Source organism: Phyllobates terribilis, unplaced genomic scaffold (genome assembly GCF_046119375.1).
Source record: "Phyllobates terribilis strain yellow unplaced genomic scaffold, ASM4611937v1 Scaffold_3__8_contigs__length_932513732, whole genome shotgun sequence".
In the NCBI taxonomy this organism is placed as follows: Eukaryota; Metazoa; Chordata; class Amphibia; order Anura; family Dendrobatidae; genus Phyllobates; species Phyllobates terribilis.
In genome coordinates this window covers 426501936-427078651 of record NW_027362763.1, presented here as the reverse complement: position 1 = coordinate 427078651, position 576716 = coordinate 426501936, and positions in this window count along the sequence as shown.

The following is a 576716-nucleotide window of genomic DNA, read 5'->3' as shown; positions in this document are numbered from 1 at the left end:
TGTGTGACAGCTGTCAGTCATAAAAACCCGATATCAATCTGGTATCTCTGTAATCACACCGACCCGAAGAATAAAGTAATCTAATCAGTTATATCACACTAGGAACGGCGTAAAAAATAAATAAAACCAATTCTTCACCTGCTACTGATTTGTTTATTATGTCCCCAAAGATCCCAGTAAGGCTCTGCCCACATTTATCCTGCGCTCTGCGCTGAGCACTTACACCAGAGTTTCCGTGTAAATCTCTGAAATACATGATTCAGCCGGAACCCATGACGGAAGATTCCCTGTAATGAGACAGATATAGGCCACTGTGGACGCCGTCTAGCCTGGGATCCCACGGTGTCATTTGTTTTAGGCGTGCATAAAAGTGCGGTTGGCCACAGTTTTGTGCACTTCTGAAAAAAAGGACACCGCTACACAGAGGCCAGACGGTGTCCAGAGTAACTCTGCTGCCTCATTACAGTGAATGGATCCTGCAGGGGTTTCATCTGAATTACATCACTTGGAAATTTAGATGGAAACCCCGATGTAAGTGCTCAGCCCAGAGCGCCGGATAAATGTTACGTAAAATGTTCCCAATAAAAGCTTCAACTCAGTCCTCAAAAAAAGCTAGTCCCCACTCAGGTCCGTCATCTGTTAAAAATATAAGGGACTTCCAAGTTACTGGTAGCAGAAAGGCTCTGGAAAAGCAAAATGACCCTTGCCCCCCAAAAGAAATTCAGAAAATTTTGTGCTCCCAAATCCAAATGCCTATTCTACAATAATTTGTTCTCCAATTGTCAAATAGCACTCCGTCCCCCCCAGATCTCACCGTATGGCTAAGCGGTACGATACAGCCACATATGGGGTATTGACACTTTTAGAAGAAATTGTGTGACACATTTCGGCACCATTTTTACCCATTGCCCTGTTTGAAAATGTAAAATCTGAGGGTAAAACATTTTTTTGTGGTAAAAATATCATTATGATTTTTTCACTGCCCAATGGTATAAATTTAAAAATTAAAAAATACTCACTACTTCCCTAGATGAATTCCTTGAGAGGTGTAGTTTACAAAATGGGGTCATTTGTGGAGGTTTCTGCTGTTTTGGCATGTCAGCGACTCTTCAAATGTGACATGGTGTCTGCTGCCTATCCCAGCCAACATAGCGCTCCTTTCTCTTCCGAACCCTGCCGTACACCAAAGCAGTGGTTTTCCCCCACATATGGGGTATCGGCGTACTCAGGAGAAATTGTACAACAAATTTCATGGTGCAATTTCTCCGGTTACCCTTATGATAATGCAAAATTAGGGGATGAAAAACATTTTTTATGGGAAAAATGTGAAAATTTTATTTTCACGGCTCAATATTATAAACTTCTGTGAAGCAGCTGGGGGTGCAAGGTGCTCACCACACATCTAGATAAGTTCCCTAAGGGGTCTAGTTTCCAAAATGGTGGCACTTGTGGGGGGTTTCCGCTGTTTAGACACATTAGGGGCTCCACAAATGTGACATGGCGTCCGCTAATTATTCAAACAAATTTTACATTCAAAAAGTCAAATGGCGCTCCTTCCCTTTCAAACCCTGCCATGCGCCCAAACAGTAATTTGCCTCCACATATGGGGTATCAGCGTGTTCAGGAGAAATTGCACAACAAATTTCATGGTGCAATTTATCCTATTACCCTTATGATAATGCAAAATTAAGGGATGAAAAACGGTTTTGTGGGAAAAATGTGAAAATTTTATTTTTACAGCTCAATATTATAAACTTCTGTGAAGCACCTTGGGGTTCAAGGTGCTCACCACACATCTAGATAAGTTCCCTAAGGGGTCTAGTTTCCAAAATGGTGTCACTTGTGGGGGGTTTCCACTGTTTAGGCACATCAGGAGCTCTCCAAACGCAACATGGCGTCTGCTAATTATTCAGACAAATTTTACATTCAAAAAGTCTAATGGCGCTCCTTCCCTTCCGAACCCTGCAGTGCGCCCAAACAGTGGTTTTCCCTCACATATGGGGTATCAGCACGCTCAAGAGAAATTGCACAAAAAAATTTGGGGTCCATTTTTTCCTGTTACCCCTGTGAAAATAAAAAAAATTGGGTCTAAAGTAACATTTTGTGAAAAAAGTTAAATGTTAATTTTTTTTTTCCACATTCCAAAAATTCCTGTGAAGCACCTGAAGGGTTAATAAAGTTCTTGAATGTGGTTTTGAGCACCTTGAGGGGTGCAGTTTTTAGAATGGTGTCAATTTTTGGTATTTTCTGTCATAAAGACCCCTCAAAGTGACTTCAAATATGATGTGGTCCCTAAAAAAATGTTTTTGTAAATTTTGTTGGAAAAATGAGAAATCGCTGGTCAACTTTTAACCCTTATAGCTCCCTAACAAAAAAAAATTTTGGTTCCAAAATTGTGCTGATGTAAAGTAGACATGTGGGAAATGTTATTTATTAACTATTTTGTGTGACATATCTCTGATTTAAGGGCATGAAAATTCAAAGTTTGAAAATTGCAAAATTTTCTAAATTTTCGCCAAATTTCCGATTTTTTCACAAATAAACGCAAGTTATATGGAAGAAATTTTACCACTATCATGAAGTACAATATGTCATGAAAAAACAGTCTCAGAATCAGGGGAATACGTTGAAGCGTTCCAGAGTAATTACTTCATAAAGTGACAGTGGTCAGAATTGAAAAAATTGGCCCGGTCACGAAGGCAAAAACAGGCTCTGGCGCGAAGTGGTTAAAGGACTGTGCTACTGGATACTTGTGCTTACATCATTTTATCTGTCATATGGAGGATTGTGGACTGAGACAATTTTGGCCATTTACCTGGATTGCTGTATTACCATGGATGTAAGGAATAAAATAATGTTGTATCGTTAACCTGCCTAGGGGATTATTAAAAACCCACAAATTCAGATCTTCCCATCCATTTCACTTTGTGAAATTAGAAAAATCTGGGGCTAAAACAGTATTTTAGTGCTAAAAATGTACTTTTTAATTCTTCACCACAGAATGGTGTAAAATTCTGTGACACATCTGTGGTGTCAATATCCTCACTGCATCACTAGATTTAGTCACTGAGGGGTGCAGTTTGTAAAATATGGTCACTTACAGATGGTTCTGCTGTTCTGGCACCTCAGGGGCTCTGCCAATGTGACATGACGCCTGCAAACCATTCCAGCAAAATCTGCATTTCAATGTGGCGCACCTTCCTTTCTGAGCTTTGGACTGTGCCGACCACAAATAGGTTATTGGCGAACTTGGGAGAAATTGCGTAACAAATTATCTAGTCCATTTCCTACTAATAGCCCTTTTGAAAATGAAAAGCCATAGTGGCTCTTTAAATAAGATATATCGCCTGCAGTCTATTCCTGTCAAATCTGTACTCGAAAAGTCAAATAGCGCTCTTTCCATTCAAAAACCCTACAATGTGCCCAAACAGTTGTTTTCCCTCACATATGGGGCATCTGCATACTCAGGAGAAATTGCACAATAATTTATATGGTTCATTTTCTCCTCTTACCCTTGAACTATTTTGGGCTAAAGCAACATTTTTCTGGGAAAAATGTGATTCTTTATTTTCACGGCTCAATGTCATAAAATTCTGTGAATCATCTGTGGGTTCAAGGTGCTCACTACACTTCTAGATAAATTCCATTAGGGGTATAGTTTCCAATTTGTGGTCACTTATTGGGGTTTGCACTGTTTAGGCACATCAGGGGCTCTGCAAACGTGACATGGCGTCCGCTATCTATTCCAGCCAATTTTGTGCTCCAAAAGTCAAATGGTGCTCCTTCCCTTCTGAGCTCTGCCATCCTCCCAAACAGTAGTTTTCCACCACATAAGGGGTATCGGTGTACTCAGGAGAAATTGCATAACAAATTGTACAGTCCATTTATGGTCTCCTGTTACCCTTGTGAAAATGCAAAAGTTGGGGCTAAAGCAACATTATTCTGGGAAAAAAATAAATTTTCACTTTTTCCTTCCATATTGCTTTAATTTCTGTGAGGCACCTAAAGGCTTAATACATTTCTTGAATATGGGTTTGAGCACTTTGGGGGGTGCAATTTTTAAAATGGTGTCACTTTTGGGTATTTTCTGTCACATAGGCCACTCAAAGACACTTCAAATGTGATGTGGCCACTAAAAATTATCTTGTTGTATAAAATGAGAAATTGCTGATCAACTTTTAACCCTTCTAACTTTCTAACCAAAAAAATATGTTTAAAAATTATACTGATGTAAAGTAGAAATGTGGTAAATGTTATTTACTAACTATTTTGTGTGATATAACTATCTGGTTTAAGGGCATAAAAATTAAAAGTTTGAAAATTGTGAAATTTTCAAAATTTACATCAAATTTCCAATATTTTCACAAATAAACACAAAAAATATTGACCTAAATGTATCACTAACATAAAGTACAATGTGTCATGAAAAAATAATCCCAGAATCACTGGAATCCATTGAAACATTCCAGAGTTATTACCTCATAAAGTGACACTGGTTGAAATGATAAAATTTGGCCTGGTCAGGAAGGTGAGACAGGCTGGGGAGTTAAGAGGTTAAAAATGCATTTTGAAAATCCAATGTTGGAAAACCCCTTAAATTTTCTAGTTGTCCTCCTTTAACTTACTCCTGTTCGTCTATATACTTTTGATAATTAAAAAATACATGTCCGTTGCAAACATTGTAGTGAGTTACAGGCTGTATTGCCGATAAGGAAAAGCAAATTTATTTAAAGCATCTGAAAGAGCTAGTGAAAGAACGTATGTGTAGTTTGTTCTAATTGTAGTTTACCTTAATTGTGTGATTTGAGATCCAGGTCTTTCCATCCATGGAATTTTGAAGGGAATGACTTGTAATAATTCCCTGTTAATATTTAATTGTTTATACTCCTGTTTGGTGCCATCTCCATTAGAAAAATTGGCTTCATTTTCGATAACAATATCCTGCATGCATCTTGCTGTATGTAGGCTATCATTGAACAGCCAATTTAGGGCGAATATTGCTGGGCTACATATGTGCACATTGTACATGTGGAAGCTCAGGGTTTGAATCTAAATAATGCTGCTTGCAACACTAATATCCACTGACAAGATGAAAAGAGAATTCTGCTCACGGAGCAGGTGCTCTCTAGGGTAGATGTGGGAATGACAGTAGCATGTAGCTGTTTGACAGTGAGGGAGCTAGCTGGGTGACAGAAGGCAGAGAGAGAGAATATTGTCAATGAGGCTGGCCCTGATCTGGAACACCCCAACAAGTTTGCAAAGTTGGCAGATGAAGTAAGTGTCAATACAGGGCTAGTGCTGTTGCAGCAAGACATGTACCACTGTGAATCGGGTTGACAGAATACTGGGAGCGGCTGGTGAGGATCCAGAGATCATGGTGCACATCGGCACTAATGACAAAGGTAGGGGTAGGTGGAAGGTCCTTAAGAATGATTTTAGTGAATTTGGCCATAAATTTAAGCCAAGGACCTCAAAGGTAGTATTCTTTGAAATACTACCTCTACCCTGTGCCACAACCGAGAGGCAGCAGGAGATAAGGAATGTGAATTATTGGCTCAGGAATTGGTGTAGGAAAGAGGGTTTTTGTTACTGAAGAACTGGACTAACTTTTCTATTGGCTACAGGCTCTATGCAAGGGATGTGTTACACCTCAATTGGAGAGTGCAACACTGGAATGAAGAACAATTATTATACAGGAGGAGAGGATAGCGCAAATAGGGACCTGGGCCAAATGAATAAAATTGGGAGTGACATGGGGGGAGGGGTTGGAAAAGTTAATACACCAAATAGGAATAGAGATACAAAATAAATAATACATAAAATGCATGCATACTAATGCCAGAAGCCTCACCAACAAGATTAATGAAATAACAGTAATATTGCTGGAAAAAAATTATGATATCTTGGGAATAACAGAGACATGATCGTATGACAGCTATTATATACCTGTTAATTTACAGGACTGTTGTCTATTCAGGAATGACCGTACAAATAAGTGAGGGGGCAGCATTTGCATATATAAAATCTTCCCTTAAACCCTTCCTGCGTGATAAAGTATGTGGGTCAAATGAAAATGTAGAGTCCCTATAAAAATATGCAGTGAATAAATTGCTCACTGTGCAGTGAATGACCAAATTTGTCCTTTGCATGCAATGGGTGCCGCTTGAAATTCTGCTGACAGTCAGGAAATTAGTTCAAGAAAAGTAAAGTTGATCGGCACATCCAAAAAATATATAAAATCTTCAAATGTTATTCTATGAGTATCAAACAATTAAAATCCACATGCTGGTGACATAAAAAACACTCTGATGCGTTTCTGGGACTGTATGCACCTTTAGTCATAGAGAACGAGAAAGTAGAGAATGTAGAGAATGTAGAGTCCCTATGGATGGAGATGAAGGTAGTGGGAATGAATAATAAAATGCTAATTGGGGTTTGTTAGGGTGCGTTCCCACGTTCAGAATTTGCTGCGGTTTTGACATGCGTATTTATGCAGCGTCAAAACCGTAGTGGCCAGATGTTACAGCATAGTGCAATCCAATGTCCACTATGTGTCTCTGTGCACCTGTTGATCACCCGCAGAAACTGACATGCGGCGCGTCTTTCAAATCCGCAGCATGTCAATTACTCTTGCGAGTACGCATGTGGATTTTCCCCATGGACTTGCATTAATGAGGAAAATCCACATGTGAAAAAAAAAATCTGCGTCTGCTCATTTGCATAATGAGGGCAGAAGACAAAACTATTTAAATAATAAAAATATGGGAGGAAGAGAAACCAATCACAAACTAAAATGTTTTTATACAAATGCACAAAGCATGGGCAACAAACAAAGAGAATTGGAACTACTAACGCAGGAAAAGGAATATGATGTCATTGGAATCACTGAAACTTGGTGGGACGATACACATGATTGGAATAAAAGGCTAAAAGGATACAACTTATTTGCAAGAAACAGACTTGATAAACGAGGAGGAGGTGTTGCATTGTATGTTAGAAAAGCGTATATCTGCACAGAGATTGAAGCTTCAGAGACTGGGAGTTCTGTGGAAACTGTTTGGGTAAGAATACAAGGAGAGAACAACGGAAAGGACACCATTGTAGGCATTTACTACAGGCCACCTGGGCAAGCTGAAGATATGGATGAACTCTTTATGTATCAAATGACCAAGTTCTCCAAAAAATATGACGTAGTGGTCATGGGAGATTTCAACTATCCAGACATTTGTTGGGAATCTCTGTCAAGTAAAACTAACAGGTCAAGCAAATTCTTATCCTCTCTTGCTGACAACTTTATCTTCCAAAAGGTAGGGGAGAAAACAAGTGGATCTGCTACTTTGGATCTAATCCTTATAAACAGGGAGGAAATGGTTGAGGAGGTAAAGGTGGCTGGGACCCTAGGAGGCAGCGATCATGCTATTATAGAATTTTGGATAACTAGAGGAGGAAGACATGTGAAGACTCAAACTTCAAGGTTAGATTTTAGAAAGGCAGATTTTAAGAGACTCAGAAAGAGAATAGGAGGGATCCAATGGCTGGATGTCCTTAAGGACAAAAATGTCCAGGAAGGATGGGAAATTTTAAAAAATGAGATTCTCAAAGCACAATCGTTAACAATCCCGAAAAGTAGGAAGAATGGGAAGCATTTAAGGAAACCAGGATGGATGAACACAGAACTTAAACACATGCTAAAAAGAAAGAAAGAAATGTTTATTAAATGGAAAGAGGGAGGCATATCTAAAGAAGATTATAATGCAGTCTGCAGATCCAGCAGGGCACGTATCAGGTTAGCTAAAGCTGACAATGAATTAAGGCTTGCAAGAGATGTCAAAAGCAATAAAAAAGGATTTTGGGGGTATGTCAAAAGTAAAAGAAAAGTCAAAGATGCTATAGGATTTTTACAGGATGAAAATGGAGAAATGGTAAGAGAGGATGTTGAGAAGGCCGAACGTTTTAATTCTTATTTTGCATCTGTTTTCTCTCAGAAAGAAAATGTAACATCAACTGATCTCCACTGTCCTTTTAAAGGAATAGAGGAATCCAAGTTATCTGTAAACAGAAAGATTGTGAGGGAATATTTAGCTAACATAAATGAGTTCAAGTCTCCAGGTCCAGATGAATTACACCCCAGAGTACTGAAGGAGATCGTAGAAGAAATTTTAGAACCACTCTCCATAATCTTTGAAAATTCTTGGAGAACAGGAGAAGTCCCAGAAGACTGGAGAAGAGCAAATGTTGTTCCTATCTTCAAAAAGGGGAAGAAGGTGGACCCAGGGAACTATAGGCCGGTGAGTCTGACTTCTATACCAGGAAAGATCTTTGAACAAATTATTAAACAACATGTATGTAAGTACATGGATAAGAATTAAGTGATTAACCAGAGTCAGCATGGGTTTGTAACTAACAAGTCATGTCAGACTAACTTAATTTCCTTCTATGACAGAATCACTGACTGGGTGGATCAGGGAAATGCTGTAGATATAGTATATCTTGACTTCAGCAAAGCATTTGACAAAGTATCTCACACCATCCTTATTGAAAAAATGACCAAGTATGCAATGGACCAGGCAACTGTTAGGTGGATTCATAACTGGCTTAGTGATCGGACTCAAAGGGTGGTTGTAAATGGCTTCACAGCTGGATGAATGTCTCAAGTGGGGTACCACAGGGCTCCGTCCTGGGACCTGTATTGTTCAACATCTTTATCAATGATTTAGATGAAGGAATTGAGGGTAAACTGATTAAATTTGCTGATGACACAAAGCTAGGAGGGATAGCTAATACTAGAGAAGAGAGAGAGAGGATTCAAAAAGACCTAAATAAACTGGAGCAGTGGGCAGCAACCAACAGAATGGTTTTTAACAGGGAAAAATGCAAAGTACTACATCTGGGCAATAAAAAATGAAAAAAGCATATACAGAATGGGAGGAATAGAGCTAAGCAACAGTACATGTGAAAAAGACTTAGGTATACTAATAGATCATAGACTGAACATGAGTCAACAGTGTGATGCAGCAGCAAAAAAGGCAAATACAATTCTGGGATGTATTAACAGAAGCATACACGTGAAGTCATTATCGGTCTTTACTCCTCTTTGGTCAGACCTCATCTGGAATACTGTGTACAGTTTTGGGCACCACATTTTAAAAAAGACATAGACAAACTGGAGCAAGTTCAGAGAAGAGCGACCAGAATGGTGACTGGTCTGCAAACCATGTCCTATGAGGAACGGTTGCAGGATTTGGGAATGTTTAGCTTGCAAAAAAGAAGACTGAGAGGAGACTTAATAGCTGTCTACAAATATGTCAAGGGCTGTCACATTGTAGAAGGATCATCTTTATTCTCGTTTGCACAAGGAAAGACTAGAAGCAATGGGATGAAACTAAATGGGAGGAGACACAGATTAGATATTAGAAAAAACTTTTTGACAGTTAGGGTGATTAATGAGTGGAACAGGCTGCCACGAGAGGTGGTGAGTTCCCCTTCAATGGACGTCTTCAAACAGAGGCTGGACAGACATCTGTCTGAGATGATCTAGTGAATCCTGCTTTGAGCAGGGGGTTGGACCAGATGACCCAGGAGGTCCCTTCCAACTCTACCATTCTATGATTCTATGATTCTATGATTCTATGAAGTGGTGAGGATGTTCTGCAGCGTTGGGGCCACAGCGGGTCCTGATTGTGGGAATATACCCTTATAAGTCTCCAAGTATAATAGATGCAGCATAAAATATCCTCATAAAGCAAATAGAAGAGGCAGCAAATAAGGGAGAACTAATTATTATTGTGTTGGGGATACCGTAACAGAGAGAGGCCAAAAGATTGTAGTGTCTAGTTTCACGAACTCCTGCACTGATTAGAACTACTTCACCATCTTACTAAACAGTGCAGGTTTTTCCTTGCTGGCAGTGCAATGGTTAATATGTTCAGTTGAAGCTCCTGGAGCTTTCCTATCTGGATTGTCTCAGCTGTTTAGTGTTGGCCACTCTCTCTGCTATATACAGTATGCTCACCTCTGGCACTTAGGAATTGTCAGTATTAGTTCTTACTGCCTGGTTTGGAGGTGTAGTTCGTGGTTGGAGTTGGCATTTGGAGATTTGTTCTGGAGATTGTTGCTTGGAGTTTTGTTTGTGTGCACATCCCCATCATTTCCTATTTGGTTTCTCTTTCCTTTAACTCCCCTGTGTTCCACTCTGTTTTTTGGTGAGTGTATTTTGTATGATTGCTATTTTCATTTATCCCTGTCCTTCTTCCCTTGTTTGTCTGGTTAGTGTATTCCTTTACACTTCCGCTAGGTAGGGGAGGGGACAGTTAAGGGTTGATTTAGGAGCATAGCAAGGCACGTGAACACATCATGAATTTTTAGATGTGTTTTTCTATGTGGTATTTGATTGGCACAGAAGTGTCAGATGACTCTAACAGGAAACACTATATACTGTAACATTGACCTGTGAGAACTTACTGATAGCAATGATTAAAGATTGGAGGGTCTGAAATGCGTCTGCCTAGTCTCCCCCTTTCCTTGGGGGTTGTGATTCATATGCTCTATGTTATCTTTTTAATCTAGTTTTTCAATAAACCTTGTTATTTTATGGACTTCCAAAGCTGGATCCTTCCTTCCTGATGGGTTAACAACTGGCTCGGTAATAGGAAACAGAGGTTATCAATGGAACACACTCTGATTGTGTCACAGTAAATACTAAGGTTCCATGGGTGTCAGTATCGGGCCCTCTTCTTTTTAACATACTTATTAATGACCTTGGAGATGCGTACAGAGTACATTTTTAATGCAGATACTAAACTCTCCAAGATAATTAGCACAGAGAAGGATAATTTAATATTACAGAGGGATTTATGTAAGCTGGAGGTTTGGGTTGAGAAATGACAATTGAAGTTTAATTTAAATAAATGTAAGGTCAAATGTATAATTATGTACTTAACGGTAAAACACTGGATAAAACTGTCACTAGAAAAGACTTGGGTGTATGGGTGAACAGCAAACTCAATTTTAGTGTCCAGAGATTGTGGAACTCTATGCCACATGATGTTGTAATTGTTGATTCACTAAAAAAGTTCAAAGAGGGCCTAGATGCCTTTCTTGAAAAATACAATATTATAGACTATGTGTAATAGATTTTGTGGTGGGACATTAATCCAGGGAACTAGTCTGATTGCCATATGTGGAACCAGGAAGCATTATTTCCCCTGATATGGGGCAATTACCATATACATCATGGGGTTTTTGCCTTCCTGTGGGTCAATATATTAGGGTATAGGTTGAACTCAATATACCACCTTCACCCTTTAGATCTATGAAACTGAAACATTTCAGACACCTGTATGACCCTGTTAAGATTTTAATAAATATTATTTGCTGTATTAAGCAAAGAATAAAAGTGATATACAGTATGAAACCGCTGACTATTGTACTGTATATCAATATCATTTCTTGTCTACTTTCCACTTACGCTATTACATTGAACTGTACATTACAAAGATTATAGAACCTTGCAGGACAACATATAATTTTACCTTATTATTGCCAGAAGGCAAAAGCAACAGTGAGCATTGGTATAAATAGGAGATTTTATCTCAGTGAGGCAGAGGTGAGGTGAAGTGATGACTTTTACAATTCTGTGTGACGTTTGAGTCTTTTTCCCTTCAGAAGCTTGTCAGATCTAACAATTTAGTGAATTCTGTGTGACATTTACCAATAATACAAATGGCAATAAAGTGTGAAGCCTCTGCCTGCTTTTAAAAAAGAATGAAATATCATTTGATCCAAATCATTCAACAAGTCTGTGCAAAAACATATCACATATAAGGAAGGTTTACATTTTAAAAATGTTCACAATTCTGACAGATACTGTAACAAACACATGCACATACTGATAAACCACTCATCAAATCTGGTTGCTGGAATACTGTGTCACTGTATGAATACTGAAGGTCGAAAACAGCATTAAATGGTTTTCCTTGTGTGTCAAAAGTGGAATAAAATGCAATCAAAAAGACATATGTAAATAAAACTGGTATCACTGAATATGTCATCTTGTCCAGCAAAAAAGAAGCCACAATACAGCTTAATCAGTGGAAAAATAAAAAAGTTATAGCTCTCAGAATACAGCGATGCAAAAATTAGTTTTTATATAAAATAGTTTTTATTGTGTAAAAGCTCCATAACATAAATAAGATATAAATGTGGCATCACTGTAATCGTACTGACCCGAAGAATAAAGATGCCTTATCAATTTTACCACACATGGAATGGCATTAAAAAAAAAACAATTCCTGAATTGTTTTGTTTATTCTGCCTCTCAAAAATCATAATAGAAAGCGATCAAAAAATGTCATGTACCCGAAAATGGTACCATTCAAGTCGTCTCGCATAAAACAAGCTCTCACATGACTCTGTCGGCAGAAATATGGAAAAACTATAGCTATCAAACCGTCTTTTAGTGTGTGACAGCAGCCAAACATAAAAACACAATATAAATCTAGCATCGCTGTAATCGCACCGATTACTGCTTAGCGCTTACCCCAGTGTTTCTGTGTAAGTCTCTGAAATACATGATGCAGACAGAACAGAACCCCTGGCGGAAGATTTCCTATAATGAGGCAGATGGAGGCATTGTGGACGCTGTCTGGCCTATGATCGGATAGTGTTAATCTTTTTAGGCGTGCAAAAAAGTGCCGTTGTCCATAGTTTAATGCACTTCTGAAAAAAAGAACACAGCTGAACCTGAGGCCAGACGGAGTCCAGAGTAACAGATTTCATCTGAGTCACGTCATTCGGAGATTTAGATGGTAACCCCCAATGTAAGTGCTCAGCGTAGAGCGCAGGATAAATGTGATCCCAAAAGTTTTGGAAAATGCTCCCAACGAAAGGTTCAACTCAAACCACAGAAAAAGCCCACACACAGGTCTGTCATTTGTTAACTGAAATATAGGGGGCTTCCACATTACTGGCAGTACAAATGCTCTGGAAAAGCACTATGGCTCCTCGCCCCCCAAAAGAAATCCAATGAATTCTGTGCTCCCAAAACCAAATTCTCCCTCCCTTCTGAGGCCCAGTGTGCCTAAACCTCAGTTAGCGTCCACATGTTTGGCATTTCTGTAGCGATGAAAGCCCACCTAATTTATGGGTGCAAGTCTCCAGAAGCATGAGCTGGGCACAATGTACTGGTCACTGCAACGTACTGGTCACTACAACAGCAGTTTGCAATTTTCACTCTGAAACATCCATTGCTGCTTGTTTCTGGAAAACATCCATGGAGTCAAAATCGTCACTACACCTGTAGATAAATTTCCAAAGTGGCATAATTTCCAAAATGGGGTCACTTGGGGGGGGGATTCTACTTTTCTAGCACTTAGGGGCTCTGTTTATGAAGCCCGCAAACTATTCTAGGAAAATCTGTGCTCCAGGAGGCAAATAGCGCTCTGTTCCTCCCGATTCTCGCCGTGTGGATAACTAGTACTGTACAGCCACATATGGGGTATAGCCACGTTCAGCAAAAATTGTGGGACAAACTTTGGTGCCATTTTTACCCACCTACCCTTGTGAAGATGTAAAATCTGGGGCTTAAACAAAATTTTGGTGGTAAAAATTAGAGATGAGCCAATCCCCGTAGTGTTCGAGTTCGGTTCGGTTCGTCGAACACCCGTATGTTCGCCGAACTGTTCGTCGAACACCGTCGAACACCGTTAAAACCAATGGCAGGCAAACAAAAACACATAGAAAACACCTTCAAAGGTGTCCAAAAGCTGACAAACTGCTCAGAAGACACAACTAACACATGGAAAAGTGACAAGTACATATAGTCATGCGAAAAGAAAAGAGGTGGAGGAGTAAAAGGAGGGGGAGACACAGATATAGGCATGTCATGCCCTTCTAAAACCAAAAAAGTGCGAAGCTGACATGACCAGTCCGTTCCTGCCCGTGCCGTGGGTTTGTGCCAGAGCTGCGGTGGACCCTGATGGCCAGTCTCTCTCTCCCAATACTGGTACCTGTCCGCTGGTGGGTCGAGCGAGCCCCCCTGCGGTGGAGGTAGATCTAAGCTTTTTAATTTAAATTGTCTCTGTAATTTAAATGAGTACACTTTAAATCCTTTTACAAGGATCTATTGGAGGGCAAGTCTGATGCCTGCAGCCGTGGGAATTCCAGCTCCAGTAGCGTCCACTAAAGCTGCTGCAGTTAAAAAGCTTTTATAAGGATCGAGCTTGGCAGTCCACCGCAAGGCGTCCTACCGCCAGACCCAGCCTCTGTGCCTTGGGGTGCCTCCCTGATGCTCTTCACTGAGTGTCCCGGGGGCCCGAAGCATTTCCTTTGAAAAAATTAAGTGTCCAAACTACAGGTGGTGTAGCTTGCTTAACAGGTGGGATAATCCGCTGACTAGCAGACACTGCTAATAGGTCCAAAGTATTTCCTGGGCTAGATGCAGTTAAAAATTTGTAATTAGATCTACAGGCGGTGGCAACTTTGCTGACTAGCAGACACTGCTACTAGGCCCAAAGTATTGCCTGGGCTAGATGCAGTTAAAAATTTGTAATTAGATACTCTCGTTGGATGCTGAGAAAGCATTCCATAGAGTCTCCTGGCACACCATATATTATTCTCTTAAAAAGCTTGGGGTAGGGGTCTAGGGGACCCTTTTATAGCCAAAATCATGGCCCTGTATCGCAATCCGTCAGCTAGGCTGAAGATAAATGGAACATTTTCATCACCTTTCGTAATCATGAATGGGACAAGGCAGGGATGTCCTCTGTCCTCTCTATTATACATCCTAGTGATGGAGCACCTGCTCTCATCAATTCGCGATAACCCCAATATTAGGTGGATTGAGGTGGGAGGCACCGAGTACAAGTGCTCTGCATTTGCTGATGATGCCCTAGTATATATCACTCAATCACATATATCCATCCCTGCTGTTATGGCTGAAATAGATCACTTTGTTACATGGTCAAATTTTAAAATCAATGCAGCGAAGTCTGAGGCCCTCGAAGTCTCCCTCCCCAAATTCATACAGGATTCCATCCAGTCCAACTTTCCCTTTGCCTGGCCCTCACAGGGTATCAAATACTTAGGAATTCGTATTCATAGAGACCTCTCCCGTCTATTTTATCTTAATTTTGGGCCCTTTTTTGAACAACTCCATAAAGATCTTACTTCTTGGACTGTGAAGGATTTTTCCTGGTTCGGCAGAATAAGTATACTAAAAATGAACGTCCTACCTAAACTCTTATACCTCTTCCAAACCATTCCCCTGGTAATTCCCTAAAATTTTTGGAATAGACTACGCAGTAGCTTTTAGTCTCCCCAGGATGACACAGGTGGAGCAGATGGTGGTTGCCCCGGCCCGCTAGGCCTCATTGTAGCACAGTGAGCTTCGCACTGCAACTTATGCTTCATATCCATGTGACGGTTCATGCATGAAGTACTCAGACTATGGATTTTTTGGCCTCTACTTAGCTTTTGGTGACAAATGTTACAGATAACACGAGTTGGGTCATCCTTAGCGATCTGAAAAAATGCACAGGCTTTGCAAGGTTTAGAGCCCATGCGACTCTGCTACTAGCAATACTATCAAATGATTGGCTGGGTTAGATGCAGAGCATCTGGGTTTGGTTGGGGGTCCCCACAGTCTGCCTAGGCTAGATGCAGTTAAAAATTCTCATTAGATACACAGGCGGTGCAGCTTGCTTCGCAGCTGGGCTAATACGCCCAAAGTATTGGTAGACTCTATACTAAATAAGGAAGGATTCACTGACTGTGGTGGCCCCTCCGTGGGCCGTGTCGATTGGTGAAGATTTGGTGGATGATTATAGGAGAAAGCTCCTTAACAGAGAAAGTTGCTGGATTTATACTTTAAATACACGTGTACCAGCGGGTTTAAACATCAGACATGATTTGATGTATCATTATGAGTGATCATTTATAGATTATTATTATATATATATGTTCCTTTTTTCTTCTTTTCTTTTTCTTTTTGATTATTTACATTTATATGCATTGTTTCTATGCTATACGATTTTAGCATGGTATGTGTGTTTAAATTTCTGATTTACTCAGCCTTGAACAGGTGTATAGAACGACATGACATATAAATACCACTTCCTTGCTGTTTTTTTGCTATGCAATGATTAAGAACTCGTATACATATTGTGCAGAAAGAAGGGTGAAAGTCCGCCCAGGCGGGAGGAAATTGGAGTTTCATAACACACATTTGAACTGGAGAGGTATTAGAGGCCTGCAATGGCCACAGGTACTAATGGAGGTAATCAAGGTAGGGAGAGAGGCAAGAGGTCCGGTCATCTTAGTTATACAGGCCGGGGGAAACGACATAGCTTATCACAAGAGCGCATAACTAATGGCAATAATGAAACTAGACACTGAGCGCTTCAGAGAATTTTTCACAAAACTAACTATAGTATGGTCAGAGATTGTGCCAAGAACGGTATGGCAAGGTGCGTGAGACATCACGGCCATCAAACGGACAAGGCAGGTAATAAATATTCGGATGGCAAAATTTATAAGAGACAGAGGCTGTGTAGTGATACGACACCGACAACTGGAAGGAGATAAAGCAGGCCTCATACGGCCCGACGGTGTTCACTTAATGGATATTGGACTGGACATATTACTGTCAGGACTCCAGGACGGAGTGGAACAAGCGTTAAGAGTGATGGATGGGGGCCAGAGTCCTGCATACGAGTAAGCAGGATTCTCCGTGGCCTGGAAATAGAAAGTGTAACGGGTCTGGGAGGTGGAACCTCTGAGCTACTATACAAAGGGGCAGTCCTTGTAAGGAAGCGGGTGGTTCCCAGGGAAGGCGGGCAGGTAGTCACGGCAAGTGACAGGAACAGTCTCTGGGAAGAAGGGCAGGAGGTCACGGCAAGTAACGGGAACAGTCTCTTGACAGGCGGGTGGTCACGGCAAGTGACAGCAGGGTAAGAGTCTCTAGACAGGCAGGTGGTCACGGCAAGTGACGGCAGAGCCTCCAGGTAGGCTAGCAGGCGTGTAGCAGGTGAGCGCTCCCAGGTGAGTGGGTAAGAGTCTCTCGGCTGACTGGCAGGTGGTCACGGCAGGTGACGACAGAGCCTCCAGGTAGGCTAGCTGGCAGGTAGCAGGTGAGCGCTCCCAGGTGAGTGGGTAAGAGTCTCTCGGCTGGCTGGCAGGTGGTCACGGCAGGTGACAGCAGAGCCTCCAGGTAGGCTAGCTGGCAGGTAGCAGGTGAGCGCTCCCAGGTGAGCGGGTAAGAGTCTCTTGGCTGGCTGGCAGGTGGTCACGGCAAGTGACGGCAGAGCCTCCAGGTAGGCTAGCTGGCAGGTAGCTGGTGAGCGCTCCCAGGTGAGCGGGTAAGAGTCTCTCGGCTGGCTGGCAGGTGATCTCAGGCAGGTATCAAGCAGGTATCAGGCAGGTATCAGGCAGGTGCTTTCTGATCAGCAGGTGGACTGGTCCATAGACAGACTGGCGGATGCAGGTAGACAGACTGTCGGACCGCAGGAATGCAAGCAGGTAGACAGAGCTGCAACGGGACATGAGGGCTGAAGCAGAGGTGAAAGGCTTTGCAACAACTTTGCTCGGGCACCTCCATTTTGGAGGAGGTGCCTTATAAATGGGAGCTCCACCGGCAATTGGCCGGGGACTCCTTAAGACGGCACGCGTGGCCCCTTTAAGAGAGAGGGAGCGCGCGCGCGCCCTAAGCACAGTGCCCGGGAAGCGGCGAGCGCTGCCAGCAGCACGGGAAGAGGACGCCGAGGACGGAGCAGGGAGGTGAGAGGAACGGCATCTCTGCCTAGCAGGAGGCAGGGACGCCGACTCTACAGTACCCCCCCCCTTTAGGCCCCCCCTTTTTTAGGCCGGAGAGAAATTGATCAAGGATGAGCGGGGCATGGATGTTCTACCGGGGCTCCCACGTTCTCTCCTCAGGACCAAACCCCTTCCAATCCACTAGAAAAAAGGTCTTTCCTCTTACCCTTTTGGTGGCCAGAATGCTCTCTACCTCAAACTCGTCTTCAGCGGAAACCGAAGCAGGAGGCGTACCTGTAGACTTGGAAAAAGAGTTAAGTACCACAGGTTTGAGGAGAGATACATGGAAGGAGTTAGGGATCCGCAAGTTGGCCGGGAGTTTCAATTTATAGGCCACCGGGTTGATTTGTTTGATAACTTCCAGTGGGCCGATAAACCGAGGCCCTAACTTTTAGGAAGGAATCGTGAGCCGGACATACTTGGACGAGAGCCAGACTTTATCTCCAGGACGGAATTGGGGCGGATCCAGACGTCTTTTGTCAGCCTGTTTCTTCATCCGCTCGGAGGACTGAAGAAGTGCGGATCTGGTACTCTCCCAAATGGAGGAGAATTCGCTAACAAGAGATTCCGCGGCCGGATTATCCACCGAGGCAGAGACGGGAAACGGGATCCGAGGATGTTGACCGTAGACAATAAAAAACGGGGATTTGGAGGAAGACTCGCTCTCATGATTATTATAGGAAAATTCGGCCCACGGTAAAATATCCACCCTGTCGAAATGGTGGGCATTAACAAAGTGCCGGAGGTAACTGGTTAAAATTTGGTTGATCCGCTCTACTTGACCATTGGACTGTGGGTGATAAGCAGAGGAGAAGTCCAAGGTGACCCCCAGCAGTTTACACATGACTCTCCAGAAGCGAGAGGTGAACTGAACTCCTCGGTCGGATACGATGTGGAGAGGGAGACCATGAAGATGGAAAATATGATGGATAAAGTCTTTAGCCAATTCAGATGCAGACGGAAGGCCCGGCAGGGGAATGAAGTGAGCCATTTTAGAGAAGCAGTCAGCGACCACCCAAATGACCGTACAACCAGCAGAGACAGGGAGATCCGTTATAAAGTATATGGCTATATGCTGCCACGGGGCAGCAGGTATGGGAAGAGGCAGAAGGCGGCCGGCTGGCAGATGTTTAGGAACCTTGTTGTGGGTGCTGGACGCACAGGCTGAGACAAAGTCTAATACGTCCTTGTGCAGGGTAGGCCACCAGTAATGCCGGGTAATCAGCAGGAGGGTCTTTTTCTGGCCAGCATGGCCAGCTAGCTTAGACTAATGTCCCCAGTGTAGGACTTTCTCACGATCAGGTACTGTTACGAACGTCTTACCGGGTGGAAGACGATTTAGATCCACGGGAGCCACCAGCATTACCTTGGCGGGGTCGATGATGTGCTTAGGCTCCTCCTCTAGATCAGAGAACAAAAAGGATCGGGACAAGGCATCAACTTTGATATTTTTGTCTGCTGGGCGAAAATGAAGAATGAAATCAAAGCGGGCGAAGAACAAGGACCACCGGGCTTGGCGCGGGTTAAGTCTTTGGGCAAGTTTTTGTGATCCGTGTAGATAATTACCGGGTGAAGAGCCCCCCTCGAGCAGGTAACGCCACTCCTCCAGTGCCAACTTAATGGCTAACAATTCTCGGTCTCCTATAGAATAATTCCACTCAGATGAGGAGAAGAGTTTGGAGAAGAAGCCGCAGGTTACCATTCTTCCGGATGACGCCTTTTGGGTGAGCACCGCTCCGGCTCCGGAGGAGGAGGCGTCTACTTCTAAGAAGAATTGTTTGTTGCTGTCCGGACGGTGCAGCACAGGAGTGGAGGAAAAAGCTTGTTTCAAGGACAGGAAGGCCTCCTCTGCCTCGGGCGGCCATTCTTTGGGATTAGCGCCCTTACGGGTGAGCGCAGAGATAGGGGCAGTCCGGAAAGAGAAGTGCGGAATGAAGAGGCGGTAGTAGTTGGCGAAGCCCAGGAATCGCTGGATAGCCTTCAAGCCCTCCGGTCGGGGCCACTTCTGGATGGCAGAAAGTTTCTCAGGATCCATTCGTAGACCGGTCTGAGAGATGATGTAGCCCAGAAATGGAAGCGAGGTCTGCTCAAAGAGGAACTTCTCAAATTTAGCGTAGAGGTGGTTTTGCCTGAGCCTGAGTAGGACCTGAAGAACGTCCCTCCGGTGTGTGGGGAGATCCGGAGAGAAGACCAAGATGTCGTCCAGGTATACCACCACGCAGGAGTAGAGAAGGTCATGGAAGATATCATTGACCAACTCTTGAAAGACGGCGGGAGCAGTACAGAGACCGAAGGGCATTACGAGGTATTCATAGTGGCCGTCCCGGGTGTTGAATGCCGTCTTCCATTCATCCCCATGACGGATACGAACCATGTTATAGGCCCCACGGAGATCCAGCTTGGTGAAGATTCTAGCACCCCTCAGACGGTCAAATAATTCAGGAATGAGCGGAAGGGGGTATTTATTCTTCACCGTGATCTGGTTAAGGCCTCTATAGTCTATGCAGGGACGAAGTGAGCCGTCCTTCTTTTTAACGAAGAAGAAGCCTGCTCCCGCCAGGGAGGTAGATTTCCGGATAAATCCCCGGGCCAGGTTCTCCTCGATATATTCAGACATGGACCGGGTCTCAGCAGCGGACAAAGGGTAGATATGCCCTCGGGGCGGAGTAGCGCCAGGTACCAAGTCGATAGGGTAATCGTATGGTCTATGAGGAGGTATTGTCTCTGCTTCCTTTTTATTAAAGACATCAGCATAAGACCAATAGGGGACCAGCAGGCCGGGTAGATTGGCTGGGGGAGGAGAAGGACGGGCAGGACGAACGGGAACTAAACAAGTCTTATGGCAGTCCTGTCCCCAGCGAAGGACTTCTCCGGTCTGCCAGTCAAGCACGGGTGCATGTTTCTGGAGCCAAGGTAGGCCAAGCAAAAGGGCATGAGAGAGACCAGGTACAACATGAAAGAAGATGCTCTCAGAGTGCAGCATTCCCAACTGCAGAGCTATGGGTTCAGTGATAAGTTGGATGGGATGCGGTAAGAGACCCCCGTCCACGGAGGCGACAGATAAGGGTTTGGCCAGAGGTTTGGTGGGAATGCGGTATTTCTCTACCAGGGACTGAGAAATAAGATTTCCGGCAGCTCCAGAATCAAGTTGAGCTAGTTCAAAGTAACCGTTCTCCACCCAGATGATAGAGACCGACAGCATCAGAGATGGAGAGGGTTTATTCTTGTCTAGGACGACCTCTCTGAGCGATCCTAGACACAGGCGCTTCCCGACCTCTCCGGGCAGGAACGGATCCGGTGCTCCTTACTGCAACAGTAGAAGCAGCTCCCCACTGTTAGAACTCTCCTGTTGGTTTTTTTCTAGCTTGCTGGTCACATGACCTTTTTTGCCTATTTAATCCGGCTCCGCCCTCCTGGCCTTGCTGGACTTCATTGTAATTACTACTCTTGAGCTAGCTTGGTGCTCTGTTACCTTTTTCTGTTGGTTTTGCTAGGTCTTCTGACCTCTATGTTCTATGTTGTGTGTTTGTCTTTTACTGCTACAATTTCTGCTAGGAGGTGTCCAACTTTATCCCAGTCCCTAGTTCTTGTAGGGATCCCTCCCTTGCATCTATAGGTCTTCGTACAGACTAGCTGAGGACTTTAGCGGGTCTGATCGCAGGATCAGGTTCCCCGTCACATCGTAGGGATCCAGTTTAGTTCTATTGTAGGGACAGATCTCCTGTCTTTCCTTAGTGCTTGTAGCAGATCATAACACCCTCGGCACGGCGTGACTCTTAACGGGTTTTAACCATCTTGGTCTGGTCGACTGGCATAGACTCGGGTGAGTGCGCCTGGGGAGTAACAGAGGAAGTGACGGGATTCTGGAAGGTAGGAGCAAGGCGAGGGAACCTCCTCTCACGGGTGACCTCTTTGGTACGCTCCTGGAACCGGATGTCAATCCGGGTGGCAAGTGTTATTAAATCATCGAGAGTGGTAGGAATGTCCGGACCGGCAAGTTCATCTTTAATCCGGCCGGATAGACCTTCCCAGAAGACGGACACCAGGGCGTCGTTATCCCAGGCAAGCTCAGAAGCAAGGGTACGGAACCGTATGGCATATTGGCCCACGGTGAGACTCCCTTGACGGAGGCACAGCAGAGATGAGGCGGATGAGGTCTTTCGTCCTGGTTCGTCGAAGACTTTCCGGAAGGCCGAGAGAAAGGCTTGCAGGTCGGACACCAGGGGGTCTCCTCTCTCCCATAGAGGATTTAGCCAAGCCAGTGCCTCCCCAGTGAGATGGGACATGATGAAGGCCACTTTGGCTCGGTCGGTGGAAAACTGGTGTGCCAAAAGTTCGAAGTGCAGGGTGCACTGGTTAATGAAGACCCGTGCCTGACCGGGATCTCCATTAAAGCGAGGCAAAGTGGAAAGACGGGGACCGGGAAGGGATGCCATGGTATTGATGGGCAGCGGCGCTGCCGGTGTAGTGGATGTGCGAGTGGAAGCAGCTCCCGAGGCAGTCAGTGTGTCCAGGCGGGAGTTAACACTACGCAGGTGGCCCAAGATGGAGTCCTGTTGGGACCTCTGACGGGAAAGTTCATGACATAGGTCCGAGAGCGAGGGAGCTTGGGTGCCACCGGGTTTCATGGCCCGACCAAACTGTAACGGGTCTGGGAGGTGGAACCTCTGAGCTACTATACAAGGGGCAGTCCTTGTAAGGAAGCGGGTGGCTCCCAGGGAAGGCGGGCAGGTAGTCACGGCAAGTGACAGGAACAGTCTCTTGGAAGAAGGGCAGGAGGTCACGGCAAGTAACGGGAACAGTCTCTTGACAGGCGGGTGGTCACGGCAAGTGACAGAAGGGTAAGAGTCTCTAGACAGGCAGGTGGTCACGGCAAGTGACGGCAGAGCCTCCAGGTAGCCTAGCAGGCGTGTAGCAGGTGAGCACTAGTGTTGAGCCACCCCCGTAGTGTTCGGGTTCGGTTCGGTTCGTCGAACACCGAGATGTTCGAGGAACTGTTCGTCGAACTGTTCGTCGAACACCTTAGAACACCGTCGAACACCATTAAAACCAATGGCAGGCAAACAAACACACATAGAAACACATAGAAAACACCTTCAAAGGTGTCCAAAAGCTGAAAAACTGCTCAGAAGACGCTCTCTTTAAAAAAGCCGGCCGGCAATTCAGCAGCGGCATACACCGGTACCCGACAATTTAGACAAGAAGGAATAGAGCATCAGATAGATAGAAACATGTCAGTCACACATATAAGAAGCACAGTGACAGTGTTGCTTACTGTACTTGTCATTTAGTGTAAAGGATTTATTTAAAAAAATAATAGTGTTTTCATGCACCGTCTCTTTAAAAAAGCCGGCCGGCTATTCAGCAGCGGTACCCGACAATTTATAATAGAAAGAATAGAGCTTCACACATAGATAGATATAAACATGCCAATCACATATATAATAAGTACAGTGATAGTGTTGGTTACTGTACTTGTCATTTAGTGTAAAGGATTTATTAAAAAATATAATAGTGTTTTCATGCACCATCTCTTTAAAAAAGCCGGCCGGCAATTCAATACCCGACAATTTAGAATAGAAAGTATAAAGAATCACACATAGATTAGATAGATAGAAACATGTCAGTCACATATATATGAAGTACAGTGACAGTGTTGCTTACTGTACTTGTCATTTAGTGTAAAGGATTTATTTAAAAAAATAATAGTGTTTTCATGCACCGTCTCTTTAAAAAAGCCGGCCGGCAATTCAGCATCTGTACCCGACAATTTAGAACAGAAAGATAGAGCATCACACATAGATTAGATAGATAGAAACATGTCAGTCACATATATAAGAAGTACAGTGACAGTGTTGATTACTGTACTTGTCATTTAGTGTTAAAATAAAGGATTTATTAAAAAAAAAATTGGCGTGGGGGTCCCCGTAATTTTAGGCTCTAGCGGAGGTTAAGCAGACGGCTGGGGCAGATGTTTGAAGCCTGGGAAGGGGGTAATACCCACGGAGCTTCCCAGGTTACTAATATGAGCCCCCAGCTGAATACCTAGCCTTTACTAGCTATTAAAATGGGGGACCCCCCCAAAAAAATGACGTGGGGTCCCTCCTATTTTAATAGCTAGCAAAGGCTAGGCAGACAGCTGGGGGCTGATATTAATAGCCCAGGAAGGGTACCATGAATATTGGCCCCCTCCCAGGCTAGAAACACCAGCCGTCAGCCGCCCCAGAAATGGCGCATCCATAGGATGCGCCAATTCTGACACTTAGCCTCGCTCTTCCACGCTGCCCTGGTGCGGTGGCAGGGGGTAATAGGGTTGGGGTTGATGTCAGCTTATAATGCCAGCTGACATCAAGCCCAGGTTAGTAATGGAGAGGCGTCTATAAGACACCCCCATTACTAACCCCATAGTCAAAGTTAAAAAAAAAAACACAAACACCCAGAATAAAGTCCTTTAATTGAAATAAACACACAATTCTTTATTGTTCTAAATTAAACTATACTTACCATCACGCCCATTCCAGCTGAAGCCAACGATCTCCTGCAATAAAAGAAAAATAATAAAGCAACCTCATCCTTACCTTTCCATGGTTCCCAGGACAGCTTCAGCTCTGCTACATCGAGATGACAGGCTGGACCGCAGCAGAACGCTGCCATCCAGCCTGTCATCCCGCAGACACTGAGAAGCGCAGGCATGCTTGCGCTCCTCAGTGTCTCGCTGTGACGGCATAAAGATGAGCCGACAATGAACTCTGCTCACCTCATGCACGTCACTGACAGCGTGGGAGAATTCTCCTGCACTCAGCGCTTCAGCGTGAGAATTTTCCCACGCTGTCAGTGACGTGCATGAGGTGAGGTCATGTCCAATGAACTCAGCTCACCTCATGTACTTCACTGACAGCGTGGGAGAATTCTCACGCTGAAGTGCTGAGTGCAGGAGAATTTTCCCACGCTGTCAGTGACGTGCATGAGGCTGATATTTAAATTTGGTGCACAAATCGGTGATTGGTCGCGGGCAGCGTCCGCGACCAATCAGCACGGTAGTGTTTAACTTTGGCGGCAAGATCAGTGATTGGTCGCGCGCCAAGACCGCGACCAATCACCGATTTGGGCGCCACATTTAAATATCGGCCGCGACCAATCAACACAGCGTTGTTTAAATGTGGATCCAAGATCGGTGATTGGTTGCGGCCGATATTTAAATTTGGCGCACAAATCTGTGATTGGTCGCGGGCAGCGTCCACGACCAATCAGCACAGTAGTGTTTAACTTTGGCGGCAAGATCAGTGATTGGTCGCGGTCAAGACGGCGACCAATCACCGATTTGTGCGGCACATTTAAATAGCGGCCGCGACCAATTGGATGTCAGCGCCGCTCCCCGGTTCTCCCTTCACACCCTAGCCGCATGGATGTCAGCGGCGCTGCCTGTGCGGTTACTTCCGCTGCGAGAACCCGGGACATGAGCGGGCGCTCGCAGCAGAAGTATCCCGACCTGCAGCGCCGCTCCCCGGTCCTACCTTCACACCCTAGCCGCTGATGTCCCCACAGTATCCGCATGGTGTTACAAAGGTCCGGACATTTGTGTTAAAAATCGCTGATTGGTCGCTGGTGCTGCCCGCGACCAATCACCGATTTGGGCGCCAAATTTAAATATCCTCCGCGACCAATCACCCATCTTGGCTCCACATTTAAACAACGCTGTACTGATTGGTCGCGGACGCTATTTAAATGTGGCGCCAAAATCGGTGATTGGTCGCGCCCAGCGTCGGCGACCAATCAGCACAGCGGTGTTTAAATGTGGAGCCAAGATTGGTGATTGGTTGCGGCCGATATTTAAATTTGGCGCCCAAATCGGTGATTGGTCGCGGGCAGCGCCAGCGACCAATCAGCGATTTTTAACACAAATGTCCGGATCTTTGTAACACCATGCGGATACTGTGGGGACATCAGCGGCTAGGGTGTCAAGGGAGGACCGGGGAGCGGCGCTGCGGGTCGGGATACTTCTGCTGCGAGCAGTCGCTCATCTCCCGGCTTCTCGCAACGGAAGTATCCGACCAGGCAGCGGCGCTCCCCGGTCCTCACCAATACGATTAGCTGATTGGTCGCGCTCTCCGCACGCGACCAATCAGTGATCTTGGCGCTAAAGTTAAACACCGCTCTGCTGATTGGTCGCGGACACTGCCCGTGACCAATCACCGATTTGGGCAGCACATTTAAATAGCGGCCGCGACCAATCAGCGAGCTTGGCGCCAAATTTAAACAACGCTCTGCTGATTGGTCGCGGACGCCAGACGCATCCAATCAGTGAGATTGGCGCCAAATTTAAACAACGCTCCGCTGATTGGTCGCGGACTCCAGCCGCGACCAATCAGCGAGATTGGCGCCAAATTTAAACCCCGCTCTGCTAATTGGTCGCGGATGCCGGCCGCGACTAATCAGCATTATTGGCGCCAAATTTAAACACCGCTCTGCTGATTGGTCACAGTTGCCTTCCGCGACCAATCAGCGATTTTGACGCCAAATTTAAACACCGCTCTGCTGATTGGTCGCGGCCGGCGATTGCGACCAATCAGCATTATTGGCGCCAAATTTAAACCCCGCTCTGCTGATTGGTCGCGACCGCCGGCCGCGACTAATCAACATTGTTGCCGCCAAATTTAAACACCGCTCTGCTGAATGGTCGAGGTCGTGACCAATCAGCATTATTGGCGCAAAATTTAAACCCCGCTCTGCTGATTAGTCGCGACCGCCGGCCGTGACCAATCAGTGATATAGTCGCCAAATTTCAACACCGCTTTGCTGATTGGTCGCGGTTGCTGGTCGCGAGCAGTCAGCGATTTTGGCGCCAAATTTAAACACCGCTCTGCTGATTGCGCCGGGTCGGCCTCATACATATTCTAGAATACCCGATGCGTCAGAATCGGGCCACCATCTAGTTTCATGAAATAATTTTAAAAAAAATTGACGTGGGACTTCGCACTATATTTGTGTCCAGCCAGGTACAGCAGGCAGGAACGGGCTGCCCCCAACCACCAGCTGCCTATTTGTACCTGGCCGGACACAACAATATAGGGAAGCCCTTTTTTCCTTAATTATTTCATGAATTTCATGAAATAATTAAAAAAAAAAATACGTGGGGCTTCGCCCTATTTTTGTGTCCAGCCAGGTACAACTAGGCAGCTGGGGGCTGGAATCTGCAGCGCAGGGAGACCTAAGCTTTCTGGGCCCCACCCGCTGCAAATTGCAGTCCGCAGCCACCCCGGAAAATGGCGCGTTCATAGAAGCGTCATCTTCTGGCGCTGTACCCAACTCATCCAGGGCCCTGGTGCGGTGGCTCACTGGGTAATAAAGGGGTTAGGGCCAGCTTGGCATTATCAGCTGGCCCTAAGCCCGAAATTCATGGGGTCACGCCAATATTAGACATGACCACTATGAATTTCTAGTAAAGTATTTAAAAAAAACACAACACCCAGAAAAAAGTCCTTTAATTGAAATAAACACACAATTCTTTATTGTTCTAAATTAAACCATACTTACCGTCATGCCCATTCCAGCTGAAGCCAACGATCTCCTGCAATAAAAGTAAAATAATAAAGCAACATCATTCTTACCTTTCCATGGTTCCCACGACAGCTTCAGCTCTGCTACATCGAGATGACAGGCTGGACCGCAGGAGAACGCTGCCATCCAGCCTGTCATCCCGCAGACACTGAGAAGCGCAGGCTTGCTTGCGCTCCTCAGTGTCTGGCTGTGACGGCATCCAGATGAGCCGAGGTCATGTCCAATGAACTCAGCTCACCTCATGTACGTCACTGACAGCGAGGAAGAATTCTCCTGCACTCAGCGCTTCAGCGTGAGAATTCTCCCACGCTGTCAGTGACGTACATGAGGTCAGCTGAGTTCAATGGACATGAATGAGCTCACCTCATGCACGTCACTGACAGCGTGGGAAAATTCTCCTGCACTCAGCGCTTCAGCGTGAGAATTTTCCCACGCTGTCAGTGACGTGCATGAGGTGAGCTCATTCATGTCCATTGAACTCAGCTGACCTCATGTACGTCACTGACAGCGTGGGAGAATTCTCACGCTGAAGCGCTGAGTGCAGGAGAATTCTCCCACGCTGTCAGTGACGTGCATGAGGTGAGCCGAGTTCATTGTCGGCTGATCTGGATGCCGTCACAGCGAGACACTGAGGAGCACAAGCATGCCTGCGCTTCTCAGTGTCTGCGGGATGACCGGCTGGATGGCAGCGTTCTGCTGTCCAGCGTCCAGCCTGTCATCTCGATGTAGCAGAGCTGAAGCTGTCGTGGGAACCATGGAAAGGTAAGGATGAGGTTGCTTTATTATTTTACTTTTATTGCAGGAGATCGTTGGCTTCAGCTGGAATGGGCGTGACGGTAAGTATGATTTAATTTAGAACAATAAAGGATTGTGTCTTTATTTCAATTAAAGGACTTTATTCTGGGTGTTTGTGTTCTCTTTTAACTTTGACTATGGTGTTAGTAATGGGGGTGTCTTATAGACGCCTCTCCATTACTAACCTGGGCTTGATGTCAGCTGGCATTATAAGCTGACATCAACCCCAGCCCTATTACCCCACTGCCACCGCTACAGGGCAGTGGGAAGAGCGAGGCTAAGTGCCAGAATTGGCGCATCCTATGGATGCGCCATTTCTGGGGCGGCTGACGGCTGGTGTTTCTAGCCTGGGAGTGGGCCAATATTCATGGCACCCTTCCTGGGCTATTAATATCAGCCCCCAGCTGTCTGCCTAGCCTTTGCTAGCTATTAAAATAGGGGGGACCCCACGTCATTTTTTTGGGGGGGACCCCCATTTTAAAAGCTAGTAAAGGCTAGGTATTCCGCTGGGGGCTGATATTAGTAGCCTGGGAAGCTCCGTGGGTATTACCCCCTTCCCAGGCTTCAAACATCTGCCCCAGCCGTCTGCTTAACCTCCGCTAGAGCCTAAAATTACGGGGAACCCCACGCCAATTTTTTTTAAAATAAATCCTTTATTTTAACACTAAATGACAAGTACAGTAATCAACACTATCACTGTACTTCTTATATATGTGACTGACATGTTTCTCTCTATCTAATCTATGTGTGATGCTCTATTCCTTCTATTCTAAATTGTCGGGTACCGCTGCTGAAATGCCGGCCGGCTTTTTTAAAGAGACAGTGCATGAAAACACTATTATTTTTTTTTAATAAATCCTTTACACTAAATGACAAGTACAGTAAGCAACACTGTCACTGTACTTATTATATATGTGACTGACATGTTTCTATCTATCTAATCTATGTGTGATTCTCTATTCTTTCTATTCCAAATTGTCGGGTACCGCTGCTGAATTGCCGGCCGGCTTTTTTAAAGAGACGGTGCATGAAAACACTATTATTTTTTTTGATAAATCCTTTACACTAAATGACAAGTACAGTAAGCAACACTGTCACTGTACTTCATATATATGTGGCTGACATGTTTCTATCTATCTAATCTATGTGTGAAGCTCTATTCTTTCGGTTCTAAATTGTCGGGTACCGGTGTATGCCTCTGCTGAATTGCCGGCTTTTCATGTTTCACTGTGAACACTGTTCCCATCGATTTGGGCAATCACTGTAATGCCACAACCACCATGGCTGTGGCATTACAGTGAGTGGCAGACAATATCTGCATGATTGGTGCTCTAAATAGCGCCAGACATGTAGGACACGCTTTTGGTGCACGAACAGTTATCGAACATAACCTCGAACAGCCGAATTTTTTGCAAATCGTTCGGGTTCGTCGAACAACTCGAACACCGCCCAAAACAGCTCGAATTTGAGATTGGCGAACAGTTCTAGTCGAACACCGCTCATCTCTAGTGAGCACTCCCAGGTGAGTGGGTAAGAGTCTCTCGGCTGGCTGGCAGGTGGTCACGGCAGGTGACGGCAGAGCCTCCAGGAAGGCTAGCTGGCAGGTAGCAGGTGAGCGCTCCCAGGTGAACGGGTAAGAGTCTCTTGGCTGGCTGGCAGGTGGTCACGGCAAGTGACGGCAGAGCCTCCAGGTAGGCTAGCTGGCAAGTAGCAGGTGAGCGCTCCCAGGTGAGTGGGTAAGAGTCTCTCGGCTGGCTGGCAGGTGATCTCAGGCAGGTATCAGGCAGGTATCAGGCAGGTATCAGGCAGGTGCTTCCTGATCAGCAGGTGGACTGGTCCATAGACAGACTGGCGGATGCAGGTAGACAGACTGTCGGACCGCAGGAATGCAAGCAGGTAGACAGAGCTAGCAACGGGACCTGAGGGCTGAAGCAGAGGTGAAAGGCTTTGCAACAACTTTGCTCGGGCACCTCCATTTTGGAGGAGGTGCCTTATAAATGGGAGTTCCACCGGCAATTGGCCGGGGACTACTTAGGACGGCGCGCGCGGCCCCTTTAAGAGAGAGGGAGCGCGCATGCACTAAGCACAGTGCCCGGGATGCGGCGAGCGCTGCCAGCAGCGCAGGAAGAGGACGCCGAGGACGGAGCAGGGAGGTGAGAGGAACGACGTCACTGCCTAGCAGGAGGCAGGGACGCCGACGCTACAGAAAGGACATGTTGGAGAGTTTCACTTGTTGGCCAACTTGCCGTTGTGGAGACTGGAGACACAGGGCATGCTGCAAATAGCTGAATTATTTTCGAAATAAAATGCATTTCTAATGGAATGAGTATAAACAGTTAATAAAGCTGTGACCGATCCTCACCCATCCAGTTGTAAGAGTTACATGATTGTATTGTCAATGAAAGGGGGGCGTTAGGGGGCTGAGCGTCTGGGTTTGGTTAGGGGTCCCCACAGTCTGCCTAGGCTAGATGCATTTAAAAATCATTATTAGATACATAGGCGGTGCAGCTTGCTTCGCAGCTGGGTTACTACGCTGACTAGCAGACACTGAAGCTTTGGAGCAGGCCTCTGAGTAAACAGCTCTTCAGACTCAACCATCTGTGTTACCCCAAGCCATAGTGTATGTATTTTCTTACGGTTAAAAGGGGGGGAAAGATCCACCCACCTCTAATTGACGATGGCAACGTCACGTAAAACAAAGCAAGGGGCCTCCAAAAAGAGTCTCCATTTTTTCGAAAAATTTGTGGCACAGACACCACTTAAGTGGCATCAATTACCCCAGAGTTGCTTAAAACGGTTGGTTAGAATGAGTACCACACACTGCTACTAAGCCCAAAATTATTTTCCAGACAAGATGCAGCTAAAAATTATTAGTAATTTGCAAGCTGGTGGATCTTAGTATAGATGGCATAATAGAATGAGTACCGCGCACTGCTACAGGCCCAAAATTATTTTACAGACAAGATGCAGCTAAAAATTATTAGTAATTTGCAAGCTGGTGGAGCTTAGTATAGATGGCATAACAGAATGAGTACTGCACACTGCTACAGGCCCAAAATTATTTTCCAGACAAGATGCAGCTAAAAATTATTAGTAATTTGCAAGCTGGTGGAGCTTAGTATAGATGGCATAATAGAATGAGTACCGCACACTGCTACAGGCCCAAAATTATTTTCCTGACAAGATGCAGCCAAAAATTATTAGTAATTTGCAAGCTGGTGGAGCTTAGTATAGATGGCATAATAGAATGAGTACCGCACACTGCTACAGGCCCAAAATTATTTTACAGACAAGATGCAGCTAAAAATTATTAATAATTTGAAAGCTTAAAACGGTTGGTGAGGTGATTTTACGAAATCCTCAAGCTTTTACTCTCCCCAGGATGACACAGGGGTAGAAAATTCCTTGCGGATCTATGATTTGTTCATCTTTATGAACGTGAGTCTGTTTACATTCTCAGTGGACAGTCGCGTGAGCTTATCTGTCAGCACACCACCAGCAGCGCTGAACACACGTTCAAAGAGAACTCTGGCTGCGGGGCATGACAAGATCTCCAAGGCGTAAATGGCGAGCTCTGGCCATTTATCCAGATTGGAAGCCCAAAAAGAGCAAGGGTCCAGTGACACAGTCATGGCTTAGATGTTTACTTGGAGATACTCCTGTACCATCGTCTCTAGGCGTTGACTATGTGTCAGACTTCTTGTCTCCGGTGGCCTTGCAAAGGATGGGCTAAAAAAGCTGTGAAATGATTCCGCAAAATTGCTGTTACCAGCAGATACTGTGCTTCTGTTACGGTTTGAGTGCTGAACACTCGACAGTCCCACGGTTGGCAAGTTAGAACTGTGAGATTCACTACGTGCACCACTGGTGTTTTGTGGAAAAGCACATGTAAGATTCTGCAACAGTCTCTGCTGATACTCCTGCATGCATGAATCCCTTTCTATGGCAGGAATTATTTCAGCAAATTTACTTTTGCACCGGGGATCTAAGAGTGTGGCAACCCAGTAGTCAGGATTATTTCGAATTCTGACAATTCGAGGGTCATGTTGCAGGTAGTGCAGCAAAAAGGCACTCATGTGTCTTGCGCATCCAGGAGCACCAAGTCCCTGTTGTGTTGGTGGCGAGGTAACAATCATCCTTCCTTCCTCTGCCCTCTCCCCCCAACCTCGCACAACAGAAAGGTGATCAAGGTCTCCCTCATCTGATGAGTCTTCCATCAGTTCGTCCTCCACTTCTTCCTGGGCTCCTGCACCTTCCTCACTAGTTTGGCTGCTACCATGTGCCCTGGTAAATCCATCTCCCCCACCCTCACATGCCTGCCGCCTTGGTGCTGCCGACCGTCTGGACCTTGCAAATGTTAGCCCTTCCGCATACAACTCCTCCTCCTCTACTTCCTCCACCTCCTCTTGTCGCACCACCTGACTCCGAATTCTGTTTAACATGTGCTCCAGCATGTAAATCACCGGAATAGTTATGCTGATAATGGCATCGTCAGCACTAAACATCTTCGTCGCCATTTCAAAACTGTGCAGAAGGGTACATAGGTCCCTGATCTGAGACCACTCCTCCAGCATGATTTGCCCCACCTCTGGATCCCGTTGGCCCAGGCTATACGTCAGAACGTATTGCACCAGGGCTTGTCGGTGCTGCCACAGTCGCTGCAACATGTGCAGAGTTGAATTCCACCGGGTAGGCACATCGCATTTTAGCCGGTGAAGTGGCAGGCCCAACGACTTCTGTAGAGATGTAAGTCGCTGAGCTGCGGGATGCGAATGGCGGAAGTGAGCACACTGCGACTGCGCCCTCTGCAGAAGGCCATCTAGTCCGGGATAGTGGCCTAAAAATTGCTGGACAACCAGGTTCAACACGTGAGCCATACAAGGCATGTGTGTGACATTGCCCCGGCGAAGGGCCGCACCAACGTTTGCAGCATTGTCGCACACGGCCTTCCCTGGTTTCAGGTCCAGTGGAGACAACCATTCATGAAACTGGTTCTCCAGAGCTGACCACAACCCCTCAGCTGTGTGACTAACATTTCCCAGACATTTCAAAGTAAAAACCGCCTGATGACGTTGAGCCCTGCTGCCTGCATAGTAAGGAGGTGTGCAGGATTCCTTCTGCGCAGTTAGAAAGCGGTGGCATTACCAGACAGGCTTTGGGTACAGATGGAGGACCGAGAGGAGGTTGAGGAGGCAGAAGCAGTGGAGAAACTTCGAGATAAAGAGGATTGACGCACAACTCGTGGGGACGGCAAGACTTGGACAGCAGCCCCTTGTCCTGCTGTCACCATAGTTACCCAGTGCCAAGTCAGCGACATGTAACGCCCCTGTCCATGCCTACTAGTCCAAGTGTCTGTGGTGAAATGCACCCTGTCACACACAGAGTTTCTCAAAGAAGCGGTGATGTTGTGTGCGACATGCTGGTGGAGCGCAGGCACAACTTTCTTTGAGAAGTAGTGTCGACTGGGCATCTGGTACTGGGGCACTGCGACGGACATAAGGTCTCGAAAATCCTCTGTGTCCACCAGGCGGAAAGGCAGCATTTCTGTAGTCAAGAGCTTGCAGATGGTGAAATTCAACCTCTTAGCTTTCTCATGGGTAGGAGGAAATGGTCTTTTACTTGTCCACATCTGAGAGACCGAGGGCTGGCTGTTGTGCTTAGACGGGGTTGAGAAGGGTGTCCCCGGCAAACTGCCGGTCTGTGAGGAAGATGCAGGCAGGCATGTTAGGTTGCCTTGATCCAAAGGTGGTGCTCTCGATGTCAGAGAGCGCTCAACACCAGCTGGTGTTTCCACCTCCAAAGAAAATGATGACCTGCCAATCACGCTGGCTGTTGCGGGTAAAGAGGTGGCAGGTCTGCGTCCCAAAACAGGTGTGATTTCTGTCCCCCCAGTCACAGAGGATGAAGAGGCCGCGGATGCACAAGATGGGGCAGATGGTGGTTGGCCCGGCCCCCTAGGCCGCATTGTAGCACAGAGAGCTTCCCCCTGCAACTTATGCTTCATATCCATGTGACGGTTCATGCATGAAGTACTCAAACTATGGATTTTTTGGCCTCTACTTAGCTTTTGGTGACAAATGTTACAGATAACACGAGTTGGGTCATCCTTATCTATCTGAAAAAGTGCCCAGGCTATGCAAGGCTTAGCACCCATGCGACCTGAAGAGCTATAACGACTTGTGGTCTGAGGCAGAGTTGTGTTTGAGGATGGAGTTGTTGACGTGCTTCCAGTACTACGTCTCTGTCCAGGAAGGCGCAACCTGACTTCGTCGTCACTAGCATCCTCCTCCACCTCCTCTGCTGACCTCATCAACTGGCTGACTGTGGGTTGACAGTAAGTGAGATCTGCAACCTCGTCATCATCACCCTGTGTGTTCTCACACCCGTCGTCCTCAGAGCCAACCACTTCCTGCCCTGACAAAAAATTCAAGTTGTCGCTCCAATCAGGTATTTGAGTCTCATCATCGTCTTCCTCATTGTCTCCACCAACAGGAGTTACAGTTTGGGAACGAGGGTCTACATTATGGTAAGAACCTTCTGCGTCTGGTCCTGGATCCGACTCATAAAGATTCTGGGCATCAGTGCAGATCATTTCCTCGTCTGGATTAACAGAAGCTCTGGAGCCGACCTCTGATTCCCAGGCTATAGTATGAGTAGACAGCTCTGCAGACTCAACCATCTGTTCTACCCCATACTCAGACGGGCAGCTGGAGACTTGGGAGCTGTGAGGAAGCAAGTGCAATTGGGGTGACACCTCTGAGGACTGGAGTATTTTTGATGTTGAAGTTGAGGTGGAGGAGAGCCCACTTAAAGGAGCACTTGATATCCGTTGAAGCACCTGCTGTTTTTGGCCTCATCTGGAATTTGTAGCGATTGGCATGGCCGTAAGAAAGGGATCGTATCACATTGTCCGCTAAAAGAAGTAGACATCTTAGTTTGGCTGGAAGATGGTCTTTCTTCTGCAGATGTTACTGTTGCTTTAACACCTACCCCACAGACACAACCTTTTTTTCCCTTCCCAACATGCCTATTCCCCTTTCCACCAGCAGCAGGCATTTTTCCACTCATTATGGTGGTTAAATAATTGACAACTCTGGAGTTGTTTTCACAAAAAATGATGGATGGGAACCGAGCAGAGCTGAGTGGCCAAACTGTGGTATTAGCCCAAAAGGATTGGCTGGGTTAGATGCAGTAAAACAATTTTATTACATACACAGGTGGTGGAGTTTAGTATAGATGGACTAATAGAATGAGTCCCACACACTGCTACAAGCCCAAAATTATTTTCCGAGCTAGATGCAGATAAAAATTATTTGTAATTTGCAAGCTGGTGGAGCTTAGTATAGATGGACTAATAGAACGAGTCCCACACACTGCTACAAGCCCAAAATTATTTTCCGAGCTAGATGCAGATAAAAATTATTTGGAATTTGCAAGCTGGTGGAGCTTAGTATAGATGGACTATTAGAATTAGTCCCACACACTGCTACAAGTCCAAAATTATTTTCCGAGCTAGATGCAGATAAAAATTATTTGTAATTTGCAAGCTGGTGGAGCTTAGTATAGATGGCCTAACAGAATGAGTACCACACATTGCTACTATGCCCAAAATTATTTTCCAGACAAGATGCAGCTAAAAATTATTTGTAATTTGCAAGCTGGTGGAGCTTAGTATAGATGGCCTAATAGAATGAGTGCCACACACTGCTACTATGCCCAAAATTATTTTCCAGACAAGATGCAGTTAAAAATTCTTTGTAGTTTGCAAGCTGGTGGAGCTTAGTATAGATGGACTAATAGAATGAGTCCCACAAACTGCTACAAGCCCTAAATTATTTTCCGAGCTAGATGCAGATAAAAAGTATTTGTAATTTGCTAGCAGGTGGAGCTTAGTATAGATGGCCTTATAGAATGAGTCCCACACACTGTTACAAGCCCAAAATTATTTTCCGAGCTAGATGCAGATGAAAATTATTTGTAATTTGCAAGCTGGTGGAGATTAGTATAGATGGACTAATAGAATGAGTACCACACACAGCTACTATGCCCAAAATTATTTTCCAGACAAGATGCAGCTAAAAATTATTTGTAATTTGCAAGCTGGTGGAGCTTAGTATAGATTGCCTAATAGAATGAGTACCACACACTGCTACTAAGCCCAGAATTATTTTCCGAGCTAGATGCAGCTAAAAATTAGTTGTAATTTGCAAGCTGGAGGAGCTTAGTATAGATGGACTAACAGAATAAGTCCCACATACTGCTACAAGCCCAAAATTATTTTCCGAGCTAGATGCAGCTAAAAATTATTTGTAATTTGCAAGCTGGTGGAGCTTAGAATAGATGGCTTAGTAGAATGAGTACCACACTCTGCTACTATGCCCAAAATTATTTTCCAGACAAGATGCAGCTAAAAATTATTTGTAATTTGCAAGCTGGTGGAGCTTAGTATAGATGGACTAATAGAATGAGTCCCACAAACTGCCACAAGCCCAAAATTATTTTCCAAACTAGATACACATAAAAATTATTTGTAATTTGCAAGCTGGTGGAGCTTAGCATAGATGGCCTAATAGAATGAGTACCACACACTGCTACTAAGCCCAAAATTATTTTCCGAGCTATGTGCTGCTAAAAATTATTTGTAAATTGCAAGCTGGTGGAGCTTAGTATAGATGGACAAATACAATAAGTCCCACACACTGCTACAAGCCCAAAATTATTTTCTAAGCTAGATGCAGATAAAAATTATTTGTAATTTGCAAGCTGGTGGAGCTTAGTATAGATGGCCTAATAGAATGAGTACCACACTCTGCTACTATGCCCAAAATTATTTTCCAGACAAGATGCAGCTAAACATTATTTGTAATTTGCAAGCAGGTGGAGCTTAGTATAGATGGCCTAATAGAATGAGTACCACACTCTGCTACTATGCCCAAAATTATTTTCCAGACAAGATGCAGCTAAAAATTATTTGTAATTTGCAAGCTGGTGGAGCTTAGTATAGATGGCCTAATAGAATGAGTACCACACACTGCTACTATGCCTAAAATTATTTTCCAGACAAGATGCAGCTAAAAATTATTTGTAGTTTGCAATCTGATGGAGCTTAGTATAGATGGCCTAATAGAATGAGTACCATACACTGCCACTATGCCCAAAATTATTTTACAGACAAGATGCAGCTAAAAATTATTTGTAATTTGCAAGCTGGTGGAGCTTAGAATTGATGGACTAATAGAATGAGTCCCACAAACTGCTACAAGCCCAAAATTATTTTCCGAGCTAGATGCAGATAAAAATTATTTGTAATTTGCAAGCTGGTGGAGCTTAGTATAGATGGCCTAATAGAATTAGTACCACACACGGCTACTAAGCCCAAAATTATTTTCTGAGCTAGATGCAGCTAAAAATTATTTGTAATTTGCAAGCTGGTGGATCTTAGTATAGATGGACTAATAGAATAAGATCTACACACTGCTACAAGCCCAAACTTATTTTCCAAGCTATACGCAGATAAAAATTATTTGTAATTTGCAAGCTGGTGGAGCTTAGCATATATGGCCTAATAGAAGGAGTCCCACACACTGCTACAAGCCCAAAATTATTTTCCGAGCTAGATGCAGATAAAAATTATTTGTAATTTGCAAGCTGGTGGAGCTTAGTATAGATGGCCTAACAGAATGAGTACCACACTCTGCTACTATGCCCAAAATTATTTTCCAGACAAGATGCAACTAAAAATTATTTGTAATTTGCAAGCTGGTGGAGCTTAGTATAGATGGCCTAATAGAATGAGTACCACACACTGATACTATGCCCAAAATTATTTGCCAGACAAGATGCAGCTAAAAATTATTTGTAATTTGCAAGCTGGTGGAGCTTAGTATAGATGGCCTAATAGAATGAGTACCACACACTGCTACTATGCCCAAAATCATTTTCCAGACAAGATGCAGCTAAAAATTATTTGTAATTTGCAAGCTGGTGGAGCTTAGTATAGATGGACTAATAGAATGAGTCCCACAAACTGCTACAAGCCCAAAATTATTTTCCGAGCTAGATGCAGATAACAATTATTTGTAATTTGCAAGCTGATGAAGCTTAGTATAGATGGCCTAATAGAATGAGTACCACACACTGCTACTAAGCCCAAAATTATTTTCCGAGCTAGATGCAGCTAAAAATTATTTGGAATTTGCAAGTTGGTGGAGCTTAGTATAGATGGACTAATAGAATTTGTAATTTGCAAGCTGGTGGAGCTTAGTATAGATGGCCTAATAGAATGAGTACCACACACTGATACTATGCCCAAAATTATTTGCCAGACAAGATGCAGCTAAAAATTATTTGTAATTTGCAAGCTGGTGGAGCTTAGTATAGATGGCCTAATAGAATGAGTACCACACACTGCTACTATGCCCAAAATTATTTTCCAGACAAGATGCAGCTAAAAATTATTTGTAATTTGCAAGCTGGTGGAGCTTAGTATAGATGGACTAATAGAATGAGTCCCACAAACTGCTACAAGCCCAAAATTATTTTCCGAGCTAAATGCAGATAACAATTATTTGTAATTTGCAAGCTGATGAAGCTTAGTATAGATGGCCTAATAGAATGAGTACCACACACTGCTACTAAGCCCAAAATTATTTTCCGAGCTAGATGCAGCTAAAAATTATTTGTAATTTGCAAGTTGGTGGAGCTTAGTATAGATGGACTAATAGAATAAGTCCCACACACTGCTACATGCCCAAAATTATTTTCCGAGCTAGATGCAGATAAAAATTTATTGTAATTTGCAAGCTGGTGGAGCTTAGTGTAGATCGACTAATAGAATAAGTAACACACACTGCTACAAGCCCAAAATTATTTTCCGAGCTAGATGCAGATAAAAATTATTTCTAACTTGCAAGCTGGTGGAGCTTAGTATAGATGGACTAATAGAATAAGTCCCACACACTGCTACAAGCCCAAAATTATTTTCCGAGCTAGATGCAGATAAAATTTATTAGTGATTTGCAAGCTGGTGGAGCTTAGTATAGATGGCCTAATAGAATGATGCTGTGCCCAAAATGTTTTACTTGGCTAGGTGCAGTTAAAAAAATTGTATTCTATACACAGGTGGTGTAGCTTGCAACACAGATACGCTAATCCACTGACTAACACACACTGCAAGAGGCCAAAAAGGATTTGCTTAGCTAGATTTAGCCAATTGCTGTGAAAAACACTTGCACAGCACTGGCACAGACCTGCCTTGCAAAAAGTCCTAGGAAATGTTGTAACCTAGTCCTCAAAAGGACTGCAATTACAACTAGCCCCTACTCCCAAGCTGTCTATTTAAGAGCACAGACCTTCCTACTAAAAGTCGTAGGAAATGCTGGAACCTAGACCTCAAAAGGACTGCAATCACAACTATTCCCTACTCTCAAGCTATCTGTATATTTCTTAGAAAATTGGCTTGAAATTAACACTGAAAGTATAGCGCACACAGCAACAACGGTGCCGTCTAACACGCAGCTGCAGCAGTGAGAAAATGGTGGCGACGGGGAAAATGGCTGGGTCTTATAGGGCAAGGACTTGTGACATACACAGGCAATGACACATGCCCTTGCTTGTATGAAAAAAAGCACTTTGCTCCATGTGTGCACTGCTGATAGGCTGACAGTTTGCACCTCCCCACTGTAAATGCGGGAAAGAGAAAAAAAATGTTGATCTTCATTATTTATGCAGAGATCCATTCCCTGCTCCTCCCCCCGCCCCGCTGTACACTCAAACTGCGTATTAACATTGATTATCAGCATTATTGTGAAAAAATCCAGTTATGATTTTGGTGCACGAACAGTTATCGAACATAACCTCGAACAGCCGGATTTTTTTCAAATCATTCGTCTTCGCCGAACGGCTTGAACACCGCTCAAAACAGCTCGAATTTGAGATTGGCGAACAGTTCGAGTCGAACACCGCTCATCTCTAGTAAAAATGTAATTTTTTTTTTCACTGCCCAATGGTATAAAATTCTATGACACACCCGTGGTGTCAATATGATCACTACACCCCTAGATGAATTCATTGAGAGTTGTAGTTTGTAAAATGGAGTCACATATGGGGGGGTTCTGCTGTTCTGGCACCTCAGAGTCTCTCCCAGTGGGTCATCGCACCCACAAACCATAACAGTAAAATCTGCACTATAATATGGCACTCCTTTCCTTCTAAGCTTTGCACTGTGCCTGAAAAGTATTTCACTATTACATGTAGTGTATTGGCATATATGGAAAAAATAGACATGAGTTTGTTGCAAAAAATTCTCATATTAGCCCTTAAAAAGTTAAAAACTTGGGGCTAAAACAACATTTTAGTGGTAAAAATGTAATTCATTCTTTCTTTACCGCTCAATTGTATAAACTTCTATGAGGCATATGTGGTGTCAATGTGATCACTGCACCTGTAGATGAATTCATTAGGGGGTGTCATTTGTAAAATGAGGTCACATATGGGGGTTTCTGTTGTTCTGACACCTCCGACAATGAGACATGGCACCCTAAAACCATTCCAGCAAAATCTGAACTCCAATATGGCGCTTGTTCCCTTCTGAGCTTTGCACTGTGCCTTAAAAGTAGTTGTTGACCACATATGGTGTATTGGTGTACTCAGGAGGAATTGCACAACAAATTTTGGGCTCAATTTTCTCCTGTTATCCTTGCGAAAATGAAAAAAAATTGGGGCTAAAACAACATTTTTGTGCAAAAAATATATATATTTTTTAATTTTCACAGATCAAAGTTGCAAAATTCTGTGAAGCACCTGAGGGTCTAGTTTCTAGATGGGGTCACTTACTGGGGTTTTTACTGTTTAGGCACATCAGGGGCTTTCCAAACACGACATGACACCTAAAGACCATTCCATAAAAGTTTGCGTTGCAAAATGTCACTCCTTCCTTTCTGAACCCTGCCGTGCGCTCAAACAGTAGTTTTCCCCCAAATATAGGGTATTGGCGTACTCAGGAGAAATAGCACAGCAAATTGTTTGGTGAAATTTCTTCTGTTACTCTTGTGAAAATGCAAAAATTCAGGCTAAAATAACATTTTTGTGGGAAAATGATTTTTTTTTATTTTCACAGCTCAATGTTATAAACTTCTGTGAAGCATCTGGGGGTTCAAGGTGCTCAACACACATCTAGATACATTCCTTGAGGGGTATAGTTTCCAAAATGGGGTCACTTGTGGGGGTTTCCACTGTTTAGGCACATCAGAGGCTCTCCAAACGTGACATTGCGTCCGCTAATTATTCCAGCAAATTTTGAGCTCAAAAAGTCAAATGGCGCTTCTTCCCTTCCGAGCTCTGACTTGCACCCAACCAGTAGTTTTCCCCCACATATGAGATATCAGCGTACTCAGGAGAAATTTCACAACAAGTTGTAGGGTGCAATTTTTCATGTTACCCTTGTGAAAATGTAAAATTTGTGGCTAAAAAACATTTTTGTGGGAAAAATTGGAAAAATTAGACTTTTTTCATTTTTACAGCTCAACATTATAAAATTCTGTGAAGCACCTGGGGGTTCAAGATGCTCACCACACAACTATATAAGTTCCCTGAGGAGTCTAGTTTCCAAAATGTGGTCACTTGTGGGCAGTTTCCACTCTTTAGGCACATCAGAAGCTCTCCAAGTGGGACATGGTGTTTTCTAATTATTTCAGCAAATTTTCCATTCAAAAAGTCAAATGGAGCTCCTTCCTTTCTGAGCTCTGCCATGCACCCAAACAGTGATTTTCCCCTTACATACGGGGTATCGGCATGCTCAGGTGAAATTGCACAACAATTTTGGGGTCCATTTTTTCCTGTTAACCTTGCTAAAATAAAGAAAATTGATCTAAAGTAAAATTTTTGTGAAAAAAAAGTTAAATGTTATTTTTTTTTCTACATTCCAAGAATTCCTGAAGGGTTAATAAACTTCTTGAATGTGGTTTTGAGCACCTTGAGGTGTACAGGTTTTAGAATGGTGCCACTTTTGGGTATTTTCTGTCATATAAACCCCTCAAAGTCACTTCAAATTTAATGTGGTCCCTAAAAAAAGTGGTTTTGTAATTTTTTGGGGAAAAATGAGAAATCACTGGTCAATTTTGAACCCTTATAACTTCCTAACAAAAAAAATTATGTTTCAAAAATTGTGCTGATGTAAAGTAGACATGTAGGAAATGTATTAACTATTTTGTGTGACATAACCCTCTGATTTAGGGGCATAAAAATTAAAAGTTTGCCAAATTTCCTTTTTTTCATAAATAAATGCAAGTCATATCGAAAAAATGTTGCCACTATCATGAAGTACAATATGTCATCACTAAAAATTATTTTCAGAATCAGTGGGATCTGTTGAAGCGTTCCAGAGTTATTATGTCATAAAGTGACACTGGTCAGAATTGTAAAATTTGGCCTGGTCATGAAGGTGCAAACAGGTTTGGGGGTAAAGGGGTTAACCACTAAAATATATTTTTAAAAAATCTTATAAATCAGTACATTATAAAGTAAAATGAACAGTGTAATGCAAAATTACAACTCATCCCACAAACAATAAGCCCTCATATGTCTACTGTATGTAATAAAAAAAATGTATTTTGGAACAAAGCAGGAAAAAACAAAAGAGAGAAATGTCCAGGCCCTATCAGCTCCTTCTGTTCATGGGCCCTCATCATTGCCATAATAGCTCTGTCCTGCTTGTCAGACAACATGATTCCTTAAGAAGGCAATATAATTTTAACCCCTTCCCGACCCGTGTCACACCGTTTGTGACATGGAAAACAGTTCGTTCCCGACCCATGTCACAGCGTCTGTGACATGGAGGGAAAGAGCCCCTGCAGCGCCTGCGAGCGGGGTCGCTCAGGTGTCACAGTTGCTACTGCAACTGGACATCCTGAAGTCGACCCCCCGGGGGGTGGATTAACCCCCCCGTGCCTGGGACCCCTCCGATTGGCTGTTTCATTTTCACTTTTAGTGAAACTGCCAATCGGTATGAATTAAATATTTCACCAATGAAAATTGGTGTAATATTTAAATCTGGGCATTGCCTGATGCTTACAGCATCAGCCATTGGCTGGGGGGAGTGTCACCTCTGTTCCCCCCCTCCCCCCAGATCTGATTGGGGGGCTAGCGTCACATGGATACTAGCCCCAATCAGATATGGAGGGATGGCTGAAACCTGCCAGCACCTTCCCAACCCTAGATCGTCTGCTGTGGACCCCCTGCTGTGGATCCCCTGCTGTGGACCCCCTGCTGTGGACCCTCTGCTGTGGACCCCCTGCTGCGGACCCCCTGCTGCGGACCCCCTGCTGTGGACCCTGTGGATCGCGTCTGCCGCCGCCACCGCTGATCAGCGGTAAGTATTGCCGCCACTCCCCCCGACCCCCCCCTCCACCCCCCCTCCACTTTCATACATGCACCCCGACCTCCGCTCCCTCTCCCACGTCTTCATCCACCGGCTGCTGCTCTCCTTCTGACAGCCGGTGGACTGTGATCACAGCAGCAGCAGGCTCAGTGTAAATGCCCTGCTCCTGTGATCAAACCCACCATCCCCCAGTCCCAGTGATATCACCCCCCACCTCCCAATAATCACCCCCTCCCCCAGTGTTCACCCCCCCTGTTCCCAGTGTTCACCCCCCCTGTTCCCAGTGTTCACCCCCCCCTGTTCCCAGTGATCACCCCCCCCGAAAACCCAGTAATCAGCCCCCTGCTCCTGCCAGCTCCTGCTCCCCTTTCTGCCCCAGTAATCACCCCCAGATGCTGCCGGCCTCCTACCCCCCCTTGCTGCTGCCGGCTCCTGCCCCAGTGATCACCCCCCTTGCTGCTGCTTCTGGCTCCTCCATCTCCTCAGCCCCCTCCTACGTCTGACCGCCCCCTACGCCTGACCGCCCCCTACGCCTGACCGCCCCCTACGCCTGACCGGCCCCTACGCCTGACCGCCCCCACACGTGACTGCAGAAGGTTACACCAAGCACACACACGTACACTCACACTATAATAAAGTTTTGATTTTTTTTTTTTTTTTTTACACACGCACAAAGCACACAAAATGTCCCGCCCGTCCCGCTCATCCCAGTCTAGGGCGTACTCAGCTGAGGAGGCTATGTCAGGTTGGTGTGTGTGTGTTGTAGTGTATGAGATTGTGTGTGTGTGTGTGTGTGGTGTATGCACTACAATATACCACACCGCACACCAACCTGACATGCACTACACAATGGTGTCCGCTAACAAATTGGAACCCTTTGCGTTTGGAGAGTCCCTGTGTGCCCAAACATTGGAGCTCACCAACAAGTGACCCCATTTTGGAAACTAGACCCCCCAAGGCACCTATATAGATGCATAGTGAGCACTTGGAACCCCCAGGTGCTTCACAAATTGATTGATAAAAATGAAAAAGTGAAAAAAAAACCACTTTTTTATTTTTACGGATTAATTTCCTAAGGACCTGGGGGTCCCAAGTGCTCACTATGCATCTAGATAGGTGCCTTGGGGGGTCTAGTTTCCAAAATGGGGTCACTTGTGGGGGAGCTCCAATGTTTGGGCACACAGCGGCTCTCCAAACGCAACATGGTGTCTTCTAACAATTTGAGTCGACAATTTGTTAGCGGACACCATGTTGCTTTTGGAGAGCCGCTGTGTGCCAAACATTGGAGCTCCCCCACAAGTGACCCCATTTTGGAAACTAGCCCCCCAAGGCACCTATCTAGATGCATAGTGAACACTTGGAACCCCCAGGTGCTTCACAAATTGATTCATAAATATGAAAAAGTGAAAAAAAAAACACTTTTTTATTTTTACGGATTAATTTGTGAAGGACCTGGGGGTTTCAAGTGCTCACTATGCATCTAGGTAAGTGCCTTGGGGGGTCTAGTTTCCAAAATGGGGTCACTTGTGGGGGAGCTCCAATGTTTGGGCACACAGCGGCTCTCCAAACGCAACATGGTGTCTTCTAACAATTTGAGTCGACAATTTGTTAGCGGACACCATGTTGCTTTTGGAGAGCCGCTGTGTGCCCAAACATTGGAGCTCCCCCACAAGTGACCCCATTTTGGAAACTAGACCCCCCAAGGCACCTATCTAGATGCATAGTGAGCACTTGGAACCCCCAGGTGCTTCACAAATTGATTCATAAAAATGAAAAAGTGGAAAAAAAAAAACTTTTTTGATTTTTACGGATTAATTTGTGAAGGATCTGGGGGTTCTAAGTGCTCACTATGCATCTAGATAGGTGCCTTGGGGGGTATAGTTTCCAAAATGGGGTCACTTGTAGGTGAGCTCCAATGTTTGGGCACACAGCGGCTCTCCAAACGGGACATGGTGTCCGCAAACAAATTGAATGGAAAATCGGCTCAAATTGTTAGCGGACACCATGTTGCGTTTGGAGAGCCCCTAATGTGCCTAAAAAGTGGAGCTCCCCCACAAGTGACCCCATTTTGGAAACTAGACCCCCCAAGGCACCTATCTAGATGCATAGTGAGCACTTGGAACCCCCAGGTGCTTCACAAAATGATCTGTGAAAACAAAAAAGTACTTTTTTTTCACAAAAATTTTCTTTTAGCCTAAATTTTTTAATTTTCACATGGGTAACAGGATAACATGCATCCTAAAATGTGTTGGTCAATTTCTCCTGAGTACACTGATACCTCATATGTGGTCATAAACCACTGTTTGGGCGCATGGCAGGGCTCAGAAGAGAAGGAGCGCAATTTGACTTTTGGAGCTAATTTTCCATTCAAAAAGTAAAATGGCTCTCCTTCCCTTCTGAGCCCTGCCGTGTGCCCAAACAGTGGTTTATGACCACATATGAGGTATCAGTGTACTCAGGAGAAATTGACCAACAAATTTTAGGATGCATTTTATCCTGTTACCCATGTGAAAATTAAAAAATTTAGGCTAAAAGAAAATTTTTGTTAGAAAAATAAAAATGTTCAATTTTTTCTTCCATGTGGCTTTAGTTCCTGTGATGCACCTGAAGGGTTAATAATCTTCTTGAATGTAGTTTTGAGTAGCTTGAGGGGTGCAGTTTTTGGAATGGTGTCACTTTTGGGTGTTTTCTGTCATGTACACCCCTCAAAGGGACTTCAAATGTGATGTGGTCACTAAAAAAAATGGCTTTGCAAATTTTGCTGGAAAAAAGAAAATTTGCTGATGAACTTTGAACCCTTCTAACTTCCTACCAAAATTTTTTTTTTTTTCCAAAATTGTGCTGATGTAAAGTAGACATGTGGGAAATGTTATTTATTAACTATTTTGTGTCACATCACTCTCTAGTTTAGCAGAATAAAAATTCAAAATTTGAAAATTGCAAAATTTTCAAAATTTTTCCCATATTTTTGATTTTTTCACAAATAAACGCAAATATTATCGACCTAAATTTAATACTAACATGAAGCCCAATATGTCACGAAAAAACAGTCTCAGAATCGCTAGGATCCGTTGAAGTGTTCCAGAGTTTTTACTTCGTAAAGGGACACTGGTCAGAATTGACAAAAATGCCAAGGTCTTTAGGGTCAAAATAGGCTGGGTCCTGAAGGGGTTAATATGAAATTATAAAATGATTTTAGTAAGTTTAACTGCTATTACAAATGCATTTATTTGCATCAAAAGCTTCTATTTAAAACAAAAGTTACATCAATTTACAACATAACTTTTCATAGAATCATAGAATGGTAGAGTTGGAAGGGACCTCCTGGGTCATCTGGTCCAACCCCCTGCTCAAAGCAGGATTCACTAGATCATCTCAGACAGATGTCTGTCCAGCCTCTGTTTGAAGACGTCCATTGAAGGGGAACTCACCACCTCTCGTGGCAGCCTGTTCCACTCATTAATCACCCTAACTGTCAAAAAGTTTTTTCTAATATCTAATCTGTGTCTCCTCCCATTTAGTTTCATCCCATTGCTTCTAGTCTTTCCTTGTGCAAATGAGAATAAAGATGATCCTTCTACAATGTGACAGCCCTTGACATATTTGTAGACAGCTATTAAGTCTCCTCTCAGTCTTCTTTTTTGCAAGCTAAACATTCCCAAATCCTGCAACCGTTCCTCATAGGACATGGTTTGCAGACCAGTCACCATTCTGGTCGCTCTTCTCTGAACTTGCTCCAGTTTGTCTATGTCTTTTTTAAAATGTGGTGCCCAAAACTGTACACAGTATTCCAGATGAGGTCTGACCAAAGAGGAGTAAAGACCGATAATGACTTCACGTGATCTAGACTGTATGCTTCTGTTAATACATCCCAGAATTGTATTTGCCTTTTTTTGCTGCTGCATCACACTGTTGACTCATGTTCAGTCTATGATCTATTAGTATACCTAAGTCTTTTTCACATGTACTGTTGCTTAGCTCTATTCCTCCCATTCTGTATATGTTTTTTTCATTTTTATTGCCCAGATGTAGTACTTTGCATTTTTCCCTGTTAAAAACCATTCTGTTGGTTGCTGCCCACTGCTCCAGTTTATTTAGGTCTTTTTGAATCCTCTCTCTCTCTTCTCTAGTATTAGCTATCCCTCCTAGCTTTGTGTCATCAGCAAATTTAATCAGTTTACCCTCAATTCCTTCATCTAAATCATTGATAAAGATGTTGAACAATACAGGTCCCAGGACAGAGCCCTGTGGTACCCCACTTGAGACATTCATCCAGCTGGATGTGAAGCCATTTACAACCACCCTTTGAGTCCGATCACTTAGCCAAGGATGGTGTGAGATACTTTGTCAAATGCTTTGCTGAAGTCAAGATATACTATATCTACAGCATTTCCCTGATCCACCCAGTCAGTGATTCTGTCATAGAAGGAAATTAAGTTAGTCTGACATGACTTGTTAGTTACAAACCCATGCTGACTCTGGTTAATCACTTAATTCTTATCCATGTACTTACATACATGTTGTTTAATAATTTGTTCAAAGATCTTTCCTGGTATAGAAGTCAGACTCACCGGCCTATAGTTCCCTGGGTCCACCTTCTTCCCCTTTTTGAAGATAGGAACAACATTTGCTCTTCTCCAGTCTTCTGGGACTTCTCCTGTTCTCCAAGAATTTTCAAAGATTATGGAGAGTGGTTCTAAAATTTCTTCTACGATCTCCTTCAGTACTCTGGGGTGTAATTCATCTGGACCTGGAGACTTGAACTCATTTATGTTAGCTAAATATTCCCTCACAATCTTTCTGTTTACAGATAACTTGGATTCCTCTATTCCTTTAAAAGGACAGTGAAGATCAGTTGATGTTACATTTTCTTTCTGAGAGAAAACAGATGCAAAATAGGAATTAAAAAGTTCGGCCTTCTCAACATCCTCTCTTACCATTTCTCCATTTTCATCCTGTAAAAATCCTATAGCATCTTTGACTTTTCTTTTACTTCTGACATACCCCCAAAATCCTTTTTTATTGCTTTTGACATCTCTTGCAAGCCTTAATTCATTGTCAGCTTTAGCTAACCTGATACGTGCCCTGCAGGATCTGCAGACTGCATTATAATCTTCTTTAGATATGCCTCCCTCTTTCCATTTAATAAACATTTCTTTCTTTCTTTTTAGCATGTGTTTAAGTTCTGTGTTCATCCATCCTGGTTTCCTTAAATGCTTCCCATTCTTCCTACTTTTCGGGATTGTTAACGATTGTGCTTTGAGAATCTAATTTTTAAAAATTTCCCATCCTTCCTGGACATTTTTGTCCTTAAGGACATCCAGCCATTGGATCCCTCCTATTCTCTTTCTGAGTCTCTTAAAATCTGCCTTTCTAAAATCTAACCTTGAAGTTTGAGTCTTCACATGTCTTCCTCCTCTAGTTATCCAAAATTCTATAATAGCATGATCGCTGCTTCCTAGGGTCCCAGCCACCTTTACCTCCTCAACCATTTCCTCCCTGTTTATAAGGATTAGATCCAAAGTAGCAGATCCCCTTGTTTTCTCCCCTACCTTTTGGAAGATAAAGTTGTCAGCAAGAGAGGATAAGAATTTGCTTGACCTGTTAGTTTTACTTGAGAGAGATTCCCAACAAATATCTGGATAGTTGAAATCTCCCATGACCACTACGTCATATTTTTTGGAGAACTTGGTCATTTGATACATAAAGAGTTCATCCATATCTTCAGCTTGCCCAGGTGGCCTGTAGTAAATGCCTACAATGGTGTCCTTTCCGTTGTTCTCTCCTTGTATTCTTACCCAAACAGTTTCCACAGAACTCCCAGTCTCTGAAGCTTCAATCTCTGTGCAGATATACGCTTTTCTAACATACAATGCAACACCTCCTCCTCGTTTATCAAGTCTGTTTCTTGCAAATAAGTTGTATCCTTTTAGCCTTTTATTCCAATCATGTGTATCGTCCCACCAAGTTTCAGTGATTCCAATGACATCATATTCCTTTTCCTGCATTAGTAGTTCCAATTCTCCTTGTTTGTTGCCCATGCTTTGTGCATTTGTATAAAAACATTTTAGTTTGTGATTGGTTTCTCTTCCTCCCATATTTTTATTATTTAAATTGTTTTGTCTTTGTTCTTCTTTTCCACTTCCAGTAGCAGAGATCTCAATAGTATTTGTCAGCTGTATGGCTTTTTCTGGCCTTTTGCTTCCCTTCCCACATTGTTCTAGTTTAAAGCTCTTCTGATGAGTGTAGCAAGGCGACTTCCAAATACATGTTTTCCAGTCTTCGTAAGGTGCACCCCATCTCTAGCAAGTAGTCCATCGTATAGGTAATTCATTCCGTGATCCAGAAATCCAAATCCTTGTTGACGGCACCATCGACGTAGCCAGTTGTTCACCTGTAGAATCTTATTCCACCTCATTGTTCCATGGCCATCCACTGGGAGGATGGATGAGAAGACCACCTGCGCTCCCAATTCTTTCACTTTCTTGCCTAAGTCTTCAAAGTCACTGCAGATGGTTTCCAGGTCCTTTCTTGCGGTGTCATTTGTCCCCACATGTATTAGCAGGAATGGGTAGTGATCTGTAGGTCTGAAGAGTCTTGATATCCTGTCAGACACATCTTTAATTTTTGCTCCTGGAAGACAGCACATTTCTCTTGAGGTTATGTCTGGTCTGCAGATAGCGGCCTCTGTTCCTCTTAACAGGGAATCCCCCATGACCACCACTCTCCGTTTTTTCTTCACAACATTCTTCTTTCTCCATCCAGGAGGATTCTGAGGGCTTACAAGGTTATTCATTGCTGGCAAAGTCTTATTTTGCTGTATTTCTTCATGGTTCTCCTGCGTGAGAGCCTGGTACTGGTTCCTGAGCAGTATGGGTGCTGACTGCCTCTCGATCCTCCTGCTTCTGTGGGTCACATGCTTCCATTCCTCTGTTTCGTCAGGTGCAGTTCGAATTTCTTCTCTTTCTGAATCATGAAGAGATAATTCTGCTCTGTCTAAGAACTCTTCACCTTCCTTAATGATTTTCAAGGTAGTTAACCTCTCTTCTAGATTTCGCAACTTTTCCTCCAACAGGGACACAAGCTTGCATTTCTGGCATGTGAAGTTTGGCTTTTCCACTGGCAAGTCTGTGAACATGTAGCAGGATATGCAGCTCACCAAATGGCTCCTGGACTCTTCCATGTTCTTATTGTTAATGTTCTGAAAACAGTGAAAGAAGCTTAAAAAAAAAAGCTTCAAATGGTTTACCGATGTCCTCTTTTCAGCTCCAACAGCCAAAATCCAGTGTTCTTTGAGCTCGCGGAGACTCTTCACTTACCCCAAAATGCAGTGGGAATATGCAAATTATCTCCTCAGGACTCCTCCCCTGGTTTACCGATGTCCTCTTTTCAGCTCCAACAGCCAAAATCCAGTGTTCTTTGAGCTCGCGGAGACTCTTCACTTACCCCAAAATGCAGTGGGAATATGCAAATTATCTCCTCAGGACTCCTCCCCTGGTTTACCGATGTCCTCTTTTCAGCTCCAACAGCCAAAATCCAGTGTTCTTTGAGCTCGCGGAGACTCTTCACTTACCCCAAAATGCAGTGGGAATATGCAAATTATCTCCTCAGGACTCCTCCCCTGGTTTACCGATGTCCTCTTTTCAGCTCCAACAGCCAAAATCCAGTGTTCTTTGAGCTCGCGGAGACTCTTCACTTACCCCAAAATGCAGTGGGAATATGCAAATTATCTCCTCAGGACTCCTCCCCTGGTTTACCGATGTCCTCTTTTCAGCTCCAACAGCCAAAATCCAGTGTTCTTTGAGCTCGCGGAGACTCTTCACTTACCCCAAAATGCAGTGGGAATATGCAAATTATCTCCTCAGGACTCCTCCCCTGGTTTACCGATGTCCTCTTTTCAGCTCCAACAGCCAAAATCCAGTGTTCTTTGAGCTCGCGGAGACTCTTCACTTACCCCAAAATGCAGTGGGAATATGCAAATTATCTCCTCAGGACTCCTCCCCTGGTTTACCGATGTCCTCTTTTCAGCTCCAACAGCCAAAATCCAGTGTTCTTTGAGCTCGCGGAGACTCTTCACTTACCCCAAAATGCAGTGGGAATATGCAAATTATCTCCTCAGGACTCCTCCCCTGGTTTACCGATGTCCTCTTTTCAGCTCCAACAGCCAAAATCCAGTGTTCTTTGAGCTCGCGGAGACTCTTCACTTACCCCAAAATGCAGTGGGAATATGCAAATTATCTCCTCAGGACTCCTCCCCTGGTTTTGTTCTTTTCTAAATGACCCTTAATGCGTTCAGACTCTGGCACAACTCTGAATATCGAGAATCTGTCACTCAGAGATAGATACAGCACATCATACAGAATTATTTAATATTTTTTATCATTTTTTAAAGAAATGTATAAAACGAGGCTATTAATTATGCATCTGAATAAGTTTCACCAATTTCCAAGATAAGCAATGATGACATGAACAATACATAATTGGTGGACAAAATGTATTATTAGCTTTAATTTTAGATATACTGACACAATTTCTATTTACATAGACATAAATCACATGAAATAAATGCATTGGCATGCCCCTATTTTAAATACATTTAAATTATCTGCATTTTAATGATTTTGCAACCAGAGCTCCAGGCAATTATGCTTTGTCCCTGAAATGTGAGGTACAATTTAAAAGCCCAATTAACATCAAATAGTTTCATCCCTTTTTTGATGTCACCAAGTGTTGTATTGCAATGGTAATAATATTCTATTAATATGCAATTAATTTAAATTCTAAATCTGGATGCATACATCTTGGGAAAAATAGGTTTCATGAGGATAATGGTGAAATAAATGTTTGACCTTAAATTATATTCTATCTACAGTAAGACATAATGATGTTGGGATTTTGGATTGATATTGTATGTTTTTTGTGTCTAATACACATATACTGCATATTTATATAGATATAAATACATATATATTTATATACATACAGTGGGGGAAAAAAAGTATTTAGTCAGCCACCAATTGTGCAAGTTCTCCCACTTAAAAAGATGAGAGAGGCCTGTAATTGACATCATAGGTAGACCTCAACAATGAGAGACAAAATGAGAAAACAAATCCTGAAAATCACATTGTCTGATTTGGAAACAATTTTTTATCAAATTTTGGTGGAAAATAAATATTTGGTCAATTACAACCAAGTAAGATTTCTGGCTCTCACAGACCTGTAACTTCTTCTTTAAGAGGCTCCTCTGTCCTCCACTCGTTACCTGTAGTACTGGCACCTGTGTGAACTTGTTATCAGTATAAACGACACCTGTCCGCAACCTCAGAGGCTATGTGCCCACGATGCAGAAATGAAGCAGAACATTTCTGCAGCGTTTTTGCATGGTCTTGGCAGTCGAAAACGCTTGCAGATTTTACACGCGTTTTTGCAGCGTTTTTACATGCGGATTTGACTTGCGTTTTTCAGGTCCATTGGGACCTCAAATCCGCATGCAGAAACGCACAAATAATGGACATGCTGCGGATTTTTCCGCAAGGAAAATCCGCTGCGGAAAAATCCGCAGCATGGGCACAGAACATGCAGATTTTCATTGGGGATCATGGGGCACGGATTACCAAACGTTTTTAAAGTGTTTCTGCTGCGGAAATTGCGCATCAAAAGCGCTTGAAAAACGCATAGTGGGCACACAGCCAAACAGTCACACTCCAAACTCCACTATGGTGAAGACCAAAGAGCTGTCAAAGGACACCAGAAACAAAATTGTAGCCCTGCGCCAGGCTGGGAAGACTGAGTCTGCACTGGCAAGCAGCTTGGTGTGAAGAAATCAACTGTGGGAGCAATAATTAGAAAATGGAAGACATACAATACCACTGATAATCTCCCTCAATCTAGGGCTCCACACAAGTTCTCACCCCATGGGGTCAAAATGATCTCAAGAACGATGAGCGAAAATCCCAGAACCACACGGGGGGACCTAGTGAATGACCTGCAGAGAGCTGGGACTGACGTTACATAGGCTACCATCAGTAACACACTACGCCGCCAGGGACTCAGATCCTGCAGTGCCAGACGTGTCCCCCTGCTTAAACCATTACATGTCCGGGCCTGTCTGAAGTTTGCTAGAGAGCATTTGGATGATCCAGAAGAATATTGGGAGAATGTCATATGGTCAGATGAAACCAAAGTAGAACTGGTCCTCTCCTGAATCTTGTCTGTTTCCACCACCCTGGGGGCTGAGTACCCAGGCCCGTTACCTGTATCTGTGACTTCTACTCTGTTTCCGCCACCCTGGGGGCTGAATACCCAGGCTCGTTCCTTTATCTCGTTCCTGTGTCAGTTCCTATCTGAACCGTGTCCTAGCCCGTTACCTGTTTGTCTCTATGTCCGATCCTTCCCTTTTCCTACAGTGTCTGAACCAGTACCTAACTCCTACTCGTTGTCTCTGTACTTCTGTTTGTGAGTTTTGTGTCCACTCGCTACTTCATAGCAAGTAGCACCTGGGCCACCTCCCTTTTCCCTCCTCAGACCGGATCTGGTGCGGCCCCTAGTCACGCCTCTCTAGGGACTCCTCGGTTCGTGGCCGAATGGGACCACTAACCACGCTCACGCCAAACAGTCCAGGCGTGAGCGTAACGTATACTCAATATATACCATATTTTTTGGACAATATTATACCCACTGGATGATCAGATGTATCCAAAATTTAAAGGAGGAAAACATGGAAAAAATTACTTTTTAATGTGAAAATGGGGGTCAGTCATAGAGTCTGAAAATTTACTAGGGAAGGGGGGCTGCCGATCGTGAAGCGGGGACATAGGAGGCAGGAGCAGGGTCACCGCTGTAGGAAGCCGGCAGCGGCAGGACTGGGGCGATTCTGTGGGCCCTGGGTGGCACATGCGCAGATTGAGATCTCAGCTCGTGATTGAGTCAAGATCTAAATTTGCACATGCGGCAACATCCGTGCCATTTTCCTGAAGCCCATCGCCGGGAGATCACTGTGCACAGCGGGATTCCGCTCCTGCCTTGCACCGCCAACATTTTCCTAAATCCCACCACCGGGAGATCAATGGCTCCTGCCTCGCACCGCCGGGACACCCCTTCCTCCCAGTCAAGGGCCCGCAGTATCGCCCCACTCCTGACACCGCCGGCTTCCAGCAACGGTGACCCTGCCTCCTGTGACCCAACTGCACAGCCGCCACTGCATTCCCCTGCTTTTGAGGTAGGCACAGGAGCCAATTTCTTAAAAATGTCCAAGGCAGGTTTATTCAGGCCTCATAAACCACAATTGCAAGGTAAAAAAAAGACAGCCTTGTCCGGCACAAAGTAACAAAACAGGAAAATAACTAGTCCATACAATATTGCGAGTTCGCCCCCTCACAGTCAGTGTCCTGTAGCACAAACACGCTGGAGGTCTCCACACCTCCAGTCACAGACGCTGAATGAGACACTCGGTCTCCATTTTATACACACACCCTGGGGGTGGAATTATGTGAGCAGCCAATCCCTCCCGTCTCTTATGACTGCTCATAAAAACTGGCCCTGATACGCCCTATTAACCCTCTCAGCACTATGTGTGCTGGAGCATGCTTTCCTGGTTTTACATCACTGAAGCTACCAACCTTAGCGATACATATCTCCACTCAAGGACATGTCCGGCAGCCATCTTACATACCACCCCCTCTGCCCAAAGCCGGGCGCTTGGCACCTTCTGCCAACATACAGTGGACTCTTGATAATGCATCAGCATTGCCATGCAGTTTCCCAGGCCTATGCTCTACCTGGAAGCTGAACTCCTAAAGAGCTAGGAACCACCTTGTCACTAGAGCATTGTTCCCCTTCTTCTCTCTCATCCACCTTAGTGGGGCATGGTCTGACACCAGCCTGAACTTCCTGCCTAAGAGGTAGTACCTTAGGGTGTCCAGCGCCCACTTGATGGCCAAACATTCCTTCTCCACTATGGAGTAATTTCTCTCGCAAGATGTCAGCTCCTGGCTTAAATACATTATGGGGTGCTCTTCGCCATTCATCTCTTGTGAAAGGACAGCACCCAGCCCGACATCTGATGTGTCCGTCTGGACCACAAACTCCTTCGAGAAATCCGGTGTCACCAACACTGGCTGTTTACACAGGGCTTGCTTGAGTTCCTGGAAGGCCATCTCGTTCTTAGAGACCACTTAGCCATAGCCGATTTTGTCCCCTTAAGGAGGTCTATCAAAGGGGCGGCTGTCATGGCGAAGTTAGGGATGAACTGGCGGTAGTAGCCCATGATGCCGAGGAACACTCTGACCTTCTTTTTTGTGAGAGGTTGTGGCCAACCCCGGATCGCGTCAATTTTATTTACTTGAGGCTTTATCACGCCTCTACCTATGACATAGCCCAAATATCTGTCCTCCTCCATGCCCATGGCACATTTCTTCGGGTTGATGAAAAATCCCGCCTTCCATACAGCATCGAATATCGCCTGGACTTTGCTCAGATGGCTACAGCAATCCTGGCTGTAAATCACGATTAGAGATGAGCAGTGTTCGACTAGTACTGTTCGCCAATCTCAAATTCGAGCTGTTTTGGGTGGTGTTCGAGTTGTTCGACGAACCCGAACGATTTGCAAAAAATTCGGCTGTTCGAGGTTATGTTCGATAACTGGTCGTGCACTAAAAGCGTGTCCTGCATGTCTGGCGCTATTTAGAGCACCAATCATGCAGGGATTGTCTGCCACTCACTGTAATGCCACAGCCATGGTGGTTGTGGCATTACAGTGATTGCCCAAATAGATGGGAACAGTGCTCACAGTGAAACATGAAAAGCCGGCAATTCAGCAGCAGCACACACCGGTACCCGACAATTTAGAACCGAAAGAATAGAGCTTCACACATAGATTAGATAGATAGAAACATGTCAGTCACACATATAAGAAGCACAGTGACAGTGTTGCTTACTGTACTTGTCATTTAGTGTAAAGGATTTCTCAAAAAAAATAATAGTGTTTTCATGCACCGTCTCTTTAAAAAAGCCGGCTGGCAATTCAGCGTCTGTACCCGACAATTTAGAATAGAAGGAATAGAGAATCACACATAGATTAGATAGATAGAAACATGTCAGCCACATATATACGAAGTACAGTGACAGTGTTGCTTACTGTACTTGTCATTTAGTGTAAAGGATTTATTAAAAAATATAATAGTGTTTTCGTGCATCGTCTCTTTAAAAAAGCCGGCCGGCAATTCAGCAGCGGTACCCGACAATTTATAACAGACAGAATAGAGCTTCACACATAGATTAGATAGATAGAAACATGTCAGTCACATATATATGAAGTACTGTGACAGTGTTGCTTACTGTACTTGTCATTTACTGCAAAGGATTTATTAAAAAAAATAATAGTGTTTTCATGCACCGTCTCTTTAAAAAAGCCGGCCGGCAATTCAGCATCTGTACCCCACAATTTATAACAGAAAGAATAGAGAATCACACATAGATTAGGTAGATAGAAACATGTCAGTCACATATATATGAAGTACTGTGACAGTGTTGCTTACTGTACTTGTCATTTACTGCAAAGGATTTATTAAAAAAAATAATAGTGTTTTCATGCACCGTCTCTTTAAAAAAGCCGGCCGGCAATTCAGCATCTGTACCCGACAATTTATAACAGACAGAATAGAGCTTCACACATAGATTAGATAGATAGAAACATGTCAGTCACATATATAATAAGTACAGTGACAGTGTTGGTTACTGTACTTGTCATTTAGTATTAAAATAAAGGATTTATTATTAAAAAAAATTGGCGTGGGGTTCCCCGTAATTTTAGTCTCTAGCGGAGGTTAAGCAGACAGCTGGGGCAGATGTTTGAAGCCTGGGAAGGGGGTAATACCCACGGAGCTTCCCAGGCTACTAATATCAGCCCCCAGCTGAATACCTAGCCTTTACTAGCTATTAAAATGGAGGACCCCCCCCAAAAAAATGACGTGGGGTCCCCCCTAATTTAATAGCTAGCAAAGGCTAGGCAGACAGCTGGGGGCTGATATTAATAGCCCAGGAAGGGAGCCATGAATATTGGTCCCCTCCCAGGCTAGAAACACCAGCCGTCAGCCGCCCCAGAAATGGCGCATCCATAGGATGCGCCAATTCTGGCACTTAGCCTCGCTCTTCCACGCTGCCCTGGTGCGGTGGCAGGGGGTAATAGGGTTGGGGTTGATGTCAGCTTATAATGCCAGCTGACATCAAGCCCAGGTTAGTAATGGAGAGGCGCCTATAAGACACCCCCATTACTAACCCCATAGTCAAAGTTAAAAGAAAACACAAACACCCAGAATAAAGTCCTTTAATTGAAATAAAGACACATTCCTTTATTGTTCTAAATTAAACCATACTTACCGTCACGCCCATTCCAGCTGAAGCCAACGATCTCCTGCAATAAAAGAAAAATAATAAAGCAACCTCATCCTTACCTTTCCATGGTTCCCACGACAGCTTCAGCTCTGCTACATCGAGATAACAGGCTGGACCGCAGCAGAACGCTGCCATCCAGCCTGTCATCCCGCAGACACTGAGAAGCGCAGGCATGCTTGCGCTCTGCAGTGTCTGGCTGTGACGGCATAAAGATGAGACGAGTTCATGTCCAATGAACTCGGCGCACCTCATGCACGTCACTGACAGCGTGGGAGAATTCTCCTGCACTCAGCACTTCAGCGTGAGAATTCTCCCACGCTGTCAGTGACGTGCATGAGGTCAGCTGAGTTCATTGGACATGAATGAGCTCACCTCATGCACGTCACTGACAGCGTGGGAGAATTCTCACGCTGTAGCGCTGAGTGCAGGAGAATTTTCCCACGCTGTCAGTGACGTGCATGAGGTGAGCTGAGATCATTGGACATGAATGAGCTCACCTCATGCACGTCACTGACAGCGTGGGAAAATTCTCCTGCACTCAGCGCTTCAGCGTGAGAATTTTCCCACGCTGTCAGTGACGTGCATGAGGTGAGCTCATTCATGTCCAATGAACTCAGCTGACCTCATGTACGTCACTGACAGCGTGGGAGAATTTTCACGCTGAAGTGCTGAGTGCAGGAGAATTCTCCCACGCTGTCAGTGACGTGCATGAGGTGCGCCGAGTTCATTGGACATGAGCTTGTCTTATCTTTATGCCGTCACAGCGAGACACTGAGGAGCGCAAGCATGCCTGCACTTCTGAGTGTCCGCGGGATGACAGGCTGGATGGCAGCGTTCTGCTGCGGTCCAGCCTGTCATCTCGATGTAGCAGAGCTGAAGCTGTCGTGGGAACCATGGAAAGGTAAGGATGAGGTTGCTTAATTATTTTACTTTTATTGCAGAAGACATTGGCTTCAGCTGGAATGGGCGTGACGGTAAGTATGGTTTAATTTAGAACAATAAAGAATTGTGTGTTTATTTCAATTAAAGGACTTTATTCTGGGTGTTGTGTTTTTTTAAATACTTTACTAGAAATTCATGGTGGTCATGTCTAATATTGGCGTGACCCCATGAATTTCGGGCTTAGGGCCAGCTGATAATGCCAAGCTGGCCTTAACCCCTTTATTACCCAGTGAGCCACCGCACCAGGGCCCTGGATGAGTTGGGTACAGCGCCAGAAGATGGCGCTTCTATGAACGCGCCATTTTCTGGGGCGGCTGCGGACTGCAATTTGCAGCGGGTGGGGCCCAGAAAGCTTGGGCCTCCCTGCGCTGCGGATTCCAGCTCCCAGCTGCCTAGTTGTACCTGGCTGGGCACAAAAATAGGGCGAAGCCCCACGCATTTTTTTTTTAAATTATTTCATGAAATTCATGGAATAATTAAGAAAAAAAGGGCTTCCCTATATTGTTGTGTCCAACCAGGTACAAATAGGCAGCTGGTGGTTGGGGGCAGCCCGTCCCTGCCTGCTGTACCTGGCTGGACACAAATATAGTGCGAAGCCCCACGTCAATTTTTTTTTAATTATTTCATGAAATAATTTTTTTAAAAAAGGGCTTCCCTATATTGCTGTGTCTGGCCAGGTACAAATAGGCAGCTGGTGGTTGGGGGCAGCCCGTTCCTGCCTGCTGTACCTGACTGGACACAAATATAGGGCGAAGCCCCACGTCAATTTTTTTTAAATTATTTCAGGAAATTCATGAAATAATGAAAAAAAAATTGATGTGGGGCTTCGCCCTATATTTGTGTCCAGTCAGGTACAGCAGGCAGGAACGGGCTGCTCCCAACCACCAGCTGCCTATTTGTACCTAGCCGGACACAACAATATAGGGAAGCCCTTTTTTTCTTAATTATTCCATGAATTTCATGAATTTAAAAAAAAAATACGTGGAGCTTCGCCCTATTTTTGTGTCCAGCCAGGTACAACTAGGCAGCTGGGGGCTGGAATCTGCAGCGCAGGGAGGCCCAAGCTTTCTGGGCCCCACCCGCTGCAAATTGCAGTCCGCAGCCGCCCCGGAAAATGGCGCGTTCATAGAAGCGCCATCTTCTGGCGCTGTACCCAACTCATCCAGGGCCCTGGTGCGGTGGCTCACTGGGTAATAAGGGGGTTAAGGCCAGCTTGGCATTATCAGCTGGCCCTAAGCCCGAAATTCATGGGGTCACGCCAATATTAGACATGACCACCATGAATTTCTAGTAAAGTATTTAAAAAAAACACAAACACCCAGAAAAAAGTCCTTTAATTGAAATAAACACACAATTCTTTATTGTTCTAAATTAAACCATACTTACCGCCACGCCCATTCCAGCTGAAGCCAATGATCTCCTGCAATAAAAGTAAAATAATAAAGCAACATCATCCTTACCTTTCCATGGCTCCCACGACAGCTTCAGCTCTGCTACATCGAGATGACAGGCTGGACCGCAGCAGAACGCTGCCATCCAGCCTGTCATCCCGCAGACACTGAGAAGCGCAGGCTTGCTTGCGCTACTCAGTGTCTGGCTGTGACGGCATCCAGATGAGCCGAGGTCATGTCCAATGAACTCGGCTCACCTCATGCACGTCACTGACAGCGTGGGAAAATTCTCACGCTGAAGCGCTGAGTGCAAGAGAATTTTCCCACGCTGTCAGTGACGTACATGAGGTGAGCCGAGTTCATTGTCGGCTCATCTGGATGCCGTCACAGTCAGACACTGAGGAGCGCAAGCATGCCTGCGCTTCTCAGTGTCTGCGGGATGACAGGCTGGATGGCAGCGTTCTGCTGCGGTCCAGCCTGTCATCTCCATACCAGGCAATGTGAACTGAGGTCTAAGATGGTAGACATGCAAGAAATAGGAGCATGTTCACACTAGCAAAAAAGAAACAAAACCTACAAAAGACAAAAGACAAAAATATATCTCATACCCTACCATCATTATATATAAATGTAAAGCAAAGTTGCATAATAAATATAGGGTACTTAGTGAACTATTTTTGATCAAAAAAAGTATACAAGCCGTCCCACCAGCGGCAAGGTGACCCTAAATTGGGACGGTACTTATACTGCCTATATTAAAAACCTTACTGTATATCAAAGTTGAAGTAATGCATATAAAAGGGTAGACAAATAGGACCGGGTCCCAACTCCAGACCACCCAGGCCCGTGGTAAGCTACATATATACCAGTCAGCTCAACAAAGGGGATGCCACACCCTTAAATTGCACAGAATGCAAACAAGACAAAAAACGAGGCAATGTGAACTGAGGTCTAAGATGGTAGACATGCAAGAAATAGGAGCATGTTCACACTAGCAAAAAAGAAACAAAACCTACAAAAGACAAAAATATATCTCATACCCTACCATCATTATATATAAATGTAAAGCAAAGTTGCTTAATAAATATAGGGTACTTAGTGAACTATTTTTGATCAAAAAAAGTATACAAGCCGTCCCACCAGCGGCAAGGTGACCCTAAATTGGGACGGTACCTATACTGCCTATATTAAAAACCTTACTGTATATCAAAGTTGAACTAATGCATATAAAAGGGTAGACAAATAGGACCGGGTCCCAACTCCAGACCATCCAGGCCCGTGGTAAGCTACATATATACCAGTCAGCTCAACAAAGGGGATGCCACACCCTTAAATTGCACAGAATGCAAACAAGACAAAAAACCAGGCAATGTGAACTGAGGTCTAAGATGGTAGACATGCAAGAAATAGGAGCATGTTCACACTAGCAAAAAAGAAACAAATCCTACAAAAGACAAAAGACAAAAATATATCTCATACCCTACCATCATTATATATAAATGTAAAGCAAAGTTGCATAATAAATATAGGGTACTTAGTGAACTATTTTTGATCAAAAAAAGTATACAAGCCGTCCCACCAGCGGCAAGGTGACCCTAAATTGGGACGGTAAATATACTGCCTATATTAAAAACCTTACTGTATATCAAAGTTGAAGTAATGCATATAAAGGGTAGACAAATAGGACCGGGTCCCAACTCCAGACCACCCAGGTCCGTGGTAAGCTACATATATACCAGTCAGCTCAACAAAGGGGATGCCACACCCTTAAATTGCACAGAATGCAAACAAGACAAAAAACCAGGCAATGTGAACTGAGGTCTAAGATGGTAGACATGCAAGAAATAGGAGCATGTTCACACTAGCAAAAAAGAAACAAAACCTACAAAAGACAAAAGACAAAAATATATCTCATACCCTACCATCATTATATATAAATGTAAAGCAAAGTTGCATAATAAATATAGGGTACTTAGTGAACTATTTTTGATCAAAAAAAGTATACAAGCCGTCCCACCAGCGGCAAGGTGACCCTAAATTGGGACGGTACCTATACTGCCTATATTAAAAACCTTACTGTATATCAAAGTTGAAGTAATGCATATAAAAGGGTAGACAAATAGGACCGGGTCCCAACTCCAGACCACCCAGGCCCGTGGTAAGCTACATATATACCAGTCAGCTCAACAAAGGGGATGCCACACCCTTAAATTGCACAGAATGCAAACAAGACAAAAAACCAGGCAATGTGAACTGAGGTCTAAGATGGTAGACATGCAAGAAATAGGAGCATGTTCACACTAGCAAAAAAGAAACAAAACCTACAAAAGACAAAAGACAAAAATATATCTCATACCCTACCATCATTATATATAAATGTAAAGCAAAGTTGCATAATAAATATAGGGTACTTAGTGAACTATTTTTGATCAAAAAAAGTATACAAGCCGTCCCACCAGCGGCAAGGTGACCCTAAATTGGGACGGTACCTATACTGCCTATATTAAAAACCTTACTGTATATCAAAGTTGAAGTAATGCATATAAAAGGGTAGACAAATAGGACCGGGTCCCAACTCCAGACCACCCAGGCCCGTGGTAAGCTACATATATACCAGTCAGCTCAACAAAGGGGATGCCACACCCTTAAATTGCACAGAATGCAAATAAGACAAAAAACCAGGCAATGTGAACTGAGGTCTAAGATGGTAGACATGCAAGAAATAGGAGCATGTTCACACTAGCAAAAAAGAAACAAAACCTACAAAAGACAAAAGACAAAAATATATCTCATACCCTACCATCATTATATATAAATGTAAAGCAAAGTTGCATAATAAATATAGGGTACTTAGTGAACTATTTTTGATCAAAAAAAGTATACAAGCCGTCCCACCAGCGGCAAGGTGACCCTAAATTGGGACGGTACCTATACTGCCTATATTAAAAACCTTACTGTATATCAAAGTTGAAGTAATGCATATAAAAGGGTAGACAAATAGGACCGGGTCCCAACTCCAGACCACCCAGGCCCGTGGTAAGCTACATATATACCAGTCAGCTCAACAAAGGGGATGCCACACCCTTAAATTGCACAGAATGCAAACAAGACAAAAAAACAGGCAATGTGAACTGAGGTCTAAGATGGTAGACATGCAAGAAATAGGAGCATGTTCACACTAGCAAAAAAGAAACAAAACCTACAAAAGACAAAGACAAAAATATATCTCATACCCTACCATCATTATATATAAATGTAAAGCAAAGTTGCATAATAAATATAGGGTACTTAGTGAACTATTTTTGATCAAAAAAAGTATACAAGCCGTCCCACCAGCGGCAAGGTGACCCTAAATTGGGACGGTACCTATACTGCCTATATTAAAAACCTTACTGTATATCAAAGTTGAAGTAATGCATATAAAAGGGTAGACAAATAGGACCGGGTCCCAACTCCAGACCACCCAGGCCCGTGGTAAGCTACATATATACCAGTCAGCTCAACAAAGGGGATGCCACACCCTTAAATTGCACAGAATGCAAACAAGACAAAAAACCAGGCAATGTGAACTGAGGTCTAAGATGGTAGACATGCAAGAAATAGGAGCATGTTCACACTAGCAAAAAAGAAACAAAACCTACAAAAGACAAAAGACAAAAATATATCTCATACCTTACCATCATTATATATAAATGTAAAGCAAAGTTGCATAATAAATATAGGGTACTTAGTGAACTATTTTTGATCAAAAAAAGTATACAAGCCGTCCCACCAGCGGCAAGGTGACCCTAAATTGGGACGGTACCTATACTGCCTATATTAAAAACCTTACTGTATATCAAAGTTGAAGTAATGCATATAAAAGGGTAGACAAATAGGACCGGGTCCCAACTCCAGACCACCCAGGCCCGTGGTAAGCTACATATATACCAGTCAGCTCAACAAAGGGGATGCCACACCCTTAAATTGCACAGAATGCAAACAAGACAAAAAACCAGGCAATGTGAACTGAGGTCTAAGATGGTAGACATGCAAGAAATAGGAGCATGTTCACACTAGCAAAAAAGAAACAAAACCTACAAAAGACAAAAGACAAAAATATATCTCATACCCTACCATCATAATATATAAATGTAAAGCAAAGTTGCATAATAAATATAGGGTACTTAGTGAACTATTTTTGATCAAAAAAAGTATACAAGCCGTCCCACCAGCGGCAAGGTGACCCTAAATTGGGACGGTACCTATACTGCCTATATTAAAAACCTTACTGTATATCAAAGTTGAAGTAATGCATATAAAAGGGTAGACAAATAGGACCGGGTCCCAACTCCAGACCACCCAGGCCCGTGGTAAGCTACATATATACCAGTCAGCTCAACAAAGGGGATGCCACACCCTTAAATTGCACAGAATGCAAACAAGACAAAAAACCAGGCAATGTGAACTGAGGTCTAAGATGGTAGACATGCAAGAAATAGGAGCATGTTCACACTAGCAAAAAAGAAACAAAACCTACAAAAGACAAAAGACAAAAATATATCTCATACCCTACCATCATTATATATAAATGTAAAGCAAAGTTGCATAATAAATATAGGGTACTTAGTGAACTATTTTTGATCAAAAAAAGTATACAAGCCGTCCCACCAGCGGCAAGGTGACCCTAAATTGGGACGGTACCTATACTGCCTATATTAAAAACCTTACTGTATATCAAAGTTGAAGTAATGCATATAAAAGGGTAGACAAATAGGACCGGGTCCCAACTCCAGACCACCCAGGCCCGTGGTAAGCTACATATATACCAGTCAGCTCAACAAAGGGGACGCCACACCCTTAAATTGCACAGAATGCAAACAAGACCTTACTTTGATATACAGTAAGGTTTTTAATATAGGCAGTATAGGTACCGTCCCAATTTAGGGTCACCTTGCCGCTGGTGGGATGGCTTGTATACTTTTTTTGATCAAAAATAGTTCACTAAGTACCCTATATTTATTATGCAACTTTGCTTTACATTTATATATAATGATGGTAGGGTATGAGATATATTTTTGTCTTTTGTCTTTTGTAGGTTTTGTTTCTTTTTTGCTAGTGTGAACATGCTCCTATTTCTTGCATGTCTACCATCTTAGACCTCAGTTTACATTGCCTGGTTTTTTGTCTTGTTTGCTTTCTGTGCAATTTAAAAGTGTGGCATCCCCTTTGTTGAGCTGACTGGTATATATGTAGCTTACCACGGGCCTGGGTGGTCTGGAGTTGGGACCCGGTCCTATTTGTCTACCCTTTTATATGCATTACTTCAACTTTGATATACAGTAAGGTTTTTAATATAGGCAGTATAGGTACCGTCCCAATTTAGGGTCACCTTGCCGCTGGTGCGACGGCTTGTATACTTTTTTTGATCAAAAATAGTTCACTAAGTACCCTATATTTATTATGCAACTTTGCTTTACATTTATATATAATGATGGTAGGGTATGAGATATATTTTTGTCTTTTGTCTTTTGTAGGTTTTGTTTCTTTTTTGCTAGTGTGAACATGCTCCTATTTCTTGCATGTCTACCATCTTAGACCTCAGTTCACATTGCCTGGTTTTTTGTCTTGTTTGCATTCTGTGCAATTTAAGGGTGTGGCATCCCCTTTGTTGAGCTGACTGGTATATATGTAGCTTACCACGGGCCTGGATGGTCTGGAGTTGGGACCCGGTCCTATTTGTCTACCCTTTTATATGCATTACTTCAACTTTGATATACAGTAAGGTTTTTAATATAGGCAGTATAGGTACCGTCCCAATTTAGGGTCACCTTGCTGCTGGTGGGACGGCTTGTATACTTTTTTTTATCAAAAATAGTTCACTAAGTACCCTATATTTATTATGCAACTTTGCTTTACATTTATATATAATGATGGTAGGGTATGAGATATATTTTTGTCTTTTGTCTTTTGTAGGTTTTGTTTCTTTTTTGCTAGTGTGAACATGCTCCTATTTCTTGCATGTCTACCATCTTAGACCTCAGTTCACATTGCCTGGTTTTTTGTCTTGTTTGCATTCTGTGCAATTTAAGGGTGTGGCATCCCCTTTGTTGAGCTGACTGGTATATATGTAGCTTACCACGGGCCTGGGTGGTCTGGAGTTGGGACCCGGTCCTATTTGTCTACCCTTTTATATGCATTACTTCAACTTTGATATACAGTAAGGTTTTTAATATAGGCAGTATAGGTACCGTCCCAATTTAGGGTCACCTTGCCGCTGGTGGGACGGCTTGTATACTTTTTTTGATCAAAGATAGTTCACTAAGTACCCTATATTTATTATGCAACTTTGCTTTACATTTATATATAATGATGGTAGGGTATGAGATATATTTTTGTCTTTTGTCTTTTGTAGGTTTTGTTTCTTTTTTGCTAGTGTGAACATGCTCCTATTTCTTGCATGTCTACCATCTTAGACCTCAGTTCACATTGCCTGGTTTTTTGTCTTGTTTGCATTCTGTGCAATTTAAGGGTGTGGCATCCCCTTTGTTGAGCTGACTGGTATATATGTAGCTTACCACGGGCCTGGGTGGTCTGGAGTTGGGACCCGGTCCTATTTGTCTACCCTTTTATATGCATTACTTCAACTTTGATATACAGTAAGGTTTTTAATATAGGCAGTATAGGTACCGTCCCAATTTAGGGTCACCTTGCCGCTGGTGCGACGGCTTGTATATTTTTTTGATCAAAAATAGTTCACTAAGTACCCTATATTTATTATGCAACTTTGCTTTACATTTATATATAATGATGGTAGGGTATGAGATATATTTTTGTCTTTTGTCTTTTGTAGGTTGTTTCTTTTTTGCTAGTGTGAACATGCTCCTATTTCTTGCATGTCTACCATCTTAGACCTCAGTTCACATTGCCTGGTTTTTTGTCTTGTTTGCATTCTGTGCAATTTAAGGGTGTGGCATCCCCTTTGTTGAGCTGACTGGTATATATGTAGCTTACCACGGGCCTGGGTGGTCTGGAGTTGGGACCCGGTCCTATTTGTCTACCCTTTTATATGCATTACTTCAACTTTGATATACAGTAAGGTTTTTAATATAGGCAGTATAGGTACCGTCCCAATTTAGGGTCACCTTGCCGCTGGTGGGACGGCTTGTATACTTTTTTTGATCAAAAATAGTTCACTAAGTACCCTATATTTATTATGCAACTTTGCTTTACATTTATATATAATGATGGTAGGGTATGAGATATATTTTTGTCTTTTGTCTTTTGTAGGTTTTGTTTCTTTTTTGCTAGTGTGAACATGCTCCTATTTCTTGCATGTCTACCATCTTAGACCTCAGTTCACATTGCCTGGTTTTTTGTCTTGTTTGCATTCTGTGCAATTTAAGGGTGTGGCATCCCCTTTGTTGAGCTGACTGGTATATATGTAGCTTACCACGGGCCTGGGTGGTCTGGAGTTGGGACCCGGTCCTATTTGTCTACCCTTTTATATGCATTACTTCAACTTTGATATACAGTAAGGTTTTTAATATAGGCAGTATAGGTACCGTCCCAATTTAGGGTCACCTTGCCGCTGGTGGGATGGCTTGTATACTTTTTTTGATCAAAAATAGTTCACTAAGTACCCTATATTTATTATGCAACTTTGCTTTACATTTATATATAATGATGGTAGGGTATGAGATATATTTTTGTCTTTTGTAGGTTTTGTTTCTTTTTTGCTAGTGTGAACATGCTCCTATTTCTTGCATGTCTACCATCTTAGACCTCAGTTCACATTGCCTGGTTTTTTGTCTTGTTTGCATTCTGTGCAATTTAAGGGTGTGGCATCCCCTTTGTTGAGCTGACTGGTATATATGTAGCTTACCACGGGCCTGGGTGGTCTGGATTTGGGACCCTTTCCTATTTGTCTACCCTTTTATATGCATTACTTCAACTTTGATATACAGTAAGGTTTTTAATATAGGCAGTATAGGTACCGTCCCAATTTAGGGTCACCTTGCCGCTGGTGGGACGGCTTGTATACTTTTTTTGATCAAAAATAGTTCACTAAGTACCCTATATTTATTATGCATCTTTGCTTTACATTTATATATAATGATGGTAGGGTATGAGATATATTTTTGTCTTTTGTCTTTTGTAGGTTTTGTTTCTTTTTTGCTAGTGTGAACATGCTCCTATTTCTTGCATGTCTACCATCTTAGACCTCAGTTCACATTGCCTGGTTTTTTGTCTTGTTTGCATTCTGTGCAATTTAAGGGTGTGGCATCCCCTTTGTTGAGCTGACTGGTATATATGTAGCTTACCACGGGCCTGGGTGGTCTGGAGTTGGGACCCGTTCCTATTTGTCTACCCTTTTATATCTAATACTTCAACTTTGATATACAGTAAGGTTTTTAATATAGGCAGTATAGGTACCGTCCCAATTTAGGGTCACCTTGCCGCTGGTGGGACGGCTTGTATACTTTTTTTGATCAAAAATAGTTCACTAAGTACCCTATATTTATTATGCAACTTTGCTTTACATTTATATATAATGATGGTAGGGTATGAGATATATTTTTGTCTTTTGTCTTTTCTAGGTTTTGTTTCTTTTTTGCTAGTGTGAACATGCTCCTATTTCTTGCATGTCTACCATCTTAGACCACAGTTCACATTGCCTGGTTTTTTGTCTTGTTTGCATTCTGTGCAATTTAAGGGTGTGGCATCCCCTTTGTTGAGCTGACTGGTATATATGTAGCTTACCACGGGCCTGGGTGGTCTGGAGTTGGGACCCGGTCCTATTTGTCTACCCTTTTATATGCATTACTTCAACTTTGATATACAGTAAAGTTTTTAATATAGGCAGTATAAGTACCGTCCCAATTTAGGGTCACCTTGCCGCTGGTGGGACGGCTTGTATACTTTTTTTGATCAAAAATAGTTCACTAAGTACCCTATATTTATTATGCAACTTTGCTTTACATTTATATATAATAATGGTAGGGTATGAGATATATTTTTGTCTTTTGTCTTTTGTAGGTTTTGTTTCTTTTTTGCTAGTGTGAACATGCTCCTATTTCTTGCATGTCTACCATCTTAGACCTCAGTTCACATTGCCTGGTTTTTTGTCTTGTTTGCATTCTGTGCAATTTAAGGGTGTGGCATCCCCTTTGTTGAGCTGACTGGTATATATGTAGCTTACCACGGGCCTGGGTGGTCTGGAGTTGGGACCCGGTCCTATTTGTCTACCCTTTTATATGCATTACTTCAACTTTGATATACAGTAAAGTTTTTAATATAGGCAGTATAAGTACCGTCCCAATTTAGGGTCACCTTGCCGCTGGTGGGACGGCTTGTATACTTTTTTTGATCAAAAATAGTTCACTAAGTACCCTATATTTATTATGCAACTTTGCTTTACATTTATATATAATGATGGTAGGGTATGAGATATATTTTTGTCTTTTGTCTTTTGTAGGTTTTGTTTCTTTTTTGCTAGTGTGAACATGCTCCTATTTCTTGCATGTCTACCATCTTAGACCTCAGTTCACATTGCCTGGTTTTTTGTCTTGTTTGCATTCTGTGCAATTTAAGGGTGTGGCATCCCCTTTGTTGAGCTGACTGGTATATATGTAGCTTACCACGGGCCTGGGTGGTCTGGAGTTGGGACCCGGTCCTATTTGTCTACCCTTTTATATGCATTACTTCAACTTTGATATACAGTAAGGTTTTTAATATAGGCAGTATAGGTACCGTCCCAATTTAGGGTCACCTTGCCGCTGGTGGGACGGCTTGTATACTTTTTTTGATCAAAAATAGTTCACTAAGTACCCTATATTTATTATGCAACTTTGCTTTACATTTATATATAATGATGGTAGGGTATGAGATATATTTTTGTCTTTTGTCTTTTGTAGGTTTTGTTTCTTTTTTGCTAGTGTGAACATGCTCCTATTTCTTGCATGTCTACCATCTTAGACCACAGTTCACATTGCCTGGTTTTTTGTCTTGTTTGCATTCTGTGCAATTTAAGGGTGTGGCATCCCCTTTGTTGAGCTGACTGGTATATATGTAGCTTACCACGGGCCTGGGTGGTCTGGAGTTGGGACCCGGTCCTATTTGTCTACCCTTTTATATGCATTACTTCAACTTTGATATACAGTAAGGTTTTTAATATAGGCAGTATAAGTACCGTCCCAATTTAGGGTCACCTTGCCGCTGGTGGGACGGCTTGTATACTTTTTTTGATCAAAAATAGTTCACTAAGTACCCTATATTTATTATGCAACTTTGCTTTACATTTATATATAATGATGGTAGGGTATGAGATATATTTTTGTCTTTTGTCTTTTGTAGGTTTTGTTTCTTTTTTGCTAGTGTGAACATGCTCCTATTTCTTGCATGTCTACCATCTTAGACCTCAGTTCACATTGCCTGGTTTTTTGTCTTGTTTGCATTCTGTGCAATTTAAGGGTGTGGCATCCCCTTTGTTGAGCTGACTGGTATATATGTAGCTTACCACGGGCCTGGGTGGTCTGGAGTTTTGACCCGGTCCTATTTGTCTACCCTTTTATATGCATTACTTCAACTTTGATATACAGTAAGGTTTTTAATATAGGCAGTATAGGTACCGTCCCAATTTAGGGTCACCTTGCCGCTGGTGCGACGGCTTGTATACTTTTTTTGATCAAAAATAGTTCACTAAGTACCCTATATTTATTATGCAACTTTGCTTTACATTTATATATAATGATGGTAGGGTATGAGATATATTTTTGTCTTTTGTCTTTTGTAGGTTTTGTTTCTTTTTTGCTAGTGTGAACATGCTCCTATTTCTTGCATGTCTACCATCTTAGACCTCAGTTCACATTGCCTGGTTTTTTGTCTTGTTTGCATTCTGTGCAATTTAAGGGTGTGGCATCCCCTTTGTTGAGCTGACTGGTATATATGTAGCTTACCACGGGCCTGGATGGTTTGGAGTTGGGACCCGGTCCTATTTGTCTACCCTTTTATATGCATTACTTCAACTTTGATATACAGTAAGGTTTTTAATATAGGCAGTATAGGTACCGTCCCAATTTAGGGTCACCTTGCCGCTGGTGGGACGGCTTGTATACTTTTTTTGATCAAAAATAGTTCACTAAGTACCCTATATTTATTATGCAACTTTGCTTTACATTTATATATAATGATGGTAGGGTATGAGATATATTTTTGTCTTTTGTCTTTTGTAGGTTTTGTTTCTTTTTTGCTAGTGTGAACATGCTCCTATTTCTTGCATGTCTACCATCTTAGACCTCAGTTCACATTGCCTGGTTTTTTGTCTTGTTTGCATTCTGTGCAATTTAAGGGTGTGGCATCCCCTTTGTTGAGCTGACTGGTATATATGTAGCTTACCACGGGCCTGGGTGGTCTGGAGTTTTGACCCGGTCCTATTTGTCTACCCTTTTATATGCATTACTTCAACTTTGATATACAGTAAGGTTTTTAATATAGGCAGTATAGGTACCGTCCCAATTTAGGGTCACCTTGCCGCTGGTGGGACGGCTTGTATACTTTTTTTGATCAAAAATAATTCACTAAGTACCCTATATTTATTATGCATCTTTGCTTTACATTTATATATAATGATGGTAGGGTATGAGATATATTTTTGTCTTTTGTCTTTTGTAGGTTTTGTTTCTTTTTTGCTAGTGTGAACATGCTCCTATTTCTTGCATGTCTACCATCTTAGACCTCAGTTCACATTGCCTGGTTTTTTGTCTTGTTTACATTCTGTGCAATTTAAGGGTGTGGCATCCCCTTTGTTGAGCTGACTGGTATATATGTAGCTTACCACGGGCCTGGGTGGTCTGGAGTTGGGACCCGGTCCTATTTGTCTACCCTTTTATATGCATTACTTCAACTTTGATATACAGTAAGGTTTTTAATATAGGCAGTATAGGTACCGTCCCAATTTAGGGTCACCTTGCCGCTGGTGGGACGGCTTGTATACTTTTTTTGATCAAAAATAGTTCACTAAGTACCCTATATTTATTATGCAACTTTGCTTTACATTTATATATAATGATGGTAGGGTATGAGATATATTTTTGTCTTTTGTAGGTTTTGTTTCTTTTTTGCTAGTGTGAACATGCTCCTATTTCTTGCATGTCTACCATCTTAGACCTCAGTTCACATTGCCTGGTTTTTTGTCTTGTTTGCATTCTGTGCAATTTAAGGGTGTGGCATCCCCTTTGTTGAGCTGACTGGTATATATGTAGCTTACCACGGGCCTGGGTGGTCTGGAGTTGGGACCCGGTCCTATTTGTCTACCCTTTTATATGCATTACTTCAACTTTGATATACAGTAAGGTTTTTAATATAGGCAGTATAGGTACCGTCTCAATTTAGGGTCACCTTGCCGCTGGTGGGACGGCTTGTATACTTTTTTTCATCAAAAATAGTTCACTAAGTACCCTATATTTATTATGCAACTTTGCTTTACATTTATATATAATGATGGTAGGGTATGAGATATATTTTTGTCTTTTGTCTTTTGTAGGTTTTGTTTCTTTTTTGCTAGTGTCAACATGCTCCTATTTCTTGCATGTCTACCATCTTAGACCTCAGTTCACATTGCCTGTTTTTTTTTCTTGTTTGCATTCTGTGCAATTTAAGGGTGTGGCATCCCCTTTGTTGAGCTGACTGGTATATATGTAGCTTACCACGGGCCTGGGTGGTCTGGAGTTGGGACCCGGTCCTATTTGTCTACCCTTTTATATGCATTACTTCAACTTTGATATACAGTAAGGTTTTTAATATAGGCAGTATAGGTACCGTCCCAATTTAGGGTCACCTTGCCGCTGGTGGGACGGCTTGTATACTTTTTTTGATCAAAAATAGTTCACTAAGTACCCTATATTTATTATGCAACTTTGCTTTACATTTATATATAATGATGGTAGGGTATGAGATATATTTTTGTCTTTTGTCTTTTGTAGGTTTTGTTTCTTTTTTGCTAGTGTCAACATGCTCCTATTTCTTGCATGTCTACCATCTTAGACCTCAGTTCACATTGCCTGGTTTTTTGTCTTGTTTGCATTCTGTGCAATTTAAGGGTGTGGCATCCCCTTTGTTGAGCTGACTGGTATATATGTAGCTTACCACGGGCCTGGGTGGTCTGGAGTTGGGACCCGGTCCTATTTGTCTACCCTTTTATATGCATTACTTCAACTTTGATATACAGTAAGGTTTTTAATATAGGCAGTATAGGTACCGTCCCAATTTAGGGTCACCTTGCCGCTGGTGGGACGGCTTGTATACTTTTTTTGATCAAAAATAGTTCACTAAGTACCCTATATTTATTATGCAACTTTGCTTTACATTTATATATAATGATGGTAGGGTATGAGATATATTTTTGTCTTTTGTAGGTTTTGTTTCTTTTTTGCTAGTGTGAACATGCTCCTATTTCTTGCATGTCTACCATCTTAGACCTCAGTTCACATTGCCTGGTTTTTTGTCTTGTTTGCATTCTGTGCAATTTAAGGGTGTGGCATCCCCTTTGTTGAGCTGACTGGTATATATGTAGCTTACCACGGGCCTGGGTGGTCTGGAGTTGGGACCCGGTCCTATTTGTCTACCCTTTTATATGCATTACTTCAACTTTGATATACAGTAAGGTTTTTAATATAGGCAGTATAGGTACCGTCCCAATTTAGGGTCACCTTGCCGCTGGTGGGACGGCTTGTATACTTTTTTTGATCAAAAATAGTTCACTAAGTACCCTATATTTATTATGCAACTTTGCTTTACATTTATATATAATGATGGTAGGGTATGAGATATATTTTTGTCTTTTGTCTTTTGTAGGTTTTGTTTCTTTTTTGCTAGTGTGAACATGCTCCTATTTCTTGCATGTCTACCATCTTAAACCTCAGTTCACATTGCCTGGTTTTTTGTCTTGTTTGCATTCTGTGCAATTTAAGGGTGTGGCATCCCCTTTGTTGAGCTGACTGGTATATATGTAGCTTACCACGGGCCTGGGTGGTCTGGAGTTGGGACCCGGTCCTATTTGTCTACCCTTTTATATGCATTACTTCAACTTTGATATACAGTAAGGTTTTTAATATAGGCAGTATAGGTACCGTCCCAATTTAGGGTCACCTTGCCGCTGGTGGGACGGCTTGTATACTTTTTTTGATCAAAAATAGTTCACTAAGTACCCTATATTTATTATGCAACTTTGCTTTACATTTATATATAATGATGGTAGGGTATGAGATATATTTTTGTCTTTTGTCTTTTGTAGGTTTTGTTTCTTTTTTGCTAGTGTGAACATGCTCCTATTTCTTGCATGTCTACCATCTTAGACCTCAGTTCACATTGCCTGGTTTTTTGTCTTGTTTGCATTCTGTGCAATTTAAGGGTGTGGCATCCCCTTTGTTGAGCTGACTGGTATATATGTAGCTTACCACGGGCCTGGGTGGTCTGGAGTTGGGACCCGGTCCTATTTGTCTACCCTTTTATATGCATTACTTCAACTTTGATATACAGTAAGGTTTTTAATATAGGCAGTATAGGTACCGTCCCAATTTAGGGTCACCTTGCCGCTGGTGGGACGGCTTGTATACTTTTTTTGATCAAAAATAGTTCACTAAGTACCCTATATTTATTATGCAACTTTGCTTTACATTTATATATAATGATGGAAGGGTATGAGATATATTTTTGTCTTTTGTCTTTTGTAGGTTTTGTTTCTTTTTTGCTAGTGTGAACATGCTCCTATTTCTTGCATGTCTACCATCTTAGACCTCAGTTCACATTGCCTGGTTTTTTGTCTTGTTTGCATTCTGTGCAATTTAAGGGTGTGGCATCCCCTTTGTTGAGCTGACTGGTATATATGTAGCTTACCACGGGCCTGGGTGGTCTGGAGTTGGGACCCGGTCCTATTTGTCTACCCTTTTATATGCATTACTTCAACTTTGATATACAGTAAGGTTTTTAATATAGGCAGTATAGGTACCGTCCCAATTTAGGGTCACCTTGCCGCTGGTGGGACGGCTTGTATACTTTTTTTGATCAAAAATAGTTCACTAAGTACCCTATATTTATTATGCAACTTTGCTTTACATTTATATATAATGATGGTAGGGTATGAGATATATTTTTGTCTTTTGTCTTTTGTAGGTTTTGTTTCTTTTTTGCTAGTGTGAACATGCTCCTATTTCTTGCATGTCTACCATCTTAGACCTCAGTTCACATTGCCTGGTTTTTTGTCTTGTTTGCATTCTGTGCAATTTAAGGGTGTGGCATCCCCTTTGTTGAGCTGACTGGTATATATGTAGCTTACCACGGGCCTGGGTGGTCTGGAGTTGGGACCCGGTCCTATTTGTCTACCCTTTTATATGCATTACTTCAACTTTGATATACAGTAAGGTTTTTAATATAGGCAGTATAGGTACCGTCCCAATTTAGGGTCACCTTGCCGCTGGTGGGACGGCTTGTATACTTTTTTTGATCAAAAATAGTTCACTAAGTACCCTATATTTATTATGCAAATTTGCTTTACATTTATATATAATGATGGTAGGGTATGAGATATATTTTTGTCTTTTGTCTTTTGTAGGTTTTGTTTCTTTTTTGCTAGTGTGAACATGCTCCTATTTCTTGCATGTCTACCATCTTAGACCTCAGTTCACATTGCCTGGTTTTTTGTCTTGTTTGCATTCTGTGCAATTTAAGGGTGTGGCATCCCCTTTGTTGAGCTGACTGGTATATATGTAGCTTACCACGGGCCTGGGTGGTCTGGAGTTGGGACCCGGTCCTATTTGTCTACCCTTTTATATGCATTACTTCAACTTTGATATACAGTAAGGTTTTTAATATAGGCAGTATAGGTACCGTCCCAATTTAGGGTCACCTTGCCGCTGGTGGGACGGCTTGTATACTTTTTTTGATCAAAAATAGTTCACTAAGTACCCTATATTTATTATGCAACTTTGCTTTACATTTATATATAATGATGGTAGGGTATGAGATATATTTTTGTCTTTTGTCTTTTGTAGGTTTTGTTTCTTTTTTGCTAGTGTGAACATGCTCCTATTTCTTGCATGTCTACCATCTTAGACCTCAGTTCACATTGCCTGGTTTTTTGTCTTGTTTGCATTCTGTGCAATTTAAGGGTGTGGCATCCCCTTTGTTGAGCTGACTGGTATATATGTAGCTTACCACGGGCCTGGGTGGTCTGGAGTTGGGACCCGGTCCTATTTGTCTACCCTTTTATATGCATTACTTCAACTTTGATATACAGTAAGGTTTTTAATATAGGCAGTATAGGTACCGTCCCAATTTAGGGTCACCTTGCCGCTGGTGGGACGGCTTGTATACTTTTTTTGATCAAAAATAGTTCACTAAGTACCCTATATTTATTATGCAACTTTGCTTTACATTTATATATAATGATGGTAGGGTATGAGATATATTTTTGTCTTTTGTCTTTTGTAGGTTTTGTTTCTTTTTTGCTAGTGTGAACATGCTCCTATTTCTTGCATGTCTACCATCTTAGACCTCAGTTCACATTGCCTGTTTTTTTGTCTTGTTTGCATTCTGTGCAATTTAAGGGTGTGGCATCCCCTTTGTTGAGCTGACTGGTATATATGTAGCTTACCACGGGCCTGGGTGGTCTGGAGTTGGGACCCGGTCCTACTTGTCTACCCTTTTATATGCATTACTTCAACTTTGATATACAGTAAGGTTTTTAATATAGGCAGTATAGGTACCGTCCCAATTTAGGGTCACCTTGCCGCTGGTGGGACGGCTTGTATACTTTTTTTGATCAAAAATAGTTCACTAAGTACCCTATATTTATTATGCAACTTTGGTTTACATTTATATATAATGATGGTAGGGTATGAGATATATTTTTGTCTTTTGTCTTTTGTAGGTTTTGTTTCTTTTTTGCTAGTGTGAACATGCTCCTATTTCTTGCATGTCTACCATCTTAGACCTCAGTTCACATTGCCTGTTTTTTTGTCTTGTTTGCATTCTGTGCAATTTAAGGGTGTGGCATCCCCTTTGTTGAGCTGACTGGTATATATGTAGCTTACCACGGGCCTGGGTGGTCTGGAGTTGGGACCCGGTCCTACTTGTCTACCCTTTTATATGCATTACTTCAACTTTGATATACAGTAAGGTTTTTAATATAGGCAGTATAGGTACCGTCCCAATTTAGGGTCACCTTGCCGCTGGTGGGACGGCTTGTATACTTTTTATGATCAAAAATAGTTCACTAAGTACCCTATATTTATTATGCAACTTTGCTTTACATTTATATATAATGATGGTAGGGTATGAGATATATTTTTGTCTTTTGTCTTTTGTAGGTTTTGTTTCTTTTTTGCTAGTGTGAACATGCTCCTATTTCTTGCATGTCTACCATCTTAGACCTCAGTTCACATTGCCTGGTTTTTTGTCTTGTTTGCATTCTGTGCAATTTAAGGGTGTGGCATCCCCTTTGTTGAGCTGACTGGTATATATGTAGCTTACCACGGGCCTGGGTGGTCTGGAGTTGGGACCCGGTCCTATTTGTCTACCCTTTTATATGCATTACTTCAACTTTGATATACAGTAAGGTTTTTAATATAGGCAGTATAGGTACCGTCCCAATTTAGGGTCACCTTGCCGCTGGTGGGACGGCTTGTATCCTTTTTTTGATCAAAAATAGTTCACTAAGTACCCTATATTTATTATGCAACTTTGCTTTACATTTATATATAATGATGGTAGGGTATGAGATATATTTTTGTCTTTTGTCTTTTGTAGGTTTTGTTTCTTTTTTGCTAGTGTGAACATGCTCCTATTTCTTGCATGTCTACCATCTTAGACCTCAGTTCACATTGCCTGGTTTTTTGTCTTGTTTGCATTCTGTGCAATTTAAGGGTGTGGCATCCCCTTTGTTGAGCTGACTGGTATATATGTAGCTTACCACGGGCCTGGGTGGTCTGGAGTTGGGACCCGGTCCTATTTGTCTACCCTTTTATATGCATTACTTCAACTTTGATATACAGTAAGGTTTTTAATATAGGCAGTATAGGTACCGTCCCAATTTAGGGTCACCTTGCCGCTGGTGGGACGGCTTGTATACTTTTTTGATCAAAAATAGTTCATTAAGTACCCTATATTTATTATGCAACTTTGCTTTACATTTATATATAATGATGGTAGGGTATGAGATATATTTTTGTCTTTTGTCTGTTGTAGGTTTTGTTTCTTTTTTGCTAGTGTGAACATGCTCCTATTTCTTGCATGTCTACCATCTTAGACCTCAGTTCACATTGCCTGGTTTTTTGTCTTGTTTGCATTCTGTGCAATTTAAGGGTGTGGCATCCCCTTTGTTGAGCTGACTGGTATATATGTAGCTTACCACGGGCCTGGGTGGTCTGGAGTTGGGACCCGGTCCTATTTGTCTACCCTTTTATATGCATTACTTCAACTTTGATATACAGTAAGGTTTTTAATATAGGCAGTATAGGTACCGTCCCAATTTAGGGTCACCTTGCCGCTGGTGGGACGGCTTGTATACTTTTTTTGATCAAAAATAGTTCACTAAGTACCCTATATTTATTATGCAACTTTGCTTTACATTTATATATAATGATGGTAGGGTATGAGATATATTTTTGTCTTTTGTCTTTTGTAGGTTTTGTTTCTTTTTTGCTAGTGTGAACATGCTCCTATTTCTTGCATGTCTACCATCTTAGACCTCAGTTCACATTGCCTGGTTTTTTGTCTTGTTTGCATTCTGTCTAATTTAAGGGTGTGGCATCCCCTTTGTTGAGCTGACTGGTATATATGTAGCTTACCACGGGCCTGGGTGGTCTGGAGTTGGGACCCGGTCCTATTTGTCTACCCTTTTATATGCATTACTTCAACTTTGATATACAGTAAGGTTTTTAATATAGGCAGTATAGGTACCGTCCCAATTTAGGGTCACCTTGCCGCTGGTGGGACGGCTTGTATACTTTTTTTGATCAAAAATAGTTCACTAAGTACCCTATATTTATTATGCAACTTTGCTTTACATTTATATATAATGATGGTAGGGTATGAGATATATTTTTGTCTTTTGTCTTTTGTAGGTTTTGTTTCTTTTTTGCTAGTGTGAACATGCTCCTATTTCTTGCATGTCTACCATCTTAGACCTCAGTTCACATTGCCTGGTTTTTTGTCTTGTTTGCATTCTGTGCAATTTAAGGGTGTGGCATCCCCTTTGTTGAGCTGACTGGTATATATGTAGCTTACCACGGGCCTGGGTGGTCTGGAGTTGGGACCCGGTCCTATTTGTCTACCCTTTTATATGCATTACTTCAACTTTGATATACAGTAAGGTTTTTAATATAGGCAGTATAGGTACCGTCCCAATTTAGGGTCACCTTGCCGCTGGTGGGACGGCTTGTATACTTTTTTGATCAAAAATAGTTCACTAATTACCCTATATTTATTATGCAACTTTGCTTTACATTTATATATAATGATGGTAGGGTATGAGATATATTTTTGTCTTTTGTCTTTTGTAGGTTTTGTTTCTTTTTTGCTAGTGTGAACATGCTCCTATTTCTTGCATGTCTACCATCTTAGACCTCAGTTCACATTGCCTGGTTTTTTGTCTTGTTTGCATTCTGTGCAATTTAAGGGTGTGGCATCCCCTTTGTTGAGCTGACTGGTATATATGTAGCTTACCACGGGCCTGGGTGGTCTGGAGTTGGGACCCGGTCCTATTTGTCTACCCTTTTATATGCATTACTTCAACTTTGATATACAGTAAGGTTTTTAATATAGGCAGTATAGGTACCGTCCCAATTTAGGGTCACCTTGCCTCTGGTGGGACGGCTTGTATACTTTTTTTTGATCAAAAATAGTTCACTAAGTACCCTATATTTATTATGCAACTTTGCTTTACATTTATATATAATGATGGTAGGGTATGAGATATATTTTTGTCTTTTGTCTTTTGTAGGTTTTGTTTCTTTTTTGCTAGTGTGAACATGCTCCTATTTCTTGCATGTCTACCATCTTAGACCTCAGTTCACATTGCCTGGTTTTTTGTCTTGTTTGCATTCTGTGCAATTTAAGGGTGTGGCATCCCCTTTGTTGAGCTGACTGGTATATATGTAGCTTACCACGGGCCTGGGTGGTCTGGAGTTGGGACCCGGTCCTATTTGTCTACCCTTTTATATGCATTACTTCAACTTTGATATACAGTAAGGTTTTTAATATAGGCAGTATAGGTACCGTCCCAATTTAGGGTCACCTTGCCGCTGGTGGGACGGCTTGTATACTTTTTTTGATCAAAAATAGTTCACTAAGTACCCTATATTTATTATGCAACTTTGCTTTACATTTATATATAATGATGGTAGGGTATGAGATATATTTTTGTCTTGTCTTTTGTAGGTTTTGTTTCTTTTTTGCTAGTGTGAACATGCTCCTATTTCTTGCATGTCTACCATCTTAGACCTCAGTTCACATTGCCTGGTTTTTTGTCTTGTTTGCATTCTGTGCAATTTAAGGGTGTGGCATCCCCTTTGTTGAGCTGACTGGTATATATGTAGCTTACCACGGGCCTGGGTGGTCTGGAGTTGGGACCCGGTCCTATTTGTCTACCCTTTTATATGCATTACTTCAACTTTGATATACAGTAAGGTTTTTAATATAGGCAGTATAGGTACCGTCCCAATTTAGGGTCACCTTGCCGCTGGTGGGACGGCTTGTATACTTTTTTTGATCAAAAATAGTTCACTAAGTACCCTATATTTATTATGCAACTTTGCTTTACATTTATATATAATGATGGTAGGGTATGAGATATATTTTTGTCTTTTGTCTTTTGTAGGTTCTGTCATCTCCATGTAGCAGAGCTGAAGCTGTCCTGGGAACCATGGAAAGGTAAGGATGAGGTTGCTTTATTATTTTTCTTTTATTGCAGGAGATCGTTGGCTTCAGCTGGAATGGGCGTGACGGTAAGTATGGTTTAATTTAGAACAATAAAGGATTGTGTCTTTATTTCAATTAAAGGACTTTATTCTGGGTGTTTGTGTTTTCTTTTAACTTTGACTATGGGGTTAGTAATGGGGGTGTCTTATAGACGCCTCTCCATTACTAACCTGGGCTTGATGTCAGCTGGCATTATAAGCTGACATCAACCCCAACCCTATTACCCCCTGCCACCGCACCAGGGCAGCGTGGAAGAGCGAGGCTAAGTGCCAGAATTGGCGCATCCTATGGATGCGCCATTTCTGGGGCGGCTGACGGCTGGTGTTTCTAGCCTGGGAGGGGGCCAATATTCATGGCTCCCTTCCTGGGCTATTAATATCAGCCCCCAGCTGTCTGCCTAGCCTTTGCTAGCTATTAAATTAGGGGGGACCCCACGTCATTTTTTTGGGGGGGGTCCTCCATTTTAATAGCTAGTAAAGGCTAGGTATTCAGCTGGGGGCTGATATTAGTAGCCTGGGAAGCTCCGTGGGTATTACCCCCTTCCCAGGCTTCAAACATCTGCCCCAGCTGTCTGCTTAACCTCCGCTAGAGACTAAAATTACGGGGAACCCCACGCCAATTTTTTTTAATAATAAATCCTTTATTTTAATACTAAATGACAAGTACAGTAACCAACACTGTCACTGTACTTATTATATATGTGACTGACATGTTTCTATCTATCTAATCTATGTGTGAAGCTCTATTCTGTCTGTTATAAATTGTCGGGTACAGATGCTGAATTGCCGGCCGGCTTTTTTAAAGAGACGGTGCATGAAAACACTATTATTTTTTTTAATAAATCCTTTGCAGTAAATGACAAGTACAGTAAGCAACACTGTCACAGTACTTCATATATATGTGACTGACATGTTTCTATCTATCTAATCTATGTGTGAAGCTCTATTCTGTCTGTTATAAATTGTCGGGTACCGCTGCTGAATTGCCAGCCGGCTTTTTTAAAGAGACGGTGCACGAAAACACTATTATATTTTTTAATAAATCCTTTACACTAAATGACAAGTACAGTAAGCAACACTGTCACTGTACTTCGTAAATATGTGGCTGACATGTTTCTATCTATCTAATCTATGTGTGATTCTCTATTCCTTCTATTCTAAATTGTCGGGTACAGATGCTGAATTGCCAGCCGGCTTTTTTAAAGAGACGGTGCATGAAAACACTATTATTTTTTTTAATAAATCCTTTGCAGTAAATGACAAGTACAGTAAGCAACACTGTCACAGTACTTCATATATATGTGACTGACATGTTTCTATCTATCTAATCTATGTGTGAAGCTCTATTCTGTCTGTTATAAATTGTCGGGTACCGCTGCTGAATTGCCGGCTGGCTTTTTTAAAGAGACGGTGCACGAAAACACTATTATATTTTTTAATAAATCCTTTACACTAAATGACAAGTACAGTAAGCAACACTGTCACTGTACTTCATATATATGTGACTGACATGTTTCTATCTATCTAATCTATGTGTGATGCTCTATTCCTTCATGTCTAAATTGTCGGGTACCGGTATATGCCGCTGCTGAATTGCCGGCCGGCTTTTTTAAAGAAAGCGTCTTCTGAGCAGTTTGTCAGCTTTTGGACACCTTTGAAGGTGTTTTCTATGTGTTCCTATGTGTTTTTGTTTGCCTGCCATTGGTTTTAACGGTGTTCGACGGTGTTCTAAGGTGTTCGACGAACAGTTCGACGAACAGTTCCTCGAACATCCCGGTGTTCGACGAACCGAACCGAACCCGAACACTACGGGGGTGGCTCAACACTAATCACGATATCATCCAGGTAGACTGCTGAATACTTCTTGTGGGGAGCTAGGATTCGGTCCTTGGCTCTCTGGAAGGTATCTGGTGCTCCTTGCAACCCAAACGGCATTCTAGTGTATTGGAAATAACTATCTGGCGTTGAAAAGGCCGTCTTCTCCTTGGCCTCTTGAGACATAGGAATCTGCCAATACCCTTTTGAGAGGTCAAGGGTGGTAATGTACCTGGCCGGCTCTAGCCTTTCAATTAGTTCATCTACCCTGGGCATTGCGTATGAATCAAACTTAGAGACCTCATTCAGTTTCTTATAGATTTTCCATCTGGTTTCGGCACTAAGACTATGGGCCTGGACCAGCCACTCTTCAATGACCCCCAGATTCAGCATGCGATTCACCTCCTTTGAGATTACCTTTCGACGGGCTTTAGGAATCCGATATAGCTTCATATTCACTCGGACATGAGGCTCCATAAGCACCTCATTCTCTATGACCGGAGTACAGCCTGGTAGATCCGAGAACAGGTCCCTGTTTCGCTGCAGCAACTCTAGGCATTGTTGCTTCTGGGCACGTGACAGCGACTCTGCCACTTTGACTTCCTCCACATTGGTTTCAGTCTTCACCACCAAACACGGAGCTTCCACAGGCTCCCTTTCTCGCCATGGCTTAATGAGGTTGACGTGGTACACCTGGTAGGGCTTCCTTCTTCCTGGTTGGTGGACCCTATAGTTGACGTTGCCAACCTTTTCAACCACTTCATAGGGGCCCTGCCACTTGGCCAGGAATTTGCTCTCCACTCTAGGTACCAGCACTAGTACCCGGTCCCTAGTGTTGAAGTGTCTCACCCTCGCTGATCTATTGTACACCCTCAACTGTGCCTCTTGTGCTTTGAGGAGGTGTTCTTTCACAATGGGCATCACCTCTGCAATCCTCTCTTGCATCTGGGCCACATGTTTGATTACACCCCTATAGGGTGAAGACTCCGCCTCCCAGGTCTCCTTTGCTACGTCCAGGAGTCCACGGGGGTGTGGGCCATATGACAGGTCAAATGGGGAGAATCCAGTAGAGGCCTGTGGGACTTCTCTAATGGAGAACAGAAGGTATGGCAGTACACAGTCCCAGTCCCGGCCGTCTTTCTCTCCAACCTTTTTTAACATGGCCTTCAAGGTTTTATTAAACCTCTCCACTAAGCCATCTGTCTGGGGGTGGTAGACTGAGGTCCTGAGTTATTTTATTTGCAGGGTTTTGCACAACTCCCTCATCACCCTTGACATAAATGGGGTCCCTTGGTCCATTAGGATCTCCTCAGGCAACCCCGTTCTTGTGAAGATGTGGACCAACTCCCGGGCTATACATTTGGCAGAGGAGTTACGTAGTGGCACGGCCTCTGGATACCGTGTAGCATAGTCCAGTACCACCAGGATATACTGATGTCCTCTGGCGGATTTGACCAGGGGTCTTACTAGATCCATGGCTATGCGATCAAATGGCACCTCAATGATTGGAAAAGGCACTAAGGGGCTATTGAAAGGGGCCATCGGGTGGTCAGTTGGCAGACGGGACATGACCTGCAAAAATTTACAGTTTCTCTGTGACAACCGGGCCAAGAGAACCTCTGGAGGATCCTTTCCTGGGTTTTTTCTACCCCCAGATGACCACCCAACACATGTGTATGGGCCATATCTAACACCCTGCGTCTGTATGGCCCTGACACTAGTAACTGCTCGATCACCTCCCCTCTGAGCTTGGTGACCCAATATAGAAACTCCCCATTTACAGCAAAGTGCGGATATCGGGTGTCAGCCCCCGGCTCTTGAGCAACACCATTCAGGAAAGTGACATTATCAAACGCCCCTTTTAGAGTCAATTCTCTGAGCTGGGCGGTTCCAAAGTTTCCCCCAGACACCTCCAGCTTAGGGATGTTGGCCTCCAGGGATGCTGCCTCATCCTCATCCCCAACAAGTACACAAAAAGGTAACCCGGCGGCGGCCTGCGATGAGGTTTCTTCAGGAGCGACCTGGTTGTTGACAACCTGGCTTCCTCCCTTTCTCCCAGAAGTCCCAAAACAAGGCAAAGTCGCATCCTATTATAACTCCATAAGGTAGTCCTTAGCATGCCCAATGGATACAACGGACGCTGACTTTTTTCCCTGAAACCAACCGATGAGGAATTGTGGCCCTCACTAGGGTTGCCAAACTCCCCGAGTCTAACAAAGCAGTCACTTGCACTCCATTCACAGACACGTGGCATGCCTGCGGTCCTTCGCCTGGTTAAGGGACAGCACTGCAGGTAAGATATGCAAAGTACGAGCAGCAGCGTCCTGTGCTGCAGTCCATTGGCTCGTTGGTCATGGGGCAATGGGCGGCTATGTGACCTGGGGTGTGACATCGCCAACATACTATGCTACTGGGTGGGACTTTTGGCAGCAACTCAGACCCCTCCTGGGCTCTAGGACGCCCCCCAGATGAGGCTCTAGTTCCCCTCTTTTGGGTGTCTGCCCCCTTTTGGGAACCCAGGATGGAGATGCTATGACCCCTGGCTTCCACAAGGAACTCTCTACCGCCTAGTATCTTTCCACCAACCCCAACAGGTCATCGGCATTACAGGGATCTCCCTGGGCCACCCAGGCTTGCAACGACCTCGGCTGGGGATGTATGAACCTGTCCATGACAACCCTCTCCATCATCTGCACTGGGGAGGAAGATTCAGACTGCAACCACTTTTGGACTTGGTATAGGAGGTCGAACATTTGGGACCGGGGAGGTTTGTCACTGCAATAGGACCAGTTGTGCACCTGTTGAGCACTGACAGTCAGAGTCACTCCTTAGTGCGCCAAGATTTCCGTTTTTAATTTGGCGTACTCTTTTGCATCCTGCAAGGCCAAGTCATAATAGACTTTCTGCAGCTCGCCTGTTAAATATGGTGCCAAAACCTCTGCCCACTGCTCTGGAGGCAATTTCTCCCGCTCTGCCACACTCTCAAAGACCGTCAGGAACACCTAGACGTCATCACCCGTGAACATCTTTTGTAATGCTCTTCTTACTGTTTTCCTCACGTGAGAGTCATCACCCGGAGTTGGGGTTGGGGCGGTTGTCCTGCCATGGATCACCTTGGCCAGTAGCTCCATCTGCTGCTTGTGATGCATTTGCTGCATCTGCTGCTGCTGAGCCTGCTGCTGTTGCCACTGCTGTTGCTGCTGTTGATGCTGCTGGAGGTTAGCCTGCACCAGTTGCTTTATCAGCTCCTCCATGCTGCCGGACGTCCCTTGCTGGCTGGCGGCCTTCACCCAGAGCATAAACGGTTTTCTGTAGTAGTCACACTGTCTCTTGGGATTCGTGCCCATGCTTCCAGCACCAATTGTAGGGTTTGGTACTCACTAGAGATGAGTGGTGTTCGACTAGAACTGTTCGCCAATCTCAAATTCGAGCTGTTTTGGGTGGTGTTCGAGTTGTTCGACGAACCCGAACGATTTGCAAAAAATTCGGCTGTTCGAGGTTATGTTCGATAACTGTTCGTGCACCAAAAGCGTGTCCTGCATGTCTGGCGCTATTTAGAGCACCAATCATGCAGGGATTGTCTGCCACTCACTGTAATGCCACAGCCATGGTGGTTGTGGCATTACAGTGATTGCCCAAATCGATGGGAACAGTGCCAACAGTGAAACATGAAAAGCCGGCAATTCAGCAGCGGCATACACCGGTACCCGACAATTTAGACATGAAGGAATAGAGCTTCACACATAGATTGCGCCAATTCTGGCACTTAGCCTCGCTCTTCCACGCTGCCCTGGTGCGGTGGCAGGGGGTAATAGGGTTGGGGCTGATGTCAGCTTATAATGCCAGCTGACATCAAGCCCAGGTTAGTAATGGAGAGGCGTCTATAAGACACCCCCATTACTAACCCCATAGTCAAAGTTAAAAGAAAACACAAACACCCAGAATAAAGTCCTTTAATTGAAATAAAGACACATTCCTTTATTGTTCTAAATTAAACCATACTTACCGTCACGCCCATTCCAGCTGAAGCCAACGATCTCCTGCAATAAAAGAAAAATAATAAAGCAACCTCATCCTTACCTTTCCATGGTTCCCACGACAGCTTCAGCTCTGCTACATCGAGATGACAGGCTGGACCGCATCAGAACGCTGCCATCCAGCCTGTCATCCCGCAGACACTGAGAAGCGCAGGCATGCTTGCGCTCCTCAGTGTCTCTCTGTGACGGCATAAAGATGAGACGAGTTCATGTCCAATGAACTCAGCGCACCTCATGCACGTCACTGACAGCGTGGGAGAATTCTCCTGCACTCAGCACTTCAGCGTGAGAATTCTCCCACGCTGTCAGTGACGTGCATGAGGTCAGCTGAGTTCATTGGACATGAATGAGCTCACCTCATGTACGTCACTGACAGCGTGGGAGAATTCTCACGCTGTAGCGCTGAGTGCAGGAGAATTTTCCCACGCTGTCAGTGACGTGCATGAGGTGCGCCGAGTTCATTGGACATGAGCTTGTCTCATCTTTATGCCGTCACAGCGAGACACTGAGGAGCGCAAGCATGCCTGCGCTTCTGAGTGTCCGCGGGATGACAGGCTGGATGGCAGCGTTCTGCTGCGGTCCAGCCTGTCATCTCGATGTAGCAGAGCTGAAGCTGTCGTGGGAACCATGGAAAGGTAAGGATGAGGTTGCTTAATTATTTTACTTTTATTGCAGAAGACATTGGCTTCAGCTGGAATGGGCGTGACGGTAAGTATGGTTTAATTTAGAACAATAAAGAATTGTGTGTTTATTTCAATTAAAGGACTTTATTCTGGGTGTTGTGTTTTTTTAAATACTTTACTAGAAATTCATGGTGGTCATGTCTAATATTGGCGTGACCCCATGAATTTCGGGCTTAGGGCCAGCTGATAATGCCAAGCTGGCCTTAACCCCTTTATTACCCAGTGAGCCACTGCACCAGGGCCCTGGATGAGTTGGGTACAGCGCCAGAAGATGGCGCTTCTATGAACGCGCCATTTTCTGGGGCGGCTGCGGACTGCAATTTGCAGCGGGTGGGGCCCAGAAAGCTTGGGCCTCCCTGCGCTGCGGATTCCAGCTCCCAGCTGCCTAGTTGTACCTGGCTGGGCACAAAAATAGGGCGAAGCCCCACGCATTTTTTATTAAAATTATTTCATGAAATTCATGGAATAATTAAGAAAAAAAGGGCTTCCCTATATTGTTGTGTCCAACCAGGTACAAATAGGCAGCTGGTGGTTGGGGGCAGCCCGTCCCTGCCTGCTGTACCTGGCTGGACACAAATATAGTGCGAAGCCCCACGTCAATTTTTTTTTTATTATTTCATGAAATAATTTTTTTAAAAAAGGGCTTCCCTATATTGTTGTGTCTGGCCAAGTACAAATAGGCAGCTGGTGGTTGGGGGCAGCCCGTTCCTGCCTGCTGTACCTGACTGGACACAAATATAGGGCGAAGCCCCACGTCAATTTTTTTTTAATTATTTCAGGAAATTCATGAAATAATGAAAAAAAAATTGATGTGGGGCTTCGCCCTATATTTGTGTCCAGTCAGGTACAGCAGGCAGGAACGGGCTGCTCCCAACCACCAGCTGCCTATTTGTACCTAGCCGGACACAACAATATAGGGAAGCCCTTTTTTTCTTAATTATTCCATGAATTTCATGAATTTAAAAAAAAAATACGTGGAGCTTCGCCCTATTTTTGTGTCCAGCCAGGTACAACTAGGCAGCTGGGGGCTGGAATCTGCAGCGCAGGGAGGCCCAAGCTTTCTGGGCCCCACCCGCTGCAAATTGCAGTCCGCAGCCGCCCCAGAAAATGGCGCGTTCATAGAAGCGCCATCTTCTGGCGCTGTACCCAACTCATCCAGGGCCCTGGTGCGGTGGCTCACTGGGTAATAAAGGGGTTAAGGCCAGCTTGGCATTATCAGCTGGCCCTAAGCCCGAAATTCATGAGGTCACGCCAATATTAGACATGACCACCATGAATTTCTAGTAAAGTATTTAAAAAAAACACAAACACCCAGAAAAAAGTCCTTTAATTGAAATAAACACACAATTCTTTATTGTTCTAAATGAAACCATACTTACCGCCACGCCCATTCCAGCTGAAGCCAATGATCTCCTGCAATAAAAGTAAAATAATAAAGCAACATCATCCTTACATTTCCATGGCTCCCACGACAGCTTCAGCTCTGCTACATCGAGATGACAGGCTGGACCGCAGCAGAACGCTGCCATCCAGCCTGTCATCCCGCAGACACTGAGAAGCGCAGGCTTGCTTGCGCTACTCAGTGTCTGGCTGTGACGGCATCCAGATGAGCAGAGGTCATGTCCAATGAACTCGGCTCACCTCATGCACGTCACTGACAGCGTGGGAAAATTCTCACGCTGAAGCGCTGAGTGCAGGAGAATTTTCCCACGCTGTCAGTGACGTACATGAGGTGAGCCGAGTTCATTGTCGTCTCATCTGGATGCCATCACAGTCAGACACTGAGGAGCGCAAGCATGCCTGCGCTTCTCAGTGTCTGCGGGATGACAGGCTGGATGGCAGCATTCTGCTGCGGTCCAGCCTGTCATCTCGATGTAGCAGAGCTGAAGCTGTCGTGGGAACCATGGAAAGGTAAGGATGAGGTTGCTTAATTATTTTACTTTTATTGCAGAAGACATTGGCTTCAGCTGGAATGGGCGTGACGGTAAGTATGGTTTAATTTAGAACAATAAAGAATTGTGTGTTTATTTCAATTAAAGGACTTTATTCTGTGTGTTGTGTTTTTTTAAATACTTTACTAGAAATTCATGGTGGTCATGTCTAATATTGGCGTGACCCCATGAATTTCGGGCTTAGGGCCAGCTGATAATGCCAAGCTGGCCTTAACCCCTTTATTACCCAGTGAGCCACCGCACCAGGGCCCTGGATGAGTTGGGTACAGCGCCAGAAGATGGCGCTTCTATGAACGCGCCATTTTCTGGGGCGGCTGCGGACTGCAATTTGCAGCGGGTGGGGCCCAGAAATCTTGGGCCTCCCTGCGCTGCGGATTCCAGCTCCCAGCTGCCTAGTTGTACCTGGCTGGGCACAAAAATAGGGCGAAGCCCCACGCATTTTTTTTAAAAATTATTTCATGAAATTCATGGAATAATTAAGAAAAAAAGGGCTTCCCTATATTGTTGTGTCCAACCAGGTACAAATAGGCAGCTGGTGGTTGGGGGCAGCCCGTCCCTGCCTGCTGTACCTGGCTGGACACAAATATAGTGCGAAGCCCCACGTCAATTTTTTTTTAATTATTTCATGAAATAATTTTTTTAAAAAAGGGCTTCCCTATATTGTTGTGTCTGACCAAGTACAAATAGGCAGCTGGTGGTTGGGGGCAGCCCGTTCCTGCCTGCTGTACCTGACTGGACACAAATATAGGGCGAAGCCCCACGTCAATTTTTTTTAAATTATTTCAGGAAATTCATGAAATAATGAAAAAAAAATTGATGTGGGGCTTCGCCCTATATTTGTGTCCAGTCAGGTACAGCAGGCAGGAACGGGCTGCTCCCAACCACCAGCTGCCTATTTGTACCTAGCCGGACACAACAATATAGGGAAGCCCTTTTTTTCTTAATTATTCCATGAATTTCATGAATTTAAAAAAAAAATACGTGGAGCTTCGCCCTATTTTTGTGTCCAGCCAGGTACAACTAGGCAGCTGGGGGCTGGAATCTGCAGCGTAGGGAGGCCCAAGCTTTCTGAGCCCCACCCGCTGCAAATTGCAGTCCGCAGCCGCCCCAGAAAATGGCGCGTTCATAGAAGCGCCATCTTCTGGCGCTGTACCCAACTCATCCAGGGCCCTGGTGCGGTGGCTCACTGGGTAATAAAGGGGTTAAGGCCAGCTTGGCATTATCAGCTGGCCCTAAGCCCGAAATTCATGGGGTCACGCCAATATTAGACATGACCACCATGAATTTCTAGTAAAGTATTTAAAAAAAACACAAACACCCAGAAAAAAGTCCTTTAATTGAAATAAACACACAATTCTTTATTGTTCTAAATTAAACCATACTTACCGCCACGCCCATTTCAGCTGAAGCCAATGATCTCCTGCAATAAAAGTAAAATAATAAAGCAACATCATCCTTACCTTTCCATGGCTCCCATGACAGCTTCAGCTCTGCTACATCGAGATGACAGGCTGGACCGCAGCAGAACGCTGCCATCCAGCCTGTCATCCCGCAGACACTGAGAAGCGCAGGCTTGCTTGCGCTACTCAGTGTCTGGCTGTGACGGCATCCAGATGAGCCGAGGTCATGTCCAATGAACTCGGCTCACCTCATGCACGTCACTGACAGCGTGGGAAAATTCTCACGCTGAAGCGCTGAGTGCAGGAGAATTTTCCCACGCTGTCAGTGACGTACATGAGGTGAGCCGAGTTCATTGTCGGCTCATCTGGATGCCGTCACAGTCAGACACTGAGGAGCGCAAGCATGCCTGCGCTTCTCAGTGTCTGCGGGATGACAGGCTGGATGGCAGCATTCTGCTGCGGTCCAGCCTGTCATCTCGATGTAGCAGAGCTGAAGCTGTCCTGGGAACCATGGAAAGGTAAGGATGAGGTTGCTTTATTATTTTTCTTTTATTGCAGGAGATCGTTGGCTTCAGCTGGAATGGGCGAGATGGTAAGTATGGTTTAATTTAGAACAATAAAGAATTGTGTCTTTATTTCAATTAAAGGACTTTATTCTGGGTGTTTGTGTTTTTTTTTTAACTTTGACTATGGGGTTAGTAATGGGGGTGTCTTATAGACGCCTCTCCATTACTAACCTGGGCTTGATGTCAGCTGGCATTATAAGCTGACATCAACCCCAACCCTATTACCCCCTGCCACCGCACCAGGGCAGCGTGGAAGAGCGAGGCTAAGTGCCAGAATTGGCGCATCCTATGGATGCGCCATTTCTGGGGCGGCTGACGGCTGGTGTTTCTAGCCTGGGAGGGGGCCAATATTCATGGCTCCCTTTCTGGGCTATTAATATCAGCCCCCAGCTGTCTGCCTAGCCTTTGCTAGCTATTAAATTAGGGGGGACCCCACGTCATTTTTTTGGGGGGGTCCTCCATTTTAATAGCTAGTAAAGGCTAGGTATTCAGCTGGGGGCTGATATTAGTAGCCTGGGAAGCTCCGTGGGTATTACCCCCTTCCCAGGCTTCAAACATCTGCCCCAGCTGTCTGCTTAACCTCCGCTAGAGACTAAAATTACGGGGAACCCCACGCCAATTTTTTTTAATAATAAATCCTTTATTTTAATACTAAATGACAAGTACAGTAACCAACACTGTCACTGTACTTATTATATATGTGACTGACATGTTTCTATCTATCTAATCTATGTGTGAAGCTCTATTCTGTCTGTTATAAATTGTCGGGTACAGATGCTGAATTGCCGGCCGGCTTTTTTAAAGAGACGGTGCATGAAAACACTATTATTTTTTTTAATAAATCCTTTGCAGTAAATGACAAGTACAGTAAGCAACACTGTCACTGTACTTCATATATATGTGACTGACATGTTTCTAGCTATCTAATCTATGTGTGAAGCTCTATTCTGTCTGTTATAAATTGTCGGGTACCGCTGCTGAATTGCCGGCCGGCTTTTTTAAAGAGACGGTGCATGAAAACACTATTATATTTTTTAATAAATCCTTTACACTAAATGACAAGTGCAGTAACCAACACTGTCACTGTACTTCGTATATATGTGGCTGACATGTTTCTATCTATCTAATCTATGTGTGATTCTCTATTCCTTCTATTCTAAATTGTCGGGTACAGATGCTGAATTGCCGGCCGGCTTTTTTAAAGAGACGGTGCATGAAAACACTATTATTTTTTTTAATAAATCCTTTGCAGTAAATGACAAGTACAGTAAGCAACACTGTCACAGTACTTCATATATATGTGACTGACATGTTTCTATCTATCTAATCTATGTGTGATGCTCTATTCCTTCATGTCTAAATTTTCGGGTACCGGTGTATGCCGCTGCTGAATTGCCGGCCGGCTTTTTTAAAGAAAGCGTCTTCTGAGCAGTTTGTCAGCTTTTGGACACCTTTGAAGGTGTTTTCTATGTGTTCCTATGTGTTTTTGTTTGCCTGCCATTGGTTTTAACGGTGTTCGACGGTGTTCTAAGGTGTTCGACGAACAGTTCGACGAACAGTTCCTCGAACATCCCGGTGTTCGACGAACCGAACCGAACCCGAACACTACGGGGGTGGCTCAACACTAGTACTCACTCAGATGCTTTTGAGGTAGGCACAGGAGTCAATTTCTTAAAAATGTCCAAAGCAGGTTTATTCAGGCCTTGTAAACCGCACTTGAAGGGAAAAAAACACAGCCTTGTCTGGCACAAAATAACAAAACAGGTAAATAACTAGTCCCTACAATACTGTTGGTTCGCCCACTCACAGTCAGTGTTCTGTAGCACAGACACGCTGGAGGTCTCCACACCTCCAGCCATAGACACTGAATAAGACACTCAGTCTCCATTTTATTCACACGCCCTGGGGTGGCGATATGTGAGCAGCCAATCCCTCCCGTCTCTCATGACTGCTCATAAAAACCGTCCCTGATACGCACTATTAACTCTCTCAGCACTATGTGTGCTGGAGCATGCTTTCCCGGTTTTACATCACTGAAGCTACCAACCTCAGCGATACATATCTCCCCTCAAGGACATGTCCGGCGGCCATCTTACAGTATATATGGAAGTTGTCAGGAGTACTTTATCATCTTGTATTATCACTGAGTGCTGTTGTAGTATGTATAGAAATTAAGTTTTATGCTGGGATTCATGTATCTAAACTATTCTGAGACCACTGTTACTCCAACAGCGTGCTGGCATCATGCCCACAGTGCACAAGGTAAGAGAAGAAGAGGGTCTCGCTGGGAATTATACCATCAAGGGTTTTCTCACAACGTAAATTTTAATCAATAGTACTTGGAATAAAAATAAGTTCCAAAATTGGATGTGTTAAAAAATGTTCCTGTGCTGAAATTAACCTGAAATAAACAGTAAATGTGCCTCTGCTATGTACTGTGTAATGGATGTGTCTGACATTCAGGAACATGGTCTGTTCATACCACAGCTCCTGGGCAGGGAAGAAAGCAAAAGAGTATAAAGACATTACAGCACGTGATCGCAAATTATTCTTTCTGTGAGGTACAACATGTTTTTACAGGCAGGGAAATGTTTTCCTCAAATAAGGCAGCATCTACGATCCCCTGCTGCAATGTTTGTATACTCTCTTTTGCTTCTACGCCTGACCAGGCGCTGTGGTATGTTCCTGAAGGTCAGACATAGCCATTACACAATACATGTAAGGGGAATATTTATAAGATTATCTCAGCACAGGAACATTTTTTAACACATCCAATTGTGGAACTTGTTTTTATTCCAAGATACATTGATTAAATGTACTTTGTTCTTGGGACTACCTCTTTAAACTTATTTTTGTATATATATAGCAGCGCTTAGTGATAATACAGGTTGATAAAGCACTCCGTTCTAGGGGTATATCCTGCTGTCAGGTTCCCTTTAGGAAGATATCCACACAAGTCAGATACATGCAGGGCCGGTCTGGCCATCGGCAAATCTGGGAAATGCCAGTTGAGCCAGTACTTACTCCAGTAGGCCACAGGATACTTCCAGACTGTGGCCTGCTGGAGGCCAGCACCATGCACGTCATCATGCTGCCCACATCCAATGAAAGGCAGGATAGAATAGGAGATAGTAGCTGCAGCTGGATTAGGTGAGTATAAAGGTTTTCTTTGGGGGGGGGTTGTGAGCTGTGGTGACCATAATACTGTGTGAGGGACCATCATACTATATGGGTATTGTGGGGGACCATAATACTGTATTGGGGCTGTGGGGGATCATCATACTATATGTAGGTATATAAAGGGCTGTGGTGGACCATAATGCTATATGAGGTTCTGTGGAAGACCATTATAATGTATTGGGGCTGTCGGGGAACCATCATACTATATGGAGAGCTGTAGGAGACAATCATACTGTATTGGGGCTGTGGGGGACTAACATACTGGGTGGGGGGGGCGATCATACTATATGGAGGGATGTGTGGGGACCATCATAGTATATTGAGGCTGTTAAGGGCAAGCTTACTCTCTAGGGGTTTGTGGAGGACCATAATACTGTATGGTAACTGTGGGAGACCATCATACTACGTATGGGGACCATCATAATGTGTGGAGGACTGTGGGGGAACCATCATACTGTGTGGGGGAACCATAATACTGAATGGGAGACTGTGGCGGAAACATTATACTGTGTGGAGGGGATAATCATACTATATGGAAGGCTGCTGAGGGCCACCTTACTGTATAGGGGCTGTGGGGGACTATCATACTATACTGGGACTGTGGGGGATCATCATACTGTGTGGGGGGACCATCATACTGTATAAAGGGCCGTGGAGGAGCATAATAGTATATTGGGGCTGTGAGGAAACATCATACTGTGTGGGGGGAACTTTAAAGACCAGGGGGGAAGAAGTGGCCATCATGCTGTGTGGAGGGTTGGGTGATCTTACTGTGTGGGGTTTTGGGGGCCATCCTTCTGAGTGGCTGGAGGAATGTGGAAACATGATTCTGTGTGGAGACTTTTTTGGGGAGTCATACTCTTTTAGGGGCCAAGGAAGAGGTATCATAGTAGGTGAGGAAACAAAGGGGCTTCATTTGGGGCAAAATAACTGTGAAAGTGCCGCAGTACCTATCCCTCTCCATGTCTTAAAACGTTGTGAGGCATAGAATCATAGAATGTTAGAGTTGGAAGGGACCTCTAGGGTCATCTTGTCCAACCCCCTGCTCAATAAGGATTCACTATACCATCTCAGACAGATGTCTGTCCAACCTCTGTTGGTTGGTTTTTCCATTGAAGGAGAACTCACCACCCTTCTGTTACTGTGCCTATGTGCAGGGTAGAAATTTTGGCTATGGGGTCTCATGATTTCTATCTATGCTCCTGCTCAGTCCTGTACACGACCGTAAAAATCAGTCGAGTTCTATCCATCATTTTAATGGATAACACTTGTCCTCATGTTATTCTATGGAACCATGCACATATTCGGCTTGGTCCGAGGAAAAAAATCACAGCATGAAAGCGTTGTATCCGATTATTGGATCGTACTATCGAATGACATCCAAGTGTGGTCCAATTTTCACAGACTGACCGAATGGAGAAGATGGCAAATTTTTTATATCCTTTTATTCAAGAAAATCGGATTAACCTCTAATCAAATACTCTGATCAGAGTCTGATTAGCATATATAATATGTCCGATTTTTTTGGATGAGAGAAAATCGGTCATGTGATGCTAGCCTAATAAAGAGGCACAATGTGGGGGAGCATTATTATAAGGAGGCACACTGGGGAATCATTATCATTGTAGGGAGAGCGCAGGGGTGTTTGAATTATTATAAGGAGTTTCGGGATCATTATTATTATAAATGGTCAATGGGAATTATTATTTTAAGGTGATACAAAGCAATTATTATTATTATTATAAGGAAGCACATAGGGACATTATTTCTACAGGATGCTGTCAAGAGATACAGGGGAGCACTCTTGCCAACTACAAATTACAGATTGAGCAGTAGATATAATATATCTTGACTTCAGCAAAGCATTTGACAAAGTATCTCATACCATTCTTATTGAAAAAATTACCAACTATGGAATGGACAAGGCAACTGTTAGATGTAGTGATGAGCAAGCATGCTCGCCACTACTCGGTACTCGCTCGAGCATTTCAGTACTCGAGATGCTCGGAGCTCGCCGAGCACTTTTGCGATGCTCGGGCGGGAGCTCGGGTCCCAGTCCTGCATAGTTTGGCTCTCTTTAGAGCACCAATCATGCAGGGATTGTCTGCCGCTCACTTTAATGCCACATCCATGGTGGTTGTGGCATTACAGTGGTTGCCCAAATCAATGGGAACAGTGCTCACAGTGAAACTTGAAAAGCCGGCAATTCAGCAGCGGCATACACCGGTACCCGACAATTTAGAACAGAAAGAATAGAGCATAACACATAGATTAGATAGATAGAAACATGTCAGTCACATATATAATAAGTACAGTGACAGTGTTGGTTACTGTACTTGTTATTTAGTGTTAAAATAAAGGATTTATTAAAAAAAAAAAAATAATAGTGTTTTCATGCACCCGTCTCTTTAAAAAAGCCGGCCGGCAATTCATCAGCAGCATCAATCGGTACCCGACAATTTAGAACAGAAAATATAGAGCATCACACATAGATTAGATAATATAATAAGTACAGTGATAGTGTTGATTACTGTACTTGTCATTTAGTGTTAAAGTAAAGGATTTATTTAAAAAAAAAATTGGCGTGGGGTTCCCCGTAATTTTAGTCTCTAGCGGAGGTTAAGCAGACGGCTGGGGCAGATGTTTGAAGCCTGGGAAGGGGGTAATACCCATGGAGCTTCCCAGGCTACCAATATCAGCCCCCAGCTGAATACCTAGCCTTTACTAGCTATTAAAATGCAGGACCCCAAAAAAGACACTGAGAAGCGCAGGCATGCTTGCGCTCCACAGTGTTTGGCTGTGACAGCATCCAGATGAGCTGAGTTCATATCCAATGAGCTCAGCTCACCTCATGCACATCACTGACAGCGTGGGAGAATTCTCCTGCGCTTGCCGTGAGCGTGAGAGAATTCTCCTGCGCTTACTGCAAGCGCAGGAGAATTTTCCCACGCTGTCAGTGACGTGCATGAGATGAGTTGAGTTCATTGGACATGAACTCGGCTCATCTGGATGCCGTCACAGCCAGACATTGAGGAGCGCAAGCATGCCTGCGCTTCTCAGTGTATGCGGCATGGCAAGCTGGATGGCAGCTTTCGGCTGCGATCCAGCCTGTCATCTGAATGTAGCAGAGATGAAGCTGTCCTGGGAACCATGGAAAGGTAAGGATGAGGTTGCTTTATTATTTTACTTTTATTGCAGGAGATCGTTGGCTTCAGCTCGAATGGGCGTGATGGTAAGTATGGTTTAATTTAGAACATTAAAAAATTGTGTGTTTATTTCAATTAAAGGACTTTATTCTGGGTGTTTTGTTTTTTTAAAATACTTTGCTAGAAATTCATGGCGGTCATGTCTAATATTGGCGTGACCCCATGAATTTCGGGCTTAGGGCCAGCTGATAATACCAAGCTGGCCCTAACCCCTTTATTACCCAGTGAGCCACCGCACCAGGGCCCTGGATGAGTTGGGTACAGCGCCAGAAGATGGCGCTTCTATGAACGCACCATTTTCTGGGGTGGCTGCGGATTGCAATTTGCAGCGAGGGGGGCAGAAAGCTTGGGCCTCCCTGCGCTGCGGATTCCAGCCCCCAGCTGCCTAGTTGTACCTGGCTGGACACAAAAATAGGGCGAAGCCCCACGTATTTTTTTTTTAATTATTTCATGAAATTCATGAAATAATTAAAAAAAAATTGACGTGGGGCTTCGCCCTATTTTTGTGTTCAGCCAGGTACAGCAGGCAGGAACGGGCTGCCCCAAACCCCCAGATGCCTATTTGTACCTGACTGGAAACAAAAATACAGGGAAGCCCTTTTTTTAATTATTTCATGAATTTCGTGAAATAATAAAAAAAAGGGCTTCCCTATATTGTAATGTCCAGCCAGGTACAAATAGGCAGCTGGTGGTTGGGGGCAGCCGGTTCCTGGATGCTGTACCTGGCTGGACACAAAAATAGAGCGAAGCCCGACGTAAATTTTTTTAAAATTATTACATGAATTTCATGAAATAATTAAAAAAAAATTGACGTGGGGCTTCGCCCTATTTTTGTGTCCAGCCAGGTACAGCAGGCAGGAACGGGCTGCCCCCAACCACCAGCTGCCTATTTGTACCTGGCTGGACACAACATTATAGGGCAGCCCTTTTTTTTAATTATTTCATGAATTTCATGAAATAATTTAAAAAAAAAAGAAGTGGGGCTTCGCCCTATTTTTGTGTCCAGCCAGGTACAACTAGGCAGCTGGGGTCTGGAATCCACAGCGCAGGGAGGCCCAAGCTTTCTGCCCCCCCCCCCCCCGCTGCAAATTGCAGTCCGCAGCCACCCCAGAAAATGGCGTGTTCATAGAAGCGCCATCTTCTGGCGCTGTACCCAACTCATCCAGGGCCCTGGTGCGGTGGCTCACTGGGTAATAAAGGGGTTAGAGCCAGCTTAGTATTATCAGCTGGCCCTAAGCCCGAAATTCATGGGGTCACGCCAATATTAGACATGACTGTCATGAATTTCTAGTAAAGTATTTAAAAAAAACACAACACCCAGAATAAAGTCCTTTAATTGAAATAAACACACAATAAACACACAATTTTTTAATGTTCTAAATTAAACCATACTTACCATCACGCCCATTCCAGCTGAAGCCAACGATCTCCTGCAATAAAAGTAAAATAATAAAGCAACCTCATCCTTACTTTTCCATGGTTCCCAGGACAGCTTCAGCTCTGCTGCATTCAGATGACAGGCTGGATCGCAGCGGAAAGCTGCCATCCAGCTTGCCATGCCGCAGACACTGAGAAGCGCTGGCATGCTTGCGCTCCTCAGTGTCTGGCTGTGTCGGCATCCAGATGAGCTGAGTTCATGTCCAATGAACTCAGCTCACCTCATGATGTCAGCTGGCATTATATGCTGACATCAACCCCAGCCCTATTACCCCACTGCCACCGCTACAGGGCAGTGGGAGTAGCGAGGCTAAGTGCCAGAATTGGCGCATCCTATGGATGCGCCATTTCTGGGGCGGCTGACGGCTGGTGTTTCTAGCCTGGGAGGGGGCCAATATTCATGGCACCCTTCCTGGGCTATTAATATCTGCCCCCAGCTCTCTGCCTAGCCTTTGCTAGCTATTAAAATAGGGGGGACCCCACGTCATTTTTTTTGGGATCCCCCATTTTAATAGCTAGTAAAGGCTAGGTATTCAGCTGGGGGCTGATATTAGTAGCCTGGGAAGCTCCGTGGGTATTACCCCCTTCCCAGGCTTCAAACATCTGCCCAGCAGTCTGCTTATCCTCCGCTAGAGACTAAAATTACGGGGAACCCCACACCAATTTTTTTTTAATAAATCCTTTATTTTAACACTAAATGACAAGTACAGTAATCAACACTGTCACTGTACTTATTATATATGTGACTGACATGTTTCTATGTATCTAATCTATGTGTGATGCTCTATTCTTTCTGTTCTAAATTGTCTGGTACCGGTGTATGCTGCTGATGAATTGCCGGCCGGCCTTTTTTAAAGAGACAAAAACACTATAATTTTTTTTTAATAAATCCTTTATTTTAACACTAAATAACAAGTACAGTAACCAACACTGTCACTGTACTTATTATATATGTGACTGACATGTTTATATCTATCTAATCTATGTGTGATGCTCTATTCTTTCAGTTCTAAATTGGCGGGTACCGGTGTATGCTGCTGATGAATTGCCGGCCGGCTTTTTTAAAGAGACGGGTGAATGAAAATCGGAGGGCACTAGTGTGTTCCAAGTGCCCTGCTATGTTTTGCATGCACCCTCCTATATACCCTGCCTGCTTGTCTGCCTATATATTCTGCCTGCCTGACATTTAATTTAGCACCGTTCCCATCGATTTGGGCAATTTTTGACCTTCTGAAGACCGCCGGGGGGACCACCAGAAAAATGCTCGAGTTTCCCATAGACTTACATTGGGCTCGTTGCTCGGGTCGAGCACCCGAGTATTCCAATGTGCTCGACCCGAGCTTCGAGCACACGAGCATTTTAGTGCTCGCTCATCACTAGTTAGATGGATTCATTACTAGCTTAGTGGTTGGACCCAAAGAGTGGTCATAAATGGTTGCACATCCAGTTGGAAGAATGTCTCAAGTGGGCTACCACAAGGCTCTGTCCTGGGCCCTGTGTTGTTCAACATCTTTATCAATGATTTAGATGAAGGAATTGAGGGTAAACTGATTGAATTTTCTGATGACACAAAGCTAGGAGGGAAAGCTAATACTAGAGAAGAGAGAGGATTCAAAAGATCTAAACAAACTGGAACTGTGGGTAGCAACTAACAGAATGGTTTTTAACAGCGAGAAATGCAAAGTCCTACACCTGGGCAAGAAAAATGAAAAAAATATATACAAAATGGGAGAAATAGGGCCAAGCAACAGCACATGTGAATAAGACTTGGGTATACTAATAGCTCACAGACTGAACATGAGTCAACAGTGTGATGCAGCAGCAAAAACGGCAAGCACAATTCTGGGTTGCATTAATAGAAGCATACAGTCTAGGTCACATGAAGTAATTATCTCCCTCTACGCCTCTTTGGTCAGACCTCATCTGGAATAATGTATCTAGTTCTGGGCACCCCATTTTAATAAAGACATAAAGAAACTGGAGCAAGTTCAAAGAAGAGTGACCAGAATGGTGACCGGACTGTAAACAATGTCCTATGAGGAACGGTTAGAGGATTTTGGAATGTTTAGCTTGCAAAAGAGAAGACTGAGAGGAGACTTAATAGCTGTCTACAAATATCTCAAGGGCTGTGACACTGTAGAGGGATCAGCTTTATTCTCATTTGCACAAAGAAAGACTAGAAGCAATGGGATGATACTGAATGGGAGAAGATACAGATTAAATATTAGAAAAAACTTTTTGACAGTGAGGGTGATTAACGAATTAACGAGTGGAACAGGCTGCCATGAGAGGTGGTGAGTTCTCCTTCAATGGAAGTCTTCAAACAGTGGCTAAACAGACATCTATCTGAGATGATTTAGTGAATTCTGCATTGAGCAGGGGGTTGGACCAGATGACCCTGGAGGTTCCTTCCAACTCTACCATTCTATGAGCATTATTACTATGTAGGGATTCAGAGAGGACACTGTTATTGTGTGGGGCAGAAAAGGAAGGTACTATCACTATAGAGGGCACAGAAAATTACTACTGTCTAGGGAACTGTTTATAACACTATTTTGTTTGTGTAGAAGTGGTTGAATGTGAGAAAGGTCCTTGAAAAGTACTAAGAAAGGTGCCTCTGTGTTACATTTTGAAGGGATGAGTTAGGGATTAAAGAAGTTCAGGCAGTTAAATAAATTAAAATTCAACAACTTCCATGACTATTATTTGCTTTACCATCATTCTCATGTAAAAACACAGATTATTTGTAGCTTCACAGGTAGCAATTCCCACAGATGGCCACTGCACAGAATTGGGCTCTTGACCAAAAATGGACATAAACCCTAAATGTTTTAGTCAAAAAATTAATTTCTGCCATGATTACTTTTTTCCATCTTCATAATTTCTGTTAAAGTTGGAAATTTTCTGGCCATTAAATTATTTGAATTTCCCCAGTAGGCCTTTGAGAAGGATTGGGCTCCAGCCCAGGACTGGGAACTTAAAAGACTGTTGCAGTTCAGAGAGGGCACTCAAACCAGGAATTAAACCTTGATTCTATATTAACAGTGGTCTGTCCACCATGGTAGCCACAGAAAGCAACATACAAAGTTGATAGAGCAGTCAGTGCCACCCAAATGAATGGTCATGATCAAGGTTACCGCACTGCATTCATTGTTTACAGCATACAGCAGCGTTCCACAGGACTGGAAAAGGTGAATAATAAACCTCTCTAAGTAGGCTGGTGCACAGAATATATCAGTTGTCCTACTTAATTTACAGGCAAGGACAGAATTGTCTGCCTGATCACAAAAAAAGGAGAATTTTTGGACTATTTTTTTTCATTTTAACATGCACAAAAAATCTATCAATGCAGTGTGTTATTAAATAGGTTGTTTGTTACCACAAGCAGACTGGTTACCCATAACCATACAGTATATTTTGAGGACCATCACTTTGACATTACTAAGGCTGTGTTTGCAAATAAAGAGCTTGAAAGAGGTTGGGCACAGTCTAGAAGACCTCAGAGCATCATGCATGTCTTTTTAAAGCAATTTGAAGCTTTAGAGTACTTTAGATTAGTGATGAAAAATTTGGCAAAGTTGGGAAATTCAAATTTCAAAAGATGTGCCAGTCTTTACTTTGCGTATTAATTTGATGTCAGTTGTCAGTCCCATAGTCTTTGATTGGAACAGCCACGACCCTGTATGGCCATCTTTCCATTCAAATGCTTTCTGAAGCAGGCTCAGTAGCACCATTTTAGTGATAGGTGGGGGACTCAGTGGTGAAACACCCAGTAGTCATATATTTATCGCCTATCCCCAGGATTGATAATAAATATTTTTCATGAGGTACTCCATTTAAAAAATTAAATTGGCAGCATTTGGTAGATCAATCTTTCTATTGCTCTATGACCTGGGCTCAACTTCTATTGATGAGATGAGGATGTTATTTATATGTCATTTCATTTGTTGTTTGAGCATACAATGTGATGTGTACCTAGTAAATGTCATAAGTAACTTTTACAAATATACCAATCATAGCATTTCACCTGCAAAAGATATCTGCCTCTAGGTGGCATAACTTCCTTACGTTTTTGCACTTGGGACTTTTTTCTGTGATTGCATCCACAATTACCCAACCACAACCCAATTGAGATGGATTGGGCTAAATTTTACCACCGAATGAAGGCAAAGCTGTAAACAAGTGCTCAGCACTATCTTCAAGTTTGTTGGAAAACTGTCTCGGGTGACCACTAGTGATGAGCGAGCATGCTCGCTACTGCTCGGTGCTCGCCCCCAGCATCTCACTACTCGAGATGCTCGGTGCTCGCTGAGTATTTCCGGGGTTGCTCGGCGGGAGCTCGGGTCCCCTCCCTGCATGTTTGGCGCTCTTTAGAGTGCCAATCAACATGCAAGGATTGCCTGCCACTCACTGTAATGCCGCAGCCATGTTGGTTGTGGCAATACAGTGATTGGCTGGCCGCACAGAATTATCAGGTCTATATCAGACCTGGCGCCGCCATGCTCCTCACAGTCACTCTGGAATTAGACAGTGTAGGGAGAGGTGCTGCTGCGTCAGGGAGAGATTTGCTTGTGTATTAGGTAGTGTAGGGAGAAAAACCGTACATTACACATATCCATCTTAACAAACAGTCCTTTTGAGGACTAACTAATCCATCTGCAGAGATATCAGGCAGGCAGTGTATATAGGCAGGCAGGCAGGCAGGCACTGTATATAGCAGACTGCAGTGCACATAGCACAAGACACTCCATTCCAATTCTGCCTTCTGCTGCTGTTAGATATTTCTATACAAAGGCCCAGGTCTCAGGGGTCAGGAATACTTTTCTTTGGATCGTAATCCTCATTATTTGCTTAAAGAGCAATCCAGAGAACATTGTTTTTCTGCGCCATTTGCTTGTTGGCACTGCAGAATACAGCCAGGTCCTTTCCATATTACAGCGCTAGAAATCCAGCTATTTAAAACTGTGTTTTCTCCGTCAGTGTGTCAGTGAAGCAATTCACAGCAGTTTGCTGTTCAAGCTACTTACCTACAGTCGAGGTATTTAAAACTCTGTTTTCTCCGTCACACGGATCACATATAAGTTCGCTCCAAACTCAGTCATTTGTAGTGAGCGTGGAAGATACTGTCCTCCATTTAAAATGGGCAAGGCACGTGGCAAGGGACGGGAAACTTAACGTGATGGTAATGGTGCATGCAGAGGCCGAGGACAAGGCCGTGGGCAAGCTGAAATTGTGCCACGACAAACACCCACATCTTCTCGCCTGACCTTCCTGTCCCAATTTCTAGGGCACAACAGCACACCACTATTGAACCCAGAGCAGTGTCAAAAGGTTGTTGGTTGGATAGCAGATAATGCTTCCAGACACTTAGCCACCACCACCACCACCCTGTCTTCCACAAGGTCGAGTCTCAGTAGCCATGAGTCTGGACCGCATACTCCTCACCCTGATCCTCCTTCCTCCCACCATGCCGAGTGCTCAGAGACAACTGATCCCACACTTGGACACTCTGAAGAGCTGTTCACTTTTCCATTTATAGATTTGGGCCTCTCGCCTGGTCCACTTGAAGCAGGGCAAGAGGAAATCGCATGTAGCAATGCCCAAATATTTGAGCAGCCACGGTCACATGAAGGCGATGGTGGGAAAGTGTCACAAGAGGTGGACGATGACGAGACACAATTGCCAGAAAGTCAGGAGGAGGACCAGGGTGCGGAAGTGGAAGATGAGGTGGTGGATGATATAGTAACTGACCCAACCTGGCAGGAGGACATGCAGAGCGAGGACAGCAGCACACAAGGGGAGGAAGGCAGAGCACGCCAACAGGCAGGAAGAAGCAGTGTGGTGGCCGCAGACAGAAGGCAGGCGACCGTTCCCCATAAAACCAACATGAAGGAAGTTGCCAGTACAACTGTTAGGTCTTCCCGAGTCTGGTTGTTTTTTAAAGACTCTGACGATAACCCCAAAAAGGCCATTTGCACCACCTGCCAGGCCAGCATCAGCAGGGGTGGCAAAACGACCAGCCTGACCACCACCAGCATGATCAGGCACATAGCAGCAAAGCACCTGACTTTGTGGGCTGAACCCTAGGGTCCAGGAACAGTGTCTGCAGGTGGCACCATTGCTTCTTCCGCTGTTGTGCATGCAATCCCCTGTCCATGGTGCATGCATAGATTCCTCCTGCCCTGCACCTGTCGTTGCGCACTCTCAAGTAGCAGCATCAGGAAGCACGTCCATGTCCTTGTCCCAGCGCAGCGTTCAGTTGTCCATACCCCAGTCCTTGGAACGCAAGCGCAAATATGCAGCCAATGCCCCACAGGCCACGCTATTAAATTCTCACATTTCACAACTGCTTGCGCTCGAAATGTTGCATTTTATGCTCGTGGAGACCGAAGCATTCCACAACCTGATGGCGGCGGCCATCCCTCGGTACTCGGTCCCCAGCCGCCACTATTTCTCCCTGTGTGCCGTCCCCGCATTACACAAGCACGTGTCCCAAAACATGCCGTGACCTCAACAACGCAGTTACCGGGAAAGTCTACCTAACCACGGACACGTGGACAAGTGCTTGTGGGCAAGGATGGTACATCTCGCTGACAGCATACTGGGTTAACATAGTGGAAGCCGGGAGCCAGTCGGACCTTGGAACAGAACACGTCCTCCCGACGCCAAGGATTGCGGGCCCTAGGTCAATCAGGGTTGCCCCCACGGTCTACAGCTCCTGCACCTCATCCTCCTCAGCCTCCTCCTCCTCTTCAGCCTCCATCTCCGAAATGACCACATCAGTCACAAGCTGGAAGCACTGCAGCACTGCCTCGGCCAAGCGGCAACAGGCTGTGCTGAAGCTAATATGCTTAGGTGACAAACCGCACAATGCTGAAGAGTTGTGGACAGCTCTGAAAGAGCAGGCAGATCTGTGGCTCACACCGCTGAACGTACAGCCAGGCATGGTCGTGTGTGACAATGGCCGGAACCTGGTGGCGGCTCTGAGGCGAGGTGAGCTCACACACGTACCATGCCTGGCCCCTGTGCTTAACCTCGTGGTTCAGCGGTTTCTCAAATCCTCCCCCAAGCTGCTGGATCTGCTTGTTAAAGTACGCCGCCTGTGTGCCCATTTTAGAAAGTCAGCTACAGCTTCCGCCGTCCTTGCCGTTTTACAGCAGCGTTTGCAGCTTCCGGCTCACAGACTGGTGTGTGATGTACCCACGCATTGGAACTCTACACTGCAGATGTTGGGAAGGATTTGTGAGCAGAAGAGGGCAGTTGTTGAGTACCAGCATCAACAAGGCCGTCGGTATTCAGTTCAGACTCCACACATAAGACCTCAGGAGTGGACATGGATGTCAGACATATGTATCATCCTCCAAAACTTTGAGGACTCCACCAAGATGGGGAGCGGCGATGACGCCATAATTAGTGTCACCATCCCGCTTCTCTGTCTTCTGAAACGCTCTCTTCTCACAATCAAAGAGGATACATTGCAGGTGGAGCACGATGACATGGAGCAAGGAACCATACAGGGTGATTACACACAGCCAAGCCTCATCTCATCCCAACGTGGATTGGGTGACAATGAGGAAGATGAGGAGGAGGAAGGACAGGAGCTAGTTTCATGCACTATAGACGGTACTACATTCACAGCTGTCATACTGTCTGTTCAGCGTGGATGACCAGAGTACAGAGAGGAGGAGGAGGAGAGCATGGTTAGTCATCCTCTTGGTGAGGACACGGAAGTCTTGCCTGTTAGTGGTCTGGCACGCATGGCTGAGTTTATGTTACGCTGCCTTTCCCATGACCCTCGCGTTCTCAAAATTTTGGATGACAGTCATTACTGGTTGGTCACACTTCTAGACCCCACGCTACAAGGAGAACTTTATATCTCTTATTCCTGAGGCGGACAGGTCTACAAAAATGGGGCTGTACCAGAAGGCCCTTGTTGCAGAACTATTAAAAAAAATTCCCATATGAAAACGCTGGCGGCAGAGGGCACACTTTGTTGGACAACCAAGGATTACAGGCGAGAGATACACAACTCCAATCCAGCAGCGGCAGGGGAACACTATCAAAGTTCTGGGAGAGTTTTCTCAGACCCTCTCATCGCACAGGCCCTGAGGCGTGGGGTACTCTCACAAGGAGTACAAAGTTTTGGAAGATGCTGAGGGAGTACCTTGCTGACAGTACCAATGTCCTCCGTGATTCCTCAGTTCCTTATAATTATTGGGTATCCAAGCTGGATACGTGGAATGAACTGGCTCTCTATGCCTTGGAGGTCCTGGCCTGCCCTGACGCCAGCGTTTTATGCGAGCGGGTTTTTAGTACTGCTGGTGGAATTATAACTGATAAGCGCATCCGCCTGTCAACTGAAAATGCTGACAGGCTGACTCTTATAAAAATAAACAAGGGCTGGATTGGGCCAGACTTCTCAACACCACCGAATGATAGCAGCGTAACATAAACTCAAATCCAGTGTCTTTTCTTGGGAGGTGTATTCCCATGTACCATTTCGCACCCTGACATGGGTATACGCTTCCTGATTTCGGCTATTTGCTCTTGTCCTCCTCCATCTCCTCATCCTCCACCACCATATCACCAGGGTGACCGTGGTCCGTGATGCAACACCCACATAATTTTTTTAAAGGGTGTTTATGATGGCGGTAAAAAAAAATTTTTATACAGTATGTTCATGTATACCCCCCCAGGGGTAAATGTTTGTCAGCCCATGCACTTAATGAATGGGCATTACAAGTATAGGAGGTCCGCTCCTTTCTAATGGGAACATTTTTTTTATGAGGCCGTCCTCCACGTTTCTTCCAAGGGGCATTGAAGTGCCTCCACATTTTTGGCAGCCCTTGCATTCACTGCATAGGCCAACACTATGGGAGACTCTCTCCTTTCTAATGGGAATTTGTCATTACTGTGGCCCTGCTCTATGTGTCTTTAAATTCTTAGTGGGACTTTTCCTAAAATTGTTCAGACGTTGGACTCACTGCATACCCTATAACTGTATAGCAGACCCTCTCCTTTCTAAAGGGAACATGTCGTATTTGTTACTGTGGCCCTGCTCTGTGTGTCTTTAAATTCTTAGTGGTGTTTTTCCTAAAATTGGTCAGCCTTTGGACTCACTACATACCCTTTAACTGTATAGCAGACCCTCTCCTTTCTTATGGGAATTTGTTGTTACTGTGGCCCTGCTATATGTGTCTTTAAATTCTTAGTGGGGTTTTTTCCCAAATTTTGGCAGCCCTTGCAGGCACAGCATGGGCATTACCACTATAGGATACCCGCTACTTTATAATGGGAATTTTTTTTTACTGAGACCCTGCTCTATGTCTCTTCAAAGGGGTATTGGGTTGCGTCCAAATTTTTGGCAGCCCTTGCAGTCACTGGATACGCAATAACAGTATAGGAGACCCACTTGTTAATAATGGGAACAACAAAGCATAGCCGGCTAACAATAGCGAGGGCCGACTGCTGGCCATTTAAGAATAGTAAGGGCCATCTGATAGCCCTATAAAAATAGGCTTTATGACTTTCAGAGTCCCTCCATCATAAATAAAACAGGATGTGTCGGATGATGTGTCACACACCATATTGCAAAGTTGTAAAATGTTAAAATGACATTTCCCGGTGAATGCATTTGTCTTAAAAAATAACGTAAAAAAAACAAAACAATAGGATCTTTCTTAAGTATAAAAAACAGTGTTACCAATTTAACCTCAATGTAATCACATTGTTCAGCTCCTGCACCTCCTCCTCCATCTCCGAAATGACCACATCAGTCACAAGCTGACAGCACTGCAGCACTGCCTTGGCAAAGGGGCAACAGGCTGTGCTGAAGATAACATGCTTAATGCTTAATTGACAAACCGCCCAGCTCTGCAGAGTTGTTGAAAGCTGTAACTCTTATGATCTGCAACAAGTACTAAGGAAAGATAGGGGAAAGCTGTCCCTACAGTAAGACTAAGCTGAATCCCTACGATGTAGCGGGCTGACAGTTCCTACCGAACAGACCCGCCTTAGTCCTCGGCTAGTCTGAACGAAGACCTATAGCATAAGGGGAGGGGTCCCTAAAAGAACTAAGGACTGGGACAAAAAATGGGACACCTACTAAACAGAGAAGTTGTTGCAGAACACAAAAAGACAAACTGACAAAAAGGTACTAGAGGTCCCAGAAGGACCAAGCAAACTGACAGAGAAAGGCACTGAAGCACCTGACTAGAGAAGCATTCAAACACTGAAGTCCAACACAGCCAAAAGGGCGGAGCTGGAACACAAAGGCAGATGGTCACATGACCGCAAAACACAAGATGGAAAAAACAAACAGGAGGGTTCTAACAGTAACACAGCAGCCTGATCTGTGGCTCTCACCGCTGAACATACAGCCAGGCATGGTCGTGTGTGACAATGGGCAGAACCTGGTGATGGAGAAATGACACCCAGAGTAGATACGGTTTCCCTCTATGCCAGTCCTTTCACCGAGCTAAATACAACTCTCATCAAAAAAAGCTGTGGACTGGCTCCGTACCATCCCTGGCCACATTCACCTGGCCACGTGTATGTGGGTAGGCGGTCCTTCCCAATAAGTGCACTGGGGAGGGCACGGGTAATGTTGTGGGACCCGTGCTTGTGGAAGGCGGAGACGACACCGGGCGAAACAGTGGCGGCTGGGGGCCAAGTATGAACACCCAGCCACCGCCGGCATGAGGTTATGAAAAGCTTCCGCCTCCACGAGCCTAAAAGGCCACATTTCAAGTGCAAGCAGCTGTCAAAAATTTGTCAGTATAGTATTGCAGCCTATGAGTGGGTGGGTGGCTGCATAACTTGCGCTTGCATTCCAAGGAATGGAGTAGGGACAACTGCAGTGGGACAAGGACGTGGACGGTGATTGTTGCAAGTCTGCAATGACAGGTGCATGGTGGGAGGCATCTTCGCATGGGCCAAGGATCACTTATGATGGGCACACTTTTAGGCAGTGACCTGGGAGTCAGAAATGCTTCCAGAGGTCTTCCCCATGCTGTTCCCATGTCTTTACAGCACTGTATGCATGTGTCTGATGATGTGTCACATACCACATGGCCAGATAAGGTTGTAAAATGTTAAAATGACATTTCCCACTGAATGCATTTGTTTTTGTTGAAAGCAATGCAAAAGTGAAAAAACGCATCAAAAACTCTACGTGTGAACATAGCCCAAGGTGTGGAGGAGTATTTTTGGTTTTGGTTATTTATTTTGCCTTATATACAAGTCATTACACTGGAAAGGATGTTCCTTAATATATTTCCCAGGAAAATCCATTTTGGTTTTGTTTTTGTATGTTTTATTGACAGCAGTGACATGGGAGTCAGAAATGCTTCCAGGGGTCTTCCCCATGCTGTTAGGGCAGCAGGCAGTACACTTTACAACTTCTTCTGTCTCATACAAAGGTATGTTCTTATTGGTCTCAGGAGACGGCAATTTACATGTGGAGCCACTTCCCTCTTCTGTGTCCTCAGCTAGGCAGCACCCTTCCTTCACAAGGTCCCCTACATCTGGCCAACACTGTACTCACTTCTTCCTTTACTTCTCACACTAATGGGTTTCACCTACTAAGGATGTAACATTCACTTCTCAGAGAATAACGTCTCTGCAGACCGATGTTCTCAATAAAAATCTGCTCAATCAGCACATCTCTAGTGGCAATCCATAAAAATCCTCTTACACAAAACACGAATACAGGAAAAATATGAAATCTAGAAGATGGATATTTGTAAAGTAAACATACTTGCTTAAGCGCCCCATATATATCACTGTGCACCGACAGCTTCTTCAGGGGTGCACTGCCCCTGACAAAGTAGAAAGCAGAGGACTAAGCAGTGAGCTCCAGCAGCTGCATCTTGAGAGAACCCCTATAACTTTGTCTAATGTAATGGTGAACTGCATTTGGTAGCACAAGCTTTGGAAAAGATACATTTATCATGGGAAATGGGCATGTCTGAGCAAACATTTCTACTACATGAGCACATTGAAGTGAATATTAATTTCAACCATGCTCCTTTACTTTTCTCACATACAAATGAGACAGAGAATCTCAATGTAAGATTGAAGCCAGCTTTCCCCAGGATAAAGGATTGAGCTACCTTTGTGAATACCTAATGCATTTTTGTAATGTAAATTCAAGTACAAACTGTGCAAACTTGTTCTTATACAGGTCAGATCCTTTCTGCACAAACATTCATCATATACAACATCAGTTTGTACAGAACTTGTACTGAATAAATAGCTTTTGAAATATGCGGAAAAAATATATAATTTTAGTTTCACAATAAATGCATTTTTGTCTTTATTTTATTCCTGGGTTCGCATTGAAATGAATGCTCAAGCATTTTTTTATACCTATGCAATAAAGCACAGCTACTCTTTTGTTCTGTTGCATAGCCTGACCTTCTGGTATGGTGCAACACTTCTGTACCCTACCCTAGGCAGTACAGACTGTGTGGGAGAACAAAAGTGTATGTAGCCTGAAGGGCTCTGTTCATAATACATTTTAGGGTATATGTCTGAAGTGTCTGTAGCACCCTGAGGACTCGGTTGCTACAGGGGTATTGCACCTCGAACCAGAGGTGTGGTATTCCACTCCCGGGTAAGGATGGAGTGTGGAACGGAGCTCAGTTAGCTGCATACACTACACTCACCCCATTTCCGGGGGACAGATCAACGGTACTCCCACCAGATAGATGTGCAGGTACGACAGCGTCTGTCCCCGGCTGGAGTGGGGAGGGGGGAGGAATATCCCTGTGGTGTAGGAGCAGACAGGGGAGGGACTCTGGGCATAGGTAGGAGCCCATTGGGTGCTGGTCACCTGGGCTCACACATAGAGGGAGGTATATAAGGTGGGCACCATCTTAGTTCAGGGTTCAGTTCAGGCAGGAGGAGAAGAGGAGAGGAGCTCAGCCAGAGAGGGCTGACGGGGAGCTGTGGCTCAGTCTGGGCCCAGCTCCAGAGGCAAGCCTGAAGTGAGACCTGAGACAGAGAGAGAGAAGGAACAGAAACACAAGGAAAGGCCCAGAGACGCAAGCACAGAGGGAACCCTGAGATCCCACAAGATACCGGGTGAAGGGTTGGCAGAACAGGGTGCCGGATCCCAAACTGGTGGAGGCCAATTATCCTTAGCCAGAAACCGGAGGTCGTGGTCAAGTTTTGGCGCGACCCCTCGCCACATCCACCAGGAAGGCATACCATATAGGGTCAGGGAAACCGGGAAAGGTTTCACCACCAGAAGGCCCGAGGGAGCCGGACAAAGGTGGGTCCCTGGTGGGGACGGCCAGTAGGAAGGAAGAGAGGGGAGCTCTGGACCACGCTCCGGAATTGCCTGGGAGTTAACCGAGTCCCTTACCTGGTGGGCGCGGCACGGCTCGGGTGGTCCTTACTGCGCACAAGTGACCTGATAAAGAACTGTGAGTAAAGCTGTGAAAACTGCAACCGCACGTCTCAGTGATTTCTTGTCACACCACCACTACCACCATCATTCCTCCCTGCCTCATTACCTGCCCTGAGGCTATACCCCTCCCGTTGGGGGTTTTACCATCCACGCTGCACCACCGTACCACCGGCCTTAGCGGTCTGCCCTGCAGCGGCGGCTTCATAGCCGCAATCAACGGGTGGCGTAGTCGAACTCTATAACATCTTAATGCCGAGCACTGCCACTTAGTTTGACCACCCTGGGCACGGACCGGGTCACCGCCACGAGGACTACCACCCCCAACAGATCCGGCTCCGGGTATTCCCCGCGTGCGCAACGCTACAGAACATGGCCCAGGGGGCGCGTCAACTTTGGCGTAGTCGGCAGGATCTCGTGCCCGCAACCACGGGTACTGCGTGCCTGAAGAAAAGTTCACATGTACCGTAAGAAGAAGTCTCCCGCCAGTTCCAGAGGGTCCCCGCCATCGGACGCCATCTCGGGTTGTTTCCCGCCGTTTGCCCACCATCTGCAGCCTTTGCCCGCCATCCGCGGAGTTTCCCGCCATTGGGAGACGATTCCCGCCATCTGAGATGATTTCCCGCCCTAGCAGAGCGGACGCCATTATGGGCGTGCCAGAGGGTGACAAGAGACCACCTCCCATCGTGGGCGTGGTCCCAGAAGGGCGCCAAAAGCGGGAACCGCCCCCACCAGCAGAGACTGCAATGATAGAAATGTCCATCAGCGTGGGGGGGCTGCCCCTGAGACTGACAGTCGCCAAGTTGCCCCGGGGCCACTCCCAATGGGGGCGGATAGAGAACAAAGTTGAGAAGATGGGTGCGGCCTGGAGGAGTCTGGACAGATCGCACCCGGGGATGGAGGAAGAGACAAGCGGTACCGACCCCGTGGTCCGGGGCCTGCTGCAGGCCGCCACCCCAGAAGGCCTGGTGGAGATCCTGGCACAGCTCCCCAGAGATCGGGAGCGTGCACAGACCGCGCTGGAGGCCTTGGCCCGGAAGATGGCCCGAGTACAGCAGGAAGCACTGGCCGAATGGAGAAGGGAGATGGCCCAGCAGGCTGGAACCCATCAGCAGAGGACGCCACCCGCAACATGGGGCATGTCTGCCCCTGAGGATGGTGCAGGAGGGACGAAGGCCGGAGACGACGCCGCGGAGGGAGCCGCAGGGATGGAAGCAGGTAATGGGGACGTCATCACCTCGTGCCCAGTAGCCGTAAGCCTGCCCCAGCTCCCCGTCGCAGAGCCCGAAGTCATACTCACCGCGCCCGTTGCCGCACCGCCGCTGCTCCCAACTAGGCCTCAAGCGGCAGGAGCCGCGGTCGCGCCCTCTTTTACGCCACGCCCCTCGACCCTGAGCGCGGCAAAACAGGAAGTGCCACCGGCCTGGTCGCAAGGCCGAGTATCCCCGGGCGCCGCGGTCTCCACAGCGCCCTCTACCTCCACTGTGCCACCGGCCTGGTCGCAAGGCCTGGTGCATCCGGGCGCCGTTGCCCCTCCAGCGCCCTCCTCCCCAAAGGTGCCATACCTGGACCCAAAGAGGATGCCTCCGGCCTGGACGCAAGGCCGAGTACCTCCGGGCACCGCTGCCCCCACAGCGCCCTCGACCTCCACAGTGCTGCCCCTGGGCGAAGATCTCTTCGCGCAGCATACTAGCCCGGACGGGCTGCCCTTCGTGTGGCCATCGGAGTACATCAACCCCCGACTCCGGAGGGAACGGCCCCTGTGTGAGCCTCTGATCCCGGCACCGGCGCCCGCCAAAATTGTCCCGCTCCCGTTGGAGGACGCCCAATTCGCATGGGATCCGACCGGTGAGGACCTCATGGGGTTCACCAAGGAGACCCGGGCGGCCGCAGCCTGGCGTGAGGAGTGCTGCCGTCAACAGCTAGAGGTCTTTGGGAGAGAACGGCGAGAGAGGCGGATCCGCGAGGAACAGCTGCAGGCCCAAAGCGCGGAGCAGAAACGCCGGGCCCGACGAAACCCCAGTACGGCCCACGGTCCCCGCGCCAACGGGACCGTAATAAAGTTTCAACTGGAGAACGGCTGGGGCTTTATCCGGGATCACCGAACCCCCGGCGACGTCTTTGTCACCCGCAGGGATGTCGAGAGCCACCTGCCGGAGGGACACCGCGGACGTGACCTCTACCCGGGTGATGTGGTCGCCTTCACCCGGCATCAGTGTGCTAAAGGACCGTACGCCCTTCACGTACACCGGCTGACTGAGGAGGAGATGCAGTATGAGGAAGACCAAGAGGACCCGGACGGGTCTGAAGACTACCCTCAGGAAGGAGCAGGAGGACATCGTTACTAATGAACGGTAACTGAAACTGTATATAGTTACCCATAAGGGTACCTGTCATGCTGATAATTGGAGTGTGGTCCCCGTTGGGACTAGTGTGGAACTGTTAAAGAACTGTTTCCTGTGTGCCCCTATCCCTAACCAGGCTGAGGATTGTGAGCAGCCATTTCCTTATTCCCCACTGGCCGAGGACTGAGAGCGGTCAACACCCTGTAAATAGTTGCGCTTCTTAAAGCGCCCCCTACTGGTTTTATAAGGAACTGTTTTTTCTACTATGGAATTGGTGACTGTTGCACTTTACCTGGTCACAAGTTGCACCGTGGCCAGAAATCAAGAATATGTTCTGAAAACGTTGTATGTGAAAATGTCTTATAATAGAAAGTTTATTATGCTGCTAAAACAGTAACGCCAAAATCTTGCATAATGTTTTACAAAAGAGTTCCGGTGGCATTAGCCAGATATTTTATAATGTCATAGGAAAATGTTTTATACCTGTAACGTTCTAGGAGAAGAATACCTCCCATAAAGGGATGAGTTCATAGTTAATATCTTATATGTGAGTGCACTCTAAAAATTTTTGTATGTCTAATTGTTTTATTCTATTCCAGCCCGAGGACGTGCTGTGGTTTACCAGGGGGGAATGTAGCACCCTGAGGACTCGGTTGCTACAGGGGTATTGCACCTCGAACCAGAGGTGTGGTATTCCACTCCCGGGTAAGGATGGAGTGTGGAACGGAGCTCAGTTAGCTGCATACACTACACTCACCCCATTTCCGGGGGACAGATCAACGGTACTCCCACCAGATAGATGTGCAGGTACGACAGCGTCTGTCCCCGGCTGGAGTGGGGAGGGGGGAGGAATATCCCTGTGGTGTAGGAGCAGACAGGGGAGGGACTCTGGGCATAGGTAGGAGCCCATTGGGTGCTGGTCACCTGGGCTCACACATAGAGGGAGGTATATAAGGTGGGCACCATCTAAGTTCAGGGTTCAGTTCAGGCAGGAGGAGAAGAGGAGAGGAGCTCAGCCAGAGAGGGCTGACGGGGAGCTGTGGCTCAGTCTGGGCCCAGCTCCAGAGGCAAGCCTGAAGTGAGACCTGAGACAGAGAGAGAGAAGGAACAGAAACACAAGGAAAGGCCCAGAGACGCAAGCACAGAGGGAACCCTGAGATCCCACAAGATACCGGGTGAAGGGTTGGCAGAACAGGGTGCCGGATCCCAAACTGGTGGAGGCCAATTATCCTTAGCCAGGAACCGGAGGTCGTGGTCAAGTTTTGGCGCGACCCCTCGCCACATCCACCAGGAAGGCATACCATATAGGGTCAGGGAAACAGGGAAAGGTTTCACCACCAGAAGGCCCGAGGGAGCCGGACAAAGGTGGGTCCCTGGTGGGGACGGCCAGTAGGAAGGAAGAGAGGGGAGCTCTGGACCACGCTCCGGAATTGCCTGGGAGTTAACCGAGTCCCTCACCTGGTGGGCGCGGCACGGCTCGGGTGGTCCTTACTGCGCACAAGTGACCTGATAAAGAACTGTGAGCAAAGCTGTGAAAACTGCAACCGCACGTCTCAGTGATTCCTTGTCACACCACCACTACCACCATCATTCCTCCCTGCCTCATTACCTGCCCTGAGGCTATACCCCTCCCGTTCGGGGTTATACCATCCACGCTGCACCACCGTATCACCGGCCTCAGCGGTCTGCCCTGCAGCGGCGGCTTCATAGCCGCAATCAACGGGTGGCGTAGTCGAACTCTATAACATCTTAATGCCGAGCACTGCCACTTAGTTTGACCACCCTGGGCACGGACCGGGTCACCGCCACGAGGACTACCACCCCCAACAGATCCGGCTCCGGGTATTCCCCGCGTGCGCAACGCTGCAGAACATGGCCCAGGGGGCGCGTCATGTCCATAGAGCTTAATTGATGTAAGACAAAACAGTGTTCTTTTGGTATACAAAATATACATTTTCTTCAATGGCAATAAAAACTATAGTTCATCTCTACTCTTTTCAGCCAATCTAAATCCACATAAAGCAAGCATACTGTTACATATGTTCAAGGAAAACATTTGGTTTTGAATGTAGTGCAGAAACAAAATGCCATAAATTCCTAGCTCTTCGTTTTCAATTTGAATTTATTTTTTATACTCTTAGGTTGTGTGCCCACGATGCATTTTTTAAGCGATTCCGCAGCAGCAATTCCGCCTCAGAAACGCTTAAAAAACGCTTGGCAGAAGGTCTGCTATGTTCCCCAATGATAATCCCCACGTACTGTGCACATGTTGTGGAAATTTCCGCTGCAGATTATCATTACGGAAAAATCTGCAGCACTACCAATTATTTTGCGTAATCACAGCGTTTTTGCCGCCATTGACTTGCATTGAATCACTTAATATCCGCATGACTACATGTGCACATGCAGATATTAAGCGATTCAATGTGCGGATGGTACCCGGGTCTGGAGAAGAGGAGACTCTCCTCCAAACCCGGGTACCATAGTACCTGTAAAAAAAAGAATTTAAAATAAAAAAATACATTATACTTACCTTCTGATGGCCCCCGGTCTCCACAGCGATGCATCCTGGCTTCCCGACGGCTCGCGATGGTCTAAAAGGACCTGCCATGATGTCATTTAGTCATGTGACAGGTCACGCGACCGCTGACGTCGGCAGTCGCGTGACCTGTCACATGACTAAATGACGTCATGGAAGGTCCTTTTAGACCACCCCAAGCCGCCCAACACACCGGAGGCACCGGAGGAGACCGGGGGCCATCAGAAGGTGAGTATAATATTTATTTTTTAATTTTTACCTTTCTTTTACTATAACTTGGTCACACTATATAAATCCATGCCGGTTGCATGGATTTATATAGTGTGACCAAGTTGTCAAGCACTTTCCAAGTGATGCTAAAATCGCTTGGAAAGAGCTTGACAAACCGCATGCGAAATTGCATGTGAAAAACACTTCACTTACGCTTGTCCCTGGCAGGAAAAGCGCATGTAAAATCTGCATGCCTTTTTTCTGCCTGGGAGATGCAGAAACGCTCAGGAAAAATCTGGAGCATTTCTGCATCGTGGGCACATAGCCTTAACAATATTATTAAAACAAAGACCAAAACAAAAATCATTTTTGTAATAAGCAGCAATTTTGTAAAATAACTTTCTGCAGAGTTTATCTTTTCATATTCTTTAGTACATCCAAGTTGAGTCACATTAATGTGTCTTCTTGTGTCGGCCAGTCCACAAAGACATACTGTCTAGGTAATTTCCAAATATGGAGTAGAAACTCTTTCTCCTGATTTTGTTGTGCCTATATACTATTAGGTTAAGTGCACACGTAGCGTTTTTTAAGCGTATGCGCCGTTTTTTCTGCAGATGTGACAGCTGTTCATGGGAGATCTGCGTGGGAACATGACAGGTAAGTATTTTTGTCCTTTTTATCTTTTTATTAGGTGTTATGTAACTATTTTTTTTAAGTAAAATAAGAATCTAATTAAAAAAGTGTGTTTATTTACATTTTTTTTCTGGGTGTTGGTGTTTTTTTTTTAACTCTTTCTTTCGGTTAGTAATGGGGGTGTCTAATAGATGCCCTCCATTACTAAACTGGGCTTCGTGCCAGCCGAAAAAAAAATAAAAGGAACACTTAAACAACAGAATATAACTCCAAGTACATCAAACTTCTGTGAAATCAAACTGTCCACTTAGGAAGCAACACTGATTGACAATCAATTTCACATGCTGTTGTGCAAATGGAATAGACAATAGATGGAAATTATTGGCAATTATCAGGACACACTCAATAAAGGAGTGGTTCTGCAGGTGGGGACCACAGACCACATCTCAGAACCAATGCTTTCTGGCTGATGTTTTGGTCACTTTTGAATGTTGGTTGTGCTTTCCTACTCGTGGTAGCATGAGACAGACTCTACAACCCACAGAAGTTGCTCAGGTAGTGCAGCTCATCCAGGATGGCACATCAATGTGAGCTGTGGCAAGAAGGTTTGCTGTGTCTGTCAGCGTAGTGTCCAGAGGCTGGAGGTGCTACCAGGAGACAAGCCAGTACACCAGGAGACGTGGAGGGGGCCGTAGGAGGGCAACAACCCAGCAGCAGGACCGCTACCTCCGCCTTTGTGCAAGGAGGAACAGGAGGAGCACTGCCAGAGCCCTGCAAAATCACCTCCAGCAGGCCACAAATGTGCATGTGTCTGCACAAACAGTTAGAAACCGACTCCATGAGGGTGGTATGTGGGCCCGACGTCCACAGATGGGGGTTGTGCTCACAGCCCAACACCGTGCAGGATGCTTGGCTTTTGCCACAGAACACCAGGATTGGATTGGCAAAGTCACCACTGGCACCCTGTGCTCTTCACAGATGAAAGCAGGTTCACACTGAACACATGTGACAGACGTGACAGAGTCTGGAGACACCGTGGAGAGCGATCTGCTGCCTGCAACATCCTTCAGCATGACCGGTTTGGCAGTGGGTCAGTAATGGTGTGGGGTGGCATTTCTTTGGAGGGCCACACAGCCCTCCATGTGCTCACCAGAGGTAGCCTGACTGCCATTAGATACCGAGATGAGATCCTCAGAACCCTTGTGAGACCATATACTGGTGCGGTTGGCCCTGGGTTCCTCCTAATGCAGGACAATGCCAGACCTCATGTGGCTGGAGTGTGTCAGCAGTTCCTGCAAGATGAAGGCATTGAAGCTATAGACTGGCCCGCCTGTTCCCCAGACCTGAATCCGATTGAGCACATGTGGGACATCATGTCTCGCTCCATCCACCAACGTCACGTTGCACCACAGACTGTCCAGGAGTTGGCGGATGCTTTAGTCTGGGGGGTCTGGGAGGAGATCCCACAGGAGACCATCCGCAACCTCATCAGGAGCATACCCAGGCATTGTAGGGATGTCATACAGGCACGTGGAGGCCACACGCAATACTGAGCCTCATTTTGAGTTGTTTTAAGGACATTACATCAAAGTTGTATCAGCCTGTAGTGTGTTTTTCCACTTTAATTTTGGGGGTGACTCCAAATCCAGGCCTCCATTGGTTAATAAATTTGATTTCCATTGATGATTTTTGGGTGATTTTGTTGTCAGCACATTCAACTTTGTACAGAACAATGTTTTCAATGAGAATATTTCATTTATTCAGATATAGGATGTGTTATTTGAGTGTTCCCTTTATTATTTAAGCAGTGTATTTATATAAATTATATTATATTATACACACATTTCCGGTTTGACGTTGTGTTAATGATGTTACCTTATACATTTTAGGTGGACCAATATGAAGAGCTATGGGATCCATCATGTCTGAGATATAAGGATAAAGTGATGCGGAATCAGTGCTGTAACTCTGTATTAAAAGCACTGTAGTAAAAAACAGATGGTGTTTGATCACCGACAGCTACATGAGGGCCCAGTCAGGGAAAAGTGGTGCCTCGGGCCGACAGTGAAAAGTGCCTTATGGCGATGTGCTGGGCTTCATTGCCACCAGTCGGAGTTTACGAAGGTAATTTTTTAATAATATTTTTAAATTTTTTTTTTCTAAAATGTATATTTTTATTAACATGCATGTTTTTGTCGATGTCTCACAGAATGGAAGGAAATATTCCTGACGCAAGTCCAGCTGAGGGAGAGGAAGAAGAGGTCCGCATGAAGTTAGCAGCAGGCAAGGAATCATACAACATATTCCTTACATCCTCTCCTGATCCTCATGCTGTTGCTGTTCCATCATCAGCCTGTGAGAGTGTGAACTGTGATAGCAGCAGGAGAGCATTAGGACCCTGTGACTTTTGCCTGGCTGAGCTCTGAGCAGGGGCAGAGCAGGAGACCCTGTTGGGTTCTGAGGGTGTCTGCTGTGTGAGACGCTAGACAGGAAGTCTGTGAGAACTGAACTGCAACAAGACGCTGTCTCTACAAGCTTCACTGTGAAGATTGTTAACCCCTGTCTCTGGTGAAGCTGTGTCCCTGCTTAAGAACAAGTGCTGAGATGGGGAAAGCTGTGTGGCTCTTTGGAGTTTTGTGGAAGTCCATGCTGAGTGGACTAGAGACTTTGTGCTGAAGTAGCCAAGTGTCGAGTGAGAAGGGAAAGAGACTGAGGAATCCATCTTTGTGACGGAGCACATGGTCGGTGGTCTGGAAAAGAGTGAGTGACTGCGAGAGAAGAGAAAGGGCCCAGTGCAATTCACATTGAGAGGATACTGACACGCCTTGTGAAGAGATCATCCCAGACCTTAACCTGAGGCTACAGGACTAAAGTCCCCGGCGTGTGGGCTCGGCATCGGCCAACAAGACAAGGAACCTTTGCTGTTTTTGTGAACGTTGCTTTTGTTTTGGTGCCAAAGTTTTCCGGGACTAGCTGCAGCCACTGCGATTCACAGGCCTGTGATAGACTACATCTGAGGTTAACGGTACCGTAACTTTAAGATACCCGGGTATCCTTATAATAGGGGTATAAGAGCAATTGGTATAGTTTCATGCTGTTATGTTCTGCTACCAGAGCTAAGGAAAGAGAGGAGATCTGTCCCTACGATAGAACTCAGCTTAATCCCTACGATGTAACAGGGGACCTGATCCTGCGATCAGACCTGCTAAAGTCCTAAGCTACTCTGTACGGAGACCTATAGATGTGGGGAAGGAATCCCTACAAGTACTAAGGACTGGGAGGAAAATGGGACACCTCCTAACAGAAATAGTAGCAGACAGACGAACAAACAAAATATATAGAACATAGAGGTCCGTAGACCAAGCAAACTAACAGAGTTAGATACAGGGCACAGGCTAGCTAGAAAGTAGTTAAACAATGAAGTCCAGCAAAGCCAGAAGGGCGGAGCAGGATTAAATAGGCCAACAAGGTCATGTGACCAGCAAAGGAAAAAAAACTAAGAACAAGGATCTAACAGTACCCCCCCTAGGACCAGGCTTATCAGGAAATCTCCTGTGAAATGCTCTGATAAGTCTGGACGCGGAAACATCATCCGACCTCACCCAAGAGTTATCCTCGGGTCCGAAACCTTTCCAGGCCACAAGATACTGCAAACTACCTCTATACTGTCTAGAGTTAAGGATGCGAGAAATTTCATATTCCCCGTCCTCCACCACCGGAGGAACAGAGGCAGAGGCGTCACAATCCGATAAAACAGCTTTTTTCAACAGAGAGACATGAAATACCGGATTAATTCTCCAGGAGGTAGGAACCTCCAACCTAACAGCAGATTGGTTGACAACCTGAAGCACCTTAAAGGGCCCTACAAACTTGGGACCCAATTTCTTAGAAGGAATCCTCAACCGCAGATTCCTAGAGGACAACCAAACCATGTCACCAACAGCGAACAAAACCTCCTGTCGTTTCCTATCAAAGTAGTCTTTAGATTTTCTGTTGGCCTCCTGAAGATTACCACGCACATCCGTCCAAACTCTCTCCAAATCACTGGAAAAATTCTCCTCCTCAGGCACGGCAGATCCCAATTTGGAGAACGACCCAAACGACGGATGTCTCCCAGAACAACAAAAAAAAGGCGAACAACCAGCAGAAGAAGATGTATGATTGTTCAGAGCAAATTCAGCAAGTGGCAGAAACTCAGACCACCCCTCTTGATTGTCTGCCACAAAACAACGCAAGAACTGCTCAACATCCTGGTTTATCCTTTCTGTCTGGCCATTAGATTCAGGATGATATCCGGACGAGAACGACAAATGAACTCGCAACCTGTCACAAAAGGCACGCCAAAAACGAGCCACGAACTGAGGACCTCTATCAGAAACAATGTCAGTAGGAACGCCATGAAGTCTGACAATTTCCTTGACAAAGGCCTTAGCGAGAGTTTTAGCGCAGGGCAGTTTGACGAAGGGAACCAAGTGACACATCTTGCTAAAACGGTCCACGACCACCCAGATGACAGTAAAACCCTCAGAGGGGGGAAGGTCAGTTATAAAGTCCATAGCCAAATGTGTCCAAGGAGCACTGGGAACCTCCAAAGGACAAAGCAACCCCACAGCAGGAGTATGTGAGGACTTAGATCTAGCACAAATAGTACATTGGCGCACCCACTTAATGACTTCCTTCTGCCATCCAGGCCACCAAAAACTGCGACCCACCAGTCTCTTGGTCTCAGAGATTCCGGGATGACCTGCCAACCGAGATTCGTGACACTCAACAAACAAATCTCTCCTAAAGGTCCCAGGCACAAACAACCTCCCATGAGGAGTGTTAGATGGGGCATTCTCCTGTGCTTTAAGAATCTCATTTTCCAAAACGGAGTCCAAAGCAGCTATCACAACACCTTCTTGTAAAATGTTCTCCTCTTTCTCAGCACCGACTATGGGAGAGAAACTGCGAGACAAGGCATCCGCCTTAACATTCTTAGTACCAGGGATGTAAGAAACGGAGAAATTAAACCGCGAGAAAAACAGTGCCCACCTAGCCTGACGGGCATTCAGGCGCTTGGCAGCATCAAGATATATCAGATTTTTATGATCCGTAAGAACCTGAACGGGAAATTCCGCACCTTCCAAGAAGTGGCGCCAGTGTTCAAATGCGAGTTTAATAGCCAATAATTCCCGATTACCAATATCGTAATTCAGTTCAGTCTCCGAAAATTTTTTTGAAAAAAAGGCACAGGGATGTAATCCATCCCCGTCATCCTGAGACAATACTGCGCCAACCCCCACAGAGGAAGCATCAACCTCAACCAAAAACGGCTTAGTCACATCAGGCTGCATAAGGATGGGAGCAGAGGTGAACCTCTCCTTGAGATACACAAAAGCTTCAATGGCCTCAGAAGACCACTGAACCGCATCAGCACCTTTCCTGGTGAGATCGGTCAGAGGTTTGACAATACTAGAAAAATTTTTTATGAATTTTCTGTAATAATTGGCGAAACCCAAAAACCTCTGTATCGATTTCAAACCAATAGGCCTAGGCCATTCCTGTACAGCTTGAACTTTAACCGGGTCCATCTCAAAACCTTTGCTGGAGATAATGTAGCCCAAAAAGCTAATTCTCTGTACAGCGAACTCACATTTCTCCAGCTTAGCAAAAAGCGAATTGTCCATTAACAACTGTAATACCTCACATACGCTCCGCCAATGAGACTCCAGATCCGGCGAATAAATCAAAATGTCATCCAAATACACAACCACATTTTTGCCAATCAAAGGTCTAAGGATGTCATTAATAAGATTCTGAAAAAATGAAGGAGCATTAGTAAGACCAAAAGGCATAACCAGATTCTCAAAATGACCCACAGGAGTGTTAAAAGCAGTCTTCCATTCGTCACCCTCCTTCATGCGCAACAGATTGTATGCCCCCTTAAGGTCAATTTTAGAGAACCACTTGGCCCCCATTAACTGGTTAAACAGATCAGGAATCAATGGCAGTGGGTAAGGATTGCGTACAGTAATTTTGTTAATCTCACGAAAATCCAGACAAGGACGTAAACCGCCGTCCTTTTTTTTTACAAAAAAAAATCCAACCGCCACAGGAGACTTAGAGGGCCTAATGTGACCGGCGGCCAAACTTGTCTGTATGTATTCCTCCAAAGCCTTTCTCTCAGGAATAGTAAGGTTAAATAAACGACTTTTAGCAAGAGTCGCTCCAGGGACAAATTCAATAGAACAATCATAGTCTCTATGGGGAGGCAAAACCTGCGATTCCTTCTCAGAAAAAACTCTCCAAAAATCCTGAATAGGAACAGGCAATTCTCCCCTATCCAAAGCTGCAATACGCCCGTTACAACACTTGTCATAACATTTATGGCTCCAGGATTTAATTTCACTGGTAGACCAATCCAGTACAGGATTGTGAAATTTTAACCAGGTCAATCCCAATATTACTGGAGAAGGTAAGTTATTCAACACTACCAAATCCAATTTCTCATGGTGAACACCATTAATAGTGAGAGGAAATTCACAGACCTTGAGAGTAATATTCTTCCAAGGGGAACCATCCACAGAGACCACAGCAATGGGGGATGATAAAGGTTCGGGTTTTAAATTGAGTCTTTCCAAGAATCCCCCATCAATTACATTCAGAGTAGACCCACAATCAACAAACACCCGAAATTCCATTAATTTTTCCTGAGCAATCGTGGAAGCAGCTAAAAATACACCCTTGGAATTTAAACAGGCAATACGGGCATGACTGACCATTTTTTTTTCTTTCTTGATACGAAGCTCACAGTCTTTAATCAAATGACCAGATTTTCCGCAATAGAAACACAAGCCTTCAGAAAATCTGCGATCTTTTTCTTGAGAGCGAGGTGCCATCGCTCCAATCTCCATCGATTCACCACTGTTAGTACACACATTCTCATAACCAGAAACTGACATAGCAGAGGATTTGCTCTCATTAACCCTTGCACGCAGTCTCCTATCCACCCGTATAGCTAATTGCATAGCCTGTTGCAAATCTTCAGGTGTAGGATAAGCAATTAGCAGGTCTTTAACCCTTTCACTGAGCCCAGCAAGAAATAGACTTTTCAGAGCAGAATCGTTCCACCCTGTTTGAGTAGACCATCGACGGAAATGAGTACAATATTTTTCCACATTACCTGATCCCTGTCTCAAACGTCTTAACTCAGTCTCAGCTGATGCGACACGGTCAGGATCATCATATAATAGTCCCAAAGCAGAAAAAAAACTATCCACTGATCTGAAGCATGTATCACTAGGTTGCAAAGAAAAGGCCCACTCCTGAGGCTCTTTGCGCAAAAGTGACATTATAAACCCTATGCGCTGGGAATCATCCCCAGAGGACTTGGGTCTCAAACGAAAATACAATAAGCAAGTATTTTTAAATGAAAAAAATTCTCGGTGTTCACCAAAAAATAAATCCGGCAAACGTACCTTAGGCTCCAAGAAATGTGCTCCAGGACAGTTACTCACGTGCTGACGGAGCTCAGTCACCTCGAAAGAGAGTCCCTGCAGGTGTTTAGCCAAATCCAGAACCGACACCATGATGGAACAGAAAAAAAAATCTTTCCTTAGAGCATTTGCTGGGCTGGACTTACTGTTATGTTCTGCTACCAGAGCTAAGGAAAGAGAGGAGATCTGTCCCTACGATAGAACTCAGCTTAATCCCTACGATGTAACAGGGGACCTGATCCTGCGATCAGACCTGCTAAAGTCCTAAGCTACTCTGTACGGAGACCTATAGATGTGGGGAAGGAATCCCTACAAGTACTAAGGACTGGGAGGAAAATGGGACACCTCCTAACAGAAATAGTAGCAGACAGACGAACAAACAAAATATATAGAACATAGAGGTCCGTAGACCAAGCAAACTAACAGAGTTAGATACAGGGCACAGGCTAGCTAGAAAGTAGTTAAACAATGAAGTCCAGCAAAGCCAGAAGGGCGGAGCAGCATTAAATAGGCCAACAAGGTCATGTGACCAGCAAAGGAAAAAAAACTAAGAACAAGGTTCTAACACATGCATTGTTATTGTTAATAGTGGTAGGATTGTACTCAGTGTGCCATCTCAGGGGGTCCCTATAGACCGCCCTTACTAGACTAACACTGTGTTTAGGTAAAATTGTTCCAGATCTTTAGAATAATTCACATAAACTGGAAACCTTGAGATTGGCACATTGATTTCAGCTTTTGCTGATTGTGTGTATTTAGTAGGGACAGTGTCCCAGGTAGAACCTGAGACTGATTCATGCAATACTGAATTTTAGTCTAATCCCTGTTTTAGTAAAGAAAGTGTTGTTTATTTCTGTCTCTGTCTCAGTTTGTGACTCACTGGATCTCTCTCGGACCTCCGGTCATTACAAGCCGGTGCTGGTCTGTCATCAGCTGGTGCTGGTCCATCATCATCCGGTGCTGGTCCGTCTTCTGCCTGTGCTGCTACGTTTTCTGCCGCTGCAGGTACGGCTGCTGTAGTCGGTTCAGGGGTCGCAGTGATGGGCGCTTGTACTGCCTGTCATGTGGCACTAAGAAGAGCCCAAGCTAAAGCTAAACAAAAAAAACAGAAGGGCCAAGAGGGTGTGACAGATGTTCACGCATTCACAAGTCACACCCTGAATCTTATTGAATGGGCAAACATGGAGGATGAGTTTGACCATTTTGCAGCAGCAGTTGCAGATCCGCTGCGGTCAATTACACGATACAGGCAGTCCATTCTCATGGTAGTGAGCAGCACTTTGCTCATGGCTCTGGACAGCCCATTGCCTGTGGCCTCTGGGCCGACCATAATAAATGGTATATTCAATTTAGTACAACCAAGTACCCCACCACCTTCAGCTGTAGTACCGCAGCGACTGCCACAAGCAGCAGCCTATCGGGCAGAAGGTGGGGAGTTATCTGCCTTCTATGGCAATTCCCCAGTTATAGCTATGAACCCAATTACCATCAATTCCATTAACATGGTAATCCACCTGTCACCAGTTTCGGACCATAAAAACTGCGACCAACACCTGTTGGTCCTTATAACCACCTTTTTGGAATGATGTTAACACTGTAGGGAAAAACACCTTTTATTATAGTCACCTACTCCAGGCTCCAGACAGATGTGTGTCACAGCTCTTGATCCGGCGCCTCCTCTCTGCTTCTCATGTCCGTCCTCCTTCATGTGGATGATGCCTCTCTATGCTGAGGAGAGTCGAAAGTGTGCCAGCTTTGAGCACCATACAAGAAGCATCATCCACATGAGGAAGAACAGCCACTGTGGGTCTGGAGGAGATGTGAGACCAAGATCGGCGACACTCATCAAACTGTAGTATGGCGTAGATGATTATAATAATAATATCCTGTAAACAGAAAGTGCCTACATGTGCTGGCCGTACTTTATATGGACCAAAACTGGTGACAAGTTGCAAACAAGTTTTTTTTCCTGTAAGGAAAAGTTTAATGTGTTTTTTATGACAATGTTTGTCATTTGTATTTAACACTTCATGTTAAATAATGACAATGTTTGTCATTTATTTATTATGTTTTATTTATTAATTTGAGTTAAAAGTTCACAATGACAGTGTTTGTTATATATTAGTTATTTGTTGTAAAATAAAATTATATTTAAAAATTGTTGTTGCTTTTTCATAAAGAAATAAAAATGGTCAATACATGGCATGTATTGTCCAGCACAATAGATATTTAAGTCCAAACTACAGCTATTTACTCTCATATGGGTTTGGTTGGTGGTTAAAAGAAAAAAAAGAAAAAAATTGAAAATAAAAATAAAAGGGGGCCCCTAACCAGCTCTAATCTCAGCACAAGTGAGGGGACTGCCCCCTGCAGCGAGTAAATAACTTGCTTAATGAACGTGTGTGGTTGCCTCTAACCACGTGATTTTTATTGTTTTTGGTTATGGGTTTTTTTGGTAAGTGTCATACAATTTTGAATAAACGGCATGAATACTACTTTCAACATTGTCCCTTGCTAGTGCTGCTCACAGTGCAACAGCACACGCAAGGCACAATGGTGAGTGATTCCTTCAGCACCCAGTACTTGGGAAGAACGCCATTGTACCGCAGATTCCCAGGCACCGGTACATATGAGTGGTGCCTCACATGTACAGTACAGACCAAAAGTTTGGACACACCTTCTCATTTTAAGATTTTTCTGTATTTTTATGACTATGAAAATTGTACATTCACACTGAAGGCATCAAAACTATGAATTAACACATGTGGAATTATACACTTAACAAAAAAGTGTGAAACAACTGAAAGTATGTCTTATATTCTAGGTTCTTCAACGTAGCCACCTTTTCCTTTGATGACTGCTTTGCACACTCTTGGCATTCTCTTGATGAGCTTCAAGAGGTAGTCACTGGAAATGGTTTTCACTTCACAGATGTGCCCTGTCAGGTTTAATAAGTTCAATTTCTTGCCTTATAAATGGGGTTGGGACCATCAGTTGTGTTGTGCAGAAGTCTGGTGGATACACAGCTGATAGTCCTACTGAATAGACTATTAGAATTTGTATTATGGCAAGAAAAAAGCAGCTAAGTAAAGAAAAACGAGTGGCCATCATTACTTTAAGAAATGAAGGTCAGTCAGTCCGAAAAATTGGGAAAACTTTGAAAGTGTCCCCAAGTGCAGTTGCAAAACCATCAAGCGCTACAAAGAAACTGGCTCACATGAGGACCGCCCCAGGAAAGGAAGACCAAGAGTCACCTCTGCTTCTGAGGATAAGTTTATCCGAGTCACCAGCCTCAGAAATCGCAGGTTAACAGCAGCTCAGATTAGAGACCAGGTCAATGCCACACAGAGTTCTAGCAGCAGACACATCTCTTCAACAACTGTTAAGAGGAGACTTTGTGCAGCAGGCCTTCATGGTAAAATAGCTGCTAGGAAACCACTGCTAAGGACAGGCAACAAGCAGAAGAGACTTGTTTGGGCTAAAGAACACAAGGAATGGACATTAGACCAGTGGAAATTTGTGCTTTGGTCTGATGAGTCCAAATGTGAGATCTTTGGTTTCAACCACCGTGTCTTTGTGCGACGCAGAAAAGGTGAACGGATGGACTCTACATGCCTGGTTCCCACTATGAAGCATGGAGGAGAAGGTGTGATGGTGTGGGGGTGCTTTGCTGGTGACACTGTTGGGGATTTTTTTCAAAATTGAAGGCATACTGAACCAGCATGGCTACCACAGCATCTTGCAGCGGCATGCTATTTCATCCGGTTTGCGTTTAGTTGGACCATCATTTATTTTTCAACAGGACAATGACCCCAAACACACCTCCAGACTGTGTAAGGGCTATTTGACCAAGAAGGAGAGTGAAGCTGACGCGCCCCTGAGCCTGTGCTGAGTAGCGTTGCGCACGCCGGAGCTTACCCGGAGCCGGATCTGATAGGGGTAGTAGTCTCGTGGCGGTGACCCGGTCCGTGCCCAGGGAGTCAAGCTGAGTGGCAGTATATTAGCAGTAGATGTAGGACGACTACGCCACCTGTTGAATGCAGCTATGGAGCTGCCGCTGCAGGGCAGACCGCTGAGGCCGGTGGAAGGATGGTGCAGCGTGGATGGTATAACCCCCAACGGGAGGGGTATGGCCTCAGGGCAGCCGACGTGGATGATGGGGGTAGTAGGAACCACTCAGAGACGATGCGGTGTAGTTCAGGGTCTTTACTGGTGACAAAGATAGACCCTCCCGGAGTACTGGCTAGTGGTCGGGGCCTGGTCAGTCCTTGAGCAGATGGGATCCCCCTTGGCCAGGCGGAGTTGTAGGCCTCCCCAACTAATTGTACTCTTCTGGCTCCCTTGCTAGCGGCGGGTAAAGGTAGCCCACGTCCCTGAGTGTACCGTGTGGTGCTCACCCGTATGGCCGGTGACTCGGGGCCTTCTAGTGGCTTCCGCTCCACGACGGCGGTGCTGGTCCCACGCGTGTGACCGTGCCTTCGGGTTTCTTGGCCAGAGGACCTGAAATCCCCTGCCTGGCAGTTTCTGCTGCTGGGTCTGGGTTAATCCCCACAGCCTCGGACTCCGGGTCCGGTAGTAACTCTTCAATCAGGGCGAGCTCTTCAGCTGCCAGCCCCTGATTCCTTTTAGCACTGCTCCCACAGAGCTCCTGATCTTTCTTTCCTATGCTGCTCCTCTTCTTCTCTCTACTCTTCTCACTAACCCTGCCTCAGCCCCAGCTTTATAGGGGAAGTTCTTCCCCTCCCAGGACTGGGCAGGAGGTGTGGCATGCATAGGATTCCTGGCCAAGAGACCTCCCACCTGCTCTCAGATGTAATATCTCTATTACTGTGGCAACCAGACCCCTGGGGTGTCACATTCCCCCCTAGTGAAATTTAGTACTCCGGGACTAAACATATTTTTGTAACATAACAAATTACAAACAGAAACAACGCAATAAAGAAAAACATTAGAATGGTCACGGCGTGTCCGCAACCGGGTGCAGTTTTTCAAGAAAACAAGGGTGTCCATTTCACCAAAAACAGGGAGACGTAACCAGGTAGGGGTCTGTCCTGCCCCGAGTCCTTAACAGTCTTAAGTCCGTCCTGGGTTACGCTCCAACTATATGCACAAAGGATTCCCGGTAAATCCACCAAAGACTCCTACAATTAACTAGAAACACATAATTATACACAAGCAACAATAAACAGGTAAATACAAATAAACAGTCTAAACACTTAGATCCTCCAACGTACGGGTAACTGGCCTCTAGTGGCCCTAGTGGACCTACGGAGCTGACTGACTGGTCCTGAGCTACAGGGTATAGGAGCTGTCAAGGGTAAACTGGGCAGCCGTCTATGGACTCTTTGGCTCACTAGGGGTATGGCAGGCTCACTATAAGCAGAGGGTTGATTTTCCTGGTCTGCTTGTGTGGGGCCTTCTGCCTCCTGGACCGGCTGTTCTTTCAGTTCTACCTGCGTCTCCGTAGGCACTTGGGATGCTGGTTGGAGGAACGTGAGGACGGGTACCACAACAGCACCATTGACTTGAGTCCAAGACCGAGGGAAGTCTCCGAGCACAGTACTAACCATATCTTCCCTTTCCTCTACGGGTCGAGAGTCCTCTTGTTCCTCTTCAGGGTTCCGTAGCTGTTCGGGACACTTCTTTAGGTGATCCCGGGATACAATGGCTGTGGTTTCCCCTCCGTCTTTACTGATTGTATAGATCTTCGGGTTGTCGTGGCTTGAGGGCAGTACGGTGTACGGGTCCTTCTCCCATTGGTCGTCCAACTTGTGGAGCCGTCTTTTCCTCTTCAAGACCTGCTCTCCGGGCACCAGGGGAACAGCGGGAGCATACTGGTTGTAAGTTTTCTCTTGTCTTTCCCTAGCTTGACAGAGACTACGCTCCACGCTCTCCTGTACTTTCCGGTACTGCTGCTGCCTCTCTGTGTCCCAGTCTGCTTCTGGTGAAGTGTCCTCGGGTGTCAGGACTCCCATCTCCAGATCAACAGGAAGCTTACCAGGTCTTGCCCTCATTAGGTAAGCCGGGGTACAGTTGGTGGAACCTACAGGGATGTGGTTGTATAGGTCCACCAAGTCGGGCAGCTTCTCAGGCCACAGACTGCGTTCCTCCAGGGGCAATGTTTTCAGAAGATCTATCACCACCTGGTTCATTTTCTCACAAAGTCCATTAGTTTGCGGGTGATAGGGTGTTGTTCTAATCTTCCGGCATCCATACAGGGTGCAGAACTCCTGGAAGACCTCCGCTTCAAAGGCGGGCCCCTGGTCCGTCAGCACCTGCTCCGGGTATCCATGCGGACGGCAGAAGTGCTGCTGGAAGGCTCTAGCTGCTGTGTGAGCCGTTAAGTCCTTGACGGGGACGACAACCAAGAACCGGGAGTAGTGATCCACGATGGTTAACGCGTAGACGTAGCCACTTCTGCTTGGGGTCAGCTTTACATGATCCAAGGCTACCAGTTCCAACGGCTGTCTGGTGATGATGGACCGCAGGGGAGTCTTCTGGCTGGCACGGTCCCTCCTTCTTAAGTTGCATGGGCCACAGTCTCTGCACCACCTCTCGATGGTTCCCCTCATGCCTACCCAATGGAACCGCCCGCGCAGCAGAAACTCCAGCTTCTTCCATCCGAAATGCCCAGCTCCGTCGTGGTATGCCTCCATCACCATAGCTGTGTCTCTTCTTGGCACCACTACTTGCCAGATTAGTTCATGCGTCCGGGAGTTAACCATTCTGCGGCACAACTTCCCCTTGTAAAGGAACAGTCGACTCTTCTCAGCCCACAGTTGCTTGGCTTCCTCCGGAGCGTCTGGGTCAAGGCGTGCTTCTGGCCGAGTCAGCATCTCCTTTACCAGACGGACGGCAGGGTCACTGTCTTGCGTCTCCACCCAGTTGTAATGAGGTAAGGGGTTGAACGTAGCGGTTTGCTTACTTCTTACACGGTGGGAATACTGGATAGTCCCATGACGGTGGAACGCGGGGAGCTCAACTTCTTCCAGTTCCTCTGAATCTTCCCCTACGTCCGGTAGGTTTGGCATCCTGGACAGGGCATCTGCGTTGGTATTGGAGCATCCTGCCCGGTATTTGATTGTAAACTCATAGTTGGACAAGCGGGCCATCCATCTCTGCTCTAGGGCACCGAGTCTTGCAGTGTCCAGGTGTGTCAACGGGTTGTTATCCGTGTACACGGTGAACCGGGAAGAAGCGAGGTAGTGCTTAAAGCGTTCGGTGACTGCCCACACCACTGCCAGGAACTCTAGCTTAAATGAGCTGTAATTCTCAGGGTTTCTTTCGGTGGCTCGCAGTTTTCGGCTGGCGTAAGCAATTACCCGTTCTTTCCCCTGCTGGATCTGGGATAGTACGGCTCCTAGCCCGATGTTACTGGCGTCGGTGTAGAGGATAAAGGGCTGGCTGTAATCCGGGTACGCCAGGATTTCATCCCCCGTGAGGGCCATCTTCAGCTGGCGGAAGGACTCTTCTTCCAGCTTCTCCCATCTGAAGGGTGGCTTCTGGTTCTTGGCCTTCCTGGACTGGCCTATCAGGAGGTCCTGCATAGGAGCTGCCTTTTTGGTGAAACCGGGAATGAACCTTCGGTAGTAGCCTACCAACCCGAGGAACTGCCTCACTTCCTTTACGCTGGAGGGGCTTGGCCATTCCTTAATTGCGGTGATCTTATCAGGGTCGGGAGCCACTCCGTCAGCACTCACCACGTGTCCCAGGTACTGCACCTTTGGCTTCAGGAGGTGACACTTGGAGGGTTTCACCTTTAGGCCGTAACTTGCCAGAGCTTCGAACACTTCCGCCAGGTGCTTCAGGTGGTCCTCGTAGGTCTTGGAGTAGACGATGACATCGTCCAGGTATAACAGGACCGTCTCAAAGCTCCGGTGTCCCAGACAGCACTCCATCAGTCGCTGGAAGGTTCCTGGGGCGTTGCAGAGTCCAAACGGCATGCAGGTAAACTCGCTAAGTCCCATCGGGGTGGTGAATGCGGTCTTCTCCCGGTCCGCCTCTGCTACAGGAACCTGCCAGTACCCGCTAGTGAGATCCAAGGTGGAGAAGAAGTTAGCAGATTTTAAAGCAGTCAAAGACTCCTCTATTCTTGGTAAGGGGTACGCATCTTTGTGTGCGATACGGTTAATTTTCCGGTAATCTACACACATTCTCATGGTGTTGTCTTTCTTTTTGACCAAGACTAGTGGAGCTGCCCAGGGGCTACAGCTATCCCTGATTACCCCAGCCTCCTTCATGTCTCTAAGCATCCCCTTGGCGTGTTGGTAGTGTGCAGGGGGTACGGGTCGATACCTCTCTTTTATGGGAGGATGGTCTCCCATGGGGATGTGGTGTTCTACCCCCTTGACTCGCCCGAAGTCTAACGGGTGTTTACTAAACACTCTCTCATACTCTTGAACCACCCGGTAGACTCCCTGTTTCTGGTGGGAGGGAGTGGAGTCAGTACCCAAATGTAGTTGCTGACACCAATCCTCCATTATTTTCGTAGAGCCATTACCTTCCTCCGGGTGAGATGGAGGCAAGGGTTCCACAGACTGTATAGAATTTTGGTTGATAGTATATAATTTGGCTAGCGTAGCATACCGGGGCAGGTATACTTCTCTCTTCCCGATGTTTATTATACGAACGGGCACCCTCCCATGGTGTACATCAACTACCCCCCGTGCTGTCAAAATGGTGGGCCTACTGTCTGAGTAGACTGGTTCTACCATGGCCTGGTAATCTCTACCTCTCAGACCAATAGCTGCCCGGCACCAAATCATCATTTCACTTTTCGGTGGTATGGCAATAGGGAAAGGGTCACACATTCTTACGCTACCTATCTCACCGCCGGAGAGTTCCACTTGTTGCCATCGCATCAGTGCCCGGATCTCTTTCTGGAGCACTCGCTGCTGGACAGAGCTGGCGTTCTTGGCAACCTGCTGTAAAATGAAAATCACCTCTGCAAGACAATTTTCAATCACATTAGTTCCTAGAGTTATCTTTGGGTGACTCTCGCGCTTGTCAATGTCCACAATGATCAGTCCCTGTGCTGCCAGTTCAACTCTACCGATTTTAATGGTCATCTCTTTAAATCCGATCTGCGGCACGGGTTGACCATTGCTGGCAATGATACTCAAGTTGTCGTCAGGGTAGCGGGTTATATCCGAGTCATTCCAGTACTGCTTGAAGAGCACGTACGGGATGGTGGTGACCTGTGACCCGGTGTCCAGTAGGGCACTCATAGGAATGCCATCCAGTACCACAGGCAAGACTGGACGTCCTCCCACATATTTGTCACGCCAGCTCGATGGGCCTGGTGATCTTTTTCCTGGGGGTTGGCCCTCTACCCCAGGTTGTGCCAGTTTAAAGGACAGTACCTTGCCATATGTCCGGGTTGATTGCAGCGGCGGCAGATGGGTTGTCCGTCCTCGTTGTATCGGTCGCTGGGTCTTCCTCTGGCCGGTGGGGTCCTCCTTGGTCGACGCCACGGGATGTCCTCCGGTCCGGATGCCAGCTGGATCTTCCCTGGAGTGGAAACCTGTAAAGACTGCACAGTTCGGGTTAGCGCAGCAACGCTTTTAGCTAGCTCTTGGACCTGATGGTGCAGGTCTGGAGCCGGGTCATTGTTCAAAGCCTGCGCGTCAGCTCCCACAGGCCCTGCCGACAAGGGCGCCGCCTCCTGGTGGTAAGCGGTAGTAGGGCGCCTGTGGGTCACAACGCCACCCGGTGCCGGTTCTCGGAGCACCCGGATGGCTCTGTCCTTGAACTGTGCAAAGTCCAGATGAGGATCCTGTAAGGCCATTGCCCGCAACTGGGTTCGGTGGGCATTGCAATATAGTCCCTCTATAAATTGTTCGGTCAACAGCCTGTCCTCGTTTCCCACGCTGTCAGGGTCGGTCTGCTTAATGGCTCTCAGGGCCTCTTGTAGGTTTAGTGCATAGTCCCTTATACTCTCATGTGCTCGCTGCTTGCACCCATAGAATCTAAGCTTAATCTCGGCTGAGGTGCGGGTATCAAAGGTGTCCTTCAGCCGGGTTAGTATCCCCGCGACAGTCCTCCTCCCAGGTGGCCAGGACTTTACCTCCCTTTGGGCTGCCCCGGTTAGTTGGGCCACCAGGATGCTCACTTTTTGCTCCTCTGTGAGGGGGTACACCTGGAAGAGGCTATCCAGCTTTTCTTTAAAGTCATTCAGGGTATGTGACTCCCCTGAGTACTGGGGTAGCCAGGCTGCTCCCGGGATATAGGGCATGGTGAAAGGCATGACTGCAGCAGCGGTGGCGCTGGCGGGGGTTGAGGCAGTGAAGCTCTCCTCCGTATCCGACATCTTTCTCCCCCCTAGTGGACCGTGGCCTACCTTGCGATGATCCTCTTCCGTAGGCCGCGGCTCCGCAGTGGATCGTCAGGGTTGAGGACCTTCCGTCGCGCTCCTGTGACGTCAGCGTCTGCTGGGCTCCTTCCAGGACCTTACGCGACGTCTGGACGTGAGGCGGGGCTTCAGTTCTCGCGCTTTTGGAGTCCACGCCCCTCTTCTTCCCGCGCGGCGTCTTCAAGATGGCGTCCAACGGCGGGAAAACTCCACGGAAGGCGGGAAGAAGGCTGAAAATGGCGCCGGATGGCGGGAATCTTCACCGATGGCGGGAAGAGGGCTGAAGAAGGCGCCGGATGGCGGGAATCTTCACCACTGGTAAGTTTGAACAGTCTTTTTCAGGCACGCAGTACCCGGTGGTTGCGGGCACGAGATCCTGCCGACTACGCCAAAAGCTGACGCGCCCCTGAGCCTGTGCTGAGTAGCGTTGCGCACGCGGGAGCTTACCCGGAGCCGGATCTGATAGGGGTAGTAGTCTCGTGGTGGTGACCCGGTCCGTGCCCAGGGAGTCAAGCTGAGTGGCAGTATATTAGCAGTAGATGTAGGACGACTACGCCACCCGTTGAATGCAGCTATGGAGCTGCCGCTGCAGGGCAGACCGCTGAGGCCGGTGGAAGGATGGTGCAGCGTGGATGGTATAACCCCCAACGGGAGGGGTATGGCCTCAGGGCAGCCGACGTGGATGATGGGGGTAGTAGGAACCACTCAGAGACGATGCGGTGTAGTTCAGGGTCTTTACTGGTGACAAAGATAGACCCTCCCGGAGTACTGGCTAGTGGTCGGGGCCTGGTCAGTCCTTGAGCAGATGGGATCCCCCTTGGCCAGGCGGAGTTGTAGGCCTCCCCAACTAATTGTACTCTTCTGGCTCCCTTGCTAGAGGCGGGTAAAGGTAGCCCACGTCCCTGAGTGTACCGTGTGGTGCTCACCCGTATGGCCGGTGACTCGGGGCCTTCTAGTGGCTTCCGCTCCACGACGGTGGTGCTGGTCCCACGCGTGTGACCGTGCCTTCGGGTTTCTTGGCCAGAGGACCTGAAATCCCCTGCCTGGCGGTTTCTGCTGCTGGGTCTGGGTTAATCCCCACAGCCTCGGACTCCGGGTCCGGTAGTAACTCTTCAATCAGGGCGAGCTCTTCAGCTGCCAGCCCCTGATTCCTTTTAGCACTGCTCCCACAGAGCTCCTGATCTTTCTTTCCTATGCTGCTCCTCTTCTTCTCTCTACTCTTCTCACTAACCCTGCCTCAGCCCCAGCTTTATAGGGGAAGTTCTTCCCCTCCCAGGACTGGGCAGGAGGTGTGGCATGCATAGGATTCCTGGCCAAGAGACCTCCCACCTGCTCTCAGACGTAATATCTCTATTACTGTGGCAACCAGACCCCTGGGGTGTCACAATGGGGTGCTACGCCAGATGACCTGGCCTCCACAGTCACCAGACCTGAACCCAATCGAGATGGTTTGGGGTGAGCTGGACCGCAGAGTGAAGGCAAAAGGGCCAACAAGTGTTAAGCATCTCTGGGAACTCCTTCAAGATTGTTGGAAGACCATTTCCGGTGACTACCTCTTGAAGCTCATCAAGAGAATGCCAAGAGTGTGCAAAGCAGTCATCAAAGCAAAAGGTGGCTACTTTGAAGAACCTAGAATATAAGACATATTTTCAGTTGTTTCACACTTTTTTTTGTTAAGTGTATAATTCCACATGTGTTAATTCATAGTTTTGATGCCTTCAGTGTGAATATACAATTTTCATAGTCATGAAAATACAGAAAAATCTTTAAATGAGAAGGTGTGTCCAAATTTTTGGTCTGTAATGTATGCAAAACAGTTTCACACGAACACAGACATCTCAGGTATGGTTATTTTTCCCGTACCTGATAGGATGTGTGAAGCATTGTTTACTGGACCCTATGCCCCACTGCAATGCCATCATTGTAACCACAACTTCTTACTGAGCATAATCAGAGGTAATGTTCACAATATAAGTGTATGATAGCCACGTTCTACCCTAGTGAGTTGTCGATTGACCAGCAAACAATGGAAACCAGAGACAATAAATGCTGGAGACTTTATCTAAAATCAAATAAATATATTTTTATTATGGAAAAATATAATTTTTTTCAATAAATATTGCAAATAAGAAACAATTTTCTTGATAATTTTCTTTATTTCATTGGGGATCAGATCTTCTCTGCTGGGCAGCCTGACAGAAATCTGCAGTGGAAAATAAGAATATTACAAACTCCAAAAAAGGAATACAAGACAACGTTACATTAAGGCAACGGCACCACAATCAGTATTCGGTATTTTTTCTCAGGAATGGGAGCCAAAACCAGGAGTGGGTGATAAATGCAGAATTTGTGACTTGTTTCTATTATACCTTCTCTGATTGTTCCTCACCTGGTTTTGGCTCCCAGTTCCGAGAAATAGTGACCATATACTGACCAAATACTGATAGTGGGGCCGTGGACTGAAAGCATTTGTAGGTTACATTTTTTTTTTTAATTAAAAAAAAACTAACACATGAAATGACTGATAAAGTCATCAGATGCAGGTCATGGCTGCAGTTAAAGGGGTTACCCAGTACTTTAGATTACCCCCCAATGTATCCCCCCAGGGCCCCTAAGGATTTTTGTAATTAGCTTACATTGCAGATGCTGCCTGTGAGTGGCACTCTCACTGGCCGCTCAAAGGCATCACGTGACCCCCAGCTGCAACCGGCTCTGACATCCACTGACATCATGACAAGTGCTGGCAGAAGTCGGGGGTCTCTGTCTTCCTGGTTCCATGGTGGATGCCAGGCTGTGGGCGTGGTTACCCCCCCGCATCACACCCGGCATCCACCGTGGGCTATGCCTCTCCCCATTCATTGGGAAAGCATGCGGTGGATGCCGGGTGTGACGCAGAGGGGTAACCCCGCCCACAACCCAGCAGCCACCATGGGGACAACAGCGCTGAGTCATGCCTTATTTGTCGTGATGTCAGCGCGGGGTCACTTGATGCCTGTGAGTGGCCAAGGATAACGCCACTCACAGGCAGAAAAAGAAACATAAGGTATTTGCAAAAATCCATAGGGGCTCCAGGGGGATAAATTGGGGGATAATATAAAGTAATGGGCAACTTCTTTAAATGCCACTGACAAACAGTGACAGCAGGATTTAACATGGCGGCTGGAAGCGCATTCTTGTAGACTAGCATTGGTGCATCCATGACATAACAGTATTGGCGTCACATGATGACCCCTGTAGCTGTCATGAACACCCTCCTCTGAACAGAGGCCCGTGGCCGCTATTCAAGGGAGACGTTCAATTTAGTTGTTCAGAACACAGCTCTTGCCACATTTTTAAACCAGTTGCATATCACTGCATTGACAAACCTGATCAGCCAAAGGGAAAAAAAATGTAGCGATAAAGTATATATGTAGAAATATTTGTATGTTTACTTACCACAAGGTGATGAGCAGCCTTTCCTCAGCAGAGATGGCCCTTCTCATTACGGTGTCACTGTAGTCCTGCTGGGGTGATGGCAGATTGAGTAGCCGGTCAAGCGCATGGATGTGAATGTGACAAAATTGAAGAAATTTCTCCGGAAATCTGGAAAAAAAATTACACACTCATGACAATATACTTTTTCCTCCATATGGTAATAACTTACCTCCTTTATCTTCATATAGTACATTGAAGAGCCCCTTGTCAGACCGCTCCTGTACAAACAAAAAAATAAAATTAATTGTACCTACATTTATCTTACCTGCTCACTGTGGAGATGCAGGATATTTAGCATACTAATCCATTGCAGGTGTCTGCGGAGGCGCAGGGGCTGGTCTTCATGTGGCATTGTTTGGCTTGCAAAAAGTAGCATGGAAAAGAGGGGTTGGGAAAGGAAATCACATCAGAAAATGTTTTGTTTTTTTTTTCAACTATCTTTATTAGCTTCCAACCTTCAAACATTTCTGTGCAAAAATGCTTCCAAAAACGCATGTAAAAATGCACGAAAAACACGTCAAAAACACATGTAAAAAATGCATGCATTTTTCCTGCCAAAGAGAAGCAGAAACGCACAGAAAATTTTTGCTTCAAATACGCATCGTGCGCACATAGCCTTACGCAAGTGTCTGGAATGCTACTCTTTGATTTTAAAGGGAATCTGTCAGTAGGATCAACCCTTCTAAGCCGTAGGTCATAGGAAGCTGAATTAAGTGATAACTTGTTACCTGCGATCTGATGTCTTATTCCAGAGAAATTCATGTTTTTCTTAATATGTAAATGAGCAGTTAAGATCTATGGGCTGGACACAGATCTCACTGAGAATCTGCCTTCGGAGCTTATTTTAAATCAATGGGGGCTTTATCACTGTGGGACATGTAGATCAGGAGAGCAGACTGTCAGTCATTACATGTCTCACACTGGTAACACCCCCTTTCATTTAAAATAAGCTCTAGAGTCAAACTCTTGAGGTGATCTATTTCCCACCCATAGATCTTAACAATTTCTTTACATATTAAAAAATGTGGATTTATCTGTAATAAAACATTGGATCACAGAGATCAAGGTATCATTTTATTGAACTTTCTATGACCTACAAGCCCACATAAACAGGGTTGATCCTACTAACAGATTCCCTTTAAAGGGAAGCTATCATGAGAAACCTACCTATGGTTTCAATCAAGCTTTTGTGCTAAATGTACTTTTTTGGCAGCTGCTTTTTTCAAATCGCAATCTGTATTAAAAATAATAAATATATAAGTCTTACAATGGCCACTGGGGCTTTTAAGGTTCCTAACTTCTAACTTGTTTATGCAATTGTTTTCCTCGTTCTTATTGGAATGTGTACATTGTAGAGACTGAAAGCAGCAAAACCCTGAGGAACACATGGAAACAAGGAGTAAAGAAACACGTGTGAAATAACCGAAATGTGAGATAAACTTAAGATTCCTCAAAATACCCTCCTATTCCTCTGATGATAGCTATACACACACTCAGCATTATCTAATGCAGCTATAATAGGATGTCACCTTGAATGTCTTCCAATGAACAGTTAAATCTTGTCAAGAGTTTTTTTTTTCATTCAACATATTTTATTATTTACATTTTATACAACTTTTAGCACATTCATGTTATCATTGTAAAATGAATATAAATACATATTTATATCATATTTTATTTTTTATTATAGATTTACTTTTATTTTTCTTTATCACTTTTATATATTTTTTGTTAGATCATTTTTTCCCTCCTATTCTGCACACTTTAGACTTCACATTTCATCTAATTCACAACACATTTCACATCATTATATTATTGCAAAATAAATACAAATATGTATTCACAATATATTAATATATCATTCTTATCTTAACCCCTTTACCCCTGAGGGTAGTTTAATGGTTAATGACCAGGCCAAGTTTTACAATTCTGACCACTGTCACTTTATGAGGTAAATTACTCTGAAACGCTTCAACGGATCCCACTAATTCAGAGACCGTTTTTTTGTGACATATTGTACTTCATGATAGCAGTAAAATTTCTTCAACGTCACTTGCATTTATTTGTGAAAAAAATGGAATTTTGGCAAAAATTTAGAAAATTTTGCAATTTTCAAACTTTACATTTTTATGCCCTTAAATCAGAGAGATATGTCACACAAAATAGTTAATAAATAACATTTCCAACATGTCTACTTTACATCAGCACAATTTTGGAACCAACATTTTTGTTAGGAAGGGTTAAAATTGACCAGCGATTTCTCATTTTTCCAACAAAATCACATTTGAAGTCACTTTGAGGGGTCTTTATAACAGAAAATACCCAAAAGTGACACCATTCTAAAAACTGCACCCCTCAAGGTGCTCAAAACCACATTCAAGAAGTTTATTAACCCTTCAGGTGCTTCACAGGAATTTTTGGAATGTGGAAGAAAAAAATTAACATTTAACTTTTTTCACAAAAATGTTATTTTAGACCCCAATTTTTTATTTTTGAAAGGGTAACAGGAAAAACTTGACCCCAAAATTTGTTGTGCAATTTCTCCTGAGCACGCAGATACCCAATATGTGGGGAAAACCACTGTTTGGGCGCACGGCAGGGTTCAGAAGGGAAGGAGCGCCATTTGACTTTTTGAATGTAAAATTTGCTTGAATAATTAGCGGATGCCATGTTGCGTTTGGGGAGCCCCTGATGTGCCTAAACAGTGGAAACTCCCCACAAGTGACACCATTTTGTAAACTAAACCCACCAGGGAACTTATCTAGATGTGTGGTGAGCACCTTGAACCCCCAGGTGCTTCACAGAAGTTTATAACATTGAGCCATAAAAATGAAATGTTCACATTTTTTCCACAAAAATATTTTTCAGCCCCCGAATTTTGCATTTTCATAAGGATAACAGGAGAAATTTCTCCATACCATTTGTTGTGCAATTTCTCCTGAGTAAGCTGATACCCCATATGTGGGAGAAAAACACTGTTTGGGCACACGGCAGGGTTTGGAACCCCATGGTGCTTCACAGAAGTTTATAACATGGAGCTGTGAAAATAAAAAAATCTAAATTTTCAAAAAAAAGGTTGTTTTAGCCACAATTTTTTTATTTTCACAATGGTAAGAGGAGAAAATGGACCCCAAAAATTTTTGTGTAATTTCTCCTGAGTATGCCGATACCCCATATGTGGGGAAAATACACTGCTTAGGCGCACGGCAGGGTTCAGAAGGGAAGGGGCACTGTGTGACTTTTTGAACCCAAAATTGGCTGGAATTGAGAGCGGACGCCATGCCGTGTTTGGAGAGCCTCTTGTGCCTAAACAGTGGCTACCCCACACAAGTGACCCTATTTTGGAAACTAAACCCCTCAAGGAATTTATCAAGGGGTATAGTGAACATTTTGAACCCAGACGTACGACACAGAATTTGTTAACATTAGATCATCATATTGAATAAGTTGTCATTAGTCTTGTGCTCGCTACTTGAGTTTGCATCGGGTACTCGGGTATGCACCATGTATCGCGGGTGCTCGAGTGACATGCTCGAGTCCCCGCCCCGCATGTTTCATGGTTGTTAGACACCCGAGCCCCCGATGCAAACTTAAGTAGTGAGCACATACGCTTAACACTGGTCGCCATAACGTCATCATTTTTTTTTCTTTACTTTTGAAAAAATCCCAACCATAGCACAACCATAACCCTAACACTAGCACAGCCCTAACACTAACCATAACTCTAGCACAACCCTAACCCTAGCACAACCCTAACCCTAACACAACCCTAACCCTAACACAACCCTAACCCTAACCTTAGCACAATACTAACCCTAGCACAACCCTAACCCTAACACAACCCTATCCCAAGAGTTTATTTTTTACGCCATTTCTCGTGCGGTATACAGTACAGACCAAAAGTTTGGACACACCTTCTCATTTTAAGATTTTTCTGTATTTTCATGACTTTGAAAATTGTACATTCACACTGAAGGCATCAAAACTATGAATTAACACATGTGGAATTATATACTTAACAAAAAAGTGTGAAACAACTGAAAATATGTCTTATATTCTAGGTTCCTCAAAGTAGCCACCTTTTGCTTTGATGACTGCTTTGCACACTCTTGGCATTCTCTTGATGAGCTTCAAGAGGTAGTCACCGGAAATGGTTTTCACTGCACAGGTGTGCCCTGTCAGGTTTAATAAATGTGATTTCTTGCCTTATAAATGGGGTTGGGACCATCAGTTGTTTTGTGCAGAAGTCTGGTGGATACACAGCTGATAGTCACCTCTGCTTCTGAGGATAAGACATATTTTCAGTTGTTTCACACTTTTTTGTTAAGTATATAATTCCACATGTGTTAATTCATAGTTTTGATGCCTTCAGTGTGAATGTACAGTTTTCATAGTCATGAAAATACAGAAAAATCTTTAAATGAGAAGGTGTGTCCAAACTTTTGGTCTGTACTGTAAGTGATTAGACGACTTTATTCTTCGGGTAGGTGCGATTACAGCGATGCCAGATTCACATGGGGTTTTTATGATTGACAGCTGTCACACACTAAAAGACGCTATTTTTTGCAAAGACTGGTTTTTGCATCGCCATATTTTGAGATATATAATTTTTCCATATTTCGGCCGACAGAGTCATGTGACGGCTTGTTTTCTGCGGCACGAATTGACGTTTTTATTGGTATCACGTGGCATTTTTTGATCGCTTCTATTCCGATTTTTGTGAGGCAGAATAAACAAAAAACAACAATTCAGGAATTGTTCTTTTGTGGGGTTTTTTATGCCGTTCCGCATGTGGTAAAATTGATAAGGCAGCTTTATTGTTATTTTTATTATTGGTCAGTACATTTACAGCGGTACCACATTTATATCTTTTTTTATGTTTTGTCGCTTTTACATAATAGAAACTATTTTATAGAAAAATATTTTTTTTGTATCGCTTTATTCTGAGAGCTATAACTTTTTTATTTTTCGACTGATGGAGCTGTATGGTGGCTTGTTTTTTGCGGGACAAGATGACGTTTTCAGTGCTACCATTTTTCTTTACATTATTTTTTTGATCACGTTTTATTCCATTTTTTGCTTGGTGGTATGATGATAAAGCATCATTTTTTGCTTTGTTTTTTTTTTTTTTACTGTGTTCACTAAAGGGGTTAACTAGTGGGACAGTTTTATAGGTCAGGTCGTTCCGGATGCGGTGATGCTAATTATGTGTACTTTTATTGTTTTGTTTTTTTTTCATAATAATATTTATTTATCGGTACAGTTTATTTTTATTTTTGGGGGATTCTTTTTTTTTCTTTTTTTTTCTATATTTATACAATTATTTTTTTTTTTTTACTTTCTGACACTTTTTTTTTACTTGTTCATGATGACCCACTATGGGACTTTCACTTTCTGCAGCCTGATCGTTTATATATCATAGAGATGCAGCAGCATCTCTATGCTACATACAGCTTGTCAGTAGAGATGAGCGGTGTTCGACTCGAACTGTTCGCCAATCTCAAATTCGAGCTGTTTTGGGCGGTGTTGGAGCCGTTCGGCGAACACGAACAATTTGAAAAAAATTCGGCTGTTCGAGGTTATGTTTCATAACTGTTCGTGCACCAAAATCATAACTGGATTTTTTCTCAGTAATGCTGAAAATTAATGTTAATACGCAGTTTGAGTGTACAGCGGGGCGGGGGGAGGAGCAGGGGATGGATCTCTGCAGAAATAATGAAGATCTCCATTTTTTTTTCTCTTTCCCACATTTTCAGTGGGGAGGTGCAATCTGTCAGCCTATCAGCAGCGCACACACGGAGCGAACTGCTTTCTTTCACACAAGCAAGGGCATGTGTCATTGGTAGTGTATGTCACATGTCCTTGCCCTATAAGACCCAGCCATTTTCCCCGTCGCCACCATTTTCTCACTGCTGCAGCTGCGTGTTAGACGGCACCGCTGTTGCTGTGTGCGCTATACTTTGTTAATTTCATGCCAATTTTCCAAAAATCTACAGATAGCTTGGGAGTAGGGAATAGTTGTGATTGCAGTCCTTTTAAGGACTAGGTTACATCATTTCCTACGACTTTTATCAGGCAGGTCTGTGCTCTTAAATAGATAGGTTGGGAGTAAAGACTAAGTGTAATTGCAGTCCTTTTCAGGGCTAGGTTACATCACTTTCTATCACTTTTTGCAAGGCAGGTCTGTGCCAGTGCTGAGCACGTTTTTTTCACAGCATTTGGCTAAATCTAGCAAAGCAAATCCTTTTTGTCCTCTTGCAGTGTGTGTTAGTCAGTGGAGAAGCCTATCTGTGTTGCAAGCTACACCACCTGTGTATAGAATACAATTTTTTTTACTGCACCTAGTGAAGTAAAACCTTTTGGGCATAGCATCATTCTATTAGTCCATCTATACTAACCTCCACCAGGTTGCAAATTCAATATAATTTTTATCTGCATCTAGCTCTGAAAAAATATTTCGGCTTGTAGCAGTGTGTGGGACTTGTTCTATTAGTCCATCTATACTAACCTCCACCAGGTTGCAAATTCAATATAATTTTTTTCTGCATCTAGCCCTGAAAAAATATTTCGGCATGTAGCAGTGTGTGGGACTTGTTCTATTAGTCCATCTATACTAACCTCCACCAGGTTGCAAATTCAATATAATTTTTTTCTGCGTCTAGCTCTGAAAAAATATTTCTGCTTGTAGCAGTGTGTGGGACTTGTTCTATTAGTCCATCTATACTAACCTCCACCAGGTTGCAAATTCAATATAATTTTTTTCTACATCTAGCTCTGAAAAAATATTTTGGCTTGTAGCAGTGTGTGGGACTTGTTCTATTAGTCCATCTATACTAACCTCCACCAGGTTGCAAATTCAATATAATTTTTTTCTGCATCTAGCTCTGAAAAAATATTTCGGCTTGTAGCAGTGTGTGGGACTTGTTCTATTAGTCCATCTATTCTAACCTCCACCACGTTGCAAATTCAATATAATTTTTTTCTGCATCTAGCTCTGAAAAAATATTTTGGCTTGTAGCAGTGTGTGGGACTTGTTCTATTAGTCCATCTATACTAACCTCCACCAGGTTGCAAATTCAATATAATTTTTTTCTGCATCTAGCTCTGAAAAAATATTTCGGCTTGTAGCAGTTAGTGGGACTTTTTCTATTAGTCCATCTATACTAACCTCCACCAGATTGCAAATTCAATATAATTTTTATCTTCATCTAACCAAGCCAATACTTTTGGGCTAATACCACAGTTTGGCCACTCTGCTCTGCTCGGTTCCCATCCATTGTTTTTTGTGCAAACAACTCCAGAGTTGTGAATTAGTTAACCACCAAAATGAGTGGAAAAAGGCCTGCTGCTGGTGGAAAGGGGAATAGGCGTGTTGGGAAGGGAAAAAAAGGTTGTGTCGGTGGGGTAGGTGTTAAAGCAACAGTAACATCTGCAGAAGAAAGACCATCTTCCAGCCAAGCTAAGATATCTACTTCTTTTAGCGGACAATGTGATAAGATCCCTTTCTTACGGCCACGCCAATCGCTACAAATTCCAGATGAGGCACAAAAACAGCAGGTGCTTCAACGGATATCAAGTGCTTCTTTAAGTGGGCTCTCCTCCACCTCAACTTCAACATCACAAATACTCCAGTCCTCAGAGGTGTCACCCCAATCGCACTTGCTTCCTCACAGCTCCCAAGTCTCCAGCTGCCCATCTGAGTATGGGGTAGAACAGATGGTTGAGTCTGCAGAGCTGTTTACTCATACTATAGCCTGGGAATCAGAGGTCGGCTCCACAGCTTCTGTGAATCCAGACGAGGAAATGATCTGCACTGATGCCCAGAATCTTTATGAGTCGGATCCAGAACCAGACGCAGAAGGTTCTGACCATAATGTAGACTCTCGTTCCCAAACTGTAACTCCTGTTGGTGGAGACAATGAGGAAGACGATGATGAGACTCAAATACCTGATTGGAGCGACAACTTGAGTTTTTTGTCAGGGCAGGAAGAGGTTGGCTCTGAGGACGACGGGTGTGAAAACACACAGGGTGATGATGACGAGGTAGGAGATCCCACTTACTGTCAACCCACAGTCAGCCAAGAGATGAGGTCAGCAGAGGAGGTGGAGGAGGATGCTAGTGAGGACGAGGTCAGGTTGCGCCTTCCTGGACAGAGACGTAGTACTGGAAGTGCGTCAACAACTGCATCCTCAAACACAACTCTGCCTCTGACCACAAGTCGTGGAGGCTCTTCAGGTCGCATGGGTGCTAAGCCTTGCATAGCCTGGGCATTTTTTCAGATCGATAAAGATGACGCAACTCGTGCTATCTGTAACATTTGTCAGCAAAAGCTAAGTAGAGGCCAAAAAATACATAGTTTGAGTACTTCATGCATGAACTGGCACATGGATATGAAGCATAAGTTGCAGTGGGAAGCTCACTGTGCTACAATGCGGCCTAGCCGGCCAGGCCAACCACCGTCTGCCACATCTTGTGCATCCGCGGCCCCTTCATCCTCTGTGACTGGGGGGACAGCAGTCACACCTGTTTTGGGACGCAGACCTGCCACCTCTTTACGCGCAACAGCCAGCGTGATTGGCAGGTCATCATTTTCTTTGGAGGTGGAAACACCAGCTGGTGTTCAGTGCTGTCCGACATCGATAGCACCACCTTTGGATCAAGGCAACTTAACATGTCCACCTGCATCCTCCTCACAGACTGGCAGTTTGCCGGGGACACCCTTCTCAACCCCGTCTAAGCACAACAGCCAGCCCTCGGTCCTTCAGATGTGGACAAGTAAAAGACCATTTCCTCCAAGTTATGAGAAAGCTAAGAGGTTGAATTTCACCATCTGCAAGCTCTTGGCTATAGAAATGCTGCCTTTCCGCCTGGTGGACACAGAGGATTTTCGAGACCTTATGTCCGTCGCAGTGCCCCAGTACCAGTTGCCCAGTCGGCACTACTTCTCAAAGAAAGGTGTGCCTGCGCTCCACCAGCATGTCGCACACAACATCACCGCTTCTTTGAGAAACTCTGTGTGTGACAGGGTGCATTTCATCACAGACACTTGGACGAGTAGGCATGGACAGGGGCGTTACATGTCGCTGACTGGGCACTGGGTAACTATGGTGACAGCAGGACAAGGGGCCGCTGTCCAAGTCTTGCCGTCCCCACGAGTTGTGCGTCAATCCTCTTTATCTCAAAGTTCCTCCACTGCTTCTGCCTCCTCAACCTCCTCTCGTTCCTCCACCTGCACCCAAAGCCTGTCTGGTCATGCCACAAGCTTTCTAACTGCGCAGAAGGGATCCTGCACACCTCCTTACTATGCTGGCAGCAGGGCTCAAAGTCATCAGGCGGTTTTTAACTTTGAAATGTCTGGGAAATGTGAGTCACACAGCTGAGGAGTTGTGGTCAGCTCTGGAGAACCAGTTTCATGAATGGTTGTCTCCACTGGACCTGAAACCAGGGAAGGCCGTGTGCAACAATGCTGCAAACCTCGGTGCTGCCCTTCGCCGGGGCAATGTCACACACGTGCCTTGTATGGCTCACGTGTTGAACCTGGCTGTCCAGCAATTTTTAGCGCACTATCACGGACTAGATGGCCTTCTGCAGAGGGCACGGTTGCTGTGTGCTCACTTCCGCTGTTCGCATCCCGCAGCTCAGTGACTTACATCTCTACAGAAGTCGTTGGGCCTGCCACTTCACCGGCTAAAATGTGATGTGCCTACCCAGTGAAATTCAACTCTGCACATGTTGCAGCGACTGTGGCAGCACCGACCAGCCCTGGTGCAATACGTTGTGACGTATAGCCTGGGCCAACGAGATCCAGAGGTGGGGCAAACCACGCTGGAGGAGTGGTCTCAGATCAGGGACCTATGCACCCTTCTGCACAGTTTTGAAATGGCGATGAAGATGTTTAGTGCTGACGATGCCATTATCAGCATGACTATTCCTGTGATTTACATGCTGGAGCACATGTTAAACAGAATTCGGAGTCAGGTGGTGGCACAAGAGGAGGTGGAGGAAGTAGAGGAGGAGGAGTTGTATGCGGAAGGGCTAACATCTGCAAGGTCCAGACGGTCGGCAGCGCCAAGGCGGCAGGCATGTGAGGGTGGGGGAGATGGTTTTACCAGGGCACATGGTAGCAGCCAAACTAGTGAGGAAGGTGCAGGAGCCCAGGAAGAAGTGGAGGACGAACTGATGGAAGACTCATCAGATGAGGGAGACCTTAGTCATATTTCTGTTGTGCGAGGTTGGGGGGAGAGGGCAGAGGAAGGAAGCATGATTGTTACCTCGCCACCAACACCACAGGGACTTGGTTTTCCTGGATGCGCAAGACACATGAGTGCCTTCTTGCTGCACTACTTGCAAGATGACCCTCGAATTGTGAGAATTAGAAATAATCCTGACTACTGGGTTGCCACACTCTTAGATCCCCGGTACAAAAGTAAATTTGCAGAAATTATTCCTGCCATAGAAAGAGATGCACGCATGCAGGAGTATCAGCAGAGACTGTTGCAGAATCTTACATGTGCTTTTCCCCAAAACACTAGTGGTGCACGTAGTGAATCTCACAGTTCCAACTTGCCAACCGTGGGACCGTCGAGTGTTCAGCACTCAAAACGTAACAGAAACAGAGTATCTGCTGGTAACATCAATTTTGCGGAATCATTTCACTACATTTTTAGCCCATCCTTTGCAAGGCCACAGGAGACAAGAAGTCTGACACATAGTCAACGCCTAGAGACGATGGTACAGGAGTATCTCCAAGTAAACATTGAATCCATGACTGTGTCGCTGGACCCTTGCTCTTTTTGGGCTTCCAATCTGGATAAATGGCCGGAGCTTGCCACTTACGCCTTGGAGATCTTGTCATGCCCCGCAGCCAGCGTCCTGTCTGAACGTGTGTTCAGAGCTGCTGGTGGTGTGCTGACAGATAAGCGCATGCGGCTCTCCACTGATAATGTAGACAGACTCACATTCAAAAAGATGAACAAATCATGGATCCGAAACGACTTTTCTACCCCTGTGTCATCCTGGGGAGAGTAAAAGTTTGATGATTTGTTAAAATCACCTCACCAACCGTTTTAAGCTTTCAAATTACCACTCATGTTTATCTGTATCTTGGCTGGAAAATAATTTGGGCCTTGTAGCAGTGTGCAGTACTGATTCTATTAGGCCATCTATAGTAAACTCCACCAGATTTAAAATTACTAATCATGTTTATCTGTATCTTGGCTGGAAAATAATTTGGGCCTTGTAGCAGCGTGCAGTACTGATTCTATTAGGCCATCTATACTAAACTCCACCAGATTTAAAATTACTAATCATGTTTATCTGTATCTTGGCTGGAAAATAATTTGGGCTTTGTAGCAGTTTGCAGTACAGATTCTATTAGGCCATCTATACTAAGCTCCACCAGCTTTCAAATTAATAATAATTTTTAGCTGCATCTAGCCCGGAAAAGAATTTTGGGGCTCCTAGATGCGCAAGACACATGAGTGCCTTCTTGCTGCACTACCTGCAACATGACCCTCAGGTTGTCAGAATTCGAAATAATCCTGACTACTGGGTTGCCACACTCTTAGATCCCCCACACTCTTCGATCAACCTTTTCATTTTAATAAATAACAAAAAAATGATCATTTTTTAAATTATAAGCATTAGCAGGTTATTACAAACTGAAATCAAACAGTTTTCAACTCAAAACTTTATTCTAGGTGATGTTACATTTGCACATAGGACCCCTTGTTCGAAAGGAGCTTCTGAATTCTCTCGTCCATTGAATTTGTCAGGTTTTGGATGGTTTCTGCTTCAATTGTTTTGCATGAGGACAGAATACCCTCCCAGAGCTGTTGCTTAGATGTGAACTGCCTCCCGCCATCATAGACACTCCTTTTGATGATGCTCCAGAGGTTCTCAATGGCGTTGAGGTCAGGGGAGCATGGGGGTCACACCATAAGTTTGTCCCCTTTTATGCCCATATCAGCCAGAGAGGCAGATGTGTTATGTGCAGCATGAGACGGTGCATTATCATGCATGAAAATGATCTTGCTGCGGTACACACGGTTCTTCTTCTTGAACCGTGGCGGGAAGTGCTGTTTGAGAAACTCCACATACATTATGGAGTTCATCTTTACCCCTTCAGGGATCCTAAAGGGGCCGACAATCTCTCTCCCCATGATTCCAGCCCAAAACATTACTCCACCTCCTCCTTGTTGGCGCCGTAGCTGTGTTTGCGTGGGGTGTCCATCAACCAGCCATCCTCCACTCCATCCATCTGGACCATCGAGCGTTGCACGGCACTCATCGGTGAACAAAACAGTTTTGAAGTCAGTCTTCATGTATTGTTTGGCCCACTGGAGCCGTTTCTGCTTGTGTACAGTGGATAGAGGAGGTCGACAGGATGGCTTACGCACAGCTGCAAACCTCTGAAGGACCCTGCATCTTGTTGTTCGGGGGACGTTGGAGGCACCAGCAGCTTCAAAAACTTGTCTGCTGCTATGACAAGGCTTTTTTGCCGCTGCTCTTTTAACCTGACGTAATTGCCTGTAGGAAAGAGTCCTCAATTTTCCCTTATCAGCACGCACACGTGTGTACTGTGAATCAGCTACATACTTCTTGATTCTGTGATGATCAGGATGAAGTGTCTTGGCAATGTTGATTGTAGTCATGCCTTGACCTAAACACTCCACAATTTGTTGCTTCTCAGCAGCCGACACATCCTTTTTCTTTCCCATTTTGGCAGAAAATGTAGGCTGCTTAATAATGTGGGACAGCCTTCTTAAGTAGTCTTGCCTTTCATTGGACACACCTGCCAAACTAATTAGCACAGGTGTCTGCAATTGCTTACAGTGATATAAAGAGCCCTGACACACATCACCATCAATGAGTTTAACTGACAAGCAAAAAAATTCTTACCTTATCACTCCTAAACACTTTTTGCATAATAATTTGGAACACGGTGTACATGTGCTTTTCCACAAAACACAAGTGGTTCACGTAGTGAATCTTACAGTTCTAACTTGCCAACCATGGTCTGTATGGAGTTGTTCAATAAAGGGCCCAAAATTAAGATAACATAGACGGGAGAGGTCTCTATGAATACGAATTCCTAAGTACTTAATACCCTGTGAGGGCCAGGCAAAGGGAAAGTTGGACTGGATGGAATCCTGTATGGATTTGGGGAGGGAGACATCGAGGGCCTCAGACTTCGCTGCATTGATTTTAAAATTTGACCATGTAACAAAGTGATCTATTTCAGCCATAACAGCAGGGATGGATATATGTGACTGAGTGATATATACTGGGACAACATCAGCAAATGCAGAGCACTTGTACTCGGTGCCTCCCACCTCAATCCACCTAATATTGGGGTTATGGTGAATTGATGAGAGCAGGTGCTCCATCACTAGGATGTATAAGAGAGGGGACAGAGGACATCCCTGCCTTGTCCCATTGGTGATCATGAAAGGTGATGAAAATGTTCCATTTATCTTCAGCCTAGGTGACGTATTGCGATACAGGGCCGTGATTTGGGCTATAAAAGGGTCCCCTAGACCCGTATCCCAAGCTTTTTAAGTGAATAATATATGGCGTGCCAGGAGACTCTATGGAATGCTTTCTCAGCATCCAACGAGAGTATCTAATTACAAATTTTTAACTGCATCTAGCCCAGGAAATACTTTGTGCCTAGTAGCAGTATCTGCTAGTCAGCGGATTATCCCAGCTGTTAAGCAAGCTACACCACCTGTAGTTTGGACACTTAATTTTTTCAAAGGAAATGCTTCGGGCCCCCGGGACACTCAGTGAAGAGCATCGGGAGGCACCCCAAGGCACAGGGGCTGGGACTGGCGGTAGGACGCCTTGCGGTGGACCGCCAAGCTCGATCCTTATAAAAGCTTTTTAACTGCAGCAGCTTTAGTGGACGCTACTGGAGCTGGAATTCCTGCAGCTGCTGGCATCAGGCCCTCCAATAGATCCTTGTAAAAGGATTTAAAGTTTACTCATTCAAATTAGAGAGACAATTTAAATAAAAAAGCTTAGACCTGCCTCCACCGCAGGGGGGCTCGCTCGACCCACCAGCGGACAGGCACCAGTATTGGGAGAGGGGGGCTGGCCGTCAGGGTCCACCGCAGCTCTGGCACAAACCCGGCGACACGGAGGTCGCACGGGCAGGAACGGACTGGCCGTGTCGGCTTCGCACTTTTTTGGTTTTAGAAGGGCATGACATGCCTATATCTGTGTCTCCCCCTCCTTTTACTCCTCCACCTCTTTTCTTTTCGCATGACTATATGTACTTGTCACTTTTCCATGTGTTAGTTGTGTCTTCTGAGCAGTTTGTCAGCTTTTGGACACCTTTGAAGGTGTTTTCTATGTGTTTCTATGTGTTTTTGTTTGCCTGCCATTGGTTTTAACGGTGTTCGAAGGTGTTCGACGAACTGTTCGACGAACAGTTCGGCGAACATACGGGTGTTCGACGAACTGAACCGAACTCGAACACTACGGGGGTGGCTCAACACTACCTGTCAGCGCTGCATGCAGAAGTTATTTTGGTCATGCACTGCGCATGACCAATGCAATTTCTTGCCTCCTGGTCACCCGGATGTTGTCATGACGACATCGGGTCACCATGACAACATCCGGAACCCGGCAGAGACAGTGCGGGACACCGGAGAGGAGGTAAGTAACGGCGTTTACCTCCCCTTGCTTCCGGAATGCTGCGATTGACTTTGATCGCAGCATTTCGGAGGTTAATGTGTCAGCAGTGGTGCTTTACACCTGATTGTCACAGCTGACACCCGGTGGCGATCGCCCCGCACCTCTTGTGTGCGGGCGCAATCGCATTATGCGTAATAGTACGTATTTGGTCCATAAGGTCAAGGGGGAGGCTACGTACTATTACTGACCTCGTCAGAAAGGGGTTAAACTAACCCTTTTTTCACAATGGTCATTTTGCTTATTTCGCTCAGCTATGGGCATTACAAAAACTATTTTATGAATAAATATATATTTATTTTTTATTAATTAAAATATTTCAATAATTAGATGTGTTTTACATTTGTGATTGGATGGCGCTTTAACATCAGTTATAATAACTATATTTATATTCCCTCTTTTTTTGTAATTTTCAATTTCATGTATTTCTCAATAGATGGCACTACAATTCTATTTGCTTATAATGTAAGCATGAACACACATTTCCCTGAAATCTCAACACTATCTACCAATGAGTTATATTATGCAGTTTTAATATACCTTAAAAACCAGTTCATTTATGGTCACTGTCAATTCAATAAACTTATGTAAGAAACTTAGTTTAATATAGTTTATCAGAGAAATATTCTTCTTTCTCCACTTATGAGCCCCTTCTTCTCCTTCCCTATTCCACATAAACTCATCATTCACTCAGGAAGTAGCCTATTTAAGTCTATGGAGAGATGAGGGGTGAAGAAAATGGAAGAGCAGAGTAGGAGAGAGAGAGAGAAGAAGGGACCATGACCATGCTACTCTCTACAATTTGTTTATCTCACCCCAGAGCTGGATTTGCAGTTATGATGCTCAAAGCTGCAGTGAATTGGCTCCTTTCAGTTTCCAGTTTATTTGTATTTACTTTTACGATGAATTCATAAATGTGGTACTTTAAACTTGTCTAATTTTCTTCAGGTCATTTCCATCATGATCAACAGATGCCTCATCTGCTTTAGAGGGACACAGACATCATCATGTACAGTGATCCTGATAAACATCTGCAGCTCCAGGCTCGAATGATGCCATTTATTCAATCCATCATCAGGATAGTTCTAATAGATACCATTCACCATCTAGATGTTTCTTATTTCACCACATAATTTTGATACATACCGGGTGCCGGTTACAGACAAAGTGTTGCCCTGGTGAAAAAATGTATTGTCCCTTATTATGTTCCAACATCTGTCTAGACCCCAGTGTATAATAAATGTAATATGTAAAAAAGGAAAAAAAATCCTTATACTTACCTGACTGTTCACTTTTCCGGCCCCTCCACTCCTCATGGTCACTTGTCCGGTCCTTGTTGCATCCTCTCAAATCCCGAGTGCTTCACACTGAGCCGAGACATCCAGCTTTGACGAAGCACAGGAGGGTTCTGCGCAAGCATGCAAAAGGTTACGTCATGACATCATGTGCTGTGCTGTGCCCTAGCGTGCACATGCGCAGAACTTTCCCTGGCCTTATAAGAGCTGGAAGTCCAAGCTCAACGTAAGAGGTCCAAGGATTTCAGTGATGAGGCTGGACAGGTGATAGGGAGAAATGGAGGGGCCAGGAAGGTGAGTATAAGTGTTTTTTTTAGATTTCTAACCTTTTTATGATCCTTTATAATACAAAAAAATGGCGGACAACAGTCATCATTTGACGTGATCCGTGCAGAAGAAAATTACAAAAATTCAGCATTTTGGCAAATGCCGATTTTTGTAAAAGTCAAGTAGAGATCAATTTCACTGTAATTTATTACCCACAGTATAGAGGACTCACCATGCTTCCTCATCTTCAGATTCCCCATACTCCCACAGTGTGATATACCTTTGGTCATATGACCGTGATGTCATCAAAGGTCCATCTGGGCATCTAACCTTGGAAATTTTTTTGGGGGGGGGGCAAAATACATCTAAGTGGGCCCCTAACCTAGCTAATCAACTATGGTGATGCACCATAATAATAGTGGGTAAAGATAAACCTCAGCAGATGACTATGTGTTTACTAGAAAAGAATCACTGTACAAAGACCAAAAAAAATCAAAAAACTGATTAGCACTTCCAAACAGAAGAAGGCATGTGTGAACAAATGCAAGCCATCACGACTATTCAATTTAAAAAAGAAAGTACAGTTGTTAAAATATGCAAACATTGAATATATGAAATAGGAACTGCATTACTGCTATAGAAAATATGTTAACAAATGTTTAAAAAAATGACTTGCTCATCATTGCTGACTTACAGTTAATAATCATTTGTTTGCTGCAAGCAAAACAAACTCTTTTTTTGCTATACTGGTACTGTTCACACTACAATGCTACTGTAACAGTGTGTAATCTATTCTTTAAACAACTATCCAGTTTGCCTGTTCAGCTCTTCTAGTTAACCACTTATGCTAATTGACCACATCCAATGACCATGTGTCTGCTCATGGAATGCATCTCTGCTAGTGTTGATCGAGCACTAAAATGCTTGGGTGCTCGAAGCTCGGGCCGAGCTCACCGTGATACTCGGGTGCTCGACCCGAGCAACGAGCCCAATGTTAGTCTATGGGAGACCCTAGCATTTTTCCGGCGGCACCCCCGGCAGTCTGTAGAAAGCCTAAAAATTTCCCAAAACGATAGTGACAGTGCTAAAATGACACGGGGACAGCATTGGGATCGACCCAGGAAGCATTTCTGACCCCCAGGTCACTGCTGTCAACAACGTGGTCAGAGGTATGAAGCCACTTTTACGGGCTCACAATAAAACGTTCAAAAACTAAACTGAAGCGGTTTTCCTGTGAAATATGTTAAGGAACATCCTTTCCAGGGTAAAGACTTGTGTATAAGGTAAAATAAATAACCAAAAACAAAAATACTCCTCCACACCTTGGGCTATGTTCACAAGTAGCATTTTTTATGCGTTTTTGCACTTTTGTATTGCTTTCAACCGTGACAAATGCATTCACCGGGAAATGTCATTTTAACATTTTACAACCTTATCTGGCCATGTGCTGTGTGACACATGCATACAGTGCTGAAAATACATGGGGACAGCATGAGGAAGACCCCTGGAAGCATCTCTGACACCCAAGTCACTGCCTAAAAGTGTGCCCATCAGAAGTGATCCTTGCCGCATCAGAAGATGCAGACTTGCAACTATCCCCTTGCAAGTCCTTGTTCCAGGGCAGTGTTCAATTGTACCTCCCCCATTCCTTGCAATGCAAGCGCAAGTATGCAGCCTGCCACCCACCCACCCCCAGGCTGCAATACCATACTGCTTGCTTGCACTTGAAATTGGGCCTTTTAGGCATGTGGAGGGGGAATCTGGCCACCACGTCATGGCTGCGTCGGCGGCCTGGTATCCATACTCAGTCCCCAGCCGCCCGGCGGCCGGGTGTCCATGCTTTGTCCCCAGCCGCCAGGGGGCGGCCAGGTGTCCATAAACGGTCCCCAGCCGCCCCTATTTGTCCCGGTGCGCCTTATACACAAGCCTTCATACCAAAACATTACCTGTGCCCTCCCCAGTGCATTTAGTGGGAAGGACAGCCTAACCACAAACACATGGACAAATGAATGTGGCCAGGGATGGTGCATCTCACTGACGCCTTCACACTGGGTTAATATTGTGGAAGCCGGGGCACAGTTGGACACTGGGATGCAACACATCCTCCAGACATAGAGAATTGCGGGTCCTGGGTCAATCAGGCTTCAACACAAAGTTCAGAAGGTAGACATCAGCAGTGGTCAGACTCCTTCACAACGAGTAAATTATTCATGATCATGAGGTCATCCATCTCCTTACTTTCTGTTCCTAGGAATGCAAGCGCATGTATGTAGTAGCAGCTAGGCCTGAGGTGGTCAGCGTTTTGGCGCAAATCCTACCTCCTCCGAGGATTGCTGGATGTTTTCCTGCTACTATCCCAGTTCTATGACTCCCGTTAAAACAAAGCTTCAGGTGATGAATGATGGATGAGGTGGTGGCAAAGGAGAAAGAGCAGGAGGAACAGGGACCATTCACATCAATATCAGGCCAGTCAACCACACGTCTTGTAGGATCTGTTTCTGTACCAAAAGGAGCGATTCGGCTACACAGTTATAGGGCATACAAAGAATGCAATACCTACCAAAAATTTTGAGGCACTCCAATGCCCCTTGGAAGTGACATGGAGGTCAGAGGGCCTTAACTAAACCGTTTTTTCCATTTATAGCAACTGGGTCTCCTGTACACTGTTGGCCTAAGCAGTTGCTGGAAGGCTTTCCAAAAATTATGAGGAACTGCAATGCCCCTTGAAACAGACGTGGATTACAGTGTACTAAAAACCTTCTACCCATTATTGGGGAGTGGGTCTCCCTTAGTGTTCGCCTATGCATTGAAAAGCAAAAGCTGACTAAAATTAGGAGGAAATGCAATGCCCGTTGGAAGAGTCGTGGAGGTTAGAGGTAATTAAAAACAACATTTCAATGCCCCTTGGAAGAGCTGTGGAGTTCAGAGTGGTTTAACAAGACGGTTTTAATGCCCCTTGGAAGAGACATGGAGGTTACAGTAGCTTAACAAGATGGTTTTAATACCCCTTGGAAGAGACGTTGAGTTCAGAGTGGTTTAACAAGACGGTTTTAATGCCCCTTGGAAGAGACGTGGAGGTCACAGTAGCTTAACAAGATGGTTTTAATGCCCCTTGGAAGAGACGTAGAGTTCAGAGTGGTTTAACAAGACGGTTTTAATGCCCCTTGGAAGAAACGTGGAGGTCACAGTAGCTTAACAAGACGGTTTTAATGCCCCTTGGAAGAGACGTGGAGTTCAGAGTGGTTTAAGAAGACGGTTTTAATGCCCTTTGGAAGAGACGTGGAGTTCAGAGTAGCTTAACAAGATGATTTTAATGCCCCTTACAAGAGCCATGCAGTACAGCATATTAAAAACATTATTCCCATTATTGGAGAGTGGGTCTCCCATAGTCTTTGCCTATGCCTTCCAAGCAAAAGTTGCCAAAAATTAGGACGGAGGAACTTGCAATGCTGGCAACACGAACCACGGTCTCCCTGGTGGTGTAGTGGTGGTGGAGGCTGAGGATATGGAGAAGAGCAAAAAACAGCCGAAATGATGAAGCGTATACCCATGTGTGAGTGTGAAGCGGTGCATGGGAATACACCTCCCGAAATAACACAGTGGATTTGACTTTATGTTACTCTGCTGTCATTTGGTGGTGATGAGAATTGTGGCCCAATCCAGCCCTTGTTCATTTTGATAAGGGTCAGCTTGTCAGCATTGTCAGTTGACAGGCGAGTGCGCTTATCAGTTATAATTCCCCCAGCGGCACTAAAAACATGCTCCGATAACACACTAGCAGCAGGGCAGGCCAGGACCTCCAAGGCGTACAGAGCGAGTTCATTCCAAGTGTCCAGCTTGGATACCCAATAATTTAAAGGCACAGAGGAATCACAGAGGATGCTGGTACGGTCGGCAAGGTACTCCCTCACCATCTTTTGAATCTTTCCACTCCTTGTGAGAGTACCCCACGCCTCAGGGCCTGTAAGCTGGGCGGGTCTCAGAAAACTGTCCCAGAACATTGACAGTGTTCCACTGCCTCTGCTGGATTGGAGTTGCGTCTCTCTCGCCTGTACGCCTTGGTTGGGCAACGAACTGTGACCTCTGCCGCTAGCGTGTTCAGATGGGAATTTTTTTAACAGTTCTGCAGCAAGGGCCTTCTGGTACTGCCCCATTTTTGTAGACCTCTCCACCTCAGGAATAATAGAGTGAAAGTTCTCCTTGTAGCAGGGGTCTAAAAGTGTCACCAACCAGTAATGACTGTCACCCAACATTTTGACAACGCATCATGAATACTTAGATATGCTATTATAAACTTAATTTTCTTCTCTTCAGGTAATTTCCACAATTATCCACATATACCTTATCTGCTTTATATGGACATTAATACCATTGCGTATAGTGATCCTGATAACTGCTGCATATCCAGACTCAGATATTGCCATATATTTCATCTATTATCACAACATTTCTAATAAATAAATACCTTTCACCATCAATATGTCTTGTTACTTTTTACTGTACATAGCCTTGGTACAGCCTCGTATAATGATAAGAAATAAATATATATTAATAAGAAATAAGGACACATACAGTTAGGTCCAGAAATATTTTGACAGTGACCGAACCTTCATGATTTGGGCTCTACAAGCCAATTTTTTTTATTCAAAAAGAAACATATGAAATGCAATTGAAGTGTAGAATTTCAGGTTTAATTAAAGGGGTTGAACAAAAATATCCTGTGAAACATTTAAAAATTGTAACCATTTTTCTGCAAAGCCTTCTCATTTCAGGGGCTCAAAAGTAAGAGGACAAATTAACTTTACCATATATAAATTGTTCATTTTTAATACTTTGTAGAGAATCCTTTGCAGGCAATGACTGCTTGAAATCTGGAAGCCATGGACATCACCAAACACTGGATTTCCTCCTTTGTGATTCTTTGCCAGCCCCTTTGTAGCATCGGCATCTCTGCCTCCTGCCGGGCTGATACGCTGTTCCCCTCACCGCCGTGGTCCCGGTCCGGTGTCTTCCTGCTCCCCTCCTGCTGCTGCTGTGGCACGCACCATGCGCAGCTTCCCGGGCACTGTGCTTAGGGTGCGCGCGCATGCTCCCTCCATCTTAAAGGGGCCGCGCCCCTTCCTAAAGAGTCCCCGGCAAATGGCCGGAGGACTTCCCCTTTATAAGGCACCTCCTCCAAAATGGAGGTGCCTGTGCAAGGTTGTTGTTCCGTGTGCTAACACTTGCTTCAACCCTCAGGTCCCGCTGCCTGTCAGTCTTGCCCGCCAGTCGGTCTAACAGTCCAGTCCGCCAGTCTGTCTACCTGGAGCACCTGCCAATTACCTGCCATGCCCGCCCGCCTGCCTACCCGGAGCACCTGCCAGTTACCTGCCGTGCCCACCAGCCTGCTAACCCGGAGCAACTGCCAAGTTATCTGTCGTGCCCGCCAGCTTGCCTAGCCGGAGCACCTTCCAAGTAACCTGTCGTGCCCGCCTTCTTGCCTACCCGGAGCATCTGTCTGGCTATCAGCCGTACCTGCCTGCATATCTACCCGGACCACCCGCCAGCCCGCCTGCCGTGCTCATCCGCTGTACTGGTCAGCTCCTGTCATCTGACCCGTGGGAGTCGCCTGCTCTCACACAAGGTCGGTCCCAGAGTGGCACCTGGTTCACCTGCCCGGTCCTTCCCTGGTTCATGGAGTCGACTAAGCCGCCATGTGACCTGGGTCAGGCTAAGTAGGCACTTAGTCACGCCTCTCTGGTCACTCCTTGCACCGAAGCACAGAGGTTCCACCACCCAGACAAGTAACACCCTTACTGCTGCTCCTCCTTGGTTCATCTGTACTGTGAGATGACCTTGCTACATTTGGTTTAATCGGAGCAGGAAGTATAGCCCTGTACACTTAATAATACATCCGGCTGCTTCTGTCATCAGTCACATCATCAATAAACACTGCCGCCACCATATTTTACAGAGGATGTGGTGTGGTTTGGATCATAAGCTGTTCCAATCCTTCTCCATACTTTCTTCTTACTATCATTCTGATAGGAAATCTGGAAGCAGGTTGGCCTTAGTTTCATCTGTCCAAAAAAATATTTTTCGAACTCAGAACTGGGCTGGCTTCTTTATATGTTTTTTGGCAAAGTTTAATCTAACTTTTCTATTTTTAAAGTTGATTAATGGTTTGCACCTTGTGGTGTACCCTTTGTATTTGCTCTCATGAAGTTTTCTCTTTATGGTAGACTTAGATACTAAAACACCTACTTACTAAAGAGTGTTCTTCACTTGGGTGGATATTGTGAAGGGGTTTTTCTTTACCATGGAAAGGATTCTGCGATCATCCACCTCTGTTGTCTTCCAAGGACGTCCAGGCCTTTTTGAGTTCCCAAGCTCATCAGTGCTCTTTTTTATTTCCAGAATGTACCAAACTGTTGACTTGGCCACTCTTAACATTTCTGCTATCTCCCTCATGGATTTTTTTCAGACTAATCATGGTCTGTTTCTCTTCCCTTGAGAGCTCCTTTGACCGTGTAGCATTGGCGTCTCTGCCTCCTGCCAGGCAGAGACGCCGTCCCTCTCACTGCTGCTCTCCCCGCCCGGCTCCTCCAGCGCTCCCCTTCCTGCTGCTACCGGCGCGCGCAGCTTCCTGGGCACTCTGCTTAGGGCGCGTCCGTGCTCCCTCGCTCTTAAAGGGGCCGCGCGCGCCGTCCTAAGGAGTCCCCGGCCAATTGCCGGAGGTCCTCCCATTTATAAGGCACCTCCTCCAAAATGGAGGTGCCCGAGCAATAGTTCTTGCACAATGTACTTACCTCTGCTTCAGCCCTCAGGTCCTGCTAGCCCGACTACTAGTCCTGCCCGCCAGCCTGACTATCAGTCCAGTCCGCCAGCCTGACTACTCTCCAGCCCGACAGTCTGTCTTCCATTCAGTCCGCCAGTCTGTCTATGGGCTTTGCCCGCCTGCTTACCTGGAAGCACTTGCCCGCTACCTGCCGTGCCTACCTTGAGGCTTGTGCTTGCTACCTGCTGTACCTACCTAGAAGCTCCTGCCTGTCACTTGCCATAACCACCTGTCAACCTACCTGGAGGCTCCTGCCCGTCACTTGCCGTGACCACCTGACTGCCTACCTAGAGGCTCCTGCCTGTCATTTGCCGTGACCACCTGTCAGCCTACCTGGAGGCTCCTGCCCGTCACTTGCCGTGACCACCTGACAGCCTACCTAGAGGCTCCTGCCTGTCACCTGCCGTGACAACCTGATAGCCTACCTAGAGGCTCCCGTCTGTCGCCTGCCGTGTCTGCCAGTCCATCTACGTGGATCACTCGTCAGCCTGCCTGCTCTGCCCTTCTGCAATACCGGTCAGTCCCTGCCATCTGTACCATGGAAGTCACCTGCTCCCTTACAAGGTCATCCCCAGAGTAGCACCTGGTCCCTCTGCTCGGACCCTCCCTGGTCACGGAGTCGATTGAGCTGCCGTACGACCTAGGTCGCTCCAAGTGGATATCTAGTTACGCCCCTCTGGGTCCCTCCTTGCACCGCAGCACAGAGGTTCCACCACCCGGTTCCGTAACAGACCGTATGTTGTGGGTTCAAAGTAACAGATTCCAAATGCAAATGCCACACGTGGAATCAACTCCAAACATTTTACCTGCTTAAATCATGATGAATTAACAAGGGAAAAGCCTGTGCAGCCCATTAAAGAGATTTTGAGATATTTGGTCCCATTAAAAAGAGGCAGCTACATATTAAAGAACTGTAATTCCTAAAACCTTACTCCAATTAGGATTTGAATACCCTCAAAATAAAGCTCAGAGTCTGCACTTTAAGTATATATGGATTATATAACTGTATCTTGAATATGTTTTGGTAAACAGCTAAAATGTCAAAACGTATGTCTCTGTCCAAATATTTCAGCATCTAACTGTAGCAATGGAGGGTATAGAATTAGCAGTCTGTTGAATATACACTGCTCAAAAAAATAAAGGGAACACTTAAACAACAGAATATAACTCCAAGTAAATCAAACTTCTGTGAAATCAAAGTGTCCACTTAGGAAGCAACACTGATTGACAATCAATTTCACATGCTGTTGTGCAAATGGAATAGACAATAGATGGAAATTATTGGCAATTATCAAGACACACTGAATAAAGGAGTGGTTCTGCACATGGGGACCACAGACCACATCTCAGTACCAATGCTTTCTGGCTGATGTTTTGGTCACTTTTGAATGTTGGTTGTGCTTTCACACTCGTGGTAGCATGAGACGAGCTCTACACCCCACAGAATTTGCTCAGGTAGTGCAGCTCATCCAGGATGGCACATCAATGCGAGCTGTGGCAAAAAGGTTTGCTGGAAGCGCTACCAGGAGACAGGCCAGTACACCAGGAGACGTGGAGGGGGCCGTAGGAGGGCAACAACCCAGGACCGCTACCTCCACCTTTGTGCAAGGAGGAACAGGAGGAGCACTGCCATAGCCCTGCAAAATGACCTCCAGCAGGCCACAAATGTGCATGTGTCTGCTCAAACAGTTAAAAAACGACTCCGTAAGAGTTGTATGAGGGCCCGACGTCCACAGATGGGGGTTGTGCTCACAGCCCAACACCATGCAGGACGCTTTGCATTTGCCACAGAACACCAGGATTGGCAAAATCGCCACTGGCGCCCTGTGCTCTTCACAGATGAAAGCAGGTTCACACTGAGCTCACGTGACAGACATGACAGAGTCTGGAGACGCCATGGAGAGCGATCTGCTGCCTGCAACATTCTTCAGCATAACCAGTTTGGCAGTGGGTCAGTAATGGTGTGGGGTGGCATATCTTTGGAGGGCTGCACAGCCCTCCATGTGCTTGCCAGAGGTAGCCTGACTGCCATTTGGTACCGAGATGATATCCTCAGAACCCTTGAGAGACCATAGGCTGAATGAATATTTCATTCATTCAGATCTAGGATGTGTTATTTGAGTGTTCCCTTTATTTTTTTGAGCAGTGTACATATTTCCATATATTTATTCATTCAGGACTTCTTACAAGATGCGATGCTCCAAAGAAAATATCACAATAATTAAAAAATGTAATGGTTTATTTTTATTGTCCTCAAAAAGAATTATTGCAGAAAAATACAAACTATGTGAATTAATCGAATGGTTAGTTCATTAAATTGGTTGTGGTTTATTCATCCATCTTTCTCTGGATCATCTGTAGAAGTTTTATCAGCTGCTTGTCCATGAGTGTCCGTCCAAGTTACAGTTGGCCGCAGAAGCACATGTAAACCTCAGTGTGTGTAGCCCCAAAATACTATATGAAAAAGAGCATGTGTCAGCTCCTGCACGTACACCCTCTGAGTGGAGAGAGAGAAGAATGCCCCCTTCCTGAGTGTCATGTGGTAAAATATAAGTCTCACATAACATCTGTAGTGCCCATTCATGGAAGTCCATATGGCTTACATCCACCCATGTACAAGAATAACCTAAATGTCATGTTAGCAAATATACCCAGTACAGAGTTGAGATTAAAAATGAATAACCATAATTAATATTTAACACAGTTACACCAGGTCCTAATGCTTGATGGGGTCTAAAGGCATCTCTTCAACATAAGAAGACACCACAATGGTAGAAGGGAGCGCTGTTAGAGATATATTCTGTACATCTTACCTAAAGGGAACATGTCAGCAAAATAAACAGTATTTACATTTACCAGCAGCCATAGTGCTAATCTGTAGATACTTACTGTTTTTCAATATATGTGGCTATCTAATTGGAAGTGTAGTTGCAGAGATACATTAAAGTTTTATTCTTCCTACAGCTGCTCCCTTCCAGTTATCAGGGTGGAGCAAAGGTGTGTGCAATCATTGCTCAGTACACAGTGAACACACTGTCATCACTCCCCATACTCTTTGAGAGACATCCTGGAACAGAGCAGATGCTGCAGAGCAGGACAGCAGTCAAGAAGCAAAAGGAGTGATTTTAGCCTGATAACTTTGTACCGAGAACTGACTGTTCACAGCCACAATTCTTCTGGACGGAGAATATAACTTACAGTGGGTGCGGAAAGTATTCAGACCCCTTTCAATTTTTCACTCTTTGTTTCATTGCAGCCATTTGGTAAATTCTAAAAAGTTATTTTTTTTTTCTCATTAAAGTACTCTGCACCCCATCTTGACTTAAAAAAAACAGAAATGTAGAAATTTTTGCAAATTTATAAAAAAAGAAAAATAGAAATATCACATGGTCATAAGTATTCAGACCCTTTGCTCAGACACTCATGTTTAAGTCACATGCTGTCCATTTCCTTGTGATCCTCCTTGAGATGGTTCTACTCTTTCAATGGAGTCCAGCTGTGTTTAATTAAACTGATAGGACTTGATTTGGAAAAGCACACACCTGTCTATATATGACCTCACAGCTCACAGTGCATGTCACACCAAATTAGAATCAAGAGCTCATTTTTTCAGTTTTTTTCAGTCAAGTTGGGGTGCAGAGCGTACTGTAATGAGAAAAAAATGAACTTTTTAGAATTTGCCAAATGGCTGCAATGAAACAAAGAGTGAAAAATTTAAAGGGGTCTAAATACTTTCCATACCCACAGTAATTTTCTCACTGCTATCATACAGTACTTTCAATTAGGAAGAAACATATATTTCATACAATATTCACCTGCTGAATGCCACTATGGATGATTCACTTTAACCTCTTAAGGACTGAGCCATTTTGTATGTTAATGATCGGCAAGCATCACTTTATGTGGTAATAACTCTGGAATGCTTCAACATATCCCAATCATTCTGGGACAATTTTAGCGTGACACGTACTTCATGCTAGTCGAAAATTTTGGCCGATATGCTTTGTGTTTATTTATGAAAGTATCGAAGAGTTGACAAAAAAATTTAACATTTTGCTATTTTCAAACCTTTAATTTTTTATGTCCTTAAATAAGATAGTTATGCCACACAAAATAGTTAATAAGTAACATTTCCCACATGCCTACTTTATATCAGCATCATTTTTTAAATATTTTTTTTCTTAGGAACTAAGAATTGTTAAACGTTTATCAGCATTTTTCCATTTTTCCAACAAAATTGGCTGGAATATATAGCGGACGCCATGTCGCGTTTGGAGAGTATCTGATGTGCCAAACACTGCAAACCCTGAACAAGTGACCCTATTTTGGAACCACGCCCCTCAAGGAATTTACCTAGAGGTGTGGTGAACACATTGAATACACAGGTGCTTGACAGAATTTTAAAAAATTACACTGTGAAAATTAAAAATTATGTTTTTTCTCCAAAAATGTTGTTATAGCCCCAAATTTTTCATTTTCTGAAGGATAACAGGAAAAAATGGGCCATACAATTAGTTGTGCAATTTCTCCTGAGTACAGCAATACCCCATATGTGGTCAGAAACTTTTGCTTGGGAGCACAGAAGGGCCCAAGAGGGTAGGATCACTATTACTGTAGTGATGGGCGAGCACTAAAATGTTTGGGTGCTCGATGTGCGGGTCGAGCAGAATGGAATACTCGGGTGCTCGACCCAAGCAACAAGCCCAATGTAAGTCTATGGGAAACTCGAGCATTTTTCAGGCGGCTCCCCCCGGCGGTCTGCAGAAGGTCTAAAAATTGCCAAGTGCTCAAATGACATGGGAATAGCATCGGGAAGACCCCTGGAAGCATTTCTGACTCCCAGGTAACTGCTGTGAACAACGTTGTCAGAGGTATTACGCCACATTTACGGACTCACTATAAAACATGCAAAAACGAAACCAAAATGGATTTTCCTGGGAAATATGTTAAGGAACATCCTTTCCAGGGTAATAACTTGTATATAAGGCAAAATAAATAACCAAAAACAAAAATACTCCTCCACACCTTGGGCTATGTTCACATGTAGCATTTTTGATGCGTTTTTTCACTTTTGCATTGCTTTCAACCGTGACAAATGCATTCACCAAGAAATGTAATTTTAACATTTTACAACCTTATCTGGCCATGTGGTGTGTGAGATATCATCAGACACATCGTGTTTCATTTATGAAGGAGGGACTCTGAGAGTCACAAAGCCTATTTTTATAGGGCCATCAGGCAGCCTTTACTATTCTTAAAGGGCCAGCAGTCAGCCCTCACTATTCTTAGAGAGGCATCAGCCGGCTATGTTTTATTGTTCCCATTACTAAAGAGTGGGTCTCCTACACTGTTATTGCATATGCAGTGAGTGCCAGGGCTGCCCAAAATTTGGACGCACTCCAATACCCCTTTGAAAATTTGGAAGCACCCCAATACCTCCTTGAAGAGACTTAGAAGAGGGCCTCCTGAAAACAATGTTCCCATTATTAGGAAGTGGGTCTCCCATACTGTTTGCCTATGCAGTGAATGCAAGGGTTGCCAAAAATTTGGAGGCACTCCAATGCCCCTTGGAAGAGACGTGGAGGTCAGAGGGCCTCTTGAAAAAAATGTTCCCATTATTAGGAAGTGGGTGTCTCATAGTGTTGGCCTATGCAGTGAATGCAAGGGTTGAACAAAAACATTTGGAAGCACTAGAATGCCCCTTGGAAGAGACGTAGAGGGCCTCATGAAAAAATGTTCCCATTATTAGGAAGTGGGTCTCCCACAGTGTTGGCCTATGCAGTGAATGCAAGGGCTGCCAAAAATTAGTTGGCACATTAATGCTCCTTGGAAGAGACGTAGAGGGCCTCATGAAAAAATGTTCCCATTATTAGGAAGTGGGTCTCCCATTGTGTTGGCCTATGCAGTGAATGCAAGGGCTGCCAAAAATTGGGAGGCACTCCAATGCCCCTTGGAAGAGACGTAGAGGGCCTCATGAAAAAATGTTCCCATTATTAGGAAGTGGGTCTCCCATAGTGTTGGACTATGCAGTGAATGCAAGGGCTGCCAAAAATTGGGAGGCACATTAATGCTCCTTGGAAGAGACGTAGAGGGCCTCATGAAAAAATGTTCCCATTATTAGGAAGTGGGTCTCCCATAGTGTTGGCCTATGCAGTGAATGCAAGGGCTGCCAAAAATTGGGAGGCACTCCAATGCCCCTTGGAAGAGACATAGAGGGCCTCATGAAAAAATGTTCCCATTATTAGGAAGTGGGTCTCCCATAGTGTTGGCCTATGCAGTGAATGCAAGGGTTGCCAAAAATTGGGAGGCATTTCAATGCACCTTGGAAAAGATGTGGAGGAGGGGCTCATAAAAAATGTTCCCATTAGAAAGGAGCGGGTCTCCTATACTTGTAATGCCAATGCACTAAGGGTATGGGCTGACAAACATTTACCCCTGGGGGGTATACATGAACATACTGTATAAAAAAAATTTTTTACGGGCATCCTAAATTGGTACGGTCGGCAAGGTACTCCCTCAGCATCTTCCTAAACTTTGCACTCCTTGTGAGAGTACCCCCAGCCTCAGGGCCTGTGCGATGGGAGGGGCTGAGAAAACTCTTCCAGAACTTTGACAGTGTTCCTCTGCCTCTGCTGGATTGGAGTTGTGTCTCTCTCTGCTGTACTCTTGGTTGTCCAATGAACTGTGACCTCTGCCGCCAGCATTTTCAGATGGGAATTTTTTTAATAGTTCCGCAACAAGGGCATTCTGGTATTGCCCCATTTTTGTAGACCTGTCCACCTCAGAAATTAGAGATATAAAGTTCTCCTTGTAGCATGGGTCTAGAAGTGTCACCAACCAGTAATGACTGTCACCCAAAATTTTGAGAACGCGAGGGTTACGGGAAAGGCAGCGTAACATAAACTCAGCCATGCGTGCCAGACTGCTAACATGCAAGACTTCCGTGTCCTCACCAAGAGGACGGCTGACCATACTCTCCTCCTTCTCTTCCTCCACCTCCTCCTCCTCCCTGTCCTCAGGCCATCCACGCTGAACAGACGGTATGACAGTTGTGCGGGTAGTACCGTCTATAGTGCAGGAAACTAGCTCCTGTTCTTCCTCCTCCTCCTCCTCTTCCTTATTGTCACCCAATCAAGGTTTGGATGAGATGAGGCTGAACTGTGTGTAAGCACCCTGTATGGTTCCTTGTTCCATCTCATCGTGCCCCGCCTTCAATGCATCCTCTTTGATTGTGAGCAGAGAATGTCTCAGAAGACAGAGAAGTGGGATGGGGACATTAATTATGGCGTTATCACCATCTTTGGAGTCCTCAAAGTTTTGGAGGATGGTACAGATGTCTGACATCCATGTCCACTCCTGAAGTCTTATGTGTGGAGTCTGAACTGAATACCGACAGCCTTGTTGATGCTGGTAGTCAACAACTTCCCTCTTCTGTTCACAAATCCTTCCCAACTTCTTAAGTGTAGAGTTCCAATGCATGGAGACAGCACACACCAGTTGGTGAGCCGGAAGCTGCAAATGCTGCTGAAGCACGACAAGGGCTTCTGTAGCTGTAGCTGACTTTCTAAAATGGGCACACAGGCGGCGTACTTTGACAAGCAGATCCAGCAGCTCCGGGTAGCTTATGAGAAACTGCTGAACCACAAGGTTAAGCACATGGGCCAGGCATGATACATGTGTGAGCTCGCTTCGCCTCAGAGCCGCCACCAGGTTCCAGCCATTGTCACACACGACCATGCCTGGCTGTAGGTTCAGCGGCGTCAGCCACAGATCTGCCTGCTCTTTCAGAGCTGTCCACAACTCTTCAGCATTGTGCGATTTGTCACCTAAGCATATTAGCTTATGTACAGCCTGTTGCCGCTTGGCTGAGGCAGTGCTGCAGAGCTTCCAGCTTCCGACTGATGTGGTCATTTCGGAGATGGAGGCTGAAGAGGAGGAGGAGGCTGAGGAGGATGAGGTGCAGGAGCTGTAGACAGTGGGGGCAACCCTGATTGACCTAAGGCCCGCAATCCTCGGCGTCGGGAGGACGTTTCCCGTCCCAAGGTCCGACTGGGTCCCGGCTTCCACTATGTTAATGGAGTGTAGTGTTCCTCCTCTGAGGTAAGAACAGTGTGATGGTCAGGACTCCACCTCCACATCCAATACCACATTTCTCCACCAGAGGGGGCTAAAATGCACTAAGTGCTGCCCTCCTGTTTACAGGGAGACTGGGGAACCAAGAGCTAGGGGAACCATTTAGTGAGTAAGGGTGGAGGAATCACATTTTAGTGACACTTAATATTTCATATTTAATACACAGCCATTTTTGGTTCTGGGTCTTTTGTACTGTGAATGACTGTGATCACCCTCCCTGAGAGTGGTTCCTGTGTGGACCTGCAGAGGACGGAGACACTGCCCTCGTACCTTGGCCTTGGGGTCAAGGGGCAGGTTGTAGACAATGAATGTCTCAACCCGGTCAAGGACCATGACCAAGAAGGCCCGGAGCTTAAGAGTGTAGCTCCATAGCAAATGGATCCCAGGGAGGATGCAGACAGAGCGGTGTACGCCACCTGTCCTCGCCAACCTGATCTATTCAGAGGGATTCCGGCTGCAAGAGGAGTACCGGCCCCCGACACCCGACCTTGATACTCCATGTCCTGGTCGGGGAAGCCCGGTAGGCCCCGAGGATCCCACCGGGTATCGGAAGGAGTGGAGCTGCCACCCGTACCCTTTTTCTGAGAGGAGTTCAGAGGTAGACCCGGCCTATCTACACACACACAGACAGGAAAGGACCCGGTCTGTAGTTTAGGAACACTCTGGTGCGGGGTCCTGATTGAACATTGGACTTACTCGGAGGTTGTCGGACCCCCTTCGTCTCTGGTGACCGCAGAACTCCGCGAGGAGCAGGGAGTCGCCTTCCTTCTGCCATCTCTTATGTTAGTAAAGCCTTGGAAGTTCACCCCTATGGCCTCCGGACTCTTTATTCTGCACTACACCACTCTACGCAGTACCAGACTATCTAGACTACTACCCCCGTCAACCTGTCCCTCTGCCCTGAGGCCTTGCTCCGCCTGTGGGGAGTAGTAACATCTATGGCCACTATACCACCATGCCTCAGCGGACTGCAGTGGCGCTGGTGGCCCTTCACCAGGTGCCACAGGTGGCGTAGTCGTAATCAGCCACTCAACCCGGATAAGCCCATACCATCCTTTTTGAATTGTGACGGCCCTGAGCATGGAGCAGGTCCGGGCCACGGCTGCACCCCATCTCTCCATCTTAGGACCTGACTCCGAGTCTCCCATCTCCCAGGGTATATGAAAAGGGCTTCCGAGAAGAGGCGTCACATTAACCCAGTGTGCCGTCAGCGAGATGTACCGTCCCTGCCCACAAGCACTTGTCCACGTATCCGTGGATAGGTGGACTTTCCCCGTAACTGCATTGTTGAGGGCACGGCTAATGTTGTGGGACACGTGCTTGTGTAATGCGGGAATGGCACACCGGGAGAAATATTGGCGGCTGGGGTCTGAGTAGCGAGGGACGACCGCCGCCATCAGGTTGCGGAAAGCTTCCATCTCCACAAGCCTGAAAGGCAACATTTCGAATGCAAGCAGTCACAAAATGTGGGAATATAGTAGTGTGGCTTGTGGGACTTTGACTGCGCAATTGCGCTTGCGTTCCAAGGACTGGGTTATGGACAACTGAACGCTACACTGGGACAAGGACATGCTTGATGATGGTGCTAGTTGAGAGTGTGCAATGACAGGTGCAGGGCAGGAGGCATCTTTGCATGCACTATGGACAGGGGACTGGCTTGCACGCACAACAGCGGAAGAAGTAGTGGTGTTACCCGCAGACACTGTTCCTGAACCCTGGGGTTCGGCCCACAAAGTCAGGTGATTTGCTGCCTTGTGCCTGATCATGCTGGTGGTGGTCAGGCTGGTAGTTTTGCTACCCCTGCTGATGCTGGCCTGGCAGGTGGTGCAAATGGCCTTTTTGGGGTTATAGGCAGAGTCTTTAAAAAACAACCAGACTCGGGAAGACCTAACAGTTGTACTAGCAACTTCCGTCGTGTTGGTTTTACGGGGAACAGTTGCCCGCCTTCTGTCTGCAGCTACCACACTGCTTCTTCCTGCCTGTTGGGGTGCTCTGCCTCCCTCCCCCTGTGTGCTGCTGTCCTCACTCTGCTTCTCCTCCTGCCAGGTTGGGTCAATTACTATATCATCCACCACCTCGTCTTCCACTTTCGCACCCTGGTCCTCCTCCTGACTTTCTGACAGTTGTGTCTCATCATCATCCACCTCTTGTGAAACTTTCCCACCATCGCCTTCGTTTGACCGTGGCTGCTCAAATATTTGGGCATTGCTGCCTGAGATCTCCTCTTGCCCCTTCTTCAAGTGGACCAGGCAAGAGGCCCGAATCTATAAATGGAAAATTGAACAGCTTTTCGTAGTGTCCAAGTGTGGGATCAGTTGTCTCTGGGCACTCGGCATGGTGGGAGGAAGGAGGATCAGGGTGAGGAATATACTGTCCAGACTCACGGCTACTGAGACTTGACCGTGTGGAAGACAGGGTTATGGTGGTGGCTAAGTGACTGGAATCATTATCTGCTAACCAACCAATAACTTTTTCACACTGCTCTGTGTTCAATAGTGGTGGTCTGCTGTCCCCTATTAATTGGGACAGGAAGATCGGCGAGAAGATGTGGGTGTTTGTTGTGGCACAATTTCAGCTTGCACATGGCCTCAGCCTCTGCATGCACCATCACCATCACCATCACGTCCAGTTCCCCGTCCGTTGCCTCGTGCCTTGCCCATTTTAAATGGAGGACAATATCTTCTACGCTCACAGAAATGGCTGAATTTGGAGCGAACTTATATGTGATCCGTGTGACGGACAAACCACAGTTTTAAATAGTTGGCCTGTAGGTAACTATTTTTAACAGCAAACTGGTGTCAATAACTTCACTGACAAACTGAAACAAAATTTTAATGTAGGCCAGAAATGGCAGAATTGTCAGCGCAATTATATGCGATCCATGTGACAGAAAAACCACAGTTTTAAATAGCTGTCCTGTAGGTAACTATTTTTAACAGCAAACTGATGTCAATAACTTCACTGACACACTGAAACAAAATTTTAATGGAGGCCAGAAATGGCAGAATTGTCAGCGCAATTATATGTGATCCATGTGACAGAAAAAACACAGTTTTAAATAGCTGGCCTGTAGGTAACTATTTTTAACAGCGCAGACCTCGCATCAATAAGTTCGCTGACACACTGCAACAAAATTTCAATGGAGGCCAGAAATGGCAATATTTTCAGCGCAATTATATGTGATCCATGTGACGGACAAACCACAGTTTTAAATAGTTGGCCTGTAGGTAACTATTTTTAACAGCAAACTTGTGTCAATAACTTCACTGACAAACTGAAACAAAATTTTAATGGAGGCCAGAAATGGCAATATTTTCAGCGCAATTATGTGATCCATGTGATGGACAAACCACAGTTTTAAATAGCTGAATTTTTAGCGCTGTAATATGGAAAGGAACTGGCTGTATTCTGCAGTGCCAACAAACAAATGGCGCAAAAAAGCGGTGTTCTCTGGATTGCTTTTTAAACAAATAATCAGGATTAAGATATAAAAAAAAGATTCCCGGCCCCTGATACCTGGGCTATTTATAGAAATATCTGTAAAAGCACCAGCAGCAGACAGAACAGGAATGGACCCTCTTGCTATGTGCACTGCAGTCTGCTATGTACCCTGCCTGTCTCCCAAGCACTGATATCTGTGCAGCTTGATTAGTTCTCAGAAGGACTGTTAGTTGAGATGGATATGTGTCTCTAATATAGTCTGGTAAACCTACACTAACTAGAAACAAGCAAATCTCTCCCTAGCTCAGCAGCAGCTCTCCCTACACTGCCTGATTCTGGAGTGACGGTGACGAGCATAGCGGCGCTAGGTCTGATATAGACCTGATGACGCAGTGCAGCCAGCCAATCACTGTAATGCCACACCCAACATGGCTGCAGCATTACAGTGTGTGGCAGACAATCCCTGCATGTTGACTGACACTCTAAAGAGCACCAAACATGCAGGGAGCGGACCCGAGCTCCCGTCGAGCAACCACGGAAATATTCGGCAAGCGCCGAGCATCTCGAGTAGTGAGATGCTCGGGCGAGCACCGAGCGTTAGCGCGCATGCTCGCTCATCATTAATCACTATTAGATTCTTCCATTTTGATATAGGGAAAATATATATTCTTGTACAGTGTTAGCCAGTAGATAGAAAAATATTTAGATTTGAGAGTCTCAGTGGTTGATACCTTTTAATGGCTAACTGAAAAGATGGTAACAAATTGCAAGCTTTCGAGACTAATCAGGTCTCTTCATCAGGCATAGTATACCACAAAATCCGAAGAGTTACATATTTATACACAATAAGACACACAAGAAAAAAAATGAAATGTAATAGGTAAGACAGGCGATGAAAAGCAGAGTTATTATGGAAGAGATAAACAGTTCTGGCTATAAATATTTTAGCAGTTCATAGATAAGGAGTGTGAAGGTTTTATTGTCCTGTGACCAGGTCCAGTTTTGTGATGGCCTCCCAATTCTGAGGGGCACATTCCTTAGTTGATGTAGAATGACATAAATCCATGCGACACATTCATTCCTGCTCTGAAAGTGTTAAAGGTCACCATCAGTTTATATTCTGAGATTCTTCTTTCTCTTTGAGATTTGAAGTTACCTTTTAATACTAGTAATTTCATATCTTTTATGCTGTAATCAGGGGAACTAAAAATGCTTGGCTACAGGCAGATCTATTCTTTTTTCTTTTATTGTGTGGCGATGATGATTCATCCTTGTTCTAAGTTTTTGCCCTGTCTTCCCTACATAAAGACCCCCAGCTGGACATTTGGTACATATAATTAAGTACACTACATTAGATGTGATACAGCTGAATGTACCTGGGATCTTATAGTCCTGATTAGTGTTGAGCCACCCCCGTAGTGTTCGAGTTCGGTTCGGTTCGTCGAACACCCGTGTGTTCGCCGAACTGTTCGTCGAACTGTTCGTCGAACACCTTCGATCACCGTTAAAACCAATGGCAGGCAAACAAAAACACATAGAAACACATAGAAAACACCTTCAAAGGTGTCCAAAAGCTGACAAACTGCTCAGAAGACATAACTAACACATGGAAAAGTGACAAGTACATATAGTCATGCAAAAATAAAAGAGGTGGAGGAGTAAAAGGAGGGGGAGACACAGATATAGGCATGTCATGCCCTTCTAAAATCCAAAAAGTGAGAAGCCGACACGGCCAGTCCGCTCCTGCCCGTGCCACCTCCGTGTCGCCGGGTTTGTGCCAGAGCCGCGGTGAACCCTGACGGCCAGCCCCCCTCTCCCAATACTGGTGCCTGTCCGCTGGTGGGTCGAGCGAGCCCCCCTGTGGTGGAGGCAGCTCTAAGCTTTTTAATTTAAATTGTCTCTCTAATTTGAATGAATACACTTTAAATCCATTTACAAGGATCTATTGGAGGGCAAGTCTCATGCCAGCAGCCGCGGTAATTCCAGCTCCAGTAGCGTCCACTAAAGCTGCTGCAGTTAAAAAGCTTTTATAAGGATCGAGCTCGGCTGTCCACCGCAAGGCATCCTACTGCCAGTCCCAGCCCCTATGCCTTGGGGTGCCTCCTGATGCTCTTCACTAAGTATCCCATGGTCCCGAAGCATTTCCTTTAAAAAAATTAAGTGTCTAAACTACAGGTGGTGTAGCTTGCTTAACAGCCGGGATAATCCGCTGACTAGCAGACACTGCTACTAGGCACAAAGTATTTCCTGGGCTAGATGCAGTTAAAAATTTGTAATTAGATACTCTCGTTGGATGCTGAGAAAGCATTCCATAGAGTCTCCTGGCACGCCATATATGATTCTCTTAAAGAGCTTGGGGTAGGGGTCTAGGGGACCCTTTTATAGCCAAAATCACGGCCCTGTATCGCAATACGTCACCTAGGCTGAAGATAAATGGAACTGTAGCACCCTGAGGGCTCGGTTGCTACAGACGTATTGCACCTCACCCAGAGGTGTGATATCTCACTCTCAGGTAAGGATGGAGTGTGGATCAGGACCCGACACCTGCATGCATTACACCACATTGCCGTGGGGCAGGGCGACCAATATGCCCCTGAGATGGGCACGACAGTCCCTGTCCCTGGCTGGAGTGGGGGGAGAGAACACTGAGGAAGGGGAACCCTGTAGTGCAGGAGCAGGGAGGAAGCAGTTCCTGGGTGCATTGAGAAGGGAGTATAAAAGGTGGGCACCATCTTAGTTCAGTGCAGAGAAGTCTGAGCAGAAGTGGCAGGGAGCAGGGGCTCTGCATGAGCTCTGCTCCGGAGGCGGGCCTAGTAACAGAGGCCCAGGCCTGCAAGAGGGAGAAGGAAGGAAGAGGAGCGGAGAAGGCTCCAGGAACGAGGAATGAAGGGATCCCAGGGGTGCGGACGGGCGAGTCGCCACCGCACGCCCGAATCCACCTGCGTGGAGGGGTCAGGCCAAAGGGGGAGACCGGTCCCCGAACTAGTGGAGGCAGGAAACGACCCTCAGCTAGAAACCGGAGGCTCTGACATTTTATGTGGCGCAGCCCCTCGCTACACCCGCTAGGAAGGCACCACATAGGGTCAGGGAAACTGGCGCCAAGTTTACCAAGAGGAGGCCCGAGGCAGCCGGACAGAAGTGTTGGTAAGAAAGGCCAGACAAAGGACACACAAAGGGGGTCCTGTGAAGCGCTCCAAAGTTATCTGGGAGTTGTCTGAGCCCCTCACCTGGTGAGCACAGTACGACGTGGGCAGCCGTTACCTGCAGACGTGGTCTGGATAATAAGAACTGTGAGTAAAGGCCCTGAACTGCATCACTGACTCCGTGTCGTTACTGCTGCTGCCCTGCACCATCACCCCCATCCTCCGCATACACTGCCCTGAGGCTATACTCCTCCCGTGGGGAGTTATGCTACGCTCTGCTGCACCCACAACACCAGCCTTAGCGGTCTGCCCTGTAGCGGCGGTTCACTCTGACCGCAATCCACGGGTGGCGTAGTCGGACATTTAAACATCAAAACCACATAAATAGTTCCGCCACTGGTTTGACCGCCCTGAGCCACGGAACCGGATCGCCGCCACGAAGACTACAACCACCAGCATCCACCAAAAAGGGTCCGGCTCCGGGTGTCCCAAGGCCCAGGGGGTGCGTCAGAACATTTTCATCACCTTTCACAATCACCAATGGGACAAGGCAGGGATGTCCTCTGTCCCCTCTCTTATACATCCTAGTGACGGAGCACCTGCTCTCATCAATTCGCCATAACCCCAATATTAGGTGGATTGAGGTGGGAGGCACCGAGTACAAGTGCTCTCTATTTGCTGATGATGTCCTAGTATATATCACTCAATCACATATATCCATCCCTGCTGTTATGGCTGAAATAGATCACTTTGTTACATGGTAAAATTTTAAAATCAATGCAGCGAAGTCTGAGGCCCTCGATGTCTCCCTCCCTAAATCCATATAGGATTCCATCCAGTCCAACTTTCCCTTTGCCTGGCCCTCACAGGGTATCAAATACTTAGGAATTCCTATTCATAGAGACCTCTCCCATCTATGTTATCTTAATTTTGGGCCCTTTATTGAACAATTCCATACAGACCACGGTTGGCAAGTTAGAACTGTAAGATTCACTATGTGAACCACTGGTGTTTTGTGGAAAAGCACATGTACACCGCGTTCCAAATTATTATGCAAAAAGTGTTTAGGAGTGATAAGGGAAGAATTTGTTTGTTTGTCAGTTAAACTCATTGATGGTGATGTGTGTCAGGGCTCTTTATATCACTGTAAGCAATTGCAGACACCTGTGCTAATTAGTTTGGCAGGTGTGTCCAATGAAAGCAAGACTACTTAAGAAGGCTCTCTCACATTATTAAGCAGCCTACATTTTCTGCCAATATGGGAAAGAAAAAGGATGTGTCGGCTGCTGAGAAGCAACAAATTGTGGAGTGTTTAGGTCAAGGCATGACTACAATCAACATTGTGCGATGATCAGGATGAAGTGTCTTGGCAATCAAGAAGTATGTAGCTGATTCACAGTACACACGTGTGCGTGCTGATAAGGGCAAATTGAGGACTCTTTCCTACAGGCAATTACGTCAGGTTGAAAGAGCAGCGGCAAAAAAGCCTTGTCATAGCAGCAGACAAGTTTTTGAAGCTGCTTGTGCCTCCAACGTCCCCCGAACAACAAGATGCAGGGTCCTTCAGAGGTTTGCAGCTGTGCATACGCCATCCTGTCGACCTCCTCTATCCACTTCACACAGGCAGAAACGGCTCCAGTGGGCCAAACATTACATGAAGACTGATTTCAAAACTGTTTTGTTCACGGATGAGTGCCGTGCAGCGCTCGATGGTCCAGATGAATGGAGTGGAGGATGGCTGGTTGATGGACACCCCACGCAAACACGGCTACAGCGCCAACAAGGAGGAGGTGGAGTAATGTTTTGGGCTGGAATCATGGGGAGAGAGATTGTCGGCCCCTTTAGGATCCCTGAAGGCGCTAAAGATGAACTCCATAATGTATGTGGATTTTCTCAAACAGCACTTCCTGCCATGGTTCAAGAAGAAGAACCGTGTATTTCACAGCAAGATCATTTTTCTGCATGATAATGCACCATCTCATGCTGCACATAAAACATCTGCTTCTCTGGCTGATATGGGCATAAAAGGGGACAAACTTATGGTGTGACCCCCATGCTCCCCTGACCTCTACCCCATTCAGAACCTTTGGAGCATCATTAAAAGGAGTGTCTATGATGGCGGGAGGCAGTTCACATCTAAGCAACAGCTCTGGGAGGGTATTCTGTCCTCATGCAAAACAATTGAAGCAGAAACCATCCAAAACCTGACAAATTCAATGGACGAGAGAGTTCAGAAGCTCCTTTCGAACAAGGGGTCCTATGTGAAAATGTAACATCACCTAGAATAAAGTTTTGAGTTGAAAACTGTTTGATTTCAGTTTCTAACAACCTGCTAATGCTTATAATTTCAAAAATGACCATTTTTTTGGTCTTTATTAAAATGAAAAGGTTGATCGAAAAGTTTGGGGGATCTAAGAGTGTGGCAACCCAGTAGTCATGATTACTTCGAATTCTGACAATATGAGGGTCATGCTGCAGGTAGTGCAGCAAGAAGGCACTTATGTGTCTTGCGCATCTCGGAGCCCCAAAATTATTTTCCGGGCTAGATGCAGCTAAAAATTATTTTTAATTTTAAATCTGGTGAAGCTTATTATAGATGGCCTAATAGGATCAGTGCTGCACACTGCTACAAAGCCCAAATTATTTTCCAGTCAAGATACAGATAAACATGATTAGTAATTTGAAAGCTTAAAACGGTTGGTAGGGTGATTTTAACCAATCATCAAGCTTTTACTCTCCCCAGGATGACACAGGGGTAGAAAAGTCGTTTCGGATCCATGATTTGTTCATCTTTATGAACGTGAGTCTGTCTACATTATCAGTGGAGAGCCGCGTGCGCTTATCTGTCAGCACACCACCAGCAGCGCTGAACACACGTTCAGACAGAACGCTGGCTGCGGGGCATGACAAGATCTCCAAGGCGTAAGTGGCTGGCTCCGGCCATTTATCCAGATTGGAAGCCCAAAAAGAGCAAGGGTCCAGTGACACAGTCGTGGCTTCAATGTTTACTTGGAGATACTCCTGTACCATCGTCTCTATGCGTTGACTATGTGTCAGACTTCTTGTCTCCTGTGGCCTTGCAAAGGATGGGCTAAAAAAGTGGTGAAATGATTCCGCAAAATTGATGTTACCAGCAGATACTGTGGTTCTGTTACGGTTTGAGTGCTGAACACTTGACGGTCCCACGGTTGGCAAGTTGGAACTGTGAGATTCACTACGTGCACCACTGGTATTTTGTGGAAAAGCACATGTAAGATTCTGCAACAGTCTCTGCTGATACTCCTGCATGCATGCATCCCTTTCTATGGCAGGAATAATTTCTACAAATTTACTTTTGTACCGGGGATCTAACAGTGTGGCAACCCAGTAGTCAGGATTATTTCTAATTCTCACAATTCGAGGGTCATGTTGCAGGTAGTGCAGCAAGAAGGCACTCATGTGTGTTGCGCATCCAGGAGCACCAAGTCCCTGTTGTGTTGGTGGCGAGGTAACAATCATGCTTCCTTCCTCTGTCCTCTCCCCCCAACCTCGCACAACAGAAATGTGATCAAGGTCTCCCTCATCTGATGAGTCTTCCATCAGTTCGTCCTCCACTTCTTCCTGGGCTCCTGCACCTTCCTCACTAGTTTGGCTGCTACCATGCGCCCTGGTAAAATCATCTCCCCCACCCTCACATGCCTGCCGCCTTGGTGCTGCCGACCGTCTGGACCTTGCAGATGTTAGCCCTTCCGCATACAACTCCTCCTCCTCTACTTCCTCCACCTCCTCTTGTGCCACCACCTGACTCCGAATTCTGTTTAACATGTGCTCCAGCATGTAAATCACCGGAATAGTCATGCTGATAATGGCATCGTCAGCACTAAACATCTTCGTCGCCATTTCAAAACTGTGCAGAAGGGTGCATAGGTCCCTGATCTGAGACCACTCCTCCAGCGTGATTTGCCCCACCTCTGAATCTCGTTGGCCCAGGCTATACGTCAGAACGTATTGCACCAGGGCTTGTCGGTGCTGCCACAGTCGCTGCAACATGTGCAGAGTTGAATTCCACCGGGTAGGCACATCGCATTTTAGCCGGTGAAGTGGCAGGCCCAACGACTTCTGTAGAGATGTAAGTCGCTGAGCTGCGGGATGCGAACGGCGGAAGTGAGCACACAGCGACTGCAGAAGGCCATCTAGTCTGGGATAGTGGGCTAAAAATTGCTGGACAACCAGGTTCAACACGTGAGCCATACAAGGCACGTGTGTGACATTGCCCCGGCGAAGGGCCGCACCCAGGTTTGCAGCATTGTCGCACACGGCCTTCCCTGGTTTCAGGTCCAGTGGAGACAACCATTCATGAAATTGGTTCTCCAGAGCTGACCACAACTGCTGTCCCCCCAGTCACAGAGGATGAAGAGGCCGCGGATGCACAAGATATGGCAGACGGTGGTTGGCCCGGCCGGCTAGGCCGCATTGTAGCACACTGAGCTTCCCACTGCAACTTATGCTTCATGTCCATGTGCCGGTTCATGCATGAAGTACTCAAACTATGTATTTTTTGGCCTCTACTTAGCTTTTGCTGACAAATGTTACAGATAACACGAGTTGGGTCATCTTTATCGATCTGAAAAAATGCCCAGGCTATGCAAGGCTTAGCACCCATGCGACCTGAAGAGCCACCACGACTTGTGGTGAGAGGCAGAGTTGTGTTTGAGGATGCAGTTGTTGACGTGCTTCCAGTACTACGTCTCTGTCCAGGAAGGCGCAACCTGACCTCGTCGTCACTAGCATCTTCCTCCACCTCCTCTGCTGACCTCATCTCTTGGCTGACTGTGGGTTGACAGTAAGTGGGATCTCCGACCTCATCATCATCACCCTGTGCGTTATCACACCCGTCGTCCTCAGAGCCAACCTGTTCCTGCCCTGACAAAAAACTAAAGTTGTCGCTCCAATCAGGTATTTGAGTCTTATCATCGTCTTCCTCATTGTCTCCACCAACAGGAGTTACAGTTTGGGAATGAGGGTCTACATTATGGTCAGAACCTTCTGCGTCTGGTCCTGGATCCGACTCATAAAGATTCTGGGCATCAGTGCAGATCATTTCCTCGTCTGGATTCACAGAAGCGCTGGAGTCGACCTCTGATTCCCAGGCTATAGTATGAGTAAAAAGCTCTGCAGACTCAACCATCTGTTCTACCTCATACTCAGACGGGCAGCTGGAGATTTGGGAGCTGTGAGGAAGCAAGTGCGATTTGGGTGACACCTTTGAGGACTGGAGTATTTGTGATGTTGAAGTTGATGTGGAGGAGAGCCCACTTAAAGGAGCACTTGATATCCGTTGAAGCACCTGCTGTTTTTGTGCCTCATCTGGAATTTGTAGCGATTGGCGTGGCCGTAAGAAAGGGATCTTATCACATTGTCCGCTAAAAGAAGTAGACATTTTAGTTTGGCTGGAAGATGGTCTTTCTTCTGCACCTACCCCACGGACACAACCTTTTTTCCCCTTCCCAACACGCCTATTCCCCTTTCCACCAGCAGCAGGCCTTTTTCCACTCATTTTGGTGGTTAACTAATTCACAACTCTGGAGTTGTTTGCACAAAAAAACAATGGATGGTAACCGAGCAGAGCTGAGTGGCCAAACTGTGGTATTAGGCCAAAACTATTGGCTGGGTTAGATGCAGAAAAAAATTATTTTTAATTTGCAACCTGATGGAGGTCAGTATAGATGGACTAATAGACCAAGTCCCACACACCGCTAGAAGCCCAAATATTTTTTCAGAGCTAGATGCAGAAATTTTTTTTATTCAATTTGCAACCTGATGGAGGTCAGTATAGATGGACTAATAGACCAAGTCCCACACACTGCTAGAAGCCCAAATATTTTTTCAGAGCTAGATGCAGAAAAAAATTATTTTTAATTTGCAGCCTGATGGAGGTCAGTATAGATGGACTAATAGACCAAGTCCCACACACCGCTAGAAGCCCAAATATTTTTTCAGAGCTAGATGCAGAAAATTTTTTTATTCAATTTGCAACCTGATGGAGGTCAGTATAGATGGACTAATAGACCAAGTCCCACACACTGCTAGAAGCCCAAATATTTTTTCAGAGCTAGATGCAGAAAAAAATTATTTTTAATTTGCAACCTGATGGAGGTCAGTATAGATGGACTAATAGACCAAGTCCCACACACTGCTAGAAACCCAAATATTTTTTCAGAGCTAGATGCAGAAAAAAATTATATTCAATTTGCAACCTGCTGGATGTCAGTATAGAAGGACTAATAGAACAAGTCCCACACACTGCTAGAAGCCCAAATATTTTTTCAGAGCTAAATGAAGAAAAAAATTATTTTTAATTTGCAACCTGATGGAGGTCAGTATAGATGGACTAATAGACCAAGTCCCACACACTGCTAGAAGCCCAAATATTTTTTCAGAGCTAGATGCAGAAAAAAATTATTTTTAATTTGCAACCTGATGGAGGTCAGTATAGATGGACTAATAGAACAAGTCCCACACGCTGCTAGAAGCCCAAATATTTTTTCAGAGATAAATGAAGAAAAAAATTATTTTTAATTTGCAACCTGATGGAGGTCAGTATAGATGGACTAATAGACCAAGTCCCACACACTGCTAGAAGCCCAAATATTTTTTCAGAGCTAGATGCAGAAAAAAATTATTTTTAATTTGCAACCTGATGGAGGTCAGTATAGATGGACTAATAGACCAAGTCCCACACACCGCTAGAAGCCCAAATATTTTTTCAGAGCTAGATGCAGAAAAAAATTATATTCAATTTGCAACCTGCTGGAGGTCAGTATAGAAGGACTAATAGAACAAGTCCCACACACTGCTAGAAGCCCAAATATTTTTTCAGAGCTAAATGAAGAAAAAAATTATTTTAATTTGCAACCTGATGGAGGTCAGTATAGATGAACTAATAGACCAAGTCCCACACATTGATAGAAGCCCAAATATTTTTTCAGAGCTAGATGCAGAAAAAAATTATATTCAGTTTGCAACCTGATGGAGGTCAGTATAGATGGACTAATAGAATGATGCTATGCCCAAAAGATTTTACTTCACTAGGTGCAGTAAAAAAATTGGTATTCTATACACAGGTGGTATATCTTGCAACACAGATAGGCTACTCCACTGACTAACACACTCTGCAATAGGCCAAAAAGGATTAGCTTTGCTAGATTCAGCCAAATGCTGTGAAAAAAACTTGCACAGCACTGGCACAGATCTGCCTGGCAAAAACTGATAGGAACTGATGTAACCTAGTCCTGAAAAGGACTCCAATTACAATTAGTCTTTACTCCCACAATCTATCTATTTAAGAGCACAGACCTGCTTGATAAAAGTCGTAGGAAATGCTGTAACCTAGTCCTTAAAAGGACTGCAATCACAACTATTCCCTACTCCCAAGCTATCTGTATATTTGTGCAAAAATTGGCTTGAAATTAACAAGGTATAGCGCACACAGCAACAGCGGTGCCGTCTAACACGCAGCTGCAGCAGTGAGAAAATGGTGGCGACGGGGAAAATGGCTTGGTCTTATAGGGCAAGGACATGTGACATACACTGCCAATCACACATGCCCTTGCTTGTGTGAAAAAAAGCACTTCGCTCCGTGTGTGCGCTGCTGATAGGCTGACAGATTGCACCTCCCCACTGCAAATGCGGGAAAGAGAAAAAAAAATGGAGATCTTCATTGTTCCTGCAGAGATCCATCCCCTGCCCCTCCCCCCGCCCCGCTGTACACTCAAACTGCGTATTAACATTAATTTTCATCATTACTGAGAAAAAATCCAGTTATGATTTTGGTGCACGAACAGTTATCGAACATAACCTCGAACAGCCGAATTTTTCTCAAATTGTTCGTGTTCGCCGACCGGCTCGAACACCGCCCAAAACAGCTCGAATTTGAGATTGGCGAACAGTTCGAGTAGAACAACGCTCATCTCTAGTCCTGATGTGAATTGGGAATCTTTATCTTGTCTGTGGTTGTTATAAACGGACAGGTTTTACATTTTTTCTGGTAGCAAGGAAAGGTACCTGTAGCTGGTGAAGATGACAGGGAGCTTCTGACAATGATACTTCTTAGATTTGGGGGCTGCCTGAAACACAGAAGTGGGGGGTCTGGAAATATGGATTGTAATCGGGCATCTTTTTGTAGTAAGGGTTGTAGTTTCCGTGCAGCTCTTCTTAGCGCCTCCAGATTTGGATTGTAGGTGACTACTAGAGGTGGGGGGGTGGGGTAGATTGGACATAGTCAGCATGGATTTGTGTATTAAAAATGTATAAATAGCATAGAGTACTTAGTAAAACCTGTTTTTGATTAAAAAGAAAACATAAAAGCCTTTCCACAACATCAAAGTGTACCCAAATCGGGATGGTCCTATACTGTCTCTAATATTAAAACCTTACCATGTGTCAAAAATGAGACAGAACTGAGGCCTGACTGTGGACACTCCATGCCATGGAAATCTATATTGCTCAGCTCAAAGAAAGAGAAGACATTGAGTACAAAAACCTAAAGAAAAACTAAGTAAAATGAGTATAAGTTGGTATGCATGCAACGTACGTTCACATTGGCCATTAAACAGACAAAAACTAAGATAGAAAGAAAATAGGCAAATACCCTGTTGTAAAATATAATAGTACATGTACAGTGGGTACGGATTGCAGCCATTTGGTAAATTCTAAAATGTTCATTTTTTTTCTCATTAAACTACACTCTGCACCCCATCTTGACTAAAAAAAAACAGAAATGTAGAAAGTTTTGCAAATGTTTAAAAAAAGAAAAATTGAAATATCACATGGTCATAAGTATTCAGACCCTTTGCTCAGTATTGAGTAGAAGCACCCTTTTGAGCTAATACAGCCATGAGTAGTGTTGAGCGATACCTTCCGATATCAGGAAATATCGGATCGGATTGGATCGGGCCCATACCCAAAAAGTATCGGATATCGCCGATTCCGATACCGGAAACCAATGCAAGTCAATGGGACACAAATATCGGAATGAAAATAAACCCTTTCTTTCCTTGTAGGTTAATTCTACATGAAGGAAAACAACTAACAATAATGTAGAATGTATTGGGGGAGGTGGTTGCCCAAATCGATGGGAACAGTGCTCACAGTTAAACAAGAAAAGCCGGCAATTCAGCAGCGGCATACACCGGTACCCGACAATTTATAACAGAAAGAATAGAGCTTCACACATAGATTAGATAGATAGAAACATGTCAGTCACATATATATGAAGTACAGTGACAGTGTTGCTTACTGTACTTGTCATTTAGTGTAAAGGATTTATTTAAAAAAATATTAGTGTTTTCATGCACCGTCTCTTTAAAAAAGCCAGCCGGCAATTCAGCAGCGGTACCCGACAATTTAGAATAGAAAGAATAGAGAATCACACATAGATTAGATAGATAGAAACATGTCAGTCACATATATAATAAGTACAGTGACAGTGTTGCTTACTGTACTTGTCATTTAGTGTAAAGGATTTATTTAAAAAAATATTAGTGTTTTCATGCACCGTCTCTTTAAAAAAGCCGGCCGGCAATTCAGCATCTGTACCCGACAATTTAGAATAGAAAGAATAGAGAATCACACATAGATTAGATAGATAGAAACATGTCAGTCACATATATAAGAAGCACAGTGATAGTGTTGATTACTGTACTTGTCATTTAGTGTTAAAATAAAGGATTTCTTAAAAAAAAAATTGGCGTGGGGTTCCCCCTAATTTTTGTCTCTAGCGGAGGTTAAGCAGACGGCTGGGGTAGATGTTTGAAGCCTGGGAAGGGGGTAATACCCACGGAGCTTCCCAGGCTACTAATATCAGCCTCCAGCTGAATACCTAGCCTTTACTAGCTATTAAAATGGGGGACCCCCCCAAAAAATGACGTGGGGTCCCCCCTATTTTAATAGCTAGCAAAGGCTAGGCAGACAGCTGGGGGCTGATATTAATAGCACAAGAAGGGTGCCATGAATATTGGCCCCCTCCCAGGCTAGAAACACCAGCCGTCAGCTGCCCCAGAAATGGCGCATCCATAGGATGCGCCAATTCTGGCACTTAGCCTCGCTCTTCCCACTGCCATGTAGCGGTGGCAGTGGGGTAATGGGGTTGGGGTTGATGTCAGCTTATAATGCCAGCTGACATCAAGCCCAGGTTAGTAATGGAGAGGCGTCTATAAGACACCCCCATTACTAACCCCATAGTCAAAGTTAAAAAAAAACACAAACACCCAGAATAAAATCCTTTAATTGAAATAAAGACACAATTCTTTATTGTTCTAAATTAAACCATACTTACCATCACGCCCATTCCAGCTGAAGCCAACGATCTCCTGAAATAAAAATAATGAAGCAACATCATCCTTACCTTCCCATGGTTCCCAGGACGGCTCCAGCTCTGCTACATCGAGATGACAGGCTGGACCGCAGCAGAACGCTGCCATCCAGCCTGTCATCCCGCGGACACTGAAAAGCGCAGGCTTGCTTGCGCTCCTCAGTGTCTGGCTGTGACGGCATCCAGATGAGCCGACAATGAACTCAGCTCACCTCATGCACGTCACTGACAGCGTGGGAGAATTCTCCTGCGCATGCGGTGACCGTGAGAGACTCGGCTCATCTGGATGCCGTCACAGCCTGACACTGAGGAGCGCAAGCATGCCTGCGCTTCTCAGTGTCCGCGGGATGACAGGCTGGATGGCAGCGTTCTGCAGGTCCAGCCTGTCATCTCGATGTAGCAGAGCTGAAGCTGTCCAGGGAACCATGGAAAGGTAAGGATGAGGTTGGTTTATTATTTTTCATTGATTGCAGGAGATCGTTGGCTTCAGCTGGAATGGGCGTGATGGTAAGTATAGTTTAATTTAGAACAATAAGAATTGTGTGTTTATTTCAATTAAAGGACTTTATTCTGGGTGTTGTGTTTTTTTTTTAAATACTTTACTAGAAATTCATGGCGGTCATGTCTAATATTGGCGTGACCCCATGAATTTCGGGCTTAGGGCCAGCTGATAATGCCAAGCTGGCCCTAACCCCTTTATTACCCAGTGAGCCACCGCACGAGGGTCCTGGATGAGTTGGGTACAGCGCCAGAAGATGGCGCTTCTATGAACGCGCCATTTTCCGGGGTGGCTGTGGACTGCAATTTGCAGCGGGGGGGAGGGCAGAAAGGTTGGGCCTCCCTGGGCTGCAGATTCCATCCCCCAGCTGCCTAGTTGTACCTGGCTGGACTCAAAAATAGGGCGAAGCTCTACGTATTTTTTTTTTTTAATTATTTCATGAAATTCATGAAATAATTAAGAAAAAAAGGGCTTCCCTATATTGTTGTGTCCGGCCAGGTGCATATAGGCAGCTGGTGGTTGGGGGCAGCCCGTTCCTGCCTGCTGTACCTGGCTGGACACAAATATAGTGCGAAGCCCCACGTCAATTTTTTTTTAATTATTTCATGAAATAATTTAAAAAAAAAAAGGGCTTCCCTATATTGTTGTGTCCGGCCAGGTACAAATAGGCAGCTGGTGGTTGGGGGCAGCCCGTTCCTGCCTGCTGTACCTGGCTGGACACAAATATAGGGCGAAGCCCCACATAAATTTTTTTTAAATTATTTCATGAATTTCCTGAAATAATGAAAAAAAAATTGACGTGGGGCTTCGCCCTATATTTGTGTCCAGCCAGGTACAGCAGGCAGGAACGGGCTGCCCCCAACCACCAGCTGCCTATTTGTATCTGGTTGGACACAACAATATAGGGAAGCCCTTTTTTTCTTTATTATTTCATGAATTTCATGAAATAATTTAAAAAAAAAATACGTGGGGCTTCTCCCTATTTTTGTGTCCAGCCAGGTACAACTAGGCAGCTGGGGATGGAATCTGCAGTGCAGGGAGGCCCAAGCTTTCTGGGGCCCCCTCCCCCGCTGAAAATTGCTGTCCGCAGCCACCCTGGAAAATGGCGCGTTCATAGAAGCTGGATGCTGTACCTGGCTGGCATACAAAAATATGGCAAAGCCCACGTCAAAATTTTTGGGAAAAGTTAATTAAAAAATAAATAATAATTTAGGGACTGCATCTTTATTAACTCCTCAAATGTCATTTAGTGTTAAAATAAAGGATTTATTTAAAAAAAAATTGGCGTGGGATCCCCCATAATTTTAGTCTCTAGCAGAGGTTAAGCCGACGGCTGGGGCTGATGTTTGAAGCCTGGGAAGGGGGTAATACCCACGGAGCTTCCCAGACTACTAATATCAGCCCCCAGCTGAATACCTAGCCTTTACTAGCTATTAAAATGGGGAACCCCCCCAAAAAAATGATGTGCGGTCCCCCCTATTTTAATAGCTAGCAAAGGCTAGGCAGACAGCTGGGGGCTGATATTAATAGCCCAGGAAGGGTGCCATGAATATTGGCCCCCTCCCAGGCTAGAAACACCAGCCGTCAGCCACCCCAGAAATGGTGCATCCATAGGATGCGCCAATTCTGGCACTTAGCCTCGCTCTTCCACGCTGCCCTGGTGCGGTGGCAGGGGGTAATAGGGTTGGGGTTCATGTCAGCGCCAGCTGCCATGAAGCCCAGGTTAGTAATGATGGGCGTCTATAAGACACCCCCATTACTAACCTACAAAGTGTTAAAAAGAAAAACACACACTACACCCAGAAAAAAATAATTTATTTGAAATAAAACACACCATTTTATTTAATTCTTAGTTTGCTAAAAAAAATAGTTACCTGTCCACGTTCCTGCGCTGATCTCCTATGCACAGCTGTCACATCTGGAGATGTGACAGCTGTCATGGCTGCTGTAAGCTCACGCTGCCGGGAACACGTCCGCTCCCGGCAGCGGGAGCCACTGACTGAGGTCACCGGAGTGCATTCAGGCAGCGCAGCTCCGGAGACCTCCTTTACGGCACTGCTGTACCGTGGGAATTTCTCACGATACAGCAGGGCCGTAAAGGAGCTAACCGGAGCAGCGCTGCCTGAACTCCGGCGAACCCGCTTATGCAGTGACGGGGCTGCTTTACGGCCCCGTCATCCTAGCGGCGGCAGCGGTTCAGAGTGGTCACATTCTATGTGACTGGTCTAAACTGGAGATCATCGTGGGATACTCGTGGACTACTACGGAGGGGTAAGGATAAGGTTGTGGTTTATTATTTTATATTTTATTACAGGAGATCGATGGCTTCGGGGAATTAGGTGTCTAGGTGAGTATAGGTGTAGTTTTTTATTTTTTTACTTTATTTTAGGTGGCGATCGGCGGGGACAGGTAATGTATGAACTAATTTATTGTAGGTAACCACTGGCCACCAATGACATGTATTTAAAATTTATTGGGGACACAGTAGGGCAATTTAAATAGCAGGATCAGGCTGATGGGAACTACTGCTCCCATCGAGCTGATCCTGCTGGCACGAGTGGACGGGGGACAGACATAGGCCGATGGGAGTAGTAGTGTCACATCGGCCTATGTCTGCCTGCATGCACACCCGCAGACATCGCACAGACACCGCGCACACCCGCAGACATCGCACAGACACCCCGCACACACTCGCAGACATCGCGCAGACACCGCGCACACTCGCAGACATCGCACAGACACCACGCACACACTCGCAGACATCGCACAGACACCGCGCACACACCCGCAGACATCGCACAGACACCGCACACACCCGCAGACATCGCACAGACACCCGCAAACACTAATCATGACGGGCTGATGGTCTGGGAGGTGAGGCTGACCTGTGCCACCGTGGGAAAGTTCATGTGAGTTCATGCAATGCAGTCAAGCATGAACTCACATGAACCCTCTGAGGGCACCGCGGCTACTTCAAATGAACAACTGATCGGCATCACCTGATACCTCAGCTGTTCATTTGAAATAACTGGCGGGAAAGCGCAGCACAGAAAGGGAAAGCCGGCGGTGAAGTCTTTTCACTGCCGGCTTCCCCGCCCGGGTCCTTCACTCCCCGCTCCTTGGTGCTGTGCTCCCCGCCCGGTCCTAACTTACGATCGGGATGGGAGGTGGCGAGGGGAGCGGAGGATCGGGTGGGAGGCTGCGGGGAAGCAGTATGGGGCTGTGTGATAGTTTAAAAGTCGGCGGCTTTTTACCGCCCGCCGGCTTTTAAGCAATCAGGAGAATTCTCTCACGCTGGGATGGCATTCTGATGACAGGCTGGATCGCAGCTGAGCGCTGCCATCCAGCTTGTCATCCTTCAGAGACACTGCAGAGCGCAGGCATTATGGGAACTTCCGATTCCGGTATTCGATATTGTAAAAGTATCGGAATTAAGTATCGGAATTCCGATACCGCGAATATCGGCCGATACCCGATATTTCAGTATCGGAATGCTCAACACTAGCCATGAGTCTACTTGGGAATGATGCAACAAGTTTTTCACACCTGGATTTGGGGATCCTCTGCCATTGTTCCTTGCAGATCCTCTCCAGTTCCATCAGGTTGGATATTGAACGTTGGTGGACAGCCATTTTCATGTCTCTCCAGAAATGCTCAATTGGGTTTAGGTCAGGGCTCTGGCTGGGCCAGTCAAGAATGATCACAGAGTTGTTCTGAAGCCACTCCTTTGTTATTTTAGCTGTGTGCTTAGGGTCATTGTCTTGTTGGAAGGTGAACCTTCGACCAAGTCTGAGGTCCAGAGCACTCTGCAAGAGTTTTCATCCAGGATATCTCTGTACTTGGCCGCATTCATGTTTCCTTCAATTGCAACCAGTTGTCCTGTCCCTGCAGCTGAAAAACACCCCCATAGCATGATGCTGCCACCACCATGTTTCACTGTTGGGATTGTATTGGGCAGATGATGATCAGTGCCTGTTTTTCTGCACACATACCCTTAGACTTATCACCAAAAAGTTCTATCTTCATCTGATCAGACCAGAGAATCTTATTTCTCATAGTCTGGGAGTCCTTCATGTGTTTTTGAGCAAACTCTATGCGGGCTTTCATATGTCTTGCACTGAGGAGAGGCTTCCGTCGAGCCACTCTGCCATAAAGGCCCGACTGGCGGAGGGCTGTAGTGATAGTTGACATTGTGGAACTTTCTCCCATCTCCCTACTGCATCTCTGGAGCTCAGATACAGTGATCTTGGGGTTCTTCTTTACCTCTCTCACCAAGGCTCTTTTCCCACGATTGCTCAGTTTGGCTGGACGGCCAGGTCTAGGAAGACTTCTGGTGGTCCCAAACTTCTTCCATTTAAGGATTATGGAGGCCACTGTGCTCTTAGGAACCTTGGGCACTGCAGAAATTCTTTTGTAACCTTGGCCAGATCTGTGCCTTGCCACAATTCTGTCTCTGAGCTCCTTGGGCAGTTCCTTTGAGCTCAAGATTCTCATTTAGTCTGACATGCACTGTGAGCTGTGAGGTCTTATAAAGACAGGGGTGTGCCTTTCCAAATCAAGTCCTATCAGTTTAATTAAACACAGCTGGACTCCAATGAAGGAGTAGAACCATCTCACGAAGGATCATAAGGAAATGGACAGCATGTGACTTAAATATGAGTGTCTGGGCAAAGGGTCTGAATGTTTATGACCATGTGATATTTCAGTTTTTATTTTTTAATACATTTTCAAAAATTTATACATTTCTGTTTTTTTTTTCAGCCAAGATGGGGTTCAGAGTGTACTTTAATGAGAAAAAAAATTAACTTTTTAGAATTTACCAAATGGCTGCAATGAAACAAAGAGTGAAAAATTTAAAGAGGTCTGAATACTTTCCATACCCACTGTAAATAACATAGGGTACTTAGTAAACACTGTTTTTGATTAAAAAGAGCATAAAAGCCATCCCACCAGCGCCAAGATGTACCCAAATTGTGACGGCCCTGAACTGTCTCTAATATGGAAATACCCCATATGTGGTCATATACTACTTTTCAGACAAAGTGCAAAGCTCAGAAGGGAAGGAGAGCCATATAGGAGTGTAGATTTGCCTGGAATGATTTGTGGTATCCATGTCACATTGGCAGAGCCTCTGAGATGTCAGGACTAGTGTTGAGCCACCCCAGTAGTGTTCGGGTTCGGTTCGGTTCGTCGAACACCGGCATGTTCGCCGAACGGTTCATCGAACGGTTTGTCGAACACTGTCGAACACCGTTAAAACCAATGGCAGGCAAACAAAAACATATAGAAACACATAGAAACACATAGAAAACACCTTCAAAGGTGTCCAAAAGCTGACAAACTGCTCAGGAGACACAACTAACACATGGAAAAGTGACAAGTACATATAGTCAAGCGAAAAAAAAAGAGGTGGAGGAGTAAAAGGAGGAGGAGACACAGATGTCATGCCCTTCTAAAATCAAGAAAGGCTGGAGTAAAAATCTAAAATCAGCCTACCAACACCTAGACGTCCTGACAAGAAAATTAAAAAAAGAAATATTTTTAGGTAGAATGGCGGTTCCATTCAGAACACTTTCCTTACAAGATGTAGTGGTATCCCCGTTGGGAGTCGTGCCAAAAACGGAACCCAATACATTCGGACTAATCCACCATTTGTCATATCCAAGGGGCGGGTCAGTAAACGACAACATTGACGCGGAACCAAGTACAGTAGTATATACTGTACCTCCTTTGACAAGGCAATCAGGTGGGTCAAGAAGTTGGGAAGGGGCACCCTAATGGCCAAAACAGACATTGAGGGGGTGTTCCGGTTAATTACTACCTGTGCCTCCGAATAGTGTACGCCTATTGGGCTGCTTCTGGGAAGGAGCATACTATAGAGATCGCTGTTTGCCCATGGGGTGCTCCATATCCTGCTCACTATTTGAGGCGTTTAGTTGCTTCCTCGAATGGGTCATCATGGACTTTTCTAAGGGGGCACATATTTTCCATTACCTTGACGACTTCTTATGCCTGGGCCCAAAAGAATCGCCACAGTGTGAATACACGCGGTAGTCCACCTGTGAGGAGAGAGCTGGAGGGAGAGCGGACACCACAGAGCCGAGGGGTTAGATGGAGAACGGAAGGAAAGAGGGAGAAGGAGGTAAGGGAGTACGGTGGAAGGCCGACCTTAGCTCCCCCACGTTCCTGCTGGGCGGGGAACAGCCCTGGGAAGAAAATCCGCTTGCGCATCCCTTTGAGGTTACGGGTGCGAGCAGGCAGAGGGACTACGCTGGAGTGTGAAGCCGACACGGCCAGGCCGTTCCTGCCCATGCGACATCCTTATCACCGGGTTTGTGCCAGAGACACGGTGGACCCTGACGGCCAGCCCCCCTCTCCTAATACTGGTGCCTGTCCGCTGGTGGGTCGAGACCCCCCGCGGTGGAGGCAGGTCTAAGCTCTGTAATTTAAATTGGCTCTGTAATTTGAATGCGTACACTTTAAATCCTTTTACAAGGATCTATTGGAGGGCAAGTCTGGTGCCAGAAGCCACGGTAATTCCAGCTCCAGTAGCGTCCATTAAAGTTGCTGCAGTTAAAAAGCTTTTATAAAGATCGAGCTCGGTGGTCCGCCGCAAGGCGTGCTACTTCCAGTCCCAGCCCCTTTGCCTTGGGGCGCCTCCCTGATGCTCTTGACTGAGTGTCCGGGGGGGCCCGAAGCGTTTCCTTTGAGAAAATTAAGTGTCCAAAGCACAGGTGGTGGAGCTTGCTTAACAGCTGGGCTACTCCGCTGACTAGCAGACACTGCTACTAGGCCCAAAGTATTGCCTGGGCTAGATGCAGTTAAAAATTTGTAATTAGATCTACAGGCGGTGTAGCATGCTTAACAGCTGGGCTACAGATGTGCTCGAAGCTCAGGTCGAGCACATTGGAAAACTCGGGTGCTCGACCCGAGCAACGAGTCCAATGTAAGTCTATGGGAAACTCGAGCATTTTTCTGGCGGTCCCCGCAGCGGTCTGCAGAAGGTCAAAAATTGCCCAAATCGATGGGAACAGTGCTCAATTAAATGTCAGGCAGGCAGAATATATAGGCAGACAGGCAGGCAGGGTATATAGGAGGGTGCATGAAAAACATAGCAGGGCACTTGGAATACACTAATGCTCTCCGATTTTCATGCACCCTTTTCTTTAAAAAAGCCGGCCGGCAATTCAGTAGCGGCATACACCGGTACCCGACAATTTAGAACAGAAAGAATAGAGCATCACACATAGATTAGATAGATAAAAACATGTCAGTCACATATATAATAAGTACAGTGACAGTGTTGGTTACTGTACTTGTCATTTAGTTTTAAAATAAAGGATTTATTTAAAAAAAATTGTCGTGGGGTTCCCCGTAATTTTAGTCTCTAGCGGAGGTTAAGCAGACGGCTGGGGCAGATATTTGAAGCCTGGGAAGGGGGTAATACCCACGGAGCTCATCTTGATGCCGTCACAGCCAGACACTGAGGAGCTTCACTGAGGAGCTTCTCAGTGTCTGCGGCACGGCAAGCTAGATGGCAGCATTCTGCTGCGCTCCAGCCTGTCATGTCAATGTAGCAGAGCTGAAGCTGTCCTGGGAACCATGGAAAGGTAAGGATTAGTGTTGAGCCACCCCCATAGTGTTCGGGTTCGGTTCGGTTCGTCGAACACCGGGATGTTCGAGGAACTGTTCGTCGAACTGTTCGTCAAACACCTTAGAACACCATCGAACACCGTTAAAACCAATGGCAGGCAAACAAAAACACATAGAAACACATAGAAAACACCTTCAAAGGTGTCCAAAAGCTGACAAACTGCTCAGAAGACGCTTTCTTTAAAAAAGCCGGCCGGCAATTCAGCAGCGGCATACACTGGTACCCGACAATTTAGACAAGAAGGAATAGAGCCTCACACATAGATTAGATAGATAGAAACATGTCAGTCACATATATATGAAGTACAGTGACAGTGTTGCTTACTGTACTTGTCATTTAGTGTAAAGGATTTATTAAAAAATATAATAGTGTTTTCATGCACTGTCTCTTTAAAAAAGCCGGCCGGCAATTCAGCATCTGTACCCGACAATTTATAACAGACAGAATAGAGCTTCACACATAGATTAGATAGATAGAAACATGTCAGTCACATATATATGAAGTACAGTGACAGTGTTGCTTACTGTACTTGTCATTTAGTGTAAAGGATTTATTAAAAAATATAATAGTGTTTTTATGCACCATCTCTTTAAAAAAGCCGGCCGGCAATTCAGCATCTGTACCCGACAATTTATAACAGACAGAATAGAGCTTCACACATAGATTAGATAGATAGAAACATGTCAGTCACATATATATGAAGTACAGTGATAGTGTTGGTTACTGTACTTGTCATTTAGTATTAAAATAAAGGATTTATTATTAAAAAAAATTGGCATGGGGTTCCCCTTAATTTTAGTCTCTAGCGGAGGTTAAGCAGACAGCTGGGGCAGATGTTTGAAGCCTGGGAAGGGGGTAATACCCACGGAGCTTCCCAGGCTACTAATATGAGCCCCCAGCTGAATACATAGCCTTTACTAGCTATTAAAATGGGGGACCCCCCCAAAAAAATGACGTGGGGTCCCCCCTAATTTAATAGCTAGCAAAGGCTAGGCAGACAGCTGGGGGCTGATATTAATAGCCCAGGAAGGGAGCCATGAATATTGGCCCCCTCCCAGGCTAGAAACACCAGCCGTCAGCCGCCCCAGAAATGGCGCATTCATAGGATGCGCCAATTCTGGCACTTAGCCTCGCTCTTCCACGCTGCCCTGTAGCGGTGGCAGGGGGTAATAGGGCTGGGGTTGATGTCAGCTTATAATGCCAGCTGACATCAAGCCCAGGTTAGTAATGGAGAGGCGCCTATAAGACACTCCCATTACTAACCCCATAGTCAAAGTTAAAAGAAAACATCTGGATGCCCTCACTGCACTCAGCGCTTCAGCGTGAGAATTTTCCCACGCTGTCTGTGACGTGCATGAGGTGCGCCGAGTTCATTGGACATGAACTCGTCTCATCTTTATGCCGTCACAGCCAGACACTGCAGAGCGCAAGCAAGCCTGCTCTCCTCAGTGTCTGCGGGATGACAGGCTGGATGGCAGCGTTCTGCTGCGGTCCAGCCTGTCATCTCGATGTAGCAGAGCTGAAGCTGTCGTGGGAACCATGGAAAGGTAAGGATGAGGTTGCTTTATTATTTTATTTTTATTACATGAGATCGTTGGCTTCAGCTGGAATGGGCGTGATGGTAAGTATGGTTTAATTTAGAACAATAAAGAATTGTGTCTTTATTTCAATTAAAGGACTTTATTCTGGGTGTTTGTGTTTTTTTAACTTTGACTATGGGGTTAGTAATGGGGGTGTCTTATAGACACCTCTCCATTACTAACCTGGGCTTGATGTCAGCTGGCATTATAAGCTGACATCAACCCCAGCCCTATTACCCCACTGCCACCGCTACAGGGCAGTGGGAAGAGCGAGGCTAAGTGCCAGAATTGGCGCATCCTATGAATGCGCCATTTCTGGGGCGGCTGACGGCTGGTGTTTCTAGCCTGGGAGGGGGCCAATATTCATGGCTCCCTTCCTGGGCTATTAATATCAGCCCCCAGCTGTCTGCCTATCCTTTGCTAGCTATTAAATTAGGGGGGACCCCACGTCATTTTTTTGGGGGGGTCCCCCATTTTAATAGCTAGTAAAGGCTATGTATTCAGCTGGGGGCTGATATTAGTAGCCTGGAAGCTCCGTGGGTATTACCCCCTTCCCAGGCTTCAAACATCTGCCCCAGCTGTCTGCTTAACCTCCGCTAGAGACTAAAATTAAGGGGAACCCCACGCCAATTTTTTTAATAATAAATCCTTTATTTTAATACTAAATGACAAGTACAGTAACCAACACTATCACTGTACTTCATATATATGTGACTGACATTTTTCTATCTATCTAATCTATGTGTGAAGCTCTATTCTGTCTGTTATAAATTGTCGGGTACAGATGCTGAATTGCCGGCCGGCTTTCTTAAAGAGACGGTGCATGAAAACACTATTATTTTTTTTAATAAATCCTTTACACTAAATGACAAGTACAGTAAGCAACACTGTCACTGTACTTCATAGATATGTGACTGACATGTTTCTATCTATCTAATCTATGTGTGAAGCTCTATTCTGTCTGTTATAAATTGTCGGGTACAGATGCTGAATTGCCGGCCGGCTTTTTTAAAGAGACGGTGCATGAAAACACTCTTATTTTTTTTGATAAATCCTTTACGCTAAATGACAAGTACAGTAAGCAGCACTGTCACTGTACTTCATATATATGTGACTGACATGTTTCTATCTATCTAATCTATGTGTGAAGCTCTATTCTGTCTGTTATAAATTGTCGGGTACAGATGCTGAATTGCCGGCCGGCTTTTTTAAAGAGATGGTGCATGAAAACACTATTATTTTTTTTGATAAATCCTTTACACTAAATGACAAGTACAGTAATCAACACTGTCACTGTACTTCATATATATGTGACTGACATGTTTCTATCTATCTAATCTATGTGTGATTCTCTATTCCTTCTATTCTAAATTGTCGGGTACCGCTGCTGAATTGCCGGCCGGCTTTTTTAAAGAGACGGTGCATGAAAACACTATTATTTTTTTTGATAAATCCTTTACTCTAAATGACAAGTACAGTAAGCAGCACTGTCACTGTACTTCATATATATGTGGCTGACATGTTTCTATCTATCTAATCGATGTGTGAAGCTCTATTCTTTCGGTTCTAAATTGTCGGGTACCGGTGTATGCCGCTGCTGAATTGCCGGCTTTTCATGTTTCACTGTTGGCACTGTTCCCATCGATTTGGGCAATCACTCTAATGCCACAACCACCATGGCTGTGGCATTACAGTGAGTGGCAGACAATCCCTGCATGATGTGAATAAATCCAGTTACGCTTTTGGTGCACGAACAGTTATCGAACATAACCTCGAACAGCCGAATTTTTTGCAAATCGTTCGGGTTCGTCGAACAACTCGAACACCGCCCAAAACAGCTCGAATTTGAGATTGGCGAACAGTTCTAGTCGAACACCGCTCATCTCTAGTAAGGATGAGGTTGGTTTATTATTTTACTTTTATTGCAGAAGACATTGGCGTCAGCTGGAATGGGCGAACGGGTAAGTAGGGTTTAATTTAGAAATTTAAAGGAATGTGTCTTTACTGTATTTCAATTAAAGGACTTTATTCTGGGTGTTTGTGTTTTTTTTAACTTTGACTATGGGGTTAGTAATGGGGGTGTCTTATTGACGCCTCTCCATTACTAACCTGGGCTTGATGTCAGCTGGCATTATAAGCTGACATCAACCCCAACCCTACTAACCCACTGTCACCGCTACAGGGCAGGAGGAAGAGCGAGGCTAAGTGCCTCCCAGGCTGGAGTTTCTAGCCTGGGAGGGGGCCAATATTCATGGCACCCTTCCTGGGCTATAAATATCAGCCCCCAGCTGTCTGCCTAACCTTTGCTAGCTATTAAAATAGGGGGGACCCCACGTCATTTTTTGGGGGGTCCCCCATTTTAATAGCTAGTAAAGGCTAGGTATTCAGCTGAGGGCTGATATTAGTAGCCTGGGAAGCTCCGTGGGTATTACCCCCTTCCCAGGCTTCAAACATCTGCCCCAGCCATCTGCTTAACCTCCGCTAGACACTAAAATTACGGGGAACCCCACGCCAATTTTTTAATAAATCCTTTATTTTAACACTAAATGACAAGTACAGTAACCAACACTGTCACTGTACTTATTATATATGTGACTGACATGTTTCTATCTATCTAATCTATGTGTGATGCTCTATTCTTTCTGTTCTAAATTGTCGGGTACCGATGATGAATTGCCAGCCGGCTTTTTTAAAGAGACGGGTGCATGAAAACACTATTATTTTTTTTTAAATAAATCCTTTATTTTAACACTAAATGACAAGTACAGTAACCAACACTGTCACTGTACTTATTATTTATGTGACTGACATGTTTCTATCTATCTAATCTATGTGTGATGCTCTATTCTTTCTGTTCTAAATTGTCGGTACCGGTGTATGCTGCTACTGAATTGCCCGCTTTTCATGTTTCACTGTGAGCACTGTTCCCATCGATTTGGGCAACCACTGTAATGCCACAACCACCATGGCTGTGGCATTACAGCGAGTGGCAGACAATCCCTGCATGATTGGTGCTCTAAATAGCACCAGACATGCAGGACGGGGACCCGAGCTCCCGCCGGAGCATGCTCGGGCAAGTACCAAGCAGTGGTGAGCATGCTCGCTCATCACTATTGATTAACAGTATTCCTGTGAAAAAATCCAGTCACGCTTTTGCTGCACGAACAGTTATCGAACATAACCTCGAACAGCCGAATTTTTTGCAAATCGTTCGAATTCGTCGAACGACTCGAACACCACCCAAAACAGCTTGAATTTGAGATTGGCGAACAGTTCAAGTCGAGCAGCACTCATCTCTAGTCAGGACAACATGACCCTGCATAAGTGACTCCATTTTACAAACCACTGTTCCCACGATGTCGGCACTCCCTCTCTCCCGGGTTCCCATGCGGTTGTTGTGACACGTGACTCCAGGCTGCGTCTGCTCTCTTACTTCCTCTTCATCTTTAATTCGACAGGAGGCGAAGACAGTGAAACCAGCGCAGATTGGGCGCCAGAGTCACGTGTCACAACAGCAGAATGGGAGCCCAGGTTGAGCGAGTGCCGACACCACGGGAACGGCACCAGCATGGGAGGTGAGTATAAGTTTTTTTATTTTATCGAGTCCAAGAGTGGGGTATGACAAGAAGTTGTCCAAGCAGTGGACAACTTCTTTAAATGTATGTATATGTGTGTACTGTGAGTGTGTTAATATACTCACATACCATCGCTTTCTCTGGGATCCAGTGCTCTTCCACTCATCTTCTCAGTGATGTCATCGCACTTTAGACTAGCTGACTCACTCTATGCTCTGTGTGTGAGCCAGAAGTCTCTTTTACATATGTAAGCTTATGAAGCTTTGTTCTGACGCTCCATAAGCTTTCATTGTAAGAGCCAATTCCAGATCAAGCAGAGTCAGTGACTTAGAGAGTCTGCAGAGTGGTGACGTAATTGAGAAGCTGAACAGAACACACTAGATCCCGGAGAAAGCGGCACTAGGTGAGTATAATAATAAATTTACACTACATTACATGTACATATACACACATTAAATGTACAAAAACTATTCATGGGAGTGCCTCTTTAAAGGGAAGGTGCCGTGATTTCTTATTATGTTGATATAAAAAAATACTTAGAAAGCTTTTTTGTACTAAGCATGACTTTTTTGTAAATATGTTTTTTTTAATACACACGTGGTCAAAATTGTTGGTACCCCTCGTTTAATGAAAGAAAAACCCACAATGGTAACAGAAATAACTTGAATCTAAGAAAAGTAATAATAAATTAAAAATCTATGAAAATGAACAAATGAAAGTCAGACATTGCTTTTCAACCCTGCTTCCACAGAATTGTTAAAAAAATTAACCTCTGAAATAGACCTGGACAGAAATGATGGTACCCCTGAAAATAAAAGGGACATGTTTAATCAAGTTGTGTCCACTAATTAGCATCACAGGTGTCTACAATCTTGTAATCAGTCAGTGGGCCTGTATATAGGGCTACTTATACTCACTGTGCCGTTTGGTGACATGGTGAGTACCACACTCAACATGGACTAGAGGAAGCAAAGGAAAGAGTTGTCTCAGGAGATTAGAAAGAAAATTATAGACAAGCATGTTAAAGGTAAAGGTTATAAGACTATCTCCAAGCAGCTTGATGTTCCGGTGACTACAGTTGCACATATTATTCAGAAATTTAAGATCAATGGGACTGTCCAACCTTCCTGGACGTGGCCGCAGAAGGAAAATACAAATGGTGACAAAAGAGCCCAGGATAACTTCTAAAGAGATTAAAGGTGAACTTCAAGCTCAAGTAACATCAGTGTCAAGCTCAAGGCACCATCCGTCATTGTTTGATCCAAAGTGGACTTCATGGGAGACAACCAAGGAGAACACCATTGTTGAAAAAAAATCATAAAAAAGCCAGACTGGAACTTGCCAAACTACTGTTATGATCTGCAACAAAAACTAAGGAAAGAATGGGAAAAGCTGTCCCTACAGTAAGACTAAGCTGAATCCCTACGATGTAGCGGGCAGCCTGTTCCTTGTGAACAGACCCGCCTTCGTCCTCAGCTAGTCTGAACGGAGACCTTTAGAATAAAGGGAGGGGTCCCTAAAAGAACTAAAGACTGGGACAAAAATGGGACACCTCCTAATAGAAGTTGTTGCAGAGCAAAAAGACAAACTGACAAAAAGTACTAGAGGTCCCAGAGGACCAAGCAAACTAGACAGAGATAGGCACCGAATCACCTGGCTAGAGAGACAGGCAAAAAACACTGGAGTCCAGCAAAGCCAGAAGGGCGGAGCTGGAATATATAGGCAGCTGGTCACATGACCGCAAAACACAAGATGGCAAAAACTAACAGGAGGGTTCTAACAAATACATGTTGACAAGCTACAAAGCCTCTGGGAGAATGTCCTATGGACAGATGAGACAAAAATTCACAGACTGAAAAATGAAGCACATCAAGAAAAGAACACTGTCACTATTGTGAAACATGGAGGAGACTCTGTTATGTTCTGGGGCTGCTTTGCTGCATCTGGCACAGGGTGTCTTGAATCTGTGCAGGGTACAATGAAATCTCAAGACTATCAAGGAATTCTAGAGTTAAATGTGCAAAAACATTGGACTATTCTGAAGTGGCCTTCTATGAGCCCTGACCTAAATCCTATAGAGCATCTTTGGAAAGAGCTGAAACATGCCGTCTGGAAAAGGCAACCTTCAAACATGAGACAACTGGAGCAGTTTGCTCATGAGGAGTGGGCCAAAATACCTGTCGAGAGGTGCAGAAGTCTCATTGACAGTTACAGGAATCGTTTGATTGCAGTGATTGCCTCAAAAGGTTGTTCAACAAAATATTAAGTTAAAAGTACCATCATTTCTGTCCGGTCTATTTCATGATTTTAATTTTTTTTTAAATTCTGTGGAAGCAGGGTTGAAAAGCAATGTCTAACTTTCATTTGTTCATTTTCATAGATTTTTAATTTATTATTACTTTTGTCAGATTCAAGTTATTTCTGTAACCATTGTGGATTTTTCTTTCATTAAACGAGGGGTACAAACAATTTTGACCACGTGTGTATAATATTCTTTCAGCCACTGGGGGCTGCCATTTTACATTGCAGATCTGTAAGGTTTCTGGACAACACTTACAGACTGCAAATACCGTAGCCCCTAGCATAGGCCATAGCGGTCGGACTTCGACCCTACCTCCTGCATTGCTGCCGCATCAGCTGTGAACTGGGCATGCCCCTGTGGGCTGCCCAATTCAAAGATGTAGCTGCGGTCAGGCGCCATTTTTTTTTAGCCCACCGCATAGGCGCTGTGCTTGCTTTCAAATCTAGCACAGGACCTATTCTGCTGGAAGCTGTATTGTTCACTTCTGGCATAACAGGTCCTGCGCAAGCTGCAGACACCGGAGAAGAAAGAGAATACCTGTCCAGATGAGCTAGTGGAGACCGGAGGAGCATCTGATACTACAGGACCAGGGCCTCGGTAAGCATCAGACCTGCAGCGGTATGTGGAGAGGGCCATAGGCGGTGTGTGGAGCGGGCCAGAGGCGGTGTGTGGAGCGGGTGGAAATTTGGCTGCAAGCTGGGGACATTTGGCTGGCTAAAGGGGGGACTTTTGGCTGCAAGCTGGGGATATTTGGCTGGCATAAAGTTGGACTTTAGGCTGCAAACTGGGGATATATGGCTGCAAGTTGGGGACATTTGGCTGGCATAAAGGGGGGACTGTAGGCTGACAGCTGGGGACATTTGGCTGGCATAAAGGGGGGGACTTTTGGATGCAAGCTGGGGACATTTGGCTGGCATAAATGGAGGACTTAAGGCTGAAAACTGAGGACATATGGCTGCAAGGTGGAGACATTTGGCTGGCATAAAAGGGGGATTTATGGTTGCAAGCTGGGGACATATGGCTGCAAGCTGGGGACATTTGGCTGGCATAAATGGGGAACTTTAGGCTGCAAGCTGGGGACATATGGCTGCAAGCTGGGGACATTTGGTTGGCTTAAAGGGGGGACTTTTGGCTGCAAGCTGGGGACATATGGCTGCAAGCTGGGGACACATGGCTGCAAGCTGGGGACATTTGGCTTGCATAAAGGGGGGGACTTTTGGATGCAAGCTGGGGACATATGGCTGGCATAAAGGGGGGACTTTAGGCTGCAAGTTGGGGACATATGGCTGCAAGCTGGGGACATTTGGCTGACATAAAAGGGGTACTTTTGGCTGCAAGCTGGGGACATATGGCTGCAAGCTAAGGACATTTGGCTGGCATACAGGGGGACTTTTGGCTGCAAGCTGGGGACGTTTGGCTGGCATAAAGGGAGGACATATGGCTCCAAGCTGGGGACATTTGGCTGGCATAAAGGGGGGACATTTGGCTGCAAGCTGGGGACATTTGGCTGGCATAAAGGGGGAGACTTTTGGCTGCAAGCTGGGGACATTTGGCTGGCATAAAAGAGGGACTTTTGACTGCAAGCTGGGAACATTTGGCTGCAAGCTGGGGACATTTGGCTGGCATAAAGGGGGACTTTCTGCTGCAAGCTGGGGACATATGGCTGCAAGCTGGGGACATTTGTCTGGCATAAAGGGGGACTTTAGCATGCAAGCTGGGGAAATATGGCCGCATGCTTGGGACATTTGGCTGGCATAAAGGGGGACTTTTGGCTGCAAGCTGGGGACATTTGGCTGGCATAAAGAGGGGACTTTAGGCTGCAAGCTGGGGACATATGGCTGCAAGCTGGGGACATTTGGCTACCATAAAGGGAGACTTTAGGCTGCAAGCTGGGGATATTTGGCTGGCATAAAGGGGGGACTTTAGGCTGCAAGCTGGGGACATATGGCTGCAAGCTGGGGACATTTGGCTGGTATAAAGGGGGGACTTTTGGCTGCAAGCTTGGGACATTTGGCTGGCATAAATGGGGGACTTTAGGCTGCAAGCTGGGGACATATGGCTGCAAGCTGGGGACATTTGGCTGACATAAAGGGGGGACTTTTGGCTGCAAGCTTGGGACATTTGGCTGGCATAAATGGGGGACTTTAGGCTGCAAGCTGGGGACATATGGCTGCAAGCTGGGGACATTTGGTTGGCATAAAGGGGGGACTTTAGGCTGCAAGCTGGGGACATATGGCTGCAAGCTGAGGACATTTGGCTGGCATAAAGAGGGGACTTTTGGCTGGCATGAACTGGGGACATTTTGCTGTCTGGCCTAAACGGGGGCTGAAAATGGCTAGCTGGAGAGGGGCATATGGCATGCTGGACGAGGGCAGATGGTATATGGCTGGATGGAGGGTGGCTGAATGGAGTATTGATGGAACATGCACATCATGTCAGCTTTTAGTTGTCACACATATCAACTACAGAATGTAAACGCTATATTTACTTTGTAGAACAATACAATGCCAAGAAAAAGGACAAATAATACTCTTGCTGAAACCAAAAGAAAAAGAATTATGCCAAAGTACACAGAAGAACAGAAAGCAAAAAGAGCAAAGGAGGTTTGTTTTTGTTTTTTTTTATACCATATTTAATTCATTCCATCATTTGATCAATGAATTAAAGAATTATATATGTTAAATTAATTATTCACAGAGAGAAGTCTTGTACAGGGTTCTTCAGGAGATGAGTCAAGCATTTCAAGACCCAGACCACATATTGTCTCTCCAACCCCAAAAAAATGTATTTCAGCAAGAAGAAGTGGAGGTTGTTCCAGATGTTGAAAAATTGTGTCGCTGTAGACAATGTATTCAATTGTCAACTGCAGATGAGTGTGTTTGCTGTAAAGATATTCATAATGCAACTTTAAAAATGGAAGAGGAACCAACATTGTCATGCATCATAATGTTTTCTGAAATATGTGTCAACCCTCATCAGTTAAAAATGAGCGAAACGTACCAAAAATTTGGTAATGATCATTTGGTTCCACTGGAGAATAGGTAAGAACAGTATACATATCCTCTGTATAATATGTAAATTATAAATTAATTGGCGCATTCAAAATATCTTTGTTTTCTAGAAATTTCAGGAAGGCTGCTTACAGAATGTTTACAATGTGGGTGCATGGTTATCTGGGTCCAAAGAGATGAAGACCAATTCCATTGAGTGCCGTCAAAAGGGTCAGAGAAGTTTTCCCTGAAGAATCTGAAAACTACATGGACTTTCTATCTGTGTCTGACTATTGTGCCTCTGATATGGCAGATAGCTAACAACAAAAAATTGTTATTGCTGTTTTTGTACTCCAGTTCAGACAATGTTATACATAAAATTATAAATAAATAATAACATTGTACTTTGTCATTTCAACAACATAACTATTAACCACCCTGAACACGCATAACATATGTTACACTTGTGCTCAAAAGTTTACATACCCCGGCAGAATTTTTCCTTTCTTGACCTTGTTTCAGAGAATATGAATGATAACAAAAAAAATGTTCTCCACTCATGGTTATTGGTTGGCTGAAGCCATTTATTGTCAAAATACTGTGTTTTCTCTTTTTAAATCTTAATGACAACCAAAAACATCCAAATGACCCTGATCAAAAATTCACATACCCCAGTTCTTAATACCATGTATTGCAACCTCTAACATCAATGACAGCTTGAAGTCTTTTGTGGTAGTTGTGGATGAGGTTCTTTATTTTCTCAGATGGTAAAGCTGCCCATTCTTCTTGTCAAAAAGCCTCCAGTTCCTGTAAATTCCTGGGCTGTCTAGCATGAACTTCACGCTTGAGATCTCCCCAGAGTGGCTCAATGATATAGAGGTCAGCAGAATTTACAGGAACTGGAGGCTTTTTGCCAAGAAGAATGGACAACCGAGATGTCTGCTGCATTACTGTGATTGGTTAAGAAGCCCAGCATGTTTAGTGGCTGCAAAGGAGGCGCCAAAACTGCAGGTCGGGACATCCGAATATAGTGAGGCGAGTACACAAATACTGCAATATAATGAGTAACCCGAATTCCGTACTATCCATGCAAATAGCAAATAGTAATGAATACACTCACTCATCAGTAACTACATACAGATATCACTTACAGTACACAAACTGAAAATGACTGATTCCACGATGGCGAAGGAATGTCTGGCAATTGTGTAGGCCCTAATGCGTCTGCAGCCATACTTGTACAGGCGCCAATTCATGGATCCCTCTGGTGCCATTCTTCGCAGGGAGTATAGATAAATAATGGTTGGGGGCCTAGGAGAGAGCCTTGGGGACTCAATCAGAGAGCTTGTGTGTTGAGGTAGAGTGGTATGTGAGATGCTAAGGCCGGTTTCACACATCCGGATATTTCCGGTACCATAAAAACCGGTACCGGAGATATACGTGTCTGTGTGCCCGTGTGTGTTTTACATGTTGCATCCGTGTGCCACATCATGATCACACAGAGGGGAGCCTGGGAATCCAAGCGCGGGGTGCTGAACACTGCACTCTTCATGGTTCCCTGCCGGCGCTGTGATCATCACCAGTCGGGACAATGATGAGGGTAGTAGTGTCTACTCCCGGTGTCCCCACCTGTAAAAATAAGAAGAAAATAATAATGAACATATACTCACCTCTCCTAGGTGTCCTTCACTGTAATCCATGCAACCGCTGCTGCCGAGGAGAATGAGCTGCTCCGGAGCTGCGGCTCAGGAGTGCTGTCCTGTCACTCATTGAGCACAGATCCAGAGCTGCTTATTCTCCTCGGCTTCTCAGCATCAGTGGTCACATTGATTACAGTGGGGGACACCTAGGAGAGGTGAGAAAATGGATTTTATTTTTATTTTTACAGGTGGGGACACTGTGGGAGTAAACACTACTACACTCATCATTATCCCTGCTGTTGCTGATGGCAGTGCTGGTAGGGATCCATGACGAGTGCAGTGTTCAGCACCCAGTGCTTGGGAATAGCGTAGCGCTGATTCCTAGGATCTGGTACGTGTCACACGGATGACACACGTGGATGTCATCCGTGTGGTACATTTAGCGGTCCGTGCAGTCGCAAAAAAATGGAGCACACGGACTCACGGTCCGTGAAAAAACACGCACATGTGCACAGACCCATTGATATTAATGGTTGTGCGTGTGTCAGTGTCTCCGGTACGTGTGGAAACTGTGACCACTCATATTCGAGATACTGACGTGTGAAAGAGCCAGAAATGTGAGGTTGAAAATGTGTGAGGAGATCCAGTAGAGGGCAAGATGTTTTACGCCTAAGCAGTGGTCAACTGTGTCAGAGCTTGCGGACAGGTGTAGAAGAAGCAGTATAGAGAATTGTCTGTTGCCTTTGTCTGAAAGCCAAAAAAATCCACATGACCATTGATTTTAAGAAGCCTAAACATTTTAATAATCGGAACCAGACAATTGAAATTAAGAACGTTATCTGTTATTTCATTACAGCTGTATTATTTTTACATTTAGAACATTTGAATTTAAAATAAACTATTTTTTAAAATGCGAAATGTGAGCTTTCACTATTAATTTTTTGGAAGGGCGTTGCTCTTTTGCTATGTTTCTTGGCACCATCATAGAACGCGAACGCCAGTTGTGCACTAGTCCGTTTTTACATATTTTAAGAACATCAACAAACACATGTCTGTAACACATTGGTGTGTACACTTTTTTCACTTGCCATTTCTTGTTCATCTTCGAATAGTACAAACTGTGTCTATTAGATCCGTGAGTATCTGATCATGAATTCACTTTCAGAACTGTAGCTTGAGAACTAATTTGATTATTGTTATGGGCCAAAATAGCCAGTTAGGTTCTCTCCTCCATTCCATCAATGCCAAAGTTTATTCTTTTTCTTCTGTATTTTAAAATAAAACTGTGGAAAACCTCTAATAGTCCTGTATGGCAGTACAGGGCCAAATGATTAAAATCATTTAGCAATTTTGGGTCCATTACAATCTTGGCAATCTCTACATAAACTGCTGATGACGGTGACATCCAAAGGTGTTGATTGACCTCATCTTCATTTATGATTCTGTGATCACATTGTGTTATGAAATGACCTTCAAAAATATGAGTATTTTGTTTGTGATACAACAATGAGAGCCATCTTTCACGCAGAAGATCCACATTTCCTGTGGCTGTACAACAGCAGTAACAGAAGTAATTTTTTATGCCAGATATCCATGTAGCTATCTCTCCACAACACTGTTTTTTACTTGCTGCAAGTAATTTTTTTGTATAGACTTCGCATAGTGCCACACATCAAACTCATGCGCAGTATCAGCATGTTCTTATCTCATGACTTTTCTGATACCTACATGACGATCTGTGGCAATTACATGAACATTTACACCATCCTCCAAAACTCTATTTATACATGTTTGGAAAGTCATTTTTTCCATGGCAACAGAGGAAGCACTTTGTGTTACTTGAACAGTCTCGAAGTCCAAAATTGTGTGTGTCTTTGAATCCATGAAAGTGTAAACACAATATTTGGCATTGTCCCCTGGACTATCACATTGTCCATCACCAATTAAACAAATTCCTTTGTGTTGCATGGACTGTAGCACTTTATTTTTTTCATTCTGCCAGTGCACATACAGTACAGACCAAAAGTTTGGACACACCTTCTCATTTAAAGATTTTTCTTTATTTTCATGACTATGAAAATTGTACATTCACACTGGAGGCATCAAAACTATGAATTAACACATGTGGAATTATATAATTAACAAAAAAGTGTGAAACAACTGAAAATATGTCTTATATTCTAGGTTCTTCAAAGTAGCCACCTTTTGCTTTGATGACTGCTTTGCACACTCTTGGCATTCTCTTAATGAGCTTCAAGAGGTAGTCACCGGAAATGGTCTTCCAACAATCTTGAAGGAGTTCCCAGAGATGCTTAGCACTTGTTGGCCCTTTTGCCTTCACTCTGCGGTCCAGCTCACCCCAAACCATCTTGATTGGGTTCAGGTCTGGTGACTGTGGAGGCCAGGTCATCTGGAGTAGCATTCCATCACTCTCCTCCTTGGTCAAATAGCCCTTACACAGCCTGGAGGTGTGTTTGGGGTCATTGTCCTGTTGAAAAATAAATGATGGTCCAACTAAACGCAAACCGAATGGAATAGCATGCCGCTGCAAGATGCTGTGGTAGCCATGCTGGTTCAGTATGCCTTCAATTTTGAATAAATCCCCAACAGTGTCACCAGCAAAGCACCCCCACACCATCACACCTCCTCCTCCTTGCTTCACGGTGGGAACCAGGCATGTAGAGTCCATCTGTTCACCTTTTCTGCGTCGCACAAAGACATGGTGGTTGGAACCAAAGATCTCAAATTTGGACTCATCAGACCAAAGCACAGATTTCCACTGGTCTAATGTCCATTCCTTGTGTTCTTTAGCCCAAACAAGTCTCTTCTGCTTGTTGCCTGTCCTTAGCATTGGTTTCCTAGCAGCTATTTTACCATGAAGTTCAGCTGCACAAAGTCTCCTCTTAACAGTTGTTGAAGAGATGTGTCTGCTGCTAGAACTCTGTGTGGCATTGATCTAGTCTCTAATATGGGCTGCTGTTAACCTGCGATTTCTGAGCCTGATGACTCGAATAAACTTTTCCTCAGAAGCAGAGGTGACTCTTGGTCTTCCTTTCCTGGGGCGGTCCTCATGTGAGCCAGTTTCTTTGTAGCGCTTGTTGGTTTTTGCAACTGCACTTGGGGACACTTTCAAAGTTTGCCCAATTTTTTGCACTGACTGACCTTCATTTCTTAAAGTAATGATGGCCACTCATTTTTCTTTACTTAGCTGCTTTTTTCTTGCCATAATACAAATTCTAACAGTCTATTCAGTATGACTATGAGCTGTGTATCCACCAGACTTCTGCACAACACAACTGATGGTCCAAACCACATTTATAAGGCAAGAAATCCCACTTATTAAACCTGACAGGGCACACCTGTGAAGTGAAAACCATTTCTGGTGACTACCTCTTGAAGCTCATCAAGAGAATACCAAGAGTGCGCAAAGCAGTAATCAAAGCAAAAGGTGGCTACTTTGGAGAATCTAGAATATAAGACATATTTTCAGTTGTTTCACACTTTTTTGTTAAGTATATAATTCCACATGTGTTAATTCATAGTTTTGATGCCTTCAGTGTGAATGTACAATTTTCAAAGTCATGAAAATACAGAAAAATCTTTAAATGAGAAGGTGTGTCCAAACTTTTGGTCTGTACTGTATATCACAGGAAATAGAAATTGTCTTTGATAACGAAAGTAGCTGGGTTTGGAGAAGAATTGAATTCCAATTATTGAAAACATTTTTGCAATTTTAGAGAAAGTACCCACTGTAAATAGTATTGATGCCGCACACAGTAAATTTCCATAAGGTGTTCTGTTCCAAATGGGCTGACTATGCCATTAAAGGTCTTGGCCATTAGTACATGTGGCATTATTGACAGATTGGTTCCTTTTGTTATTTTTTCAGTGTTCCAAATTTTTTTACCACAGAAACAACGGACTTTACATAACAAGATGTCCAAACATGATTCAAATAATATAATTTTTTTTTCATCAACTATACTCTCTTCATTAACTACAGTGGGTATGGAAAGTATTCAGACCCCTTTAAATTGTTCACTCTTTGTTTCATTGCAGCCATTTGGTAAATTTTAAAAAGTTATTTTTTTCCTCATTAATGTACACTCTGCACTCCATCTTGACTGAAAAAAAACAGAAATGTAGAAATTTTTGCAAATTCATTGTAAAAGAAAAACTGAAATATCACATGGTCATAAGTATTCAGACCATTTGCCTTTTTCTTGTGATCCTCCTTGAGACGGTTCTACTCCTTCATTGAAGTCCAGCTGTGTTTAATTAAACTGATAAGACTTGATTTGGAAAGGCGCACACCTGTCTATATAAGACCTCACAGCTCACAGTGGATGTCAGGCCAAATGAGAATCATCAGCTCAAGGGAACTGCCCAAGGAGCTCAGAGACAGAATTGTGGCAAGGCACAGATCTGGCCAAGGTTGCAAAAAATTTCTGCAGTACCCAAGGTTGCTAAGAGCACAGTGGCCTCCATAATCCTTAAATGGAAGACATTTGAGACCACCAGAAGTCTTCCTAGACCTGGCCGTCCAGCCAAATTGAGCAATTATGGGAAAAGAGCCTTGGTGAGAGAGGTAAAGAAGAACCCCAAGATCACTGTATCTGAGCTCCAGAGATGCAGTAGGGAGATGGGAGAAAGTTCCACAAAGTCAACTATCACTGAAGCCCTCCACCAGTCGGGTCTTTATGGCAGAGTGGCCCAACGGAAGCCTCTCCTCATTGCAAGACATATGAAAGCTCGCATAGAGTTTGCTCAAAAACACATGAAGTACTCCCAGACTATGAGAAATAAGATTCTCTGGTCTGATAAAACGAAGATAGAACTTTTTGGTGATAATTCTAAGCAGTATGTGTGGAGAAAACCAGGCACTGATCATCACCTGCCCAATACAATCCCAACAGTGAAACATGGTGGTGGCAGCATCATGCTATGGGGGTGTTTTTCAGCTGCAGGGACAGGACGACTAGTTGCAATTGAAGGAAACATGAATGCGGCCAAGTACAGAGTTATCCTGGATGAAAACCTCTTCCTGAGTGCTCTGGACCTCATACTTGGCCGAAGGTTCAGCTTCCAACAAGACAATGACCCTAAGCACACAGCTAAAATAACAAAGGAGTGGCTTCAGAACAAATATATGACCATTCTTGACTGGCCCAGCCAGAGCCCTGACCTAATCCCAATTGAGCATCTCTGGAGAGACCTGAAAATGGCTGTCCACCAAAGTTCACCATCCAACCTGACGGAACTGGAGAGGATCTGCAAAGAAGAATGGCAGAGGATCCCCAAATCCAGGTGTGAAAAACTTGTATCATTCCCAAGAAGACTCATGGCTGTACTAGCTCAAAAGGGTACTTCTACGCAATACTGAGCAAAGGGTCTGAATACTTATGACCATGTGATATTTCAGTTTTTCTTTTTTAATAAATTTGAAAAAAAATCTACATTTCTGTTTTTTTCAGTCAAGATGGGGTGCAGAATGTACATTAATGAGAAAAAAAATGAGCTTTTTAGAATTTACCAAATGGCTGCAATGAAACAAAGAGTGAAAACTTAAAAGGGTCTGAATACTTTCCGTACCCACTGTATACTCCCTTCATTAACTATACTCTCTTCATTGCAATCTGTAACAGTTTTATCATTTACAGAATCTACCAATGTACTGTCACGGTTTGGGTCATAGTCTGGATCAGTGTTTTGAGTGACACCCAAAGATGAAACTTTGCTTAATTTTAAAGTGTAGTCCTTTTTTTGGCATCTACAGGCACATGTTTTAATTGGTATTTTAACGGGTGTAGAAAATGACACTGGATAAAAATGATCAAATTGTATTGCTGACATGTTTTCTAAAACATCATTTGGTTCTGGAAACTGACATCCAGTGTCCTGAGTAACACGTTCTGTGTTACATCCAGTGTCCATAGTTAAAAGATTGGTGTTTGTGGATGCTTCCTTTGTACTTATTGCAGTATTAGAACCTTACTCGGAATTGTATTAGTTGAAACATTCCTTTGAAACACTGTGGTGCCTACTGTAACGTTTACATGCTTGACCAATCCAAAGTTATTTCTTGTTGAATGTACAATTTTTCTTTTTATTTCAAAACTTGATTGTTCATGTTTGCTGTTTCCCTCCAAACATGTTGAACCAGTTGGATCACTTAAGATGCCTTTGTAAACTGGAAAATAGTTGTGTTCTTCCAATACTCTACATACTTTTGCGGGTGGTGGTAGTGAATTTTTACTTAGAAAAATGGTTGCCACAGATGAGTCCTTCAGGCAGGGTTTTTTTTTTCAGATTTTGAAAAGTAACAATCGGTTTGAAAGTGTTTAGAACAAATTGTGAAGGTGTCATTTTTCTTCCCAGCAAGGATTCTTTCCGCAACTTGCTTAATATTGTCAAATTGTCCAGTATGCTTTAGCCACAATTTTATTAGTTCCAGAGAGGATGGAAACCCATGCATTATAATTCCTTCTGAAAAGGTCTTCTTGTTGGTACGACTACGACAATCACTAACAATACAGGCTGGCATATCTGTAAAAAAATGTTCCAAAAAACAAAGATATTATTACAACTTGAAAAGGCTTTGACTAGATTATGTGCAAAGTCTTATTCTATTGTTAAATCAGCGGTTGACTCTAATGTAATTGCTTATCTGAAGTAAGCTAATCTGATCTCTCACATGCCATCTCCCCACTCACATGAGATCTCCCCCTTCATATGTCACTTCCCCATGATATGCTACCTCTCACATGCCATCTTCCCCCAGTTATTAACCATCACCGTCACCGCCCCGCTCCTGTTGTCGCTGATCCTCCATTACATGCTGCTCCACCGTCAATGATTATCCTCCGGTCCACGACGCTCCTCCGGTCCACGATGTTTCACCATCCTCACTGCTCCAGCGTCCAATAGTGTAAAAAAAAAAAATTTTGATGGCACCTAGTGAAAAGGCATCGGCAATTTTGAAATGAACATTTTCTAGTAATGTAGCGGATTATCAGAACAAAGCTAATGGGATCTCTCACATGCCATCTCTCCCTATGACATGAGATCTCCCCCTTAATATGTCATATAGTCCCCTCCAGCCAGGCATATGTCATCGGCCCCCACCAGCCATCCATCTGGCATTTTCCCCCTATCATACCACAGTTATACGGTATGTTAACATGTTTATGCTAGGTGGGCAAATGTCCCCGTTTATGACAGACGGCCAAAAGTCCCCCATTATGCCAGCCAAATGTCCCCAGCTTGCAGCCAAAAGTCCCCCCTTTATGCCAGCCAAATGTCCCCAGCTTGCAGCCAAAAGTCCCCCGTTTATGCCAGCCAAATGTCCCCAGTTTGCAGCCAAATGTCCACCCGCTCCACACCCCGCCGCTGGCCCACTTCACACACTGCCACTGGCCCTCTCCACACACCGCCGCAGGCCCTCTACACACATTGCTGCTGGCCCTCTACACACATTGCCGCAGGCCCTCTACACACATTGTCGCAGGCCCGCTCGACACACTGCCGCAAGCCTGATACTTACCGAGGGAGGACATTACCGCCCCACTCTTGTAGCTGCTGTTCCTCCGCTCCACGCTGCTCTAAGGTCCTTGCTGCTCATCTGCTATTGGCTGCTCCACGGTCCTCGCTACTCCTCCTGGCTGCTCCTCTTGTCACGTCTCACATTCAGATCATAGTGTAGTCACCAACAAAATGGCGCTGCACTGTGATTCTATTTTTGATTCTTCTCCCTCCTCTTTTGGGTGTTGTTAACACTCAAAAGGGGAGGGAAATAGTGATGTCACCAGTTACTGCCCAGATTTTGCTGCTAAACGTAATGCTTGTAAGTTTTACCATAGCTGCTTGAGGTGGAGACAGGAAGATGCTCACTAGGCGTCTTTGGCGTCTATTTGCTTTTTATTGGTCAGTGTATTTGTGCACTGCTTCTTTTCTTAAACAGAAACATTTTTTGGTATACATCCAGTTAATTGAAGGGAAAATATGAACCATTATTATAGCAGGACATAACATTGGAACAGAGGGGCGCTGAAAAAAAGAAAAACTGTTTCAGAATTAGTTGAGCAGCACCAATTGGAGGATGTACTCTGTATAAATTATGAAACCACATTGCTAAAATTATCTATAAATCAAATACTAGACAACTTCAAAAATGTTAAAAAAAAAAGTTTAGAAAAGGTTAGAGGTAAAAAGTTTCATATTTTGCTTAAACTCCACTGCTTAACTTTATACATAGTCAGACTGACAATGTTTTTATTACATTATATGCAAACGTACAAAGGTCAAGAATAAATAATTATGCCAACTGCTACTCCATAAGCACGTAATGACTTCACTTCAAAATGTAAAATGGTTTGTGTCAGTAAACTGAGGACTTTATGTTACATGATTAAAGGGTATAATGGCTTTCATTTTTATCAAAATAAGAGTAAGAGGATGTTTGAGGTTTGTATCAAGCACTTAATTTCAATACAATCCAAAAATAACTGGTATACTCTCTGATAAAATCCGATTTTCCATCTATTTCACTGCCATTAGAAGTTATTTTGTGCACATAGATAAACTAATTACAGTATAGCATTTTGTACAGAATTTCAATTGTGACTGCAAGAAAAAGAGAAACACAAATATGTAAATGCAATTTATAAAAATATAAGATATATTTAATGTGATTAAAGTATATTTGCATGATCTGGAAAAAATATTGAAAATGTGCTAATAGATAAAATAAAAATACATTTTGTGCATTTTAGGTTATTTTGTACTGTACGTAATATTTTGTTATTCTTTATGCTTACATTAGTGGTCTGTGGCCAGTAGATCTCTAGTTGTGGTGATTCTACAAGTTTTACTATGCCATAAAAGTCTGAAGCTTTCACATCATACATTAAATTTTAGTTTTATGACAATTAAAGATTCAGGACTCGCGGAACCACTGATGTACTTTACATAAATGTATATGTGTAGCTAGTAGAGATTCACAAATCGATTTGATGTGAATCAAATTCATGTTGAATGATGATGATGATCATGATGATGATCCATGATGATGATAGAGGCCACCATCTGCTTAGTTTTCTGTTACTTGGAATGCAAGTGCAAGTATGCAGCCAGCCACCCACCCACCCACAGGCCGCAACACTAAATTGCCAGATTTATGGGAAGCTTTTTGCACTTGAAATATGGCCTTTTAAGCTTGTGGAGGCGAAAGCTTTTCACAACCTCATGCCAGCGGCGGCCGGGTGTCCATACTCGATCCCCAGCCGCCACTATATTTCCCGGTATCGCCTCCGCCTTCCACCAGCGTGGTACGGAGCCAGTCCACAACTTTTTTTGCTGACAGTTGTATTTAGCTTGGTGAAAGGACTGGCATAGAGGGAAACCCTATCTACCGTGCGTGTCATTTCTCAAAGGAAGTCCTGTAAAGCTGCTTTCACTTGAAATGTGGCCTTTTAGGCTCGTGGAGGCGGAAGCTTTTCACAACCACATGCCTCATGCCTCGTGTCCATACTCGGTCCCCAGCCGTCACTACTTCTCCCGGTGTTGTCTCCGTCTTCTACAAGCGCGGGTCCCTGAACATTACTGCTGGTACTTTTCTGTGGGAATTTGCTTGCCTCATACCAGCCTGGAATATTTCCAGCAAACTATGGTACGACGCCATGATATTAGCACTGCCCCCAGTAGCAGTAGCGAAGCCATCCCCAATTTCCTTCTCAAGAATTTTATTTGGTAGACTGAGTGGCTGCCCAAATACATTTTCTCACAAAGGAGCTGAAGATAGAGTGGCAGTAGGTGCAAGTTTCTCCAGCCTGTTAGATATTAGAGGGTGAACTGCAGCACATTGGATCAGTGGTTAGCACTGAAGACTTGCAGCGCTGGGATCCTGGGTTCAAATCTCAGCAAGGACAACATCTGCAAGGACTTTGTATGTTCTCCCTGTGTTTGCATGTGTTTCCTCCTCAGTAAAAAAGCAGCCAGAGAGTGTCCAGGAACCTTTCCACACACTTTTCTTAGCCAGGACTGCTTCTTGGCAGGGTTGGATGGTCCCACCAGAGAATCCTCTGGTATGCCTTGGCTTCTACCTCAGGAGAGTTAATAATAGCGCTAACTTTGCAGCTGCTATGGGGCTCTTGAGCGGGGGAGAAAGGTTAGCCCTCAGAATCAAATCCTCTGGTGGGCACAATGTTTTTCAATCTGAAACAGCTTCTCAGTGGGAGTTGTATTTCACCACAGCCATATTCTTTAGCTCGGTGAAAGGACTGGCATAGAGGGAAACTGTATCTACCCCGGCTGTCATTTCTCCGTCACCAGGTCCCACCCATTGTCACGCACGACCATGCCTGTATGTTCAGCGGTGAGAGCCACAGTTCAGGCTGCTGTATTACAGCTTTCAACAACTCTGCAGCGCTGGGCGGTTTGTCAATTAAGCATTAAGCATGTTATCTTCAGCACAGCCTGTTGCCGCTAGGCCAAGGCAGTGCTTTAGTGCTGTCAGCTTGTGACTGAAGTTGTCATTTCGGAGATGGAGGAGGAGGTGCATGAGCTGAACAATGTGATTACATTGTTGTTAAATTGGTGACGCTGTTTTTTATACTAAAGAAACATCCTAATGTTTAGGTTTTTTTACGTTTTTTTTTAAGACAAATGCATTCACCGGGAAATGTCATTTTAACATTTTACAACCTTATCTGGCAATGGTGTGTGACACATCATCAGACACATCCTGTTTTATTTTTGATGGAGGGACTCTGAAAGTCATAAAGCCTATTTTTATAGGGACATCAGGCAGCCCTTACTATTATTAAAAGGCCAGCAGTCGGCCCTAGCTATTGTTAGAGAGCCATCAGCCGGCTATGCTTTGTTGTTCCCATTATTAACAAGTGGGTCTCCTATACTGTTATTGTGTATCCAGTGACTGCAAGGGCTGCCAAAAATTTGGACGCAACCCAATAACCCTTTGAAGAGACATAGAGGAGGGTCTCAGTAAAAAAAATGTTCCCATTATAAAGGAGCGAGTCTCCTATAGTGGTAATGTCCATGCTGTGACAGCAAGGGCTGCCAAAATTTGGGAAAAACCCAACTAAGAATTTAAAGACACATAGAACAGGGCCACAGTAACAAGGTACGACATTTTCCCATTACAAAGGAGAGAGTCTTCTATACAGTTATAGGGTATGCAGTGAGTCCAAAGGCTGACAATTTTAGGAAAAAACCCATTAATAATTTAAAGACACATGGAGCAGGGCCACAGTAACAATTACGACATGTTCCCATTAGAAAGGAGAGAGTCTGCTATACAGTTATAGGGTATGCAGCGAGTCCAACGGCTGAACAATTTTAGTAAAAACACCACTAAGAATTTAAAGACACATGGAGCAGGGCCAGAGTAAAATGGTACGACATGTTCCCATTAGAAACGAGAGGGTCTGATATACAGTTATAGGGTATCCAGTGAGTCCAACGGCTGACAATTTTAGGAAAAACCCACTAAGAATTTAAAGACACATGGAGCAGGGCCACAGTAACAAGTACGACATGTTGCCATTAGAAAGGAGAGAGTCTGCTATACAGTTATAGGGTATGCAGTGAGTCCAACGGCTGACAATTTTAGGAAAAACCCCACTAAGAATTTAAAGACACACAGAGCAGGGCCACAGTAACAAGGTGGAGGGCCTCATAAAAAATGTTCCCATTAGAAAGGAGCGGGCCTCCTATACTTGTAATGCCCATGCACTAAGTGTATGGGCTGACAAACATTTACCCCTGGGGGGTATACATGAACATACTGTATAAAAAAATTTTTTTACGGGCATCATAAACACCCTTTACAAAAATTAGGTGGGTGTTGCATCACAGCCCACTGTCACCCTGGTGATATGGTGGTGGAGGATGATGAGAAGGAGGAGGACAAGAGCAAATAGCCAAAATCAGGAAGAGTATACCCATGTGTGGGTGTGAAAAGGTGCATGGGAATACACCTCCCAAGAAAAGACACTGGATTGAAGTTTATGTTACCCTGCTATCATTCGGTGGTGTTGAGAAGTCTGGCCCAATCCAGCCCTTGTTCATTTTTATAAGAGTCAGCCTGTCAGCATTTTCAGTTCACAGGCGGATGCGCTTATCAGTTATAATTCCACCAGCGGCACTAAAAACCCGCTCTGATAAAATGCTGGCGGCAGGGCAGGCAAGGACCTCCAAGGCATAGAGAGCCAGTTCATTCCACGTATCCAGCTTGGATACTCAATAATTATAAGGCACAGCGAAATCAGGGAGGACATTGGTACGGTCGGCAAGGTACTCCCTCAGCATCTTCCCAAACTTTGCAATCCTTGTGAGAGTACCCCGCGCCTCAGGGCCTGTCCAATGGGAGGGTCTGAGAAAACTCTCCCAGAACTGTGACAGTGTTCCCCTGCTTCTGCTGGATTGAAGTTGTGACTCTCTCACCTGTACTCCTTGGTTGTCCAACGAAGTGTGCCCTCTGCCGCCAGTGTTTTCAGATGAGAATTTTTTTAATAATTCCCCAACAAGGGCCTTCTGTTACAGGCCCATATTTGTAGACATGTCCGCCTCAGGAATAAGACATATAAAGTTCTCCTTGTAGCGTGGGTCTAGAAGTGTCACCAACCAGTAATGACTGTCACCCAAAATTTTAAGAACGCGAGGGTCATGGGAAAGGCAGCGTAACATAAACTCAGCCATGTGTGCCAGACTACTAACAGGCAAGACTTCCGAGTCCTCACCAAGAAGATGACTGACCATGCTCTCCTCCTCTTCCTCCTCCTCTCTGTCCTCTGGCCATCCACGCTGAACAGACGGTATGACAGCTGTGCAGGTAGTACCGTCTATAGTGCATGAAACTAGCTCCTGTCCTTCCTCCTCCTCTTCCTCATTGGCACCCAATGCATGTTGGGATGAGATGAGGCCCGGCTGTTTGTAATCACCCTGTATGGTTCCTTGTTCCATCTCATCGTGCTCCGCCTGCAATGCATCCTCTTTGATTGAGAGCAGAGAGCGTTTCAGAAGACAGAGAAGCTGGATGGTGACACCAATTATGGCGTCATCGCCACTCACCATCTTGGTGGAGTCCTCAAAGTTTTGGAGGATGGTACATATGTCTGACATCCATGTCCACTCCTGAAGTCTTATGTGTGGAGTCTGAACTGAATACCGACGGACTTGTTGGTGCTGGAACTCAACAACTGCCCTCTTCTGCTCACAAATCCTTCCCAACATCTGCAGTGTAGAGTTCCAACGTGTGGGGACATCACACACCAGTCTGTGAGCCAGAAGCTGCAAATGCTGCTGAAACACGGCAAGGGTGGCGGAAACTGTAGCTGACTTTCTAAAATGGGCACACAGGCGGCGTACTTTAACAAGCAGATCCGGGCAGCTCCGGGTATGATTTGAGAAACCGCTGAACCACGAGGTTAAGCACATGGGCCAGGCATGGTACGTGTGTGAGCTCGCCTCAACTCAGAGCCGCCACCAGGTTCCGGCCATAGTCACACACGACCATGCCTGGCTGTAGGTTCAGCAGTGTGAGCCACAGATCTACCTGCTCTTTCAGAGCTGTCTACAACTCTTCAGCATTGTGTGTTTTTTCACCTAAGCATATTAGCTTCAGCACAGCCTGTTGCCGCTTGGCCGAGGCAGTGCTGCAGTGCTTCCAGCTTGTGACTGATGTGGTCATTTCGGAGATGGAGGCTGAAGAAGAGGAGGAGGCTGAGGAGGATGAGGTGCAGGAGCTGTAGACTGTGGGGGCAACCCTGATTGACCTAGGGCCCGCAATCCTTGGCGTCGGGAGGACGTGTTCTGTCCCAAGGTCCGACTGGGTCCTGGCTTCCACTATGTTAGCCCAGTGTGCCATCAGCGAGATGTACCGTCCCTGCCCACAAGCAATTGTCCACGTGTCCGTGGTTAGGTGGACTTTAGAGGTAACTGCGTTGTTGAGAGCATGGCTAATGTTTAGGGAAACGTGCTTGTGTAATGCGGGGATGGCACACCGGAAGAAATAGTGGCGGCTGGGGACCGAGTACCGAAGGACAGCCGCCGCCATCAGGTTGCGGAATGCTTCCGTCTCCACGAGCCTAAAAGGCAACGTTTCGAGCGCAAGCAGTCACAAAATGTGAGAATTTAGTAGTGTGGCCTGTGGGGCGTTGGCTGCATATTTGCGCTTGCGTTTCAAGGACTGGGGTATGGACAACTGAACACTGCGCTGGGACAAGGACATGGACATGCTTCCTGATGCTGCTTCTTGAGAGTGTGCAACGACACGTGCAGGGCAGGAGGCATCTTCGCACGCACCATGGACAGGGGATTGGCTTGCATGCACAACAGCAGAAGAAGCAATGGTGCCACCCGCAGACACTGTTCCTGGACCCTGGGGTTCGGCCCACAAAGTAGGGTGCTTTGCTGCCATGTGCCTGATCGTGCTGGTGGTGGTCAGGCTGGTCATTTTGCCACCCCTGCTGATGCTGGCCTGGCAGGTGGTGCAAATGGCCTTTTTGGGGTTATTGGTAGAGTCTTAAAAAAACAACCAGACTCGGGAAGACCTAACAGTTGTACTGGCAACTTCCTTCGTGTTGGTGTTATGGGGAACGGTTGCCTGTCTTCTGTCTGCGGCCACCACACTGCTTCTTGCTGCCTGTTGGGGTGATCTGCCTCCCTCCCCCAGTGTGCTGCTGTCCACGCTCTGCATGTCCTCCTGCCAGGTTCGGTCAGTTACTATATCATCCACCACCTCGTCTTCCACTACCGCACCCTGGTCCTCCTCCTGACTTTCTGGCAACTGTGTCTCATCATCGTCCACCTCTTGTAACACTTTCCCACCGTCGCCTTCATATGACCGTGGCTGCTCAAATATTTGGGCATCGCTACATGCGATTTCCTCTTGCCCAGCTTCAAGTGGACCGGGCGAGAGGCCCGAATGTATAAATGGAAAAGTGAACAGCTCTTCAGAGTGTCCAAGTGTGGGATCAGTTGTCTCTGGGTACTCGGCATGGTGGGAGGAAGGAGGATCAGGGTGAGGAATATGTGGTCTAGACTGCCGGCTTCTGAGACTTGACCGTGTGGAAGACAGGGTGGTGGTGGTGGTGGCTAAGTGACTGGAAGCATTATCCGCTATCCAACCAACAACCTTTTGACACTGCTCTGGGTTCAAAAGTGGTGTGCTGCGGTCCCCTAGAAATTGGGACAGGAATGTCAGGTGAGAAGATGTGGGTGTTTGTTGTGGCACAATTTCGGCTTGCCCACGGCCTTGTCCTCGGCCTCTGCATGCACCATACCATCACGTCCAGTTCCCCGTCCCTTGCCACGTGCCTTGCCCATTTTAAATGGAGGACAGTATCTTCCACGCTCACTACAAATGACTGAGTTTGGAGCGAATTTATATGTGATCCGTGTGATGGAGAAAATAGAGTTTTAATTACCTTGCCTGTAGGTAAGTAGTTCGATCAGCAAACTGCTGTGAATTGCTTCACTGACACACTGAAAGAAATTTTTAATGAAGGTCAGAAATGGCAGTATTTTCTGACAACGTATATGTGATCCGTGTGACGGAGAAAACAGAGTTTTAAATATCTGGCCTGTAGGTAACTGTGTAATATGGAAAGGACCTGGCTGTATTCTGCAGTGCCAACAAGCAAATGGCACAGAAAAACCATGTTCTCTGGATTGCTTTTTAAGCAAATAATGAGGATTAAGATGCAAAAAAATTATTCCTGGCCCCTGAGACCTGGGCCTATTTCCAGAAATATCTAACTGCAGCAGCCGACAGAACTGGACTGGAGTACTATGTGCACTGCGGTCTGCTATATACACTGCCTGCCTATATACATTGCCTGCCTGATATCTCTGCAGATGGATTAGTTAGTCCTCAAAAGGACTGTTTGTTAAGATGGATACACTACATTACCTAATACACAAGCAAATCTCTCCCTGACACAGCAGCAGCTCTCCCTACACTGTCTGATCCGGAGTGACTGTGACGAGCACGGTGGCGCCAGGTCTGATATAGACCTGATGACTAGAGATGAGCGTTGTTCTACTCGAACTGTTCGCCAATCTCAAATTCGAGCTGTTTTGGGCGGTGTTCGAGCCGTTCGGCGAACACGAACAATTTGAGAAAAATTCGGCTGTTCGAGGTTATGTTCGATAACTGTTCGTGCACCAAAATCATAACTGGATTTTTTCTCAGTAATGATGAAAATTAATGTTAATACGCAGTTTGAGTGTACAGCGGGGTGGGGGGAGGGGCAGGGGATGGATCTCTGCAGGAACAATGAAGATCTCCATTTTTTTTTCTCTTTCCCGCATTTGCAGTGGAGAGGTGCAATCTGTCAGCCTATCAGCAGCGCACACACGGAGCGAAGTGCTTTTTTTCACACAAGCAAGGGCATGTGTCATTGGCAGTGTATGTCACATGTCCTTGCCCTATAAGACCAAGCCATTTTCCCCGTCGCCACCATTTTCTCACTGCTGCAGCTGCGTGTTAGACGGCACCGCTGTTGCTGTGTGCGCTATACCTTGTTAATTTCAAGCCAATTTTCGCACAAATCTACAGATAGCTTGGGAGTAGGGAATAGTTGTGATTGCAGTCCTTTTAAGGACTAGGTTACATCATTTCCTACGACTTTTATCAGGCAGGTCTGTGCTCTTAAATAGATAGATTGTGGGAGTAAAGACTAATTGTAATTGGAGTCCTTTTCAGGACTAGGTTACATCAGTTCCTATCAGTTTTTGCCAGGCAGGTCTGTGCCAGTGCTGTGCAAGTTTTTTTCACAGCATTTGGCTGAATCTAGCAAAGCTAATCCTTTTTGGCCTATTGCAGAGTGTGTTAGTCAGTGGAGTAGCCTATCTGTGTTGCAAGATATACCACCTGTGTATAGAATACCAATTTTTTTACTGCACCTAGTGAAGTAAAATCTTTTGGGCATAGCATCATTCTATTAGTCCATCTATACTGACCTCCATCAGGTTGCAAATTGAATATAATTTTTTTCTGCATCTAGCTCTGAAAAAATATTGGGCTTCTAGCTGTGTGTGGGACTTGTTGTACTAGTCCATCTATACTGACCTCCATCAGGTTGCAAACTGCATATATTTTTTTCTTCATCTACCTCTGAAAAAATATTGGGCTTCTAGCTGTGTGTGGGACTTGTTCTATTAATCCATCTATACAGACCTCTATCAGGTTGCAAACTGAATATATTTTTTTCTGCATCTACCTCTGAAAAAATATTTGGCCTTCTAGCTGTGTGTGGGACTTGTTCTATTAGTCCATCTATACTGACCTCCATAAGGTTGCAAACTGAATATATTTTTTTTCTGCATCTACCTCTGAAAAAATATTTGGCCTTCTAGCTGTGTGTGGGACTTGTTCTATTAGTCCATCTATACTGACCTCCATAAGGTTGCAAACTGAATATAATTTTTTTCTGCATCTACCTCTGAAAAAATATTTGGCCTTCTAGCTGTGTGTGGGACTTGTTCTATTAGTCCATCTATATTGACCTCCATAAGGTTGCAAACTGAATATAATTTTTTTCTGCATCTACCTCTGAAAAAATATTGGCCTTCTAGCTGTGTGTGGGACTTGTTCTATTAGTCCATCTATACTGACCTCCATCAGGTTGCAAATTGAATATAATTTTTTTCTGCATCTAGCTCTGAAAAAATATTGGGCTTCTAGCTGTGTGTGGGACTTGTTGTACTAGTCCATCTATACTGACCTCCATCAGGTTGCAAACTGCATATATTTTTTTCTTCATCTACCTCTGAAAAAATATTGGGCTTCTAGCTGTGTGTGGGACTTGTTCTATTAAACCATCTATACAGACCTCCATCAGGTTGCAAACTGAATATATTTTTTTCTGCATCTACCTCTGAAAAAATATTGGGCTTCTAGCTATGTGTGGGACTTGTTCTATTAGTCCATCTATACAGACCTCCATCAGGTTGCAAATTGAATATAATTTTTTTCTGCATCTAACCCAGCCAATAGTTTTGGCCTAATACCACAGTTTGGCCACTCAGCTCTGCTCGGTTCCCATCCATTGTTTTTTTGTGCAAACAACTCCAGAGTTGTGAATTAGTTAACCACCAAAATGAGTGGAAAAAGGCCTGCTGCTGGTGGAAAGGGGAATAGGCGTGTTGGGAAGGGGAAAAAAGGTTGTGTCCGTGGAGTAGGTGTTAAAGCAACAGTAACATCTGCAGAAGAAAGACCATCTTCCAGCCAAGCTAAAATGTCTACTTCTTTTAGCGGACAATGTGATAAGATCCCTTTCTTACGGCCACGCCAATCGCTACAAATTCCAGATGAGGCACAAAAACAGCAGGTGCTTCAACGGATATCAAGTGCTCCTTTAAGTGGGCTCTCCTCCACATCAACTTCAACATCACAAATACTCCAGTCCTCAAAGGTGTCACCCCAATCGCACTTGCTTCCTCACAGCTCCCAAATCTCCAGCTGCCCGTCTGAGTATGAGGTAGAACAGATGGTTGAGTCTGCAGAGCTGTTTACTCATACTATAGCCTGGGAATCAGAGGTCGACTCCAGCGCTTCTGTGAATCCAGACGAGGAAATGATCTGCACTGATGCCCAGAATCTTTATGAGTCGGATCCAGGACCAGACGCAGAAGGTTCTGACCATAATGTAGACCCTCATTCCCAAACTGTAACTCCTGTTGGTGGAGATAATGAGGTACTCGATGATAAGACTCAAATACCTGATTGGAGCGACAACTTTAGTTTTTTGTCAGGGCAGGAACAGGTTGTCTCTGAGGACGACGGGTGTGATAACGCACAGGGTGATGATGATGAGGTTGGAGATCCCACTTACTGTCAACCCACAGTCAGCCAAGAGATGAGGTCAGCAGAGGAGGTGGAGGAAGATGCTAGTGACGACGAGGTCAGGTTGCGCCTTCCTGGACAGAGACGTACTACTGGAAGCACGTCAACAACTGCATCCTCAAACACAACTCTGCCTCTCACCACAAGTCGTGGTGGCTCTTCAGATCGCATGGGTGCTAAGCCTTGCATAGCCTGGGCATTTTTTCAGATCGATAAAGATGACCCAACTCGTGTTATCTGTAACATTTGTCAGCAAAAGCTAAGTAGAGGCCAAAAAATACATAGTTTGAGTACTTCATGCATGAACCGGCACATGGACATGAAGCATAAGTTGCAGTGGGAAGCTCAGTGTGCTACAATGCGGCCTAGCCGGCCGGGCCAACCACCGTCTGCCATATCTTGTGCATCCGCGGCCTCTTCATCCTCTGTGACTGGGGGGACAGCAGTCACACCTGTTTTGGGGCGCAGACCTGCCACCTCTTTAACCGCAACAGCCAGCGTGATTGGCAGGTCATCATTTTCTTTGGAGGTGGTAACACCAGCTGGTGTTCAGCGCTGTCCGACATCGATAGCACCACCTTTGGATCAAGGCAACCTAACATGTCCGCCTGCATCTTCCTCACAGACCGGCAGTTTGCCGGGGACACCCTTATCAACCCCGTCTAAGCACAATAGCCAGCCCTCGGTCCCTCAGATGTGGACAAGTAAAAGACCATTTCCTCCTAGCCATGAGAAAGCTAAGAGGTTGAATTTCACCATCTGCAAGCTCTTGGCTACAGAAATGCTGCCTTTCCGCCTGGTGGACACAGAGGATTTTCGAGACCTTATGTCCGTCGCAGTGCCCCAGTACCAGATGCCCAGTCGGCACTACTTCTCAAAGAAAGGTGTGCCTGCGCTCCACCAGCATGTCGCACACAACATCACCGCTTCTTTGAGAAACTCTGTGTGTGACAGGGTGCATTTCACCACAGTCACTTGGACGAGTAGGCATGGACAGGGGCGTTACATGTCGCTGACTGGGCACTGGGTAACTATGGTGACAGCAGGACAAGGGGCTGCTGTCCAAGTCTTGCCGTCCCCACGAGTTGTGCGTCAATCCTCTTTATGTCAAAGTTCCTCCACTGCTTCTGCCTCCTCAACCTCCTCTCGGTCCTCCACCTGCACCCAAAGCCTGTCTGGTCATGCCACAAGCTTTCTAACTGCGCAGAAGGGATCCTGCACACCTCCTTACTATGCTGGCAGTAGGGCTCAACGTCATCAGGCGGTTTTTACATTGAAGTGTCTGGGAAATGTGAGTCACACAGCTGAGGAGTTGTGGTCAGCTCTGGAGAACCAATTTCATGAATGGTTGTCTCCACTGGGCCTGAAACCAGGGAAGGCCGTGTGCGACAATGCTGCAAACCTGGGTGCGGCCCTTTGCCAGGGCAATGTCACACACGTGCCTTGTATGGCTCACGTGTTGAACCTGGTTGTCCAGCAATTTTTAGCCCACTATCCCAGACTAGATGGCCTTCTGCAGAGGGCACGGTCGCTGTGTGCTCACTTCTGCCGTTCGCATCCCGCAGCTCAGCGACTTACATCTCTACAGAAGTCGTTGGGCCTGCCACTTCACCGGCTAAAATGCGATGTGCCTACCCGGTGGAATTCAACTCTGCACATGTTGCAGCGACTGTGGCAGCACCGACAAGCCCTGGTGCAATACGTTCTGACGTATAGCCTGGGCCAACGAGATTCAGAGGTGGGGCAAATCACGCTGGAGGAGTGGTCTCAGATCAGGGACCTATGCACCCTTCTGCACAGTTTTGAAATGGCGACGAAGATGTTTAGTGCTGACGATGCCATTATCAGCATGACTATTCCGGTGATTTACATGCTGGAGCACATGTTAAACAGAATTCGGAGTCAGGTGGTGGCACAAGAGGAGGTGGAGGAAGTAGAGGAGGAGGAGTTGTATGCGGAAGGGCTAACATCTGCAAGGTCCAGACGGTCGGCAGCACCAAGGCGGCAGGCATGTGAGGGTGGGGGAGATGGTTTTACCAGGGCGCATGGTAGCAGCCAAACTAGTGAGGAAGGTGCAGGAGCCCAGGAAGAAGTGGAGGACGAACTGATGGAAGACTCATCAGATGAGGGAGACCTTGATCACATTTCTGTTGTGCGAGGTTGGGGGGAGAGGACAGAGGAAGGAAGCATGATTGTTACCTCGCCACCAACACAACAGGGACTTGGTGCTCCTGGATGCGCAACACACATGAGTGCCTTCTTGCTGCACTACCTGCAACATGACCCTCGAATTGTGAGAATTAGAAATAATCCTGACTACTGGGTTGCCACACTGTTAGATCCCCGGTACAAAAGTAAATTTGCAGAAATTATTCCTGCCATAGAAAGGGATGCACGCATGCAGGAGTATCAGCAGAGACTGTTGCAGAATCTTACATGTGCTTTTCCACAAAATACCAGTGGTGCACGTAGTGAATCTCACAGTTACAACTTGCCAACCGTGGGACCGTCAAGTGTTCAGCACTCAAACCGTAACAGAACCACAGTATCTGCTGGTAACATCAATTTTGCGGAATCATTTCACCACTTTTTTAGCCCATCCTTTGCAAGGCCACAGGAGACAAGAAGTCTGACACATAGTCAACGCCTAGAGACGATGGTACAGGAGTATCTCCAAGTAAACATTGAAGCCACGACTGTGTCACTGGACCCTTGCTCTTTTTGGGCTTCCAATCTGGATAAATGGCCGGAGCTAGCCAATTACGCCTTGGAGATCTTGTCATGCCCCGCAGCCAGCGTTCTGTCTGAACGTGTGTTCAGCGCTGCTGGTGGTGTGCTGACAGATAAGCGCACGCGGCTCTCCACTGATAATGTAGACAGACTCACGTTCATAAAGATGAACAAATCATGGATCCGAAACGACTTTTCTACCCCTGTGTCATCCTGGGGAGAGTAAAAGCTTGATGATTGGTTAAAATCACCCTACCAACCGTTTTAAGCTTTCAAATTACTAATCATGTTTATCTGTATCTTGGCTGGAAAATAATTTGGGCTTTGTAGCAGTGTGCAGCACTGATTCTATTAGGCCATCTATAATAAGCTCCACCAGATTTAAAATTACTAATCATGTTTATCTGTATCTTGACTGGAAAATAATTTGGGCTTTGTAGCAGTGTGCAGCACTGATCCTATTAGGCCATCTATACTAAAGCTTCACCAGATTTAAAATTAATAATAATTTTTAGCTGCATCTAGCCCGGAAAATAATTTTGGGGCTCCGAGATGCGCAAGACACATAAGATAAGATAAGATAAGATAAGATATACTTTATTTATCCCGGAGGAAATTGCGGTATCACAGCAGCAGAACACAGATCTCGAACATGATACATATGATAACAAAACATTTGGAATACTTTAGACATTGCTTTTCAGACATTTGTTAAACACCCCCATAGCTGTTGGAACAAACGATCTCCTGTATTTTTCCTTTTTACACCTTAGTTGTATTAGGCGATTGCTGAATGTGCTCTTCTGTTTCGCAAACAGTTCATAAAGCGGGTGTGTGTTGTTGCCCATTATAGCTCTGCACTTCTTCTTAATCCTATCCTCTACCACCTCTTCAAAAGTCCCAAGCTGTAGGCCCACCGTCGCGCTAGCCTTCTTTATAAGTTTGTTGAGCTTGTTGGCGTCAGCAACACGCACACTGTTACCCCAGCAAATTATTGCCGCAAAGGTGGCACTAGCCACAATGGATTGGTAGAACACCTCAAGCATTTTGCCACACACATTAAAAGACCTTAACTTCCTTAGGAAGTACAATCTACTCATCCCCTTCTTGTAGACCTTCTCCATGTGGCACTTCCAGTCTAGCTTGCTATCCAGGTAAACCCCCAAATATTTGAAACTGTCCACCATCTCCACATCCTGACCGTCAATGGTAACAGGTAGGCATACCTTCTTGCACCTTCCATAGCTCATCACCAACTCCCTGGTTTTCTTAACATTTAGTTCTAGATGGTTAGCCTGGCACCATACTACAAAGTCCGCAACCACCCTTCTATATTCCTCTTCGTCCTGGTCCTTCCCAATACCGCCAACTATCACAGAGTCATCCGAGTACTTCTGGAGGTGACAACGGTCTGATTTATACTGAAAGTCAGCTGTGTACAATGTAAAGAGGAATGGCGACAGCACTGTTCCCTGCGGGGCTCCGACACTGCTCAGTACACTATCTGATGTAGCCGTCCCCCACCTAACAAACTGTGGCCTATCCGACAGGTAGTCAATTATCCAATTCACAAGTCCCTCATCCACCGCCATTTTAATCAACTTTCCTCGCAGTAAGAGTGGCTGTAATGTGTTGAACGCACTAGAGAAATCAAAGAACAAAGCACGCACTGTGGTTCCATCATTGTCCAAAAAGGAATGTACTGTTTGTAGCAGAGACGCTACAGCATCGTCCACACCCAGTCCCTGCCGGTACGCAAACTGAAGAGCATCAGTATGCGCCATCACCCTCGGACACAAGTGAGCAAGTACTATTCTCTCCAAGGACTTCATCGCATGCGATGTTAAGGCCACCGGTCTATAGTCCCCCGGGGAAGCCGGGAAGGTAGTCTTGGAAATCGGCACCAGGCAGGAAGTCTTCCATAGCACTGGTACTCTCTTTGATTGTAAGCTCTGGTTAAAGAGATGCTGGAAGACAGTACATAACTCATTTGCACACACTCTGAGGACACGTGGACTGAGACCGTCAGGCCCTGCTGCTTTGCCAATGGCCAGCTTACTAAACTGGTCCCTCACGTCATTTTTGGAGACCGAGAAATGATCTATTTCACCCCCTGTTAATTTAGCTAGTTGTTCCCCGGCCTCCTCCCCCTTCCCTGCTGCTACCGCACCTTTATTGCTGAATCTATTGAAGAACTGATTCATTTCATTAGCCATTATAAGTCCACCACCCCCCTGCTCCGACCTTGCCTTAAACCCAGTCACTAGCTTCATTCCAGCCCACACCTCTCTGGAGCTTTTTTGTGCAAATTGATTTTCTAATTTAACTCTGAATGCCTCACGGGCAATCTTAATTTTCCCCTTTAGGTCTCGCTGTATAATTTTCAATGCCTCCTTGTCCTTCCTTTTAAAAGCCAGTTTTTTCATGTTTAGTAAATGTTTCAACTCTTTTGTAATCCATGGCTTATTGTTTGCATAACACCGAATCTCTTGAACAGGTACTACAATGTCCATACAGAAGTTGATGTAATCAGTAACTCTGCCAGTAATCTCATTAACATTACATTTCTCTTTCATGGTACACAACACCTCCCAGTCTGTACAGTCAAAGCAGTCTTGTAACGCCTCCTCTGCTGCTGGACACCACTTCCTTATCTTTTTAATTGTCACTGGTTGTTTGCGGACGTCTGGTTGGTAAGCAGGAGACAATAGTATGAGGTTGTGGTCAGATTTCCCCAGGGGGGGTAATGCAGCCGATGAATAAGCATTCTTAACATTAGCAAAGAGGAGATCCAGTGTGTTGTTGTCCCGTGTAGGACATTTGACATATTGATAGAACTTTGGTATTGCAGATGAGATCTTTACTCGATTGAAATCCCCAGAAATTACAGTTAGAGAGTTTGGGTGTTTAGTCTGAAGCCGGGCCATCACCCTTGACAACACATCCCCAGCAGCCTCTGGGTTCGCAGATGGTGGTATATACATCACAACTACAATAACAAGAGTGAATTCTCTAGGCAGATAGTAAGGCCTGAGGCCCACTGCTAACAGTTCAATATTTGGACAGCAATGTTTCTCCTTAACAGTTACATGCCCCTGATTGCACCATCTGTTGTTAATGTAGAGTATCACTCCTCCACCTTTTTTCTTGCCGCATCTAACTCTCTCTCTATCAGCCCGAACCATTTGAAACCCTGGTACCGAGACACATGAATCTGGGACCTCCTCATGCAGCCAGGTTTCTGTAAAGCACATGAGACTGCATTCCCTAAACTCCTTCTGGGTCTTACTCAGAGCCAGCAGTTCATCCGACTTATTTCCCAGCGATCGTACGTTACCCATGATAATGGATGGGACCACTGGTTTAAACCTTCTCCTCCAGGACTTGATCTTCTTGCCTGCTCTGCAGCCTCTGAAAGGTCTCCTTATTTCCCGTGGAACATTCAGTATTGCCACTGGTGGAGAAGACTTTATCCTGCGCAGTTCCAGAAGACGATCCCTAGAATACACTGCTCGTTTAGCAACAGACCTAGGGTCCACCATCCCGTCATTATTTCCACCCGTCACACCAGTCCTCTCCATGGCAAATCGTATACAGTGACCTCCACCGCTCACATATGGCTGTATCCCTGTCACAGGCTGTGGGTAGCAGCATGCATCCTTCAGTAGCATTAGCTGAGATGGTCCGTATTGCGTGCCCCAGAGTGTCTGTACCTGCAGGAGACTTGTAAGTGGTGGAAGAAGATCCAGGTGCAGATCTCGTGCTGTGTGCCCAGCAGCAGTTGATAGTGTGGGAAGTGTTGTATCTTCCATCCCCAATAGACGAGTATACAGGAACGTTGCAATCCAGAGAAGGTAATAAAATAATAAAATAAAATAACTGTAACAAAACTGTAACTAAAATAAAGTAGAAGCTTCTGCTGCTGCAATGGGCTGCCAGTAGTCCGGCGCCGTATTGTCTCCACAATCTAGCAGAGAGGCAGACAGGCATGTCCACACCCTCCGGAGTCAGAAAGTGAAAGTGAACATAAGTGCCTTCTTGCTGCACTACCTGCAGCATGACCCTCATATTGTCAGAATTCGAAGTAATCATGACTACTGGGTTGCCACACTCTTAGATCCCCCAAACTTTTCGATCAACCTTTTCATTTTAATAAAGACCAAAAAAATGGTCATTTTTGAAATTATAAGCATTAGCAGGTTGTTAGAAACTGAAATCAAACAGTTTTCAACTCAAAACTTTATTCTAGGTGATGCTACATTTTCACATAGGACCCCTTGTTCGAAAGGAGCTTCTGAACTCTCTCGTCCATTGAATTTGTCAGGTTTTGGATGGTTTCTGCTTCAATTGTTTTGCATGAGGACAGAATACCCTCCTAGAGCTGTTGCTTAGATGTGAACTGCCTCCCGCCATCATAGACACTCCTTTTAATGATGCTCCAAAGGTTCTGAATGGGGTAGAGGTCAGGGGAGCATGGGGGTCACACCATAAGTTTGTCCCCTTTTATGCCCATATCAGCCAGAGATGCAGATGTTTTATGTGCAGCATGAGATGGTGCATTATCATGCAGAAAAATGATCTTGCTGTGAAATACACGGTTCTTCTTCTTGAACCATGGCAGGAAGTGCTGTTTGAGAAAATCCACATACATTATGGAGTTCATCTTTAGCGCCTTCAGGGATCCTAAAGGGGCCGACAATCTCTCTCCCCATGATTCCAGCCCAAAACATTACTCCACCTCCTCCTTGTTGGCGCTGTAGCCGTGTTTACGTGGGGTGTCCATCAACCAGCCATCCTCCACTCCATCCATCTGGACCATCGAGCGCTGCACGGCACTCATCCGTGAACAAAACAGTTTTGAAATCAGTCTTCATGTAATGTTTGGCCCACTGGAGCCGTTTCTGCTTGTGTGAAGTGGATAGAGGAGGTCGACAGGATGGCGTATGCACAGCTGCAAACCTCTGAAGGACCCTGCATCTTGTTGTTCGGGGGACGTTGGAGGCACAAGCAGCTTCAAAAACTTGTCTGCTGCTATGACAAGGCTTTTTTGCCGCTGCTCTTTCAACCTGACGTAATTGCCTGTAGGAAAGAGTCCTCAATTTGCCCTTATCAGCACGCACACGTGTGTACTGTGAATCAGCTACATACTTCTTGATTGCCAAGACACTTCATCCTGATCATCGCACAATGTTGATTGTAGTCATGCCTTGACCTAAACACTCCACAATTTGTTGCTTCTCAGCAGCCGACACATCCTTTTTCTTTCCCATTTTGGCAGAAAATGTAGGCTGCTTAATAATGTGAGACAGCCTTCTTAAGTAGTCTTGCCTTTCATTGGACACACCTGCCAAACTAATTAGCACAGGTGTCTGCAATTGCTTACAGTGATATAAAGAGCCCTGACACACATCACCATCAATGAGTTTAACTGACAAACAAACAAATTCTTCCCTTATCACTCCTAAACACTTTTTGCATAATAATTTGGAACACAGTGTACATGTGCTTTTCCACAAAACACCAGTGGTTCACGTAGTGAATCTTACAGTTCTAACTTGCCAACCGTGGTCTGTATGGAGTTGTTCAATAAAGGGCCCAAAATTAAGATAACATAGATGGGAGAGGTCTCTATGAATAGGAATTCCTAAGTATTTGATACCCTGTGAGGGCCAGGCAAAGGGAAAGTTGGACTGGATGGAATCCTATATGGATTTGGGGAGGGAGACATCGAGGGCCTCAGACTTCGCTGCATTGATTTTAAAATTTGACCATGTAACAAAGTGATCTATTTCAGCCATAACAGCATGGATGGATATATGTGATTGAGTGATATATACTAGGACATCATCAGCAAATAGAGAGCACTTGTACTCGGTGCCTCCCACCTCAATCCACCTAATATTGGGGTTATGGCGAATTGATGAGAGCAGGTGCTCCGTCACTGGGATGTATAAGAGAGGGGACAGAGGACATCCCTGCCTTGTCCCATTGGTGATTGTGAAAGGTGATGAAAATGTTCTGACGCACCCCCTGGGCCTTGGGACACCCGGAGCCGGACCCTTTTTGGTGGATGCTGGTGGTTGTAGTCTTCGTGGCGGCGACCCGGTTCCGTGGCTCAGGGTGGTCAAACCAGTGGCGGAACTATTTATGTGGTTTTGATGTTTAAATGTCTGACTACGCCACCCGTGGATTGCGGTCAGAGTGAACCGCCGCTACAGGGCAGACCGCTGAGGCTGGTGTTGTGGGTGCAGCAGAGCGTAGCATAACTCCCCACGGGAGGAGTATAGCCTCAGGGCAGTGTATGCGGAGGATGGGGGTGATGGTGCAGGGCAGCAGCAGTAACGACACGGAGTCAGTGATGCAGTTCAGGGCCTTTACTCACAGTTCTTATTATCCAGACCACGTCTGCAGGTAACGGCTGCCCACGTCGTACTGTGCTCACCAGGTGAGGGGCTCAGACAACTCCCAGATAACTTTGGAGCGCTTCACAGGACCCCCTTTGTGTGTCCTTTGTCTGGCCTTTCTTACCAACACTTCTGTCCGGCTGCCTCGGGCCTCCTCTTGGTAAACTTGGCGCCAGTTTCCCTGACCCTATGTGGTGCCTTCCTAGCGGGTGTAGCGAGGGGCTGCGCCACATAAAATGTCAGAGCCTCCGGTTTCTAGCTGAGGGTCGTTTCCTGCCTCCACTAGTTCGGTGACCGGTCTCCCCCTTTGGCCTGACCCCTCCACGCAGGTGGATTCGGGCGTGCGGTGGTGACTCGCCCGTCCGCACCCCTGGGATCCCTTCATTCCTCGTTCCTGGAGCCTTCTCCGCTCCTCTTCCTTCCTTCTCCCTCTTGCAGGCCTGGGCCTCTGTTACTAGGCCCGCCTCCGGAGCAGAGCTCATGCAGAGCCCCTGCTCCCTGCCACTTCTGCTCAGACTTCTCTGCACTGAACTAAGATGGTGCCCACCTTTTATACTCCCTTCTCAATGCACCCAGGAACTGCTTCCTCCCTGCTCCTGCACTACAGGGTTCCCCTTCCTCAGTGTTCTCTCCCCCCACTCCAGCCAGGGACAGGAACTGTCGTGCCCATCTCAGGGGCATATTGGTCGCCCTGCCCCACGGCAATGTGGTGTAATGCATGCAGGTGTCGGGTCCTGATCCACACTCCATCCTTACCTGAGAGTGAGATATCACACCTCTGGGTGAGGTGCAATACGTCTGTAGCAACCGAGCCCTCAGGGTGCTACAGTTCCATTTATCTTCAGCCTAGGTGACGTATTGTGATACAGGGCCGTGATTTTGGCTATAAAAGGGTCCCCTAGACCCCTACCCCGAGCTTTTTAAGAGAATCATATATGGCGTGCCAGGAGACTCTATGGAATGCTTTCTCAGCATCCAACGAGAGTATCTACTTACAAATTTTTAACTGCATCTAGCCCAGGAAATACTTTGTGCCTAGTAGCAGTGTCTGCTAGTCAGCGGATTATCCCGGCTGTTAAGCAAGCTACACCACCTGTAGTTTGGACACTTAATTTTTTCAAAGGAAATGCTTCGGGACCACGGGATACTCAGTGAAGAGCATCAGGAGGCACCCCAAGGCATAGGGGCTGGGATTGGCAGTAGGATGCCTTGCGGTGGACAGCCGAGCTCGATCCTTATAAAAGCTTTTTAACTGCAGCAGCTTTAGTGGATGCTACTGGAGCTGGAATTACGCGGCTGCTGGCATGAGACTTGCCCTCCAATAGATCCTTGTAAATGGATTTAAAGTGTATTCATTCAAATTAGAGAGACAATTTAAATTAAAAAACTTAGAGCTGCCTCCACCACAGGAGGGCTCGCTCGACCCACCAGCGGACAGGCACCAGTATTGGGAGAGGGGGGCTGGCCGTCAGGGCTCTGGCACAAACCCGGCGACACGGAGGTGGCACGGGCAGGAGCGGACTGAACGTGTCGGCTTCTCACTTTTTGGATTTTAGAAGGGCATGACATGCCTATATCTGTGTCTCCCCCTCCTTTTACTCCTCCACCTCTTTTCTTTTCTCATGACTATATGTACCTGTCACTTTTCCATGTGTTAGTTGTGTCTTCTGAGAAGTTTGTCAGCTTTTGGACACCTTTGAAGGTGTTTTCTATGTGTTTCTATGTGTTTTTGTTTGCCTGCCATTGGTTTTAACGGTGTTCGAAGGTGTTCGACGAACAGTTCGGCGAACGCACGGGTGTTCGACGAACCGAACCGAACTCGAACACTACGGGGGTGGCTCAACACTACTGATGACGCTGTGTGGCCAGCCAATCACTGTAATGCCACAACCAACATGGCTACGGCATTACAGTGTATGGCAGGCAATCCCTGCAAACATGCAGGGAGGGGACCTGAGTTCCTGCCCGGGGAACCCAGAAATACTCGCCGAGCGCCGAGCTTGTCGAGCACCATGATGCTCGGGCGAGTACCAAGTAGTGGCAAGCTCGTTCGCTCATCACTAATGCTAAACTGTGGCTTCGTATTGCATCCAATTTTTTTCTCACACAAATAGGCTTGAATGAGTGAGTCTCATCCGATTTTCATGCATCCTGTGATTTTTTTCACACGCTCATCTGCGCTGCCCATTGAATAACATTGGTCCGAGTGCTGCAATCCGTTTTTATTAACATATAGCACTTGGATCAAACATCTGGTCGTGTGCATGAGCCCTTACAATAAACTTCCTAGCAGCCTGTTATTATTCCACAGAGGACATAGGAATAATTATCATCTTCTATTGAGCCAGCATATGAAATATATCACAGTCAGCTTAGAAGCTGACTATCATTACATCCAGCTCTCTATTAAGCTTACTGTGAAGTTCCAGAATAGAACTTTTCTTCTTTCTGCAATAAAATTTTCTGCAAAATACTGTGTTTAAATCCTGGTGATGATATTGCGAACTACACCCAACACTAAGCTAAGCATAGCCAGATTTTTTAATTTTAAATGACTTGTGGCAATGAAATGATTGGCTCTGGGCAGCACGGTGGCTCTGTGGTTAGTAGTGCAGCCTTGCAGCACTCAGGTCCTGGGTTCAAATCCCACCAAGGACAACATCTGCAAGGAGTTTGTATGTTCTCCCCATGTTTGTGTGGGTTTCCACCCACACTTCAAAGACATACTGGTAGGGAATGTAGATTGTGAGCCCCAAATGGTGACAGAGTCCATAATGTCTGTAAATTGTCTGAATTGTAGAGCGCTGCAGAATATGTTGGTGCTATATAAATAAAAAGATTGTTATATATTCCCACTTTCTCCATTGGGGTTTCATCTACCAAACCATGTCTTACCCCAGGATATGATTTTGCTAATTTTAAGTGACCACCTATAAGCCACAGCTAGCAAATAACCATTTTCAATAAGTAGGAGGGCAGTGATGTACCAATTTCAGTTGCGTTTTCAGCCCCTGTAGGCCAAGAGACTAGAAGAGGAAATTAATTGTATGTTGGCTATTATGGAGGCAATGTAGGGGATTCTTTGGCTAGAAAGAATATTGGTAGGCTTCATTACAATAGAACATGGTAGTCTACATATAGAGTGCAATGACTAGGGTGTTGTGGTTGTCATTGTTAGGCCACGGTCCCACTATCAATGTTTGGTCGGTATTCGGTCAGTATTTTTTGTCAGGAGTGGGAGCCAAAACCAGGAGTGGGTGATAAATGCAGAATTGGTGGCTTGTTTCTATTATCCCTTTTCTCTGATTGATCCTCACCTGGTTTTGGCTCCAACTCCTGAGAAAAAATACTGACTGAATACTGACCAAATACTGATAGCGGGGCCATGGCCTAATAGAGAGACTGATGAGATACCAACAAAAAAACATAACATCCCATACACCCCAAACATAACACGGTATTGCAGAAAGATCTGGATAAGATGACTGAATGGGCAAACACTTGGCAAATGAGGTTTAATGTAGATAAATGTAGAGTAATGCACCTAGGACGAAGTAATCCTATCGCTGAATATACATTAACCGCTTCCCGACGGCCCACTGTAGATAAACTTCCGCGCTGCCTGGGCTCTGTGCAGCGTGGACGTTTAAAAACTGTGGGTGGTCCCGCAGCGCTCAGGACCCCCAGGGTCCTGCAAGGGCTACGGGTGCGGTGCAGAGCGATAGCTCTGACAGGGAACATCATCGGGACCTGATTGGATCAGGTCCCAGTGATGTTAACCCTTTGCTGTCTTGTATATGCCGCGATCTATAGTGATCGCGGCATATAGAAGATAGTAAGAGGAGAGGGGGTCGTATACTTACCTCTCCGACGACCCCTGATACCTTCCAGGACCTGGCGTTGCTATGGCAGCTGGAGGTCACATGACCGCTTCCAGATCTGCCATATATGGTTTCCTGTAAGGCTCAGCCTGCAGCTGAAGCCTGGCAGGACACACTGACTGTGAAACAGTCAGCAAAGATGTCATGTAATGTAATACATGACTATTACATTACATGAGAACAGTGATCAGAAAAATAAAAATTCATGTCCCATAAAGGGACTAAGTAAAAATGTAAAAAAAAATGTTTGCAAACTACTAAAAAAAATCACTAAATAAATAAATAAAATATTAAACCGATAAATCCGTATATTTATGCAAAAACAAAAAAAGTACACATATTTGGTATCGCCGCGTTCGAAACAATCCGAGCTATAAAACTGTCACACTAATTAACTCCTTCTGTGCACACCGTAATAAAAATAAATAAAAAACGGAGCAAAAAACTATGCTTTTTCCTCATATCGCCAAACAAAAAGTGGAAAAAAATGCGATCAAAAAGCAAAATGGAAATAAAAATGGTACCACTGAAAACGTCATCTTGTTCCGCAAAAAACAAGCCACCATACAGCTCCATCAGCCAAAAACTAAAAAAAGTTATAGCTCAGAATAAAGCAATCCAAAAAAATTTTTTTTCTATAACTTTGTTTTATTGTGTAAAAGCGCCAAAACATAAAAAAATATACAGTAAGTGTAGTATCGCTGTAAACGTACTGACCCGAAGAATAATGCTGCCTTATCACTTTTACCACAAGCAGAACGGCATAAAAAAAAACTCAAAAAACAATTCCTGAATTGTTGGCTTTTGTTAATTTTACCTCCCAAAAAACGGAATAGAAAGCGATCAAAAAATGTCACATACCCAAAAATGGTATAAATAAAAATGTCAACTCATCCAGCAAAAAACAAGCTGTCACATGACTCTGTCAGCCGAAATATGGAAAAATTATAGCTCTCAAAATATGGCGATGCAAAAACTAGATTTTGCAAAAAAAAACGTCTTTTAGTGTGTGACAGCTGTCAAGTCATAAAAACCCGATATAAATCTGGTATCTCTGTAATCGCACCGACCCGAAGAATAAAGTAATCTCATCACTTATACCGCACGAGGAACGGCGTAAAAAATAAATAAAAATAAATAAAACCAATTCTTTACCTGCTACTGATTTGTTTGTTATGTCTCCCAATGTGCTCACCACACATCTAGATAAGTTCCCTAAGGGGTCTAGTTTACAAAATGGTGTCACTTGTGGGGGGTTTCCACTGTTTAGGCACATTAGGGATTTCCCAAATGCGACATGGCGTCCGCTAATTATTCAAACAAATTTTACATTCAAAAAGTCAAATGGCGCTCCTTCCCTTCCAAACCCTGCTGTGTACCCAAATAGTGGTTTTCCCCCACATATGGGGTATCAGTGTACTCAGGAGAAATTGCACAGCAAATTTAATGGTGCAATTTCTCCTGTTACCCTTATGATAATGCAAAATTAGGGGATGAAAAACATTTTTTGTGGGAAAAATGTGAAAATTTAATTTTTACGGCTCAATATTATAAACTTCTGTGAAGCACCTGGGGGTGCAAGGTGCTCACCACACATCTAGATAAGTTCCCTAAGGGGTCTAGTTTCCAAAATGGTGTCACTTGTGGGGGTTTCCACTGTTTAGGCACATCAGGGGCTCCCCAAATGCAAGATGGCATCCACTAATTATTCAAGCAAATTTTACATTCAAAAAGTCAAATGGCGCTCCTTCCCTTCCAAACCCTGCCGTGTGCCCAAACAGTGGTTTTCCCCACATATGGGGTATCGGCGTGTTCAAGAGAAATTGCGCAACAAATTTCATGGTGCAATTTATCCTGTTACCCTTATGACGCGCCCCCTGGGACATATTCCTTTTTGAGGGGAATACCCGGCACCGGATCAGATGGGGGGGGTTGTAGTCTCCGAGCGGCTGTGACCCGGCCCGTGCCCAGGGCGTCAAACGCAGTGTTATGTGGCAGTCCTACAGATGTTATTAAGAGTTCTTTTGTGTCGACTACGCCACCCGTTGTGATGCGGTCACTGTGGCCGCCGCTGCAGCAGGGTCCGCTGAGGCTGATGGTGGGTGCGCAGCTTGGTGGGATAACCCCCAACGGGAGGGGTATAGCCTCAGGGAGGACAGGTGCAGAGGATGGGGGTTGTGGTGGTGCAGTGCAGACGGCAATGAAGACAGAGTCGGGTTGTGCAGTTAAGGGTGTTTACTTACTGCAGATGTTGTACTGGTCACTCCAGCTTCGAGTGACCACCCGAGCCGTGCTGCGTCCACCAGGTCCTGGATCCAGCCAACCCCCAAACAAGTCCGGAGCGTGGCCCTGAGCTCTCCTTCTGTCCCGTTCTCTGGCCGTCCCCACCAGTGATCCACCTAGGTCCAGCTCCCTCGGGCCTTCTGTTGGGACACCCTTGGCCCTGGGTTCCCTGACCCTTCATGTGGTGTGCCTTCGGGGTGGATGTGATGGGTGGCCGTGGCAGATGCTGCCCACGGCCTCCGGTCTCTGGCTAGGGTGTGTTTTCTGCCCCCACCAGCTTGGGATCCGGTACCCTGTGCCGACTCCTCACCCGGTGCTTTAATTTGGGTTCTTGGGTCCTCTCTGTTTTCCCCTCTGGGTACTCCTTCTTTGCTCCTCTCTCACTCAGGGTCTCTCTTCTCCCTTGCTGCAGGCTGACTTCCTCTCTGCTTGCTGTCTGCTCCTCTGCAGCTGTCTTGCTGTCTCCAACTGACTTGTTCTCTGCATCTGACTTGTTCTCTGCATCTGACCCTGTTCTTAGTTGGTGCCCACCTTATATACACCCTCTATGTGTGAGCTCAGGTGACCAGCACCCAATGAGCTCCTATCTTTACCCAGGCTGCTCCCCCTATCTGCCCCTACACTACTTGGGATGTACCACCCCCCTCCCACTCCAGCCAGGAACAGACTCGGTCGTACCTGCACATTTCCAAGTGGGAGTACCGTCGGTCTGCTCCTCGGAAATGGGATGTGTGTAGTGCATGCAGCCTACCGAGCTCAGTTCCACTCTCCATCCTTGCCCGGGAGTGGAATATCACACCTCTGGGTTGAGGTGCAATACCCCTGTAGCAGCCGAATCCTCAGGGTGCTACATTCCCCCCTGGTAAATCACAGCACGTCCTCGGGCTGTAAGAGATAAATAACACCAAAAACATACATTTTTTTTTTTTTCATAAACATATAAAACAACATATATTAGAAAATAAAACATTCTCGTCGCCTCTGGCTCCTCCTCCGGTCACTGTGCAACGTGTGACCGGGTAAAGTGCGACAGTCTCTCTGGAAAACCGGTTTTCCTATAAAACCAGTAGGGGGCGCTTTAGGAAGCGCAACTATATACAGGGAAAGTTGGCCGCTCTCAGTCCTCGGCCAGGTAAAGGGAAGGGAATGGCTGCTCACAGTCCTCAGCCTGGTATGGATACGGAATAACGGGTACACAGTTCACTCATGCTGGTCCCAACGGGGACTATATATATTTAGCAACAGTTTCTTTATACCCCGGTCGGGTAACTATTTACATCTACTGCTCTGCCGCACTCAACGGCGTCTTCTTCCTGCTCTTTGCTTACAGCTGGTTGTAACTTCAGACCCGTCCGGGTCCTCTTGCTCCTCCTCCTCGCACCGCAACTCCTCCTCCGTCAGGCGGTGTACGTGGAGGGCGTAAGGTCCTTTGGCACACTTGTGCCGGGTAAAGGTGACCTCATCTCCGATGTAGAGGTCACGACCTCTGTGCCCCTCCGGCAGATGGGACTCCACGTCTCTGCGCGTGACAAAGACGTCGCCGGGGGTGTTGTTGTCTCGGATGAAGCCCCACCCATGCTGCTGGTTGAACTTGATCACTGTCCCGATGGTGCGGGGACAATGCGCTGCACGGGGGTCCCTCCTGGTCCGGCTCTTCTGCTCGGCGCTCCTTATTTGGGCCTGTTGTTCCCGGACCCGCCTCTCTCTCCGCTCCCTCGCAAACTCTTCGAGCTGCTGTCGGCAACACTCAGCGCGCTCTGCTGCAGCTGCCCTGGTTTCCTGAGTGAACCCCATTAGATCTTCTCCGGTGGGGTCCCACTCAAACTGTGCTTCCGCTAGCGGGGGCGAGATCCGTGCCACGGGCTTCGGAGCCGGAATCAGGGGTTCATCCAGGGGTCTTAGTTTCTGCTGCCGTTCCAGCTCATGGTATTCTTCGGGCCAGATGAAGGGCCGCCCGTCCGGCCATGTGAGCTGGCTGAACAAGTCCTCCCCTAGGTGTGGCACCCTTGGTTTTACGGGCGCGGGCGCGGTGGTGGTGGCGCCCGGGTTGCCCAGGCCTTGCGGCCAGGCCTGGGGCACCTGGAAGGTGAAGGGCACCGTTAGGACGGCGGCGCCCTGGGCTACCTGGCCTTGCGGCCAGGCCGGAGGCTCCGCGGAGGTAGGGGGCGCTGTTGGTGATGCGGCGCCCGGGGGTACTAGGCCTTGCGACCAGGCTGGTGGTATTTCCTGCTTTGTCACGCTCCGGGTCGAGGCGCGTGACGTCACAGGGGTCGCTGCGGCGGCTTCCGGTCGGGGCCTAGTCCATAGCGGTGACATGGCGGCTACGGGCACAGTAGGGGGACTTTCGGGCTCTGCGACGGGGAGCTGGGGCAGGTGGGCGGTCTCTCGGCTTGGGGTATAGGCGTCCCCTTTACCTGCCTCCATGCGTTCAGCTCCCTTCTCGGCGTCGTCTTCAGCTTTTGGTCCTCCCGCGCCATCCTCAGAGGCGGTCTGCTTCCTCTTCCAGGGTAGCGTGCTCCGTTGACTGGTCTCAGCCTGCTGGGCCATCTCCCGGCTCCATTCCGCCAATATCTCGCGCTGTACCCGGGCCATCCTCCGTGCGAGGCCCTCCAGGGCAGTCTGTGCACACTCCCGGTCTCGGGGGAGCTGTGCAAGGACCTCCACCAGGCCCAGTGGGGTCGTGGTGTCTAGCAGGCTCCTGACCAACGGGTCGGTGCTGCTCTGCTCTTCTTCCAGCAGGCTCCTGGCCAGCGGGCCGGTGCTGCTCTGCTCTCCTTCCTCGGTCTTTAGCAGACTCCTGGCCAGCGGGCCGGTGCTGTTCTGCTTTCTCTCCATATCCGGGTAAGCTCCTCCGCTACTCCTCGTTAGACTTCTTGCCTCCGGGTGCGCTCGCTCCAGACTGCTCCAGGCGGCACCCATCTTCGTTCTTTTCTTTCGTCTCCTCCCACTTCGAGGGCGGTCCCGGGGCAACTCGGTGACTGTCAGCTCCAGGGGCAGTTCTTTCACGCTGACAGACACCTCCAGCATCACAGTCTCTGTTGGTGGGGGCGGTTTCCACTTTTGGCGCCATTTTCTGTCCTGGCCCACGATGGGAGGCGGCCTCTTGCCCTCCTTTGGCACGCCCATAATGGCGTCCGCTGCTCTTCCAAGGCGGGAAATCTGCGGATTTGGCGGGAAGCGTCGCCCAGTGGCGGGAAACTCTGCAGATGGCGGGAACAAGCTGGAAATGGCGGACAATCGGCGGGAAACGACCTGTGATGGGGTCCGATGGCGTGGACCCTCCGGAACCGGCGGGAGACTTCTTTCTGAGGTAAACTTGCACTTTTCTTCAGGCACGCAGTACCCGGTTGTTGTGGGCACGTAATCCTGCCGACTACGCCAAAGTTGACGCGCCCCCTGGGACATATTCCTTTTTGAGGGGAATACCCGGCACCGGATCAGATGGGGGGGGTTGTAGTCTCCGAGCGGCTGTGACCCGGCCCGTGCCCAGGGCGTCAAACTCAGTGTTATGTGGCAGTCCTACAGATGTTATTAAGAGTTCTTTTGTGTCGACTACGCCACCCGTTGTGATGCGGTCACTGTGGCCGCCGCTGCAGCAGGGTCCGCTGAGGCTGATGGTGGGTGCGCAGCTTGGTGGGATAACCCCCAACGGGAGGGGTATAGCCTCAGGGAGGACAGGTGCAGAGGATGGGGGTTGTGGTGGTGCAGTGCAGACGGCAATGAAGACAGAGTCGGGTTGTGCAGTTAAGGGTGTTTACTTACTGCAGATGTTGTACTGGTCACTCCAGCTTCGAGTGACCACCCGAGCCGTGCTGCGTCCACCAGGTCCTGGATCCAGCCAACCCCCAAACAAGTCCGGAGCGTGGCCCTGAGCTCTCCTTCTGTCCCGTTCTCTGGCCGTCCCCACCAGTGATCCACCTAGGTCCAGCTCCCTCGGGCCTTCTGTTGGGACACCCTTGGCCCTGGGTTCCCTGACCCTTCATGTGGTGTGCCTTCGGGGTGGATGTGATGGGTGGCCGTGGCAGATGCTGCCCACGGCCTCCGGTCTCTGGCTAGGGTGTGTTTTCTGCCCCCACCAGCTTGGGATCCGGTACCCTGTGCCGACTCCTCACCCGGTGCTTTAATTTGGGTTCTTGGGTCCTCTCTGTTTTCCCCTCTGGGTACTCCTTCTTTGCTCCTCTCTCACTCAGGGTCTCTCTTCTCCCTTGCTGCAGGCTGACTTCCTCTCTGCTTGCTGTCTGCTCCTCTGCAGCTGTCTTGCTGTCTCCAACTGACTTGTTCTCTGCATCTGACTTGTTCTCTGCATCTGACCCTGTTCTTAGTTGGTGCCCACCTTATATACACCCTCTATGTGTGAGCTCAGGTGACCAGCACCCAATGAGCTCCTATCTTTACCCAGGCTGCTCCCCCTATCTGCCCCTACACTACTTGGGATGTACCACCCCCCTCCCACTCCAGCCAGGAACAGACTCGGTCGTACCTGCACATTTCCAAGTGGGAGTACCGTCGGTCTGCTCCTCGGAAATGGGATGTGTGTAGTGCATGCAGCCTACCGAGCTCAGTTCCACTCTCCATCCTTGCCCGGGAGTGGAATATCACACCTCTGGGTTGAGGTGCAATACCCCTGTAGCAGCCGAATCCTCAGGGTGCTACACTTATGATAATGCAAAATTAGGGGATGAAAATCATTTTTGTGGGAAAAATGTGAAAATTTTATTTTTACAGCTCAATATTATAAACTTCTGTGAAGCACCTTGGGGTTCAAGGTGCACACCACACATCTATATAAGTTCCCTAAGGAGTCTAGTTTCCAAAATGGTGTCACTTGTGGGGGGTTTCCACTGTTTAGGCACATCAGGGGCTCTCCAAACGCAACATGGCGTCTGCTAATTATTCAAACAAATTTTACATTCAAAAAGTCTAATGGCGCTCCTTCCCTTCCGAACCCTGCAGTGCACCCAAACAGTGGTTTTCCCTCACATATGGGGTATCAGCACGCTCAAGAGAAATTGCACAAAAAATTTTGGGGTCCATTTTTTCCTGTTACCCCTGCGAAAATAAAAAAAATTGGGTCTAAAATAACATTTTTGTGAAAAAAGTTAAATGTTAATTTTTTTCTTCCACATTCCAAAAATTCCTGTGAAGCACCTGAAGGGTTAATAAAGTTCTTGAATGTGGATTTGAGCACCTTGAGGGTTGCAGTTTTTAGAATGGTGTCACTTTTGGGTATTTTTTGTCATAAAGACCCCTCAAAGTGACTTCAAATATGATGTGGTCCCTAAAAAAATGTTTTTGTAAAAATGAGAAATCGCTGGTCAACTTTTAACCCTTATAGCTCCCTAACAAAAAAAAATTTGGGTTCCAAAATTGTGCTGATGTAAAGTAGACATGTAGGAAATGTTATTTATTAACTATTTTGTGTGACATATCTCTCTGATTTAAGGGCATGAAAATTCAAAGTTTGAAAATTGCAAAATTTTCAAAATTTTCGCCAAATTTCAGATTTTTTCACAAATAAACGCAAGTGATATCAAAGAAATTTTACCACTATCATGAAGTACAATATGTTCCGAAAAAATATTCTCAGAATCAGGGGAATCCGTTGAAGCATTCCAGAGTAATTACTTCATAAAGTGACAGTGGTCAGAATTGAAAAAATTGGCCCGGTCACGAAGGCAAAAACAGGCTCTGGCGCGAAGTGGTTAAATGGGAGTATACCTGGGACTACAGAAGAGGAGAAGGACTTGGGTATTCTGGCTACAAGTAAGCTGAGCAACAGTACTTAATGTCAGGTAGCGGCTGCAAAAGCAAACAAGATTTTAGGATGTATAAATAGAGAGATAAAATCCCTCGATCCCAACGTACTGTTACCCCTTTATAAAACAATTGTAAGGCCACATCTAGAATATGGGATCCAGTTTTTCACATTTTAAAAAGGATATTCAGAAAAAAGACACCTCAGAGGAGATCTCATTTACATGTATAAATATATCTGTGGTCAGTACACAGGACTAGCACATGACTTATTCCTTGCAAAGACCATATTAAGGACCAGGGGGCATTCATTACGGGTGGAAGAAAGGCGATTCCGACAGCTCAACCGGAAAGGGTTTTTTTACAGTCAGAGCAGTCAGTCTGTGGAATGTCCTGCCACAAGAGGTAGTAATGGCCGACACTATAACAGCTTTCCAAAAAGGGCTGGACGATTTCCTCAATACACATAACATTGTGGGTTACATTTAAATTACACAAAATGTCCAATTGGGGGAGGAAGGTTGAAATTGATGGACCTAGGTCTTTATTCAACCTATGGCTACGTAACAATGTAACTATGTAAGCCCAGGTGACCCATCCTGACATTGCAGTCATTCAAAAAAACATACAGAGCTCATGTTGGATGGGAATCTGTCACAACTTTACTTCTAATTGTTGAAATTCCAATAAAACAATTGGTAATGTTACATTGCAAACTCCCGATCCAAAACGATATGCCATCACTGCTCTCGGTGCACACGTCCGCTCTTGTGACCAAACATTTCCAAATATCACCCACCTCTGTGACTCCTAAAGTGCTTCCTAATGTAAACTTCAAAAACAGAGGTTATGAATATTCAATCTAAAAAAACATAGAAATGTAACAATTATATAAAAGAGGAGGGAGTGGCAAGCTACTAGGACCCAGGCTGCTTGGGGAAGAGAAAGTGGAAACCTAAAGCAGCCTTAGGCCTCATTCGCATGTCCAAGTCTCCAGTACGTGTGGTGACAGTTTTCGCACGTACTGTAGATACATACATAGCACATAGACACCCTTTGAAGTGAATGGGTCTGCACACATGTCACTGTGTTTCCACGGACCTTGAGTCCGTGGACAAAACACGTTGACAAGTCAGTTTTTTACCTGCAGCATGGGTCGCAAAATGTCCCATGTGACGGGTCTGGGAGGTGGAACCTCTGTGCAACTATACAAGGTTTTGCGACCCATTGGTTTTTTTACTTGAAAAAGACGCCAGTAGGGCGTTGAAACGCGTTGTTAATAAAAAGCCTTTTCATCATCATCATCATCTCTGAAGAATTGATTCACTTCAGCAGCGCAGCCCAGCTACGTGTTTATCCAACTGGATCCAACTATACAAGGGGGCAGTCCTTGTAAAGAAGCGGGTGGCTCCCAGGGAAGACGGGCAGGTAGTCACGGCAAGTGACAGGGACAGTCTCTGGGTAGAGGGGCAGGTAGTCACGGCAAGTGACAGGGACAGTCTCTGGGTAAAAGGACGGGTACTCACGGCAAGTGACAGGGACTGTCTCTGGGCAGAAGGACAGCAGGCAGGTGGCTGGTGAGCGCTCCCAGGTGAGCGGGCGAGAGTCTCTGGACGGGCAGGTGGTCACGGCAAGTGACTTCAGAGCCTCCAGGTAGGCTAGCAGACAGATAGCAGGTGAGCGCTCCCAGGTGAGCAGGCAAGAGTCTCTGGACAGGCAGGTGGTCACGGCAAGTGACGGCGGAGCCTCCAGGTAGGCTAGCAGGCAGGTAGCAGATGAGCGCTCCCAGGTGAGCGGGCAGGCTGGTCCATAGACAGACTGACAGGTGTCGGAAAGCAGACCGTCGGACCGCAGGCTAGCAAGCAGGTAAACGGATATCAGGCAGGTATCAAGCAGGAATCTGGCAGGTAACTGGCAGGAAACAGGCAGGAATCTGGCAGGTGACTGGCAGGTAACAAGCAGGAATCTGGCAGGTGACTGGCTGGTAACTGGTAACGGGACCTGAGGGCTGAAGCAGAGTGAAGGCTTTGCAACAACATTGCTCGGGCACCTCCATTTTGGAGGAGGTGCCTTAAATATGGGAGGTCCTCCGGCAATTGGCCGGGGACTGCTTAGGACGGTGCGCGCGGTCCCTTTAAGAGAGGGGGAGCACGCGCGCCCTAAGCACACTGCCGGGGAAGGAGCGCGTGCGGGAAGCAGCGGGGAGAGAAGCGCTGGAGGACGCCGCGCCAGGAGCGGGGAGGTGAGCGGGACGGCGTCTCTGCCTAGTACGGGGCAGAGACGCCGATGCTACATCCCACACATATGCACACCGATGACACACGGATGACATCCGTGTGTCATCAGTGTGACACAGACTGGCGCCTGGGAAACAACGGAACAGTTTGCGCTGTTCCCGCGCACCAGGTGCTAGAGGTAAGTTTCATCATTGTTCCCTGCTTATGCTGCGATCAGCGCGAGCAAAGAACAATGTTGAGAGTTGTATTCAGCCTCCGCTGTCTACATAGAGTGTAAAATAAAGAATAAAATAAAAATCACATTATACCCACCTTTACATCTAATTCCCTGAAGCCATTTTGAAGCTTTCACTTGTCTGAAGTTGAAATAATCCAGTGTCCCACGACGTAATCCATCTGTGCGACATTTGTTCATCAGCGTGAGTGGTGGCTTGAGGTGACCGCCCACGCTGAGGAGCAGGGGAGAATGACTGCAGCGAGCGAACCTCTGAACTGCTCTGAGCTCGACGAGTTCATGGACAGCACGGTGGCTCAGTGGTTAGCACTTGTCGCGCTGGGGTCCTGGGTTCAAATCCCACCAAGGATAACATCTGCAAGGAGTTTGTATATTCTCCCTGTGTTTGTGTGGGTTTTCTCCCACACTCCAAAGACATGCTGATGTAGATTGTGAGCCTCAGTGGGGACAGTGCCCATAATGTCTGTAAATTGTCTGAATTGTAAAGCGCTGTGGAATATGTTGATGCTATATAAAGAAAGAAAGATATATATTATCAAGAAGCATGCTTCAATATATGTAGATTTGCAGCCATCAGTCATGGCATGCATATGAGGTTTTATTAGAATTTTTTTCTCCTTTAATGCATGAGAAAACCTGAGTGGCAGCACCATTTATATGTAGAAAAAAACAATCAGACTTTGCTAAATTTCCTATTTTATTTTCAATGCCAGGCATAGGCAATGTATTGGTTTGAAAGAGATGTAATATTTCCCCTGTGCCCCATGCCATTTATGAAACAGAAATTTTATAACTCTGTCTATGACAAAAAATTTTAATGGAGTTAGCCACTACTTTTTATGATTGGGGCAATCGATTGACCCTGTGCCCCTAAGACTTTTTCTAGTTGCTTTCCTTCTTGCCTGTGAGCGGCGTTACCGCTGACCGCTCACAGCCATCACGTGACCCCGCGCTGATGTCACGTCAAGTGAGGCGTGACATCAGTGATGCAGCGGCTGATGGGCTGTGAGCGGGGTTACTCCGCACGTCACACCCAGCATCCACTGCGCGCTTTCCCAATGAATGAGGAGAGGGAAAGCACGCGGTGGATGCTGGGTGTGACGCGTGGGGTAACCCCATCCACAGCCCAGCATCCACCGTGGAATGCAGAAGTGAGAGACCCCCGGAACTTGACGTGACATTAGCGGATGTCAGAGCCGGCTGCAGCCAGGAGTCACGTGATGCCTGTGAGCGGCCAAGGATAGTCCCGTTCACAGGCAAGAAGGACAGCAGGAGGTAATTACAAAAACACTTAGGGGCACAGGGTCATTCAATTTCCCCAATCATAAAAAGTAGTGGACAATTTCTTTAATTTCTCTGTCTTACTCCAGGGAAGAACAATAAAACTAATGGAAATGCCAGGTCTATCACATGACGCTCATTGCACTATTACAATGGAGTCTGTTGGGTTTTTCTTTCATGGTTTTCAGCTTTTTACTAGACACAATAACACTACATGCAGCATTATTTTGTCCAGAATTTTTATCGGGATCTGCATTGGAAGCTCTGAATTGAGTTGCCAATACAGATATGAATAGAGCCTAACTTATACTGTTTTTTATTGAGAAAAAGAAGGAAGCAGAATCCAAATCTTATGCCTAATGGTTCTTTTACTTATGCACTGCTGACAGCTATGACAAATAATGATGGCTTGCTTTATTTCATATTATCTAATGGTAAGACTGAACTACATCCCTGATATCCCTGCATCACCTGCTCACTTGAGATTCCATTAAGACTTGTCTTGCTGCCAGAATGATATCAACTAGATAAGCAATGACTTGTTTTGACTGTTTAAGAAAAATAATACATTCTGAAAGTTTTAATAGAAAAGTTATTCATGAAATATGTGCTCTTCCTGAGAAAGAATTCATATGTCTATGATTTTAACAAAATGACAGCCAGAACCCCAGTAAGTGATACATCGCTGGAATCAACGTCTCTGCCCCTACAGAGGATGTTGCGCAGTGGGGAATGAAGAGAAGGTGAGTATTTATTTATAATTTTATTTCAAATCAGTGGCCATACTAGTGCATGGATGACTATGGGGTGCATTATATTTTATAGAAGACTATGGGGGTACATTATCTTTATGGATGACTATGGGGGTGCATTATAGTACATGGATGACTATTGGCTGTGCATTATACTTTATGAATGACTACGAGCTGTGCATTATACTTTATTGATGACTATGGACTGCATTATACTTTATGGATGACTAGTAAGATACATTATACTTTATTAATGACTATGGGGGTGCATATTAGTACATGGATGACTATGGGCTGTGCATTATAATTTATGGATGACTATGGGGTGCATTATACTATATGGTTGACAATGGGGTGCATTAAACTTTATGAATGACTATGGGGGTATTATATTTTATGGATGACTATGGGGTGCATTATATTTTATGGATGATTATGAGGGTGCATTATACTTTATGGATGACTATGGGCTGTGGATTATACTATATGGATGACTATGGGGTGCGTTATACTTTATGGATGACTATGGGGTGCATTATACTTTCTGGATGATACTGCGGGTGCATTATACTTTCTGGATGACTGTGGGGGTGCATTATAGTACATGGATGACTATGGACTCTGCATTATACTTTATGGATGACTATGGGCTGTGCATTGAGCTTTATGGATGACTGTGGGGTGCATTATACTTCATGGATGATTGTGGGGGTATATTATACTTTATGGATGACTATGGGGTACATTATACTATATGGATGACTATGAGGTGCATTATGCTCTATGGATGACTATGGGCTGTGAATTATACTTTATGGATGACTATGGGGTGCATTATACTTTATGGATGACTATGGGGGTGCAATATATTTTATAGATGACTATGGGATGCATTAAACTTTATGAATAACTATGGAAGTGCATTATAGTACATGGATGACTATGGGCGGCTGTGTACTATTCATTATGGATGACTATGGGGTGCATTATACTTTATGGATGACTGGGGGTGCATTATACTTTATGGATGACTATGGGGTGCATTATACTTTATGGATGACTCTGCTGGTGCATTATACTTTATGGATCACTAGGGGGTGCATTATACCTTATAGATGACTATGGGGTGCATTATACTTTATGGTGGACTACGAGCTGTTCATTATACTACATGGATGACTATGGGCTGTGCTTTATACTATATGCAGGACTATGGGCTGTGCATTATATTATATGAAGGATATATGCTGTGTATTATACTAATATGGATAAGTATAGGCTGTGCATTATACTATATGGATGACAATGGGCTGTGCAGTATATTGTATGGAGGACTATGGGATGCATTATACTATATGGAGGACTATGGGGTGCATTATAATTCTGCTATGTAGCCTCATGACTTTTATGTACGCCCCTGGTGGGTATAATGGTTTATTTTTTCCTATACATTAAAGAACAGCGACAGAACCGGGGACATATACCAAGATGTGGGATATATATACCAGGATGGGGCCCAGGACAAGGGACATATACCAGAACGGTGCCAGGATGAGAGACATATACGCAAGTATGGAGGGTGCATACTTTGCATTGATATACTGTATCTATATATAAAGTTTATTCAGGAAGAGGGGGGCTAGGTCCAAATTTTGAACGGACACCATACAGATGCTAAGAGAAGAGAGGAGGCACAAAGCAGCAGAGCGTGCACGCACACCACGGATCTCAGTGGTATGAATGCAATGTATATGTCTATAAGAGAAAACTTGGTAAAAGAGGCTGCTAAAAAGTGCAGTAGTACAAATAAGGTGCCAGAATATGTGCAAATATGGTGCAACAGTGACCCAAATTGAAGTATATTACCATCACAAAACAAATTCATTCAACAATAATAAATACAAAAGAAACATATGAATATATAACATAAAAAATTCAGTATATAGAACACTAAAGATAAGTTTGAACAATTGCATATTTGAAAATATATGGACCAATGAATGATGATGATGGGTTAATACAGAATAGTTTTTAATATATGCAGCACATTATTCCATATTATTTCCATTGTTTCAGTTCAAGTAATTCATTCTGTTGATTTTCCAAAGACATAAAGATGAAATATCCTTTATAATATACTAGCTATTGAAACCATTCTACGCCTGGGTGGCGAGCATTTCTATTGCTTTATGCTCCCCCATCCTGGTCCATGCTCCCCCATCCTGGTCCATGCTCCCCCAACCTGGTATATGCTCTCCCATCCTGCTATATGCTCCCCAATCCTGGTATATGCTCCCCAATCCTGGTCCCCCATCCGGGTATATGCTCCCCAATCCTGGTATATGCTCTTCAATCCTGGTCCCCAATCCTGTTATATGCTGCCCAATCCTGGTATATGCTCCCCCATCCTGGTCCCCCATTTTGGTATTTGCGCCCCCATCCTGGTATTTGCGCCCACATCCTGGTATATGCTCCCCCATCCTGGTATATGCTCCCTCATCCTGGTCCCCCATCGTGTTATGTGCTCCCCCATCCTGGTATATGCTCCCCCATCCATAAATTAAATAAAAAAACAGTCCTAATCACCTTTCCATCGCTCCCCTGCAGCTCGTGACCTGGATTATTTTACTAAAATGGCGCCAGAATCAACGCCTGCATAGCGTGATATCTGGTGCTATTTTGTTAAAGACAAATGTGCAGAATGGCGCCGGAGTACGCACATGCGCACACCGATGTCCGGCGCCATTTTGTTGAAGACAAACTGCAAATGTGTCTTCGCTAAAATGGCGCCGGATATTGCACTATGCACAGGCACCAATTCTAATGCCACACTCTTTCCCCGGCTTCCGGCCCGAAAAGAGATTCCACACTCCTCCCCGGCAGATATGTGCTTATGGAGCAGGAGATCGCGGTATGCATTCAGTGCCTACACATACCGCAATCTCCGGTGCCACACTGCTCATCTCTGTCTGGGATGTGGATGTGTTTTTCTGTCTGGGGCCAGACTGTGCAGGTGCAGTCTATAGAGGCTTCAGACAGAAGGACATATCCCTGGTTATATTATAGACTAGCTATTGAACCCATTCTATGCCCAGGTGGCGAGCATTTTTATTGGTACATTTCTAATTTTATTAATGGCGCCGGAGTCCTCAATAAAATGGTGCCGTAGTGTGGTATGCATACGTGCTGACTTCGGTGCCTCACTGTGCAGGCGCCACCCATCCCGGCGTCGGACAGAAGTACACCTCTAGCATATATAAGATGTAATGAGAATACATGGGGGTGTACTCACGCTGAGCACTGTATATATAACGTACTGAGAATACAGGGGGTGTACTCACTTATGCTGAGCGCTGTAAGTATAACGTACTGAGAATACTGGGGGGTGTATTCACGCTGAGCGCTGTATGTATAAAGTACTGAGAAAACAGGGGATGTACTCACTTACGCTGAGCGCTGTGTGTATAATGTGGTGCCCCTGAGGGTTCGTTCGCCACAGATGTACTGCACCTCACCCAGAGGTGTGGTGTCTCCCTTCTCTCAGGTAAGGAGGGAGTGCTGCACGGAACCCCAACACCAACATCCAACACTACACTACCCCAGGCCATCAGGAGGGGCAATGTAGTTTTCTGCTGAGCCCTGACCCTGGCTGGGGTGGGGGGAACCCAAAGTGGGTGTGGGTGTAGGAAGTAGTTCATGGGAGCACTCATACAGTAGATATATAAAAAGGTAGATATCTTAACAGTAAGAGAGTTGGTGTAGGGACAGTTCAGAGGAACAGTCTGGGAGCAGAGACTCTGTAGGAGCTCTGCTCCACTACAAGGGCCCAGGACTGAGGCCCAGGAGGGGAGCAAGGAGCAAGCTCCGTTCTACAGAAGGGATCCTAGGGGAGTACGGCGAGTGCAGGCGGCACCCGTACACCCCGAACCTGCCAAGTGTCAGGAGGATCTAGGCCGCAAGAAGGGGACCGGCCCCTGGCCCAGTCGTGCAGCTTCAAGCCTCGGCTGGAAAAACCGGAGGCTTCTGACTTCTATAGCCGGGAGCCAAACTCCCACTTCAATCCAAGTAAGGTCAAGTAGGTCTGTGCAACTCCAACGGACAGTGGGGACCGCGCAGCACTCGAACGGGATTCACAGTGGGAAGCGCAGGGCAGGAGGGAGTAAGACCCAGCGTGAAGTCAGTCTAGAGAGGTACATAAGAAAGTGGGGTTCTGCCAGGTACACCCGAGCTGCCTGAGGAAGGACTGAACCCCTGCCCGGTGAACGCAGTGCGACGCGGAAGGCTTGCACTAGTACAGTGCACCTGTGGACTATCTAAGAACTGTGAGTAAATCTCTGATGACTGCACTGAACTGCCTCCGCTCCTTTATTTCGCCGGTGCCATTTCCCTCCCTGCACTACAACGCCCAGCGCACCTCCATTTATTCTACACTGCCCTGAGGCCTGCTCTATCTGTGAGGAGCCGTTCCATCTTAAGCTGCCCTATCATTTGCCTCAGGGGACTGTCGCAACACTGGTGATCCTCACCAGACACCACAGGTGGCGTCACAAAAAATCCCAAAAACCCCATATAATACAAGTACCCCCATTTTCACTGACTGCCCTGGGTCACGGACCGGGCCAGCCACCGTGATATTCCCCCGGCAACCAGAGGCCCAGCTGCCGAGTACCCCACGGCCCTAGGGGGGAGTCAATAACTTACTGAGAATACATGGGGGTGTACTTACTTACACTGAGCGCTGTATGTATAACGTACAGAGAATACAGAGGGGTGTACTAACTTACCCTGAGTGCTGTGTGCATAACGTACTGAGAATACAGGGGGTGTACTCACTTACGCTGAGTACTGTATGTATAACATACTGAGAATACACGGGGGGTGAACTCACTTGCGCTAGGCGCTGTAGATGTAACGTACTGAGAATACAGGAGAGTGCACTCACCTGCGCTGAGCGCTGTGTGTATAATGTACTGAGAACACAGGGGGTGTACTCACTTACGCTAAGTGGAGTATGTATAAAGTACTGAGAAAACAGGGGGTGTACGACTTACAGTGGTGGCTTCAGACTTCATAATGCCATGCACACGGTCAAGCAGTCCAGTGCCAGAGGCAGCAAAGCAACCCCAAAACATCAGGGAACCTCCGCCATGTTTGACTGTAGGGACCGTGTTCTTTTCTTTGAATGCCTCTTTTTTTTTCCTGTACACTTTATGTTGATGCTTTTTCCCAAAAAGCTCTACTTTTGTCTCATCTGACCAGAGAATATTCTTCCAAAACGTTTTAGGCTTTCTCAGGTAAGTTTTGGCAAACTCCAGCCAGGCTTTTTTATGTCTCGGGGTAAGAAGTGGGGTCTTCTTGGGTATCCTACCATACAGTCCCTTTTCATTCAGACGCCGACGGATAGGACAGGTTGACACTGTTGTACCCTTGGACTGCAGGGCAGCTTGAACTTGTTTGGATGTTAGTCGAGGTTCTTTATCCACCATCCGCACAATCTTGCGTTGAAATCTCTCGTCAATTTTTCTTTTCCGTCCACATCTAGGGAGGTTAGCCACAGTGCCATGGGCTTTAAACTTCTTGATGACACTGCACACGCAAGACACAGGAACATTCAGGTCTTTGGAGATGGACTTGTAGCCTTGAGATTGCTCATGCTTCCTCACAATTTGGTTTCTCAAGTCCTCAGACAGTTCTTTGGTCTTCTTTCTTTTCTCCATGCTCAATGTGGTACACACAAGGACACAGGACAGAGGTTGAGTCAACTTTAATCCATGTTAATTGGCTGCAAGTGTGATTTAGTTATTGCCATCACCTGTTAGGTGCCACAGGTAAGTTACAGGTGCTGTTAATTACACGAATTAGAGAAGCATCACATGATTTTTCAAACAGTGCCAATACTTTTGTCCACCCCCTTTTTTAGCTTTGGTGTGGAATTATATCCAATTTGGCTTTAGGACAATTCTTTTTGTGTTTTTTCATTGAAGACAAATTAAATGAAGATAATAATACCAAAGAATTTGTGATTGCAATCATTTTCAGGAAGAAACTGAGTATTATCTGACAGAATTGCAGGGGTGCCAATACTTTTGGCCACCACTGTATGCTGATCGCTGTGTGTAAAACATACTGAGCATACATGGGGGTGTCCTCACTTACACTGAGCACTGTATGTTTAAGGTACTGAGAATACAGGGGGGTGTACTCACTAACACTGAGTGCTGTGTGTGTAACGTACTGAGAATACAGGGGGGTGTACTCACTTATGTTGAACGCCGTATATATAACGTACTGAGAATACAGGGGGTGTACTCACTTACATTCAAAACCGTATATATAACGCACTGAGAATACAGGGGGGTGTACTCACTTACACTGAGCGCTGTGTGTATAACGTACTGAGAATACAGGGGGTGTACTCACTTACACTGAGCGCTGTATGTATAACGTACTGAGAATACAGGGGGGTGTACTCACTTACACTGAGCACTGTATGTATAATTATATTGAAAAAGGAGGAAAGGTGAGTATTGCTGCATAAAAAACATAATTTTACTCAATCAAGATAACATAATGGCAAATACAAAAAATCACATAACATGATAGGAGATATAAAGTGCAAGGTGCCAAGTATCAGAGGGTCACACGGATGATGGGTCATGTAAATTGTGCAGATATAGATAGCTCCATATAAATACACATAATGGGAGTTGGGATATATATCAGGAAGATATTATAGGGATAAATACTTAGTAGTATACTGCTCAGTGCTAATGGAGAGCTGTGAAGCCCAAACGTATAGATAATCCCCTTTAGTACTTATCCCAACCCCCTGACATTTATAATGTCCCCTGTAAAACTCACCCAAGAGTGACCCACCGACAGGTGTGGTGATGAGGATGACGACGTGCCCCGACGTGCGTTTCGCCAATGTTTTTCAAGAGGCGCATGTCTCAGAGCATCCACAGGACCTTACTATATTTGCCCCCAGTCGGTCATGTGACTGTGGAAACCAAGGAAGCCCATTGGAGTCTGGTGGCGCGTGTGCCCGCAGCCCCACCCCCCACAGCACGCACCCAAGCCATCATGCCCTATGCACGCGCCCGGGAGGGCATCAGAAGGCACGCCCACAGGGGCGTGCAAGAGACATAGAGACGGATGGGAGCGGGCACGGGAGAGCGGAGGACCGCGGCGCACGCGCACAACTCCAAGGTGGGCAGCCACTGTAACAGCCGCCGCATTCACAGCAAATCAGAAGGAGGAGGGGGGGATCGCATAGGGGAGATAGCATGTCAAGTTGGGGTAGGGTAATGAAAAAGGCATAAGTTGTCTCTCACGTCCACATATATGTATATAAGCACCAATAGGATCACTGGCATGCCAACCCCATAATTCAATTGATAGAAAATAAACAAATACCCACACAAAAGGATGTAATGTACACACAACAGTTTCACATGAATAGCGGGCATAACATAAAAAAGGGGGGAGGGGGGTTGGGAGGGGGAAAATACATCTCCTAGTCCTCCTCCCACTCGAATGGGTCATATTCCAGGCTCCATGTCAGGGCCAGGTTCGGGCACTCAGAGCTTGTTGGAGTAATGGCACTATTAATAGTAAGTGAAGAAAGACGTAACAAAGGATTAAAAAGGATAAAAGCAACAAACTAAAAACGTCACCACAACCGGATGTACATTTAGGAAGAGAGCAGCGGGAGAGCACCAAGGACGAGAAACCGTAATTATAAAAATGAGGAAAATCCCAGACTTTCATTTAGGCCACGTGGAGCCATAGTATCCAGAGTGATAATCCATCTGGCCTCTTTCTGGCCCAGAAGTTGTTTGGCATCCCCCCCCCCCCTGGGAGCCCAATTGTACCATGTCTATACCACGCACTCGCAAAGTGCATGGGTCGCAGTTGTGAACTGCTTTGAAATGACGTGGTAGTGTTTTGAGCTCCCGGGGGTCCGTCACTGATTTGGCTGCGCCAATGTCCCGCACATGCTCCCGCACTCTAATTCTCATCTCTCTGGTGGTTAATCCAGCACAGATCTTCTGGCAACCAAATGGGGCATAATACACCACATGGGTTGAGCCACATGAGATGAATTTAGAAATTTTAAAAGTGCGGGAGCCATCAGATGAATTGAAAGACGTGCAACGAAGGACATTGGCGCATGCCACACAGTGACCACAGGGGAAGGAACCTACCATGGGACCGCGTGACCCAAAGGGATTGGATGGAGGGGGGACATAATGGCTCGAAACAAGAAGATTACCTAGATTGCTGGCACGTCTGGTCGTCATAAGTGGGTAATCACCCATATGGTCCTTCAGGAAGGTGCTCCGTGCTGAGAATATTCCAATGTCGGAAGAGGACCTGCCTCATAGTCCCCCACTCATGATTGAATGTGGAAATGAAGCGGGTCCTTTCAGGAGTCTGATGTTGACGCCATCGAGCGGGGTATAAGAGAAGGCTGCGCGGTGTACTGCGTGCCCTACCATAGCCACAGCCGATGCACCTATTACTGTACCCCCTCTGTCTAAATCGATCAGTCAGATCTGCAGCCTATTTTTCAAAGTTGGAATCAGTAGAGCATATACGTCTTACCCTTAGGAACTGTCCGACCGGGACGGCCCTAATCGTTGATGAGTTGTGTGCCGAGGCAGCATGGACCAAAGAATTGACCGCAGTGGGCTTTCTGTAGACGTCAGTCTGGATGAAAGAGTGTGAGTCTACCTCCAGAGTAACGTCCAGAAAGTCCATGCGTTGATGATGATGAGAGTACGTGAGTTTAATGCCCCACGTATTGGGGTTAAGCTGTCTCATAAACTCATCAAGCTCCTCCACCGTCCCCCGCCAAAAAAATAAAATGTCATCAATGTATCTGAGCCACATCACAACCTGGTCTGCGCCCCGCACACCCTCGTCGCCAAAAATATCTCTCTCCCATGCACCCAGGAAGAGGTTGGCGTACGAGGGAGCGCAGGCCGCCCCCATGGCCGTGCCGCGCCGCTGTAGATACACTGTGTCTTTAAATAAAAAATAATTATGGCAGAGTATGAAGTGGAGGAGCTCAAGGATAAACTCACGCGACGGGCCGTCCAGGTTGGAGGTCCTCAAGAAAAGACGAACCACTGCTAGGCCCAGATCATGACTGATGCAGGTATACAGACTTTCCACATCGGCCGTGACCATGATAGTACCGGGCTCCAAAAGGACACCGTCAACCCTAGTTAGGATGTCAGTCGTGTCTTTGGTGTACGATGGGAGTGTCTCCACCAATGGTCTCAGGTGGCTGTCGATGAACTGGCAAATGGGGCCACATAAGCCACCCAGACCTTACACAATCGGAGGTCCCGGTGGGTTGACGGTGTCCTTATGTATTTTTGGAAGTAAGTAGAAAGTGGCTGTTTTAGGAGAGCGCACAGTCAAGGACTCCACAGTCCCCTTATTTATAACGCCCTGCTCACAGGCACGGGCCAGAATTCCCTGCAGGCGGCAAAGAAGGAGGCCGTAGGATTGTGAGATAGTTTAGAGTAAGTCTCTCTATCTCTAAGTTTTATGACCAGACATCATGGTCCGTCCAGCCTTGTAAGGTGGGCCACTGTTTGTTTATTTGCTGTATGTATAATATACTGAGAATACAGGGGGGTGTACTCACTTACACTGAGCGCTGTGTGTATAACGTACTGAGAATAAAGGGGGGTGCACTCACTTACGTTGAACGCCGTATATATAATGTACTGAGAATACAGGGGGGTGTACTCACTTACGCTGAGCGCTGCATGTATAACATACTGAGAATACAGGGGGGTGTACTCACTTACGCTGAGCGCTGTGTGTATAACATACTGAGAATACATGGGGATGCACTCACTTACGTTGAACGCCGTATATATAACGTACTGAGAATACAGGGGGTGTACTCACTTATTCTGATTGCTGTATATAGAACATACTGAGAATGCAGGGGGTTGTACTCACCAATTTGTCTCTCTTTCTCTCTTGTCCTGGACATATTGTCTTCATGGCGCCACACTGAGCATGCTCGGTCTATAGAGGCTTCTGACAGAAGGACACATCCCTGGTTATATTATAGATAATGAAAGGCTGTGAGAAAGAAAAGCAACCAGTTAAATACATGTGAATAGTGATCAACTAAAACACAAGGTAAAAAAAATAAATAATAAATCTGTAGCAAATACGTCTACAGGAAAGATGCAAAACTGAATGTTTCAATTATTCCATTCGGGACCATAATACCTAAAGCAACAATCCATTTAGTTTCTCTTTGAGCGTATACTTTTTTTAGTATTTACACCCCTAATACCACCATAAATTATGTCAGTACCTCGTATCATTTGGGACCTGGGGTTGCAATCATTGTAAGTTTTAAAATGCCATGGCATAGTCTTCAATTCTGTAATGTCTTCCACTGTCCTGGCCGCATCAATGTGTGTGACGCTCGCAGCCCACCCTGGGAGATGGAGGTACTCGGAGCTGGGTCAGATGTTTGGGGGGTTGCAGTCGTGGCCTGGACCCGTTCCGTGCCCAGGGCCGTCACATTAAAAGATTTAATGGGCTTTCAGAGTTTGGTGTTAATCGAGTGGTTGTAATGACTACGCCACCTGTGGTTTCTGGTGATCCTCCACCAGCGCTGCGTTCAGTCCTCTGAGGCGGGATGTAGTGGCAGCAGCAGATGGTACTACTCCCCATAGGCGGAGCAGGGCCTCAGGGCAGAGGGAACAGGAGGACGGGAGTTGTAGTGGGAGATGTGGTGCGGTGTAGTGCAGTGACACATTGCAATAAGGAACCGGAGGCCATAGGGGTAGTCTTCCAAACTTTACTCACGGTAGAATGCACAGCTGCAGGGCTTCTTCCTGCTCCTCACGGCACGCTGTGGCCACCAGGAGCGGGGGTCCGACACCCTCCGGGAAGTTCAGGTGCTTTGGTCAGGATCCGGCACCAGAGTGTTCCTAGACTTTCCCACTAGGTCCTCTCCTGTCCGTATGTGGTACATGTACTAAGGCCGGGTCTCCCTCTGGACTATGCACAGAACAAGGGTACGGGTGGCGACTCCGCTCCGTTACCCGGTGGGATCCACTGAGCCTCCAGGCTTCGCCGACTAAGACTTGAAGTGACAGAGTCAGATATTGGGGGCCGGTACCCCTTTTGCAGCAGGAATCCCTCTGACTAGGCCAGAATAGTGAGGACAGGTGGCGTATACCGCTCCATCTGCATCCCCCTGGGATCCTTTTGCCTGCGGAGCTTGTCTCCTCTGCTCCCCTCCAGGCCTTTCCGGGTAGGGACCTTGACCGGGCAGAGACAGCCATTAACTCTAGCCCGCTCCTCGACTCAAGGCCAGAGTACGAGGACCGTGTCCCCATCAACTGCAGGTTCACACAGAAAGCCACGTTCAGTGATGAAGATCACAATCAAAAGACCATAAACCCAAGATGGCTGTTTATTAAATATGAATTTTGTGGTGTAACCTAAATGTGCGTCCTCCACCCTCGCCCACTACTAGGTTCCCCCTAACTTTTGGTTCCCCCATCTCCTCTTATCCCGGCTGGGGCAGCACCCTGGTGCATATAAGCCCCCCTCAGGTGGGAGAGGTGTAATGTTGGATGCAGAGGTGGGGTCCTGACAGCTGCACCATCCTTACCTCGAAGGGGAGATACCACACCTCATTAAAGAGATGCAGTACCCCTGTGGCGACCGAGCCTTCAGGGGCGCCACAAATGTCCTTCACATGCTCCCTAACTCTAACTCTTAGTTCCCTAGAGGTGAGCCCCATCTTGCAAGAAAACCATGATTTTTATGTAGGATAATGCTTCATCACTAGTGATGAGTGACCACTAAAATGCTTGGGTACTCCTTACTCGGGTCGAGTAAATTGTAATGCTCGGGTGCTCGACCCGAGTAATGAGTGGAGGTTCAAAGTTATTTAGCGCTTGCTTTGCTGACTCTGGCACAGGGTGCCTTGACTGTGTGCAAGGCATCATGAAATGTGAAGATTCCCAAAGGATTTTGGTTCGCAATGTAGTGCCCAGTGTCATAAAGCTGGGTTTGCAGCAGGAGAACAGAGTATAAGGCAATAATCCCTGGCTGGATGTAATACGCTATCCATAGTGATGAGCGAACGTGCTCGCCACTGCTCAATACTCGCCCGAGTATCACTGTGCTCGACAAGCTTGGGGCACGGCGAGTATTTCTGGGTTGCTCGGGCGGAAACTCGGGTCCCCTCCCTGCATGTTTTGTGCTCTTTAGAGAGCCAATGAACATGCAGGGATTGCCTGCCATGAACTGTAATACCGTAGCCATGTTGGTTGTGGGCATTACAGTGATTGGCTGGCCGCACAGCATCATCAGGTGTATATTAGACCGGGCGCCGCCATGCTCATCACAGTCTACTCCGGAACCAGGCAAAGTAAGGAGAGCTGCTGCGTCGGGGAGAGATTTGCTTCTTCATAGTTAGTATAGGTATTCCACAACACATATATATATATATATATATACATGTATATATATATATATATATATATATATATATACAGGGTGGTCCAAAAGTAGGTGGACAGAAAGTGTAATAAGGTTATGAAGGGGGAGATTTATCAAACATGGTGTAAAGTGAAACTGGCTCAGTTGCTCTTAGCAACCAATCAGATTACACTTTTCATTCCTCACAGACTCTTTGGAAAATGAAAGGTGGAATCTGATTGGTTGCTAAGGGCAACTGAGCCAGTTTCACAGATCTAGTTTTCACAGATAGATCTTCCCCAAATCTGTTTTCTTTTCAGATAATTCAGATAACACATAATGGCAAATAATTTAAATACAGATCAAAGAAAATGAATTTTAACAGAGTATTGGAAATCTCAAAATGCTGAAACCGTTAGAGCAAATTTGGTTGAAACATTTGGTACTCAAGCCCCAAAATGACAAACAATTTGCCACATTTGTGACAAATTCAATGCCACTGTCTCAATCCTTAATGCTCCACAAACTGGTCGACCCAAAACAGTCTGTACAGAAGATAATAAACAACTTGTTGCTGAAACATTTGTTCAGAGTCCAAAAAAGTCCACCAGAAGAGCCTCTTTGGAATTGGGAATTTCACGAGTTTCTATCATGCGAATACTGAAATCTATTGGGTGGAAAGCTTATCGTCCATGTCTAATTCATGGTTTAGGTTTATGGGAGGATGACCCAGACAGGCGGCTGCAATTTAGTGTTTGATAAATCTCCCCCTTCATAACCTTATTACACTTTCTGTACACCTACTTTTGGACCACCCTGTATATATATATATATATATATATATATATATATATCCAACTGAACTAACAGTCCTTCTGAGGACTAATCCAGCTGCATATATTCAGTGGTGATAGCAGGAGTTAGGCAGGCAGGCAGTGTATGTGGCCGACTGCAGTGCATATAGTGCAAGAGGGTCCATTGAACATTCCTGCTGCTGCTGTTCTTACAGATATTTGTAGACATAGTCCCAGATATTAGGGGCCAGTGAATTTTTTTTTTATCTTAATCCTGGCTATTTGCTTAAAAAGCAATCCAGAGTGCGTCATTTTTCTGCTCCATTTGCTTCTTCTCACTGCAGAATAAAGCCAGATCTGTTCCATATTTCAGAGATATAAATCCAGAAATTTAAACTGAACGTGGAAAATATTGGCCTCCTTTTCCATTCTGTTGCAGTGTGTTGGTCAAGCTATTCACACTAGGTGTCTGTGAAGGATAGTATTAGCAAATAACAGGCCTGCTATTTAAAACCATGGTTCTCTGTCAGACATAACACCTATAAGAGTGTTCGAAAATCAGACATTTCTTCCATTTTCATTCCGTTGCAGTGTGTCGGTCAAACTATTCACACTAGGTGTCTGTGAAGGATAGTACTAGCAAATAACAGGCCTGCTATTGAAAACCGTAGTTCTCTGTCAGACATAACACCTATAAGAGTGTTCCAAGATCAGACATTTCTTCCATTTTCATTCCGTCTCAGTGTGTCAGTCAAGCTATTCACACTAGGTGTCTGTGAAGGATAGTATTAGAAAATTACAGTCCTACTATTTAAAATTGTGGTTCTCTGTCAGACGTATCACATATAACTGCGTTCCAAAATCAGCCATTTCTCGTGAATGTGGAAAATATTGTCCTCCATTAAAAATGGGCAAGGTGCGTGGCAAGGGATGGGGAAGTGGACGTGATGGTGATGATGCATGCAAAGGCCAAGTCCGAGGACGTGGCCATGGGCAAGCTGAATTGTGCCACAGCAAGCATCCACATCTTGTCGCTCGACCTTCCTGTCCCAATTACTAGGGGACCTCAGAACACCGCTATTGAACACAGAGCAGTGTCAAAAGGTTATTGGTTGGATAGCAGATAATGCTTCCAGTCACTTAGAGACCACCACCGCCACCACCACACCACCATCTTCCACACGATCAAGCCATGAGTCTGGACCACATATTCTTCACCCTGATCCTCTTTCCTCCCACCATGCCAAGTGCCTGGAGACAACTGATCCCACACTTGGACACTCAGAAGAGCTGTTCACTTTTCCATTTGTAGATTCGGGCCTCTCGCCCAGCCAGCCTCAAGCGAGTCAAGAGTAGAATGCATGTAGCAGTGCCCAAATATTGGAGCAGCCACAGTTACATGAAGGCAACAGTGGGAAAGTGCAAATACTGTCGCAAGAGGTGGATGATGATGATGATGAGACACCATTGCCAGAAAGTCAGGAGGAGGACCAGGCTGTGGAAGTGGAAGACGAGGTGGTGGATGATATAGTAACTGACCCAACCTGGCAGGAGGACATACAGAGCGAGGACAGCAGCACACAGGGGAAGGGAAGTGTAGCACCACAACAGGCAGGAAGAAGCAATGTGGTGGCTACAGACACAAGGTGGGAAAGCGTTCCTCGTAACGCCAACACGACGGAAGTTGCCAGTACAACTGTTAGGTCTTCCCGAGTCTGGTTATTTTTTAAAGACTCTTATTCCCTTGTAGGACAAGCCTAATAAAATGGTGCAGTACGAGAAGAAAAAATTCTCATCTGAAAATGCTGGTGGCAGAGGTCACAGTTCGTTGGACAACTAAGGAGTACAGGCAAGAGAGACACAAATGCAACCCAGCAGAGGCAGGAGAACACTATCAAAGTTCTGGGACAGTTTTCTCAACACCACCGAATGATAGAAGCGTAACATAAACTCAAATACAGTGTCTTAATTTTTGGGAGGTCTAACCCTATTCCCATGCACCTCTGTCTTCACACCCAGACATGGGTATACGCTTCCTGATTTTGTCTATTTTCTCTTGTTCTCCTCCTTCTCCGAATCCTCATACTCAACCACCATATCACCACCATATGTACCATATCAACATATCTAAGTCTCTTGCAAGGGGCATTGGAGTTCCTCCAAATATTTGGCAGCCGTTGCTGTCACTGCAACAGTATAAGAGACCCACTCGTCAATAATGGGAACAATAAAGCATAGCCGACTGCTGGCCCTTTAAGAATAGTAAGGGCCGTCTGATGGCCCTATAAAATAGTCTTTGTCCCTCCATCATAAATGAAACGGGATGTGTCTGATGATGTGTCACACACCACATGGCCAGATAAGTTAGTAAAATGATAAAATGACATCTACTGGTAAATGTTTTTCCACCGTTGAAAGCAATAGCAAAAACGCATCAAAAACGCTGCGTGTGAACATAGGCCAAGGTGTGGAGGAGCATTTTTGTTTTTAGATATTTATTTTGCCTTATATACAAGTTATTACCCTGGAAAGGATGTTTCTTAATATATTTTTCAGGAAAATCCATTTTGGTTTAGTTTTTGTATGTTTAATTGTGAGTCCGTAAAAGTGGCATAATACCTCTGACAACGTTGTAGACAGCAGTGACCTGGGAGTCAGAAATGCTTCCAGGAGTCTTCCCCATGCTGTTCCCATGTCATTTGAGCACTGTTTCCATCGATTTGGGCAAATTTTAGTCCCTCTGCAGACCGCCGGGGGGAGCCACCGGAAAAATGCACGAGTTTCCCATAGACTTACATTGGGCTCGTTACTCGGTCCGTCCACTCGAGCATTCCAATTTGCTCAACTCAAACAATGAGTACCCGAGCATTTTAGTGCTCGCTCATCACTAGCTATCCATAGCTCACCCATACACAATTTCAGATAAGAGAGGCAATATTTTAGAATAAAAAGTAGACTTTAACCGGCTCCAAAGAGATTTTTTGGTATGTTGCAGCACCAAACTGTGGAGGAGCGCAAGCAACCCGGCCTGCTTTTATGAATTTCTGAGTCTAGATTGTATTAAAGAACATAAATCAGTCAATGATTTTGGAAACAAAAAGCAATCAAGTTATAGACAGTGTAAGAGATGTATGCGACCAAAATGAACACTCAGTTACAGCTGATGATAGCTACATTTAGAATAGGGATAGGTGCTAGGTAACAGTGGTATCAATAGGGAATATAATTATTTTTTTTTTTGCAATAAGTGAAAGGGCTGCCAAAAATTAAGACGCACTCCAATACCAATTTGAAGAGAAGTATTGGAGAGCCTCGGTAAAAAAAATATTTTCTGTTATTAAGAAGTGGGTCTCCTTATACTGTTATTGCGTATGCATTAAGTACAAGGGCTGCCAAAAATTAGGACGCACTCCAATACTAATTTGAAGACCGTCGCCTGGCCTGCAGTGAGGCACTCTGCGTCACCTTTGGGTCATGGTGCAGGGTGGGCAGCGTCTTGTGCTGCTATAGTAACAAACACGTGGCCCTATAGTTCTATGGTAGTGTCCTGGTTGTTTCCGGGTTGTAGTGCATAGTGGGTAGCGCTATGCGCTACTATGGTAACGGTCACATGATCATTTAGTTTCCGGGTTGCAGTGCATAGTGGGTAGCGCTATGCGCTACTATGGTAACGGTCACATGATCATTTAGTTCCGGCATTAGCGGCAGGTCCCACCTCATTGTGGGTGTATTTAAGAGGGATACGTCTCCAGTTACAGTCATCCCCTTGACAAAGGCGGGAGCGCCGAAACGCGCGTCGGGGAGCCACACAGCGTGCAGTCTCGATCTCATTACAAGGTGAATCATATCTCTGATGTGACATTTCCTCCTTTTGCTATTTTCCTATAATTGATATGTACTATGAAGGTTTATGTCTCTATGTGGGTGTGCTAGTGGTAGCCATTTATTTGTCTACAGATATGATTACCCTAAGTGATATGTCGATAGTTTAAACCGATATGTGAGGCATGCGATATCTGTACTCTGTGGTGACACCTGGTGGTTGTTTTTAAATATGTTTTATTTGTCTCTGTGTAATGTCTTCTGACACATGTCGTGCCACCATAGCCTGAAATGATGTTGTGACTATTTATATATATTTCTCAATAAAGATATTTTTTCTATTTTCTTTATATTTTTGGCCGTATATTCGTATTTTTTCTTGCTTAGGCACTTCGGGATATATGTTACTTATACGAATTGCCCTAGATACATAGTCTTCTGAATTGGTTCTAATATGGAGATACTTGTTATCTTCATTATATACGTGTATGGCAACCTAATATTCGGTTCTAATCCTTCTTCTAATTTGAAGAGAAGTAGTGGAGGGCCTCAGTAAAAAAAATATTTTCCATTATTAAGGAGAGAGTCTCCTATACTATAATTGCGAATGCAGCAAGTTCAAGTGCTGGCAAAAATTAGGACGCAATACAATCCTCCTTTGAAGAGAAGTAGTGGAGGGCCTCAGTCAAAAAATTGTTTCCATTATTAAGGAGTGGGTCTCCTAGTCTGGTAATGCCCATGAACTAAGTGCATGGGCTGAAAAACATTTACCCCTGTGGGGTATACATATATATTTTATAGAATGTTAGAGGTAGGCCTCTAAAAATATTTCCTATGGGCATTATAAATACACTTAAAAAAAATTATGTGGGTGTTGCATGATGGTCACCTTGGCGATATGGTGGTGGAAGATGAGGAGAAGGAGGAGGATAACATAAAATAGATGAAATCGTGAAGCATATACCAATGTATGGGTGTGAAGGGGTGCATGGGAATAGACCCTCCAAAAAAAAAAACAACTGGATTTGAGTTTAGATTCCACTGCCAGGGCCGGAATCAGCATCCGGCACACCCAGGCAAGTGCTGGGGCCCTGAGCAGGCGGGGGGGCCCACTCGCCGTCGAGCACCCCACCACGCTATGGGACCCATGAGCGGAGGAGAGCAGTGTCAGCGCCCGCTCCTCCCCGCTTTCTCAGGGCCCCAGCAGCTGGCGAAACAATACTTACCTCTTCCCGTTTCTCCGCAGCAGGACCGCTCTCTTCCGCGGCTGCTGCACTGTGACATCTCAGGTCAGAGGGCACAGTGACATCTTTACACCGCGCTCTCTCCTGAGCCGTCACAGCGCAGACCGGGAAGACGCCGGCGACGCTGGAGCCCAGAGCAGCAGCAGCAGGTGAGAAGTGAGGTGAGTATTTGATTTTTTCTTTTTTAAATGTATGGAGGCATGGGCATTATAAGGAGGGGGGGTGACATCCTGCATGGGGCATTAAAAGGGGGGTGTGACATCCTGCATGGGGTATTAAAAAGGGGGGGTGACATCCTGCATGGGGCATTGTAAGCGGGTGTGAGATCCTGCATGGGGCATTATAGCGGGGGGTGACATCCTGCATGGGGCATTATAAGGGGGGAACAGCCTGCGAGGAGCATTATGTTGGGGGGGAACAGCCTGCATGAGGCATTATGTGGGGGGAACAGCCTGCATGGAGCATTATTAGGGGGTACAGCCTGCATGAAGCGTTATATGGGTGCCAGTATTCTATATGGAGCATTATATGGGGGCCAGTATTCTGTATGAAGCATTATATGGGGGCAAATATCCTGTATGGGGCGTAATATGGGGGTCAGTATCCTGTATGGAGCATTTTATGGCGGCCAGTATTCTGTATTGAGCGTTATATGGGGGCCAGTATCCTGTATGGAGCATTATATGGGGGCCAGTATCCTTTATGGAGCGCTATATGGGGGTCAGTATCCTGCATGGAGCATTTTATGGGGGCCAGTATCCTGTAGGGAGTGTTATAGAGGGGCCAGTATCCTGTATGAAGCATTATATGGGGGCCAGTATCCTGTATGGAGCGTTATAAGGGGGCTAGTATCCTGTATGGAGTGCTATATGGGGCCAGTATCCTGTATGGAGTATTTTATGGGGGCCAGTATTCTGTAGGGAGCGATTCGCTGGTTTCTGAGCTATTGTGGAATTTACAATAGATATCGGTCATGTAAGAAGTGAAATCTTTGGCCTTGTACTATATATGTATATTTCTCTGCGGTATCTGTGCATCATAAATCGTGGTATGTGTTAAAGGCCCACTGAGACTCTTTCGCCCAGGGCCCACAAAAACCTTGAGCCGACCCTGTCCGCTGCTATCATCCTGTGATGTTGAGAAGTCTAGCCCAATCCAGCCCTTATTCATTTTGATAAGAGTCAGCCTGTCAGCATTTTCAGTTGACAGGCGGATGCACCAATCAGTTATAATACCCCTGGCGACACTAAAACCCACTCTGACAAAACGTTAGCAGCAGGACAAGCCAGGACCTCCAAGGCATAGAAAGATAGTTCATGCCATATGTCCAGCTTGGATACCAAATAGTTGTAAGGCACAAAGGAATCACGGAGGACACTGGTAAGGTCAGCAACGTACTCCTTCAGCATCTTCCAAACATTTTCCCTCCTTGTCAGAGTACCCCGCGCATAAGGGCCTGGGCGCTGAGAAAACTGTTCCAGACCTTTGACAGTGTTCCCCTGAATCTGTTGCAACTGGTTTGTGTCTCCCTCGCCTGTACTCCTTCTAGAAGTGTGGGTCTAGAAGTGTGATCAACCAGTAATTACTGTTGCCCAAAATGCGTACAACGCGAAGGTCACGGGAAAGATAGCGGAGCATAAACTCAGACATGTGTGCCAGACTGTCAACAGCTAAGACTTACCTGTCCCCACCCAGAGGACAACTGTCTATATTTCCTCCTCATCCTCGCCCTGGTCCTCCCCCTCGTCTTTCCCCTCTTCAAGCCATCCACGCTGAACAGACAGTATGAATGTGGTGTGGGTAGGACCGTCTGTAGTGCAGGAAACCAGCTCCTGGTTCTCCTCCTCTTCCTACTCTTTATCACCCAATCCACATTGAGATGAGATGAGGCTGGGCTGTGTAGCATCACCCTGTATAGTTCCTTGTTCCATCTCATCGTGCTCCACCTGCAATGCTTCCTCTTTAATTGGGCCAGCGAACATTTTATTAGACAGAGAAGCGGAATGGTGATGCTAATTATGGCGTCATCGCTGCTCACCATCTTGATCGAGTCCTCAAAGCTTTGGAGAACAGCACAGATGTCAGACATCCACGCCCACTCATCAGCTCTTATGTGCCGAGGCTGACCGAACAGGCGTGTTGAAGCTGGTACTCAACAACTGCCCTCTGGCAAACTTTAAAGGGAGTATAATATTTTGCAGCTTTCAAAAAATGTCCGGTTTATAGCAGCAGTAGTATTTGATCACGTCTGATGTGACCAATTTTTTTATGCAGTGCCGGTATAGCGATGCTATTGGTCAGAGACCAAGTGTGGATATGCTTTGAACACACAACTAGCACACTTTAAATGAAGTATAATATTTGTCAGCTTCCAAAAAAATTCAGGATTATTACCGAAGTAATTTGACCACCTGAGATGATGAACAAGTTTCTCTGCTTGCACTATACAGCAATGTTATTCAAATCAACCAAATCTGGCTGTATGCTGCTAACAAGCAAATGTAGCAGTAAAAATGGTGTATTATATTGATTTTCACCAAAATTCTCAGGATTAATAGCAAAAAGAATAATATTAGCCCTGATATCTAGGGCTATTGATAGGAGTTCCAGCAGCAGAAAGAACATACACTTGACTCTATTCTGTACTATACTAAGTCTCCACAAACTCTGCTTAACTAGTGCTATCAGCAGGATTAATATTCATTAGAATGAGCCCTTACAACGAATGTTAGTGTAGATTAATAATAGTGGTGTGGAATCCCTGTTTCAAATAAGGGCCAATTCTCTCCCTCGCTTAACTGCAGCTCTCTCTACTCTGCCTGTTTGACCAGTAGACTGTGATGAGCATAAGGTCCCGGGTCTTATATAGACCCGATGACACTATGCGGCCAGCCAACCACTGTAATGCCACAACCAACATGGCATTAGAGTGACTGTCAGGCAATCCCTGCATGGTAATCGGATGCCTAATATGCACCAAACATGCGCGGCGGGGACTCAATCTCCCGCCCTAACATTCAAAAAATACTCACTGAGTAACGAGCATCTCGAGCACCGTGATGCTCGTGCAAGTAACGAATAAGGATGAGCATGCTCGCTCATCACTAATCATCACATGTATCGACTTCCTTCACTACTCGGCTAGATGAAAGAATAATGACATGGCCCCTTCTTCACCTTACGTAAAACCCCCTTGAGAACTTGTGATCCCTTCTAAGATAGTAGATTTACGGTGAAGGAAAACACTGCACCTCTCTGAGCAGTGTGTGGGAGGCTGTGGTTGGTGTAAGAAAGCAGGCAAAGTATGCTTGACATGAACAGGTGTCTAGCTAAGCAAAACAACTCTGTGATATCTGGCTTTGGTCTGGTGATAATGTGGCGATGGAATGGCCCCGAACAACAGTATCAGAACATTTTTATGCATGGCTTAAACAAAGGAACTACATACTGTGGCAAAAGGTGTATACATGATAACCTCATGCTGCAGAGAGATGTGTATTATAGAATAAGGAAAGTGGTAATACAACATGACAATATTTATGAGTATTTTAACCAAACTCCATTACAATCCATAAATCTCCATGTCCCTCTTAACTAATGACGGTTTCCTCATAAATCCTCACATATTGACAACTGTGTTGTCCTAATTTCTATACCACAATTACAATGACACTATTTACTACCCTATAACACCACTTATTTACTTTCACAATGACCTGCAGCTGCTTCATTTAACCTTTGAGTATACTAACCATACCTGCTAATGGCACTGACATCATTTAATGGCTCATTGTGGCTAGAGTGGCCAGGATTGCAACTCATTAGCTACAAAAGTTAGTTGACTCAAACTTAGCAAAAGATGGTTGCTAGGTTTAACATGGCTGTTCAGAATATTAGGACTTCACATTCTCTTAAATTTGGTGCTGCCCAAAAAGTTGATTGTCAAAAGATTAAGAAACTGCCAGTCTCCATGGATGGGAGGCTTATGACTGGTATTGAAAAAATTAACTGATACTTTTTTCAGACATGTATTTTGTAAATTTTGAGTTCTTTGGTTATTATTCTCTCTTTAACAGATGGAAATATACAACTGAGATAGAAAAATTTACATTTTTTATTTAGTTGCATAATAATTCTGCTCACTAATAATTGTCCAATAATTCTGCACAAATAGATATTCTCCTAAGAAAGACAAAATGATTTATTAACTTTTTGGGTTAACAAACAGCACTGTAGTTGTCAAATAATAAAATGAATCAACAAAAATACAAATTACCTAATAATTGTGTACACAGTGTATATAAACCATGAAATACAGCCTTTGAATCCAGCGTTATGGATACTTTATTTAGGAATATTGAGAAATGCTGGAAAATGGTGAGGAGCTAAATCACAACTTATGTTATGATAAATTGTTTAACCATTTACTGACATCTGCTGTACATGTACAGTGCAAGTCGGTGCATATATCAGGCTCACAGGGTGAGTTTTCCCTCTACCTGGCAGGGGGTTTGTTGAAGACCTCAATGCTGGCGTGTGCGTGATTTAGTGATTCCACTGTGCCATGAACCGGAGAGTGCCTGGAGGGGCATAAGTAAGTATCTACGCGATCCGACCAAGGTCGCACGACGGCTAACGACGCCGTGCACCAGGGAGGAACCGAGCAGAGGGACCAGGTGCTACTCCAAGCCAGACCCCGGACACGGCTGTTGACCCACACTGGGGAATACAGGAACAGGCAGGCTAGGCTGGCACACAGACAGGTGGGTATTGGCAGGCACGGCTGGCATGCAGACAGGTGGGCACTGGCAGTCACGGCTGGAGTGCAAACAGGAGGATACTGGCATGCACGGCTGGTGTGCAGACAGGATGGTACTGACAAGTACAGCTGGCGTGCAGACGGGGAGGTACTAGCAGGTTGGAGCACAGGCTGGATAGGGTCCAGTACAGGCTGGGATTCAGGAATAGAACCGCAGATGCGGTAGACAAGCAGAGCAGAGAGGTACCACCGGAGCGGTGAGAAAGCAGAGCAGGGAGAAACCGCCAGAGCGGTGAGCAAGGCAGAGCAGGCAGGAACCGCGGGAGCGGTGAGCAAGGCAGAGCAGGCAGGAACCACCGGAGCGGTGAGCAAGGCAGAGCAGGCAGGAACCGCCAGAGCGGTGAGCAAGGCAGAGCAGGCAGGAACCGCCAGAGCGGTGAGCAAGGCAGAGCAGGCAGGAACCGCCAGAGCGGTGAGCAAGGCAGAGCAGGCAGGAACCGCCAGAGCGGTGAGCAAGGCAGAGCAGGCAGGAACCGCCGAAGCGGTGAGCAAGACAGAGAGGACAGGACTCTGTTGACACTGAACAGACTGGAAGCGAAAAGCAGAACCAGATACACTCAATGTACTTGCAATGAAGTAGCGAGTGGACTCTAAACTCACAAACAGAATTACAAAGACAAAGAGTAGGAGTTAGGTGCAGGTTCAGACTCTGCAGAAAAAAGGGAAGGTACGGACATAGAGAAAAACAGGTAACAGGCTAGGAGAGTGTTCAGACAGGAACTGAGTGTTCAGACAGGAACTGACACTGCAGCGAGATACAGGAGCGAGTCTGGGTATGCGGCCCCCAGAATGGCGGACAAACAGTCTAGAAGACACAGATATCAGGTCTGGGTATGTGGCCCCCAGAAAGCGGGACGAACAGGCTAGGAGCGTGTTCTAACAGGCCTGGGAATACAGCCTCCAGGAAGGCGGACAGGCAAGAAAAAAAGAACAGGACCTGGCACATTCAGAGTCAAGGAGCACCCTGAATGTTAGACTTGCTCAGGCCTCAGCTCCAAGGTGGAGCTGGTTTAAATATCAAGTGACAGACAGCAATAGGCTGGGGACGCATTAGGGGTGTGCCCACAGCAGCTACAAGAAACAGGAAGTAACCGGGCCGCCGCTTAAGCAGTCAGAACAGAGACAATCAGACAGCATTAAAAGAAGCCTAGCTAGCAGATCAAGTTTGCGATCTTGCATAGTGAGAGATGGTGCACCATGCAAGCCCGCCACCAGGTATGTTACAGTACCCCCCCCTTGCGCCCCCTCTTCTTCAAGCCTGCAAGAGTGTTCCGCAGAGAATTGGGAGGCCAATCCTTTTCTTCAAGAGGATTACCTCTTCTGTCCACTAGAGGAAACAAAACTGGTCTCATCATCTTGGTAACAAAGATGCTTCCTCCCATCAAGCCATCCTCAGCAAAGGATGAAGTGGGTGAAGTACCAGGTACAGGGTGTAAGAAAGTCTCTGTCCATTTGTTATCAGGTAGCACCCCGGAGGATTCAGGAGACAACTGGAGGTCCTCCGCTTGATTGGAGGTGTGCAGAGACTCGGGGGTAACCACTTCTTCGGGGTACACTTGGTCAAGCTCACTGGACGAAGTGAGCGAGGTATCAGGTACAGGGTGTAGGAAAGTCTCACTCCAATTGTTATCAAGTAGCACCCCGGAGGGTTCAGGAGACAACTGGAGGTCCTCCGCCTGGTTGGAGGAGAGCAGAGACTCTTGGGTTGCCATAGCTTTGGAGTACACTTGGTCAAACTCACTGGATGAAGCGGGCGAGGTATCAGGTACAGGGTGTAGGAAAGTCTGTCTCCATTTGTTATCAGGTAGCACCCCGGAGGATTCAGGAGGCAACTGGAGGTCCTCCGCCTGGCTGGAGGGGTGCAGAGACTTGGGGGTATCCATCGCCTCGATTGACGCAAGGCCAGATTTATTAGAGATGGAGGGTCCATGCTTTGGGACCATCCTCAAACTGGTTTCAGAGATGACATGTCTGTGAGGCGGGACGGTACCTGAAGCCAGATCATTGGTACAATCGACGAGACTGTGTGGGGACATTGCCTCCGCTTCTCTTCCTTCGGAGACTTCAGCACACAGCGAGTCAGCAACTAGCAGATCTGGTGAAGAAGAAGACATTGCTGACTGTCCTGAAGATATGGGGACTGGACACCCCTTGTACCTTAACAGTCCCCCAAGATACACCATGCAAGGTCTCCAGACCTGAGCGGGCACTAGATCTCTCAGGTCTGGACGACTTGTGGGTAAACCAGTCAGCACCTGAAAGGAAAGCTTCTTCAAGTGTAATGCTCCAATCTGGAGCTTAATTTGTACAGACATCTTTTGACAGTTTCTGAGTAGGGCTCGTCCTTCTGCTGACAATGCCCAAACCGGCTTCTGGAGTTTTCGGATGGGAATCAGACACTGACTCTTCAAGGCTTTAAGCCCGAAACTTCCAATTAATCTGAGGCTTTTACTTGCCACGGAGACAGTCATGGTCATCTGTGGAGAGGAAACACCAACACCCAGGGCAGCCTCTCCTACAGGCCTAATGTCTTGGGATTCTCAAAACTTCACTGGACAAAGACCGTCAGGGGGTCCCAAACAACCGCAGCGGGACTGCAATCCGATTTCGTGACTGAGTTCCGGCCTCTGCTTTGCCTGCCGAACATGGTCAACCTTCATGGATTCCGTTAGGGTAGCTGCTTCTACAGGCTTGGGAACAGGAGGTCTTTGGGAGGACAGAACTTGGCGTGATGGCTTGCCTCTACGCCTAGCACGTCTGGACTGCCTCTTGAGGTTGGGAAGAGAAGTATTCTGTGGAGCGTGAGAATTCTGGGTGGGCAGCAGTCTCTTCAGGCTGGAGAACTGGTGAGTTACCCACACACATTACCCATCGGGGCTGCTCCGGGATATTGGGAAGGGAAGCTTTAGCAGAGGCTTCAGGATTGGTGTCATCGAAGACCATTAGAAAGGCCACCAGGAAGGCCTGCAGGTCAAGGACAATAGGATCCCATGCTTCCCATAGGGGGGTGATCCATTTCAAGGCATCACCCGCTAGGTAGGATATCATAAATGCCACTTTAGCCCAATCGGTAAGAAAATAGAGAGGGTAGAACTTGAAATGCAGCATGCATTGCTCCACAAACGCACGGCTTTGTTTAGGATCCCCATAGTACTGTGGTGGATCCGCAGGAACGGGTGCAGAAAGCTCCATTTGGGCTGGTGCGTACATCGCCTGGACATCAGCTTGCGAAAAAAAAATTTCTTGGTGCACGTTTTTGCCAGAAAATATCTCTGAGAGCTAAAGGCCGTGGGGCTCAACGGGAACCATGGCCTGAGCGTGTGCATGATTTAGTGATTCCACTGTGCCATGAACCGGAGAGTGCCTGGAGGGGCATAACTAAGTATCTACCCGATCCGACCAAGGTCGCACGACGGCTAACAACACCGTACACCAGCGAGGAATCGAGCAGAGGGACCAGGTGCTACTCCAGGCCAGACCCCGGACACGGCTGTTGACCCACACTGGGGAATACAGGAACAGACAGGATAGGCTGGCACACAGACAGGTGGGTATTGGCAGACACGGCTGGCATGCAGACAGGTGGGCACTGGCAGGCACGGCTGGAGTGCAGACAGGAGGATACTGGCAGGCACGGCTGGTGTGCAGACAGGAGGGTACTGACAAGTACGGCTGGCGTGCAGATGGGGAGGTACTAGCAGGTTGGAGCACAGGCTGGATAGGGTCCAGTACAGACTGGGATTCAGGAACAGAACTGCAGATGCGGTAGACAAGAAGAGCAGAGAGGTACCGCCGGAGCAGTGAGCAAGCAGAGCAGGGAGAAACCGCCGGAGCAGTGAGCAAGGCAGAGCAGGCAGGAACCGCCGGAGTGGTGAGCAAGGCAGAGCAGGCAGGAACTGCTTGAGCGGTGAGCAAGGCAGTGCAGGCAGGAACCGCCGGAGCGGTGAGCAAGGCAGAGCAGGCAGGAACCGCTGGAGCGGTGAGCAAGGCAGAGCAGGCAGGATCCGCCGGAGCGGTGAGCAAGGCAGAGCAGGCAGGAACCGCTGGAGCGGTGAGCAAGGCAGAGCAGGCAGGAACCGCCAGAGCGGTGAGCAAGGCAGAGCAGGCAGGAACCACCGGAGCGGTGAGCAAGGCAGTGCAGGCAGGAAATGCTGGAGCAGTGAGCAAGGCAGAGCAGGCAGGAACAGCCGGGGCGGTGAGCAAGGCAGAGCAGAGAGGAACCGCCGAAGAGGTGAGCAAGGCAGAGCAGGCAGGAACCTCCGGAGCGGTGAGCAAGGCAAAGCAGGCAGGAACCGCTGGAACGGTGAGCAAGGCAGAGCAGGCAGGAACCACCGGAGCGGTGAGCAAGGCAGAGCAGAGAGGAACCGCCGGAGAGGTGAGCAAGGCAGAGCAGGCAGGAACCACCGGAGCGGTGAGCAAGGCAGAGCAGGCAGGAACCGCCGGAGCGGTGAGCAAGGCAGAGAAGGCAGGAACCCGCCGGAGCGGTGAGCAAGGCAGAGCAGGCAGGAACCGCCGGAGCGGTGAGCAAGGCAGAGCAGGCAGGAACCGCCGGAGCGGTGATCAAGGCAGAGCAGGCAGGAACCGCCGGAGCGGTGAGCAAGGCAGAGCAGAGAGGAACCGCCAGAGCGGTGAGCAAGGCAGAGCAGGCAGGAACCGCCGAAGCGGCGAGCAAGGCAGAGAGGATAGGGCTCTGCTCACACTGAACAGACTGGATGGGAAAAGCAGAACCAGATACACTCAATGTACTTGCAATGAAGTAGCGAGTGGATTCTAAACTCACAAACAGAATTACAACGACAAAGAGTAGGAATTAGGTGCAGGTTCAGACTCTGCAGAAAAAGGGAAGGTACGGACATAGAGAAAAACAGGTAACAGGCTAAGAGAGTGTTCAGACAGGAACTGAGTGTTCAGACAGGAACTGACACTGCAGCGAGATACAGGAGCGAGTCTGGGTATGCGGCCCCCAGAATGGCGGACAAACAGTCTAGAAGACACAGATATCAGGTCTGGGTATGCGGCCCCCAGAAGGCGGGACGAACAGGCTAGGAGCGTGTTCTAACAGGCCTGGGAATACACCCTCCAGGAAGGCGGACAGGCAGGAAAAACAGAACAGCACCTGGCACATTCAGAGTCAAGGAGCACACTGAATGTTAGAGTTGCTCAGGCCTCAGCTCCAAGGTGGAGCTGGTTTAAATATCAAGTGACAGAGAGCAATAGGCTGGGGACGCATTAGGGGTGTGCCCACAGTAGCTACAAGAAACAGGAAGTAACCGGGCCGCCGCCCTAAGCAGTCAGAACAGAGACAAACAGACAGCATGAAAAGAAGCCAGGCTAGCAGACTGGACTGAAGATCAAGTTTGCGATCTTGCATAGTGAGAGATGGTGCACCATGCAAGCCCGCCACCAGGTACAGTACAGACCAAAAGTTTGGACACACCTTCTCATTTAAAGATTTTTCTGTATTTTCAGGACTATGAAAATTGAACATTCACACTGAAGGCATCAAAACTATGAATTAACACATGTGGAATTATATACTCAACAAAAAAGTGTGAAACAACTGAAAATATGTCTTATATGCTAGGTTCTTTAAAGTAGCCACCTTTTGCTTTGATGACTGCTTTGCACACTCTTGGCATTCTCTTGATGAGCTTCAAGAGGTAGTCACCGGAAATGGTTTTCAATTCACAGGTGTGCCCTGTCAGGTTTAATAAGTGGGATTTCTTGCCTTATAAATGGGGTTGGGACCATCAGTTGTGTTGTGCAGAAGTCTGGTGGATACACAGCTGATAGTCCTACTGAATAGACTGTTAGAATTTGTATTATGGCAAGAAAAAAGCAGCTAAGTAAAGAAAAACGAGTGGCCATCATTACTTTAAGAAATGAAGGTCAGTCAGTCCGAAAAATTGGGCAAACTTTGAAAGTGTCCCCAAGCACAGTTGCAAAAACCATCAAGCACTACAAAGAAACTGGCTCACATGAGGACTGCCCCAGGAAAGGAAGACCAAGAGTCACCTCTGCTTCTGAGGATAAGTTTATCCGAGTCACCAGCCTCAGAAATCACAGGTTAACAGCAGCTCAGATTAGAGACCAGGTCAATACCACACAGAGTTCTAGCAGCAGACACATCTCTACAACAACTGTTAAGAGGAGACTTTGTGCAGCAGGCCTTCATGGTAAAATAGCTGCTAGGAAACCACTGCTAAGGACAGGCAACAAGCAGAAGAGACTTGTTTGGGCTAAAGAACACAAGGAATGGACATTAGACCAGTGGAAATCTGTGCTTTGGTCTGATGAGTCCAAATTTGAGATCACTGGTTCCAACCACCGTGTCTTTGTGCAACTCAGAAAAGGTGAACGGATGGACTCTACATGCCTGGTTCCCACCATGAAGCATGGAGGAGGAGGTGTGATGGTGTGGGGGTGCTTTGCTGGTGACACTGTTGGGGATTTATTCAAAATTGAAGGCATACTGAACCAGCATGGCTACCACAGCGTCTTGCAGTGGCATGCTATTTCATCCGGTTTGCGTTTAGTTGGACCATCATTTATTTTTCAACAGGACAATGACCCCAAACACACCTCCAGGCTGTGTAAGGGCTATTTGACCAAGAAGGAGAGTGATGGGGTGCTACGCCAGATGACCTGGCCTCCACAGTCACCAGACCTGAACCCAATCGAGATGGTTTGGGGTGAGCTGGACCGCAGAGTGAAGGCAAAAGGGCCAACAAGTGCTAAGCATCTCTGGGAACTCTTTCAAGATTGTTGGAAGACCATTTCCGGTGACTACCTCTTGAAGCTCATCAAGAGAATGCCAAGAGTGTGCAAAGCAGTCATCAAAGCAAAAGGTGGCTACTTTGAAGAACCTAGAATATAAGACATATTTTCAGTTGTTTCACACTTTTTTGTTAAGTATATAATTCCACATGTGTTAATTCATAGTTTTGATGCCTTCAGTGTGAATGTACAATTTTCATAGTCATGAAAATACAGAAAAATCTTTAAATGAGAAGGTGTGTCCAAACTTTTGGTCTGTACTGTATGTTACAGCTTGTCATTACAGATCTCCCTTGAAAGCCTGCTTGTGGCCAGGCTTCAAAAAAACTGTGACTTTTTTACTATATACAGCAATACTGTGGTATTGCTGCATATAGCACATGCGATCAGGTTAAATGCCCCTACGGAGACTAACAAGTACATTGAAAAGTGAAAAAAAATGTTTTAAAAAATACACTGCTCAAAAAAATAGAGAGAATACTCAAATAACATATCCTAGATCTGAATGAATGAAATATTCTCATTGAATCCTTTGTTCTGTACAAAGTTGAATGTGCTGACAACAAAATCACACAAAAATCATCAATGGAAATCAAATTTATTAACCAATGGAGGCCTGGATTTGGAGTCACCCCCAAAATTAAAGTGGAAAAACACACTACAGGCTGATCCAACTTTGATATAATGTCCTTAAAACAAGTCAAAATGAGGTTCAGTATTGTGTGAGGCCTCCATGTGCCTGTATGACCTCCCTACAATGCCTGGGCATGCTCCTGATGAGGTTGCGGATGGTCTCCTGTGAGATGTCCTCCCAGACCTGGACTAAAGCATCCACCAACTCCTGGACAGTCTGTGGTGCAATGTGACATTGGTGGATGGAGCGAGACATGATGTCCCAGATGTGCTCAATTGGATTCAGGTCTGGGGAATGGGCGGGCCAGTCCATAGCTTCAATGTCTTCATCTTGCAGGAACTGCTCACACACTCCAGCCACATGAGGTCTGGCATTGTCCTGCATTAGGAGGAACCCAGGGCCAACCGCACCAGCATATGGTCTCACGAGGGGTCTGAGGATCTCATCTCGGTACCTAATGGCAGTCAGGTTACCTCTGGCAAGCATATGGAGGGCAGTGCGGCCCTCCAAAGAAATGCCACCCCACACCATTACTGACCCACTGCCAAACCGGTCATGCTGAAGGATGTTGCAGGCAGCAGATCGCTCTCCACGGCGTCTCCAGACTCTGTCACGTCTGTCACATGTGCTCAGTGTGAACCTGCTTTCATCTGTAAAGAGCACAGGGCGCCAGTGGTGACTTTTCCAATCCTGGTGCTCTGTGGCAAATGGCAAGCGTCCTGCACAGTGTTGGGCTGTGAGTACAACCCCATCTGTGGACGTCGGGCCCTCATACCACCCTCATGGAGTCGGTTTCTAACCGTTTGTGCAGACACATGCACATTTGTGGCCTGCTGGAGGTTATTTTGCAGGGCTCTGGCAGTGCTCCTCCTGTTCCTCCTTGCACAAAGGCGGAGGTAGTGGTCCTGCTGCTGGGTTGTTGCCCTCCTACGGCCCCCTTCATGTCTCCTGGTGTACTGGCCTGTCTCCTGATAGCGCCTCCAGCCTCTGGACACTATGCTGGCAGACACAGAAAACCTTTTTGACACAGCTCGCATTGATGTGCCATCCTGGATGAGCTGCACTACCTGAGCAACTTCTGTGGGTTGTAGAGTCCATCTCATGCTACCACGAGTGTGAAAACACAACCAACATTCAAAAGTGACCAAAACATCAGCCAGAAAGCATTGGTACTGAGATGTGGTCTGTGGTCCCCACCTGCAGAACCACTCCTTTATTGAGGGTGTCTTGATAATTGCCAATAATTTCCATCTATTGTCTATTCCATTTGCACAACAGCATGTGAAATTGTTTGTCAATCAGTGTTACTTCCTAAGTTTGATTTCACAGAAGTTTGATTTACTTGGAGTTATATTCTGTTGATCAAGTGTTCCCTTTATTTTTTTGAGCAGTGTATATAAAAAAAAATCATAAAAGTTCAAATCACCCCCCTTTTCCCCTATTAAAAATAAAGATAATAAAAAAATACACATATGTTGTATCACCCCTTTCAGAAAACTCCAATCTATCAATATATAAAATTAATTAAACCAATCGGTAAACAACGTGAATCAAAAAAATTCAAGAACGCCAAATACCACAAAAAATGCTGTAACAAGTGATCAAATTGTCAAATCCATTCCAAAATTGTATAAATAAAAATGGTGTCTTGCCCCACAAAAATAAGCTGTCTTCCATTGAACGAAAAATAAAAAAGTTGCGGGTCTCAGAAAATGGCGACACAACTCCAAAAGTTTTTTATTCAAACATTCTCTTCTATGCACTCATTGGACGATAACTGAGCTCATTTAGCACGTGTCTAGATACAGATGGCAGAATCTCGTATCTGTGCATGCACTGAACATGTTCAGTTACAGCCAACAGAAATCTCAAGCGGTCAGACCCCATCAACCCATCTCTGAAGATAACCTATTCTCTGTTTTCTTTTTCAATGATTGATGGAAAGGTAATACTAACATTCACAGGAAACAGTACAAGTATACTTTCTGAAGTTGAAAAATGCATGGTACCAACATATTATCACTCTTTACTGCAATTTCTCCTGTTGAGTGCGGGAGTCGGAAATTATGAAGCGCAGAGTGTGAATATACACTTGGGAACCAATTTATAGTTCTTGAGCTCGGTTACACTATTGAAAATCCTTGATCAAAATAGATGCAATAAACAGATAGGTTCCCACTGAAATCAAATCTGCTTTCAAAGCTATTTTAAATTTGAAACTGGATATAAGAAACCTTGAGTATAATACTATTAAAATAAGCCATGTGTTATGGAAATGATATTCACTGTAATACTTTCTGCTTATGAGGTTGAAAAGCATTGCAAAGCCTGACCCACATCTATTTCATTTATAAAATAACTAACATGAAAATGAATTAAGGTTCACATGTGAACATTGTATATTGCACTTATTTAATTTGCTTCACTAACCCTCTTGAAGGAGAACACTGCGGCTTTACATGTTTTCGATTATGAGTTTTTTTTATTGTTAATATTTAAACTGGTTTAGAAATAGTGTTTTCTATATTACATTTTGCCAGGAGAAGTAATTTTCCAAGTAATTTAGGTTGCACATTTGCCTAGGAATATTCAGTGAATATAAAATATCTACATGCCACTGATAAAATGCCAGATTTTTGTAATGTAAAAAAAAAACATTTCCACCTTTAATATCACCCATAATCTATGCAAATCCACTGAGAAAAAAACTGAAATCATTTTAAGGGGAAAAGTAAAACTAGCAAAACTAAAATAATGTGATTGCATAAGCGTGAACATCCTCTTTTAACCGGTTCAGGACCACCCACTGTACATAAACGTCGGCGCTGCCTGGGCTCTGTGCAGCGCCGACGTTTAAAAACGGTGGGTGGTCCCGCAGCGCTCAGGACCCCCAGGGTCCTGCTAGCGCTGCGATACCGGTTCAGAGCGATAGCTCTGACATGTGGCATCATGGGGACCTGATTGGATCAGGTCCCCATGATGTTAACCTGTTCCTATCTTCTAGATGCCGCGATCCATAGCGATCGCGGCATTTAAAAGATAGGGACAGCCGGTGGTCGGCGATCGGGACCCCCCACATACCTGTCAGCGGCGGGGATCCCGGTGCTGTGACCTCTGACATCATCGAGACCTGATTGGCTCAGGTCTCGATGATGTCAGCGTCACACCAGCCAATCAGAGAGATCACCAGGGAAGTTTGTTTTAGCAACAAACTTTCCCGGGCGATCTGCCTGATAAATGCAGTTTCTCCTCCGATCTCAGTGAGAGAGCAGAGGAGAAACAGTGTGACAAGAGCTGTCAGCCTTGCCACTGTGAAAGTAAAAAAAAAAAAAAATAAAAAAGAAAGTAAGAGTTAGGGTTAGTGAGTCTGTCAGATCAGTCAGTCCTGTCAGATCAGTCCAGTCAGATCTGTCAGTCAGTCAGTCCTGTCAGATCTGTCAGTCAGTCCTGTCAGATCTGTCAGTCCTGTCAGATCTGTCAGTCAGTCAGTCCTGTCAGATCTGTCAGTCAGTCCTGTCAGATCTGTCAGTCAGTCAGTCCTGTCAGATCTGTCAGTCAGTCAGTCCTGTCAGATCTGTCAGTCAGTCAGTCCTGTCAGATCTGTCAGTCAGTCAGTCCTGTCAGATCTGTCAGTCAGTCAGTCCTGTCAGATCTGTCAGTCAGTCAGATCTGTCAGTCAGTCAGTCCTGTCAGATCTGTCAGTCCTGTCAGATCTGTCAGTCAGTCAGTCCTGTCAGATCTGTCAGTCAGTCAGATCTGTCAGTCAGTCAGTCCTGTCAGATCAGTCAGTCAGTCCTGTCAGATCAGTCAGTCAGTCCTGTCAGATCAGTCAATCAGTCCTGTCACATCAGTCAGTCAGTCCTGTCAGATCAGTCCGGTCAGTCCAGTCCGGTCCCGTCCTTTCAGTCCGGTCCGTTCAGTCCAGTCAAAAAATATAAAAATAAAATGGCCCGTCAGACTTATACCGCAGAGGAGGTGTATGCCCTGCTGTGTTCTGACACTGATGACAGCGCAATCTCAGATGGAGATATGGATTTTGAGGGCTTTAGTAGCGGCGACACTGAGAGCCCAGAAATGAGCAGTGATTCTGTTCCATCCTCAAGCCCAAGGACCAGTACAGCAATAGGGGCAAATAGCGCTACTGGAGAAACGTCTCCAAATCAGGGAACACTGCCCAGTACAAGCGCTGTCCCTGCTACTAGTGAATTGGCGCACGCCAGTGTACAAGGGGCGTTGCCACATGATCTAGCATTTCCCAGATGAGAGGCTTCAGATTCGGCTGCTCCATTCAACCCTGATTTCAACGCCATTCCTGGTATAAATGTGGAGGTGGAAGATTTTGGACCAATTCATTTTTTTAATTTGTTTTTTACAGACAGCTTGCTAGAGCATATTGTCGTGCAAACAAATTTATACGCGTCCCAATTCATAAGCCAGAATCCCCGATCTTACTATGCTAGGGCAAATTTATGGACACCAACTAATGTCCCGGAAATAAAAAAAATTTTAGGACTTACATTTGCCATGGGGCTTGTTAAAAAACCGAGCATTCGATCCTACTGGTCCAACCACCCTGTTCAAGCCACCCCTATGTTTTCAGTCATTCTGCCTAGGACCCGTTATGAAATGCTCATGCGGTTTTGGCATTTTAACGACAATAGTCAATGCCTGCACAGAAATGCCCCAGAACATGACAGGTTATATAAAATTAGACCCATCATTGAAAATTTGGCAGAAAAATTCTTAAGCCTCTACACCCCAACACAAAATATTTCTATAGACGAGTCCCTTGTAAAATTCAAAGGAAGACTGCACCTCAAGCAATTTATCCCATCTAAAAGGGCAAGGTTTGGAATAAAGCTCTATAAAATGTGCGAAAGTTCAACCGGATACACATCCGCTTTTCGCATATATGAGGGGAAAGATAGCCAACTAAACCCACCAGGATGCCCTACTTATCTGGGGACATCTGGAAAAATTGTTTGGGAGCTGATAAGTCCATTTTTTCAAAAAGGCTACAATCTATATGTGGACAATTATTACACCAGCATACCCCTATTTAAAAGTCTGGTTGAACACAACATCGGGGCTTGTGGGACCATCCGTAAAAACCGTCAGGGGTTTCCACAACCATTGGTCAACCAAAAGTTTCAAAAGGGGCAGTCAGGGGCTGTACGCAATGGAGAGCTGCTTGCCCTGCAATATAGGGATAAGAGGGATATTTTTGTCCTCAGCTCGATCCACACAGATGCCACAAGGGCCACTGTAGAACTAGGATCCACCACTCCGAAGCAAAAACCTGTGTCAGTCATTGACTACAACAAACACATGGGGGGTGTGGACCTTGCAGACCAGGTTCTACAGCCATACCAGGTATCAAGAAAGTCCTATACCTGGTATAAAAAGTTGGTTATTTATTTGTTTCAGGTGGCCACATACAATTCTTTTGTGTTGTACAAAAAAGCAGGAAATTCAGATCCTTTTCTTGATTATCAAGAAAAGGTAATTGAAAATCTTGTCTTTCAAAGTGTTAGCCCCGCTCATCCATTAGAATCTCAGGATGTGAAAAGACTCACTGAGCGACATTTTATTGCACTTATTCCAGCAACGGAAACAAGAAGGAACCCCCAGAAAAGATGTCGTGTATGTACTAAGAGAGGAATGAGGCGTGATACCCGCTACTATTGCCCACAATGCCCATCATTGCAAGCCTTATGCGTCACTGACTGCTTTAAAATCTTCCACACAGAACCACGTTTTTAAACTGTAAAAATGTATCCCAATTTGTCATTCAAACATTTGGTTCATTTAGTGAATGACACATTCGAGTAGAGCTCACTTAATTTCCAGGGGGGGTTCTCCAGAATCTAAACCTTCCATTGCGTGCTTGTTTCTGGAAATCATCCATTGAGTTAAAATGGTCACTAAACCCATAGATGAATTCCCAGAGGGGTTTCATTTCCAAAATGGGGTCACTTCAGGGGGGATTCTTTAGCTCTGGTACTCTGAAAAGTGCCAGAACAGCATAATCCCCCCTGAAGTGACCCCATTATAGAAATGACACCTCTGTGGGAATTCATCTATGGGTTTAGTGACCATTTACCTATCTACTTATTTTCCCACCACTAGATTAATTTATACAGAGGAGTAGATTGTAAAATTCGGTCACTTGTTGTGGGTTTCCTCTGTTTAGGCACCTCAGGGGCTCTCCAAATGCAACATGGCGTCCGCTATCCATTCCAGTCAAATTTCCATTCCAAAAGTCAAATGGCGCTCCTTACCTTCCAAGCCATGCCGTGCGCCCAAACAGTGGCTTTGCACCACATATGGGGTATCAGCGTGCTCAGGAGAAATTGCACAACACATTTTGGGGTCCATTTTTTCTGGCTACCCTTGTGAAAATTAAAAATTTGAGGCTAAAGTAGCAGTTTTGTGTTAAAAATGTGTTTTTTTATTTTCACACTTCAACATTATAAAATTCTGTGAAGCCCCTGGGGGTTCAAGGTGCTCACCACACATCTAGATAAGTTCCTTGAGGGGTCTAGTTTCCAAAATGGGGTCACTTGTTGGGGGTTTCCTCTGTTTAGGCACCTCAGGGGCTCTCCAAATGCAACATGGCGTCCGCTATCCATTCCAGTCAAATTTCCATTCCAAAAGTCAAATGGCGCTCCTTACCTTCCAAGCCATGCCGTGCGCCCAAACAGTGGCTTTGCACCACATATGGGGTATCAGCGTGCTCAGGAGAAATTGCACAACACATTTTCGGGTCCATTTTTTCTGGCTGCCCTTGTGAAAATTAAAAATTTGAGGCTAAAGTAGCAGTTTTGTGTTAAAAATGTGTTTTTTTATTTTCACACTTCAACATTATAAAATTCTGTGAAGCCCCTGGGGGTTCAAGGTGCTCACCACACATCTAGATAAGTTCCTTGAGGGGTCTAGTTTCCAAAATGGGGTCACTTGTTGGGGGTTTCCTCTGTTTAGACACCTCAGGGGCTCTCCAAATGCAACATGGCGTCCGCTATCCATTCCAGTCAAATTTCCATTCCAAAAGTCAAATGGCGCTCCTTACCTTCCAAGCCATGCCGTGCGCCCAAACAGTGGCTTTGCACTACATATGGGGTATCAGCGTGCTCAGGAGAAATTGCACAACACATTTTGGGGTCCATTTTTTCTGGCTGCCCTTGTGAAAATTAAAAATTTGAGGCTAAAGTAGCAGTTTTGTCTTAAAAATGTGTTTTTTTATTTTCACACTTCAACATTATAAAATTCTGTGAAGCCCCTGGGGGTTCAAGGTGCTCACCACACATCAAGATAAGTTCCTTGAGGGGTCTAGTTTCCAAAATGGGGTCACTTGTTGGGGGTTTCCTCTGTTTAGGCACCTCAGGGGCTCTCCAAATGCAACATGGCGTCCGCTATCCATTCCAGTCAAATTTCCATTCCAAAAGTCAAATGGCGCTCCTTACCTTCCAAGCCATGCCATGCGCCCAAACAGTGGCTTTGCACCACATATGGGGTATCAGCGTGCTCAGAAGAAATTGCACAACACATTTTGGGGTCCATTTTTTCTGGCTGCCCTTGTGAAAATTAAAAATTTGAGGCTAAAGTAGCAGTTTTGTGTTAAAAATGTGTTTTTTTATTTTCACACTTCAACATTATAAAATTCTGTGAAGCCCCTGGGGGTTCAAGGTGCTCACCACACATCAAGATAAGTTCCTTGAGGGGTCTAGTTTCCAAAATGGGGTCACTTGTTGGGGGTTTCCTCTGTTTAGGCACCTCAGGGGCTCTCCAAATGCAACATGGCGTCCGCTATCCATTCCAGTCAAATTTCCATTCCAAAAGTCAAATGGCGCTCCTTACCTTCCAAGCCATGCCGTGCGCCCAAACAGTGGCTTTGCACCACATATGGGGTATCAGCGTGCTCAGGAGAAATTGCACAACACATTTTGGGGTCCATTTAGTCTGGCTGCCCTTGTGAAAATTAAAAATTTGAGGCTAAAGTAGCAGTTTTGTGTTAAAAATGTGTTTTTTTATTTTCACACTTCAACATTATAAAATTCTGTGAAGCCCCTGGGGGTTCAAGGTGCTCACCACACATCAAGATAAGTTCCTTGAGGGGTCTAGTTTCCAAAATGGGGTCACTTGTTGGGGGTTTCCTCTGTTTAGGCACCTCATGGGCTCTCCAAATGCAACATGGCGTCCGCTATCCATTCCAGTCAAATTTCCATTCCAAAAGTCAAATGGCGCTCTTTACCTTCCAAGCCATGCCGTGCGCCCAAACAGTGGCTTTGCACCACATATGGGGTATCAGCGTGCTCAGGAGAAATTGCACAACAGATTTTGGGGTCCATTTTTTCTGGCTGCCCTTGTGAAAATTAAAAATTTGAGGCTAAAGTAGCAGTTTTGTGTTAAAAATGTGTTTTTTTATTTTCACACTTCAACATTATAAAATTCTGTGAAGCCCCTGGGGGTTCAAGGTGCTCACCACACATCTAGATAAGTTCCTTGAGGGGTCTAGTTTCCAAAATGGGGTCACTTGTTGGGGGTTTCCTCTGTTTAGGCACCTCAGGGGCTCTCCAAATGCAACATGGCGTCCGCTATCCATTCCAGTCAAATTTCCATTCCAAAAGTCAAATGGCGCTCCTTACCTTCCAAGCCATGCCGTGCGCCCAAACAGTGGCTTTGCACCACATATGGGGTATCAGCGTGCTCAGGAGAAATTGCACAACACATTTTGGGGTCCATTTTTTCTGGCTGCCCTTGTGAAAATTAAAAATTTGAGGCTAAAGTAGCAGTTTTGTGTTAAAAATGTGTTTTTTTATTTTCACACTTCAACATTATAAAATTCTGTGAAGCCCCTGGGGGTTCAAGGTGCTCACCACACATCTAGATAAGTTCCTTGAGGGGTCTAGTTTCCAAAATGGGGTCACTTGTTGGGGGTTTCCTCTGTTTAGGCACCTCAGGGGCTCTCCAAATGCAACATGGCGTCCGCTATCCATTCCAGTCAAATTTCCATTCCAAAAGTCAAATGGCGCTCCTTACCTTCCAAGCCATGCCGTGCACCCAAACAGTGGCTTTGCACCACATATGGGGTATCAGCGTGCTCAGGAGAAATTACACAACACATTTTGGGGTCCATTTTTTCTGGCTGCCCTTGTGAAAATTAAAAATTTGAGGTTAAAGTAGCAGTTTTGTGAAAAAAAGTTAAATGTTCATTGTTTTCTTCCACATTCCAAAAATTCCTGTGAAGCACCTGAAGGGTTAATAAACTTCTTGAATGTGGTTTTGAGCACCTTGAGGGGTGCAGTTTTTAGAATGGTATCACTTTTGGGTATTTTCTGTCATAAAGGCTCCTCAAAGTCACTTCAAATAAGATGTGGTCCCTAAAAAAAATGTTTTTGTAAATTTTGTTGTAAAAATGAGAAATCGCTGGTCAAATTTTAACCCTTATAGCTTCCTAACAAAAAAAAATTTTGGTTCCAAAATTGTGCTTATGTGAAGTAGACATGTGGGCAATGTTATTTATTAACTATTTTGTGTGATATATCTCTCTGATTAAAGGGCATGAAAATTCAAAGTTTGAAAATTGCAAAATTTTCAAAATTTTCACCAAATTTCCGATTTTTTCACAATCAAACGCAAGTGATATCAAAGAAATTTTACCACTATCATGAAGTACAATATGTCACAAAAAAATAATCTCAGAATCAGGGGGATCCGTTGAAGCGTTCCAGAGTAATTACCTCATAAAGTGACAGTGGTCAGAATTGAAAAAATTGGCCCGGTCACGAAGGCAAAAACAGGCTCTGGCGCGAAGTGGTTAATTGGGGATGTGGTTGTGTTTAGAATTAGCCAATCACATAAAATTCATGTTATATAGTAGGCAGTACACAGCTGCCATCATGTTAAGTAAATCTTATGAATTCCATATAAAGTTTAGCAGTTCTAATACAATTTTACAGACATTTTAGTTGCATATCACAGCAAAAGCCATGGTCCATAAACAGCTTACAACTAGAGATGAGCGTTGTTCGACTAGAACTGTTCGCCAATCTCAAATTCGAGCTGTTTTGGGCGGTGTTCGAGTTGTTCGACAAACCCGAACAATTTGCAAAAAATTCGGCTGTTCGAGGTTATGTTCGATAACTGTTCGTGCACCAAAAGCGTGTCCTGCATGTCTGGCGCTATTTAGAGCACCAATCATGCAGGGATTGTCTGCCACTCACTGTAATGCCACAGCCATGGTGGTTGTGGCATTACAGTGATTGCCCAAATCGATGGGAAAAGTGCCAACAGTGAAACATGAAAAGCCGGCAATTCAGCAGCGGCATACACCGGTACCCGACAATTTAGAACCGAAAGAATAGAGCTTCACACATAGATTAGATAGATATAAACATGTCAGCCACATATATACGAAGTACAGTGAAAGTGCTGCTTACTGTACTTGTCATTTAGCGTAAAGGATTTATCAAAAAAAATAATAGTGTTTTCATGCACCGTCTCTTTAAAAAAGCCGGCCGGCAATTCAGCATCTGTACCCGACAATTTATAACAGACAGAATAGAGCTTCACACATAGATTAGATAGATAGAAACATGTCAGCCACATATATACGAAGTACAGTGACAGTGTTGCTTACTGTACTTGTCATTTAGCGTAAAGGATTTATCAAAAAAAATAATAGTGTTTTCATGCACCATCTCTTTAAAAAAGCCGGCCGGCAATTCAGCAGCGGTACCCGACAATTTATAACAGACAGAATAGAGCTTCACACATAGATTAGATAGATAGAAACATGTCAGTCACATATATATGAAGTACAGTGATAGTGTTGGTTACTGTACTTGTCATTTAGTATTAAAATAAAGGATTTATTATTAAAAAAATTGGCGTGGGGTTCCCCTTAATTTTAGGCTCTAGCGGAGGTTAAGCAGACGGCTGGGGCAGATGTTTGAAGCCTGGGAAGGGGGTAATACCCACGGAGCTTCCCAGGCTACTAATATCAGACCCCAGCTGAATACATAGCCTTTACTAGCTATTAAAATGGGGGACCCCCCAAAAAAAATGACGTGGGGTCCCCCCTAATTTAATAGCTAGCAAAGGCTAGGCAGACAGCTGGGGGCTGATATTAATAGCCCAGGAAGGGAGCCATGAATATTGGCCCCCTCCCAGGCTAGAAACACCAGCCGTCAGCCGCCCCAGAAATGGCGCATTCATAGGATGCGCCAATTCTGGCACTTAGCCTCGCTCTTCCACGCTGCCCTGGTGCGGTGGCAGGGGGTAATAGGGTTGGGGTTGATGTCAGCTTACAATGCCAGCTGACATCAAGCCCAGGTTAGTAATGGAGAGGCGTCTATAAGACACCCCCATTACTAACCCCATAGTCAAAGTTAAAAAAAACACAAACACCCAGAATAAAGTCCTTTAATTGAAATAAAGACACAATCCTTTATTGTTCTAAATTAAACCATACTTACCGTCACGCCCATTCCAGCTGAAGCCAACGATCTCCTGCAATAAAAGAAAAATAATAAAGCAACCTCATCCTTACCTTTCCATGGTTCCCACGACAGCTTCAGCTCTGCTACATCGAGATGACAGGCTGGACCGCAGCAGAACGCTGCCATCCAGTCTGTCATCCCGCAGACACTGAGAAGCACAGGCTTGCTTGCGCTGCTCAGCGTCTCTCTGTGACGACATCCAGATGAGCCGAGTTCATGTCCAATGAACTCGGCTCACCTCATGCACGTCACTGACAGCGTGGGAAAATTCTCACGCTGAAGTGCTGAGTGCAGGAGAATTCTCCCACGCTGTCAGTGATGTGCATGAGGTGAGCTCATGTCCAATGAACTCAGCTCACCTCCAGCCTGTCATCTCGATGTAGCAGAGCTGAAGCTGTCGTGGGAACCATGGAAAGGTAAGGATGAGGTTGCTTTATTATTTTTCTTTTATTGCAGGAGATCGTTGGCTTCAGCTGGAATGGGCATGATGGTAAGTATGGTTTAATTTAGAACAATAAAGGATTGTGTCTTTATTTCAATTAAAGGACTTTATTCTGGGTGTTTGTGTTTTTTTTAACTTTGACTATGGGGTTAGTAATGGGGGTGTCTTATAGACGCCTCTCCATTACTAACCTGGGCTTGATGTCAGCTGGCATTATAAGCTGACATCAACCCCAACCCTATTACCCCCTGCCACCGCACCAGGGCAGCGTGGAAGAGCGAGGCTAAGTGCCAGAATTGGCGCATCCTATGAATGCGCCATTTCTGGGGCGGCTGACGGCTGGTGTTTCTAGCCTGGGAGGGGGCCAATATTCATGGCTCCCTTCCTGGGCTATTAATATCAGCCCCCAGCTGTCTGCCTAGCCTTTGCTAGCTATTAAATTAGGGGGGACCCCACGTCATTTTTTTGGGGGGGTCCCCCATTTTAATAGCTAGTAAAGGCTATGTATTCAGCTGGGGGCTGATATTAGTAGCCTGGGAAGCTCCGTGGGTATTACCCCCTTCCCAGGCTTCAAACATCTGCCCCAGCCGTCTGCTTAACCTCCGCTAGAGCCTAAAATTAAGGGGAACCCCACGCCAATTTTTTTAATAATAAATCCTTTATTTTAATACTAAATGACAAGTACAGTAACCAACACTATCACTGTACTTCATATATATGTGACTGACATGTTTCTATCTATCTAATCTATGTGTGATGCTCTATCTTTCTGTTCTAAATTGTCGGGTACCGCTGCTGAATTGCCGGCCGGCTTTTTTAAAGAGACAGTGCATGAAAACACTATTATTTTTTTAAATAAATCCTTTACACTAAATGACAAGTACATTAAGCAACACTATCACTGTACTTATTATATATGTGACTGACATGTTTCTATCTATCTAATCTATGTGTGAAGCTCTATTCTTTCTGTTCTAAATTGTCGGGTACAGATGCTGAATTGCCGGCCGGCTTTTTTAAAGAGACGGTGCATGAAAACACTAATATTTTTTTTAATAAATCCTTTACACTAAATGACAAGTGCAGTAACCAACACTGTCACTGTGCTTCTTATATGTGTGACTGACATGTTTCTATCTATCTAATCTATGTGTGATGCTCTATTCCTTCTTGTCTAAATTGTCGGGTACTGGTGTATGCCGCTGCTGAATTTGCTGGCCGGCTTTTTTAAAGAGAGTGTCTTCTGAGCAGTTTGTCAGCTTTTGGACACCTTTGCAGGTGTTTTCTATGTGTTTCTATGTGTTTTTGTTTGCCTGCCATTGGCTTTAACGGTGTTCGACGGTGTTCTAAGGTGTTCGATGAACAGTTCGACGAACAGTTCCTCGAACATCCCGGTGTTCGACGAACCGAACCGAACCCGAACACTACGGGGGTGGCTCAACACTACTTACAACACAGCAAAGGGATTTCATTCTTGAAAGTTATCTGTCAAGAGAAGGGTACAAAAAAATTTCCAAGGCATTAGAAATACCATGGAAATTTGTGAAGATAGTCATCAAGAAGTGGCTTAAATGTAAAACACTAATGAACTATAACTCTATGTCCCTCGAAAATTGATGAAAAGACAAGAAGAAAATTGGTCCTAGAGGCTTCCAAAATGCCAACAGCAATATTAAGGGGCTGCAAGAATTTCTGGCAAGTACTGGTTGTGTTCCGCATGTAGCAATATTTTCTCATGTTCTTCATATATATGGCCTGTAGGATAGGGTGGCAATGTAAAAGTCTTTTCTTACAAAGGAAAACATCCAAACCCAGCTACGTGTTGCCAAAACTGGCATTATTCAAAAAAATATGTTTGGCACAAAACCAACACTGCACATCAACAAAAGAACACCATACCAACAGTGATGCATAGTGGAAACAGCATTATGCTTTAGGGCTATTTTTAAGCAGCTGGAACTGGAGCTTTAGTCAAGGTGAAGGAATTATAAACAGTTCTAAATTACAGTAAATTATTCATGAAAACCTTCATGCCTCTGCTAAAAAGATGAGGATGAAGAGAAAATTCAAGATGACAACGACCCTAAGCATACATTCAAATCAAGAAAAGAATGGCTTTTCAAGAAGAAGATCAAGGTTTTGTCATAGCCCAGCCAAAGCCCAGACCTGAATCCTATTTAAAATCTGTGTGTTGAACTGAAAAGGGCTGCACACAGAAGATGTCCTCACAATCTGACAGATTTGGAGCGCTACTGCAGAGAAATGTAGGAAAAGATTTCCAATTCTATATGTGCCTTGCTGATATACTCCTATCCAAAAACACGGAATTCTGTTATAAATGTACAGGGTGTTTCAACAAAGTATTAATTTAAGTTTAAGCATATACATGCAACCACTTTATTTTAGTTCTTTATTTTTCTTTTTTCACCTGAAATGATTTCAGTTTGGGTTTCAATTTAATTGTACAGATCCTAGGTGACAATAAAGTAGGAAAAAGTTGTGAAATGATTCTCCTTGGCATGATCGGCAATATCCTGTAACTGTAAATAGAGCTGTAAAGAGCTGCACAGGTAGGAGTTGCACCCAAGGCCTGGTGCATAAGGGTGTTGGATTGTGCTTAGAAATTTAGTCTTCTTAATTATGAAATAAATAAAAAGTTTAGGTATGATGCATTGTTTCACAGTTCATCTCTCAATTGTGCATGGCAAGTACAGTACACTGAATTGAGCATATTTAGGAAAGTGTTCTACTTTTGTATGTTTTTTTTAAATAACCCTCTTCATAATATAATTATCATTCAACACAGAAAAGAGCCAAACATAAATATGGCGTAAGAAAAATCTTGGAGATGGTAGCAGAAGGTTCAGATTATGAAGAATATTAGTCTTAGATCATTATTAGAACAGAGAGCATGTGTGGGGGTTGTAGACAGAGATTAGTGAGGAAATGTAGGGCAATATGGAATTGTAGAGAGCTTCATAGGCAATAAGTTATGTTGGATTCTGAAGTGGATGGGTAACCAGTGTAATGACTGCCACATTGTGAAATCTATGGTGTAATGGCTGGACAGAAGTATGAGGCTGGCTGCTGCATTCAGGATAGATCACAGAGAGTTTAGTAAGAGGACAAACAATTAGTAGTGTGACGCAGTTGTTAAGATGAAAATAAAGCAAAACCACAGCAAAACTTTTCATGCTTTCAAAGGTAAGAATGTGCATATATTGGAGACATTTTTGAGGTAGAAGTAACATGAGCATACAGTCCTGCTCATCGTTATTGGAACCCATGAAGTTAAATACATAATGTGGAATATCTAATATATAATTTCTATGTGAAAAAAATGAATTAGGGGAAACAGTTTTTTTGTATAGAGCACTCTAAGAGCACTCTAGAGCACTTTAAGACAAAGGAGCAAATGATAAATAATAATTTAAAACAAAAAACAATGGGAGGGAAAAATAGAAAAACCTAAAGCTTGCTATGACACTGGTATTGGAACCTTTACATTAATTTAGTATGCAAACATGTTTTTTTTTCACTAGCTTGTGGTAAAGCACAAAAGAGATTCCCCTGTGATTAATTGTCGGTGGCTATGTGACATGAATTGGCCTATGAATGGTGACTTCAGTGTTTCAAAAAGCCACATGGTAGGCCCTATTCCTTTGTCACAATGGTGAAGACAAAGGACATCAGAACCGCTTTTATTAGCAAACACAAGACTTCCAAAGGGTATAAGGCCATCGCCAAAGGCCTTGGTATCCTAGTTTCAACCATGTGCAATGTTATTAAGAAGTTTGCCAAGCATGGAACTGTCAATAACCTCCCTGGACGTGGGGAAAAGAGGAAAATTAAGAAGAGATGTCTTTGAATGGTGCGAATGGTGGAAAAAACACCTCATCAAACATCCAAAAACCTGAAGGCCAACCTGGAACAGTTTGGAGTCATGGTTTCAACAAGTACCATATGCCGCACTCTAAACCAAGCAGAGCCTTATGGGCGAAGGCCAAGGAAGAATCCGTTGCTTAAGAAAATACATAAAAAGAAATGACTGAACTTTGCCAAAGAGTACCTTGACAAACCACAATTCTTCTGGGAAAATGTTCTGTGGACAGATGAAACAAAAATAGAGCTTTTGGCAATGCAAAGCAACAGTTTGTTTAAAAGACGGCGCATTAAAACTTATAAGGAATGGAGCGCCTTAACAACAGAGATGCGCGAACCTTTCAAAGTTCGGTTTATTTCAGCTCGGTGAACTTTCTGATATTCGCCGAATAATTCGACAAACAATTCGACGAACATACCGAACTTCATTGGATTCAATGGGAGGCAAAACCAAACGCATACACAACACCTTCAAAGGGGCCTAAAAGCTGCCAAAACAGCTCAAATTAGGGGCAGACACCATTAAAAGTGGCAACAATTGATCCACAGTACAAAGAGTATAATTATTATTTATTATTATAGTGCCATTTATTCCATGGCACTTTACATGTGAAAAGGGGTCACTGACTGGTAGAGGAGGAGAGAGGACCCTGCCAACGAAGGCTCACAAATAATCTACAAGAGATGGGTGAGGATACTGTAGGTGAGGGTAGAGCTGGTCATGCAGCAGTATGGTGGAGTGAGGGTTACTGCAGGTAGTACGCTTGTTGGAAGAGGTGGGTCTTAAGGTTCCTTTTTTAAGATTTCCATAGTAGACAAGAGTCTGATGTGTTGGGGTAGAGCGTTCCATGGTAGGGGAGATGCACAGGACAAATCTTGCATGCGATTGTGGGAAGAGGAGATAATAGGGAAATAGAGAAGGTGATAAGGAGATCTTGTGAGGATCAGAGGTTGAGCGCAGGTAAGTACCGGGAGACTGGGTCACAGATATATGGAGGAGACAGGATTTGGATGGCTTTGTATGCCAAAGTTAGGGTTTTCAACTGGAGTCTCTGAGCAACAGGGTGCCAGCGCAGGGATTGACAGAGGGGAGAAGCCGGTGAATAGTGGGGTGACAGGTAGATTAGTCGGCCCGCAGAGTTTAGGATAGATTGGAGGGTGATACAATCATGACAAGCATTGCATCCTAAGCCCCAACTCTGGAACTACCCATCAGAAGATGGATAACTAAACTAATAGACAATAGGGGTTGGAGAACTAAACTACTAAACGGATAGGGTTGGAGAATTAAATCACCACACACCAGGGGATGGAGAACTAAACCACTAGACACCAAGGTTCACTAGACACCAAGTCTTGGAATCCCCAAGGCTTGCGGGACAAACCTCTGTATCTAACACTTCCTCCACTGCTTCTGCCTCCTCCACCTCCTCTAGGGCCTCCACCTGTGCCCTCGACCTCTGTCTTAATGAGACATGCATTCCAACAGTGCAGAGAGAATCCCCCCCACTGTACTGTGCAGTGAGGGCTCACCGCAATCAGGCAGAGTTAAAATTAATATGCCTGAATTAATATGATCGCATTCATACAGATCAAGAGTTGGGGACAGCTATCTGTGCCAAGTTTGAGCAATGGCTGCCTCCACTGAACCTGGAGCCTAACGCCGAGGCAACCTCACATATGTGCCTTGCATGGTTCACATCCTCAACCTGATGGTACAGCAATTTCTCGGCCACTATCACAGCCTGGATGGGCTGCTGCAGAAACCGCGGTCGCTGTGTGCTCACTTCCACCATTCGCAACCCGTGGATCATGGTTGATATGTGATGTGCCGACATGGTGTCATTCAACTCTACACATGTTGCAGCGACTGTAGCAGCAGCGACGGGCCCTGATGCAGTATCTCATGTCATCTCATGTCATATAGCCTGGGAAAACGCAGTATGGACGTGGTGCAAATCACACTTGCGGAGTGGACACAGATGAAGGACCTCTGCACCCTTCTGCAAAATTTAGAAATGGCCATTAAAAGGGTTAGCAATGACGAGGTTAGCGCATCACTATTCCGGTCATCTAGATGCTGGAGCACACTTTGAATAGTCTGCTTGAGGAGGTGGTGGTCCCAGGGGAAGATGAGGAAGAGGAGGAAGCAGAGGAGAATACAGAAGGGCTAATAATATCTCTAAGTTCCGGACTGTGGTCGCACAGGCGGTTGACATGCAAGGGTAGATTACAGTTAAACGGGGCGGCTCATGGTACCAGACAAACTAGTAGTGAAGGTGCAGGAGCTGAGGAACAAATGGAGGAGGAGGAGGAGGTAGAGGTGATTGACATGTAACAGTTAGGAGCTGAAGAGGATAATGATCCCGTCTCTGTTGTCCATGGTTGCCAGGAGGGGATGGATGAAGCAAGATTGAGTATTATCCCGCCACCAACACACTATGGAATTGGACCTCATGAAAGAGATCGACCCATGATCACCTTCTTGCAGCACTATCTGCAAAATGATTGTTGCCCTTATTGTTAGGATTAGAAATAGTGCTGACTACTGAGTTGCGACTCTGTTCGATCCACTGTACAAGAGTAAATTTTGCCAGATGCTTCCCCCATGGAAAGGGACGTGCCCATGTTGGAGTATAAAAACATGCTTGAAGACAATCTCGAGAGTAGAGATGAGCGGTGTTCGACTCGAACTGTTCGCCAATCTCAAATTCGAGCTGTTTTGGGCGGTGATCGAGCCGTTCGGCGAACACGAACGATTTGAAAAAAATTCGGCTGTTCGAGGTTATGTTCGATAACTGTTCGTGCACCAAAATCATAACTGGATTTTTTCTCAGTAATGCCGAAAATTAATGTTAATACGCAGTTTGAGTGTACAGCGGGGCGGGGGGAGGGGCAGGGGATGGATCTCTGCAGAAATAATGAAGATCTCCTTTTTTTTTTCTCTTTCCCGCATTTACAGTGGGGAGGTGCAATCTGTCAGCCTATCAGCAGCGCACACACGGAGCGAACTGCTTTTTTTCACACAAGAAAGGGCATGTGTCATTGGAAGTGTATGTCACATGTCCTTGCCCTATAAGACCCAGCCATTTTCCCCGTCGCCACCATTTTCTCACTGCTGCAGCTGCGTGTTAGACGGCACCGCTGTTGCTGTGTGCGCTATACCTTGTTAATTTCAAGCCAATTTTCGCACAAATCTACAGATAGCTTGGGAGTAGGGAAGAGTTGTGATTGCAGTCCTTTTAAGGACTAGGTTACAGCATTTCCTTCAACTTTTATCAGGCAGGTTTGTGCTCTTAAATAGATAGATTGGGAGTAAAGACTAATTGTAATTGCAGTCCTTTTCAGGACTAAGTTGCATCAGTTCCTATCAGTTTTTGCCAGGCATGTCTGTGCCAGTGCTGTGCAAGTTTTTTTCACAGCATTTGGCTGAATCTAGCAAAGCAAATCCTTTTTGGCCTATTGCAGAGTGTGTTAGTCAGTGGAGTAGCCTATCTGAGTTGCAAGCTACACCACCTGTGTATAGAATACCAATTTTTTTACTGCACCTAGTGAAGTAAAACCTTTTGGGCATAGCATCATTCTATTAGTCCATCTATACTAACCTCCACCAGGTTGCAAATTGAATATAATTTTTTTCTGCATCTAGCTCTGAAAAAATATTTGGGCTTCTAGCAGTGTATGGGACTAGGTCTATTAGTCCATCTATACTGACCTCCATCAGGTTGCAAATTAAAAATAATTTTTATCTGCATCTAGCTCTGAAAAAATATTTGGGCTTCTAGCAGTGTGTGGGACTTGTTCTATTAGTCCATCTATACTGACCTCCATCAGGTTGCAAATTGAATATAATTTTTTTCTGCATCTAGCTCTGAAAAAATATTTGGGCTTCTAGCAGTGTGTGGGACTTGGTCTATTAGTCCATCTATACTGACCTCCATCAGGCTGCAAATTAAAAATAATTTTTGATATAGCCGAGAAGAAGTAAATTTGCGCTAGTGGTAGTGAACAGAAGGACGGCACGAGAGATTTTGAGTGCAAGGGATAATTTTATTTAATTGAACATGTACTTAAAAATAGCTAGTTAAAATGATTCAGACTCAGTGAGGTCACTGAGTCGGATATGAGAATAGGTATTAAAAGTATTAAAAGTTTTAAAATCGATAAATAGATCGGTGTCCACTGATACAAGGTGATCACTGATTGATAAAAATAGGCCTTTTTCCCTCGTAGTCTGAGGATGTTCGGTTGTAGTAGATGTATAAGGAGGCAAAGGCTTGTAGACCTGGTGGGATAGAATAGGAATGTATAAATATGGTATACTAATGAGCGATGGGGGAAGGGGTAGGTATCTGTTTGTCTGTGGTTACCAGATACTGGTGCCTCGTATGGGGTATGGAGGTTCACTGGTGGCACGTGTTGGTGCCTGAGAGGGAGGACGAGGAGTACCTAGAGTGGGGTACACAAAAAAATGTGTGGATCAGTAGGGGTGGAACTCGACAGAGATGTCTCTGCTGGACTCTGAGTTGGGTCGTGAGTTACCTGTTCTTGGTATGGTACTCAATAGACTGTGGTAGTAGTTGGCTGTTGTTCCACAGTAGTACTGCTACTGGTGTGACAGTCAGCAGGCTGTGTAGATAATACTGGATTCACCGGAGCAGTACTATAGGGAGTGAGAGGAGGCAAGTATTAAGAATAGGGTGTAGGGCTCAAGGGATAAGATACTGGGTTCGAAGGGGGCAGTTTTGGATTAGTTACCTTCTAGAGGGTAGCGGGGGGTGTCCTGATTATTTTTGATGACTAGGAGGTAGTGGTCCTGGTCCTTCTTGGAGAGAGGTAGAGGATATGTCACACACGGCTGTGGGTTGATGATCTGAGTTAGATCTGTAGAGGGAAGGAATAAGGATAGATCATAAATTAACTGATGTAGCTGTGGTACAATCCTTGGAGACAAGAGGTTTAGGGTTACCTGTTTGTAGGTACAAGGGGCATCCAGGGACGTCTTAGAATGAGCTGGAGGTAGTAGTACTGGTCCCTTGTTGAGTGGAGGTAGCACGAGGAGGTCAGAAGTAGGATGCAGCAAGAGGCTTGTACTAGCATGTAATGCTACAAAATATTTGGGCTTCTAGCAGTGTGTGGGACGTATTCTATTAGTCCATCTATACTGACCTCCATCAGGTTGCAAACTGAATATAATTTTTTTCTGCATCTAGCTCCGAAAAAATATTTGGGCTTCTAGCAGTGTGTGGGACTTGTTCTATTAGTCCATCTATACTGACCTCCATCAGGTTGCAAATTAAAAATAATTGTTATCTGCATCTAGCTATGAAAAAATATTTCAGCTTGTAGCAGTGTGTGGGACTTGTTCTATTAGTCCATCTATACTAACCTCCACCAGGTTGCAAATTCAATCTAATTTTTTTCTGCATCTAGCTCTGAAAAAATATTTCAGCTTGTAGCAGTGTGTGGGACTTGGTCTATTAGTCCATCTATACTGACCTCCATCAGGTTGCAAATTAAAAATAATTTTTATCTGCATCTAGCTCTGAAAAAATATTTGGGCTTCTAGCAGTGTGTGGGACGTGGTCTATTAGTCCATCTATACTGACCTCCATCAGGTTGCAAATTGAATATAATTTTTTTCTGTATCTAGCTCTGAAAAAATATTTGGGCTTCTAGCAGTGTGTGGGACTTGGTCTATTAGTCCATCTATACTGACCTCCATCAGGCTGCAAATTAAAAATAATTTTTATCTGCATCTAGCTCTGAAAAATTATTTCAGCTTGTAGCAGTGTGTGGGACCTGTTCTATTAGTCCATCTATACAGACCTCCACCAGGTTGCAAATTCGATCTAATTTTTTTCTGCATCTAGCTCTGAAAAAATATTTCAGCTTGTAGCATTGTGTGGGACTTGGTCTATTAGTACATCTATACTGACCTCCATCAGGTTGCAAATTAAAAATAATTTTTATCTGCATCTAGCTCTGAAAAAATATTTGGGCTTCTAGCAGTGTGTGGGACGTGGTCTATTAGTCCATCTATACTGACCTCCATCAGGTTGCAAATTGAATATAATTTTTTTCTGCATCTAGCTCTGAAAAAATATTTGGGCTTCTAGCAGTGTGTGGGACTTGGTCTATTAGTCCATCTATACTGACCTCCATCAGGTTGCAAATTAAAAATAATTTTTATCTGCATCTAGCTCTGAAAAATTATTTCAGCTTGTAGCAGTGTGTGGGACCTGTTCTATTAGTCCATCTATACAGACCTCCACCAGGCTGCAAATTCAATCTAATTTTTTTCTGCATCTAGCTCTGAAAAAATATTTCAGCTTGTAGCATTGTGTGGGACTTGGTCTATTAGTCCATCTATACTGACCTCCATCAGGTTGCAAATTAAAAATAATTTTTATCTGCATCTAGCTCTGAAAAAATATTTGGGCTTCTAGCAGTGTGTGGGACTTGTTCTATTAGTCCATCTATACTGACCTCCATCAGGTTGCAAATTGAATATATTTTTTTTCTGCATCTAGCTCTGAAAAAATATTTGGGCTTCTAGCAGTGTGTGGGACTTGGTCTATTATAAAATGCGATGTGCCTACCCGGTGGAATTCAACTCTGCACATGTTGCAGCGACTGTGGCAGCACCGACAAGCCCTGGTGCAATATGTTCTGACATATAGCCTGGGCCAACGAGATCCAAAGGTGGGGCAAATCACGCTGGAGGAGTGGTCTCAGATCAGGGACCTATGCACCCTTCTGCACAGTTTTGAAATGGCGACGAAGATGTTTAGTGCTGAAGATGCCATTATCAGCATGACTATTCCGGTGATTTACATGCTGGAGCACATGTTAAACAGAATTCGGAGTCAGGTGGTGGCACAAGAGGAGGTGGAGGAAGTAGAGGAGGAGGAGTTGTATGCGGAAGGGCTAACATCTGCAAGGTCCAGACGGTCGGCAGCACCAAGGCGGCAGGCATGTGAGGGTGGGGGAGATGGTTTTACCAGGGCGCATGGTAGCAGCCAAACTAGTGAGGAAGGTGCAGGAGCCCAGGAAGAAGTGGAGGACGAACAGATGGAAGACTCATCAGATGAGGGAGACCTTGATCACATTTCTGTTGTGCGAGGTTGGGGGGAGAGGACAGAGGAAGGAAGCATGATTGTTACCTCGCCACCAACACAACAGGGACTTGGTGCTCCTGGATGCGCAACACACATGAGTGCCTTCTTGCTGCACTACCTGCAACATGACCCTCGAGTTGTGAGAATTAGAAATAATCCTGACTACTGGGTTGCCACACTGTTAGATCCCCGGTACAAAAGTAAATTTGCAGAAATTATTCCTGCCATAGAAAGGGATGCACGCATGCAGGAGTATCAGCAGAGACTGTTGCAGAATCTTACATGTGCTTTTCCACAAAACACCAGTGGTGCACGTAGTGAATCTCACAGTTCCAACTTGCCAACCGTGGGACCGTCGAGTATTCAGCACTCAAACCGTAACAGAAACACAGTATCTGCTGGTAACATCAATTTTGCGGAATCATTTCACCACTTTTTTAGCCCATCCTTTGCAAGGCCACAGGAGACAAGAAGTCTGACACATAGTCAACGCCTAGAGACGATGGTACAGGAGTATCTCCAAGTAAACATTGAAGACATGACTGTGTCACTGGACCCTTGCTCTTTTTGGGCTTCCAATCTGGATAAATGGCCGGAGCTCACCACTTACGCCTTGGAGATCTTGTCATGCCCCGCAGCCAGCGTTCTGTCTGAACGTGTGTTCAGCGCTGCTGGTGGTGTGCTGACAGATAAGCGCACGCGGCTCTCCACTGATAATGTAGACAGACTCACGTTCATAAAGATGACCAAATCATGGAACCGAAATGACTTTTCTACCCCTGTGTCATCCTGGGGAGAATAAAAGCTTGATGATTGGTTAAAATCACCTCACCAACCGTTTTAAGCTTTCAAATTACTAATCATGTTTATCTGTATCTTGGCTGGAAAATTATTTGGGCTTTGTAGCAGTGTGCAGTACTGATTCTATTAGGCCATCTATACTAAGCTCCACCAGATTTAAAATTACTAATCATGTTTATCTGAATCTTGGCTGGAAAATTATTTGGGCTTTGTAGCAGTGTGCAGTACTGATTCTATTAGGCCATCTATACTAAGCTCCACCAGATTTAAAATCACTAATCATGTTTATCTGTATCTTGGCTGGAAAATAATTTGGGCTTTGTAGCAGTGTGCAGTACTGATTCTATTAGGCCATCTATGCTAAGCTCCACCAGATTTAAAATTAATAATAATTTTTAGCTGCATCTAGCCTGGAAAATAATTTTGGGGCTCCTAGATGCGCAAGACACATGAGTGCCTTCTTGCTGCACTACCTGCAACATGACCCTCAGATTGTCAGAATTCGAAGTAATCCTGACTACTGGGTTGCCACACTCTTAGATCCCCCACACTCTTCGATCAACCTTTTCATTTTAATAAAGAACAAAAAAATGGTCATTTTTTAAATGATAAGCATTAGCAGGTGATTAGAAACTGAAATCAAACAGTTTTCAACTCAAAACTTTATTCTAGGTGATGTTACATTTGCACATAGGACCCCTTGTTCGAAAGGATCTTCTGAACTCTCTCGTCCATTGAATTTCTCAGGTTTTGGATGGTTTCTGCTTCAATTGTTTTGCATGAGGACAGAATACCCTCCCAGAGCTGTTGCTTAGATGTGAACTGCCTCCCGCCATCATAGACACTCCTTTTGATGATGCTCCAGAGGTTCTGAATGGGGTAGAGGTCAGGGGAGCATGCGGGTCACACCATAAGTTTGTCCCATTTTATGCCCATATCAGCCAGAGATGCAGATGTGTTATGTGCAGCATGAGACGGTGCATTATCATGCATGAAAATGATCTTGCTGTGGAATACACGGTTCTTCTTCTTGAACCATGGCAGGAAGTGCTGTTTGAGAAACTCCACATACATTATGGAGTTCATCTTTACCCCTTCAGGGATCCTAAAGGGGCCGACAATCTCTCTCCCCATGATTCCAGCCCAAAACATTACTCCACCTCCTCCTTGTTGGCGCTGTAGCTGTGTTTGCGTGGGGTGTCCATCAACCAGCCATCCTCCACTCCATCCATCTGGACCATCGAGCGTTGCACGGCACTCATCCGTGAACAAAACAGTTTTGAAGTCAGTCTTCAAGTATTGTTTGGCCCACTGGAGCCTTTTCTGCTTGTGTGCAGTGGATAGAGGAGGTCAACAGGATGGCTTACGCACAGCTGCAAACCTCTGAAAGACCCTGCATCTTGTTTTTGGGGGGACGTTGGAGGCACCAGCAGCTTCAAAAACTTGTCTGCTGCTATGACAAGGCTTTTTTGCCGCTGCTCTTTTAACCTGACGTAATTGCCTGTAGGAAAGAGTCCTCAATTTGCCCTTATCAGCACGCACACATGTGTACTGTGAATCAGCTACATAATTTTTGATTGCCAAGACACTTCATCCTGATCATCGCACAATGTTGATTGTAGTCATGCCTTGACGTAAACACTCCACAATTTGTTGCTTCTCAGCAGCCGACACATCCTTTTTCTTTCACATTTTGGCAGAAAATGTAGGCTGCTTAATAATGTGGGACAGCCTTCTTAAGTAGTCTTGCCTTTCATTGGACACACCTGCCAAAATAATTAGCACAGGTGTCTGCAATTTCTTACAGTGATATTAAGAGCCCTGACACACATCACCATCAATGAGTTTAACTGACAAACAAACAAATTCTTCCCTTATCACTCCTAAACACTTTTTGCATAATAATTTGGAACACAGTGTACATGTGCTTTTCCACAAAACACCAGTGGTTCCTGTAGTGAATCTTACAGTTCTAACTTGCCAACCGTGGTCTGTATGGAGTTGTTCAATAAAGGGCCCAAAATTAAGATAACATAGATGGGAGAGGTCTCTATTAATAGGAATTCCTAAGTATTTGATACCCTGTGAGGGCCAGGCAAAGGGAAAGTTGGACTGGATGGAATCCTGTACGGATTTGGGGAGGGAGACATCGAGGGCCTCAGACTTCGCTGCATTGATTTTAAAATTTGACCATGTAACAAAGTGATCTATTTCAGCCATAACAGCAGGGATGTATATATGTGATTGAGTGATATATACTAGGACATCATCAGCAAATAGAGAGCACTTGTACTCGGTGCCTCCCACCTCAATCCACCTAATATTGGGGTTATGGCGAATGGATGAGAGCAGGTGCTCCGTCACTAGGATGTATAAGAGAGGGGACAGAGGACATCCCTGCCTTGTCCCATTGGTGATTATGAAAGGTGATGAAAATGTTCTGACGCGCCCCCTGGGCCTTGGGACACCCGGAGCCGGACCCTTTTTGGTGGATGCTGGTGGTTGTAGTCTCCGTGGCGGCGACCCGGTTCCGTGGCTCAGGGCGGTCAAACCAGTGGCGGAACTATTTATGTGGTTTTGATGTTTAAATGTCCGACTACGCCACCCTTGGATTGCAGTCAGAGTGAACCGCCGATGCAGGGCAGACCGCTGAGGCTGGTGTTGTGGGTGCAGCAGAGCGTAGCATAACTCCCCACGGGAGAAGTATAGCCTCAGGGCAGTGTATGCGGAGGATGGGGGTGATGGTGCAGGGCAGCAGCAGTAACGACACGGAGTCAGTGATGCAGTCCAGGGCCTTTACTCACAGTTCTTATTATCCAGACCACTTCTGCAGGTAACGGCTGCCCACGTCGTACTGTGCTCACCAGGTGAGGGGCTCAGACAACTCCCAGATGACTTTGGAGCGCTTCACAGGACCCCCTTTGTGTGTCCTTTGTCTGGCCTTTCTTACCAACGCTTCTGTCCGGCTGCCTCGGGCCTCCTCTTGGTAAACTTGGCGCCAGTTTCCCTGACCCTATGTGGTGCCTTCCTAGCGAGTGTAGCGAGGTGCTGCGCCACATAAAATGTCACAGCCTCCGGTTTCTAACTGAGGGTCGTTTCCCGCCTCCACTAGTTTCGGGGACCGGTCTCCCCCTTTGGCCTGACCCCTCCAGGTGGATTCCGGCGTGCGGTGGCGACACGCCCGTCCGCACCCCTGGGATCCCTTCGTTCCTCGTTCCTGGAGCCTTCTCCGCCCCTCTTCCTTCCTTCTCCCTCTTCCAGGCCTGGGCCTCTGTTACTAGGCCCACCTCCGGAGCAGAGCTCATGCAGAGCCCCTGCTCCCTGTCACTTCTGCTCAGACTTCTCTGCACTGAGCTAAGATGGTGCCCACCTTTTATACTCCCTTCTCAATGCACCCAGGAACTGCTTCCTCCCTGCTCCTGCACTACAGGGTTCCCCTTCCTCAGTGTTCCCTCCCCCCACTCCAGCCAGGGACAGGGACTGTCGTGCCCATCTCAGGGGCATATTGGTCGACCTGCCCCACGGCCATGTGATGTAATGCATGCAGGTGTCGGGGTCCTGATCCACACTCCATCCTTACCTGAGAGTGAGATTTCACACCTCTGGGTGAGGTGCAATACCTCTGTAGCAAACGAGCCCTCGGGGTGCTACAGTTCCATTTATCTTCAGCCTAGGTGACGTATTGCGATACAAGGCCGTGATTTTGGCTATAAAAGGGTCCCCTAGACCCCTACCCCAAGCTTTATAAGAGAATAATATATGGCGTGCCAGGAGACTCTATGGAATGCTTTCTCAGCATCCAATGAGAGTATCTAATTACAAATTTTTAACTGCATCTAACCCAGGAAATACTTTGTGCCTAGTAGCAGCGTCTGCTAGTCAGCGGATTATCCCAGCTGTTAAGCAAGCTACACCACCTGTAGTTTGGACACTTAATTTTTTCAAAGGAAATGCTTCGGGACCCCGGGATACTCAGTGAAGAGCATCAGGAGGCACCCCAAGGCATAGGGGCTGGGACAGGCGGTAGGACGCCTAGGGGTGGACCGCCGAGCTCGACTTTAAAAAAGCTTTTTAACTGCAGCAGCTTTAGTGGACGCTACTGGAGCTGGAATTACACGGCTGCTGGCATGAGACTTGCCCTCCAATAGATCCTTGTAAAAGGATTTAAAGTGTATTCATTCAAATTAGAGAGACAATTTAAATTAAAAAGCTTAGACCTGCCTCCACCACAGGGGGGCTCGCTCGACGCACCAGCGGACAGGCACCAGTATTGGGAGAGGGGGGCTGGCCGTCAGGGTCCACCGCGGCTCTGGCACAAACCCGGCGACACGGAGGTGGCACGGGCAGGAACGGACTGGCCGTGTCGGCTTCTCACTTTTTGGATTTTAGAAGGGCATGACATGCCTATATCTGTGTCTCCCCCTCCTTTTACTCCTCCACCTCTTTTCTTTTCGCATGACTATATGTACTTGTCACTTTTCCATGTGTTAGTTATGTCTTCTGAGCAGTTTGTCAGCTTTTGGACACCTTTGAAGGTGTTTTCTATGTGTTTCTATGTGTTTTTGTTTGCCTGTCATTGGTTTTAACGGTGTTCGAAGGTGTTCGACGAACAGTTCGACGAACAGTTCGGCGAACACAAGGGTGTTCGACGAACCGAACCGAACTCGAACACTACAGGGGTGGCTCAACACTACTCGAGAGTAGTTTTCCCCAAGACAGCAGTGAGGCACACAGTGTGCATCACAGTATAGACTTCCAACCCCGGGAATGTTGAATCTTCAATGCAAAAACATTACCATCCTTGCCGCACTGGGGGCCAGCGTTCCAACCCTACCAAGGACAACATCTGCAAGGAGTTTGTATGTTCTCTTCGCGTTTGCGGGTACTCATTTTTCTTCACACACTCCAAAGACATACTGATAGGGAATTTAAATTGTGAGCACCAATGGGGACATTGCCACTAATGTCTGTAAATGTCTGTGAAGCACTGTGGAACTAATGGCGCTATATGAGTAAAATAAACATAAAAAAAAATTCTGGCACTCGTTTCACTCCTTTTTTAGACCCGACCGTGCACCTGAAGAACAAAGTACAAGTCTGACACGTAGTGATCGACTGGAGAAGATGGTGCAAGGGTATCTCGAGCTCAATAACAATGCCATCAGGGGTGGTTGGACCCTTTTGAATTTTGGCCTAGAAAAATTGAAGAGTGCCCTGAACTCACTTGTCACACCTTAGAAGTTTTATCATGGGCGGTCTTCAGTGCTGCTGGTGTGTTCATGGATAAGCGCATATGGCTGTTCCCTAAAAGTGTAGACTGCCTAACTTTCATCAAGTCGAACAAGTCATGGATCTCCAATGACTTTTGCACCCCAGTCGCAGACCAGGAAGACTAGGCGATGGTGTATATTTTATTGTGCTGCATCGATCTCGTGTAATTGCAGTCTGTGACACCTTTGTCATGGCTTCTGTGCCTGTTGTTGCTAGTGCTGCTGATGTTACTAAAAAATTTTTGAAATGTGGAGACTCCAAGTTGGGTCTCCATCTGATGGGTTACCTGTAGTGAAAGGGGTGTCAGAGCCCCATGATATTATTTCTACTATTGGAAAATTGATAATATCTGTAAAGCCCTGTGGAATTATTGGCGCTAGATAAGAGAGTAAAATAAATAAATAGAAATTGATTACATTTTAGTAGTATCTGCCCATAATTATTGGAAATGTTTGGTCTCCAAGTTGGGTCTCCTTCACGTGTGTTGCCTGAATTTGGCAGAGCTCTCAGACCACCAGGACAACACCTGTCACTCATCCACCAATGCTGCTCCGAGCCCTGTCCAATGCTGAAATGTGGCATGGTTTCAGGACCACGCTATTAGCACAACCAATTTAGATTCTGAAATGTGGACTCCTGGCTGTAGCACAATACTAGCACAAAATAATTAAAAGCCGAAATGTGGCCTAGTTTTTGTAGCACAGTAGTAACAGAAAAAAATTAGATTTTATCATGTCAACCACTGTATGGAGAAGAATATCAGCACCAAAGAATTAAAAGATGAAATGTAGCCTGCTTTATGTAGCACGGTAGTAAGAAAACCAATTTCGATTTTATCATGTGTACCCCTGTATGGAGAAAAATATCAGCACCAAAGAATTGAAAGATGGAATGTAGCCTCCTTTATGTAGCATAGTAGTAAGAAAACCTATTTAGATTTTATCATGTGAACCCCTGGATGGAGAACAATACCAGCACCAAAAAATTACAAGTGGAAATGTGGCCTGCTCCATGTATCACCTTAGTAACAGAAGAAATGATATTTTTCACTGTGGATGAGGCCTGTATAAAATAGAATATATGATCCAAAACATTTCAAGCTGAGATGTGGCCTGTTGTATCATCTTAGTAACAGAAGAAATTAGATGTTTTTACTGTGGATTAGGCCTGTATAAAGTAGAATATACAGTACAGACCAAAGGTTTGGACACACAGTCTCATTTAAATATTTTTCTGTATTTTCATGACTTTGAAAGTTGTACATTCACACTGAAGGCATCAAAACTATGAATTAACACATGTGGAATTATATACTTAACAAAAAAGTGTGAAACAACTGAAAATATGTCTTATATTCTAGGTTCTTCAAAGTAGCCACCTTTTGCTTTGATGACTACTTTGCACACTCTTGGCATTCTCTTGATGAGCTTCAAGAGGTAGTCACCGGATATGGTTTTCACTTCACAGGTGTGCCCTGTCAGGTTTAATAAGTGGGATTTCTTGCCTTATAAATGAGGTTGGGACCATCAGTTGTGTTGTGCAGAAGTCAGGTGGATACACAGCTGATAGACCGACTGAATAGACTGTTAGAATTTGTATTATGGCAAGAAAAATGCAGCTAAGTAAAGAAAAACGAGTGGCCATCATTACTTTAAGAAATGAAGGTCAGTCAGTCCGAAAAATTGGGAAAACTTTGAATGTGTCCCCAAGTGCAGTTGCAAAAACTATCAAGCGCTACAAAGAAACTGGCTCACATGAGGACCGCCCCAGGAAAGACAGACCAAGAGTCACCTCTGCTTCTGAGCATAAGTTTATCCGAGTAACCAGCCTCAGAAATCACAGGTTAACAGCAGCTCAGATTAGAGACCAGATGAATGCCACACAGAGTTCTAGCAGCAGACACATCTCTACAACAACTGTTAAGAGGAGACTTTGTGCAGCAGGCCTTTATGGTAAAGTAGCTGCTAGGAAACCACTGCTAAGGACAGGCAACAAGCAGAAGAGACTTGTTTGGGCTAAAGAACACAATGAATGGACATTTAGACCAGTGGAAATCTGTGCTTTGGTCTGATGAGTCCAAATTTGAGATCTTTGGTTCCAACCACCGTGTCTTTGTGCGACGCAGAAAAGGTGAACGGATGGACTCTACATGCCTGGTTCCCACCGTGAAGCATGGAGAAGGAGGTGTGGTGGTGTGGGGGTGCTGTGCTGGTGACACTGTTGGGGATTTATTCAAAATTGAAGGCATACTGAACCAGCATGGCTACCACAGCATCTTGCAGCGGCATGCTATTCCATCCGGTTTGCGCTTAGTTGGACCATCATTTATTTTTCAACAGGACAATGACCCCAAACACACCTCCAGGCTGTGTAAAGGCTATTTGACCAAGAAGGAGAGTGATGGGGTGCTACACCAGATGACCTGGCCTCCACAGTCATCAGACCTGAACCCAATCGAGATGGTTTGGGGTAAGCTGGACCGCAGAGTGAAGGCATAATGGCCAACAAGTTCTAAGCATCTCTGGGATCTCCTTCAAGATTGTTGGAAGACCATTTCGGGTGACTACCTCTTGAAGCTCATCAAGAGAATGCCAAGAGTGTGCAAAGCAGTCATCAAAGCAAAAGGTGGCTACTTTGAAGAACCTAGAATATAAGACATATTTTCAGTAGTTTCACACTTTTTTGTTAAGTATATAATTCCACATGTGTTCATAGTTTTGATGCCTTCAGTGTGAATGTACAATTTTCATGGTCATGAAAATACAGAAAAATCTTTAAATGAGAAGGTGTGTCCAAACTTTTGGTCTGTACTGTATGCTACAAAAAAATTCAAGATGAGATATGGCCTGCTGTATCACCTTAGTAACCGAAGAAATTAGATTCTTTACTGTGGATGAGGCCTGTATAAAATAGAATATATGCTCCAAAAAATGTTAAACTGAGATGTGGCCTGCTCTATGTATCACCTTAGTAACAGAAGAAATAATATTTTTACTGTGGATGAGGCCTGTATAAAATAGAATATACGCTCAAAAATATTTCAAGCTGAGATGTGGCCTGCTGTATCACATTAGTAACAGAAGAAATTAGATTTTTTACTGTAGATGAGACCTGTATACAATACAATATATGCTACAAAAAAATTTCAAGCTGAGATGTGGCCTGCTGTATCACGTTAGTAACAGAAGAAATATTTTTTTTACTGGGAATGAGATCTGTATAAAATGGAATATATGCTCCAAAAAATGTCAAACTGAGATGTGGCCTGCTGTATCACGTTACTAACAGAAGAAATTATATTTTTTACTGTGACTGAGGCCTGTATACAATAGAATATATGCTCCAAAAAAATTTGAACCTGAGATGTGGCCTGCTGTATCACGTTAGTGACAGAAGAAATTATTCTTTTTACCATGAATAAGGCCTGTATAAAATAGAATATATGCTCCAAAAAATGTCAAACTGAGATGTGGCCTGCTGTATCACATTAGTAACAGAAGAAATTTGAATTTTTACTGTGGATGAGGTCTGTATAAAATAGAATATATGCGGCAAAAAATGTCCAACTGAGATGTGGGGTTCTGTATCACGTTAGTAACAGAAATTTTTTTTTTTTTTACTGTGAACGAGCACTACATACAGCTGAATTTCACCACCGGAAACTTACAAGCTGTGATGTAGCCTGCTGTATCACGTTAGTAACAGAAAAAAAATTGATTTTTTTATTACTGTGGACGAGCACTGCATACAGTAGAATATATGCGCCAAAAATGTCAAGCTGAGATGTGACATGCTGTATGTATCATGGTAGTAACAGAAAAGATTAGTTTCAAAGGTGTACTTGTGTATGGAGCACAATAGTAGTAGTACACAACAGAGTTGTATGCTAAAATGTGCCCTGCTGTCTCTGTGTGGACCTCACTAATATCACAAAAAAAAAATCTGCTGGAAGGTCGATTTCACAGCCACACAGGATCCTATGTATCTAAACTATCTGACTTAGAATCAACTCAGTTCACATTGTCTGGTTTTTTGACTTGTTTGCATTCTGTGCAATTTAAGGGTGTGGCATGCCCTTTGTTGAGCTGATTGGTATATATGTAGCTTACCACGGGCCTAGGTGGTCTGGAGTTGGGACCCGGTCCTATTTGTCTACCCTTTTATATGCATTACTTCAACTTTGATATACAGTAAGGTTTTTAATATAGGCAGTATAGGTACCGTCCCAATTTAGGGTCACCTTGCCGCTGGTGGGATGGCTTGTATACTTATTTTGATCAAAAATAGTTCACTAAGTACCCTATATTTATTATGCAACTTTGCTTTACATTTATATATAATTATGGTAGGGTATGAGATATATTTTTGTCTTGCTTCTTTTTGTTAGAATCAACTGCCTAGCTAATTATCTAAAATCCTTCAGTATCGAGGAGCAGCGTCAGGAGCATCCTCTCTGAGCTGTTATACTAACAAAATGGTGCTAAAACAACATGTCTGCTCTTTATATGGAGAGGGACATGTGATTTCAGAAGCCAATGGCACAAACTCTTGCGTCTGGACATTACGGATGGTTTCTGTGCCCCGATTGGCTGGTCGTAATCTGCACACATTAAGTTAAGAAAAAAAAAATAGAATACCAGCACGCCGCTCCTCTCACCTCTCCCCACCCCTTTCCCTCATGAAATACGTGTCCCCCCATCATGCAGCACCACTATCCTAGCCAAAGTGCTAAAAATACTGTAGTGGAAATGCGATCATTTGCCGGACTTTTACCAAATTTTGCCGATTAAAAATAAAAACGCTTGAGTGACCTATCACTAATCCAAATGTGCACCGTTCGTGCCTAATTTGAAATTGGCAAATGTTTTTCGAACATGTTCACTCATTTCTACTTACCAACAGCTAAGCATGGTGGAGGATCCATAATGCTGTGGGGTTGCTTTTCTGTGTCTGGTACTGGAGGCCTTGACCATATCACAGGAATCATGAAATCAGAGAATTATCAAGAGATTTTAGCGTAAAATGTCCTACCCAGTGTAAGAAAACTTGGTTTGAGTCGAAGATCATGGGTCCTCTAGAAGGCAATGACCCAAAGCACACTTCCAAAAGTACACAGGAATGGTCGAAAAAGAAAAAATTTTTTAAAATGGCCAGCAATGAGTCGTGACCTCAATCCAATCTTTGAGGTGAGCTGAAGTCTGCCATTGGAAAAAAGAACCCTGCAAACATTCAAGAGCTTGAACAAACTGCAAAGGAAGAATGGGAGAAAATGCCAGCTGAGAATTGCAAGAAGCTTATAGATGGCTACAAGAAACGTTTGCACGCTGTCAACAATGCCAAAGGGTGTGAAATCAAGTATTAATCCCTTCACGACCTTTTAAGTACTCAGTACTAGTGATGACCGAGCACTAAAATGCTCGGCTACTCGTTGCTCGGGTCGAGCAAATTGGAAAATTCGGGTGCTCAACCCGAGCAACGAGCCGAATGTAAGTCTATGGGAAACTCGAGTATTTTTCAGGCGGCTCCCCCCGGCGGTCTGCAGAACGCCTAAAAATTGCCCAAATCAACGGGAACAATGCTCAAATGACTCACATTAAAACATACAAAAAAAAAACTAAATGTATTTTCCTGGGAAATATGTTAAGGAACATCCTTTCCAGGGTAATGACTTGTATATAAGGCAAAATAAATAATCAAAACCAAAAATACTCCTCCATACCTTGACCTTGACACGTAGTGGTTTTGATGCGATTTTGCACTTTTGAATTGCTTTCAACCAAGACAAATGCATTCACTGGGAAATGTCATTTTAACATTTTACAACCTTATCTGGCCATGTGGTATGTGACACATCATCAGACACATACATACAGTGCTGAAAAGACATGGGAACAGCATGGGGAAGACCTCTGGAAGCATTTCTGACTCCCAGGTCACTGCCTAAAAGTGTGCCCATCATAAGTGATCCTTGGCACATGCGAAGATGCCTCCCGCCATGCACCTGTCATTGCAGACTTGCAAAAATCACCGGAATACACCTCCCAAAAAAAGACACTGGATTTGAGTTTATGTTACGCTGCTATCATTCGGTGCTGTTAAGAAGTCTTGCCCAATCCGGCCCATTTTCATTAGAGTCAGCCTGTCAGCATTTTCAGTTGACAGGTGGATGCGCTTATCAGTTATAATTCCAACAGGAACACTAAAAACCTGCTCTGATAAAACACTAGTGGCAGGGCAGCCCAGGACCTCCAATGCGTTGAGAGCCAGTTCATTCCATGTATCCAGCTTTGATACTCAATAATTAAAAGGCACAGAGAGATCACGGAGGACGTTGGTACGGTCAGCAAGGTACTCTCTCAGCATCTTCCCAAACTTTGCACTCCTTGTGAGAGTACCCCACACCTCAGGGCCTGTGTGATGGGAGGGTCTGAGAAAACTGTCCCAGAACTTTGACAGTGTTCCCTTGCCTCTGCTGGATTACATTTGTGTCTCTCTCGCCTGTACTCCTTGGTTGTCCAACGAACTGTGACCTCTGCCGCCAGCGTTTTCAGATGGGAATTTTTTTAATAGTTCTGCAAGAAGTGCCTTCTGGTACTGCCCCATTTTAGTAGACCTGTCCGCCTCAGGAATAAGAGATATAAAGTTCTCCTTGTGGCATGGGTCTAGAGGTGTCACCAACCAGTAATGACTGTCGCCCAAAATTTTGAGAACGTGAGGGTCATGGGAAAGGCACCGTAACATAAACTCAGCCATGCGTGCCAGACTGCTAACAGGCAAGACTTACGTGTCCTCACCAAGAGGATGACTAACCATGCTCTCGTCCTCCTTCTCCTCCTCCTCCTCTCTGAACTCTGGCCATCTACGCTGAATAGACTATATGACAATTGTGCAGGTAGTACCGTCTATAGCGCATGAAACTAGTACCTGTTCTTCCTCCTCCTCCTTCTCTTCCTCACTGTTGGGATGAGATGAGGCTGGGCTATGTGTAATCACCCTGTATGGTTCCTTGCTCCATCTCATCGTGCTCCGCTTGCAATGCATCCTCTTTGATTGTGAGCAGAGAGTGTTTCAGAAGACAGAGAAGCGGGATGGTGACGCTAATTATGGCGTCATCGCCGCTCACCATCTTGGTGGAGTCCTCAAAGTTTTGGAGGATGGTACATATGTCTGACATCCATGTCCACTCCTGAGGTCTTATGTGTGGCATCTGAACTGAATACCGACCGCCTTGTTGAAGCTGGTACTCAACAACTTCCCTCTTCTGCTCACAAATCCTTCCCAACATCTGCAGTATAGAGTTCCAATGCGTAGGGAAATCACATACCAGTCTGTGAGCCGGAAGCTGCAAACGCTGCTGAAACACGGCAAGGGCGACGGAAGCTGTAGGTGACTTTCTAAAATGGGCACACAGGCGGCGTACTTTGACAAGCAGATCCGGTAGCTCCAGGTAGGATTTGAGAAACCGCTGACCCACGAGGTTAAGCACATGGGCCAGGCATGGTACGTGTGTGAGCTCGCCTCGCCTCAGAGCCGGCATCAGGTTCCGGCCATTGTCACACACGACCATGCCTGGCTGCAGGTTCAGTGGTGTGAGCCACAGATCTGCCTGCTCTTTCAGAGCTGTCCACAATTCTTCAGCATTGTGCGGTTTGTCACCTAAGCATATTAGCTTCAGCACAGCCTGTTGCTATTTGGCCGAGGCACTGCTGCAGTGCTTCCAGCTTGTGACTGATGATGTCATTTCGGAGATGGAGGCTGAAGAGGAGGAGGAGGCTGAGGAGGATCAGGTACAGGAGCTGTAGACTGTAATGGCGACCCTGATTGACCTAGGGCCCGCAATCCTTGGCGTCGGGAGGACGTGTTCCTTCCCAAGGTCCGACTGGATCCCGGCTTCCACTATGTTAACCCAGTGTGCCATCAGCGAGATGTACCGTCCCTGCCCACAAGCACTTGTCCACGTGTCCGTGGTTAGGTGGACTTTCCCGGTAATTGTGTTGTTGAGGGCACGGCTAATGTTTTGGGACACGTGCTTGTGTAATGCTGTTAGATTCTGTTTCTTTGGGACCATCCGCCATTTTGTTGTGGTTTTCTGGCTGTTGGTCTTTTTCCCCTGTTGTTGGTTTTTACTAAGGTCAGGTGATTGTATCACCCTTTATTACTCAGCACCTGCCTCCTAGTCCTTGCCAGAAAACAGTGTTAATCCGCGAGAGTTCTGGCTAGGAGGTTTGGTAGCAGTACTTTCTGTGTTTAGTTTTGTGCAGTTCTTGGATCCTCTAGGTCTGCCTTCTGAGATTCCTGTATTCCCTTTTTTGTTTCTGCAGCTTCCTCTAGTTTCCTGCTAGGAGGTCACCTGTTTGTTTTTTCCCAGTCCTTAGTTCTTTCAGGGTATCCTTTCCCTCTTCCTTTAGGTCTTCTTTTGAATTTAGTCTAGGAAACATCGGTGGGTCGATTCACTATGAATAGGTTGCCCACTCCACCGTAGGGCTTCAGTCTAGTCCTAGTGCAGGGACAGATTTTCCCTCTTCTGCCCTGGTGTTGAGTTGCAGTTTCATAACAAATGCGGGGGCGACACACCGGGAGAAATAGTGGCAGCTAGGGACCGAGTGCCGAGGAACGGCCGCCGCCATCAATTTGCGGAATGCTTCCATCTCCACGAGCCTAAAAGGCAACATTTCGAGCGCAAGCAGTTGTGAAATGTGGGAATTTAGTACTGTGGCCTGTGGGGCGTTAGCTGCGTATTTGTGCTTGCATTCCAAGGACTGGGGTATGGACAACTGAATGCTGCGCAGGGACAAGGATGTGGATGTGCTTTCTGATGCTGCTACTTGAGAGTGTGCAACGACAGGTGCAGGGCAGGAGGCATCTTCACATGCACCATGGATAGGGGATTGGCTTGCATGCACAACAGCGGATGAAGCAATGGTGCCAACCGCAGACACTGTTCCTGGGCCCCGGGGTTCGGCCCACAAAGTCGAGTGCTTTGCTGCCATGTGCCTGATCATGCTGGTCGTTTTGCCACCCTTGCTGATGCTGGCCTGGCAGGTGGTGCAAATGGCCTTTTTGGGGTTATCGGCAGAGTCTTTAAAAACCAACCAGACTCGGGAAGACCTAACAGTTGTACTGGCAATTTCCTTCATTTTGGTGTTACAGGGAGGGTTGCCTGCCTTCTTTCTGTGGCCACCACACTGCTTCTTCCTGCTTGTTGGGGTGATCTGCCTCCCTCCCCCTGTGTGCTGTTGTCCTCACTTTGCATGTCCTCCTGCCAGGTTGGGTTGTAAAGGACATATTGATACTCATGCTAGAGCAACTCCATTTTGTCTGCTTGCTTTAAAATCATGCTATTATCACTCCTTGCATAACATACATTCTTTCTTTCTCTTCCCATGGAACTTCTCTCACACTAACTTTTTCTCAAGAGAACATTTTGTCAGACACTCTGTTATCTAACTTGTTTAGGCCAGGTTTAACCTTGTAAAATTTCCATAGTGCTTCGAACTAACGATGATAATATGACCATATATGTGTTTCCGTAATAATTGTACTAACATTAGTTAGCCTATAGTACTGTAGTATGGCTGCATAGTTGATTAGCTATTAAAATACTTAAAACAATCTAAAATGCTAAGCAAAATAAACAGGATCAGAGATTCTTTGAATGCTCCCAATACAGAACAGGATGGCGCTAGACGTGCTATAATTGTGGAGCACGTAAACCTGGTGTTGTAGCACCAATCTGCTCATTACTTAACGCTGACGGTGGGTATTATAAATCACTACCCCCACCTGCCCCTACCATGGTCCATACTCCATTCAGAGAGACCCAGGGTCCTCTGAACTCTTCCCTATTCACCCTCTCCCAAACTGGGGAAATAGAACATGGACACGAGTATCAGGAGGTAGCGTCTGTTTTACTGAATGGTCCTTCGGAATTCTCCACTATACTGAAAATAGGTATGGGGAGTATACCACAACAGCAGGTTGGGATCACTGTAAACGCAGCAAATGCGAAACTGCAGCATTGGTGGGGGCTAGCTGCAGAGATATGTCGTATTGGGGGACCTACAATACAAGCTGCATCTAATGATTACATTCGTGACCATGGTCCGTTAAGAGAAGGAGAGGTGATAGCTACAAGAGCAGTACAGCTATCATGTCAATTTGTAATACATGTAGAGAAAACCAAAAAGAGTAATGTCACAGTAATGGAATGTTGAAATGTTGAAAAGTGAATACATGTGAGAAAAGGTTGCGCTGAGTTTGTTGACCGAAGGAAAAGGTATGTGGAGGAACTTAAATGGTTAACTGAAATATGCGCGCTGCCAGACAAGCGCCCAGTTACAGCTGCTAGCATAGCAAAACGGCCTTGGCTTGATAGAGAGCAGAGAAAAAAAAGGGTGAATGGAGGAAGAAAATACAGACAATAAGGGAAAGACGCTATGTTATGTGTATTACAAAGATACTGCTCTCCGATAATGGCGGAGTAATGAATTGTTGGAAATGTCCTAATAGTGGCCAGCAGAATCCATTGTCAGCAGATTATTGTGTTGCATGTCACGTGCCCCGTCCAGGAGACCCACCACTTACCACTACCCAAGCCACTCCTAGTGCCCCATCCTCATCTGTTATACCTATGTCTGCCCAAAGTTCCAACCCTTCCTGTAGCGGCCATGTTGCTACACCCATTGCATCACCTCCAGCCTCTGACCACATGTCCCTTTGGTGGTGGCCATCTTGGTGCACCCTTCCTGTAGTATGCTTCCTTCTGGTGGTGGCCATCTTAGCACACCTGAAATACAGGCAGCAATACACATTACACCCAGAATGTGTATGAGGAAGATAATCATGATCAATATGTGACAGAGCATTAGACGCCAATACGTATGAGAGTGGGGTTGACTTCTGTCAAGCCCTCAAAATATGGGCTCAGGATAAGTTGGCTAATCAATCCACTACCCTCAACAGCACATATTTATGTCCACTTTGACATTAGGGCTAAAATATGGTGATGTAAACTAATTTTCTAGATGGTCATATATCCTTATGTTTCTAATAGATGCACATACACGTTGTCTGGTTTACAGTAATTGATTTAGCAAACGTTTTTGTTTTTTTTGCTTTTTTTTATTAGCATTTCACTACACAAAGACTTTCAGTTTCTGTTTGCATTTACATATCAGGGCAGGCAAATGACTTGGACGGTGATGCCGCAGGGTGCGCAGAATAGCCCTAATCAGTTTGCAAAGAACATGTCTAGCTGTCTGCTGCCGTGGCAGCTGGACAACTCTGAGGTAGTACTTTTACAATACGTGGATGATCTTCTTTTGTGTGCCCCCACGGAGCAAATGTCCATCAGGGCCAGTGTTAGCCTCCTCAAGCATCTAGCAAAACTGAATTGTCGAGTCTCAGCCTCGAAGCTTCAGTTTTGCCTTGGTCAAGTGGTCTTCTTAGGCCATTGCCTTATTCAGGGTGCCAGACATCTCACAGAAGAAAGGAAGACGGCCATCTACCTACTACCATTCCCAAAAGATTCCATAGAGCTGCAATGGTTCCTCGGACTATGTACATACTGCAGACAATGGATCCCAGACGCCTCACGTCTCACATCTCATGCAGCCCCTGTATTATGCATTAAAAGAAGACACTCTGGCTAATGTAACCAACAAGGACCACCAAGAACAGCTGCAACAAGCCTTTGAGCAACTAAAGTCAAGGATAATGACAGCCCCTGCCCTTGGAAATCCGGACTATGCTCAACGTTTCCATTTGTATGTCTCTGAGATAGGAGGACATGCAGCCGGAGTACTCAAGCATAGACACTGTACAAAGCAGTGCCCAGTCGGGTATTACTCAGCGCATCTGGATCCGGTAGCCTCCCCCAGCTGTCTACGAGCGGTTCACGCCACACAGCAGTTATTTGAGAAGACGGCGGACATCATCCTTGGACATGAGACTCACATTTATGTCCCACACGATATTGCGGCTGTTCTGGCTTTACAGCAACCTAAACATCTGTCTACTAGTGTTGAGCCACCCCCGTAGTGTTCGAGTTCGGTTCGGTTCGTCGAACACCCGTGTGTTCGCCGAACTGTTCGTCGAACTGTTCGTCGAACACCTTCGAACACCGTTAAAACCAATGGCAGGCAAACAAAAACACATAGAAACACATAGAAAACACCTTCAAAGGTGTCCAAAAGCTGACAAACTGCTCAGAAGACATAACTAACACATGGAAAAGTGACAAGTACATATAGTCATGCGAAAAGAAAAGAGGTGGAGGAGTAAATGGAGGGGGAGACACAGATATAGGCATGTCATGCCCTTCTAAAATCCAAAAAGTGAGAAGCCGACACGGCCAGTCCGCTCCTGCCCGTGCCACCTCCGTGTCGCCGGGTGTATGCCAGAGCCGCGGTGAACGCTGACGGCCAGCCCCCCTCTCCCAATACTGGTGCCTGTCCGCTGGTGGGTCGAGCGAGCCCCCCTGTGGTGGAGGCAGCTCTAAGCTTTTTAATTTAAATTGTCTCTCTAATTTGAATGAATACACTTTAAATCCATTTACAAGGATCTATTGGAGGGCAAGTCTCATGCCCAGCAGCCGCGTAATTCCAGCTCCAGTAGCGTCCACTAAAGCTGCTGCAGTTAAAAAGCTTTTTTAAGGATCGAGCTCGGCTGTCCACTGCAAGGCATCCTACTGCCAGTCCCAGCCCCTATGCCTTGGGGTGCCTCCTGATGCTCTTCACTGAGTATCCCGTGGTCCCGAAGCATTTCCTTTGAAAAAATTAAGTGTCCAAACTACAGGTGGTGTAGCTTGCTTAACAGCCGGGATAATCAGCTGACTAGCAGACACTGCTACTAGGCACAAAGTGTTTCCTGGGCTAGATGCAGTTAAATATTTGTAATTAGATACTCTCATTGGATGCTGAGAAAGCATTCCATAGAGTCTCCTGGCACGCCATATATTATTCTCTTAAAAAGTTTGGGGTAGGGGTCTAGGGGACCCTTTTATAGCCAAAATCACGGCCCTGTATCGCAATACGTCACCTAGGCTGAAGATAAATGGAACGGTAGCACCCTGAGGGCTCGGTTGCTACAGAGGTATTGCACCTCACCCAGAGGTGTGATATCTCACTCTCAGGTAAGGATGGAGTGTGGATCAGGACCCGACACCTGCATGCATTACACCACATTGCCGTGGGGCAGGGCGACCAATATGCCCCTGAGATGGGCACGACAGTCCCTGTCCCTGGCTGGAGTGAGGGGAGGGAACACAGAGGAAGGGGAACCCTGTAGTGCAGGAGCAGGGAGGAAGCAGTTCCTGGGTGCATTGAGAAGGGAGTATAAAAGGTGGGCACCATCTTAGTTCAGTGCAGAGAAGTCTGAGCAGAAGTGACAGGGAGCAGGGGCTCTGCATGAGCTCTGCTCCGGAGTTGGGCCTAGTAACAGAGGCCCAGGCCTGGAAGAGGGAGAAGGAAGGAAGAGGAGCGGAGAAGGCTCCAGGAACGAGGAACGAAGGGATCCCAGGGGTGCGGACGGGCGAGTCGCCACCGCACGCCCGAATCCACCTGCGTGGAGGGGTCAGGCCAAAGGGGGAGACCGGTCCCCGAAACTAGTGGAGGTGGGAAACGACCCTCAGCTAGAAACCGGAGGCTGTGACATTTTATGTGGCGCAGCCCCTCGCTACACCCGCTAGGAAGGCACCACATAGGGTCAGAGAAACTGGCGCCAAGTTTACCAAGAGGAGGCCCGAGGCAGCCGGACAGAAGGGTTGGTAGGAAAGGCCAGACAAAGGACACACAAAGGGGGTCCTGTGAAGCGCTCCAAAGTTATCTGGGAGTTGTCTGAGCCACTCACCTGGTGAGCACAGTATGACGTGGGCAGCCGTTACCTGCAGATGTGGTCTGGATAATAAGAACTGTGAGTAAAGGCCCTGGACTGCATCACTGACTCCGTGTCGTTACTGCTGCTGCCCTGCACCATCACCCCCATCCTCCGCATACACTGCCCTGAGGCTATACTCCTCCCGTGGGGAGTTATGCTACGCTCTGCTGCACCCACAACACCAGCCTCAGCGGTCTGCCCTGCAGCAGCGGTTCACTCTGACCTCAATCCACGGGTGGCATAGTCGGACATTTAAACATCAAAACCACATAAATAGTTCCGCCACTGGTTTGACTGCCCTGAGCCACGGAACCGGGTCGCCGCCACGGAGACTACAACCACCAGCATCAACCAAAAACGGTCCAGCTCCGGGTGTCCAAGGCCCAGGGGGCGCGTCAGAACATTTTCATCACCTTTCATAATCACCAATGGGACAAGGCAGGGATGTCCTATGTCCCCTCTCTTATACATCCTAGTGACGGAGCACCTGCTCTCATCAATTCGCCATAACCCAATATTAGGTGGATTGAGGTGGGAGGCACCGAGTACAAGTGCTCTCTATTTGCTGATGATGTCCTAGTATATATCACTCAATCACAAATATCCATCCCTGCTGTTATGGCTGAAATAGATCACTTTGTTACATGGTCAAATTTTAAAATCAATGCAGCGAAGTCTGAGGCCCTCGATGTCTCCCTCCCCAAATCCATACAGGATTCCATCCAGTCCAACTTTCCCTTTGCCTGGCCCTCACAGGGTATCAAATACTTAGGAAATCCTATTCATAGAGACCTCTCCCGTCTATGTTATCTTAATTTTGGGCCCTTTATTGAACAACTCCATACAGACCATGGTTGGCAAGTTAGAACTGTAAGATTCACTACGTGAACCACTGGCGTTTTGTGGAAAAGCACATGTACACTGTGTTCCAAATTATTATGCAAAAAGTGTTTAGCAGTGATAAGGGAAGAATTTGTTTGTTTGTCAGTTAAACTCATTGATGGTGATGTGTGTCAGTGCTCTTTATATCACTGTAAGCAATTGCAGACACCTGTGCTAATTAGTTTGGCAGGTGTGTCCAATGAAAGGCAAGACGACTTAAGAAGGCTGTCTCACATTATTAAGCAGCCTACATTTTATGCCAAAATGGGAAAGAAAAAGGATGTGTCGGCTGCTGAGAAGCAACAAATTGTGGAGTGTTTAGGTCAAGGCATGACTACAATCAACATTGTGCGATGATCAGGATGAAGTGTCTTGGCAATCAAGAAGTATGTAGCTGATTCACAGTACACACGTGTGCGTGCTGATAAGGGCAAATTGAGGACTCTTTCCTACAGGCAATTACGTCAGGTTAAAAGAGCAGCGGCAAAAAAGCCTTGTCATAGCAGCAGACAAGTTTTTGAAGCTGCTGTTGCCTCCAACGTCCCCCGAACAACAAGATGCAGGGTCCTTCAGAGGTTTGCAGCTGTGCATACGCCATCCTGTCGACCTCCTCTATCCACTTCGCACAAGGAGAAACGGCTCCAGTGGGCCAAACATTACATGAAGACTGATTTCAAAACAGTTTTGTTCACGGATGAGTGCCGTGCAATGCTCGATGGTCCAGATGGATGGAGTGGAGGATGGCTGGTTGATGGACACCCCACGCAAACACGGCTACAGCGCCAACAAGGAGGAGGTGGAGTAATATTTTGGGCTGGAATCATGGGGAGAGAGATTGTCGGCCCCTTTAGGATCCCTGAAGGGGTAAAGATGAACTCCATAATGTATGTGGAGTTTCTCAAACAGCACTTCCTGCCATGGTTCAAGAAGAAGAACCGTGTATTCCACAGCAAGATCATTTTTATGCATGATAATGCACTGTCTCATGCTGCACATAACACATCTGCATCTCTGGCTGATATGGGCATAAAAGGGGACAAACTTATGGTGTGACCACCATGCTCCCCTGACCTCTACCCCATTCAGAACCTCTGGAGCATCATCAAAAGGAGTGTCTATGATGGCGGGAGGCAGTTCACATCTAAGCAACAGCTCTGGGAGGGTATTCTGTCCTCATGCAAAACAATTGAAGCAGAAACCATCCAAAACCTGACAAATTCAATGGACGAGAGAGTTCAGAAGCTCCTTTCGAACAAGGGGTCCTATGTGCAAATGTAACATCACCTAGAATAAAGTTTTGAGTTGAAAACTGTTTGATTTCACTTTCTAATAACCTGCTAATGCTTATAATTTCAAAAATGACCATTTTTTTGGTCTTTATTAAAATGAAAAGGTTGATCGAAGAGTGTGGGGGATCTAAGAGTGTGGCAACCCAGTAGTCAGGATTACTTCGAATTCTGACAATCTGAGGGTCATGTTGCAGGTAGTGCAGCAAGAAGGCACTTATGTGTCTTGCGCATCTCGGAGCCCCAAAATTATTTTCCGGGCTGGATGCAGCTAAAAATTATTATTAATTTTAAATCTGGTGGAGCTTAGTATAGATGGCCTAATAGAATCAGTACTGCACACTGCTACAAAGCCCAAATAATTTTCCAGCCAAGATACAGATAAACATGATTAGTAATTTGAAAGCTTAAAATGGTTGGTGAGGTGATTTTAACCAATCATCAAGCTTTTACTCTCCCCAGGATGACACAGGGGTAGAAAAGTCGTTTCGGATCCATGATTTGTTCATCTTTATAAACGTGAGTCTGTCTACATTATCAGTGGAGAGCCGCGTGCGCTTATCTGTCAGCACACCACCAGCAGCGCTGAACACACGTTCAGACAGAACGCTGGCTGCGGGGCATGACAAGATCTCCAAGGCGTAAGTGGCTAGCTCCGGCCATTTATCCAGATTGGAAGCCCAAAAAGAGCAAGGGTCCAGTGACACAGTCATGGCTTCAATGTTTACTTGGAGATACTCCTGTACCATCGTCTCTAGGCGTTGACTATGTGTCAGACTTCTTGTCTCCTGTGGCCTTGCAAAGGATGGGCTAAAAAAGTGGTGAAATGATTCCGCAAAATTGATGTTACCAGCAGATACTGTGTTTCTGTTACGGTTTGAGTGCTGAACACTCGACGGTCCCACGGTTGGCAAGTTGGAACTGTGAGATTCAGTACGTGCACCACTGGTGTTTTGTGGAAAAGCACATGTAAGATTCTGCAACAGTCTCTGCTGATACTCCTGCATGCGTGCATCCCTTTCTATGGCAGGAATAATTTCTGCAAATTTACTTTTGCACCAGGGATCTAACAGTGTGGCAACCCAGTAGTCAGGATTATTTCTAATTCTCACAATTCGAGGGTCATGTTGCAGGTAGTGCAGCAAGAAGGCACTCATGTGTGTTGCGCATCCAGGAGCACCAAGTCCCTGTTGTGTTGGTGGCGAGGTAACAATCATGCTTCCTTCCTCTGTCCTCTCCCCCCAACCTCGCACAACAGAAATGTGATCAAGGTCTCCCTCATCTGATGAGTCTTCCATCAGTTCGTTCTCCACTTCTTCCTGGGCTCCTGCACATTTCTCACTAGTTTGGCTGCTACCATGCGCCCTGGTAAAACCATCTCCCCCACCCTCACATGCCTGCCGCCTTGGTGCTGCCAACCGTCTGGACCTTGCAAATGTTAGCCCTTCCGCATACAACTCCTCCTCCTCTACTTCCTCCACCTCCTCTTATGCCACCACCTGACTCCGAATTCTGTTTAACATGTGCTCCAGCATGGAAATCACCGGAATAGTCATGCTGATAATGGCATCGTCAGCACTAAACATCTTCGTCGCCATTTCAAAACTGTGCAGAAGGGTGCATAGGTCCCTGATCTGAGACCACTCCTCCAGCGTGATTTGCCCCACCTCTGGATCTCGTTGGCCCAGGCTATACGCCAGAACGTATTGCACCAGGGCTTGTCGGTGCTGCCACAGTCGCTGCAACATGTGCAGAGTTGAATTCCACCGGGTAGGCACATCGCATTTTAGCCGGTGAAGTGGCAGGCCCAACGACTTCTGTAGAGATGTAAGTCGCTGAGCTGCGGGATGCAAACGGCGGAAGTGAGCACACAGCGACCGTGCCCTCTGCAGAAGGCCATCTAGTCCGGGATAGTGGGCTAAAAATTGCTGGACAACCAGGTTCAACACGTGAGCCATACAAGGCACTTGTGTGACATTGCCCCGGCGAAGGGCCGCACCCAGGTTTGCAGCATTGTCGCACACGGCCTTCCCTGGTTTCAGGTCCAGTGGAGACAACCATTCATGAAATTGGTTCTCCAGAGCTGACCACAACTCCTCAGCTGTGTGACTCACATTTCCCAGACATTTCAAAGTAAAAACCGCCTGATGACGTTGAGCCCTACTGCCAGTATAGTAAGGAGGTGTGCAGGATCCCTTCTGCGCAGTTAGAAAGCTTGTGGCATGACCAGACAGGCTTTGGGTGCAGGTGGAGGACCGAGAGGAGTTTGAGGAGGCAGAAGCAGTGGAGGAACTTTGAGATAAAGAGGATTGACGCACAACTCGTGGGGACGGCAAGACTTGGACAGCAGCCCCTTGTCCTGCTGTCACCATAGTTACCCAGTGCCCAGTCAGCGACATGTAACGCCCCTGTCCATGCCTACTCGTCCAAGTGTCTGTGGTGAAATACACCCTGTCACACACAGAGTTTCTCAAAGAAGCGGTGATGTTGTGTGCGACATGCTGGTGGAGCGCAGGCACACCTTTCTTTGAGAAGTAGTGCCGACTGGGCATCTGGTACTGGGGCACTGCGACGGACATAAGGTCTCGAAAATCCTCTGTGTCCACCAGGCGGAAAGGCAGCATTTCTGTAGCCAAGAGCTTGCAGATGGTGAAATTCAACCTCTTAGCTTTCTCATGGCTAGGAGGAAATGGTCTTTTACTTGTCCACATCTGAGGGACCGAGGGCTGGCTATTGTGCTTAGACGGGGTTGATAATGGTGTCCCCGGCAAACTGCCGGTCTGTGAGGAAGATGCAGGCGGACATGTTAGGTTGCCTTGATCCAAAGGTGGTGCTATCGATGTCGGACAGCGCTCAACACCAGCTGGTGTTACCACCTCCAAAGAAAATGATGACCTGCCAATCATGCTGGCTGTTGCGGGTAAAGAGGTGGCAGGTCAGCGCCCCAAAACTGGTGTGACTGCTGTCCCCCCAGTCACAGAGGATGAAGAGGCCGCGGATGCACAAGATATGGCAGACGGTGGTTGGCCCGGCCGGCCAGGCCGCATTGTAGCACAGTGAGCTTCCCACTGCAACTTATGCTTCATGTCCATGTGTCGGTTCATGCATGAAGTACTCAAACTATGTATTTTTTTGTCCTCTACTTAGCTTTTGCTGACAAATGTTACAGATAACATGAGTTGGGTCATCTTTATCGATCTGAAAAAATGCCCAGGCTATGCAAGGCTTAGCACCCATGCAACCTGAAGAGCCACCACGACTTGTGGTGAGAGGCAGAGTTGTGTTTGAGGATGCAGTTGTTGACGTGCTTCCAGTACTACGTCTCTGTCCAGGAAGGCTCAACCTGACCTCGTCGTCACTAGCATTCTCCTCCACCTCCTCTGCTGACCTCATCTCTTGGCTGACTGTGGGTTGACAGTAAGTGGGATCTCCAACCTCATCATCATCACCCTGTGCGTTATCACACCCGTCGTCCTCAGAGCCAACCTGTTCCTGCCCTGACAAAAAACTAAAGTTGTCGCTCCAATCAGGTATTTGAGTCTCATCATCGTCTTCCTCATTGTCTCCACCAACAGGAGTTACAGTTTGGGAATGAGGGTCTACATTATGGTCAGAACCTTCAGCGTCTGGTCCTGGATCCGACTCATAAAGATTCTGGGCATCAGTGCAGGTCATTTCCTCGTCTGGATTCACAGAAGCGCTGGAGCCGACCTCTGATTCCCAGGCTATAGTATGAGTAAACAGCTCTGCAGACTCAACCATCTGTTCTACCTCATACTCAGATGGGCAGCTGGAGATTTGAGAGCTGTGAGGAAGCAAGTGCGATTGGGGTGACACCTTTGAGGACTGGAGTATTTGTGATGTTGAAGTTGATGTGGAGGAGAGCCCACTTAAAGGAACACTTGATATCTGTTGAAGCACCTGCTGTTTTTGTGCCTCATCTGGAATTTGTAGCGATTGGCGTGGTGGTAAGAAAGGGATCTTATCACAGTGTCCGCGAAAAGAAGTAGACATTTTAGTTTGGCTGGAAGATGGTCTTTCTTCTGCAGATGTTACTGTTGCTTTAACACCTACCCTACGGACACAACCTTTTTTCCCCTTCCCAACACGCCTATTCCTCTTTCCACCAGCAGCAGGCCTTTTTCCACTCATTTTGGTGGTTAACTAATTCACAACTCTGGAGTTGTTTGCACAAAAAAACAATGGATGGGAACCGAGCAGAGCTGAGTGGCCAAACTGTGGTATTAGGCCAAAACTATTGGCTGGGTTAGATGCAGAAAAAAATTATATTCAATTTGCAACCTGATGGAGGTCAGTATAGATGGACTAATAGAACAAGTCCCACACACTGCTAGGCCAAATATTTTTTCAGAGCTAGATGCACACAAAAAATTATTTTTAATTTGCAACCTGATGGAGGTCAGTATAGATGGACTAATAGAACAAGTCCCACACACTGCTAGAAGGCCAAATATTTTTTCAGAGCTAGATGCAGATAAAAATTATTTTTAATTTGCAACCTGATGGAGGTCAGTATAGATGGACTAATAGAACAAGTCCCACACACTGCTAGAAGACCAAATATTTTTTCAGAGCTAGATGCAGATACAAATTATTTTTACTTTGCAACCTGATGGAGGTCAGTATAGATGGACTAATAGAACAAGTCCCACACACTGCTAGAAGGCAAAATATTTTTTCAGAGCTAGATGCAGACAAAAAAATATTTTTAATTTGCAACCTGATGGAGGTCAGTATAGATGGACTAATAGACCAAGTCCCACACACTGCTAGAAGGCCAAATATTTTTTCAGAGCTAGATGCAGACAAAAAATTATTTTGAATTTGCAACCTGATGGAGGTCAGTATATATGGACTAATAGAACAAGTCCCACACACTGCTAGAAGGCCAAATGTTTTTTCAGAGCTAGATGCAGATAAAAATTATTTTTAATTTGCAACCTGATGGAGGTCAGTATAGATGGACTAATAAAACAAGTCCCACACACTGCTAGAAGCCCAAATATTTTTTCAGAGGTAGATGCAGAAAAAAATTATATTCAGTTTGCAACCTGATGGACGTCAGTGTAGATGGACTAATAAAACAAGTCCCACACATTGCTAGAAGCCCAAATATTTTTTCAAAGGTAGATGCAGAAAAAAATTATATTCAATTTGCAACCTGATGGAGGTCAGTATAGATGGACTAATAGAACAAGTCGCACGCACTGCTAGAAAGTCAAATATTTTTTCAGAGCTAGATTCAGACAAAAAATTATTTTTAATTTACAACCTGATGGAGGTCAGTATAGATGGACTAATAGAACAAGTCCCACACACTGCTAGAAGGCCAAATATTTTTTCAGAGCTAGATGCAGATAAAAATTATTTTTAATTTGCAACCTGATGGAGGTCAGTATAGATGGACTAATAGAACAAGTCCCACACACTGCTAGAAGCCCAAATATTTTTTCAGAGCTAGATGCAGATAAAAATTATTTTTAATTTGCAACCTGATGGAGGTCAGTATAGATGGACTAATAGAAAAAGTCCCACACACTGCTAGAAGGCCAAATATTTTTTCAGAGCTAGATGCAGACAAAAAAATATTTTTAATTTGCAACCTGATGGAGGTCAGTATAGATGGACTAATAGACCAAGTCCCACACACTGCTAGAAGCACAAATATTTTTTCAGAGCTAGATACAGATAAAAAAATATTTTTAATTTGCAACCTGATGGAGGTCAGTATAGATGGACTAATAGAACAAGTCCCACACACTGCTAGAAGCCCAAATATTTTTTCAGAGCTAGATACAGACAAAAAATTATTTTGAATTTGCAACCTGATGGAGGTCAGTATAGATGGACTAGTAGAACAAGTCCCACACACTTCTAGAAGGACAAATATTTTTTCAGAGCTAGATGCAGAAAAAAATTATATTCAATTTGCAACCTGATGGAGGTCAGTATAGATGGACTAATAGAACAAGTCGCATACACTGCTAGAAGGTCAAATATTTTTTCAGAGCTAGATGCAGACAAAAAAATATTTTTAATTTGCAACCTGATGGAGGTCAGTATAGATGGACTAATAGAACAAGTCCCACACACTGCTAGAAGGCCAAATATTTTTTCAGAGCTAAATGCAGATAAAAATTATTTTTAATTTGTAACCTGATGGAGGTCAGTATAGATGGACTAATAGAACAAGTCCCACACACTGCTAGAAGCCCAAATATTTTTTCAGAGCTAGATGCAGATAAAAATTATTTTTAATTTGCAACCTGATGGAGGTCAGTATAGATGGACTAATAGAACAAGTCCCACACACTGCTAGAAGGCCAAATATTTTTTCAGAGCTAGATGCAGACAAAAAAATATTTTTAATTTGCAACCTGATGGAGGTCAGTATAGATGTACTAATAGACCAAGTCACACACACTGCTAGAAGGCCAAATATTTTTTCAGAGCTAGATACAGACAAAAAAATATTTTTAATTTGCAACCTGATGGAGGTCAGTATAGATGGATTAATAGAACAAGTCCCACACACTGCTAGAAGCCCAAATATTTTTTCAGAGCTAGATGCAGACAAAAAATTATTTTGAATTTGCAACCTGATGGAGGTCAGTATAGATGGACTAGTAGAACAAGTCCCACACACAGCTAGAAGGACAAATATTTTTTCAGAGTTAGATGCAGAAAAAAATTATATTCAATTTGCAACCTTATGGAGGTCAGTATAGATGGACTAATAGAATGATGCTATGCCCAAAAGGTTTTACTTCACTAGGTGCAGTAAAAGAATTGGTATTCTATACACAGGTGGTGTATCTTGCAACACAGATAGTCTACTCCACTGACTAACACACTCTGCAATAGGCCAAAAAGGATTAGCTTTGCTAGATTCTGCCAAATGCTGTGAAAAAAACTTGCACAGCACTGGCACAGACCTGCCTGGCAAAAACTGATAGGAACTGATGTAACTTAGTCCTGAAAAGGACTGCAATTACAATTAGTCTTTACTCCCACAACTAGTGTTGAGCGATACCTTCCGATATCAGGAAATATCGTATCGGATTGGATCGGACCGATACTCAAAAAGTATCGGATATCGCCGATTCCGATACCGGAAACCAATGCAAGTCAATGGGACAGAAATATCGGAATGAAAATAAACCCTTTCTTTCCTTGTAGGTTAATTCTACATGAAGTAAAACAACTAAGAATAATGTAGAATGTATTATGCGAAAAGCCGGCAATTCATCAGCGCATACACCGGTACCCGACAATTTACAACAGAAAGAATAGAGCTTCACGCATAGATTAGATAGATAGAAACATGTCAGTCACATATATATGAAGTACAGTGACAGTGTTGCTTAATGTACTTGTCATTTAGTGCAAAGGATTTATTAAAAAAAATATTAGTGTTTTCATGCACCGTCTCTTTAAAAAAGCCGGCCGGCAATTCAGCAGCGGTACCCGACAATTTATAACAGACAGAATAGAGCTTCACACATAGATTAGATAGATAGAAACATGTCAGTCACATATATATGAAGTACAGTGACAGTGTTGCTTACTGTACTTGTCATTTAGTGTAAAGGATTTATTTAAAAATATAATAGTGTTTTCATGCACCGTCTCTTTAAAAAAGCCGGCCGGCAATTCAGCATCTGTACCCGACAATTTAGAATAGAAGGAATAGAGAATCATACATAGATTAGATAGATAGAAACATGTCAGTCACATATATATGAAGTACAGTGACAATGTTGCTTACTGTACTTGTCATTTAGTGTTAAAATAAAGGATTTATTTAAAAAAAAATTGGCGTGGGGTTCCCCTTAATTTTAGTCTCTAGCGGAGGTTAAGCAGACAGCTGGGGCAGATGTTTGAAGCCTGGGAAGGGGGTAATACCCACGGAGCTTCCCAGGCTGCTAATATCAGCCCCCAGCGGAATACTTAGCCTTTACTAGCTATTAAAATGGGGGACCCCCCCAAAAAAATGACATGGGGTTCCCCCTAATTTAATAGCTAGCAAAGGCTAGGCAGACAGCTGGGGGCTGATATTAATAGCCCTGGAAGGGTGCCATGAATATTGGCCCCCTCCCAGGCTAGAAACACCAGCCGTCAGCCGCCCCAGAAATGGCGCATCCATAGGATGCGCCAATTCTGGCACTTAGCCTCGCTTTTTCCACGCTGCCCTGGTGCGGTGGCAGGGGGTAATGGGGCTGGGGTTCATGTCAGCGCCAGCTGCCATGAAGCCCAGGTTAGTAATGATGGGCATCTATAAGACACCCCCATTACTAACCTACAAAGTGTTAAAAAGAAAACACACACTACACCCAGAAAAAAATAATTTATTTGAAATAAAACACACCATTTTATTTAATTCTTAGTTTACTAAAAAAAAAATAGTTACCTGTCCACGTTCCTGCACTGATCTCCCATGCACAGCTGTCACATCTGGAGATGGTGACAGCTGTGCATGGCTGCTGTAAGCTCACGCTGCCGGGAACACGTCCGCTCCCGGCAGCGGGAGCCACTGACTGAGGTCACCGGAGTGCATTCAGGCAGCGCAGCTCCGGAGACCTCCTTTACGGCACTGCTGTACCGTGGGAATTTCTCACGATACAGCAGGGCCGTAAAGAAGCTGACCGGAGCAGCGCTGCCTGAACTCCGGCGAACCCGCTTATGCAATGACGGGGCTGCTTTACGGCCCCATTATTCTAGCGGCGGCAGCGGTTCAGAGCGGTCACATTCTATGTGGCTGCTCTGAACTGGAGATCATCGTGGGACACTCGTGGACTACTACGGAGGGGTAAGGATAAGGTTGTGGTTTATTATTTTATAATTTATTACAGGAGATCGATGGCTTCGGGGAATTAGGTGTCTAGGTGTAGTTTTTTATTTTTTACTTTATTTTAGGTGGCGATCGGCGGGGACAGGTAATGTATGAACTAATTTATTGTAGGTAACCACTGGCCACCAATGACATGTATTTAACATTTATTGGGGACACAGTAGGGCAATTTAAATAGCAGGATCAGGCTGATGGGAACTACTGTTCCCATCGAGGTGATCCTGCTGGCACGAGTGGACGGGGGACAGACATAGGCCGATGGGAGTAGTGTTGTCACATCGGCCTATGTCTGCCTGCACGCACACACCCCCAGACATCGCACAGACACCGCACACACCCGCAGACATCGCACAGACACCGCACACACTCGCAGACATCGCACAGACACCGCACACACCCGCAGACACCGCACAGACACCCCACACACCGCGCACACCCGCACAGACACCCACACACACCAATCATGACCGGTCTGGGAGGTGAGGCTGACCTGTGCGGCCGTGGGAAAGTTCATGTGAGTTCATGCAATGCAGTCAAGCATGAACTCACATCAACCCTCTGAGGGCACCGCGGCGACTTCAAATGAACAGCTGATCGGCATCACCTGATACCTCAGCTGTTCATTTGAAATAACCGGCGGGAAAGCGCAGCACAGAACGGGAAAGCCAGCGGTGAAGTCTTTTCACTGCCGGCTTCCCCGCCCGGGTTCTTCGCTCCCCGCTCCTTGGTGCTGCGCTCCCCGCCCGGTCCTAACTTACGATCGGGATGGGAGGTGGCGAGGGGAGCAGAGGATCGGGGTGGGAGGCTGCGGGGAAGCAGTATGGGGCTGTGTGATTGTTTAAAATCCGGCGGCTTTTTACCGCGCGCCGGCTTTTAAACAATCAGGAGAATTCTCCCACCCTGGGATGGCATTCTGATGACAGGCTGGATCTCAGCTGAGCACTGCCATCCAGCGTGTCATCCTTCAGAGACACTGCAGAGCGCAGGCATTATGGGAACTTCCGATTCCGGTATTCAATATTGTAAAAGTATCGGAATTAAGTATCGGAATTCCGATACCGCGAATATCGGCCGATACCCGATATTTCAGTATCGGAATGCTCAACACTACCCACAACCTATCTATTTAAGAGCACAGACCAGCCTGATAAAAGTCGTAGGAAATGCTGTAACCTAGTCCTTAAAAGGACTGCAATCACAACTATTCCCTACTCCCAAGCTATCTGTAGATTTGTGCGAAAATTGGCTTGAAATTAACAAGGTATAGCGCACACAGCAACAGCGGTGCCGTCTAACACGCAGCTGCAGCAGTGAGAAAATGGTGGCGACGAGGAAAATGGCTGGGTCTTATAGGGCAAGGACATGTGACATACACTGCCAATGACACATGCCCTTGCTTGTGTGAAAAAAAGCACTTCGCTCCGTGTGTGCGCTGCTGATAGGCTGACAGATTGCACCTCCCCACTGTAAATGCGGGAAAGAGAAAAAAAAATGGAGATCTTCATTATTCCTGCAGAGATCCATCCCCTGCCCCTCCCCCCTCCCCGCTGTACACTCAAACTGCGTATTAACATTAATTTTCATCATTACTGAGAAAAAATCCAGTTATGATTTTGGTGCACGAACAGTTATCAAACATAACCTCGAACAGCCGAATTTTTCTCAAATCGTTCGTGTTCGCCGAACGGCTCGAACACCGCCCAAAATAGCTCGAATTTGAGATTAGCGAACAGTTCGAGTCGAACAACGCTCATCTCTACTGTCTACACAGAGACACCTGCGGCTGCAGTGTTCATTGATTTTGCCAGAAAATGTGAAATTACACCTTACACCGGTGAACCACCATCAACCCAGCCACCCTGCTACCAGCACCTGAAGAAGAGGGGAAAGAGGCTCCACCGCATGATTGTCCGGAACAAATTACTGTGGAGTCAACTCCATTTGTTCTAGTGGGGGAAGTACCCTTGAATGACCCAGAACTTACATTATATATGGATGGATCCAGATATGTTGACACCTCTGGCAGGTTTCATACTGGGTATGCTGTCACAACTGAAGATACATTGGTAGAGGCTGCAGTCTTACCTCCTAGTATGTCAGCACAGGAAGCAGAGCTCAAAGCTCTGACTGCAGGTTCTCCTGTGAAAAATGCTGAAAGCGTCAGACAATTGAAGGAAGCGGTGCAACTACCAAGACAGTTGGCTGTCGTAAAGGTAAAATCTCATACCCTACCAGATGCCCCTGAAGCAAGAGGTAACGCACTTGCTGATCTCCATGCTAAGCGAGCAGCTCTTCTTCTGACATCCATGTCCATGGCTCTTACGCGGCAACAGGCCAAACAGCTAAATTCCGTGCCAACCCAGGATCAACCTACAGAAGAGCATCAACCGGTCCCTCCAATCACAAAGCTACGCTCCACACAGCAAAAAGTCTCTAAAGAAGAATGCCAGTCGTGGAAGGAGGCATTGCGGCCTGGATCCATGGAACGGTACATCGAGGGAAGAATCAAGCTTTGTTACTGGTACAGAAACTCTATTGGGCTCCAGGAATTTCCACGGTGTTGAGTGCACAGAACAAAGGTTGCACAATATGCCAAACCTGCAACCCAGGTAGATTACAGAATGTACCGACAAAACACCTTGCCAAACCCTGCAAGTTGATCACATCACTCTCCCTAAAGCAGAACGATATGAATACTACTTAGTGGTAGTGGATATGTTTTCCAGTTAGCCAGAAGCATTAGCCATTCCAAACATGACTGCCGAGACTACCGCCAAGAAGCTGTTCTCTGAAGTTGTTTGCCGGTATGGAGTCTCAGAAGTTATCAAAAGTGATCAAGGACCAGCCTTTTCCTCATGCGTATATCAAGAAATACTTACCATGATCGGATCAACAGTGACGTTACATACTCCTTACCATCCACAGTCAAGTGGCAAGGTGGAGAGATTGAATGACACACTAAAAGGGCAATGAACCAAAATGATGCAGGAGACTACGGTCCAGTGGCCTGAGCTCCTTCCCATTGCACCATATCACATACGCACCACCCCCATAGGGAAACACAAACTGTCACTCTATGAGATACTATTTAGGTCACAACCAGCTATAGCTAGATTTACCCCACAACAATTATCAGAAGAAACAGATTATGTTGTGCAATATGTGATTCAGCTTGCCAAAGCCCTAACTAACACCCATGCATTAGTATCATCTTCTATTCCAGATCCAGCTGATGCAGAAGGTTGTCATACCATCAGGCCTGGAGATTATGTGTATGTGAAGAGGCATGTTCGGAAACACGGACTAAAACCATTGTATGACGGACCATACCAAGTGCTCCTGACAATCCCAACAGCTGAGATGTTTTATGATAATATGTATGGTTAAACTAGTCAATACCTGGAATAGTCTACAACAGAGTACTGACCCCTTTAATAAGAAGTTCATTACTCACCATCAGATTTTGGTACAAGAATTGAGACAATTAGAAGATATGTACTCACTCACCAGTTTCAGCAACTAGTATGCCCTTTCTGGTGGTCCCTGTCACTCTGGAAGAAATATTAAACTGGCCCAATTGTAGTGACGCCCTTGCTAATAATGCTAGTAAGTTTAGTAGATTATGGAACACCACTGTAGGTATACCAGTAGTTGGGTGGGTGGATCTCCCCTGGTGGCAAGGAAATCTTACTGCCACTAGTAAACACCTGCAATTTCTTGCCCTTAATGGAAACATATGGGTGCCCAGAAACAAGTCTTCCCTGACTAATTTAGGCTTCATACCAACTGAAGGTTTACAGATTAGTTTTAATGCTACCTCTAGTACGGCAGATGCTTTTAAACCGTCATTATTGGAAAGATACATTCATAATCACTCATGAGTACATACAAATCTGTTTATAAAAGGTACCAATGACACATGTTATAAAATATCTGGTAATATCCCTTGTAATGAATCCTCTGAATATAAGCCTAGGAATCCAACATGTGGCAATCCAAATGTTGGATGTTGTAGCCCCCTGGGACAAATGCCTTCATGGTGTATGTTATCAAATAACACAGTTTTTATTGATTTGGTGCATAAATTAGTATTACAGCATTCTGCTTTATGGGATTTACCATCAGCCACATATTGGGTCTGTGGGAATAATGCGTACAAATGTACAAATGGCTCCTAGTCGGAGTAGGGGGGACTTGTACGTTGGCCCGGCTAACTTCAGCCACTTATCTTATTCCCCATAGTAAAGTAGATATGAGAGCCATCCCTCTCCATACCATCTATAAACGTGCTAAGGACAACAGCCCACGCCCATCAGGAAGACCTCATTTAGTTCAAATGAGTATACCCAATAAGATAGCCAGTACTGTCTTCCTCTACCCTATGGTTATGACTCGCCCCCTGGGCCGTGGGGCACTCGGATCCGGGCAATAGGGAACGATGGGAGTAGTAGTGGCAACCCGGTTCCGTGGCTCAGGGTGGTCAGGCCAGTGGTAGTCCGTTATGTGCTATTGATTATGTCCGACTACGCCACCGGTGGATTTGCGGTCATTAGGAACCGCCGCTGCAAGGCAGACCGCTGGGGCTGATGGAGCTGGGATGGTATGACTCCCCACGGGAAGAGTGCGGCCCCAGGGCAGTGTAGTGGATGTTGGGAGTGATGGTAATGAGAGTCCCAGTGCTGATAGTGCTGGAGGAGCAAGGAGCACGCAGACAACAGGTTGCAGTCCAGGGTCTTTACTAGAACAGGTAAATTGACCCACAAACAGTCCCAGCTAGGAGGGGACCTGGATGTCTGAGAGCAACGGGGAAATTGGCCCTGGTCAGGGTGAGGGTATAGGCCTACCGTGCTTTCTGTGCTCCTTCTGGCTATCTCCTCGTTATAGGGTAACAGCCCACGTTTCCGAGCTTTCCGTGTATTCTCGCCTGTATGACCTGCGACGTGGGTTCCTTTCACTGGTACGGCTTAGCTGGCCCCTTCTGTTGTGGCAGAGCCTCCAGGCTTCTTAGGCCAAGGAATATGCAGTCCCCTGCGGACTGGTTATCTGCTGTAGGATGTGGAATCCTCCCAGCCTCAGACACCAAAGTCTGGTAAATTAAGTCCTTTATCTGCCAAGACAGGCTCACTTCGCCTCTTGTCTCTGGCTTGTGGCTCTCCTCCTGCCACACTTCCTCTTAGGTGCAATACAACTTTCTGTCCCTGCTCTGCTCCGGGACACGTCTCAGTGCTGAGACAGGCCATCCAGTTCTCCCCAACCCTGCCCCCAGCACCTGCTTTTATAGGGGCAGCCTGCTCCCCCTACTGGCCTGAGACAGGAGGTACTGTATGCTAATGTTCCCCTGACTAGAGAACCTCCCCCTTGCTCTCAGACACAGCTTTATTACATTTTGTGGCATCCAGGCCAGGGTGACACATTCCCCCCTAGTAAAATTTAGTACTCCGGGACTAAACAATAAACAAAGACAATATGCATGACCATAAAACATTATCAGGAAAGTGACGCACAGATTGAGTTCTTAAGGTCACAGTGTGGTCTGTGACGGGGTGTCCATATCACCAATACAACGGTGAGCCTTAACCAGGTGGGGGTCTGTCCTACCCCAAGTCCTTCACAGCCTTAGTTCATTCCTTGTTTAGGCTTCGAACGCAGTCCATACAAGGTCCCGGTTATAAAAAGTCCATAACCTTTGAGTCCTTACGGTAGCTGCAAGAAACTGAAACGCAGAATTACCAAACATGCATGTAACTTGGCAAACATTTCAACATTTGGCAATAGGGTTATTTACAATTTTTAACGCGCTCTATATTTTCCAGCGAGCGGGTATCTGCCCCTTTGTGCTCCTGGTTGACCTCCTTAACCCACTGTCTGGTGGTGGACTGACCTGGCTTTCCCCACTAGCGTTAGGGGTACAGCTACCAGCTGGGTGTACAGGTAGGGCAGGCAGCTGTCTGCGGGTCCTTTGGCTTACCGCAGGCATGGCAGGCTCACTGTCAGCAGAGGGTTGACTCTCCTGGGCTGCTGGTACAGGCTCTTCTGCCTCTGGAACCGCTTGCTCCTCTTCACCTTCCGGCTCTGGTATTGGTTGTTGCTGTGCCGGTTGCAGGAAATGCAGGGCGGGTACCACTATGGCATCATTTATGCGAGTCCAGGACTGAGGGAACTCTCCGAGAACGGTGCTGATCATTTCTTCCTTGTCCTCTGCGGGTTCAAGGTCACTCTGATCCTCTTCTGCACTACGGAGTTGCTCGGGGCACCTTTTGAGGTGGTCTCTGGAGACGACACTAGTGGTTTCTCCTCCGTCCTTGGTGATTACGCACACCTTTGGTTGTCGTGGTCAGACTGCAGTACGGTGTAGGGTTCCCTTTCCCACTGGTCGTCCAACTTATGTAGCCTTCTTTTTCGCTTTAGGACTTGCTCACCAGGTTCTAGGGGACCAGCAGGGGCGTGTTGATTGAAGAGTTTTTCTTGCCTCTCTCTCACCTGGGCCAGGCTCTTCTCCACACTCTCCTGTACCTTCTTGTACTGCAGTTGCCTTTCCGTATCCCAGTCCGCATCCGGGGAGGTGTCCTCAGGTATTAGGACTCCCATCTCCAGGTCTACGGGCAGCTTGCCTGGTCTGGCTCGCATCAGGTAAGCCGGAGTGCAGTTGGTAGCATTCACCGGGATATGATTGTATAAGTCTATCAGGTCCGGCAGTTTTTCTGGCCACAGGCTGCGTTCCTCCAGGGGCAACGTCTTCAGGAGATCAATAACTATATTGTTCATCTTCTCACACATCCCGTTGGTTTGTGGGTGGTAAGGCGTTGTCCGAATCTTCTTACAGCCATAGAGGTTGCAGAACTCCTGGAATATTTCAGCCTCGAACGCTGGACCCTGGTCTGTCAGGACCTGTTCCGGATACCCGTGTGGACGGCAGAAGTATTGCTGGAAGGCTCTGGCCACTGTTTGGGCTGTCAAGTCCTTTACCGGGACCACCACTAGAAAACGGGAATAGTGGTCCACGATTGTCAGGGCATAGATGTATCCTGACTGGCTGGGAGCCAATTTGACATGGTCCAGAGCTACCAGCTCAAGAGGCTGCGTGGTGACGATGGGCCTCAAGGGTGTCTTCTGGCTGGCACGGTCCTTCCTCCTTAGGTGACAAGGGCCACAGTCTCTGCACCATTTTTCTACAGCTCCTCTCATGCCGACCCAAAAGAACCTTCCTCTTAGCAGGAACTCCAATTTCTTCCAACCGAAGTGTCCCGCTCTGTCATGGTAAGCCCCCAGGACCATAGCTGCATCCCGCCTTGGGACCACGACTTGCCAGGTCAGCTCATGCGTCCTGTGGTTGACAATCCTTCTGCACAACTTGCCTTCGTAGAGGAACAGCTTGCTCTTCTCTTTCCATAGCTGCTTGGCTTCCTCTGGAGCATCCGGATCTATACGGGCATCTTCCTGGGTCAGCAGATTTTTCACCAGGCGGATTGCAGGGTCACTATCTTGGGTCTCGGCCCAGCTGTGGTGAGGTAGGGGATTGATCATCACGGTTGTTAGATCTTCCTCCTTCACGCGGTGGGAGTATTGAGCGGCTCCATACCGGTGAAACGCGGGGAGTTCTACCTCCTCCAGCTGTTCTGGGTCTTCGTCACCTTCAGGTAAGTGAGGCATCCTCGATAGGGCGTCAGCGTTGGCATTGGTTTTGCCGGCCCGGTACTTGATCACGAAGTCATAGTTGGAGAGACGGGCCATCCACCGCTGTTCTAGGGCACCCAGTCTTGCATTGTCCAGGTGTGTCAACGGGTTGTTGTCCGTGTACACGGTGAACTTTGCGGAGGCCAGGTAATGCTTGAAGCGTTCCGTCACGGCCCACACCACCGCCAAGAATTCTAGCTTGAAGGAGCTGTAATTCTCCGGGTTCCTCTCGGTGGGCCTCAGCTTCCGGCTTGCGTACGCGATCACCCTTTCTCTGCCCTGTTGGTTTTGGGACAGTATGGCTCCCAGTCCTACATTACTGGCGTCTGTGTGGAGAATAAAAGGCTGGCCATAATCAGGGTAGGCCAGGATCTCATCCCCTGTGAGGGCCATCTTTAGCTGGCGGAAGGACTCCTCTTCCGGTTTATCCCACTTGAAGGGTGGCTTTTGACTTCTGGACTTAGACTGTCCGATTAGGAGGTCCTGCATAGGGGCTGCCATCCTAGTGAACCCGGGGATGAACCTTCGGTAGTAGCCTACCGATCCGAGAAACTGTCTCACCTCTTTGATGTTCGAGGGGCTTGGCCAGCTCTTGATTGCCGTGACCTTGTCAGGGTCGGGGGCCACTCCTTCTGCGCTTACCACGTGCCCTAGGTACTGGACCTTCGGTTTCAGCAGGTGACACTTCGATGGTTTCACCTTCAGGCCGTAGCCTGCCAGGGCTTCGAACACCTCGGCCAGGTGCTTTAGATGGTCCTCGTAGGTCTTTGAATAGACGATCACGTCGTCCAGGTAAAGGAGGACCGTCTCGAAGTTTCGGTGCCCTAGACAGCATTCCATCAGCCGCTGGAAGGTCCCTGGTGCATTGCAGAGCCCGAAAGGCATACAGTTGAACTCGCTCAGTCCCATCGGGGTGGTGAAGGCGGTCTTCTCCTTGACAGCCTCTGCCACAGGAACCTGCCAGTACCTGCTAGTAAGGTCCAAAGTAGAAAAGAAGTTAGCTGATTTTAGTGCGGTTAAAGACTCCTCTATTCTAGGCAGCGGATATGCGTCTTTGTGGGTGATACGGTTGATTTGTCTATAGTCCACGCACATTCTCATGGTGCCGTCTTTCTTTTTCACCAGAACCAGGGGGGCTGCCCAGGGGCTACAGCTATCTCTAATGACCCCAGCTTCTTTCATTTCTCTTAGCATTCCCTTGGCGTTCTGATAATGTGCAGGGGGTACAGGTCTGTGTCTCTCTTTTATTGGTGGGTGGCTCCCTGTGGGGATGTGGTGTTCTATCCCCTTTACTCTGCCGAAGTCTAGTGGGTGCTTACTAAAGACTCTCTCGTACTCCTGTACCACCCGGTAGACTCTTTGTTTTTGGTGCAGGGGAGTGGAGTCAGCACCCACATGGAGTTTCTGGCACCAGTCCTCCTTTTGTTTCTGGGAGCCATTACCCTCCGCCTGAGGAGATGGAGGCAAGGGTTCCACGGCCCTGATAGCTTTGTGTTCGACCACAAACAGCTTGGCGAGTGTAGCGTACCTGGGTAAGTGTACCTCCCTCTCCCCAATGTTGAGGATGCGGACGGGCACCCTCCCATGACGGACATCAACCACCCCCCGGGCTGTCAAAATGGTGGGCCTGCTGTCTGAGTACACGGGTTCTACCATGGCTTGGTAGTCTCTACCTCTCAACCCGATTGCAGTCCGACACCAGATCATCATTTCACTTTTGGGAGGCATGGAAATGGGGAATGGGTCACTCAGTCTTACGCTACCGATCTCACCACCAGACAGTTCTACCTGCTGCCGTCTCATCAGGGCTTTTATCTCCTTGTTGAGGACTCTCTGTTGGCTGGAACTAGCATTCACCGCCACCTGTTGTAAGATTACAATTACCTCAGAAAGACAATTTTCAATTACGTTAGTACCCACAGTTATTTTAGGGTGACTTTCACGACGGTCAATGTCCACAATAATCACTCCCTGTGCCGGCAGTTCAACTTTACCAATTTTAATGGTCATCTCCTTGAACCCCATCTGCGGCACGGGTAAACCATTACTGGCGATGATGCTCAAGTTACTGTCTGTATACTGTGTGATATCAGCATCAGTCCAATACTGCTTAAAAAGTACATAAGGGATAGTGGTTACTTGTGACCCAGTATCCAGCAAGGCGCTCATGGGGATACCGTCCAGCACCACGGGTAAAGCCGGGCGCCCCCCAACGTACTTATTACGCCAATTGTAAGGGCCTGGTGATCTTATGCCTGGGGGTTGGCCCTATGCCCCAGGTTGGACCCGTTTAAATTACAGTACCTGGAAATGTGTCCGGGCTGGTTGCATCGACGGCAAATGGGCTGTCCATCCTCTGCGTAGCGGTCTGTGGGCCTCCCTCAGAATGACGGGATCCTCCTCTGTCGACGCCACGGGACATCCTCCGGACTTGAAGCCAGCTCGATGGGTCTTGCCGGGTCCACTTGCAACGCCTGGACGGTCCTAGTCAACGCTGTGACGCTCCTGGTCAGCTCCTGGACTTGGTGGTGCAGGTCTTTCGACGGGGCTTGGTTCAGGGCCTGTGCATCAGCCCCCACGGGGTCCATAGAGGAGGGCGCCGCCTCCTGGTGGTAGGTGAGAGCAGGGCGCCGGGGGTTTATAGCGCCACTGGTTGCAGATTCACGGAGCACCCTTATGGCCCTGTCCTTAAATTGGGCAAAGGTCAGGTCGGGGTTCTGAAAGAACATGAGGCGCAGTTGGGCCCTGTGGGCGCTAGACAGCAGACCTTCTATGAATTGTTCTGTTAGCAGCTTATCGTTTCCTGCACACTGCCAGGGTCAGTTTGTTGAATAGCCCTCAAGGCTTCCTGCAGATTTAGGGCATAGTCTCTGATGCTGTCCTGTGCCCGCTGCTTACATCCATAGAACCTCATTTTAATCTCAGCGGAGGTACGTGTGTCAAAGGTACCCCGCAGCCGGGCCAGAATACCCTTCACAGTCCTTTTCTCCTCAGTGGGCCATGATTTTATCTCCCTTTGGGCTGCGCCAGTTAACTGCCCTGTTAGTATGCTGACCTTCTGTTCCTCTGTCAGGGGGTAAACCTGGAACAAACGGTACAGCCTTTCCTTAAAGTCAGTTAGGGCATGGGGCTCCCCTGAGTACTTGGGCAGCCAGGCCGCTCCAGGGATGTAGGGCAGGGAAAAGGGCATCACCGCTGCTGCAGCTGCGTTGGTGGTCGTGGGCGCCTCTGTGTCCGACATCTTCCTCCCCCCTAGTTAAGCGTGGCCTACCTTCCGACGATCCTCTTCTGTAGGCCGCGGCTCCGCTGCTGCTGCTCTGGACGAGGACCTTGCGTCGCGTCCTGATGACGTCAGCGTCGCTCTCTCTCCCTTCCAGGACCTTGCGCAGCGTCGGTGCGTGGGGCGGAGCTTCGGGTCTCGCGCGGTTTGGACGTCCACGCCCATCTTCTTCCCGCGCGGCGTCCTGAAGATGGCGTCCGATGGCAGGAAAACGGCTGAAGATGGCGGGAACCGATGGAAGATGGCGGGAGACGGCTGGAAATGGCGGGAAACGGCTCCGGACGGTGGGAAACCTCTTTTCAGGTAAGTGCAAAGTCTTATTCAGGCACGCAATACCCGTTTGTGGCGGGTTGGTTGCAATCCTGCCGACTACGCCAAAGCTGACTCGCCCCCTGGGCCGTGGGGCACTCGGATCGGGGCAATAGGGAACGATGGGAGTAGTAGTGGCAACCCGGTTCTGTGGCTCAGGGTGGTCAGGCCAGTGGTAGTCCGTTACGTGCTATTGATTATGTCCGACTACGCCACCCGTGGATTTGCGGTCATTAGGAACCGCCGCTGCAAGGCAGACCGCTGGGGCTGATGATGTATGCAGCTGGGATGGTATGACTCCCCACGGGAAGAGTGCGGCCCCAGGGCAGTGTAGTGGATGTTGGGAGTGATGGTAGTGAGAGGCCCAGTGCTGATAGTGCTGGAGGAGCAAGGAGCACGCAGACAACAGGTTGCAGTCCAGGTTCTTTACTAGAACAGATAAATTGACCCACAAACAGTCCCAGCTAGGAGGGGACCTGGATGTCTGAGAGCAACGGGGAAATTGGCCCTGGTCAGGGTGAGGGTGTAGGCCTACCGTGCTTTCTGTGCTCCTTCTGGCTATCTCCTCGTTATAGGGTAACAGCCCACGTTTCCGAGCTTTCCATGTATTCTCACCTGTATGACCTGCGACGTGGGTTCCTTTCTGCTCCCAGCCTGGTACGGCTTTGCTGGCCCCTTCTGTTGTGGTAGAGCCTCCAGGCTTCTTAGGCCAAGGAATATACAGTCCCCTGCGGACTGGTTATCTGCTGTAGGATGTGGAATCCTCCCAGCCTCAGACACCAAAGTCTGGTAAATTAAGTCCTTTATCTGCCAAGACAGGCTCACTTCGCCTCTTGTCTCTGGCTTGTGGCTCTCCTCCTGCCACACTTCCTCTTAGGTGCAATACAACTTTCTGTCCCTGCTCTGCTCCAGGACACGTCTCAGTGCTGAGACAGGCCATCCAGTTCTCCCCAACCCTGCCCCCAGCACCAGCTTTTATAGGGGCAGCCTGCTCCCCCTACTGGCCTGAGACAGGAGGTACTGCATGCTAATGTTCCCCTGACTAGAGAACCTCCCCCTTGCTCTCAGACACAGCTTTATTACATTTTGTGGCATCCAGACCAGGGTGACACAGTTACGTAAATGTGGGACAAGTTAGTGGAAGTCACTGACTACTTAGATGACCAGATTTGGAATATTTTGAAAGTAATTAATACTACTGTTGCAGTGCAGAATCAGCTATTTATAGTGGCTAATCAAAATACTTTAGTGCTGGACTATTTGACAGCAGCTCAAGAAGGGATGTGTCAGGTTATTGGCCCAACCTGTTGTCACTATATTGATCCCGACTCTACCATACGGTTAAAGACTAAAATCCAAGACATTAGGAAACTCAGGGAAGAGTATAACAAACATAACAAATTGACCAAAGAGTGTTGCATATTGTTGCTTGCTTGTTAATATATGTTTTACTAATACTAGTCTTTTATTGTATCCCATTTTGCATGAGGAAAACCTGCCAGTCAATAGAGAGCAAGGAGGACGCTGTTAACCGACATCCAGTGCAACTATACACGGATATGTAACCAGCATTGAGGACCTGGATGACAAGGGAATGATGACCATTACCCGCTTGCACCAACCAACCTCAGATCTGAGCTTATGATTATATCAACTAACAAGGGGGGATGGACTTGCCGCGACAGCCTCAATTGGTAACAAGGGCACTAATTGGGTGAAGACCAATGTCCCTCAGGCTCAAAGCATGACCCTGGGAAAGCACCTCTATTGTTGATAATAACATAATTTTTAGGGGGGAATGTAAAGGACATATTGATACTCATGCTAGAGCAACTCCATTTTGTCTGCTTGCTTTAAAATCACGTTATTATCACTCCTTGCATAACATACATTCTTTCTTTCTCTTCCCATGGAACTTCTCTCACACTAACTTTTTCTCAAGAGAACACTCTGTTATCTAACTTGTTTAGGCCAGGTTTGACCTTGTAAAATTTCCATAGTGCTTCGAACTAACGATGATAATATGACTATATATGTGTTTCCGTAATAATTGTACTAACATTAGTTAGCCTATAGTACTGTAGTATGGCTGCAGAGTTGTTTAGCTATTAAAATACTCAAAACAATATAAAATGCTAAGCAAAATAAACGGGATCAGAGATTCTTTGAGTCCTCCCAATACAGAACATTGTTTCCGTTTGGTTTTCTGTGGATTGCAATCAACATAATAATTTGACACTCACTTGGTCAAACGTGAAGGGTTATTGCCCTCCCTTAACAGGGTCAGTTACTATATCATCCACCACCTCGTCTTCCACTTCTGCACTCTGGTCCTCATCCTTACTTTCTGGCAATTGTGTCTCATCATCGTCCACCTCTTGTGACACTTTCCCACCGTCGCCTTCATGTGACAGTGGCTGCTCAAATATTTGGGCATTGCTACATGCGATCTCCTCTTGCCCCGCTTCATGTGGACCAGACGAGAGGTCCGAATCTATAAATGGAAAAGTGAACAGCTCTTCGGAGTGTCCAAGTGTGGGATTAGTTGTCTCTGGGCACTCTGCATGGTGGGAGGAAGGAGGTTCCGTGTGAGGAATATGCGGTCCAGACTCACAGCTACTGAGACTTGACCGTGTGGAAGACAAGGTGGTGGTGGTGGCTAAGTGACTGGAAGCATTATCTGCGCTCCAACCAATAACCTTTTCACACTGCTCTGTGTTCAATAGTGGTGTTCTGCGGTCCCCTATTAATTGGGACAGGAAGGTTGAGCAAGAAGATGTGGGTGTTTGTTGTGGCACAATTTCAGCTTACCCACGGCCTCGGCTTCTGCATGCACCATCATCACCATCACGTCCAGTTCCCCGTCCCTTGCCACGTGCCTTGCCCATTTTAAATGGAGCACAATATCTTCTGCGCTGACAATAAATGACTGAATTTGGAGCAAACTTACATGTGATCCGTTTGACCGACAAACCACAGTTTTGAATACCTGGCCTGTAGGCAACTATTTTGAACAGCAATCTGGTGTCAATTGCTTTACTGACACACTGCAACAAATTTTTAATGAAGGTCAGAGATGGCAGTATTTTCTGAAAACGTATATGTGATCTGTGTGACGGAGAAAGCACAGTTTTAAATACCTGGCCTGTAGGTAACTATTTTGAACAGCAATCTGGTGTCAATTGCTTCACTGACACACTGCAACAAATTTTTAATGAAGGTCAGAAATGGCAGTATTTTCTGAAAACGTATATGTGATCTGTGTGACGGAGAAAACACAGTTTTAAATACCTGGCCTGTAGGTAACTATTTTGAACAGCAATCTGGTGTCAATTGCTTCACTGACACACTGAAATTTTTTTTAATGGAGGGCAGAAATGGCAGTATTTTCTGAAAACATATATGTGATCCGTGTGACGGAGAAAACACAGTTTTAAATAGCTAGATTTTAGCGCTGTAATATGGAAAGGACCTGGCTGTATTCTGCAGTGCCAACAAGCAAATGGCGCAGAAAAACTGTGTTCTCTGGATTGCTTTTTAAACAAATAATGAGGTTTAAGATCCAAAAAAAATTATTCCTGGCCCCTGAGACCTGGGCCTATTTCTAGAAATATAGCAGCAGCAGCAGACAGAGCTGGAATGGAGCCTCTTGTATGCACTGCAGTCTGCTATATACACTGCCTGCCTGCCTATATACACTGCCTGCCTGATATCTCTGCAGATGGATTAGTCCTCAGAAGGACTGTTTGTTGAGATGGATATGTGTCTCTAATATAGTTTGGTAAACCTACACTAACTAGAAACAACCAAATCTCTCCCTAGTTCAGCAGCAGCTCTCCCTACACTGTCTGATTCCAGAATGACTGTGATGAGCATGTCGGCGCCAGGTCTGATATAGACCTGATGACGATGTGGGGCCAGCCAATCACTGTAATGCTGCAACCAACATGGCTACAGCATTACAGTGAGTGGTAGGCAATCCCTGCATGTTCTAAAGAGCGCCAAACATGCAGGGAGGAGACCCGAGCTCCCGCCGAGTAACCCCGTAAATACTTGGCGGGTGCCGAGCATGTCGAGCAGTGAGATGCTCAGATGAGCACCGAGCAGTAGCGAACATGCTCTCTCATCACTACTCAGTACATCTTGGTTGGAAAGTGCTCCCTGACCTTGGACATAATGAGTACGTTTAGGCAATTTTGCGCACACAGAGACTGTGCGTGGATGGTCAACGTCGGGTGTCAGCTGATTCTGACAGCTGACACCTGGCACTCAGGCACTTTAACCTTCTAAATGCTTTAGTGACCTGGTAGAGGGAGAGAAGACCCCGTGACATCATTGCAGGGCCTGATCATTGCCATGGCGACCCTATGTCATAGTGCATGATCCAACTAACTTGTGTCAGTGCAGAACTGACAGTTGCAAAGCATAGCAGTGCTCCTGCATTGCTATGCTTCATAACTGCAATCAGACTGCTAAATGTGAAAATCCCATAGTGGAACTAAGTAAACAAGTAAAAAAAAATCTTGCAAAAATATAAAAAAAAAAAAAAAATCTGAAAATTATATAAATATACACATAAATATATATATATATTTATATATATATATATATATATACAGTACAGACCAAAAGTTTGGACACACCTCATTTAAAGATTTTTCTGTATTTTCATGACTATGAAAATTGTACATTCACACTGAAGGCATCAAAACTATGAATTAACACATGTGGAATTATATACTTAACAAAAAAGTGTGAAACAACTGGAAATATGTCTTACATTCTAGGTTCTTCAAAGTAGCCACCCTTTGCTTTGATGACTACTTTGCACACTCTTGGCATTCTCTTGATGAGCTTCAAGAGGTAGTCACCGGAAATGGTCTTCCAACAATCTTGAAGGAGTTCCCATAGATGCTTAGCACTTGTTGGCCCTTTTCCTTTACTCTGCGGTCCAGCTCACCCCAAACCATCTCGATTGGGTTCAGGTCTGGTGACTGTGCAGGCCAGGTCATCTGGTGTAGCACCCCATCACTCTCCTTCTTGGTCAAATAACCCTTACACAGCCTGGAGGTGTGTTTGGGGTCATTGTCCTGTTGAAAAATAAATGATGGTCCAACTAAACGCAAACCGGATGGAATAGCATGCTGCTGCAAGATGCTGTGGTAGCCATGCTGGTCTAGTATGCCTTCAATTTTGAATAAATCCCCAACACTGTCACCAGCAAAGCATCCCCACACCATCACACCTCCTTCTCCATGCTTCATGGTGGGAACCAGGCATGTAGAGTCCATCCGTTCACCTTTTCTGCGTCGCACAAAGACACGGTGGTTGGAACCAAAGATCTCAAATTTGGACTCATCAGACCAAAGCACAGATTTCCACTGGTCTAATGTCTATTCCTTGTATTCTTTAGCCCAAACAAGTCTCTTCTGCTTGTTTCCTGTCCTTAGCAGTGGTTTCCTAGCAGCTACTTTACCATAATGGCCTGCTGCACAAAGTCTCCTCTTAACAGTTGTTGTAGAGATGTGTCTGCTGCTAAAACTCTTTGTGGCATTGACCTGGTCTCTAATCTGAGCTCCTGTTAACCTGCGATTTCTGAGGCTGGTGATTCAGATAAACTTATCCTCAGAAGCAGAGGTGACTCTTGGTGTTCCTTTCCTGGGGCAGTCCTCATGTGAGCCAGTTTCTTTGTAGCGCTTGATGGTTTTTGCAACTGCACTTGGGGACACATTCAAAGTTTTCCCAATTTTTCAGACTGACTGACGTTCATTTCTTAAAGTAATGTTGGCCACTCATTTTTCTTTACTTAGCTGCTTTTTTCTTGCCATAATACAAATTCTAACAGTCTATTTAGTAGGTCTATCAGCTGTGTATCTACCTGACTTCTGCACAACACAACTGAAGGTCCCAACCCCATTTATAAGGCAAGAAATCCCACTTATTAAACCTGACAGGGCACACCTGTGAAGTGAAAACCATTACCTCTTGAAGCTCATCAAGAGAATGCCAAGAGTGTGCAAAGCAGTCATCAAAGCAAAAGGTGGCTACTTTGAAGAACCTAGAATATAAGACATATTTTCAGTAGTTTCACACTTTTTTGTTAAGTATATAATTCCACATGTGTTAATACATAGTTTTGATGCCTTCAGTGTGAATGTACAATTTTCAAAGTCATGAAAATACAGAAAAATCTTTAAATGAGGTGTGCCCAAACTTTTGGTCTGTGCTGTATATATATATATATATATATATATATATATATATATATATATATATACACTGCTGAAAAAAATAAAGGGAACACTCAAATAACACATCCTAGATCTGAATGAATGAAATATTCTCATTGAATACTTTGTTCAATACAAAGTTGAATGTGCTGACAACAAAATCACACAAAAATCATCAATGGAAATCAAATTTATTAACCCAGGGAGGCCTGGATTTGGAGTCACCCCCAAAATTAAAGTGGAAAAACACACTACAGGCTGATTCAACTTTGATATAATGTCCTTCAAGCAAGTTAAAATGAGGTTCAGTATTGTGTGTGACCTCCCTACAACACCTGGGCATGCTCCTGATGAGGTTGTGGATGGTCTCCTGCAGGATCTCCTCCCAGGTCTCCTGTGGGATCTCCTCCCAGACCTGGAGTAAAGCATCCGCCAACTCCTGGACAGTCTGAAGTGCAACGTGACGTTGGTGGATGGAGCGACACATGATATCCCAGATGTGCTCAATCGGATTCAGGTCTGGGGAACGAGTGGCCCAGTCCATAGCTTCAATGCCTTCATCTTGCAGGAACTGTTGACACACTCCAGCCACATGAGGTCTGACATTGTCCTCCATTAGGAGGAACCCAGGGCCAACCACACCAGCATATGGTCTCACAAGGGGTCTGAGGATCTCATCTCAGTACCTAATGGCAGTCAGGCTACCTCTGGCGAGCACATGGAGGGCTGTGCGGCCCTCCAAAGTAATGCCACCGAACACCATTACTGACCCACTGCCAAATCAGTTATGCTGAAGGATGTTTCAGGCAGCAGATCGCTCTCCATGGCGCCTCCAGACTCTGTCACATCTGTCACATGTGCTCAATGTGAACCTGCTTTCATCTGTGAAGAGCACAGGGTGCCAGTGGCGACTTTGCCAATCCTGGTGTTCTCTGGCAAATGTCAAGCGTTCTGCACGGTGTTGGGCTGTGAGCACAACCCCCATCTGTGGACGTCGGGCCCTCATACCACCCTCATGGAGTCGGTTTCTAACCGTTTGTGCAGACACATGCACATTTGTAGCCTGCTGGGGGTCATTTTGCAGGGCTCTGGCAGTGCTCCTCCTGTTCCTCCTTGCACAAATGCGGAGGTAGGGGTACTGCTGCTGGGTTGTTGCCCTCCTACGGCCCTCTCCACGTCTCATGGTGTACTGGCCTGTCTGCTGGTAGCGCCTCCAGCCTCTGGACACTACGCTGACAGACACCGCAAACCTTCTTGCCACAGCTCGCATTGATGTGCCATCCTGGATGAGCTGCACTATCTGAGCAACTTCTGTGGGTTGTAGAGTCTGTCTCATGTGAAAGCACAACCAACATTCAAAAGTGACCAAAACATCAGCCAGAAAGCATTGGTACGGAGATGTGGTCTGTGGTCCCCACCTGCAGAACCACTCCTTTATTGAGGGTGTCTTGATAATTGCCAATAATTTCCATCTATTGTCTATTCCATTTGCACAACAGCATGTGAAATTGATTGTCAATCAGTGTTGCTTCCTAAGTGGACAGTTTGATTTCACAGAAGTTTGATTTACTTGGAGTTATATTCTGTTGTTTAAGTGTTCCTTTTATTTTTTTGAGCAGTGTATATATTTTAGTGAAACATTTGTAATTTTATGTAAAAATAAGAAATAAAAAAGTACACATTTTTGGTATCGCCAAGCCTAGAACGACCTTCCCCAAATAAACTGTTAGGCTATGTGCCCACGATGCAGAAATGCTCAGGATTTTTTCCTGAGCGTTTCTGCATCTCCCCTGGCAGAAAAAACGCATGCGGATTGTACATGCGTTTTTCCTGCCAGGGACAAGCGGATGTGATGCGTTCTTCACATGCATTTCTGCATGCGGGTTGACAAGCGCTTTCCAAGCAATTTTACCATCACTTGGAAAGTGCTTGTCAACTTGGTCACACTATATAAATCCATGCAACCGGCATGGATTTAAATTGTGTGACCGAAAGAATGTTAAAAAATAAAACATGAATCTATACTTACCTTCTGATGGCCCCCGCAGTCTTTATTCGCTCTGCCCTGGCTTGCTGGCAGCTCGCAGTGCACTACACTGAAGGACCTGCCATCACATGACTATGACGTCAGCACAGATCCTTCAGTCCACCGCGATCTGCCGGCAAGTGAAGAGAAGGAGACCGGGGCCATCAGAAGGTAAATATAATATTTATTTTTTATTTTATTCTTTTTTTTACAGGTACTATGGTACCCGGGTCTGGAGGAGAGTCTCCTCTCCTCCAGATCCGAGTACCATCCGCACATTGAAACGCATGGATTCCGCATGTACAGATGCAGTGATGCGGAATCCATGCATTCCAATGCAAGTCAATGGCGGCAAAAACACAGTGCTTCCGCAAAATAATTGGTAGTGCTGTGTTTTTTCCCGCAATGATAACCCACAGCGGAAATTTCCGTAGCATGTGCACAGCACATGCGGATTATCATTGGGGAACTTGGCAGGCCTTCTACCATGCGTTTTTAAGCGTTTCTGCAGCGTTTTTGCCGCTGCGGAAACGCTTAAAAAACGCATCGTGGGCACACAGCCTTACACTAGTTAATCCCTTCAGTGAACACCGCAAAAAAAGAAAAAAACTGAGCAAAAATCGATGCTTTATCATCATACAGCCAAACAAAAAGTGGAATAAAATGTGATCAAAAAGACGAATGTAAATAAAACGGGTATCTCTGAAAATGACATCTTGTCCCTCAAAAAACAAGCCGCCATACAGCTCTATGAGACAAAAATGAAAAAAGTTATAGCTCTCAGAATAAAGCAATGCAAAAATAATAATTTTTTCCATAAAACAGTTTTTATTGTGTAAAAGCCCCAAAACCTAAAAAAATATAAATGTGGTATATCTGTAATCATACTAATCCGAAGAATAAAGCTGCCTTATCAATTTTATGACATGCAGAACGGCATAAAAAAGAAACAAAAAAACTATTACTGAATTGATGTACTTTATTAATTTTGCCTCCCAAAAATCGGAATAGAAAGCGATCAAAAAATGTTATGTGCCCAAAAATGGTACCAATAAAAATATCAACTCATCCCACAAAAAACAACCCATCACATGACACTGTCTGCTGAAATATGGAAAAATTATAGCTCTCAAAGTAAGGCGATGCAAAAACTTGTTTTTGCAACAAAAAAAAGCATCTTAGTATGTGACAGCTGCCAAACATAAAAAACAGATATAAATCTCGTATCGATGTAATCGCACCGGCTCGAAGAATAAAGTCGTCTAATAACTTATACCGCATGAGGAACGGTGTAAAAAGTTTAAAAAAAAACGATTCTGCACTTGTTGTTGATTTGTTCATTCTGCCTCCCAAAAATCGCAGTAGGCTCAGCTCTCATTTATCCTGAGCTCTACGCTAAGCACTTACATGGGGGTTTCCATGTAAATCTCTGAAATACGTGATTCAGACGGACCCCAGCAGAACATTCCCTATAATGAGGCAGATGAAGGCACTGTGGATGCCGTCTGGCCTATGATCCGATAGTGTCCGTCTTTTTATTAGGCATGCATAAAAGTGGGGTCAGCCACAGTTCTATGTACCTCTGAAAAAAAGGACACCACTAAATAGAGGCCAGACGGAGTCCAGAGTAACTCTGCTGCCTCATTATACTGAATGGATCCATCGGGGGTTTCATCTAAATTACATCACTCAGAGATTTAAATGGAAACCCCGATATCAGTGCTCAGCGTAGAGTACAAGATAAATGGGAAAATTTTACATAACATTTTGGATCACAAAAAATGCTTCGACTCAATCCACAAAAAATCAAGTCCCCACTCAGGTACGTCATCTGTTAACAGAAATACAGTGAGCTTCCATGTTGCTAGTAGCACAAAGGCTCTGGAAAAGTGAAATGGCCCTTGCCCCCCAAAAGAAATTCAGCAAATTCTATGCTCCCAAATTTAAATGCCCTCCTCCCTTCCGAGCCCCACAGTGTGCCTAAACCGCAGTTAGCGTCCACATGTTTGGCATTTCTGTAGCGATGAGAGCCCGCCTAATTTATGGGTCCATGTCTCCAGAAGCATGAGCTGGGATAATGTACTGGCCACTACAACGTACTGGTCACTACAACGTACTGGTCACTACAACGGCAGTTTGCAATTTTCACTCAGCAACATCCACTGCTGCTTGTTTTTGGAAAACACCCATCGAGTCAAAATCCTTACCACACCTGTAGATACATTCCCAAAGGGGTATCAATTCCAAAGTGGGGTCACTTGAGGGGTGATTCTGCTCTTCTAGTACTTAGGGTCTCTGTATATGGAGTCCGCATATCATTCTAAGAAAATCTGCACTCCAGGAGGCAAATAGCGCTCCATCCCTCCCGAGTCTCGCCATCTGGCTAAACAGTACTGTACCGCCACATATGGGGTATTTCTACATTCAGCAGAAATTGTGTGACAAATTTTTGTGCCATTTTTACCTATTTCCCAGTTTGAAAATGTAAAATCTGGGGCTAAAACAAAAGTTTGGTGACAAAAATGTAATTATCCTTTCTGCACCACCCAATGATGTAAAATTCTGTGAGGCACATGTGGTGTCAACATGCTCACTGCACCCCTATATGAATTCATTGAAAAGTGTAGTTTGTAAAATGGGATCTCTTATGGGGGTTCTGCTGTTCTGGCATTTTAGGGATGACATGCCAATGTGGCACCATCAAACCAGTCCAGCAAAATACAGCAAAATATGAACTCCAATATGGTGCTCCTTCCCTTCTGAACTTCTTCTCCTTCTGTGCCTTAAAAGTAGTTTTTGACTATTGGTGTTCTCAGGAGAAATTGCACAACAAAATTTTGGGTCCATTTTCTAAAGCTATCCTTAAATTAAAAAATTGGGGGCTAAAACAACATTTTTGGGGGGGGAAATGTATTTTCTTATTTTCACAAATCAACATTGTAAAATTCTGGGAAGTACCTGTGGGTTCAACGTGCTCACCACACATCTAGATAAATTTCTTGAGGGGTCTAGTTTCCAAAATGGGGTCACTTGGGGGGGGGTTTCCACTTTTTAGACACATCAGGGGCTCTCCACGCGCGACAGGACAACCACAGACCATTTCATCAAAGTCTGCGTTCCAAAGCGCCACTCCTTTTCAGAGCTCTGCCGTGTGGCCAAACAGTAGTTTACCCCCACATATGAAGTATCTGTGCACTCAGGAGAAATTGCACAACAAATTTTGGGTTCCATTTCCTCCTGTTACCCTTGTGAAAATAAATACAAAATTGGTGCTAAAAGAACATTTTTGGGCAAAAAATATTACATTTTTATTTTCATGGTTCAATGTTCTAAACTTCTGTCAAGCACTTGGGGTTCATAGTGCTCATCACACATCCAGATAAGTTCCCTGAGGGGTCTAGTTTACAAAATGGTGTCACTTTGGAGGGTTTGCATTGTTTAGGCACATCAGGGGCTCTCCAAACACAACATGGCGTCCGCTATTTCTTCCAGCAAATTTTGCATTCAAAAAGTCAAATGGGGCTCCTTTCCTTTCGAGCCCTGCTGTGTGCCCAAACAGTAGTTTTCCTCCATATATTGGGTATCGGCATACTCAAATCACACAACAAATTGTATGGTGTAATTTCTCATGTTACCCACATAAAAATGCAAAATTTAGGGCTAAAAAACATTTGTGGGAAATATATGAAATTTTTATTTTCACGGCTCAATGCTATAAACTTCTGTGAAGCACCTGGGGGTTCAAGGTGCTCACCACATATCTAGATAAGTTCCATGATGGGTCTAGTTTCCAAAATGGTGTCATTTGTGGGTGGTTTCCACTGTTTAGGCAAATCAGGGGCTCTCCAAATGCAAATGCAACATGGTGTCCGCTAATTATTCCAGCAAATTTTGCATTCAAAAAGTCAAATGGTGCTCCTACCCTTCTGAGTCCTGCCGTGCACCCAAACAGTGTTTTGTTCCCCACATATGGGGTATCAGCATGCTCAGGAAAAATTGCAGAACACATTTTGGGGTCCAGTTTTTCCTGGTACTCTTGCGAAAATAAAAAAAATGTGGGTCTAATTAAAATTTTTGTGAAAAAAAGTTAAATGTTCATTTTTTTTCTTCCACATTCCAAAAATTCCTGTAGAGTACCTGAAGGGTTAAATAAACTTCTTGAATGTGGTTTTGAGCACCTTGAGGGGTGCATTTTTTAGAATGGTGTCACTTTTGGGGATTTTCTGTCATATAAGCCCCTCAAAGTCACTTCAAATGTGATGTGGCCCCTAAAAAAATGGTTTTGGAAATTTTGTTGGCAAAATGAGAAATCGCTGGTCAACTTTTAACCCTTATAACTTCCTAACAAAAAGAAATGTTGTTTCAAAAATTGTGCTGATGTAAAGTAGACATGTGGGAAATGTTATTTATTAACTATTTTTGTGTCGTATCAATCAGATTTAAGGGAATAAGAATTCAAAGTTTGAAAGTCGCAAAATTTTCAAAAATGTTGCCAAATTTCTTTTTTTTTTTCACAAATAAATGCAAGTCATATCGAAGAAATTTTACCATTATCTTGAAGTACAATATGTCTCAAGAAAACATTCTCATATTTAGTGGGATCTGTTGAAGGGCTCAAGAATTATTACATCAGAAAGTGACACTGGTCAGAATTGTAAAAATTGGCCTGGTCAGTAAGGTGCAAACAGCCTTGGGGAGTAAAAGGGTTGATTAGGGGTGCATTTATTGCTGCACATGCTGCTTATTCTGTTTCTTCTTTGAAATTGCAGCATGGAAGTTGAAAAACAATGTTTTATTGTTGTATTACTTTGGACTACTAATTAAAAAATCCTGAGGATATAACTTTGGTACATTTCCACTGATTTCTGAAGATATTGTACAGTCTATGAAAAAAATGAAAAGGTGCCAATAATGGTGAGCAGCACTGTACATACATCGATAGATAATTTCCATATGCAAAAATTTCTTTGGCCACAAGCAAGGGAAAAAAATATTTTGCTCACATGTCAGTTGTGACAGTAGTAATTACAGCTCAGTAATAAACTACTACTAATAATAATAATAGTAGTATCACAGTTTCATAATTGACTGGCCTAGGGAAGCTGTGAGTGACAGCTCTACTGCCCTATGGAATCTGGAGTGTGCTGAGCTGTCAGCATTTTGATTGACAGCCCTGCCATCCTATCTGGTGTAGCCTGTGGGTATTTGTTCCTAGGTGTCTTCCATCCTTAATTATTTACAAGGTATTTAGCTGATTAGCTCCTAGTAGTCTGTGTCAGTTGTAGCTTTGCTTAGCTGGATGTGTTTGCTTAGCTCTGTGTCTCTTTCCTCTGACCCTGTTGCCAAACCTAGTATTTGTCGTGACTATTCTGGTGGATTCCCCCTTTTGGTTTTGATGTACCCTCCTGGTATCTGACCTCGGATTTGACCTCTGACTATCCGTTTGTTGTACCCCTTAGTTTTGACGTACCCTCCTGGCATTTGACCTCAAACTGTTCCTTACTGCGCCTTTGACTTACCCCACTGTACTAAAAGCCCTCCTGTATCTGACCTCAGACTTCCTGGCTATCCTGTCTCATGACTTGCCAGTGAGTAATGACTCAGAGTCGCAAGTAGCACATTCACTTATTTATTAAAACTAACATGGATATCACACGGGTGTATTGGTTACTTTCTGTATTTTTAAAATTTAGGGTGGGTTTACCAATTGTGTCCAAGGTGTGTGTGGTTTTTTATCAGCTCTTCAAAATTGTATCACAAACTGCGATTTTGCCATAATTTCACAAAACATAGCAAAAAAAACATACTGAGGGAGCTATGCTAGAACCAACTCTAAGGATTAACTGAAATGGGCTATCGGCTTTGTACTATCCCTACTTCTTAGAGGAGTACTTTGACAATAAACTAATCACAAAATGACCCATTGCTGAGACACCCCACTAGCAATCAAATAATATTGATGAGGAAACCTAGCAGTGAAATTAAGCATTATAGAATGCTCACTTAAAACTATGGGCTACCTTTTTACGTAGGACAGGACAAGTTATCCAGTGAAAGGCTTCATTTTCTCTTCACTCAGGTGAAAAGATGAGGATCCTGAATATTGTATGTGAAAATGGGTTTTCTAAACTGAACATCCCCATCAAGTTGCTTATGATATTTTCTATACTCATCATCAATCTAAAGCACTGGAAAAAAAACAGGCTAGGGAAAGAAAAGGTAGGTAAGTTCAGTATTAAAGGAGTTCTCAGAGAAATGTAATGAATAAATAAATAATACATAAAAAATATTAAAAAGTTTTCTAAATACCTTTATTTAGCAAAAAGGTATTCTTTCTCTACTGCACTCTATCAGAATTTTAAAGATGGCAACTGCCAGCACATGTAGTAGGATGGACTGCATGAAGAACAAGACTGACGCACTGAGATGGATGTTCATCCTTAGTTAGCTAAGGAAAGCTGTTTATCTTCTCCATTAGTCCCCTCCACTCAGCATCCTGTCAGGTTGACTGAACAGAGGAATGTGCGTTTATGATGCCTGACATGACGCTGCTCTGATGTAACCTCTTTCTTGTGCTTCAAGCAGCCCGTCCTAAAATCTAGGACGGCTTGTGTTTGATGGTAGCTGCCATGCTTGAATTCTGTCAGAATGCAGTAGATAAAACATACCTTTTTGCTAAATGAAGGTATTTATAAAAATGTTTAATATTTAAATGTGTATTATTTATTTTATTTATTTTAGCACATTTCTCAAATAACCTCTTTATGCAGGTTGTCTTTTCAAAAATTAGTTGTCCATTCTCATTCAGAATCCTGATGACTTTTTTAGGATTACGATTTATCAGATAATAAAGTGGAATGATTCACCAATGTAATTAAAAAAACATAGTTACATAGGTTTAAAAATGACTTAGGTACATCAAGTTCAACCTTTTTCTACCAATTATACATTCTTTGTTCTAAATTATCTATAACCCACAATGCCATTTGTGCTGAGGAAATCATCCAGCCCTTTTTTAAAAGTTGTTATTGTGCCTGCCATTACTACTTCTTGTGTTAGGGCATTCCACAGTCTGACTGCTCTAACTGTAAAGAACCCTTTCCTATTTAGCTGCCGGAATTGCCTTTCTTCCACCCATAATGATTGCCCCCCTGGACCATAGTATGGTCTTTGGAAGGAATAAGTCATGTGCCAGTCTTTTGCATTGACTACATTTGTATTTATACATATAAATGAGATCTCTTTTCTAAGCTAAACAACCTCAAATTTTTCAACCTCTTCTAATATGAGAGGCCTTACATCCCTTGAAATAATCTAGCTGCCCGTCTTTGAACTGACTCTAACTTCCGAATATCCTTTTCAAAATGAGGAACCCTAAAACAGGAAGCTCTTCAAGAGAATGCCAAGAGTGTGCAAAGCAGTCATCAAAGCAAAAGGTGGCTACTCTGAAGAACCTAGAATATAAGACATATTTTCAGTTGTTTCACACTTTTTTGTTAAGTATATAATTTCACATGTGTTAATTCATAGTTTTGATGCCTTCAGTGTGAATGTACAATTTTCATAGTCATGAAAATACAGAAAAATCTTTAAATGAGAAGGTGTGTCCAAACTTTTGGTCTGTACTGTAGCTGCAACTTTTCTTTTCTTCAGAGGCAGCTACATCGTATTCCAAGGTAAATGATGCCTGACAATTATATCAGGTGTGGTGGCCTATGTAAAAGTCAAATAGTCTCTAATATGTTGCCTGTTGATAAACTATATTGTATCCTGGCTTATTTTTTCCAAGTTTTCTACTATTGCATTTGACTTCTGAAATTAGTCCTAATCCTGACATCGATCTTATTCCTATTGCTGCCTTGCTCTTTGGATTATCCACCTGTTTTTTTTTTCTGGTTTATCCTATAGCCTTTTGCATTCTGGTCGGTCTTTTTTTGGCTACTTCTCCAACAGAACTACCACTACTTAACTGTAACTATTCTAGGGACAGCAACTTCTTGCAGCAGAGTCCATATTTACTTGTGGGTTTTGCCAGAATCAGAATACTGTATTGTAAGGGGGAAGACCAGGGTGTAAGTACTTTCAGAAGAAGGGATCCCGAACTGCCGGGGCTGTACCTCTGGTTGCAGGGGGAAGACAGACTGTGAGCACAGGAGTCAGGTGACTGGGAAGCTGGGGGCATGTCCAGAGTGAGAGCTGGGAGGTCAGGTGACCGGGAAACTGGTGGCATGGCTAGAGAGAGGGAGAGACAAGGACTTTTGCGTGGGAAAGCGGCAAGAGAGTTATGCTCAGGAGAGCAGTGTGAGAGGGTCCAGGCTCCTGGCTCCAGTACTGGGAGCAAGATCCGAGTGCAGTGAACCCGAGGAGTCAAGCCAACTAGAGGGAGAAGAGACACAGGGTCCGTGGAGCTGAGCACGTGAAGTGCACTGTTATGGACTAGGGGCTCAGCGGGTAAAACCGGAGACCGCCCGCTGCCGTCTGAAGACGGAGCATTGTTTGGACGGGGAAGCCTGAAGAAAGCGTCACCAGCATCAGCTGGCAACTGCCTTGTGGAGGATATTGTGCCTTCTTCATGCCATTTCCCTTGTTTTTCCCCATATTTTCCCCTGTTACTCCCTGCGTGGAGATTTATCCTGTTATCATAAACCTCCCCTGTTTATTAACCTTTTATTGGCTGCTCTGAGTTTCTGTGTCACTGCATCTAAAGTACCCGTGTTACATTTGGCGTAGTTGGCAGGATGCAGTCATTAGACACAGACACTGCAGAGCAGTCCATCCTGGGAGCCCCTAGATCTAGCTTGCCGCTGGGGGCCATGCTCAGCAATCTCCCAAAGTTCACCGGGGACAATATGATGCTGTGGGACTGGGTTGAGAGAGTTAGGAGTATGTTACGTATGCATCCGATGACCCCAGCTAGGCAAGCTGAAATAGCCTTACTGGCCCTGGACGGCGAGGCCCAACAATCCGTGACGTACCACCCTCCCCATGACCGGGATACTGTAGAAAAAGTGGTGCGGATACTGGAGGAGATGCATGGGGATTCCACCAATGTAGGAGAGCTGAGGATACGGCTGTTTCACCAAGTACAGCAGGAGGGGGAGACTGTGACGCAGTATGTTAATGCCTTACTGAGGGTGCATGCCTATATCACTAGAAAAGACGACATGGGAAATTTGGGAATGGGCCCCCCTGACGTAATCTTAAGGGACCAGTTTGTGGCAGGCCTCAGGGATGTGCAGCTGAAGCAGGCCTTGCGGGAGCACCTGAGCACCAACCCACGTATGACTTTTCTAGAAGTGGGGGCGGAGGCACGTGTGAGAGAGCAGGAGATGAGGGTGACGACCCTGGCAGGGTTGGTCTGGAGTAACGAGGTATCCACCCCGCCTGCAGCTGAACCGGAATGGGCTCGAGAGATGCAAAAGGAGATACAGGAGGTGTGGGATGAATGGTCCAGTCTCAAGAAGACCCCTGCCACGACACCAGAGATACCCAGATCTATTGCCCCAGTTATGGAAAGAAGTGAATTCAGGCGCTACTTGCAGGAGAGTTCCGTAGAGGAGTGAGGCAGCCCTACACAGACAGAAACACGACCTGCTGGAAGTGTGGAGGCGCAGGACATTACGACAGGGGCTGTGCTAGCCGAGGGCGGCCCCTGTCGCGGCAGCCATTAAACTAGCGTGCTCCGTGTTTGGGGGACAAAGCCCGGAGCCTGACGAAGGGGAAAGAAAAAGAGGAAGTCCCAAGGACCTGGTTTCCACCAGCCCCACTGTCTGGGCCGAAATAAGCAGTCGGGCTGTTCACTGCCTAATTGACACGGGATCCCAGGTGACTACGATGACAGAAGCCTACTTTCAACAGCGATTTCCAGAGATAGCGCGGCCTGAAAGGGGACCAGTAATTAGAATCACGGCAGCTAATCAATTACCCATCCCGGTCGCAGGGGTGGTGTGGATGAAGATCTGAGTGTGTGGAAAAGATGTGGGAAAAAAAAGGAGTCATCCTGTACGCAGGGGGAACCGGAAGTGGACCCCCGGTGACTAGTGTTGAGCGAGCACTAAAATGCTCGGGTGCTCGAAGCTCGGGCCGAGCTCGCCGTAATACTCGGGTGCTCGACCCGAGCAACGAGCCCAATGTTAGTCTATGGGAGACTCGAGCATTTTTGCGGCAGCTCCCCCGGCAGTCTTTTAAAAGCTTAACAAGTGCCCAAAACGATAGTGACAGTGCTCAAATGACAAGGGGACAGCATGGGGATCGCCCCAGGAAGCATTTCTGACCCCCAGGTCACTGCTGTCAACAACGTGGTCAGAGGTATTAAGCCACTTTTACAGGCTCACAATAAAACGTTAAAAACGAAACTGAAACTTTTTTCCTGTGAAATATGTTAAGGATAGTGTTGAGCGATACCTTCCGATATCAGGAAATATCGTATCGGATTGGATCGGACCGATACCCAAAAAGTATCGGATATCGCCGATTCCGATACCGGAAACCAATGCAAGTCAATGGGACACAAATATCGGAATGAAAATAAACCCTTTCTTTCCTTGTAGGTTAATTCTACATGAAGTAAAACAACTAAGAATAATGTAGAATGTATTACGCGAAAAGCCGGCAATTCATCAGCGGCATACACTGGTACCCGACAATTTACAACAGAAAGAATAGAGCTTCACGCATAGATTAGATAGATAGAAACATGTCAGTCACATATATATGAAGTACAATGACAGTGTTGCTTACTGTACTTGTCATTTAGTGTAAAGGATTTATTTAAAAAAATAATTGTGTTTTCATGCACTGTCTCTTTAAAAAAGCCGGCCGGCAATTCAGCTGCGGTACTCGACAATTTATAACAGACAGAATAGAGCTTCACACATAGATTAGATAGATAGAAACATGTCAGTCACATATATATGAAGTACAGTGACAGTGTTGCTTACTGTACTTGTCATTTAGTGTAAAGGATTTATTTAAAAATATAATAGTGTTTTCATGCACCGTCTCTTTAAAAAAGCCGGCCGGCAATTCAGCATCTGTACCCGACAATTTAGAATAGAAGGAATAGAGAATCATACATAGATTAGATAGATAGAAACATGTCAGTCACATATACAGTGCCTACAAGTAGTATTCAACCCCCAGCAGATTTAGCTGGTTTGATAAGATGCAAATAAGTTAGAGCCTTCAAACTGCAAACGAGAGTAGGTTTTATGAACAGAAGCATAAATCTTACAAACCAAAAAGTTATGTTGCTCAGTTGAATTTTATTAAATTTTAAACATAAAAGTGTGGGTCAATTATTATACAACCCCTATGTTTAATATTTTGTGGAATAACCCTTGTTTGCAATTACAGCTAATAATCGTCTTTTATAAGACATGATCAGGCCGGCACAGGTCTGTGGAGTTATCTTGGCCCACTCCTCCATGCAGATCTTCTCCAAGTTATCTAGGTTCTTTGGGTGTCTCATGTGGACTTTATTCTTGAGCTCCTTCCACAAGTTTTCAATTGGGTTAAGGTCAGGAGACTGACTAGGCCACTCCAACACCTTGACTTTTTCCCTCTTGAACCAGGCCTTGGTTTTCTTGGCTGTGTGCTTTGGGTCATTGTCTTGTTGGAAGATGAAATTACGACCCATCTTAAGATCCTTGATGGAGGAGCGGAGGTTCTTGGCCAAAATCTCCAGGTAGGCCGTGCTATCCATCTTCCCATGGATGCGGACAGATGGCCAGGCCCCTTGGCAGAGAAACAGCCCCACAGCATGATGCTGCCACCACCATGCTTGACTGTAGGGATGGTATTCTTGGGGTCGTATGCAGTGCCATCCAGTCTCCAAACGTCACGTGTGTGGTTGGCACCAAATATCTCGATCTTGGTCTCATCAGACTATAGAACCTTGAACCAGTCTGTCTCAGAGTCCTCCAAGTGATCATGAGCAAACTGTAGACGAGCCTTGACATGACGCTTTGAAAGTAAAGGTACCTTACGGGCTCGTCTGGAACGGAGACCATTGCGGTGGAGTACGTTACTTATGGTATTGACTGAAACCAATGTCCCCACTGCCATGAGATCTTCCCGGAGCTCCTTCCTTGTTGTCCTTGGGTTAGCCTTGACTCTTCGGACAAGCCTGGCCTCGGCACGGGAGGACACTTTCAAAGGCTGTCCAGGCCGTGGAAGGCTAACAGTAGTTCCATAAGCCTTCCACTTACGGATGATGCTCCCAACAGTGGAGACAGGTAGGCCCAACTCCTTGGAAAGGGTTTTGTACCCCTTGCCAGCCTTGTGACCCTCCACGATCTTTTCTCTGATGGCCTTGGAATGCTCCTTTGTCTTTCCCATGTTGATCATGTCTGAGTGCTGTTCACAAGTTTGGGGAGGGTCTTAAATAGTCAGGAAAGGCTGGCAAAAGAGATCTTTAATCCACACATGTGAAGCTCATTATTCTTGGTGCCTGAACTACTTCTTAATACTTTAGGGGGACCAAACAGAATTCTTGTGGTTTCAGGGGTTGAATAATAAATGACACTCTGAATTAACTTTTAACGTTTAAAAAAAAAAAAAAAAAATTTGCTGCAGTGCATTTCCCACTTCCAGGCTGATCTACAGTACAAATGTCACAATGCCAAGTTAATTCCGCATGTGTCAACCAGCTAAATCTGCAGGGGGTTGAATACTACTTGTAGGCACTGTATATGAAGTACAGTGACAGTGTTGATTACTGTACTTGTCATTTAGTGTTAAAATAAAAGATTTATTTAAAAAAAAATTGGCGTGGGGTTCCCCTTAATTTTAGTCTCTAGCGGAGGTTAAGCAGACGGCTGGGGCAGATGTTTGAAGCCTGGGAAGGGGGTAATACCCATGGAGCTTCCCAGACTACTAATATGAGCCCCCAGCTGAATACCTAGCCTTTACTAGCTATTAAAATGGGGGACCCCCTCAAAAAACTGACGTGGGGTCCCCCCTAATTTAATAGCTAGCAAAGGCTAGGCAGACAGCTGGGGGCTGATATTAATAGCCCAGGAAGGGTGCCATGAATATTGGCCCCCTCCCAGGCTAGAAACACCAGCCGTCAGCCGCCCCAGAAATGGCGCATCCATAGGATGCGCCAATTCTGGCACTTAGCCTCGCTCTTCCCACTGCCCTGTAGCGGTGGCAGTGGGGTAATAGGGTTGGGGTTGATGTCAGCTTATAATGCCAGCTGACATCAAGCCCAGGTTAGTAATGGAGAGGCGTCTATAACACACCCCCATTACTAACCCCATAGTCAAAGTTAAAAAAAAAACACAAACACCCAGAATAAAGTCCTTTCATTGAAATAAACACACAATTCTTTATTGTTCTAAATTAAACTCTACTTACCATCACGCCCATTCCAGCTGAAGCCAACGATCTCCTGCAATAAAAGAAAAATAATAAAGCAACCTCATCCTTACCTTTCCATGGTTCCCAGGACAGCTTCAGCTCTGCTACATCGAGATGACAGGCTGGACAGCAGCAGAACGCTGCCATCCAGCCTGTCATCCCGCAGTCACTGAGAAGCGCAGGCATGCTTGCGCTCCTCAGTGTCTCTCTGTGACGGCATCCAGATGAGCCGAGTTCATGTCCAATGAACTCAGCTCACCTCATGCACGTCACTGACAGCGTGGGAGAATTCTCCTGCACTCAGCGCTTCAGCGTGAGAATTTTCCCACGCTGTCAGTGACGTGCATGAGGTGAGCTGAGTTCATTGGACATGACCTCACCTCATTCATGTCACTGACAGCGTGGGAAAATTCTCACGCTGAAGCGCTGAGTGCAGGAGAATTTTCCCACGCTGTCAGTGACGTGCATGAGGTGAGCCGAGTTCATTGGACATGACCTCGGCTCATCTTTATGCCGTCACAGAGAGACACTGAGGAGCGCAAGCAAGCCTGCGCTTCTCAGTGTCTGCGGGATGACAGGCTGGATGGCAGCGTTCTGCTGCGGTCCAGCCTGTCATCTCGATGTAGCAGAGCTGAAGCTGTCGTGGGAACCATGGAAAGGTAAGGATGAGGTTGCTTTATTATTTTTCTTTTATTGCAGGAGATCGTTGGCTTCAGCTGGAATGGGCGTGATGGTAAGTATAGTTTAATTTAGAACAATAAAGAATTGTGTGTTTATTTCAATTAAAGGACTTTTTTCTGGGTGTTGTGTTTTTTTTAAATACTTTACTAGAAATTCATGGTGGTCATGTCTAATATTGGCGTGACCCCATGAATTTCGGGCTTAGGGCCAGCTGATAATGCCAAGCTGGCCTTAACCCCTTTATTACCCAGTGAGCCACCGCACCAGGGCCCTGGATGAGTTGGGTACAGCGCCAGAAGATGGCGCTTCTATGAACGCGCCATTTTCCGGGGTGGCTGCGGACTGCAATTTGCAGCGGGTGGGGCCCAGAAAGCTTGGGCCTCCCTGCGCTGCGGATTCCAGCCCCCAGCTGCCTAGTTGTACCTGGCTGGACACAAAAATAGGGCGAAGCCCCACGTATTTTTTTTTTTAATTATTTCATGAAATTCATGAAATAATTAAGAAAAAAAGGGCTTCCCTATATTGTTGTGTCCAACCAGGTACAAATAGGCAGCTGGTGGTTGGGGGCAGCCCGTTCCTGCCTGCTGTACCTGGCTGGACACAAATATAGTGCGAAGCCCCACGTCAATTTTTTTTAAATTATTTCATGAAATAATTTTTTAAAAAAAGGGCTTCCATATATTGTTGTGTCCAGTCAGGTACAAATAGGCAGCTGGTGGTTGGGCGCAGCCCGTTCCTGCCTGCTGTACCTGGCTGGACACAAACATAGGGCGAAGCCCCACATCAATTTTTTTTAATTATTTCATGAATTTCCTGAAATAATTAAAAAAATTGACGTGGGGCTTCGCACTATATTTGTGTCCAGCCAGGTACAGCAGGCAGGAACGGGCTGCGCCCAACCACCAGCTGCCTATTTGTACCTGGCCGGACACAACAATATAGGGAAGCCCTTTTTTTCTTTATTATTTCATGAATTTCATGAAATAATTAAAAAAAAAATACGTGGGGCTTCTCCCTATTTGTGTGTCCAGCCAGGTACAACTAGGCAGCTGGGGGATGGAATCTGCAGCGCAGGGAGGCCCAAGCTTTCTGCCCCCACCCCCCCCCCCGTTGCAAATTGCAGTCCGCAGCCACCCCGGAAAATGGCGCGTTCATAGGAGCTGAATGCTGTACCTGGCTGGCATACAAAAATATGGCAAAGCCCACGTCAAAATTTTTGGGAAAAATTAATTAAAAAATAAATAATAATTTAGGGACTGCATCTTTATTAACTCCTCAAATGTCATTTAGTGTTAAAATAAAGGATTTATTTAAAAAAAAATTGGCGTGGGGTTCCCCTTAATTTTAATCTCTAGCGGAGGTTAAGCAGATGGCTGGGGCAGATGTTTGAAGCCTGGGAAGTGGGTAATACCCACGGAGCTTCCCAGACTACTAATATCAGCCCCCAGCTGAATACCTAGCCTTTACTAGCTATTAAAATGGGGGACCCCCCCAAAAAATGACGTGGGGTACCCCCTATTTAATAGCTAGCAAAGGCTAGGCAGACAGCTGGGGGCTGATATTAATAGCCCAGGAAGGGTGCCATGAATATTGGCCCCCTCCCAGGCTAGAAACACCAGTCGTCAGCCGCCCCAGAAATGGCACATCCATAGGATGCGCCAACTCTGGCACTTAGCCTCGCTCTTCCCACTGTCCTGGTGCGGTGGCAGGGGGTAATAGGGTTGGGGTTCATGTCAGCGCCAGCTGCCATGAAGCCCAGGTTAGTAATGATGGGCATCTATAAGACACCCCCATTACTAACCTACAAAGTGTTAAAAAGAAAAAACACACACTACACCCAGAAAAAAATAATTTATTTGAAATAAAACACACCATTTTATTTAATTCTTAGTTTACTAAAAAAAAATAGTTACCTGTCCACGTTCCTGCGCTGATCTCCCATGCACAGCTGTCATATCTGGAGATGGTGACAGCTGTGCATGGCTGCTGTAAGCTCACACTGCCGGGAACACGTCTGCTCCCAGCAGCGGGAGCCACTGACTGAGGTCACCGGAGTGCATTCAGGCAGCGCAGCTCTGGTGACCTCCTTTACGGCACTGCTGTACCGTGGGAATTTCTCACGATACAGCAGGGCCGTAAAGGAGCTGACCGGAGCAGCGCTGCCTGAACTCCGGCGAACCCGCTTATGCAATGACGGGGCTGCTTTACGGCCCCATCATTCTAGCGGCGGCAGCGGTTCAGAGCGGTCACATTCTATGTGGCTGCTCTAAACTGGAGATCATCGTGGGACACTCGTGGACTACTACGGAGGGGTAAGGATAAGGTTGTGGTTTATTATTTTATATTTTATTACAGGAGATCTATGGCTTCGGGGAATTAGGTGTCTAGGTTAGTATAGGTGTAGTTTTTTATTTTTTACTTTATTTTAGGTGGCGATCGGCGGGGACAGGTAATGTATAAACTAATTTATTGTAGGTAACCACTGGCCACCAATGATATGTATTTAAAATTTATTGGGGACTAGAGATGAGCGTTGTTCTACTCGAATTGTTCGCCAATCTCAAATTCGAGCTGTTTTGGGCGGTGTTCGAGCCGGTCGGCGAACACGAACAATTTGAGAAAAATTCGGCTGTTCGAGGTTATGTTCGATAACTGTTCGTGCACCAAAATCATAACTGGATTTTTTCTCAGTAATGATGAAAATTAATGTTAATACGCAGTTTGAGTGTACAGCGGGGCGGGGGGAGGGGCAGGGGATGGATCTCTGCAGGAACAATGAAGATCCCCATTTTTTTTTCTCTTTCCCGCATTTGCAGTGGGGAGGTGCAATCTGTCAGCCTATCAGCAGCGCACACACGGAGCGAAGTGCTTTTTTTCACACAAGCAAGGGCATGTGTGATTGGCAGTGTATGTCACATGTCCTTGCCCTATAAGACCAAGCCATTTTCCCCGTCGCCACCATTTTCTCACTGCTGCAGCTGCGTGTTAGACGGCACCGCTGTTGCTGTGTGCGCTATACCTTGTTAATTTCAAGCCAATTTTCGCACAAATATACAGATAGCTTGGGAGTAGGGAATTGTTGTGATTGCAGTCCTTTTAAGGACTAGGTTACAGCATTTCCTACGACTTTTATCAGGCAGGTCTGTGCTCTTAAATAGATAGATTGTGGGAGTAAAGACTAATTGTAATTGGAGTCCTTTTCAGGACTAGGTTACATCAGTTCCTATCAGTTTTTGCCAGGCAGGTCTGTGCCAGTGCTGTGCAAGTTTTTTTCACAGCATTTGGCTGAATCTAGCAAAGCTAATCCTTTTTGGCCTATTGCAGAGTGTGTTAGTCAGTGGAGTAGCCTATCTGTGTTGCAAGATATACCACCTGTGTATAGAATACCAATTTTTTTACTGCACCTAGTGAAGTAAAATCTTTTGGGCATAGCATCATTCTATTAGTCCATCTATACTGACCTCCATCAGGTTGCAAACTGAATATAATTTTTTTCTGCATCTAGCTCTGAAAAAATATTTGGGCTTCTAGCAGTGTGTGGGACTTGGTCTATTAGTCCATCTATACTGACCTCCATCAGGTTGCAAATTAAAAATAATTTTTTTCTTCATTTAGCTCTGAAAAAATATTTGGGCTTCTAGCAGTGTGTGGGACTTGTTCTATTAGTCCTTCTATACTGACCTCCAGCAGGTTGCAAATTGAATATAATTTTTTTCTGCATCTAGCTCTGAAAAAATATTTGGGCTTCTAGCGGTGTGTGGAACTTGGTCTATTAGTCCATCTATACTGACCTCCATCAGGTTGCAAATTAAAAATAATTTTTTTCTGCATCTAGCTCTGAAAAAATATTTGGGCTTCTAGCAGTGTGTGGGACTTGGTCTATTAGTCCATCTATACTGACCTCCATCAGGTTGCAAATTAAAAATAATTTTTTTCTTCATTTAGCTCTGAAAAAATATTTGGGCTTCTAGCAGTGTGTGGAACTTGGTCTATTAGTCCATCTATACTGACCTCCATCAGGTTGCAAATTAAAAATAATTTTTTTCTGCATCTAGCTCTGAAAAAATATTTGGGCTTCTAGCAGTGTGTGGGACTTGGTCTATTAGTCCATCTATACTGACCTCCATCAGGTTGCAAATTAAAAATAATTTTTTTCTGCATCTAGCTCTGAAAAAATATTTGGGCTTCTAGCAGTGTGTGGGACTTGGTCTATTAGTCCATCTATACTGACCTCCATCAGGTTGCAAATTAAAAATAATTTTTTTCTGCATCTAACCCAGCCAATAGTTTTGGCCTAATACCACAGTTTGGCCACTCAGCTCTGCTCGGTTACCATCCATTGTTTTTTTGTGCAAACAACTCCAGAGTTGTGAATTAGTTAACCACCAAAATGAGTGGAAAAAGGCCTGCTGCTGGTGGAAAGGGGAATAGGCGTGTTGGGAAGGGGAAAAAAGGTTGTGTCCGTGGGGTAGGTGCAGAAGAAAGACCATCTTCCAGCCAAACTAAAATGTCTACTTCTTTTAGCGGACAATGTGATAAGATCCCTTTCTTACGGCCACGCCAATCGCTACAAATTCCAGATGAGGCACAAAAACAGCAGGTGCTTCAACGGATATCAAGTGCTCCTTTAAGTGGGCTCTCCTCCACATCAACTTCAACATCACAAATACTCCAGTCCTCAAAGGTGTCACCCAAATCGCACTTGCTTCCTCACAGCTCCCAAATCTCCAGCTGCCCGTCTGAGTATGAGGTAGAACAGATGGTTGAGTCTGCAGAGCTGTTTACTCATACTATAGCCTGGGAATCAGAGGTCGACTCCAGCGCTTCTGTGAATCCAGACGAGGAAATGATCTGCACTGATGCCCAGAATCTTTATGAGTCGGATCCAGGACCAGACGCAGAAGGTTCTGACCATAATGTAGACCCTCATTCCCAAACTGTAACTCCTGTTGGTGGAGACAATGAGGAAGACGATGATAAGACTCAAATACCTGATTGGAGCGACAACTTTAGTTTTTTGTCAGGGCAGGAACAGGTTGGCTCTGAGGACGACGGGTGTGATAACGCACAGGGTGATGATGATGAGGTCGGAGATCCCACTTACTGTCAACCCACAGTCAGCCAAGAGATGAGGTCAGCAGAGGAGGTGGAGGAAGATGCTAGTGACGACGAGGTCAGGTTGCGCCTTCCTGGACAGAGACGTAGTACTGGAAGCACGTCAACAACTGCATCCTCAAACACAACTCTGCCTCTCACCACAAGTCGTGGTGGCTCTTCAGGTCGCATGGGTGCTAAGCCTTGCATAGCCTGGGCATTTTTTCAGATCGATAAAGATGACCCAACTCGTGTTATCTGTAACATTTGTCAGCAAAAGCTAAGTAGAGGCCAAAAAATACATAGTTTGAGTACTTCATGCATGAACCGGCACATGGACATGAAGCATAAGTTGCAGTGGGAAGCTCAGTGTGCTACAATGCGGTCTAGCCGGCCGGGCCAACCACCGTCTGCCATATCTTGTGCATCCGCGGCCTCTTCATCCTCTGTGACTGGGAGGACAGCAGTCACACCTGTTTTGGGGCGCAGACCTGCCACCTCTTTACCCGCAACAGCCAGCGTGATTGGCAGGTCATCATTTTCTTTGGAGGTGGTAACACCAGCTGGTCTTGAGCGCTGTCCGACATCGATAGCACCACCTTTGGATCAAGGCAACCTAACATGTCCGCCTGCATCTTCCTCACAGACCGGCAGTTTGCCGGGGACACCCTTATCAACCCCGTCTAAGCACAATAGCCAGCCCTCGGTCCCTCAGATGTGGACAAGTAAAAGACCATTTCCTCCTAGCCATGAGAAAGCTAAGAGGTTGAATTTCACCATCTGCAAGCTCTTGGCTACAGAAATGCTGCCTTTCCGCCTGGTGGACACAGAGGATTTTCGAGACCTTATGTCCGTCGCAGTGCCCCAGTACCAGATGCCCAGTCGGCACTACTTCTCAAAGAAAGGTGTGCCTGCGCTCCACCAGCATGTCGCACACAACATCACCGCTTCTTTGAGAAACTCTGTGTGTGACAGGGTGCATTTCACCACAGACACTTGGACGAGTAGGCATGGACAGGGGCGTTACATGTCGCTGACTGGGCACTGGGTAACTATGGTGACAGCAGGACAAGGGGCTGCTGTCCAAGTCTTGCCGTCCCCACGAGTTGTGCGTCAATCCTCTTTATGTCATTTTTCCTCCACTGCTTCTGCCTCCTCAACCTCCTCTCGGTCTTCCACCTGCACCCAAAGCCTGTCTGGTCATGCCACAAGCTTTCTAACTGCGCAGAAGGGATCCTGCACACCTCCTTACTATGCTGGCAGTAGGGCTCAACGTCATCAGGCGGTTTTTACATTGAAATGTCTGGGAAATGTGAGTCACACAGCTGAGGAGTTGTGGTCAGCTCTGGAGAACCAATTTCATGAATGGTTGTCTCCACTGGACCTGAAACCAGGGAAGGCCGTGTGCGACAATGCTGCAAACCTGGGTGCGGCCCTTCGCCGGGGCAATGTCACACACGTGCCTTGTATGGCTCACGTGTTGAACCTGGTTGTCCAGCAATTTTTAGCCCACTATCCCAGACTAGATGGCCTTCTGCAGAGGGCACGGTCGCTGTGTGCTCACTTCCGCCGTTCGCATCCCGCAGCTCAGCGACTTACATCTCTACAGAAGTCGTTGGGCCTGCCACTTCACCGGCTAAAATGCGATGTGCCTACCCGGTGGAATTCAACTCTGCACATGTTGCAGCGACTGTGGCAGCACCGACAAGCCCTGGTGCAATACGTTCTGACGTATAGCCTGGGCCAACGAGATTCAGAGGTGGGGCAAATCACGCTGGAGGAGTGGTCTCAGATCAGGGACCTATGCACCCTTCTGCACAGTTTTGAAATGGCGACGAAGATGTTTAGTGCTGACGATGCCATTATCAGCATGACTATTCCGGTGATTTACATGCTGGAGCACATGTTAAACAGAATTCGGAGTCAGGTGGTGGCACAAGAGGAGGTGGAGGAAGTAGAGGAGGAGGAGTTGTATGCGGAAGGGCTAACATCTGCAAGGTCCAGACGGTCGGCAGCACCAAGGCGGCAGGCATGTGAGGGTGGGGGAGATGATTTTACCAGGGCGCATGGTAGCAGCCAAACTAGTGAGGAAGGTGCAGGAGCCCAGGAAGAAGTGGAGGACGAACTGATGGAAGACTCATCAGATGAGGGAGACCTTGATCACATTTCTGTTGTGCGAGGTTGGGGGGAGAGGACAGAGGAAGGAAGCATGATTGCTACCTCGCCACCAACACAACAGGGACTTGGTGCTCCTGGATGCGCAACACACATGAGTGCCTTCTTGCTGCACTACCTGCAACATGACCCTCGAATTGTGAGAATTAGAAATAATCCTGACTACTGGGTTGCCACACTGTTAGATCCCCGGTACAAAAGTAAATTTGCAGAAATTATTCCTGCCATAGAAAGGGATGCACGCATGCAGGAGTATCAGCAGAGACTGTTGCAGAATCTTACATGTGCTTTTCCACAAAATACCAGTGGTGCACGTAGTGAATCTCACAGTTCCAACTTGCCAACCGTGGGACCGTCAAGTGTTCAGCACTCAAACCGTAACAGAACCACAGTATCTGCTGGTAACATCAATTTTGCGGAATCATTTCACCACTTTTTTAGCCCATCCTTTGCAAGGCCACAGGAGACAAGAAGTCTGACACATAGTCAACGCCTAGAGACGATGGTACAGGAGTATCTCCAAGTAAACATTGAAGCCACGACTGTGTCACTGGACCCTTGCTCTTTTTGGGCTTCCAATCTGGATAAATGGCCGGAGCTAGCCACTTACGCCTTGGAGATCTTGTCATGCCCCGCAGCCAGAGTTCTGTCTGAACGTGTGTTCAGTGCTGCTGGTGGTGTGCTGACAGATAAGCGCACGCGGCTCTCCACTGATAATGTAGACAGACTCACGTTCATAAAGATGAACAAATCATGGATCCGAAACGACTTTTCTACCCCTGTGTCATCCTGGGGAGAGTAAAAGCTTGATGATTGGTTAAAATCACCCTACCAACCGTTTTAAGCTTTCAAATTACTAATCATGTTTATCTGTATCTTGACTGGAAAATAATTTGGGCTTTGTAGCAGTGTGCAGCACTGATCCTATTAGGCCATCTATAATAAGCTTCACCAGATTTAAAATTAAAAATAATTTTTAGCTGCATCTAGCCCGGAAAATAATTTTGGGGCTCCGAGATGCGCAAGACACATAAGTGCCTTCTTGCTGCACTACCTGCAGCATGACCCTCATATTGTCAGAATTCGAAGTAATCATGACTACTGGGTTGCCACACTCTTAGATCCCCCAAACTTTTCGATCAACCTTTTCATTTTAATAAAGACCAAAAAAATGGTCATTTTTGAAATTATAAGCATTAGCAGGTTGTTAGAAACTGAAATCAAACAGTTTTCAACTCAAAACTTTATTCTAGGTGATGTTACATTTTCACATAGGACCCCTTGTTCGAAAGGAGCTTCTGAACTCTCTCGTCCATTGAATTTGTCAGGTTTTGGATGGTTTCTGCTTCAATTGTTTTGCATGAGGACAGAATACCCTCCCAGAGCTGTTGCTTAGATGTGAACTGCCTCCCGCCATCATAGACACTCCTTTTAATGATGCTCCAAAGGTTCTGAATGGGGTAGAGGTCAGGGGAGCATGGGGGTCACACCATAAGTTTGTCCCCTTTTATGCCCATATCAGCCAGAGATGCAGATGTTTTATGTGCAGCATGAGATGGTGCATTATCATGCAGAAAAATGATCTTGCTGTGAAATACACGGTTCTTCTTCTTGAACCATGGCAGGAAGTGCTGTTTGAGAAAATCCACATACATTATGGAGTTCATCTTTAGCGCCTTCAGGGATCCTAAAGGGGCCGACAATCTCTCTCCCCATGATTCCAGCCCAAAACATTACTCCACCTCCTCCTTGTTGGCGCTGCAGCCGTGTTTGCGTGGGGTGTCCATCAACCAGCCATCCTCCACTCCATTCATCTGGACCATCGAGCGCTGCACGGCACTCATCCGTGAACAAAACAGTTTTGAAATCAGTCTTCATGTAATGTTTGGCCCACTGGAGCCGTTTCTGCTTGTGTGAAGTGGATAGAGGAGGTCGACAGGATGGCATATGCACAGCTGCAAACCTCTGAAGGACCCTGCATCTTGTTGTTCGGGGGACGTTGGAGGCACAAGCAGCTTCAAAAACTTGTCTGCTGCTATGACAAGGCTATTTTGCCGCTGCTGTTTCAACCTGACGTAATTGCCTGTAGGAAAGAGTCCTCAATTTGCCCTTATCAGCACGCACACGTGTGTACTGTGAATCAGCTACATACTTCTTGATTGCCAAGACACTTCATCCTGATCATCGCACAATGTTGATTGTAGTCATGCCTTGACCTAAACACTCCACAATTTGTTGCTTCTCAGCAGCCGACACATCCTTTTTCTTTCCCATTTTGGCAGAAAATGTAGGCTGCTTAATAATGTGAGAGAGCCTTCTTAAGTAGTCTTGCCTTTCATTGGACACACCTGCCAAACTAATTAGCACAGGTGTCTGCAATTGCTTACAGTGATATAAAGAGCCCTGACACACATCACCATCAATGAGTTTAACTGACAAACAAACAAATTCTTCCCTTATCACTCCTAAACACTTTTTGCATAATAATTTGGAACGCGGTGTACATGTGCTTTTCCACAAAACACCAGTGGTTCACGTAGTGAATCTTACAGTTCTAACTTGCCAACCGTGGTCTGTATGGAATTGTTCAATAAAGGGCCCAAAATTAAGATAACATAGATGGGAGAGGTCTCTATGAATAGGAATTCCTAAGTATTTGATACCCTGTGAGGGCCAGGCAAAGGGAAAGTTGGACTGGATGGAATCCTATATGGATTTAGGGAGGGAGACATCGAGGGCCTCAGACTTCGCTGCATTGATTTTAAAATTTTACCATGTAACAAAGTGATCTATTTCAGCCATAACAGCAGGGATGGATATATGTGATTGAGTGATATATACTAGGACATCATCAGCAAATAGAGAGCACTTGTACTCGGTGCCTCCCACCTCAATCCACCTAATATTGGGGTTATGGCGAATTGATGAGAGCAGGTGCTCCGTCACTAGGATGTATAAGAGAGGGGACAGAGGACATCCCTGCCTTGTCCCATTGGTGATTGTGAAAGGTGATGAAAATGTTCTGACGCACCCCCTGGGCCTTGGGACACCCAGAGCCGGACCCTTTTTGGTGGATGCTGGTGGTTGTAGTCTTCGTGGCGGCGATCCGGTTCCGTGGCTCAGGGCGGTCAAACCAGTGGCGGAACTATTTATGTGGTTTTGATGTTTAAATGTCCGACTACGCCACCCGTGGATTGCGGTCAGAGTGAACCGCCGCTACAGGGCAGACCGCTAAGGCTGGTGTTGTGGGTGCAGCAGAGCGTAGCATAACTCCCCACGGGAGGAGTATAGCCTCAGGGCAGTGTATGCGGAGGATGGGGGTGATGGTGCAGGGCAGCAGCAGTAACGACACGGAGTCAGTGATGCAGTTCAGGGCCTTTACTCACAGTTCTTATTATCCAGACCACGTCTGCAGGTAACGGCTGCCCACGTCGTACTGTGCTCACCAGGTGAGGGGCTCAGACAACTCCCAGATAACTTTGGAGCGCTTCACAGGACCCCCTTTGTGTGTCCTTTGTCTGGCCTTTCTTACCAACACTTCTGTCCGGCTGCCTCGGGCCTCCTCTTGGTAAACTTGGCGCCAGTTTCCCTGACCCTATGTGGTGCCTTCCTAGCGGGTGGAGCAAGGGGCTGCGCCACATAAAATGTCAGAGCCTCCGGTTTCTAGCTGAGGGTCGTTTCCTGCCTCCACTAGTTCGGGGACCGGTCTCCCCCTTTGGCCTGACCCCTCCACGCAGGTGGATTCGGGCGTGCGGTGGCGACTCGCCCGTCCGCACCCCTGGGATCCCTTCATTCCTCGTTCCTGGAGCCTTCTCCGCTCCTCTTTCTTCCTTCTCCCTCTTGCAGGCCTGGGCCTCTGTTACTAGGCCCGCCTCCGGAGCAGAGCTCATGCAGAGCCCCTGCTCCCTGCCACTTCTGCTCAGACTTCTCTGCACTGAACTAAGATGGTGCCCACCTTTTATACTCCCTTCTCAATGCACCCAGGAACTGCTTCCTCCCTGCTCCTGCACTGCAGGGTTCCCCTTCCTCAGTGTTCCCTCCCCCCACTCCAGCCAGGGACAGGGACTGTCGTGCCCATCTCAGGGGCATATTGGTCGCCCTGCCCCACGGCAATGTGGTGTAATGCATGCAGGTGTCGGGTCCTGATCCACACTCCATCCTTATCTGAGAGTGAGATATCACACCTCTGGGTGAGGTGCAATACGTCTGTAGCAACCGAGCCCTCGGTGCTACAGTTCCATTTATCTTCAGCCTAGGTGACGTATTGTGATACAGGGCCGTGATTTTGGCTATAAAAGGGTCCCCTAGATCCCTACCCCAAGCTTTTTAAGAGAATCATATATGGCGTGCCAGGAGACTCTATGGAATGCTTTCTCAGCATCCAACGAGAGTATCTACTTACAAATTTTTAACTGCATCTAGCCCAGGAAATACTTTGTGCCTAGTAGCAGTGTCTGCTAGTCAGCGGATTATCCCGGCTGTTAAGCAAGCTACACCACCTGTAGTTTGGACACTTAATTTTTTCAAAGGAAATGCTTCGGGACCACGGGATACTTAGTGAAGAGCATCAGGAGGCACCCCAAGGCATAGGGGCTGGGACTGGCACTAGGATGCCTTGCGGTGGACAGCCGAGCTCGATCCTTATAAAAGCTTTTTAACTGCAGCAGCTTTAGTGGACGCTACTGGAGCTGGAATTACGCGGCTGCTGGCATGAGACTTGCCCTCCAATAGATCCTTGTAAATGGTTTTAAAGTGTATTCATTCAAACTAGAGGGACAATTTAAATTAAAAAGCTTAGAGCTGCCTCCACCACAGGGGGGCTCTCTCGACCCACCAGCGGACAGGCACCAGTATTGGGAGAGGGGGGCTGGCCGTCAGGGTTCACCGCGGCTCTGGCACAAACCCGGCGACACGGAGGTGGCACGGGCAGGAGCGGACTGGCCGTCTCGGCTTCTCACTTTTTGGATTTTAGAAGGGCATGACATGCCTATATCTGTGTCTCCCCCTCCTTTTACTCCTCCACCTCTTTTCTTTTCGCATGACTATATGTACTTGTCACTTTTCCATGTGTTAGTTGTGTCTTCTGAGCAGTTTGTCAGCTTTTGGACACCTTTGAAGGTGTTTTCTATGTGTTTCTATGTGTTTTTGTTTGCCTGCCATTGGTTTTAACGGTGTTCGAAGGTGTTCGACGAACAGTTCGACGAACAGTTCGGCGAACACACGGGTGTTCGACGAACCGAACCGAACTCGAACACTACGGGGGTGGCTCAACACTATTGGGGACACAGTAGGGCAATTTAAATAGCAGGATCAGGCTGATGGGAACTACTGCGCCCATCGAGCTGATCCTGCTGGCACGAGTGGACGGGGGACAGACATAGGCCGATGGGAGTAGTAGTGTCACATCGGCCTATGTCTGCCTGCACACACACACCCGCAGACATCGCACAGACACTGCACACACTCGCAGACATCGCACAGACACCGCACACACTCGCAGACATTGCACAGACACCGCACACACTCGCAGACATCGCACAGACACCACAGACATCGCACAGACACCGCGCACACCCGCAGACATCGCACACACCCGCAGACATCGCACAGACACCCCGCACACACTCGCAGACACACGCACAGATACCCCGCACACACTCGCAGACACACGCACAGACACCCACACACACTAATCATGACGGGCTGATCGTCTGGGAGGTGACGCTGTGCGGCCAGCCAATCACTGTAATGCCCACAAACAACATGGCTGCGGCATTACAGTGACAGGCTGGCAATCCCTGCATGTTCATTGGCTCTGTAAAGAGCGCCAAACATGCAGGGCGGAGACCCGAGCTCCCGCCCGAGTAACCCGGAAATGCTCGGTGCTCGCCGAACATCCCGAGTAGCGTGATACTCGGGCGAGTACCGAGCAGTGTCGAGCATGTTCGCTCAACACTACCGGTGACCCTCGGAATGAATGTGCTGAAAGAGATCTGGCAAATTCTGATTAGTGAGCCGAAGGAGATTCCTCTAGACCAGTGGGACCCGCGAACCCCCCAAAGGAGGGCCTTTTAACAACTAATTTGAGCTGCCCAGGCTCAGGAGACGTCGAGTGGGGGGAAAGTCATGGGGAAAATATCAGTGCCAGCAGCTACAGCGCTCACCTTACCGCCCGGACAAACTGCACTCACGTTATCCACACAGGCCTGCACACCTCTTGAGGAGGTCGAAGTTCAGATAGAACCAACATCGATGGACAAAGTACCCCCCGGACTCTTGGTGGCTCGGACACTGGCCATGGTCCAGGGTGGCAATTCTATAGTGCGGTGTGTTAATTTGGGCGAAGATGATCTCACACTCCCTCCCAGAGCGGAAATAGCCCAGATTCTGGGAATGCCAGAGAAGTTGCTGTGACCTGATGTGGTACAGCTGTCCGCTGTATGAGGACACACCTGGACTCTGGCAGTCACCGTGCCACCGGAATCCCACTGGGCTAGTGCAAAGGGGGGACGAAGAATCCTAGAACGAATGCGGGCTGAATTGATGGGACTTACACCTCGACAGGTGCAACAGGTTGAGGAGGTACTGGAGCGGTACCAAGAAGTCTTTGCTCGCCATGAGGATGATTTTGGTTGCACTGAAGCCAGTACTCACGACATTCCCATGGGGAGCGCTGCCCCAGTGCGGGAGAGATACCGGCAGATACCTCCCCAGATGTATAAAGAGGTTAAGGAGATGCTAGCCCATATGTTACAGAATGGTGTGATACGGGAGAGTCAGAGTCCGTGGGCAGCCCCGATTGTCCTGGTCCGGAAGAAAGATGAGACCCTGCGGTTCTATGTGGACTATAGACGACTGAATGCCTATACAGTACGGGACTCTTACCCACTACCCTGAATCGAAGAGTCCCTGTCGGCATTAGGGAAGGCAAGATACTTCTCCTCCTTGGATCTGGCCAGTGGGTACTGGCAGGTGCCCGTGGCCGAACGTGACCGTGCGAAGACGGCGTTCATATTACCCATGGGACTGTTCGAGTTCAATCGGATGCCCTTCGGCCTGACTAACGCCCCCGGGACGTTCCAGCGTCTGATGGAGAGGTGCCTGGGCAATTTGAACTTCGATGCGACACTGATTTACCTTGACGACATAATTGTCTATGCTGCCACCTTCGAGGAGCACTTACAGCGACATTAGCAAGTACTGAGTCGCCTACAGAGTCATGGCCTAAAGGTGAAGCCCCAGAAGTGCCACGTGTTCCGCAAACAGACCGAATATCTCAGTCATACTGTGTCCGGTGAAGGAGTCAGGCCCACCCAGGAAAATGTGGCCGCCATACAGGAGTGGCCTACCCCGAAGACAGTGAAGGACAATCGGGCCTTCCTGGGACTTGCCGGGTACTACCGAAGATTCGTGAAGAACTTCACCCGCACAGCCAACCCATTGCTGGAGCTACTTAAGGGAGTGCCGGCGGGCTCCAATAATCAGGCGATTTGGTGGGGAAGCAGCAAGTAAGAGGCCTTCCGTGCCCTAAAAATGGCCCTGACTGAGGCCCCAATACTTGCCTATGCGGATTTCTCCCAACCATTCATACTCCACACTGATGGGAGCCTACATGGTCTGGGAGCCGTGTTATCCCAAGTACAGGAGGGGAAAGAGTACATGATTGCGTACGCCAGCCGCTCCCTTCACGACTCCGAGAGGAACCCAGATAATTATAGCGCTTTCAAATTAGAGTTGCTGGCTCTGGTTTGGGCAATGACCGAGAAGTTTGCAGAGTATTTGTCCGGGTCCGAAGTACTGGTGAGAACAGATAACAACATGCTGACCCACCTGGAGAATGCGAAATTGGGGGCCCTGGAGCAGCGGTGGGTGGCCCGCATGGCCAGGTACCAGTATAAGATCGCCTACCGGCCTAAGGCAGAGAATACTCATGCCGACACCCTCTCCAGAGGGACATATGAACGGCCTGATCATGACCGCGTTGAAGATTTGGAGGCGGATGAGACCCCTAGCTTCCGAAGTTTCGTGGGACTGCTGGCCGCGGCGCAGGGACAGATCGGAGAGACGTCGGAAGAACAAGTGCTAGGGCGGCCAAGAGATGACTGGATCTGACTTCAACAGACTGACAGAGGAGTTGCTCAATTACGTCAATGGGTGGCTTTGCGGCAAGTCCCCAGTCGAGAAGAGAGGAGTACCCTGCCCCCGGGAGCACTGAAAATGCTGGGACAATGGGAGAGACTGTGTTTGCGAGACGGGCTGCTGTACCGACGGGTGCAGCTACTGCGAGAGTTCGGGACCACCTGGCAAGTGGTGATCCCAGAGCAGTTGGTCTGAGTAATGGCTAAGGAGGCTCATGAACGAGGGGCTCACTTCGGACTAGAGAAGATGTTTCAGTGGTTGCAGAGGCTGGTGTATCATCCCCGACTGCGAACAACAATAGAAGACACTTGTTGAAGATGTGGGAGCTGTGAGCTGGTTAAGCCCCCGGAACAGCGGGTCCCCATACAAACCATTGTGACTTCTGCCCCCTTGGAGGTGCTGATGATCGACTATTTGACTGTTGGACCGGCGCATCTCGGGTATGAACATTGCCGGGTAATGACAAACCACTTCACAAAGTTTGCGGTAGTGACCCCGACCAGAGACCAGACCGCCGAGTCAGCTGCGCAGGCCATCTGCCGAGACTTCATTTGGGTGTACGGCTGCCCAAAGAGGATCCATTCCGATCAAGGCGTCTGCTTCCAAGGCCGGGTGCATAGTACTGCAGTATTGAAGATGATTTTCAGTGAAAAATTTGTATCTATAAATAAATAAAATAATTATTTTCTGAAATACTATAGACAAAGTTAATTTGCAGAGATGGCGTTTAAAGGACTGTGGAAATACCGTATTTTTCGGACTATAAGACACACGTTTTTGCGCCAAAATTTTGGAGGAAAGTGGGGGGGTGCATCTTATAGTCCGATATACATAAATACTGTCGATGTGGTTGGTGGGGAATGTGGGGGAAGCGACAGTGGCGGAGTAGCGATGCACAGGAGGCAGCAGCCGCCTGTTGCAGCCTACACTGTGCCTGCTACTAAAGAAAATGAATATTCACTGCTCCATGGGCTTGGGCAGCAGTGAATATTAATTTTCCTTAATAACCGACACACTGCTCACAGCGCGGCTCCTGGTAGGTATGTCACCCTTCATCCCTGTATGTATGGCCCCCCTTATCCCTCATCCCGGTATGTATGGCCCCCTCATCCCTCATCACGGTATGTATGGCACCCTTCATCCAGGTATGCTTGGCACCCCCTGATCCCCGTCACGCTGCACTGAAAAAAAAAACCTTTCATACTCACCTCCTCTCTCCTCTAGCGCTGTTCCGTTCTGTGCCGGAATAGTCACTGCTCCCGACGCCGGGACTGCATGCGTGGGGAGCAGTGACTATTCATTCTCCCTGATAGCGTGCACGCTGTAGCCGCAGCGCGGCTCCTGCTGCACTCGGCGGTCAGCGTGCCCTCTATTAAAGGTCATGAATATTCACCACTCTCATGGACTGCGTGCGTGGGGAGCAGTGACCATTCATTCTCCTTAACAGTGCACACATTGTAGCCGCAGCATGGCTCCTGCTGCGCTCAGCGGTCATTGTGCCCGCTATTAAAGGCCATGAATATTCACCACACCCATGGGTTTGATGAATATTCATGGCCTTTAATAGAGGGCACACTGACCAACGAGCGCAGCAGGAGCTGCACTGCGGCTACAGCGTGCGCTGTATTAGGGAGAATGAATGGTCACTGCTCTCTACGCACGCAGTCCCGGCGTGGGGAGCAGTGACTATTCCGGCACAGAGCGGAACAGCGCTGGAGAAGAGAGGAGGTGAGTATGATTGCTTATTTTTTTTCTGTGCAGCGTGACGGGGATCAGAGGGTGACAAGCATACAGGGATGAAGGGGGCCATGCATACAAGGATGAGGGGGGCCATACATACTGGGATGAGGGGGGCCATGCATACAAGGATGAGGGAGGCCATGCATACAAGGATGAGGGATGCCATACATACAGGGATGAGGCATGAGGGGGGCCATACATACAGGGATGAAGGTGGCTATACATACAGGGATGAAGGGGGCAATGCATACATGGATGAAGGGGGATATACATACCAGGATGAGGGGGGCCATACATACAGGGATGAAGGATGAGTGGAGCCATGCATACAGGGATGAAGAGGGACATACAGTACAGACCAAAAGTTTGGACACACCTTCTCATTTAAAGATTTTTCTGTATTTTCATAACTATGAAAATTGTACATTCACACTGAAGGCATCAAAACGATGAATTAATACCTGTGGAATTATATACTTAACAAAAAAGTGTGAAACAACTGAAAATATGTCTTATATTCTAGGTTCTTCAAAGTAGCCACCTTTTGCTTTGATGACTGCTTTGCACACTCTTGGCATTCTCTTGATGAGCTTCAAGAGGTAGTCACCGGAAATGGTCTTCCAACAATCTTGAAGGCATTCCCAGAGATGCTTAGCACTTGTTGGCCCTCTTGCCTTCACTCTGCGGTGCAGCTCACGTCAAACCATCTCGATTGGGTTCAGGTCTGGTGACTGTGGAGGCCAGGTCATCTGGCGTAGCACCCCATCACTCTTCTTCTTGGTCAAATACCCCTTACACAGCCTGGAGGTGTTTGGGGTCATTGTCCTGTTGAAAAATATATCATGGTCCAACTAAACGCAAAACGGATGGAATAGCATGCCGCTGCAAGATGCTGTGGTAGCCATGCTGGTTCAGTATGCCTTCAATTTTGAATAAATCCCCAACAATGTCACCAGCAAAGCACCCCACACCATCACACCTCCTCTTCCATGCTTCACGGTGGGAACCAGGCATGTAGAGTCCATCCGTTCACCTTTTCTGCGTCGCACAAAGGCACGGTGGTTGGAACCAAAGATCTCAAATTTGGACTCATCAGACCAAAGCACAGATTTCCACTAGTCTAATGTCCATTCCTTGTGTTCATTAGCCCAAACAAGTCTCTTCTGCTTGTTTCCTGTCCTTAGCAGTGGTTTCCTAGCAGCTATTTTATACCATGAAGGTCTGCTGCACAAATTCTCTTCTTAACAGTTGTTGTAGAGATGTGTCTGCTGCTAGAACTCTGTGTGGCATTGACCTGGTCTCTAATCTGAGCTGCTGTTAACCTGCGATTTCTGAGGCTGGTGACTCGAATAAACTTATCCTCCGAAGCAGAGGTGACTCTTGGTCTTCCTTTCCTGGGGCGGTCCTCATATGAGCCAGTTTCTTTGTAGCGCTTGATGTTTTTTGCAACTGCACTTGGGGACACATTCAAAGTTTTCCCAGTTTTTCAGACTGACTGACCTTCATTTCTTAAAGTAATGATGGCCACTCGTTTTTCTTTATTTAGCTGCTTTTTTCTTGCCATAATAGAAATTTTAACAGTCTATTCAGTAGGACTATCAGCTGTGTATCCACCAGACTTCTGCACAACACAACTGATGGTCCCAACCCCATTTATAAGGCAAGAAATCCCACTTATTAAACCTGACAGGGCACACCTGTGAAGTGAAAACCATTTCCGGTGACTACCTCTTGAAGCTCATCAAGAGAATGCCAAGAGTGTGCAAAGCAGTCATCAAAAGCAAAAGGTGGCTACTTTGAAGAACCTAGAATATAAGACATATTTTCAGTTGTTTCACACTTTTTTGTTAAGTATATAATTCCACATGTGTTAATTCATAGTTTTGATGCCTTCAGTGTGAATGTACAATTTTCATAGTCATGAAAATACAGAAAAATCTTTAAATGAGAAGGTGTGTCCAAACTTTTGGTCTGTACTGTACATACCAGGATGAGGGGGGCCATACATACAGGGATGAAGGATGAGTGGGGCCATACATACAGGGATGAAGAGTGCCATACATACCAGATAGAGGAATGAAGGTACCATACATACCAGGAAGAGGGATGAAGGTGCCATACATACCAGGATGGGTGTGAGGGGAGCCATACATAACAGGATGAAGGGTGCCATACATACTAGGAAGAGGGATGCATACATGCATACCAGGATGGTGGATTGGGGTGCCATGCATATCAGGATGAGGATGAGGGCCACGTATAACAGGAAGGAGGGGGCCATATATACCAGGATGGGGGATTAACAGATTTGGGGGACATTACCCCTATAACAGTGTCAGCAGCAGACCCCCTCCCTCTTAACATTGCATCATAACCACATTTTTGGCTTAAATTTTTTTTTCTATTTCCCTCCTCTAAAACCTAGGTGCGTCTTATGGTCCGGTGCATCTTATAGTCCGAAACTACGGTAATGCAAAATATAAATATCTGAACCATTATAATTGTAAAGTGCTGTGGAATATGTTAGCGCTATACAAATAAAATTATTATTAATATTTATGGGTGTGTTCCCAATGGCACAAAAACTAAACAGTTTCACTGCTGCTGATTTGCATGAATAAAATCTGGTGCATATTACCGAAGTAGTGTTGTCGTTTACATTTTAAGAACGCTCATTTGCATGCTGCAGAAAAAACGGACCAATGCTGCAAATGTGAAATCAGAAGCATGTTCATTTGTGTTGTGGATGTGATTATGAAGTTCACCTTTTGTAGTCTTTTCCACAGTAAAGTCCTAAGAGGTGGTTACTGTTCAGCATTTTGCTGTGATTTTTCCAGAACTATTTGCATAATGCATAATTAAGCGCTTAAGATGTTATTTCCTAGGTAAAACGGGAGAGCCTAGTCAATTTCTTTCTTAAAAAAAATAAGTGAGTTTGGTGTATGGAATATGCTGCAACTATGACTTCAAGGTAAAACATAAATCATAACTACAATTCTAGATATTTGATGTACTGCAGCTAGACTTGTAAATTCTCCCAATCTTAGAACATTCCAGCGTTTGTCCAATTCCAAATTTAACCTATTAATATGCTTTATTGCATTTCCTTTATGACCAGTTTATGTTAAAAACAAACAAAAAAAACTAAATCAGTATGACTTCTGCTTGAGACAATGAACAGCATACTCTCTGAAATTATGACTAGCCACAACCATCAGTAACTAAAAGAACCTGCAAATATTACTTAATGAATTGTTATAGCATGAGTGCTGTTCATTAGTCTGGAGCGGAGGACTCGGAGGTGATTATTTGTAACTCCGATCAAAGCTTCGTACAATTAATGTAATTTATTATGGCTCAGTAAATGCAGTGTTACATTTGCGTAACATTTAATGTGTTCTTTTAAAGAACAATATGTACAGACAGAATTTGTTCTTCGTTCACTTGACAAAAGAATAGTTTTCCTAAACCCAGAATGCTTAAGTGTACACCAATGCATCCTGATAGTGTGCTTCTTTATTCAAAGAGGAATTTGATATGTGCGTTTGAACACAAGTCTGCCAGAAGGTCTATAACAGGTCAAACCAGGAGTACAATGAAGATTACATAGTCACTAAGTTCAGACAACTTGATCTCATTTGATAAATAATGTGTTAAATAGTCAATTTTGCAAATCACTTAAAGGGAATCTGTCAGTAGGATCAATCCTTCTAAGCCGTCTACATGGGCATGCAAGTCATAGAAAGTTGAATAAAATGATAATATACTATACTGCGATCCGATATTTCATTCCAGAGAAATCTACGATTCTCTTAATATGTAAATGAGCTGTTAAGATCTACAGACCCAACACAGATCTACATGAGAATCTGCCTCCAGAGCTTATAGTAAATGAAATGGGTGCTACCAGTGTGAATATATAGAAAAAAGAAAAGGGTGTACAGTATATGAGGCTATGAGGCACCAGTAACAAAAAAATAAAAAAATAAAGAAATGCTTGCAAAAATTCAAATTTAGAAAAATACTATATTTATACAATCAAAATGCAGAAGAACAGATATCAAACCATTTAAAAACAAAAAGTAGGATGAATACTTTTTATAGAAAAAAACAGTCTCCATATCGAAATAGAAAAGGAGACAAGAACAATCTCCCAAATAGCCTAATGCATACTGGGGCTGAAAATAAATGGATAGACCAGGGTTGCTGAAATCAGAGCCAAATGTGAAATATGCAGTAACATAATTTATCCCAATGTCAAGACAATGATAAATTAATAAAGATTAGTGTTGAGCGAGAACTAAAATGCTCGGGTGCTCAAAGCTCGGGCCGAGCTCGCCGTGATACTCGGGTGCTCGACCCGAGCAACGAGCCCAAGGTTAGTCTATGGGAGACCCAAGCATTTTTGCGGCGGCACCCCCGGCAGTCTGTAGAAAGCCTAAATAGTGCCCAAAACGATAGTGACAGTGCTGAAAAGACATGGGGACAGCATGGGCATTGCCCCAGGAAGCATTTCTGACCCCCAGGTCACTGCTGTCAACAACGTGGTCAGAGGTATTAAGCCACTTTTACGGGGTCACAAGAAAATGTTAAAAAACGAAAATGAAAGTGCTTTCCTGTGAAATATGTTAAGGAACTTCCTTTCCAGGGTAAAGACTTGTCTATAAGGTAAAATAAATAACTAAAAACAAAAATACTCCTCCACACCTTGGGCTATGTTCACAAGTAGCATTTTTTATGCGTTTTTGCACTTCTGTATTGCTTTCAACCGTGACAAATGCATTCACCGGGAAATGTCATTTTAACATTTTACAACCTTATCTGGCCATGTGCTGTGTGACACATGCATACAGTGCTGAAAAGACATGGGAACAGCATGGGGAAGACCCCTGGAAGCATCTCTGACATCCAGGTCACTGCCTAAAAGTGTGCCCATCATAAGTGATCCTTGGCGCATGCGAAGATGCCTCCCACCATGCACCTGTCGTTGCAGACTTGCAACAATCAGAGTCCACGTCCTTGTCCCAGTGCAGCGTTCAGTTGTCCCTACCCCATTCCTTGGAATGAAAACGCAAGTATGCAGCCAGCCACCCACCCACAGGCTGCAATAGCATACTGCTAGCTTGCTTAGGCATGTGGAGGCAGACGCCGGCCACAATGTCATGGCTGCGTCGGCGGCCTGGTATCCATACTCAGTCCCCAGCCGCCCAGTGGCCAGGTGTCCACACTCGGTCCCCAGCCGCCAGTGGGCGGCGAGTGTCCATACCCGGTCCCCAGCGGCCCCGCGGCCGGGTGTCCACACACGGCCCCCAGCCGCCTGGGGGCGGCCGGGTGTCCATAAACGGTCCCCAGCCACCCCTATTTCTCCTGTCAACTTCCCCCACACACTTTTCTTAGCTTGGCCTGCTTTAGGGCAGCATTGGACGAGCCCAGCAGAGAACCAGACTCCTCCGGTGGGCCCTGGCTTCTCCATCAGGGGAGTTGAGAGTGCCAAGGTGAGGAGCATGATGATGATAGAAGTTAGCATCTGCTTTGTTTTCTTGGAATGCAAGCGTAAGTATGCAGCCTGCCACCCACCCACCCCCAGGCTGCAATACCATACTGCTAGCTTGCTTGCACTTCAAATTGGGCCTTTTAGGCATGTGGAGGCGGAATCTGGCCACCACGTCATGGCTGCGTCGGCGGCCTGGTATCCATACTCAGTCCTCAGCCACCCGGCGGCCGGGTGTCCACGCTCAGTCCCCAGCCGCCAGGGGGCGGCCGGGTGTCCATACTCGGTCCCCAGCCGCCCCGCGGCCGGGTGTCCACACACGGTCCCCAGCGGCCTGGGGGCGCACGGGTGTCCATAAACGGTCCCCAGCCGCCCCTATTTGAAGGACAGCCTAACCACAAACACGTGGACAAGTGAATGTGGCCATGGATGGTCCATCTCACGCCTTCACACTGGGTTAATATTGTGGAAATCGGGATACAGTTGGACACTGGGATGCAACACGTCCTCCAGACATAGAGGATTGCGGATCCTGGGTCAATCAGGCTTCAACACAAAGTTCAAAAGGTAGACAGCAGCAGTGGTCAGCCTCCTACGCAACGAGTAAATTATTCATGATCATGGGGCCATCCATCTCCTTAGCTTTCTGTTCCTTGGAATGCAAGTGCATGTATGTAGTAGCGGCTATGCCTGAGGTGGATTGCTGGATGTTTTCCTGCTACTATCCCAGTTCTAAGACTCCTGTTAAAACAAAGCTTCAGGTGATGAATGATGGATGAGGTGGTGGCAAAGCAGAAAGAGCAGGAGGAACAGGGACCATTCACATCAATATCAGGCCAGTCAACTACACATGTCTTGTAGGATATGTTTCTGAACCAAAAGGAGCGGTTCGGATACACAGTTATAGGGCATGCAGTGAGTGCAATGCCTACCAAAAATTTTGAGGCACTCCAATGCCCCTTGGAAATGACATGGAGGTCAGAGGGCCTTAACTAAACCGTTTTTTCCATTTATAGCAACTGGGTCTCCTGTGCACTGTTGGCCTAAGCAGTGAATGGAAAGCTTTCCAAAAATTATGAGGAACTGCAATGGCCTTTGAAATAGACGTTTCCCCATTATTGGGGAGTGGGTCTCCCTTAGTGTTCGCCTATGCATTGAATAGCAAAAGCTGACTAAAATTAGGAGGAAATTCAATGCCCATTGGAAGAGTCATGGAGGTTAGAGTTAATTAAAAACAACATTTCAATGCCCCTTGAAAGAGCTGTGGAGTTCAGAATGGTTTAAAAAGACGGTTTTAATGCCCCTTGGAAGAGACGTCGAGGTCACAGTAGCTTAACAAGATGGTTTTAATGCCCCTTGGTAGAGACGTGGAGGTCACAGTAGCTTAACAAGACGGTTTTAATGCCCCTTAAAAGAGACGTGGAGGACGCAGTAGCTTAACAAGACGGCTTTAATGCCCCTTGGAAGAGACGTGGAGGTCGCAGTAGCTTAAAAAGACGGTTCCAATGCCCCTCGGAAGAGACGTGGAGGTCGCAGTAGCTTAACAAGACGCTTTTAATATCCCTTGGAAAAGTGGTGGAGGTCGCAGTAGCTTAACAAGACGGATTTAATGTCCCTTGGAAAAGTGATGGAGGTCCCAGTAGCTTAACAAGACGGTTTTAATGCCCCTTGGAAAAGTGGTGTAGGTCACAGTAGCTTAACAAGACGGTTTTAATGCCCCTCGGAAGAGACGTGGAAGTCCCAGTAGCTTAACAAGACAGATTTAATGCCCGACAGAAGAGACTTGGAGGTCCCAGTAGCTTAACAAGACGGTTTTAATGCCCCTTGGAAGAGACGTAGAGGTCCCAGTAGCTTAACAAGACGGTTTTAATGCCACTTGGAAGAGACGTGGAGATCCCAGGAGCTTAACAAGATGGTTTTAATGCCCCTTACAAGAGCCATACAGTACAGCATATTACAAACATTATTCCCATAATTGGGGAGTGGATCTCCCATAGTCTTTGCCTATGCCTTCCAAGCAAAAGCTGCCAAAAATTAGGAGGAAATGCAATGCTTGTTCGAAGAGTCATGGAGCTTATAGTTAATTAAAAACAACATTTCAATGCCCCATGGAAGAGCTGTGGAGTTCAGAGTGGTTAAACAAGACGCTTTTAATGCCCCTCAGAAGAGACGTGGAGGTCCCTGTAGCTTAACAAGACGGTTTTAATGCCCCTCGGAAGAGACGTGGAGGTCCCAGTAGCTTAACAAGACTGTTTTAATGCCCCTTGGAAAAGTGCTGGAGGTCCCAGTAGCTTAAAAGACTGTTTTAATGCCCCTCGGAAGAGACGTGGAGGTCGCAGTAGCTTAATAAGACGGTTTTAATGCCACTTGGAAAAGTGGTGGAGGTCACAGTAGCTTAACAAGATGGTTTTAGTGCCCTTGGAAAAGTGTTGGAGGTCACTGTAGCTTAACAAGATGGTTTTAATGCCCCTCGGAAGAGACATGGAGGTCACAGTAGCTTAACAAGACGGTATTAATGCCACTTGGAAAAATGGTGGAGGTCCCAGTAGCTTAACAAGACAGTTTTAATGCCCCTCGGAAGAGAAATGGAGGTCCCATTAGCTTAACAAGACGGTTTTAATGCCCCTTGGAAAAGTGGTGGAGGTCACTGTAGCTTAACAAGACGGTTTTAATGCCCCTTGGAAAAGTGGTGGAGGTCAAAGTAGCTTTACTACACGGTTTTAATGCCCCTCGGAAGAGACGTGGAGGTCACAGTAGCTTAGCAAGATGGTTTTAATGCCCCTCGGAAGAGACATGGAGGTCCCAGTAGCGTAACAAGACGGTTTTAATGGCCCTCGGAACAGAAGTGGAGGTCCCAGTAGCTTAACAAGACAGTTTTCATGCCCCTTGGAAGAGACGTAGAGGTCCCAGCAGCTTAAAAAGATGGTTTTAATACCAGTTGGAAGAGACGCGGAGGTCGCAGTAGCTTAACAAGACGGTTTTACTGCCCCCTGGAAGAGACGTGGAGGTCGCAGTAGCTTAACAAGATGGTTTTAATGCCCCTTAAAAGAGACGTAGAGGTCGCAGTAGCTTAAAAAGACGGTTTTAATGCCCCTTGGAAGAGACGTGGAGGTTGCAGTAGCTAAAAAAGACGGTTTTAATGACCCTTTGAAGAGACGTAGAGGTCGCAGTAGCTTAACAAGACGGCTCTAATGCCCCTTGGAAGAGACGTGGAGGTCGCAGTAGCTTAACAAGATGGTTTTAATGCCCCATGGAAAAGACATGGAGGTCGCAGTAGCTTAACAAGACGGTTTTAATGAACCATGGAAAAGAGGTGGAGGTCACAGTAGCATAACAAGACAATTTTAATGCCCCTTGGAAAAGTTGTGGAGGTCACAGTAGCTTAACAAGACGGTTTTAATGCCCCTTAGAAAAGTGGTGGAGGTAACAGTAGCTTAACAAGACGGTTTTAATGCCCCTCGGAAGAGACGTGGTGGTCCCAGTAGCTTAACAAGACAGTTTTAATGCCCCTCGGAAGAGACATGGAGGTCCCAGTAGCTTAAAAAGACGGTTTTAATGCCCATTGGTATTGTGGTGGAGGTCACAGTAGCTTAACAAGACGGTTTTAATGTCACTTGGAAAAGAGGTGGAGGTCACAGTAGCTTAATATGACGGTTTTAATGCCCCTCAGAAGAGACGTGGATGTCACAGTAGCTTAACAAGACGGTTTTAATGCCCCTTGGAAAAGTGCTGGAGGTCCCAGTAGCTTAAAAGACTGTTTTAATGCCCCTCGGAAGAGACGTGGAGGTCGTAGTAGCTTAATAAGACGGTTTTAATGCCACTTGGAAAAGTGGTGGAGGTCACAGTAGCTTAACAAGATGGTTTTAATGCCCCTTGGAAAAGTGTTGGAGGTCCCAGTAGCTTAACAAGATGGTTTTAATGCCCCTCGGAAGAGACGTGGAGGTCCCAGTAGCTTAACAAGACGGTTTTAATGCCCCTTGGAAAAGTGGTGGAGGTCACTGAAGCTTAACAAGACGGTTTTAATGCCCCTTGGAAAGGTGGTGGAGGTCACAGTAGCTTAACTAGATGGTTTTAATGCCCCTCGGAAGAGACGCGGAGGTCGCAGTAGCTTAACAAGACGGTTTTAATGCCCCCTGGAAGAGACGTGGAGGTCACAGTAGCTTAATAAGATGGCTTTAAAGCCTCTTGGAAGAGACGTGGAGGTCGCAGTAGCTTAAAAAGACGGTTTTAATGCCCCTTGGAAGAGACGTGGAGGTTGCAGTAGCTAAAAAAGACGTTTTTAATGCCCCTTTGAAGAGACGTGGAGATCGCAGTAGCTTAACAAGACGGCTTTAATGCCCATTGGAAGAGACGTGGAGGTCGCAGTAGCTTAACAAGATGGTTTTAATGCCCCTTGGAAGAGACGTGGAGGTCGCAGTAGCTTAACAAGACGGTTTTAATGCCCCTTGGAAAAGTGGTGGAGGTCACAGTAGCTTAACAAGATGATTTTAATGCCCTTGGAAAAGTCGTGGAGGTTACAGTAGCTTAACAAAACGGTTTTAATGCCCCTTGGAAAAGTGGTGGAGGTCACAGTAGCTTAACAAGACGGTTTTAATGCCCCTCAGAAGAGAAGTGGAGGTCCCAGTAGCTTAACAAGACGGTTTTAATGCCCCTTGGAAGAGACATGGAGGTCCCAGCAGCTTAACAAGACGATTTTAATGCCCCTTGGAAGAGACGTGGAGGTCCCAGTAGCTTAACAAGACGGTTTAAATGCCCCTTGGAAGATACGTGGAGTTTGCATTAGCTTAACAAGACGGTTTTAATGCCCCTTGGAAAAGACGAGGAGGTTGCATTAGTTTAACAAGACGGTTTTAATGCCCCCTGGAAGAGGCGTGGAAATTGCAGGAGCTTAACTAGACGGTTTTAATGCCCCTTGGAAAAGTGGTGGAGGACACAGTAGCTTAACTAGACGGTATTAATGCCCCTTGGAAAAGTGGTGGAGGTCGCAGTAGCTTAACAAGACGGTATTAATGCCCCTTGGAAAAGTGGTGGAGGTCGCAGTAGCTTAACAAGATGGTTTTAATGCCCCTTGGAAAAGTGGTGGAGGTCACAGTAGCTTAACAAGACGGTTTTAATGACCCTCAGAAGAGACATGGAGGTCCCAGTAGCTTAACAAGACGGTTTTAATGCCCCTCGGAAGAGACGTGGAAGTCCCAGTAGCTTAACAAGATGGTTTTAATGCCCCTTGGAAGAGACGTGGAGGTCCCAGTAGCTTAACAAGACGAGTTTAATGCCCCTTACAAGAGCCATACAGTACAGCATATTACAAACATTATTCCCATTATTGGGTAGTGAGTCTCCCATAGTCTTTGCCTATGTCTTCCAAGCAAAAGGAAGTTCAAAGCCCGTTCCAAGAGTCGTGGAGGTTAAAGTTAATTAAAAACAACATTTCAATGCCCCTTGGAAGAGCTGTGGAGTTCAGAGCGGTTTAACAAGATGTTTTAATGCCCCTCGGAAGAGACGTGAAGGTCCTAGAAGCTTAACAAGACAGTTTTAATGCCCCTCGGAAGAGACATGGAGGTCCCAGTAGCTTAACAAGACAGTTTTAATGCCCCTCGGAAGAGACATGGAGGTCCCAGTAGCTTAACAAGACAGTTTTAATGCCCCTTGGAATAGTGGTGGAGGTCACAGTAGCTTAACAAGACGGTCTTAATGCCACTTGGAAAAGTGGTGGAGGTCAAACTAGCTTAACAAGATGGTTTTAATGCCCCTCGGAAGAGACGTGGAGGTCCCAGTAGCTTAACAACACAGTTTTAATGCCCCTCGGAAGAGACATGGAGGTCCCAGTAGCTTAACAAGACGGTTTTTATGCCCCTTGGAATAGTGGTGGAGGTCCCAGTAGCTTAACAAGACGGTTTTAATGCCACTTGGAAAAGTGGTGGAGGTCAAACTAGCTTAACAAGATGGTTTTAATGCCCCTTAGAAAAGTGGTGGAGGTGACAGTAGCTTAAAAAGACGGTTTAATGCCCCTCGGAAGAGACGTGGAGGTCACAGTAGCTTAACAAGACGGTTTTAATGCCCCTTGGAATAGTGGTGGAGGTCAGATTAGCTTAACAAGACGGTATTAATGCCCCTTGGAAAAGTGGTGGAGGTCACAGTAGCTTAACAAGACTGTTTTAATGCCCCTCAGAAGAGAAGTGGAGGTCCCAGTAGCTTAACAAGACGGTTTTAATGCCCCTTGGAAGAGACATGGAGGTCCCAGCAGCTTAACAAGACGATTTTAATGCCCCTTGGAAGAGACGTGGAGGTCCCAGTAGCTTAACAAGACGGTTTTAATGCCCCTTGGAAGATACGTGGAGTTTGCATTAGCTTAACAAGACGGTTTTAATGCCCCTTGGAAAAGACGAGGAGGTTGCATTAGTTTAACAAGACGGTTTTAATGCCCCCTGGAAGAGGCGTGGAAATTGCAGGAGCTTAACTAGACGGTTTTAATGCCCCTTGGAAAAGTGGTGGAATACACAGTAGCTTAACTAGACGGTATTAATGCCCCTTGGAAAAGTGGTGGAGGTCGCAGTAGCTTAACAAGACGGTTTTAATGCCCCTTGGAAAAGTGGTGGAGGTCACAGTAGCTTAACAAGACGGTTTTAATGACCCTCGGAAGAGACATGGAGGTCACAGTAGCTTAACAAGACGGTTTTAATGATCCTCGGAAGAGACGTGGAGGTCCCAGTAGCTTAACAAGATGGTTTTAATGCCCCTTGGAAGAGACGTGGAGGTCCCAGTAGCTTAACAAGATGAGTTTAATGCCCCTTACACGAGCCATACTGTACAGCATATCACAAACATTATTCCCATTATTGGGTAGTGGGTCTCCCATAGTCTTTGCCTATGCCTTCCAAGTAAAAGGAAATTCAAAGCCCGTTCCAAGAGTCGTGGAGGTTAAAGTTAATTAAAAACAACATTTCAATGCCCCTTGGAAGAGCTGTGGAGTTCAGAGCGGTTTAACAAGACATTTTAATGCCCCTCGGAAGAGACGTGAAGGTCCTAGAAGCTTAACAAGACGGTTTTAATGCCCCTCGGAAGAGACGTGGAGGACCCAGTAGCTTAACAAGACCGTTTTAATGCCCCATGGATGAGACGTGGAGGTCGCACTAGGTTAACAAGACCGTTTTAATGCCCCCTGGTAGAGGCGTGGAGATTGCAGTAGCTTAACAAGATGTTTTTAATGCCCCTTGGAAAAGTGGTGGAGGTCAGAGTAGCTTAACAAGACGGTTTTAATGCCCCTTAGAAAAGTGGCGGAGGTCACAGTAGCTTAACAAGACAGTTTTAATGCCCCTCGGAAGTGACGTGGAGGTCGCAGTAGCTTAACAAGATGGTTTTAATGCCACTTGGAAAAGTGGTGGAGGTCACAGTAGCTTAACAAGATGGTTTTAGTGCCCTTGGAAAAGTGTTGGAGGTCACAGTAGCTTAACAAGATGGTTTTAATGCCCCTCGGAAGAGACATGGAGGTCACAGTAGCTTAACAAGACGGTATTAATGCCACTTGGAAAAATGGTGGAGGTCCCAGTAGCTTAACAAGACTGCTTTAATGCCCATCGGAAGAGACGTGGAGGTGGCAGTAGCTTAATAAGACGGTTTTAATGCCACTTGGAAAAGTGGTGGAGGTCACAGTAGCTTAACAAGATGGTTTTAGTGCCCTTGGAAAAGTGTTGGAGGTCACAGTAGCTTAACAAGATGGTTTAAATGCCCCTCGGAAGAGACATGGAGGTCACAGTAGCTTAACAAGACGGTATTAATGCCACTTGGAAAAATGGTGGAGGTCCCAGTAGCTTAACAAGACGGTTTTAATGCCCCTTGGAAAAGTGGTGGAGGTCAAAGTAGCTTTACTAGACGGTTTTAATGCCCCTCGGAAGAGACGTGGAGGTCACAGTAGCTTAGCAAGATGGTTTTAATGCCTCTTGGTATAGTGATGGAGGTCATAGTAGCTTAACAAGATGGTTTTAATGCCCCTCGGAAGAGACGTGGAGGTCCCAGTAGCGTAACAAGACGGTTTTAATGGCCCTCGGAACAGAAGTGGAGGTCCCAGTAGCTTAACAAGACAGTTTTCATGCCCCTTGGAAGAGACGTAGAGGTCCCAGCAGCTTAAAAAGACAGTTTTAATACCAGTTGGAAGAGACGCGGAGGTCGCAGTAGCTTAACAAGACGGTTTTACTGCCCCCTGGAAGAGACGTGGAGGTCGCAGTAGCTTAACAAGATGGTTTTAATGCCCCTTGAAAGAGACGTAGAGGTCGCAGTAGCTTAAAAAGACGGTTTTAATGCCCCTTGGAAGAGACATGGAGGTTGCAGTAGCTAAAAAAGACGGTTTTAATGACGCTTTGAAGAGACGTAGAGGTCGCAGTAGCTTAACAAGACGGCTCTAATGCCCCTTGGAAGAGACGTGGAGGTCGCAGTAGCTTAACAAGATGGTTTTAATGCCCCATGGAAAAGACGTGGAGGTCGCAGTAGCTTAACAAGACGGTTTTAATGAACCATGGAAAAGAGGTGGAGGTCACAGTAGCTTAACAAGACAATTTTAATGCCCCTTGGAAAAGTTGTGGAGGTCACAGTATCCTAACAAGACGGTTTTAATGCCCCTTAGAAAAGTGGTGGAGGTAACAGTAGCTTAACAAGACGGTTTTAATGCCCCTCGGAAGAGACTTGGTGGTCCCAGTAGCTTAACAAGACAGTTTTAATGCCCCACGGAAGAGACATGGAGGTCCCAGTAGCTTAACAAGACGGTTTTAATGCCCCTTGGTATAGTGGTGGAGGTCACAGTAGCTTAACAAGACGGTTTTAATGCCACTTGGAAAAGAGGTGGAGGTCACAGTAGCTTAATATGACGGTTTTAATGCCCCTCAGAAGAGACGTGGATGTCACATTAGCTTAACAAGACGGTTTTAATGCCCCTTGGAAAAGTGCTGGAGGTCCCAATAGCTTAAAAGACTGTTTTAATGCCCCTCGGAAGAGACGTGGAGGTCGCAGTAGCTTAATAAGACGGTTTTAATGCCACTTGGAAAAGTGGTGGAGGTCACAGTAGCTTAACAAGATGGTTTTAATGCCCCTCGGAAGAGACATGGAGGTCACAGTAGCTTAACAAGACGGTATTAATGCCACTTGGAAAAATGGTGGAGGTCCCAGTAGCTTAACAAGACAGTTTTAATGCCCCTCGGAAGAGAAATGGAGGTCCCATTAGCTTAACAAGACGGTTTTAATGCCCCTTGGAAAAGTGGTGGAGGTCACTGTAGCTTAACAAGACGGTTTTAATGCCCCTTGGAAAAGTGGTGGAGGTCAAAGTAGCTTTACTAGACGGTTTTAATGCCCCTCGGAATAGACGTGGAGGTCACAGTAGCTTAGCAAGATGGTTTTAATGCCTCTTGGTATAGTGATGGAGGTCACAGTAGCTTAACAAGATGGTTTTAATGCCCCTCGGAAGAGACGTGGAGGTCCCAGTAGCGTAACAAGACGGTTTTAATGGCCCTCGGAACAGAAGTGGAGGTCCCAGTAGCTTAACAAGACAGTTTTCATGCCCCTTGGAAGAGACGTAGAGGTCCCAGCAGCTTTAAAAGACGGTTTTAAAACCAGTTGGAAGAGACGCGGAGGTCGCAGTAGCTTAACAAGACGGTTTTACTGCCCCCTGGAAGAGACGTGGAGGTCGCAGTAGCTTAACAAGATGGTTTTAATGCCCCTTGAAAGAGACGTAGAGGTCGCAGTAGCTTAAAAAGACGGTTTTAATGCCCCTTGGAAGAGACGTGGAGGTTGCAGTAGCTAAAAAAAACGGTTTTAATAACCCTTTGAAGAGACGTAGAGGTCGCAGTAGCTTAACAAGACGGCTCTAATGCCCCTTGGAAGAGACGTGGAGGTCGTAGTAGCTTAACAAGATGGTTTTAATGCCCCATGGAAAAGACGTGGAGGTCGCAGTAGCTTAACAAGACGGTTTTAATGAACCATGGAAAAGAGGTGGAGGTCACAGTAGCTTAACAAGACGATTTTAATGCCCCTTGGAAAAGTTGTGGAGGTCACAGTAGCTTAACAAGACGGTTTTAATGCCCCTTGGTATAGTGGTGGAGGTCACAGTAGCTTAACAAGACGGTTAATGCCACTTGGAAAAGAGGTGGAGGTCACAGTAGCTTAATATGACGGTTTTAATGCCCCTCAGAAGAGACGTGGATGTCACAGTAGCTTAACAAGACGGTTTTAATGCCCCTTGGAAAAGTGCTGGAGGTCCCAGTAGCTTAAAAGACTGTTTTAATGCCCCTCGGAAGAGACGTGGAGGTCGCAGTAGCTTAATAAGACGGTTTTAATGCCACTTGGAAAAGTGGTGGAGGTCACAGTAGCTTAACAAGATGGTTTTAATGCCCCTTGGAAAAGTGTTGGAGGTCCCAGTAGCTTAACAAGACGGTTTTAATGCCCCTCGGAAGAGACGTGGAGGTCCCAGTAGCTTAACAAGACGGTTTTAATGCCCCTTGGAAAAGTGGTGGAGGTCACTGAAGCTTAACAAGACGGTTTTAATGCCCCTTGGAAAAGTGGTAGAGGTCACAGTAGCTTAACAAGATGGTTTTAATGCCCCTCGGAAAAGACGTGGAGGTCCCAGTAGCTTAACAAGACGGTTTTAATGCCCCTCGGAAGAGACATGGAGGTCCCAGTAGCTTAACAAGACGGTTTTAATGCCCCGTGGAAGAGACGTGGAGTTCCCAGCAGCCTAAAAAGACGGTTTTAATGCCCCTGGGAAGAGACGCGGAGGTCGCAGTAGCTTAACAAGACGGTTTTAATGCCCCCTGGAAGAGACGTGGAGGTCACAGTAGCTTAATAAGATGGTTTTAATGCCTCCTGGAAGAGACGTGGAGGTCGCAGTAGCTTAAAAAGACGGTTTTAATGCCCCTTGGAAGAGACGTGGAGGTTGCAGTAGCTAAAAAAGACGTTTTTAATGCCCCTTTGAAGAGACGTGGAGATCGCAGTAGCTTAACAAGACGGCTTTAATGCCCCTTGGAAGAGACGTGGAGGTCGCAGTAGCTTAACAACATGGTTTTAATGCCCCTTGGAAGAGACGTGGAGGTCGCAGTAGCTTAACAACATGGTTTTAATGCCCCTTGGAAGAGACGTGGAGGTCGCAGTAGCTTAACAAGACGATTTTAATGCCCTTGGAAAAGTGGTGGAGGTCACAGTAGCTTAACAAAACGGTTTTAATGCCCCTTATAAAAGTGATGGAGGTAACAGTAGCTTAACAAGACGGTTTTAATGCCCCTCGGAAGAGACGTGGAGGTCCCAGTAGCTTAACAAGACAGTTTTAATGCCCCTCGGAAGAGATATGGAGGTCCCAGTAGCTTAACAAGACGGTTTTAATGCCCCTTGGAAAAGTGGTGGAGGTCACAGTAGCTTAACAAGACGGTTTTAATGCCACTTGGAAAAGTGGTGGAGGTCAAACTAGCTTAACAAGACGGTTTTAATGCCCCTCGGAAGAGACGTGGAGGTCCCAGTAGCTTAACAAGACAGTTTTAATGCCCCTGGGAAGAGACATGGAGGTCCCAGTAGCTTAACAAGACGGTTTTAATGCCCCTTGGAATAGTGGTGGAGGTCAAACTAGCTTAACAAGACGGTTTTAATGCCCCTTAGAAAAGGGTTGGAGGTGACAGTAGCTTAAAAAGACGGTTTAATGCCCCTCGGAAAAGACGTGGAGGTCACAGTAGCTTAACAAGACTATTTTAATGCCCCTTGGAATAGTGGTGGAGGTCAGATTAGCTTAACAAGACGGTATTAATGCCCCTTGGAAAAGTGGTGGAGGTCACAGTAGCTTAACAAGACTGTTTTAATGCCCCTCAGAAGAGAAGTGGAGGTTTCAGTAGCTTAACAAGACGGTTTTAATGCCCTTTGGAAGAGACGTGGAGGTCCCAGCAGCATAACAAGACGGTTTTAATGCCCCTTGGAAGAGACGTGGAGGTCCCAGTAGCTTAACAAGACGGTTTTAATGCCCCTTGGAAGAGACGTGGAGTTTGCATTAGCTTAACAAGACAGTTTTAATGCCCCTTGGAAAAGACGTGCAGGTCGCATTAGTTTAACAAGACGGTTTTAATGCCCCCTGGAAGAGGCGTGGAGATCGCAGGAGCTTAACTAGACGGTATTAATGCCCCTTGGAAAAGTGGTGGAGGACGCAGTAGCTTAACAAGACGGTATTAATGCCCCTTGGAAAAGTGGTGGAGGTCGCAGTAGCTTAAAAAGATGGTTTTAATGCCCCTTGGAAAAGTGGTGAGGTCACAGTAGCTTAACAAGACGGTTTTAATGACCCTCGGAAGAGACATGGAGGTCCCAGTAGCTTAACAAGACGGTTTTAATGCCCCTCGGAAGAGACGTGGAAGTCCCAGTAGCTTAACAAGATGGTTTTAATGCCCCTTGGAAGAGACGTGGAGGTCCCAGTAGATTAACAAGACGAGTTTAATGCCCCTTACAAGAGCCATACAGTACAGCATATTACAAACATTATTCCCATTATTGGGTAGTGGGTCTCCCATAGACTTTGCCTATGCCTTCCAAGCAAAAGGAAGTTCAAAGCCCGTTTCAAGAGTCGTGGAGGTTAAAGTTAATTAAAAACAACATTTCAATGCCCCTTGGAAGAGCTGTGGAGTTCAGAGCGGTTTAACAAGATGTTTTAATACCCCTCGGAAGAGATGTGAAGGTCCTAGAAGCTTAACAAGACAGTTTTAATGCCCCTCAGAAGAGACATGGAGGTCCCAGTAGCTTAACAAGACAGTTTTAATGCCCCTCGGAAGAGACATGGAAGTCCCAGTAGCTTAACAAGACGGTTTTAATGCCCCTTGGAATAGTGGTGGAGGTCACAGTAGCTTAACAAGACGGTCTTAATGCCACTTGGAAAAGTGGTGGAGGTCAAACTAGCTTAACAAGATGGTTTTAATGCCCCTCGGAAGAGACGTGGAGGTCCCAGTAGCTTAACAACACAGTTTTAATGCCCCTCGGAAGAGACATGGAGGTCCCAGTAGCTTAACAAGACGGTTTTTATGCCCCTTGGAATAGTGGTGGAGGTCCCAGTAGCTTAACAAGACGGTTTTAATGCCACTTGGAAAAGTGATGGAGGTCAAACTAGCTTAACAAGACGGTTTTAATGCCCCTTAGAAAAGTGGTGGAGGTGACAGTAGCTTAAAAAGACGGTTTAATGCCCCTCGGAAGAGACGTGGAGGTCACAGTAGCTTAACAAGACGGTTTTAATGCCCCTTGGAATAGTGGTGGAGGTCAGATTAGCTTAACAAGACGGTATTAATGCCCCTTGGAAAAGTGGTGGAGGTCACTGTAGCTTAACAAGACTGTTTTAATGCCCCTCAGAAGAGAAGTGGAGGTCCCAGTAGCTTAACAAGATGGTTTTAATGCCCCTTGGAAGAGACATGGAGGTCCCAGCAGCTTAACAAGACGATTTTAATGCCCCTTGGAAGAGACTTGGAGGTCCCAGTAGCTTAACAAGACGGTTTTAATGCCCCTTGGAAGAGACGTGGAGTTTGCATTAGCTTAACAAGACGGTTTTAATGCCCCTTGGAAAAGACGTGGAGGTTGCATTAGTTTAACAAGACGGTTTTAATGCCCCCTGGAAGAGGCGTGGAGATCGCAGGAGCTTAACTAGACGGTTTTAATGCCCATTGGAAATGTGGTGGAGGACGCAGTAGCTTAACTAGACGGTATTAATGCCCCTTGGAAAAGTAGTGGAGGTCGCAGTAGCTTAACAAGACGGTTTTAATGCCCCTTGGAAAAGTGGTGGAGGTCACAGTAGCTTAACAAGACGGTTTTAATGACCCTCGGAAGAGACATGGAGGTCACAGTAGCTTAACAAGATGGTTTTAATGCCCCTTGGAAGAGACGTGGAGGTCCCAGTAGCTTAACAAGATGAGTTTAATGCCCCTTACACGAGCCATACTGTACAGCATATTACAAACATTATTCCCATTATTGGGTAGTGGGTCTCCCATAGCCTTTGCCTATGCCTTCCAAGCAAAAGGAAATTCAAAGCCCGTTCCAAGAGTCGTGGAGGTTAAAGTTAATTAAAAACAACATTTCAATGCCCCTTGGAAGAGCTGTGGAGTTCAGAGCGGTTTAACAAGACGTTTTAATGCCCCTCGGAAGACACGTGAGGGTCCTAGAAGCTTAACAAGATGGTTTTAATGCCCCTCGGAAGAGACGTGGAGGACCCAGTAGCTTAACAAGACGGTTTTAATGCCCCATGGAAGAGACATGGAGGTCGCACTAGGTTAACAAGACCGTTTTAATGCCCCCTGGAAGAGGCGTGGAGATTGCAGTAGCTTAACTAGACGTTTTAATGCCCCTTGGAAAAGTGGTGGAGGTCGCAGTAGCTTAACAAGACGTATTTAATGCCCCTTGGAAAAGTGGTGGAGGTCACAGTAGCTTAACAAGATGGTTTTAATGACCCTCGGAAAAGACGTGGAGGTCCCAGTAGCTTAACAAGACGGTTTTAATGCCCCTTACAAGAGCCATACAGTACAGCATATTACAAACATTATTCCCATTATTGGGTAGTGGGTCTCCCATAGTCTTTGCCTATGCCTTCCAAGAAAAAGCTGCCAAAATTTTGGAGGAAATGCAAAGCCCGTTCGAAGAGTCGTGGAGGTTAAAGATAATTTAAAGCAACATTTCAATGCCCCTTGGAAGAGTTGTCGAGTTCAGAGCGGTTTAACAAGACGTTTTTAATGCCCCTTTTAAAAGGCGTGGAGGTCCCAGTAGCTTAAAAAGACGGTTTTAATGCCCCTCGGAAGAGACTTGGAGGTCCCAGTAGCTTAACAAGATGGTTTTAATGCCCCTTGGAATAGTGGTGGAGGTCACAGTAGCTTAAGACGATTTTAATGCCCCTTGGAAAAGTGGTGGAGGTTCCAGTAGCTTAGCAAGACGGTTTTAATGCCCCTCGGAAGAGACGCGGAGGTCACAGTAGCTTAAAAAGACAGTTTCAATGCCCCTTGGAAAAGTGGTGGAGGTCGCAGTAGCTTAACAAGACGGTTTTAATGCCCCTCGGAAGAGACGCGGAGGTCACAGTAGCTTAACAAGACCGTTCCAATGCCCCTTGGAAAAGTGGTGTAGGTCGCAGTAGCTTAACAAGATGGTTTTAATGGCCCTTGGAAGAGACGTAGAGGTCCCAGTAGCTTAACAAGACGGTTTTAATGCAACTCGGAAGAAACGTGGAGGTCCTAGCAGCTTAACAAGATGGTTTTAATGCCCCTTGGAAAAGTGGTGGAGGTCACTGTAGCTTAGCAAGATGGTTTTATTGCCCCTTGGAAAAGTGGTGGAGGTCACAGTAGCTTTATAAGACGGTTTTAATGCCACTCGGAAGAGACGTGCAGGTCACAGTAGCGTAACAAGACGGTTTTAATGCCCCTTGGAAAAGTGGTGGAGGTCACTGCACCTTAACAAGACGGTTTTAATGCCACTTGGAAAAGTGGTGGAGGTCACAGTAGCTTAATAAGATGGTTTTAATGCCCCTCGGAAGAGACGTGGAGGTCCCAGTAGCTTAACAAGAGTGTTTTAATGCACCTCGGAAGAGATGTCGAGGTCCCAGTAGCGTCACAAGACGGTTTTAATGCCCCTTGGAAAAGTGGTGGAGGTTGCAGTAGCTAAAAAAGACGGTTTTATTGCCCCTTTGAAGAGACGTAGAGGTCGCAGTAGCATAACAAGACGGCTTTAATGCCAAATGGAAGAGACGTGGAAGTCACAGTAGCTTAACAAGATGGTTTTAATGCCCCTTGGAAGAGACGTGGAGGTCGCAGTAGCTTAACAAGACGGTATTAATGCCCCTTGGAAAAGTGCTGGAGGTAACAGTAGCATAACAAGACGGTTTTAATGCGCCTCGGAAGAGACATGGAGGTCCCAGTAGCTTAACAAGACGGTTTTAATGCCCCTTGGAATAGTGGTGGAGGTCACAGTAGCTTAACAAGACGGTTTTAATGCCCCTCGGAAGAGACGTGGATGTCACAATTGCTTAACAAGATGGTTTTAATGCCCCTCGGAAGAGACGTGGAGGTCGCAGAAGCTTAACAAGACGGTTTTAATGCAACTTGGAAAAGTGGTGCAGGTCACAGTAGCTTAACAAGATGGTTTTAATGCCCCTTGGAAAAGTCTTGGAGGTCACAGTAGCTTAACAAGATGGTTTTGATGCCCCTCGGAAGAGATGTGGAGGTCACAGTAGCTTAACAAGACGGTATTAATGCAACTTGGAAAAGTGGTGGAGGTCCCAGTAGCTTAACAAGACTGTTTTAATGCCCCTTGGAAAAGTGGTGGAGGTCACTGTAGCTTAACAAGACGGATTTAATGCCCCTTGGAAAAGTGGTGGAGGTCACAGTAGCTTAATAAGACGGTTTTATTGCCCCTCGGAAGAGACGTGGAGGTCCTAGTAGCTTAACAAGACTGTTTTAATGCACATCGGAAAAGAGGTGGAGGTCCCAGTAGCTTAACAAGATGGTTTTAATGCCCCTCGGAAGAGACGCGGAGGTCACAGTAGCTTAATAAGACCGTTCCAATGCCCCTTGGAAAAGTGGTGTAGGTCGCAGTAGCTTAACAAGATGGTTTTAATGGCCCTTGGAAGAGACGTAGAGGTCCCAGTAGCTTAACAAGACGGTTTTAATGCAACTCGGAAGAAACGTGGAGGTCCTAGTAGCTTAACAAGATGGTTTTAACGCCCCTTGGAAAAGTGGTGGAGGTCACTGTAGCTTAACAAGATGGTTTATTGCCCCTTGGAAAAGTGGTGGAGGTCACAGTAGCTTTATAAGACGGTTTTAATGCCCCTCGGAAGAGACGTGGAGGTCACAGTAGCGTAACAAGACGGTTTTAATGCTACTTGTAAAAGTGGTGGAGGTCACAGTAGCTTAATAAGATGGTTTTAATGCCCCTCGGAAGAGACGTGGAGGTCCCAGTAGCTTAACAAGAGTGTTTTAATGGACCTCGGAAGAGATGTCGAGGTCCCAGTAGCGTCACAAGACGGTTTTAATGCCCCTTGGAAAAGTGGTGGAGGTTGCAGTAGCAAAAAAGACGGTTTTAATGCCCCTTTGAAGAGACGTAGAGGTCGCAGTAGCATAACAAGACGGCTTTAATGCCAATTGGAAGAGACGTGGAGGTCACAGTAGCTTAACAAGACGGTTTTAATGCCCCTTGGAAAAGTGCTGGAGGTAACAGTAGCATAACAAGACGGTTTTAATGCGCCTCGGAAGAGACATGGAGGTCCCAGTAGCTTAACAAGACGGTTTTAATGCCCCTTGGAATAGTGGTGGAGGTCACAGTAGCTTAACAAGACGGTTTTAATGCCCCTCGGAAGAGACGTGGATGTCACAGTTGCTTAACAAGATGGTTTTAATGCCCCTCGGAAGAGACGTGGAGGTCGCAGAAGCTTAACAAGACGGTTTTAATGCAACTTGGAAAAGTGGTGCAGGTCACAGTAGCTTAACAAGATGGTTTTAATGCCCCTTGGAAAAGTCTTGGAGGTCACAGTAGCTTAACAAGATGGTTTAATGCCCCTCGGAAGAGATGTGGAGGTCACAGTAGCTTAACAAGACGGTATTAATGCAACTTGGAAAAGTGGTGGAGGTCCCAGTAGCTTAACAAGACTGTTTTAATACCCCTTGGGAAAGTGGTGGAGGTCACTGTAGCTTAACAAGACGGATTTAATGCCCCTTGGAAAAGTGGTGGAGGTCACAGTAGCTTAATAAGACGGTTTTATTGCCCCTCGGAAGAGACGTGGAGGTACCAGTAGCTTAACAAGACTGTTTTAATGCACTTCGGAAGAGAGGTGGAGGTCCCAGTAGCTTAACAAGATGGTTTTAATGCCCCTCGGAAGAGACGTGGAGGTCGCAGAAGCTTAACAAGACGGTTTTAATGCAACTTGGAAAAGTGGTGCAGGTCACAGTAGCTTAACAAGATGGTTTTAATGCCACTTGGAAAAGTCTTGGAGGTCACAGTAGCTTAACAAGATGGTTTTAATACCCTCTGAAGAGATGTGGAGGTCACAGTAGCTTAACAAGACGTTATTAATGCAACTTGGAAAAGTGGTGGTGGTCCCAGTAGCTTAACAAGACGGTTTTAATGCCCCTCGGAAGAGACGTGGAAGTCCCAGTAGCTTAATAAGACGGTTTTATTGCCCCTTGGAAAAGTGGTGGAGGCAACTGTAGCTTAACAAGACGGTTTTAATGCCCCTTGGAAGAGACGTGGAGGTCCCAGCAGCTTAAAAAGACAGTTTTAATGCCCCTTAGAAGAGAAGCGGAGGTCGCAGTAGCTTAACAAGACGGTTTTAATGCCCCCTGGAAGAGACGTGGAGGTCGCAGTAGCTTTACAAGATGGTTTTAATGCCTCTTGGAAGAGAAGTGGAGGTCGCAGTGGCTTAAAAAGACGGTTTTAATGCCCCTTGGAAGAGACGTGGAGGTAGCAGTAGCTTAACAAGTCGGCTTTAATGCCCCTTGGAAGAGACGTGGAGGTCGCAGTAGCTTAACAAGATGGTTTTAATGCCCCTTGGAAGAGACGTGGAAGTCGCAGTAGATTAACAAGACGGTTTTAATGCCCCTTAGAAAAGTGGTGGAGGTAACAGCAGCTTAACAAGACGGTTTTAATGCCCCTCGGAAGAGACGTGGAGGTCCCAGTAGCTTAACAAGATGGTTTTAATGCCCCTTGGAAAAGTGGTGGAAGTCACAGTAGCTCAACAAGACGGTTTTATTGCCCCTCGGAAGAGACTTGGATGTCACAGTAGCTTAGCAACACGGTTTTAATGCCCCTTGGTATAGTGGTGGAGGTCACAGTCGCTTAACAAGATGGTTTTAATGCCCCTCGGTAGAGACGTGGAGGTCCCAGTAGCTTAACAAGACGGTTTTAATGCCCCTCAGATGAGACGTGGAGGTCCCAGTAGCTTAACAAGACGGTTTTATTGCCCCTTGGAAGAGACTTGGAGGTCCCAGCAGCTTAAAAAGACGGTTTTAATGCCCTTGGAAAAGTGCTGGAGGTCACAGTAGCTTAACTAGATGGTTTTAATGACCCTCAGAAGAGATGTGGAGGACCCAGTAGCTTAGCAAGACAGATTTAAAGCCCCTCGGAAGAGACGTGGAGGTCCCAGTAGCTTAACAAGACTGTTTTAATGCCCCTTGGAAAAGTGGTGGAGGTCCCAGTAGCTTAACAAGACGATTTTAATGCCCCTTGGAAAACTGTTGGAGGTCACAGTAGCTTAAAAGACGTTTTTAATGCTCCTCTGAAGAGACTTGGAGGTCACAGTAGCTTAACAAGACGGTTTTAATGCCCCTTGGAATAGTGGTGGAGGTAAGATTAGCTTAACAAGACGGTTTCAATGCCCCTTGAAAAAGTGGTGGAGGTCACAGTAGCTTAACAAGACGGTTTTATTGCCCCTTGGAAGAGACGTGGAGGTCCCAGTAGCTTAACAAGATGGTTTTAATGCCCCTTGGAAGAGACGTGGAGTTCGCAGTAGCTTAACAAGATGGATTTAATGCCCCTTGGAAGAGACGTGGAGGTCGCATTAGGTTAACAAGACGGTTTTAAAGCCCCCTGGAAGAGGCGTGGAGATAGCAGTAGCTTAACTAGACGGTTTTAATGCCCCTCGGAAAAGAGGTGGAGGTCGCAGTAGCTTAACAAGACGGTATTAATGCCAGTTAGAAAAGTGGTGGAGGTCGCAGTAGCTTAACAAGACGGTTTTAATGTCCCTTGGAAAAGTGGTGGAGGTCACAGTAGCTTAACAAGACGGTTTTAATGACCACAAGAAGAGACGTGGAGGTCACAGCAGCTTAGCAAGACGGTTTTAATGCCCCTTGGTATAGTGGTGGAGGTCACAGTAGCTTAACAAGATGGTTTTAATGCCCCTCGGAAGAGACGTGGAGGTCCCAGTAGCTTAACAAAATGGTTTTAATGCCCCTCAGAAGAGATGTGGAGGTGTCAGTAGCTTAACAAGATGGTTTTAATGCCTCTTGGAAGAGACGTGGAGGTCGCAGTAGCTTAACAAGACAGTTTTAATGCCCCCTGGAAGAGACGTGGAGGTCGCAGTAGTTTAACAAGATGGTTTTAATGCCTCTTGGAAGAGACGTGGAGGTCGCAGTGGCTTAAAAAGACGGTTTTAATGCCCCTTGGAAGAGACGTGGAGGTCGCAGTAGCTTAACAAGACGGTTTTAATGCCCCTTGGAAAAGTGGTGGAGGTCACAGTAGCATAACAAGACGGTTTTAATGCCCCTTAGAAAAGTGGTGGAGGTAACAGCAGCTTAACTAGATGGTTTTAATGCCCCTCGGAAGAGACGTGGAGGTACCAGTAGCTTAACAAGATGGTTTTAATGCCCCTTGGAAAAGTGTTGGAGGTCACTGTAGCTTAACAAGACGGTTTTAATGCCCCTTGGAAAGTGGTGGAGGTCACAGTAGCTTAACTACACGGTTTTAATGCCCCTCGGAAGAGACGTGGAGGTCACAGTAGCTTAAAAGACGGTTTTAATGCCCCTTGGGATAGTGGTGGAGGTCACAGTAGCTTAACAAGATGGTTTTAATGCCCCTCGGAAGAGACGTGGAGGTCCCAGTAGCTTAACAAGACGGTTTTAATGCCCCTCAGAAGAGACGTGGAGATCCCAGTAGCTTAACAAGACGGTTTTAATGCCCCTTGCAAGAGACGTGGAGGTCCCAGCAGCTTAAAAAGACGGTTTTAATGCCCCTTAGAAAAGTGCTGGAGGTCACAGTAGCTTAACTAGACGGTTTTAAAGACCCTCAGAATAGATGTGGAGGACCCAGTAGCTTAGCAAGACGGTTTTAAAGCCCCTCGGAAGAGACGTGGAGGTCACAGTAGCTTAACAAGACGGTTTTAATGCCCCTTGGAATAGTGGTGGAGGTCAGATTAGCTTAACAAGATGGTTTCAATGCCCCATGGAAAAGTGTGGAGGTAACAGTAGCTTAACAAGATGGTTTTAATGCCCCTTGGAAGAGACGTGGAGTTCGCAGTAGCTTAACAAGACTGTTTTAATGTCCCTTGGAAGAGACGTGGAGGTCGCATTAGATTAACAAGACGGTTTTAAAGCCCCCTGGAAGAGGCGTGGAGATCGCAGTAGCTTAACTAGACGGTTTTAATGCCCCTCGGAAAAGTGGTGGAGGTCGCAGTAGCTTAAGAAGACGGTATTAATGTCCCTTGGAAAAGTGGTGGAGGTCGCAGTAGCTTAACAAGACGGTTTTAATGCCCCCTTGGAAAAGGGGTGGAGGTCACAGTAGCTTAACAAAACGGTTTTAATGACCCTCGGAAGAGACATGGAGGTCCCAGTAGCTTAACCAAACCGTTTTAATGCTCCTCGGAAGAGACGTGGAGGTCCCAGTAGCTTAACAAGATGGTTTTAATGCCGCTTGGAAGAGACGTGGAGGTCCCAGTAGCTTAACAAGACGGTTTTAATGCCCCTTACAAGAGCCATACAGTACAGCATATTACAAACATTATTCCCATTATTGGGTAGTTCGTCTCCCACAGTCTTTGCCTATGCCTTCCAAGCAAAAGCTTTCAAAATTTTGGAGGCAATTCAAAGCGCGTTCCAAGAGTCGTGGAGGTTAAAGTTAATTAAAAACAGCATTTCAATGCCCCTTGGAAGAGCTGTGGAGTTCAGAGCAGTTTAACAAGACGCTTTTAATGCCCCTCGGAAGAGACGTGGAGGTCCTAGAAGCTTAACAAGATGGTTTTAATGCCCCTCGGAAGAGACGTGGAGGACCCAGTAGCTTAACAAGACGGTTTTAATGCCCCATGGAAAAGTGGTGGAGGTCACTGTAGCTTAACAAGACGATTTTAATGCCCCTTGGAAAAGTGGTGGAGGTCCCAGGAGCTTAACAAGACGGTTTTAATGCCCCTCAGAAGAGACGTGGAGGTCCCAGTAGCTTAACAAGACGGTTTTAATTCCCCATGGAAGAGACATGGAGGTCGCACTACGTTAACAAGACCGTTTTAATGCCCCCTATAAGAGGCGTGGAGAACGCAGTAGCTTTACTAGACGGTTTTAATGCCCCTTGGAAAAGTGGTTGAGGTCGCAGTAGCTTAACAAGATGGTTTTAATTCCCCTTGGAAAAGTGGTGGAGGTCACAGTAGCTTAACAAGACGGTTTTAATGACCTTCGGAAGAGACGTGGAGGTCCCAGTAACTTATCAAGACGGTTTTAATGCCCCTCGGAAGAGACGTGGAGGTCCCAGAAGCTTAACAAGATGGTTTTAATGCCCCTTGGAAGAGACGTGGAGGTCCCAGTAGCTTAACAAGATGGTTTTAATGCCCCTTACAAGAGCCATACAGTACAGCATATTACAAACATTATTTCCATTAATGGGCAGTTGGTCTCCCATAGTCTTTGCCTATGCCTTCCAAGCAAAAGCTGCCAACATTTTGGAGGAAATGCAAAGTCCGCTCGAAGAGTCGTGGAGGTTAAAGTTAATTTAAAACAACATTTCAATGCCCCTTGGAAGAGTTGTCGAGTTCAGAGCGGTTTAACAAGACGCTTTTAATGCCCCTTGGAAGAGACGTGGAGGTCCCAGTAGCTTAACAAGATGATTTTAATGCCCCCTGGAAGAGACGTGGAGGTCGCAATAGCTTAACAAGATGGTTTTAATGCCCCTTGGAAAAGACATAGAGGTCGCAGTAGCTTAAAAAGACGGTTTTAATGCCGCTTGGAAGAGACGAGGAGGTTGCAGTAGCTAAAAAAAACGGTTTTAATGTCCCTTTGAAGAGACGTAGAGGTCGCAGTAGCATAACAAGACGGCTTTAATGCCCCTTGGAAGAGATGTGGAGGTCGCAGTAGCTTAACAAGATGGTTTTAATGCCCCTTGGAAGACACGTGGAGGTCGCAGTAGCTTAACAAGACGGTTTTAATGACCCCTTGGAAAAGTGGTGGAGGTCACAGTAGCTTAACAAGACGATTTTAATGCCCCTTGGAAAAGTGGTGGAGGTCACAGTAGCTTAACAAGACGGTTTTAATGCCCCTTAGAAAAGTGGTGGAGGTAACAGTAGCTTAAAATGATGGTTTTAATGCCCCTCGGAAGAGACGTGGAGGTCCCAGTAGCTTAACAAGACAGTTTTAATGCCCTTCGGAAGAGACAAGGAGGTCCCAGTAGCTTAACAAGACGGTTTTAATGCCCCTTGGAAAAGTGGTGGAGGTCACAGTAGATTAACAAGATTTTTTTAATGCCCCTCGGAAGAGACGTGGATGTCACAGTTGCTTAACAAGATGGTTTTAATGCCCCTTGGAAAAGTGGTGGAGGTCACAGTAGCTTAACAAGATGGTTTTAATGCCCCTTGTAAAAGTGGTGGAGGTCACAGTAGCTTAACAAGACGGTTTTAATGCCCTTTGGAAAAGTGGTGGAGGTCACAGTAGCTTAACTAGACGGTTTTAATGACCCTCAGAAGATATGTGGAGGACCCAGTAGCTTAGCAAGACTGTTTTAAAGCCCCTCGGAAGAGATGTGAAGGTCACAGTAGCTTAACAAGACGATTTTAATGCCCCTTGGAATAGTCGTGGAGGTCAGATTAGCTTAACAAGACGGTTTTAATGCCCCTTGGAAAAGTGGTGGAGGTAACAGTAGCTTAACAAGATGGTTTTAATGCCCCTTGGAAGAGACGTGGAGTTCGCAGTAGCTTAACAAGACGGTTTTAATGCCCCTTGGAAGAGACGTGGAGGTCGCATTAGGTTAACAAGACGGTTTTAAAGCCCCCTGGAAGAGGCGTGGAGATCGCAGTAGCTTAACTAGACGGTTTTAATGCCCCTCGGAAAAGTGGTGGAGGTCGCAGTAGCTTAACAAGACGGTATTAATGCCCCTTGGAAAAGTGGTGGAGGTCGCAGTAGCTTAACAAGACAGTTTTAATGCCCCTTGGAAAAGTGGTGGAGGTCACAGTAGCTTAACAAGACGGTTTTAATGACCCTCGGAAGAGACATGGAGGTCCCAGTAGCTTAACAAGACAGTTTTAATGCCCCTCGGAAGAGACGTGGAGGTCCCAGTAGCTTAACAAGATGGTTTTAATGCCCCTTTGAAGAGACTTGGAGGTCCCAGTAGCTTAACAAGACGGTTTTAATGCCCCTTACAAGAGCCATACAGTACAGCATATTGCAAAAATTATTTCCATTATTGGGTAGTTGGTCTCCCTCAGTCTTTGCCTATGCCTTCCAAGCAAAAGCTTTCAAAATTTTGGAGGAAATTCAAAGCCCGTTCAAAGAGTCGTGGAGGTTAAAGTTAATTAAAAACAACATTTCAATGCCCCTTGGAAGAGCTGTGGAGTTCAGAGCAGTTTAACAAGACGCTTTTAATGCCCCTCGGAAGAGACGTGGAGGTCTAAGAAACTTAACAAGACGGTTTTAATGCCCCTCGGAAGAGACGTGGAGGACCCAGTAGCTTAACAAGACGGTTTTAATGCCCCATGGAAAAGTGGTGGAGGTCCCAGTAGCTTAACAAGACGGTTTTAATGCCCCTCAGAAGAAACGTGGAGGTCCCAGTAGCTTAACAAGACGGTTTTAATTCCCCATGGAAGAGACATGGAGGTCGCACTCGGTTAACAAGACCGTTTTAATGCCCCGTGGAAGAGGCGTGGAGATCGGAGTAGCTTTACTAGATGGTTTTAATGCCCCTTGGAAAAGTGGTGGAGGTCGCAGTAGCTTAACAAGACGGTTTTAATGCCCCTTGGAAAGGTGGTGGAGGTCACAGTAGCTTAACAAGACGGTTTAAATGACCCTCGGAAGAGACGTGGAGGTCCCAGTAGCTTATCAAGATGGTTTTAATGCCCCTCGGAAGAGACGTGGAGGTCCCAGTAGCTTAACAAGACAGTTTTAATGCCCTTCGGAAGAGACAAGGAGGTCCCAGTAGCTTAACAAGACGGTTTTAATGCCCCTTGGAAAAGTGGTGGAGGTCACAGTAGCTTAACAAGATGGTTTTAATGCCCCTCGGAAGAGACATGGATGTCACAGTTGCTTAACAAGATGGTTTTAATGCCCCTTGGAAGAGACGTGGAGGTTGCAGAAGCTTAACAAGATGGTTTTATTGCGACTTGGAAAAGTGGTGAAGGTCACAGTAGCTTAACAAGATGGTTTTAATGCCCTTTGGAAAAGTGGTGGAGGTCACAGTAGCTTAACTAGACGGTTTTAATGACCCTCAGAAGAGATCTGGAGGATCCAGTAGCTTAGCAAGACGGTTTTAAAGCCCCTCGGAAGAGACGTGAAGGTCACAGTAGCTTAACAAGACGGTTTTAATGCCCCTTGGAATAGTGGTGGAGGTCAGATTAGCTTAACAAGACGGTTTTAATGCCCCTTGGAAAAGTGGTGGAGGTAACAGTAGCTTAACAAGACGGTTTTAATGCCATTTGGAAAAGTGGTGGAGGTCGCAGTAGCTTAACAAGACGGTTTTAATGACCCTCGGAAGAGACATGGAGGTCCCAGTAGCTTAACAAGACGGTTTTAATGCCCCTCGGAAGAGACGTGGAGGTCCCAGTAGCTTAACAAGATGGTTTTAATGCCCCTTGGAAGAGACGTGGAGGTCCCAGTGGCTTAACAAGATGGTTTTAATGCCCCTTACAAGAGCCATACAGTAAAGCATATTACAAACATTATTCCCATTATTGGGTAGTTGGTCTCCCACAGTCTTTGCCTATGCCTTCCAAGGAAAAGCTTTCAAAATTTTGGAGGAAATGCAAAGTCCGTTCGAAGAGTCGTGGAGGTTAAAGTTAATTAAAAACAACATTTCAATGCCCCTTGGAAGAGCTGTGGAGTTCAGAGCAGGTTAACAAGACGCTTTTAATGCCCCTCGGAAGAGACGTGGAGGTCCTAGAAGCTTAACAAAACGGTTTCAATGCCCATCGGAAGACACGTGGAGGACCCAATAGCTTAACAAGACGGTTTTAATGCCCCATGGAAAAGTGGTGGAGGTCACTGTAGCTTAACAAGACGATTTTAATGCCCCTTGGAAAAGTGGTGGAGGTCCCAGTAGCTTAACAAGACGGTTTTAATGCCCCTCAGAAGAAACGTGGAGGTCCCAGTAGCTTAACAAGACGATTTTAATTCCCCATGGAAGAGACATGGAGGTCGCACTAGGTTAACAAGACCGTTTTAATGCCCCCTGGAAGAGGCGTGGAGATCGCAGTAGCTTTACTAGATGGTTTTAATGCCCCTTGGAAAAGTGGTGGAGGTCGCAGTAGCTTAACAAGACGGTTTTAATGCCCCTTGGAAAAGTAGTGGAGGTCACAGTAGCTTAACAAGACGGTTTTAATGACCCACGGAAGAGACGTGGAGGTCCCAGTAGCTTATCAAGACGGTTTTAATGCCCCTCGGAAGAGACGTGGAGGTCCCAGTAGCTTAACAAGATGGTTTTAATGCCCCTTGGAAGAGACGTGGAGGTCCCAGTGGCTTAACAAGACGGTTTTAATGCCCCTTACAAGAGCCATACAGTACAGCATATTACAAACATTATTCCCATTAATGGGTAGTGAGTCTCCCATAGTCTTTGCCTATGCCTTCCAAGCAAAAGCTGCCAAAATTTTGGAGGAAATGCAAAGTCCGTTCGAAGAGTCGTGGAGGATAAAGTTAATTAAAAACAACATTTCAATGCCCCTTGGAAGAGTTATCGAGTTCAGAGCGGTTTAACAAGACGCTTTTAATGCCCCTTGGAAGAGACGTGGAGGTCCCAGTAGCTTAACAAGATGATTTTAATGCCCCCTGGAAGAGACGTGGAGGTCGCAGTAGCTTAACAAGATGGTTTTAATGCCCCTTGGAAAAGACATAGAGGTCGCAGTAGCTTAAAAAGACGGTTTTAATGCCCCTTGGGAGAGACGAGGAGGTTGCAGTAGCTAAAAAAGACGGTTTTAATGTCCCTTTGAAGAGACGTAGAGGTCGCAGTAGCATAACAAGACGGCTTTAATGCCCCTTGGAAGAGATGTGGAGGTCGCAGTAGCTTAACAAGATAGTTTTAATGCCCCTTGGAAGACACGTGGAGGTCGCAGTAGCTTAACAAGAAGGTTTTAATGCCCCTTGGAAAAGTGGTGGAGGTCACAGTAGCTTAACAAGACGATTTTAATGCCCCTTGGAAAAGTGGTGGAGGTCACAGTAGCTTAACAAGACGGTTTTAATGCCCCTTAGAAAAGTGGTGGAGGTAACAGTAGCTTAACAGGATGGTTTTAATGCCCCTCGGAAGAGACGTGGAGGTCCCAGTAGCTTAACAAGACAATTTTAATGCCCTTCGGAAGAGACAAGGAGGTCCCAGTAGATAAACAAGACGGTTTTAATGCCCCTTGGAAAAGTGGTGGAGGTCACAGTAGCTTAACAAGATGGTTTTAATGCCCCTCGGAAGAGACGTGGATGTCACAGTTGCTTAACAAGACGGTTTTAATGCAACTTGGAAGAGACGTGGAGGTCCCAGTAGCTTAGCAAGACAGTTTTATTGCCCTTCGGAAGAGACAAGGAGGTCCCAGTAGATTAACAAGATGGTTTTAATGCCCCTTGGAAAAGTGTTGGAGGTCACAGTAGCTTAACAAGATGGTTTTAATGCCCCTCGGAAGAGACGTGGAGGTCACAGTAGCTTAACAAGACGGTATTAATGCCCCTTAGAAAAGTGGTGGAGGTCCCATTAGCTTAAGAAGACGGTTTTAATGCCCCTCGGAAGAGAAGTGGAGGTCCCAGTAGCTTAACAAGATGGATTTAATGCCCCTTAGAAAAGTGGTGGAGGTAACATTAGCTTAACAAGACGGTTTTAATGCCCCTCGGAAGACACGTGGAGGTCCCAATAGCTTAACAAGACAGTTTTAAAGCCCTTCGGAAGAGACAAGGAGGTCCCAGTAACTTAACAATACGGTTTTAATGCCCCTTGGAAAAGTGGTGGAGGTCACAGTAGCTTAACAAGACTGTTTTAATGCCCCTTGGAAGAGACGTGGATGTCACAGTTGCTTAACAAGATGGTTTTAATGCCCCTTGGAAAAGTGTTGGAGGTCACAGTAGCTTAACAAGATGGTTTTAATGCCCCTCGGAAGAGAAGTGGAGGTCACAGTAGCTTAACAAGAAGGTATTAATGCCCCTTGGAAAAGTGGTGGAGGTCCCAGTAGCTTTAGAGGACGGTTTTAATGTCCCTCGGAAGAGACGGTTTTAATGCCCCTTGGAAAAGTGGTGGAGGTCACTGTAGCTTAACAAGACGGTTTTAATGCCCCTCGGAAGAGACGTGGAGATCACAGTAGCTTAGCAAGATGGTTTTAATGCCCCTTGGTAAAGTGGTGGAGGTCACAGTAGCTTAACAGGATCGTTTTAATGCCCCTCGGAAGAGACTTGGAGGTCCCAGTAGCTTAACAAGACGGTTTTAATGCCCCTTGGAAGAGATGCGGAGGTCGCAGTAGCTTAACAAGACGGTTTGAATGCCCCCTGGAAGATAGGTGGAGGTCGCCGTAGCTTAACAAGATGGTTTTAATGCCTCTTGGAAGAGATGTGGAGGTCGCAGTGGCTTAAAAAGATGGTTTTAATGCCCCTTGGAAGAGACGTGGAGGTCGCAGTAGCTTAACAGTACGGCTTTAATACCCCATGGAAGAGACGTGGAGGTCGCAGTAGCTTAACAAGATGGTTTTAATGCCCCTTGGAAGAGACGTGGAGGTCGCAGTAGCTTAACAAGACGGTTTTAATGCCCCTTGGAATAGTGGTGGAGGTCACAGTAGCTTAACAAGATGATTTTAATGCTCTTGGAAAAGAGGTGGACATCACAGTAGCTTAACAAGACGGTTTTAATGCCCCTTAGAAAAGTTGTGGAGGTAACAGTAGCTTAACCAGACGGTTTTAATGCCCCTTGGAAGAGACGTGGAGGTCCCAGTAGCTTAACAAGATGGTTTTAATGCCCCTTGGAAAAGTGGTGGAGGTCACTGTAGCTTAAGAAGACGGTTTTAATGCCCCTCGGAAGAGACGTGGAGGTCGCAGTAGCTTAAAAAGATGGTTTTAATGCCCCTTGGAAGAGATGTGGAGGTTGCAGTAGCTAAAAAAGACGGTTTTAATGCCCCTTTGAAGAGACGTAGAGGTCGCAGTAGCTTAACAAGATGGTTTTAATGCCCCTTGGAAAAGACGTGGAGGTCGCAGTAGCTTAACAAGACCGTTTTAATGCAACTTGGAAAAGTGGTGCTGGTAACAGTAGCTTAACAAGATGGTTTTAATGCCCCTTGGAAAAGTCTTGGAGGTGACAGTAGCTTAACAAGACGGTTTTAATGCCCCACGGAAGAGATGTGGAGGTCACAGTAGCTTAACAAGATGGTATTAATGCAACTTGGAAAAGTGGTGGAGGTCCCAGTAGCTTAACAAGACGGTTTTAATGCCCCTCGGAAGAGACGTGGAAGTCCCAGTAGCTTAATAAGACGGTTTTAATGCCCCTTGGAAAAGTGGTGGAGGTCACTGTAGCTTAACAAGACGGTTTTAATGCCCCTTGGAAAAGTGGTGGAGGTCACAGTAGCTTAACTAGACGGTTTTAATGCCACTCGGAAGAGACGTGGAGGTCACAGTAGCTTAGCAAGACGGTTTTAATGCCCCTTGGTATAGTGGTGGAGGTCACAGTAGCTTACCAAGATGGTTCAAATGCCCCTGAGAAGAGACGTGGAGGTCCCAGTAGCTTAACAAAACGGTTTTAATGCCCCTCAGAAGAGACGTGGAGGTCCCAGTAGCTTAAAAAGACGGTTTTAATGCCCCTTGGAAGAGACGTGGAGGTCCCAGCAGCTTAAAAAGACGGTTTTAATGCCCCTTGGAAGAGACGTGGAGGTCCCAGTAGCTTAAGAAGACGGTTTTAATGCCCCTCGGAAGAGAAGTGGAGGTCCCAGTAGCTTAACAAGACGGATTTAATGCCCCTTAGAAAACTGGTGGAGGTAACATTAGCTTAACAAGACGGTTTTAATGCCCCTCGGAAGACACGTGGAGGTCCCAGTAGCTTAACAAGACAGTTTTAAAGCCCTTCGGAAGAGACAAGGAGGTCCCAGTAACTTAACAAGACGGTTTTAATGCCCCTTGGAAGAGACGTGGAGGTCGCAGTAGCTTAACAAGATGGTTTTAATGCCTCTTGGAAGAGACGTGGAGGTCGCAGTGGCTTTAAAAGACGGTTTTAATGCCCCTTGGAAGAGACGTGGAGGTCGGAGTAGCTTAACAAGACGGCTTCAATGCCCCTCGGAAGAGACGTGGAGATCACAGTAGCTTAGCAAGATGGTTTTAATGCCCCTTGGTATAGTGGTGGAGGTCACAGTAGCTTAACAAGATGGTTTTAATGCCCCTCGGAAGAGACGTGGAGGTCCGGGCAGCTTAAAAAGACGCTTTTAATGCCCCCTGGAAGAGACGCGGAGGTCGCAGTAGCTTAACAAGACGGTTTTAATGCCCCATGGAAGAGACGGGGAGGACGCAGTAGCTTAACAAGATGGTTTTAATGACTCTTGGAAGAGATGTGGAGGTCGCAGTGGCTTAAAAAGACGGTTTTAATACCCCTTGGAAGAGACATGGCATGGAGGTCGCAGTAGCTTAACAAGATGGTTTTAATGCCCCTTGGAAAAGACGTGGAGGTCGCAGTAGCTTAACAAGACTGTTTTAATGCCCCTTGGAATAGTGGTGGAGGTCACAGTAGCTTAACAAGACGATTTTAATGCCCTTGGAAAAGTGGTGGAGGTCACAGTAGCTTAACAAGACGGTTTTAATGCCCCTTTGAAAAGTTGTGGAGGTAACAGTAGCTTAACCAGACAGTTTTAATGCCCCTTGGAAAAGTGGTGGAGGTCACTGTAGCTTAAGAAGACGGTTTTAATGCCCCTTGGAAGAGACGTGGAGGTTGCACTAGCTAAAAAAGACGGTTTTAATGCCCCTTTGAAGAGACGTAGAGGTCGCAGTATCATAACAAGACCGCTTTAATGCCCCTTGGAAGAGACGTGGAGGTCGCAGTAGCTTAACAAGATAGTTTTAATGCCCCTTGGAAGAGACGTGGAGGTCGCAGTAGCTTAACAAGACGGTTTTAATGCCCCTTGGAAAAGTGGTGGATGTCACATTAGCTTAACAAGACGATTTTAATGCCCCTTGGAAAAGCGGTGGACGTCACAGTAGCTTAACAAGACGGTTTTAATGCCCCTTAGAAAAGTGGTGGAGGTAACAGTAGCTGAACAAGACGGTTTTATTGCCCCTCGGAAGAGACGTGGAGGTCCCAGTAGCTTAACAAGACAGTTTTAATGCCCTTCGGAAGAGACATGGAGGTCCCAGTAGCTTAACAAGACGGTATTAATGCCCCTTGGAAAAGTGGTGGAGGTCACAGTAGCTTAACAAGACGATTTTAATGCCCCTCGGAAGAGACATGGATGTCACAGTTGCTTAACAAGACGGTTTTAATGCCCCTTTGAAAAGTGCTGGAGGTTCCAGTAGCTTAAAAGACGGTTTTAATGCACCTCGGAAGAGATGTGGAGGTCGCAGAAGCTTAACAAGACGGCTTTAATGCCACTTAGAAAAGTGGTGGAGGTCACAGTAGCTTAACAAGATGGTTTTAATGCCCCTTGGAAAAGTGTTGGAGCTCACAGTAGCGTAACAAGACGGTTTTAATGCCCCTCGGAAGAGACGTGGAGGTCACAGTAGCTTAACAAGATGGTATTAATTCCCCTTGGGAAAGTGGTGGAGGTCCCAGTAGCTTAAGAAGACGGTTTTAATGCCCCCCGGAAGAGACGTGGAGGTCACAGTAGATTAATAAGACGGTTTTAATACCCCTTGGAAAAGTGGTGGAGGTCACTGTAGCTTAACAAGACGGTTTTAATGCCCCTTGGAAAAGTGGTGGAGGTCACAGTAGCTTAACAAGACGGTTTTAATTCCCCTCGGAAGAGACGTGGAGGTCACAGTAGCTTAGCAAGATGGTTTTAATGCCCCTTGGTATAGTGGTGGAGGTCACAGTAGCTTAACAAGATGGTTTTAATGCCCCTCGGAAGAGACGTGGAGGTCCCAGTAGCTTAACAAAACGGTTTTAATGCCCCTCAGAAGAGACGTGGTGGTCCCAGCACTTTAACAAGACGGTTTTAATGCCCCTTGGAAGAGACGTGGAGGTCCCAGCAGCTTAAAAGACGGTTTTAATTCCCCTCGGAAGAGATGTGGAGGTCGCAGAAGCTTAACAAGTCGGCTTTAATGCCACTTGGAAAAGTGGTGGAGGTCACAGTAGCTTAACAAGATGGTTTTAATGCCCCTTGGAAAAGTGTTGGAGGTCACAGTAGCTTAACAAGATGGTTTTAATGCCCCTCGGAAGAGACGTGGAGGTCACAGTAGCTTAACAAGGCGGTATTAATGCCCCTTGGGAAAGTGGTGGAGGTCCCAGTAGCTTAAGAAGACGGTTTTAATGCCCCTCGGAAGAGACGTGGAGGTCCCAGTAGCTTAATAAGACGGTTTTAATACCCCTTGGAAAAGTGGTGGAGGTCACTGTAGCTTAACAAGACGGTTTTAATGCCCCTTGGAAAAGTGGTGGAGGTCACAGTAGCTTAACAAGACGGTTTTAATTCCCCTCGGAAGAGACGTGGAGGTCACAGTAGCTTAGCAAGACGGTTTTAATGCCCCTTGGTATAGTGGTAGAGGTCACAGTAGCTTAACAAGATGGTTTTAATGCCCCTCGGAAGAGACGTGGAGGTCCCAGTAGCTAAACAAAACGGTTTTACTGCCCCTCAGAAGAGACGTGGAGGTCCCAGCACTTTAACAAGACGGTTTTAATGCCCCTTGGAAGAGACGTGGAGGTCCCAGCAGCTTAAAAAGACGGTTTTAATGCCCCTTGGAAGAGACGCGGAGGTCGCAGTAGCTTAACAAGACGGTTTTAATGCCCCCTTGGAAGAGATGTGGAGGTCGCAGTAGCTTAACAGGATGGTTTTAAAGCATCTTGGAAGAGACGTGGAGGTCGCAGTAGATTAACAATACGGCTTTAATACCCCTTGGAAGAGACGTGGAGGTCGCAGTAGCTTAACAAGATGGTTTTAATGCCCCTTGGAAGAGACGTGGAGGTCGCAGTAGCTTAACAACACGGTTTTAATGCCCCTTGGAATAGTGGTGGAGGTCACAGTAGCTTAACAAGACGATTTTAATGCCCTTCGAAAAGTGATGGAGGTCACAGTAGCTTAACAAGACGGTTTTAATGCCCCTTAGAAAAGTTGTGGAGGTAACAGTAGCTTAACCTGACGGTTTTAATGCCCCTCGGAAGAGATGTGGAGGTCCCAGTAGCTTAACAAGACGATTTTAATGCCCCTTGGAAAAGTGGTGGAGGTCACTGTAGCTTAACAAGACGGTTTTAATGCCACTTAGAAAAGTGGTGGAGGTAACATTTTCTTAACAAGACGGTTTCAATGCATCTCGGAAGAGACATGGAGGTCCCAGTAGCTTAACAAGACAGTTTTAATGCCCTTCGGAACAGACAAGGAGGTCCCAGTAGCTTAACAAGACGGTTTTAATGCCCCTTGGAAAAGTGGTGGAGGTCACAGTAGCTTAACAATACGGTTTTAATGCCACTCGGAAGAGACGTGGATGTCACAGTTGCTTAACAAGACGGTTTTAATGCCCCTTGGAAGAGACGTGGAGGTCGCAGAAGCTTAACAAGACGGTTTTAATGCCACTTGAAAAAGTGGTGGAGGTCACAGTAGCTTAACAACATGGTTTTAATGCCCCTTGGAAAAGTGTTGAAGGTCACAGTAGCTTAACAAGATGGTTTTAATGCCCCTCGGAAGAGACGTGGAGGTCACAGTAGCTTAACAAGACGGTATTAATGCCCCTTGGAAAAGTGGTGGATGTTCCAGTAGCTTAAGAAGACTGTTTTAATGCCCCTCGGAAGAGACGTGAGGTCCCAGTAGCTTAATAAGATGGTTTTAATGCCCCTTGGAAAAGCGGTGGAGGTCACAGTAGCTTAACTAGATGGTTTTAATGCCCCTCGGAAGAGACGTGGAGGTCACAGTAGCTTAGCAAGACGGTTTTAATGCCCCTGGGTATAGTGGTGGAGGTCACAGTAGCTTAACAAGACGGTTTTAATGCCCCTTGGAAGAGAATTGGAGGTCCAAGCAGCTTAAAAAGACGGTTTTAATCCCCCTTGGAAGAGACGCGGAGGTCGCAGTAGCTTAACAAGATGGTTTTAATGCCTCTTGGAAGAGATGTGGAGGTCGCAGTGGCTTAAAAAGACGGTTTTAATGCCCCTTGGAAGAGACGTGGAGGTCGCATTAGCTTAACAATACGGCTTTAATACCCCTCAGAAGAGACTTGGAGGTCGCAGTAGCTTAACAAGATGGTTTTAATGCTCATTGGAAGAGACGTGGAGGTCGCAGTAGCTTAACAAGACGGTTTTAATGCCCCTTGGAATAGTGGTGGAGGTCACAGTACCTTAACAAGACGATTTTAATGCCCTTGGAAAAGTGGTCGAGGTCACAGTAGCTTAGCAAGACGGTTTTAATGCCCCTTAGAAAAGTTGTGGAGGTAACAGTAGCTTAACCAGACGGTTTTAATGCCCCTCGGAAGAGACGTGGAGGTCCCAGTAGCTTAACAAGACGGTTTTAATGCCCCTTGGAAAAGTGGTGGAGGACACTGTAGCTTAAGAAGACGGTTTTAATGCCCCTCGGAAGAGACGTGGAGGTCGCAGTAGCTTAAAAAGACGGTTTTAATGCCCCTTGGAAGAGACGTGGAGGTTGCAGTAGCTAAAAAAGACGGTTTTAATGCCCCTTTGAAGAGACGTAGAGGTCGCAGTAGCATAACAGGACGGCTTTAATGCCCCTTGGAAGAGACGTGGAGGTCGCAGTAGCTTAACAAGATGGTTTAAATGCCCCTTGGAAGAGACGTGGAGGTCGCAGTAGCTTAACAAGATGGTTTTAATGCCCCTTGGAAGCGACGTAGAGGTCGCAGTAGCATAACAGGATGGCTTTAATGCCCCTTAGAAAAGTGGTGGAGATAACAGTAGCTTAACAAGAAGGTTTTACTGAACCTCGGAAGAGACGTGGAGGTCCCACTAGCTTAACAAGACAGTTTTAATGCCCCTTGGAAGAGACATGGAGGTCCCAGTAGCTTAACAAGACGGCTTTAATGCCCCTTGGAAAAGTGCTGGAGGTCCCAGTAGCTTAAAAGACGGTTTTAGTGACCCCTCGGAAGAGACGTGGAGGTTGCAGTAGCTTAAGAAAACGGCTTTAATGCCCCTTGGAAGAGACGTGGAGGTCGCAGTAGCTTAACAAGAAGGTTTTAATGAACCTTGGAAAAGTGGTGGAGGTCACAGTAGCTTAACAAGACGGCTTTAATGCCCCTTAGAAAAGTGGTGGAGGTAACAGTAGCTTAACAAGACGGTTTTAATGCCCCTCGGAAGAGACGCGGAGGTCCCAGTAGCTTAAAAGACGGTTTTAATGCCACTCGGAAGAGACATGGAGGTCGCAGTAGCTTAACAAGACGGTTTTAATGCCACTTGGAAAAGTGGTGGAGGTCACAGTAGCTTAACAAGATGGTTTTAATGCCCCTTGGAAAAGTGTTGGAGGTCACAGTAGCTTAACAAGATGGTTTTAATGCCCCTCGGAAGAGACGTGGAGGTCACAGCAGCTTAACAAGACGGTATTAATGCCCCTTGGAAAAGTGGTGGAGGTTCCAGTAGCTTAACAAGACAGTTTTAATGCCCCTCGGAAGAGACGTGGAGGTCCCAGTAGCTTAACAAGATGGTTTTAATGCCCCTTGGAAAAGTGGTGGAGGTCACTGTAGCTTAACAAGACGGTTTTAATGCCCCTTGGAAAAGTGGTGGAGGTCACAGTAGCTTAGCTAGACAGTTTTAATGCCCCTCGGTAGAGACGTGGAGGTCACAGTACCTTAGAAAGACTGTTTTAATGCCCCTTGTAAAAGTGGTGGATGTCACTGTAGCTTAACAAGATGGTTTTAATGCCCCTTGGAAAAGTGATGGAGGTCACAGTAGCTTAAAAAGACGGTTTTAATGCCCCTCGGACGAGACGTGGAGGTCACAGTAGCTTAACAAGACGGTTTTAATGCCCCTTGGAATAGTGGTGGAGGTCAGATTAGCTTAACAAGACGTTTTTAATGCCCCTTGGAAAAGTGGTGGAGGTCACAGTAGCTTAACAAGACTGTTTTAATGCACCTCAAAAGAGCATCTGCAGGTCCCAGTAGCTTAACAAGACGGTTTTAATGCCCCTTGGAAGAGACGTGGAGGTCCCAGTAGCTTAACAAGATGGTTTTTATGCCCCTTGGAATAGACGTGGAGGTCCCAGTAGCTTAACAAGATGGTTTTAATGGCCCTCGGAAGAGACGTGGAGGTCCCATTAGCTTAACAATATGGTTTTAATGCCCCTTGGAAAAGTGGTGGAGGTCACAGTAGCTTAAGACGATTTTAATGCCCCTTGTAAAAGTGGTGGAGGTCCCAGTAGCTTAACAAGACGGTTTTAATGCCCCTCGGAAGAGACGCAGAGGTCACAGTAGCTTAACAAGACGGTTTTAATGCCCCTTGGAAGAGACGTAGAGGTCCCAGTAGCTTAACAAGACGGTTTTAATGCAACTCGGAAGAAACGTGGAGGTCCCAGTAGCTTAACAATACGGTTCTAATGCCCCTTGGAAAAGTGGTGGAGGTCACTGTAGCTTAACAAGATGGTTTTAATGCCACTCGGAAGAGACGTGGAGGTCCCAGTAGCTTAACAAGATGGTTTTAATGCCCCTTGGAAAAATGGTGGAGGTCACAGTAACTTTAGACGGTTTTAATGCCCCTGGGAAGAGACGTGGAGGTCCCAGTAGCTTAACAAGACGGTTTTAATGCCGCTTGGAAGAGACATGGAGGCCCCAGTAGCTTAACAAGATGGTTTTAATGCCCCTTGGAAGAGACGTGGAGGTTCCAGTAGCTTAACAAGACGGTTTTGATGCCCCTTACAAGAGCCAAACAGTACAGCATATTACAAAGATTATTCCCATTATTGGGGAGTGGGTCTCCCATAGTCTTTGCCGATGCCTTCCAAGCAAAAGCTGCCAAAAAATAGGAGGAAATGCAATGCTCGTTCGAAGAGTTAGTGATGTTAGAGTTAATTAAATACAACATTTCAATGCACCTTGGAAGAGCTGTGGAGTTCAGAGTGGTTTAACAAGATGCTTTTAATGCCCCTCGGAAGAGACGTGGAGGTCCCAGTAGCTTAACAAGACGGTTTTAATGCCCCTCGGAAGAGACGTGGAAGTCCCAGTACCTTAACAAGACGGTTTTAATGCCCCTTGTAAAAGTGGTGGAGGTCACTGTAGCTTAACAAGATGGTTTTAATGCCCCTTGGAAAAGTGGTGGAGGTCACAGTAGCTTAATAAGATCTTTTTAAGGCCCCTCGGAAGAGACGTGGAGGGAACAGTAGCGTAACAAGACGGTTTTAATGCCCCTTGGAAAATTTTTGGAGGTCACTGTAGCTTAACAAGACAGTTTTAATGCCCCTTGGAAAAGTGGTGGAGGTCACAGTCGCTTAATAAGACGGTTATAATGCCCCTCGGAAGAGACGTGGAGGTCCCAGTAGCTTAACAAGACGGTTTTAATGCCCCTTTGAAGAGACGTGGAGGTCCCAGTAGCTTAACAAGACGGTTTTGATGCCCCTTACAAGAACCATACAGTACAGCATATTACAAATATTATTCCCATTATTGGGGAGTGGGTCTCCCATAGTCTTTGCCGATGCCTTCCAAGCAAAAGCTGCCAAAAAATAGGAGGAAATGTAATGCTCGTTCGAAGAGTCGGTGAGGTTAGAGTTAATTAAATAAAACATTTCAATGACCCTTGGAAGAGCTGTGGAGTTCAGAGTGGTTTAACAAGATGCTTTTAATGTCCCTCGGAAGAGACGTGGAGGTCCCAGTAGCTTAACAAGACGGTTTTAATGCCCCTCGGAAGAGACGTGGAAGTCCCTGTAGCTTAACAAGACGATTTTAATGCCCCTTGGAAAAGTGGTGGAGGTCCCAGTAGCTTAACAAGGCAGTTTTAATGCCCCTCAGAAGAGACGTGGAGGTCCCAATAGCTTAACAAGACGGTTTTAATGCCCCATGGAAGAGACATGGAGGTTGCACTAGGTTAACAAGACCATTTTAATGCCCACTGGAAGTGGCGTGGAGATCGCAGCAGATTAACTAGATGGTTTTTAGTGCCCCTTGGAAAAGTGGTGGAGGTCACAGTAGCTTAACAAGACGGTTTTAATGACCCTCGTAAGAGACATGGAGGTCCAAGTAGCTTAACAAGATGGTTTTAATGCCCCTCGGAAGAGACGTGGAGGTCCCAGTAGCTTAACAATATGGTTTTAATGCCCCTTGGAAGAGACGTGGAGGTCCCAGTAGCTTAACACGACGGTTTTAATGCCCCTTGGAAAAGTGGTGGAGGTCACAGTAGCTTAACAAAACGGTTTTAATGCCCCTTGGAAAAGACGTGGAGGTTACAGTAGCTTAACAAGACGGTTTCAATGCCCCTTGGAAAAGTGGTGGAGGTCACAGTAGCTTAACAAGACGGTTTTAATGCCCCTCGGAAGATACGTGGAGGTCACTGTAGCTTAACAAGACGGTTTTAATGCCCCTTGGAAAAGTGGTGGAGGCCACAGTAGCCTAACATGACGGTTTTAATGCCCCTGGGAAGAGACGTGGAGGTCACAGTAGCTTAACAAGACTGCTTTAATGCCCCTCAGAAGAGAAGTGCAGGTCTCAGTAGCTTAACAAGACGGTTTCAATACCCCTTGGAAGAGACTTGGACATCCCAGTAGCTTAACAAGATGGTTTTAATGCACCTTGGAAGAGACGTGGATTTCGCAGTAGCTTAACAAGATGGTTTTAATGCCCCTTGGAAGAGACGAGGAGGTCGCATTAGGTTAACAAGACGGTTTTAATGCACCCTGGAAGAGGAGTGGAGATCGCAGTAGATTAACTAGACGGTTTTAATGCCCTTTGGAAAAGTGGTGGAGGTCGCAGTAGCTTAACAAGATGGTATTAATGCCCCTTGGAAAAGTGGTGGAGGTCGCAGTAACTTAACAAGACGGTTTTAGTGCTCCTTGGAATAGTGGTGGAGGTCACAGTAGCTTACAAGACGGTTTTAATGACCCTCGGAAGAGACATGGAGGTCCCAGTAGTTAACAAGACGGTTTTAATTCCCCTCAGAAGAGACGTGGAGGTCCCAGTAGCTTAACAAAACGGTTTTAATGCCCCTCGTAAGAGACGTGGAAGTGCCAGTAGCTTACAAGACGGTTTTAATGCCCCTTGTAAAAGTGGTGGAGGTCACTGTAGCTTAACAAGATGGTTTTAATGCCCCTTGGAAAAGTGGTGGAGGTCACAGTAGCTAATAAGATCTTTTTAAGGCCCCTCGGAAGAGACGTGGAGGGCACAGTAGCGTAACAAGACGGTTTTAATGTCCCTTGGAAAATTGTTGGAGGTCACTGTAGCTTAACAAGACAGTTTTAATGCCCCTTGGAAAAGTGGTGGAGGTCACAGTAGCTTAATAAGACGGTTATAATGCCCCTCGGAAGAGACGTGGAGGTCCCAGTAGCTTAACAAGACGGTTTTAATGCCCCTTGGAAGAGACGTGGAGGTCCCAGAAGCTTAACAAGACGGTTTTGATGCCCCTTACAAGAACCATACAGTACAGCATATTACAAATATTATTCCCATTATTGGGGAGTGGGTCTCCCGTAGTCTTTGCCGATGCCTTACAAGCAAAAGCTGCCAAAAAATAGGAGGAAATGCAATGCTCGTTCGAAGAGTCGGTGAGGTTAGAGTTAATTAAATAAAACATTTCAATGACCCTTGGAAGAGCTGTGGAGTTCAGAGTGGTTTAACAATATGCTTGTAATGCCCCTCGGAAGAGACGTGGAGGTCCCAGTAGCTTAACAATACGGTTTTAATGCCCCTCGGAAGAGACGTGGAGGTCACAGCAGCTTAACAAGACGGTATTAATGCCCCTTGGAAAAGTGGTGGAGGTTCCAGTAGCTTAACAAGACAGTTTTAATGCCCCTCGGAAGAGACGTGGAGGTCCCAGTAGCTTAACAAGATGGTTTTAATGCCCCTTGGAAAAGTGGTGGAGGTCACTGTAGCTTAACAAGACGGTTTTAATGCCCCTTGGAAAAGTGGTGGAGGTCACAGTAGCTTAACTAGACAGTTTTAATGCCCCTCGGAAGAGACGTGGAGGTCACAGTACCTTAGAAAGACTGTTTTAATGCCCCTTGGAAAAGTGGTGGATGTCACTGTAGCTTAACAAGATGGTTTTAATGCCCCTTGGAAAAGTGATGGAGGTCACAGTAGCTTAAAAAGACGGTTTTAATGCCCCTCGGACGAGACGTGGAGGTCACAGTAGCTTAACAAGACGGTTTTAATGCCCCTTGGAATAGTGGTGGAGGTCAGATTAGCTTAACAAGACGTTTTGAATGCCCCTTGGAAAAGTGGTGGAGGTCACAGTAGCTTAACAAGACTGTTTTAATGCACCTCAAAAGAGAATCTGCAGGTCCCAGTAGCTTAACAAGACGGTTTTAATGCCCCTTGGAAGAGACGTGGAGGTCCCAGTAGCTTAACAAGATGGTTTTAATGCCCCTTGGAATAGACGTGGAGGTCCCAGTAGCTTAACAAGATGGTTTTAATGCCCCTTGGAAGAGAGGTGGAAATCGCAGTAGCTTAACAAGACTTTTTTAATGTCCCCTTGGAAGAGACGTGGAGGTCGCATTAGGTTAACAACATGTTTTTAATGCCCCCGTGAAGAGGCATGGAGATCGCAGTAGCTTAACTAGACGGTTTTAATGCCCCTTGGAAAAATGGTGGAGGTCGCAGTAGCTTAACAAGACGGTATTAATGCCCCTTGGAAAAGTGGTGGAGGTCACAGTAGCTTAACAAGACGGTTTTAATGCCCCTTGGAAAAGTGGTGGAGGTTACAGTAGCTTAACAAGACGGTTTTAATGACCCTCGGAAGAGACATGGAGGTCCCAGTAGCTTAACAAGACGGTTTTAATGCCCCTCGGAAGAGACGTGGAGGTCCCAGTAGCTTAACAAGACGGTTTTAATGCCCCTCTGAAGAGATGAGGAGGTCCCAGTAGCTTAACAAGACGGTTTTAATGCCCCTTGGAAGAGACGTGGAGGTCCCAGGAGCTTAAAAAGAAGGTTTTATTGACCCTTGGAAGAGACGCGGAGGTCGCAGTAGCATAACAAGACGGTTTTAATGCCCCCTGGAAGAGACGTGTAGATCGCAGTAGCTTAACAAGATTGTTTTAAATCCTCTTGGAAGAGACGTGGAGGTAGCAGTAGCTTAAAAATACGGTTTTAATGCCCCTTCTAAGAGACGTTGAGGTTGCAGTAGCTAAAAAAGACGGTTTTAATGCCCCTTTGAAGAGACGTGGAGGTCGCAGTAGCTTAACAAAACGGCTATAATGCCCCTTGGAAGAGACGTGGAGGTCGCAGTAGCTTAACAAGATGGTTTTAATGCCCATTGGAAGAGACGTGGAGGTCGCAGTAGCTTAACAAGAAGGTTTTAATGCCCCTTGGAAAAGTGGTGGAGGTCACAGTAGCTTAACAAGACGATTTTAATGCCCTTGGTATAGTGGTGGAGGTCACAGTAGCTTAACAAGATGGTTTTAATATCCCTCGGAAGAGATGTGGAGGTCCCAGTAGCTTAACAAGACTGTTTCAATGCCCCTCGGAGAGACGTGGATGTCCCAGTAGCTTAACAAGACGGTTTTAATGCCCCTTGGAAAAGTGATGGAGGTCACAGTAGCGTAAAAAGACGGTTTTAATGCCCCTCGGAAGAGACGTGGAGGTCACAGTAGCTTATCAAGACGGTTTTAATGCCCCTTGGAATAGTGTTGGAGGTCAGATTAGCTTAACAAGACGTTTTTAATGCCCCTTGGAAAAGTGGTGGAGGTCACAGTAGCTTAACAAGACTGTTTTAATGCCCCTCAAAAGAGAATCTGCAGGTCCCAGTAGCTTAACAAGACAGTTTTAATGCCCCTTGGAAGATACGTGGAGGTTCCAGTAGCTTAACAAGACAGTTTTAATGCCCCTTGGAAGAGACGTGGAGGTCCCAGTAGCTTAACAAGATGGTTTTAATGCCCCTTGGAAGAGACGTGGAATTCTCAGTAGCTTAACAAGACGGTTTTAATGCCCCTTGGAAGAGACGTGAAGGTCGCATTAGGTTAACAACACGTTTTTAATGCCCCCGTGAAGAGGCGTGGAGATCGCAGTAGCTTAACTAGGCGGTTTTAATGCCCCTTGGAAAAGTGGTGCTGGTCCCAGTAGCTTAACAAGACGGTTTTAATGCCCCTTGGAAGAGACGTGGAGGTCCCAGTAGCTTAACAAGACGGTTTTAATGCCCCTTGGAAGAGACGTGGAGGTCCCAGTAGCTTAACAAGATGGTTTTAATGCCCCTTGGAAGAGAGGTCGAATTCGCAGTAGCTTAACAAGACGGTTTTAATGCCCCTTGGAAGAGACGTGGAGGTCGCATTAGGTTAACAAAACGTTTTTAATGCCCCCGTGTAGAGGCGTGGAGATCGCAGTAGCTTAACTAGACGGTTTTAATGCCCCTTGGAAAAATGGTGGAGGTCGCAGTAGCTTAACAAGACGGTATTAATGCCCCTTGGAAAAGTGGTGGAGGTCGCAGTGGCTTAACAAGACGGTTTTAATGCCCCTTGGAAAAGTGGTGGAGGTTACAGTAGCTTAACAAGACGGTTTTAATGACCCACCGAAGAGACATGGAGGTCCCAGTAGCTTAACAAGACGGTTTTAATGCCCCTCGGAAGAGACGTGGAGGTCCCAGTAGCTTAACAAGATGGTTTTAATGCCCCTTGGAAGAGATGTGGAGGTCCCAGTAGCTTAACAAGATGGTTTTAATGCCCCTCTGAAGAGACGTGGAGGTCCCAGTAGATCAACAAGATGGTTTTAACGCCCCTTGGAAGAGACGTGGAGGTCCCAGCAGCTTAAAAAGACGGTTTTAATGACCCTTGGAAGAGACGCGGAGGTCGCAGTTGCATAACAAGACGGTTTTAATGCCCCCTGGAAGAGACGTGGAGGTCGCAGTAGCTTAACAAGATTGTTTTAATGCCTCTTGGAAGAGACGTGGAGGTCGCAGTAGCTTAACAAGACGGTTTTAATGCCCCTTGGAAAAGTGGTGGAGGTCACAGTAGCTTAACAAGATGATTTTAATGCCCTTGGAAAAGTGTTGGAGGTCACAGTAGCTTAACAAGACGGCTTTAATGCCCCTTAGAAAAGTGGTGGAGGTAACAGTAGCTTAACAAGATGGTTTTAATGCCCTTCGGAAGAGACGCGGAGGTCCCAGTAGCTTAACAAGACAGTTTTAATGCCCCTCGGGAGAGACATGGAGGTCGCAATAGCTTAACAAGACAGTTTTAATGCCCCTTGGAAAAGTGCTGGAGGTCCCATTAGCTTAAAAGACGGTTTTAATGCCCCTCGGAAGAGACGTGGAGGTCCCAGTAGCTTAACAGGATGGTTTTAATGCCCCTTGGAAGAGAGGTCGAATTCGCAGTAGCTTATCAAGACGGTTTTAATGCCCCTTGGAAGAGACGTGGAGGTCGCATTAGGTTAACAACACGTTTTTAATGCCCCCATGAAGAGGCGTGGAGATCGCAGTAGCTTAACTAGACGGTTTTAATGCCCCTTGGAAAAATGGTGGAGGTCGCAGTAGCTTAACAAGACGGTATTAATGCCCCTTGGAAAAGTGGTGGAGGTCGCAGTAGCTTAACAAGACGGTTTTAATGCCCCTTGGAAAAGTGGTGGAGGTTACAGTAGCTTAACAAGACGGTTTTAATGACCCACCGAAGAGACATGGAGGTCCCAGTAGCTTAACAAGACGGTTTTAATGCCCCTCGGAAGAGACGTGGAGGTCCCAGTAGCTTAACAAGATGGTTTTAATGCCCCTTGGAGGAGACGTGGAGGTCCCAGTAGCTTAACAAGATGGTTTTAATGCCCCTCTGAAGAGACGTGGAGGTCCCAGTAGCTTAACAAGATGGTTTTAACGCCCCTTGGAAGAGACGTGGAGGTCCCAGCAGCTTAAAAAGACGGTTTTAATGACCCTTGGAAGAGACGCGGAGGTCGCAGTAGCATAACAAGACGGTTTTAATGCCCCCTGGAAGAGACGTGGAGGTCGCAGTAGCTTAACAAGATTGTTTTAATGCCTCTTGGAAGAGACGTGGAGGTCGCAGTAGCTTAACAAGACGGTTTTAATGCCCCTTGGAAAAGTGGTGGAGGTCACAGTAGCTTAACAAGATGATTTTAATGCCCTTGGGAAAGTGTTGGAGGTCACAGTAGCTTAGCAAGACGGCTTTAATGCCCCTTAGAAAAGTGGTGGAGGTAACAGTAGCTTAACAAGATGGTTTTAATGCCCCTCGGAAGAGACGCGGAGGTCCCAGTAGCTGAACAAGACAGTTTTAATGCCCCTCGGGAGAGACATGGAGGTCACAATAGCTTAACAAGACAGTTTTAATGCCCCTTGGAAAAGTGCTGGAGGTCCCATTAGCTTAAAAGACGGTTTTAATGCCCCTCGGAAGAGACGTGGAGGTCGCAGTTGCTTAACAAGACGGTTTTAATGCCACTTGGAAAAGTGGTGGAGGTCACAGTAGCTTAACAAGATGGTTTTAATGCCCCTTGGAAAAGTGTTGGAGGTCACAGTAGCTTAACAAGATGGTTTTAATGCCCCTCGGAAGAGACGTGGAGGTCACAGCAGCTTAACAAGACGGTATTATTGCCCCTTGGAAAAGTGGTGGAGGTCCCAGTAGCTTAACAAGACAGTTTTAATGCCCCTCGGAAGAGACTTGGAGGTCCCAGTAGCTTAACAAGACGTTTTTAATGCCCCTTGGAAAAGTGGTGGAGGTCACTGTAGCTTAACAAGACGGTTTTAATGCCCCTTGGAAAAGTGGTGGAGGTCAGAGTAGCTTAACTAGACAGTTTTAATGCCCCTCGGAAGAGATGTGGAGGTCACAGTACCTTAGAAAGACTGTTTTAATGCCCCTTGGTATAGTGGTGGAGGTCACAGTAACTTAACAAGATGGTTTTAATGCCCCTCGGAAGAGACGTAGAGGTCCCAGTAGCTTAACAAGACTGTTTAAATGCCCCTCGGAGAGACGTGGAGGTCCCAGTAGCTTAACAAGACGGTTTTAATGCCCCTTGGAAGAGACGTTGGGGTCCCAGCAGCTTAAAAAGACGGTTTTAATGCCCCTTGGTAGAGACGCGGAGGTCGCAGTAGCTTAGCAAGACGGTTTTAATGCCCCCTGGAAGAGACGTGGAGGTCGCAGTAGCTTAACAAGATGGTTTTAATGACTCTTGGAAGAGACGTGGAGGTCGCAGTAGCTTAAAAAGACGGTTTTAATGCCCCTTGGAAGAGATGTGGAGGTTGCAGTAGCTAAAAAAGACGGTTTTAATGCCCCTTTGAAGAGACGTGGAGGTCGCAGTAGCTTAACAGGACGGTTTTAATGTCCCTTGGAAAAGTGGTGGAGGTCCCAGTAGCTTAACAAGACGGTTTTAATGCCCATCGGAAGAGACGCGGAGGTCACAGAAGCTTAACAAGACCGTTTCAATGCCCCTTGGAAAACTGGTGGAGGTCGCAGTAGCTTAACAAGACGGTTTTAATGCCCCTTGGAAGAGACGTAGAGGTCCCAGTAGCTTAACAAGACAGTTTTAATGCAACTCGGAAGAGACGTGGAGGTCACAGTAGCTTAACAAGACGGTTTCAATGCCCCTTGGAAAAGTGGTGGAGGTCACAGTAGCTTAACAAGACGGTTTTAATGCCCCTCGGAAGAGACGTGGAGGTCCCAGTAGCTTAACAAGACGGTTTTAATGCCCCTCGGAAGAGACGTGGAGGTCACAGTAGCTTAACAAGACGGTTTTAATGACCCTTGGAAAAGTGGTGGAGGTCACAGTAGCCTAACAAGACGGTTTTAATGCCCCTCAGAAGAGACGTGGAGGTCACAGCAGCTTAACAAGACGGTATTAATGCCCCTTGGAAAAGTGGTGGAGGTCCCAGTAGCTTAACAAGACAGTTTTAATGCCCCTCGGAAGAGACTTGGAGGTCCCAGTAGCTTAACAAGACGTTTTTAATGCCCCTTGGAAAAGTGGTGGAGGTCACTGTAGCTTAACAAGACGGTTTTAATGCCCCTTGGAAAAGTGGTGGAGGTCACAGTAGCCTAACAAGACGGTTTTAATGCCCCTCAGAAGAGACGTGGAGGTCACAGTAGCTTAACAAGACTGTTTTAATGCCCCTCAGAAGAGAAGTTCAGGTCCCAGTAGCTTAACAAGACGGTTTTAATGCCCCTTGGAAGAGACGTGGAGGTCCCAGTAGCTTAACAAGATGGTTTTAATGCCCCTTGGAAGAGACGTGGACGTCCCAGTAGCTTAACAAGACGGTTTTAATGCCCCTTGGAAGAGACGTGGAGGTCCCAGTAGCTTAACAAGATGGTTTTAATGCCCCTTGGAAGAGACGTGGAGTTCGCAGTAGCTTAACAAGACGGTTTTAATGCCCCTTCGAAGAGACGTGGAGGTCGCATTAGGTGAACAAGACGGTTTTAATGCACCCTGGAAGAGGAGTGGAGATCGCATTAGATTAACTAGACGGTTTTAATGCCCCTTGGAAAAGTGGTGGAGGTCGCAGTAGCTTAACAAGATGGTACTAATGCCCCTTGGAAAAGTGGTGGAGGTCGCAGTAGCTTAACAAGATGGTTTTAATGCTCCTTGGAAAAGTGGTGGAGGTCACAGTAGCTTAGAAGACGGTTTTAATGACCCTCGGAAGAGACGCGGAGGTCCCAGTAGCTTAACAAGACGGTTTTAATGCCCCTCGGAAGAGACGTGGAGGTCCCAGTAGCTTTAAAAGATGGTTTTAATGCCCCTTGGAAGAGCTATACAGTACAGCATATTACAAACATTATTCCCATTATTGGGTAGTTCGTCTCCCACAGTCTTTTCCTAAGCCTTCCAAGCAAAAGCTCCCAAAATTTTGGAGGAAATTCAAAGCCCGTTCCAAGAGTCGTGGAGGTTAAAGTTAATTAAAAACAACATTTCAATGCCCTTTGGAAGAGCTGTGGAGTTCAGAGCGGTTTAATAAGAAGCTTTTAATGCCCCTCGGAAGAGACGAGGAGGTCCTGGAAGCTTAACAAGATGGTTTCAATGCCCCTCGAAATAGACGTGGAGGACCCAGTAGCTTAACAAGACGGTTTTAATGCCCCATGGAAAAGAGGTGGAGGTCACTGTAGCTTAACAAGATGATTTTAATGCCCCTTGGAAAAGTGGTGGATGTTCCAGTAGCTTAACAAGACGGTTTTAATGCCCCTCAGAAGAGACGTGGAGGTCCCAGTAGCTTAACAAGACGGTTTTAATGCCCCATGGAAGAGACATGGAGGTTGCACTAGGTTAACAAGACCATTTTAATGCCCCCTGGAAGAGGCGTGGAGATCGCAGCAGCTTAACTAGATGGTTTTAATGCCCCTTGGAAAAGTGGTTGAGGTTGCAGTAGCTTAACAAGACGGTTTTAATGACTCTCGGAAGAGACGTGTAGATCCAAGTAGCTTAACAAGCTGGTTTTAATGCCCCTCGGAAGAGACGTGGAGGTCCAAGTAGCTTAACAAGATGGTTTTAATGCCCCTCGGAAGAGACATGGAGGTCCCAGTAGCTTAACAATATGATTTTAATGCCCCTTGGAAGAGACGTGGAGGTCCCAGTAGCTTAACAAGACGGTTTTAATGCCCCTTACAAGAGCCATACAGTACAGCATATTACAAACATTATTCCCAATATTGGGTAGTGGGTCTCCCATAGTCTTTGCCTATGCCTTCCAAGCAAAAGCTGCCAAAATTTTGGAGGAAATGCAAAGCCCGTTCGAAGAGTCGTGGAGGTTAAAGTTAATTAAAAACAACATTTAAATGCCCCTTGGCAGAGTTGTCGAGTTCAGAGCGGTTTAACAAGACGCTTTTAATGCCCCTTGGAAGAGACGTGGAGGTCCCAGTAGCTTAACAAGAAAGTTTAAATGCCCCTCGGAAGAGACGTGGAGGTCCCAGTAGCTTAACAATATGGTTTTAATGCCCCTTGGAAAAGTGGTGGAGGTCACAGTAGCTTAAGACGATTTTAATGCCCCTTGTAAAAGTGGTGGAGGTCCCAGTAGCTTAACAAGACGGTTTTAATGCCCCTCGGAAGAGACGCAGAGGTCACAGTAGCTTAACAAGCCGGTTTTAATGCCCCTTGGAAGAGACGTAGAGGTCCCAGTAGCTTAACAAGACGGTTTTAATGCAACTCGGAAGAAACGTGGAGGTCCCAGTAGCTTAACAAGACGGTTTTAATGCCCCTTGGAAAAGTGGTGGAGGTCACGGTAGCTTAACAAGATGGTTTTAATGCCACTCGGAAGAAACGTGGAGGTCCCAGTAGCTTAACAAGACGGTTTTAATGCCCCTTGGAAAAATGGTGGAGGTCACAGTAACTTTAGACGGTTTTAATGCCCCTGGGAAGAGACGTGGAGGTCCCAGTAGCTTAACAAGACGGTTTTAATGCCGCTTGGAAGAGACATGGAGGCCCCAGTAGCTTAACAAGATGGTTTTAATGCCCCTTGGAAGAGACGTGGAGGTTCCAGTAGCTTAACAAGACGGTTTTGATGCCCCTTACAAGAGCCATACAGTACAGCATATTACAAAGATTATTCCCATTATTGGGGAGTGGGTCTCCCATAGTCTTTGCCGATGCCTTCCAAGCAAAAGCTGCCAAAAAATAGGAGGAAATGTAATGCTCGTTCGAAGAGTTAGTGATGTTAGAGTTAACTAAATACAACATTTCAATGCCCCTTGGAAGAGCTGTGGAGTTCAGAGTGGTTTAACAAGATGCTTTTAATGCCCCTCGGAAGAGACGTGGAGGTCCCAGTAGCTTAACAAGACGGTTTTAATGCCCCTCGGAAGAGACGTGGAAGTCCCAGTACCTTAACAAGACGGTTTTAATGCCCCTTGTAAAAGTGGTGGAGGTCACTGTAGCTTAACAAGATGGTTTTAATGCCCCTTGGAAAAGTGGTGGAGGTCACAGTAGCTTAATAAGATCTTTTTAAGGCCCCTCGGAAGAGACGTGGAGGGCACAGTAGCGTAACAAGACGGTTTTAATGCCCCTTGGAAAATTTTTGGAGGTCACTGTAGCTTAACAAGACAGTTTTAATGCCCCTTGGAAAAGTGGTGGAGGTCACAGTCGCTTAATAAGACGGTTATAATGCCCCTCGGAAGAGACGTGGAGGTCCCAGTAGCTTAACAAGACGGTTTTAATGCCCCTTTGAAGAGACGTGGAGGTCCCAGTAGCTTAACAAGACGGTTTTGATGCCCCTCGGAAGAGACGTGGAGGTCACAGTAGCTTAACAAGACGGTTTTAATGCCCATTGGAAAAGTGGTGGAGGTCACAGTAGCCTAACAAGACGGTTTTAATGCCCCTCAGAAGAGACGTGGAGGTCACAGCAGCTTAACAAGACGGTATTAATGCCCCTTGGAAAAGTGGTGGAGGTCCCAGTAGCTTAACAAGACAGTTTTAATGCCCCTCGGAAGAGACTTGGAGGTCCCAGTAGCTTAACAAGACGTTTTTAATGCCCCTTGGAAAAGTGGTGGAGGTCACAGTAGCTTAACAAGACGGTTTTAATGCCCCTTGGAAAAGTGGTGGAGGTCACAGTAGCCTAACAAGACGGTTTTAATGCCCCTCAGAAGAGACGTGGAGGTCACAGTAGCTTAACAAGACTGTTTTAATGCCCCTCAGAAGAGAAGTGCAGGTCCCAGTAGCTTAACAAGACGGTTTTAATGCCCCTTGGAAGAGACGTGGACGTCCCAGTAGCTTAACAAGATGGTTTTAATGCCCCTTGGAAGAGACGTGGAGTTCGCAGTAGCTTAACAAGACGGTTTTAATGCCCCTTCGAAGAGACGTGGAGGTCGCATTAGGTTAACAAGACGGTTTTAATGCACCCTGGAAGAGGAGTGGAGATCGCATTAGATTAACTAGACGGTTTTAATGCCCCTTGGAAAAGTGGTGGAGGTCGCAGTAGCTTAACAAGATGGTACTAATGCCCCTTGGAAAAGTGGTGGAGGTCGCAGTAGCTTAACAAGATGGTTTTAATGCTCCTTGGAAAAGTGGTGGAGGTCACAGTAGCTTACAAGACGGTTTTAATGACCCTCGGAAGAGACATGGAGGTCCCAGTAGCTTAACAAGACGGTTTTAATGCCCCTCGGAAGAGACGTGGAGGTCCCAGTAGCTTTAAAAGATGGTTTTAATGCCCCTTGGAAGAGACGTGGAGGTCCCAGTAGCTTAACAAGACGGTTTTAATGCCCCTTGCAAGAGCCATACAGTACAGCATATTACAAACATTATTCCCATTATTGGGTAGTTCGTCTCCCACAGTCTTTTCCTAAGCCTTCCAAGCAAAAGCTCCCAAAATTTTGGAGGAAATTCAAAGCCCGTTCCAAGAGTCGTGGAGGTTAAAGTTAATTAAAAACAACATTTCAATGCCCTTTGGAAGAGCTGTGGAGTTCAGAGCGGTTTAATAAGAAGCTTTTAATGCCCCTCGGAAGAGACGAGGAGGTCCTGGAAGCTTAACAAGATGGTTTTAATGCCCCTCGAAATAGACGTGGAGGACCCAGTAGCTTAACAAGACGGTTTTAATGCCCCATGGAAAAGAGGTGGAGGTCACTGTAGCTTAACAAGATGATTTTAATGCCCCTTGGAAAAGTGGTGGAGGTCCCAGTAGCTTAACAAGACGGTTTTAATGCCCCTCAGAAGAGACGTGGAGGTCCCAGTAGCTTAACAAGACGGTTTTAATGCCCCATGGAAGAGACATGGAGGTTGCACTAGGTTAACAAGACCAATTTAATGCCCCCTGGAAGAGGCGTGGAGATCGCAGCAGCTTAACTAGATGGTTTTAATGCCCCTTGGAAAAGTGGTTGAGGTTGCAGTAGCTTAACAAGACGGTTTTAATGACTCTCGGAAGAGACGTGTAGATCCAAGTAGCTTAACAAGCTGGTTTTAATGCCCCTCGGAAGAGACGTGGAGGTCCAAGTAGCTTAACAAGATGGTTTTAATGCCCCTCGGAAGAGACATGGAGGTCCCAGTAGCTTAACAATATGATTTTAATGCCCCTTGGAAGAGACGTGGAGGTCCCAGTAGCTTAACAAGACGGTTTTAATGCCCCTTACAAGAGCCATACAGTACAGCATATTACAAACATTATTCCCAATATTGGGTAGTGGGTCTCCCATAGTCTTTGCCTATGCCTTCCAAGCAAAAGCTGCCAAAATTTTGGAGGAAATGCAAAGCCCGTTCGAAGAGTCGTGGAGGTTAAAGATAATTAAAAACAACATTTAAATGCCCCTTGGCAGAGTTGTCGAGTTCAGAGCGGTTTAACAAGACGCTTTTAATGCCCCTTGGAAGAGACGTGGAGGTCCCAGTAGCTTAACAAGACGGTTTTAATGCCCCTCGGAAGAGACGTGGAGGTCACAGTAGCTTAACAAGACGGTTTTAATGACCCTTGGAAAAGTGGTGGAGGTCACAGTAGCCTAACAAGACGGTTTTAATGCCCCTCAGAAGAGACGTGGAGGTCACAGCAGCTTAACAAGACGGTATTAATGCCCCTTGGAAAAGTGGTGGAGGTCCCAGTAGCTTAACAAGACAGTTTTAATGCCCCTCGGAAGAGACTTGGAGGTCCCAGTAGCTTAACAAGACGTTTTTAATGCCCCTTGGAAAAGTGGTGGAGGTCACTGTAGCTTAACAAGACGGTTTTAATGCCCCTTGGAAAAGTGGTGGAGGTCACAGTAGCCTAACAAGACGGTTTTAATGCCCCTCAGAAGAGACGTGGAGGTCACAGTAGCTTAACAAGACTGTTTTAATGCCCCTCAGAAGAGAAGTGCAGGTCCCAGTAGCTTAACAAGACGGTTTTAATGCCCCTTGGAAGAGACGTGGAGGTCCCAGTAGCTTAACAAGATGGTTTTAATGCCCCTTGGAAGAGACGTGGACGTCCCAGTAGCTTAACAAGACGGTTTTAATGCCCCTTGGAAGAGACGTGGAGGTCCCAGTAGCTTAACAAGATGGTTTTAATGCCCCTTGGAAGAGACGTGGAGTTCGCAGTAGCTTAACAAGACGGTTTTAATGCCCCTTCGAAGAGACGTGGAGGTCGCATTAGGTGAACAAGACGGTTTTAATGCACCCTGGAAGAGGAGTGGAGATCGCATTAGATTAACTAGACGGTTTTAATGCCCCTTGGAAAAGTGGTGGAGGTCGCAGTAGCTTAACAAGATGGTACTAATGCCCCTTGGAAAAGTGGTGGAGGTCGCAGTAGCTTAACAAGATGGTTTTAATGCTCCTTGGAAAAGTGGTGGAGGTCACAGTAGCTTAGAAGACGGTTTTAATGACCCTCGGAAGAGACGCGGAGGTCCCAGTAGCTTAACAAGACGGTTTTAATGCCCCTCGGAAGAGACGTGGAGGTCCCAGTAGCTTTAAAAGATGGTTTTAATGCCCCTTGGAAGAGCTATACAGTACAGCATATTACAAACATTATTCCCATTATTGGGTAGTTCGTCTCCCACAGTCTTTTCCTAAGCCTTCCAAGCAAAAGCTCCCAAAATTTTGGAGGAAATTCAAAGCCCGTTCCAAGAGTCGTGGAGGTTAAAGTTAATTAAAAACAACATTTCAATGCCCTTTGGAAGAGCTGTGGAGTTCAGAGCGGTTTAATAAGAAGCTTTTAATGCCCCTCGGAAGAGACGAGGAGGTCCTGGAAGCTTAACAAGATGGTTTCAATGCCCCTCGAAATAGACGTGGAGGACCCAGTAGCTTAACAAGACGGTTTTAATGCCCCATGGAAAAGAGGTGGAGGTCACTGTAGCTTAACAAGATGATTTTAATGCCCCTTGGAAAAGTGGTGGATGTTCCAGTAGCTTAACAAGACGGTTTTAATGCCCCTCAGAAGAGACGTGGAGGTCCCAGTAGCTTAACAAGACGGTTTTAATGCCCCATGGAAGAGACATGGAGGTTGCACTAGGTTAACAAGACCATTTTAATGCCCCCTGGAAGAGGCGTGGAGATCGCAGCAGCTTAACTAGATGGTTTTAATGCCCCTTGGAAAAGTGGTTGAGGTTGCAGTAGCTTAACAAGACGGTTTTAATGACTCTCGGAAGAGACGTGTAGATCCAAGTAGCTTAACAAGCTGGTTTTAATGCCCCTCGGAAGAGACGTGGAGGTCCAAGTAGCTTAACAAGATGGTTTTAATGCCCCTCGGAAGAGACATGGAGGTCCCAGTAGCTTAACAATATGATTTTAATGCCCCTTGGAAGAGACGTGGAGGTCCCAGTAGCTTAACAAGACGGTTTTAATGCCCCTTACAAGAGCCATACAGTACAGCATATTACAAACATTATTCCCAATATTGGATAGTGGGTCTCCCATAGTCTTTGCCTATGCCTTCCAAGCAAAAGCTGCCAAAATTTTGGAGGAAATGCAAAGCCCGTTCGAAGAGTCGTGGAGGTTAAAGTTAATTAAAAACAACATTTAAATGCCCCTTGGCAGAGTTGTCGAGTTCAGAGCGGTTTAACAAGACGCTTTTAATGCCCCTTGGAAGAGACGTGGAGGTCCCAGTAGCTTAACAAGAAAGTTTAAATGCCCCTCGGAAGAGACGTGGAGGTCCCAGTAGCTTAACAATATGGTTTTAATGCCCCTTGGAAAAGTGGTGGAGGTCACAGTAGCTTAAGACGATTTTAATGCCCCTTGTAAAAGTGGTGGAGGTCCCAGTAGCTTAACAAGACGGTTTTAATGCCCCTCGGAAGAGACGCAGAGGTCACAGTAGCTTAACAAGCCGGTTTTAATGCCCCTTGGAAGAGACGTAGAGGTCCCAGTAGCTTAACAAGACGGTTTTAATGCAACTCGGAAGAAACGTGGAGGTCCCAGTAGCTTAACAAGACGGTTTTAATGCCCCTTGGAAAAGTGGTGGAGGTCACTGTAGCTTAACAAGATGGTTTTAATGCCACTTGGAAGAAACGTGGAGGTCCCAGTAGCTTAACAAGACGGTTTTAATGCCCCTTGGAAAAATGGTGGAGGTCACAGTAACTTTAGACGGTTTTAATGCCCCTGGGAAGAGACGTGGAGGTCCCAGTAGCTTAACAAGACGGTTTTAATGCCGCTTGGAAGAGACATGGAGGCCCCAGTAGCTTAACAAGATGGTTTTAATGCCCCTTGGAAGAGACGTGGAGGTTCCAGTAGCTTAACAAGACGGTTTTGATGCCCCTTACAAGAGCCATACAGTACAGCATATTACAAAGATTATTCCCATTATTGGGGAGTGGGTCTCCCATAGTCTTTGCCGATGCCTTCCAAGCAAAAGCTGCCAAAAAATAGGAGGAAATGTAATGCTCGTTCGAAGAGTTAGTGATGTTAGAGTTAACTAAATACAACATTTCAATGCCCCTTGGAAGAGCTGTGGAGTTCAGAGTGGTTTAACAAGATGCTTTTAATGCCCCTCGGAAGAGACGTGGAGGTCCCAGTAGCTTAACAAGACGGTTTTAATGCCCCTCGGAAGAGACGTGGAAGTCCCAGTACCTTAACAAGACGGTTTTAATGCCCCTTGTAAAAGTGGTGGAGGTCACTGTAGCTTAACAAGATGGTTTTAATGCCCCTTGGAAAAGTGGTGGAGGTCACAGTAGCTTAATAAGATCTTTTTAAGGCCCCTCGGAAGAGACGTGGAGGGCACAGTAGCGTAACAAGACGGTTTTAATGCCCCTTGGAAAATTTTTGGAGGTCACTGTAGCTTAACAAGACAGTTTTAATGCCCCTTGGAAAAGTGGTGGAGGTCACAGTCGCTTAATAAGACGGTTATAATGCCCCTCGGAAGAGACGTGGAGGTCCCAGTAGCTTAACAAGACGGTTTTAATGCCCCTTTGAAGAGACGTGGAGGTCCCAGTAGCTTAACAAGACGGTTTTGATGCCCCTCGGAAGAGACGTGGAGGTCACAGTAGCTTAACAAGACGGTTTTAATGCTCCTTGGAAAAGTGGTGGAGGTCACAGTAGCCTAACAAGACGGTTTTAATGCCCCTCAGAAGAGACGTGGAGGTCACAGCAGCTTAACAAGACGGTATTAATGCCCCTTGGAAAAGTGGTGGAGGTCCCAGTAGCTTAACAAGACAGTTTTAATGCCCCTCGGAAGAGACTTGGAGGTCCCAGTAGCTTAACAAGACGTTTTTAATGCCCCTTGGAAAAGTGGTGGAGGTCACAGTAGCTTAACAAGACGGTTTTAATGCCCCTTGGAAAAGTGGTGGAGGTCACAGTAGCCTAACAAGACGGTTTTAATGCCCCTCAGAAGAGACGTGGAGGTCACAGTAGCTTAACAAGACTGTTTTAATGCCCCTCAGAAGAGAAGTGCAGGTCCCAGTAGCTTAACAAGACGGTTTTAATGCCCCTTGGAAGAGACGTGGACGTCCCAGTAGCTAAACAAGATGGTTTTAATGCCCCTTGGAAGAGACGTGGAGTTCGCAGTAGCTTAACAAGACGGTTTTAATGCCCCTTCGAAGAGACGTGGAGGTCGCATTAGGTTAACAAGACGGTTTTAATGCACCCTGGAAGAGGAGTGGAGATCGCATTAGATTAACTAGACGGTTTTAATGCCCCTTGGAAAAGTGGTGGAGGTCGCAGTAGCTTAACAAGATGGTACTAATGCCCCTTGGAAAAGTGGTGGAGGTCGCAGTAGCTTAACAAGATGGTTTTAATGCTCCTTGGAAAAGTGGTGGAGGTCACAGTAGCTTACAAGACGGTTTTAATGACCCTCGGAAGAGACATGGAGGTCCCAGTAGCTTAACAAGACGGTTTTAATGCCCCTCGGAAGAGACGTGGAGGTCCCAGTAGCTTTAAAAGATGGTTTTAATGCCCCTTGGAAGAGACGTGGAGGTCCCAGTAGCTTAACAAGACGGTTTTAATGCCCCTTGCAAGAGCCATACAGTACAGCATATTACAAACATTATTCCCATTATTGGGTAGTTCGTCTCCCACAGTCTTTTCCTAAGCCTTCCAAGCAAAAGCTCCCAAAATTTTGGAGGAAATTCAAAGCCCGTTCCAAGAGTCGTGGAGGTTAAAGTTAATTAAAAACAACATTTCAATGCCCTTTGGAAGAGCTGTGGAGTTCAGAGCGGTTTAATAAGAAGCTTTTAATGCCCCTCGGAAGAGACGAGGAGGTCCTGGAAGCTTAACAAGATGGTTTTAATGCCCCTCGAAATAGACGTGGAGGACCCAGTAGCTTAACAAGACGGTTTTAATGCCCCATGGAAAAGAGGTGGAGGTCACTGTAGCTTAACAAGATGATTTTAATGCCCCTTGGAAAAGTGGTGGAGGTCCCAGTAGCTTAACAAGACGGTTTTAATGCCCCTCAGAAGAGACGTGGAGGTCCCAGTAGCTTAACAAGACGGTTTTAATGCCCCATGGAAGAGACATGGAGGTTGCACTAGGTTAACAAGACCAATTTAATGCCCCCTGGAAGAGGCGTGGAGATCGCAGCAGCTTAACTAGATGGTTTTAATGCCCCTTGGAAAAGTGGTTGAGGTTGCAGTAGCTTAACAAGACGGTTTTAATGACTCTCGGAAGAGACGTGTAGATCCAAGTAGCTTAACAAGCTGGTTTTAATGCCCCTCGGAAGAGACGTGGAGGTCCAAGTAGCTTAACAAGATGGTTTTAATGCCCCTCGGAAGAGACATGGAGGTCCCAGTAGCTTAACAATATGATTTTAATGCCCCTTGGAAGAGACGTGGAGGTCCCAGTAGCTTAACAAGACGGTTTTAATGCCCCTTACAAGAGCCATACAGTACAGCATATTACAAACATTATTCCCAATATTGGGTAGTGGGTCTCCCATAGTCTTTGCCTATGCCTTCCAAGCAAAAGCTGCCAAAATTTTGGAGGAAATGCAAAGCCCGTTCGAAGAGTCGTGGAGGTTAAAGATAATTAAAAACAACATTTAAATGCCCCTTGGCAGAGTTGTCGAGTTCAGAGCGGTTTAACAAGACGCTTTTAATGCCCCTTGGAAGAGACGTGGAGGTCCCAGTAGCTTAACAAGAAAGTTTAAATGCCCCTCGGAAGAGACGTGGAGGTCCCAGTAGCTTAACAATATGGTTTTAATGCCCCTTGGAAAAGTGGTGGAGGTCACAGTAGCTTAAGACGATTTTAATGCCCCTTGTAAAAGTGGTGGAGGTCCCAGTAGCTTAACAAGACGATTTTAATGCCCCTCGGAAGAGACGCAGAGGTCACAGTAGCTTAACAAGACGGTTTTAATGCCCCTTGGAAGAGACGTAGAGGTCCCAGTAGCTTAACAAGACGGTTTTAATGCAACTCGGAAGAAACGTGGAGGTCCCAGTAGCTTAACAAGACGGTTTTAATGCCCCTTGGAAAAGTGGTGGAGGTCACTGTAGCTTAACAAGATGGTTTTAATGCCACTCTGAAGAAACGTGGAGGTCCCAGTAGCTTAACAAGACGGTTTTAATGCCCCTTGGAAAAATGGTGGAGGTCACAGTAACTTTAGACGGTTTTAATGCCCCTGGGAAGAGACGTGGAGGTCCCAGTAGCTTAACAAGACGGTTTTAATGCCGCTTGGAAGAGACATGGAGGCCCCAGTAGCTTAACAAGATGGTTTTAATGCCCCTTGGAAGAGACGTGGAGGTTCCAGTAGCTTAACAAGACGGTTTTGATGCCCCTTACAAGAGCCATACAGTACAGCATATTACAAAGATTAATCCCATTATTGGGGAGTGGGTCTCCCATAGTCTTTGCCGATACCTTCCAAGCAAAAGCTGCCAAAAAATAGGAGGAAATGTAATGCTCGTTCGAAGAGTTAGTGATGTTAGAGTTAACTAAATACAACATTTCAATGCCCCTTGGAAGAGCTGTGGAGTTCAGAGTGGTTTAACAAGATGCTTTTAATGCCCCTCGGAAGAGACGTGGAGGTCCCAGTAGCTTAACAATACGGTTTTAATGCCCCTCGGAAGAGACGTGGAAGTCCCAGTACCTTAACAAGACGGTTTTAATGCCCCTTGTAAAAGTGGTGGAGGTCACTGTAGCTTAACAAGATGGTTTTAATGCCCCTTGGAAAAGTGGTGGAGGTCACAGTAGCTTAATAAGATCTTTTTAAGGCCCCTCGGAAGAGACGTGGAGGGCACAGTAGCGTAACAAGACGGTTTTAATGCCCCTTGGAAAATTTTTGGAGGTCACTGTAGCTTAACAAGACAGTTTTAATGCCCCTTGGAAAAGTGGTGGAGGTCACAGTCGCTTAATAAGACGGTTATAATGCCCCTCGGAAGAGACGTGGAGGTCCCAGTAGCTTAACAAGACAGTTTTAATGCCCCTTTGAAGAGACGTGGAGGTCCCAGTAGCTTAACAAGACGGTTTTGATGCCCCTCGGAAGAGACGTGGAGGTCACAGTAGCTTAACAAGACGGTTTTAATGCCCCTTGGAAAAGTGGTGGAGGTCACAGTAGCCTAACAAGACGGTTTTAATGTCCCTCAGAAGAGACGTGGAGGTCACAGCAGCTTAACAAGACGGTATTAATGCCCCTTGGAAAAGTGGTGGAGGTCCCAGTAGCTTAACAAGACAGTTTTAATGCCCCTCGGAAGAGACTTGGAGGTCCCAGTAGCTTAACAAGACGTTTTTAATGCCCCTTGGAAAAGTGTTGGAGGTCACAGTAGCTTAACAAGACGGTTTTAATGCCCCTTTGAAAAGTGGTGGAGGTCACAGTAGCCTAACAAGACGGTTTTAATGCCCCTCAGAAGAGACGTGGAGGTCACAGTAGCTTAACAAGACTGTTTTAATGCCCCTCAGAAGAGAAGTGCAGGTCCCAGTAGCTTAACAAGACGGTTTTAATGCCCCTTGGAAGAGACGTGGACGTCCCAGTAGCTTAACAAGATGGTTTTAATGCCCCTTGGAAGAGACGTGGAGTTCGCAGTAGCTTAACAAGACGGTTTTAATGCCCCTTCGAAGAGACGTGGAGGTCGCATTAGGTTAACAAGACGGTTTTAATGCACCCTGGAAGAGGAGTGGAGATCGCATTAGATTAACTAGACGGTTTTAATGCCCCTTGGAAAAGTGGTGGAGGTCGCAGTAGCTTAACAAGATGGTACTAATGCCCCTTGGAAAAGTGGTGGAGGTCGCAGTAGCTTAACAAGATGGTTTTAATGCTCCTTGGAAAAGTGGTGGAGGTCACAGTAGCTTACAAGACGGTTTTAATGACCCTCGGAAGAGACATGGAGGTAACAGTAGCTTAACAAGACGGTTTTAATGCCCCTCGGAAGAGACGTGGAGGTCCCAGTAGCTTTAAAAGATGGTTTTAATGCCCCTTGGAAGAGACGTGGAGGTCCCAGTAGCTTAACAAGATGGTTTTAATGCCCCTTGCAAGAGCCATACAGTACAGCATATTACAAACATTATTCCCATTATTGGGTAGTTCGTCTCCCACAGTCTTTTCCTAAGCCTTCCAAGCAAAAGCTCCCAAAATTTTGGAGGAAATTCAAAGCCCGTTCCAAGAGTCGTGGAGGTTAAAGTTAATTAAAAACAACATTTCAATGCCCTTTGGAAGAGCTGTGGAGTTCAGAGCGGTTTAATAAGAAGCTTTTAATGCCCCTCGGAAGAGACGAGGAGGTCCTGGAAGCTTAACAAGATGGTTTTAATGCCCCTCGAAATAGACGTGGAGGACCCAGTAGCTTAACAAGACGGTTTTAATGCCCCATGGAAAAGAGGTGGAGGTCACTGTAGCTTAACAAGATGATTTTAATGCCCCTTGGAAAAGTGGTGGAGGTCCCAGTAGCTTAACAAGACGGTTTTAATGCCCCTCAGAAGAGACGTGGAGGTCCCAGTAGCTTAACAAGACGGTTTTAATGCCCCATGGAAGAGACATGGAGGTTGCACTAGGTTAACAAGACCAATTTAATGCCCCCTGGAAGAGGCGTGGAGATCGCAGCAGCTTAACTAGATGGTTTTAATGCCCCTTGGAAAAGTGGTTGAGGTTGCAGTAGCTTAACAAGACGGTTTTAATGACTCTCGGAAGAGACGTGTAGATCCAAGTAGCTTAACAAGCTGGTTTTAATGCCCCTCGGAAGAGACGTGGAGGTCCAAGTAGCTTAACAAGATGGTTTTAATGCCCCTCGGAAGAGACATGGAGGTCCCAGTAGCTTAACAATATGATTTTAATGCCCCTTGGAAGAGACGTGGAGGTCCCAGTAGCTTAACAAGACGGTTTTAATGCCCCTTACAAGAGCCATACAGTACAGCATATTACAAACATTATTCCCAATATTGGGTAGTGGGTCTCCCATAGTCTTTGCCTATGCCTTCCAAGCAAAAGCTGCCAAAATTTTGGAGGAAATGCAAAGCCCGTTCGAAGAGTCGTGGAGGTTAAAGATAATTAAAAACAACATTTAAATGCCCCTTGGCAGAGTTGTCGAGTTCAGAGCGGTTTAACAAGACGCTTTTAATGCCCCTTGGAAGAGACGTGGAGGTCCCAGTAGCTTAACAAGAAAGTTTAAATGCCCCTCGGAAGAGACGTGGAGGTCCCAGTAGCTTAACAATATGGTTTTAATGCCCCTTGGAAAAGTGGTGGAGGTCACAGTAGCTTAAGACGATTTTAATGCCCCTTGTAAAAGTGGTGGAGGTCCCAGTAGCTTAACAAGACGATTTTAATGCCCCTCGGAAGAGACGCAGAGGTCACAGTAGCTTAACAAGACGGTTTTAATGCCCCTTGGAAGAGACGTAGAGGTCCCAGTAGCTTAACAAGACGGTTTTAATGCAACTCGGAAGAAACGTGGAGGTCCCAGTAGCTTAACAAGACGGTTTTAATGCCCCTTGGAAAAGTGGTGGAGGTCACTGTAGCTTAACAAGATGGTTTTAATGCCACTCTGAAGAAACGTGGAGGTCCCAGTAGCTTAACAAGACGGTTTTAATGCCCCTTGGAAAAATGGTGGAGGTCACAGTAACTTTAGACGGTTTTAATGCCCCTGGGAAGAGACGTGGAGGTCCCAGTAGCTTAACAAGACGGTTTTATTGCCGCTTGGAAGAGACATGGAGGCCCCAGTAGCTTAACAAGATGGTTTTAATGCCCCTTGGAAGAGACGTGGAGGTTCCAGTAGCTTAACAAGACGGTTTTGATGCCCCTTACAAGAGCCATACAGTACAGCATATTACAAAGATTAATCCCATTATTGGGGAGTGGGTCTCCCATAGTCTTTGCCGATACCTTTCAAGCAAAAGCTGCCAAAAAATAGGAGGAAATGTAATGCTCGTTCGAAGAGTTAGTGATGTTAGAGTTAACTAAATACAACATTTCAATGCCCCTTGGAAGAGCTGTGGAGTTCAGAGTGGTTTAACAAGATGCTTTTAATGCCCCTCGGAAGAGACGTGGAGGTCCCAGTAGCTTAACAATACGGTTTTAATGCCCCTCGGAAGAGACGTGGAAGTCCCAGTACCTTAACAAGACGGTTTTAATGCCCCTTGTAAAAGTGGTGGAGGTCACTGTAGCTTAACAAGATGGTTTTAATGCCCCTTGGAAAAGTGGTGGAGGTCACAGTAGCTTAATAAGATCTTTTTAAGGCCCCTCGGAAGAGACGTGGAGGGCACAGTAGCGTAACAAGACGGTTTTAATGCCCCTTGGAAAATTTTTGGAGGTCACTGTAGCTTAACAAGACAGTTTTAATGCCCCTTGGAAAAGTGGTGGAGGTCACAGTCGCTTAATAAGACGGTTATAATGCCCCTCGGAAGAGACGTGGAGGTCCCAGTAGCTTAACAAGACAGTTTTAATGCCCCTTTGAAGAGACGTGGAGGTCCCAGTAGCTTAACAAGACGGTTTTGATGCCCCTCGGAAGAGACGTGGAGGTCACAGTAGCTTAACAAGACGGTTTTAATGCCCCTTGGAAAAGTGGTGGAGGTCACAGTAGCCTAACAAGACGGTTTTAATGTCCCTCAGAAGAGACGTGGAGGTCACAGCAGCTTAACAAGACGGTATTAATGCCCCTTGGAAAAGTGGTGGAGGTCCCAGTAGCTTAACAAGACAGTTTTAATGCCCCTCGGAAGAGACTTGGAGGTCCCAGTAGCTTAACAAGACGTTTTTAATGCCCCTTGGAAAAGTGTTGGAGGTCACAGTAGCTTAACAAGACGGTTTTAATGCCCCTTTGAAAAGTGGTGGAGGTCACAGTAGCCTAACAAGACGGTTTTAATGCCCCTCAGAAGAGACGTGGAGGTCACAGTAGCTTAACAAGACTGTTTTAATGCCCCTCAGAAGAGAAGTGCAGGTCCCAGTAGCTTAACAAGACGGTTTTAATGCCCCTTGGAAGAGACGTGGACGTCCCAGTAGCTTAACAAGATGGTTTTAATGCCCCTTGGAAGAGACGTGGAGTTCGCAGTAGCTTAACAAGACGGTTTTAATGCCCCTTCGAAGAGACGTGGAGGTCGCATTAGGTTAACAAGACGGTTTTAATGCACCCTGGAAGAGGAGTGGAGATCGCATTAGATTAACTAGACGGTTTTAATGCCCCTTGGAAAAGTGGTGGAGGTCGCAGTAGCTTAACAAGATGGTACTAATGCCCCTTGGAAAAGTGGTGGAGGTCGCAGTAGCTTAACAAGATGGTTTTAATGCTCCTTGGAAAAGTGGTGGAGGTCACAGTAGCTTACAAGACGGTTTTAATGACCCTCGGAAGAGACATGGAGGTAACAGTAGCTTAACAAGACGGTTTTAATGCCCCTCGGAAGAGACGTGGAGGTCCCAGTAGCTTTAAAAGATGGTTTTAATGCCCCTTGGAAGAGACGTGGAGGTCCCAGTAGCTTAACAAGACGGTTTTAATGCCCCTTGCAAGAGCCATACAGTACAGCATATTACAAACATTATTCCCATTATTGGGTAGTTCGTCTCCCACAGTCTTTTCCTAAGCCTTCCAAGCAAAAGCTCCCAAAATTTTGGAGGAAATTCAAAGCCCGTTCCAAGAGTCGTGGAGGTTAAAGTTAATTAAAAACAACATTTCAATGCCCTTTGGAAGAGCTGTGGAGTTCAGAGCGGTTTAATAAGATGCTTTTAATGCCCCTCGGAAGAGACGTGGAGGTCCAGGAAGCTTAACAAGATGGTTTTAATGCCCCTCAAAATAGACGTGGAGGACCCAGTAGCTTAACAAGACGGTTTTAATGCCCCATGGAAAAGAGGTGGAGGTCACTGTAGCTTAACAAGATGATTTTAATGCCCCTTGGAAAAGTGGTGGAGGTCCCAGTAGCTTAACAAGACGGTTTTAATGCCCCTCAGAAGAGACGTGGAGGTCCCAGTAGCTTAACAAGACGGTTTTAATGCCCCATGGAAGAGACATGGAGGTTGCACTAGGTTAACAAGACCATTTTAATGCCCCCTGGAAGAGGCGTGGAGATCGCAGCAGCTTAACTAGATGGTTTTAATGCCCCTTGGAAAAGTGGTTGAGGTTGCAGTAGCTTAACAAGACGGTTTTAATGACTCTCGGAAGAGACGTGTAGATCCAAGTAGCTTAACAAGCTGGTTTTAATGCCCCTCGGAAGAGACGTGGAGGTCCAAGTAGCTTAACAAGATGGTTTTAATGCCCCTCGGAAGAGACATGGAGGTCCCAGTAGCTTAACAATATGATTTTAATGCCCCTTGGAAGAGACGTGGAGGTCCCAGTAGCTTAACAAGACGGTTTTAATGCCCCTTACAAGAGCCATACAGTACAGCATATTACAAACATTATTCCCAATATTGGGTAGTGGGTCTCCCATAGTCTTTGCCTATGCCTTCCAAGCAAAAGCTGCCAAAATTTTGGAGGAAATGCAAAGCCCGTTCGAAGAGTCGTGGAGGTTAAAGTTAATTAAAAACAACATTTAAATGACCCTTGGCAGAGTTGTCGAGTTCAGAGCAGTTTAACAAGACGCTTTTAATGCCCCTTGGAAGAGACGTGGAGGTCCCAGTAGCTTAACAAGACAGTTTAAATGCCCCTCGGAAGAGACGTGGAGGTCCCTGTAGCTTAACAATATGGTTTTAATGCCCCTTGGAAAAGTGGTGGAGGTCACAGTAGCTTAAGACGATTTTAATGCCCCTTGTAAAAGTGGTGGAGGTCCCAGTAGCTTAACAAGACGGTTTTAATGCCCCTCGGAAGAGACGCAGAGGTCACAGTAGCTTAACAAGACGGTTTTAATGCCCCTTGGAAGAGACATAGAGGTCCCAGTAGCTTAACAAGACGGTTTTAATGCAACTCGGAAGAGACGTGTAGGTCCCAGTAGCTTAACAAGACGGTTTTAATGCCCCTCGGAAGAGACGTGGAGGTCCCAGTAGCTTAACAAGACGGTTTTAGTGACCCTCGGAAGAGACGTGGAGGTCACAGCAGCTTAACAAGACGGTATTAATGCCCCTTGGAAAAGTGGTGGAGGTCCCAGTAGCTTAACAAGACAGTTTTAATGCCCCTCGGAAGAGACTTGGAGGTCCCAGTAGCTTAACAAGACGTTTTTAATGCCCCTTGGAAAAGTGGTGGAGGTCACTGTAGCTTAACAAGACGGTTTTAATGCCCCTTGGAAAAGTGGTGGAGGTCACAGTAGCCTAACAAGACGGTTTTAATGCCCCTCAGAAGAGACGTGGAGGTCACAGTAGCTTAACAAGACTGTTTTAATGCCCCTCAGAAGAGAAGTGCAGGTCCCAGTAGCTTAACAAGACGGTTTTAATGCCCCTTGGAAGAGACGTGGAGGTCTCAGTAGCTTAACAAGACGGTTTTAATGCCCCTTGGAAGAGACGTGGACGTCCCAGTAGCTTAACAAGATGGTTTTAATGCCCCTTGGAAGAGACGTGGAGTTCGCAGTAGCTTAACAAGACGGTATTAATGCCCCTTCGAAGAGACGTGGAGGTCGCATTAGGTGAACAAGACGGTTTTAATGCACCCTGGAAGAGGAGTGGAGATCGCATTAGATTAACTAGACGGTTTTAATGCCCCTTGGAAAAGTGGTGGAGGTCGCAGTAGCTTAACAAGATGGTACTAATGCCCCTTGGAAAAGTGGTGGAGGTCGCAGTAGCTTAACAAGATGGTTTTAATGCTCCTTGGAAAAGTGGTGGAGGTCACAGTAGCTTAGAAGACGGTTTTAATGACCCTCGGAAGAGAAGCGGAGGTCCCAGTAGCTTAACAAGACGGTTTTAATGCCCCTCGGAAGAGACGTGGAGGTCCCAGTAGCTTTAAAAGATGGTTTTAATGCCCCTTGGAAGAGACGTGGAGGTCCCAGTAGCTTAACAAGACGGTTTTAATGCCCCTTGCAAGAGCCATACAGTACAGCATATTACAAACATTATTCCCATTATTGGGTAGTTCGTCTCCCACAGTCTTTTCCTAAGCATTCCAAGCAAAAGCTCCCAAAATTTTGGAGGAAATTCAAAGCCCGTTCCAAGTGTCGTGGAGGTTAAAGTTAATTAAAAACAACATTTCAATGCCCTTTGGAAGAGCTGTGGAGTTCAGAGCGGTTTAATAAGAAGCTTTTAATGCCCCTCGGAAGAGACGAGGAGGTCCTGGAAGCTTAACAAGATGGTTTTAATGCCCCTCGAAATAGACGTGGAGGACCCAGTAGCTTAACAAGACGGTTTTAATGCCCCATGGAAAAGAGGTGGAGGTCACTGTAGCTTAACAAGATGATTTTAATGCCCCTTGGAAAAGTGGTGGAGGTCCCAGTAGCTTAACAAGATGGTTTTAATGCCCCTCAGAAGAGACGTGGAGGTCCCAGTAGCTTAACAAGACGGTTTTAATGCCCCATGGAAGAGACATGGAGGTTGCACTAGGTTAACAAGACCATTTTAATGCCCCCTGGAAGAGGCGTGGAGATCGCAGTAGCTTAACTAGATGGTTTTAATGCCCCTTGGAAAAGTGGTTAAGGTTGCAGTAGCTTAACAAGACGGTTTTAATGACTCTCGGAAGAGACGTGTAGATCCAAGTAGCTTAACAAGCTGGTTTTAATGCCCCTCGGAAGAGACGTGGAGGTCCAAGTAGCTTAACAAGATGGTTTTAATGCCCCTCGGAAGAGACATGGAGGTCCCAGTAGCTTAACAATATGATTTTAATGCCCCTTGGAAGATACGTGGAGGTCCCAGTAGCTTAACAAGACGGTTTAAATGCCCCTTACAAGAGCCATACAGTACAGCATATTACAAACATTCTTCCCAATATTGGGTAGTGGGTCTCCCATAGTCTTTGCCTATGCCTTCCAAGCAAAAGCTGCCAAAATTTTGGAGGAAATGCAAAGCCCGTTCGAAGAGTCGTGGAGGTTAAAGTTAATTAAAAACAACATTTAAATGCCCCTTGGCAGAGTTGTCGAGTTCAGAGCAGTTTAACAAGACGCTTTTAATGCCCCTTGGAAGAGACGTGGAGGTCCCAGTAGCTTAACAAGACAGTTTAAATGCCCCTCGGAAGAGACGTGGAGGTCCCAGTAGCTTAACAATATGGTTTTAATGCCCCTTGGAAAAGTGGTGGAGGTCACAGTAGCTTAAGACGATTTTAATGCCCCTTGTAAAAGTGGTGGAGGTCCCAGTAGCTTAACAAGACGGTTTTAATGCCCCTCGGAAGAGACGCAGAGGTCACAGTAGCTTAACAAGATGGTTTTAATGCCCCTTGGAAGAGACGTAGAGGTCCCAGTAGCTTAACAAGACGGTTTTAATGCAACTCGGAAGAAACGTGGAGGTCCCAGTAGCTTAACAAGACGGTTTTAATGCCCCTTGGAAAAGTGGTGGAGGTCACTGTAGCTTAACAAGATGGTTTTAATGCCACTTGGAAGAAACGTGGAGGTCCCAGTAGCTTAACAAGACGGTTTTAATGCCCCTTGGAAAAATGGTGGAGGTCACAGTAACTTTAGATGGTTTTAATGCCCCTGGGAAGAGACGTGGAGGTCCCAGTAGCTTAACAAGACGGTTTTAATGCCGCTTGGAAGAGACATGGAGGCCCCAGTAGCTTAACAAGATGGTTTTAATGCCCCTTGGAAGAGACGTGGAGGTTCCAGTAGCTTAACAAGACGGTTTTGATGCCTATTACAAGAGCCATACAGTACAGCATATTACAAAGATTATTCCCATTATTGGGGAGTGGGTCTCCCATAGTCTTTGCCGATGCCTTCCAAGCAAAAGCTGCCAAAAAATAGGAGGAAATGTAATGCTCGTTCGAAGAGTTAGTGATGTTAGAGTTAACTAAATACAACATTTCAATGCCCCTTGGAAGAGCTGTGGAGTTCAGAGTGGTTTAACAAGATGCTTTTAATGCCCCTCGGAAGAGACGTGGAGGTCCCAGTAGCTTAACAAGACGGTTTTAATGCCCCTCGGAAGAGACGTGGAAGTCCCAGTACCTTAACAAGACGGTTTTAATGCCCCTTGTAAAAGTGGTGGAGGTCACTGTAGCTTAACAAGATGGTTTTAATGCCCCTTGGAAAAGTGGTGGAGGTCACAGTAGCTTAATAAGATCTTTTTAAGGCCCCTCGGAAGAGACGTGGAGGGCACAGTAGCGTAACAAGACGGTTTTAATGCCCCTTGGAAAATTTTTGGAGGTCACTGTAGCTTAACAAGACAGTTTTAATGCCCCTTGGAAAAGTGGTGGAGGTCACAGTCGCTTAATAAGACGGTTAGAATGCCCCTCGGAAGAGACGTGGAGGTCCCAGTAGCTTAACAAGACGGTTTTAATGCCCCTTTGAAGAGACGTGGAGGTCCCAGTAGCTTAACAAGACGGTTGTGATGCCCCTCGGAAGAGATGTGGAGGTCACAGTAGCTTAACAAGACGGTTTTAATGCCCCTTGGAAAAGTGGTGGAGGTCACAGTAGCCTAACAAGACGGTTTTAATGCCCCTCAGAAGAGACGTGGAGGTCACAGCAGCTTAACAAGACGGTATTAATGCCCCTTGGAAAAGTGGTGGAGGTCCCAGTAGCTTAACAAGACAGTTTTAATGCCCCTCGGAAGAGACTTGGAGGTCCCAGTAGCTTAACAAGACGTTTTTAATGCCCCTTGGAAAAGTGGTGGAGGTCACTGTAGCTTAACAAGACGGTTTTAATGCCCCTTGGAAAAGTGGTGGAGGTCACAGTAGCCTAACAAGACGGTTTTAATGCCCCTCAGAAGAGACGTGGAGGTCACAGTAGCTTAACAAGACTGTTTTAATGCCCCTCAGAAGAGAAGTGCAGGTCCCAGTAGCTTAACAAGACGGTTTTAATGCCCCTTGGAAGAGACGTGGAGGTCCCAGTAGCTTAACAAGATGGTTTTAATGCCCCTTGGAAGAGACGTGGAGTTCGCAGTAGCTTAACAAGACGGTTTTAATGCCCCTTCGAAGAGACGTGGAGGTCGCATTAGGTTAACAAGACGGTTTTAATGCACCCTGGAAGAGGAGTGGAGATCGCATTAGATTAACTAGACGGTTTTAATGCCCCTTGGAAAAGTGGTGGAGGTCGCAGTAGCTTAACAAGATGGTACTAATGCCCCTTGGAAAAGTGGTGGAGGTCGCAGTAGCTTAACAAGATGGTTTTAATGCTCCTTGGAAAAGTGGTGGAGGTCACAGTAGCTTACAAGACGGTTTTAATGACCCTCGGAAGAGACAAGGAGGTCCCAGTAGCTTAACAAGACGGTTTTAATGCCCCTCGGAAGAAACGTGGAGGTCCCAGTAGCTTTAAAAGATAGTTTTAATGCCCCTTGGAAGAGCCGTGGAGGTCCCAGTAGCTTAACAAGACGGTTTTAATGCCCCTTGCAAGAGCCATACAGTACAGCATATTACAAACATTATTCCCATTATTGGGTAGTTCGTCTCCCACAGTCTTTTCCTAAGCCTTCCAAGCAAAAGCTCCCAAAATTTTGGAGGAAATTCAAAGCCCGTTTCAAGAGTCGTGGAGGTTAAAGGTAATTAAAAACAACATTTCAATGCCCTTTGGAAGAGCTGTGGAGTTCAGAGCGGTTTAATAAGATGCTTTTAATGCCCCTCGGAAGAGACGTGGAGGTCCTGGAAGCTTAACAAGATGGTTTTAATGCCCCTCGAAATAGACGTGGAGGACCCAGTAGCTTAACAAGACGGTTTTAATGCCCCATGGAAAAGAGGTGGAGGTCACTGTAGCTTAACAAGATGATTTTAATGCCCCTTGGAAAAGTGGTGGAGGTCCCAGTAGCTTAACAAGACGGTTTTAATGCCCCTCAGAAGAGACGTGGAGGTCCCAGTAGCTTAACAAGACGGTTTTAATGCCCCATGGAAGAGACATGGAGGTTGCACTAGGTTAACAAGACCATTTTAATGCCCCCTGGAAGAGGCGTGGAGATCGCAGCAGCTTAACTAGATGGTTTTAATGCCCCTTGGAAAAGTGGTTGAGGTTGCAGTAGCTTAACAAGACGGTTTTAATGACTCTCGGAAGAGACGTGTAGATCCAAGTAGCTTAACAAGCTGGTTTTAATGCCCCTCGGAAGAGACGTGGAGGTCCAAGTAGCTTAACAAGATGGTTTTAATGCCCCTCGGAAGAGACATGGAGGTCCCAGTAGCTTAACAATATGATTTTAATGCCCCTTGGAAGAGACGTGGAGGTCCCAGTAGCTTAACAAGACGGTTTTAATGCCCCTTACAAGAGCCATACAGTACAGCATATTACAAACATTATTCCCAATATTGGGTAGTGGGTCTCCCATAGTCTTTGCCTATGCCTTCCAAGCAAAAGCTGCCAAAATTTTGGAGGAAATGCAAAGCCCGTTCGAAGAGTCGTGAAGGTTAAAGTTAATTAAAAACAACATTTAAATGCCCCTTGGCAGAGTTGTCGAGTTCAGAGCAGTTTAACAAGACGCTTTTAATGCCCCTTGGAAGAGACGTGGAGGTCCCAGTAGCTTAACAAGACATTTTAAATGCCCCTCGGAAGAGACGTGGAGGTCCCAGTAGCTTAACAATATGGTTTTAATGCCCCTTGGAAAAGTGGTGGAGGTCACAGTAGCTTAAGACGATTTTAATGCCCCTTATAAAAGTGGTGGAGGTCCCAGTAGCTTAACAAGACGGTTTTAATGCCCCTCGGAAGAGACGCAGAGGTCACAGTAGCTTAACAAGACGGTTTTAATGCCCCTTGGAAGAGACGGAGAGGTCCCAGTAGCTTAACAATATGGTTTTAATGCCCCTTGGGAAAATGGTGGAGGTCACAGTAACTTTAGACGGTTTTAATGCCCCTGGGAAGAGACGTGGAGGTCCCAGTAGCTTAACAAGACGGTTTTAATGCCGCTTGGAAGAGACATGGAGGCCCCAGTAGCTTAACAAGACGGTTTTAATGACCCTCGGAAGAGACATGGAGGTCCAAGTAGCTTAACAAGATGGTTTTAATGCCCCTCGGAAGAGACGTGGAGGTCCCAGTAGCTTAACAATATGGTTTTAATGCCCCTTGGAAAAGATGTGGAGGTTACAGTAGTTTAACAAGACGGTTTCAATGCCCCTTGGAAAAGTGGTGGAGGTCACAGTAGCTTAACAAGACGGTTTTAATGCCCCTCGGAAGATACGTGGAGGTCACTGTAGCTTAACAAGACGGTTTTAATGCCCCTTGGAAAAGTGGTGGAGGCCACAGTAGCCTAACATGACGGTTTTAATGCCCCTGGGAAGAGACGTGGAGGTCACAGTAGCTTAACAAGACTGCTTTAATGCCCCTCAGAAGAGAAGTGCAGGTCTCAGTAGCTTAACAAGACGGTTTTAATGCCCCTTGGAAGAGACTTGGACATCCCAGTAGCTTAACAAGATGGTTTTAATGCACCTTGGAAGAGACGTGGATTTCGCAGTAGCTTAACAAGATGGTTTTAATGCCCCTTGGAAGAGACGAGGAGATCGCATTAGGTTATCAAGACGGTTTTAATGCACCCTGGAAGAGGAGTGGAGATCGCAGTAGATTAACTAGACGGTTTTAATGCCCCTTGGAAAAGTGGTGGAGGTCGCAGTAGCTTAACAAGATGGTACTAATGCCCCTTGGAAAAGTGGTGGAGGTCGCAGTAACTTAACAAGACGGTTTTAGTGCTCCTTGGAATAGTGGTGGAGGTCACAGTAGCTTACAAGACGGTTTTAATGACCCTCGGAAGAGACATGGAGGTCCCAGTAGCTTAACAAGACGGTTTTAATGCCCCTCAGAAGAGACGTGGAGGTCCCAGTAGCTTAACAAAACGGTTTTAATGCCCCTCGGAAGAGACGTGGAAGTCCCAGTAGCTTAACAAGACGGTTTTAATGCCCCTTGTAAAAGTGGTGGAGGTCACTGTAGCTTAACAAGATGGTTTTAATGCCCCTTGGAAAAGTGGTGGAGGTCACAGTAGCTTAATAAGATTTTTTAAGGCCCCTCGGAAGAGACATGGAGGGCACAGTAGCGTAACAAGACGGTTTTAATGTCCCTTGGAAAATTGTTGGAGGTCACTGTAGCTTAACAAGACAGTTTTAATGCCCCTTGGAAAAGTGGTGGAGGTCACAGTAGCTTAATAAGACGGTTATAATGCCCCTCGGAAGAGACGTGGAGGTCCCAGTAGCTTAACAAGACGGTTTTAATGCCCCTTGGAAGAGACGTGGAGGTCCCAGAAGCTTAACAAGACGGTTTTGATGCCCCTTACAAGAACCATACAGTACAGCATATTACAAATATTATTCCCATTATTGGGGAGTGGGTCTCCCATAGTCTTTGCCGATGCCTTACAAGCAAAAGCTGCCAAAAAAATAGGAGGAAATGCAATGCTCGTTCGAAGAGTCGGTAAGGTTAGAGTTAATTAAATAAAACATTTCAATGACCCTTGGAAGAGCTGTGGAGTTCAGAGTGGTTTAACAATATGCTTTTAATGCCCCTCGGAAGAGACGTGGAGGTCCCAGTAGCTTAACAAGACGGTTTTAATGCCCCTCGGAAGAGACGTGGAAGTCCCAGTAGCTTAACAAGACGGTTTTAATGCCCCTTGGAAAAGTGGTGGAGGTCACTGTAGCTTAACAAGATGGTTTTAATTCCACTCGGAAGAAACGTGGAGGTCCCAGTAGCTTAACAAGACGGTTTTAATGCCCCTTGGAAAAATGGTGGAGGTCACAGTAACTTTAGACGGTTTTAATGCCCCTGGGAAGAGACGTGGAGGTCCCAGTAGCTTAACAAGACGGTTTTAATGCCGCTTGGAAGAGACATGGAGGCCCCAGTAGCTTAACAAGATGGTTTTAATGCCCCTTGGAAGAGACGTGGAGGTTCCAGTAGCTTAACAAGACGGTTTTGATGCCCCTTACAAGAGCCATACAGTACAGCATATTACAAAGATTATTCCCATTATTGGGGAGTGGGTCTCCCATAGTCTTTGCCGATGCCTTCCAAGCAAAAGCTGCCAAAAAATAGGAGGAAATGCAATGCTCGTTCGAAGAGTTAGTGATGTTAGAGTTAATTAAATAAAAGATTTCAATGCCCCTTGGAAGAGCTGTGGAGTTCAGAGTGGTTTAACAAGATGCTTTTAATGCCCCTTGGAAGAGACGTGGAGGTCCCAGTAGCTTAACAAGATGGTTTTAATGCCCCTCGGAAGAGACGTGGAAGTCCCAGTACCTTAACAAGACGGTTTTAATGCCCCTTGTAAAAGTGGTGGAGGTCACTGTAGCTTAACAAGATGGTTTTAATGCCCCTTGGAAAAGTGGTGGAGGTCACAGTAGCTTAATAAGATCTTTTAAAGGCCCCTCGGAAGAGACGTGGAGGGCACAGTAGCGTAACAAGACGGTTTTAATGCCCCTTGGAAAATTTTTGGAGGTCACTGTAGCTTAACAAGACAGTTTTAATGCCCCTTGGAAAAGTGGTGGAGGTCACAGTCGCTTAATAAGACGGTTATAATGCCCCTCGGAAGAGACGTGGAGGTCCCAGTAGCTTAACAAGACGGTTTTAATGCCCCTTTGAAGAGACGTGGAGGTCCCAGTAGCTTAACAAGACGGTTTTGATGCCCCTTACAAGAACCATACAGTACAGCATATTACAAATATTATTCCCATTATTGGGGAGTGGGTCTCCCATAGTCTTTGCCGATGCCTTCCAAGCAAAAGCTGCCAAAAAATAGGAGGAAATGCAATGCTCGTTCGAAGAGTCGGTGAGGTTAGAGTTAATTAAATAAAACATTTCAATGACCCTTGGAAGAGCTGTGGAGTTCAGAGTGGTTTAACAAGATGCTTTTAATGTCCCTCGGAAGAGACGTGGAGGTCCCAGTAGCTTAACAAGACGGTTTTAATGACCCTCGGAAGAGACATGGAGGTCCAAGTAGCTTAACAAGATGGTTTTAATGCCCCTCGGAAGAGACGTGGAGGTCCCAGTAGCTTAACAATATGGTTTTAATGCCCCTTGGAAGAGACGTGGAGGTCCCAGTAGCTTAACAAGACGGTTTTAATGCCCCTTGGAAAAGTGGTGGAGGTCACAGTAGCTTAACAAAATGGTTTTAATGCCCCTTGGAAAAGATGTGGAGGTTACAGTAGTTTAACAAGACGGTTTCAATGCCCCTTGGAAAAGTGGTGGAGGTCACAGTAGCTTAACAAGACGGTTTTAATGCCCCTCGGAAGATACGTGGAGGTCACTGTAGCTTAACAAGACGGTTTTAATGCCCCTTGGAAAAGTGGTGGAGGCCACAGTAGCCTAACATGACGGTTTTAATGCCCCTGGGAAGAGACGTGGAGGTCACAGTAGCTTAACAAGACTGCTTTAATGCCCCTCAGAAGAGAAGTGCAGGTCTCAGTAGCTTAACAAGACGGTTTTAATGCCCCTTGGAAGAGACTTGGACATCCCAGTAGCTTAACAAGATGGTTTTAATGCACCTTGGAAGAGACGTGGATTTCGCAGTAGCTTAACAAGATGGTTATAATGCCCCTTGGAAGAGACGAGGAGGTCGCATTAGGTTATCAAGACGGTTTTAATGCACCCTGGAAGAGGAGTGGAGATCGCAGTAGATTAACTAGACGGTTTTAAAGCCCCTTGGAAAAGTGGTGGAGGTCGCAGTAGCTTAACAAGATGGTACTAATGCCCCTTGGAAAAGTGGTGGAGGTCGCAGTAACTTAACAAGACGGTTTTAGTGCTCCTTGGAATAGTGGTGGAGGTCACAGTAGCTTACAAGACGGTTTTAATGACCCTCGGAAGAGACATGGAGGTCCCAGTAGCTTAACAAGACGGTTTTAATGCCCCTCAGAAGAGACGTGGAGGTCCCAGTAGCTTAACAAAACGGTTTTAATGCCCCTCGTAAGAGACGTGGAAGTCCCAGTAGCTTAACAAGACGGTTTTAATGCCCCTTGTAAAAGTGGTGGAGGTCACTGTAGCTTAACAAGATGGTTTTAATGCCCCTTGGAAAAGTGGTGGAGGTCACAGTAGCTTAATAAGATTTTTTAAGGCCCCTCGGAAGAGACATGGAGGGCACAGTAGCGTAACAAGACGGTTTTAATGTCCCTTGGAAAATTGTTGGAGGTCACTGTAGCTTAACAAGACAGTTTTAATGCCCCTTGGAAAAGTGGTGGAGGTCACAGTAGCTTAATAAGACGGTTATAATGCCCCTCGGAAGAGACGTGGAGGTCCCAGTAGCTTAACAAGACGGTTTTAATGCCCCTTGGAAGAGACGTGGAGGTCCCAGAAGCTTAACAAGACGGTTTTGATGCCCCTTACAAGAACCATACAGTACAGCATATTACAAATATTATTCCCATTATTGGGGAGTGGGTCTCCCATAGTCTTTGCCGATGCCTTACAAGCAAAAGCTGCCAAAAAAATAGGAGGAAATGCAATGCTCGTTCGAAGAGTCGGTGAGGTTAGAGTTAATTAAATAAAACATTTCAATGACCCTTGGAAGAGCTGTGGAGTTCAGAGTGGTTTAACAATATGCTTTTAATGCCCCTCGGAAGAGACGTGGAGGTCCCAGTAGCTTAACAAGACGGTTTTAATGCCCCTCGGAAGAGACGTGGAAGTCCCAGTAGCTTAACAAGACGGTTTTAATGCCCCTTGGAAAAGTGGTGGAGGTCACAGTAGCTTAACAAGACGGTTTTAATGCCCCTTGGAAGAGACGTGGAGGTTACAGTAGCTTAACAAGACGATTTCAATACCCCTTGGAAAAGTGGTGGAGGTCACAGTAGCTTAACAAGACGGTTTTAATGCCCCTTGGAAGAGACGTGGAGGTCCCAGTAGCTTAACAAGACGGTTTTAATGCCACTTGGAAGAGACGTGGAGGTCACAGTAGCTTAACAAGACGGTTTTAATGCCCCTTGGAAAAGTGATGGAGGTCACAGTAGCCTAAGAAGACGGTTTTAATGCCCCTCGGAAGAGACGTGGAGGTCACAGTAGCTTAACAAGACTGTTTTAATGCCCCTCAGAAGAGAAGTGCAGGTACCAGTAGCTTAACAAGACGGTTTAATGCCCCTTGGAAGAGACGTGGAGTTCCCAGTAGCTTAACAAGACGGTTTTAATGCCCCTTGGAAGAGATGTGGATGTCCCAGTAGCTTAACAAAATGGTTTTAATGCCCCTTGGAAGAGACGTGGAGTTCGCAGTAGCTTAACAGGACGGTTTTAATGCACCTTGGAAAAGTGGTGGAGGTCGCAGTAGCTTAACAAGATGGTTTTAATGCCCCTTGGAAGAGACGTGGAGGTCGCATTAGGTTAACAAGACGGTTTTAATGCCCCTTGTAAAAGTGGTGGAGGTCGCAGTAGCTTAACAAGATGGTACTAATGCCCCTTGGAAAAGTGGTGGAGGTCGCAGTAGCTTAACAAGACGGTTTTAATGCTCCTTAGAAAAGTAGTGGAGGTCACAGTAGCTTACAAGACGGTTTTAATGACCCTCGGAAGAGACATGGAGGTCCCAGTAGCTTAACAATACAGTTTTAATGCCCCTCGGAAGAGACTTGGAGGTCCCAGTAGCTTAACAAGATGGTTTTAATGCCCCTTGGAAGAGACGTGGAGGTCCAAGTAGCTTAACAAGACGGTTTTAATGCCCCTTGCAAGAGCCAAACAGTACAGCATATTACAAACATTATTCCCATTATTGGGTAGTTCGTCTCCCACAGTCTTTGCCTAAGCCTTCCAAGCAAAAGCTCCCAAAATTTTGGAGGAAATTCAAAGCCCGTTCCAAGAGTCGTGGAGGTTACAGTAGCTTAATGATGACGGTTTCAATGCCCCTTGGAAAAGTGGTGGAGGTCACAGTAGCTTAACAAGACGGTTTTAATGCCCCTCGGAAGAGACGTGGAGGTCCCAGTAGCTTAACAAGACGGTTTTAATGCCCCTCGGAAGAGACGTGGAGGCCACACTAGCTTAACAAGACGGTTTTAATGCCCCTTGGAAGAGACGTGGAGGTCACAGTAGCTTAACAAGACTGTTTTAATGCCCCTCAGAAGAGAAGCGCAGGTCCCAGTAGCTTAACAAGACGGTTTTAATGCCCCTTGGAAGAGACGTGGAGGTCCCAGTAGCTTAACAAGATGGTTTTAATGCCCCTTGGAAGAGACGTGGAGTTCGCAGTAGCTTAACAAGACGGTTTTAATGCCCCTTGGAAGAGACGTGGAGGTCGCATTAGGTTAACAAGACGGTTTTAATGCACACTGGATGAGGAGTGGAGATCGCAGTAGATTAACTAGACGGTTTTAATGCCCCTTGGAAAAGTGGTGGAGGTCGCAGTAGCTTAACAAGATGGTACTAATGCCCCTTGGAAAAGTGGTGGAGGTCGCAGTAGCTTAACAAGACGGTTTTAATGCTCCTTGGAAAAGTGATGGAGGTCACAGTAGCTTACAAGACGGTTTTAATGACCCTCGGAAGTGACATGGAGGTCCCAGTAGCTTAACAAGACGGTTTTAATGCCCCTCGGAAGAGACGCGGAGGTCCCAGTAGCTTAAAAAGATGGTTTTAATGCCCCTTGGAAGAGACGTGGAGGTCCCAGTAGCTTAACAAGATGGTTTTAATGCCCCTTTCAAGAGCCATACAGTACAGCATATTACAAACATTATTCCCATTATTGGGTAGTTCGTCTCCCACAATCTTTGCCTAAGCCTTCCAAGCAAAAGCTCCCAAAATTTTGGAAGAAACTCAAAGCCCGTTTCAAGAGTCGTGGAGGTTAAAGTTAATTAAAAACAACATTTCAATGCCCCTTGGAAGAGCTGTGGAGTTCAGAGCGGTTTAACAAGATGCTTTTAATGCCCATCGGAAGAAACGTGGAGGTCCTGGAAGCTTAACAACATGGTTTTAATGCCCCTCGAAAGAGACGTGGCGGACCCAGTAGCTTAACAAGACGGTTTTAATGCCCCAAGGAAAAGAGGTGGAGGTCACTGTAGTTTAACAAGACGATTTTAATGCCATTTGGAAAAGTGGTGGAGGTCCCAGTAGCTTAACAAGACGGTTTTAATGCCCCTCAGAAGAGAAGTGGAGGTCCCAGTAGCTTAACAAGACGGTTTTAACGCCCCATAGAAGACACATGGAGGTCGCACTAGGTTAACAAGACCATTTTAATGCCCCCTGGAAGAGGCGTGGATCGCAGCTGCTTAACTAGATGGTTTTAATGCCCCTTGGAAAAGTGGTGTAGGTTGAAGTAGCTTAACAAGACGGTTTTAATGCCCCTTGGAAAAGTGGTGGAGGTCCCAGTAGCTTAACAAGACGGTTTTAATGACCCTCGGAAGAGACGTGGAGGTCCAAGTAGCTTAAGAAGTTGGTTTTAATGCCCCTCGGAAGAGACGTGGAGGTCCAAGTAGCTTAACAAGATGGTTTTAATGCCCCTTGGAAGAGACGTGGAGGCCCCAGTAGCTTAAAAAGACGGTTTTAATGCCCCATGGAAGAAACATGGAGGTCGCACTAGGTTAACAAGACCATTTTAATGCCCCGTGGAAGAGGCGTGGAGATCGCAGCAGCTTAACTAGATGGTTTTTAATGCCCCTTGGAAAAGTGGTGGAGGTCACAGTAGCTTAACAAGACGGTTTTAATGACCCTCGGAAGAGACGTGGAGGTCCAAGTAGCTTAACAATATGGTTTTAATGCCCCTTGGAAGAGACGTGGAGGTCCCAGTAGCTTAACAATATGGTTTTAATGCCCCTTGGAAGAGACGTGGAGGTCCCAGTAGCTTAACAAGAAGGTTTTAATGCCCCTTGGAAAAGTGGTGGAGGTCACAGTAGCTTAACAACATGGTTTTAATGCCCCTCGGAAGAGACGTGGAGGTCCCAGAAGCTTAACAATATGGTTTTAATGCCCCTTGGAAGAGACGTGGAGGTCCCAGTAGCTTAACAAGACGGTTTTAATGCCCCTTGGAAAAGTGGTGGAGGTCACAGTAGCTTAACAAGACGATTTTAATACCCCTTGGAAAAGTGGTGGAGGTCACAGTAGCTTAACAAGACGGTTTTAATGTCCCTTGGAAAAATGGTGGAGGTCACAATAGCTTAATAAGACGGTTTTAATGCCCCTCGGAAGAGACGTGGAGGTCCCAGTAGCTTAACAAGATGGTTTTAATGCCCCTTGGAAGAGACATGGAGGTCCCAGTAGCTTAACAAGATGGTTTTAGTGCCCCTAGGAAGAGACGTGGAGGTTACAGTAGCTTAACAAGACGGTTTCAATGCCCCTTGGAAAAGTGGTGGAGGTCACAGTAGCTTAACGAGACGGTTTTAATGCCCCTCGGAAGAGACGTGGAGGTCCCAGTAGCTTAACTAGACGGTTTTAAGGCTCCTCGGAAGAGACGTGGAGGTCACAGTAGCTTAACAAGACTGTTTTAATGCCCCTTGGAAAAGTGGTGGAGGTCACAGTAGCTTAACAAGACGGTTTTAATGCCCCTCGGAAGAGACGTGGAGGTCACAGTAGCTTAACAAGACTGTTTTAATGCCCCTCAGAAGATAAGTGCAGGTACCAGTAGCTTAACAAGACGGTTTTGATGCCCCTTACAAGAGCCATGCAGTACAGCATATTACAAAGATTATTCCCATTATTGGGGAGTTGGTCTCCCATAGTCTTTGCCGATGCCTTCCAAGCAAAAGCTGCCAAAAAATAGGAGGAAATGCAATGCTCGTTCGAAGAGTTAGTGAGGTTAGAGTTAATTAAATACAACATTTCAATGCCCCTTTGAAGAGCTGTGGAGTTCAGGCTGGTTTAACAAGATGCTTTTAATGCCCCTCGGAAGAGATGTGGAGGTCCCAGTAGCTTAACAAGACGGTTTTAAAGCCCCTCGTAAGAGACTTGGAAGTCCCAGTAGCTTAACAAGACGGTTTTAATGCCCTTTGTAAAAGTGGTGGAGGTCACTGTAGCTTAGCAAGATGGTTTTAATGCCCCTTGGAAAAGTGGTGGAGGTCACAGTAGCTTAATAAGACGGTTTTAATGCCCCTCGGAAGAGACGTGGAGGTCACAGTAACGTAAAAAGACGGTTTTAATGCCCCTTGGAAAATTGGTGGAGGTCACTGTAGCTTAACAAGACAGTTTTAATGCCCCTTGGAAAAGTGGCGGAGGTCACAGTAGCTTTATAAGACGGTTATAATGCCCCTCGGAAGAGACGTGGAGGTCCCAGTAGCTTAACAAGAAGGTTTTAATGCCCCTTGGAAGAGACGTGGAGGTCCCAGTAGCTTAACAAGACGGTTTTGATGCCCCTTACAAGAGCCATACAGTCCAGCATATTACAAATATTATTTCCATTATTGCGGAGTGGGTCTCCCATAGTCTTTGCCGATGCCTTCCAAGCAAAACCTGCCAAAAAATAGGAGGAAATGCAAAGCTCATTCGAAGAGTCGGTGAGGTTAGAGTTAATTAAATACAACATTTCAATTCCCCTTGGAAGAGCTGTGGAGTTCAGAGTGGTTTAACAAGATGCTTTTAATGCCCCTCGGAAGAGACGTGGAGTTCCCAGTAGCTTAACAAGACGGTTTTAATGCCCCTTGGAAAAGTGGTGGAGGTCACAGTAGCTTAACAAGACGATTTTAATGCCCCTTGGAAAAGTGGTGGAGGTCACAGTAGCTTAACAAGACGGTTTTAATGCCCCTTGGAAGAGACGTGGAGGTTACAGTAGCTTAACAAGACGGTTTCAATGCCCATTGGAAAAGTGGTGGAGGTCACAGTAGCTTAACAAAACGGTTTTAATGCCCCTCGGAAGAGACGTGGAGGTCCCAGTAGCTTAACAAGACGGTTTTAATGCTCCTCGGAAGAGACGTGGAGGTCACAGTAGCTTAACAAGACGGTTTTAATGCCCCTTGGAAAAGTGGTGGAGGTCACAGTAGCTTAACAAAACGGTTTTAGTGCCCCTCCGAAGAGACGTGTAGGTCACAGTAGCTCAACAAGACTGTTTTAATGCAACTCAGAAGAGAAGTGCAGGTCCCAGTAGCTTAACAAGACGGTTTTAATGCCCCTTGGAAGAGACGTGGAGGTCCCAGTAGCTTAACAAGATGGTTTTAATGCCCCTTGGAAGAGATGTGGAGGTCCCAGTAGCTTAACAAGATGGTTTTAATGCCCCTCGGAAGAGACTTGGAAGTCCCAGTAGCTTAACAAGACGGTTTTAATGCCCCTTGTAAAAGTGGTGGAGGTCACTGTAACTTAGCAAGATGGTTTTAATGCCCCTTGGAAAAGTGGTGGAGGTCCCAGTAGCTTAATAAGACGGTTTTAATGCCCCTCGGAAGAGACGTGGAGGTCACAGTAGCGAAACAAGACGGTTTTAATGCCCCTTGGAAAATTGGTGGAGGTCAGTGTTGTTAGATCCTTGCTCTTAGGTTTTTTTTCCTTTGCTGGTCACATGACCTTGTTGGCCTATTTAATCCTGCTCCGCCCTTCTGGCTTTGCTGGACTTCATTGTATATCTATTTTCTAGCTAGCCTGTGCTCTGTGTCTTGCTCTGTTAGTTTGCTTGGTCTACTGACCTCTATGTTCTATATATTTTGTTTGTTCGTCTGTCTGCTACTATTTCTGTTAGGAGGTGTCCCATATTCCTCCCAGTCCTTAGTACTTGTAGGGATTCCTTCCCCACATCTATAGGTCTCCGTACAGACTAGCTTAGGACTTTAGCAGGTCTGATCGCGGGATCAGGTTCCCTGTTACATCGTAGGGATTAAGCTGAGTTCTATCGTAGGGACAGATCTCCTCTCTTTCCTTAGCTCTGGAAGCAGAACATAACAGTAAGTCCAGCCAGCAAATTCTCTAAGGAAAGATTTTTCTGTTCCATCATGGTGTCGGTTCAGGATTTGGTTCATCGCCTGCAGGGACTCTCTCTGGAGGTGGCCGAGCTCCGTCAGCACGTGAGTAACTGTCCTGGAGCACATTTCTTGGAGCCTAAGGTATGTTTGCCGGATTTATTTTTTGGTGAACACCGAGAATTTTTTTCATTCAAAAATGCTTGCTTATTGTATTTTCGTTTGAGACCTAAGTCCTCTGGGGATGAATCCCAGCGCGTAGGGTTCATAATGTCACTTTTGCGCAAAGAGCCTCAGGAGTGGGCCTTTTCTTTGCAACCTAGTGATACATGCTTCAGATCAGTGGATAGTTTTTTTTCTGCTTTGGGACTATTATATGATGATCCTGACCGTGTCGCATCAGCTGAGACTGAGTTGAGACGTTTAAAACAAGGATCAGGTAATGTGGAAAAATATTGTACTCATTTCCGTCGTTGGTCTACTCAAACAGGGTGGAACGATTCTGCTCTGAAAAGTCTATTTCTTGCTGGGCTCAGTGAAAGGGTTAAAGACCTGCTAATTGCTTATCCTACACCTGAAGATTTGCAACAGGCTATGCAATTAGCTATACGGGTGGATAGAAGACTGCGTGCAAGGGTTAATGAGAGCAAATCCTCTGCTATGTCAGTTTCTGGTTATGAGAATGTGTGTACTAACAGTGGTGAACCGATGGAGATTGGATCGGTGGCACCTCGCTCTCAAGAAAAAGACCGTCGATTTTTTGAAGGCTTGTGTTTCTATTGCGGAAAATCTGGTCATTTGATTAAAGGCTGTGAGCTTCGTATGAAGAAAGAAAAAAAAATGGTCAGTCATGCCCGTATTGCCTGTTTAAATTCCAAGGGTGTATTTTTAGCTGCTTCCACGATTGCTCAGGAAAAATTAATGGAATTTCGGGTGTTTGTCGATTGTGGGTCTACTCTGAATGTTATTGATGGGGGATTCGTGGAAAGACTCAATTTAAAACCTGAACCTTTATCATCCCCCATTGCTGTGGTTTCTGTGGATGGTTCCCCTTTGAAGAATATTACTCTCAAGGTCTGTGAATTTCCTCTCACTATTAATGGTGTTCACCATGAGAAATTGGATTTGGTAGTGTTGAATAACTTGCCTTCTCCAGTAATATTGGGATTGCCCTGGTTAAAATTTCACAATCCTGTACTGGATTGGTCTACCAGTGAAATTAAATCCTGGAGCCATAAATGTTATGACAAGTGTTGTAATGGGCGTATTGCAGCTTTGGATAGGGGAGAATTGCCTGTTCCTATTCAGGATTTTTGGAGAGTTTTTTCTGAGAAGGAATCGCAGGTTTTGCCTCCCCATAGAGACTATGATTGTTCTATTGAATTTGTCCCTGGAGCGACTCTTCCTAAAAGTCGTTTATTTAACCTTACTATTCCTGAGAGGAAGGCTTTGGAGGAATACATACAGACAAGTTTGGCCGCCGGTCACATTAGGCCCTCTAAGTCTCCTGTGGCGGTTGGATTTTTTTTTGTAAAAAAAAAAGGACGGCGGTTTACGTCCTTGTCTGGATTTTCGTGAGATTAACAAAATTACTGTAGGCAATCCTTACCCACTGCCATTGATTCCTGATCTGTTTAACCAGTTAATGGGGGCCAAGTGGTTCTCTAAAATTGACCTTAAGGGGGCATACAATCTGTTGCGCATGAAGGAGGGTGACGAATGGAAGACTGCTTTTAACACTCCTGTGGGTCATTTTGAGAATCTGGTTATGTCTTTTGGTCTTACTAATGCTCCTGCATTTTTTCAGAATCTGATTAATGACATCCTTAGACCTTTGATCGGTAAAAATGTGGTTGTGTATTTGGATGACATTTTGATTTATTCGCCGGATCTGGAGTCTCATTGGCGGAGCGTGCGTGAGGTATTACAGTTATTAATGGACAATTCGCTTTTTGCTAAGCTGGAGAAATGTGAGTTCGCTGTACAGAGAATTAGTTTTTTGGGCTACATTATCTCCAGCAAAGGTTTTGAGATGGATCTGGTTAAGGTTCAGGCTGTGCAGGAATAGCCTAGGCCTATTGGTTTGAAATCGATACAGAGGTTTTTGGGTTTCGCCAATTACTATAGAAAATTCATAAAAAATTTTTCTAGTATTGTCAAACCTCTGACTGATCTCACCAGGAAAGGTGCTGATGCGGTTCAGTGGTCTTCTGAGGCCATTGAAGCTTTTGTGTATCTCAAGGAGAGGTTCACCTCTGCTCCCATCCTTATGCAGCCTGATGTTACTAGGCCGTTTTTGGTTGAGGTTGATGCTTCCTCTGTGGGGGTTGGCGCAGTATTGTCTCAGGATAACGGGGATGGATTACATCCCTGTGCCTTTTTTTCAAAAAAATTTTCGGAGACTGAACTGAATTACGATATTGGTAATCGGGAATTATTGGCTATTAAACTCGCATTTGAACACTGGCGCCACTTCTTGGAAGGTGCGGAATTTCCCGTTCAGGTTCTTACGGATCATAAAAATCTGATATATCTTGATGCTGCCAAGCGCCTGAATGCCCGTCAGGCTAGGTGGGCACTGTTTTTCTCGCGGTTTAATTTCTCCGTTACTTACATCCCTGGTACTAAGAATGTTAAGGCGGATGCCTTGTCTCGCAGTTTTTCTCCCATAGTCGGTGCTGAGAAAGAGGAGAACATTTTACAAGAAGGTGTTGTGATAGCTGCTTTGGACTCCGTTTTGGAAAATGAGATTCTTAAAGCACAGGAGAATGCCCCTTCTAACACTCCTCATGGGAGGTTGTTTGTGCCTGGGACCTTTAGGAGAGATTTGTTTGTTGAGTGTCACGAATCTCGGTTGGCAGGTCATCCCGGAATCTCTGAGACCAAGAGACTGGTGGGTCGCAGTTTTTGGTGGCCTGGATGGCAGAAGGAAGTCATTAAGTGGGTGCGTCAATGTACTATATGTGCTAGATCTAAGTCCTCACATACTCCTGCTGCGGGGTTGCTTTGTCCTTTGGAGGTTCCCAGTGCTCCTTGGACACATTTGGCTATGGACTTTATAACTGACCTTCCCCCCTCTGAGGGTTTTACTGTCATCTGGGTGGTCGTGGACTGTTTTAGCAAGATGTGTCACTTGGTTCCTTTCGTCAAACTGCCCTTCGCTAAAACTCTCGCTAAGGCCTTTGTCAAGGAAATTGTCAGACTTCATGGCGTTCCTACTGACATTGTTTCTGATAGGGGTCCTCAGTTCGTGGCTCGTTTTTGGCGTGCCTTTTGTGATAGGTTGGGAGTTCATTTGTCGTTCTCGTCCGGATATCATCCTGAATCTAATGGCCAGACAGAAAGGAAAAACCAGGATGTTGAGCAGTTCTTGCGTTGTTTTGTGGCAGACAATCAAGAGGGGTGGTCTGAGTTTCTGCCACTTGCTGAATTTGCTCTGAACAATCATACATCTTCTTCTGCTGGTTGTTCGCCTTTTTTTTGTTGTTCTGGGAGACATCCTTCGTTTGTGTCGTTCTCCAAGTTGGGATCTGCCGTGCCTGAGGAGGAGAATTTTTCCGGTGATTTGGAGAGAGTTTGGACGGATGTGCGTGGTAATCTTCAGGAGGCCAACAGAAAATCTAAAGACTACTTTGATAGGAAACGACAGGAGGTTTTGTTCGCTGTTGGTGACATGGTTTGGTTGTCCTCTAGGAATCTGCGGTTGAGGATTCCTTCAAAGAAATTGGGTCCCAAGTTTGTAGGGCCCTTTAAGGTGCTTCAGGTTGTCAACCAATCTGCTGTTAGGTTGGAGGTTCCTACCTCCTGGAGAATTAATCCGTTATTTCATGTCTCTCTGTTGAAAAAAGCTGTTGTATCGGATTGTGACGCCTCTGCCTCTGTTGCTCTGGTGGTGGAGGACGGGGAATATGAAATTTCTCGCATCCTTAACTCTAGACGGTATAGAGGTAGTTTGCAGTATCTTGTGGCCTGGAAAGGTTTCGGTCCCGAGGATAACTCTTGGGTGAGGTCGGATGATGTTTCCGCGTCCAGACTTATCAGAGCGTTTCACAGGAGATTTCCTGATAAGCCTGGTCCTAGGGGATCCGGAGGATCCTCTTAGAAGGGGGGTTACTGTTAGAACCTTGCTCTTAGGTTTTTTTTCCTTTGCTGGTCACATGACCTTGTTGGCCTATTTAATCCTGCTCCGCCCTTCTGGCTTTGCTGGACTTCATTGTATATCTATTTTCTAGCTAGCCTGTGCTCTGTGTCTTGCTCTGTTAGTTTGCTTGGTCTACTGACCTCTATGTTCTATATATTTTGTTTGTTCGTCTGTCTGCTACTATTTCTGTTAGGAGGTGTCCCATATTCCTCCCAGTCCTTAGTACTTGTAGGGATTCCTTCCCCACATCTATAGGTCTCCGTACAGACTAGCTTAGGACTTTAGCAGGTCTGATCGCAGGATCAGGTTCCCTGTTACATCGTAGGGATTAAGCTGAGTTCTATCGTAGGGACAGATCTCCTCTCTTTCCTTAGCTCTGGTAGCAGAACATAACAACTGTAGCTTAACAAGACAGTTTTAATGCCCCTTGGAAAAGTGGTGGAGGTCACAGTAGCTTAATAAGACGGTTATAATGCCCCTCGGAAGAGACGTGGAGGTCCCAGTAGCTTAACAAGAAGGTTTTAATGCCCCTTGGAAGAGACGTGGAGGGCCCAGTAGCTTAACAAGACGGTTTTGATGCCCCTTACAAGAGCCATACAGTACAGCATATTACAAATATTATTCCCATTATTGGGGAGTGGGTCTCCCAAAGTCTTTGCCGATGCCTTCCAAGCAAAAGATGCCAAAAAATAGGAGGAAATGCAAAGCTCGTTCGAAGAGTCGGTGAGGTTAGAGTTAATTAAATACAACATTTCAATGCCCCTTGGAAGAGCTGTGGAGTTCAGAGTGGTTTAACAAGATGCTTTTAATGCCCCTCGGAAGAGACGTGGAGTTCCCAGTAGCTTAACAAGACGGTTTTAATGCCCCTCGGAAGAGACGTGGAAGTCCCAGTAGCTTAACAAGACGGTTTTAATGCCCCTTGGAAAAGTGGAGGAGGTCACAGTAGCTTAACAAGACGATTTTAATGCCCCTTGGAAAAGTGGTGGAGGTCACAGTAGCTTAACAAGACGGTTTTAATGCCCCTTGGAAGAAACGTGGAGGTTACAGTAGCTTAACAAGACGGTTTCAATGCCCATTTGAAACGTGGTGGAGGTCACAGTAGCCTAACAAGACGGTTTTAATGCTCCTCGGAAGAGACGTGGAGGTCACAGTGGCTTAACAAGACGGTTTTAATGCCCCTTGGAAAAGTGGTGGAGGTCACATTAGCTTAAAACGACGGTTTTAATGCCCCGCGGAAGAGACGTGGAGGTCACAGTAGCTTAACAAGACTGTTTTAATGCCCCTCAGAAGAGAAGTGCAGGTCCCAGTAGCTTAACAAGACGGTTTTAATGCCCCTTGGAAGAGACGTGGAGGTCCCAGTAGCTTAACAAGATGGTTTTAATGCCCCTTGGAAGAGATGTGGAGGTCCCAGTAGCTTAACAAAATGGTTTTAATGCCCCTTGGAAGAGATGTGGAGCTCGCAGTAGCTTAACAAGACGGTTTTAATGCCCCTTGGAAGAGACGTGGAGGTCGCATTAGGTTAACAAGACGGTTTTAATGCCCCCTGGAAGAGGAGTGGAGATCGCAGCAGCTTAACTAGACGGTTTTAATGCCTGTTGGAAAAGTTGTGGAGGTCGCAGTAGATTAACAAGTTGGTACTAATGTCCCTTGGAAAAGTGGTGGAGGTCGCAGTAGCTTAACAAGACGGTTTTAATGCTCCTTGGAAAAGTGGTGGAGGTCACAGTAGCTTAATAAGACCGTTATAATGCCCCTCGGAAGAGACATGGAGGTCCCAGTATCTTAACAAGAAGGTTTTAATGCCCCTTGGAAGAGACGTGGAGGTCCCAGTAGCTTAACAATAAATGGATATGAATAGCGGTACCAGAGCGCCAATAACAGGGCAAAAATATTAAAAGGACTGATTTATTAATATACACACAACGCGTTTCGGTGGACACAGCCACCTTCATCAGGTGTGACAAGCAGCAAACAATTGATCCTTATATACATTTGACTAGGTATACAATTACTTAAAAGGGGCGGGGCCAGATACAGAGTAATACCTCTATATTAACCCCTTGAGTTCATATATGCTCAATAGAGTAAAAAGGATTGTTATAAAATAATGCCTAATGAAGCATATAGGGTTCTTATAAAAAGGATTCGCTGTAAAAAAACAACAACTTGTGAATCCTATAATCTTAATACTTCATAGGATATATTGTCATCTACCACCCTATATTTTAGATTATATAAAAAAATAATAATAATTTTTACATACAACATAAAACAATGCATAAATATAAAGTATAAAATTACAATCAGTTTCTATCATTATAATTAGGAAAAGTAGACGAAGAAAGGAAAGAGAAAAAAAAAAAAAAAAAAATTCCAAAAAAAATCTCCCCCCCAAAAAAAAAAAAAAAAAAAAATTTTTCAAAAAAAACAAAAATAAAAAAAAAATAAAAAATTTTTCTTTAAATTTTTTTTTTTTTTTTCTTTCCTCTTCCCCCTCTTCCCCCCTTTCTCCCTTCTCTCTCTCTCCTCCCTCCTCCCCTCCCTCTCTCCTTTCCCCTCTTCCCTCCTTCTCTCTCTCCTCCCCCCTCCTCCTCCATATAAAAGATATATATAATAAATTTGCTAAAATATGAAAACAATTATTTAAAAAGTTGTCTTCTCTATATTAAGGTTCAAACCTTCAGGAGACAAGGTTCCCATTTTGAAAATCCAATAATTTTCACGTGTAATGAGACGATTTAGTCTATCAGGGTGTGTATCAACTATATGATCAATGATAGTTAGTTTTAGGTTATTAGGATTTTTTTGATGTTCTTTTAAGAAATGATTAGAAACACTATGTAGGGGAAAGCCGTTTCTAATATTTTGGCGATGTTTATTTAATCTGGAGTGCATTTCCTGGATAGTGCGGCCAATGTATTGCAGGCCGCAGGTGCACTGGAGCAGATAGATCACATATGAGGACTGACATGTAAGTCTAAAGCGAATGGGATATATCTCTCCAGTGACCGCAGAGACGAATGTTTTGGCTCCGTTATCAATGGATTGACAGCATAAGCATTTAGGGACATTACATTTATAACATCCATTATTGCTAATAGGAACTGAATGGTTCGGTCTTCTACCAATTGTTGTATTGCTAGGGGCTATATAGTTTCCTAGATTTTTACTCCTCCGATATATGACATGAGGAAATTCCGGTAAATGACCAGTTAATATTGGATCATTACTTAAAATGAACCAGTATTTTTTTAATAAACTGGATAACACTTGCGTAGGTTTACCATAGGTAGTAATCAGATTTAAACTGAAATCGCTGTATGGCTCTTGGCTGGTATTCTTGGATTTGTTGATACACAGGTTCTGTGATAGGGATCTAGTTTTGGAGAAAGCATCCTCTAATAATTTCCGGGGGTATCCCTTAGCTCTAAAACGTTTTTGTAAAACCTTAGATTCCAGAAAAAAATCCGAATCATGTGTACAATTTTTTCTGACACGCCAATATTGACCGTATGGAATATTTCTAATCCAGCTGGGTAGATGGCCACTGTCAAATTCAAGATAGCTATTTACATCCACTTCCTTAAAGTGGGTAGATGTGGATATTTTACCCGAATTGTCTATATTTATCTGAAGGTCAAGATATTGAATATTACTCTCAGATATGGTAGAGGTAAAGGAAAGACCCCAGTCGTTAGAGTTTAATTCATCAATAAATTTGGCAGCCTCCACAGTATTTCCCCTCCATATAATAAACAGATCGTCTATAAAGCGGCGGTACATAACGATGGATTTATCGGCGCCGAGGGATTGCGCGATGTGGATAGACTCGAATGCCCCCATATATAGATTTGCATAACTGGGGGCAAACCTCGTCCCCATCGCGCAGCCCCTCAGCTGCCGATACATCACCCCCTCAAAAGAAAATACATTGTTCTCAAGAATGAAAGTTATACCCCTCAATAAAAAGTTTTTTGAGGATCTTGTAAGTTAGGGTCCTCATCTAGGAATTTTTTAATTGCCTGTAAACCCAATACATGTGTGATATTGGAATAAAGAGAGCTTATATCGAGTGTAATAAGAAGACAGCCTGGAAGAGGGGGTAATTCTCTCAATAGTCTAATTAAATGTGTGGAATCCTTTAAATGAGAATCTAGGGATAAAACGTACTTCTGTAAAAAAAGATCAATATAGTGGGATAAGTTGGATGTGATAGAATTAATACCAGAAATAATAGGACGTCCAGGGGGATTAAATTTATCTTTATGAATTTTGGGTAAAAAATAAAAATAAGGGACTTTGAATTTTTTAATGTCTAAAAAGGATTTTTCTTTTTTATTGAGGAAGCCAGCTGTAGAGGCCCCTGCTACAAGTCCTTTGTACTCCAAAAAAATGGTTACAGATGGGTCTGCTTCTAATTTCACATAGTAGTTTGAGTCGTCTAAGATTCTGAGGCCCTCCTTGATGTACCAGCCTCTGTTCATTATCACAGTCCCCCCTCCCTTATCTGCTCTCTTTATAATTATTTCTTTATTATCCTGAAGGGTTTTTAATGCACATTTCTCCTGGTAGCTCAAGTTGTTCACTTTTTTAGAAATTGGGGGGAATGTCCTAAGGTCCCTCAAAATTAATTGTTGGAAAGTTTCAAGGTGTGAACCTTTGTGATGTAATGGATAAAAATTATTTTTCCCCTTCACATTTACATGAGTGAAAGGGTCCAGTAATGGGGGGCCTGGTATATTAGATTCTTGAATGGAGGGGGATACTGTTGAGCATGAACTAATAGGATGTGATTTTCTCTTATCTTCCAATAGAAAATGTCTTTTTAGTGTCAATTTCCTTATAAATTCATTTAAATCACAGAACAAAGTGAAATTATTAAATGGGACAGCTGGACAGAAAGATAATCCTCGACCTAACAAGGATCGTTCAGCTTCAGATAGCACATAGCTAGAAATATTAAAAATGCCCCCACAACCGATAGGGGTTTCTATCTGCAGGGAATTTGTATTCTGGTTCATTGGCAAGATTTCATTTTCTTTATATTTGGATTGTGTCTCAATTTCGGCATTTGGACTATTTTTGTTATTGAGGCCTCGGGTTTTTCCACTCCCTCTACATCCCCTAAATTTCTTTTTCGTTTTGGACAACGTCCAGGGACCACGTGAAAAAAATGTGTAATTTTCGTTTTATTAGTTTGAGATGCAACTGCATTCTGTGTTTGAGGATTTATCAAGATACTATTTTCATTCAAAATCGGAGATAATTCCAAGGATGTCATTCTGTTTATAGGGGGTTTTATGTGGTTTATACCACTTGTTTTATCAGAAGGTCTCCCTTGATTTAAAATATTCAGTGTATCCGCTATCGGGATCTGACCAGATGACTCCCCAGCAATAGGAGTCTGTATTGCACTAGAAAGCTCTGAGATATTAGATCCACTATGGGATATCTCCTGTGTGTTAATATGTAATGTGAAGTTCAGTTCATCAATATCTGCTACTTGTGTGGAAATAGTAGACGGATTAGCAATAAATTCTACATCTGCTGCTTGTGTGGATAAAATAGGTGGATCAGTAATCAGTATGGAGGGAGGAGTAATTTCCATACACATTCCCTCTATTATAAGGTCATTCTTTTTTTCCAAATTAGAATTAAATGCAGTATTTTTCTTGTAATTATTGTTAATGGATAACTTCTTTTTATGAGTCTCATATATTGCTTGTTGTTTTTTATTCATAAAAAACTGTTTTTGAAAACTATTCACTTGTTTTGTATGGTTATCAGGATCATTGCTTAGAATAGGGGATGATGGATTATCCCTAGTTGTTCTCTGCATAGAGATGATGGGAACAGGTGAAATTTGAAGTGGTGATTGGATTTTTTCTTTTTTAGAGTCTTTTATATCTCTTTCATATTTTTTGGCTTTTTTATTTATTAAATCATTTTCAAACTTAGCCAGTCTTAGTTTTACCTCATTATCTGTGGCAAAATATTCCGCAGATGAAGAAAAGAACTCCAAATCCCCTTTAATTTTAGCTATTGTTTCTAAAGCATGCATAGCCAGAGTATTCCTTTTATCAATCAACAATCTGATCAGTGTTGTTGAGCAATCAGAAATACACCTGTCCCATCTTTCAGTAAAAACAATATCCTGAGGAAAGGATGAGTTGAGATTCATTCTCAATCCCTTGGGTATTATGTTATCCTTAATGTAATGTTCTAAAAACATCGTGTCTACGTGATTAGTTATTTCTATTTTGCTATTATTTTCTAAGTTCAAAAACAGTCCACGTAACCTTTTTTGATCTGTATCATTCAGCATAGTTGGATTAGTATATATGCATCTGTCGCCATCTTTAGAGTCTTTACTAAGGGCTGTAATGATCAGAGATAATCTAAATTTCTCTCTATTGGTCACATAAAAGTCCATAATGATCCAGCAATTTAGATTTTAAAGTCTTAAACACAGTTCTTATCTGTTGACGATTCTGCAAGATTTTTCCGTCTCTCGATGTGTTGGATAATCTGAGTCGCCCAATTTGCAGCTCCTGGTCTTGAGGCTAAGCCCCCAGCAATAGCAGACTCAATATGTAAAGAAAGGAGAGAACAAGGCGCAATGGGTGACTCAGTATTGCAATTGTTAGAGGGGTGTGAGGATGGCTACTAACCTTATGAAGTTGTGCACCTCTGCACAACCCCAGTGTAAAGCTCCACAAGCTCCGCTCTGTTGGTGGCTGTCATCTATTTCCAGCGGCGTTCACAGATCCTGATCTCTCGGTGGTGGATCACGTGGTCAGGTTAGTTGCATGTAACGCCGAGATGGACGCCCAGCTTCACCAACACCCCCGGTAGCGTTCCGGAGGGGTTAGGGCAGCGCAGCTTGGAAAACCAGGGTAGTGATTCTAATTAAATTCCTCCCACAGGTGAAAGAACAATAAGTTAAAGGCAGCTCTACCGCACCCCAACAGGGGGAAAGGGACAATAAATGGATATGAATAGCGGTACCAGAGCGCCAATAACAGGGCAAAAATATTAAAAGGACTGATTTATTAATATACACACAACGCGTTTCGGTGGACACAGCCACCTTCATCAGGTGTGACAAGCAGCAAACAATTGATCCTTATATACATTTGACTAGGTATACAATTACTTAAAAGGGGCGGGGCCAGATACAGAGTAATACCTCTATATTAACCCCTTGAGTTCATATATGCTCAATAGAGTAAAAAGGATTGTTATAAAATAATGCCTAATGAAGCATATAGGGTTCTTATAAAAAGGATTCGCTGTAAAAAAACAACAACTTGTGAATCCTATAATCTTAATACTTCATAGGATATATTGTCATCTACCACCCTATATTTTAGATTATATAAAAAAATAATAATAATTTTTACATACAACATAAAACAATGCATAAATATAAAGTATAAAATTACAATCAGTTTCTATCATTATAATTAGGAAAAGTAGACGAAGAAAGGAAAGAGAAAAAAAAAAAAAAAAAATTCCAAAAAAAAATCCCCCCCAAAAAAAAAAAAAAAAAAAAAATTTTTCAAAAAAAACAAAAATAAAAATAAAAAAAAAATAAAAAATTTTTCTTTCAATTTTTTTTTTTTTTTCTTTCCTCTTCCCCCTCTTCCCCCCTTTCTCCCTTCTCTCTCTCTCCTCCCTCCTCCCCTCCCTCTCTCCTTTCCCCTCTTCCCTCCTTCTCTCTCTCCTCCCCCCTCCTCCTCCATATAAAAGATATATATAATAAATTTGCTAAAATATGAAAACAATTATTTAAAAAGTTGTCTTCTCTATATTAAGGTTCAAACCTTCAGGAGACAAGGTTCCCATTTTGAAAATCCAATAATTTTCACGTGTAATGAGACGATTTAGTCTATCAGGGTGTGTATCAACTATATGATCAATGATAGTTAGTTTTAGGTTATTAGGATTTTTTTGATGTTCTTTTAAGAAATGATTAGAAACACTATGTAGGGGAAAGCCGTTTCTAATATTTTGGCGATGTTTATTTAATCTGGAGTGCATTTCCTGGATAGTGCGGCCAATGTATTGCAGGCCGCAGGTGCACTGGAGCAGATAGATCACATATGAGGACTGACATGTAAGTCTAAAGCGAATGGGATATATCTCTCCAGTGACCGCAGAGACGAATGTTTTGGCTCCGTTATCAATGGATTGACAGCATAAGCATTTAGGGACATTACATTTATAACATCCATTATTGCTAATAGGAACTGAATGGTTCGGTCTTCTACCAATTGTTGTATTGCTAGGGGCTATATAGTTTCCTAGATTTTTACTCCTCCGATATATGACATGAGGAAATTCCGGTAAATGACCAGTTAATATTGGATCATTACTTAAAATGAACCAGTATTTTTTTAATAAACTGGATAACACTTGCGTAGGTTTACCATAGGTAGTAATCAGATTTAAACTGAAATCGCTGTATGGCTCTTGGCTGGTATTCTTGGATTTGTTGATACACAGGTTCTGTGATAGGGATCTAGTTTTGGAGAAAGCATCCTCTAATAATTTCCGGGGGTATCCCTTAGCTCTAAAACGTTTTTGTAAAACCTTAGATTCCAGAAAAAAATCCGAATCATGTGTACAATTTTTTCTGACACGCCAATATTGACCGTATGGAATATTTCTAATCCAGCTGGGTAGATGGCCACTGTCAAATTCAAGATAGCTATTTACATCCACTTCCTTAAAGTGGGTAGATGTGGATATTTTACCCGAATTGTCTATATTTATCTGAAGGTCAAGATATTGAATATTACTCTCAGATATGGTAGAGGTAAAGGAAAGACCCCAGTCGTTAGAGTTTAATTCATCAATAAATTTGGCAGCCTCCACAGTATTTCCCCTCCATATAATAAACAGATCGTCTATAAAGCGGCGGTACATAACGATGGATTTATCGGCGCCGAGGGATTGCGCGATGTGGATAGACTCGAATGCCCCCATATATAGATTTGCATAACTGGGGGCAAACCTCGTCCCCATCGCGCAGCCCCTCAGCTGCCGATACATCACCCCCTCAAAAGAAAATACATTGTTCTCAAGAATGAAAGTTATACCCCTCAATAAAAAGTTTTTTTGAGGATCTTGTAAGTTAGGGTCCTCATCTAGGAATTTTTTAATTGCCTGTAAACCCAATACATGTGTGATATTGGAATAAAGAGAGCTTATATCGAGTGTAATAAGAAGACAGCCTGGAAGAGGGGGTAATTCTCTCAATAGTCTAATTAAATGTGTGGAATCCTTTAAATGAGAATCTAGGGATAAAATGTACTTCTGTTAAAAAAGATCAATATAGTGGGATAAGTTGGATGTGATAGAATTAATACCAGAAATAATAGGACGTCCAGGGGGATTAAATTTATCTTTATGAATTTTGGGTAAAAAATAAAAATAAGGGACTTTGAATTTTTTAATGTCTAAAAAGGATTTTTCTTTTTTATTGAGGAAGCCAGCTGTAGAGGCCCCTGCTACAAGTCCTTTGTACTCCAAAAAAATGGTTACAGATTGGTCTGCTTCTAATTTCACGTAGTAGTTTGAGTCGTCTAAGATTCTGAGGCCCTCCTTGATGTACCAGCCTCTGTTCATTATCACAGTCCCCCCTCCCTTATCTGCTCTCTTTATAATTATTTCTTTATTATCCTGAAGGGTTTTTAATGCACATTTCTCCTGGTAGCTCAAGTTGTTCACTTTTTTAGAAATTGGGGGGAATGTCCTAAGGTCCCTCAAAATTAATTGTTGGAAAGTTTCAAGGTGTGAACCTTTGTGATGTAATGGATAAAAATTATTTTTCCCCTTCACATTTACATGAGTGAAAGGGTCCAGTAATGGGGGGCCTGGTATATTAGATTCTTGAATGGAGGGGGATACTGTTGAGCATGAACTAATAGGATGTGATTTTCTCTTATCTTCCAATAGAAAATGTCTTTTTAGTGTCAATTTCCTTATAAATTCATTTAAATCACAGAACAAAGTGAAATTATTAAATGGGACAGCTGGACAGAAAGATAATCCTCGACCTAACAAGGATCGTTCAGCTTCAGATAGCACATAGCTAGAAATATTAAAAATGCCCCCACAACCGATAGGGGTTTCTATCTGCAGGGAATTTGTATTCTGGTTCATTGGCAAGATTTCATTTTCTTTATATTTGGATTGTGTCTCAATTTCGGCATTTGGACTATTTTTGTTATTGAGGCCTCGGGTTTTTCCACTCCCTCTACATCCCCTAAATTTCTTTTTCGTTTTGGACAACGTCCAGGGACCACGTGAAAAAAATGTGTAATTTTCGTTTTATTAGTTTGAGATGCAACTGCATTCTGTGTTTGAGGATTTATCAAGATACTATTTTCATTCAAAATCGGAGATAATTCCAAGGATGTCATTCTGTTTATAGGGGGTTTTATGTGGTTTATACCACTTGTTTTATCAGAAGGTCTCCCTTGATTTAAAATATTCAGTGTATCCGCTATCGGGATCTGACCAGATGACTCCCCAGCAATAGGAGTCTGTATTGCACTAGAAAGCTCTGAGATATTAGATCCACTATGGGATATCTCCTGTGTGTTAATATGTAATGTGAAGTTCAGTTCATCAATATCTGCTACTTGTGTGGAAATAGTAGACGGATTAGCAATAAATTCTACATCTGCTGCTTGTGTGGATAAAATAGGTGGATCAGTAATCAGTATGGAGGGAGGAGTAATTTCCATACACATTCCCTCTATTATAAGGTCATTCTTTTTTTCCAAATTAGAATTAAATGCAGTATTTTTCTTGTAATTATTGTTAATGGATAACTTCTTTTTATGAGTCTCATATATTGCTTGTTGTTTTTTATTCATAAAAAACTGTTTTTGAAAACTATTCACTTGTTTTGTATGGTTATCAGGATCATTGCTTAGAATAGGGGATGATGGATTATCCCTAGTTGTTCTCTGCATAGAGATGATGGGAACAGGTGAAATTTGAAGTGGTGATTGGATTTTTTCTTTTTTAGAGTCTTTTATATCTCTTTCATATTTTTTGGCTTTTTTATTTATTAAATCATTTTCAAACTTAGCCAGTCTTAGTTTTACCTCATTATCTGTGGCAAAATATTCCGCAGATGAAGAAAAGAACTCCAAATCCCCTTTAATTTTAGCTATTGTTTCTAAAGCATGCATAGCCAGAGTATTCCTTTTATCAATCAACAATCTGATCAGTGTTGTTGAGCAATCAGAAATACACCTGTCCCATCTTTCAGTAAAAACAATATCCTGAGGAAAGGATGAGTTGAGATTCATTCTCAATCCCTTGGGTATTATGTTATCCTTAATGTAATGTTCTAAAAACATCGTGTCTACGTGATTAGTTATTTCTATTTTGCTATTATTTTCTAAGTTCAAAAACAGTCCACGTAACCTTTTTTGATCTGTATCATTCAGCATAGTTGGATTAGTATATATGCATCTGTCGCCATCTTTAGAGTCTTTACTAAGGGCTGTAATGATCAGAGATAATCTAAATTTCTCTCTATTGGTCACATAAAAGTCCATAATGATCCAGCAATTTAGATTTTAAAGTCTTAAACACAGTTCTTATCTGTTGACGATTCTGATAGCTTAACAAGACGGTTTTGATGCCCCTTACAAGAGCCATACAGTACAGCATATTACAAATATTATTCCCATTATTGGGGAGTGGGTCTCCCATAGTCTTTGCCGATGCCTTCCAAGCAAAACCTGCCAAAAAATAGGAGGAAATGCAAAGCTCGTTCGAAGAGTCGGTGAGGTTAGAGTTAATTAAATACAACATTTCAATGCCCCTTGGAAGAGCTGTGGAGTTCAGAGTGGTTTAACAAGATGCTTTTAATGCCCCTCGGAAGAGACGTGGAGTTCCCAGTAGCTTAACAAGACGGTTTTAATGCCCCTCGGAAGAGACGTGGAAGTCCCAGTAGCTTAACAAGACGGTTTTAATGCCCCTCGGAAGAGACGTGGAGGTCACAGTAGCTTAACAAGACTGTTTTAATGCCCCTCAGAAGAGAAGTGCAGGTCCCAGTAGCTTAACAAGAGGTTTTAATGCCCCTTGGAAGAGACGTGGAGGTCCCAGTAGCTTAACAAGACGGTTTTAATGCCCCTTGGAAGAGATGTGGAGGTCCCAGTAGCTTAACAAGATGGTTTTAATGCCCCTCGGAAGAGACTTGGAAGTCCCAGTAGCTTAACAAGACGGTTTTAATGCCCCTTGTAAAAGTGTTGGAGGTCACTGTAGCTTAGCAAGATGGTTTTAATGCCCTTTGGAAAAGTGGTGGAGGTCACAGTAGCTTAATAAGACGGTTCTAATGCCCCTCGGAAGCGACGTGGAGGTCACAGTAGCGTAACAAGACGGTTTTAATGCCCCTTGGAAAATTGGTGGAGGTCACTGTAGCTTAACAAGACAGTTTTAATGCCCCTTGGAAAAGTGGTGGAGGTCACAGTAGCTTAATAAGATGGTTATAATGCCCCTCGGAAGAGACGTGGAGGTCCCAGTAGCTTAACAAGAAGGTTTTAATGCCCCTTGGAAGAGACGTGGAGGTCCCAGTAGCTTAACAAGACGGTTTTGATGCCCCTTACAAGAGCCATACAGTACAGCATATTACAAATATTATTCCCATTATTGGGGAGTGGGTCTCCCATAGTCTTTGCCGATGCCTTCCAAGCAAAACCTGCCAAAAAATAGGAGGAAATGCAAAGCTCGTTCGAAGAGTCGGTGAGGTTAGAGTTAATTAAATACAACATTTCAATGCCCCTTGGAAGAGCTGTGGAGTTCAGAGTGGTTTAACAAGATGCTTTTAATGCCCCTCGGAAGAGACGTGGAGTTCCCAGTAGCTTAACAAGATGGTTTTAATGCCCCTCGGAAGAGACGTGGAAGTCCCAGTAGCTTAACAAGACGGTTTTAATGCCCCTTGGAAAAATGGTGGAGGTCACAGTAGCTTAACAAGACGGTTTCAATGCCCTTTGGAAAAGTGGTGGAGGTCACAGTAGCTTAACAAGACGGTTTTAATGCCCCTCGGAAGAGACGTGGAGGTCCCAGTAGCTTAACAAGACGGTTTTAATGCTCCTCGGAAGAGACGTGGAGGTCACAGTAGCTTAACAAGACGGTTTTAATGCCCCTTGGAAAAGTGGTGGAGGTCACAGTAGCTTAACAAGACGGTTTTAATGCCCCTCGGAAGAGACGTGGAGGTCACAGTAGCTTAACAAGACTGTTTTAATGCCCCTCAGAAGAGAAGTACAGGTCCCAGTAGCTTAACAAGACGGTTTTAATGCACCTTGGAAGAGATGTGGAGGTCCCAGTAGCTTTACAATATGGTTTTAATGCCCCTTGGAAGAGATGTAGAGCTCGCAGTAGCTTAACAAGACGGTTTTAATGCCCCTTGGAAGAGACGTGGAGGTCGCATTAGGTTAACAAGACGGTTTTAATGCCCCCTGGAAGAGGAGTGGAGATCGCAGTAGCTTAACTAGACGGTTTTAATGCCTCTTGGAAAAGTTGTGGAGGTCGCAGTAGCTTAACAAGACGGTACTAATGTCCCTTGGAAAAGTGGTGGAGGTCGCAGTAGCTTAACAAGACGGTTTGAATGCTCCTTGGAAAAGTGGTGGAGGTCACAGTAGCTTAATAAGACGGTTATAATGACCCTCGGAAGAGACGTGGAGGTCCCAGTAGCTTAACAAGAAGGTTTTAATGCCCCTTGGAAGAGACGTGGAGGTCCCAGTAGCTTAACAAGACGGTTTTGATGCCCCTTACAAGAGCCATACAGTACAGCATATTACAAATATTATTCCCATTATTGGGGAGTGGGTCTCCCATAGTCTTTGCCGATGCCTTCCAAGCAAAACCTGCCAAAAAATAGGAGGAAATGCAAAGTTCGTTCGAAGAGTCGGTGAGGTTAGGGTTAATTAAATACAACATTTCAATGCCCCTTGGAAGAGCTGTGGAGTTCCCAGTAGCTTAACAAGACGGTTTTAATGCCCCTCGGAAGAGACGTGGAAGTCCCAGTAGCTTAACAAGACGGTTTTAATCCCCTCGGAAGAGACGTGGAGGTCACAGTAGCTTAACAAGACTGTTTTAATGCCCCTCAGAAGAGAAGTGCAGGTCCCAGTAGCTTAACAAGACGGTTTTAATGCCCCTTGGAAGAGACGTGGAGGTCCCAGTAGCTTAACAAGACGGTTTTAATGCCCCTTGGAAGAGATGTGGAGGTCCCAGTAGCTTAACAAGATGGTTTTAATGCCCCTCGGAAGAGACTTGGAAGTCCCAGTAGCTTAACAAGACGGTTTTAATGCCCCTTGTAAAAGTGCTGGAGGTCACTGTAGCTTAGCAAGATGGTTTTAATGCCCCTTGGAAAAGTGGTGGAGGTCACAGTAGCTTAATAAGATGGTTATAATGCCCCTCGGAAGAGACGTGGAGGTCCCAGTAGCTTAACAAGAAGGTTTTAATGCCCCTTGGAAGAGACGTGGAGGTCCCAGTAGCTTAACAAGACGGTTTTGATGCCCCTTACAAGAGCCATACAGTACAGCATATTACAAATATTATTCCCATTATTGGGGAGTGGGTCTCCCATAGTCTTTGCCGATGCCTTCCAAGCAAAACCTGCCAAAAAATACGAGGAAATGCAAAGCTCGTTCGAAGAGTCGGTGAGGTTAGAGTTAATTAAATACAACATTTCAATGCCCCTTGGAAGAGCTGTGGAGTTCAGAGTGGTTTAACAAGATGCTTTTAATGCCCCTCGGAAGAGACGTGGAGTTCCCAGTAGCTTAACAAGATGGTTTTAATGCCCCTCGGAAGAGATGTGGAAGTCCCAGTAGCTTAACAAGACGGTTTTAATGCCCCTTGGAAAAATGGTGGAGGTCACAGTAGCTTAACAAGACGATTTTAATGCCCCTTGGAAAAGTGGTGGAGGTCACAGTAGCTTAACAAGACGGTTTTAATGCCCCTTGGAAGAGACGTGGAGGTTACAGTAGCTTAACAAGACGGTTTCAATGCCCTTTGGAAAAGTGGTGAAGGTCACAGTAGCTTAACAAGACGGTTTTAATGCCCCTCGGAAGAGACGTGGAGGTCCCAGTAGCTTAACAAGACGGTTTTAATGCTCCTCGGAAGAGACGTGGAGGTCACAGTAGCTTAACAAGATGGTTTTAATGCCCCTTGGAAAAGTGGTGGAGGTCACAGTAGCTTAACAAGACGGTTTTAATGCCCCTCGGAAGAGACGTGGAGGTCACAGTAGCTTAACAAGACTGTTTTAATGCCCCTCAGAAGAGAAGTACAGGTCCCAGTAGCTTAACAAGACGGTTTTAATGCACCTTGGAAGAGATGTGGAGGTCCCAGTAGCTTTACAATATGGTTTTAATGCCCCTTGGAAGAGATGTAGAGCTCGCAGTAGCTTAACAAGACGGTTTTAATGCCCCTTGGAAGAGACGTGGAGGTCGCATTAGGTTAACAAGACGGTTTTAATGCCCCCTGGAAGAGGAGTGGAGATCGCAGTAGCTTAACTAGACGGTTTTAATGCCTCTTGGAAAAGTTGTGGAGGTCGCAGTAGCTTAACAAGACGGTACTAATGTCCCTTGGAAAAGTGGTGGAGGTCGCAGTAGCTTAACAAGACGGTTTGAATGCTCCTTGGAAAAGTGGTGGAGGTCACAGTAGCTTAATAAGACGGTTATAATGACCCACGGAAGAGACGTGGAGGTCCCAGTAGCTTAACAAGAAGGTTTTAATGCCCCTTGGAAGAGACGTGGAGGTCCCAGTAGCTTAACAAGACGGTTTTGATGCCCCTTACAAGAGCCATACAGTACAGCATATTACAAATATTATTCCCATTATTGGGGAGTGGGTCTCCCATAGTCTTTGCCGATGCCTTCCAAGCAAAACCTGCCAAAAAATAGGAGGAAATGCAAAGTTCGTTCGAAGAGTCGGTGAGGTTAGGGTTAATTAAATACAACATTTCAATGCCCCTTGGAAGAGCTGTGGAGTTCCCAGTAGCTTAACAAGACGGTTTTAATGCCCCTCGGAAGAGACGTGGAAGTCCCAGTAGCTTAACAAGACGGTTTTAATGCCCCTCGGAAGAGACGTGGAGGTCACAGTAGCTTAACAAGACTGTTTTAATGCCCCTCAGAAGAGAAGTGCAGGTCCCAGTAGCTTAACAAGATGGTTTTAATGCCCCTTGGAAGAGACGTGGAGGTCCCAGTAGCTTAACAAGACGGTTTTAATGCCCCTTGGAAGAGATGTGGAGGTCCCAGTAGCTTAACAAGATGGTTTTAATGCCCCTCGGAAGAGACTTGGAAGTCCCAGTAGCTTAACAAGACGGTTTTAATGCCCCTTGTAAAAGTGGTGGAGGTCACTGTAGCTTAGCAAGATGGTTTTAATGCCCCTTGGAAAAGTGGTGGAGGTCACAGTAGCTTAATAAGACGGTTTTAATGCCCCTCGGAAGAGACGTGGAGGTCGCAGTAGCTTAACAAGACGGTTTTAATGCCCCTTGCAAAATTGGTGGAGGTCACTGTAGCTTAACAAGACAGTTTTAATGCCCCTTGGAAAATTGGTGGAGGTCACAGTAGCTTAATAAGATGGTGATAATGCCCCTTGAAAGAGACGTGGAGGTCCCAGTAGCTTAATAAGAAGGTTTTAATGCCCCTTGGAAGAGACGTGGAGGTCCCAGAAGCTTAACAAGACGGTTTTAATGCCCCTTGGAAGAGATGTGGAGGTCCCAGTAGCTTAACAAGACGGTTTTAATGCCCCTTGGAAGAGATGTGGAGGTCCCAGTAGCTTAACAAGATGGTTTTAATGCCCCTCGGAAGAGACTTGGAAGTCCCAGTAGCTTAACAAGACGGTTTTAATGCCCCTTGTAAAAGTGGTGGAGGTCACTGTAGCTTAGCAAGATGGTTTTAATGCCCCTTGGAAAAGTGGTGGAGGTCACAGTAGCTTAATAAGACGGTTTTAATGCCCCTCGGAAGAGACGTGGAGGTCGCAGTAGCTTAACAAGACGGTTTTAATGCCCCTTGCAAAATTGGTGGAGGTCACTGTAGCTTAACAAGACAGTTTTAATGCCCCTTGGAAAATTGGTGGAGGTCACAGTAGCTTAATAAGATGGTGATAATGCCCCTTGAAAGAGACGTGGAGGTCCCAGTAGCTTAATAAGAAGGTTTTAATGCCCCTTGGAAGAGACGTGGAGGTCCCAGAAGCTTAACAAGACGGTTTTAATGCTCCTCGGAAGAGACTTGGAGGTCACAGTAGCGTAACAAGATGGTTTTAATGCTCCTTTGAAAAGTGGTGGAGGTCACTGTAGCTTAACAAGACGGTTTTAATGCCCCTTGGAAAAATGGTGGAGGTCACAGTTGCTTAATAAGACGGTTTTAATGCCCCTCGGAAGAGACGTGGATGTCCCAGTAGCTTAACAAGATGGTTTTAATGCCCCTAGGAAGAGACGTGGAGGTTACAGTAGCTTAACAAGACGGTTTCAATGCCTCTTGGAAAAGTGGTGGAGGTCACAGTAGCTTAACAAGACGGTTTTAATGCCCCTCGGAAGAGACGTGGATGTCCCAGTAGCTTAACAAGACGGTTTTAATGCTCCTCAGAAGAGACGTGGAGGTCACAGTAGCTTAACAAGACGGATTTAATGTCCCTCGGAAGAGACGTGGAGGTCCCAGTAGCTTAACGAGACAGTTTTAATGCTCCTCGGAAGAGACGTGGAGGTCACAGTAGCTTAACAAGACGGTTTTAATGCCCCTTGGAAATGTGGTGGAGGTCACAGTAGCTTAACAAGACGGTTTTAATGCCCCTCGGAAGAGACGTGGAGGTCACAATAGCTTAACAAGACTGTTTTAATGCAACTCAGAAGAGAAGTGCAGGTCCCAGTAGCTTAACAAGACGGTTTTAATGCCCCTTGGAATAGACGTGGAGGTCACAGTAGCTTAACAAGACGGTTTTAATGCCCCTTGGAAGAGATGTGGAGGTCCCAGTAGCTTAACAAGATGGTTTTAATGCCCCTCGGAAGAGACTTGGAAGTCCCAGTAGCTTAACAAGATGGTTTTAATGCCCCTTGTAAAAGTGGTGGAGGTCACTGTAGCTTAGCAAGATGGTTTTAATGCCCCTTGGAAAAGTGGTGGAGGTCACAGTAGCTTAATAAGACGGTTTTAATGCCCCTCGGAAGAGACGTGGAGGTCACAGTAGCTTAACAAGACGGTTTTAATGCCCCATGGAAAATTGGTGGAGGTCACTGTAGCTTAACAAGACAGTTTCAATGCCCCTTGGAAAAGTGGTGGAGGTCACAGTAGCTTAATAAGACGGTTATAATGCCCCTCGGAAGAGACGTGGAGGTCCCAGTAGCTTAACAAGAAGGTTTTAATGCCCCTTGGAAGAGACGTGGAGTTCCCAGTAGCTTAACAAGACGGTTTGGATGCCCCTTACAAGAGCCATACAGTACAGCATATTACAAATATTATTCCCATTATTGGGGAGTGGGTCTCCCATAGTCTTTGCCGATGCCTTCCAAGCAAAACCTGCCAAAAAATAGGAGGAAATGCAAAGCTCGTTCGAAGAGTCGGTGAGGTTAGAGTTAATTAAATACAACATTTCAATGCCCCTTGGAAGAGCTGTGGAGTTCAGAGTAGTTTAATAAGATGCTTTTAATGCCCCTCGGAAGAGACGTGGAGTTCCCAGTAGCTTAACAAGACGGTTTTAATGCCCCTCGGAAGAGACGTGGAAGTCCCAGTAGCTTAACAAGACGGTTTTAATGCCCCTTGGAAAAGTGGTGGAGGTCACAGTAGCTTAACAAGACGATTTTAATGACCCTTGGAAAAGTGGTGGAGGTCACAGTAGCTTAACAAGACGGTTTTAATGCCCCTTGGAAGAGACGTGGAGGTTACAGCAGCTTAACAAGACGGTTTCAATGCCCATTAGAAAAGTGGTGGAGGTCACAGTAGCTTAAAAAGACGGTTTTAATGCCCCTCGGAAGAGACGTGGAGGTCCCAGTAGCTTAACAAGACGGTTTTAATGCTCTTCGGAAGAGACGTGGAGGTCACAGTAGCTTAACAAGACGGTTTTAATGCCCCTTGGAAAAGTGGTGGAGGTCACATTAGCTTAACAAGACGGTTTTAATGCCCCTCGGAAGAGACGTGGAGGTCCCAGTAGCTTAACAATATGGTTTTAATGCCCCTTGGAAGAGACGTGGAGGTCTCAGTAGCTTAACAAGACGGTTTTAATGCCCCTTGGAAAAGTGGTGGAGGTCACAGTAGCTTAACAAAACGGTTTTAATGCCCCTTGGAAAAGACGTGGAGGTTACAGTAGCTTAACAAGACGGTTTCATTGCCCCTTGGAAAAGTGGTGGAGGTCACAGTAGCTTAACAAGACGGTTTTAATGCCCCTCGGAAGATACGTGGAGGTCACTGTAGCTTAACAAGACGGTTTTAATTCCCCTTGGAAAAGTGGTGGAGGCCACAGTAGCCTAACATGACGGTTTTAATGCCCCTCGGAAGAGACGTGGAGGTCACAGTAGGTTAACAAGACTGCTTTAATGCCCCTCAGAAGAGAAGTGCAGTTCTCAGTAGCTTAACAAGATGTTTTTAATGCCCCTTGGAAGAGACTTGGACATCCCATTAGCTTAACAAGATGGCTTTAATGCCCCTTGGAAGAGACGTGGAGTTCGCAGTAGCTTAACAAGATGGTTTTAATGCCCCTTGGAAGAGACGAGGAGGTCGCATTAGGTTAACAAGACGGTTTTAATGCACCCTGGAAAAGGAGTGGAGATCGCAGTAGATTAACTAGACGGTTTTAATGCCCCTTGGAAAAGTGGTGGAGGTCGCAGTAGCTTAACAAGATGGTACTAATGCCCCTTGGAAAAGTGGTGGAGGTCGCAGTAACTTAACAAGACGGTTTTAATGCTCCTTGGAAAAGTGGTGGAGGTCACAGTAGCTTACAAGACGGTTTTAATGAACCTCGGAAGAGACGTGGAGGTCCCAGTAGCTTAACAAGACGGTTTTAATGCCCCTCGGAAGAGACGTGGAGGTCCCAGTAGCTTAACAAAACGGTTTTAATGCCCCTCGTAAGAGACGTGGAAGTCCCAGTAGATTAACAAGACGGTTTTAATGCCCCTTGTAAAAGTGGTGGAGATCACTGTAGCTTAACAAGATGGTTTTAATGCCCCTTGGAAAAGTGGTGGAGGTCGCAGTAGCTTAACAAGATGGTACTAATGTCCCTTGGAAAAGTGGTGGAGGTCGCAGTAGCTTAACAAGACGGTTTTAATGCTCCTTGGAAAAGTGGTGGAGGTCACAGTAGCTTTATAAGACCGTTATAATGCCCCTAGGAAGAGACATGGAGGTCCCAGTAGCTTAACAAGAAGGTTTTAATGCCCCTTGGAAGAGACGTGGAGGTCCCAGTAGCTTAACAAGACGGTTTTGATGCCCCTTACAAGAGCCATACAGTACAGCATATTACAAATATTATTCCCATTATTGGGGAGTGGGTCTCCCATAGTCTTTGCCGATGCCTTCCAAGCAAAACCTTCCAAAAAATAGGAGGAAATGCAAAGCTCGTTAGAAGAGTCGGTGAGGTTAGAGTTAATTAAATACAACATTTCAATGCCCCTTGGAAGAGCTGTGGAGTTCAGAGTGGTTTAAAAAGATGCTTTTAATGCCCCTCGGAAGAGACGTGGAGTTCCCAGTAGCTTAACAAGACGGTTTTAATGCCCCTCGGAAGAGAGGTGGAAGTCCCAGTAGCTTAACAAGACGGTTTTAATGCCCCTCGGAAGAGACATGGAGGTCACAGTAGCTTAACAAGACTGTTTTAATGCCCCTCAGAAGAGAAGTGCAGGTCCCAGTAGCTTAACAAGACGGTTTTAATGCCCCTTGGAAGAGACGTGGAGGTCCCAGTAGCTTAACAAGACGGTTTTAATGCCCCTTGGAAGAGATGTGGAGGTCCCAGTAGCTTAACAAGATGGTTTTAATGCCCCTCGGAAGAGACTTGGAAGTCACAGTAGCTTAACAAGACGGTTTTAATGTCCCTTGGAAAAGTGGTGGAGGTCACAGTAGCTTAACAAGACGATTTTAATGCCCCTTGGAAAAGTGGTGGAGGTCACAGTAGATTAACAAGACGGTTTTAATGCCCCTTGGAAGAGATGTGGAGGTTACAGTAGCTTAAAAAGACGGTTTCAATGCCCATTGGAAAAGTGGTGGAGGTCACAGTAGCTTAACAAAACGGTTTTAATGCCCCTCGGAAGAGACGTGGAGGTCCCAGTAGCTTAACAAGACGGTTTTAATGCTCCTCGGAAGAGACGTGGAGGTCACAGTAGCTTAACAAGACGGTTTTAATGCCCCTTGGAAAAGTGGTGGAGGTCACAATAGCTTAACAAGATGGTTTTAATGACCCTCGGAAGAGACGTGGAGGTCACAGTAGCTTAACAAGACTTTTTTAATGCCCCTCAGAAGAGAAGTGCAGGTCCCAGTAGCTTAACAAGACGGTTTTAATGCCCCTTGGAAGAGACGTGGAGGTCCCAGTAGCTTAACAAGACGGTTTTAATGCCCCTTGGAAGAGATGTGGAGGTCCCAGTAGCTTAACAAGATGGTTTTAATGTCCCTTGGAAGAGACGTGGAGCTCGCTGTAGCTTAACAAGACGGTTTTAATGCCCCTTGGAAGAGACGTGGAGGTTGCATTAGGTTAACAAGACGGTTTTAATTCCCCCTGGAAGAGGAGTGGAGATCGCAGTAGCTTAACTAGACGGTTTTAATGCCTCTTGGAAAAGTTGTGGAGGTCGCAGTAGCTTAACAAGACGGTACTAATGTCCCTTGGAAAAGTGGTGGAGGTCGCAGTAGCTTAACAAGACGGTTTTAATGCTCCTTGGAAAAGTGGTGGAGGTCAAAGTAGCTTAATAAGACGGTTATAATGCCCCTCGGAAGAGACGTGGAGGTCCCAGTAGCTTAACAAGAAGGTTTTAATGCACCTTGGAAGAGACGTGGAGGTCCCAGTAGCTTAACAAGACGGTTTTGATGCCCCTTACAAGAGCCATACAGTACAGCATATTACAAATATTATTCCCATTATTGGGGAGTGGGTCTCCCATAGTCTTTGCCGATGCCTTCCAAGCAAAACCTGCCAAAAAATAGGAGGAAATGCAAAGCTCGTTCGAAGAGTCGGTGAGGTTAGAGTTAATTAAATACAACATTTCAATGCCCCTTGGAAGAGCTGTGGAGTTCAGAGTGGTTTAACAAGATGCTTTTAATGCCCCTCGGAAGAGACGTGGAGTTCCCAGTAGCTTAACAAGACGGTTTTAATGCCCCTCGGAAGAGACGTGGAAGTCCCAGTAGCTTAACAAGACGGTTTTAATGCCCCTTGGAAAAGTGGTGGAGGTCACAGTAGCTTAACAAGACGATTTTAATGCCCCTTGGAAAAGTGGTGGAGGTCCCAGTAGCTTAACAAAACGGTTTTAATGCTCCTTGAAAGAGACGTGGAGGTTACAGTAGCTTAACAAGACGGTTTCAATGCCCATTGGAAAAGTGGTGGAGGTCACGGTAGCTTAACAAGACGGTTTTAATGCCCCTCAGAAGAGACGTGGAGGTCCCAGTAGCTTAACAAGACAGTTTTAATGCTCCTCGGAAGAGACGTGGAGGTCACAGTAGCTTAACAAGATGGTTTTAATGCCCCTTGGAAAAGTGGTGGAGGTCACAGTAGCTTAACAAGACGGTTTTAATGCCCCTCGAAAGAGACGTGGAGGTCCCAGTAGCTTAACAAGACGGTTTTAATGCCCCTTGGAAGAGACGTGGAGGTCCCAGTAGCTTAACAAGACGGTTTTAATGCCCCTTGGAAGAGATGTGGAGGTCCCAGTAGCTTAACAAGATGGTTTTAATGCCCCTTGGAAGAGACGTGGAGCTCGCAGTAGCTTAACAAGACGGTTTTAATGCCCCTTGGAAGAGACGTGGAGGTCGCATTAGGTTAACAAGACGGTTTTAATGCCCCCTGGAAGAGGAGTGGAGATCGCAGTAGCTTAACTAGACGGTTTTAATGCCTCTTGGAAAAGTTGTGGAGGTCGCAGTAACTTAACAAGACGGTACTAATGTCCCTTGGAAAAGTGGTGGAGGTCGCAGTAGCTTAACAAGATGGTTTTAATGCTCCTTGGAAAAGTGGTGGAGGTCACAGTAACATAGTAACATAGTAACATACTTTGTAAAGCCGAATAAAGACTTGCGTCCATCAAGTTCGACCTGTTAGTTCTGTAATTGCTAAAGTTGATCCAGAGGAGGGCAAAAACCCCAAATGATTTGGCCAATCTTCACCTGAGGAAAAATTCCCTCCCGACTCTGAAACCAGCAGTCAGAATAAATCCCTGTGTCAACCTACTATTTTATTTTATTTTTAAGTATACGCTGAAATCTGCCTGGTATCTAGAAATGCATCCAGTCCCCGCTTGAACTGGTTTAGTGAATCCGACATTACCGTCTCCTCACTCAGTGAATTCCATATTCTCACTGCTCTTACCGTAAAGAACCCCTTCCTATGCTGGTGCTGGAACCTTTTCTCTTCCAGTCTTAGTGAATGCCCTCTTGTTACCGTAATATTCCTCCTTTTGAACAAATCCCTGGCAAGGTCTCTATACTTAGTATAAACCACAACGGTCCCGATATACTTTCCCAATGATACACTAAAGACACAAAAACTGCCGCAAATGAGTGCAGCTATAACCGGAAAGCATAAAACTCATAATTAAAAATATAATTTTATTGAGGTATACATATAAAAAGTAGACAAACAATAAAAAAATGTTAAAAAAAAGCAGGAACCCTTGAGTTCCCTACACAATAGCTCACTGAACCAATTAATGCTAATAATGAGTCCGATGTTTAGATAGGAGTATATCTCCTTACAAATAGCAATCATAGGAAATACGAATACATAGGTTCAAAATCACATTAATAATGGATCCTTAAATATATAGAATGCTAGTGCAACTAGAGGATATTCATACCCAACAAGGGCATAAATACTAAAAAATAGTATTAGTAATAAATCCTTAATAATATAAAGTGCTAGTGCATATAAAGGATATTCATACTTGGTAAGTGTAAGATGCTAATGCATATAGAGAATGCTCATACATAAAAAAATAAATGTTGCACATATAGAAATACAAATATATATAGAGTGTATAAAGGAAGTCCAAGAATAAGGATATATTACTTGCCAGAGAAAAGAGCTTGTAGGGAACCACCCCGACGACGCCGTTTCGCGAGTGCTTCTTCTGAGGGGGCGTGTGTGTGTATGAATCCTGTCTGGTTTTAAATACATCTCAGCCAGCTGTCAGTAATAGAGGTGAGTGTTGGAGGGGTTCGGCGCATGCGTACATGTACAGGGAAAACGGCCGTGTTAAATGGACTTCCTGTTTGCAAGCGCTTGACACGCACGCGGTGAACCGCATGGCGTGTCTAGTGCGCATGACAGGAAGTCCGCGGGTCCGTACAGGCGCATGCGCACACTCCAAAAGAAAATCCCCATACGGAGATAGCGGTGTTGATAGGGGGCGGTACCCATGTATACTAAAAGGGAAATACCCAAGTGAATGCGGCGATGTAAGAGAGGGGCGGAGACCCAAATACAGGGTACGGACAAAGGGGAGAAAGAATATATAAAACAACAGGGGAAAGCGATGGAAAGGAGGATGACGGGGACATATCTGATGGCAGAAAGGACAGAAGAAAGGACAAGATGAAAGAAAAAAAGAGAAGGAAAAGAAAAGATAAAAATGAAAATGAATGAAAGAGAACAAGAAAAATAAAAGAGACTAAAAGTGGTAAGTGCAGAAGGGAGTGATGCTGGTATGTGAGAGTGAAAAAGGTGAAGAAAGTGAATGAAAAGTGTATAGTGAGAAAAGGGGGAAGAAAAGATGAGTGTGGGTGTGAAGAGTATAAGAAATAAGAGTGTAAGAAAGTGAAGAAAAAAAAGGTGAGAAAAGAGATGTGAGGGTCAGAAAAATGAAATGAGAAGGAGGGAAGGGGAGATGGAAGTAAAAAAGACTAAAGTGAAAAGTGATGGTGAACCAATGATGGTGAGATAACATAGAAATGGGGAAACAAAATTTGAACAAAGATGCAACAATGGTAATATAAAAAATGAATAAATATACACAAAGATATATAATGGAATGCAAAAAAATACCATCCCTGAAAATATGAAAACATCAGACAAGTCCCATATATTCCAAAGCCATGAATATAGTCATGTGTGTTCCCCAGAAATGTGAATCTTCTGTTATTCCTCCGTAGTCCGTCATCATGAAGAACAGGAGAAGGGCCAAAAGGAACCAGCCCACGTCCAACGAACAACCAGAAGAAGAATACAGTCCGTCCACCGCGACACACTCAGGAACCAAGGTAAGAGCTAGGTGGATGCCAAGATGTAGAAATTAAAAACACATAAAACCAAAAATTAGACAGATAAAAGGGCAAAAGAACAGAAGAATGAAAATAATGCAAGAAGGATAAGAGACAAAGATAAAATTGAGGGTGGTGAGCAGGAACAGAGAAGAATCACAGAGGCCATAAGAGAGTAGGGGTGGTGGTAGGAAGAACGAATCCAGTAGAGAGCAGAAATGGTTATAAAAAAGCAGAAAAACCAAATTGTTCATTTAATCCTTGCGGGGAGACAGTACCTAAACGGAATATCCATTTACTCTCCAATTTAGATAGGGCCAAGCCCAGATTACCGCCCCTTACGCCCATGTCAACTTGATCAATGCCCTTGATTATCAAGCCTTTGGGGTCACTATTGTGGCACAATTTAAAGTGTTTAGGGAGGGTTCTAAGGTTAGATACCTCCTCAGCATGAAGGGATTTTTCAATGTCAAGTATATGTTCCCTGGTCCTGACCCTTAATTCCCGCGTAGTTAACCCAATATAGATTTTTTTACACGGGCATTGTGCATGATAGATAACTCCTTTGGAGTTACATGACAGGGCTTTACGAATTTCATATGTTCTGCTGTTATCAAAGTTGCAAAAATCATTACTGGAGACCAGATTTTTACAGGCTTTACATTGGCCACATTTAAAAAATCCCCATTTCTTACCAACAGGCGTCAGTCTTAATGGACTTTTTTCATAATAACTATGTACCAGAGAATCCTTAAGACTTTTGGATCTTCTGGCAACAAGGGCCGGTTTTTCAGGCAAGATTTTCCGTAGTACTGGATCCGTGAGGAGTATGTTCCAATGTTTATTTAGGATTGCCCTAAGTTCAGGCCATTGCATGTTGTAGTCAGATATAAATCTGACCATATGATGGTTATTCTCCTTGTTCCTTTTGTTTCCATAGAGCAATTGCTCTCTATTCGAGTTTTGTGCTTTTCTGAAACCAGTCATTATGTGCCTTTTGCTATAACCACGGTTTTGAAATCGCCTAGTAAGGTCATGTGACTGTTCCAAAAAAGAATCCTGATTGGAGCATATCCTCCTGAGTCTTAAAAATTGTCCCATCGGGATACCCCGGATGGTGGACGGGGGATGAGCAGAAGAGCTATGCAATAATGTGTTGGTCGCAGTTTCTTTCCTAAAGACATCCGTCATAAGGTGACCATCAGAGGTAGTTTGAATATGGATGTCTAAAAAATTGACCTCCCTTCCCTGTTGGAAAGTGAGTCTGATGTTAAGATCATTATAATTTAGTTGTTCCATAAGTTTGCCTAGTTGTTCTTTAGTACCCTCCCAAATGAACCAGATGTCATCGATGTATCTCATCCATCCCTGTACGAGGTGGATGTCATCGATGACATCATCATGGAAGATACTCCGCTCCCAGGCCCCCAGAAACAAATTTGCATAAGAGGGGGCACATGATGCCCCCATGGCCGTGCCCTGTCTCTGTAAATAAATCTGCCGATTAAAGATGAACACATTGTGTTCCAAAACAAATTTCAATAGAACCAATATCAAATTGACCGTGGCCGGATCTAGATTGCTCTCATGTAGAAAGAGGGAAACTGCCCTCAGTCCATCTTCATGCTTAATGGAGGAATAGAGAGCCTCCACATCCGCTGTTACCATTACAGCTTCTTTTTCTAATTGTATTAAATCAATCCTTTTTAGGGCTTCGGTGGTATCTTTAATAAAAGATGGTAATGTATGTACCAAGGGTTGTAAGAAAAAGTCAATAATGGTGCATATAGATTCACAGAGGCTTCCATTGCCCGAAATAATCGGTCTGCCAGGCGGATCAATCTGATCCTTATGTACCTTTGGTAGTAGGTAAAAGGCTGGAAGTCAGGGTCGAGTTTTTCTTATGAGATCTACCACTTTTTTAGGAATAATATTAGCTTCCTGCGCCTTTTCAAGGATAGAAAGGAGTTGAGCCTGAAATTGGGAGAGGGGGTTAAATGTAAGTTTCTGATAACAGCCCGGGTAATTGAGAATTTTGTGGGCCTGTTTCTCATAACATTGTTCAGGCCAGATAACCACATTGCCACCCTTATCCGCAGGTTTAATTAGAACATTGGGCAGTCTTTTCAGTTGTTCAAGGGCCAGTTTTTCATCACGACTAAAATTAAATCTATCTCTGGGGCACCGTGGGAGATTTAGAATTTCACCAGTAACAACTTTAGTAAACACATCCACTGCAGAGACCGTGGACAATGGAGGAAAGATTTTGCTGGTTTGAAGTAGGTGCATAGGGAACCTACCTCTGATGTCTGATTCACTTTCCGCTTCTAAATCCTCCAGGTCTTTTAGAGCTTTTTTCTCAATTTCCGTAGGAAAGAGGGAATCCAGCTCAGGCTTATGGTGAAGTTTCTGCAGAGTGATTTTTCTCGAGAATAAATGTAGATCCTTCACCACTGTGAATGGGTCTAAATAGGCAGAAGGAGAGAATGTCAAGCCCTTTTCAAGTATTTTTACCTGGGTTTCAGTTAAAGTAAGATCAGATAAATTTATTACCTTAAGACGATCACTCTGTTTTTTGTTGATTTTTTTTGTAAACATTTCAGGATATTTTTTCTGGAATCTGGTATTGGGTCTAGTATACTTAGGGCCATTATCTTCTGATTCACTGAAAGAAGTACTATTTTCAGATCCTGAGGGTTCATAAGTTGAAGATGACGTAACATTTAGGCGATTAAGATTTTTCCGCTTAGGGAGTTGCCATTTGAAGATTTTATTATTCTCATAATCATGTACATCCCGGGTATATTTCTTAAGTTTGATTTTGCTAATATCATTTTCCCATTGGTCCATATCATGCTCAATAGCTCTAAAATATGTTTCCAGTCTCTCTGGATTTAGGACTTTTTGTAGGTTCTTGTGAAGCTCTTCAATTTTCTTGTCAATAAGATTAAGTGACATAGAATTTTTGTCTATAAGTATTTTTAAAAATTCAATAGAACAAGTAGTAGCTGCATTTTTCCATCTAGTAATGAGTTCAACATCCTCTAAATCGAAGGAAGGGTACACTTGCACCCGTAAACCTCTAGGGACAATCGTTTGCTCACAATACCTCTCCAAAGTTGTCTTATTCCACCAAACCCTCAATTTCCTTTGAACTTCCAACTTATATTGTAGCATAAGGTCATTATGTTCTGTTGTCTCCTGAAAAATGCCCGAAGGGCCCTGCTTAAAAATATTGACAGCTTTGGATCTCCAGGCTGACTCCCTGGCTTTAAGATTCATTTTCAGTGCAAAAGACCATCTGTCCAAAAACAGCAAAATAATTAGTATAAACCACAACGGTCCCGATATACTTTCCCAATGATACACTAAAGAAACAAAAACTGCCGCAAAAGAGTGCAGCTATAACCGGAAAGCATAAAACTCATAATTAAAAATATAATTTTATTGAGGTATACATATAAAAAGTAGACAAACAATAAAAAAATGTTAAAAAAAAGCAGGAACCCTTGAGTTCCCTACACAATAGCTCACTGAACCAATTAATGCTAATAATGAGTCCGATGTTTAGATAGGAGTATATCTCCTTACAAATAGCAATCATAGGAAATACGAATACATAGGTTCAAAATCACATTAATAATGGATCCTTAAATATATAGAATGCTAGTGCAACTAGAGGATATTCATACCCAACAAGGGCATAAATACTAAAAAATAGTATTAGTAATAAATCCTTAATAATATAAGGTGCTAGTGCATATAAAGGATATTCATACTTGGTAAGTGTAAGATGCTAATGCATATAGAGAATGCTCATACATAAAAAAATAAATGTTGCACATATAGAAATACAAATATATATAGAGTGTATAAAGGAAGTCCAAGAATAAGGATATATTACTTGCCAGAGAAAAGAGCTTGTAGGGAACCACCCCGACGACGCCGTTTCGCGAGTGCTTCTTCTGAGGGGGCGTGTGTGTGTATGAATCCTGTCTGGTTTTAAATACGTCTCAGCCAGCTGTCAGTAATAGAGGTGAGTGTTGGAGGGGTTCGGCGCATGCGTACATGTACAGGGAAAACGGCCGTGTTAAATGGACTTCCTGTTTGCAAGCGCTTGACACGCACGCGGTGAACCGCATGGCGTGTCTAGTGCGCATGACAGGAAGTCCGCGGGTCCGTACAGGCGCATGCGCACACTCCAAAAGAAAATCCCCATACGGAGATAGCGGTGTTGATAGGGGGCGGTACCCATGTATACTAAAAGGGAAATACCCAAGTGAATGCGGCGATGTAAGAGAGGGGCGGAGACCCAAATACAGGGTACGGACAAAGGGGAGAAAGAATATATAAAACAACAGGGGAAAGCGATGGAAAGGAGGATGACGGGGACATATCTGATGGCAGAAAGGACAGAAGAAAGGACAAGATGAAAGAAAAAAAGAGAAGGAAAAGAAAAGATAAAAATGAAAATGAATGAAAGAGAACAAGAAAAATAAAAGAGACTAAAAGTGGTAAGTGCAGAAGGGAGTGATGCTGGTATGTGAGAGTGAAAAAGGTGAAGAAAGTGAATGAAAAGTGTATAGTGAGAAAAGGGGGAAGAAAAGATGAGTGTGGGTGTGAAGAGTATAAGAAATAAGAGTGTAAGAAAGTGAAGAAAAAAAAGGTGAGAAAAGAGATGTGAGGGTCAGAAAAATGAAATGAGAAGGAGGGAAGGGGAGATGGAAGTAAAAAAGACTAAAGTGAAAAGTGATGGTGAACCAATGATGGTGAGATAACATAGAAATGGGGAAACAAAATTTGAACAAAGATGCAACAATGGTAATATAAAAAATGAATAAATATACACAAAGATATATAATGGAATGCAAAAAAATACCATCCCTGAAAATATGAAAACATCAGACAAGTCCCATATATTCCAAAGCCATGAATATAGTCATGTGTGTTCCCCAGAAATGTGAATCTTCTGTTATTCCTCCGTAGTCCGTCATCATGAAGAACAGGAGAAGGGCCAAAAGGAACCAGCCCACGTCCAACGAACAACCAGAAGAAGAATACAGTCCGTCCACCGCGACACACTCAGGAACCAAGGTAAGAGCTAGGTGGATGCCAAGATGTAGAAATTAAAAACACATAAAACCAAAAATTAGACAGATAAAAGGGCAAAAGAACAGAAGAATGAAAATAATGCAAGAAGGATAAGAGACAAAGATAAAATTGAGGGTGGTGAGCAGGAACAGAGAAGAATCACAGAGGCCATAAGAGAGTAGGGGTGGTGGTAGGAAGAACGAATCCAGTAGAGAGCAGAAATGGTTATAAAAAAGGAGAAAAACCAAATTGTTCATTTAATCCTTGCGGGGAGACAGTACCTAAACGGAATATCCATTTACTCTCCAATTTAGATAGGGCCAAGCCCAGATTACCGCCCCTTACGCCCATGTCAACTTGATCAATGCCCTTGATTATCAAGCCTTTGGGGTCACTATTGTGGCACAATTTAAAGTGTTTAGGGAGGGTTCTAAGGTTAGATACCTCCTCAGCATGAAGGGATTTTTCAATGTCAAGTATATGTTCCCTGGTCCTGACCCTTAATTCCCGCGTAGTTAACCCAATATAGATTTTTTTACACGGGCATTGTGCATGATAGATAACTCCTTTGGAGTTACATGACAGGGCTTTACGAATTTCATATGTTCTGCTGTTATCAAAGTTGCAAAAATCATTACTGGAGACCAGATTTTTACAGGCTTTACATTGGCCACATTTAAAAAATCCCCATTTCTTACCAACAGGCGTCAGTCTTAATGGACTTTTTTCATAATAACTATGTACCAGAGAATCCTTAAGACTTTTGGATCTTCTGGCAACAAGGGCCGGTTTTTCAGGCAAGATTTTCCGTAGTACTGGATCCGTGAGGAGTATGTTCCAATGTTTATTTAGGATTGCCCTAAGTTCAGGCCATTGCATGTTGTAGTCAGATATAAATCTGACCATATGATGGTTATTCTCCTTGTTCCTTTTGTTTCCATAGAGCAATTGCTCTCTATTCGAGTTTTGTGCTTTTCTGAAACCAGTCATTATGTGCCTTTTGCTATAACCACGGTTTTGAAATCGCCTAGTAAGGTCATGTGACTGTTCCAAAAAAGAATCCTGATTGGAGCATATCCTCCTGAGTCTTAAAAATTGTCCCATCGGGATACCCCGGATGGTGGACGGGGGATGAGCAGAAGAGCTATGCAATAATGTGTTGGTCGCAGTTTCTTTCCTAAAGACATCCGTCATAAGGTGACCATCAGAGGTAGTTTGAATATGGATGTCTAAAAAATTGACCTCCCTTCCCTGTTGGAAAGTGAGTCTGATGTTAAGATCATTATAATTTAGTTGTTCCATAAGTTTGCCTAGTTGTTCTTTAGTACCCTCCCAAATGAACCAGATGTCATCGATGTATCTCATCCACCCCTGTACGAGGTGGATGTCATCGATGACATCATCATGGAAGATACTCCGCTCCCAGGCCCCCAGAAACAAATTTGCATAAGAGGGGGCACATGATGCCCCCATGGCCGTGCCCTGTCTCTGTAAATAAATCTGCCGATTAAAGATGAACACATTGTGTTCCAGAACAAATTTCAATAGAACCAATATCAAATTGACCGTGGCCGGATCTAGATTGCTCTCATGTAGAAAGAGGGAAACTGCCCTCAGTCCATCTTCATGCTTAATGGAGGAATAGAGAGCCTCCACATCCGCTGTTACCATTACAGCTTCTTTTTCTAATTGTATTAAATCAATCCTTTTTAGGGCTTCGGTGGTATCTTTAATAAAAGATGGTAATGTATGTACCAAGGGTTGTAAGAAAAAGTCAATAATGGTGCATATAGATTCACAGAGGCTTCCATTGCCCGAAATAATCGGTCTGCCAGGCGGATCAATCTGATCCTTATGTACCTTTGGTAGTAGGTAAAAGGCTGGAAGTCGGGGTCGAGTTTTTCTTATGAGATCTACCACTTTTTTAGGAATAATATTAGCTTCCTGCGCCTTTTCAAGGATAGAAAGGAGTTGAGCCTGAAATTGGGAGAGGGGGTTAAATGTAAGTTTCTGATAACAGCCCGGGTAATTGAGAATTTTGTGGGCCTGTTTCTCATAACATTGTTCAGGCCAGATAACCACATTGCCACCCTTATCCGCAGGTTTAATTAGAACATTGGGCAGTCTTTTCAGTTGTTCAAGGGCCAGTTTTTCATCACGACTAAAATTAAATCTATCTCTGGGGCACCGTGGGAGATTTAGAATTTCACCAGTAACAACTTTAGTAAACACATCCACTGCAGAGACCGTGGACAATGGAGGAAAGATTTTGCTGGTTTGAAGTAGGTGCATAGGGAACCTACCTCTGATGTCTGATTCACTTTCCGCTTCTAAATCCTCCAGGTCTTTTAGAGCTTTTTTCTCAATTTCCGTAGGAAAGAGGGAATCCAGCTCAGGCTTATGGTGAAGTTTCTGCAGAGTGATTTTTCTCGAGAATAAATGTAGATCCTTCACCACTGTGAATGGGTCTAAATAGGCAGAAGGAGAGAATGTCAAGCCCTTTTCAAGTATTTTTACCTGGGTTTCAGTTAAAGTAAGATCAGATAAATTTATTACCTTAAGACGATCACTCTGTTTTTTGTTGATTTTTTTTGTAAACATTTCAGGATATTTTTTCTGGAATCTGGTATTGGGTCTAGTATACTTAGGGCCATTATCTTCTGATTCACTGAAAGAAGTACTATTTTCAGATCCTGAGGGTTCATAAGTTGAAGATGACGTAACATTTAGGCGATTAAGATTTTTCCGCTTAGGGAGTTGCCATTTGAAGATTTTATTATTCTCATAATCATGTACATCTCGGGTATATTTCTTAAGTTTGATTTTGCTAATATCATTTTCCCATTGGTCCATATCATGCTCAATAGCTCTAAAATATGTTTCCAGTCTCTCTGGATTTAGGACTTTTTGTAGGTTCTTGTGAAGCTCTTCAATTTTCTTGTCAATAAGATTAAGTGACATAGAATTTTTGTCTATAAGTATTTTTAAAAATTCAATAGAACAAGTAGTAGCTGCATTTTTCCATCTAGTAATGAGTTCAACATCCTCTAAATCGAAGGAAGGGTACACTTGCACCCGTAAACCTCTAGGGACAATCGTTTGCTCACAATACCTCTCCAAAGTTGTCTTATTCCACCAAACCCTCAATTTCCTTTGAACTTCCAACTTATATTGTAGCATAAGGTCATTATGTTCTGTTGTTGTCTCCTGAAAAATGCCCGAAGGGCCCTGCTTAAAAATATTGACAGCTTTGGATCTCCAGGCTGACTCCCTGGCTTTAAGATCCATTTTCAGTGCAAAAGACCATCTGTCCAAAAACAGCAAAATAATTAGTATAAACCACAACGGTCCCGATATACTTTCCCAATGATACACTAAAGAAACAAAAACTGCCGCAAAAGAGTGCAGCTATAACCGGAAAGCATAAAACTCATAATTAAAAATATAATTTTATTGAGGTATACATATAAAAAGTAGACAAACAATAAAAAAATGTTAAAAAAAAGCAGGAACCCTTGAGTTCCCTACACAATAGCTCACTGAACCAATTAATGCTAATAATGAGTCCGATGTTTAGATAGGAGTATATCTCCTTACAAATAGCAATCATAGGAAATACGAATACATAGGTTCAAAATCACATTAATAATGGATCCTTAAATATATAGAATGCTAGTGCAACTAGAGGATATTCATACCCAACAAGGGCATAAATACTAAAAAATAGTATTAGTAATAAATCCTTAATAATATAAGGTGCTAGTGCATATAAAGGATATTCATACTTGGTAAGTGTAAGATGCTAATGCATATAGAGAATGCTCATACATAAAAAAATAAATGTTGCACATATAGAAATACAAATATATATAGAGTGTATAAAGGAAGTCCAAGAATAAGGATATATTACTTGCCAGAGAAAAGAGCTTGTAGGGAACCACCCCGACGACGCCGTTTCGCGAGTGCTTCTTCTGAGGGGGCGTGTGTGTGTATGAATCCTGTCTGGTTTTAAATACATCTCAGCCAGCTGTCAGTAATAGAGGTGAGTGTTGGAGGGGTTCGGCGCATGCGTACATGTACAGGGAAAACGGCCGTGTTAAATGGACTTCCTGTTTGCAAGCGCTTGACACGCACGCGGTGAACCGCATGGCGTGTCTAGTGCGCATGACAGGAAGTCCGCGGGTCCGTACAGGCGCATGCGCACACTCCAAAAGAAAATCCCCATACGGAGATAGCGGTGTTGATAGGGGGCGGTACCCATGTATACTAAAAGGGAAATACCCAAGTGAATGCGGCGATGTAAGAGAGGGGCGGAGACCCAAATACAGGGTACGGACAAAGGGGAGAAAGAATATATAAAACAACAGGGGAAAGCGATGGAAAGGAGGATGACGGGGACATATCTGATGGCAGAAAGGACAGAAGAAAGGACAAGATGAAAGAAAAAAAGAGAAGGAAAAGAAAAGATAAAAATGAAAATGAATGAAAGAGAACAAGAAAAATAAAAGAGACTAAAAGTGGTAAGTGCAGAAGGGAGTGATGCTGGTATGTGAGAGTGAAAAAGGTGAAGAAAGTGAATGAAAAGTGTATAGTGAGAAAAGGGGGAAGAAAAGATGAGTGTGGGTGTGAAGAGTATAAGAAATAAGAGTGTAAGAAAGTGAAGAAAAAAAAGGTGAGAAAAGAGATGTGAGGGTCAGAAAAATGAAATGAGAAGGAGGGAAGGGGAGATGGAAGTAAAAAAGACTAAAGTGAAAAGTGATGGTGAACCAATGATGGTGAGATAACATAGAAATGGGGAAACAAAATTTGAACAAAGATGCAACAATGGTAATATAAAAAATGAATAAATGAATAAATATACACAAAGATATATAATGGAATGCAAAAAAATACAATCCCTGAAAATATTTTTCTTGTTCTCTTTCATTCATTTTCATTTTTATCTTTTCTTTTCCTTCTCTTTTTTTCTTTCATCTTGTCCTTTCTTCTGTCCTTTCTGCCATCAGATATGTCCCCGTCATCCTCCTTTCCATCGCTTTCCCCTGTTGTTTTATATATTCTTTCTCCCCTTTGTCCGTACCCTGTATTTGGGTCTCCGCCCCTCTCTTACATCGCCGCATTCACTTGGGTATTTCCCTTTTAGTATACATGGGTACCGCCCCCTATCAACACCGCTATCTCCGTATGGGGATTTTCTTTTGGAGTGTGCGCATGCGCCTGTACGGACCCGCGGACTTCCTGTCATGCGCACTAGACACGCCATGCGGTTCACCGCGTGCGTGTCAAGCGCTTGCAAACAGGAAGTCCATTTAACACGGCGGTTTTCCCTGTACATGTACGCATGCGCCGAACCCCTCCAACACTCACCTCTATTACTGACAGCTGGCTGAGATGTATTTAAAACCAGACAGGATTCATACACACACACGCCCCCTCAGAAGAACCACTCGCGAAATGGCGTCGTCGGGGTGGTTCCCTACAAGCTCTTTTCTCTGGCAAGTAATATATCCTTATTCTTGGACTTCCTTTATACACTCTATATATATTTGTATTTCTATATGTGCAACATTTATTTTTTTATGTATGAGCATTCTCTATATGCATTAGCATCTTACACTTACCAAGTATGAATATCCTTTATATGTACTAGCACTTTATATTATTAAGGATTTATTACTAATACTATTTTTTAGTATTTATGCCCTTGTTGGGTATGAATATCCTCTAGTTGCACTAGCATTCTATATATTTAAGGATCCATTATTAATGTGATTTTGAACCTATGTATTCGTATTTCCTATGATTGCTATTTGTAAGGAGATATACTCCTATCTAAACATCGGACTCATTATTAGCATTAATTGGTTCAGTGAGCTATTGTGTAGGGAACTCAAGGGTTCCTGCTTTTTTTTAACCCTTTTTTTTAACATTTTTTTATTGTTTGTCTACTTTTTATATGTATACCTCAATAAAATTATATTTTTAATTATGAGTTTTATGCTTTCCGGTTATAGCTGCACTCATTTGCGGCAGTTTTTGTGTCTTTAAGGTCTCTATACTGTTCCCTAACATATTTGTACACATTTATTATGTCCCCCCTCAACCTTCTCTTTTCCAGGCTGAATAGTCCTAGTTTTGCCAACCTCTCTGGGTATTGCAGTCCCTTCATTCCCTTTATTAATTTTGTTGCCCTCCTTTGTACCTTTTCAAGCTCATTTATATCCTTTCTATATATTGGGGTCCATAACTGAGCACAGTATTCCAAGTGTGGTCTGACCAGTGCATTGTACAGTGGAAGAACAATGTTCTCATCCTTTGCAGCTATACCTCTTCTGATACATCCCATTACCCTGTTTGCCCTTACAGCAGCGGCCTGACTTTGGGCACTCCAATTTAGTTTGCTATCAATCAAGATGCCCAAGTCCTTCTCCATCTCTGAATTCCCCAATGATTTCCCATTCAGTGAGTACTGGTGACTTCCATTTTTCCTTCCCATATGTATGACCTTACATTTCTCCTCGTTAAACCTCATTTGCCATTTAATGCTCCACCTACCCAGCTTATCCAAGTCCCTCTGTAGGTCTGCACTGTCCTCTTTTGCATTAATTGTTTTACATAACTTTGTGTCATCTGCAAATATTGATATTTTACTATTTATCCCGTTGACTATCTCGTTAATAAAGATATTAAATAACATTGGGTCTAGTACAGACCCCTGTGGTACCCCACTAGTGACGCTTACCCAATCTGAGTATATTCCATTTATAACCACCCTCTGCCTTCTATCCTTTAGCCAGTTAGCTACCCACTTGCAGACATTTTCCCCCAGCCCCATCATTCTCATTTTGTATACCAACCTATTATGTGGCACGCTATTGAACGCTTTTGAGAAGTCGAGATACACGACATCCACTGGTTCCCCCTGATCTACTCGAGAGCTAACCTCCTCGTAGAAGTCAATCAGGTTTGTTTGGCAGGAGCGATGCCTCATGAATCCATGTTGGTTCGGGATTAAAAGATTATTAGCATCAAGATGCTCCGTAATTGCCTCTTTAATGAAGCTTTCAAAAATTTTGCCCACAACGGACGTCAGACTCACCAGCCGATAGTTTCCGGCGTCACTTTTCGCTCCCTTTTTGAATATTGGCACTACATTCGCCTGTCGCCAATCAAGTTGCACAGACCCAGTCTCAACAGAGTCCTTAAATATAAGATATAACGGTCTGTCTGTCACATTACTTAGTTCCCTTAGTACCCGTGGGTGTATGCCATCAGGTCCTGTTGATTTGTTTATTTTAATTTTACTGAGGTGTTTCTGTACCCCAGCTTGGGTTAGATTTGTCATACTTAGTGGAGGATTAAGCTTGTCACTTCTCATTTCTCCTGTTAGTTCGATTTCCTTTGTGAAAGTTGTCGAAAAAAAATTATTTAATAGATTAGCTTTATCCTCATCTTTCTCTATGATTTTGCCTTCCTCACTTTTTATCGGTCCAATATTATCCGATTTAATCCTTTTACTATTTATATACGTAAAGAACAGTTTGGTATTTGATCTACTTTCCCTAGCAATACATCTCTCTGTTTCCTCCTTCGCTATTTTTATTTTTTTTTTACAGGTTTAGCTTAACAAGACGGTTTTAATGACCCTCGGAAGAGACATGGAGGTCCCAGTAGCTTAACAAGACGGTTTTAATGCCGCTCGGAAGAGACGTGGAGGTCCCAGTAGCTTAACAAGATGGTTTTAATGCCCCTTGGAAGAGACGTGGAGGTCCCAGTAGCTTAACAAGACAGTTTTAATGCCCCTTACAAGAGCCATACAGTACAGCATATTACAAACATTATTCCCATTATTGGGTAGTTGGCCTCCCACAGTCTTTGCCTATAGCTTCCAAGCAAAAGCTTCGAAAATTTTGGAGGAAATTCAAAGCCCATTCCAAGAGTCGTGGAGGTTAAAGTTAATTAAAAACAACATTTCAATGCCCCTTGGAAGAGCTGTGGAGTTCAGAGCGGTTTAACAAGATGCTTTTAATGCCCCTCGGAAGAGACGTGGAGGTCCTGGAAGCTTAACAAGATGGTTTTAATGCCCCTCGAAAGAGACGTGGAGGACCCAGTAGCTTAACAAGACGGTTTTAATGCCCCATGGAAAAGTGGTGGAGGTCACTGTAGCTTAACAAGACGGTTTTAATGCCCCTCAGAAGAGACGTGGAGGTCCCAGTAGCTTAACAAGACGGTTTTAATGCCCCATGGAAGAGACATGGAGGTCGCACTAGGTTAACAAGACCGTTTTAATGCCCCCTGGAGGAGGCGTGGAGATCGCAGTAGATTAACTAGATGGTTTTAATGCCCCTTGGAAAAGTGGTGGAGGTCGCAGTAGCTTAACAAGACGGTTTTAATGCCCCCTGGAAAAGTGGTGGAGGTCACAGTAGCTTAACAAGACGGTTTTAATGACCCTCGGAAGAGACGTGGAGGTCCAAGTGGCTTAACAAGATGGTTTTAATGCCCCTCGGAAGAGAAGTGGAGATCCCAGTAGCTTAACAAGATGGTTTTAATGCCCCTTGGAAGAGACGTGGAAGTCCCAGTAGCTTAACAAGACGGTTTTAATGCCCCTTACAAGAGCGATACAGTACAGCATATTACAAACATTATTCCCATTATTGGGTAGTGGGTCTCCCAAAGTCTTTGCCTATGCCTTCCAAGCAAAAGCTGCCAAAATTTTGGAGGAAATGCAAAGCCCGTTCGAAGAGTCGTGGAGGTTAAAGTTAATTAAAAACAACATTTAAATGCCCCTTGGAAGAGTTGTCGAGTTCAGAGCGGTTTAACAATATGCTTTTAATGCCCCTTGGAAGAGACGAGGAGGTCCCAGTAGCTTAACAAGACAGTTTTAATGCCCCTCGGAAGAGACGTGGAGGTCCCAGTAGCTTAACAAGATGGTTTTAATGCCCCTTGGAAAAGTGGTGGAGGTCACAGTAGCTTAAGACGATTTTTATACCCCTTGTAAAAGTGGTGGAGGTCCCAGTAGCTTAACAAGACGGTTTTAATGCCCCTCGGAAGAGACGCAGAGGTCACAGTAGCTTAACAAAACCGTTTCAATGCCACTTGGAAAAGTGATGGAGGTCGCAGCAGCTTAACAAGACGGTTTTAATGCCCCTTGGAAGAGACGTAGAGGTCCCAGTAGCTTAACAAGACGGTTTTAATGCAACTCGGAAGAAACGTGGAGGTCCCAGTAGCTTAACAAGACGGTTTTAATGCCCCTTGGAAAAGAGGGGGAGGTCACTGTAGCTTAACAAGATGGTTTTAATGCCCCTTGGAAAAGTGGTGGAGGTCACAGTAGCTTTATAATACAGTTTTAATGCCCCTCTGAAGAGACGTGGAGGTCACAGTAGCGTAACAAGATGGTTTTAATGCCCCTTGGAAAAGTGGTGGAGGTCACTGTAGCTTAACAAGACGGTTTTAATGCCCCTTGGAAAAGTGGTGGAGGTCACAGTAGCTTAATAAGACGGTTTTAATGCCCCTCGGAAGAGACGTGGAGGTCCCAGTAGCTTAACAAGACGGTTTTAATGCCCCTCGGAAGACACGTGGAAGTCCCAGTAGCTTAACAAGACGGTTTTAATGCCCCTTGTAAAAGTGGTGGAGGTCACTGTAGCTTAACAATATGGTTTTAATGCCCCTTGGAAAAGTGGTGGAGGTCACAGTAGCTTAATAAGACGGTTATAATGCCCCTCGGAAGAGACGTGGAGGTCACAGTAGCGTAACAAGACGGTTTTAATGCCCCTTGGAAAATTGGTGGAGGTCACTGTAGCTTAACAAGACAGTTTTAATGCCCCTTGGAAAACTGGTGGAGATCACAGTAGCTTAATAAGACGGTTATAATGCCCCTCGGAAGAGACATGGAGGTCCCAGTAGCTTAAAAAGACGTTTTTAATGCCCCTTGGAAGAGACGTGGAGGTCCCAGTAGCTTAACAAGACGTTTTTGATGCCCCTTACAAGAGCCATACAGTACAGCATATTACAAATATTATTCCCATTATTGGGGAGTGAGTCTCCCATAGTCTTTGCCGATGCCTTCCAAGCAAAAGCTGCCAAAAAATCGGAGGAAATGCAATGCTCGTTCGAAGAGTCGGTGAGGTTAGAGTTAATTAAATACAAGATTTCAATGCCCCTTGGAAGAGCTGTGGAGTTCAGAGTGGTTTAACAAGATGCTTTTAATGCCCCTCGGAAGAGACGTGGAGATCCCAGTAGCTTAACAAGACGGTTTTAATGCCCCTCGGAAGAGACGTGGAAGTCCCAGTAGCTTAACAAGACGGTTTTAATGCCCCTTGGAAAAGTGGTGGAGGTCACAGTAGCTTAACAAGACGATTTTAATGTCCCTTGGAAGAGACGTGGAGGTTACAGTTGCTTAACAAGACGGTTTCAATGCCCATTGGAAAAGTGGTGGAGGTCACAGTAGCTTATCAAGATGGTTTTAATGCCCCTCGGAAGAGACATGGAGGTCCCAGTAGCTTAACAAGACGGTTTTAATGCTCCTCGGAAGAGACGTGGAGGTCACAATAGCTTAACAAGACGGTTTTAATGCCCCTTGGAAAAGTGGTGGAGGTCACAGTAGCTTAACAAGACGGTTTTAATGCCCCTCGGAAGAGACGTGGAGGTCACAGTAGCTTAACAAGACTGTTTTAATGCCCCTCAGAAGAGAAGTGCAGGTCCCAGTAGCTTAACAGGACGGTTTTAATGCCCCTTGGAAGAGACGTGGAGGTCCCAGTAGCTTAACAAGACGGTTTTAATGCCCCTTGGAAGAGATGTGGAGGTCCCAGTAGCTTAACAAGATGGTTTTAATGCCCCTTGGAAGAGACGTGGAGCTCGCAGTAGCTTAACAAGACGGTTTTAATGCCCCTTGGAAGAGACGTGGAGGTCGCATTAGGTTAACAAGACGGTTTTAATGCCCCCTGGAAGAGGAGTGGAGATCGCAGTAGCTTAACTAGACGGTTTTAATGCCTCTTGGAAAAGTTGTGGAGGTCGCAGTAGCTTAACAAGACGGTACTAATGTCCCTTGGAAAAGTGGTGGAGGTCGCAGTAGCTTAACAAGATGGTTTTAATGCTCCTTGGAAAAGTGGTGGAGGTCACAGTAACATAGTAACATAGTAACATACTTTGTAAAGCCGAATAAAGACTTGCGTCCATCAAGTTCGACCTGTTAATTCTGTAATTGCTAAAGTTGATCCAGAGGAGGGCAAAAAACCCAAATGATTTGGCCAATCTTCACCTGAGGAAAAATTCCCTCCCGACTCTGAAACCAGCAGTCAGAATAAATCCCTGTATCAATCTACTATTTTATTTTATTTTTAAGTATACGCTGAAATCTGCCTGGTATCTAGAAATGCATCCAGTCCCCGCTTGAACTGGTTTAGTGAATCCGACATTACCGTCTCCTCACTCAGTGAATTCCATATTCTCACTGCTCTTACCGTAACGAACCCCTTCCTATGCTGGTGCTGGAACCTTTTCTCTTCCAGTCTTAGTGAATGCCCTCTTGTTACCATAATATTCCTCCTTTTGAACAAATCCCTGGCAAGGTCTCTATACTGTCCCCTAACATATTTGTACACATTTATTATGTCCCCCCTCAACCTTCTCTTTTCCAGGCTGAATAGTCCTAGTTTTGCCAACCTCTCTGGGTATTGCAGTCCCTTCATTCCCTTTATTAATTTTGTTGCCCTCCTTTGTACCTTTTCAAGCTCATTTATATCCTTTCTATATATTGGAGTCCATAACTGAGCACAGTATTCCAAGTGTGGTCTGACCAGTGCTTTGTACAGTGGAAGAACAATGTTCTCATCCTTTGCAGCTATACCTCTTCTGATACATCCCATTATCCTGTTTGCCCTTACAGCAGCGGCCTGACTTTGGGCACTCCAATTTAGTTTGCTATCAATCAAGATGTCCAAGTCCTTCTCCATCTCTGAATTCCCCAATGATTTCCCATTCAGTGAGTACTGGTGACTTCCATTTTCCCTTCCCATATGTATGACCTTACATTTCTCCTCGTTAAACCTCATTTGCCATTTAATGCTCCACCTACCCAGCTTATCCAAATCCCTCTGTAGGTCTGCACTGTCCTCTTTTGCATTAATTGTTTTACATAACTTTGTGTCATCTGCAAATATTGATATTTTACTATTTATCCCATTGACTATGTCGTTAATAAAGATATTAAATAACATTGGGCCTAGTACAGACCCCTGTGGTACCCCACTAGTGACGCTTACCCAATCTGATTATATTCCATTTAGAACCACCCTCTGCCTTCTATCCTTTAGCCAGTTAGCTACCCACTTGCAGACATTTTCCCCCAGCCCGATCATTCTCATTTTGTATACCAACCTATTATGTGGCACGCTATTGAACGCTTTTGAGAAGTCGAGATACACGACATCCACTGGTTCCCCCTGATCTACTCGAGAGCTAACCTCCTCGTAGAAGTCAATCAGGTTTGTTTGGCAGGAGCGATTCCTCATGAATCCATGTTGGCTCGGGATTAAAAGATTATTAGCATCAAGATGCTCCGTAATTGCCTCTTTAATGAAGCTTTCAAAAATTTTGCCCACAACGGACGTCAGACTCACCAGCCGATAGTTTCCGGCGTCACTTTTTGCTCCCTTTTTGAATATTGGCACTACATTCGCCTGTCGCCAATCAACTTGCACAGACCCAGTCTCAACAGAGTCCTTAAATATAAGATATAACGGTCTGTCTGTCACATTACTTAGTTCCCTTAGTACCCGTGGGTGTATGCCATCAGGTCCTGGTGATTTGTTTATTTTAATGTTACTGAGGCGTTTCTGTACCCCAGCTTGGGTTAGATTTGTCATACTTAGTGGAGGATTAAGCTTGTCACTTCTCATTTCTCCTGTTAGTTCGATTTCCTTTGTGAAAGTTGTCGAAAAAAAATTATTTAATAGATTAGCTTTATCCTCATCTTTCTCTATGATTTTGCCTTCCTCACTTTTTATCGGTCCAATATTATCCGATTTAATCCTTTTACTATTTATATACGTAAAGAACAGTTTGGCATTTGATCTACTTTCCCTAGCAATACGTCTCTCTGCTTCCTCCTTCGCTATTTTTATTTGTTTTTTACAGGTTTAGCTTAACAAGACTGTTTTAATGCTACTCGGAAGAGACGTGGAGGTCCCAGCAGCTTAACAAGATGGTTTTAATGCCCCTTGGAAGAGACGTGGAGGTCCCAGTAGCTTAACAAGATGGTTTTAATGCCCCTTGGAAGAGACGTGGAGGTCCCAGTAGCTTAACAAGACGGTTTTAATGGCCCTTACAAGAGCCATACAGTACAGCATATTACAAACATTATTCCCATTATTGGGTAGTTGGTCTCCCACAGTCTTTGCCTATAGCTTCCAAGCAAAAGCTTCCAAAATTTTGGAGGAAATTCAAAGCCCGTTCCAAGAGTCATGGAGGTTAAAGTTAATTAAAAACAACATTTCAATGCCCCTTGGAAGAGCTGTGGAGTTCAGAGTGGTTTAACAAGATGCTTTTAATGCCCCTCGGAAGAGACGTGGTGGTCCTGGAAGCTTAACAAGATGGTTTTAATGCCCCTCGAAAAAGACGTGGAGGACCCAGTAGCTTAACGAGACGGTTTTAATGCCCCATGGAAAAGTGGTGGAGGTCACTGTAGCTTATCAAGACGATTTTAATGCCCCTTGGAAAAGTGGTGGAGGTCACAGTAGCTTAACAAGACGGTTTTAATGCCCCTCGGAAATGACGTGGAGGTCACAGTAGCTTAATAAGATGGTTTTAATGCCCTTTGGAAAAGTGGTGGAGGTCACAGTAGCTTAACAAGACGGTTTTAATGCCCCTCGGAAGAGACGTGGAGGTCACAGTAGCTTAACAAGACGGTTTTAATGCCCCTTGGAAAAGTGGTGGAGGTCACAGTAGCTTAACAAGATGGTTTTAAGGCCCCTTACAAGAGCCATACAGTACAGCATATTACAAATATTATTCCCATTATTGGGGAGTGGGTCTCCCATAGTCTTTGCCGATGACTTCCAAGCAAAAGCTGCCAAAAAATTGGAGGAAATGCAATGCTTGTTCAAATAGTCGTTGAGGTTAGAGTTAATAAAAAACAACATTTCAATGCCACTTGGAAGAGCTTTGGATTTAAGAGTCGTTTAACAAGACGCTTTTAATGCCCCTCGGAACAGACGTGGAGGTCCCAGTAGCTTAACAAGACGGTTCTAATGCCCCTTGGAAAAGAGGTGGAGGTCACAGTAGCTTAACAAGATGGTTTTAATGCCCCTCGGAAGAGACATGGAGGTCCCAGTAGCTTAACAAGACGGTTTTAATGCCCCTTGGAAAAGTGGTGGAGGTCACAGTAGCTTAACAAGACGATTTTAATGCCCCTTTGAAAAGTGGTGGAGGTCACAGTAGCTTAACAATATGGTTTTAATGCCCCTCGGAAGAGACGTGGAGGTCATAGTCGCTTAACAATATGGTTTTAATGCCCCTTGGAAGAGTGGTGGAGGTCACAGTAGCTTAGCAAGATGGTTTAAATGCCCCTTGGAATAGTGGTGGAGGTCACAGAAGCTTAACAAGACGCTGCTAATGCCCCTTGGAAGAGACATGGAGGTCCCAGTAGATTAACAAGATGGTTTTAATGCCCCTTGGAAAAGTGGTGGAGGTCACAGTAGCTTAACAAGACGGTTTTAATGCCCCTTGGAAGAGACGTGGAGGTTACAGTAGCTTAACAAGACGGTTTCAATGCCCCTTGGAAAAGTGGTGGAGGTCACAGTAGCTTAACAAGACGTTTTTATTGCCCCTCGGAAGAGACTTGGAGGTCCCAGTAGCTTAACAAGACGGTTTTAATGCCCCTCGGAAGAGAAATGGAGGTCACAGTAGCTTAACAAGACGGTTTTAATGCCCCTTGGAAGAGTGGTGGAGGTCACAGTAGCTTAACAAGACGGCTTTAATGCCCCTCGGAAGAGACGTGGAAGTCCCAGTAGCTTAACAAGACGGTTTTAATGCCCCTCGGAAGAGACATGGAGGTCACAGTAGCTTAACAAGACGGTTTATTGCCCCTTGGAAAAGTGGTGGAGGTCACAGTAGCTTAACAAGACGGTTTTAATGCCCCTCGGAAGAGACGTGGAGGTCACAGTAGCTTAACAAGACGGTTTTAATGCCCCTTGGAAAAGTGGTGGAGGTCACAGTAGCTTAAAAAGATGGTTTTAATGCCCCTTAGAAGAGACGTGGATGTCCCTGTAGCTTAACAAGATGGTTTTAATGCCCCTGGGAAGAGATGTGGAGGTCCCAGTAGCTTAACAAGTCGGTTTTAATGCGCCTTGGAAAAGTGGTGGAGGTCACTGTAGCTTAACAATATGGTTTTTATTCCCCTTGTAAAAGTGGTGGAGGTCACAGTAGTTTAACAAGACAGTTTTAATGCCCCTCGGAAGAGACGTGGAGGTCACAGTAGCTTAACAAGAAAGTTTTAATGCCCCTTCGTAAAGTCGTGGAGGTCACAGTAGCTTAACAAGATGGTTTTAATGCCCCTTGGAAGAGACATGGAGGTCCCAGTAGCTTAACAAAATGGTTTTAATGCCCCGTGGAAGAGACGTGGAGGTCACAGTAGCTTAACAAGACGGTTTTAATGCCGCTTACAACAGCCATACAGTACAGCATATTACAATCATTAATCCCATTATTGGGGAGGGGTTCTCCCATAGTCTTTGCCTATGCCTTCCAAGCAAAAGCTGCCAAAAATTAGGAGGAAATGCAATGCCCGTTCGAAGAGTCGTGGAGGTTAGAGTTAATTAAAAACAACATTTCAATGCCACTTGGAAGAGCTTTGGATTTAAGAGTCGTTTAACAAGACGCTTTTAATGCCCCTCGGAACAGACATGGAGGTCCCAGTAGCTTAACAAGACGGTTTTAATGCCCCTTGGAAAAGTGGTGGAGGTCACAGTAGCTTAACAATATGGTTTTAATGCCCCTTCGAAGAGTCGTGGAGGTCACAGCAGCTTAACAAGATGGTTTTAATGCCCCTTGGAAGAGTGGTGGAGGTCACAGTAGCTTAACAAGACGCTGCTAATGCCCCTTGGAAGAGACATGGAGGTCCCAGTAGCTTAACAAGATGGTTTTAATGCCCCTTAGAAAAGTGGTGGAGGTCACAGTAGCTTAACAAGACGGTTTTAATGCCCCTTGGAAGAGACGTGGAGGTTACAGTAGCTTAACAAGGCGGTTTCAATGCCCCTTGGAAAAGTGGTGGAGGTCACAGTAGCTTAACAAAACGTTTTTAACGCCCCTCGGAAGAGACTTGGAGGACCCAGTAGCTTAACAAGACGGTTTTAATGCCCCTCGGAAGAGAAATGGAGGTCACAGTAGCTTAACAAGACGGTTTTAATGCCCATTGGAAAAGTGGTGGAGGTCACAGAAGCTTAACAATATGGTTTTAATGCCCCTCGGAAGAGACGTGGAGGTCACAGTAGCTTAACAAGACGGTTTTAATGCCCCTTGGAAAAGTGGTGGAGGTCACAGTAGCTTAACAAGACGGTTTTAATGCCCCTTGGAATAGTGGTGGAGGTCACAGAAGCTTAACAAGACGCTGCTAATGCCCCTTGGAAGAGACATGGAGGTCCTAGCAGCTTAACAAGATGGTTTTAATGCCCCTTGGAAAAGTGGTGGAGGTCACAGTAGCTTAACAAGACGGTTTTAATGCCCCTCGGAAGAGACATGGAGGTCACAGTAGCTTAACAAGACTGTTTTTATGCCCCTCAGAAGAAAAGTGCAGGTCCCAGTAGCTTAACAAGACGGTTTTAATGCCCCTTGGAAGAGACGTGGAGGACCCAGTAGCTTAACAAGACGGTTTTAATGCCCCTTGGAAGAGATGTGGAGTTCCCAGTAGCTTAACAAGATGGTTTTAATGCCCCTTGGAAGAGACGTGGAGTTAGCAGTAGCTTAACAAGACGGTTTTAATGCCCCTTGGAAGAGACGTGGAGGTCGCATTAGGTTAACAAGACGGTTTTAATGCCCCCTGGAAGAGAAGTGGATATCGCAGAAGCTTAAGTAGACGGTTTTAATGCCTCTTGGAAAAGTGGTGGAGGTCGCAGTAGCTTAACAAGACGGTACTAATGCCCCTTGGAAAAGTGGTGGAGGTCACAGTAGCTTAACAAGACGGTTTTAATGCTCCTTGGAAAAGTGGTGGAGGTCACAGTAGCTTAACAAGACGGTTTTACTGCCCCTCGGAAGAGACGTGGAGGTCCCAGTAGCTTAACAAGATGGTTTTAATGCCCCTTGGAAGAGACGTGGATGTCCCAGTAGCTTAACAAGACGGTTTTAATGCCCCTTACCAGAGACATACAGTACAGCATATTACAAACATTATTCCCATTATTGGGTAGTTGGTCTCCCACAGTCTTTGCCTATGCCTTCCAAGCAAAAGCTTCCAAAATTTTTGGAGGAAATTCAAAGCCCGTTCCAAGAGTCGTGGAGGTTAAAGTTAATTAAAAACAACATTTCAATGCCCCTTGGAAGAGCTGTGGAGTTCAGAGCGGTTTAACAAGATGCTTTTAATGCCCTCGGAAGAGAAGAGGAGGTCCTGGAAGCTTAACAAGATGGTTTTAATGCCCCTCGAAAGAGACGTGGAGGACCCAGTAGCTTAACATGACGGTTTTAATGACCCCATGGAAAAGTGGTGGAGGTGACTGTAGCTTAACAAGACGATTTTAATGCCCCTTGGAAAAGTAATGGAGGTCCCAGTAGCTTAACAAGCCTGTTTTAATGCCCCTCAGAAGAGACGTGGAGGTCCCAGTAGCATAACAAGACGGTTTTAATGCCCCATGGAAGAGACATGGAGGTCGCACTAGGTTAACAAGACCGTTTTAATGCGCCCTGGAAGAGGCGTGGAGATCGCAGTAGCTTAACTAGATGGTTTTAATGCCCCTTGGAAAAGTGGTGGAGATCGCAGTAGCTTAACAAGACGGTTTTAATGCCCCTTGGAAAAGTGGTGGAGGTCACAGTAGCTTAACAAGACGGTTTTAACGACCCTCGGAAGAGACGTGGAGGTCCAAGTAGCTTAACAAGATGGTTTTAATGCCCCTCGGAAGAGACGTGGAGGTCCCAGTAGCTTAACAAGATGGTTTTAATGCCCCTCGGAAGAGACGTGGAGGTCCCAGTAGCTTAACAAGACGGTTTTAATGCCCCTTACAAGAGCCATACAGTACAGCATATTACGAACATTATTCCCGTTATTGGGTAGTGGGTCTCTCATAGTCTTTGCCTATGCCTTCCAAGCAAAAGATGCCAAAATTTTGGAGTAAATGCAAAGCCCGTTCCAAGAGTCATGGAGGTTAAAGTTAATTAAAAACAACATTTAAATGCCCCTTGGCAGAGTTGTCGAGTTCAGAGCGGTTTAACAAGATGCTTTTAATGCCCCTTGGAAGAGACGTGGAGGTCCCAGTAGCTTAACAAGACAGTTTTAATGCCCCTCGGAAGAGACGTGGAGGTCCCAGTTGCTTAGCAAGATGGTTTTAATGCCCCTTGGAAAAGTGGTGGAGGTCACAGTAGCTTAAGACGATTTTAATGCCCCTTGGAAAAGTGGTGGAGGTCCCAGTAGCTTAACAAGACAGTTTTAATGCCCCTAGGAAGAGACGCAGAGGTCACAGTAGCTTAACAAGACCGTTTCAATGCCACTTGGAAAAGTGGTGGAGGTCGCAGTAGCTTAACAAGACGGTTTTAATGCCTATTGGAAAAGTGGTGGAGGTCACTGTAGCTTAACAAGATGGTTTTAATGCCCCTTGGAAAAGTGGTGGAGGTCACAGTAGCTTTATAAGATGGTTTTAATGCCCCTCTGAAGGGACGTGGAGGTCACAGTAGCGTAACAAGATGGTTTTAATGCCCCTTGGAAAAGTGGTGGAGGACACTGTAGCTTAACAAGACGGTTTTAATGCCCCTTGGAAAAGTGGTGGAGGACACTGTAGCTTAACAAGACGGTTTTAACGACCCTCGGAAGAGACGTGGAGGTCCAAGTAGCTTAACAAGATGGTTTTAATGCCCCTCGGAAGAGACGTGGAGGTCCCAGTAGCTTAACAAGATGGTTTTAATGCCCCTTGGAAGAGACGTGGAGGTCCCAGTAGCTTAACAAGACGGTTTTAATGCCCCTTACAAGAGCCATACAGTACAGCATATTACGAACATTATTCCCGTTATTGGGTAGTGGGTCTCTCATAGTCTTTGCCTATGCCTTCCAAGCAAAAGATGCCAAAATTTTGGAGTAAATGCAAAGCCCGTTCCAAGAGTCATGGAGGTTAAAGTTAATTAAAAACAACATTTAAATGCCCCTTGGCATAGTTGTCGAGTTCAGAGCGGTTTAACAAGACGCTTTTAATGCCCCTTGGAAGAGACGTGGAGGTCCCAGTAGCTTAACAAGACAGTTTTAATGCCCCTCGGAAGAGACGTGGAGGTCCCAGTAGCTTAGCAAGATGGTTTTAATGCCCCTTGGAAAAGTGGTGGAGGTCACAGTAGCTTAAGACGATTTTAATGCCCCTTGGAAAAGTGGTGGAGGTCCCAGTAGCTTAACAACACAGTTTTAATGCCCCTAGGAAGAGACGCAGAGGTCACAGTAGCTTAACAAGACCGTTTCAATGCCACTTGGAAAAGTGGTGGAGGTCGCAGTAGCTTAACAAGACGGTTTTAATGCCTATTGGAAAAGTGGTGGAGGTCACTGTAGCTTAACAAGATGGTTTTAATGCCCCTTGGAAAAGTGGTGGAGGTCACAGTAGCTTTATAAGATGGTTTTAATGCCCCTCTGAAGTGACGTGGAGGTCACAGTAGCGTAACAAGATGGTTTTAATGCCCCTTGGAAAAGTGGTGGAGGACACTGTAGCTTAACAAGACGGTTTTAATGCCCCTTGGAAAAGTGGTGGAGGTCACAGTAGCTTAATAAGACGGTTTTAATGCCCCTCGGAAGAGACGTGGATGTCCCAGTAGCTTAACAAGACTGTTTTAATGCACCTCGGAAGAGACGTGGAGGTCCCAGCAGCTTAACAAGACGGTTTTAATGCCCCTTGGAAGAGACGTGGAGGTCCCAGTAGCTTAACAAGATGGTTTTAATGCCCCTTGGAAGAGACGTGGAGGTCCCAGTAGCTTAACAAGACGGTTCTTATGCCCCTTACAAGAGCCATACAGTACAGCATATTACAAATATTATTACCATTATTGGGGAGTGGGTCTCTCATAGTCTTTGCCGATGCCTTCCAAGCAAAAGCTGCCAAAAAATAGGAGGAAATGCAATGCTCGTTCGAAGAGTTAGTGAGGTTAGAGTTAATTAAATACAACATTTCAATGCCCCTTGGAAGAGCTGTGGAGTTCAGAGTGGTTTAACAAGATGCTTTTAATGCCCCTCGGAAGAGACGTGGAGGTCCCAGTAGCTTAACAAGACGGTTTTAATGCCCCTCGGAAGAGACGTGGAAGTCCCAATAGCTTAACAAGACGGTTTTAATGCCCCTTGTAAAAGTGGTGGAGGTCACTGTAGCTTTACAAGATGGTTTTAATGCCTCTTGGAAAAGTGGTGGAGGTCACAATAGCTTAATAAGACAGTTTTAATGCCCCATGGAAGAGACGCGGAGGTCCCAGTAGCTTAACAAGACGGTTTTGATGCCCTTACAAGAGCCATACAGTACAGCATATTACAAATATTATTTACATTATTGGTGAGTGGGTCTTCCATAGTCTTTGCCGATGCCTTCCAAGCAAAAGCTGCCAAAAAATAGGAGGAAATGCAATGCTCGTTCGAAGAGTCGGTGAGGTTAGATTTAATTAAATACAACATTTCAATGTCCCTTGGAAGAGCTGTGGAGTTCAGAGTGGTTTAACAAGATGCTTTTAATGCCCCTCGGAAGAGACGTGGAGGTCCCAGTAGCTTAACAAGACGGTTTTAATGCCCCTCGGAAGAGACGTGGAAGTCCCAGTAGCTTAACAAGACGGTTTTAATGCCCCTTGGAAAAGTGATGGAGGTCACAGTAGCTTAACAAGACGATTTTAATGCCCCTTGGAAAAGTGGTGGAGGTCACTGTAGCTTAACAAGACGATTTTAATGCCCCTTGGAAGAGACGTGGAGGTTACAGTAGCTTAACAAGACGGTTTCAATGCCCCTTGGAAAAGTGGTGGAGGTCACATTAGCTTAACAAGACGGTTTTAATGCCCCTCGGAAGAGACTTGGAGGTCCCAGTAGCATAACAAGACGGTTTTAATGCCCCTCGGAAGAGACGTGGAGGTCACAGTAGCTTAACAAGAGGGTTCTAATGCCCCTTGGAAAAGTAGTGGAGGTCACAGTAGCTTAACAAGACGGTTTTAATGCCGCTTGGAAAAGTGGTGTAGGTCACAGTAGCTTAACAAGACAGTTTTCATGCCCCTCGGAAGAAACGTGGAGGTCACAGTAGCTTAACAAGACGTTTTTCATGCCCCTCGGAAGAGACGTGGAGGTCACAGTAGCTTAACAAGACGGTTTTAATGCCCCTTGGAAAAGTGGTGGAGGTCACAGTAGCTTAACAAGACAGTTTTAATGCCCCTTAGAAGAGATTTGGATGTGCCTGTAGCTTAAAAAGATGGTTTTAATGCCCCTCGGAAGAGATGCGGAGGTCCCAGTAGCTTAACAAGTCGGTTTTCATGCCCCTTGTAAATTGGTGGAGGTTACTGTAGTTTAACAAGACAGTTTTAATGCCCCTTGGAAAAGTGGTAGAGGTCACAGTAGCTTTATAGGACGGTTATAATGGCCCTCGGAAGAGACGTGGAGGTCCCAGTAGCTTAACAAGACGGTTTTATTGCCCTTTGGAAGAGACGTGGAGGTCCCAGTAGCTTAACAAGATGGTTTTGATGCCCCTTACAAGAGCCATACAAGTACAGCATATTACAAGTATTATTCCCATTATTGGGGAGTGGGTCTCCCATAGTCTTTGCCCATGCCTTCCAAGCAAAAGCTGCCAAAAAATAGGAGGAAATGCAATGCTTGTTCGAAGAGTCGGTGAGGTTAGAGTTAATTAAATACAACATTTCAATGCCCCTTGGAAGAGCTGTGGATTTCAGAGTGGTTTAACAAGATGCTTTTAATGCCCCTCGGAAGAGACGTGGAAGTCCCAGTAGCTTAACAAGACGGTTTTAATGCTCCTTGGAAAAGTGGTGGAGGTCACAGTAGCTTAACAAGACGATTTTAATGCCCCTTGGAAAAGTGGTGGAGGTCACAGTAGCTTAACAAGATGGTTTTAATGTCCCTCGGAAGAGACGTGGAGGTCCCAGTAGCTTAAGAAGATGGTTTTAATGCCCCTCGGAAGAGATGTGGAGGTCACAGTAGCTTAACAAGACGGTTTTAATGCCCCTTGGAAAAGTGGTGGAGGTCACAGTAGCTTACCAAGACGGTTTTAATGCCCCTTTGAAGAGACGTGGATGTCCCTGTAGCTTAACAAGATGGTTTTAATGCCCCTCAGAAGAGATGTGGAGGTCCCAGTAGCTTAATAAGTTGGTTTTAATGCCCCTTGGAAAAGTGGTGGAGGTCACTGTAGCTTAACAAGACGGTTTTTATTCAACTTGGAAAAGTGGTGGAGGTCACGGTAGCTTAACGAGACTGTTTAAATGCCCCTCGAAAGAGACGTGGCAGTCACAGTAGCTTAACAAGAAAGTTTTAATGCCCCTTGGTAAAGTGGTGGAGGTCACAGTAGCTTAACAAGACGGTTTTAATGCCCCTCGGAAGAGACATGGAGGTCCCAGTAACTTAACAAGATGGTTTTAATTCCCCTTCGAAGAGACGTGGAGGTCCCAGTAGCTTAACAAAATGGTTTTAATGCCCCTTGGAAGAGACGTGGAGTTCCCAGTAGCTTAACAAGACGGTTTTAATGCCACTTACAAGAGCCATACAGTACATCATATTACAAACATTAATCCCATTATTGGGGAGTGAGTCTCCCACAGTAATTGCCTATGCATTCCAAGCAAAAGCTGCCCAAAATTAAGAGGAAATGCAATGCCCGTTCGAAGAGTCGTGAAGGTTAGAGTTAATTAAAAACAACATTTCAATGCCCCTTGGAAGAGCTTTGGATTTAAGAGTCGTTTAACAAGACGCTTTTAATGCCCCTCGGAACAGACGTGGAGGTCCCAGTAGCTTAACAAGACGGTATTAATGCCCATTGGAAAAGTGGTGGAGGTCACAGTAGCTTAACAAGATGGTTTTAATGCCCCTCGGAAGAGACATTGAGGTCCCAGTAGCTTAACAAGACGGTTTTAATGCCCCTCGGAAGAGACGTGGAGGTCACAGTAGCTTAACAAGATGGTTTTAATGCCCCTTGGAAGAGTGGTGGAGGTCACAGTAGCTTAACAAGACGGTTTTAATGCCCCTTGGAATAGTGGTGGAGGTCACAGAAGCTTAACAAGACGCTGATAATGCCCCTTGGAAGAGACATGGAGGTCCCAGTAGCTTAACAAGATGGGTTTAATGCCCCTTGGAAGAGACTCGGAGGTTACAGTAGCTTAACAAGACGGTTTCAATGCCCCTTGGAAAAGTGGTGGAGGTCACAGTAGCTTAACAAGACAGTATAAATGCCCCTCGGAAAAGACTTGGAGGTCCCAGTAGCTTAGCAAGACGGTTTTAATGCCCCTCGGAAGAGAAGTGGAGGTCACAGTAGCTTAACAAGACGGTTTTAATGCCCCTTGGAAAAGTGGTGGAGGTCACAGTAGCTTAACAATATGGTTTTAATGCCCCTCGGAAGAGACGTGGAGGTCACAGTAGCTTAACAAGACGGTTTTAATGGCCGTTGGAAAAGTGGTGGAGGTCACAACAGCTTAACAAGACGGTTTTAATGCCCCTTGGAATAGTGGTGGAGGTCACAGAAGCTTAACAAGACGCTGCTAATGCCCCTTGGAAGAGACATGGAGGTCCCAGTAGCTTAACAAGATGGTTTTAATGCCCCTTGGAAAAGTGGTGGAGGTCACAGTAGCTTAACAAGACAGTTTTAATGCCCCTTGGAAAAGTGGTTGAAGTCACATTAGCTTAACATGACGGTCTTAATGCCCCTCGGAAGAGAAGTGGAGGTCACAGTAGCTTAACAAGATGGTTTTAATGCCCCTTGGAAAAGTGGTGGATGTCACAGTAGCTTAACAAGACGGTTTTAATGTCCCTTGGAAAAGTGGTGGAGGTCACAGTAGCTTAACAAGACGGTTTTAATGCCCCACGGAAGAGACGTGGAGGTCCAAGTAGCTTAGCAAGACGGCTTTAATGCCCCTTGGAAAAGTGGTGTAGGTCACAGTAGCTTAACAAGATGGTTTTAATGCCGCTTGGAAAAGTGGTGGAGGTCACAGTAGCTTAGCAAGATGGTTTTATTGCCCCTCGGAAGAGACATGGAGGTCACAGTAGCTTAACAAGATGGTTTTAATGCCCCTTGGAAAAGTGGTGGAGGTCACAGTAGCTTAACAAGACGGTTTTAATGCCCCTTGGGATAGTGGTGGAAGTCACAGTAGCTTAACAAGATGGTTTTAATGCCCCTCGGAAGAGACGTGGAGGTCACAGTAGCTTAACAAGACGGTTTTAATGCAAAAGCTGCCAAAAATTAGGACGGAGGAACTTGCAATGCCACTTACAAGAGCCATGCAGTACAGCATATTACAAACATTATTCCCATTTTTGGGGAGTGCGTCACCCATAGTCTTTGCCTATGCCTTCCAAACTAAATCTACCAAAAATTAGGACGGAGGAACTTGCAATGGCCCTTACAAGAGCCATGCAGTACAGAATATTACAAACATTATTCGCATTATTGGGGAATGGATCTCCCATAGTATTTGCCTATACCTTCCAATCAAAAGATGACAAAAATGAGGACGGAGGAACTTTCAATAATGGCAACACGGACCACGGTCACCCTGGTGGTATAGTGGTGGTGTAGGCTGAAGATAAGTAGAAGAGCATAAAACAGCCGAAATGAGGAAGCGTATACCCATGTGTGGGTGTGAAGCGGTGCATGTGAATACACCTCCCAAAATAACACAGTGGATTTGAATTTATGTTACTCTGCTGTCATTTGGTGGTGATTTGAAGTCTGGCCCAATCCAGCCCTTGTTCATTTTGATAAGGCTCAGCTTGTCAGCATTGTCAGTTGACAGGCGAGTGCGTTTATCAGTTATAATTCCCCCAGCGGCACTAAAAACACGCTCCAGTAACACGCTAGCGGCAGGGCAGGCCAGGACCTCCAAGGCGTACAGAGCGAGTTCATTCCAAGTGTCCAGCTTGGATACCCAATAATTAAAAGGCACAGAGGAAACACGGAGGACGCTTTTACGGTCGGCAAGGTACTCCCTCACCATCTTTTGAAACTTTCCACTCCTTGAAAGAGTACCCCACGCCTCAGGGTTTGTCCGAAGGGAGGGTCTGACAAAACTGTCCCAGAACGTTGACAGTGTTCCCCTGCCTCTGCTGGATTGGAGTTGCGTCTCTCTCGCATGTACGCCTTGGTTGGGCAATGAACTGTGACCTCTGCCGCTAGCGTGTTCAGATGGGAATTTTTTTAACAGTTCTGCAGCAAGGGCCTTCTGGTACTGCCACATTTTTGTAGACCTCTCCACCTCAGGAATAAGAGAGTGAAAGTTCTCCTTGTAGCGGGGGTCTAAAATTGTCAGCAACTAGTAATGACTGTCACCCAACATTTTGACAACGCGAGGGTCACGGTTAAGGCAGCGTAACATAAAGTCAGCCATGCGTGCCAGACTGGTAATGGGCAAGACTTCCGTGTCCTCACCAAGATGATGACTGACCATGCTCTCCTCCTCCTCGTCCTCCTCCTCCCCCCTGTCCTCAGGCCACCCACGCTGAACCGACGGTATGACAGTTGTACAGGTACTACCGTCTACAGCGCATGATACAAGCTCCTGTTCTTCCTCCTCCTCCTCCTCTCACTCATTGTCCCCCAATGCACGTTGGGATGAGATGAGGCTGGGCTGTGTTTAATCAACCGCTACGGCTTCTTGATCCATCTCATCATACTCTGGCTGCAATGCCTCCTCTTTAATTCTCTGCAGAGAGCGTTGCAAAAGACAGACAAGTGGAATGCTGACGCTAATGATGGCGTCATCGCCACTCACCATCTTGGTGGACTCCTCAAAGTTTGTCAAGATGGTACATATGTCAGACATCCAGGTCCACTCCTGAGGTCTTATGCGTGGAGTCTGACCGGAATATCGATGGCCTTGTTGCATCTGGTACTCCACAACTGCTCTATTCTGCTCACAAATCCTTTGCAACATGTGGAGGGTAGAGTTCCAACATGTGGGGACATCACACACCAGTCGGTGTGACGGAAGCTGCAAACGCTGCTGCAACACAGCAAGGGCGGCGGAAGCTGTAGCTGACTTGCGAAAATGAGCTCACAGGCGGCGTACTTTTGACGAGCAGATCTGGCAACTCGGGGTACGATTTAAGAAACCGCTGAACCACGAGGTTAAGCACATGAGCCAGGCATGGTACGTGTGTGATCTCGCCTCGCCTCAGAGCCGCCACCAGGTTACGGCCATTGTCACACACGACCATGCCGGGATGTAGGTTCAGCGGTCTCAGCCACAGATCTGCCTGCTGTTTCACAGCTGTCCACAACTCACAAGCAGTGTGAGGTTTCTCACCTAAGCATATGAGTTTCAGCACAGCCTGTTGCCGCTTGGCGGAGGCAGTACTGCAGTGCTTCCAGCTTGTAACTGATGTGGTGATATCTGAGATGGAGGCTGAACATGAGGAGGAGGAGGAAGATGATGCGCAGGAGCTGTACACTGTGGGGGCAACTCTGACTGACATAGGGCCCGCAATCCTCGGTGTGGGGGGGAAGTGTTCCGTCCCAAGGTCCGACTGGGTCCCGGTTTCCACTATGTTAACCCAGTGTGCCGTCAGGGAGATGTACCATCCCTGGCCAAAAGCACTTGTCCACGTGTCCGTTGTCAGGTGGACTCTCGGAGTAACTGCGTTGTTGAGGGCATGGCAGATGTTTTGGGACACGTGCTTGTGTAGTGCAGGGATGGCACACTGGGCAAAATAGTGTCGTCTGGGGACCAAGTACCGAGGGACGGCCACCGCCATAAGGTTGCGGAAGGATTCCGTCTCCACCAGCCTAAAAGGCAGCATTTCCAACGCAAGCAGTCGTGAAATGTGCGAATTTAGGACTGTGGCCTGTGGGGCGTTAGCTGCGGATTTCCGCTTTCGTTCAAAGGTATGGGATATGGACAATTGAACGCAGCGGTGGGACGTGGATGTGGACGTTGATGCTGTTTCTTGAGAAACTGCCATAACAAGTGAAGACTGAGAGGAGGGGGCATCTTTGCATGCAGTATGGACAGGGGATTGCCTTGCACACACAACAGGGGGTTCTATTGCATGCACAACAGCGAAAGAAGCAGTGGTGACACCCGCTGACACTGGTCGTGGACCCTGGGGTTCGCGCCACAAAGTCGGGTGCTTTGCTGCCATGTGCCTGATCATGCTGATGGTGGTCAGGCTGGTAGTTTTGTCACCCCTGCTGATGCTGGCATGGCAGGTGGTACAAATGGCCTTTTTGGGGTTATCAGCAGAGTCTTTAAAAAAATTCCAGACTCTGGAAGATCTACAGGTTGTACTGGCAACGTCCCTCATGTTGGTGTTACGGGGAACTGTTGCCTGCCTTCCGTGTGCGGCCACCACACTGCTTCTTCCTGCCTGTTTGGGTACTCTGCCTCCCTCAACCTGTGTGCTGCTGGCCTCGCTCTGCATGTCCTCCTGCCATACTGGGTCAGCTACTAGATCATCCACCACCTCCTCCTCTTCCAATTGCGCACCACGATCCTCCTCCTCACTTCCTGGCAATTGTGTCTCATCATCGTCCACCTCTTGTGACAGATTGCCAGCGTCGACTTCCTGTGGCCGTAGCTGTTCAAATATTTGGGCATCGCTACATGGGATCTCCTCTTCCACCACTTCAAGCGGAGCAGGCGAGGGGCACAAATATGGAAATGGACCAGTGAACAGCTCTTCAGAGTGTCCAAGTGTGGGATCAGTTGCTGTCTGACGACACTCGGCATGGTGGGAGGAAGGAGCATCAGGGTGAGGAGGAGTATGCAGTCGAGACTCACGGCTACTAAGATTTGACCGTGTGGAAGACAGACCGGAGGAGGTGGTGCCCAGGTAACTGGAAGTATTATCTGCTATCCAATTAATAACCTGTTCACACTGATCAGTTCGCATTACTGCTGTTGTTCTGTGCTTCCCTAGTAATTCGGTCAAGAAGTGGGAGCGAGAAGATGTGGCTGTTGGTTGTGGCACATTTTCACCTTGGCCACAGCCCAGTCCTCTGCACGCACCATCACCAGAACGTCCAGTTCCATATCCCTTGCCACGCGCCTTGCCCATTGTAAAGGAAGTAAAATAGCTTACACTCGCAATATCAATGGAAAAAGGGTAATAAAAAGTAGATTAGAACCGTGGTAGAGGAAAACCACAGTTCTATTTCTGGGCTACACCCGACTCTTTTAAACAATCTGAACAATCAGGGAGAAACTATTACTGTTTTTCTTTACGGAAAAAATACCAAAAGCTGGATAATGGAGATTTTTTACTGTGGGATGGCAAAACCACAGTTATAATTTACTGGTGTATACCAGACTCTTTTAAACAGATATATTGGTGTCTGAACAATCAGGAGACACTATTAATGTTTTTCTTTACGGCAAAAAATGACAAAAGCAGGATAATACAGAGATTTTACCCGTGGAATTGCAAAACCACAGTTATATTTCTCGGGCCTACACCAGACTATTTTCAACAGATATATTTGTGTCTGAACAATCAGGGAGACACTATTACAGTTTTTTTTTACGGCAAAAAATGCCAAAAGCAGGATAATAGATATTTTTTACCATGGAACAGCAAAACCACAGTTATAATTTACTGGTGTATACCAGACTTTTTTAAATATATATATTTGCTGCTGAACAGTGAGCGACACACTCAAACTGTTTTTTTTTAGACACAAATGGCCCAAAAGTGGATAATACAGAGGTTTGAACCGTGGAACTGCAAAACCACACTTCTGTTTCTCTGGCCTACACCAGACTATTTTCAACAGATATATTTGTGTCTGAACAATCAGGGAGACACTATTACAGTTTTTCTTTTTACGGCAAAAAATGGCAAAAGCAGGATAATAGAGATTTTTTACCGTGGAACAGCAAAACCACAGTTATAATTTACTGGTGTATACCAGACTTTTTTAAATATATATATTTGCGGCTGAACAGTGAGCGACACACTCAAACTGTTTTTTTTTTAGGTACAAATGGCCCAAAAGTGGATAATACAGAGGTTTGAACCATGGAACTGCAAAACCACACTTCTGTTTCTCTGGCCTACACCAGACTATTTTAAACAGATATATTTGTGTCTGAACTGTCACGGACTCACTTTTTTTTTTTTTTGGGGGGAGGGGAGGGACACCAAAAGGTTAATAAGACGGGTATTTGTACAGTGTGAAGGAGGAAAAAAGAAAGAGGATTTAGATGAAAGAAAAAGGATTTTTCCTGGCCCCCCAAGACCTGGAGCTAAGTCCAGAAATTTCAGCAACAGGAGCACACAGGACTATAATGCAGCGTTTGCTGGTATAACCACTGCGTCTCCTATACAGCCTGCCTGCCTGCCTGATATCTGGGATGAATATTAGTCCTGAGAAGGACTGCTTGTTTGATCTGGCAGCCTTTACAGACCCTACACTAACTATTTCGCAGAATACGTATATCTCTCCCTAAATCAGCAGCGCTGTCCCTACACTGTCTGATCCCAGGCGTCTGTGTCCAAGATGGCGGCGTCCGGTTTTAAATACTCGAGGTGACGCTGTGCGGCCAGCCAATCAATGTAATGCCCACAACCATCATGGCTGCGGCATTACAGTGACTGGCTGGCAATCCCTGCATGTTCATTGGCTCTGTAAAGAGCGCCAAACATGAAGGACGGAGACCCGAGCTCCCGCCCGAGTAACCCGGAAATGCTAGGTGCTCGCTGAACATGCCGAGTAGCGTGAAGCTCGGGCGAGTACCGAGCAGTGTCGAGCATGTTCGCTCCACACTAATAAATATTCAAAAATGCATGTACACAGCAAAACATAATTGCAAAATAAACCTAGGGAGATATGAAAAACAGAAAAATAAAAAAATGAAGAGAAAAATATAAATACCAAAAAGTAGGATCAGATCTTGTATGGACCTGTGACCCAACAGGTACGCAGCCAATTGGATAATAAGCGAGGGAGTCTGAAACCCCACTCATTACACCACAAAGTGTTGCTTCCTCAGGGGTAAAGTGCAAGCCTGAAAGTAATTACCTGTAGTGCATAGCGTAGACATGAGGGCAAGAATGGAGGAAGTTTCTGAATGTCATTGCGAATAGAGATGAGCGGTGTTCGACTCGAACTGTTCGCCAATCTCAAATTCAAGCTGTTTTGAGCGGTGTTCGAGCCGTTCGGCGAACACGAACGATTTGAAAAAAATCCGGCTGTTCGAGCTTATGTTCGATAACAGTTCGTGCACCAAAATCATAACTGGATTTTTTCACAGTAATGCTGATAATCAATGTTAATACGCAGTTTGAGTGTACAGCCGGGTGGGGGGAGGGGCAGGGGATGGATCTCTGCATAGATAATGAAGACCTCCATTTTTTTTTCTCTTTCCCGCATTTACAGTGGGGAGGTGCAATCTGTCAGCCTATCAGCAGCGCACACACGGAGCGAACTGCTTTTTTTCACACAAGCAAGGGCATGTGTCATTGGCAGTGTATGTCACATGTCCTTGTCCTATAAGACCCAGCCATTTTCCCCGTCGCCACCATTTTCTCACTGCTGCAGCTGCGTGTTAGACGGCACCACTGTTGCTGTGTGCACTATACTTTCAGTGTTAATTTCAAGCCAATTTTATCTGAAATCTACAGATAGCTTGGGAGTAGGGAATAGTTGTGATTGCAGTCCTTTTGAGGACTAGGTTACAGCATTTCCTACGACTTTTAGCAGGCAGGTCTGTGCTCTTAAATAGATAGGTTGGGAGTAGGGACGAATTGTAATTGCAGTCCTTTTGAGGACTAGGTTACAGCATTTCCTAGGACTTTTTGCCAGGCAGGTCTGTGCCAGTGCTGTGCAAGTGTTTTTCACAGCATTAGGCTAAATCTAGCTAAGTAAATCCTTTTTGGTCTCTTGCAGTGTGTGTTAGTCAGTGGAGTAGCGAATCTGTGTTGCAAGCTACACCACCTGTGTATAGAATACAAATTTTTTTACTGCACCTAGCCAAGTAAAACCTTTTGGGCATAGTATAATTCTATTAGGCCATCTATACTAAGCTCCACCAGCTTGCAAATTACAAATAATTTTTATCTGCATCTAGCTCGGAAAATAATTTTGGGCTTGTAGCAGTCTGTGGGACTTATTCTTAGTCCATCTATACTAAGTTCCTCCAGCTTGCAAATTACAAATAATTTTTATCTGCATCTAGCTCGGAAAATAATTTTGAGCTTGTAGCAGTGTGTGGGACTTATTCTTAGTCCATCTATACTAAGCTCCACCGGCTTGCAAATTACTAATAATTTTTAGCTGCATCTTGTCTGGAAAATAATTTTGGGCATAGTAGCAGTGTGTGGTACTCATTCTAACCAACCATTTTAAGCAACTCTGGGGCAATTGATGCCACTTAAGTGGTGTCTGTGCCACAAATTTTTGGAAAAAAATGGAGACTCTTTATGGAGTGCCCTTGCTTTGTTTTACGTGACGTTGCCATTGTCAATTAGAGGTGGGTTGGGTCCCCCCCCCCTTTTAACCGTAAGAAAATACCTACACTATGGCTTGGGGTAGCACAGATGGTTGAGTCTGAAGAGTTGTTTACTCAGAGGTCTGCTCCAAAGCTTCAGTGTCTGCTAGTCAGTGTAGTAACCCAGCTTCGAAGCAAGCTGCACCGCCTGTTTATCTAATAATGATTTTTAAATGCATCTAGCCTAGGCAGACTGTGGGGACCCCTAACCAAACCCAGACGCTCAGCCCCCTAACACCCCCCTTTCATTGACAATACAATCATGTAACTCTTACAACTGGATGGGTGAGGATTGGTAACAGCTTTATTAACTGTTTATACTCATTCCATTAGAAATGCATTTTATTTCTAAAATAATTCAGCTTGTTGCAGCATGCCCTGTGTCTCCAGTCTCCACAACGGCAAGTTGGACAACAAGTGTAACTCTCCAACATGTCCTTTCTATTTCCAGGTCACGGAGGATCCTGCTTACTCATATGCAGGACTCCAACCCCCATCCATCACTCTTAACGCTTGTTCCACTCCATCCTGGAGTCCTGACAGGAATATGTCCAGTCCAATATCCATTAAGTGAACACCGTCGGGCCGTATGAGGCCTGCTTTATCTCCTTCCAGTTGTCGGTGTCGTATCACTACACAGCCTCTGTCTCTTATAAATTTTGCCATCCGAATATTTATTACCTGCCTTGTCCGTTCGATGGCCGTGATGTCTCACGCACCTTGCCATACCGTTCGCGGCACCATCTCTGACCATACTATAGTTAGTTTTGTGAAAAATTCTCTGAAGCGCTCAGTGTCTAGTTTCATTATTGCCATTAGTTATGCGCTCTTGTGATAAGCTATGTCTTTTCCCCCGGCCTGTATAACTAAGATGACCGGACCTCTTGCCTCTCTCCCTACCTTGATTACCTCCATTTGTACCTGTGGCCATTGCAGGCCTCTAATACCTCTCCAGTTCAAATATGTGTTATGAAACTCCAATTTCCTCCCGCCTGGGCGGACTTTCACCCTTCTTTCTGCACAATATATATACGAGTTCTTAATCATTGCATAGCAAAAAAACAGCAAGGAAGTGGTATTTATATGTCATGTCCTGCTATGCACCTGTTCAAGGCTGAGTTAATCAGAAATTTAAACACACATACCATGTTAAAATCGTATAGCATAGAAACAATGCATATAAATGTAAATAATCAAAAAGAAAAGAAGAAAAAAGGAACATATATATAATAATAATCTATAAATGATCACTCATAATGATACATCAAATCATGTCTGATGTTTAAACCCGCTGGTACACGTGTATTTAAAGTATAAATTCACCATCTTTCTCTATTAAGGAGCTTTCGCCTATAATCATCCACCAAATCTCCACCAATCGCCACGGCCCACGGAGGGGCCACCACAGTCAGTGAATCCTTCCTTATTTAGTATAGAGTCTACCAATACTTTGGGCGTATTAGCCCAGCTGCGAAGCAAGCTGCACCGCCTGTGTATCTAATGAGAATTTTTAACTGCATCTAGCCTAGGCAGACTGTGGGGACCCCCAACCAAACCCAGACGCTCTGCATCTAACCCAGCCAATCATTTGATAGTATTGCTAGTAGCAGAGTCGCATGGGCTCTAAACCTTGCATAGCCTGGGCATTTTTTCAGATCGCTAAGGATGACCCAACTCGTGTTATCTGTAACATTTGTCACCAAAAGCTAAGTAGAGGCCAAAAAATACATACTTTGAGTACTTCATGCATGAACCGTCACATGGATATGAAGCATAAGTTGCAGTGCCAAGCTCACTGTGCTACAATGCGGCCTAGCGGGTCGGGGCAACCACCATCTGCCCCACCTGTGTCATCCTGGGGAGACTAAAAGCTACTGCATAGTCTTTTCCAAACATTTGAGGGAATTACCACGGGAATGGTTTAGAAGAGGTATAAGAGTTTAGGTAGGACGTTCATTTTTAGTATACTTATTCTGCCGAACCAGGAAAAATCCTTCACCGGCTAAGAAGTAAGATCTTTATGGAGTAGTTTAATAAAGGGCCCAAAATTTAGACAAAATAGACGGGAGAGGTCTCTATGAATACGAATCCCTAAGTATTTGATACCCTATGAGGGCCAGGCAAAGGGAAAGTTGGACTGGATGGAATCCTGTATGGATTTGAGGAGGGAGACATCGAGGGCCTCAGACTTCGCTGCATTGATTTTAAAATTTGACCATGTAACAAAGTGATCTATTTCAGCCATAACAGCAGGGATGGATATATGTGATTGAGTTATATATACTAGGACATCATCAGCAAGTGCAGAGCACTTGTACTCGGTGCCTCCCACCTCAATCCACCTAATATTGGGGTTATCGCGAATTGATGAGAGCAGGTGCTCCATCACTAGGATGTATAAGAGAGGGGACAGAGGACATCCCTGCCTTGTCCCATTGGTGATTATGAAAGGTGATGAAAATGTTCCATTTATCTTCAGCCTAGCTGACGGATTGCGATACAGGGCCATGATTTTGGCTATAAAAGGGTCCCCTAGACCTCTACCCAAAGCTTTTTAAGAGAATAATATATGGCGTGCCAGGAGACTCTATGGAATGCTTTCTCAGCATCCAACGAGAGTATCTAATTACAAATTTTTAACTGTATCTAGCCCAGGCAATACTTTGGGCCTAGTAGCAGTGTCTGCTAGTCAGTGGAGTAGCCACCGCCTGTAGATCTAATTACAAATTTTTAACTGCATCTAGCCCAGGAAATACTTTGGACCTAGTAGCAGTGTCTGCTAGTCAGCGGATTATCCCACCTGTTAAGCAAGCTACACCACCTGTAGTTTGGACACTTAATTTTTTCAAAGGAAATGCTTCGGGCCCCTGGGACACTCAGTGAAGTGCATCTGGGAGGCACCCCAAGGCACAGGGGCTAGGACTGGCGGTAGGACGCCTTGCGGTGGACCGCCAAGCTCGATCCTTATCAAAGCTTTTTAACTGCAGCTGCTTTAGTGGACGCTACTGGAGCTGGAATTCCCGCGGCTGCTGGCATCAGACTTGCCCTCCAATAGATCCTTGTAAAAGGATTTAAAGTGTACTCATTCAAATTACAGAAACAATTTAAATTAAAAAGATTAGACCTGCCTCCACCGCAGGGGGGCTCGCTCGACCCACCAGCGGACAGTCACCAGTATTGGGAGAGGGGGGCTGGCCGTCAGGGTCCACTGCAGCTCTGGCACAAACCCGGCGACACGGAGGTCGCACGGGCAGGAACGGACTGGCCGTGTCAGCTTCGCACTTTTTTGGTTTTAGAAGGGCATGACATGCCTATATCTGTGTCTCCCCCTCCTTTTACTCCTCCACCTCTTTTCTTTTCGCATGACTATATGTACTTGTCACTTTTCCATGTTTTAGTTGTGTCTTCTGAGCAGTTTGTCAGGTTTTGGACACCTGTGAAGGTGTTATCTATGTGTTTTTGTCTGCCTGCCATTGGTTTTAACGGTGTTCGAAGGTGTTCGACGAACAGTTCGACGAACAGTTCGACGAACATACGGGTGTTCGACGAACCGAACCGAACTCAAACAGTACGGGGGTGGCTCAACTCTAATTGCGAGTAGCAATTGATAACAGCGTGTGTGTCAAGATGGACCGCACCACCAGAAGTGATATATAAGGAAATACAGTGTAGCTAACCTATGAGAGCCCATGCAGGAAATTGCATGCGTATCACAGTGGAACGCTGTGGTGGAAATGACATTTCCAATGAAAGCAATCTAAATATTCACAGAGAGTACCACCGGAGATGACATAGGCGGAAATAATGTGTGATGTATACCAGAGTGGAATGCAGAGGAGTAGTATTTGCAGGGGCAGGAACTCCTGTCAAATAGTAGTCATGGGGGAGGGAAATCCTATCTGAAATGGTCGAAAGGATGGTGGCCATGCGTTCCACCATGGAACACTGGGCTCCATGAATAAGCACATGGGCTCTACCTGTATAGATTGAGAGGTGGGGGCATGATAATAGACGAGGCAGAAACTCCTATCAGATGATGGTGGTGAGGACAGGAACTTTTATCTATAGTGATCAGAAGGATGGTGGCCATGCATCCCACCGCAGAACACTAGGCTCTACAAATGAGCACATGGGCACACCTATATAAAGTGGTGCAGTGAAAAATAAACCCACAATCTGACAAACGCGCATCCAACCTGATGGGCATCCCAGGATCAGACGAGCAGGTGCCAGATATGAAAGGTGAAATAACCAAGGAGGAAATCAAGTAATAAAAGAAGAAGAAATGAAAAGATTAAGTGAAAAATAAAGAAAGCAATAATATGTGAACCCTGAGAGAAGGAAAAATACATGCTACCAGTGTACATGTAATGACTGACAGTCTGCTCTCCTGATCTACATGTCTCACACTGGTAATGCCCCCTTTCATTTAAGATCATTTCTGGAAGCAGAAACTCGGGGAGATCTATGCCTGCTGCATCAGATCAAATGTAGTGTACTTAATTATATGCACCAAATGTCCATCAGGTGGTCTATATGTAGGGGAGACAGGGCAAAAACTTAGGACAAGGATGAATCATCATCGTCACATAATAAAAGAAGAAAAAATAGATCTACCTGTGGCTCACGTGCTGCTCTCAGACTGCTCTCTGACTAAAGACTCCCTGCCTAACTCCACCCTCCATATATATATCCCTAACAAGGCTCCCTCTGGTGGTCTGAGGTGGAAGGGTGGAGGTGTCTGTTTGTAGTGAGGGCCTCTTGTGGAGAAGTCCATCCATGCACTCTTTTGGGTCCTGTGGTACCTGTGGTAGCAGGGTGCCACACAAACACTTTGGTGGCCTCAGAAAGACCTTTTTGAATCAGGGCTACCATCCAAGAACAATTGAGAACCAGATTACAAGAGCCACCAGAATATCAAGGAATCATCTCTTACATTACAAAACTGGAAAAGGAAGCAACCAGGTTCCCCTAGTAGTCACCTACAATCCAAATGTGGAGGCGCTTAGGAGAGCGGCACGGAAACTAGAACCCTTACTACAAAAAGATGCCCGATTACAATCCATATTTCCAGACCCCCCACTTCTGTGTTTCAGGCAACCCCCAAATTTAAGACGCATCATTGTCAGAAGCTCCCAGTCATCTCCACCAGCTACAGGTACCTTTCCCTGCAACCAGAAAAAATGTAAAACCTGTCCATTTATAATGACCACAGACAATATAAAGATCCCCAATTCACATCAACACTACAAGATCCCAGCTGCGGGCCCTGAAACAAGTTAGTCCAGCCAGCATACATGATGAGAACAAAATGCTGACAGAACAATTCATCCCTGGGTTGAGGTCCCAGGAGGAGAGCAGAACTGTACGGTGGTGTCCCTTAGATCATCCAAATGCCACCTTTGACACACTGAAGGACATGGCTATTAAGGGCCTTCAGCCCCTGGAAACATCAGATACTGCTATCCAGCGTTACCAGGGTGGGGCCACCTCAATGGCCACAGCACTCACTGCCCCTTCATTAGCGGCTGAGACAAAAGTGCAAACAGCGCCCCCTAGCGAGCTGGACAGCCTGCGCTCTGAAGTGCGTCAGCTAAGTAAAACCCTGACCACTGTCCTGAGCGCCCTGCAGCTACAGGCGGAACCCGAACCGGATGGAAGGATCCTACTCGCCGACATTCCTGAAGATGTCCCCTGGATGAGGAGAAGAAGGAGGACAACGCCACCCCGTGGGAGGACCAATGACCAACGTCGCCCTCCAGGAAAACTCATCTGCTACCGTTGCCACAAGGCAGGCCACACCGCGTGGATCTGTCCTTTAAACGGGCAAACCCTGTGGCCAAGGGCCGACCCCCAGGAGTAGATCAACCAGGCCCATCAAGCTGGTACGACCGGTTTGTAGGAGGAAGGCCTTTCTTGTCCATCGTGCTGGACGGCATAGCAACACCAGCACTACTGGACACCGGCTCACAGGCAACCATCATACCTGATGTCCTCTACAAAAGGTACTGGTCCACAGACGAACTCCACCTGCCAGCCCCAAATCTCTCTTTGTATGCCTCCAATGGCCTCCCTCTTAACCTAGTAGGGGTTAAGGACGTGACAGTGAAGGTGGGGAGAGTGGAACTAAAGGACCAAGGACTGATTGTGATAGAATCTAACCCTGGTGATATCAATCCGTATATGATACTTGGTGCAAATATTGTTGGTAACTGTTTGGGAGAAGTGTTGTTTTTAATCCAACAGATTGCTGACACTGCCAGACCAGGGCAGAGGAAGGTGCTCCAGAAGGAAATTCGCGCCCTCCTGTACCAGCAGCAGGTAAGACTAACAGGTGGTGAGATTGGTAATGTACGGGTGACAGACCCGATATCCATTGTGATTCCCCCAATGAGTGAAATGCTGATTTGGTGTAGGGCAGCAATAGGTCTCAAGGGACAGAACTACCAGGTGGTAGTAGAGACCATCAACTCAAAACCCAGACCTACACTCCTAACTGCTAGAGGGGTAGTTGATGTGCGCAATGGAAGGGTGCCCGTACGTCTCCTAAATTGCGGGGAGGAGGAAGTTAAATTGCCACGATACGCCACTGTTGCCAGACTGTTTACAGTGAATAATGATGCCATACACACAGTGGAATCCTGGCCCCACCGGATACAGTGGAGGACAATGACTCCGAAGCTCAGCTGGAGGAATGGTGTCAACAGCTCCATGTTGGGACTGACGCCACTCCTGTCCATCAGAAACACGGTGTTTACAGAGTGGTTCAGGAATATGAACAGGTGTTTAGTAAACACCCACTTGATTTTGGAAGGGTTAAAGGGGTACAACACCACATACCCACCGATAACGATCCACCCATTGAGGAGCGTTACAGACCCATACCACCAGCACATTACCAAAAAGCCAAAGAAATGTTGCATGACATGAAAAAGGCAGGGGTAGTAAGGGATAGCTGTAGCCCCTGGGCAGCTCACCTGGTCCTGGTCAGAAAGAAGGACGGTAGCATGAGTATGTGTGTAGATTACAGACAAATTAATTGAATAACACATACAGATGCATACCCTTTGCCCTGTATAGCGGAATCCGTGGCTGCACTAAAATCTGCCAATTATTTCTCTACATTGGATCTCACTAGCGGGTACTGGCAGTTCTCTGTTGCTGAGGAAGACCGGGAGACGACAGCCTTCACCACCCCTATGGGATTATGCGAGTTCAACAGCATGCCGTTTGTACTCTGCAATGCACCCGGAACGTTCCAGAGGTTGATGGAGTGTTGCTTGGGACACCGGAACTTTGAGACAGTGCTGCTATACCTGGATGACATAATCGTGTACTCGAGGATGTATGAAGACCATCTAAAGCACCTGGCGGAGGTATTTGAGGCATTGTCCCGGTATGGGTTGAAACTAAAACCTTCCAAGTGCCACCTGCTCAAACAGAAGGTTCAGTACCTGGGACACGTGGTCAGCCCAGAGGGAGTAGTACCAGACCCGGAGAAGGTCACTGCCATCCAGAAGTGGCCTGAACCAAGGAACATCAAAGAGGTACATCAATTCCTGGGACTGGTCGGGTACTACAGGAGGTTCATTAAGGACTATACCAAAAAGGCAGCACCTTTACAAGATCTCCTAGTAGGACAGACCAAAAGAGGTAAAATTCCCCAAATTCCAGTGGGGCAAAGAGCAGACTGAGTCCTTTGCATCAATGAAGGAAGTCCTAACCGGTGAGGAAATCCTGGCTTACCCCGACTACAGCCAACCTTTCCTGTTGTACACAGATGCCAGCAATGAGAGACTGGGAGCTGTGTTGTCCCAGAAGCAAAACGGCAGAGAAAAGGTAATCGCCTATGCCAGTAGAAAGCTTCGCCCTACTGAGAGAGAATTACAGTTCCTTCAAGCTGGAGTTCCTGGCCTTGGTCTGGGCTATCACTGAAAGATTCAAGCATTACCTAGCCTCAACTAAGTTCACAGCCTTTACCGACAATAACTCCTTGACACACCTGGAGACAGCCAGGTTGGGAGCCATGGAACAGCGTTGGGTAGCCAGGTTGTCGAACTATCAGTTCACAATCAAGTACCAGACAGGTCACAAGAACACCAATGCAGATGCCCTGTCAAGAATGCCCCACCAGTCGGACACCGAGGATGAAGTGGATGACCTAGAAGAAATTGAATTACCTGATTTCCACAGAAGCGGAGTGGTCCACGAGCAACATGCCACCAGAAGATGTCAGGGTAGGACGCTGAATCCTTTACCTCATCACAGTTGGAAGGAGACCCAGGACAGTGATCCGGTTGTCAGCCTCATCAAAGGACTGATAACCCAAGAAGGTTCTCACCTGGAGAAGGATGCTTCTCCACAAGCCAAACATCTGTGGAATGAGAGAAGCCAGCTGTTCATCTACAGAGAAAAGCTGTGCAGAAGGTATGTCAACCCCAGAACCCATGAAATGGTGTGGCATATTGTTGTACCCAGGACGGATATCCAGGTGGTGCTAGAGGCTTACCATAACCAAGCAGGTCATTTTGGCTGGAAGAAGCTGGAAACCCTGCTGAAGGACCGGTTCTATTGGGTTGGAATGCGGAATTCCATAGAAAGGTGGTGCCGGAATTGTGGGCCCTGTAGCCTCAGAAGGAAAGACTACGGCAGCCTGAAAGCACCCTTGCAGTCCATCAAGACAACCCAACCCCTGGAGATTGTCGCTCTGGATCACGTCAAACTGTCGCCCAGCAGATCAGGCTATTCCTATGCCCTGACCATGGTGGATCACTATTCCCGGTTCCTGGTGGTAGCCCCTGTCAAGGATCTGACAGCAGAAATTGCAGCAAGAACATTCCAAACCTACTTCTGCAGACCCCATGGATATCCGGACAAGGTGCTAACAGATCAAGGCCCTGCTTTTGAAGCTGAGCTATTCAAGGAATTCTGTCACCTGTATGGATGCAAGAAGATCCGGACTACGCCATATCATCCGCAAACCAACGGTATGTGCGAGAAAATGAATAACATCATTATAGACCTGTTGAAAACCCTACCTCTGGAAGAAAGGAACCAGTGGCCAGAAAAGCTACCTGACCTAGTGGACCTGTATAACCACATGCCTGTGAGTTCTACTAATTGTACCCCAGCGTACCTCATGAGAGCAAGACCTGGAAAATTGCCCATGGACCTAGAGCTCGGAGTGGTAGAACCTGCTGCAGATACGTCCACTGAAGACTGGGACACAAGTCGGCAAGAGCAGTACAGGAAAGTACAGGCCTGTGTCGAAGACAGTCTAAACAAGGTGAGGGAAAGACAAGAAGAGCAGTATAAGAAACATGCACTAGCAGAACCCTTGGCACCAGGAGAAATAGTGCTCAAGCGGAAAATAAGAGGTCACAAGCTTGATGACCAGTGGGAAAGAGAGCCCTACACAGTGTTAAATTCCAAATTTGACAACACCAAAACCTGCCTGATCAGTAAGGATGGAGGTAAGACGACCGCAACTGTTTCGAGAGACCACTTGAAGTTGTGCCCAGGTCTGCTGAAGACACTGGAGGAAGAAGCACCTCTTGTAATACCGGAAAAACCCAAGGAAGATGTACTTCATACAGTTCTAGGAGACTTCCCTGTGGACTGGCCTCAACTTGATGGAGCAGTTATTATACCAGTAATACACTTCTGTCAACCACCAGAAGAGCCTCCACCACAAGAAGTACCTGCTCAGGAATAGGAAGAGTCCTCAGTAACAGGAGGATCACCCGTTGAGGCAGAGCCTGAAGGCCTAGTAAACAGTGTACTTGCCAGTCCCATAGAGAGATTGAGGCAGTCAACAGAGAGTGCATGCACAGGCACCAGTAACACCCCAGTGCTCCGAAGGTCCACATGCAGCACACAAGGCTAAATCCCTGTCAGGTATAGGGAATAAATACAGAATGCCTACATTGTGAATAGTTACCCAGTTGGGTATTGTTACTGTTATTTATAGTGTGAACTGAAAATAATGTGTTCATTTAGTTACCCGTAAGGGTACAAAGACTGACAGGCTGAGGACTGTGAGCAGCCAAAGACTTACACCTGTAAATAGTTGCGCTTGTTGAAGTGCTCTTTACTGGTTTTATATATACAACCATGGACCTCAGAACAAAAATCCGTTTGGCGTGGCCGAAGACAAGGTCCAGGATCTGGATCGTCTATGCCCTGTAGCCACGCCCAGGGCCTACGTTGAGGGTTTTCAGGCGGGTCCCTCATGCTACGTTTCCTACACCTTCATCAGTGAAAGGGACACCTGGTGACGGGACTTATTGTAACACTGTTATTATTATTGTTACTTTTTTTTTGTTACTTGTTTAAAATGCTTCAGTCCAGGAGTACTGAATTGTACTAGGGGGGAATGTGGCACCCTGCTACCACAGGTACCACAGGACCCAAAAGGGTGCATGGATGGACTTTTCCACAAGAGGCCCTCACTACAAACAGACACCTCCACCCTTCCACCTCAGACCACCAGAGGGAGCCTTGTTAGGGATATATATATGGAGGGTGGAGTTAGGCAGGGAGTCTTTAGTCAACGAGCAGTCTGAGAGCAGCACGTGAGCTGCTGTGTGTGTTGAGGGCCCCGAGTGTGGCCGAGGCAAGAGGAGAGAGGAGTTGAGGGGGCAGAGGAGCATCACAGGCTCACCCCAAGACACAATCCGGACACTGGGTCTGCGCCTACAGGGTTCTCTACACCCAGTAGGGACAACCGGCATACCAGGAGGCTTCCAGACCCCTGGTCATCCTGAAGTTACCATCAAATACAGGACTAGGAACCACGAAGGCCCCGGCGTCCAGGGATAGTGGCTGCCAAAGGAAAGTCCTACTTCCAAGCGGTCAGGTGAGAGAGCAAAGCAACATAGAAGCCAGGCCAAGCTCCTGGCTGGCCAGAAGCTTAGAGAGAGGGAGACACAGATCAGGAGGCCTTATACTCGCTCACTGGGGAGAGGACTGAAGTGCACCCTTCCTAGCAAGTACCCTGGACCACACCTGCCGTTACACCAGTAAAGGTACTGAAGCAAATCCCCTGTGTGCGTGTCCATCATTCCCTCTGACCCGATCGGGCCATCTCTCACCTGCATCCCATCTATCAACTCTGCCCCGGGGGCCCGCTCCGCCTGTGGGGAGCAGAAACATCCAAGCTACCATCCCATCACCCCCCGGAGGTCTGCAGCAGTGCTGGTAACTATTACCAGAAACCACAGGTGGCATCACGAAACAAACTGTTAACAAAAACACTAAAACCCCTTTTAAAGAGTAACTCAGAGGATGGGCCCGGGAGCTGACTGCCGCGACATCCCAAGGAGGTAAAGGCCCGGGTACCGAGTAACCCCCATATCCCCCTGGGCGAGTCACACTCTTGTCTCTATCATAAAAAACTCTATTGTCTACAGCCAAGCCATCAGATACAATCGGATATGTTCCAACCCTATGGATAGAGACAAACACCTTGGTGGCCTCAGAAAGACCTTTTTGAATCAGGGCTACCATCCAAGAACAATTGAGAACCAGATTACAAGAGCCACCAGAATATCAAGGAATCATCTCCTACATTACAAAACTAAACAAGAAAGCAACCGGGTGCCTCTAGTAGTCACCTACACAGGGCCGGCGTCAGCACCCAGCGCACCCGGGCAAGTGCCGAGGCCCTGAGCAGGCGGGGGACCCACTCACCATCGGGCACCCCGCCACGCTATGGGACCCGTGAGCGGAGGAGAGTGGTGTCAGCGCCCGCTCCCCCCGCTTGCTCAGGACGCTGGCGGCCGGAGACACAATGCTTACCTCTCCCCGTGCCTCCGCAGAGGCTCCGGTCTCTTCCGCTGCACTTAGGAGTATATTACCGCACCACCGATGGGGAGAGGTGCTCGAGTAGGGGCCTAACCCGTAATGTAGTAAATAACCTCGGCACTCAAGGTATATTAAATGTGAAAGTTTATTACAATCATGGTCCAATCCCAAAAAAACAGTAGACGTTTCGGCCAGTCAGTGGCCTTCATCAATACAATCTATAAGCATAAATGGACACCATAGATTATAATATGAAATTACAAAAATAAAGGAACAGATCAAAATTGCATAGTGATCATGCGCCGGCATTGAGAACATGCATAAAACATAGCATAATAACAGTGTGGAAGCTTCAAAAGTGACACATACCAGGTGTGGATTGGAGTGAATCCAGAGAAACAGGCAAGTGTCACTGGGAGTACAGGTAAGTCCTGTGGGAGGATGTAAGTCAAAGTGAGTAACCAGAGCTCACAATACTAAATGGGGGTTCCCCATACTGTCCTATTGGGGTGTACCTGTGCGTCCTGGAAGTGGTCCTATGATTCCAACGCGGAGTCCACCGCTAGTTGTGGGAGGAGTGACCTCATGGGTTCGAAATTGCCGCTATTTATAAGCCCTCTCCCCGTGTCTCCGCAGAGGCTCCGGTCTCTTCCGCTGCACTGTGACGTCTCAGGTCAGAGGGCGCAGTGACGGCTCTCCACCGCGTTCTCTCCTGAGCCATCACATCGCAGAGCGGGAAGACGCCGGCGACGCTGGAGTCCAGAGCAGAGCAGCAGCAGCAGGTGAGAAGTGAGGTGAGTATTTGATTTTTTTTTTTTATGTATGCAGGCATGGGGCATTAGAAGGTAACATCCTGAATGGGGCATTAAAAGGGGAAGGGGAATGACATCCTGCATGGGGCGTTAAAAGGGGGGGAGTGACATCCTGCATGGGGCATTAAAAGCGGGGGTGACATCCTGCTTGGTGCATTAAAGGGGGGAAGTGACATCCTGCATGGGGCATTAAAAGGGCGGGTGTGACATACTGCATGGGGCATTATAAGAGAGGGGGGGTGACATCCTGCATGGGGCATTATATGGGGGGAAGTGACATCCTGCATGGGGCATTAAAAGAGGGGGGAGTGACATCCTGCATGGGCATTAAAAGGGGGAGAAGTGACATCCTGCATGGGGCATTATAAGGGGGGGTGACATCCTGCATGGGGCATTATGAGGGAGGGGGGGTGACATCCTGCATGGGGAATTATAAGGGGGGGTGACATAATGCATGGGGCATTATAAGGGGGGTGACATCCTGCATGGGGCATTATAAGGGGGGATGACATAATGCATGGGGCATTATAAGGGAGGGTGACATCCTGCATGGGGCATTATAAGGGGGGTGACATCCCGCATGGAGCATTATATGGGGGGAACAGCCTGCGTGGGGCATTATGTGGGGGGAACAGCCTGCATGGAGAATTATGTGGGGGCACAGCCTGCATAGAGCATTATATGGGGGTCAGTATTCTGTATGGAGCATTATATGGGGGCCAGTATCCTGTATGGAGCGTTATATGGAGTGTTATATGGGGGCCAGTATCCTGTATGGAGCATTATATGGGGGCCAGTATCCGGTATGGAGCATTTTATGGGGGCCAGTATTCTATATGGAGCGATTCTCCGGTTTCTGAGCTATTGTAGAATTTACAATACATATCGCTCATGTAATGTAAGAAGTGAAATCTTTGGCCTTCTACTATATCTATATTTCTCTGCGTTATCTGTGCATCAGGAATTGTGGTATGTGTTAAAGGGGCCCACTGAGACTCTTTCGCCCAGGGCCCACAAAAACCTGGAGCCGGCCCTGCACCTACAATCCAAATCTGGAGGCGCTAAGGAGAGCTGCACGGAAACTACAACCCTTACTACAAAAAGATGCCCGATTACAATCCATATTTCCAGATCCCCCACTTCTGTGTTTCAGGCAACCCCCAAATTTAAGAAGCATCATTGTCAGAAGCTTCCTGTCATCTCCACCACCTACAGGTACCTTTCCCTACAACCAAAAAAAATGTAAAACCTGTCCACTTATAATAATCACAGACAAGATAAAGATCCCCAATTCACATCAGGACTACAAGATCCCAGGTACTTTCAGCTGCATCTGATCTAATGTAGTGTACTTAACTATATGTCCATCAGGTGGTCTATATGTAGGGGAGACAGGGCAAAAACTTAGAACAAGGATGAATCATCATCGCCACACAATAAAAGAAGAAAAAATAGATCTACCTGTGGTCAAGCATTTTTGTTTACCTGATCACAACATCACAGACATGAAATTATTGGTATTAAAAGGCAACTTCAGAGAGACAGAAAAGTTTGGGAATATAAACTGATGATGACCTTTGACACCTTTAGAGCAGGAATGAATGTGTTCCTCAGAACTTTGGGGTCATCATAACAGTCCTTATCTATGAACCAACCCAATATTTACAGCCAGAACTGTTTATCTTTCTCCCACAGTAATTACTCTGCTTAACATTACTTGTCTCATCTATTGCATTATTTCTGTGTCCTAATGTGTATAAATATGTGACTCTTCAGATATTGAGTTATACGTGCCTGATGAAGAGGTCTGCGTAGTCTCGAAAGCTTGCAATCTGTTACTATCTTTTCAGTTTGCCGTTAAAAGGACGATCCAGATTTTTAAGCAGACCACAGATTTCAAGCAGTATGGGAAAGAAAAAGTGTCTCTGCTGCCGAAAAGCGTCAAACAGTGCAATGCCTTGGACAAAGTATGAAAACATTAGATATTTCAAAAAAACGTAAGCGTGATTATCGTACTGTGAAGAGATTTGTGGCTAATATAGAACACAGACGGGTTTGTGCAGATACAGGCATAGTGAGGAAGGTTTCAGCCAGACATATTCATCGGATTAAGATGGCAGCTGCTAAAATAACATTACAAAGCACCAAACAGTCATTGGAAGCTGCTAGTGCCTTTGGAGTCCCGCGAACCTCAAGATGTAGAATCTAGTGATGAGCGAACATGCTCGATTAACCTTTTAACCGAGCATGCTCGGGTGCTTACCAAGTAGCTTCGGCATGCTGAAAAACTATGTTCAAGTCACCACTGCTGCATTTCTTGAGGCTGTTAGACAGCTGCGACACATGCAGGGATTGCCTGCTGGTTAGGCAATCCCTGCATGTGTCACAGCTGTCTAACAGCCGCGAGAGATGCAGGCGCGGCGACTCAAACATAGTTTTTGAGCACGCGCCTCCAGAGGCGTGCAGCTGTACATAAACCTAGTATACGGCTACTCCTAAACAGTGCTTGCAAGCAGAAACAGTTGCAGTGTGCTCAAACATATATGAAGACTAATTTTAAAACAGTCTTGTTTACTGATGAGTGCTGTGGAACCTTGGATGGTCCAGATGGATGGAGTAGGGATGGAGTAGGGGATGGTTGGTGAATGGCCACCATGTCCCAACAAAGCTGCAATGTCAGTAAGGAGGTGGCAGAATTATGTTTTGAGAGAGAGCTGGTAAGCCCCTTTAGGGTCCCTGAAGGTGTGAAAATGATCTCAGCAAATTATGTAAAGTTTCTGACTGACCTGTTTCTTCCATGGAACAAGAAGAAGAACTGTGCCATTCGTAGCAAAATCATCTTCATGCATGATAATGCACCATCTCATGCAAAGAATACCTGAGTCATTGGCTGCAATGGGCATAAAAGGAGAGAAACTTATAGTGTGGCCATCATCCTACCCTATTGAGAACCTTTGCACATCATTAAGCCAAAATATATATGAGTGTGGGAGGCAGTTCACATCAAAACAGCAGCTCTGGGAGGCTATTCTGACATCCTGCAAAGAAATTCAAGCAGAAACTATCTGAAAACTCATAAGCTCAATGGATGCAAAAATTGTGAAGGTGGTATCAATGTTAACATGTCACTTGGCCTGTTAAGGTGTTTTTGAATGTTTGAGAAAGCTTTTGATTTTAGTAAATGTGGCCTCTTAATGCTGGGAATTCAACAAATGACCATTCTTTACAACCTATAAAATGTCTGGAAACTCTGTTGTACATAATTTGGAAAAGTGCATTTTGAGTTTCTTTAGTTTTGAAAAAAATACTGTTACCATTGGGAAGTTTGTCCAATAAAATTTTCTGTATACTCTAACGGTGGATGATTTGAACATTATACTGCACCATTTGCATTAACCATTTAGGAAAATTAGAGAAAAATAGCAGCTGTACAATAATTTGGAATGCAGTGTACATCTGTTCCTAGCATATATCTGTATATCAGACAGGGTATATTAGTTGATGATATTTGTACTTTTCCAGTTTTACTGAGTATGCGCCAAATATCCATTACATGCATATGTGTCCTGTACTGATATCTTTATTTTTGTTTCATTTTGAAATACAGAAACTTCTAGCAAAATTACTAAAAAGTCTTTTGGATTTCTCCATGCTCGCTCTAACCCTATAATCAAAATTGCTCTCTGCTTCTAAATGGAACGATTGTAACAAATAGCGTATTAAAAGGCAATGTCAATGTTGTTAATAATATACAATGGATAAGCAACTAAGAAATATTTTCTTCTTTCCATGAATAAAACTTATTAAAATTAGTAAGCTAAGCTAAATAAAATGTGCTAAAAAGCGTTATACTGCATAGTGAAAGACAGAAAATATATCACATAAGGGGATAATCTCAACAAAGCACATTAGAAATAATATGGATTAAGTTGCAAAATGAATATTGGCAAAGCAGTAAATGTGACACTGCACTGTGTAAAAGATTTGTGCATGAAAAAAGAAAACCAGAGTAGTAGAGAAATCTAAAATGAAACATGTTCAGACTTTATCAGATTTGCCATAACAGTGCCACGAGGGACAGTGCATATTTTTCCATTTCTATTACACTTTGTCAAGGTCTAGCACATAGTCTAGTTCTCACTGAATATAGTGCCAAGTGCTTGTTATATAATTTGGACATGGGAGACAATAAAAGTGTTGCTTTTTTAACTACATCAACTACATTAATACTGTTGGCATGTGCTCGCACCACTAAGGCAACAATGATTCTAATAGTATGAAAACACATAGTATCATATGTTATATCTGAGTTGGGCAATAAGACCCCCTTATTATATGACCAGTGCAATGTAATATCTATGCAAATAGTAGTTAAAACAATGATGTCAGCGCGCATAGGGGCTCGAAAATGTGTCACGAACAGGCAAGAGGATGTCCGGCGGACGGCACAACACACGGATGCAGCGGGGTGATATATGGGGAAAGAAGGCAATAACGGTGGGGGACCAGGGAAGGGACACCTCCTACCACCAATCTGTGTCTGTCCCTAAGCTCCCCTATCATCCCTAGACAGGTCCTTCCGCCCGTGCGCGATCACGTGCCTAAGCCCTCACTGGCCCTGAACTTAACCTGGCTAGTGCACAGGCCAGCGAGACACTAGTCTCACCACTACAATAAAACAATGCAAGGAAGGTAACACAAACAATGGGAAGACAAAAACATAGAATACACTTAGCTCTCCAAAAGGAAATTTCACTGCTGCAACAGAAACGAACACCACAACTTCTCCAGAGCTTGGCTCCTTCGAAGAGGTCAGCATAGAATGAACTATAACTGGCGGTAAGCTGATGGATCATGTGGCTATTTAAAGGGAGGTGGGAGTGGCACCAACCAACATCAGCTGACCATCCTCAGAAGGCTGTCAGCAAGAGACTAACATAAATCTTTGCTGGACCAAAGGGGAAAAACACATTTAAATTACCGCATAACCAGAGCTGCCACTAATCTCCAAATTATTTGTGACAAGATGTTTCCCTTTTCCTCAAGTGCCCCCATCCTGGTAATTCTTGAAAAATAAAGCTAAAACCCAGCTACCCTGACTCCATAACATAGACCACGGCATAGACCACACATGGACACCACATTGACCTCTTAAAGCAAGTGTAAGTCACAGCATGCAATATTCTAGTCAGTTATGCAGTCCAAAATAGCGCATACAGTGGAAGGCAAATCTAGTACATACCTTCAATTACACTTCTTTTTCAATACAGTTGCCTAAACCAAGCCTTAAAATAACCGCCTATCAAACATGATATACTTGCGATGAGTCTTTTACATGACTATGGAAGAATTATTGCCCACTATTTTTGCAGTATCGTCATTGAGCCAAGATCCTAATCTCCGCATGCACCGCCACAGGCGGCATTTTACTGAAGTCTGAAAGAGGTCAATGTATGCAAGAAAGCACCACCCACGGCCAGGACAGTGCAGGCACAAAAATTAAATTAGGAGGACGATAAAGAATTAGACAATTTCACTGCACATTGATAAACGGATTTCTCCAAAAATATTCAAATTAGTTCACTGACAATTCCAATTGGAGTAATATTAAATATAAAATGTAACTTTTATTATGCTATCTCTAAAATCCCAAATTAATATAGAAAATGAAATAAAATTTCTCTCAGCAAGCATGTAGATGGCGCTGATATCTATAGCAAGTAATGTGCTGGTAAAGTTGAATCAGTATGCATCAAATGTAGTGATCTTTAGCTGGTCAGGACTAACCAAAGATAGGATTTCGATCACTAGGCTGAGACCTTTGTGATCGAAACGGTGCATAGACTAAAAAGTTCAGATACCATCCTTCAATAGGACTTGACAGGAGCAGCCAGGTGGATAAGGCTAAAATTTAATAGCATATTAATCCACCTGCTATAAAATCCTTATATGTTATATAGGATTAATCCCACATGTATCTGAGAATAGAGCAGAAAAAAGGAAGCCATAAGTGTTTCAAACACCCCAAATGCAACATGATTTAGACACAATGTGATGACTAAAGAGATTCCATAATTTATTAAATATATTCAAAAGAGTTCCATATAATATAAGACATAACATGGGCAGGTAAGACAAGAGAGGGTAGATAGAGACACAGTTGGTGTCAGATTTTAACCAAACCTACAACACATAAGGTCACATAGCTTGTCCAGTACAATTCATTGGTAACAACAAAATGTGTGTTGATAAAGTCACAGCAACATTAATCATATAATCTGGCATAGGTATAAGGTCAACAAATGGCCATAAATCATACACAACAACACAAATGTGCAAATATCACATGGATTAAGCTCAATATGGCATACTTAGTGAGAGGTTGGAGATGACCAGCAGTGTCAGGGGAGGCCCCAACACGTGTTTCCGTACTTCCTCAGGGAACAGTGTATCTGAGAATAACTTTAAAGAACAACATTAAACTATTAACAATAAGTAAATCCTATCTTTGGTAAGTCCTGACCGTCTAAAGATCACAAAAGGATACATCATAATACACATAGCACTTTTATAGAGTGCAACATTTGATGCATACTGATTAGTGTTGAGCGAACATGCTCGACACTGCTCGGTACTCGCCCGAGCATCACGCTACTCGGGATTAGAGATGAGCGTTGTTCTACTCGAACTGTTCGCCAATCTCAAATTCGAGCTGTTTTGGGCGGTGTTCGAGCCGGACGGCGAACACGAACAATTTGAGAAAAATTCGGCTGTTCGAGGTTATGTTCGATAACTGTTCGTGCACCAAAATCATAACTGGATTTTTTCTCAGTAATGATGAAAATTAATGTTAATACGCAGTTTGAGTGTACAGCGGGGTGGGGGAGGGGCAGGGGATGGATCTCTGCAGGAACAATGAAGATCTCCATTTTTTTTTCTCTTTCCCGCATTTGCAGTGGGGAGGTGCAATCTGTCAGCCTATCAGCAGCGCACACACGGAGCGAAGTGCTTTTTTTCACACAAGCAAGGGCATGTGTCATTGGCAGTGTATGTCACATGTCCTTGCCCTATAAGACCAAGCCATTTTCCCCGTCGCCACCATTTTCTCACTGCTGCAGCTGCGTGTTAGACGGCACCGCTGTTGCTGTGTGCGCTATACCTTGTTAATTTCAAGCCAATTTTCGCACAAATATACAGATAGCTTGGGAGTAGGGAATAGTTGTGATTGCAGTCCTTTTAAGGACTAGGTTACAGCATTTCCTACGATTTTTATCAGGGAGGTCTGTGCTCTTAAATAGATAGGTTGTGGGAGTAAAGACTAATTGTAATTGGAGTCCTTTTCAGGACTAGGTTACATGAGTTCCTATCAGTTTTTGCCAGGCAGGTCTGTGCCAGTGCTGTGCAAGTTTTTTTCACAGCATTTGGCTGAATCTAGCAAAGCTAATCCTTTTTGGCCTATTGCAGAGTGTGTTAGTCAGTGGAGTAGCCTATCTGTGTTGCAAGATATAACACCTGTGTATAGAATACCAATTTTTTTACTGCACCTAGTGAAGTAAAATCTTTTGGGCATAGCATCATTCTATTAGTCCATCTATACTGACCTCCATCAGGTTGCAAACTGAATATAATTTTTTTCTGCATGTAGCTCTGAAAAAATATTTGGGCTTCTAGCAGTGTGTGGGACTTGGTCTATTAGTCCATCTATACTGACCTCCATCAGGTTGCAAATTAAAAATTATTTTTTTCTTCATTTAGCTCTGAAAAAATATTTGGGCTTCTAGCAGTGTGTGGGACTTGTTCTATTAGTCCTTCTATACTGACCTCCAGCAGGTTGCAAATTGAATATAATTTTTTTCTGCATCTAGCTCTGAAAAAATAGTTGGGCTTCTAGCGGTGTGTGGGACTTGGTCTATTAGTCCATCTATACTGACCTCCATCAGGTTGCAAATTAAAAATAATTTTTTTCTGCATCTAGCTCTGAAAAAATATTTGGGCTTCTAGCAGTGTGTGGGACTTGGTCTATTAGTCCATCTATACTGACCTCCATCAGGTTGCAAATTAAAAATAATTTTTTTCTGCATCTAGCTCTGAAAAAATATTTGGGCTTCTAGCGGTGTGTGGGACTTGGTCTATTAGTCCATCTATACTGACCTCCATCAGGTTGCAAATTAAAAATAATTTTTTTCTGCATCTAGCTCTGAAAAAATATTTGGGCTTCTAGCAGTGTGTGGGACTTGGTCTATTAGTCCATCTATACTGACCTCCATCAGGTTGCAAATTAAAAATAATTTTTTTCTGCATCTAGCTCTGAAAAAATATTTGGGCTTCTAGCAGTGTGTGGGACTTGGTCTATTAGTCCATCTATACTGACCTCCATCAGGTTGCAAATTAAAAATAATTTTTTTCTGCATCTAGCTCTGAAAAAATATTTGGGCTTCTAGCGGTGTGTGGGACTTGGTCTATTAGTCCATCTATACTGACCTCCATCAGGTTACAAATTAAAAATAATTTTTTTCTGCATCTAGCTCTGAAAAAATATTTGGGCTTCTAGCAGTGTGTGGGACTTGGTCTATTAGTCCATCTATACTGACCTCCATCAGGTTGCAAATTAAAAATAATTTTTTTCTGCATCTAGCTCTGAAAAAATATTTGGGCTTCTAGCAGTGTGTGGGACTTGGTCTATTAGTCCATCTATACTGACCTCCATCAGGTTGCAAATTAAAAATAATTTTTTTCTGCATCTAGCTCTGAAAAAATGTTTGGGCTTCTAGCAGTGTGTGGGACTAGGTCTATTAGTCCATCTATACTGACCTCCATCAGGTTGCAAATTGAATATAATTTTTTTCTGCATCTAGCTCTGAAAAAATAGTTGGGCTTCTAGCGGTGTGTGGGACTTGGTCTATTAGTCCATCTATACTGACCTCCATCAGGTTGCAAATTAAAAATAATTTTTTTCTGCATCTAGCTCTGAAAAAATATTTGGGCTTCTAGCAGTGTGTGGGACTTGGTCTATTAGTCCATCTATACTGACCTCCATCAGGTTGCAAATTAAAAATATTTTTTTTCTGCATCTAGCTCTGAAAAAATATTTGGGCTTCTAGCAGTGTGTGGGACTTGGTCTATTAGTCCATCTATACTGACCTCCATCAGGTTGCAAATTAAAAATAATTTTTTTCTGCATCTAGCTCTGAAAAAATATTTGGGCTTCTAGCGGTGTGTGGGACTTGGTCTATTAGTCCATCTATACTGACCTCCATCAGGTTGCAAATTGAATATAATTTTTTTCTGCATCTAGCTCTGAAAAAATAGTTGGGCTTCTAGCGGTGTGTGGGACTTGGTCTATTAGTCCATCTATACTGACCTCCATCAGGTTGCAAATTAAAAATAATTTTTTTCTGCATCTAGCTCTGAAAAAATATTTGGGCTTCTAGCAGTGTGTGGGACTTGGTCTATTAGTCCATCTATACTGACCTCCATCAGGTTGCAAATTAAAAATATTTTTTTTCTGCATCTAGCTCTGAAAAAATATTTGGGCTTCTAGCAGTGTGTGGGACTTGGTCTATTAGTCCATCTATACTGACCTCCATCAGGTTGCAAATTGAATATAATTTTTTTCTGCATCTACCTCTGAAAAAATAGTTGGGCTTCTAGCGGTGTGTGGGACTTGGTCTATTAGTCCATCTATACTGATCTCCATCAGGTTGCAAATTAAAAATAATTTTTTTCTGCATCTAGCTCTGAAAAAATATTTGGGCTTCTAGCAGTGTGTGGGACTTGGTCTATTAGTCCATCTATACTGACCTCCATCAGGTTGCAAATTAAAAATAATTTTTATCTGCATCTACAGTACCCCTGAAAAAATATTTGGGCTTCTAGCAGTGTGTGGGACTATTTGTATTAGTCCATCTATACTGACCTCCATCAGGTTGCAAATTCAAAATAATTTTTTTCTGCATCTAACCCAGCCAATAGTTTTGGCCTAATACCACAGTTTGGCCACTCAGCTCTGCTCGGTTACCATCCATTGTTTTTTTGTGCAAACAACTCCAGAGTTGTGAATTAGTTAACCACCAAAATGAGTGGAAAAAGGCCTGCTGCTGGTGGAAAGGGGAATAGGCGTGTTGGGAAGGGGAAAAAAGGTTGTGTCCGTGGGGTAGGTGTTAAAGCAACAGTAACATCTGCAGAAGAAAGACCATCTTCCAGCCAAACTAAAATGTCTACTTCTTTTAGCGGACAATGTGATAAGATCCCTTTCTTACGGCCACGCCAATCGCTACAAATTCCAGATGAGGCACAAAAACAGCAGGTGCTTCAACGGATATCAAGTGCTCCTTTAAGTGGGCTCTCCTCCACATCAACTTCAACATCACAAATACTCCAGCCCTCAAAGGTGTCACCCAAATCGCACTTGCTTCCTCACAGCTCCCAAATCTCCAGCTGCCCGTCTGAGTATGAGGTAGAACAGATGGTTGAGTCTGCAGAGCTGTTTACTCATACTATAGCCTGGGAATCAGAGGTCGACTCCAGCGCTTGTGTGAATCCAGACGAGGAAATGATCTGCACTGATGCCCAGAATCTTTATGAGTCGGATCCAGGACCAGACGCAGAAGGTTCTGACCATAATGTAGACCCTCATTCCCAAACTGTAACTCCTGTTGGTGGAGACAATGAGGAAGACGATGATAAGACTCAAATACCTGATTGGAGCGACAACTTTAGTTTTTTGTCAGGGCAGGAACAGGTTGGCTCTGAGGACGACGGGTGTGATAACGCACAGGGTGATGATGATGAGGTCGGAGATCCCACTTACTGTCAAGCCACAGTCAGCCAAGAGATGAGGTCAGCAGAGGAGGTGGAGGAAGATGCTAGTGACGACGAGGTCAGGTTGCGCCTTCCTGGACAGAGACGTAGTACTGGAAGCACGTCAACAACTGCATCCTCAAACACAACTCTGCCTCTCACCACAAGTCGTGGTGGCTCTTCAGGTCGCATGGGTGCTAAGCCTTGCATAGCCTGGGCATTTTTTCAGATCGATAAAGATGACCCAACTCGTGTTATCTGTAACATTTGTCAGCAAAAGCTAAGTAGAGGCCAAAAAATACATAGTTTGAGTACTTCATGCATGAACCGGCACATGGACATGAAGCATAAGTTGCAGTGGGAAGCTCAGTGTGCTACAATGCGGCCTAGCCGGCCGGGCCAATCACCGTCTGCCATATCTTGTGCATCCGCGGCCTCTTCATCCTCTGTGACTGGGGGGACAGCAGTCACACCTGTTTTGGGGCGCAGACCTGCCACCTCTTTACCCGCAACAGCCAGCGTGATTGGCAGGTCATCATTTTCTTTGGAGGTGGTAACACCAGCTGGTGTTGAGCGCTGTCCGACATCGATAGCACCACCTTTGGATCAAGGCAACCTAACATGTCCGCCTGCATCTTCCTCACAGACCGGCAGTTTGCCGGGGACACCCTTATCAACCCCGTCTAAGCACAATAGCCAGCCCTCGGTCCCTCAGATGTGGACAAGTAAAAGACCATTTCCTCCTAGCCATGAGAAAGCTAAGAGGTTGAATTTCACCATCTGCAAGCTCTTGGCTACAGAAATGCTGCCTTTCCGCCTGGTGGACACAGAGGATTTTCGAGACCTTATGTCCGTCGCAGTGCCCCAGTACCAGATGCCCAGTCGGCACTACTTCTCAAAGAAAGGTGTGCCTGCGCTCCACCAGCATGTCGCACACAACATCACCGCTTCTTTGAGAAACTCTGTGTGTGACAGGGTGCATTTCACCACAGACACTTGGACGAGTAGGCATGGACAGGGGCGTTACATGTCGCTGACTGGGCACTGGGTAACTATGGTGACAGCAGGACAAGGGGCTGCTGTCCAAGTCTTGCCGTCCCCACGAGTTGTGCGTCAATCCTCTTTATGTCAAAGTTCCTCCACTGCTTCTGCCTCCTCAACCTCCTCTCGGTCTTCCACCTGCACCCAAAGCCTGTCTGGTCATGCCACAAGCTTTCTAACTGCGCAGAAGGGATCCTGCACACCTCCTTACTATGCTGGCAGTAGGGCTCAACGTCATCAGGCGGTTTTTACATTGAAATGTCTGGGAAATGTGAGTCACACAGCTGAGGAGTTGTGGTCAGCTCTGGAGAACCAATTTCATGAATGGTTGTCTCCACTGGACCTGAAACCAGGGAAGGCCGTGTGCGACAATGCTGCAAACCTGGGTGCGGCCCTTCGCCGGGGCAATGTCACACACGTGCCTTGTATGGCTCACGTGTTGAACCTGGTTGTCCAGCAATTTTTAGCCCACTATCCCAGACTAGATGGCCTTCTGCAGAGGGCACGGTCGCTGTGTGCTCACTTCCGCCGTTCGCATCCCGCAGCTCAGCGACTTACATCTCTACAGAAGTCGTTGGGCCTGCCACTTCACCGGCTAAAATGCGATGTGCCTACCCGGTGGAATTCAACTCTGCACATGTTGCAGCGACTGTGGCAGCACCGACAAGCCCTGGTGCAATACGTTCTGACGTATAGCCTGGGCCAACGAGATTCAGAGGTGGGGCAAATCACGCTGGAGGAGTGGTCTCAGATCAGGGACCTATGCACCCTTCTGCACAGTTTTGAAATGGCGACGAAGATGTTTAGTGCTGACGATGCCATTATCAGCATGACTATTCCGGTGATTTACATGCTGGAGCACATGTTAAACAGAATTCGGAGTCAGGTGGTGGCACAAGAGGAGGTGGAGGAAGTAGAGGAGGAGGAGTTGTATGCGGAAGGGCTAACATCTGCAAGGTCCAGACGGTCGGCAGCACCAAGGCGGCAGGCATGTGAGGGTGGGGGAGATGGTTTTACCAGGGCGCATGGTAGCAGCCAAACTAGTGAGGAAGGTGCAGGAGCCCAGGAAGAAGTGGAGGACGAACTGATGGAAGACTCATCAGATGAGGGAGACCTTGATCACATTTCTGTTGTGCGAGGTTGGGGGGAGAGGACAGAGGAAGGAAGCATGATTGTTACCTCGCCACCAACACAACAGGGACTTGGTGCTCCTGGATGCGCAACACACATGAGTGCCTTCTTGCTGCACTACCTGCAACATGACCCTCGAATTGTGAGAATTAGAAATAATCCTGACTACTGGGTTGCCACACTGTTAGATCCCCGGTACAAAAGTAAATTTGCAGAAATTATTCCTGCCATAGAAAGGGATGCACGCATGCAGGAGTATCAGCAGAGACTGTTGCAGAATCTTACATGTGCTTTTCCACAAAATACCAGTGGTGCACGTAGTGAATCTCACAGTTCCAACTTGCCAACCGTGGGACCGTCAAGTGTTCAGCACTCAAACCGTAACAGAACCACAGTATCTGCTGGTAACATCAATTTTGCGGAATCATTTCACCACTTTTTTAGCCCATCCTTTGCAAGGCCACAGGAGACAAGAAGTCTGACACATAGTCAACGCCTAGAGACGATGGTACAGGAGTATCTTCAAGTAAACATTGAAGCCACGACTGTGTCACTGGACCCTTGCTCTTTTTGGGCTTCCAATCTGGATAAATGGCCGGAGCTAGCCACTTACGCCTTGGAGATCTTGTCATGCCCCGCAGCCAGCGTTCTGTCTGAACGTGTGTTCAGCGCTGCTGGTGGTGTGCTGACAGATAAGCGCACGCGGCTCTCCACTGATAATGTAGACAGACTCACGTTCATAAAGATGAACAAATCATGGATCCGAAACGACTTTTCTACCCCTGTGTCATCCTGGGGAGAGTAAAAGCTTGATGATTGGTTAAAATCACCCTACCAACCGTTTTAAGCTTTCAAATTACTAATCATGTTTATCTGTATCTTGACTGGAAAATAATTTGGGCTTTGTAGCAGTGTGCAGCACTGATCCTATTAGGCCATCTATACTAAAGCTTCACCAGATTTAAAATTAAAAATAATTTTTAGCTGCATCTAGCCCGGAAAATAATTTTGGGGCTCCGAGATGCGCAAGGCACATAAGTGCCTTCTTGCTGCACTACCTGCAGCATGACCCTCATATTGTCAGAATTCGAAGTAATCATGACTACTGGGTTGCCACACTCTTAGATCCCCCAAACTTTTCGATCAACCTTTTCATTTTAATAAAGACCAAAAAAATGGTCATTTTTGAAATTATAAGCATTAGCAGGTTGTTAGAAACTGAAATCAAACAGTTTTCAACTCAAAACTTTATTCTAGGTGATGTTACATTTTCACATAGGACCCCTTGTTCGAAAGGAGCTTCTGAACTCTCTCGTCCATTGAATTTGTCAGGTTTTGGATGGTTTCTGCTTCAATTGTTTTGCATGAGGACAGAATACCCTCCCAGAGCTGTTGCTTAGATGTGAACTGCCTCCCGCCATCATAGACACTCCTTTTAATGATGCTCCAAAGGTTCTGAATGGGGTAGAGGTCAGGGGAGCATGGGGGTCACACCATAAGTTTGTCCCCTTTTATGCCCATATCAGCCAGAGATGCAGATGTTTTATGTGCAGCATGAGATGGTGCATTATCATGCAGAAAAATGATCTTGCTGTGAAATACACGGTTCTTCTTCTTGAACCATGGCAGGAAGTGCTGTTTGAGAAAATCCACATACATTATGGAGTTCATCTTTAGCGCCTTCAGGGATCCTAAAGGGGCCGACAATCTCTCTCCCCATGATTCCAGCCCAAAACATTACTCCACCTCCTCCTTGTTGGCGCTGTAGCCGTGTTTGCGTGGGGTGTCCATCAACCAGCCATCCTCCACTCCATTCATCTGGACCATCGAGCGCTGCACGGCACTCATCCGTGAACAAAACAGTTTTGAAATCAGTCTTCATGTAATGTTTGGCCCACTGGAGCCGTTTCTGCTTGTGTGAAGTGGATAGAGGCGGTCAACAGGATGGCGTATGCACAGCTGCAAACCTCTGAAGGACCCTGCATCTTGTTGTTCGGGGGACGTTGGAGGCACAAGCAGCTTCAAAAACTTGTCTGCTGCTATGACAAGGCTTTTTTGCCGTTGCTCTTTCAACCTGACGTAATTGCCTGTAGGAAAGAGTCCTCAATTTGCCCTTATCAGCACGCACACGTGTGTACTGTGAATCAGCTACATACTTCTTGATTGCCAAGACACTTCATCCTGATCATCGCACAATGTTGATTGTAGTCATGCCTTGACCTAAACACTCCACAATTTGTTGCTTCTCAGCAGCCGACACATCCTTTTTCTTTCCCATTTTGGCAGAAAATGTAGGCTGCTTAATAATGTGAGAGAGCCTTCTTAAGTAGTCTTGCCTTTCATTGGACACACCTGCCAAACTAATTAGCACAGGTGTCTGCAATTGCTTACAGTGATATAAAGAGCCCTGACACACATCACCATCAATGAGTTTAACTGACAAACAAACAAATTCTTCCCTTATCACTCCTAAACACTTTTTGCATAATAATTTGGAACGCGGTGTACATGTGCTTTTCCACAAAACACCAGTGGTTCACGTAGTGAATCTTACAGTTCTAACTTGCCAACCGTGGTCTGTATGGAATTGTTCAATAAAGGGCCCAAAATTAAGATAACATAGATGGGAGAGGTCTCTATGAATAGGAATTCCTAAGTATTTGATACCCTGTGAGGGCCAGGCAAAGGGAAAGTTGGACTGGATGGAATCCTATATGGATTTAGGGAGGGAGACATCGAGGGCCTCAGACTTCGCTGCATTGATTTTAAAATTTTACCATGTAACAAAGTGATCTATTTCAGCCATAACAGCAGGGATGGATATATGTGATTGAGTGATATATACTAGGACATCATCAGCAAATAGAGAGCACTTGTACTCGGTGCCTCCCACCTCAATCCACCTAATATTGGGGTTATGGCGAATTGATGAGAGCAGGTGCTCCGTCACTAGGATGTATAAGAGAGGGGACAGAGGACATCCCTGCCTTGTCCCATTGGTGATTGTGAAAGGTGATGAAAATGTTCTGACGCACCCCCTGGGCCTTGGGACACCCGGAGCCGGACCCTTTTTGGTGGATGCTGGTGGTTGTAGTCTTCGTGGCGGCGATCCGGTTCCGTGGCTCAGGGCGGTCAAACCAGTGGCGGAACTATTTATGTGGTTTTGATGTTTAAATGTCCGACTACGCCACCCGTGGATTGCGGTCAGAGTGAACCGCCGCTACAGGGCAGACCGCTAAGGCTGGTGTTGTGGGTGCAGCAGAGCGTAGCATAACTCCCCACGGGAGGAGTATAGCCTCAGGGCAGTGTATGCGGAGGATGGGGGTGATGGTGCAGGGCAGCAGCAGTAACGACACAGAGTCAGTGATGCAGTTCAGGGCCTTTACTCACAGTTCTTATTATCCAGACCACGTCTGCAGGTAACGGCTGCCCACGTCGTACTGTGCTCACCAGGTGAGGGGCTCAGACAACTCCCAGATAACTTTGGAGCGCTTCACAGGACCCCCTTTGTGTGTCCTTTGTCTGGCCTTTCTTACCAACACTTCTGTCCGGCTGCCTCGGGCCTCCTCTTGGTAAACTTGGCGCCAGTTTCCCTGACCCTATGTGGTGCCTTCCTAGCGGGTGGAGCAAGGGGCTGCGCCACATAAAATGTCAGAGCCTCCGGTTTCTAGCTGAGGGTCGTTTCCTGCCTCCACTAGTTCGGGGACCGGTCTCCCCCTTTGGCCTGACCCCTCCACGCAGGTGGATTCGGGCGTGCGGTGGCGACTCGCCCGTCCGCACCCCTGGGATCCCTTCATTCCTCGTTCCTGGAGCCTTCTCCGCTCCTCTTCCTTCCTTCTCCCTCTTGCAGGCCTGGGCCTCTGTTACTAGGCCCGCCTCCGGAGCAGAGCTCATGCAGAGCCCCTGCTCCCTGCCACTTCTGCTTAGACTTCTCTGCACTGAACTAAGATGGTGCCCACCTTTTATACTCCCTTCTCAATGCACCCAGGAACTGCTTCCTCCCTGCCCCTGCACTGCAGGGTTCCCCTTCCTCAGTGTTCCCTCCCCCCACTCCAGCCAGGGACAGGGACTGTCGTGCCCATCTCAGGGGCATATTGGTCGCCCTGCCCCACGGCAATGTGGTGTAATGCATGCAGGTGTCGGGTCCTGATCCACACTCCATCCTTATCTGAGAGTGAGATATCACACCTCTGGGTGAGGTGCAATACGTCTGTAGCAACCGAGCCCTCGGTGCTACAGTTCCATTTATCTTCAGCCTAGGTGACGTATTGTGATACAGGGCCGTGATTTTGGCTATAAAAGGGTCCCCTAGACCCCTACCCCAAGCTTTTTAAGAGAATCATATATGGCGTGCCAGGAGACTCTATGGAATGCTTTCTCAGCATCCAACGAGAGTATCTACTTACAAATTTTTAACTGCATCTAGCCCAGGAAATACTTTGTGCCTAGTAGCAGCGTCTGCTAGTCAGCGGATTATCCCGGCTGTTAAGCAAGCTACACCACCTGTAGTTTGGACACTTAATTTTTTCAAAGGAAATGCTTCGGGACCACGGGATACTTAGTGAAGAGCATCAGGAGGCACCCCAAGGCATAGGGGCTGGGACTGGCACTAGGATGCCTTGCGGTGGACAGCCGAGCTCGATCCTTATAAAAGCTTTTTAACTGCAGCAGCTTTAGTGGACGCTACTGGAGCTGGAATTACGCGGCTGCTGGCATGAGACTTGCCCTCCAATAGATCCTTGTAAATGGATTTAAAGTGTATTCATTCAAATTAGAGGGACAATTTAAATTAAAAAGCTTAGAGCTGCCTCCACCACAGGGGGGCTCTCTCGACCCACCAGCGGACAGGCACCAGTATTGGGAGAGGGGGGCTGGCCGTCAGGGTTCACCGCGGCTCTGGCACAAACCCGGCGACACGGAGGTGGCACGGGCAGGAGCGGACTGGCCGTCTCGGCTTCTCACTTTTTGGATTTTAGAAGGGCATGACATGCCTATATCTGTGTCTCCCCCTCCTTTTACTCCTCCACCTCTTTTCTTTTCGCATGACTATATGTACTTGTCACTTTTCCATGTGTTAGTTGTGTCTTCTGAGCAGTTTGTCAGCTTTTGGACACCTTTGAAGGTGTTTTCTATGTGTTTCTATGTGTTTTTGTTTGCCTGCCATTGGTTTTAACGGTGTTCGAAGATGTTCGACGAACAGTTCGACGAACAGTTCGGCGAACATACGGGTGTTCGACGAACCGAACTGAACTCGAACAATACGGGGGTGGCTCAACACTACTCGGGATGTTCGGCGAGCACCGAGCATTTCCGGGTTACTCGGGCGGGAGCTCTGGTCTCCGCCCTGCATGTTTGGCGCTCTTTACAGAGCCAATGAACATGCAGGGATTGCCAGCCAGTCACTGTAATGCTGCAGCCATGTTGGATGTGGGCATTACAGTGATTGGCTGGCCGCACAGCGTCACCTCGAGTATTTAAAACGGGGCGCTGCCATCTTGGAAACAGTCGCTCCGGATTAGACAGTGTAGGGACAGCGCTGCTGATTTAGGGAGAGATATAAACTGCGAAATAGTTAGTGTAGGGTCTGTAAAGGCTGCCAGAACAAACAAACAGTCCTTTTCAGGACTAATATCCATCCCAGATATCAGGCAGGCAGACTGTATAGGAGGCACAGTGGTTATACCAGCAAACGCTGCATTACAGTCCTGTGTGCTCCTGTTGCTGAAATTGCTGGACTTAGCACCAGGTGTCGGGGGCTTGGAAAAATCCTTTTTTTTTCATCTAAATCCTCCTTTTTTTTTCCTCCTTCACACTGTACAAATACCCGTCTTATTAACCTTTTGGTGTGTCGTCCCCCCCCCAAAAAAAAGCGTGTCTCTGATTTTTCAGACACAAATATAACTGTTGAAAATAGTCTGGTGTAGGCTAGAGAAACAGAAGTGTTGTTTTGCAGTTCCACGGTTCAAACCTCTGTATTATCCATTTTGGGCCATTTGTATCTAAAAAAAAAAACAGTTTGAGTGTGTCGCTCACTGTTCAGCCGCAAATATCTCTATTTAAAGAAGTGTGGTATACCCCAGTAAACAATAACTGTGGTTTTGCCATCCCACGGTAAAAAATCTCTATTATTCAGCTTTTGGTAGTTTTTTCCGTAAAGAAAAACAGTAGTATCTCCTGACTGTTGTGACACAAAAATATATCTGTTGAAAATAGTCTTGTGTAGGCCCGACATCCCAGTGTGGTTTCGCAGTTCCACGGGTCAAATCGCTGTACTATCCAGTTTTGGGCCTTTGGTATCTAAAAAAAAGCAGTTTGAGTGTGTCGCTCACTGTTCAGCCGCAAATATCTCTATTTAAAAAAGTGTGGTATACCCCAGTAAACAATAACTGTGGTTTTGCCATCCCACGGTAAAAAATCTCTATTATTCAGCTTTTGGTAGTTTTTTCCGTAAAGAAAAACAGTAGTGTCTCCTGACTGTTGTGACACAAAAATATATCTGTTGAAAATAGTCTTGTGTAGGCCCGACATCCCAGTGTGGTTTCGCAGTTCCACGGGTCAAATCGCTGTACTATCCAGTTTTGGGCCTTTGGTATCTAAAAAAAAAGCAGTTTGAGTGTGTCGCTCACTGTTCAGCCGCAAATATCTCTATTTAAAAAAGTGTGGTATACCCCAGTAAACAATAACTGTGGTTTTGCCATCCCACGGTAAAAAATCTCTATTATTCAGCTTTTGGTAGTTTTTTCCATAAAGAAAAACAGTAGTGTCTCCTGACTGTTGTGACACAAAAATATATCTGTTGAAAATAGTCTTGTGTGGGCCCGACATCCCAGTGTGGTTTCGCAGTTCCACGGGTCAAATCGCTGTACTATCCAGTTTTGGGCCTTTGGTATCTAAAAAAAAAGCAGTTTGAGTGTGTCGCTCACTGTTCAGCCGCAAATATCTCTATTTAAAAAAGTGTGGTATACCCCAGTAAACAATAACTGTGGTTTTGCCATCCCACGGTAAAAAATCTCTATTATTCAGCTTTTGGTAGTTTTTTCCGTAAAGAAAAACAGTAGTGTCTCCTGACTATTGTGACACAAAAATATATCTGTTGAAAATAGTCTTGCGTAGGCCCGACATCCCAGTGTGGTTTTGCAGTTCCACGGGTCAAATCGCTGTACTATCCAGTTTTGGGCCTTTGGTATCTAAAAAAAAAGCAGTTTGAGTGTGTCGCTCACTGTTCAGCCACAAATATCTCTATTTAAAAAAGTGTGGTATACCCCAGTAAACAATAACTGTGGTTTTCCTCTTCCACGGTTCTAATCTACTCTTTATTACCCTTTTTCCATTGATAGTGCAAGTGTAAGCTATTTTACTTCATTTACAATGGGCAAGGAACATGGCAAGGGACGTGGAAGTGGACGTTCTGGTGATGGTTGGTGCAGAGGACGGGGCCGTGGCCAAGGTGAAAATGTGCCACAACCAACAGCCACATCTTCTCGCTCCCACTTCTTGACCGAATTACTAGGGAAGCACTGAACAACACCAGTATTGAGAACTGATCAGTGTGAACAGGTTATTAATTGGATAGCAGATAATACTTCCAGTTACCTGGGCACCACCACCTCCGGTCTGTCTTCCACACGGTCAACTCTTAGTAGCCGTGAGTCTCGACCGCATACTCCTCCTCACCCTGATGCTCCTTCCTCCCACCATGCCGAGTGGCGTCAGACAGCAAGTGAGCCCCTCGCCTGATACGCTTGAAGTGGTGGAAGAGGAGATCCTATGTGGCGATGCCCAAATATTTGAACAGCCACGGCCACAGGAAGTCGACGTTGGCAATCTGTCACAAGAGGTGGACGATGACGAGACACAATTGCCAGGAAGTGAGGAGGAGGATCGTGGTGCGCAAGTGGAAGAGGAGGAGGTGGTGGATGATCTAGTAACTGACCCAACGTGGAAGGAGGACATGCAGAGTGAGGCCAGCAGCACACAGGGGGAGGGAGGCAGAGTACCCCAACAGGCAGGAAGAAGCAGTGTGGTGGCCGCAGACAGAAGGCAGGCAACCGTTCCCCGTAACACCAACACGAGGGACGTTGCCAGTACAAGCGGTAGGTCTTCCAGAGTCTGGAATTTTTTAAAGACTCTGCTGATAACCCCAAAAAGGCCATATGTTCCACCTGCCATGCCAGCATCAGCAGGGGTGACAAAACTACCAGCCTGACCACCACCAGCATGATCAGGCACATGGCAGCAAAGCACCCGACTTTGTGGGGCGAAACCCAGGGTCCACGACCAGTGCCAGCGGGTGTCACCACTGCTTCTTCCACTGTTGTGCATGCAATAGAACCCCCTGTTGTGTGTGCAAGGCAATCCCCTGTCCATACTGCATGTAAAGATGCCCCCTCCTCTCAGTCTTCACTTGTTATGGCAGTTTCTCAAGAAACAGCATCAACGTCCACGTCTACGTCCCACCGCAGCGTTCAATTGTCCATATCCCAGACCTTTGAACGAAAGCGGAAATTCGCAGCTAACGCCCCACAGGCCACAGTCCTAAATTCGCACATTTCACGACTGCTTGCATTGGAAATGCTGCCTTTTAGGCTGGTGGAGACGGAATCCTTCCACAATCTTATGGCGGTGGCCGTCCCTCGGTACTCGGTTCCCAGCTGACACTATTTTGCCCGGTGTGCCATCCCCGCACTACACAAGCACGTGTCCCAAAGCATCTGCCGTGCCCTCAACAACGCAGTTACTGGGAGAGTCCACCTGACAACGGACACGTGGACAAGTGCTTGTGGCCAGGGACGGTACATCTCTCTGACGGCACACTGGGTAAACATAGTGGAAGCCGGGACCCAGTCGGACCTTGGGACGGAACACATCCTCCCCACACCGAGGATTGCGGGCCCTATGTCACTCAGAGTTGCCCCCACAGCATACAGCTCCTGCGCATCCTCCTCCTCCTCCTCATGTTCAGCCTCCATCTCAGATATCACCACATCAGTTACAAGCTGGAAGCATTGCAGTACTGCCTCCGCCAAGCGGCAACAGGCTGTGCTGAAACTCATAAGCTTAGGTGATAAACCTCACACTGCTTGTGAGTTGTGGACAGCTGTGAAAGAGCAGGCAGATCTGTGGCTGAGACCGCTGAACCTACATCCCGGAATGGTCGTGTGTGACAATGGCCGTAACTTGGTGGCAGCTCGGAGGCGAGGTGAGATCACACACGTACCATGCCTGGCTCCTGTGCTTAACCTCGTGGTTCAGCGGTTTCATAAATCGTACCCCGAGTTGCCAGATCTGCTTGTGAAAGTACGCCGCCTGTCAGCTCATTTTTGCAAGTCGGCTACAGCTTCCGCCGCCCTTGCTGTGTTGCAGCAGAGTTTGCAGCTTCCGGCACACCGACTGGTGTGTGATGTCCCCACACGTTGGAACTCTACCCTCCACATGTTGCAAAGGATTTGTGAGCAGAAGAGAGCAGTTGTGGAGTACCAGCTGCAACAAGGCCGTCGATGTTCAGGTCAGACTCCACACATAAGACCTCAGGAGTGGACCTGGATGTCTGACATATGTACCATCCTGACAAACTTTGAGGAGGCCACCAAGATGGTGAGTGGCGATGACGCCATCATTAGTGTCAGCATCCCACTTGTCTGTCTTTTGCAACGCTCTCTGCAGAGAATTAAAGAGGAGGCATTGCAGCCAGAGTATGATGAGATGGATCAAGAAGCCATAGCGGGCGATTACACACAGCCCAGCCTCATCTCATCCCAACGTGCATTGGGGGACAATGAGGGAGAGGAGGAGGAGGAGGAAGAACAGAGCTGCTATCATGCGTTGTAGACGGTAGTACCTGTACAAGTGTCATACCGTCGGTTCAGCGTGGGTGGCCTGAGGACAGGGGGGAGGAGGAAGAGGAGGAGGAGGAGGAGAGCATGGTCAGTCGTCATCTTGGTGAGGACACGAAAATCGTGCCCGTTACCAGTCTGGCACGCATGGCTGACTTTATGTTACGCTGCCTTAACCGTGACCCTCGCGTTGTCAAAATGTTGGGTGACAGTCATTACTGGTTGGTGACACTAGTAGACCCCCGCTACAAGGAGAACTTTCACTCTCTTATTCCTGAGGTGGAAAGGTCTACAAAAATGGGGCAATACCAGAAGGCCCTTGCTGCAGAACTCTTAAAAAAATTCCCATATGAACACGCTAGCGGCAGAGGTCACAGTTCGTTGCCCAACCAAGGCGTACAGGCGAGAGAGATGCAACTCC